The sequence below is a fragment of the Pelobates fuscus genome, chromosome 11 (assembly GCF_036172605.1).
Source record: "Pelobates fuscus isolate aPelFus1 chromosome 11, aPelFus1.pri, whole genome shotgun sequence".
NCBI lineage: Eukaryota > Metazoa > Chordata > Amphibia > Anura > Pelobatidae > Pelobates > Pelobates fuscus.
Genome location: NC_086327.1, coordinates 32,982,206 through 33,481,973, shown reverse-complemented (window position 1 = coordinate 33,481,973; position 499,768 = coordinate 32,982,206). Strand labels below are relative to the sequence as shown.

Here is a 499,768-nt window from a genome sequence, read left to right as displayed (position 1 = left end):
ATTTCACACTTGCTACACCTCCTAACGGAGACCCCCCACGACAAAACTCACATTCACATCGATGATAACGCCAAAGCAGACTTACTCATGTGGGGCAGATTTCTTGGTTCCTGGAATGGGAGATCTATGTTCATACCCCTACTCGATGTAGATTTCCTAGTCATATGGACCGACGCAGCAGCCCACACAGGGTTCGCGGCCATATACAACAACCAGTGGTTCCGTGACTCATGGCCTTCCGAAACCTCAACATTACAGGCATTTAACACCACGTCCTCAATTTTCGAACTTTACCCTATAGTGGCAGCCGCACACACGCGGGGTTCATTGTGGGAGGGCAAAAAAGTTAAATGCCTGTCCGACAATGAAGCTACATGCGAGATCATAAATAAAGGCAGATCCGCATCCCTAGTCATCATGAGACTCATGAGGAGACTAACTTGGCTGGCAGCAACTCACAACTTCCACTTGATTTGCAAACACATACCAGGTAGGGAAAACATTGCTGCTGATGCTCTCTCCCGCTCCAACTTTCAGGCATTCTTCGAACAGCACCCCACGGCGGCCATCAAACCCGAGCCGACCCCCACATTTCAGGACCTGATAATGGACTGACACGGCTGAAACAACACGCACTAACATTGGCAAAATCTGCTCTGTCAGACAACACCAAGAAGTCCTACGATAGAGCACTCACTATTTTCTCCAGGTTTACCTCCGAACACCACATCACGAACACTTTTTCTATAGACACCATAGTCGCTTTCACCGCCCACTGCCACCTACACATGATGCTGGCACACAACACCATCAAACCTCACAGGCCTACAGCACCACTTACTTACCTTATTTCCCTGCCACAAGCCTTTCATGTCATCCTACCTCCTGAAAAACGTCCTGAAAGGTACACTTCGCACAGACAGCCCTCCTACAGCAAAAAGACAACCAATAGACGGGAACAAATTCAAGGCTCTGTCAGATCTGTTAGATTCCAGACCATTCGAACCTAGTACTAACTGTGTACTCAAAACAGCTATGTACATAGCGTTCTACGGGTTCTTAAGGCCCAATGAGTTCACAGTACATAGTCTGTCTGTAAATACGAGCTACATCAGAATTAGGGATCTGCAAAAAGTGGGTGACCACTACATACTGCTTCTAAGACACTCTAAAACAAATCAGTTGGGACCTCCTACAGAGATCCAGTACTTCCCGACCCATAATAAGTGGTGTCCAGTGACATTCCTGGATACTTTCTGCCTTTCCCTCAGAGACAAACAAAGCTACTCACCCCTACTCACAATTTCCGATAAACCCCTAACAACGGCAAAATTCATATATTACGTAAGGGCGTTTGTCGGTCAGACTAGGTCATGACCCCATGTCAATCTCAGGACACTCATTTAGGATCGGCGCCGCTTCAGCCGCTTCCAGCAATAACGTACCTGTACACATCATTAAAAAACTAGGTAGGTGGAAATCAGCAGCTTACGGTAAATACATTCCACAACCAGAGAAAGAACTTAGGAAAGCATTTAAGGAATTGCTCATGTGAATGTATAAAGCATTAAAGTGTTCTGTTTAAAAACCTTTTTGCCCTCATTATTTCAGGCCTACCCGGTCGTTGGTTCACGCACACCACAACCGACTAGCAATCATCAACTACTGCTCCAGATACGGCTTAATATCCCCGACTACAAATGTTAAGGCGGAGCCTGTAGTTGTGGGAGGGGTTAACCAGCCTATTTATACTCAGACCTACCCCTAATCAGGGCCGAGATCGACCCAGACTCCCCAACCACCAACACCCCTTAGCAAATACTATTTAGGTGGGCCCTCATTATTTCAGGCCTACCCGGTCTTCGGTTCAGGCACACCACAACCGACTAGCAATCATCAACTACTGTTCCAGATATGGCTTAATATCCCCGACTGCAAGTATAGGTTTACCCATTAACACAAAAAACTACATGAACTCTTTTAGAGTCAATCGGGAGGATTCATCAAAGATTTGCAGATAATATGGAACTGTAATTATGTTAAAGAAATTTTGAGGAATATGTCCTAATTATGTATTTAATAAATATCTAGGATGCATCACTCATGGACAGCAGCCTTCCACCGAGTATGACGATGTGTTGAATTCTGCAAAGGTGAGATGTGCATTTTAAATACAAATAGATAATACTGTCTTTTCATAATCTATACTGTTGTTGTTTTTTTTATTTATTTATAAATCATATCTGGATTTCATGGCATACAAATCACTTACTTCCAGATTAAAAAGGTTTAAACACATTTCAAATAAATAAATATAAAAATAAAATCCATCCATGTCAATGAAATTAAATATATTTTTGGGAAATTGTAATATTTTGAAAAAATACTTTAAAAACTTTATCCGAAAATATAAAAACTTTTTAAACGCTTATCCATTAAATCATTTGAAAACCTCATCAAAAAATATTAAATTGAGGCCATCATCCATAAACCAGGAAAATGATTATGCTTGTTTCCAGTACCATCTGTTAGACTGATACATCTCACTAATCATAAACCTTGCTTATAAAAGCCCACATGCACTAATAAATTGAGGAAGTGCTCACTGAATGAGCATTTCCGGTCATTCCGCCGGCGGCCGGGTACAGGAAACAGAGGTTCCTGTCCCGCGTTCCGCGCCGCCCGGCCACGCTACATGGGCAGGAGGGGAGGGTAAGGACCACTAAGGGGGGGGGGGGGGGGGGGAGTTATAAGGACCACTAAGGGGGGGGGGGTATAAGGACCACTAAGGGAGGGGGAGGGTATAAGGACCACTAAGGGAGGGGGGGGGGGTTATAAGGACCACTAAGGGAGGGGGGGGTATAAGCACCACTAAGGGAGGGGGGGGGTTGTAAGGACCACTAAGGGAGGGGTATATAAGGACCACTAAGGGGGGGTATAAGGACCACTAAGGGAGGGGGGGGTATAAGGACCACTAAGGGAGGGGGGGTATAAGGACCACTAAGGGGGGGTTATAAGGACCACTAAGGGGGGGGGTTATAAGGACCACTAAGGGAGGGGGGGGCTATAAGGACCACTAAGGGAGGGGGGCTATAAGGACCACTAAGGGAGGGGGGCTATAAGGACCACTAAGGGAGGGGGGGTTATAAGGACCACTAAGGGGGGGTATAAGGACCACTAAGGGAGGGGGGTATAAGGACCACTAAGGAAGGGAGGGGGGTATAAGGATCACTAAGGGAAGGGGGGGTATAAGGACCACTAAGGGAGGGGGGTATAAGGACCACTAGGGGAGGGATGGGGGGGATAAAGACCACTATGGGAGGGAGGGGGAATAAGGACCACTATGGGAGGGAGGGGGATAAAGACCACTATGGGAGGGAGGGGGGGGATAAGGACCACTAGGGGAGGGAGGGGGGATAAGGACCACTATGGGAGGTTGGGGGGGATAAGGACCACTAGGGGAGGGGGGGATAAGGACCACTAGGGGAGGGGGGCTAAGGACCACTAGGGGAGGGGGATAAGGACCACTAGGGGAGGGAGGGGGGATAAGGACCACTAAGGGGGGGAAGGACCACCAAAGGGGGGTAAGGAGGGAGGACTACTAAGGAGAGGGGAGGAGGGTGATTACCACTAAGGGGGTGGGGGGAGTAGGGGAAGGTCTACTAAGGGGTTTAGGAGAGGGAGGACCACTAAGGGGTTTGGGAGAGCGAGGACCACTAAGGGGGGAGGGGGGAGTGATAAGACCACCAAGGGGGACTGCAGAGGGACAGGGGGCCAAGGGAGAGCACTAAGTGACAGAAGGGGAGAACACTGAGGGACAGAAGGGAAGGGGAAATCAATAATTGAGGGGAGAGCACTATGAATTTTTTTTTTTAAAAAAGAAAGAGCTGTTTCCCTCCCAGTCCCTATCCTACCCCACAAACCCTCTCTTTTACACTACACACATACACAATGCATCTCCCCCCCACACACACAGAAACATACAATGCATTCCTATTCACACACAGACACACCCGAAACACACAATGCATCCCTTACGTTCTCTTACATAATTAATGCACCCCTTACAGACACACACTGCATTCAATTACATACACAGAAACAAACCTTGCACCCCTTACACACACACACACACACACACCCAGAAACATACAATGCATTCCTTACACGCAAACACACACTACATCCCCTATAAACACACTACATCCCTTACACAAATTGCACACGTAAAACATCCCCAACTCATGGATGGGCCATGTAGGTGGATTTATGGGTGGGCATTGTAGGCGTATGCCCCCTGGGGGCCCAGACCTTGAGCTGTGTAAGGGGCCCTAAAAAATGGAGCTGCTTCCTGTTCGTTAATTGTTGTGAGCACTGTTAAAAACAGTCTCCAGAGAGCCTCTTCTACACCAGACCTGTGGAGCCAGACTGAGCCCATCATCAGCCTCTTGTCCTCATCTGGTGGTAAGTAGGCAATCCAATATATTATTAGTGGCACTAATCTCTAATTTACCTCACATTAAATGGATACTATAGTCACCAGAAGCACTACAGCATAATGTAGTGGTTCTGGTGTCTATAGCCTGTGCCTGTAGGCTTTTTAATGTAAACACACTGTCTTTTCAGATAAGACACTTTGTGAAGACTGGCGTTGGCCCATATGGCAGAGCATATGGGCGGGGCATTGTGATGTCACATGGCGGGCTGGACATATGGGGGGGCGGCAAATTTTTTTTTGCCTAGGGCGGCAAAAATCTTTGCACCGGCCCTGAAAAGAATCGGCAAAATGGAACAGGAATGTTTAAGTTAACTTTGAATTCACAGACAGTTCTCATTTTAGTGAATAGCCCTTTCAAAGTTCATAACGGTGTAAAATATATTTATATAATAAAGTGTCAGTATGACACATGGTAATACACACATTATAATAACTATGAATTGTAATTATTACACAGAATTGTCCTGTAGAATGATAGTTATTAGAAATGTGTCCTTAATTATGGTTATGATTTACTTCCAGAGTTTATTGAATATGGCGATGACGCGGTAAATGCAAAGGTGAGGTGTGTGTTAGTGTAAACATAACTTGGTTTTGGATACAAAATGCTTACAGTCTAAATATAAAAGTACATTATCAGGCTTCTCCCAGGTTCTGCAAGGTCTTTATATAAATCACATAAATTGGTAGCTTATATGGTAGGTAAAACTGCAAATGTCCTGTCAAAACAGTACTGCAATTTCTTAATCTTTTTTTTTTTTTTTTTTTTTAGTTCTTTTTCTTTAGTTATTTTCAAAGTGCAGAGTTAATTACACATGGCAAACTTGGTGACTGACATAACAGTTGGTATACATGTAAAAGATAGGGTATGCTGTACTTTTTTGTTGTTTTTTTGTAGTAGAAAAGAAAACAAGTGAGAGAACATTATTGTCTAATAAAATATAACAGGACATTTGTGTTGGACCGACAATAATTAGACATGCATATCTAAGGTACCAGAGTCTGGTACAGGCTTAATTGACAGAGATATCACTTTTTTTTAACTAACAGGCATAATACATTGTGGTAGCTTGGTAGTAGTGTGGTAGGGTACAAGCAAGTGGTTGTGCCTCAGATTTTGGAGAGTGTTAGCCTACAGGCAGGTGAGTTGTATATGCCTGAACCGTAGCACCTATAGTTAGGTTTATATTGTACAGGCTAGAGATATGTAGGGAACAGGCTGTAACAGGCCGGCATATAGTCGGCGATATCAGGTGTTCGACTAGTGAGCGCAGAGGCTGACACATAGGTGAATCAGCTGCGGTTCTAAGCTTTGTCGCTATGGTTAACCTATGCTTTAAGGTGATTTGTGTGTATTTGCAAGTTAGGTGAGTTAAGTCACATAGCGCTTCTCATGCGTGTGTTGCGGTGGCTAGAGGCATTGTGGGGATATATCATGGTTAGAAGGATCCTTAACCCCGGAGTCTGGGGGGGGGGGGGGGGGTTTGCTGCAGAAAGCTGACCAGGTGTCTGATCTACAGCATGACATCAAGAAGAAATCGTAAGTGGCATACAACTTAGGCATAAACTTAAATACAACCCAAAAAATAAAATAAAAAAATTTAAAAAAACGCACAAAAGGAGAACAAGGGGGTAGAGAACATTGCATTAGTCAGTGTATCAGCACTCATCAGCTTAAGAATCGGGTGGGTGCATGATGCTGCTTCCCACTGGGGCCGTCTGTCCCAATGGGGTGAATGGTGCTTTGTTGTCCCACCGGTGTGGTGTTTTCGCCTTGGCACCTTCCGTGGCGTGGATACCCAAGGCTTGTAAGAGTTGTGGTGCTTCTGCCGGTGTTGTCAGCCGGTGGTTTTGACCTTCATGTGTGGCAATCAGCATTCGGGGGTGGCCCCATCTATATTGTATGTCCGCTGCTCTCAGTTGTGTTGTGATTACTCTCATGGAAGCCCGCCACTGCAATGTTTGACGACTCAGGTCTTGGAAGAAGTGCAAAATTAGATTCTCGAAAGCATACGGGGTCTTGCCCCTGACAGCACGGAGGAATCCGTCTTTGTCCGAGCGGGATTTAAAGCTCATGATGCATCCCTTGCAGTGTCTGGGGAATTGCTTGGGTGCCCTGGTATGCTGAATAGGCTGTCCTTTGGCCTGTTTGGGCGGTAGGGCAGTGTGCAGCAACCTCTTTATGAGGAGCGGCAATTCGTCTGCCGTCACTGAGTCCGGGATCCCCCTCACCTTTATATTTCTTTGTCTCGCCATGTCTTCGAGCTGCCCCACTCGAGTGTTGAGTTTTGAGCATGTGGATACGAGCTCTTGTGTTTGCTTCGCCGTGGTGTCATGCTGTGCTCTCAAGTCCGGTATTACCTCTTCCATGGCTCACATGTGGCCTGTGAGAGTGTTCAGTTCTGTCTTGAGGCCAGCTAGTTCTGCAGTAAAGAAGGCCTTGAGGTCAGTCACCATTCCTGACAAGTCGTCCTTAGTGGCCAATGGTGGTTCAGATTGCCTTTTTGGAGCGGTTTGTTGCTTCCTGTGGGGTGTCTGTGTCGGCACATCGCTCAGGTAGTATTCCTCTGAAGCAGATAGTGACTCCATCCCCATCGTTTGAAAGGCGTCTGCCATTTTGGGTCTACAGGCCTGGGACAAGAGTTGCCCGATATCTTGGGTGTGTCCCGAGGACGGCCCTCGGGGTTTCCGTGAATGCTTCCCCATGTTGTACTGACTTCCCCTCCGTCTTTCCCCGGCTTGTGGAGGTAGATTTTGAGGGTTCTGAGGTTGTTTTGCCGTAGTGGTGTCGGAGCTCAGGATTCATGCGGCTTGTCTGCTCGATAGCTAGCTCCGCCCTCCCTGCAAATTCTTAATCTTAATGAGGTTTTCTGCATACATATTTTTTTTTACATTCTAACATATTGTTCTTTTCAGGATTAGGCTGATATGGACGACTTACTCATTGTGGTGAATTTAATTTATCTTGATATTTCATAAAAACCTTATTGAATCCATTTTTTTTCATAAATAGTTTACTATCTGTCACAATTCAACAAACTGGCTATGTGTTAGCTCAAGAGTAGCTCTGGAATGAATTTCTGAATAAATGTAATAAGTTAAGAAACACGGGCTGTCAACTTGCTTTTTTTTTTAGGGAACAGGGTCCCTGAGCTGATTGACCAGGATGGACCCCAACCAAGATATGGTCACTTCCATACCCTTATTAAATAGAGAGAGATGTGCAAGTTAATAATATGCTACATCCCAAATGTTAAATAAAGCCCAGGTCATGCATTTTAATATCAATTCTCCTGTATGCACTGGTAAGTTTTACTTACCTGAACCTGTCCATCATGGACACTGCCATCATCTTTCTGCTGGTGTTCTTCTTCAGCTCCTAGTGCTTTATCTGCCAGGAGCCAGTGTCAGTTCTCTAATCTCTCTCATGTGCAAGAGTACAACACTGGTGTTGGCTCCTAGCAGATGAGTGCCTGCAAGGGACATGTTCAGTTAAATAAAACTTGCTTTCCCTGCTTCCTACTAACACCACAATGCAGGATATGCAAAGTCCCCAGTTAATCTGGCAAGAATATATGATATCTAATTCTTCTCTAAAACATTAAAACCCAACTCGTCTTGGTCAAGAGCTGTGCCGCTTTCTATCTTAAATCATTATTATCCACAAATAGATTTGACTGATTGGCGCTCCAAATTCATAAACAATATTGATAGTTTTTACAAACAATGATTCGCTAATGTCATTTGAAAAATGTAAAATTAAATATAATTTGGATGATATTTGTCCCCCCCTGAGATCCTACAAGAGAAATTTGACATCCCCAGTCATGACCACAAATTTGAAAAATGTAAAATTTCAAACCTTGAAAAAATGTATTTATTTTACCCAAATCAAAAATTTATGATCTCCTTATTTTTTTCAGTTCAAGATCCAAAACTAGATTATATTCTAGCCTGGAAAAAAAGATTTGGATCTGAAATGGGACCTGGAGGAATGGCTTGCATTCACATCATCTCTCAAGGGGATCACACAGTGTTCCGACCATATAGAAAATCACTACACAATTATATACCGGTGGCACCTGGCCTTTTCAAGACTTCATAAAATGAACACAAAATATTCAGATAGGTGTTGGAGAAGCTGTGGAGGCTTTGGTACTCTTTCACTTATATGTGGCAATGTGCAAACTTGCACCCATTCTGGCAGGGAATATATTCACTGATTAAAAAGATAGAACCGTCAATTATAACATTCTCTCCAGAAGTGGGTTTATTCAAACATCTCCCTAAGACGTCAAGTAAATTAGAATAGAAGCCCTTTTCTAGTGCTCGATAACAAAAGGTATGAACTGACGTTGCGGCAAACCTCACTTCAAAAACTACATTTGCAGTTTCATTGAGATGCCTGTGAAAATGATATAAGTAAAGAGTTTCTCCTGTAGACAATTCCACGCACCCTGTTATATATTGATTTACAATATGTTTAGACATGCAATTGGTTATATTACTTTCTGTATTCTATTTTGACAGGAACAAATACACTCTTTTATTATTATACATTTGGATAGTACCTGTACCCTCCCTTTTTATTTTTTTTTATTTCTTTCCGATCATAATTTTTTCACCTTCCCTTCTTATTTCTACTCATTTCTATTGTTAAATGTTGATTTCTTTATATACCAAATTAATTTGAAATATGTTTTTTAAAATACTGTTCAATAAAAATAGTTTGAAAAAAGAAAAAAAAAAAAAGAATTATTCTCACGTTCGTAAATAACCTTAAAACAAACAAGTCCTGCGCATCCAGTATAGGTGTGCACACCCAGGTGCTACCACAATTTATTTGAGGACAAAGATAAAGCAGCAAACGTTTCGAGCAGCAGACCTTTCTCCTTAGCATTGCTTTGTCCTCAAATTATGGTATCCTATACTGGATGCGCAGAAATCTTGTTTGTTTTTTGGCTGTACATGCACTGTTGGGACTTCAGTGTGGAGTATCTGCAGCACAGGTCTAATTTTTTCTTTGTTTATATTTTGAATTTTGTATGCATTTTTTTTGCCTCTACCTCACCCTATATATAGTAAATAACCTTGATGCAAAAATGCTCAACTGCTCCTCTTTTAAAGGAATCTTGATGATTCACAAAATATTTATAGCAATGAGGAAGGAGGAGGATGAAATGTTGTGTAGTTACTGCAAGGTTTATCTGTCACTTGTCGAGTATTTGTCTATTTTTACATGTTTTTTGTCACATATACCACATGTCACTTAAATGTCTTTGTGCTACATTTTTTTTTTAGAACTAGTTTGATATATTTTAAGATACTGTAAACCATATCATATAAAAAAATCAACGATGCATCACACATTTTGCATAAATATTATAATATAATTTTTATAATAAAAACTGTGAAAAGACAAGAATTATTTTACCCCTTAACGCTCCCAGGCCGCCATTTACTTACCTGAACCAACGATCCCCGTCCGGGGGTGCTGCCTCACGAGCCATGCAGTCCCCCTGCTTCCTTTCCGGCCCTACAGGGCAATGTGATCACGGCGGACGTTGTTAAGTTAAATAAATCATCTGATTAGCATATTATGCTATATATATTACATGCATAATTTAATTCTTACTGTATTTTGGTATTAATACATTTATTGATACCAAAATATGTTTAGAATTAAATTATTTATCTTATACATGTATAATATGCTTATCAGATGATTTAATTAATTTATTACTTAGTTACATCGTTACATAGTCACATAGCTGAAAAGAGACTTGCGTCAATCAAGTTCAGCCTTTCTCACATTTGTTTCTTGCTGTTGATCCAAAATAAGGCAAAAAAAAAAAACAGTTTGAAGCACTTCCAATTTTACAACAAAATAGGGGGAAAAATCCTTCTTGACCCCAGAATGGCAGTCAGATTTATCCTTGAATCAATCAGCTATTACCCTACATTGAAAAAAATATATCCTTGAATATTCTGTTTTTTGCAAGTATGCATCTAATTTCTGTGTGAACATCTGTATGGTCTCTGATAAAAACACATCTTCAGGCAGAGAATTCCCCATCCTTATTGTTCTTATAGTAAAAAAACTTTTTTTCTTTCCCTTAGACAAAAAATAATGTGTGTGTGTGTGTGTGTATATATATTATACATATATAAAAAATAATATACATACAATAAAAATAGTCATATGTCCAAACATTACACATCCTAGACAACGTACAGATCCACGGCTCTATTTTTGAACTCGATACTGGGTCTCCCAAGGGACTTAATGAAACCGTTTCTTTTCATTCCTTCTTATGAATTCTAGCACCAGCTGAGCTTTTGTTTTATTTTATTTCTTTTCTATTTTTTGCTCTAAATGTGCTTACTATTTATTCACTTTAGGTAGCAACAATATCTAGCTATTATTTTATATATTTGAGTTGTCATTTTATGGTAACAGGCTTATACTATAATCAATTTAAAATTGTATACCCTTTTTTTTGGGTAGCCTTGTCATAATTCTTCATTTTCAGCACCTTTATTTAAGGGTTCTTTCATCAAGGATTGATAAATTCATGCATTTATATTATACTGTAAGCTTTACATGAATTTTGTATTATAGCACTTTTAAATAACTCATTGTAGTCACTTTTTATGTTTATGTATGAGGTTTATTCTGCTACACAAGTCTAATTTATATACTTGGGGTGTTTTTTGTCACTTTTTTACATCACTGTTTGCACTTTATTTGCCAGCACCAGGCACTTTTTTACCCAAAATATGCACTCTATTGGCAGAAATACAATTAGGTATTATCACCCTTAATCATGCACATTGTCACTTTTAATAATGGAGTAGACTCTTTCATCCAGAGATTATTAATAACCTTATTTTATTGCCACATAGTAATTTACTATACATTTCATTACTAACCACTTAGCACTTAATAAGCACTTTTTTCTGTCTCCAGATAATCTGTTTTAATCTTAGAACGAGCAGATGTACATTGCACGCAGTTAATACAGTGATAACTCTATCTCCATAGTGACGCCGTGTGTGCCGCGGCATAATAGCAACAAACGCAATGACGGCACGCCGCAACGTCACGTGGGGGCGGAGCTTCATTGCACATGCGCACTGACCACAGTAGGACGCCGACCTAAGATGCACCTCACCTGGGGGTAAGCTAATTTTCTTAATGAATTTCCTTTATATATTTGCTTATTTAGAGCTTGAACTTTGATTCTGTAAATATATTGATCCTGAAGAAAGTCCCATACAGAGGACTGAAACGTTGATGCTTAATATTTTTAATATGAACAAATAAAGATCAGATTTTTTAATTCCGTGAGTGCTGCCACCTTTTTGGATTTCTGGATAACCGAGCCCTGGCTTAGCACCCAGCGAACAAGGGACCACTGGAGCGTGAGTGCAAGAGATTCTTTATTTTATATATATATATATATATATATATATATATATATATATATATATATATATATATATATACACACACACACGGCGTATGTTTGTACTTTAGGGTGCACACCCTAATGCAATAGGCTGCGCATGCCTATGGTAAATTGTCATGCAGAACTTGAAAAATAACATTTCATTTCTCAAAGTTTTTTTTTTTTTTTAATTATTTTAAATTATGTTTCATATATAAATATTGATATGAAATGAAAGCCCTGTTTCTCCTCAACAAAATTATATATAATAAGTGTGGGTGCACTTAATATGAAAGAGGTGAATTTCGGTTGAACAGACATATAGCGCAAATTCCAGGTTTTGTTTATGTGGCGAAACCGACCTTGCCACGTGTCCTTGGAGGGGGCTGCTTGCCCGCCTCTTGCCTTTGGACTATGGACCCGACTTTATGTGAATGTGTTAACCCAGATAGCTATGCCATGGAGCCTATTCATATAATGAAAGACTATGGGAAAGAATTTAGCTCCATGGCAATTGAACTGTGTGAATAGGATACGAGCGCTATTCGGTAGTTTTGTGTGCTCAGATCCCAGCTATCTGGGGATATGTGAAATGTCTGTGTGTTATGTGTAAAAGGTGACTTCATGTATTTTAAAGTGTTTTACTGTCTTTGTGTCCCCATGTGCATAATGGAGTCTTGTCTGTGTCCTGGGAGGTAATTGGATTACTTCTCCATTGTCTCTAGGAGAGAGGGCTCTGTAAAACCAGTCTGAGCTGGAAAGCCATGCTGGCAGGGGGTTTTAAAAGCTACTTTACTAACTTTTGAACCCCTGGTCTGATTCATGCCATTTTTAATATGTTGTTCCCCTGAATGGATTGATTGTGGATATGTATTTTTATGTGAATGTGATGTATGGTTTTAGAGTTATGAAAGTTGGTTAAAAAGTATGTTTTAAACTGTATGTATAATTGGATTACCTCCCAGGCTAAGGGGAGGGTATCTGTGGGATGTAACCATTGTGTGATTGGTGTAATGTAAATCCCTCCCTTGCATGGGAGAATCCTTTATAAGACAGTGTGTGAATAAATCTTGATTTCCTGCTTAACCCTCAAAGTGAAGTGTCGTCTCATTATTGGGGGAGGATTTATTCTATGCTGTTCCAGTTTGACTGCTAGGAGTGTAAACCTATTCGTATGGTTTCCTATTCAACTGTCTACAGCATTCATATGCTTGAGAGGATTTATACGCTTCTCTCATTCGGTGGTTGTGGTGTCTTCTGCAGTGCATGGAGTCCTCAGGAAACGCTAGGAGCATCCTTTAACGGAGGTACCCAGTCGGGGTGCCAGGCGATCCGTTACAGTTTACCTTTTGCTTTGATCAGAACTTGTCCAATTGACTCCGTCCTAAAGGGGCTCACAGAATTGGCTATGAAAATAATCAAGTCTAGTAAACTGTACTAACTGTTACTAAAATAATTGCAACTAACAGCATTTACCTGCAAATAATATGAAAGTTAGAATTAACGCCCCAACACTGTTACTTATTGTCACATACTTGGTTAGATTTTTTTCCCCTAATATTCTATTCCCTCTTAATTTCTCAAAATTTGTAGAAGAAAACAGTATTATGAGCTCAAACATGTTTTTTATGGTTAATTGTTCGTGAAACTTCAGGTACATAAGTGCTCACTCATGCAAAGCAAGCACAAGAACTAAGTCAAGTTGAAGTATAAAAAGATTACATGGGATCCTTTGTCTTGCAGCCCATCCAAAAATGTCAAAACGGGTGCAAAGAACTAGTGTAACTTTCAGTATTTAACAATAAATATAATACAGCATAAATCCTCCCAGATAGTCTTCTGCTGACTATATATAGTAATTCTGCAGAAAACATTTTTCATGGTCATGTTTGAGAAATATTGTAGGGGTTTTTCTTAGAAATAGCCAGTTCCTGTTTGGTTTACACTCAGTAAACGTCTTTATCTCCAACAGAGAATATACACCATGTCCTGTATTGGAGACAACACTGGTGGGATTCATGTACTAACAGGTAATATTAAATTAATATTGAACACACTGTGTCACTGCCATAGATTCAGAAACACAAATTATGACATTTTTAATTTAGGGTGTTATATTGTGATGCAAGCTATTTCCAATGCGAATAAGATGTTAATAACAACGATACAAACTATAGAAAAGTGTTTTTTGTTTATCAATTTTATTATATGGCTCAGTCAATATATTAGATTCAGCACATTTAAAAGATGATCTTTTAAATTTCAGTTTTATCTGTAGGCTACATTTCTAAAAAAATATGTTCAATCTTGAGCTGGAGGTTTTTTATCGCCATGAAAAGGGTGACTTTGAAATAAGGTAGCTGCTTCTTTTTATTAAAATAAATTAATTATTTTTTATTAAAATATATTAAAAGCGATATCTAGAATTCTGACACCTAAATCATGAACAGTTGTCGATTGTGCAGCAATTTTCTTTTATAAATGATTATGATCCAAACGCAAAATATATACCTTAGACTCGACAAAGTAGCAGATGTGTTTAACTGTTTAACGCAGAATTAAATGACGGTACCAGGGAACTCCAGACATGATAACAAATTCAAAGAGATGCAGAGATGAAGCAGATACAGTGTCTACAGTGTCCCTTTAATGTGTCACATGACTGTGCAATAAAGGGGTGTTGAAAACATGATTTTTACCTATTAAATTAACACGTAGATCAGTTGATATATTTGTGTCCACCTTTCCAACAAAAGCACCAAAACAATGTGAACAGCTGCTTTGGTTTCCTTTGTTACCTATGAACTAAACATAACCAATAAAATATTTTTTTTAAAGATAATATGTTTCTGTATAATAAACAATATACTCTTTATAATACATTCTTTGCAGACTATGGAGTCATTTTACTAAAAGGAAATAAAATTTAATATGGTCAGTGGATAGAAAAGTTCTAGAGCTAATTACTAAAAATGGCTGACTACTGGGCACAACGTAATACTAAATTATCAATGTTTTTTTAGTTCATTGCTGCTGATGACACATTTGAGTAATATTTGGGCTTCGGGTTAATAGATATTCGTTTGGTTTCACAAACAAGATACTTCCTCCTTTTCAACGGACAACATATAACATGTCCCTGAAGCTAAGCAGCTCAGTTCTTGATGCCGAGCATCATGTGCCACTTGCAGGGTATGCTTCTTTCTGGGTTTTTTTCAGTGTAAATGTTGGGTTTACAAGTCTCCAAAAGAAAGCTTAGTGTAAGTGTCATATTATAACAGTAAATACCGAGATATCTTTATTGTGTGCATCAATAAGTGACGTTTCAATAAAATAAAAAAATAAAATAAAATTCATATGTTGTCATCTAGGGATTTTCTCTCCTTGGTTCCATTTGTGAACTATGGCCCAATCTCTTTGTTAGACCATGCACCAGTATAATTGGCTTTCCAACTAGGATATTCCAAGGGCCGCCATAAGGGGGTGACAACCATAAAGGGGCCCGGCAAATCGGCTGGCTCATGCACATAGGGCCACCTGATGGGGCCTATATCTTCAGGGGCCCGGTCAGTGCTGCACCCATGTTATAGCATGACCAGGCCCCTTAAAAAATGTCAGCCGTAACTACTGCTCGGAGGAAGTGGTGTAAATGTCAGCCGTAACTACTGCTAGGAGGAAGTGGTGTAAATGTCAGCCGTAACTACTGCTAGGAGGAAGTAAAATGACACTCTAATTGGCTTAAACCAACCAATCAGAGTGTTGTTAGCCTAATTGCAGGGCAGGGCAAGGCTTTATAAGCCTTTCCCCGCCCTGCAGAGCTCAGTCTTTTTCCCTCAGGTTTTTTATTTTATTTTAAGTTTGACGGGTATCATGTTTTTTTATTTGGCATTTTTGGATGCTGAAAAATGAAGATTTTAGAAGAAAGAAGACATCAAATGGTAAGTTTTCTTTTTCTTTACAGGTTAGTTATTTTATTTCCCCCTCACTATTTTTAGGGTGAGAGCGGTAGGTAGGGGATAGTTTTTTATTTGGGTGGAGGGGTGACTAGGGGACTTCTAGTCACCTTGGAAGGGGCAGGGAAATTTGTCATTTAGGGCCCCCACTTTTGTTTTTATTTTATGTATTTGATATTTTTAATATAGTATTTTTAAAGTATCTTCCAATAAAATTACTATCAACTTTTACCTGTATCCTGCGCTGTGATTCCTGTAGGGGGAATGTCACCCCAAAAATTTGACACCAGGTCTACATACTTTAAAAAGGCTCTAAAAAAGGCGAGCACCTATTTTATTTATTTTTTTAAATAATATTGATTACAATTATTAAAGGTACTGCACCTAGATCCTGTTCCCTCTGCACCTTTTGTTTATTACATATATCGTGGAGAGAGATACACTTATCGTCCTGCAGAAAAGGGATGTGTTGTCTACCTCAAAGACACAGGAACCTGAAAGTTTATAGCCTTATACCCTAAAAAAGGCTCTATAAAATGTGAGTTTATCTCTGTTTATAACCTACATATTCACTTATTTTTCAATTGTATATACAATATTGCACTATTATTTGTATATGTTTTCTGTCTTGCATATGCACTACATAAAACAAGAGCTGTATAGAGGGTAAGTGTTTTATGCACTTCTTCTGAGGAATATTTACCTCATATATTGGTATACACCAACCAGACTGTTCATTTAAGTTTCTTTTTGGTGATTACTATTCTTGTGATGGGGTGTTAGGAGTACCCACAGAGTGTATACAGCAGCTTAAGACATATCTACTATACATAACTACTTAAATAAGCGCAGTTTTTTCCGCACCTTCTTATATATATATATATATATATATATATATATTTCCTGGCCATATCCATGGCAGCACAACATTGGGTAGCTCCTCCCTATCCCCATTGGACAGGAATAATAATTAAGCCGTATAAGTACCACCTCCTGCCCCTCCTTCCCCAGTCTTTTTTTCCTGTCCTATCCCTAGGACATGTCGGTCTTTTCAGACTGCTAAATTTTTTCTTTTATGGCTTACCTGAGGATTGGTTCCTCTGGCCCTTGGGGAGTTCACCCTCTCTCCCCTGGGAAGTCTCCAGTATACGGCCCTGCGCAAAGGTGTCCCCCTGGAGAAAACCCCTTTAGTGACCGGGGGTTTTTTCTCTCCATTTTTTCCAGTGAGGACATGGAAAGGTAAATGGAATGCGACCGGTTTCCGGTTTCCTGGTTCCCACCAGACTCGAGGTAATGTTATTTTATTTTACCTGTTGGTTTTCCTTTCTTTGGAAAGTTTTTCGTTGAGCGTTCTGGGGTTTCCCTGCATGGCTGTCGGGAACCTCCTGTGCGCCCGCGCGGTGTATAGGCGTCTCCTGTGCGCCCGCGCGGCGTGTAGTGCCCGCGCGGCGTGTAGGCGTGTCCTGTGCGCCTGCGCGGCGTGTAGGAGTCTCCTGGGCGCCTGCGCGGTTCCGGGGACTCTGGGACGCATGCGCGGAATTCGCGCGCAAATCTAGCCGTTTCGCGCGTCTTTTCGATCATCTGCGCATGCGCGATGACGTCAGACGCCTTCTTAAAGCGCCAGGCCTCCTTTTTTTTTTTGTTGAGTTTTCTGCTTCCTGGAGAGTTTCTGGCACCGTTGAGTTCTGTGGATTGTTGATTCTTCGTCTTTTTTCTTCTGAAGTAAGTTCTTTTCCTTTCTCTTTGTTTGGTTTCCTGTAGTTTTTCTTCTGGGTTCTAGTTTTCGCTGTTTCATCTATTATTTATAGATGGATTCGCGCTCAGGATCTAGAGAATCAGAATGTTCTCATCATAGTAGGTCACAATCTAAGCGATATAGGTAAGCCATCCAATTTTTGGAATTTATTAATATTTGATATCTAAAAGAGTGGTAATGTACTAATATTCACGTTTGGTGTATTTCAGTGATAAAAGTACAAAGACTTCAGGATCGTCCAAAGGGAAGTCGCCCAAAAGGACGCTGTGTGTATCCTGTGATAACAGAGCCATAGAAGGGAAACGTCTCTGTTCGAATTGTCTCTCAGCAGCCGCTGGACCTTCTCAGTTAACACCAGACTTTAAGCAGCTTATCAAGCATGCAGTTGCCCGGGGCATCAAAGAGGTTGGTAAGACCCACAAGCGACCTAGATATTCTGAGCCGTCAGATTGGTCTCCTGATAACTCGGAGGATGAGTTTATGGACACGGCTTCGCTGAGAGACTTGGCTTTTTCCTCGGAGGAGGATGCTTTGCCTGATCCTGACTTCCTGATACCTGCAGAGGTGGATCATTTGATTGCTCGGGTCAGAGAAACCCTTACTTTGAAAGAGCCCTCGGAGGAGGAACCCTCTACATCTAACCGCTATTTCTCAGATCTTAGAAAGAAGAGAGCGGCTTTCCCTGTGCATACCACTATTAGTGACCTTATTAAAGAAGAATGGTCCAGGTCCGATAGGAGATCCTCTGCAAAAGGGAAATTCTCCAGATTGTATCCGTTTGATCCCAAAGATGCTGAAACATGGGATTTTCCACCCAAGGTTGATGCTGCGGTGGTTAGGCTAGCCAAGCGCACTACCCTGCCAGTGGATGATGCAGGCTCCTTCAGGGATCCAATGGATCGTAAGATGGAATACTGCCTGTCTAAGTCATATGTAGCCTCAGGCACGAGTCTCCACCCTGCCGTTGCTCTCACGTCTGTTTCAAGAGCTATGAAGGTTTGGCTACAGGAGCTGGAAGGGGACATCAAGAGGGGCAGGAGCCGTTCCTCTATTGTTGATGCCCTGAAGGATATGCGTCTAGCGATTGATTTCTCTTCGGAGGCCGCAGTGGATCTGGTGAGAAACCTTGCTAGAAATATGTCCTTCTCGGTTTCCTCCAGGCGGGCGCTCTGGCTCAGATCTTGGGCGGCCGATGCTTCCTCCAAGAATAGTTTGTGTTCTCTGCCATTTCACGGAGACATGTTATTCGGCAAGAATTTGGATGAGTGCATCAAGAGGGCGGCTGAAGGGAATAAAGCCTTTTTACCCCAAGAGAGGAAGTATAAAGGATCCTTTCGCGCCCGGAAAGAGTACCATTCCTTTCGTGACAGTAGGTCCTACAAGCCTGGTAGGGAATACTCCCGATTCCAACCGAGGAGAGGGGCCCCTTCTGGGTACAGAGGAGGCAGGTCTCGCGGGTCGTCTTCCTCTAAGGACCCGAAGAATCTATGACTACGTACAGCCCAAAACCGAAGGTGTCGGGGCTTGTCTTCTCCAATATCTTTCAAGATGGACCATCTCTACAAGCGACGTTTGGGTGCTGGATATTATTCGGAGAGGTTACCTACTAGAATTCTTCAAGCATCCTCCCAAACAATCCTTTCACCTCACAAAATGGCCAGGGGACAGGGAAAAGTGCATGGCTCTACGAAATTTCGTCCATTCCTTGCAGAAGGAGAAGGTCATCGTCCGAGTACCGGCAGGCGAAAGAACTCAAGGATTCTACTCTCACATCTTCTTGACAAGAAAATCCTCAGGGGGTTGGAGACCCATTCTGGATCTGCACAGGCTGAACAAGCATCTGCACGTTCGCAGGTTCAAGATGGAATCTCTGCAGTCCATAATAAAGGTTGTGTCACCCAACCAATGGATGCTGTCTATAGATCTACTGGACGCATACTTTCACATACCCATTGCCCAAATACATCAGAAGTTCCTGAGGTTTGCTGTAGAGGAAGGTCATTTCCAGTTCAGGGCCCTCCCCTTTGGACTGAGCACTGCCCCGAGGACGTTTACAAAAGTCCTGGTTGTTCTCATCGCGGAGCTCAGAAAGCTAAACATCGCTATTTACCATTATCTGGACGACGTTTTAATCTTGGGAAACGACGTGGATTCTGTGACATCCCAGGCTATCACCAGCATTCAGTTTCTGCAAGCCCACGGCTGGAAGATCAACACCAAGAAAAGCCACCTCCACCCGACTCAATCTATGGTTTACTTGGGTGCCCATTTCGACACCCTAAAGGGTACTGTCCAGCTCTCATCAGTGAGAATTCTGAAACTCAGACAGTTATTGAGGAGAATGCTGAATTCCCCGGTTGCCCCTGCAAGGGCGGTAATGAGCCTCCTTGGTTCTATGTCCTCCACAATAGGTCTGACGAGATGGGCTCAGTGGAGGATGAGACCATTCCAGGCCAACTTCCTGAGTCGTTTCTTATCCGGGAACCTGTTCCAGCCCATCAAGCTTCCCCTGAAGGTACGCCATTCTCTGATCTGGTGGCTGAACAGAAAGCACCTAGCCAACGGCTTTCCATTAGGGGATATCGCATGGAGGACCGTGACAACGGACGCCAGCCAGTGGGGTTGGGGCGCTCATTATCTCCACCACTTTGCGCAGGAAGAATGGAATTTCAAGACGAGCAAGGTTCATTCCAATCTGCTGGAACTTCTGGCTGTCCTCAAAGCTTTGAGGCACTTCTCGATCCAGCTCAAGGGTCAATGGGTAAAGATAAGGACGGACAACTCCACCGTGGTATCCTATGTCAATCACCAAGGGGGTACCAGGAGCTGCAAGTTGATGGTACTGATGAATCACCTGATGTGGTGGGTTCAGAGAAACCTGGCGGGCATTGTAGCCGTTCATCTCCCAGGGAAACGGAATCAACTGGCAGATTTCCTCAGCAGATCCAGAATAGATCCGGGGGAATGGTGCCTGGCTCACAGGGTGTTCCGCATGATTGTGGACAAGTGGGGTCTGCCTCAAGTGGACCTTCTGGCCTCTCGGGCCAACAGAAAGGTAGCCCTTTTCTTCACAAAGGAAGAGGACCACCTGGCGTTGGGAAGAGATGCCTTATCAAGCCCCTGGAAGTTCTCAATGGGCTATGCGTTCCCCCCGTTTCCACTAATCCTACCACTCCTGAGGAAGCTGAGATCGGAGCGGGTGTCTCTCATCCTGATTGCGCCTTATTGGCCTCGGAGACCTTGGTTTCCTCTGCTTCTGAGTCTTTCGGTGGAACCTCCTCTCCCACTCCCCAAAGTTGCGGATCTTCTGTTCCAGGGTCCTGTCATTCATCCAGACCCTGTCTCTCTCAACCTTATGGCTTGGAAACTGAAAGGAACCGGCTGTTGAATAGAGGGTTCTCCCAGACCGTGATTGATACTATGCTGAGGGCACGTAAGCATTCCACTTCGGCCACTTATTATAGAGTATGGGAAGTTTTTTCCAACTGGGCCCTTCACAGTGATGTGGATGTCCAAAATCCCTCCTCCTCCCATATTTTGGACTTCTTGCAATCAGGCCTTGAGAAAGGACTGAGCTATAACACTCTCAAGGTACACATTTCAGCCTTGTCCGCCCTGACCAGTCATAGATGGGCGCTGGACTCGGATATCATCAGATTCATCAAGGGTGTCCTTCACTTGAAACCTCCTATTAAACCGTTTGTCCCTTCCTGGAGTCTCCCTCTGGTTCTGGATGCCATGAAGTTGAAACCTTTTGAACCTTTTGATTCAGTTTCCCTACAGGTTCTCTCTATTAAGACTGCCTTGCTGGTGGCCTTAGCCTCTGGCAGGAGAGTTTCTGAGCTCAGTGCTCTGTCCATCAAAGAGCCTTTTACTATCTTCCACAAGGACAGAGTGGTCCTCCGTACTGTTCCAGTGTTTCGACCCAAAGTTACTTCCTCCTTCCACATCAACGAGGATATTGTTCTCCCGTCTCTGAGGTCGGACGCCCATGGAATGGGGAATTCTGCTGACCTGTCCTCTCTGGATCTAGTGAGATGCCTCCGGATGTATATTGATAGGACTTCTGATTGGCGTTCTTCCGACAGTCTCTTCGTTCTTCATAGCGGCTGTAAAAAGGGCTCTCAAGCCCCCAAATCTGCCATTAGCCGATGGATAGTAGCGGCTATCATTCTGGCTTATCAGTCCGCCGGATATCCGGTCCCTGTGGGTCTTAAAGCCCATTCCACGAGGGCTCTCTCATCTTCCTGGGCAGCCGCTGCTAATGTCTCCCCTGAACTCATCTGTAAGGCGGCTACATGGTCTTCCTCTAACACTTTCATTAGGAGCTACCAGATTGATGTTAGAGCAGGGTTGTCTGATCAATTTGCTAAATCAGTCCTGTCTGTATCTAATTCCTGATCTCTGTGTCTGTCACTTGTTGTGGTGTTAATACACTTTGCATTTCTAAAAATTTTTGAGTCTGTGTCTCTTTCCCTCCCTGGTTTTATTGCTTGGGTATTACCCAATGTTGTGCTGCCATGGATATGGCCAGGAAAATGGAAAATTTATTCATACTTACCGTAATTTTCTTTTCCTGGTTATATGCCATGGCAGCACAAGGGTCCCGCCCGGGGATATTGCTGGAAAACGTGACTGGGGAAGGAGGGGCAGGAGGTGGTACTTATACGGCTTAATTATTATTCCTGTCCAATGGGGATAGGGAGGAGCTACCCAATGTTGTGCTGCCATGGCATATAACCAGGAAAAGAAAATTACGGTAAGTATGAATAAATTTTCCATTATATATTTCTATGTTTCCAATTGAACTATTTTGCCTTAGGTTTGAAATTCCCTTTAGATTCCCAACAATTTTCACTTCAGCAAATAAGCCTGACAGTGTTAGAAATAAAATTGTAATATACCTGTTGGTTGAATTCTCAGTGAGAACTCTGGAGATTATGGAATTATAGCCTGCTTGGACCTACGTATTCTGTTACTCTGAACAATAGAGATGTCCCGAACAGTTCACTGGGAACTGTTTGCCGGCGAACATAGCTTGTTCGCGGTCACCGCGGCGGGCGAACATATGCGATGTTCGGTCCGCCCCTATTCGTCATGAAGGTGGGAGGGAGGGTCTGCTGCTGATTGGCTGGAATGTGTCTGCTGACTGTGAGGTACAGGGTCAATGTTTACTCAATGATGACGAATAGGGGGCGGACCGGCGACCGCGAACAAGCTATGTTCGCCGGCGAACAGTTCCCGGCAAACTGTTCGGGACATCTCTACTAAACAATGAATACAACATAACCCAGTTTCTGAGAACCCTTGCACAATAAGGAAATACTGCTAAATAAATGAGGAACTTATGAAGAAAAAAGGGAAAGAGTAGTGAAGAATTAGTAATAAGAGATTAATTGCAAACATTTATTTAGAGAAACATGAGAAAATGGTTAATGGGTGAAGAAACAGGGAGAGAGGATCAGTATAGAAAAGCAAGATGCACAAAAACATTTTTGCTGGGGGGCAGGGCCTGACCGGCATGGCGGACGGTCGCAACTCGTGGGAGCTCCCATCGAACATGCCTACCCAAGCGACTTGCAGGGGCTCCCACCGCACGAGAACCGACCCAAACAGAGTCTTGCCTACCGCAGACGACGGCTGGAGTGTCCCGGCTCGGAAGGAAGGGATGCCGACCGTCGGCAACGGGGCAGAGCGGCTGCGGCCTAGCAGGGGCTACGGGCGGGAGATTCGGCCGGTCTCCCAACCCTTGCCTCTTCTGCCTATAAGACCACGCAGGGTCCTGCTTCCCCCCCACAAGACCGGGGGGGATATCCCGGTCCAACACACATAGCATGGTGTTGTTAGCCTAATTGCAGGGCAGGGCAAGGCTTTATAAGCCTTTCCCCGCCCTGCAGAGCTCAGTCTTTTTCCCTCAGGTTTTTTATTTTATTTTAAGTTTGACGGGTATCATGTTTTTTTATTTGGCATTTTTGGATGCTGAAAAATGAAGATTTTAGAAGAAAGAAGACATCAAATGGTAAGTTTTCTTTTTCTTTACAGGTTAGTTATTTTATTTCCCCCTCACTATTTTTAGGGTGAGAGCGGTAGGTAGGGGATAGTTTTTTATTTGGGTGGAGGGGTGACTAGGGGACTTCTAGTCACCTTGGAAGGGGCAGGGAAATTTGTCATTTAGGGCCCCCACTTTTGTTTTTATTTTATGTATTTGATATTTTTAATATAGTATTTTTAAAGTATCTTCCAATAAAATTACTATCAACTTTTACCTGTATCCTGCGCTGTGATTCCTGTAGGGGGAATGTCACCCCAAAAATTTGACACCAGGTCTACATACTTTAAAAAGGCTCTAAAAAAGGCGAGCACCTATTTTATTTATTTTTTTAAATAATATTGATTACAATTATTAAAGGTACTGCACCTAGATCCTGTTCCCTCTGCACCTTTTGTTTATTACATATATCGTGGAGAGAGATACACTTATCGTCCTGCAGAAAAGGGATGTGTTGTCTACCTCAAAGACACAGGAACCTGAAAGTTTATAGCCTTATACCCTAAAAAAGGCTCTATAAAATGTGAGTTTATCTCTGTTTATAACCTACATATTCACTTATTTTTCAATTGTATATACAATATTGCACTATTATTTGTATATGTTTTCTGTCTTGCATATGCACTACATAAAACAAGAGCTGTATAGAGGGTAAGTGTTTTATGCACTTCTTCTGAGGAATATTTACCTCATATATTGGTATACACCAACCAGACTGTTCATTTAAGTTTCTTTTTGGTGATTACTATTCTTGTGATGGGGTGTTAGGAGTACCCACAGAGTGTATACAGCAGCTTAAGACATATCTACTATACATAACTACTTAAATAAGCGCAGTTTTTTCCGCACCTTCTTATATATATATATATATATATATATATATATTTCCTGGCCATATCCATGGCAGCACAACATTGGGTAGCTCCTCCCTATCCCCATTGGACAGGAATAATAATTAAGCCGTATAAGTACCACCTCCTGCCCCTCCTTCCCCAGTCTTTTTTTCCTGTCCTATCCCTAGGACATGTCGGTCTTTTCAGACTGCTAAATTTTTTCTTTTATGGCTTACCTGAGGATTGGTTCCTCTGGCCCTTGGGGAGTTCACCCTCTCTCCCCTGGGAAGTCTCCAGTATACGGCCCTGCGCAAAGGTGTCCCCCTGGAGAAAACCCCTTTAGTGACCGGGGGTTTTTTCTCTCCATTTTTTCCAGTGAGGACATGGAAAGGTAAATGGAATGCGACCGGTTTCCGGTTTCCTGGTTCCCACCAGACTCGAGGTAATGTTATTTTATTTTACCTGTTGGTTTTCCTTTCTTTGGAAAGTTTTTCGTTGAGCGTTCTGGGGTTTCCCTGCATGGCTGTCGGGAACCTCCTGTGCGCCCGCGCGGTGTATAGGCGTCTCCTGTGCGCCCGCGCGGCGTGTAGTGCCCGCGCGGCGTGTAGGCGTGTCCTGTGCGCCTGCGCGGCGTGTAGGAGTCTCCTGGGCGCCTGCGCGGTTCCGGGGACTCTGGGACGCATGCGCGGAATTCGCGCGCAAATCTAGCCGTTTCGCGCGTCTTTTCGATCATCTGCGCATGCGCGATGACGTCAGACGCCTTCTTAAAGCGCCAGGCCTCCTTTTTTTTTTTGTTGAGTTTTCTGCTTCCTGGAGAGTTTCTGGCACCGTTGAGTTCTGTGGATTGTTGATTCTTCGTCTTTTTTCTTCTGAAGTAAGTTCTTTTCCTTTCTCTTTGTTTGGTTTCCTGTAGTTTTTCTTCTGGGTTCTAGTTTTCGCTGTTTCATCTATTATTTATAGATGGATTCGCGCTCAGGATCTAGAGAATCAGAATGTTCTCATCATAGTAGGTCACAATCTAAGCGATATAGGTAAGCCATCCAATTTTTGGAATTTATTAATATTTGATATCTAAAAGAGTGGTAATGTACTAATATTCACGTTTGGTGTATTTCAGTGATAAAAGTACAAAGACTTCAGGATCGTCCAAAGGGAAGTCGCCCAAAAGGACGCTGTGTGTATCCTGTGATAACAGAGCCATAGAAGGGAAACGTCTCTGTTCGAATTGTCTCTCAGCAGCCGCTGGACCTTCTCAGTTAACACCAGACTTTAAGCAGCTTATCAAGCATGCAGTTGCCCGGGGCATCAAAGAGGTTGGTAAGACCCACAAGCGACCTAGATATTCTGAGCCGTCAGATTGGTCTCCTGATAACTCGGAGGATGAGTTTATGGACACGGCTTCGCTGAGAGACTTGGCTTTTTCCTCGGAGGAGGATGCTTTGCCTGATCCTGACTTCCTGATACCTGCAGAGGTGGATCATTTGATTGCTCGGGTCAGAGAAACCCTTACTTTGAAAGAGCCCTCGGAGGAGGAACCCTCTACATCTAACCGCTATTTCTCAGATCTTAGAAAGAAGAGAGCGGCTTTCCCTGTGCATACCACTATTAGTGACCTTATTAAAGAAGAATGGTCCAGGTCCGATAGGAGATCCTCTGCAAAAGGGAAATTCTCCAGATTGTATCCGTTTGATCCCAAAGATGCTGAAACATGGGATTTTCCACCCAAGGTTGATGCTGCGGTGGTTAGGCTAGCCAAGCGCACTACCCTGCCAGTGGATGATGCAGGCTCCTTCAGGGATCCAATGGATCGTAAGATGGAATACTGCCTGTCTAAGTCATATGTAGCCTCAGGCACGAGTCTCCACCCTGCCGTTGCTCTCACGTCTGTTTCAAGAGCTATGAAGGTTTGGCTACAGGAGCTGGAAGGGGACATCAAGAGGGGCAGGAGCCGTTCCTCTATTGTTGATGCCCTGAAGGATATGCGTCTAGCGATTGATTTCTCTTCGGAGGCCGCAGTGGATCTGGTGAGAAACCTTGCTAGAAATATGTCCTTCTCGGTTTCCTCCAGGCGGGCGCTCTGGCTCAGATCTTGGGCGGCCGATGCTTCCTCCAAGAATAGTTTGTGTTCTCTGCCATTTCACGGAGACATGTTATTCGGCAAGAATTTGGATGAGTGCATCAAGAGGGCGGCTGAAGGGAATAAAGCCTTTTTACCCCAAGAGAGGAAGTATAAAGGATCCTTTCGCGCCCGGAAAGAGTACCATTCCTTTCGTGACAGTAGGTCCTACAAGCCTGGTAGGGAATACTCCCGATTCCAACCGAGGAGAGGGGCCCCTTCTGGGTACAGAGGAGGCAGGTCTCGCGGGTCGTCTTCCTCTAAGGACCCGAAGAATCTATGACTACGTACAGCCCAAAACCGAAGGTGTCGGGGCTTGTCTTCTCCAATATCTTTCAAGATGGACCATCTCTACAAGCGACGTTTGGGTGCTGGATATTATTCGGAGAGGTTACCTACTAGAATTCTTCAAGCATCCTCCCAAACAATCCTTTCACCTCACAAAATGGCCAGGGGACAGGGAAAAGTGCATGGCTCTACGAAATTTCGTCCATTCCTTGCAGAAGGAGAAGGTCATCGTCCGAGTACCGGCAGGCGAAAGAACTCAAGGATTCTACTCTCACATCTTCTTGACAAGAAAATCCTCAGGGGGTTGGAGACCCATTCTGGATCTGCACAGGCTGAACAAGCATCTGCACGTTCGCAGGTTCAAGATGGAATCTCTGCAGTCCATAATAAAGGTTGTGTCACCCAACCAATGGATGCTGTCTATAGATCTACTGGACGCATACTTTCACATACCCATTGCCCAAATACATCAGAAGTTCCTGAGGTTTGCTGTAGAGGAAGGTCATTTCCAGTTCAGGGCCCTCCCCTTTGGACTGAGCACTGCCCCGAGGACGTTTACAAAAGTCCTGGTTGTTCTCATCGCGGAGCTCAGAAAGCTAAACATCGCTATTTACCATTATCTGGACGACGTTTTAATCTTGGGAAACGACGTGGATTCTGTGACATCCCAGGCTATCACCAGCATTCAGTTTCTGCAAGCCCACGGCTGGAAGATCAACACCAAGAAAAGCCACCTCCACCCGACTCAATCTATGGTTTACTTGGGTGCCCATTTCGACACCCTAAAGGGTACTGTCCAGCTCTCATCAGTGAGAATTCTGAAACTCAGACAGTTATTGAGGAGAATGCTGAATTCCCCGGTTGCCCCTGCAAGGGCGGTAATGAGCCTCCTTGGTTCTATGTCCTCCACAATAGGTCTGACGAGATGGGCTCAGTGGAGGATGAGACCATTCCAGGCCAACTTCCTGAGTCGTTTCTTATCCGGGAACCTGTTCCAGCCCATCAAGCTTCCCCTGAAGGTACGCCATTCTCTGATCTGGTGGCTGAACAGAAAGCACCTAGCCAACGGCTTTCCATTAGGGGATATCGCATGGAGGACCGTGACAACGGACGCCAGCCAGTGGGGTTGGGGCGCTCATTATCTCCACCACTTTGCGCAGGAAGAATGGAATTTCAAGACGAGCAAGGTTCATTCCAATCTGCTGGAACTTCTGGCTGTCCTCAAAGCTTTGAGGCACTTCTCGATCCAGCTCAAGGGTCAATGGGTAAAGATAAGGACGGACAACTCCACCGTGGTATCCTATGTCAATCACCAAGGGGGTACCAGGAGCTGCAAGTTGATGGTACTGATGAATCACCTGATGTGGTGGGTTCAGAGAAACCTGGCGGGCATTGTAGCCGTTCATCTCCCAGGGAAACGGAATCAACTGGCAGATTTCCTCAGCAGATCCAGAATAGATCCGGGGGAATGGTGCCTGGCTCACAGGGTGTTCCGCATGATTGTGGACAAGTGGGGTCTGCCTCAAGTGGACCTTCTGGCCTCTCGGGCCAACAGAAAGGTAGCCCTTTTCTTCACAAAGGAAGAGGACCACCTGGCGTTGGGAAGAGATGCCTTATCAAGCCCCTGGAAGTTCTCAATGGGCTATGCGTTCCCCCCGTTTCCACTAATCCTACCACTCCTGAAGAAGCTGAGATCGGAGCGGGTGTCTCTCATCCTGATTGCGCCTTATTGGCCTCGGAGACCTTGGTTTCCTCTGCTTCTGAGTCTTTCGGTGGAACCTCCTCTCCCACTCCCCAAAGTTGCGGATCTTCTGTTCCAGGGTCCTGTCATTCATCCAGACCCTGTCTCTCTCAACCTTATGGCTTGGAAACTGAAAGGAACCGGCTGTTGAATAGAGGGTTCTCCCAGACCGTGATTGATACTATGCTGAGGGCACGTAAGCATTCCACTTCGGCCACTTATTATAGAGTATGGGAAGTTTTTTCCAACTGGGCCCTTCACAGTGATGTGGATGTCCAAAATCCCTCCTCCTCCCATATTTTGGACTTCTTGCAATCAGGCCTTGAGAAAGGACTGAGCTATAACACTCTCAAGGTACACATTTCAGCCTTGTCCGCCCTGACCAGTCATAGATGGGCGCTGGACTCGGATATCATCAGATTCATCAAGGGTGTCCTTCACTTGAAACCTCCTATTAAACCGTTTGTCCCTTCCTGGAGTCTCCCTCTGGTTCTGGATGCCATGAAGTTGAAACCTTTTGAACCTTTTGATTCAGTTTCCCTACAGGTTCTCTCTATTAAGACTGCCTTGCTGGTGGCCTTAGCCTCTGGCAGGAGAGTTTCTGAGCTCAGTGCTCTGTCCATCAAAGAGCCTTTTACTATCTTCCACAAGGACAGAGTGGTCCTCCGTACTGTTCCAGTGTTTCGACCCAAAGTTACTTCCTCCTTCCACATCAACGAGGATATTGTTCTTCCGTCTCTGAGGTCGGACGCCCATGGAATGGGGAATTCTGCTGACCTGTCCTCTCTGGATCTAGTGAGATGCCTCCGGATGTATATTGATAGGACTTCTGATTGGCGTTCTTCCGACAGTCTCTTCGTTCTTCATAGCGGCTGTAAAAAGGGCTCTCAAGCCCTCAAATCTGCCATTAGCCGATGGATAGTAGCGGCTATCATTCTGGCTTATCAGTCCGCCGGATATCCGGTCCCTGTGGGTCTTAAAGCCCATTCCACGAGGGCTCTCTCATCTTCCTGGGCAGCCGCTGCTAATGTCTCCCCTGAACTCATCTGTAAGGCGGCTACATGGTCTTCCTCTAACACTTTCATTAGGAGCTACCAGATTGATGTTAGAGCAGGGTTGTCTGATCAATTTGCTAAATCAGTCCTGTCTGTATCTAATTCCTGATCTCTGTGTCTGTCACTTGTTGTGGTGTTAATACACTTTGCATTTCTAAAAATTTTTGAGTCTGTGTCTCTTTCCCTCCCTGGTTTTATTGCTTGGGTATTACCCAATGTTGTGCTGCCATGGATATGGCCAGGAAAATGGAAAATTTATTCATACTTACCGTAATTTTCTTTTCCTGGTTATATGCCATGGCAGCACAAGGGTCCCGCCCGGGGATATTGCTGGAAAACGTGACTGGGGAAGGAGGGGCAGGAGGTGGTACTTATACGGCTTAATTATTATTCCTGTCCAATGGGGATAGGGAGGAGCTACCCAATGTTGTGCTGCCATGGCATATAACCAGGAAAAGAAAATTACGGTAAGTATGAATAAATTTTCCATTATATATTTCTATGTTTCCAATTGAACTATTTTGCCTTAGGTTTGAAATTCCCTTTAGATTCCCAACAATTTTCACTTCAGCAAATAAGCCTGACAGTGTTAGAAATAAAATTGTAATATACCTGTTGGTTGAATTCTCAGTGAGAACTCTGGAGATTATGGAATTATAGCCTGCTTGGACCTACGTATTCTGTTACTCTGAACAATAGAGATGTCCCGAACAGTTCACTGGGAACTGTTTGCCGGCGAACATAGCTTGTTCGCGGTCACCGCGGCGGGCGAACATATGCGATGTTCGGTCCGCCCCTATTCATCATGAAGGTGGGAGGGAGGGTCTGCTGCTGATTGGCTGGAATGTGTCTGCTGACTGTGAGGTACAGGGTCAATGTTTACTCAATGATGACGAATAGGGGGCGGACCGGCGACCGCGAACAAGCTATGTTCGCCGGCGAACAGTTCCCGGCAAACTGTTCGGGACATCTCTACTAAACAATGAATACAACATAACCCAGTTTCTGAGAACCCTTGCACAATAAGGAAATACTGCTAAATAAATGAGGAACTTATGAAGAAAAAAGGGAAAGAGTAGTGAAGAATTAGTAATAAGAGATTAATTGCAAACATTTATTTAGAGAAACATGAGAAAATGGTTAATGGGTGAAGAAACAGGGAGAGAGGATCAGTATAGAAAAGCAAGATGCACAAAAACATTTTTGCTGGGGGGCAGGGCCTGACCGGCATGGCGGACGGTCGCAACTCGTGGGAGCTCCCATCGAACATGCCTACCCAAGCGACTTGCAGGGGCTCCCACCGCACGAGAACCGACCCAAACAGAGTCTTGCCTACCGCAGACGACGGCTGGAGTGTCCCGGCTCGGAAGGAAGGGATGCCGACCGTCGGCAACGGGGCAGAGCGGCTGCGGCCTAGCAGGGGCTACGGGCGGGAGATTCGGCCGGTCTCCCAACCCTTGCCTCTTCTGCCTATAAGACCACGCAGGGTCCTGCTTCCCCCCCACAAGACCGGGGGGGGATATCCCGGTCCAACACACATAGCATGGTGTTGTTAGCCTAATTGCAGGGCAGGGCAAGGCTTTATAAGCCTTTCCCCGCCCTGCAGAGCTCAGTCTTTTTCCCTCAGGTTTTTTATTTTATTTTAAGTTTGACGGGTATCATGTTTTTTTATTTGGCATTTTTGGATGCTGAAAAATGAAGATTTTAGAAGAAAGAAGACATCAAATGGTAAGTTTTCTTTTTCTTTACAGGTTAGTTATTTTATTTCCCCCTCACTATTTTTAGGGTGAGAGCGGTAGGTAGGGGATAGTTTTTTATTTGGGTGGAGGGGTGACTAGGGGACTTCTAGTCACCTTGGAAGGGGCAGGGAAATTTGTCATTTAGGGCCCCCACTTTTGTTTTTATTTTATGTATTTGATATTTTTAATATAGTATTTTTAAAGTATCTTCCAATAAAATTACTATCAACTTTTACCTGTATCCTGCGCTGTGATTCCTGTAGGGGGAATGTCACCCCAAAAATTTGACACCAGGTCTACATACTTTAAAAAGGCTCTAAAAAAGGCGAGCACCTATTTTATTTATTTTTTTAAATAATATTGATTACAATTATTAAAGGTACTGCACCTAGATCCTGTTCCCTCTGCACCTTTTGTTTATTACATATATCGTGGAGAGAGATACACTTATCGTCCTGCAGAAAAGGGATGTGTTGTCTACCTCAAAGACACAGGAACCTGAAAGTTTATAGCCTTATACCCTAAAAAAGGCTCTATAAAATGTGAGTTTATCTCTGTTTATAACCTACATATTCACTTATTTTTCAATTGTATATACAATATTGCACTATTATTTGTATATGTTTTCTGTCTTGCATATGCACTACATAAAACAAGAGCTGTATAGAGGGTAAGTGTTTTATGCACTTCTTCTGAGGAATATTTACCTCATATATTGGTATACACCAACCAGACTGTTCATTTAAGTTTCTTTTTGGTGATTACTATTCTTGTGATGGGGTGTTAGGAGTACCCACAGAGTGTATACAGCAGCTTAAGACATATCTACTATACATAACTACTTAAATAAGCGCAGTTTTTTCCGCACCTTCTTATATATATATATATATATATATATATATATATATATATATATATATATATATATATATATATATATATATATTTCTATGTTTCCAATTGAACTATTTTGCCTTAGGTTTGAAATTCCCTTTAGATTCCCAACAATTTTCACTTCAGCAAATAAGCCTGACAGTGTTAGAAATAAAATTGTAATATACCTGTTGGTTGAATTCTCAGTGAGAACTCTGGAGATTATGGAATTATAGCCTGCTTGGACCTACGTATTCTGTTACTCTGAACAATAGAGATGTCCCGAACAGTTCACTGGGAACTGTTTGCCGGCGAACATAGCTTGTTCGCGGTCACCGCGGCGGGCGAACATATGCGATGTTCGGTCCGCCCCTATTCGTCATGAAGGTGGGAGGGAGGGTCTGCTGCTGATTGGCTGGAATGTGTCTGCTGACTGTGAGGTACAGGGTCAATGTTTACTCAATGATGACGAATAGGGGGCGGACCGGCGACCGCGAACAAGCTATGTTCGCCGGCGAACAGTTCCCGGCAAACTGTTCGGGACATCTCTACTAAACAATGAATACAACATAACCCAGTTTCTGAGAACCCTTGCACAATAAGGAAATACTGCTAAATAAATGAGGAACTTATGAAGAAAAAAGGGAAAGAGTAGTGAAGAATTAGTAATAAGAGATTAATTGCAAACATTTATTTAGAGAAACATGAGAAAATGGTTAATGGGTGAAGAAACAGGGAGAGAGGATCAGTATAGAAAAGCAAGATGCACAAAAACATTTTTGCTGGGGGGCAGGGCCTGACCGGCATGGCGGACGGTCGCAACTCGTGGGAGCTCCCATCGAACATGCCTACCCAAGCGACTTGCAGGGGCTCCCACCGCACGAGAACCGACCCAAACAGAGTCTTGCCTACCGCAGACGACGGCTGGAGTGTCCCGGCTCGGAAGGAAGGGATGCCGACCGTCGGCAACGGGGCAGAGCGGCTGCGGCCTAGCAGGGGCTACGGGCGGGAGATTCGGCCGGTCTCCCAACCCTTGCCTCTTCTGCCTATAAGACCACGCAGGGTCCTGCTTCCCCCCCACAAGACCGGGGGGGATATCCCGGTCCAACACACATAGCATGGATCTGGTCCAGACCTAATTACAGGTGACCAACATGGCCGACAGGAGATAGCTGTGACGAACGCCACAAGGGCACCCGACAAAGCAGAAGACATGATGGGATATGATTCCAGATTGGAGAAACTCTTCCAAGATTTTTGGCACAAACTGGAAGCGCTGATACACCGTGCAGCTCAAACAAACCCGACTACCAGCTTCCCGCCTAAACGAAGGGTAAAAATCCGTTCAAAACCTGGACCGGAATACCCAGCTCACTCCAAGCGACCCCAACTAGGTCTGAGTATCTCCCTTCGGGCCCAAGGCTACTACCACAGCGGCCAAGGAGCGAGGTTTATACACGGCGACCCACAAACCAACGCCTCCGCTACTTAATGGAGGCTCCTGCGGCAGGCCGTCCATATCGCCTTCCCAGGCCGAAGTCCACGTGGAGTCGAACTCCAATACACAGACCACATCGCCGGAGGCTTGTCCACCGCTGGCGGCGACGTAACACCCAAGCCCCACCTGGCGCCCGACAAAGGGACGACCCGGCCTCACTGAGCAACCGAGTCGGTGGATCAAAGGTGCAGGCCTTCATCACGACCTGGGGCCGGAAGACGGCCGCTGCCAAACCGCACCTTGCTGCACACTTGGGGCCTATAAGCGACGACGGCGCCACCATGTTCACTATACCAACTCGCGCTGCGACTTTTCCCAGCAGAGGTATAGGCTGAACTAACCCCCCAAAACGAGAGTCCCACCAGCGACACTTCCAACCGGAGGCAACCGGGGACCTAGCCGGAACAGCACGCATGAACTCTCCTTGCTGGACTTTGACACACAGATAAGCGCACCATACTGCTCACAAACATAATTTTACTGACATGACCAAGTAGAGCTATGCTATAAATTTTACCGCTATATTATTGTTAGATGGGCACAACATCACGGGTATAAGCGGGGTATGCAATGTTATGCACTCCTGTTAATTTAGTACATCCACGTACACCGACCCCCAGAACATAGCCGGTAAACGTCATGCACACTAAGCCTAAGAACGCGCCATATTGGCACACAGTTTAGCCTTAAGCACCCAGTCACCCTATTTATGCTAAGTTGCAAAGCTAATACAAGCATACACTCCACGACTGATATGCACAGATATGTAGTAAGCCTGAGGTTACGATGCTAGGTTATTCTCACTACTGACCGCTCAACTTGTTTATATAAATGTACTCCACTCTATTAATATAAAATTAGGCTGCCACTCATAGGAGATGTTTTCATGTGTTATCTTGCTCCCACTCTGTACAAAATATGCACTCCTTACTCTTTATTCTGTACCCTGTATTATAAATGCCTCAATAAAAGAAAGATTGACAAAAAAAAAACAAAAAAATTTTTTTTTTGCTTAGTATTTTAGTATATAATAATGTCAATGAACTGTTATTAGTAAAGACAAAAACGGAATTGGGGCTCACCCGGAATATGCATTTCTCAGGGATGGTGCTGTTGTAGAGACCAAAGTTTATACATAATACAGATTAAGCGCACACAAAAAACGCAGTTTTACATTTTATAAGGCTACTTAATATCCACTATCGCAGTAAACAAATATGGGGATTCAGTTCCACCAGATGGCTGTAGTGTGCTAAGCCCACCACTACTAAACACTAATTCCAACATGGGATACAAATTAAATAGTGCTAGTGCTAAATGAGTTAGAAAGGATTGCATAATGCTTTCCTATGGAGGAAGTACTAATGCGAGCACTGGCTGACATTGGCAGGGGAGGAGCGGTGGCAGAGCCCCAACCAGCACCAAGAGGCATCGGTGCTGGACTCAGATTAGTGACAGAAGGAGTTTTTAACCCCTTCTTCACCACATGGGGGTGGAGGGGGCACTATACTATCAGTTCCATTCTAGAGGGGCTGTTACCCTGGCTGTTAATGGAACAGCTATTTCCAGTACAGCTACACCTGAACTGGGACTCCCAATGTCTCCTGTTTTTACATTTGTTACATTTCCCATTTCCTAACTTGGCAGGAAAATTTTCCTATCAATGTACTGCAAAATATATAACAATAATAATAATAATAATAATAATAATAATAATAATAATAATAATAATAGTAACATGGCTGGAATTTATTTACAAATATAGAATAATGTTTTTTTAAGTAATTAAAACAGTTTTGATTTAATATCAGCCATAGGCAGTGAAATAGTACAATGAGGTCGAGGTAATGTCTGCCTGGTTATTATATATAATTATTTTAAGAGGAATTATTTTGTATTTTGTGGAACAGGCTGGTTATTTGTTGCCATTAATCTGTTGTTTTATCTATTTCAGCTTTGCTCAGTGTGTGGATGCAGGCAGTCAGTGCACTCAGTATCCAGCCGATCCCTCAGTATCCTGCGGTCGGTCAGTCAGTCACTCTCAGTGTTACTGGGATCAATGGGAATCTCCACTGGAAATTCAACTGGTATAAAGGACCAAACAGAAACGCTGAATATCAAATCCTCTCATATATCCCGAGTGTAGACCCCCCACAGGCTAATGGACCACAGTATTTCTCTCGGGCCAGCGGGCTCCCTCAGGGCCGTCTTTACCGCGGGGCAAACGGGGCAGCTGCCCCGGGCCCAGTTACTCCTGGGGGCCCGAAGCAGCTGCACCGGGGGCCCCACTTGCCTCAAACATTTCTCCCACCGGCCAGGGCAGCCACACACTAAGGAGGCCCACCGGGTGGCCCATGCACTAAGGGCCACCCGGTGGGCTTCTGTCAGCAGGAGGCCGGTCTTGCGCTGTGGCGCTTTAAGTGCGCGACCGGGCCCTCTTGCTTTTCAGCAGCCGGCTGGGAGGAAGTGACGGCTGCGCGTCACTTCCTCCCATAAAGAGAGGAGCCGCGCGGGAGGAGGAAGAGGCAGAGCAGAGGGGGTCTGGGCCGAGCTAGCCAGACCCCAACTCCCAGCAGCTTCAGCCACCCTCTAAGGTAGAAAACTGGGGGGTGGGTTTTATAATGTAAATTTTGAGTGTGTGTGTATGTGTGCGTGTCAGTGTGCCTGTCAGTATGTGTGTCAGTATGTCTGTCAGTATGTCTGTCAGTGTGTGTGTGTCAGTGTGTGTGTCAGTGTGCCTGTCAGTATGTGTGTCAGTATGTCTGTCAGTATGTCTGTCAGTGTGTGTGTGTCAGTGTGTGTGTCAGTGTGCCTGTCAGTATGTCTGTCAGTAAGTCTGTGTCAGTGTGTGTGTCAGTGTGTGTGTCAGTGTATGTGTCAGTATGTCTGTCAGTGTATGTCAGTATGTGTGTCAGTATGCCTGTCAGTGTGTCTGTCAGTATGTCTGTCAGTGTGTGTCAGTATGCCTGTCAGTATGTCTGTCAGTGTGTGTCCGTATGCCTGTCAGTGTATGTGTCAGTATGTCTGTCAGTGTGTGTCCGCATGCCTGTCAGTGTGTGTGTCGTATGTCTGTCAGTGTGTGTCCGTATGCCTGTCAGTGTGTGTGTCGTATGTCTGTCAGTGTATGTGTCAGTGTGTGTCAGTATTCCTGTCAGTGTATGTGTCAGTGTGTCAGTATTCCTGTCAGTGTATGTGTCAGTATGTCTGTCAGTGTATGTGTCAGTGTCAGTATTTGTGTCAGTATGCCTGTCAGAATGTGTCAGTATGTCTGTCAGTGTGTGTGTCAGTATGTGGGTCTGTATGCCTGTCAGTGTGTGTGTCAGTATGTCTGTCAGTTTATGTGTCTGTGTAAGTATGTCTGTCTCTATGTGTCTGTATATCTGTGTGTGTATCTATATGTTGTCATTGTGTGTGTATCTGTATGAAGTCTGTGTGTGTATCTGTGTATCTGCCAGTGTGTCAGGTGTGTATATGTGTGTCTGTGTAACTGCATGTGTGTCAGTGTTTGAATCTTTGTGTATGTCAGGATGTGTATCGGTGTGTCTGTATGTGTGTCAGTGTGTATCTGTATGTTGTCTTTGTGTATTTCGCTGGTATGTGTGTCTGTGTATCGGAATTTGTGTCAGGTTGTGTATCTATGTGTCAGTGTGTCTATATCTACTTGTGTGTTTGTGTGTGTATATGTGCATACATCTCAACATTCACACGCTAACACTACACACAAATACACCCCTGCATTCAAGCTTCAGCACTACATACAAATACACGTCTGTGTTAAACACCAACATTATATGTATACACACCCCTGCATTCAAAAACCAACACTAGATATAAATACATGCTTACATTTAAACGCCAACACCACATACAAAAACCTGTTTACATTGAAACATACAAAAACTGCTTAGTGTTAAATACAAACCTGCAAACATGGGTAAATGGTAGAGCCCCAGCTGTCAAGGCATTGCTGGAGTTGTACGACAGATGGGGATCTACCTTTTAAACATCCTTGCAATAGGGAGGCCCAAAAAAATATTCTTGCACCTCTCTACTTTAGGTTGCCACTGTATTAAGGGTGATAACATGAGTGCACGACAGGGGAGGGTGTACAGGGTCCAGGGGGCCCAAGCAAATGCTTTGCCCAGGGTCCAATCAATATTAAAGACGGCCCTGGGCTCCCTAATGGCTCGTTACTAATCTCAGGTCTGGTGATTACAGACCGGGGGATTTACACAGTGAACGTACTGACAGACAGAGGACCACAGCTCGAATCACTGAACCTGACTGTATACAGTGAGTAGTGTGTGATTGTAAACAATTAGTACAATACAATATATCTATTAAGAATTAATATCAGATAAAATGTATTATGTCTCCATGTCTATCAATATCTACTGTAATAAACATTTTCTGTATAAACAATATTTGCTGTCCCTGTAATAGGAAATTTGAGATCTCCTGATTGCAAGCTTTCTACATCATTTTGCTGAATTATTTTATCAGGTGTCACTTGGACTCTGTGTAATGTTGGCTCAATTTGTCATTGCTGCAAAGTTACAGCAAAATTGAGATTTGTGAACTGGTGCAACTTTGCGGCGATTCCAATTATTAAAGTGTCCCTCCAGAGGAAAGCAATAGAAACATTATATTGAATTTACTAAATGGTGTGGCGGTTTTTCAAGGGCTTGAAAAAAAAAAAAAAAAAAAAAAAAGTCCTTTCTTTTCCTAGAGTTCATGCTATGGGATCAGGAGTATGGTCACAACAGATGAGCAGTGCCAAACAAATTAACCCTGTCAGTGCCACAGCGGAGAACAGAGCAATGTGCAGATAGGGTGGTTTTGATTATATAAGAATCATTTCCTTTCCTCTTATGGGGTTAAATAACAAATACCAAACCTGGAGCGAATATAGTATGTTTGTAAAATATCTACATTGCCAGCAACAACACTCCAAAATAGTTTAACCCCTTAAGACCGCAGCCAAATGTACAAGTTGTGATCCAAAAAAAACGTAAACAAAACCTGGCATTTGCGCTACATGTCTGTCCAACCGTAATTCACCTCTTTCATATTAAATGCACCCACACTTATTATATATCATTTTATTCAGGGGAAACAGGGCTTTCGTTTAACATCAAATATTTAGGTATGAAACATAATTTAATATGAAAAAAATATTACAAAAATGAGAGAAAATAAGATTTTTTTAATTTTTTTTAGTTCTACGTGACATTCTAACTGTGAATGTCATAATACTGTTTGCTTTTACTGCAATACAATACACATATTTGTATTCAGTGATGTCTCACGTGTAAAACAGTACCCCCTATGTACAGGTTTTATGGTGTTTTGGGAAGTTACAGGGTCAAATATAGCATGTTACATATTTCAGTTTTTTCACATTGAAATTCGCCAGATTGGTTACGTTGCCTTTGAGACCATATGGTAGCCCAGAAATAAGAATTACCCCCATGATGGCATACCATTTGCAAAAGTAGACAACCCAAGGTATTGCAAATGGAGTATGTCCAGTCTTTTTTAGTAGCCACTTGGTCACAAACACTGGCCAAAGTTAGTGTTAATATTTGAAAATGCAAAAAACTAATTTGAACGCAAATTTTGCCCAGTGTTTGTGACTAAGTGGCTACTAAAAAAAAAAAACATACCCTATTTGCAATACCCTGGGTTGTCTACTATTGCAAATGGTATGCCATCATGGAGATCATTTTCATTCCTGGGCTACCATACGGTCTCAAAGGCAACCTGGCGAATTTTAATGTGAAAAAACTGAAACGCAAACCTTATATTTGACTCTGTAACTTTTGAAAACACCATAAAACCTGTACATGAGGGGTACTGTTATACTCAGGAGACTTCGCTGAACACAAATATTAGTGTTTCAAAACAGTAAAACGTATCACAACAATTATATCGTCAGTGTAAGTGCCATTTGTGTGTGAAAAATGCAAAAAATGTCACTGTCACTGACGATATTGTCGTTGTAATATATTTTACTGTTTTGAAACACAAATATTTGTGTTCAGCGAAGTCTTCCGAGTAAAACAGTACCCCCCATGTACAGGTTTTATGGTGTCTTGGAAAGTTACAGGGTTAAATATAGTGCTAGCAAATTAAATTCCCTATAGTTTCAGCATGGGTTGTCAGGCAGGTCCCGCTAATTGTAATTAATAAAATGACCTAATTATGTAAAATTATTACATAAATATATGCACAGAATTATTATATATATAGGTGTGTATATATATATGTGTGCATATATATGTATATAATTTTTTTTATTATTTTTATTTATATATAGGTATATATTTAGTGATATATACGTATATACTTATGTATATAGATATATATATATTATTTTGTTCTACATGTATTTTGATATCAATATATATATTAATTTTAAAATACAGTTAGAACGAAATTTCGCATGTTTATATATTTTTTATCTATTTATTTTGTATTATTTTTTTTTATTTTATTTTTTATCGTATTTATATATTTATTTATTGTTTATTATATATAAATATATATATAATAAAAATTATATATATATATTTAATCAATATCATTGTACGTGTATTTTGATATTAATATATATATATAATTATGTATATATTAATATTAAAATACATGTAGACAGTGTATGTATATTTATGTGTATATGTGTATATATATACTTAGATCATATATATAATAAATATATATATGATCTAAGTATATATAATCTTATTTTTACACTGTTTTAACGGATTTTATTTGAATTTCAGACAGCAGGGGGAGTACCTGTCATTACAGGCACTCCCCCTGCTGGCACTGCCTTGGACGGCTATGCCGTCCATGTGATCGCGGGGTCCTCGCAAGGACCTCGCGATCACATTGCCCTGGGGGGCCGAAGAGGACGGAGGGGGACTCCCTGGGCTCCCAGGTAAGTCCCCCATACCGCGATCGCCGGCGTGGGATCGCCGGCGACCGGGTAAGTACATAAGACCGCAGGACGTTCTATGCCGCCCTGCGGATTTTAGAGCCATCTAAATAAGGACGGCATAGAACGTCCTGTGGTCTTAAGGGGTTAATAGACGGTTTAAACTCCAACTCAAACATTTCAAATATACAGAGGAACACTAATTTTAGGGGCTTGTGTGGGGTGGGGCTATTCTGATAAATTTTAGGTGACTCACTAATAAAGGTTTATACAACTAAAATGTAATTTAGAACAAAATCAATGTATCTTATATACACAGACTGATTTCTAAACACATTTGTTGTAGCTTAAAGACACATTACTGTGAGTATTATTACTGTAGAGCTCTGTTATACACTTAAACACAGCAACAATATGGAGCTCCTAGAAAAGAGGCACATTAGGATAGAAAAGAGGGACAGAGGGATTTGGGCAGTAGTGGGTTTCCAAAAATTTTAGTAACCAGTTCTGACTTTTTGTAGGTTTCCAACTCCACAGGGTCAGCCCAAGACATTGTGCTGCCTGGCACCAATACTCCATCCCACCCCTCAGTCATGCACGCACACACAAGCACATCAACAAAGTCACACATATACCTTGGGGCAAAAACACCCTCGGGGCATGGGCGTCCGAAGGAATTTTTCAAGTGGGAGGGCATAATTGTAATGACATCCATGATTGGTCCCTTTTTGACAGTGTCATGAAAGGGAAGGGGCATAGTCATTATCACATAAAGCCAGGGTAAATAGCGTTTTCAAAACTATGGTGTCAGGAATACATGTTTGTATTCCTGACACTATAGTGTTCCTTTAAGCAAATTAAAGGGACATTCTGATCACTATAACAACTTCATCTAAATGAAAATGCTATGATGCCAGGAAGCCCCTCTGTGCTCTCTTTCCTTTAAGGGGTTAAACCGCTCTCAAATGGTTTAACTCCAAAGGCTTCCTCCAGTTCCAAATCTTCAGGTCGCTCAGTGGTATTCGGCTTCTGAAAAGGCGTGTCAGGAAGTGCAGTTTAACGTCAGGCATGGGTGCTGCAGATTGTCTAGAGTGGTCAATGGACACTCTAAACCATTAGCTAATTCCTGGTTCATGTTTTACTTTTTTATGAATGGGGAGCTACTGATTGGCTTAGAGTACCAGCTGACTGATCTAGCCAATCAGCGAGACCCCTACCCAGTGGCACTCTGTGCTTCCTGACACTCGTAAATAAAGTGAACACACTAGTAAATAAAAGTGAACACATTAACACTGATATCATTTTTTTCTGCTCCTTGATATCCCTTCCTGCTCATTTCTGTTCCTTCTCCTTTCTGCCCCTTCTCTTACTTTACCTTCCTGCTCTATGCTGACCCTTCCTGTAGGCTGCCTCCCCATGCCTCACTTCCCTGATCTATAGGCTGCCTCCCCACCATGCCTCACTTCCCTGATCTATAGGCTGCCTCCCCATGCCTCACTTCCCTGATCTATAGGCTGCCTCCCCATGCCTCACTTCCCAGATCTATAGGCTGCCTCCCCATGCCTCACTTCCCTGATCTATAGGCTGCCTCCCCATGCCTCACTTCCCTGATCTATAGGCTGCCTCCCCATACCTCACTTCCCTGATCTATAGGCTGCCTCCCCATGCCTCATTTCTGTGGCTGTGGCTTCAAAGCCAGGGCCCATTTTAATGATAAATTTAAATTGCACGTTAAATCATCATTTTGCAAGGCCGCCCATAGCACTGCACTATTATTTCTGAATAGGGAAATTACATTTTAAACACAATTGAAAAATACACTGTTCATATACTGGACACATATAAAAAAATGACATAGGGCTTTATATTTGCTCCTCATTCATAACCTGCCTGCTGTTTGGGGACAGAGAAGGCACCGCCACACTGTCATCAAGCTGTTTGGGGACATGAATAGCACCGGCAAACTGAGGACAGAGATGACACGAGACTCAAAATCTCACAGTCCCATTTGCATCCCCCATCAACTAGGGTAGTGTGGTCTGCATGGAGGGAACCCAGTAATCTGACTCAATGACTTGAACTGTTTAAAAATGGATGATGGTCATTTTACTCCTAACTGCATGGACATGATTTACACACCAAAACTTCTTCATTAAACTTAAAGGACAACTATAGGCACCCAGACCCCTTCTGCTCAATGAAGTGGTCTGGGTGCCAGGCCCCCCTAGTTTTAGCCATGCAGCTGAAAGTATAGAAGTTTCAGGGAAACTGCTATGTTTACACTGCAGGGTTACTCAAATAAGATCCCCATAGGAAAGCATTCGGCTACACTCGCGATCTGACGTCGGTGGCGCTGAATTAAGGTAAGCGGCTGAAGGGGTTCTGACAGTAGTAATGCCACTGTCTAAAGTGTCCGCTCCGCTCGCTCACTCCCTCTGCAAACTGCAATTTTAGGCAGGTAAGGTGTAGCCGCACTGTCCGCTCCACTCGCTCCCTCTGCAAACTGCACTCTCAGGTAGGTAACGTTTCACACCTTACGTGTGGCTGCACTGTAAACGGTCTACAGTCTCCGGTAAGTAAGGCTCCTCTCTGCCTGCTTGCTCTGCTCCCCTCTACTTACTCTGCTCCCCCTTACTTGCTCTGCTCCCCTTACTTGCTCTGTTCTCTGCTCCACCTTTCTTTAAGTTACTTGCTCTGCGCTCCGCTCCCGTCTACTTGCTCTGCTCTCCCTTACTTGCTCTGCTCTCTGCTCTGCCTTTTTTTAAGTTACTTGCTCTGCTCTCATTTACTTACTCTGCTCCACCTTACTTGCTCATCCCCCCTTACTTGCTCACCCCCCTTATTTGCTCACCCCACCCTTATTTGCTCAGCCCCCCTTATTTGCTCAGTTGCTCACCTCACTTTATTTTCTCAGACCCCCTTACTTGCTCACCCCACCTTACTGTCTCAGCCCCCCCCCTTACTTTCTCACCCCACCTTATTTTCTCAGCCCCCCCTTACTTTCTCACCCCACCTTATTGTCTCAGCCCCCCCTTATATGCTTAGTCCCCCACCTTACTTTCTCAGCGTCCCTTACTTTCTCAGCCCCCCCTTACTTTGTCAGCCCCCCCCTTACTTGCTCACCCCACCTTACTTTCTCAGCCCCCCTTATATGCTTAGCCCCCCCTTACTTGCTCACCCCACCTTATTTTCTCAGCCCCCCTTACTTGCTCACCCCACCTTACTTTCTCAGCCCCCCTTACGTGCTCACCCCACCTTACTTTCTCAGCCCCCCTTATATGCTTAGTCCCCCACCTTACTTTCTCAGTCCCCCCTTACTTGCTCACCCCACCTTACTTTCTCAGCCCCCCCTTACTTGCTCACCCCACCTTACTTTCTCAGCCCCCCTTATATGCTTAGCCCCCCCTTACTTGCTCACCCCACCTTATATGCTTACCCCCCCCTTACTTGCTCACCCCCTTACTTTCCTAGCCCCCCCCCTTACTTGCTCAACCCCACCCCCCTTACTTGCTATGCTCTTTTCTCCTCTTGCTCTTCTCCTTCAGTGCTCTTGCTCTGCTCTCTGCTGCAGGCTGCTTAAACTTTGCCTCTAAGGTGTGGTTCCTGCGTTCTGCTCCCTCTCCCTCTCTATGGTCTCCGCTAAACGGCGCCACTGTGTGGTGCAGAGCTCAGAACAGCCGAGCTGCCGGAAACAACTAAAATCATCAGGGGAGTTCTGAAAGAGAGGTGAAACTTTCACCACGCGGCTGTCAGAACTTCCCAGATAATAAAAACACTGTTAAAATATTGCAGGTTTTGCAATATCACGTTATCAAAATGAGCTTTTTTCAGCAGTAGCACTATCTTCCACTAATTCCATGTTGGAATTAAGGTAGGACGCACCAATATTGGGGTACTGTAGAGTAGTGGTCTTAACTCAATATGGCCATGTGGTGGAACTGAATCCCCATATATGCGTTGAGATCGGCGATCTTAAAGGACCACTCTAGTGCCAGGAAAACATACTCGTTTTCCTGGCACTAGAGTGCCCTGAGGGTGCCCCCACCCTCAGGGACCCCCTCCCGCCCGGCTCTGGAAAGGGGTAAGAGGTTAAAACTTACCTTTTTCCAGCGGTGGGCGGAGAGCTCTCCTCCTCCGATCCTCCTCTTCTCCTCCCCGTCGTCTGAATGCGCACGCGCGGCAAGAGCTGCGCGCGCATTCAGCCGGTCACATAGGAAAGCATTCATAATGCTTTCCTATGGACGCTTGCGTGCTCTCACTGTGATTTTCACAGTGAGAATCACGCAAGCGCCTCTAGCGGCTGTCAATGAGACAGCCACTAGAGGATTAGGGGGAAGGCTTAACCCATTTATAAACATAGCAGTTTCTCTGAAACTGCTATGTTTATGAAAAAATGGGTTAACCCTAGAAGGACCTGGCACCCAGACCACTTCATTAAGCTGAAGTGGTCTGGGTGCCTAGAGTGGTCCTTTAAGTAGCCTTATAAAATTTAAAACTGTATTTTCATTTGTGTGCTTAATCTGCATTTTTATTTTTACGCTGTTCCCTAATCTCTATTTTTTATACATAACTGCGGCAGCATAAAGCTTTTATAGAAGCAATTATTTTACCCATCATGTGTGGTTGACTGTGGGCTTTTCTCTAGATTTCTAAACATTTTTAAAAAATCAGTTCTTAACTCTGAGACAGCAGGTTGCTGAATGCAGCCTAGTACAGCATTTGTAAATACTCTTATTGCATAGTCTATATATGTATTTATTCTTTTGATTTAAAGAAAAACAACATTGATATTTAATTTTACTTTATGCTAGACAAATCCACTGAGATTACATGTGTCCTATCTGACTGCAGTCAGCACAGTATCATTGTCCTAATGTCCTTACTGCTACCACTGCAGGTACAGAGCTTTAGTACCACTGTTTTACGTAAGCTTTTCCTTTTTAAAATTCTGCCATTGCAATAGACTAAATTCTGTACCTGAGTAAGTATGGTCATTATGTACGTGGCCTGCAACAGTCTCTAGGTAGGTGGTATGTGTCAAAGTGACATCCACATGAATGCCAGGACCCAAGGTTTCCCAGTAGAACATTTCCCTGAGTGTGCTGTGATGCAAAAAATCGCTACAATATTACCTATCCTAATGGCTACGTAATATCAGCCATTTATGTAATATCAGCCATTTTTGCAAAGCCAATTCTTGGCTTTATAATTACAGTATTACTAAAAAAAACTTTACTGAGTTTTCTGTAAGTTGCTTCTTGAGGAAGAGGGGGGGGGGGAGGGGGGGGGGAAGTGAGGTATAAGATTCAGGGGGTAACAATGGGAATGTCAATAATTCCACTGGTATCTTTTGACCACCACAAACTAGGATCAATTAAGCTATTACTAAACAGATATCTATTTGCAACTCAAAGTTGGTGTAAGTGGCACTGTCACACTGGCAGGGCACAGCTGTACCCAAATCAGTATCACTCTAGGTACAATGACCCAGGCTTATTCACACTCAAAGTTTTTGTAAGTGAACATGGCAATAGGTAGGTAAGCAAAGTTGTGACTTAAGCCTAACCAGTCTCACCCTAGAATCAATGACACAGGCTATCTCCCACACAGACACACACTATCACTCCTCATCTGTCTCCTTGAATAGCTGCTGTCCCCATCCAAACTCCCCATCCAAATACCAAACATGCAAACAACTTCTTCACATCCTGCACAACCTCAGTCTTTAAGACTCTGCTGTCTCCTGGCTCTCCTCCAACTTCTCCTAGCACTCTTCCAGTGCATCATCTCTTCCACAACCCCTCTTTGTTGATGTTACCCAAGGTTCTAAACTTCAAACTGCCTCTCTTGGTTGACTTCCAATATTACTTCTATGCTGATGACATGCAAATCTATCTTTCATCTCCTGGTCTTTCTTTGTCCTCTTGAAACGTGTCTATCTGCCTCTTTGCTATTCATAACTGGATGGCAGCCCTAGGTCACAGGCTTGGTGCCTTTACATTCTCTTTGTATTCTCTCACATCCAGTCAATCGACAAATCCTGTTGCTGCCATCTCAAAAACATAGCTAGCAACACTTAATACAGGTAAGTTGCTCTTCCAATTTTCTGCTTTGACTACTGCAATCCTCTTCTTATTTTTTTATTTTTTTCAATACATGATTTTTATTGTTTTTACATGTATAACAACAAACAACATAAAGGATTAATACATTCATAATATGTCAATTACAATAGATAGCTCATTTACGATTGAAATCATGTTTTATAACATGTACATGACAAGATAAAGTTGCAAGCATACAACTCTAATCTTAGAGATCTTATGTTACAGGATGTGTGGGTGTTTGATGTAAACTAAACCTTTCTATGCTTTCATGAGTTAAATCCTGTCTCCAAGGATATGACTCTCTGACAATTCGGCAGTAGTGTGTTCCAACGACCGAAAGCCATATTGTCGATTGTGTATGTATTCACATGTTACATTGAACCTTCAGAGAGGGTATAACGTTGCATACTCAGATTCTATGTGCATCTTGCACTATTTGAGCAGTATTTCCTCACGTTATCCTTACAGCCTGCTTTAGGTAAATGGGATAATATTTTCCAACTTAGAATTTGGTGGTTGGAATAAATAATGCTTCCCACTAATATCTAAACATCAGTAGATAACAATAACTTGGTAGGGTGGGTGGGAGTGAGTATAGAGGGGGGGGGGGACAAAGATAAGTCCTACAATAGTTAGCTGAGATCTGTAGATATAGGTGTAAGTCTTAGGTGGCAGTGTACACTTTAGGGTCATGATTTATTAGCTTGACAGGATCCCAGTTGGTCCATAAATCTTGGAATTTGGACATATTCCCTCTCTTTGCCCATTCTTTTTCGTGGTTAAATGTGGCGTTGACTCTGTTTATCACTTCTGGAATGGTGGGAGCAGAAACAATGGGCGGAAATACTAGTTTTTGCTGCCAAAAGGATATTTAGTACTGCTGCTCTTGGAGGTTGGTGCCCATATTGGTAATTATGTGTAGAAGATAAGAAGCTGGTAGAAATGGAAGTTCTATTCCGTTAATCGTGTTGATTAATTGTATGTGTAGCCAATAGGTCCGTAGGTTTGTGCAATCCCAGAATATGTGTTTCAGAGTACCTGTCTCTTTCATGCATCTCCAGCACTCTGAAGTTAACCCAGGGTATATTTTACTAAGTCTGTTTGGGGTCATATACCATCTCATCAATATTTTAAAATAGGCCTCCCAGTGTGTGACACACCTGGAGGATTGTTTGGTAAATTTTATGGCCTTTTCCCACTCTATCATTGGTAAGTTCATATCTAAATCTTCCTCCCATTTTATCATGTAGGGCAATGTATTAGTTCCAGCGATATTTGATTGTGCTGAGTAGCAAAGTGACAGGAATTTTTATGTGGGAGGAGATTTAGAAGCTTTATAGCAATCCGGCCTGTTTTGCAAAGTGAGGCGGGGTCTACATAATGCACTGATTTAGATTGTAAAATATGTTTCACCCTTAGGTATGGAAAAATGTCTTGTGGTGACAGATGAAATGTAGATTGGAGTTCTGGGAAAGGTATAAGGCTCTTATTATTAAATAATAAGTGTACATGAGTAATCACTTTGAGTACTCATTGTTGTGTTGGGAGGTTCAGTGAAATTGATGACAAAGCTGTTAAAAAGAAAGAATCACAGGCACTCCGAATTCAAGCCGCAGGCAGTTTTATTGTAACAAAATGCAACGCAACGTTTCGACCGTAAAGACCTTTATGGTCGAAACGTTGCGTTGCATTTTGTTACAATAAAACTGCCTGCAGCTTGAATTCGGAGTGCCTGTGATTCTTTCTTCTTTGCATATTATTCTGGGATTGCTGGTCCTGATCCGGAGCACCCGTGGCTGCTGGCAATGAGTGCGGTTCCCACTATCTACTCGACAAAGCTGTTAAAGGCACGAACAACAATTGTTCCTTGAGAGGGCAAAGTGAGGAATTCCAGGATTTCCAAGAATTGAGTAAGAATCTAGTGTTAGGAAGAGTAACAGATATAGAGGGTGTTGATGAAGTCCATAAGTAGTGATGTCCCGAACAGTTCGCCGGGAACCGGTCGCCGGCGAACATAGCGTGTTCGCAGTCGTGAACACGCGCGATGTTCGGTCTGCCCCCTATTCGTCATGGAGGTGGCAGGGTCTGGGAGGGAGGGTCTGCTGCTGATTGGCTGGAATGTGTCTGCTGACTGTGAGGTACAGGGTCAAAGTTTGCTCAATGATGACGAATAGGGGGCGGACCGAACATCGCACGTGTTCGCGACCGCGAACACGCTATGTTCGCCGGCAAACGGTTCCCGGCGAACTGTTCGGGACATCACTATCCATAAGTTGTTTGGTAGGGATCGCCACTCTTAGTCTCTAGTTGGAGCCAGACTGGATTTGTTCTATTTGTCATAATGTCTAAGCTGTGTGCTAATACTGTCGCTTTGTAGTAATTTTTAATGTTAGGAACGTTATGGCCTCATTTGTTGAAAGAAACTCAACAAATGAGGTTGAATTAAACTCTTGGAGGTTTTTTCTTCCATATATGTGCATTGATGGCATGCTGGAACCGTTTGAGAAGTGATTTTGGAAGTGCAATGGGTAGTGTTCTGAATAAATACAGTATAATGGGCATGACCATCATTTTAAGGGAATTGATCCTTCCTATTCATGATGCATTTGCCTTATCCCATGAGTCAGTTTGTTTGAGGATGTCAGAGAGAACCACCTCATCTAATTGTTTGAGTTCTAGAGTATGTTATTTTTACTGCTAAATAGGAAATTGAGGTTTTCCGCCAGTCGAATTAGTATTTTATTTGTAGGTCTTTTGTGGTGCTCAAATTTAATTTAATAGGAAGTATTTGTGTTTTAGTAATATTATTTTTGTAATACGAAATTTTACCATAATTGGTCAAGGTATCTAAGAGATGGGGAATAGCGTCCATTGGGTTCGTAAGGAAAAGCATGACATCGTCTGCAAAGAGGGCGATTTTCTTTTCTCCTGCGGGGGTTTGTAGGCCCAGAAGGGAGGGAGGGATCCTACTTGATCTTCTTAACCAACGGTTCTAGACATAATATAAAAATTAGAAGTGATAGTGGTCACCCTTGCCTAGCTCCGTTGGTTATTTGAAAGCTTCTTGAGGTAAATCCCGCGTTGAATACTTTTGCTGAGGGTGATGTATAGAGGGCTTTTATACTTGTTATAAAGGGTTGGGAGAAGCTAAATGCTGCTAATGTGTTTTCCATGAATATCCAGTTAAGGCGATCAAGACCATCAATATCCCGCTGTGACCTTTCTGACTAGCCCAATCTAGTAAGTCCATGCAATATCGTGTATTATCACCTACTTGTTTTCCGGGTACGAAACCTGCCTGTTCTGCAGATACTAAGTTGGTTAGAAGGGGTTTTAATCTATTGGCTAATAGTTTTGCATATAATTTCACATCTGCATTTAATAATTATACAGGTTGTAAGTTGCTGCAAATTGTAGGTGTTTTATTCGGTTTAGCTAGTGTTATTATATAAGCTTCCAGCATTTCATGTGGAAATTTACCAGTAGTTTTAATCTTATTGAACAGTTTTGTGATGTGAGGTGTAAGTTGGAGTGCCATTTTAATATAATAGTAATTTGGTAACCCATCTGGGCCTGGGGCTTTGTGTTTGGAAAGAGATTGAATGGTTTTGGATACTTCCTCTTCCGTAAATGGAGTGAGCAGTGAATCATTTTGTTGAGGTGTGACTTGCGGGAGTGTGATTTGCGATAAATATTCCAGTACTCCATCTTGGTCAGGTGAGTAAATGTCTATGTTTTTAATAAGATTGTATAGGTCCTCATAATAGGATGATAGTTCATTCACGATATCATTAGGATTGTAAAGTTTTGTATTTGATTTTGAAGTAATGTATGGTATTTTTGTTTGGAGATATTTGTATCTTAATTTATTGGCTAATAATTTACCTGCTTTGTTACCCATATTGTAATAGGTTTGTTTAAGTTTTTGAGCATTTTTGGTGTGTTCATGAGTTTGTAATTGGTGGATAGCATCGCGCGTTGCTGCTATTTGTTTGGATAGAGATGGAAGGGGAGCTTTCTAACTTCTCTAATTTTTGTAGTAGTTTGGTTATGGAATTTTGAAATAGTTTTTTAATGGTAGAGCCAATTTTGATGAATTCACCTCTAATTACCACCTTGTGGGCCATCCATTGGGTTTCTAGTGAGGTTTCATTTGTTGAGTTGGGGGTGAAATAGCTGTTTATATCTAGTGCTATTATTTTGTGGTTCAAGGGGCAGTCAAGAATAGATTCATTCAGTCTCCATTTACCACGGCCTTTTGTTGGTTATGGTACCACTAACGTAGTTATTATTGGGGCATGGTCGGACCATGTACGTTGCCCTATTATTTGATTAAGTAAATGACACATTAGCAGCATTTAGCTTCTCCCAACCCTTTATAACAAGTATAAAAGCCCTCTATACATCACCCTCAGCAAAAGTATTCAACGCAGGATTTACCTCAAGAAGCTTTCAATGTGGATATATCTATTACGCAAAGATCTATTCGTGTATATGTCATATGTACTGGTGAAAAATATGTGTAGTCTTTTGCTGTGGGAAAAATATTTCTCCATGAGTCGTATAGGTCGTGTGTATAGGTCGTGTGGTCGTGTGGATTAAGTTTGAAGAAAAGTTTGCCAGTTTGAATGGAGATTTTGCTGAGGGGTTTGTTGTGTTTGCGTTGTGTGTCCACTGAAGGATCTAGCGTACAGTTGCAGTCTCCACAGATTATTACGTGGCCATGTTTCATTCAAGTTATCCGTTTAATTTCTTTATTTAAAAAGAAAAATTGAGCCTCGTTGGGAGCATAAAGGGATGTTACAGTTATCTGGATGCCATTTAGTTCTCCTACTAAAATCAATAGTCTGCCTGCTTGGTATGTGTTTGTTTGTGCAATGTAAAAAAACAGTCTGAGTGGATTAGTATAGTGACTCCTTTGGATTTATTGTGTGCATAAGCATGGTACGCTGTGGTATATTTTATTGATCATGATTGGGGTGGATTTGTCTTACTAAAATGAGTTTCTTGTAGGCATACTATAGCCACGTTAGATGAGTGCATATCTTTTAAAACTTGCCGTCTTTTGTAGGGACTGTTGAGGCCCTTTACATTAAGGGCCAATATTTGCATTGTGTTGGGCATCATGATTTATACTTATATGAAGGAGCAAGTGGTACACTTGCCAAGATGTATAATTGAGCATTCGTATGTGGGTTGAACGAGATGATTGTATACCTACACATGACGTGTGTTATAATGGTGTTCGCCATGAAGTATCGCACCCTTACTCTTGGTCTCCTATGAATATTGTGCGACAGCGATAGAAAGTTCATATCTTGTAGGTGAATCTATGTGAGGTTAAACAAGATGAACGGAATAAAGAACATAAAGAGGGGGGGGAAACAAAAACCAATGTATTTACACTTATCTTCCACTAGAAGAAGATTCAGTTTGGGCATTTAGAGAGCACTAATTCGTGATCTCAAGTGATGAACTAGGGGCGGGGGTTGTTGAGGTCCTATCGACCTGATATTGTACATAACATGTTAAACCAATTCTAAATACATATCTAGATACGTAACTGTTTACAAGAACAAATAGAAATAACAATCTATTATTACATAGAAATGCAACTATTATTGGGTAATCAAGTTTTCATATTGTCCAATGCTACATATCCAGGTGATATGTTGCCCGGGCGGATCTTTGTGGTCGTCCTTAAGGCTTAACCATCTAAATCGACTACACATCTCCAATTTGGTTATACCTATTCAATTGACCCACTGACGTTGGTCTAATTAATATGTCCATCTTTGTACTTATTATTTATGATCTTATTTTTTCATGTATAACTATAAAGATAGTTGTAACAGCAGTACCCCTTTTAACCCCTTAAGGACCAATCTTCTGGAATAAAAGGGAATCATGACGTGTCACACATGTCATGTGTCCTTAAGGGGTTAAAGGGTCTGACCTCTGCATCACCCTGCATCAACCTCCTAGTCCTATTACTATATATCAGTCCGCCTCATTGTGTTGAAAGCGTACCAGCTGAAGTATATACTGAGTTGTAATATAACTAATCATGAGCTGTATATATCGGTGATGACCTTGCTATGTTGTTATATAGGTAATCACACCGGAATACAGCGTAATTTATATCAATAAAATGCAGAGGGTTTTTATAAGCATGCAACTAATGTCCACCTCCCTGTAGTATTATCAGAGTTTGCCCATGACAGTGTCAAATATGGGGACATATGCAAGGAACTCACGGTGCATACTATTTCCTAACTGATCGCTTCAACTAAGTGGTGCATTGCCAGTTGTACGTTAGATATGGGATATTAAGCATTTCTTACACTGTGCACAGTAGCATTGCAAATTGCTCTGACTTTGAAGCTTATTGCCTGTTATGAATCAGATACGGGGATGTTATGCGTATAACGCCTGGTACAAACAGTATCTTTACACGGCATTGCACCTTTACAGCTTATTGCCAGATTTAGGTCATGGGCCGGTAATAGAGATTAGGAACAACATATTTTTAAGTAAATATGCAGGTAAGCATACAAAATAAGTAAATAAGCATTAAGAAGACTTATATAGCATCTAGCGAGTATACCCAAGTTACATCTCGTGTGTTAGGTGGTGTACAACTTCTCCGTCTATTTCTTCTTCTCTTGTGATCCAGCCATCTGCCACTCTACTTGAACTTTTCTTGGGGAAGATTCTGTTGAAGTCACTTGGTGATCGCCAGTTTTCTTCCATAGGCCCCACTCTGTGAGTAGTTTCATCCCATCTGTTGGCTCCGCAATCACTCGTGTTTTTCCTTGTCGCCAGACAATCAGCTTAGTCAGATAACCCCATTTATATGACACCTTATTATTCTGCAAAGTTTTTGTGATGTTAATGAATTCTTTCTGTTTTGCCATAGTAATCACCGATAAGTCAGCATATAGAGCGATGTTGTTATGGGGCTCTGGAAGCGCGGGAGATTTCCGTGCTGCTGACAGCAGTGTGTCTTTATGAGCGTAATAGTGAAATTTAATGATTACATTCCTGGGGACCTTGTTGGATAATCGGGCTGGTCGTGGGAGTTTGTGCATCCTATCATATGCCAATGCAGAATCAGGAAGGTCATGGACCAGTGACTTACATATTTAGAGGATGTAGGCTGGGGGCGCATCTTGGGAGACCTCGTTGGGTATGCCTCGGAAGCGAACGTTCTGTCTCCTCGATATATCCTCCAGGTCAGCCAATTTTAATTTCAATAATTCATTGTCTTCTGTTAATTTTTGTAGTTTATCCACCACTTCATTGGGGGCAATGTATAGCTCCTCTGTTTTATTCTCCAGATGACTGGTTCTGTCACCCATGGGGGAAATTTATTTTCGGAGGTCGACGTCTATACGATGGAAGTCTGCTGTTATTGTTGCTCTTAGTTCCTGTAGCATTTTGTGAAGACTTCTTTCCGAAATTGGGGAGTCAGTATGTGGATGAGGCAGATTCTGACATATTAGTGGATTCTTCGTCGCCATCTTGGTTCTCTCTTCCTCTGGCTTTTTTCTTTGTTTTAGTCACTTCTGACAGCTTAAGCTGCTTGGACGGTGACATGTTTCACACCTGCTACACTTAGTCCTTGCAAAGTATGATTTTAATTGATTTTCCTCTTTTATTTTCGCTAATCAGGCCGATAGTAAGACGGAGCTCTTAAGCAATGCGGCTGCTCGCTCCAGAAGTCAGACACTCAATCCTCTTCTTATTAATCTTATACATTCCAAGCTGCAGTTTATAATAAATGGTGTAGCTTATCTCCTGTACTCCCTCGCCTCCCATGCCTCTACCCTTTGTCAGTCGTTACATTAGCTTCCCATAAGATATAGTACTCAATTAAAAATTCTGGTCCTTGCTTCAAATCTCTTCATTACCCTGGCATTTACATTCTAATGGAAGTGGGCTAAAATGACACAAGAAGTAAGGGTAATATGTATTTTATGTAATGGAAAGTAGGTTGCTAGCTGAGTTTACAATTAATACTTCTTTAGATGGCACAGTTGCAGAAGAGAAGTGGGTTTGTGAGGTGTTGGGAGGGGATGCTATTAACAGTTTGATTGAAGAAGTGAGATTTTTTGTATTTATTTAAGAAATGGAGACTTGATGAGAGTTTAATGGAGCAGGAAAGGTAGGTAAGCCCCAGAAAAGTCTTAAAGGTGAGATAGACAGAAGTTCAGGTACAAACAGAACATAGATGCAGGTCTTTGGCAGAGTCTAGGGTCATATGTGTATATTAGTGAGGATAGGTAGACATGAGCAGTCTCATGAAGAGATTTATAAACAAAGACCAGAATTTTTAATTGAGTCCTATATTGACAAAGGGAAGATGCATGGGAGGTGCGGGAGTAGAGGAGGATCAGCCTTGATGTGTCCTTCATTATAGACTTTGTCGGGTTTAGCTGAATGTGCATAAGATCAGGTTATAAGGGAGAAAAAGAAAAAGGGAGCGAATACAGAATCCAGCAGAAAGACATTTTTTTTCTCTCCTTCAAACGTTGTACAACACTGAACAACATAGTTAAAGGACCACTATAGTGCCAGGAAAACAAACAAGTTTTCCTGGCACTATACGGTCTTTGGGTCTCCCTCCCCACCCCCATGACCACCCTCCCGCTGGGCTCTAGGGGGGCTCTAGGGGGGAAGGGGTTAAATTCTTACCTTTCTCCAGTGCCGGGCTCCCTTGATGCGTGGAACTCTACTCCCTCTTCCGACGTCATCTGTGGAATGTGCATGTGCGGCAAGAGCTGCTCAATGCTTTCCTATGGACGCTGGCATCTTCTCACTGTGATTTTCACAGTGAGAAGCGTGGAAGTGCCTCTAGCGGCTGTCAATGAGGCTTGATTAACCCTATTGTAATCATAGCAGTTTCTCTGAAACTGCTATGTTTTCAGCTGCAGGGTTAACCCTAGATGGACCTGGCACCCAGACCCAGGGCCGGCGCGTCCATAAGGCGGCACAGGCGGCCACCTTAGGGCGCATCGGCTTCGGGGGCACAAGATTTCAGTGACCGGCAGGAGGGAAGCTCTCCCACCTGCCAGGCCACCATCTCGACCCCCGGTGCGGCAGTGCTGTGATCAAATGCAGCGAGGGAGCTCTAATCTCGCCGCACGCCGCCCAGCAGCCCCACTGGACCCCAGGGAATGACTCCTCATCCACACCAGCTCTCCAGGTAGGGAGGCTGGGTGTAAAATTTGTATTTCTTAAAATAATTAGTGAGTGTATGTGATGTGTATGTGTGTGAGTGTCTGTGTGTCTGTGAGTGAGTGTGTGTGTGTGTGTGTGTGTGTGTGTGTGTCTGTGAGTGAGTGAGTGTGTGTGAGTGTCTGTGTGTCTGTGAGTGACTGTGTGTGAGTGTCTGTTTGTCTGTGAGTGAGTGTGTATGTGTGTATGTGAGTGAGTATGTATGTGTGTCTCTGTATGAGTGAGTGTCTGTGTGTCTGTGAGTGACTGTGTGTGAGTGTATGTGTGTGTGTGTCTGTGAGTGACTGTGTTTGAGTGTATGTGTGTCAGTGAGTGAGTGAGTGTGTATGTGTGTCTGTGAGTGAGTGAGTGAGTGAGTGTGTATGTGTGTCTCTGTGTGAGTGAGTGTCTGTGAGTGACTGTGTGTGAGTGTATGTGTGTCTGTGAGTGGCTGTTTTTGAGTGAGTGTGTGTGAGTGAGTGTATGTGAGTGAGTGTATGTGTGTGTGTCTGTGAGTGAGTATATGAGTGTGTCAGTGTATGTGTGTGTCTGTAAGTGTGTGTTTGTGAGTGTCTGTCAAATCAGTGAGAGTATCTTTGTCATTGAGTCTGTGTGTGACTATCAGTGTGTCTGTCAATGAGTGTCAATCAGTGTGTGTGTGTCAATGAATGAGTGTGTGTCAGATCAGTAAGGCTGTGTGTTTGTCATTGAGTGTGTGTGACTGTCAGAAGAACACTAAGGGATAGGGAAGGGAGGGGACCAATAATGGACGGGGAGAGGGGCTGGTTAAGAGGCCCATAGGTGAAGATGTTATTTGGGGGGTAGGGGGGCGGAAAAATACATATTCGCCTATGTACCCAAAAATCCTTGCACCGGCCCTGCCCAGATCACTTCATTGAGCTTAAGTGGTCTGGGTGCCTATAGTGATCCTTTAATTAATTAAGCCAGAAGCAATACAATGTGTAACAGGAAAAAAACAAAGATCTCTATAAAGCATTGGACATGTATAATTGTAATATTTCCATTAAACATTTTGACTTTACTTACAATGTGTGTGATTTCCTGTTCTGTCTCTTTAATACGACAGTCAGTCAAGTAACATAATTATATACATATCCTCAAAGAATAGGTTAAATCACATCAACGTTTTAGTCTGTACTAAGACTTTCATCAACATAACCACATCAAACCATATCCAAACAATAAATAACTGAATAGGGTGGAAAACACATCTTGATTCCCTATTTATTGATTTTTGAGCCAATATAAAGCAGTATCAAGCAGCAACTGGTCAGTAAAAAGTAGCAAGTAACAACATTGGAAATGACCCTATGTCTGTGTGTAACCTGATGATTTCCTGTTCCTTCCTTTACAGTACCTGTCACTAAACCTGTGATCAGGGCAATAAACTCCCTGGATTATGTCACGGTAACCCTCACTTGTCGGACAGAAAATGCTGAAAGGATCCTGTGGGGGCGCAGAAATTGCAGACTCCCTTCTGATATAACTCTATCCAATGATAACAGGACTCTCACCTTTTCCAGTATCACACAATCAGACTCAGGAGATTATTATTGTGAGGCTGAGAATGTTATCAGTAAGACGATTAGTGAAATCTACACAGTAACTGAAAAATGTAAGTATATATTCTGATCAAGATCACACTCACAGAAATTGATAAAAGGAGCATTTTAGTTATGAAGAAAGGTTAAAAAATGTAAATCTCTTTAGTTTGGAAAAACGGCGCCTGAGAGGGGATATGAATATGATAACATTATACAAATATATTTTTTTTTTTGTAATTCTTTATTTTTGGAATTTTTATGCAGGTGAGTACAATATCGTTTGTCAGAACGCCCCAACAGCGTACATACTTGCTTGCATGCATATATTTGTATAAGGCAGTAGCATAGATACCTTAATCGTTTTTTTTTTTTTTTTTTTTTTTTTTTTTTGCAATCCAACTTTTTATTATTGTGACAAATTTGCTTAGAGGCCCAACTGGTATACAGAAATCCATCATTGTCAAATTTTCAAAAATTTCAATAACCTATTAAACCCCGTCTACGAATGCAAATTCAGCAATGGGACAAAACGTAATTTGAGAACAATTATATTTACACAGTAATCCTAGCATATTGTTAACAATATTCCATATTCTGACATAATTGAGCCCCCAGTGATTTGAATCCATTACCCTGTCTACATAGGATGTCAACGTCACAGTTAAATGTCATGTATCTCATAGCAATTGCCCTCCTCTGATCCCTCGCTACCATAACCCACCTTACTATCTCTCCTTCCTTTGTTGGGTTCTTCACACATGTTCTACCAGCTTATTCTGACACAGGCATCTCACCCATCAATCCCTACCCCTCTGACTTGCTGTTCTTTCTCTTGTCTTTCTTTTTTTTTTTTTTTTTAAATCTTTATTTTTGAGTGCAGGTAGTTTAGTACATACATGCCAGTAAAGCCACAGCAGCCATAACCGGTCATTCTTGGTTACCAGACATATGACTTTAAATGATACTGCACAGTTTTATATTGATAGAGCTTAAACTTAAAGCATAAACATTATTAAAAAAGAAAAGACAAGTGTAAGAAGCAAAAAGAGAGTATTATCATACAACAACATCAGTCCCACAGGTCTAAGGATAGTGACATGTTACGGTGGCAGTAGCGGGGGCCATCCCCTTTGGGTTAAATGGCGCAACCATCCTGCTAGGGCATTGTAGGTAACTCGGTGTATGCGCACCAACAAGGCCGCATCAGCCTATACCGGCCTTTGTAGTTTAACGAAGTGGTGGGGTAGAGTGATAATGCCCATGTTTAAATCGGTTGGGCTTAACCTTAAGTGAAAACAGTCTTAACAGATAAAAAGTTAAAAAGATGAAACATTGATGGGAATAACAGAGTGAGGATGACTCCTCATTTTAGTATCTACCCCATAAGTCAAAGGGGGGTGAGAAGTGTAGGGGTCAGTAGCAGGAGTATACACCATTGGGTATGCTGGCTTAGCCGACCTGTGGAGGTGTTGCAACTCATGAGGGGAAGTTAATATTTGTCATTTCGATGAACACCGCATGTCAGCTGCTGCCACAACGACACTATTCGGGCTTCCTAAAAGTCAGGTGGTGGTATTTTAGTCCTCCAATTTTGTTTAATTGTACAGCTGTACATTTGCACAATTGTATACGTTTAACCAAGCGGGATGTTGGCAGGGTAAGATTAGATACATTAAAATAAGGTATTAAAATAAGATAATGGTGGTCATTGTTTGCCATTGCTAGGGCCCCTACGCCAAAGGAGGTAGCGTGTGTACACATGTCGAAGCGGGGCAGTGTCTGGCTATAGGCCAGATGGCTAAACAGTGCTTAGGTTTTATACATTAGTTACAGAAATATACGAGAGGCAATTCAACACAATCTGAGGCATGGTGCGAGTGAACTATTTAAGAGATCCTGTCACGTGAGCTTTAAATGTTTAGCTTTTTCTGTTGTGCTACTGAATATAGTTAGTAATCGGCTGTAGTGATATCTCTCAAGATGCCTGTAACCCTGTAAAATATGTGTCGCTTCTCATTTTTTCACAGCCCCTTCATAACCTACAATATGTATCTGCCAGAGCTCTATAAGACAAAGTAATATAAACTAAAATAAGATAAAATAACAAGGTACTTTTCATGTCTTTCTGTCACAGCACACATTACTACCAATTAGCTAGACAGCACGTGAAATATGCTTAAGATGCGGAATTGCGGCACAGGCAGTAAGTGAATAACAGTATAATACAGTATGATAGCTTGACCTTAGAGTCTCTGGGGGGTCCCCCATCTCCTGTCGTGCCAGAGGTGAAATTAAGCTTTTTATGTGAGTGTTCGTGACGTGGGTCTCGGTACGCGTCCTCTTTGTTCGTGTCGGAGGCAACTTTTCCCCGTGATCAGGGTTGCCCACCTTGGGTGACTGCGGGTTGCGGGTATGTCGTGGGTTGAGCGGGAGTCTAATGATAAGTCACAAGTTTTTGGCTAATACTTGACATATTATACGTAAAGTTAATCATAAAAAAGGTGTAACGGTAACCAAGAAGCAATAGGGGTTAAACATGTCATCAACGTTTGACATTAAAACAGGGCTTCAGCGTTTGATAACGACAAACACAGTTTGGTCAGGGATTAAAAAGCTGTGTGCAACTGTCCCGACCGCTTCTCGGTGACTCTAGAGGAGAAGGGCACCGTACGTTCGGTGTAAAAGTTCTGGTCGTCTTGACAGGTGTTTCGTATGGTCGTCTGTCGCTGCTCACGTTGTAACAGTGGCGTACGGGTCTGGGGTGAGGCCTTGTGGGACAAACGGGACAGTTCTGGTTGGGTCCCATCTGTGCTGCGGGGATACCGGGCTCTTCCGACCGTTTGGGTTGAGGGAATCCATGGTTAGGCCTAAGGATTGTAGAAGTGGTGCCGCGTCACATAAGTCCCGTACCTGATGCGAGTCAGATCCCTGTTGGATTGTCAGTGTATGGGATGGTCGCCACCTATATCTAAGGCCCTGTTGGCGAAGGAGGGTGGTGAGTGGCTGGAGGGACCGTCTCCAAGCCAAGGTGCCGTTGGAGAGGTCGGCGAAAAAACTCAGTGCCCTGCCTTCAAATTGTAGGGGTGTCCTGCCCCGCAGGGCGTCCAGGATCGTTTTTTTGTCAGCTCCATTCCGGAGTGCAACTATGGCGTCTCTGGTGGTCCCAGCGGGTGCCTTTGGTGATTTGGGGACCCTGAAGAGGTAGTCTGGGCGAATGCGTTCCGCCTGTGCGGGTGGCAGTATCATCGCGAGCAGGCGTTTGACGACCTCTGGTAGGCCCGCATTTGTGATTTCCTCCGGGAGCCCTCTGATTTTTAAATTGTTACGCCGCCTGGCGTCTTCGTTCTCGGCCATGCGGTATTCGTGGGAGCGTTGCTGTAGTTGTAGCTCCTGTATAGCCCGTTTGAGTTCCCCTATGTCCCTGGTGTGAGTGTCGGTTCGGGTCTCCACTGCATTTAGGCGAGTTGTTACCCCCTTTAGGTCTCCCCTCAGCGCTGTAATGTCCTTATGGATGCCGTCGTGGTGGTCAGCTAGAATTTGCTTTAGGATCGCCACTGTCACAGGCGAGGAGTCTGGTGTGGCGTTGGTCGGAGGTGAGGGCCGTCCTGCTGTGTGGGCTGGCAGGTATTCCTCACCTGAGAGGTCGTCCGAGAAGTCCGAGCAGCCTCCATGGAGTGCCGCCATGTTGGCTTCGGTTGCGCCTCGGGCCTGCCTCCACATGTCTCCTATGGTGAGTCCCGGGTTGGGTTTCCCTGGGTTCTTTTTCCCCGTTCTGCGACCCATGTTGGCGGGGTGTGGATCAGGGGCTTCTGCCGTGGTTCAGCTGCTGGATATTTGGGCTTTTGTCCGCTTTTCGATGTTTGGGCCTAGGAGCGCCAGGTTAGTGCGACCGCTTGCCTCGGGTGTCAAGCTCCGCCTCTCTATACAAATATATTTGGGGCCAGTACAAACCATTCTCTGGAAATCTATTCATTAACAGGGCTATACATAGGACACAAGGTCACACATTTAGGTTTGAAGAAAGGAGATTTCATCGAAGGCAAAGAAAAGGTTTTTTTTACAGTAAGAGCAATAAGGATATGGAATTCTTTCCCTGAAGAGGTGGTTTTGTCAGAGTCTATACAGATGTTTAAACTGCAATTGGATAAATACTTGCAAAAACATAACATACAGGGATATCATTTCTAATTAGTGGGGTAATAGCTGCTTGATCCAAGGAGACATCTGACTGCTATTTTGGGGTCAAGAAGGAATTTTTTCCTAGTTTGTTGCAAAATTGGAAGCACTTCAGACTGAGTTGTTTGCCTTCTTTTGGATCAACAGCCAAAGCATATGTGAGGAAGGCTGAACTTGATGGACGCAAGTCTCTTTTCAGCTATGTAACTATGTAACACTTATTAATAGAACGGTCACCACAAGTTATTTAAAAACATACATTATACGATATAGAACCTAATGACTGTTACTGAGAACAACTGTAATGAAAACTAAAAATGCCATTCTATATCACTAGAAAACTATATTTCCAACAATACACAATAAGTGGAATGAAAATATATATTCGTACATTTATATTTATTTTAATTTAACATAATAAATGAGCATATAGGAGTATAGGGGGAATAAAACAAGTGAATCTCTACCTAAACTTATATATAAGTTATATTCTGTTGATACTGGTAGCTTTCCATAATGGACAAATTTCACAGGCGTACGATTCATAGTAGTGGAATAGCAGCATATGTTAGATAGATAGATACATTTGTATTGCTATAGATATATCTCTATTTAAAATAAGTAGTGTTGTCGCGAACCCGAAATTGACTTCAATGGGCAGGCGAATTTGAAAAACAACAGGGACTCTTTCTGGCCACAATAGCGATGGAAAAGTTGTTTCAAGGGGACTAACACCTGGACTGTGGCATGCCAGAGGGGGATCCATGGCAAAACTCCCATGGAAAATTGCACAGTTGATGCAGAGTCTGCTTTTAATCCATAAAGGGCAGAAATCACCTAACATTGACACCTGTCCTCAAAGCCCAGCCCTGATACACACTGACACAGAGCAGAATAGAGACTGTTCCCCCTACATAGGGTCACTTGGCAGATATGGATTGACACCTGTCCTCAAAACCCCTGATACACACTGACACAGAACAGAATAGGGACTGTTACCCCTACATAGGGTCACTTGGCAGATATGGATTGACACCTATCCTAATGATCCCTGATACACACTGACACAGAGCAGAATAGAGACTGTTCCCCCTACATAGGGTCACTTGGCAGATATGGATTGACACCTGTCCTCAAAACCCCTGATACACACTGACACAGAGCAGAATAGGGACTGTTACCCCTACATAGGGTCACTTGGCAGATATGGATTGACACCTGTCCTCAAAACCCCTGATACACACTGACACAGAGCAGAATAGGGACTGTTCCCCCTACATAGGGTCACTTGGCAGATATGGATTGACACCTATCCTAATGATCCCTGATACACACTGACACAGAGCAGAATAGAGACTGTTCCCCCTACATAGGGTCACTTGGCAGATATGGATTGACACCTGTCCTCAAAACCCCTGATACACACTGACACAGTGCAGAATAGGGACTGTTCCCCCTACATAGGGTCACTTGGCAGATATGGATTGACACCTATCCTAATGATCCCTGATACACACTGACACAGAGCAGAATAGAGACTGTTCCCCGTCCACAGAGACCATGATACACACTGACACAGAGCAGAATAGAGACTGTTCCCTGTCCACAGACACCAGGATACACACTGACACAGAGTGTCCGCGTGAAATAGGGCCGTGAGTAATGACGTCACGGGTAGCCTGCCCATAGTATCGCATAGGGTGGAAGAGCTGATAGGACATCTGAAACGTATTGGGATGGAGATGCTTAATTGTTCTCCAAAATGCTTGACACCACCCCATAGTGAATCTCTGCAAACTTTAATACCATCAGAGGAGGAAGAATGTGGCAGCCCACTGGGATTATTCGAAAAATTTCAAATTGATGATTTTCCAGACCCTGGGGTTGACATTAGTCCAGATTTACATCTTGTGACCCATGAGGATGTTCCAGGCACTACTTGTGAAATAAAGACAGATAATAAAGTGAATGATCCTTCTCCTTGGGACTTGCACCCTGTCGTTGAAGGTGTAGGCAATGGCAAGAGCATGCTGTGGGTAGTCAGTGCAAACACTCTCTTCCCGGTGAATAACGAGGAGACTAACTATGATGACGTTATTTGCGTTGAAAGTAATGATGCCAGAGATCTTTTGAAACCATATGGAAGGAACTAATTGGTTAAAAGAAAGGCAAGAGACCACCTGCATATAGACAAGAATACGCATAAGAGAAAGAAGAGAACAGGTGAAAAAGAGAAGCTGCAGACTGCCTATCTGCAAATAGTTGAGTTATGTCCTGAAGATGTCCGTGTTACCACAGTGCAGACTCTGTTTGATACACTACTGAGGAGAGTCAGAGAAACCCCAGATCTTCACGTATTGGATGAGTCGGTGCGTGGAGTTGCAGAGAACGTAGAACAAGAAATATTTAAACTTTTCCTGTGTACTGACAGCAGATATACATAGGGTCACTTGGCAGATATGGATTGACACCTGTCCTCAAATCCCCTGATACACACTGGCACAGAGCAGAATAGAGACTGTTCCCTGTCCACAGAGACCATGATACACACTGACACAGAGCAGAATAGGGACTGTTACCCCTATATAGGGTCACTTGGCATATATGGATTGACAAATCCCTGACAAACAGCTACCACATGCAAGGAAGGCAGCAGGGGCGCAAATGACCCACTCCCGACGCGGGAAGGTAGTGACGACAAATAACATTACAGGACTCTTTAGAGGCCCTGTAATTGTAATCAGTCCACTTGAAATCCTTTAACTTTGATCAATTGGAGGGAAGTCTGGTGCAGAGCCACTGACCCATGCGCAGGGCCAGCCTTAGGCCTTTGGGCGCCCTGTGCAAGAAATCTTCACCCTGTCACACCCATGTGCAAGAAATCTTCACCCTGTCATAGGGTCACTTGGCAGATATGGATTGACAAATCCCTGACAAACAGCTACCACATGCAAGGAAGGCAGCAGGGGCGCAAATGACCCACTCCCGACGCGGGAAGTAGTGACGACAAATAACAATACAGGACTCTTTAGAGGCCCTGTAATTGTAATCAGTCCACTTGAAATCCTTTAACTTTGATCAATTGGAGGGAAGTCTGGTGCAGAGCCACTGACCCATGCGCAGGGCCAGCCTTAGGCCTTTGGGCGCCCTGTGCAAGAAATCTTCACCCTGTCACACCCATGTGCAAGAAATCTTCACCCTGTCATAGGGTCACTTGGCAGATATGGATTGACAAATCCCTGACAAACAGCTACCACATGCAAGGAAGGCAGCAGGGGCGCAAATGACCCACTCCCGACGCGGGAAGGTAGTGACGACAAATAACAATACAGGACTCTATAGAGGCCCTGTAATTGTAACCAGTCCACTTGAAATCCTTTAACTTTGATCAATTGGAGGGAAGTCTGGTGCAGAGCCACTGACCCATGCGCAGGGCCAGCCTTAGGCCTTTGGGCGCCCTGTGCAAGAAATCTTCACCCTGTCACACCCATGTGCAAGAAATCTTCACCCTGTCACACACACACACACACACAGGCAGACAGCCATACACACGCACACACACAACTGCGACTGACTAGGTTTGTCACCTCCTCAAAAGGACGCATGAGCTTACAGGCATTGCGCATGAGCGTCGAGTAACGTGGCAAAAAAATTCCCAGCTCCCCAGAGGCTGTCCTAGCACCCCGGTCATACAAATATTCATTAACAGCCTTTTCTTGTTGGAGCAGGCGGTCGAACATTAGGAGTGTTGAATTCCAACGTGTAGGGCTGTCGCAAATCAAGCACCTCACTGGCATGTTGTTTCGCCGCTGGATATCGGCAAAGTGAGCCATGGCCGTGTAGGAACGCCTGAAATGGCCACACACCTTCCTGGCCTGCTTCAGGACGTCCTGTAAGCCTGTGTACTTATGCACAAAGCGTTGTACGATCAGATTACACACATGTGCCATGCACGGCACATGTGTCAACTTGCCCAACTTCAATGCCGCTATCAAATTTTTTCTGTTGTCACACACCACTTTGCCGATATCCAGTTGCTGCGGAGTCAGCCACTTTTCCACCTGTGCGTTCAGGGCGGACAGGAGTGCTTGTCCGGTGTGACTCTCTGCTTTCAAGCAAGTCAAACCCAAGACGGCGTGACACTGCCGTATCCGGGATGTGGAATAGTACCTGGGGAGCTGGGGGGGTGCCGTTGATGTGGAGCAAGAAGCAGCGGCACAAGAGGACTCAGCCGAGGAGGTTATGGAAGAGGATGGAGTAGGAGGAGTAGAGGAGGTGGCAGCAGGACTGCCTGCAATTCGTGGCGGTGTCACCAACTCCTCTGCAATGCCACGCATTCCTTGCTTGTCAGCCGTCAGCAGGTTTACCCAATGCGCAGTGTAGGTGATATACCTGCCCTGACCATGCTTTGCAGACCAGGTATCAGTGGTCAGATGGACCCTTGCCCCAACACTGTGTGCCAGACATGCCATGACTTCCTTTTGCACAATCGAGTACAAGTTGGGGATTGCCTTTTGTGAAAAGAAATTCCGGCCGGGTACCTTCCACTGCGGTGTCCCAATAGCTACAAATGTTTTGAACGCCTCAGACTCAACCAGATTGTATGGTAAAAGCTGGCTGGCTAATAGTTCGGACAAGCCAGCTGTCAGACGCTGGGCAAGGGGGTGAATTGGTGACATTGGCTTCTTACGCTCAAACATGTCCTTGACAGAAACACATGACTGTGGGCAGATGAGCGGGAACTGCTCAAGGCGGGAGACGGAGTGGCGGATGGTTGAGAGGGGGCAAGAAGGACAGCAGTGGTTGACGTGGCTGAAGATGCTGGACCAGGAGGAGGATGGCGGCTTAGAGTAGGCGTGCTGCTTGTACTCATGTGTTGATCCCATAGGCGTTTGTGATGTGAGATCATGTGCCTACGCAAAGCAGTTGTACCTAGGTGGGTGTTGGACCTCCCACGACTCAGTTTCCTTTGGCACAGGTTGCAAATGGCATCGCTGTTGTCAGAGGCAGACACACAAAAAAAATGCCACACTGCTGAGCTCTGCAATGACGGCATTCTGGTGGTGGACACAGCATGCGTTGATTGGCGTGCTGTCGGGCTGACCCCGGGTGCCGATGCATGCTGTCTGACTGTGCCACTAGCTCCTTGCGACGACCCCCCCCTGCTTCCAACTCGTCTCCTCCTCCTCCTCTCTGTCTCCCCATCTGAACTTTTGCCCTGTTCTTCTTCTTGCCGAGCGGGCACCCACGTGACATCCATGGACGCATCGTCATCATCAACCGCTTCGCTTGTATCTGACAACTCAGAAAAGGAAGCAGCAGCGGGTACAACATCATCATCATCACACCGTACCTCCATGTGTTTAATGCTGCCTGCCTGAGACATATCCCTGTTATCTACATCCTCTAGCAATAATGGTTGCGCATCACTCATTTCTTCAAACGGGTGTGTGAATAACTCCTCTGACATACCAAGTAAAGCGGCTGTGGTGCTAGTTTTGGTGGTGGCGGCAGGCGGGTGAGTGCTATCTTGAGAGGTGCCTGAAGCTAAGCTGGAGGAGGATGGTGAGTCAAGGTTCCGAGCGGAGGCTGTACAAGATTGGGTGTCCTGTGTTAGCCAGTCAACTAAGTCCTCAGAACTTTTCAAGTTCAGGGTACGTGGCTTCTGAAAACTGGGCATTATTCTAGGGCAAAAGGGAATCACAGCACCACGACCACGACGGCCCCTGCGGGGTGGCCTGCCTCTGCCTGTCATTTTTTGGGGGATTAGTGGTACTATGCGTGCAAGCTACTGTGAGACCAGATATGATTGGCAATGTGCACTGGAACAGTTCTGCAGAGCACACGCTGAAGGAAGGACTGACAGAGCCGCTTGAAGACAAGTAACTGCTATTCAATCTATAACAGTGAAAAACAAATTTTGGTTTTAAAAGCACGCTATAGAGACACCAGATATGATTGGCAATGTGCACTGGAACAGTTCTGCAGAGCACACACTGTAGGCCTGAGACACCCGCTTGAAGACAAGTAACTGCTATTCAATCTATAACAGTGAAAAACAAATTTTGGTTTTAAAAGCACGCTATAGAGACACCAAATATGATTGGCAACTGTCAAAGCACGCTGGAACAGGTCTACAGAGCACACGCTGAAGTAGGCCTGACACCCAGACGCTTGCAGACAACTAACTGCTCTTCTATTACAGTGAAAAAAAAAATATTTATTTAAAATCTAAAGCTTAACCTATTGTTAAAACAGATATGAGTGGTGGCACTGGGCAAATAGGCACAGTATCCAATGTGAACCTCACACAGAAGCTGGCAGGCAGGCAACTGCTCTTCTATTACAGTGAAAAAAATGATTTATTTAAAATCTAAAGCTTAACCAATTGTTAAAACAGATATGAGTGGTGGCACTGACTGTGCAAATGGGCAAGGCATCCAACCTCACACAGAAGCTGGCAGGCAGGCAACTGCTCTTCTATTACAGTGAAAAAAAAAATATTTATTTTAAATGTAAAGCTTAACCTATTGTTAAAACAGATATGAGTGGTGGCACTGGGCAAATAGGCACAGTATCCAATGTGAACCTCACACAGAAGCTGGCAGGCAGGCAACTGCTCTTCTATTACAGTGAAAAAAATGATTTATTTAAAATCTAAAGCTTAACCAATTGTTAAAACAGATATGAGTGGTGGCACTGACTGTGCAAATGGGCAAGGCATCCAACCTCACACAGAAGCTGGCAGGCAGGCAACTGCTCTTCTATTACAGTGAAAAAAAAATATTTATTTTAAATGTAAAGCTTAACCTATTGTTAAAACAGATATGAGTGGTGGCACTGGGCAAATAGGCACAGTATCCAATGTGAACCTCACACAAAAGCTGGCAGGCAGGCAACTGCTCTTCTATTACAGTGAAAAAAATGATTTATTTAAAATCTAAAGCTTAACCAATTGTTAAAACAGATATGAGTGGTGGCACTGACTGTGCAAATGGGCAAGGCATCCAACCTCACACAGAAGCTGGCAGGCAGGCAACTGCTCTTCTATTACAGTGAAAAAAAAAATATTTATTTTAAATGTAAAGCTTAACCTATTGTTAAATCAGATATGAGTGGTGGCACTGGGCAAATAGGCACAGTATCCAATGTGAACCTCACACAGAAGCTGGCAGACAGGCAACTGCTCTTCTATTACAGTGAAAAAAAATGATTTATTTAAAATCTAAAGCTTAACCAATTGTTAAAACAGATATGAGTGGTGGCACTGACTGTGCAAATGGGCAAGGCATCCAACCTCACACAGAAGCTGGCAGGCAGGCAACTGCTCTTCTATTACAGTGAAAAAAAATTATTTATTTTAAATCTAAAGCTTAACCAATTGTTAAAACAGATATGAGTGGTGGCACTGACTGTGCAAATGGGCAAGGCATCCAACCTCACACAGAAGCTGGCAGGCAGGCAACTGCTCTTCTATTACAGTGAAAAAAAATATTTATTTTAAATGTAAAGCTTAACCTATTGTTAAAACAGATATGAGTTGTGGCACTGGGCAAATAGGCACAGTATCCAATGTGAACCTCACACAGAAGCTGGCAGGCAGGCACCTGCAATTACATTACACAGGAAAAAAAAAAAAAAAAAAAAGCAGCCTGATGTTATAGCCCTAAAAAGGGCTTTTTGGGGTGCTGTCCTTACAGCAGAGATCAGATGAGTCCTTCAGGATTGTAGTGGACACTGAATACCCTAGCCTAGCTATCAATTTCCCTATCTAATCAGCAGCAGCTAAACTTTCCCTCCTCTCACTAAGCATGCATCTTCCGAATGAATCGAAAATGGATGCTGGGAGGGAGGTTGGAGGGTGTGGAAGGGAGGGAGTGCTGCTGATTGGCTGGAATGTGTCTGCTGACCGAGAGGCACAGGGTCAAAGTTTGCCCAATGATGACGCATAGGGGGCGGATCGAACTGCGCATGTGTCCGCCCGCCGCGGCGAACGCGAACACGCTAATTTCGCCGGGAACTGTTCGCCGGCGGACAGTTCGGTACATCACTAAAAATAAGTACAAATATGAAAAGAAGGAATCCCTTAAATTGAAGGGGTTCTGAATTGAAGCTTTGTCAAAACCTTTATTGGCTCTAGGGACAGACGTTACAACAGTAACCAGGACAATGGGGGAAAAGGAAAAGAAGGTAGGGGTAGTGCTGGGGTATATATTACCAATTTGGGTGCCATTTGGCTAGATGGGGACAAGTTGTCCAAAATAAACAAAGCCTCCACACTGCACTCCAACGCATCACAGACCCACAACACTTGCGAACACCCACACCCACAGGGTAAAGGTAGATATTATTAAAAGAGGTTATTTGGGGAGGGGAGGACTGCCAAGCTGATCAGTCGCATATCTGTTTGGCTCCTCAAGTCTTTGTCTTTATGAGATGATTAATAACGGTTTCTACACATATGTGAAGCTAAAAGCTGTGCCATATTGTGTAAAAGACTGCCGGGGAGGAAGCTGAATGGCCTAAGTACAGAAACTCCGAAGCTCTGGTCAACTTTGAGATACCGCAAGGTTTGCGGCCTAGTCAAGCGAAGGGTGAGGTGGACGGCCGCCACATTACCTTTCTACCACTTACTGATACCCGGCACATCAGAGGTGATAGCTTCGGCTCCTGTCCTCCCCCTTTTGGATCAGCGGGGGTTTATTCCTGTCCCCACTGACTGCCCCACTTACCTCTGACATCCACAGGCGGCAGCTGCTGTGTGGGCTCAGACCGCTACACTTCCCCTTAAAATGGCGGATGGACCTTCCTTAACAGAACAAAACAGATTGCCATATGAAACAGCCTTACTTGCCGAATTGGAGCTTTTATCTGCTTCTGGGCGCAACTGGAGGCGCGAAATGAGTCTGCACAAGCACGGAGCTGGGAGGGAACACAAGGAGCATGTGGCTCAGGTATCCCCTTTGGGCGCAATTACCTAAAAAGCTACAGCTCCACGCAGACATGGCCCACCTAGGCTGAGGGCCGACAGGGGAAATCACCCACCGCATTGGCCACGAAGGCAGAAGACCCACCTAGGGCTTTTGTCACATCCCATCCGGCAAGGACTTGAACTCTGCCACAAGCCCCCAAGTCTGTGGTCTCGAAATGCGGGCCCTTCACATGGTCTGGGGCTGCAAGGATACCACACAGTGTCCTTGCCTGGTAACTCCTCAGGGCTGCACTCACCTGTTGCTGAGTCTTGGTGTGGCCTGAGCATCCTAACCTGGACCCGGGACAGATAACATGTTGCCAGTCTCATCGTAATGAAACAATGTGATCTCTTTCAATGTTCATAACTTCACGTAACGTGTTTCATTGTTTATTCTCCATTTTCTTGCATTTGCTGTTGTGACAATGCAAGATGTTTTGTTTACATATGCACAACAAAAATAAAGATAACCATAACCATACCTCGGCACCGTGGGTTAATCCAATAGTATCTACCTAAACCATACTTTCCATACCTGGGTCAAGACTAATTAAATTGCTATATATATATATATACAAAAACATAGTGCTAAAAAGTGCTACCTAGTAAAGGAGATGTAAGTGAAAATAATAGCTTGACCCGCGTTTTGGCGTTTTAACACGCCATCGCCAGGACACCCTGAATATAATAGCTTTAAATGAACCCAGGATGTTGACTTAGAGATGCCATCAAACACAATGACATAAAAAAGAGCAGTTTCTTTTTAAAATATTTTAGCCCTCACTTCTGGATTACAAAGCATAGAGTCTTGTAGAGTTCACTTCCTTTCCCTCATCATTATATGTAAACCATGCCGACATACCTTGACTGTCTTAACTGCTGTCAAGACTAACATAACCTTAAGATGCAAACTCAGACAGAGACAGGATAGAAGTGCATACCGGTCCTTACAGTTGCCAGGTTACCATTAGGGATTGGCAAGCAGAATGTCTAAAGACAGACAAAAAGTCATTGTATACAAGCCAAGGTCACGAGCTTAATAAGACACAATATTGAGGGAGAAGCCAGGAGTACAAGAATAGTAAAAAAAAAAAATAGCTGGAGTAAGTAACCAAATAATCAATACACTCTTGGGTGTAAAGAAATAGAAGTACTGTTGGGTGTAAAGAAACCATGACAGGGTAAAGAACAATAGGAAACGCGTGTGCAGACTTCAGGGTTGAATTATATTGGTCCACAGCACACTGGTGATTCTAGAATGTGTGTGATCAAGAACATGCATTTGAGACCGGATCCTTCAGAGCCAAAAAATGACACATATAAGGATAGTGTAAGACAATAAAAAAAATCTCAGGAACTCACTGTTATACGTTAAGCAGCTTTAATGGATACCACAACGTTTCAACATGTATCCAGGTCTTTATCAAGCTTGATGAGCCACCTGCCTAATATTGTGTAGGTTTCCCCTCGTGGTACCATAACAGCTCTGAAGGCCGAGTCATGGATTCCACAAGACCTCTGAATGTGTCCTTTGGTGTGTAGCACCAGGAATTTGGAGGGAATTTGAACTTTTTGTCATGTTCCTTGAAACATTCCTGAACAATATTTGCAGTGTGGCAGTGTGCATTATCCTGGCCATCCACTTGACCTAAAAGAAAACTTGATTCATCAGACCAGGCATCCTTCTTTCATTGCTTCATGGTCCAGTTCCTTATCTCATGTCCCCATTAAAGGCACTTTCGGAGATGGACAGGAATCATCATGGGACTGATTGGTTTGTTTCTACGCATCTCTGTATGCAGCAAACTGCAATGCACTGTGTGTACTGACACCATTCTATCATGGCCAGCATTATGTTTTTCAGCAATTAGAGCTACAGTAGCTTTTCTGTGTGATAAGTCCAGAAGGGTTAGCCTTTGCTTCCCATGTGCATCAATGACCCTGACATGGGTTCACCAGTTGTCCTTCCTTGCACCACTTTTGGTAGGTATTAACGACTGCATAGCTGGAACACTCTCCAATAATTGTTGTTTTGGAGCTGCTCTGACCGAGTCATCTAGCCATCACAATTTGTCCCTTTTTTGCCTCGAGTACATGTAATTTAGGAACTGACTGCCTAATATATCCCACCACTTGGCAAATGCATTGTAATGATATAATTAATGTTATGCAATTCACCCATCAGTGGTTTTATTGTTGTGGATGACCAGTGTATAAAAAGATAACAATATTCCATAATTAAAATATGTTTTACAATATAAAATCTAGCAAATTGTATCCAAAAATATTAAATCACCAATAATACCAATTACCAATATTACATTTAGACCGTGGTCTGAAATGTTGTTGTATAAAAGCAAAACATATTTTTTTTTCTTCTCACATACAGTAGATGTGACAAAACTAGATAAATAAACATTGTTAAATACCTTGCTTATGGGTATTTATAAGGACCCTGAACACAGAACTAGCAGTACAGCTTACTAAAATGGTAAGATAATGTACAAAGAATGTCTGCATTGGGGATAATACACACAGAGTAAATTTAGTTAAATCATATGTAAAACAAAGGCATTTAAAACTGCCTAAGCAATCTTTATCAATATTTGGAATGTTAATGTAATGGTAACAGTGACATAGTAGAGTCTATTCACACACCGCCCCCTCCCTGACTGAAGGAAAGATATGACTAATTGAAACTTCCTGTTTAAACTCAGGTGTAAGCCTACATTTTCAGAATATTTACAGATATTCTATGAGTCATTAATAGCTTCTGGCAGAGGAATTCTTTATTTTACAGGCTGGTCATCATAGCTGGAGTATGATTGATAGTTAGTGAGGGTTCATGGACTAGATTTCATACTGAAAAATACATGAAAATACAATTGTTAGTACTCAATGTGGTGATTAGAGGAGCTAAGCAGTTCAAAGAGGGTATTCTTCTAAAATAGAATAGAAAAATATGTTATGCTTATCGGTGGCACAGGGAAGCATTTGTCCTAGTAGCTCAGAACCGAGCTGTTGGAAAAATGGGTCTCTTGAAAAAAACTAATTGTATCAGTACCGTGAGTAATTTATTTTCATTGGTTCATTAAACTGTTAATGCCTTTAATATTATGGGAAATAACACACAGCTCACCCAAATCCACCTTCCCCACACTCTTACAACTCTTACCTATTCAAAATAAATTGAATATGGGGGGGCGTGGCTGACCACGAAGCTGAGCAGACGTCTTCCCTGAGAGCTCCGTAACGGACCGGGGAATAAAGACTCAAGCCAACAGAAAACTACAGTCTAATACAAAGAAAACAACTACCCCTCAAAGCAGAGTGCATGGGGCGCAAAAATAAAAAGCCTTACCGCCAAGAACCGACGAGACAGTCGGATATAAAGCGGCTTTCCTTCGAGTGGCCAGTGCCGCAACAGAGGCCCAAGATGGCGCTTGAGGCCTTGTATGAGTCTGAGGAATTAGAAGCCTCGCAGGCCGACGGAGCTGCCTCACACCCACCCTCCTCAGATGAAGCTTCCAGCATGTCTGGGTCCGAAGAAGATGAGTCACCTTCAACAAAGGGTGACATTAAACGTCTCCTAATAGACCTTAGGAAAGTGTGGAAGCAGGACCTCCGAGAGGTACAGGCCGAAGTGGGGGCAGTACACCAAAAAGTGCGGGAATTGGAGCTGAAAGAGACCGCCAGGGAAGCAAAGTCCCAGGCTACAGAACACAAGCTAATAGAACTCACCTCTCAAGTGCAACAGCTACAGAAAGTGGTGACAACAATGGAAGTCCAGCACAGGAGAAGAAACCTGCGACTCAGGGGCATCCCAGAGTCAGTTGAAAATGCGAAACTCCTGCTGTGGGTCAACAACATGCTGACAACCATGGGGACTGAAAACAACCCCCACTCACCACTGATCTCATCAGTGTTCAGGGTTAAAACAGCAGCCGCAGGGGGCGGGGCCGGGCGGCCATGCCGACAGGCTGCAGGTCACTGGAGCTCCTGCTGAACCCAGCCAAAATCAGGGAAAATACCCACCTTGCGCTGCATGAGAGCTCAGGAGGCTCGGGGGAAGGAGTCCTGGATTGTCCCGGTGTAGCTGGAGCGCCTGTTACCGGGTGACTCTAGGTCCTGGAGAGACATTTTGGGGCTTGAGACCAGAGGCCTACCCAGGAGGAGAGCGGGGCGGACGGCCGCTGCCTCACATTTCAACCTGGTAACTCAGATCTGGCTGGCGTCTTCCCGGTCTCGTTAACCCCCCCTCTGGGCCGGCGGGGGTTATCCCGGTCCCCACTGGCGCACTCACGGGCTCACACTCACAGGTCCTGACCGGGCGCATGGAGCGGCTATACCGCCATATGAGACCCAAGATGGCCGCCGGAGGAACAAGCACCACCAGGCCTCCGTAACAACCAGCGCCAAACAACCCGTACCCTGAAGCAGCACCCAGGACCCGAGATGTGTCAATCGCCTCAGGACCCGGCGCATTGCCCCGCGGAGCATGCCTGATGTCACACAGGTGGGCCCCGCTGGGAGATGCAAAGAAGAGATTACCACAAAGCTCCAAACACCCAAGATGGAGACAATGCTCACTACGCTACCTCACATCAACAAGCAGTCCTGTCGATGCATGGACTAATCCAGGGTTTAAACCCTCCAGAACAGCGTGGAAAGCTTGCAAGAGGACTGTACAGCTGCATCCCGCCAAGGAGTTGGGGTGATCACAGGTCCAAGCGAATACTATCAGGACTGTTATACTAAGCTCTCAGTGTCAGCTACAGTAAAAGAAAACATGCATGCATAAGCTAAGTTAATACTTGAGTTAGCTAATCAGCCCTGGCATACTCTTGCTTATATAACCTTGGGGAACAGACCCTGAATAATGTTAGCTCTTTGGTATAACTTGGTCTCCTTTTGTCATATGATGGGAACATGTCGTTGCATCTTAAGCTTTAACACCAGACCAATGCTCCAGTGCCTCTAATACTTTAATCTGAGTGCTAACGCTACAGCAATGTTTAAATAGAGTACTTATACAGATTAACCACTGAAGCTTCATCGCTAGTCAAATACATGTAATAGCACACTTATCGTTTTATAGCCTGTCATTCTCTAACCTTATATATACAAAATGCGCTGTCTACTATCCTAAAGATTAATCACGGAAGTCTCATAGCCTGGCAACTACATGTATTAACATAATTATTGTACTCTACTGAAGTCTCATAGCTCTTTAGACTTATTTCTCTGCGAGTCTATTACTCACCGCGTATGTTTTATAGTTTGTCATTCTCTAACCTTATATATAAAAAATGTGCTGTCTACTATGCCACAACTTGAAATGCTAATACTGTGCCTGCAACGGCTGTTGTGGCCTTGCACGTATGTTGTTATCCTAAGCACGAATAAAATAAAGAAATTAAAGAATTAAAGAAAAAAAGCAGCCGCAGCGCCAAGTGAAGCACCCAGGGACGTCATAGCGGTGACAAGGGATATAGCGGTAAAATCAGAACTAATGCAGCGTTTCAGAGAAATGGGGACAGTGCCACATGAAGGCCACAAAATAGCAGGCCAACCTTGCCGCTTACAACAGGGCAGCCCGTGATTCCTGGGCGATGCTATGGCGCAGCATTGCCACCAAAGAAGAAACGGATGCCACATAAACAAACCCGGCACCGATGAGTCCACCCGGTAATGTCCAGTGACCATCCTAAATCACATCCCCAACCGAGAAAATCACCTGGACGCAACTCACTACCTCGGAAGACCAACACTACTCGCGACTACAAGCAACCCCTCACAGGGCCTTGAGGTCAGATCACAATGGGATTAATGGGACTGGAAACAGCGGCATTGTCATGGCCTGGGGCTGGTGGAGTGCCTAGGCATGGGACTGGAATACCTCTATTAGCCGGGTTAGTGTCCATCCTATGACAGGAGTGAGCTCTTCTTTTGTACCCTTCTATATCAACTGCAGGTTTTCCTAGTTAGTTTCTGTTATACATTATTTTCTTTGCCTAGCTCTGGTATGAATCACAATATGCTACAACATGTGTCCATACTCTGCTAACCCATGTTGCCCTATCTTCCGAGCTCAACACTGGTGTAATGACCTGCAGCAACCAGTAAGCACACCTAGTTTCTACAGTCTGTTAAGCAGGCTCTTATATAATCAAAACAGGGTAGTACTAGCGCTAATTTGCAAAGTGTAAACAACGAATGAGCAGCTTTAACACCAAGTTCTTATCTTTAAGAGTAAGTCCAGTGGTAGTGTGCTGGTGAAGCGCTATAAAATATTTAATTATAACCGTTGTGAATTTTTATTATAATATTAACAATTTGTGAATAGACTTTAAAGTGTAAGTATATGTATAAACAGTACCTTTTAGGTATACACAAAGGTGTCCTAAGTTGGTAATCAATACCTTAAAAAAAAACAGAATATACCAAACATAGTGTAAACTGTGACAAAATAAAAATAAATTTAAATTAAGAGGGAAAATTCCCACTCACACTTTGGAGAGCTAATAGTATATAGCTCAATTTGATCGCCCGTGGGGTCCGTGAAGGCGACCCTATCCCTTCTTTTTGCTGGATATTGCTGTCTTGAAACTCTGAAATGTTGAAACATATATATGGTGCAGTACCGTATGGTTCCAAATACGTATGAAAAAGAACAGGTTTGTACTCACAGACACAGAGCCATCCACATCGGCTCTGATCAAGGGTATATGTGGTTAAGGACCACACACCTTCTTTAAAAGAGCAGGAACAATGCCAACAGTGTTATAAAAATATAAGTAAGGGAGAAGCTTTTAAAATACAAAGAGAAAAAGGATAATGAACTCAAAGAAATTCCCTTTATATGCAACTATAGCACGCAAAATCACAAAGTCAGAAATATTATTTCCAAATTCTGGCCCATTCTCCTACAAGACCCGGTAGCAAAAACCTTCCTTCCTGAAAGACCCAGATTCATACACAGAGGAGTGAACAATTTACGCACGGCACTTACATCCAGCTTCCTAAAAGAAAGAAAAACTAATGACACATTTTTAAATTTAGATAAGGGTTTTTTTGGATGTGGAAGCTGTTTAGCATGTAAAAGAACTACCAGCAAAAAGAGACACATAAATAATTTTTTTAGCAAAGACGGAACTAAATATAAAATTAAAGAACTCCTGACTTGCCATTCCAACAACCTCATCTATTGCGTGGTATGCCCTTGTGGTTTACAATATATAGGTAAAACCACAAGGGCATTACATATAAGAATTGAAGAACATGGAAGGAACATATCTAAAGGGTTTGAGAACCATAGCGTCTCGGCCCACTACAAAATCCACCATAATTGTGAAACAGCCGGTACCCAATTTTTTGCAATTAAAAAACTAGAAAGAGATTGGAGAGGAGGAAATTTCGATACAAGAATGAGTAAGAACGAGATGGAATGGATTTTTAAGTCAAACACGCTCATCCCATATGGTCTTAACACGGACTTTGAGATGTGCCATTTTTTAAGATAAATATATGTTTTATTTCAAATTTATGGGGTTATCGTTCTTATGATGTATTTTCACTTGGTCTTTGTATGCCTTTTTTAAGTTTTAATATTGTAAATTTTACTCATTAGATATCTTTATATATGCCCCTTTTTCTGCTTATAGCTAGGATCCCCTATGAAAATATTTATGCACCTTATGGTCCTGGTTATTTATATTTTTATGATTCATTTTCCCAGTTGCCACATTAGATCTCCTGTGAATTTTTCTGAATTTTTCTCTATATGACAATCGATTTTTCTGTAATGGATTTATGGCCCTATTCATTAGAAAGACAGAAATCAAATATACCTATTCCGTTTTTCACGATAAGATTCAATAAGCAATTAGCATTCCCCTTATTGAGAGGGATAAGAAGACATGACTTCTATCATTATGAATTTATATGTTTAATTTTTATCCCACATCTATCTCCCATTGTTGTATAATGATACCACACACTTCCGGGTATCGGCCGAGTGAACCGCAAGGTGGAACGCATGACGTATCGGCCGAGAGACACGTGACCGGAAGTGATGCGGAAACCCGGAAATACATGAAAACGAGACGTGAATCGCAGGGCGTCACCGTTTCCATGGAGAAAGCCCGCGGAATCACGGACTCAGAATTAAGGATTGGACTTTTAAAGATGTATAAAAGCAGGAACTGGTCCCAAAGAAGAAATAGAGACTTTTTTATCCAGTTGAAGAAGCTGTTATAGCGAAACGCGTCCTGGAACTTGGAGAATACCGGTCTTTATTTATTTGGACTTTTTTATATGCCTATTCAGTGTTTTTATATTGCTATATATAGTTTTTTTTATTGTTACAAATAGCTTTATGTAATAAATATACTTATATTTTTATAACACTGTTGGCATTGTTCCTGCTCTTTTAAAGAAGGTGTGTGGTCCTTAACCACATATACCCTTGATCAGAGCCGATGTGGATGGCTCTGTGTCTGTGAGTACAAACCTGTTCTTTTTCATACGTATTTGGAACCATACGGTACTGCACCATATATATGTTTCAACATTTCAGAGTTTCAAGACAGCAATATCCAGCAAAAAGAAGGGATAGGGTCGCCTTCACGGACCCCACGGGCGATCAAATTGAGCTATATACTATTAGCTCTCCAAAGTGTGAGTGGGAATTTTCCCTCTTAATTTAAATTTATTTTTATTTTGTCACAGTTTACACTATGTTTGGTATATTCTGTTTTGTTTTTTAAGGTATTGATTACCAACTTAGGACACCTTTGTGTATACCTAAAAGGTACTGTTTATACATATACTTACACTTTAAAGTCTATTCACAAATTGTTAATATTATAATAAAAATTCACAACGGTTATAATTAAATATTTTATAGCGCTTCACCAGCACACTACCACTAGGCTCTTATATAATATTTAATTGTTTAAAAGCATGTTTTAAATCCATGTACATGTAATACCAGAGAATACAGTGTAACATAAGATCAGACATGTACCCCTGCTACACCTTTACTATCAACTACAGGAGATCCCTCTGTGACAAACTACATTATACCATAAAAATGTACAGTGTTATCAAATGCCATACAACTGCTACCCCTTGTCTAACGATGTGCTTCATTTTGCTGTTGTGGCATTGTAAGCTGGTATGTTTTATCTTCGCACAACTAAAATAAAGAATTAAAAAAAAATAAAAAACTAGGTAAAATGCAGGAGTGAGTGAATGGTGCGCACATGAAATTGAAACTTGCAATTTAGCAATGTAACAATACTGCAATGTCATTACGTTTTGTCCTGATGTTGATAAACTAAAATTTAAATGAGCATGTGCATTCAGGATATCATTGTACAGCCTATCCTTAAACCACTAAAATTTGTAAGTGAGCAACCACAGACAACACTGTTCACAAACTGTCTAAGGAAGTCATATATGCTAATTTCCCATACTAAAGTTTGATGTAACACTTATATAGGTGTTAAAATATTATTAATGTCAGAATACTATGCTACTTTCATTTTTTATCTCTTCTCTTTTCAGAGAGATACTTTTTATTTATTACGTTTCTGACATTTTAACTCTTGTCTGTTGCATACATGGCGAGCTCAACAACCCTTAACAACAGACTTTTACTTCCACTCCCACCAATTATATTCATGGATAGACCATTTCCTTGTTTCCCCTCCGTACTCAACCATGGATCACCCAAACAGACATAGGCAATATTGTGTGCTCAGACCACGCAGAAATTATGTTTACATTATGTATCTTCAGACTTGTCCACCCATGGTCTTGGCACTTAACCCCCATCTTCTCAACGACAAATTAGTCAAAGAGACAATATCTAAAGACATAGTGGACTATTTTCTACTAGAGTAGTGGTAATCCATGGACAGGAGGCACTGGCTCCCATTAAGGCCTGGGCTAAAATTGCGTGGACTGTGGCAATACAGTACGACTCGCTATAAGTAACAAGGCACTCAGCAACACACAGCAGACAGGACCTAGTGTGCATTAAATAGTATGTGCAACTCGTAGCTGACATTATTCATTTGATAGTTTGACTGTGCAGACATGTGTTTTTGCTTTATGTTTTATAGTTTGTATTATTTCTTCTAGTACAATAACTTATAGATTGCACTTCCAATGTTATAATATAGGCTGTTTTAACATGTCCAAGCTAGCATACAGTCTATATTATTACATGTAACTTCTAGTGGACGCAACCAGGGCCGGCCTTAGGGGTGTGCGAGCTGTGCGGCCGCACAGGGCGCCATGGAGCAGGGGGCGCCGTGCGGCCGCACAGCCGTCCGGAATTAAAAAAAAATATATATATATTTATATATTTTTTTTTTTTAATTTCCGGCGGGGGCGGAGCTTACCGTGAGGCGGGGGCGGAGCTAAAAGCTGCTGCAGGGGAAGCAGGAAGGAGTCCCTGCTTCCCCACCAAACAGTCACCAGGAGCTGCACTGCCTCCACAATGAGTAATTGTCAGGTGAGTGTGACTCTCTGCCTGTGTGTATTACTGTCTATGTGTGTGTATGACTGTCTGCCTCTGTGTGTCTGTGTGTATGACTGTCTGCCTGTGTGTATTACTGTCTGTGTGTGTGTGTGTATGACTGTCTGCCTCTGTGTGTCTGTGTGTATGACTGTCTGCCTGTGTGTATTACTGTCTGTGTGTGTGTGTGTATGACTGTCTGCCTCTGTGTGTCTGTGTGTATGACTGTCTGCCTGTGTGTATTACTGTCTGTGTGTGTGTGTTTGTGTATGACTGTCTGCCTCTGTGTGTCTGTGTGTTTGACTGTCTGCCTGTGTGTGTCTTTGTGTATGTCTGTGTGTGTGTGTGACTGTCTGCCTTTGTGTGTCTCTGTGTGTGTGTGTGTGTGTATGACTGTCTGCCTGTGTGTATGGATGTCTTCCTGTGTGTGTGTATGGCCGTCTGACTCTGTGTGTGTGTGTGTGTGTGTGTCACATACAACCAATGCACGCATATCACACACTGTTAATACACCCATTACAAATATCACACATTGCATACATATCACACCTACTATCACATACACAGACAACACAAACATTACAGCATACATGGATGACCGGGGGGGGGGGGGGGGGGGCGCTGTGAATATTTTTCGCACAGGGCATCTAAATGCCTTAGGCCGGCCCTGGACGCAACCTACTATGACACCCTGACTCAATAGATGTATGTTTATGCTCATACTTCGTACCTTATTGCAATAATAACTAGCATATTGCACCTAAAATGTAGCAGAACATGCTTTTTGGTTTATTGTACAATGTAATTACCTGTTAAGCTAAAATACAAATGATAAATAAGAAAAAATAAAAAAAAAGAATTTGAGACATCAGACAACAGATTCTAACAATACCCTTTTTGTACAGATAAATGTGGTCAGAGATAAAATTTGATCCCTCTAAATCACAGACACTTCTACTGCTCACATGTGGACAAACAAATCTTCTAAAAGGGCAACAATGCAGACTCACTACTGGCCAGATGTATCTGGTGAAAAATTCTAAAATATTCTCTAAGATCCAATACCCTTCAGGTAAAATCTCTGACTCCCTGGAAACTATTGCACAAACCTTTACCCAATACTGTACAAAATTGTACAATAACTCCTCTGAACAAACATCCAACACAACTGACCAGACTCCCTTAATACATACATTTTTAGATACATAATGTCTTCCAACATTGCCAGAAGTAGCCAGGAAATCTATTTACAGTGGAAATGAAGGTAGACAAAATTAACGGCGTCCTCCAATCATTTAAAACCTTAAATAGTTCTGGACCTGATGGGCTCACTGCTTTGTATTAAAAGGTATTTGATGAACACCTACCTTCTCACCTCGGTAAAATGTTCAACACAATGCTTAAGGGAGAAACTCTGCCACCTTTACTGCTGGCTGCTTATGTTGGCCTAATACCCAATCAAGACAAAGATCACCTAGACCTGGGACATTATCATTTGATTTCATTGCTTAACACAGATATCAAAATCATAATTACAGTTTTAGCCAACTGACCCATACCTAGAAATCCCATTTCAAGTAGGGGGTCATTCAAAACCAACAGCTAGCAGGCAACACTATACGCACTATAGATTCTATCTGGTATGCTCATAGACATTATCTTTCCATGGCTCTGACCTCTCTAGATGCCAAAAAAAGCATTTGACCACTTCCTTTGGCCCTTTTTGTTCATGGTTCTCATGTGATTCGGCTTTCCATCAGTTTATATTAATATGCTATTTGCTCTTTATGATTCTCTGAAAGGATGCCTCATTCGGCCGAAATTGCCCGCCCCATCCTTCCCAATTACTAATGACATGCAACAGGGATGCCCCTTATCTCCCTGCTCTTTGCCCTTTTATTAGAACCTCTTATTCCGACCATATGTCTCAGCTGGGACATCTAGGGGCTAAACCATAAAGTTGCTCCATACGCGGACGACATACGCATAACCCTTTGGAACCTAGAAGTGTCGATCAAAGCTGTATTAACTCTAATAGAGAGATACTCCACTTTTTCAGCCTACAAAGTTAATCTATTTAGAGAGCTACTCTGACAGCAGGTTCGAGATTTGCTGTGACTAGTATAACACATTTAGGGATTAAGATTTCCGTAGATCACACAATTTCTCTTTATTTTTCAAACTCTCCCTCTCGTTATATTAAAAGAATAGATTTCTAGAGATATCAATCCACTATTGATGGCTCTGTTCGGAAGGGTAGTAGACTCTGGATTTGCTGATCCGCTATGTATGTCCCTAAGTCTTATGGTGGGTTGGGTCTCTCCTATTTTATACAATCCTACAACGCTGCCCAGCTTTCTCAGATTCCACAATAGCATTCACAACCAGGTTGCAAACAGTGGGTTTATCTAGAATACTGTATGTTTGGGTCCATCCCTCGCTATACATGTGGATCTTGCATATTTACAGGCCCCTACCACCAGTCACCATTCCACCCATTACTCATTCACTTAGTTTATGGGACAGTCTCAAGATTAAATTTGAACAATCCTCTCTCCCCTTGCATCGATCTTAAGAAACAAACTGTTCCACCCTGGCCTGGTCACTGCGAGGATAGAGATATCACTAGGCTGCTACATTTCTAATACCAATCCCATATCATTACATACACAGACCTTCCCAACTACAAGGAACTCAAAACCTTAGATTTCTTACGATTTATACAACTTTGAGATTTAGCTGCATCCCTGATAGTTAAACAGGCTTGCATGGTCCTTCCCACGCCATTTGAACAAACATGCCTCCTTGCACCAGTACAGAAGGGACAAATCTCCACATTATACCTTTCACTAGTTACTCATCCCCCGCAAATAGCGCTACAATATATTGAAGCATTGGAACATAACTTAGGCCCCCTGAAGAATAAAGTGATTGGTCTGACATTTTGGGAAGCAATAGGAACACTAACCATTTGTGTCACGCATAAAGAGCAATTGTCATGTTCAACACAGTAATTTTTTATTATTTAGACATGCACTCAGACATTTATAAACGCTGCTGCACTCACACTTTATATGTGTACATGTATTTTTTTAAATCATCTTTAAAAGTACAAGTACTTTATTAGTTTTGAAGTGGGGGGAGTGTGGCGGGGCATTTGAGAATTAGGTGCTTGCAGGCGCTTGTAAAAGAAATCCAGCCTTGCCTGTTACTTTTCTGGTTTTGCACTCGCGCATCATTCTCTTGCATGCAGGGCTCCTCTCGTGCTGCCCACTCCTAAAAACACACTTCTTGAAAGAATTCTATCTGTTCATCCCTTAACGCCTCATCTAGTTTTCTGTTACCATCTACAATGCTCCCTCCTCCAAAACACCCCTCCCATCTTGTTATTTATCTCCCTGACTTCTCTTGGTGTGTTTTCCCTCATCCTTATAGAATGTAAGTCTAAGTTGTTACCATTGTCGGTTTTGGTTGACCCTTTCAATATATATCCCAACCCTAACTCACAGAAAATGAGGAATTTCACAAATAGAGGTACCATATAGATATATTACTAAGCTTTAAAGTAGCCAGACTTAACGTAAGAAAGACAAAGTCAGTAATAGGCAAGGTCAATATTATAGAAATATGAATATATGAATAAACAATCCGGGTCAGGATACCAGAAATACACAAATTCAAATACAAGCCAAGGTCAATATCAGAATATCAATAGAGACTTGCTATAATCACTAAACGTGTACCAGAACACAAATCACGATAGGGCACTCAATAAGGACTCAATAAGCATTATATAGGCTTATTGACATGTTCTGATTGATCCACATTAACTCTGCAACTCCAAAAAATATGAGAATGAGGTTACCTAGATGATATGGTCACTTTAAGGGTGAGTGTGACATCATGTGCATTCAAACTACATGAGGACCCTCCATTCGAGCGGGCAATGTCCAAGTTAATACAAGAAAATAGTGGCTGTCTGGTGAATTTGACCAGTGAGAACCTGGAAGAGGAGTAGTTTGCCAGTGCAAAATTGGTAAGTATATGTAAATTCGCTATTTCCACTGTCAGGCTGTGCGGCCATGTGGAGCGTTCGGACCACATGACTTAAGGAAGGGATTAGCTCATCGTGGAGAAGGTAAGTGTCATTACAGTATGTTAGTTTGAGCAGAGACCCACTGTTCCATATATCAAATGGGGTTTGTTAGAATTGCTTATTTTGTTTTTCCTATGGGACATCGCTGTTGAATATGTTGGTGCTGCATATATAATTCTGATCATAAATTCTAATGATGAAACTTTTACATTGCTTAAATCACAAAAATGTTTAGTGTTTAGTACATAGTGCATGAAACAAATATTTACTTGCTATATTGATTTGAACTTAGACACTTAGGAGCCCATTTAATGCTATATCTCTGCTGTTAAGGCATTCTTGTTACATTATTATTTTCTAAAAAAAAATAATACAATTTCTTTGTGCATTGAATTTATAGGTAGAAATGTAGCAATAGAAATCAGTACACTTGCAGCTGGAATAATTTCTGGCTCCGCCTGTGGAATTGTATTAATTATAAGTGCAACTTTCCTGCTGTACAAAAGATATGTAATTCCAGTGAGAGAGAATAATCAAGGTAAGAGGTGATTTATTTCTTCACAGAAATGTACTAAGTGACAAAAGTAAATGGTAGAGAGTGCATACTTAAGTGAATATCAATACAATCAGTGTTTTAAAGCGGCACTGTCCCCAACCCCCCACCACCATTTTTTTTTAATATAATAAAGATAGAATCTTATGAAATACTCATTATGACTTTGTTGGAATTTCACTGAAATTCCAACCTAGTCAAGAGATATACAGAGTCAAAGTAGGGACTTTTTTTCCTATGGCTGTCCCAGGGCGGAGTCTAAGAGTCAATTCGTAGACCTCAATGGTGTACATTCGCGCATGAAAAGGACGAAAGATGGCGGCAACCACGAGGGACAGGTTTAGGTAAGTAATCTCTCCATTACCGGCACCCCCGTGGCACCTGGACTCCCAGCAGAGAAGTCACCGCTGCAAATTTAGTGAAGTCTTCAGACAGTGACAGTGCCACTTGAATAATACATTCTGTATTTATATAGCCATGTTATAAATGTTTGGTTTAGTAAGGTAAATTTAATATATTGCAAAGAATAGATCTAATGTTGAATAGATATATATAGTAGCCATTTTTTCTAATTATATATATGATCAATCTCTAGGAAGCTCCAGGAAAGATCCATCGGTGCTGTATGATAACATACCTCATGATGGAAAGGTAAGGTCTGTGTCTGTACAAAAACATGCGTTGAAAGTACAATGTTATCTATGGCAATGCCTGCATATATGACTTATAACTAACACCTAAATTCAGATTCTGTATCAGGCTGGCTAGAAGGTATTTCAGGTATATTCTGTACTAACTGCAATGGAAAGTGGTACAAATATATCCATTCAGTCAATCCATTAAAATTTGGATTCAACCAAATCATTTTGTACTATTTTATTTCTTCTGACACTCAATGGGTTTACAAGAAGAGGTTATTTAATGGTCCCCCAAAGCTCTCACCAATGGATGGCAGGTAAATGAATAGGTAATATGAGTATGTTGACAGCCATACTGTCAACCCGATTCCTGCACCTGAAAAGTAAGTAAAGGGGACCCAGTAAAGAGTCTTCAATATGCCCTTAATCCAAGATTAGAGGAAGAGAGGTAAAAAATGGGGGTGAGTGTGCGGCCCCATCCCTTACCTAAATAATGAGGGGAAGGATAAAAAAAAGGCAAAAATAAGCAAAAATTTCCATTGAGTATCACCTATGGCTACCAAGTTTGGGATTAGCACAAGTAATTAGTGGGGCAATCTAGCAAACTGTCTTCCAATGACCCATACCCAGGTGTTTTGGTTGAGGGATAAAATTACCAAAAACTGCCCACCCACTCCATTTTGGTTTTGTTAGATGTGAGCAATATAAAGTTGGCAACTTGGCCAGTGACAGATGAAGGTCTCGGGAAGATCATTTTTTTAAACTACACTGAACAAAATTATACACTCTAGTGGCCTTTTATTGTGGCCAGCCTAAGGCACACTTGTGCAATAATCATGCTGTCTAATCAGTATCTTGATATGCCACACCTGTGAGGTTAATGGATTATCTCGGCAAAGGAGAAGTGCTCACTAACACAGATTTAGACAGATTTGGGAACAATTGGCAATTTATCCCTTCATACCATACAAGTGTATAATGAGGACAGAGCTACTTAACTTATGTGTGCAGCTTCCCAAGGTCCCTTCCCTGTTGGTGACCTCATACAAAAAAACGAATTAGTACAGAAAATATGGGATACAGCTTCATTGATCACAAAATCCTATATTGTGTCTGAAATATAACGGATTTATTTGCCAGTCTCTACTTAGGTGGAAACGAAGTATCTCAGTTACAGATAAAATAAATTGCAATCTGCCTAGGTATAAAACATCTTTATTATTTAAACTAGTGCAGTAAATTACAATTTATATATATTTTTTTATTTACATATATGCATGTTAGTATGAATTCTCCCACCTGACCAGCTCAAAATCATTATTGGTTGGATGCTATCACCTCATAATCCAATATTACTTTTAATTATTACTTTAATGTATTAAACTGAATTTCATCATCTCCCAGCTCACAGGGACTTAGATAGTCATCATGTGCTACTACTTTACATAATACAAAATTATAAAAAAAATTAAAACGATCTAAAAAAATCTAAAATCTAAAAAACGTTTTTTACAATTTTTTTTTAATTTATATACTTAAGTTAGTTGTGCTAATTTGTAAATCTTCAAGAGCATCTAATAGTGGATAAATAAATGTGTGTGTGTATATATATATATATATATATATATACACATGATATTGGGGGAGGGGAAACTTTTTTTTCTCATCACTAAGTATATTCAAATCATATGAGCCCATCCAGTGGGATACATCCATCCATATATGCTTTATCTCATTTACAAAAAACAGACCAGGTCAATATCTACGTTCAAACCATTTTGGTTCCAGCGTCTGCAATTTATGAATCCAAAAAGTCTCCCTTTGGCATAAAGATCTCAGTCTATCCCCTCCTCTCCAATGGGGCTCGATTCCTTCTTTATATAACTCTCAAAATACATGTTTTTGCCAAATTCATAGTTTGGCAGGCTTTACATTTACCGCATCCTCTAAAACCTGCATCTCTCGGGTCTTTATCTTGTTTAGTAGTTTGGATACCTCTTACGTAGCTAGGGCACAAAATATATTTTAGGCTACAATTCTTCTTTAAAAAAATTGTAGGATTCTTTGGCAAAATGGTATTCATTATACAGGCAGTGCAGAATTATTAGGCAAGTTGTATTTTTGAGGATTAATTTTATTATTGAACAACAACCATGTTCTCAATTAACCCAAAAAACTCATTATTATCAAAGCTGAATATTTTTGGAAGTAGTTTTTTGTTTGTTTTTAGTTATAGCTATTTTAGGGGGATATCTGTGTGTGCAGGTGACTATTACTGTGCATAATTATTAGGCAACTTAACAAAAAACAAATATATACCCATTTCAATTATTTATTTTTACCAGTGAAACCAATATAACATCTCAACATTCACAAATATACATTTCTGACATTCAAAAACATAACAAAAACAAATTAGTGACCAATATAGCCACCTTTCTTTGCAAGGACACTCAAAAGCCTGCCATCCATGGATTCTGTCAGTGTTTTGATCTGTTCACCATCAACATTGCGTGCAGCAGCAACCACAGCCTCCCAGACACTGTTCAGAGAGGTGTACTGTTTTTTTTCCCTCCTTGTAAATCTCACATTTGATGATGGACCACAGGTTCTCAATGGGGTTCAGATCAGGTGAACAAGGAGGCCATGTCATTAGATTTTCTTCTTTTATACCCTTTCTTGCCAGCCACGCTGTGGAGTACTTGGACGCGTGTGATGGAGCATTGTCCTGCATGAAAATCATGTTTTTCTTGAAGGATGCAGACTTCTTCCTGTACCACTGCTTGAAGAAGGTGTCTTCCAGAAACTGGGAGTTGAGCTTGACTCCATCCTCAACCCGAAAAGGCCCCACAAGCTCATCTTTAATGATACCAGCCCAAACCAGTACTCCACCTCCACCTTGCTGGCGTCTGAGTTGGACTGGAGCTCTCTGCCCTTTACCAATCCATCCATCTGGCCCATCAAGACTCACTCTCATTTCATCAGTCCATAAAACCTTAGAAAAATCAGTCTTGAGATATTTCTTGGCCCAGTCTTGACGTTTCAGCTTGTGTGTCTTGTTCAGTGGTGGTCGTCTTTCAGCCTTTCTTACCTTGGCCATGTCTCTGAGTATTGCACACCTTGTGCTTTTGGGCACTCCAGTGATGTTGCAGCTCTGAAATATGGCCAAACTGGTGGCAAGTGGCATCTTGGCAGCTGCACGCTTGACTTTTCTCAGTTCATGGGCAGTTATTTTGCACCTTGGTTTCTCCACACGCTTCTTGCGACCCTGTTGACTATTTTGAATGAAACGCTTGATTGTTCGATGATCACGCTTCAGAAGCTTTGCAATTTTAAGAGTGCTGCATCCCTCTGCAAGATATCTCACTATTTTTGACTTTTCTGAGCCTGTCAAGTCCTTCTTTTGACCCATTTTGCCAAAGGAAAGGAAGTTGCCTAATAATTATGCACATCTGATATAGGGTGTTGATGTCATTAGACCACACCCCTTCTCATCACAGAGATGCACATCACCTAATATGCTTAATTGGTAGTAGGCTTTCGAGCCTATACAGCTTGGAGTAAGACAACATGCATAAAGGGGATGATGTGGTCAAAATACTAATTTGCCTAATAATTCTGCACACAGTGTAGGGTCCTGCAGGAGGATGGGCCAATGTTTGGCCAGACCTCTCTTTATTTTCCAATGATCTTTATTATATCTTGTTCTAAAACTCTGTTGGAAATTCTTATTTTGGATATTTTTTGGTTTATCCATAAGCAGTAGGTTTCTTTCTTTATTATTATCCAGTTTTATTTCTCTTTCTAGGGGGTTCCTTTTGTATCCATTTTGCATGAGTTTATTCTTTATGTGGTTGGCTTGCAATTGATAATCTCAAATGTATGAACAATTCCGTCTCACTCGAGTGAATCGACTCCATCAGCAACAGTTGGTGATGGCAGATTTTAACTATTGCCATCTGTTGGTTTAAAGAAACAGTAGGACTTAACATCTCTATCCTGATTGAATAGGCTCACATCTAGGAAATTGACTTTTTGTCATTCCACTCTGGGGTAAATTTTAAATTGAATGGAGTCTTAGTTAGATTCTCATTCGAGAACGTATGTCATAAGCACGCATACACGTCGACGTAGGAGGAAGGGCGATGTGGCGAAGAAGATGGTAGCCGCAAACGAGTAACATGAGGAGACAACGCCAAGCCTGTCAGCGGTACCTGTCAGCAGTGAGAGAGAGAGTTCAGAGACGGAATAACGAGACAGAACAAAGGGCCAAAACCATATAGCACGGAGTCGCCAAACGTTCCAGCAGGCGAAGGGGGATTAAAGGGGAAGGGCACGAAAAGGGATTGAAACCAGGGCCGGACTGGGAATGAAAAGCAGCCCTGGAAAAAAATTTCATACCAGCCCCGTAATGTATCGCGTCAGCATAGTGCGCAGATATGGAAGCGGGGAAAAAAACTGAAAACTGAAAACTATCACTCAAACATGAAAGAAAGCACTTATAGGGCTTCAAAATAAAGCAGAGCAGATTTATTTTAAACAGACGCAGACTGCATTTGCATATAATCCAAGTTTTAGTCCAACTACTTTGATTCATTAAGAAATATTTGGTCATTTGGATTGAAATTGTGAATGTATTGCACAGCAGTAAATACATTATGTTATCTTGCTCATTTTGTAGTAACGAGTGTGCTCTTCACTTTGGCCGACAACTGGATGATCTCCCATAGGAAAGCATTGGGAGGCTATTGCGTATGTGTGGCAAAATGCTGTGCTTCACCGCACCAATCAGCATCTCCTCATAGAGATACATTGCATCATAGCATCTCTACGGGAGCATTCAGGACCTCCATGCAGAGAGTGTAGATGCTCAACATAGGTGTTGCACACTGTGCAGCACTGGACTAGAAAGCATCTCTAGTGGTCGTCTGAGTGACTGTAAGAGATGTGCCTAGACAGCAATGTAAACACTGCCTTTTCTATGAAAAGGTAGCATTTACAGTGCTCAGCCTACAGGGACAGGCTATAGACACCATAACCAATACATTAAACTGTAGTAGTTCTGGTGACTATAGTGTCCCTTTAATATCACGTCTTTCTCTCACCAGCCGACTTTGAGTTACAGGGAGAGCAGGAGACACAAGTGAAGTTTGTTTGTCTTTCTCCCCCAATCCCCTTTCACGTGTCTCTCATCCCCAGCACCTCTATTTGTATCTTTCCCCACAGCTCCTCTGTGTGTCTCATTCTCTCCTTCCCCACTCCCTCTGTGTGTCTCTTGTTCATCTTCCTCAGCTCTTCTGTTTGTCTCTTGTTCCCCTTTCCCAATCCGTCTGTCTCTTTCCTACACACCTCCCTGTGTCTTTTTTACTCCCCAGCCCCTCTATGTGTCTAAATACCTCACAGCCCTCCATGTGTCTCAGTAGCCCCCACATGTGTCCCACTAGCCCCCCAGCCCTTCATGTGTCCTTTTAGCCCTCTCTCCCAGTCCTCCATGTGTCCCTATAGCTCTCCCAGCCCTCCATGTGTCCCTATGCCCCCTCCCAACCTTCCATGTGTCTCGGGTGACCAGATTTTATAAAATATAAAAATGGTCCTTTGGTCCTTTAGTCAGGGGAGAGGGGGAACGACTATTCTTTAATGTTCAATCCCTGGTGGTCCTGTGGTGGTACGTGCTGTTCAGCCTGCAGCTCCTCTGGCCACAGGCTGACTTGGCTCTCCTCCCGCGAGAACAGCAGGCAGGTCGGAGTGTTGCCATGGTAACGCACGGCAACGCTCCAACCTGCCTGCTCGCAGGAGGAGCGTTCTCGCTTCCTGCTTCCTGTTACACCGGGTAGGGGAACAGAAGCTCCCCTACCCGGTCTGCCTGCTTGGCCATGCTACATTCTGTGACCGGCAGGAGGGGAGCGCATCCCCTCCTTCCGGTCACCCTGTAATTGCGGCCAGGGCTGGCGCACGCTAGGCGGCCACGCACCGGCCCCCTAGAGTGCTGACCCACCAGGAAATTTCCCGGTATCCCGGTGGGCCAGTCCGGCCCTGATTGAAACCGCTTGGAAACGCCCAGGAAACACCAAAGAAACATCTAAGAAACATAAGTGTACCTTTCAGTTTCTGTAACTGATAAAATTGGTTGAAATTGTTAAAGCTGTGCTAACTAACGGTGCTAAACAATGAGACATACTGCAAACCAAAAATATAGTTTATGCAAAGAATATTAACACAGGAATTGGGGTGAACCGGCTGGTTGCTGGCTATAAAAAGGAAATACATGCAGTGTCTGTAATTGATAAAAATTGGCTGGGACTTATAAAGATGTGGTGATTAACATGTGCAATAATAAGACAAGTTGCAAACTAAAAGTAAAACCTGCGTAAAGAATATTAATACAGGAATTTAGTTGACAGAAATAAAAATCTTTGGGCTTTGAAGCTAGTACAACAACAAATAAAGCAAAGATTTATGTAAGCAGATTGGAGCAGGAAACTCTTCAAATCCTGAAAAAAAATAAAACATTAAAGAATTATGGCAACTAAAAAAATGCAGGAAGATAAGAGGAAAAGGGAGAAAAAAGAAATTATACCAGAAAAAAGGTTCTTATGTTTTCTTTCTCCCTCTCAGAAAAAAAATTCAAACAAATCTGAAAACACGTGATACCTTAACCCCCACTAAATTTAATCCCCCTTAAGAAGCCCAAGATCAGAATTCTCTAACTGAAGAAATGCTGACAGAGTATCTGGATACATTTTGAATGTGCATAAAAGAAGATATTCAGAGCAGTTCGGCTGAAGTAAAGCAAGAATTGCAAAATACACAAGGGAAGCTATGCTCAATAGAGTCAAATTACATGCAAATGGAATCAAATTATAACTCTCTTCAAACAACTGTCTCAGATATACAACTAACAGTGGACGAATTAGAAGGCAAGATTAATTACATGGAAGATCACTCTAGAAGATCCAATATCCCTGAATCCATTCTGGATAAAGCACTGAAAGAATACTTAATGGAGTATTTTGGGGCATAAATATCTGAAGAAGATCTAAAGGACTCTGATTTGGAAAGATTCCACCAATTACCAAGACCCCAAAATAGAGCAGATTATTTACCCCGAGATGTCATAGTTAAATTTTAATCTTTCTATCTTAAAAATAGGATTATGCTATCTACGAGAAGAAAACCAGATTTAGAAGAAAAATTTGAAGGGTTAATAACTTTCCCGGATTTATCATTCCACATTAGAAAATGGCGTAAAGGATTCAGTCAACAACTGTACACCTTGAGATCTAAAGAAGTGAAATATGTATGGGGATTCCAAAGTCCATTAAAGTGCAATGGAAAGAGAAGATGGAAAAATGTTAAACTTCTGAGGTATTGATCAAATGGATGGTAGAGCAAAACATATCTGGTCAAAATTAATAAGAAGAAGCAAAGGAGAAGGGGGGCGTTGTTGTTTTTTTGTCCAACCTGACTGTATCCATAAGGGTGATGGTACACTGATCTTTAGAGATTAGAAACATTGGATGTTTAGATAGGCTCTCTATATACTTATATACTTCTCAGAGTGGTGCTGTATACAGAACAACTAGGAGGGTTGATACGTTCTAAAAATATTTTGCACTTTAGTAATATGCCCTAAAAAAGGGGAAGATAGAGAGGAAGGAAGGGAAATAAAACACACGCACTGAGCGAAGACGCTCAATTATCTATTTATAATCACTAAGTCTAAACAAGAAAAAAATGAATGGAAATGGAGGGAGTAGGAGTGGGATAAGGAAGGGGGAAGAGTGCACAATTTCACTATTATAAGCAGACCAGATTCATAATTTGAGCGTAAAAATAAAAGTCACTAAAGTAATAACAAGCAACACTTGAGCACAAGCAAGGGGTAATATGTTTAATTACTTAGGATCACAATAAGTGAGATCCAAGGATAATGATATATGGGAAGGCTAGGCAAACTGGGGGGATAAATAATAAAAGGAGGTAAACAATATTGTTATATGCAACGATGATATAACGATACAGCTACAAATACAGAAAATGCAGAATGTGAAGTGTAAATGTAATACGGTATCAAAAATATTATTAATTAATTGAGTGGCAGAAGTTTATTTTTTTTATTTTTTTCCATAGCTCTTTTTATAATAATTTAATGAGAGAAGATAAATAGGCAAGGAAGGGGCAAAGGGACAGAGGTGAAGAGAGGAAGAGGGAAGAAAATGAAAATAAAAGTGTAAACCATATGAGATAGAAAAGAGTACATCTTGCGTAAGCTATATTGCCCCCCCCCCCACCAGTGTCATGAGTTGACACAATTACTGAGGTATGGATACTAGGGTATCCTTACCACGTAGGTATGACTGGCTCCAGGAGGTTGTGGATATGGGGGTGTTCCCCAACTCTCCAAGCGTGAGGTCAAGCCGGGTCAGACTGGGTGTTCTACCCACAAGACTTAATGTTGTTTATGTGATTTGGTATATGTTTTATTGTGTTTATTGCTTTGCATTCACCTTTGGGGCAGTGGAAGGTATACCTTTCAGGGGTAATGGTGAAAATGATGTCAGTTAATGTTCAGGGTCTAAACTCTCCTAACAAGAAATCTCTCATTTATAATTTCATGTTGTCAAACAAAGTGGAGGTGGGGTTCTTTCAAGAAACCCACTGGAAAGAATCAGATAATCCTAAATGGGGTGGCACAAGGTTTCCTCTTTTGTTTCATGCTTCACTTAAAGACAAAAAAAACAAGGAGTAGCAATTGTATTTTCTCAGTCATTGAAAGTAGAAACCCTATATCATCTTAGAGATCCAGAGGGTAGATATATAATGGTTTGTTGTAAGATAAATGAGATATCATATACTATAATAAATATATATCTCCCAAATGAATCCTCAGTTTTAATATTGAAAAAAAAAATGGATTTAGTTGAAGTACATAAAACAGGTATATGTCTAATCGCAGGGGATTTTAAAAGTGTGCTAGATCCTAAAATGGATAAAAAAAATTACCAAGTTAATTCCAGATCACAAAATAGATAAGATGGCCAAAACAATGAGGAGTTATATGAATAAGTATGATCTCTTTGATTTATGGAGAACGATACACCCGGGGTTGTCAGACTTTACTTTTTTCTCCAGAGTACATCTATCTTATTTGTGCATTTATATGGTCTGGGGAAACGTAACCGCCTTAACAAATATAAAAGATTCTAGATAATTCCTGGTTAGATCACAGCATTAACATGTGGGAAATTAAAAATCAATGGGACAAAATTAATAGAGACTCTTGGCGTATCAATGATTACTTATGACGCAAGAAATCTTATTTAGAAATATTTAATCAACAAATTAGAGATTTATTTATGGAAAATGACCCCAAAGACACCTCTTATATCAACAATTGAGGTGCCTTCAAATCCACTATGAGAGGGAATATAATCAGCATGCAGGGAAAATATAATGCAGAAAATAATGCAACAGTGATATCATTACAATCGGACCTAGTAAAAGCCTCTAAAAAGAATAAACAACCTCCCTCTAGAGAAAACACAGATGCTTTAAAAAAGGTACAGAACCAAATTAATAATCTGTTATTAGAAAAAAATGGTACAATCTTAAATAAATTAAAGCCAAGTATTATAGCAAAGGGAATCGGGCAGATAGGGTAATGACAAAAAAATTGAGGGATAAACTGGCAGCAAGTAAAATAGTGAAAGTGGTAGATGATGAAGGGGATTTTTTTAATCCTAAAGAGATAGGGGAACTCTTTAATAGGTATTATGGAGATTTGTATAATCTTCCAAACCCCATAACAGGGGAACAATAATATAATATATGGCCAATACTGAAACCCCTTCGATATCGAAAGAATATAGCAATCACTTAAACGTCCCCATTACTATCCAAGAAGTAGAGGAAGTAATTCATAATCTTAAATCTGCTAAAACTCCAGGGCCAGATGGCTTCTCAAATTTATTCTATAAATCCTTTAAAGATCTTATCAGCAATCATTTGACTAACATGTTTAACAATATCGTGTCGATAGGTAGATTTCCCACTGAAATGCTGAGAACAAATATTCTTCCAATTCCAAAGCAAAATAAGGATCCAACAAAAGTGGAAAATTACAGACCAATATTTCTGATAAACACGTTTTTTTTTCATCAGTTTTGGTGAACAGATTAAAGGAGGTTTTAAATAATATCATAAATAATGATCAAATTGGATTTGTTCCAGGGAGGGCAGCTGCTGACAACACTAGGATGCTAATAGACATATTAGATGTAGCTAATAAAAACAAAACTCCTTTGCTTCTTTTGGCCGTCGATGCAGAGAAGGCATTCGACAGGGTCAGTTGGGGGTTTCTGAAAAAGACGTTGGAAAAATTTGGCATACGAGGTTGGATGCTGCAGGCAATCCTTGCACTTTGAGGGTCCTTCGGCAAGAACGGTGACCCCTAATATGTGTGCGGGATGGTTCACTCTACATAATGGAACTAGACTGGGTTGCCAACTATCCCCTATTCTGTATATAATGACAATGGAAATTCTGGCTAACAATATAAGGAACAACCCACGAATAAAAGGATTCAGTTATAAAAGTAAAGAGTATAAGCTAAATCTGTATGCAGACGATCTGATTTTGACACTAACCGACCCTGTCGAATCATTAGACGCATTTATGAAAGAGGTGGAGAAATATAGTACAATTTCAAATTACAAAATAAATGTACATAAATCAACTACTCTGGTCATTAATATTCCAAGAATTAGTAGAACCTACTTAGAGGAACGATTTAGATTCAATTGGGTTAAAAATCAATTACCAAATCTTGGCATAATAATTTCTGATAGTCCATCTGAAGTCATTCAAATGAACTTTTTAAATACTCATGATTCTTAAAAGAAATGGAGACACATTGAATTATCATGGTGGGGAAGAATCAATCTGATTAATGCATACCTTCTCCCCAAATGGGCTTATCTTTTCCACATGATTTCCTTAAAACTGCCCTAACCTTGGTAGGATATGGTACAGAGAGATTTTGTGAATTTTATATGGAAAGGAAAAAGACCAAGAATCAACAAAAAACAATTGATGCAAAAGACTAGTGCAGGTGGAATAAACTTTCCAAATGTGAATTTTGCATACCTATCTAATATGTTCTTCAGTTTATATAAAACTCAGCTATCTAGCACTAAAAAAAAGAGGGATGGTACCTGTTAGAAACAGAAATGACTGAAACAAAAATTCTACATCAATTGGTATGGATGATTAAAGGAAAACTAAAGGAAGAGAGTGCAAGCAAACCTTGAGGGCACAATAGATCTGAATAGTATCCCTGCAGGTTTCTTGTACTCTAACAGCAACCCAAAAATTAATAAAATATAACTTTTAATTGAAAAATATTTAAAAAGAAAGCAGGGTCGCTATATAGAGATAAATAGTAGAAAAAACAGAGGGGAAAAACAAAATGGAGATATTTGCCAAAACGGTTTCACCCCTATCGGGTAGTGGCACCGGTGGTGCAGGGATTTTGAAGGGTAAAAGTGTAAACTGCATAAAATACAAAATAAAGGAAATGAGGGAGATAACTCACCTAACCAGAGAGTAAATCCCTACATAACCAATACCCCAGTGGAGCAATATATACAAATATATATCACATTAAAAATGTCTCAAAGACACGGTGCAAACCACGGAAAAATAATAAACAATTTTAATAAGTAATTAGTAAAGGTAGCACCACTTGCCTAGGTACATTAGACTGATCAGAACAGTCAATATGGACAAAAAACACAGTTAGAGATATAGACTCCAGCCGCAAATTACGTGTACTTGATAGATAGATGCAGTGGGTCTTAAGAAATGTTAATAGTGGCCATAATATAATCAAACGTTAACAGCAAAAAACAGCCAACTGCATCTTCAAAGTTCTATAGAAAATGGGCCGGTGTGTATATCAAAATTTCCAAATAGGTGGAACACAACGTATAAAATACAACCTAAAGTTCCCCTGGTGAAACATGATCCTCAGGTATAAACCAGGATCATACACCTAGGTATAAAGTATACCAGTTCAAACTGTCCCCCCCAAAAAAAAAAAATATGTCTCAAGTATTAAGAAATCGAAAGGACAGGAAGAGGTAAGTATAATGGAAAACAAAAGGATGAAATTCAAGATAGATAGTCCTACATGAAAGCAGGCTGCTTAGTGAGTAGCAGGGATTCAGCTGGCAAAAAATAAAGTATATAGTATAAGTGGAATCACTAATATTTAGTATATAGTGGTAGCAAAGCTACCAAAAGCAGGATGCAAAATTGTATAACAATGGTAATTAAATACCCATAGCCCAACGTGCGTTTCGGCGAAAAATTACGCCTTTCTCAAGGGCTCATAACGGTAGTCCAGCACAGCCCCCTCTATACCCCCTTACCTCCTTAAAAAGATTCCCCGCCATTCCATTCGCGCGCCCATTGGCCGGAGCAAACGTATCTCCGCCAATAGGGTGTGTCGAGAGGACATTCCACAACACGGCATTCAGCCGAAACCCGGAAGTGGGCGCCCCCTGGTGGGGAAAATATATTTAAAAATTTAAATAGAGTCAGAATTATAGGGTAGATAAAGAAAAATAGTGAAAAATAGTAATTAACTACATAGTTATCTGACAATATAGAGTAGTCAAAGAGTAAAGTAAATAAAAGAGAAGGCTAGGAGGGGAGAGGAGAAAGGAATTGAACTGAATAAATGTGAAAATAATAAAGTAATGTAATAAACTATATGACAGGCAGGTAGTGAGAGTATATCTCAATCAAACTTCAGTGTTGACTTGTTCTCATATGGGTGTTAGAAACTAGATTGCTAAATTAGAGCAAGGAATGTTTCCAACAAATAAATAATAAATAGTAATAAAGAAGGCATGACTAGCCATAGGTATACTGAGAAACCATGGCAACATATAAACGTCCAAACAAATATAGGAGACCCTCTATCACTTATTAATTATTATTAAACCCGATATCCCTCACTATGGCCATGTCTAAGATCATAAGAGGATAAATCAAGCCAGTAACTAGAGAGAGAGATAGGATGAAAAGTGAACGGGTACCTAGGATGTAAGTGGTTATGTACACTAGATGGACAAGTCTCAAGTTGATTAAAGAGTCTATGTGCTGTAAGTTAATGATATACAGACACATGTATGGAAGAAGGTGATACCATGATTTACATTGATCTAAATGGAGTTTAAGATTAAGATTAAATAAACGGAGCAAACGAAAACCCCTCGTTGAGACCAAGAGGTTGTAGTGTTTTTAGTCTGAAGATCCATCTGGACTCCCTCTGTCTAAGTAGTCTATCATAGTCACCACGTCTCGGGTGTCTCTTGACCCATTCCAGGCCACAGAATTTTAAATTGCTCGGATCACCATGATGATTTTCTATAAGGTGTCGTGAGATGGGTGTCTCAAGACGATATTTTGGTGATCTCACGTGCTCCAAAATTCGCTCTTTGAAGGCTCTGAATGTTTTGCCTACATACTTTTGTCCGCAGGAGCATGAAAGTAAATACACGAGACCCCGTGTATTGCAATTAAAAAAGTTCTTAATTTTAATTGAGAGCTGACCTGTACTATCACTCACTGTTTTGGACTCTTTAGAGATATACTTGCAGGCCACGCATCTGCCGCAGCCGTAGGAGCCACAAGGAGGTTTGCCTAGCCAAGTGTCTCTCTGAGGTGGTTTAATGGACAGATGGCTTGGTGCTAGTAAGTCGCGAATATTGCGCCCCCTTCTGGCAGTGATATTAATGCGTGGGCCTATAACCTCTTTTAAATGGACATCATCCAGCAAAATTGGCCAGAATCTGTCCAGACATTTCCTTACTTCCGACCAGCCTGTATCATATGTAGCAATCATACGAATGTTGCCTTTATCATCGGATTTTCTGTTGATGGTTCGATCACAGAGAAGTTCACTTCTTTCAGTTCCAAGCGCTCTTTTATATGCCTTTTTAAGGCAGCGGTTTGGATAGCCTTTCTCTTTAAAAAAGATACGAAGTTGGCTCGCTTGTGCCTTAAAGTCAGATAAGTCGCTACAATTTCTGCGGAGCCTAACATATTGGCCAACCGGAATCCCCTCTTTGAGGGGCCTAGGGTGATAGCTTCTCCAGTGTAGGAGGGAATTCGTTGCGGTCGGTTTCCTTAAAAAGGGTAGAACGAACAGTCCCATCAACATCAATGGAGATGGTAATGTCCAGGAAATTAATAGTACGTCCCCCGAATTCGGAAGTAAATCTGAGGTTTTCAGTGTTCTGATTCAGGCATCTCACTAAGTCTATGAATTCTTGTGGGGTCCCCTGCCATACCAACAACACATCGTCGATGTAGCGGCCCCACCATAGGATCTTAGGGAGATACTCCTTCAGATCTTCAGATGAAAAGATCTGCCGTTCCCACCAGCCCAGGTGGAGGTTTGCATATGAGGGGGCACAAGCCGTCCCCATAGCAGTACCTCTCACCTGGTGGTAGAATTTGGTGTTGAACAAAAAGTAGTTATGTGACAGAATAAATTCTAGGAGACGTGCTACAAAATCTGCATGGAGATCATCACGACATTGTCTCTGGTTCAGAAAGAACTTCACATGTTCCAAACCCCTATCATGAGGGATGGACGAATAAAGAGATTCTACGTCCAAGCTACATAGATGTACATTAGGGGACAGTTTGAGATTAGAGAGTAGATTTAAAGCTTGCTTGGTATCCCTTATATATGACGGTAAAGTCTCAACTAGAGGTCTCAGGATTCTGTCGATGTATAAGCTGCCATTCTGGGTTAAGTTGTCAACCCCAGAGACGATGGGGCGACCAGGTGGGTCCTGTAGATTCTTGTGAATCTTGGGCAGGAAGTAGAAGGTTGCTATCTTAGGGTGACGATTGAGAATGAATTTGTACTCGTCCCCAGACAGCAACCTTCCACTGCGGCCAAGATCCAGGATTTATTTATACTGAGTCAAATACTCATTAGTAGGGTCAGATCTCAGGACCCTGTAGGTTTCAGCATCACCAAGGACGCGTTCTGCCATCCCTATATATTGTGGAACATCTAATACAGCCACATTACCCCCCTTGTCTGCTGGCTTGATATTAATGCTAGCATTATTCTGGAGGACTTCCAAAGCCTGTTTCTCTTTCCTATTCAGATTCATGTGAGAGTAAAGATGAGAAGATCTTATGTTAATTTTGTCTATTTCATTCTTAGCTGCTTCCAGAAATAATTCAATATTTCTGAAGCCAGCAAAGTTCGGTGTATAGCGCTTTTAGGTTTAACATTGGTACGATTTGGTGAGGAGTCAGTATCATTATCGTCTAGTAGAGACAATAATGTAGTTAGACATTGGTAGTCTTTAGGTGTAAGACCCAGTTATCTCGCTTTCTTCTCATTTAACCCGCCCTTGTGTATTTTTTACCTGATTTTTTCAGGTTTTGGAATACACTCTTTTCTCTTTATATAAAAGTGTAAACTGTATCAATTAACAGAAAGTATAACCCCCCAACTCCTATCACCCAGTACCACCGTGGTAGTAAAATTCCCAACCCCTCGGCTGTAATAAAAATGTAGCCAAAAATTCTAGGTGGCTAACTGTCTAAATATCAATAAAAACAAAGAGGGTGGCTAAACTAGGAGTGAACTAACAGCTGCAGCATTGTTCCCTGTCTAACTCCTCCACCCTCAGCTAATCTTGTCCCGACGCGCGTTTCGCCGAATGTCGGCTGTTCCAAGGGAACCGAATCTAGGTGTAACGGTCATTTAAATATTCCGCCCTCCATAGTGATAGGCTACTAATCTTGCCAACATGATAAGAGGGGGTGGAGCCTAGTTCTTCCAGCAGTTAACCCCAAGTAGCTGGGTATACAGGGAAAGAGGTTAATTCTATAAATTAAATGAAACAAAAAAACTATATAATATAGTGATGTAATCCAATGTAAATATACTAGACAAGCAGTGAAGAATTTAGTAGTATACAGATATACCTTATGTTAAATTGAATGACAAATTATAATAATATAATGGAAATAATACTTGGCAAAGAGTAAAGTAAAGCTGTATATAACTTAATGCTGAATTGTCAATGACTAGTATCTCGAGTGGTTCATAAAGGGAGTCTGGTGGGAAGCATTATAAATTAATACTCAGCAACTTATTTGTAACAAATATGTTACCATGTTAACTTAATTGCCCAATGTTCCAGTAAGGAGTGAGAACACCTTTATTACTATCTGAGACATATGTAACCATTATCTGTAGAGTGGTGAAACGGGAGATGTCATCTCCTACAGATCGTCCTGCTGAGTATATACTAAGCAAGATATGTTGTGATAATAAATAGTCAAATTCAACCCACAATAGCTGTAGATTGTTGAAATAAATTCCCAAAAGTTCCAATGATAGTCCAGTATGTCCTGGTACAGATGGAAAGAATAAGCAGGGCAAATGTAATTCTGTCTGTCCATGTAAGAAAATAATTGTCTTGATTAGTGTCAGGATCGGGACAGGGATCCAACACGCAGAGTACGAACAGGAGAGGAGTACGTATACCGGACCTTAGAATGGCCGGACTAACGTAAGGAGAAAGCAAAGAATGGTCAGAGACAAGCCGAGGTCGAGGGAACGAGAGAACAGGTAAGCGAGAGACAGGCCGAGGTCAAAGGACACGAGAGGTAAACAGGAACGATAGTACAAGCCGAGTCAAAACCAAATAGAACAATAGACAAAAGAGCACTGAGGAACCAGACAAGCTAGAACCACGACAGGGCAATGAACCATTACACACATCCCTCTTTTATACCCTGGTTCTTTAATTGATGACTCCGCCCTTGCCGAGCCCTGATTCGTTGTTCCGAACTAGATTGACAGGTCGGGATGTGATTGCCGTCATGACGTCGGCTCCTGAGCGTTGTGTCATAAAAGGAAGCGGGGCTATCGCGGCCGGCGTGAGAATAACTATGAGAGCTGTGAGGATTGGATGAATCAGCCCCCCTGAGAGGACGGCCGTCGGGAAGTCTAACCTCCTCCGAGGTAGAGACTTCAGGTACCCTGACAATTAGTGACTGAACAAATTGAAATTGGAATCATAGTCATAACCTAATCCCCTGTTTTAATATATACAGCTTAACATTATGTACATGGGATGTTAAAACTTGTTATTGAGCTAAGGAAAAACAATATTATGGTTCCAAATTGTATATATATGAAACTGAAAAAAAGGGAGAGAGAAACTCCCACACTTTATGAGTGAATGAATGGAGTAAAATTAAACTCCTCATTGAGTCCTTTAGGGTATAATGTTTGAAAGGAGTAAATCCAAAGAGACTCTGCCTTAAGTAGAGAAATATTGATATCTCCTTTACGATGATTAAGAAATATTTTTTGGATCACCTGAAACTTAAGTACACTGGGTTTAGATGCATGATTTAATCGTACATATTGGAGTATCAATATGTAGATCATATGATGTATTAATCAGTATTGATCTGTACAATTTTGTCAGAGTGGAAATTTAAAGATTTGGGTAAAAGTTCAATGTGTTATATGTCATATGAAAATAAAAGAGAATAAAAAAAAAAAAAAAAAAGGAGTCTTATTTAAATACTGAACAAATACATCAAACATTTGAGGGGAACCTCTCCAAATAATTAAAATGTCATCTATAAAATGCCGCCAGAGCACTAGATTCACCCTCCAGTCATGATCCGACCATACCCAAAGTTCCTCCCATTTCCTCATGTATATGTTGGCATAACTGGGGCAAATCTGGTGCCCATGGCGTTCCCTGTTATCTGTAAACTGAAAAAGAATCCCATCGAAAAAAAAAGGAGTAATGTTCTAGTATGAATTTAACTGAAACCAGAAAAAAAATAAATTAATTCCCGGTTCCAAACGCATATATTCCTCCAGAAAACCAGCAATGGCCTCCAATCCTAGTTCATGGTTAATTACCGTATATATAAAGATGCAACATCTAGGGTGGCCCAGCTGTAGCTGTCTTCCCATGCTATGTTTTCTAGTTCCTGAAGGATTAATTTAGTATCCTTGATATAGGATCTTGCTCTCTGTGCGAATTGTTGTAAAAAAGAATATACAAACGCTGATAGATTTCCTGTTACTGAATTTATCCCACTAATTATAGATCTACCGGGTGGTAAACATAAGCATTTGTGCAGTTTTGGCAAAAAATAAAAAATAGGAATAACTGGAAGTTTTTGGTGGAGAAAATTTAAGTTTTGTTGTGTAATTATATTATTATCTTAGGCTGTCATTAAAAGTTGTTTTAGGTCTAGATTAAATTCCTGGGTGGGGTCTAGAATTTTGTAGGTTTTGGTATACTTTAAGATGTTATTTGATTCTAATAAGTAGTTCTCCTTGGATAGTATCACTATCTCCCCTCCTGTGTCTGCTTCCCTTATTATTATGTCTTCCCTCTTAGCAAGATATTTAAACAGATGTTTTCCTCTTTGTTCAAATTATATTGGTGAACAATATTTGAGAGAAATAGGCATTTTGTGTACATAGACATTTTTTTTAGATCTTTGAGTTAAGTTCATGAAAAATGGGGAGAAAAACCAAAAGGATTGCGTTTATAATTTTGTTCAGTGTATTTTTTTAGAAATGCTCACAGATAGACACACACACAGTTACACACATATTCACACACTATTACACATATACACTCACATATACACACTAACTGTTACACATACTCTCAGATACATGCACACATACACACACTGTTACACAAATACACTCAACATTACACAATCTGTTACACTGACACACACTATCACACATATACACACTCAGACAGTAACAGATACATACACAAGCAATCCTATACACTCACATTGTGGCGCCCAGCCACTGGCTCCAATGTATTGCTCTGTAACTCTGCTGGGTACAGGAAGTGTTGACTTCTTTCTGAGTCCAATGTTGAGACCACGCACAGATCAGTGGAATTGGGCTAACAGTAATAAATAAGTGGAATCAAACTCACAAAGATAGAGCCGTGCCAGGCTCTATATTGTCAGCTTATAGGGTGCCTATACAGGCTAAACGATGGAGTACCAGGACAGGATACCGGATAGATGAAGTAAAATAACTATTTATTTCTTATTATTAAAAAAGAATATAAGGATATAAAATAAAGCAGTGTATAAACACAGAAATCACAGCCAAAAGTCCAAATTCAAGTAGTAAAAACAGATAACAGACGTGTTTCAGCTATTAGCCTTCCACAGTGCTTGTCCACAACTCTGTTCCGTTTGTTTTTATATCCTGTTCCGGTCCTCATCAGCTGACATGCATTTCCTTATTGCCGATGTGACGTCACTTCCAGTATGACGTCATCACATGGCGTGCAGTGTGTTGCCAATATTCTCTTTCCTCAGAAGCACATATTGTCATTATAACTGAGGTCAAAAATGCCCTTATGCACAACAATTATGGAATATGTATAGCAGAAAAAGAAGAAAACTGCATTTTAAAACTGTAATATATTAACCCCTTAAGGACCACACTTAAGGGACTGATGGAATAAAAGGGAATCATGACATGTCACACATGACATGTGTCCTTAAAGGGTTTAAAGAGACTTTACCCACATGCGGGAAAAAGATTTTTAAAAATACATCACTTATTGGTGGAGCCTGACCGCGATCGAAGATGGACGCTTAGTCCGGCGGCTCTCTCTCCCCCGTCATCGCAATCCGCCACCATCAGCTACCGTTGGCAAGATATACCCGACAAAACAGGCAATCTAGCCTCCACAGACCCAGGCACTCTCTCCCCCATGCGTGGAGGGAAGAAGAGGAAGGAGAAAACCCCTTCAGTGGCATTGTTATTCCGCCCGAAGAGCGCGCCAAAACCGCCATCTTGCCGCTCAGATATGGAGGGCTCCGAAAGGGATTCAGCACAAAGCAGGTACCCGGCCACAGCAGACTCCCCCCTAACGAAAAGGGACCTACAAAATCTACTGCAGAAAGCCACTGCAGAAATTAAGGCACACACTAAGGCAGAATTAAACCGCCAAATTCAGTCCCTTAAAACTGATCTGGAGGCCCTGTCACACCGCACAGACCATGCAGAGACCAAACTCACCAAACTGGCTGAAACAACCTCCTCCCACTCCCAAGATATTACTTACCTACATGGCAAACTGGCAGCACTAGAGGAAGAGATAGAAGACCTTAATAACAGGTCCAGGAGAAATAATATCAGGGTGAGGGGCTTGCCAGAAACAGTAACCAACGATCAGCTACAGGCCTCCCTCACTAACCTATTTTAAACACTACTGCCAGAGGCCTCACTGCAAGACCTCGCAAATCCTATATGTGATCACAGCAATTACTAGACTAAATTCTTAAGATATCTATAAAAGTTACAATTTATATGATAAACTATGTATTTTATCAATTCATTATTAATTTATTGTGAGATATTTTCTGAATTTCAGAATCATGTGTCCAATGAAGAACCATCTTATGAGGTAAGTTTTAACTCTTTAATTTCTTAGCGAAGCCATTGTTTTTGGGATGTGATTATCATTACTGCATAATGCCATCTATTAAAAATTAATCCAGAACTTATAAAAGAGCTTGAATTTTCCCCCACAGAACCAAAGAGTAAAATATTAGTCTACATACATCCTATGAAAGAGGGACTTATTCTCAAACTATCAAATGACTGAATTTAAAACCAAATTACAAATGTAATCCAAATGTAATGCAAACATAGCAAATATGGGGAAAAAAAATCCAATTTGGGTATAATCACATAATTGACTATTTCAGCCTACATTTTGCTTGTTAAGTTTTAAGTTCTAAACCCTCCACAACAAACAGTGTTGCACTATTCAGACTACACCAGACTAACACCAGACTAACACAAGTGCAATTTTTATACTTATACATCCAGTGATGATCTTCCTTAAAAGGTTATAAAATCGTGAAAAAAAATTAAATAATGTAAGGTGCAGAAGTTAATTACAATTTGATGCTTAGTGCAGAATTGCCAAAACCAATTTCCTATTTCAAAGCCTAATACCGTGTCTACAAAGGTAACAGAATTATAGTGTCAGATTCAACTCAATTTTGTTTCTCTTGTCATGTATTTCTCATATTTTTTGTTAAATTCCAGGTAATATTTCAGAAAATAATCATAATTTATTTTTGCTCACCCATTCTAGTAGTTCAAGTGTGTACCTGGTGGTATTCTAGATCCTATGTCAGGGCTGTTAGATTTTATGCGGCCCACCTACTGGATTTTGAAGAACCATAGGAGAGGGAACACCGCGAACAAGCTGCAGAGGCCCTTGCACTTAGGGCCACCCGATGGCCATCTTTGAACCGGAGTCCAGTCAGGCGCCATAGCCATTTAACAGCCGCAGCTACTGGGTCCCCTGCTCTGTGTAAAGGTAATCTGGGAGGAGCTGAGTACAATACACTTCCTTCCAGCTTACCAGTGAGCCGCGCGGGTTAGACGAATAGAGGGGAGAACTGTGTAAGAGAGAGAGCCTGGAGTCGGGACCCGACTCCCATCAGACCCAGCCAGATGCCACTAGACTCCAGGGAAGCCAACACCTGCACCAAAACTGTATGGAAGCAGGGAAGTGGCTAAAAATATGTAAATTGTTATCTGAATGTAGAGAGGCGGCTGTAGACTGTATGAGGCCTTAGGCAAAACTCAAACATAAGGCCCCACTAACAAACAAAGTGGAAAAATAATAGGGTTGTATTTTATGTGTGTAAGGAGCAGTCGCTATATTGAAAGGTGGGCTTGCAGCACTGGATAAAGAGAGCTCTCTGGCTGTAGTTGTAGCATAATTTGTATGTTCTGTATGTAGTGAGAGTAGTGGATGCAGTGTCTGTGTGTAGTGCATGTAGAGAGTGCAGTGTATGTGTGTTTGTGTGTAGTGCATGTAGTGTGTGTAGTGGATGCAGTGTCTATGAGTAGTGCATGTAGTTTCCTCTTTGCAGTGTATTTGTGTAGTGCATGTTGTGTGTGCAGTGTTTATTTCTGGGGCTGTGAGGGGTGATCATTTTTTTTTAAAAGTGTATTTCCTCCTCCCTGACTTTTACCTGTGGTCAGGAAGGGGGATACTAGTGTCCTTGGTGGTCTAGTGGCACATTTTGCTGTGTCCTGTGGCGTTCCCTGTTATCAGAGATGGCAACGCTCCCCAGGAAAAGAACCCGGCCCTGCTGTGTGCCTTCATGAGCCGCATGGAGACAAACTATCTCCCCACTGGCCCACAGGCCCTTGTGGCCACCAGGCGGGGGAGGAAGAGAGGACCCAGTGATGCTCTATCCTGCAGCTCCGCTGGGTTCCTTTAGCAAGGTTGGAGCGTTGCCGTAGTTACTATGGCAACACTCCAATCTCTTGTGAACTCTACCCCAGGAAATGGAGGGTAGAGTTCACTCCTCACTGGACCACCAGGGATTTCCTACCGGACCACCAGGGCTTGCAGCAAGCTCCCCACTCCCAGGCAAAGGTAAGAAGGGAGGGGGCATAAATATAATAAGAAAAAAAAATAAGAAATATATATATATATATATATATATATATGTTATTTATTTTTACCTCAAACACCACACTGCACCCCAAACACCACACAGTACCCCTCACCCACACTGCACCCCAAACACCACAGAGCACCTTAAACACAGTGCACCCCACTTCACCCCTCACACACACACTGCACCCCAAACACCACACAGCAGCCCTCACACACTGCACCCCAAACTTCCCACATCACCCCTCACACACACACACACTGCACCCCAACAGAGCACCCTAAACACACAGTGCACCCCTAACACACACACACACACTGCACCCCAAACAAACAGTGCATCATTCACACACACTGCACCCCAAACACCACACACTGCACCCCAAACACTGCACAGCACCCCAAACACACATTGCACCCCTCACACACCCTGCACCCCCCACACACAGTGCACCCCATGCACACACAGTGCACACCCTGTACCCTTCACACCCAGTGCATCCCTTACACACAGTGTACTCCTACACTCATTACATTCTAGACACACGCTACATCCCTTATATACACATTTTAGATCCCGTACATAACTATGGATCCCCTACACATACACACACACACACTAGAATCAATTTACACACCCTGCACCCCACACACACAGTGCAACCTTCACACACACAGTGCACCCCCCCCACACACACACAGTACACACACAGTGCACCCTTCACACCCAGTGCATCCCTTACACACAGTGCACTTCTACACACATTACATTCTAGACACACACACTACATCCCTTATATACACTAGATCCCGTACATAACTATGGATTCCCTACACACACACACACACACACACTAGGTAAGGTAAGAAGGGAGGGGGGCAGAAATATAATAAGAAAAAAAAATAAGAAAAATATATATATATGTTATTTATTTTTACCTCAAACACCACACTGCACCCCAAACACCACACAGTACCCCTCACCCACACTGCACCCCAAACACCACAGAGCACCTTAAACACACAGTGCACCCCACTTCACCCCTCACACACACACTGCACCCCAAACACCACACAGCAGCCCTCACACACACTGCACCCCAAACTTCCCACATCACCCCTCACACACACACACACTGCACCCCAACAGAGCACCCTAAACACACAGTGCACCCCTAACACACACACACACACACTGCACCCCAAACAAACAGTACACCCTTCACACACACACTGCACCCCAAACACCACACACTGCACCCCAAACACTGCACAGCACCCCAAACACACATTGCACCCCTCACACACCCTGCACCCCACACACACAGTGCACCCCATACACACACAGTGCACACCCTGTACCCTTCACACCCAGTGCATCCCTTACACACAGTGCACTCCTACACTCATTACATTACAGACACACGCTACATCCCTTATATACACATTTTAGATCCCGTACATAACTATGGATCCCCTACACATACACACATACACTAGAATCAATGTACACACCCTGCACCCCACACACACAGTGCAACCTTCACACACACAGTGCACCCCCCCCCACACACACACAGTACACACACAGTGCACCCTTCACACCCAGTGCATCCCTTACACACAGTGCACTTCTACACACATTACATTCTAGACACACACACTACATCCCTTATATACACTAGATCCCGTACATAACTATGGATTCCCTACACACACACACACACACACACACACACTAGAATCCATTTACACATTCTGAATCCTCTATACACACACACACACACACTAAATCCCCTACGCACACTCCGGGTTCTCCACACACACTAGATCCCCTATAGGCTCACACTGCACCACCTACACACATTACAATAATGACATACACACTCTGGATCCCCTATGAACACACTAGATCCCCTGTAAGCAAACTCATACTACTTTCCCTAAACACACACTTTGCATCCCCTACACACACTATCATCTATACACACACACGACACATACACTACAGCCCCTATGCACACACTCGCTACATCCCCTATACTCACACTCTCTACAGCCCCTAGCATACATATTATACCACAAACACAACACAACTGAAACCAACATTTACACAAAACACCACACCACAATCAACTCAATCCCACAAAACATATGTACAATACGCTTTCCTTACACTTTTGTCCTTTGGTATCCCACTTATGGAGACACCGGAGACATGTCACAAGCAAACACCGTGCAAGCATGTTAATAAATTTGCTTGTTCTGCATAGAACAAACAGAGAACCTTTTTTTCATCCAAGAGCTCTTCAGCAGGGCTCTGCACCTAAAACCAACATGCTCAGTTGGTTATGACAAAACACTCACCTTCTCAGTGGGCCGCTATGATTCAAAAATAATGAGGATACTGCGAGGTAGGGGAGTAAAAGTATGATGAAGGGGAATACTAGGGGGGTAATTCTGTGTGGGATACTGGGGGTGAGAGCAGTGGCGTACACACACTCTATGGGGCCCCGGTGCGAAACTGATCCGTGGGCCCCCCCCCCCCCTACCGTGAACCTCTCCCCCCTGACTGTGGGCCCCTCCCCCCCGACACATACATACAGACACAAACACATACCCCCGACAGACACATACATACATACACACATGCAGACACATACATACAGAGACACACACGCAGACACATACATAGACACACACACATACACAGACATACAGAAACAGACACACACACACACACAGAGACACAGACACACAATCATACATACACAGACATACATACAGATACACACACACACACACACACACAGAGACACAGACACACAGACATACATACACACATGCAGACACATACATACAGAGACACACACGCAGACACATACATAGACACACACACATACACAGACATACAGAAACAGACACACACACACACACACAATCATACATACACAGACATACATACAGATACACACACACACAGAGAGACACAGACATACATACACACATGCAGACACATACATACAGAGACACACACGCAGACACATACATAGACACACACACATACACAGACATACAGAAACAGACACACACACACACACCCAATCATACATACACAGACATACATACAGATACACACACACACACACACACAGAGACACAGACATACATACACACATGCAGACACATAAATACAGAGACACACACGCAGACACATACATAGACACACACACATACACAGACATACAGAAACAGACACACACACACACACAGAGACACAGACACACAATCATACATACACAGACATACATATACACACACACACACACACACACACACAGAGACAGACATACACACAGAGACACAGACACACATATGGATACACACACAGAGACACAGACATACATACACACAGATACAGACACAGACATACACACATACAGACACACACACACAGCCATAAATACACACAGACACATATACACAAAATGTTTCCTACCATGTGTGGGTCCAGTGGTGGCTCAGCCTGATGGGAGTCAGAGTTCCCACTCTGACTCCCTCTCCCTCCTCCTTTCAGTTTCCTCCCGCGTGGGCTGTCAGTATGCTGGGAGGAGTGACGTGCGGGCACTTCCTCCCAGCGTGTGATGTCATCACAGGGGGCCCGGTCGCGCTCTTAAAGCGCCCAGCGCAGACCGGGCCCCCTTACAATCCATGTCCATCGGGTGGCCCTGACAGCATGGGCCACCCGATGGACCCCTTGACATGCGGCCCCGGCGGTTTGCCGCACGGGCCGGGGCCGCAAAGCGTGGCAGCTGCTACTCGGTCGCGGGGGGGCCGCAGGGCGGCCGGGCCCCCTGGAGTGCCGGGCCCGGTCGCAGCTGCGACCCCTGCGACCGCGGTACGTACGCCACTGGGTGAGAGGGTTAATGCTGTGGGGGAAACACTGTGAGAAAGGGGGTAATACTGTGGGAAGGATACTGTTAGGGAGAGGGTTAATGATGTGCTGGGAAATACTAGGAGGGAGGGTTTTAATGCTGTGGGAGGTATACTGGGATGGAGAGGGTTAATGCTGTGGGATGGGGGTGATTAATTACCTTTTTAAGTTACGTGGTGGTCCGGTGGGCTACCTGGTGGTCCGCTGGCCATGGCCACCGGTCTACAGCTCTGCCGGGCGCAGAGCTGCAGATCATGTATCTTACGAGATCAGGTCAGATTGGCCAGAATTCGCGAGACCGCAGACCGGTATCTGCAATGGGTGCTCTCCCTCCCGGGCAGACGGGAGGGTACACCGCCTCGCACCCGGCGGTGTACAGAGCAAGCCACCGGGTCCCCTCCTGGTGTCGGGCCCTCGGTCACTGACCGAGGACCTGACACAGTCTGCCCTAAGGCAATTTAGTTTTTTCTGCAGCCCCCCAGGTCACCTAAGGTTGGACAGCCATGTCCTATGTAATGAATTATTGTAAATTGTACTCTGATTGTATTTTAGAACAATAAGCAATAAGGACAATTAATGTTTAGTTACTGATCAAAATAGTTAAATTGCAGACCTTAGATAGATATACAGAGAAACTGCATTCATTAGACTAGAGATTAGAATTAGAGATACTGTCTTACATGATATATAAACTTGTGGTGTTTTGCCATTATTCAATGTACTAGTTATACATATTGTATTTTTTTTTTTTAAATGTGCAGAATCATTGTTGGAGTATTTTTCTTTTAAAGAAGTAAAATAAAAGATTATATCAGACAGTGTCCATTTAATCTCAACTTTATACTTTTATATTTTAGGGTTTGCAGTTCCAACATCAGGACACATATGGTGAGCTAAAAGGATGACAGCGCGACAAGACAAAGCAACATTTATATTCTTTATCCCCAACATATAGTATTTCTGTGATACATTTTTATATGTATTATTATCCTTGTTACAAACATGATATCATTGTAATATTACACCATGTTGTATGTTGTCAGTTTTTAAACTAATATTTTTAGACTAAACACAAATTCAGTTTAAAGATACAATTTCAACATCCATGAGAGCAGAGTAGTTTTGGGTATTCACGTGCGATGGTGCGGTTCTTAGTGCTTGTTAGATCCAGGTATGGCAGCTGGTACTTCCCAAACCAGGGTCTCTTCTATCTGGCAGTAACTAGGTATAGGTCAGGAAAGGGTAGAGGGTACATGTTAAAGTTAAATACATTTAAAATAAAAAATTGTAAGTGCCATTTTTCTTATTTTACCTCACCACCTATAGAATATACTACAATATATTCTGTTTTCTGTACTCATATTTTCCATACTGACTCACCACCATAAGAGTTTGAGGACACCCAGAAGGTACTGCTTCCCTGTACCCTTTCCTGACCTATACCTTTTATTTGAGTATTTGTTTAACAAAAGATCAAAAGTTAAACAATAAAAACAACACACAAACTAACAAGTGTGGTACATACTCGCATGTACATCAAGACATGGGTGCATAATGTACTTACTCTAAGTGACTTGAGAACCTGGAAATTGGAAGAATGAGTAACCAATCACCAGCTGAGGCAGAAGTGCCATTCGGAAAAGAGGATTAGAAGATGTAGACAGAGTGGATGCAGCTGAAGAAGAAAGCACACACACCAACGGATCCTTGTTACATGTTTATTTTGCAAGATCCCTGAATAGGCTTATGTGCTATAGACAAAACGTGTAGGACCAATACTGCATTTTATTTAATTTTACTAAATTTATACGACTACAACCTTGATCCCTGTGTCAGTCAGAGTGAAGTGAAATCCCCCTTTTTACTGCATAAGGAGAAAATGAACAGGAGATGTTGATACCAACATTGAGCGGACACACCACTGAGCGCTATATACCCATGATATCCTGTGAGTGTAACTAACACTAGTCTGTGTGACCTTCTAAAACAGTGTTAGGTTATTTTTTTATTATATTGAGAGCCTGAGGGAATACAAGCCTCAGGGGTAGCTGATATATATTACATATATTACATATATAATTATCCCAACAACATATGCAAAGTTAAGTATATATAGTTGGTTATTGATTTATATAGTAAGAAACTGATAAATAAATTATATTTATGAAAACATAGTTCTCATTTAACCCTCTTTTCTTATATCAAGATAAATGTAATATGTATATGCATTGTGTCCTAAAGATTGTTGAAGCATATTCCGTTCCCATACTCTTGATTAGCGATAATTTGTCTTTTCATTTAGAAGGCATTTTATTTATCCATATTGCTTGTGTGTTTGAAAGTACATTAGTTTCACAAAATCTGCAAGATACCAGTCTCTATTTACATTTTCTCTTGCATTTCCTTGGAATACAATGGTCTTACCATCCTACACATTATTTCTAATGTTCAAGCCTAGTTTAAATGATATATCAGGGTGGTGCAGTAGACATTGCTTACCTAGATTTCAGTAAGGCTTTTGACACTGTTCCACATAGAAGGCTCATCAATAAACTGCAATCTTTAAGTTTGGATTCCAATATTGTTGAATGGGTTAGGCAGTGGCTAAATGACAGGCGACAGAGGGTTATAGTCAACGGAGTATATTCAAAGCTAGGTCTAGTTACCAGTGGGTTACCTTAGGGATCTGTACTTGGACCCATCCTCTTTAATATTTTCATTAGTGACATTGCAGAACGTCTTGATGGTAAGGTATGTCTTTTTGCTGATGATACTAAAATTTGCAACAGGGTTGATGTTCCAGCAGGGATAAGCCAAATGGAAAAGGATTTAGAAAAATTAGAAAACTGGTCAGAGCTGTGGCAACTGACATTTAATGTGGATAAGTGCAAGATAATGCACCTTGGACGCAAAAACCCAAGGGCAGAGTATAGCATGTTTGATACCCTACTAACCTCAACATCTGAGGAAAGGGATTTAGGGGTAATTATTTCAGATGACTTAAAGGTAGGAAGACAATGTAACAGAGCAGCTGGAAATGCTAACAGAATGCTTGGTTGTATAGGGAGAGGTATTAGCAATAGAAAGAGAGAAGTGCTCATGCCATTGTACAGAACACTGGTGAGACCTCACTTGGAGTATTGTACGCAGTACTGGAGACCGTATCTTCAGAAGGATATTGATACTTTTTGAGAAAGTTCAGAGAAGGGCTACTAAACTGGTTCACAGATTGCAGGATAAAAATTACCAGGAAAGGTTAAAGGAACTTAACATGTATAGCTTGGAGGAAAGATCTGACAGGGGGGATATGATAGAAACATTTAAATACATAAAGGGTAATAACACAGTAAAGGAGGATAGCCAATTTATTTAAAAAAAAAAACAAAAAAACAGTAACATAACCAAATAAAACAATCTAAAAAAACTGAAATAAATGTCTAGAAGACTCCCATGGTCCGTTTAGCCCATTTTTGGGCTCTCTCAATCATAGTTTCTCCAATTGGGAAAGGCCAAGGAATGGGCAAAATGCATGAACCGTGAAATACCCAGCAAAGCAGGAGCTAAAAATGGAGTTGGAGGGTCAAGGACTTGTCTTGGCGTTTAAGTTGTGGCTTGTGAAGATTCTCTGCAGCAGTGGAGCATCGACAACACTAGAGCATTGACAACACTGGAGTATTGATCAAACTTTCAAACTTATTTAGAGGGAGCTGGGTGGAGGGAGTATGTATAGGCCGGTAAGAACACCATCCCACATGTACAAGCTTTCTGCATTAATATATATATGTCTAATGGGGTTAATATATTTTCAGATTTTTTTTTTCTTTTTAATTGGATGATTCATGTAAGTGCAATATTTATTTACAGACAAATGTGGCAATCTGTCTTTTTATCACAAGTGTATTTTAAGTGTCTGTACGACAGGCAACTTGGAGTCTCTTTGTTGTTGTTTAGTCGTTCAGTCATGTCCGACTCTCCGTGACCATATGGATCATAGCACGCCAGGTACATCTGTCAGTCACTGCCCAACAACGTCATGTTCATGGCTGCAGTGACCTCATCTATCCATCTCCGTCTCTGTTGTCCTCTTCTTTGTGTGCCTTCAATCTTTCCCAGCATCAGAGTCTTCTCTAGAGAATCCTGCCTTCTTATTATATGGCCAAAATATTTTAACTTCAGCCTCATGATCATAGCTTCCAGTGAACAGTTTATCTTGATTTCCTAAATAAAAGAATGAGATGAGTTGATTGGCACGAATAAATGACCAAAAATACTTTAATATATATAAAAGAACACAAATATTAAATATCCATGGTTCTTTTATATATATTAAAGTATTTTTGGTCATTTATTCGTGCCAATCAACTTTTTTAAAGACACATAACCTTTCTTTTTACCCTGGCTTTTTAGTATTATTTTACTTATTTTTATTGGTTTTATAAAAACCCTTGGAAAATATCCCTGGAAGTTTCCTGTACTAAAAGAAATCCTTAGGTGGGGATCAATCCACCCAAGCTGTCATCACAGAGCAGTTGGCCTGCTCTCGCCTTGTAAGTACATTCTTTTATTATTTTATCAACACTACTATACAGTGAGCACTATTGGTTGTCTCTTTTATTCCGAGAATTGGACACCAGTGACGGAGAGGAACCCATTTATATCCTATAAGCGGGGATAAAAAACGCTGTATGCACTTTACTCCAGAGCTGGATATTAGCTCTGGTAAATGTGAGTTTTATATTATTACTCCTTTATATTCACTTTTGAATTTTACATACTGCACCATTGGTTGCCCTTCTCTCTTTTTATCTTTTATATCAAGTGGATCCACCACACCAGTAGAAGATCTCACCACCAAAGACTATCTGTAAGGATAAAGATTCAGATCTTTTCTCTTTTATTGGATTTTTTATTGGACTTTTTATTATTTATTGTGGCGCAGCCTTTTTTATTGTTTTTACTTATCTTGATTTCCTGTAGTACGGATTTATTGGATCTTCTTGCAATCCAAGGGATTCTAAGCAGTTTTCGCCAACACCACAGTTCAAAGGCATCAAATCTACGTTGCTCAGCCTTTTTTATAGTCCAGCTCTCACATCCATATGTTACTACTGGGAATACCATAGTTATGACTATGCAGATCTTGATAGTGTAATATCTTTAGTTTTTACCAGCTTGTCCAAGCTTGCCATAGCATTCCTCCCCAGAAGCAAACGTCTTTTCATTTCAGTACTACAGTACTACAGTCACCATCAGAAGAGATCTTGGATCCCAGGAAAATAAAATATGTTACTGCCTCCACTTCTTCCCCATCTATCAAATTGCTGTTTGCCATGATCTTAGTCTTTTTAACGTTAAGCAGCAAACCAGCTTTTGCCTCTCTTCTTTTACCCTTAACAACAGGTCCTTTAGTTTACCCTTATCAACAGGTCATTTAGTCCTCACTTTCAGCCATGGCAATTTGATCTCTTGTGCCTCGTCCACTGTGGAACCCAGCTTGTACATTTGGTAATTCCAGTCCAGATATTGTTTGAGTCGAGCTTGTAGGATCTTAAGCATTACCTTGCTGACATGTGAAATTAGTGCAATTGTTCGATAATTGGAGCACTCTTTGGCATTGCCTTTTTGGGGGATTGGGATGTAGACTGACCTTTTCCAGTCTTTTGGCCACTGTTAAGTTTTCCAAATTTGTTGATATAAGGCAAGCAAAATTTTCACAGAATTTTCTTGCAGAAGTTTTAATAGTTCAATTGGGATTTCATCAACTCCTGCAGCCTTGTCATCTGCAAGTCATCCTAGGGCCCATCTCACTTCGCTCTCCAAGATTTCTGGTTCCATCTCATTGGACCAACTATTGAGGTCATCACTGCTGCTAAGATCCTTCCTGAATAGATCTTTAGTGTATTCCTGCCATCTCTTCTTTATCTGATCTTCTTCTGTTAAGTCCCTGCCATTTTTGTCTTTTATCACACCCACTTTGGCATGAAAGGTAACTTTTAGATCTCCAATTTTCTTGAATATATCTCTTGACTTTCCCAACTCAAGCTAAAGGAGTCTCTTTAGCGGCTGTTATTTCAAATAGAATCACAGAAACTATTCAGGTCTGCCATATCCCCAGATAGACATTGTGTATGCACATGGGTATGGGTATGAGAGATAAAGAAAGAAAGGCAGACTGCTTTTAATGATTTTAGCTATAATGAAAGAGTAAAAAATGTGTTTATTTTGGAAACATGGTATCTCAGAGACAGTATACAGATCTAGTACACATAGCTCTATGTTCATTAACAGAGCTGTACAAAGGAAAATATTTCTAATGGTTTAACTTCTTACCTGGGATCTGCAAGGCTTTGCTCCCAGATTCCGAGGTCCTGAGAACTGGAAGCTCATGATAGGAGCTACCAATAGCCCTCCTGATTCAAGGCAGAAAGCTTTCAGATCACATTTAGTCAAGGAGCAGCAGCTGGCCAAGTCCGGTAAAGAGTCAAGAAGTAATTTACCACTGAAAAACAAACCAAAAAAAAAAAACTAGAATTACATGATCCCCCCAACCCCCAATTTTACATTAGATTTTTCTCCATCTTTTGGATAAACATCAAAAACAGAGATACGGGAAAGGTTGGACCAGATGCTCTTTTTCCCTCTGCATTATATTACTATATAATTTTTATTTTAAAAATGATGCACTGTGCGCTATGGTCGTGCTTCTATCTATACAAAGCATCCAGCTATGTGAAAGTTACCATTTAATGTATAGACTTCAAAGTCTCAGAATCTCCTTCTTCAGCTAAGATGGTTAACTTTTACAAATATTTTGGACCGTTTTTTACAGTAGTCAGTTCCTCTCTTTCATAGAAGAAAGACACTTCCTCGTCTACAGCAGACAGTGTACATCACGAACAGCAACTGAGAGAGACGTTGGGGTCAATGTACTGACAGGTATTGTTAAATCTGATACTATAACATGGCTGTTTATTGCAAAAGCATTACTAATTGAATATAAAAACATAAAATTAGATAACATAAAATAATGAGATCTTGTACAGGTAGTTAAATTATTATCCAGTACCTTATTTCTAATGTTCAATATGCCTTGATTTTAGGAATGGTGCCTGGAGAGGGGCAAAGAGTAAACACTAATATTTAAAAAAAAAAAAATTATTAATATCTAAACTAGCAAATTACTTGTGTGCTTAACATCTGTAGTGTGGATATTATTTGACAAGTTACAACATAATACTACTCATGATGATGTGAGCAGAGGCACAGATCAGAATGTTGCAGTGACGTTGTTCTTAAAGTGCTTGAAAGCACTACACAGATGAATGATATATAAGTTAAGAAAGGTTTGGACTCAAATACTTGTCAGGTATTTTTAGTTAAAATAAACAATAACTAATAATCATTGGATATTACAATTGATATACTGGAATATATAATACTATTATTTAATATACATATGCTAACTTCTTATAAATGATTAAATGCTATAGGCAGCTGTTTCAAAATAAATAAATTGAAAAACAAATCCAAAAATGTGTTTTCTTATATAAGAATCAGTTCTGAAGAACAGTTGCAATACAACAAGCTATAATGATCTTCAAACTCTGCAACAGACATTATGCAAGCCTGAAACAATCTACAAAAGAGGAACGATTAGAGACAGGACTAGTCCTGAAAAGAAAAAAGAACAGAAAGACATTTTGGACGAATTTGGCAATATTTAGTCTTTAGTATCATAGTCTTTATTTAATCCTCTGGGTTAATTTCTGCTTTTTTCATGTATCCTAAAAAAAAGTTCTCTCTGTTGAACTTCTCTCTTTAAAATCTCTATTTTTCTTGATAATTCATCAAATTTCTGAAATATGATTTTCCCAAGCTCTTATTGAAAAATATTTGGTGTCACAGTACTGTGATTCCCAAAAATATTTTTGCTAACTAATGTAACTCAGCTGTAAGCCTAGAGAGCCAATATTTTATTTCCAATCATAGTTAATAATTACAAAATTATAAAAAAAAAGTAGGGTTCATTGGACTCCACTATTAACCAGGGTCTCTCCTCTTCCTTCACTCTATTCATCTCTTCAATGAGTCTGTTCTCTGTGAAAGGAGGATAATTTAACATGAGGTTAGAGGACGCTCAAACATTTGCCCCCATTTCTAGTAATAAAGCCAGAAGATGACCTATTAATGTTGCTTAGTGATGTCCTGTCCTCTGACACTACACTAAAAATGAGTGCCAGATATACAGTCCTTTGGCCAAACAGGGCTAGAATATATAGAGCCAGAAAATGTTCATGCTTTTTGCTCTAACATGTATTAGGACTAAAAGGAGCTTTTTCTCTCTAGTCTTATAACAACAGCCAGAAGACATCCAGACACCCACTTAAGTAATGCCTTAAATAAGGTGCTGGTTAATATATGTCTTCAGAAAATCTTCTCAATTTCTATATTTCTTCATTAAATACTGACAAAGATATTGTGTATGTGGAAGCCACATCAAAGCCCAGTTTGTCTCTCTGGCGGATGTTCAAGGTTCTAATGAATTTTGGCCATTATAGATTTTCTTGAGAGAATTGGAAAAGTTGGTTTGAGAAACGATTTCACAATTACAAAAATGCATTGTAAACAACCAATTTTAGGAGATTCCCCTTCTTGGACATAGAAAACTAACTAGACATATTTCAAAAACTAACTAGACATGCAAATGATCAAAAACAGGCATCATGTTTCAAACTTCATAGTGCATTTCTGAAATGTATATTATTTTAAAGATAGAGAGAATCAAAATAAAATGTAAGACAATCCAAATAACCATAACCAATAATATCAACATAACAGAAAAAAGGGCAAGAGGGTGAGAAACTTCATCAACAAAATGGTTAAAGAATAACATCAATTCACCTGTGCCATAAAATCCAAGCTTGCATGTTCGGTTGAAATTTGGTGTGGCTGAATTGATATCTATATCTTGCACTATAGAAGCCATGCACGTTCGGAGCAGGCAATATCAGATACGCTGTCAGTGGCACAGGATTGTGAAACAAACAGGTAAGTATAATCAGCTGTGAGAGCCTCTCATGAAAACAATATGACACACCTTGGCAAAGATTTTGGTAGAGCTGCCTTTTGGCAAGTTTTGTCAGAAGTTTGAAAAAGGCATAAGCCAAATTAGTCCCTAATTAAGACTAATGATATCTTTCGACATTTCAGTAAAATTCCAACACAGTCAAATATTTTATCCCTAAGAAATACTATTTTATTTTTGTTTTGGGGGATGACATAACTGCTTTAACGAGTCAGTCTTCTAAACTGCTGTATTGGCTTTCTCAATATTCGAGTACTAAAGTTGATTGTTTTTGATGTATCAATGGATGAACACATTAGGAGGAGAGATGGCAAACACATCTTAAATAATATAGGGCTGGGGCAGGCCCCTAATTGAAAAAAGCAAGAGTCTCCCATGTTTAGAATTGGGTATGAGTGCACGCCATCCCATTCTGGCCAGGTTAGTGTGCACAGTGTCAACATGAAATCAGCTTGTAGATATTACAAAAGACCCCCACAGTCTACATTCAAGGAGCCAGTCATGCACAGTAAGGAACAATCCATTATCAAATATCTATTATCCAATCAAATATGGTCATTATACTCTTTACTGCTAAGTAAATAGGCAAGATTGTTTTGCAAATACACACTTTCTGTACTTTATATATCCGTGTATATGCTCATCATGTATTATTTTGGTTTGCCAGGTCACAATGTCTGGGCTGTAATGGGTAAAATGAAATCGCATTGAGCATTGAATTTTATAGCCAATATTTCATAGGTAATACAAAAATACATTGAAACACACTAAAAGCACAACACTTTGACTACAGTGTCATGTAGAGTCGATGTGCATCCTCTTACATAGAGTCATACGTGAATAGTGTGACTAGACAGTACTTTTAACGATTTTAAAGTGGTATAGTGTATCTAGTATGATGGCATTTCAAGTATGAATCAGTGAAAATATATATCTACTAGTTGTTTTAAAGATGTTATAATTTCAAAGAGATACTAGCTTCCTCATTAACACAATAAATTATATTTTTCAACCACTAGAGTTCATGTACACACATGTACTAACGATTTCCCAACTATAATCTCCATTTAAACAAAAACAAATAACAAGCTTGTGTTATGGCTTCGTTAATACATGTATGTGATGTAGCTCACTAACATTCAATTCCTCTCGTAGCAATAATGGTTTTCTGATTTTTATAAGGTAGGGGACATACCTTGCCCAAAAGCCCAGGCAAAGCTGGCTACAAATACACATTATTTAAAATAGCTGTCAAATAGGTACAAATTAGTTTTTTCTTACCTCTGCAGATACTAATATTTTATAACTACCTTCAACTACCCAATAGTTAAATTTCCAAACATAGACCTCTGTCTAAAATTGAAAGGTTAGACAGGATACCTTGGTCAGTCTTACAGGGTTATTCACTAAACACCAAATTTTGTGCAGATGGACAAAATCTAGATAAAATGACTGGATAATATGGCATTAATAACTCAAATCTGGTCAAAAGTGTGTATATTTACAGCACCATCTGACTTGATGTATTTGGTGCCAGCTTTAAAAATCAGAGGGTTTCCTAAATCCTATTTAAACTATAGGATTCGGACATATACAAATCATCAACATGAAAGAAAATCAGGAACAAATGCATCTGGTATGATGCTCATTTTGTCATTATAATTCACTTGCCTTTTGTCCACCCTCAAACTCCACCCTTAATAATTCATGGTGGGACATGACCTCCAATTGGCCATACTCAGTGGAGGTAAGAGTGAATTAGATGGGGGTGGAGACCTGCCTAGAAAGGCATAGTAAATGTCCCTGTTAGAATTGAACCATCCACATATATAAAGTTCTAACTCTAATTGTGAGCCTGCCTATATAGCCAGAGTGATATGTCTGGAACACACGCTGCTTCAAGATTATGTATTTATAAAATGAGTAAATAGATAATATTCGACAAACCTACAAACCAACAAATCAATCTCCTAAAGTTATAAAGGTTTGTACATACATGTTGCTATTATCTAGGATCTTCATCATAGAACAGGTCTCACAAAGCATATATATTATAAGTATATATATATTTATAATATTGGAATTGTTGAACACTGGATGAGAAGGTTAAAGGGACACTATAGTTACCAAAATAACTTTAGCTTAATGAAGCAGTTGTTGTGTAAAGATCATGCCCCTACAGTCTCACTGCTTAATTCTCTGCCATTTAGGAGTTGAATGACTTTTGTTTCTATTTATGCAGTCTTATCCACACCTTCTCTGGCTATGACACAACCTACATTAAAAAAAAAAAATGGCTTAATTTTCAATCACATGTTAGCTTAATTTAAAAGTTTATATATCCTGCTCTGTAAATTGAACTTTAATCACATACAGGAGGCTTCTGCAAAGTCTAACAAGTTATTAACAAAGCAGGAGATAAGCAAGTCTAAATAAAACAGAATTTGCAACAAAGGAAGTGTACACATTAGATGTCTCTTTGCAGGAAATTTCCTAGATTTGAACATTTATATTAAGGACTGCACCATTAAGACCAGAAACTATTTCAAGCCAGTAGACACCAACAGCTATATAGACAGGACTAGTTGTCACCATAAACCCTGGATCACAAATCACAAATGCCCCAAGAGGACAATTCCTCAAAATAAGAAGAAACTGCACAGAGGATGAAGATTATATACAACAAGCAGAATATTTAGAGCAACAATTTCTTGAGAGAGGCTATGAAGGAAAAGATCTTAAGAAAAATATAGAGGAAGTAAAACTTTTACCAAGGAATCGGCTCCTCATGTATAAAAGAAAGAATAAATTACAAGAAAGAAATGAAATTCCATTTATATGTAACTACAATGGGAACACCAGGAAAATACAACAAGCCATACACAAACTAGTTTTCCTAATAATTAGTACATTTTTCAATAAAAGGGCGGTATTATTGGAGCGATAGGGGAAACAAGCAAAATAAATAAATGATAAACAAGCTGGAGAAAAATATTACATATTTTTTTAATAAAAATAGAAAATGTAACCAGAGCTCGACATCTTTAACAACATATTATATATCAATCTTGTTCCAACCCTTTTCTGCAGACTACTATCAATAGATCAAAGTGGTCTTGGTATATATGTTTTAATGCATGCTTGATGTAATGCACTAAATATAGAAAAGTTCAACTCTAAACTGGAATGTCCTTTTAACACTTTTATTTCATCTCTTTCAGTTTTGCTCAGTGTGTGGATGCAGCCGATCAGAACAATCAATATCCAGCTGATCCCTTAGTATTCTGCGGTCACTCGGTCACTCTCAGTGTTACTTGGATCGATGGTTTTATTCACAATTTTACACAGTATAAAGAATTACAAGAAGAGAATACAAATCAAATCCTTTATATATTATCTGAATGGATTCTCCCCAAACATTAATGTAAATTAAGCAAGATTTTTTTTTCCTGAATGCCTCAGATCTGATAATTGCAGAACAGGGTAATTACACAGTAAAGGTACAAACCTCATTTATCACATAACAAAGCTTCAATGTGCCTATTTATGGACAGTAAGTATCATGTGATCTTTATATATTTCATTGTCTACAAAATCTATAGCCAATTACAAAATGTCGACAAAAATAGCTGATTTCCGCTCCATCACAGCTTACTTATTTGGGCCTAACATGTACAGTTTGGCTTTCATTTCACTTAAGTTCCTTGTTCTGTAAATAAACTGCTTTCTATTTATCCCAATTTAAAAAAGTAGAAAATTTTCTAAAATAAGTTTGAAACACTGTGGGTGCATGTAAATCTATGATGATAGAGCTAAACATGAGCGTGAAGATAAATTATTATAACGCATATGATATTGTGTGTGTGTGTGTGTGTGTGTGTGTACACATTTTGGTTACATTGTAATTCTTTCTGGTAGAACAGCCTCATGCGTATGCCACAATCCCTTGAATTCTTACATTGTACATTGAAAACACTTGGTATTTGAAACTGGCAACAGTTTCATTTCATTTTAAGAACAGGAGCAGAAGGAGTAGATACATGTATTTATGTAGGTGTTTATGGATATATACATGCATGTATCTATTTATTATCCATTCAATTAACTTGCTTACAATAAATGTCTAATGAATGAGTGGAAATTATGGGCCCTGTAGAGTAGTGATACCTCCTACTTTTGGGATTGGGATACAAAGTTGGTCAACATGCTACTTTATCTAAGAGGTTCCACATGTTTGGACCAGGCCCATCCTTTTCATCACAACCCAGGTACCTGTCCACAATAAACTGGTAATATATGGCAGTAGGACTGTCTTCCCCAATGCAATAGAGACAACTTGAATACAAAAGTGTGATGAAGGTGTTTTTCTGAATTTTTGTTTTTATTATCACATTGCAACTGTACGTTTGGCCACAAATGCAATTTTAAAACTTGTGAATTGGTTTAAAAACTATTGTCACTTGTAGTATAATTCAGCTCACTGTCAAAAATAGTATTATCATTTATAAATCGCCAACAAATGTCATAGTGCTTGAGATTAGGTGGGCGAACAGACAAGGGTTTGCAATGAGACGAGTTGGAAGCACAGAAACAGAGAGTGTTGAGGGCCCTGCTCTAACCAGCTAACATTCTAGAGGGAGTGGGGTAAACGGGCACAGGAAGTAAGGGTAGGATGTATTTCATGTACAAATGTTACAACCATAATGAAAACAGGAAGAGAGGTCAAATACAAGATTACTGGACTTTTACTGACTTCCATTTAGCCGCTAAATCTTGATATATTGTTTCTTATATTCATTTTCTTTATTAAAAAAAAAAAAACAATTTTCTCTTTCCAAGTTTGATTATGTAAATAGTATATCTTGTTTTGACAACTATGCTACCACATCTTCAGTACAGTGTCCTGAACAGGATTGGCTGAAAATAAAAAAAAGTATTTTTTTCCCCCTGTTTTTATTGAGTCACCTACCTGTTCAAGCTTACTTATTTATATATTATATTTATAAATATAAAGCAAAATACATATTAATCCCCTGATGACCTGGAGGTAGATATATACATTCATAATTGACATGCTTGTCTTAAGTGATAAAGGAGAAGATGGTAATATAAGTTCTGGAACTATAACGATTGTGCCCATAAGCACACTAAGTAAACGGTTATAAGAACACTTGAAGACATGTTCTGTAGTGGTTATGGTGCTTGGCTGTTCCTTTAATAATTTTGGTTGGTCTGCAGCGCATTACTTTCCTCTATATAATTTCCTTTTGTAAAGTGGGATGAAAGAACGGTGAACATAAATTATATATAGCATCCCAGAGACCTAGATGCAATTATTTTGCCACTTTCTCCTAAATTACCATGAGATTTCCATCCCCCTGGCCTTACATTTCCCTCCCATCACATCTCTTGATCACATACCATATATGATTCAGACTGTAATAAATGTTTTGCCTCTACCGTTCCTCTCACCTTTCCTCTAACCTGCATGAATATAATATAGGAAGGGTGTGATCTAATTAAAAAATGAATATATTAAACCTATAGAAATACTGTGCAAAAATTGTGCAAATTCCAGCACAGTAGAATAAATCCCAGGAATTTCAAATCTTGTGCTCATTAAAAAAAAAAAAAAAAAAGCTTACATAAGATAAAGAAAAACCTTAAAGGTTTCAACATGACTTATAAAATAACAAAACTATAAAATAGATAGGCACAAAAAAAGATTATAATAATAAAAATAATTCAACTTCAAAATAAAAGAAACATATATAGATTTATAGATCAAAATGTAAAAATGTGAACCGGCGTTTATCCATGACAAGTTTTGACAAACATGAAATCACTGATACGAGTATAAACTTGGCTAATGTTGGTTCCTAAATGGAATTGATAATCGCCACTTGGAGTGTTACACAAGAAATTCATTTTATTTTACATTAAAGTGGTTGAGAAATACATTTTAATATACAACGGTTGTATAATGGCATTTATTAGTATGTAACTTTTGAATTTATATGATATTGCAGACTCTTCAGCAACAGAAATCTCAATATCCACTGCCGCAGCTGTAATCACCTGTGAAAGCATCTTGATAATTGCATTGATGATCAGTATAATTTTCCTACTGTACCAAAGATGTGGGGACTCGATGAAAGAAAGGAAGGAAGGCAAGCTGAGAATGAAGCAGTTGGGAATTATTTGGGAAGAAAAACGCACAAGTTGAGATGATGTAGGGTAGAGATAACTCAATCAAGGCAAAATTGATAGCTGTAGACCATGTTGTATTTTAGTGATTATTTGTATTAAAATCTATCTACAGATACTTTCCTACAACTAAGAAAAATGTACGCTTTTCTATGAAACCACTGTCAGTGAGTCCAGCTCAATGGAGGACACTGTGGAAGGAATGAAAATATTTCAGTTGATATATATATATATATGTATCTTACAATTTAGTTGCCTGTTCCCAGGAAGTGCTGGGACAACATCAGTAGAACATCAGTCCAAAAAAAGTAGACTGATTTGCATCTTCTTTCAGGACACCACTCAAGATTAAATGATCTGCTGATCATCACTGGAGACATGTGGCAGGTTAAAGTGTCTTTAAGGGATCTGAGGGTTTGATGACCATATGTTTGGTAAATGCTTACAGCATGCTTTCCCTCTGAAACATTAGCGCCTCCTTGTCTGGAATAGGACAAGAACCTCACTCGTTTATACCATGCCATGATTTTTGCCTTGTTGGAGTTTAGTTCAACAGGGTTAGAGACCATTTTAGTGTTTCTTGAAAAACAATGTCTATGGGATTGTTCCTAATGGAACTATTTATTTATAATAATGTTTAAATTAAATGTATCTTTTCAAAGATCATTCCTGTTTCCATGAAAATGTTTTCAGGCTACAATCACCCAACACTATGTTTGATAGAACAGCACATGGATCGGGGATTTAACCTCCCTGCTTTAATTGTGTTTATAATCAAATTCCAGGACACCCTGTTTCCAGCCAAAAGCTTCCTGTAATCTATGATAATGTTCCTGATACAGCAGAGGTGAGATGGGATTTCAAAAAACAAACACATTCTTTTATATGAAACATGTTTCATGTTCCATGTTATACATTTACCCTTTCTATAAAACAAACAAATAGGTAGTAAATTTCAATCAAACGAAAAATAGTAAATGTGCCAAAGAAAGATTTCATGACTAAAAACTAGCAACAATTTTCAATGATTTCATTATGTGATACATTTTTCATGTAAAAATCTCAATACATGTTTTGATATTTAAGCACAACCTACCAAGGACATTATTTACATCAAACCTTCATGCTTCATGTCTATACGTCAATTCTCTTTTTAATATCACAGTGTTAACGACTGCATATCCTATTGTCTAGAGAAGTCCTGACGGTCACAGTATATATATATATATATGAGCTTTAGTTTTATTGATAACCCAATAATGTCGTAATCTGTTGTTTCTGGATACTCATGTCTGCTGAATATTATCACTGCTTTTGCATAGGAGAGACAGAGAGCATGTATTTTGTATTAAAGAATTCTGGAGTTTGTAAAGTAGAATATGGCCCAGAAACATAGGGTACTTAACAACGCTGGTTTATTGGAACAACATTTCAACCCTTTTTTAGCATGAAAACCACGATGTAACCCTTGAAACATTGTTTATACACTGTTCCAATAAACCTGCGCTGTTGGTTATACCTTGAGTGCCTTGACCATTGTCTATTTTACAAACTACAGAGTGCAGTCTGGCCTACCTCAGGTTCGGTTGCACTCTGGGAACCAAGGGAGTGCAGTGTTCGTTGTTTGGGACATTCATTCTCTCATGGTCTAAGTTTACTGATAAGGACTTATCATAACACTCTCAAGTTTATTACCTAGTTGAAGATAACAAACCTAACTTAAATTACTCTAAATAGTTTGTGAACTCCTTCCCTCAGCCGCATCCCTTGGTAATCACAGAAAACAGGGAAAGGAAGGAATTTACCAGCCATTGTGCAGTTGATCATTAAACTATGCTTATGTCTTGTAGGGTCTGCTATTAAATTGTGAAGAATCATACGGTGAGTGGGAAGGAGGACATCAAGGCAAATTCAGTGGCCTGCTTTTTGATCTAGTAGCCACTGGCCTTGTTGCTACATTATGTTTATTTCTCCTATATATTCTTCAAGTACTGTTTAGTCTCTGCTTTGGGTGGGTCTTGGGTGGATATGTGGTTGCCCTGCAGCTGTGCATACACATGAATGCACAGAATATGAGTTGGACCTGCCTAAGTTCAGATGGAAGATTCCACAAGGGTAGTTGAGAATGACAGGGCTAATATCCTGTGGGACTTTCAGATCCAGACAGATAGGCAAGTAGAGGCCAACCAACCTGACATCATAGTGGAAGACAAAGAACAGAAGAGAAGAAGGGAGTAAGGAGTAGTGCCTTGGTGTAATCTTCAATGGTATATGTAACAAAAACAATAAAAGCGCAGGGGAGAGTAATATAGTGTAGTATGTTTACAACCGGAGAAGCAAGAGAAATAAGAAGGAGAATGAGCTATGGGTAGCACTTGAGCGCTATGATCCCCACCTAAGAATATTGAGGTACTACCCTTGATCTCAGCAGAAGTCTGGAAATATGAAAACACAGAGAAAGAAACTATACAGTGTAGTATGCTACTCTGATAGAAGTTGTTATAGTAAGGTAAAATAGGAAAAGCACTCACATTCATAGGAGCCCAACATGTGAATAGAGTGAAGTGGTATGATCTCCACTCTAAGGATATAGATGGTGAGGTGTCTTCTCCGTGGTGTATATAAAAGCAAATTATAGATATAGCTGGTGTTGTGGACTATAGATAAAAATATTTTAAATATATAAAAGTAGATTAATATAGTACACAGCACATAGCTATCTCTATAATTTACATTTTGATTATATATATACATATATACATTGCTTTTATGTATGGATATACAATGTATTTAATTATCATGTTGGTGCTTCTCCTCCAGTCTTCAACTATTTACTCAATGCTTACTGTGCTTCATGCCAGTGGAGGTGGGGGTTATACCAGTATGGTAGCTTATCCCCCTCCACTGCACACTGACATATGTTTCAGCCCATAGATTGCGCAATTCACGTTCATCGATCCCTTCCTGTGTTGCTATGGATGCGGGCCACTGCAACGCACAACATCCATCTTTCTACACCTCTATGGATGCTGATCGACTCCCCAATTCTGTGTCTCCCTAATGCTCAGACTCCCATGCCTTTGGAATCCATATGTTTAGATGTTCATTTAAAATGGAACAGTAATAATGTTACAGAAATTATTAGGAATATGTCCTAATTATGTCTATATTGAATATTTAGGATGTGCCACTCATAGACAAGACCCTTCCCCAGCATATGACGATGTGTTAAATTCTGCAAAGGTGAGATATACATTTAAATAAAAATACATAATTTTGTCTATTCATAATCTTTCCTGTTCTTTCAATGTATTTACTAAGCCTACAAGGATACCATGGCATACACATAATTTCGTTACAGTTCAGAAAGGTTGAAGCACATATCCATAAATAAAATCTTGAGATGAAATGCATCCATGCCACAGTGAAATTAAGGATTTGATAATATACGTTTTGATATTTTATTGAAAAAATACTTTTAAAGGTTTATCCAAATATATTAAATCACTTGAAAAGCATATCCATAAATATTAAATTGAGGCCTTGAATGCAACTTTGAATGTTTTATACCAGGAAAATGAGTATGCTGATGCTATACACATTTATCTTGCTTATAAAAGTTCAAATTGAGTAACTTGAGTCTGAGTTTGAAAAGTAAGATTTAATGAGCAAAGCCTAGCATTTAGTTTTATATACCATGGAACATTGTTCTAGCTCAGAATTAGGCAACCTTCAGTGCTCCTGATGTTGTGAAGTACATCTCCAATAAAGCTATTACAGCCATAATGCTGTGAAAGCATCAGGGTAGGTGTAGTCCACAACATTCGGAGTGCCAAAGGTTTCCCAATGACGCTCTAGCTTTTTATCACATGGAAATGAAAATATGGTAAAAAATATATATGTGTTCACAGCCTAGGCAATTTTGGTTATCACATTGTCACTATTCTCCATTCCCTTTGTATTTAAATTCTGCTTTCAATATAACATTAATAATTGTATGGTTAACGTCATTCTTTATAGATGTGTTTACAATGATTTACAAAGTATGAAGGGCTGGATTCTCTTAGCAGAGTAAGGTTTGACTTTTCTTACTGAATAGAAATATTTTCACAGACTTCAATTGAGAAGTTGCTATTCAGTAAGCAGAGTAAATTTGTATACCGCTAAGAGAGTCTAGCCCAGCTCTTTAGGATAATCCTCCACTTTATTCTCTTTTTCAGCACCAAGCGAACCAAGATAAATCAGCCTATACTGTGAGTATGCTTTGTTTTGCTAACATAGTAAGAAACTGGTCCAGATATTTTTACTTTGTTCCCTACCACTGTTGAGTATTTTTACTGCTTTTATAATCAGATTAAACATCTAATACAGAATCAAAAATACTTTATATACTGAGACGTGTTGTAGTCTTTAAAACCCCATTAAAATATTGTATTTCCCTACATCAAGACATTTGTCTGGACTATTGACAACTTTCAGAGTTCCAGTACCTGCTTGGAGATGGCTGTTCAACATTCAGAACCAAAACTAGCTTATAACCATAAATACTGATATGAAAGGCTATACCCATCATCTTGCAATTGAGAACAGAACTATGCATTTGTTTTTGAAGGGTCTGCTTTTCAAATCCCTGGATACATACGGTGAGGTGTAATAATACAAAATCCAGAAAATCTTTCATATATTTTCTTTCTTTCTTTCTTTCGTTCATACCGTTTCACTATTATGATACTTCTTGTATATAGGCTTTTTTTTTTTATTAACATTAGAACATTAATGGTAATATTGTGTTTTAAAAAAATGATAGTAACAACATGTATTTGAAATATAAGGTGCATAACTAGCACACAAACATATAGTAAAACACCAATTTAGATTGTATTGCATGGCTGCCATCAGTGGGGTACAGGCAATACAGTTTTAGTGTTTATATGCAAGCTGGTAATCATTAATAGAGTGTAAATATAGGTAAGTGAGGCTTTATAGACTAAATTTAATTTTGCAAAGCAAATGAAAGAAAAAAAACATGAATACATGATTTTGGTACTAAAGAGGTTAGGCTATATAACTTTGTTAAACCAATGTATGTATCTACACCTATAATCTGGGACACGTGTAAACAGCCCCACAGTAGACAAAGAGCTAGAATATTAACTTATTTTATGGAAACAAACAATTCTTCTGAGGGCAGTCAGGGAATAGATTTATGATCTGCAAAAAACAACAAAGACAATGTATTTATAAACTATACATATGTATATATGTTATATCCACATATTATGCACATATTAGGAATTGTTATAAATATACAAAATTGCCAAGAACTAGTTAGTTATTAGGAATATGCCCTAACTATGTTTATGATCAACCTCTAGGATCTATCACTCAAAGACAAGATCCATCTGCGGAGCCTGATAATGTGTTGGATACAGAAAATCTAAGATGCATGTTCCTATTGAGAAATTCTCAGAGAGAGATTATGTTGACCTAATATTATATATATATATATATATATATATATATATATATATATATATATATATATATATATATATACAGTTGCAAGAAAAAAAAAGTATGTGAACCCTTTGGAATGAAATGGATTTCTGCACAAATTGGTCATAAAATGTGATCTGATCATCATCTAAGTCACAACAATAGACAATCACAGTCTGCTTAAACTAATAACACACAAATAATGAAATGTTGCCATGTTTTTATTGAACACACCATGTAAACATTCACAGTGCAGGTGGAAAAGTATGTGAACCCCTAGACTAATGACATCTCCAAGAGCTAATTGGAGTGAGATGTCAGCCAATTGGAGTCCAATCAATGAGATGAGATTGGAGGTGTTGGTTACAGCTGCCTTGCCCTATAAAAACACATATGAGTTCTGGGTTTGCTTTTCACAAGAAGCATTGCCTGATGTGAATGATGCCTCGCACAAAAGAGCTCTCAGAAGACCTATGATTAAGAATTGTTGACTTGCATAAAGCTGGAAAGGGTTATAAAAGTATCTCCGAAAGCCTACCGTTTCATTAGTCCACGGTAAGACAAATTGTCTATAAATGGAGAAAGTTCAGCACTGCTGCTACTCTCCCTAGGAGTGGCCGCCCTGTAAAGATGACTGCAAGAGCACAGCGCAGACTGCTCAATGAGGTGAAGAAGAATCCTAGAGTGTCAGCTAAAGACTTACAAAAGTCACTGGCAAATGCTAACATCCCTGTTAGCGAATCTACAATATGTAAAACACTAAACAAGAATGGATTTCATGGGAGGATACCACAGAGGAAGCCACTGCTGTCGAAACAAAACATTGCTGCATGTTTACAGTTTGCACAAGAGCACCTGGATGTTCCACAGCAGTACTGGCAAAATATTCTGTGGACAGATGAAACCAAAGTTGAGTTGTTTGGAAGAAACACACAACACTATGTGTGGTGAAAAAGAGGCACAGCACACCAACATCAAAACCTCATCCTGTCACGTCTAAACATTTGTTATGAAGGAACACAACTGCAGATTTCGTATAGTTTGAATATTTATTAAAGAAAGTAAAAGGTAAAGACTTTAATTCCAATTTATAGGTACTGTAGCTTTAAGTAGTAAACGATAACTGAAGTCCACAATTACAGGCACTGTAGCTTTAAGTAGTAAATGATAACTGAAGTCCACAGTTACAGGCACTGTAGCTTTAAGTAGTAAACGATAACTGAAGTCCACAATTACAGGCACTGTAGCTTTAAGGAGTAAACGATAGTAAATTGCAGACACTGAATCAATAAGGAGTCTCTTAGTAGAGTTAACGGTTTAGGTGATAAGTAATTACAATAGCTGTTCCATACTTTAACTGAAGCAAGACAGATGCAGATAACTGATATGAAGTATGAGTTGAAGTTAGCTGTAACGGGATTGTTTTTACCGAAGGACTTTTGGAGACAGGTAATAACAGCTTTTAGATGCAACTCTTATCACATTGGTTTTACTTAGCTTCCGGCATATAGAACACTGGTTCCCGAGATCTCCTCAGAGGCGTATGAAGAGTGTTTAATCTTTAGTCGTGGATGAGGAGAGGTGAAGGGAACTTTGCAGAGTCTTTCAGTCCGGTCTGGTAGCAGAGGCTTTCACAACGAAGTTGTAGCCGGGTTGTGAGTAAGGAACGTAGTTCAATAATCCAGCCCTGATCAGCTGGTGCAGTCAGATTAAATAGGCAGACCGTGTCATAAAGGGGTGTGGCTAGGCTCCGTGGAACCAGGAAGTAAGAGGATACCATAGTTAAGGCATGACACATCCCAACTGTGCAGTATGGTGGTGGGGGCATCATGGTTTGGGGCTGCTTTGCTGCATCAAGGCCTGGACGGATTGCTATCATCGAAGGAAAAATGAATTCCCAGGTTTATCAAGACATTTTGAAGGAGAACTTAAGGCCACCTGTCTACCAGCTGAAGCTCAACAGAAGATGGGTTTTGCAACAGGACAATGACCCAAAGCATAGAAGTAAATCAACAACAGAATGGCTTAAACAGAAGAAAATACGCCTTCTGAAGTGGCCCAGTCAGAGTCCTGACCTCAACTCGATTGAGATGCTGTGGCATGACCTCAAGAAAGCGATTCACACCAGACATCCCAAGAATATCGCTGAACTGAAACAGTTCTGTATAGAGGAATAGTCAATATTTACTCCTGACCGTTGTGCACGTCTGATCTGCAACTACAGGAAACATTTGGTTGAAGTTATTGTTGCCAAAGGAGGTTCAGCCAGTTATTAAATCCAAGGGTTCACATACTTTTTCCACCTGCACTGTGAATGTTTACATGGTGTGTTCAATAAAAACATGGCAACATTTCATTCTTTGTGTGTTATTAGTTTAAGCAGACTGTGATTGTCTATTGTTGTGACTTAGATGATGATCAGATCACATTTTATGACCAATTTGTGCAGAAATCCATATCATTCCAAAGGGTTCACATACTTTTTCTTGCAACTGTAAATTTATTCGTGGCATAAACCAATATATATTGGTGACATTAGACCAAATATGTTGATGGGCAAACCATGCTCACCTATATCAACAATCATGTGATGAAAGAACAAAATCTAGTAATATACAAACTATCTTGTACTGATGAAGACAATAAGAATTGTATTGACAGTATATAAAATAATGCTAACTATGCTAACAGGAAAATAAATTACTATTTTAATAATATGTATAATAAACAGTTAACTGATATATTACATTTTACAATCTTGTATGAAAACGTTGAACAGAAAAGCATGTTGTCCCATAGTGTAGGACACACTACTATTGTGTATTAGTTCCAAAATCTGTGTGAAACTGACAACGGAGTGTGATAACTGCCCTTCAAATCATAGTATTTGGTTTTATTATTTATTTTGAGATAGAAGCAGATAAAAGTAATAGGATCACTCAAAACATCTTCTGTACCTTGAGACTATTGCCATGCCTTGCTGTATTTGTGGTAGTATATTCAGGGCCGGTGCAAGGATTTTTGCCGCCCTAGGCAAAAAATTTTTTGCCGCCCCCCCCATATGTCCTGCCCACCATGTGACATCACAATGCCCGCCCATATGCTCTGCCATATGGGCCAACGCCAGTCTTCACAAAGTGTCTTTTATCCGAATAGACAGTGTGTTTACATTAAAAAGCCTACAGGTACAGGCTATAGACACCAGAACCACTGCATTATGCTGTAGTGCTTCTGGTGACTATAGTATTCATTTAATGTGAGGTAAATTAGAAATTAGTGCCACTAATAATATATTGGATTGCCTACTTACCACCAGATGAGGACAAGAGGCTGATTATGGGCTCAGTCTGGCACCACAGGTTTGGTGTAGAAGAGGCTCTCTGGAGACTGTTTTTAACAATGCTCACAACAATTAACGAACAGGAAGCAGCTCCATTTTTAGGGCCCCTTAAAGGGCTCAAGGTCTGGGCCCCCAGGGCTTGACCATGAGTATGCCTACAATGCCCACCCATAAATCCACCTACATGGCCCATCCATGAGTTGGGAATGTTTTATGTGTGCAATTTGTGTAAGGGATGTAGTGTGCTTATAGGGGATGCAGTGTGTGTTTGCGTATAAGGAATGCATTGTATGTTTCTGTGTGTGTGTGTGTGTGTGTGTGTGTAAGGGGTGCAAGGTTTGTTTCTGTGTATGTAATGTAGTTTCTGTGTGTAAGAGAATGAGTGTTTGTGTGAACGTAAGAGATGCATTGTGTGTTTCGGGTGTGTCTGTGTGTGAGTAGGAATGCATTGTATGTTTCTGTGTGTGTGTGTGTTGGGGGGGGATGCATTGTGTATGTGTGTAGTGTAAAAGAGAGGGTTTGTGGGGTAGGATAGGGACTGAGAGGGGAGCAGATCTTTTTTTTTTTTTTTTAATTCATAGTGCTCTCCCCTCCGGTCAATTATTGATTTCCCCTTCCCTTCTGTCCCTCCATGTTCTCCCCTTCTGTCCCTTAGTGCTCTCCCTTGGCCCCCTGTCCCTCTGCAGTCCCCCCTTGGTGGTCTTCTCTCTCCCACCCACCCCCTTAGTGGCCCTCCCTCTCCCAAACCCCTTAGTGGTCCTCCCTCTCCCAAACCCCTTAGTAGACCTTCCCCTACTCCCCCCACCCCCTTAGTGGTAATCTCCCCTCCCCCCTCAGTGGTAATTATCCTTCCCACCCCTTAATGGTCCTTACCCTCCTCCCCTCTCCTTAGTGGTCCTCCCTCCTTACCCTCCTTTGGTGGTCCTTCCCCCCCTTAGTGGTCCTCCCTCTCCCAAACCCCTAGTGGACCTCCCGTCCTCCTCCCTCAGTGGTCCTTACCTCCCCACCCCCGTTCCCCCTGTGTTCCTTCACCCCCCTCCCCTAGTGGTCCTTACTCCCCGCTCCCCTCCCCTCCCCTTGTGGTCCTTACTCCCCCCTCCCCTCCCCTAGTGGTCCTTACTCCCCCCCTCCCCTCCCCTAGTGGTCTTTACTCCCCCCTCCCCTCCCCTAGTGGTCCTTACTCCCCCCTCCCCTAGTGGTCCTTACTCCCCCCTCCCCTAGTGGTCCTTACCTTCCCCTCCCCAAGTGGTCCTTCCTCCCCCCTCCCCTAGTGGTCCTTACTCCCCCCTCCCCTAGTGGTCCTTACCTTCCCCTCCCCAAGTGGTCCTTCCTCCCCCCTCCCCTAGTGGTCCTTCCTCCCCCCTCCCCTAGTGGTCCTTACCCTACACTCCCCTAGTGGTCCTTACCCCCCCTAGTGGTCCTTATCCCCCTCCTCCCCTAGTGGTCCTTCCTCCCCCCTCCCCTAGTGGTCCTTCCTCCCCCCTCCCCTAGTGGTCCTTACCCTACCCTCCCCTAGTGGTCCTTACCCCCTCTCATGGTCCTTACCCCCCTAGTGGTCCTTATCCCCCATCCTCCCCTAGTGGTCCTTATACCCCCTCTCTCCCCCTAGTGGTCCTTATACCCCCTCTCTCACCCCTAGTGGTTCTTACCCCCATCCTCCCCTAGTGGTCATTACACCCCCTCTCCCCCCCCAGTGGTCCTTATCCCCCCCTCCCCTAGTGGTCCTTATACCCCCCTCTTCCCCCTAGTGGCCCTTATCCCCCCTCCCCTAGTGGTCCTTATACCCCCTCTCTCCCCCCTAGTGGTCCTTATCCCCCACTCCCCTAGTGGTCCTTATACCCCCCTCCCTCCCTCCCACCCCTAGTGGTCCTTATACCCCCTCTCTCCCCCCTAGTGGTCCTTATCCCCCCTCCTCCCCTAGTGGTCCTTATTCCCTATAGAATGTAAGCTCGTTTGAGCAGGGTCCTCTTCAACCTATTGTTCCTGTAAGTTTATTTGTAATTGTCCTATTTATAGTTAAATCCCCCTCTCATAATATTGTAAAGCGCTACGGAATCTGTTGGCGCTATATAAATGGCAATAATAAATAAATAAATAAAAATACCCGCTCTCTCCCCCATAGTGGTCCTTATCCCCTCCCCTAGTGGTCCTTATACCCCCTCTCTCCCCTCTAGTGGTCCTTATCCCCCCTCCCCTAGTGGTCATTATACCCCCCTCTTCCCCCTAGTGGTCCTTATCCCCACCCCCCCTAGTGGCCGTTACCCTCCCCTCCTGCCTATGTAGCGTGGCCGGGCGGCGCAGAACGCGGGACAGGAACTTCTGTTTCCTGTACCCGGCCGCCGGCAGACTGAAGGGAAGCGCTCACTGAGTGAGCACTTCTTGTCATTCCGCCGGCGGCCGGGTACAGGAAACAGAGGATCATGTCCCGCGTTCCACGCCGCCCGGCCACGCTACATAGAGAGACCGGCAGGAGGGAGCGCTCTGCGCTTCCCTCCTGCCGGTCACTCAAACCCGGCCGCCCTCCATGCAGCAGTGCTGCACCGCCTGAGGCTTGCAAGAGCGCTCAGGCGGCGCAGCATGAGGAGCAACACCGGGCACAGGGATCCGGCGCCCCCTGCTTAGTTGCGCCCTAGGCGGCTGCCTAGGTCGCCTTACAGGTAGCGCCGGCCCCTATATTACCCTATTTCCTAACTCTGGGAGGTATAATTGTGGGCAGGGGCATGGTGCTTATATGGGGGGGGGGGGGGGGGGCATATAAGCACCATGCCCCTGCCCACAATTATACCTCCCAGAGTTAGGAAATAGGTTCATATAGGGGCCGGCGCTACCTGTAAGGCAACCTAGGCAGCCGCCTAGGGCGCAACTTAGCAGGGGGCGTCGGATCTCTGTGCCCGGTGTTGCAAGCCTCAGGTGGCGCAGCACTGGGGAAGGCGTGTCAGTTAATCACAGAAGGATTGGCTTGCCCTTATAGGGTCTTGGTCCTTCAGGGGCGTTTCAGTCTGGAGTGAATCCCTGGCTGAGTACTGAGTAAAGCGGTCTGAACATAGGTTAATAGCTCTAAATACTCTTAGCTTAGCACAAGTGTGTCTAGTGATTGGGGACAAATTCCTCGTGTTCCCATAAGCTGGAAAATGGGGAACAAAACCAGGACACTAGGACAGGACCCTAAAGTTGGGATTGTCCCGCTAAATGTCTCGCTGAACCCATGATAGTTGGGAGGCATAAATTAATCACTTAACATTTCATCTCAAATTTATGTCTATGTCTTGCAGGCTCTGCTACACAAATGTCACGATGCATATGGTGAGCTGAAGATAAGATAATGTCAATAAAGTTCTTATTTTCACATGTGCTTCATGGTATTGTGAGGATGATATGTATTTATTTAGTATTATCATTGGGGTTTTTATGATAATGTTGTAGTATTGTGACATTGTTTGTGATCTCTCAATATTACACTATATCTCTGTTTCAGAGATAAAAGAAGTACAGTGGATTTTGTACACTATGGCTCACCAGTGTGTTCTTCCTGGCATTTCCAAACTATATAGATTGTATTGGCAATGGTTTTTCAAGCCATTTAGATATTTCTAGCCACCTTTCTTTGTTGTGAACTCTTGTTTTTTTTCAACCCGCTTTGCTCTTCTACATTATCTACTGGAAACCAACTAATCAGAGTGCTTGGACAGGCAAGTCTCTCACGAGACTGGGGATATTTTAATCTGAGGGTCATTAGGCATTTTTTTTTATTTTTTACTATTTAATGTGGTGGCTGGCTTGCACACATCGGCAAGCCACTTCATAATTAACTCTTACTCTTCCGAGGGGATTTGTTTTGCCAGGAGGCAAATAGTACTACAAATTGTAGATTATGCTAACTTTAGTGTTCCTATAATTTAAATTTTACTAATGACAGGAGGTGAAGATTTGCTTAAGTCTCTCTTTAATACAACTCACAGCAGCACTTTTTCACAGAGAGAAATTAAAGAATCAGAAACAAAAAGAAACACTTCCTCTTTCGAGCTGCGACCAAAAACGGAAACAGGAAAAATTATAAATTTGAACCCAATAGAATAAAGATAACATAGAATCCAGACAATCCCCTTAAACCATCAAATTCATCACCATAAGCGAACTTTATACAAAAACAAGAAAAACATAATCGAAACCATGAATTTGTTGAGGAAATGTACTCAGAAAAGGCATGTCACCCTCAGATACAAAGTACTAAGTTAAACTAATTTGAAGTAATACTGTAAGCAAGAGAAGCAAACAAAGATAAACACTGAGAGTATACCTTAACAAATACCCAACTCAGCATATCAGGAAACATACAATACTCAAAAGGGGTTGGAATACTAAAGGTAGGGAAATATTTGCCTCCTGTCATTCATACAATTAAGATTATAGGTAAACTAAAGTAAGCATAATCTACAATTTTATCACATGACAGGACGCTTTATATTTGCTGTTTTAACACTCAGTCAGCAAGGCAATCGCAGAATAGGTAGAAGGACGGAAATAAAACTGTCGGAAAGTGCCTTCCCGAGACCAAAGTAGAATATCCTGTAAGGAAGCACCTGCCATCAAGGCTCCAGATGCCGCAGCCCTTTTCACGGAATGCGCCCCGAATGAGGAATCTGGAACCTGCCAGGGATAACAGCCATCTGATCCAGCGTGCCAAGGTAGTGGAGGAAACCGGCTTGTGAGGTCTAAAGTAGGAAACCAGGAGCTTGCCTGACTGGGTAGCGCAGTGACATGCGACATAGCGAGATAATGCTGATACCACGCATAACCTTGGAAATACGGATAAAAAATAGTCAACAAATCCAACTTGGTACGTCTGGATACCGAGAAAGTAATGCCTTTGGGAGAAGGTTAAAGCTCTGGGAGTTCTGGGAAACCAAGCTTGGCCCTGCCATAGTGGAGTCAGTAGAACCAAGGAGGAGCGTTGACGCCTCGGCTGTAATAGAGCCCTGGAAATCATAGCGAATGGAGTAAAAGCATAGGCTCCTCGAGGAGGCCAATCTCTGAGAAAAGCGTCCAACGCTGCACATTCCAGGTCCGGGAGCCAACTGAAGTACCTCGGAACCTGATGGTTCATCAGTGAGGCAAAGAGATCCACCGTGAACAGGCCCCTGGCCTCTGAAATGCATAGTGATATGGACCAGTGCAGACGCCAAACGTTGGCGTCCCTACAATGTCTGGAGAACCAATCCGCCGTCAGGTTCGTCACTCCCGGAAGGTACAGTATGATCCAGCACATAGATTTGTGTAACACAGAGGACTGAGAGGTAATGTATACCGGACCTTAGAATGGCCGGACTAACTTACCAAAGAATAGTCAGTAATAGCCGAGGTCAAGGGATACAGAAAGAGACACAACGAGAAGGAAAAGCCAGGAGTCAGGGATACCAAAAAACAGGGAAGTCAAAAACAATACCAAAGTCAAATAACCAGAATTACCAGAATAAATAATGCACTCTCGGACGCCTACCCCCCAGGCGGTTGATGTATTGTACCACTGAGATGTTGACAATCCTCAGAAGGACGTAGCAATCCAAGAGACGGCTCTTTAGGTTGTGAAGCACAAACAAGCCCACAATCAGTTCCAGTTATCTGATGAGATAATCGGCTTCCGCTAATGTCCAGGAGCCCCTAGTGAAAGCTATCAGATAGGTCACTCTTCATTCCCAGAGGCTCGCGTCTGACTCCACGACAAAGTCCAGTGTTGGGTCGAATATTGCTTTGCTGTTCCATGCCGTCATGTGGAACAACCACCACCCTGAGTTCTATCTTGATGTCTGGGGTGAGCGGAATCAGCTGGTCGTATGATGGTCTCAGGAACAAGCTCTTAAAAGAGCTAAGTGATTAAAGCTCAGGGGAGTATGCAGAACATAGCAATCCCCAGTGTAAGTATAGCTGTCCCCTCCAATCACGAGACAAGACTACATGTTGAGGGTCAAGAAGAAATGTGTTTACTTGGCACCAAAGGGCCTTCTTTTATGCAGGTTTTACACATACAGGACCGCCCACAGGATTTTGCAGAACAACCAATAAACACATAGTATAAACACAAACATTCCCATCAATTACACACAAACGCTCCCCTCTGCCTCTGATATAATTACTGAACACAATGGGTTAAAGTAATTATCACAGGCAGGAAAAATATACTTTTTACACATTCACTGTAACTTTAAAAATATACATTCAATCTTCATAAAAAAATATGCAAACTCAGTACACTTTAATTACAAACATATCCAAAATTCAGCCAATTCCATCCAGGGGTTAAAAAGTTAGTCGGAAGTCCTTTGTGACACATTTTCCTGCCCAAAACAGTTCCATAGATTTGGGCTGTGCGGTCGGTAAATTTCACACTGAAAAAATGACCCATCGTGTGTTCGAATCTTCGAACGTGTGTTTGAATCTTCGAACGGGACTTAGTCTCTTTGGCTGAAAACTCAATGCAGGAGAAGGTAAGGGTCAGTGGTGTTTGTTGAAATGTGTAGCAATTTTAGTTCCATGGATTTGGCTACACATACCGCTGACCTCGTTTGAACGAACAAAGATGGCGGCCTCCATGTGTTTGTTTGTCGAATGGCGGCCATTTTGACTACTTCGGCACTTTGGCTGCATCCAAAGTGCCAATTTAAAGCTGCAGAACTGCTCCAATACAATTTAAAGGGGCAGCAAGAGTCTTTTAAAATCCAATCTGCGAAAATAGTCTTTAACAGGCAATATTTTCCAGGGGCCATAGTCTTAAAGGGGCATTGTTCACCAAAGTCACAATGTGCCCACAGACGGTTCTTAAAAGGCCATAAACAGTCCAATAAAAGTCCATAAGCCCAAATGTTGGTTTAAAAGGGTACAATCTCCCAGGGGCAATAGTCGCAGGGGAGGAGGCAGGCAAGCAGGCCTTTCCAGGACAAAGTGGCGAAGGGCACTTTGTCACAGCAGGGATTGGGCCTTCAGGCGTTGCATGGCACGATAGCATAAGGGGCCCAGGTAGATGGCCTGAATGGATGCTGATAGGACGTATGAAGGGACAAACACTCTCGGGGGTGGGGGTTGCATTCAGTCCTAGTTAGTTTATAATCGGCACTTTGCACATATTCTGAATCCTTTACTTTGTGTAGGGTAGAGATCTGAAAAGAACTGATTTTAAAAAAATACATAAATACATCTGGACAATTGTTATAGATCTGGTTGGGTTGGCCGCAGTCTGACCAGTATTAGCTGTAGTAAATATGAGAAATGCCATTTCAGTCAGAATTCGGCCATTTTCACTCGATTTTGGTATTTACTAAATATTATACTATTAAATATATTATTTAAGTGTGTTGTATAGACATTCTGACAAATTATGGAATTACTGCAATCAAATGAGTGGTATAAGGAAATACTTTAGTTCTGCCTCTAGGTGGCAGCAAAGTACCTGCAATATTGGTCTCCAGCAAGAAAAAGAATAGGTCTTATTTAAGTGAGTAGCACTGTCAATGTTCATAACTGTGTAAAATATATTTATATATTTATGAGAAAGTGTCAGTATGCATATTTGTATAAGATACAAATGCAAATATATGCTTTATAATAACTATGAATTATAATTATTACATTTCATTGATCTATAGCAGCATTTCCCAATTGGTGTTTCGCAGAACCCAAGGGTTCCACGAGAAAAAAATTGGGGTTCCTTGGGGATTTGCCCATCGGGGGGCTCAACCACTTAGGGCCACCTGATGGGTATCGCTAAACAGGGGACCAGAGGGGCGAGACGACCGTTTAAGACCGTGACCAGGCCCCTGGATGCTGGGAAAAAGTGACATACTGAGACTTAGAGCTTGCTGACTAGAGGGAAAGAGGGAGCAGCGGGGAGTGAGCAGGTGCTAAATTGGCACACCAGCCTAAGCCAGACACACTAAAGGAAGTCACCCACCTGCAAAATGTAAGTGAACAGGAGGGTGACTGAAAATAAAAACATGTGTGTGTGTGTGTGATTATGTGGTGTGTGTGTGTATAAATATACACATATATATATATATATATATATATGTGTGTGTGTGTGTGTGTCTATGTGTGTGTGCGTCTGTGTGTGTATGTGTCAGTGTATCTGTCAGTGTGTGTGTGTATGTGCCAGTGTGTGTATCTGTGTGTCAAGGTGTGTGTACCTATGTGTCAGTGTGGATCTGCCAGTTTGTGTCTTTCTGTGTGTCAGTGTATCTGTGTGTATATGTGCCAGTGTGTATCTTTGTGCCACTGGGTGTTTTTGTTTGTATGTGCCACTGTGTATATATGAGTCAGTGTGTGTTTGTGTAAGTGTGTATATAACTGTGTAGGTCTCTATGTTAGTTAATGTGAATGTATATCTGTATAAGTATGTATGTCGCAGTGTATGTGCAGACATCCCAGCAATCAAACACAACACAACACAACACACACGCCTGCAAACACAAACATGACACTGTCAGGGTACCTGTGGTCTCTACCTCCGAAAGAGGTAGAGACTTAGCTGTTCCTCCATCCAGACGGTCTGATGGCTCCCTTCCCCGCAGTCTATCCGGTCATGCTAGGCCGGCCGCGAGGGAGTGACTGCCTTTTACAGCATCTAGGCAGGAAGTAGTCATCAGGACACTCCTCCGGAACGACCTGTCAGTCAATTGCTGCAGGACCAATCAAGACGCCTCGGAGGCGTGGTTACTGCTCTGAACAGGGTATTTAACAGAGCTTCTTTCATTAGCTCATTGCCCTGTCGTGGTTCTAGCTTGTTCTAGTCACTCAGTGCTTGTGTATTCTATTTTCCCTTTTGGTTTTGACCCGGCTTGTTTACCTTACTCTGCTTATCTCTGTTACCCTTGATTCGGCTTGTCTCTCGCTTACCTGTCTTCTGTTACCCTCGACCTCGGCTTGTCTTTGACCATTCTATACAGTGCTACTTACGTTAGTCCGGCCATTCTAAGGTCCGGTATACGTATCTGGCTACTGTTTGTACTCTGCGTGTTGGATCCCTGTCCCAAACCTGACATTACGACAGGGCCAATGGATCCTGCGAGTACAAACAGTCAGCTTGCCTCTCCTGATCCTAGGTTTGAAGCCATGGATCACAGAATGGATCAGATGGCGCTTGCGCTACAGGCTCTATTATCTCGTGCCAATAACCCACCAGAGGAGATACGTAATACCCCTGTTTCTCCTGCCGGTTCAGGTCTAGTGGTAGCCACAGTGGGTGCTTCTTCTCGCATTACTCCCCCAGTACGCTATGGTGGGGTTCCTGAGAAGTGTCGTGGTTTCTTAAACCAAATTAGTATCCATTTTGAATTGCAACCTCGCTCTTATCCTACAGATAGGGCAAAGGTAGGATTTATTATCACCCTACTTATTGAGAAAGCTCTGAGATGGGCCAACCCATTATGGGAGAACGATAACCCATTAGTTTATAACTATAACGCCTTTGTAGCTGCTTTTAGAAGAACATTTGACCCTCCAGGTAGAAAGGTTAATGCAGCCAGACTACTGTTGCGTCTGAGACAGGAGAACCGAACACTGGTGGATTATGCACTAGAGTTCAGGTCTCTGGCGTCAGAGGTCAAGTGGAATGAGCAGGCGTATATGGATGTATTTTTGAATGGCTTATCTGAAGTAATCCTTGATGAGGTTGCTACCAGAGAACTCCCTGAGAATTTAGAGGATTTAATTTCGTTCATCTCTCGTATAGATGAACGTTTAAGAGAGAGACAGAACACTCGAGAGAAGAACCGAAGACCTTATATTAGGTTAGCCCCCGCTTTTCCAAGTCCTGACTCCACGGTATCTTTGCTTCCTGAACCTATGCAGATAGGGTTTACCCGCCTCTCTGAGGAGGAAAGACAGTACAGGAGAAGAGAGGGTTTGTGTATGTATTGTGGAGCTAAGGGTCATTTACTCTCAAACTGTTCTAACCGTCCGGGAAACGCTCGCACCTAAGTCCCTCTAGAGGACAGGTCTTGGGTGTTTCTATTTTGTCCTCTACTCCTAAGTATAAAGATCACAGGCTTCTGCTACCAGTTTCCTTAACTTGCGGGAGGGAAGTAGTAAGGGCTATGGCTTTGATAGATTCCGGTGCTGCTGAGAATTTTATCGACCAAGCCTTTGCCAGTAAAAACAATTTCCCATCCCAGCTAAGGGAGACACCCTTGGCCGTTGAGGCCATAGATGGTAGACCACTACTAGACCCTGTTATCTTTCGTGAAACCATACCCATTGAGTTAAATGTTGGCATCCTACACGTGGAGAATTTATCTCTTCTGCTCATTTCGTCTCCTTCCGTTCCCATAGTTCTGGGGTACCCATGATTGAAAGAACATAACCCTATTATTGATTGGGAGTTAGGGGAGATACTCTCGTGGGGCCAGGGCTGCCAGGATCGGTGTTTGTGCAAGGTTTCTCCATTAGCTAATATTAACATACAGGAGAATCCTACTCAGTCCACAGAAAGACAAATACCAGACCTTTACCTAGACTTAAGGGCAGTGTTTGACAAGAAGAATGCCGATTCTTTGCCGCCACACAGGTCATTTGACTGTAAAATTAAGCTTTTACCCGGGACTATGCCTCCGAGGGGCCATGTATATCCTTTGTCTGTTCAGGAGAACTCGGTTCTAGAGGAGTATATTCAGGAGAATTTAGAAAAGGTGTTCATCAGGAGGTCTTCTTCTCCGGCCGGGGCGGGGTTCTTTTTCATTAAAAAGAAAGATGGCACGCTGAGACCTTGTATCGATTACCGAGGCTTAAATAAAATAACTGTCAGAAATGCCTATCCCATCCCACTGATTACCGAGTTATTTGATCGTCTTAAGGGCTCCAAAATCTTCACCAAGTTAGATCTCAGAGGGGCTTACAATTTGGTGAGAATCCAGCATGGTCACGAGTGGATGACGGCATTCAATACCCGGTATGGCCATTACGAGTACACTGTTATGCCATTTGGACTATGCAATGCTCCTGCAGTATTTCAAGAGTTGATTAATGAGGTACTTAGGGAGTTTCAGCATGATTGTGTTATTGTTTACCTGGACGTCATACTAATACACTCTAAGGAGATTGAGACTCACCATAGACAGGTCAGAAAGGTGTTACACAAACTTCTGCAACATGGTCTATACTGCAAATTGGAGAAGTGCAGTTTTGATCAGTCTCAGGTAGACTTTCTTGGGTACGTGATTTCTGGGGAAGGTTTTAAAATGGATCCTGGTAAACTCCAATCTATTTTAGACTGGCCTTTGCCCAAAGGACTCAAGGCTATCCAAAGGTTTATTGGTTTTTCCAACTACTATAGGCGCTTCATTAAGGGTTACTCCTCTATCATTGCGCCTATTACCAATATGACGAAACAAGGGGCTGATACTAAGTTCTGGTCTGAGGAAGCTCTTGGTGCTTTTAAGACTCTCAAGGAACTTTTTGCCTCAGCTCCCATTCTAGTTCATCCTGATACGACTCTGCCTTTCCTGCTCGAGGTCGATGCTTCTGAGACAGGAGTTGGGGCTGTTCTGTCTCAAAGGTTAGGGGTGGATAAACCGTTACACCCTTGTGGTTTTTTCTCTAAAAAAATTTCTGGGCCTGAGAGCAGATATGACATCGGGGAGAGGGAACTGTTAGCGGTCATTAAGGCTTTAAAGGAGTGGAGACATTTACTGGAAGGGACACTACACCCTGTTACTATCCTAACGGATCATAAGAACTTGTCTTATATTGGGGAGGCTAAGCGCTTGTCCACCAGGCAGGCTCGCTGGGCTTTGTTCCTCACTCACTTTAATTATGTACTCACGTATAGACCTGGTTCTAAGAACTCTAAAGCCGATGCCTTGTCTCGCCAATATGAACCATCCACTATAACTGAACCACTGATGTCCTCCATAGTTCCTAAGGGGAATATCATCGCGAACACGAATCTCAGGATTCACTCTCCATTGCTTTCTGAGATCATGAAGTTTCAGCATTTGGCACCCAAACAGACTCCTGGGGATCGACACTTCGTTCCTGCCGCTCTCCAACTGGAGGTGCTACGCTGTCTCCATAACAGCAAGGTGGCTGGGCATCCTGGTATCCGCAAGACTTATGCGCTGGTCTCTAAAGATTTTTGGTGGCCTGACTTACGCAAGGATATTAAAGAATTCATCGGGGCATGTGAAGTTTGTACCAAGACCAAGCTACCCCATTCGCTTCCATGCGGATTTCTGCACCCTTTAAAGGTTCCTGAAAAGCCTTGGTCCTGTCTGGCAATGGACTTCATTGTTGATTTGCCTATCTCTAAAAAGCAGACTGTCATCCTCACTGTGGTAGACAGATTTACTAAAATGGCTCACTTCATTCCCTTACCTAAACTCCCATCTTCGCCCGAATTAGCGGAGATATTCGCCAGGGAGATTTTCCGGTTGCATGGGATACCTTCCCAAATTGTCTCTGACAGAGGCTCCCAATTTGTTTCCCGTTTTTGGAGATCATTCTGCTCCCAACTAGGCATCAGATTGAATTTCTCCTCTGCCTATCATCCTCAGTCCAATGGAGCTGCTGAACGCACTAACCAAAAAGTTGAACAATATCTACGTTGATTTGTTTCAGAACACCAGGACGATTGGGTCGGTTTGATTCCTTGGGCGGAGTTTGCACACAACAATCTCGTTTGCGATTCTACTCATTCAAGCCCCTTCTTCATGAATTATGGTTTTCATCCGTCTGTTCTTCCTTCGGATTCTCCTTCCCAGGGGGTGCCGTCGGTTGATGTTCATGTTGCCAATTTGAGGAAGTTGTGGGATCAAACTCGACAAATCCTTGTGCACAACTCTATGTTGGTTAAGAAACACGCTGATAAGCGTAGAAGGGCGGCTCCGGTCTTTGTTCCAGGTGATAGGGTATGGCTGAGCACGAGGAACATCCATTTAAAAGTGCCATCCATGAAGTTCGCTCCTCGTTATATTGGACCCTACAGGGTGCTGACCCGTATCAATCCAGTTGCGTATCGTTTAGCTCTTCCTAATACCTTACGCATCCCGAACTCGTTTCACGTTTCATTGCTGAAACCACTCATATGTAACAGATTTTCCTCCACAATAGCCCCTCCTCGCTCCGTTCAGGTGGAGGGTCAGGAGGAGTATGAGGTCAACTCTATTATTGATTCTCGAATCTCCCGGGGGAGAGTACAATATCTGGTTGATTGGAAGGGATATGGTCCTGAGGAGAGGAGTTGGGTACCTCAGGAGGATGTTCATGCTCCCCGTCTCCGCAGGGCGTATTACTCTCGCTTCCCATCTCGTCCCGGTTCATTCCGCACGGTGGGCGTATCTGAGAGGGGGGGTACTGTCAGGGTACCTGTGGTCTCTACCTCCGAAAGAGGTAGAGACTTAGCTGTTCCTCCATCCAGACGGTCTGATGGCTCCCTTCAGTCTATCCGGTCATGCTAGGCCGGCCGCGAGGGAGTGACTGCCTTTTACAGCATCTAGGCAGGAAGTAGTAATCAGGACACTCCTCCGGAACGACCTGTCAGTCAATTGCTGCAGGACCAATCAAGACGCCTCGGAGGCGTGGTTACTGCTCTGAACAGGGTATTTAACAGAGCTTCTTTCATTAGCTCATTGCCCTGTCGTGGTTCTAGCTTGTTCTAGTCACTCAGTGCTTGTGTATTCTTTTTTTTTTTATGTAATTTCTTTTTATTTGGTTTTACAAATAAAGTATACATTTCACATTTCAATCTTGGTATGCATAGAAAGGTTTAGCAGTGTACAATCAAGATGCTTAGATGTAATAATAATACAAAAGTCTTTCAATATAAAATAATGGTGTTGTGAGACAATTCCCAACAGTTGTGGAGTAAACAAAGAAACAGAACTGTTACAGACAAAACAATGTAGTTCCTATCGACGTGTATATATATATGTATGGGCTCATGAGGGGGGGGGTGGAATTGAGCTTTTCTTGAACAATTGATACCCATCAATAAGTCTGTTGTCACTACTAGCTGCTGTCTTAGATTAAATTAAATTAAGTTAAATTAGCTAGGATTTCTTAGAAAGGAGTTCCATGGGTCCCATATTGTGTAATAGGTGAGGTATTTGTCTAGTGCTGACAATCTCAATTCCTCCATTTTATTAATGTGTTCAATTTTTTGAAACCACTCCCGTCTTGAGGGTCTAACATCAGTTTTCCATAGCCCTGCTACCACAAGTTTGGCCGCAGTTAAAAGATAGAGTATTATTGAGTTTTTGAATTGTTTCAAGGAGATTGGGATGTGGAAGAAAAGGAGTGCTTCTGGGGTTAGTAGTATTGGGACTTTGCTTATTAGCTCTGTGATTCTCTGTACTTCTTTCCAGAATCCCTTGATTCTGCTGCAATCCCACCATAGATGGCGGTAGTTGCCCAGCGCCTTCATGCATCTCCAGCAAATCGTTGGAGCATTTGAATCATATTTGTTGATGTCAATTGGAGTGGTGTACCATTGAGATAGAAATTTATAGTTTATTTCTTGGATTGTTACGCTAGAGTGGGCTTTTATCATTTTCATAAAAATCGCTCTCCAAGTTTTGTCCTCCACTGGGGAGGGGAACCAGGAATTGTTTTTGATTGTGTACCAGGGGAGTGAACCATTTGTGTTATCTTGTAGTATTTTGTAGCATATGGAAATAGTTTTAGTTTTTGGCGGGCATGTGCATAGCTCCTCAAATCTAGTGGCCTCTCTGGGTTGCCAGTGTAGCAGGCCTTCTTTGGATAGAAAGTGAGTAATTTGGTGATATTGAAACGATTGTGATAGCGTAGGCTGATTTAAACCTATAATGTCAGTCAGTGGAATGAGTCCTTCTGTTGTGACTAGATCTTGTAGCATAACTTCTCTGTTTGCAGGTCTAAGTTGAAGTTTAGATAATAGGGTATTATTCCTGCCTGGGGGGAATCTGGGATTGTGGGATATTGGGAAGTAGGGTGAAGGTGTCGGGACAAAGTCTTTGTACGTGCGTATGGTTTTCCATACTTGGAGGGTAGTTGCGATGGTCGGTAGGTCTTTAGTTAAGTTCTCATTGTCTATGGGCAGGGACCAGGGGAGTGATCTTAATGGAATTTGTATTTGTGCTTGTTCAATGTGCACCCACGCCTTCCTAGATTTCCCCTCCCGTGACCACTCTAGGATTCGTCCCAGGTGAATTGCTTTGTGGTATCTTTGTATATTGGGGCATCCCAGCCCCCCCCCCTCTTTAGGTTTGGTCAATAAATTGAAGGCAATCCTCGGACGTTTATGGGCCCATATGAATTTGGTGAGCAGCGATTGTATATTCCTGAAGAAAATCCCCGGGATATGTATAGGGATGGTGTTCAGGAGGTATAGAATGCGTGGTAGGACATTCATTGAAATGATGTTAATCCTACCCATCCATCTGAAATGTGGTTTGTCCCATCTATTTAAGTCCCTTTGGATTGCTGCTAATAGGTCCGGGAAGTTTTCTTTATATAGGGTTTTATGTGTATTGGTAACTTTGATCCCTAGGTATGTAATGGAGTGGTTGGCCCATTGGAAGGGGTATCTTTGTTTTAATTTCTTTACTTGATCTGGAGGTGTAGTGATATTGAGGATTTCGCACTTGTCTGCGTTAATTTTGAAATTTGAGTGTGTACTGTATTCGTCTATGGTTTGAATTAATTTGGGTAGGCTGAGAATGGGGTGTTCTATGGTGAAGAGTAAGTCGTCTGCAAATGCAGATACTTTATATTCCGTTTGTTGGACTGTGATACCTTTAATGTCGGGGTGGTTTCTTACTGCTTGTAAAAGGGGTTCTAATGTTAGGATGAATAGTAGTGGGGATAACGGGCACCCCTGACGTGTGCCATTGCTTATCGTGAATGGTTTGGAAAGTTGGCCGTTTACTTTAAGTCTGGCTGTCGGGACGGAATAAATCGCCTTGATCCATTTTATCCATCTTTGCCCAAATCCCAGCATTTCTAGAGTATTGAACATGAAGGACCAATCGACTCTATCGAATGCTTTTTCAGCATCGATTGCTAGGAGCAGGGTTGGATTTTTGGTGTACTTCGTGTTATGTATTAAGTTTATAATTTTTGATGTATTGTCTTTTGCTTCTCTGGCTGGGACGAATCCTGTTTGGTCCGGGTGGATGAGGTTTTGCAGGAATGGTCTGAGTCTAGTTGCTAGCATTTTGGTGAAAATTTTTATATCTACGTTGATTAGGGATATTGGTCTATAGCTGGTGCATTTCTCAATGTCTTTCCCTGGTTTGGGTATGAGGGTTATTGTTGCCTCTAATGTCTGTTTTGGGATGTATTCTTTTTGTGGGATAGAGTTGATTGCCTCTAGTAGGTGTTGGGTTAGTTCTGTTTGGAATAATTTATAATATGAGGCTGAGAACCCATCGGGGCCTGGACTTTTATTATGTGGGGTCTGTTTTACAGCTGTGTTAATTTCGTCTATAGTGAATGGTTCTTCCAAGGACCTTGTAGCAGCTGCTGGGAGGATAGTGTCGAATTTGGTTTCTAGGTATGATTGAATTCCCTCTGTGTTGTTTTCCTTGTCTTTTAGGTTATATAGAGATGTATAGTAGGTATGAAAGGTGTCTGCTATTTCTTCCGTGGTGTGTGCGTAGGTCTCATCTGAGCGTTTGATTTTAGGTATGTATGTGAGCAGTTGTTTTTGTTTTAAGGCTTTTGCTAGAAATTTACCACTTCTGTCCCCGTGAGCGTAATGGAGCTGTTTTGTCCAGAGAATCGCTTTTTTCGCTTTATCTTGGAGGAGTGATTTTAAATCGGTTCTAAGGGCTAGGAGTTTGCAATAGGCCTTGTCTGTCATGTATAGTTTGTGTTCTTCCTCTAGTTTTGATATTTCTTTATGTAGGTCGTTGATTTTTTTGTTTTTCTCTCTTTTGAGTTGAGCGCCCCACTTGATCAGTTCCCCTCTAATTACTGCTTTGTGTGCTTCCCATTGTGTAAAAGCGGAGGTATCTGGGGTTTTATTTTCGTGGAAGTAATGTTTTATCGACTTTTCTATGGAGTCCTTCACTTTTGGTGTCTGTAACAAAAAGGGGTTTAATTTCCACGTTCCTTTGGGGCGTGGGAGTGAAGGGATAGATATTGTGAGATATATTGGCGAGTGGTCGGACCAGGTCATTGGGCCTATCGACGTGTCTGATATCAGACTTAAGTCTCTATGTTCTATGAGGAAAAAGTCTATTCTGGAGTATGATTTGTTCGGGATGGAGTAGTGGGTATAGTCTTTTGTCGTCGGGTGGAATACCCTCCAGCAGTCTGATAGTTGGTGGGTTTTGATGATGTGTTGCATTTGAAGTCTGGTGGTGTTAAGATGGGTACTATGTGTTGATGTGCTGTCTCTATTGGCATCGAGTGATATATTAAAGTCTCCTCCTATTATGAGGATGCCCTTAGTATTTTGCTTTATTTTTGCCATTATCTTCCTCATTGCCCCGCATTGATGTTTATTGGGTAGGTATATTGCCACAAGGGTTATAGGTTCCACCCCCACTGTGCCCTGTAGGATAATGAATCTACCTGATTCGTCCGTGATATGTGTTGAGTACGTGAATGGGACTTGTTTCCCAATTAATATTGCTACGCCTCGTGACTTACTCTGGTTGTAGTTATTGTAATACACATGGGGGAATTGATGATGCTTGAGTTTTGGGGCTTCTGCGCCTTTTAGGTGTGTTTCTTCCAAGAACACTATGTCTGCTTTGGTTTTTGCTACGTCTGTTAGGACCATCTTCCTCTTCTCTGGCGTGTTTAGCCCCCTAACATTAATGGAACATATTTTCAGTGAGCCCATTGTTGAGTGTTGTATTGGCGTTTTGTCTCTTCGATAGTTGGGATGGCTGTATGGGAGTCTATTACTGTGTAAATGCGTTGGGTTTGGTCGATTGGTGGAGTAAATGTTCGGGAATGTTCGTGTGTGTGTAACACTGCTAGTATACAGGCAAACAAAATAAGTACATTAACGAATAAACAATATAACATCAACTATTTACAGGTATTTTTCAATGAGGTCGCGGGTATGAAGTACTACGAAGGGGAGTTCTGGAGGAACTTTGGACCCTTCGTGTGGTTATAGAGATCTACCTTTAGATGGGTTGTGGTAAAGTGAGAAGTTAGAATATAGGTAAACCTCTAAATAGGAGACGGTACTCTCTTCTGGGTTAGTCTAGCACTAGGTGCTAGCCCAGATGAATTTTAGAATTGTGGCTAGGTAGTGAAGTAAGTGTTGGTACCGCTCTTGGCCTTCAGGGCCGTGGGTTGTGTCCTAAGTGAACTGGAGCACTATATCACTGTGTACAGTGCTATTAATTCTTTGCCTCCGGTACTGAGTTAACTCTCCGGATGGCGGCCATTTTGACGCTTGTCGTCCTTAACTGGCTTTGAACAGGTGTAGTTTAGGCGGATGTTTTAGATAGGTATCAATGTGACAGGTACTAAAAATAATATGGTGTTTTGACCCTTTCGGTTGAAATTATATATCAAGTCAATTACTTAATAACAACATGTCAAATGCATACATTAAAATCCATATACATATGGGTCAGCAGCTAATTATTTTATCATAGTGCAGTAACCAATGTATTCTTAATTGGCTGGTTGGTATAGTTATGATTTACAGTTACGTATCGCATTACTTATCGGCATTATCTGAGTATAATTACCCTTCCCTTAGTCGATGATTAGGTGGGTGGGCAAGTCCAATAATACTTTAGGCAATTATATGTCTCTTTTAACTTTAGGAGTTGTGTCCTTTTTGCTTCTAGGCCTTGTTTCAGTTTATTTTCCTAGGAGTCATTGGATTTTTCCTTGATCTTAGGAATGGTGAGGCTGGCGGGGTCTTCCATGAAGTTCTTCTCCGCGTGTCCAATACTTGTCCCGTCTGTCTTATGTTTTGCGGTTTGGTCTTTTCAGGTTCCGATATATCGTACCAGTCCGGTATCTCTATGTTAGGTATGTTTAGGCGTTGGGTGAAAGCTTCTACTTCTGCTGCTGAAGTTAGGGTGGCTTGAATTCCTTGGTGGGAGGCCGTGAGTGCAAAGGGGAATCCCCATCTATATTTTATATTAGCTTGTTGCAGAGCTAACGTTAATGGTCTCAGCGCCCGTCTGCCCCTTAGGGTTAGCCATGCCAGGTCAGGGAGAATCAGTATTTTCGCATTGTTAAACATTATGTCTGAAGATTCTCTGGCGTTTCTCATAATGTCCTCTTTTTCAGTGTAATAGTGGACTCTGCATATTATGTCCCTGGGGGAGTCTTGTGGTAAGCCTTTGGGTCTTAAGGCCCTGTGCGCTCTATCTAATAGAATTGGGGTATCTTCTGGCCTCTGTAGAATCTTGTTAAACAGAGATTGTAGTATATTATGTAGGTTTTCAGGGTTTTCCTGTGATTCTGGTAACCCTCTTATCCTAATATTGTTTCTTCTGCCTCTATTGTCGAGGTCTTCAGTGTTCCTCATAATGTATAGGGTTCTGGTGTCTCTGTTTTTTTGTTGATGTTCTAGGGTGAGGAGTCTGTCTAAAATTTGATCTCTGTCCTCTTCCAGGTCTCCCACCCTCGTGTTTACTTGCCTGATGTCTGCAGAAATGGCGGATACTTGATCTTGTACGGAGGATTCGAGCTTCGCTATCATGCTAGCCAGTTCCTCCCTGGAAGGTAGATGTGCGAGAGTTTCTCTAATGTTTGCTAGTCCATCTGCGATGCTGGTTGATGGGGAGATCCCTTCTCCTGTCTCGCTGGGGTCAGGCGTTTTGCGCGGGCAAGATGGCGTCGCCATGTTGTCCGTTAGGCCTTCTCCTAGTACTTTTACTGTATCTCGGAAATACTTATCGAGACCGCTCGAGTTTCTTGGCGTGCCCGATTCTTGGGTGTATAAGGGCTGAGTCTGTTTCCTTTTGTTGCCCATTAAATAGATAATATCAGTTTTTTATGCCAGTATTGTTGCCGCCGGCCGGGAGCTCACAGCACTTGCGACCGTTCACATCGGATGTCAGGACACGCCCATCGTGCTTGTGTATTCTATTTTCCCTTTTGGTTTTGACCCGGCTTGTTTACCTTACTCTGCTTATCTCTGTTACCCTTGATTCGGCTTGTCTCTCGCTTACCTGTCTTCTGTTACCCTCGACCTCGGCTTGTCTTTGACCATTCTATACAGTGCTACTTACGTTAGTCCGGCCATTCTAAGGTCCGGTATACGTATCTGGCTACTGTTTGTACTCTGCGTGTTGGATCCCTGTCCCGATCCTGACAGACACACAACGATACCCCTGAACTCTAACTGTAAAATGATATACAAACAGTTAAACACAAATACTAAACATAAATATACATCCGCATTTAAATCCAATACTACATCGAAACACACCTCTGCATGCAAATGCAAACCTTACATACAAACACATCCCCACTAAAATTATATACAAACACCAACTCTACACACAGAATAACACCTGCTCCTAAGTACTACAATCCGTTTACTATTGGTAAAAATTGGTATATATATTGCAAAAAATCTAAATTTGGGGGGGGTCCATGATACACTATGTCAAAGGATTCCATGGGAAAGTTTAATTGGGAATCCCTGATCTATAGAATAATAACTATTAGAAATATGTCCTAATTATGTTTGTGATCTACTTCCAGCATACATTGATCGCAAACAAAATCCACCTGCAGAATATGATGATGCTGTAGGTAACGCAAAGGTGAGATGTGTGTGTAAAAATAACTTCCGTTTGGTTACAAAATGCTTCTCTTCACAATATAAAAGTACATTATCAGGCTTCTCCCAGATTGTGCAGAGTCTTTATATAAATCACATAAATCGGTAGGTCAGGTGAGCCCAAAAGGTAGATCCCCATATGTTTTAAAACTACAACTCCCATGATTCTTTGCACACCTTCAAAATGCTTTTAGAATGACAAAGCATCATGGAAGCTGTTATTTAAAACGTCTGGGGATGTTTGAGCATCCCTCTGGTAGATCATATTGTAGCAAAAAATACAATTGTGAAAGTCCTGCTGAAAACAGTAGTGCAATTTCTACATCTTAATCAGGTGCCCTTTTTCCTACACGCTATTATACTGTTGTTTTCAGGGTAAGGCTTATATGGAACACAACTAAAGTATTCTGAACAGCAGTACAAGAGCTCTGATTTGTTTAAGAAGTGACCTGGAATTAATTCCTGAGCTATATAATAAATTAATAACAATCTAGTGGCTGCTCGTTTTTTAAGGAAACAGGCTCCCTGAGGAAGCTGATCGACCAGGATGGAACCCAGCCAAGATAAGGTCCCTTCCATTCCCGTATAAAATAGGTAGGGGTTATTCTATGTCTGTACCACTGCACTGCACTGCAAAACACTGTGATGTTAAACTCTCTCTGGGGGGAAAAAAGTGCAAGTCTCTTGATATGTCCTGTCTCATATTTGCAAAGTCAGTCACATTTACTCTTGATGTGTCAGTAAAAGTTTGAATGTCTATCTATTCACTTCAAAAATAAAGAATTCAATTTTTTTTAATTTTTCTTAAATAGGGAGGGGTGTGACGTTTAATAATATGCTCAATTCCAAATGTCATATAAAGCCCATCACTTTTCCTTGAAATGTATCAAAGAATGCACTTGCATCTTACTGACCAAAACCTGTCCCTCATTGTTGCTGCCATCAACGTCCTACTCTTCATATGCCAAGTGCCAAAGTCATTGATGCAATCTCACTCATGCAAGAGTACAACACTGGAGTTGGTTCCTGGAAGATGAAACGTCAAGAGCTGAAGAGGACCAGCAGGAAGATGATGATGGTGACAATAAGGGACAGGTTTAGGTAAGTAAACTTCCCCTTTCCCTGCTTCCTCCAGCCACCACACTGCAGGATATGCAAGGTCCCCAGATGATGACAAATCAACTTTAATTTAATAGAGTGCACCCCCATACCTTTGGTGTGTTGGGGTGGACTTTGCTGCTAAGAGAGTTTTTTTTCCACCAAAAACTTTCCATCTGCTCAGTCTCTATCCACTGCATATACTGCTTGGGTTTCTCTGTATTTTCTTCAAGACTAAATTACTCAGAGTAAAAACTACCATGAACTCAAAGTTAATTTAGAATGGATGTCAAATTTAAGATCAAAACATTTTAACTGAAAGCATAGTTTACTTTTGTTTTATTTTTCTGTTTTTTTTTTTTTTCATTTTTCCCAATACTTTAAAAAAAAAATCACCCATTTCCCCAGTGACAATATAGGAGAAAGGCACTAGAATCAGGCTGTGATAATAAATATATAACAGTCAGCAGCTTGTAAAAAAAAGATGGGTGAGGTTTTCATGTGTTTACTTTGAATCTAAATCAAGATATATGTGCAGACACATCATACTTTTTCTCCCAAACCCACGTATTAACAACCATTGTGTAGTGCATAGTAAGAATGTAGTACATCAGTCCTTGGTCAATTAATACCAAATCAATATTTATTTGTTGTAGGTTCTGAAACTCAAATGCCAGGATACAGCTGCTGAGCTGAATGAATGACTATTTGACAGGACAATATGATATTCTTCATCTTAGATATACAGCAATGCTGAGATATAGTTCTGTATTCAAAGTTGTGTAGATTATGTCATTTATGGTAACACTGTCATACTGTTTCTGAATTTTGTTTTATTGTATCTATTTTTAATCTGAGCTGGCAAAACTAATCCACAAGCAAGCTTGAACAGAACATCTCTTTCTTAAACACCCCCCCCCCCCCCTGAACTGATGATGATTTGATGAAGATTTCAATATGGTAATGTTCTTACAACATATATGTATTTGCTATGCTTTCATCCTGTATTTATACTTCATAATTAATGTTTTCAATGGAAAAATGTGTTGGTCAGGAACGGAACCCGTGTTTATTACATTGCGGTCTATGGGAAATTAGTTCTCACTTTATGAACTCTCACTTTATGAACTAGGCTTCGGAACCAATTAGTTTGTAAAGTCGGGAACTACCTCTATATGTTATAGGCTTGTTGGTGATTGCATACAGACAGCTTCCCAAAAAACCCTTCCCAGTAACCTCGTTATATTGTATACGAAATCAGAAATCACAAAAGAATAAATATGCATTAGCATGATATTGTTATGCCAAAATAAAGAATGATTATTCAAATACACTCACACTTTGGAGATGTAATATGATATGATGCAATTATGTAAAACAATTGGTTCAATGTGGACATGTGGATATAATGATCGTTTGTGTTTTGAGTGGGAACATCAGCATAAGATATGAGTATGGATACAGAATGATATGATTTTGTATATATGTCCAATGTATAATGAATTATGTATGTACAATACGATATGTGATGTGTATATATATCCAGTAAGTAATGAATTTGTGAGCTTAAGTGTGGCACCTGTGGAGATGCTTACTCTACAGCCAATATGATCACGTGTTTATTAAATATATTTGCACTTTATTTTGGTGGTCTTTTGTTTTCTTTTTTCCTTTGTGTGGTGATGGTTATTATTACCAGTAATGATATGCTATGGTGCTCTAAATACTTGTTTGGAAGTTTATTATACTTCCTTTTTTTGCTTGTTATTACCTGCTTCTTTTATATTCCACCTTATGGTTACATATAGAATGGTAAACGTTTTGAGGATCCTGTACTTGTATAATGGGGCATATTGCCCTTTAAGATCAGCGCTCGTTCTTTTCGTTCTTTATTTTGTGCGCTTATATTTCTATTATAGGCATTGCGCATGCGCGGCACTCAATAGTTTAAGATGGGCATTTGTTCCAGCAACTGTGATGGCGATATATACGTGTGTCACGAACGCGCATGGGCGAGTGTACCGGCCGATTTGTTCGCGTTATTTGCCATATATTTTACCCTTATCTTATATATGTCAGGAGTCTTTGTATTTCGGATGTTACTATAAAACTATATGGGATGTATACTGCAGATAGGGATATGATTTAATACCGATCGCGAAAGTGATGATGTCACTTCCGGTTTCGGACCTCTAGGATTACTGATGGCCTTCAGCTGTATGGGGGCTATATTAAGAGATTCTGGTAAGTCTAGATATAAACACCCTTGGAAACGGCAGCCAGTTGGTGCTGAAATGTTAGGGATATTGGGGACCTGTGTTTCTGCCAGGTTAGGCTTGTGAGAAATTTGGTAAATTATTACTGTTTTATTTTTATGCCTTTATATTGTCATTTTGTATTTTTTGCTGTATGCAATTTATGCTTTTTATTGGTTCATTAAATATTTGCATAACTTACATTGGTGATTCTAGTGTGCATTCTCTTTTTAGTAATATTTATGTTTATTTGGTACTTGAGGGAGTACCTGTGAGCAATAGCACCAAGTGAGATATTTTTGTATTGTTATTTCTCCACATGGTATTATTGTATGGATTATTGTAGAGACCATCCTGGAGTTTTTGTGCTGCCAGATTCTTGGGATCTGCTCACCTATCTCTCTCCTCTGGCTGACCCTATACTAACCATTTTGCAATTGCGTATGTTTGACCAACACCCATGCAGGCTGAAGAAACTGAGATGCTTACTTATGAGGACATAAACTTTGCACGCAAGTATCGGGAAAGTGCTGTCTAATGCCACAGGTTCTGTAATAACCCTTTCAACAATCGGGGTGTTGCACAGAGCACTGTGGTGAAATTTTTATTTCTTACTTTTATTTTTGTAGGGTTAGCCGAAGAAAGAGGAAGTGTTAGCTTGCCCAGGGACAGATGTAGAATGTGTGTCTTTGACATATGTTGAGTGTGTTAAGGATAGATTCCACAAGCCCCGATATTGCTTTACCTCCCATCGGGTTGCATCATTGTGATAATTTGATTGGACATTTAGATTAGTAGGTTATTTGGAAGGAATAGCAAAGAAGGTACTATGGGGAATTCTTCTTGTTATTCTTCTTTTTGTTGCTATTTTTGCCTTTGTACAATTTATCAAATTATTATTTTTCTATTAATGAAATCCTACAAATAATGATATTGATGATTAACTAGGCGACATTGAAAGAAAATTGTTGCACATTTGGTAATTATTTTTTCTCTATATTCATGATATATGCAATACTTAATAGTTAAGTGCTTACTACAACCCCTTAGACATATATTAACATCTGACACTGGTACCCTGATGTCCAGGGCTCCTTGTGCGGCCTCACCTTATTTCAAGGTATGTGCATTTAGGGTAGGGTGACTGTAGCTGGAGTTTTGGGCACAGGTTACCCACTTAAGGCGTCAGACCACAACATCATTAAACTATACCCTAGTCAAAGCTAGGAATGAGATGTTTATATGGTCTATAAGTTTTCTCCATTATGACCTTTTCATGGCCCCATGTCACCAGGCAGACAATGTAATCCTATATCCTGGTTGACACAGGAGGGATAGTTATTGTTCACAATGTGTATTATGTGAACAACAGGAGGGCTTGAAGGAAAATTAAATGTTTTACCTAAGCCATGGTAGTGAATATTCCCCTAGACATACAGATATATATATATATATATATATATATATATATAGGAAACATGGGGGGATGGTTGCACTCACCTAAACATGCTTAAATGGGGTGCTGCTGGGGGCCATATTATACAATAAATACACAAGATCCAGCGCACTCTCCTATCTACTAAACAGCAACTTCAATGTTGACAGATTTTATTAGTTTGTAAAAGTTTTTTTTTTTTTTTTTTAAAACACCTAATCTAGGCAAAAAAATGGGGATTTAGTTACATTATATGATCATACATTGCATAAGCCTGCCACAACGTCAATGTACCCCATCTTTGGCAGGTCCTACTCTCACAGTCTAATGTCTGCTCTTATGAGATTAACCACTTACTTGGGAAAAAATTCCATCTGAGGCTCTCTGCAGTACAAGGCTAAATAGGGACCTGAGATGAGGCACCTGTAACAGGGAGGGGTGCAGAACCAAGGAGTATACAGGCACATGAGGGAAGAAACACAATTCAAACACAATTCAAACAGGTAGGCACATAGGGGGACAAACACCCGCCTGGGAGTAGGGGGAGGGGGTCATTTACAGTAATTTCCCTCTTTATATTCCTCATCATATATTACAGCTAGGTCCAGCTCTACCGAAGCTAGGCTCGCTCCTTTTGTGTAAAATACCTCACTACAGTTAAGAACCAGGTATGTAAGTCTAGTGTATTCAATACTCACCTTCATCACTACCTTAGGCCTCCCATCATAGTCAGTAATTATATGAAAATTGGCTCTGCAACAACCAGCCGTCTAAGACACAGGTAATACTTTCCCATACAGTGTTTCTCGCGGCTTCATGAACCAGCACATATTTACCTTACCTAATTCTAGGTCATCAAACCCCCATCCCTGGTCATTTTGATTCTGTACTGTTCTGGCCAGGACCCACCTTAGAACATTCACAACCTTGCTAGCTACAAGGTAAATGATTTCCGTTGTTTCCCACTCGTACACACCCCCAGTCAGACCAGCAGGCTTAGGAGCCACCACGGTGGGGTCATTAAATTCGGGTCACCAGCACGCCTCCAGGACACCTCACTGAGGCAATGGCCTACCTACAGCATATCACAGAAAAATTAATGTTTCACGCTATTCCACTAAACCAATCATCACAAGCGGTTACCGTTCCGACGGAATCTGTCACGCGCTATGCCAACGTTTCATACATCACCAACTGGCACCCAAACGGTCCACTCCACTCCTTTTAACGTTTTTTAGGGTATCACTCCCCGTAAGGATGGGACAAATACATGTCAGATGGCACTCCACACCTTATAGTATCATAATTCACATTACGCATTTATTCACATTCCAGAATGTCCCACACTTCAGATATAACTGAGGATATCTCCCTACCTAGAACCCCTGCCAGAGTCTCTAGCCCGGCCAGATCAACACAGTAAAGGAGGAGACTATATTTAAAAGAAGAAAAACTACCACAACAAGAGGACATAGTCTTAAACTAGAGGGACAAAGGTTTAAAAATAATACAAGGAAGTATTACTTTACTGAGAGGGTAGTAGATGCATGGAATTGCCATCCAGCTGAAGTGGTATAGGTTAACACAGTAAAGGAGTTTAAGCATGCGTGGGATAGGCATAAGGCTATCCTAACTATAAGATAAGGCCAGGGACTAATGAAAGTATTTAGAAAATTGGGCAGACTAGATGGGCCGAATGGTTCTTATCTGCCGTCACATTCTATGTTTCTATGTTTCTATGAGGAGACTCACATGGTTGGCAGCATCACACGACTTCCATTTAGGTTTGCATGCACGTACCTGTCAGGATTACTGTAGATGCCCAACACGCAGAACCTAAGTAGATATAAAGCAAATACCCAAGACGTATTACCGGACCTTAGAATGGACGGATTTAACGTAAAAGGGCAAAAAGACTCAAGATAAGGATATGCCAAGACAAAGGTATAACGCAAACGATAAACAAGCCAATGGTCAAGGAATGGAGATATCAGAATAGTCAGGAGCCAAGTCAAAAGTCAAGGAATACAGAGATCGGATAGTCAATAAGGGAAGCCAAGGTCAGATACACAAGAAATCAATACAAGGAACACGCTCTCGGATAACCAACTGGAAACCACGACAGGGCACTGAGAAATGGACAAACTCTGCTGCCTTTGACACAGTTGATCATTCTCTCCTCCTTCAAACTCTTCAATCACTCGGTCTCTGTGACTCTGTCCTCTCTTGGTTTTCCTCCTATCTCTCCCAACGCTCATTTAGTGTCTCCTTTTCCAAGGATACCTCCTCCCCTCGCCCTGTCTCGGTTGGAGTTCCCCAAGGCTCTGTCCTTGGTCCCCTTCTATTTTCTCTTTATACTGCCTCTCTTGGAAAACGTATTGCCTCTTTTGGATTCAACTACCACCTGTACGCTGATGACACTCAGATATACCTCTCCTCACCGGACCTCTCCCCGGCCGTCCTGCAACGTGTCACTGCTTGCCTCTCTTCCATCTCTGACTGGATGTCGTCACGCTTTCTCAAACTTAACCTCTCTAAAACTGAACTCCTTGTCTTTCCTCCTCCTAATACTGATCCTCCTCTCTCACTCTCCCTTCAAGTCAGTGATATCCACATAAGTCCATCCCTACAAGCGCGCTGTCTTGGCGTCATACTTGACTCTGGTCTCACCTTTGAGTCTCACATCCAGTTTGTTGCCAAGTCCTGTAGGTTCCAACTCAAAAACATAGCCCGCATCCGCCCCTTTCTTACGCAAGATGCTACCAAGGAGCTTGTCCATGCTCTAGTAATTTCCCGCATGGATTACTGTAACCCTCTCCTGATTGGTCTCCCCAAAAGCCGTACTGCCCCGCTACAGTCTGTAATGAATGCTGCAGCTAGACTGATTTTCCTATCCAGTCGGTCCTCTCACACCTCGCCCCTCTGCCAGTCCTTACATTGGCTCCCTGTATCCTATAGGAGTCAATTCAAAGTGCTAACCCATACATTTAAAGCACTGAACAATTCCAGCCCCTCTTATATCTCTTCACTGATCCAGAGGTATGCCCCTCCTCGTACTCTCCGCTCTGCCCGCGACCACCTCCTGACCGCTGCTCGCACCCGTACGGCCAACTCACGCTTGCAGGACTTCTCACGGGCGGCTCCTCTCCTATGGAATAACTTGCCTACTGCCATCAGACTCTCCCCTAGTCTTCAATCATTTAAGAAGGGCCTTAAATCCCATCTCTTCAGGAAAGCGTATGGCCTCCCAGAGTAATCTCTCCCTTACATACCTGTCCCTATGGGATAGTGCTTTGCTCTCTCCTCCAGCTCTGCTTCACTCCTACTTGATATTTCCTATCCTAATGTTTCTAATACCCCACTTCCTATAGACTGTAAGCTCATTTGAGCAGGGTCCTCTTCAACCTATTATTCCTGTAAGTTTTCTTGTAATTGTCTTATTTATTGTTACATCCCCCCCCTCTCAAAATATTGTAAAGCGCTACGGAATCTGTTGGCGCTATATAAATGGCAATAATAATAATAATAAATAGCTAAAGGCGTTTCCTGATAGGCTGTAGGGAAACATGTGATCAAGCTTATGTGTGCAACACACCCATATTAAATTAATTGATCTGGCCCTTTAAGGGTTAAACAGTAAACACTTAAATTATCCACAGCTGCAGCGGCTGGCGTCTTTAATGATACAGACCCGGCTGCTGAGAGAGGAGAGGACACCTCTGGTGAGTGATTAGCAGTATTCCCCTTAGTTTGTGGGAATACCGCAGGCGGCGTGACAGTACCTGGTCGGGAAAACATTGCAGCTGACTCTCTCCCTCGTTCCAACTTTTAGGCCTGTTTCAAACACCACCCCACAGCGGCCATTACACCCGAGGTGACCCCAACATTCAGGACCTGATCATGGACTAAGTCTCCTTAGGAACACACCCAAACCCTGGCAAAATCCGCTCTGTCAGACAACACTAGGAAGTCCTGCGACAGAGCACTTACTATCTTCTCCAGGTTCACATCCGAACATCACATCACCAACACCTTTTCCATTGACACGATAATTGCATTCACTGCTCACTGCCACTTACACCTTAAGCTGGCACACAATTCCATCAAGCTGTGCCTCACAGGTGTACAACACAACCTACTCACCTTATTCCCCTATCACAGACCATTTATGTAATAAAATCACCTGAAAGACATACAAAAAGGCCTACTTTGTACAGACGGCCCTCCAACCGCAAAAGACAACCAATTGAGGGGAAAAATTCAAGGCTCCATCGGATTTGTTAGACACCAACCAATTCGAACCCAGTACTGCATAATCAAAGCAGCAATGTACATAGTATTTTATGGGTCTTAAGAGCCAATGAATTCACAGTGAGTAGACTATCCGGGAATACAAGTTACATCAGAATAAGGGATCTACATAAACAAGGGGACCACTATGTACAACAACTAAGACAAACCAGATGGGCCCCCTGACAGAGGTCCTATACTTTACGACCCATAATAAATTGTGTCCGGTGTCCGTTTTGGATACCTTTTGCCTCTCCCTCACTGAACAACAAAGCTACTCACCCTTGCTCACAACGTATGACAAACACCTGACTACTGCAGAATTCGTACACTATGTTAGAGCCATGGCTGTCAGCCTAGGTTACGACCCAATGTCCATCCCAAGGCACTCCTTTAGGCAGGGCTGCCATCAGAGATTTTAGGGCCCCTGATACAGCTCAAGATCTGGACCCCCAGGGCCAGCCCTGAGTCCGCCCACAAGGATGAAGTGTTTGTGTGTGTGTATAGTGGATGTAGAATGTGTGTCATGGATGCAGTGTGTATAGTGGATGTAGAATGTGTGTAGTGGATGCGGTATGTGTGTCATGGATGCAGTGTGTATAGTGGATGCAGTATGTGTGTCATGGATGTAGTGTGTATAGTGGATGCAGATTGTACGTTTTGTGTAATGTATGTAATGTTTGTATGCATGCATTAGATGCAGAGTGTGTGTGTAGTGAATGTAGGTGTATATAGTGAATGCAGAGTGTGTGTTTTTGTAGTGGATGTAGTGTGTATAGTGAATTTAGTGTGTATAGAGTATGTAGTGTGTTTGTAGTGAATGTAGTGTGTTTGTAGTGAGTGCAACGTGTGTATAAAGAATGCAGTGTGTGTGTAGTGCAAAGTGTGTTTAGTGAATGTAGTGTGTGTGTGTTTAGTGCAGAGCGTGTTTAGTAAATGTAGTGTGTAGTGAGTGAAACGTGTGTATAGTGAATGTAGTGTGTGTGTAGTGCAAAGTTTGTTTAGTGAATGTAGTGTGTGTGTGTGTAGTGCAGTGTGTTTAGATAATGTAGTGTTTGTAGTGAGTGCAGAGAGTGTATAGTGAATGTAGTGTGAGTATGTTTAGTGAATGTAGTGTGTGTGTGTGTAGTGAAAAGTATGTATAGTGAATGTAGTGTGTGTGTGTGTGTCGTGCAAATTGTGTTTAGTGAATGTAGTGTTTGTAGTGAGTGCAGAGTGTGTTTAGTGAATGTAGTGTGTGTGTGTAATGTAGTGTGTGTATAGTGCAGAGTGTGTTTAGTGAATATAGTGTGTGTGTAGTGCAACGTGTGTATAGTGAATGTAAAGTGTGTTTAGTGAATGTAGTGTGTGTGTGTTTAGTGCAAAGTGTGTTTAGTGAATGTAGTGTGTGTGTAGTGCAGAGTATGTTTAGTGAATGTAGTGTTTGTAGTGAGTGCAGAGAGTGTATAGTTAATGTAGTGTGAGTATGTGTAGTGCAGAGTGTGTTTAGTGAATGTAGTGTGTGTGTGTAGTGCAGAGTGTGTTTAGTGAATGTAGTGTGTGTGTATAGTGCAGAGTGTGTTTAATGAATGTAGTGTGTGTGTAGTGCAACGTGTGTATAGTGAATGTATAGTGTGTTTGTGTAGAGCAAAGTGTGAATGTAGTGTGTGTGTGTGTGTGTGTTTAGTGCAAAATGTGTTTAGTGAATGTAGTGTGTGGGTGTAGTGCAGAGTGTGTTTAGTGAATGTAGTGTTTGTAATGAGTGCAGATAGTGTATAGTGAATGTAGTGTGAGTATGTGTAGTGCAGAGTGTGTTTAGTGAATGTAGTGTGTGTGTGTAGTGCAGAGTGTGTTTAGTGAATGTAGTGTGTGTGTGTAGTGCAGAGTGTGTTTAGTGAATGTAGTGTGTGGGTGTAGTGCAGAGTGTGTTTAGTGAATGTAGTGTTTGTAGTGAGTGCAGAGAGTGTATAGTGAATGTAGTGTGAGTATGTGTAGTGCAGAGTGTGTTTAGTGAATGTAGTGCAGAGTGTGTTTAGTGAATGTAGTGTGTGTGTGTGTAGTGCAGAGTGTGTGCTTGTAAGGCTTCAGTGTGTGTGTAAAATAGGGGGGAGGGGAGTATTTTTTATTTTAATTATTTGTGTATATTTTAATTTTATTCCCTCCTCCCTGGTTCTTATGGGTACATTGAAGAGGAGGCCCAGCAGCACACTCTGTCTTCCTTTCCAGCTCCTCTCTGACTAACTCCTCTCTGACTAACTCTCGTGAGACAGGCCTGCGTACTGTGCGGAGCATTGCCATAGTAACCCGTGGCAACGCTCTGGAGTTAGACAGAGAGCAGCTGGAAAGGAGGACAGAGTGTGCTGCTGGGCCCCCTCTTCATTGTACAGGTAGCAGGGGGCCCTCTGTGAACATATATATAGCGAAAATCGCTATATATATGTGCACATAATGAATGTGGGGCTCGGGCCCCCCAGGACCGCCGGGCCCATGACAACCGTTATGGTTGTCATGCCCTGATGGCGGCCCTGCCTTTAGGATCGGTGCCGCTTCAGCCGCATCCAGCAAAAACGTCCCCGTACACATGATCAAGAAACTAGGTAGGTGGTGTGACGAGACCAATCTCACCACATTGCATTGGAGGAGCCTGGTTGCCCGCCTCTTGCCCTGTGACTGTGGACCCTGGGAGATTTGGTCCGTTCAATTCAGTATGATAGGAGTTATGTATTTTTGTATCCTTTTGTGTTTTACTGGTGACATGTGCTCAATGGAGTCTGCCTCTATCCCTGGATATAATTGGATTATTTTCCCCATTGTCTCCAGGATAGAGGGCTCTGTAAAACCGGTTTGGGCCAGATAGCCATGCTGCCAGCCAGGCCCCAAAAGATACTTTACTAACTTCTGAACCCCTGGTCTGATTCATGCCATTTTTTCATATGTTGTTCCCCTGAATGGATTGATTGTGAATATATAATTTTTATGTGAATGCGATGTATATTTTAGAAGTTATGAATATGCTGTAAAAACTGTATTGTTCCTGCCTGTGATAAATTACATTAACCCATTGTGTTCAGTAATTATATCACAGGCAGAGGGGAGGATTTTATGTGTTTGTGCTGGGTGTGTTTTATGTTTTACTGTACGCGATTGGTTACATGTTGTCCCTCCCTGTGGGATGTCCCCTTGCATGGGGACTTGCATAAAAGTATGTGAGTGTTAATTAAAACAGACCACTGCTTGACCGTCAACACGGAGCCTTGTCTTGTTCTTGGGGGGATTTACTGTATGCTGTTAGAGACTGATTGCCAGGAGTGTAAGCTGATTGTCTGCTTTTCCAGTTCGTCTGCTAGCAGCTATTAGTGAGGTTCCAGTTCGGGAGTTGGAGTGCTATTTTGTATCCAGTTCAGGAGTTTGGTGTTCTGCAGTAGCTGTGCCTTTATATCTGAAAGGGCAATATCGCCTAAACGGATTTTAACCCCTTATCTGCTGAAACGGTCCGTTACAGGTGTAAATCAGCAGCTTATGGCAGATACATTCCAAAGCTAGAAAGAGAACTTAGGAAAGCTTTCAATGAATTGCTTATATGAATAACAAGCATTAAAAGCGTTATGTTTAAACCTTTTTGCCCTTATTATTTCAGGCTTACCCAGTCGTCGGTTTAGGCGCACCACAGCTGACTATCAATCATAACCTAGGACTTCAAGTACGGCTTAATGATCCCGACTCCAAATTTTGAGGCGGAGCCTTTAGTTGTGGAAGGGGTTACCGGCCTATTTAAACTCAGCCTTACCTCTAATCAGGGCCGAGATTGACCCAAACTCCCCACCCACCAATACCCCATAGCAAATACTTCTTAGGTGGGTCCTCATTATTTCAGGCCTACCCAGTCGTCGGTTTAGGCACACCACAACCGACTATCAATCATAACCTACGACTTCAAGTACGGCTTAATGACCCTGACTACAAATATATATATAATGTGTGTGTGTGTGTGTGCCTCTTTGTCCTCCTAGCCCCTATGTGTGTCTTCGTCTTCCCCTTTGCTTCCCTCCTGTTGGTCACCCAGAGACTGCACGCTCCCTAGTTATCCTAGAGGTCGTGCCAGCACTGATCATGACTCACAAGTGAAATCTAAACAATGTCCCTATTCCCCTAATGTGCCAATCAAAATTTAAATTACAACTGAGACATAGGTCCAGTGCATGCAAAGACCTGCAGTAAATTGAATGAATAAAGTGTAAAAAAAAAACCTAGGTAAATAACATGGATTTAAAAATGTATACTGTTGTATATAACTTTTGCATTGGTTAACCAGTTAAATACTGGCAAATACAGAACAAATAAACAGATCTATTTTATATAAAATTGAGAGAAGTCATACCTTAATGCATATAAAGCAGAATTTAGTTCCATTCAACTGCTTTGTCATAGTCAGTAGAGATGTGCACAAAAATAATTTTTAGTTTGGTTTTGGTTTGGATGATAATTTTTAATTTGATAATTTTTAATTTGACCAAAACTAGTGCAACTATTGATTCAGATCAAGTTAAATTTTTTAATTAAAGGGAAACTCCAGTGCCAGGAAAACAATTCGTTTTCCTGGCACTGCAGGTCCCCTCTCCCTCCCACCTCCCATTCCCCGGTTGCTGAAGGGGTGAAAACCCCTTCAGTCACTTACCTGAGGCAGCGACGATGTCCCACGTCTTCTCCCTCCGCACCGCTCCTCCTTCTGACTGCGTCGGCCGGTGGGCGAGACTGATCCCGCCCACCGGCCGGGGAGACCTAATGCGCTCCCCATAGGAAAGCATTGAAAATGCATTTCAATGCTTTCCTATGGGGAAATGAGCGACGCTGGAGGTCCTCACACAGCGTGAGGACGTCCAGCGACGCTCTAGCACAGGTTTCTAGTAGACAGCCACTAGAGGTGGAGTTAACCCTGCAAGGTAATGTTTGCAGTTTATAAAAAACTGCAATAATTACACTTGCAGGGTTAAGAGAAGTGGGAGTTGGCACCCAGACCACTCCAATGGGCAGAAGTGGTCTGGGTGCCTGGAGTGTCCCTTTAATTATTCAAGTTGGATAGCTAAAGAACTACAAAAGTGGTGCATTTAGTGGTCCATTCAATTTCTAATAAATATTCCCCATTAGGGCTGTTAAGGTCCATTAAATGCATCAATTAAGTGGCATGGGTGCAGTTATGCTCTAGTTTTAACCCTGTAATGCAACACATTGCAGTTTTGTAGAAACGGCAATGTTTACACTTCAGGGCTAAACATACCTGTAATGGCCTATGATCTTTGAGACAGCCACTAGAGGCGCTTCTGCAGCAACAACCAAGTCAAACTCGGTCATGTGACCAAATGCTGCTCGTGGAAAAACACTAAATACAGTGCTTTCCCTTGAGAAGCAATTTTTTTTAACCTCCTGTAAGAGGAGCATTGTAGATTACATCATGGGAGGCAAAGTGAGCATCAGCATCAATGGAGACTCAGTATTGTAAATAAGGTAAGTTAAATCTCTCTTTCTATATTTTTGCGGTTTCAAATGGAGAGATGGGGATTCATTTAAGAATGCCCTAGGATACTATAGTGTTAGGAGTACAGGTTTGTATTACAATCGTAACACGCTAGCATTTCTTTAATAAACTGAAGAAAATATTTTGAAATGATACATGGTAAACTCTGAAATAGTACACGGTAACAAAAGCTGTGTATATTTGAAATATGAAATGTATTACTATACAGTTATACCACTGAAAATAAGTAATATTATGGTACTGTACACTGATCAGCCACATTAAAACCACCTGCCTAATATCGTATAGGTCCTCCTTGTGTTGCCAAAACAGTTATTATGCATTGAGGAATGGATTCCACAAGACAAGTGTCCTGTAGTACATAGCACCAAGACATTAACAGCACATCCTTTAAGTCCTGCAAGTAGCGAGGTGGGACCTCCATCGATCGGATTTGTTGTTCAAGCACATCACACAGATACTTAATCGAATTGAGAACAGGGGCATTTGGCCAAGGTAATATACTTATTTGATGACTGAACTGTTTTCTATCTGCCTTCACCCTATGATTAAATTCTAGGTCATCAAACCCCCATCCCTGGTCATTTTGATTCTGTACTGTTCTGGCCAGGACCCACCTTAGAACATTCACAACCTTGCTAGCTACAAGGTAAATGATTTCCGTTGTTTCCCACTCGTACACACCCCCAGTCAGACCAGCAGGCTTAGGAGCCACCACGGTGGGGTCATTAAATTCGGGTCACCAGCACGCCTCCAGGACACCTCACTGAGGCAACGGCCTACCTACAGCATATCACAGAAAAATTAATGTTTCACGCTATTCCACTAAACCAATCATCACAAGCGGTTACCGTTCCGACGGAATCTGTCACGCGCTATGCCAACGTTTCATACATCACCAACTGGCACCCAAACGGTCCACTCCACTCCTTTTAACGTTTTTTAGGGTATCACTCCCCGTAAGGATGGGACAAATACATGTCAGATGGCACTCCACACCTTATAGTATCATAATTCACATTACGCATTTATTCACATTCCAGAATGTCCCACACTTCAGATATAACTGAGGATATCTCCCTACCTAGAACCCCTGCCAGAGTCTCTAGCCCGGCCAGATCAACACAGTAAAGGAGGAGACTATATTTAAAAGAAGAAAAACTACCACAACAAGAGGACATAGTCTTAAACTAGAGGGACAAAGGTTTAAAAATAATACAAGGAAGTATTACTTTACTGAGAGGGTAGTAGATGCATGGAATTGCCATCCAGCTGAAGTGGTATAGGTTAACACAGTAAAGGAGTTTAAGCATGCGTGGGATAGGCATAAGGCTATCCTAACTATAAGATAAGGCCAGGGACTAATGAAAGTATTTAGAAAATTGGGCAGACTAGATGGGCCGAATGGTTCTTATCTGCCGTCACATTCTATGTTTCTATGTTTCTATGAGGAGACTCACATGGTTGGCAGCATCACACGACTTCCATTTAGGTTTGCATGCACGTACCTGTCAGGATTACTGTAGATGCCCAACACGCAGAACCTAAGTAGATATAAAGCAAATACCCAAGACGTATTACCGGACCTTAGAATGGACGGATTTAACGTAAAAAGGCAAAAAGACTCAAGATAAGGATATGCCAAGACAAAGGTATAACGCAAACGATAAACAAGCCAATGGTCAAGGAATGGAGATATCAGAATAGTCAGGAGCCAAGTCAAAAGTCAAGGAATACAGAGATCGGATAGTCAATAAGGGAAGCCAAGGTCAGATACACAAGAAATCAATACAAGGAACACGCTCTCGGATAACCAACTGGAAACCACGACAGGGCACTGAGAAATGGACAAACTCTGCTGCCTTTGACACAGTTGATCATTCTCTCCTCCTTCAAACTCTTCAATCACTCGGTCTCTGTGACTCTGTCCTCTCTTGGTTTTCCTCCTATCTCTCCCAACGCTCATTTAGTGTCTCCTTTTCCAAGGATACCTCCTCCCCTCGCCCTGTCTCGGTTGGAGTTCCCCAAGGCTCTGTCCTTGGTCCCCTTCTATTTTCTCTTCATACTGCCTCTCTTGGAAAACTTATTGCCTCTTTTGGATTCAACTACCACCTGTACGCTGATGACACTCAGATATACCTCTCCTCACCGGACCTCTCCCCGGCCGTCCTGCAACGTGTCACTGCTTGCCTCTCTTCCATCTCTGACTGGATGTCGTCACGCTTTCTCAAACTTAACCTCTCTAAAACTGAACTCCTTGTCTTCCCTCCTCCTAATACTGATCCTCCTCTCTCACTCTCCCTTCAAGTCAGTGATATCCACATAAGTCCATCCCTACAAGCGCGCTGTCTTGGCGTCATACTTGACTCTGGTCTCACCTTTGAGTCTCACATCCAGTTTGTTGCCAAGTCCTGTAGGTTCCAACTCAAAAACATAGCCCGCATCCGCCCCTTTCTTACGCATGATGCTACCAAGGAGCTTGTCCATGCTCTAGTGATTTCCTGCATGGATTACTGTAACCCTCTCCTGATTGGTCTCCCCAAAAGCCGTACTGCCCCGCTACAGTCTGTAATGAATGCTGCAGCTAGACTGATTTTCCTATCCAGTCGGTCCTCTCACACCTCGCCCCTCTGCCAGTCCTTACATTGGCTCCCTGTATCCTATAGGAGTCAATTCAAAGTGCTAACCCATACATTTAAAGCACTTAACAATTCCAGCCCCTCTTATATCTCTTCACTGATCCAGAGGTATGCCCCTCCTCGTACCCTCCGCTCTGCCCGCGACCACCTCCTGACCGCTGCTCGCACCCGTATGGCAAACTCGCGCTTGCAGGACCTCTCACGGGCGGCTCCTCTCCTTTGGAATAACTTGCCTACTGCCATCAGACTCTCCCCTAGTCTTCAATCATTTAAGAAGGGCCTTAAAACCCATCTCTTCAGGAAAGCGTATGGCCTCCCAGAGTAATCTCTCCCTTACATACCTGTCTCTTGCTCTCTCCTATAGGATAGTGCTTTGCTCTCTCCTCCAGCTCTGCTTCACTCCTACTTGATATTTCCTATCCTAATGTTTCTAATACCCCACCTCCTATAGACTGTAAGCTCATTTGAGCAGGGTCCTCTTCAACCTATTGTTCCTGTAAGTTTTCTTGTAATTGTCTTATTTATTGTTACATCACCCCTCTTAAAATATTGTAAAGCGCTACGGAATCTGTTGGCGCTATATAAATGGCAATAATAATAATAATAATAATAATTTAAAAACCAACAAACTTTTTTTTCACTGTAATAGATTGAATAGCAGTTAGTTGTCTGCAAGCATCTGTGTGTCAGGCTCACAGTGGATACTGTGCCCACTTGCCCAGTGCCACCACTCATATCTGGTGTCACAATAGCTTAAGCTTGCATTTAAAAACAAAAACATTTTTTTTCTCACTGTAATAGATTGAATAGCAGTTAGTTGTCTGCCAGCTTCTGTGTCAGGCTCACAGTGGATACTGTGCCCACTTGCCCAGTGCCACCACTCGTATCTGGTGTCACAATAGCTTAAGCTTGCATTTAAAAACACATTTTTTTCGCTGTAATAGATTGAATAGCAGTTAGTTGTCTGCCAGCTTCTGTGTCAGGCTCACAGTGGATACTGTGCCCACTTGCCCAGTGCCACCACTCATATCTGGTGTCACAATAGCTTAAGCTTGCATTTAAAAACAAAAAAAATGTTTTCACTGTAATGGATTAATTAGCAGTTAATTGTCTGCAAGCGTCTGTGTGTCAGGCCAACAGCGTGTACTCTGCCAGTGTGCAAAGTGCCACTCATATCTGGTGGCACAATAGTGTGCATTTAAAAACCAACAAACCTTTTTTTCACTGTAATAGATTGAATAGCAGTAAGTTGTCTGCAAGCAACTGTGTGTCAGGCTCACAGTGGATACTGTGCCCACTTGCCCAGTGCCACCACTCATATCTGGTGTCACAATTGTAGTGGATTATTTTATGCAAACCAATAAGTTTGAATGACTATCTGTTCCTGTCCAAATTGGAAATAATAAAGTTGCGTGCACGCAGAAGTAAATTCACACTGAGACACGAGGTTCAGGTTAATGAAAGAACTTCAGGAAATGTAATGGCATCTGTTAAAAAGTGGGTGCGCAGACCCTTATAAAGGCATAATTACATCACTAATGCAATTCAAGATAACAACAAGTAAACATTATTAATTGGTTTAGGTGTTAAGTGGTTAGTTAAATGCCCTCCCTACTGGGTGTACCATCTTGTGTCATTACTGTCGTCATGAACTTCTCCTCCGGATTCCAGCACCATCTTGTTAGCACGAGGAGTTCACTCGATGGGAGGGGGGCTTTGGCAGCCATTTTGAGTAGTTGGCACATTAGTCTCAAGGTTAGTTTCTCAAGGCTTTTAGTAACTTCACATTTTATTAAGACTAGCTGCTACAATGTTTCACTCAACAGGAACCTAACATTTCCATTTACATTTAACAGTGACCTGGTATGATGCTGTAGCAGGTGCTTAGGAACAGTTCTGTAGGTGGCACAATAACCCTTGGAAAAGTTACCCACAAATTTACCAGTTCTGTCATAGCTAGTATAACAAGTGTAATTACCTTTGTAAATCGTAACTCCGTCTGGGGGTTTGACATTTCCAACTAAGAGAGGGTACTCTGCTGTCCATGCTTTGCAGAGGGACTGTTTAGAACCATAATGATTGGCAAAACGATCTAGAAAACAATTCTCTATTTCCAAAGGGATAGTTAAGGGAACGGTGCCAAGATGGGGTCGGGCACCACCGCATACGTAGCATGCAGTTCTATTATGCTTATTGGCATTATATCTCATCCACTCTAACCACAAATTTATATCATTAAAGCCAGTTTCAGCGGCCATAGTATCTTCGAAGGTTGGGTAGGCTATGGCCATCATGTCCTTAAAGGATTGGATATGTGGTTTCAGCGGATTTGGGACCATATGATCAGCCCCTTGCCACTCTGGAGAGTGGCACATATCTTTAAGATAGAAATGACCTAATTTGTTATAGGAACCTCTCTTCCAATACATTCCCATTACATATTGGTCAGCATCCTCTGGGCCAGGATGTTCAATATTTAACATCAATTTCATAGGTGTACCTCATCCAGGCTTTCTTAAAGTCATTCTTTGAAGGAGGGATCTACCATGGTCATCTACCTTAGATAAGGCACTTTTTGGTTTGTAACCCCAGGCAGGCCCAGCATTCCATCCTGCAGCCCCCCAATGGTTACAATTGTGCCCCCATTGCTTGTCAACCACACAAACATAGGAGTATTTTGCTTGTGGTATATCTTTATAAAAGGCTTGGATCTGTGATCTGGGAAATGGGCAATCTACAATGGCACAGTAATCAAAGGTAAATGTGGCTACGCGGGTACATGATGAATTATACCAGAAGGTGTACCCACTAGCATCTTTAGTAATGGAGGCCAATCAAGGGGATAATGTACCAGAAGTACATGGTTGTACAGAGTCAGCTTCCTCTGGGGCAGGTGTCTTCTTGCAATGAGAGGCGTGAATCCAGTGAGGCCTTCCAGCCAGCTTGACAGAGGTGGTGGTGATCAGGAGAACTTGGAATGGTCCGTCAAATCTTGGTTCCAGGGTGTGTTTTCTCACAAATTTCTTGACTAGGACCCAATCACCAGGGAGCAGACTGTGGTTGCCTGTGTCAGAATCAGGATCTGGAATTGAAGAGAAAACTTGGGCATGGATTTTGTTTAAGGCACCTGCAAGTTCAGTTACATAATCTACTAAAACATCAGTTTGAAGCTGTAGTTGTTGGGGAAAATAGCAACCTAGCCTGGGTGCAGTCCCAAATAGAATCTCATAAGGGGACAATGAGGGCTTTCCTCTGGGTGTATGTTTGACACTGAACAGGGCTATTGACAAGCTTTCTGGCCAGGGCATTTTTGTTTCTTGTGACATTTTTAACATTCTATTTTTCAGGGTACCATTCATACGCTCCACTTTACCACTACTTTGTGGGTGATAAGGTGTGTGTAAAGCAAGAGTCACTCCTAGAGCAGTCCAAATCTCTTTGGTTACTGATGCTGTGAAGGCCGGGCCTTGGTCGCTTTCAATAACTTCCGGCAATCCAAATCTACATACAATTTCTGTGAGTAGACGCCGTGCTGTTGTTTTGGTGGTAAAGTTAACCTCTGGGTAGGCTTCTGGCCAGCCTGAGAACATGTCCACTATTACTAGTGCATATTCGTAGTTGCCACTCTTTGGCATCTGGATGTGGTCTATCTGAATTCTTTGGAATGGATACATGGGTTTAGCCAAGTGTTTTAAAGGGACTTTGGCTGTTTTCCCAGGATTGCATTTAGCACAGATGACACAAGCCTTGCAGTAATTATTGGTTAGTGTAGTAATCCCAGGAGCTTCATAGTACTTCTGTACAAGAGCATTCATCAGATCGTTTGATAAGTGTGCAGGACCATGTGCCCATTGAACAACTGCTGGGTACAAATTCTTAGGGAGGCAGAATCTGAGGTTGTTGTAATACACTCCATCCTTTAGAACGGCCCCTTTCTGTTTCCATTTTTGTATTTCCTCAGGGGCAACTGTAGCCTGCTGTTCCCGTAGGATTTTTAGATCAGTTGGAAGAGTCTGCAGAGTAAATATGGGAGTTTCTTCATTTCCGGACACTCTTCTTTCTACTTCCTGTGGTTCTCTTGCAGCCTGTTTTGCAGCCTGATCAGCCAGATGGTTGCCCTTTGCTTCATCCGAGTCCAACTTCCCATGTGCTTTTATCTTCAAAACAGCCACTTTTTCTGGAAGTAGGAGGGCGTCCATCAGCTCCTTGATTGCAGAACTGTGCTTGACTGGTGTACCGGCAGTGGTAAGAAATCCTCTTGTTTTCCAAATCAGTCCGAAGTCATAGCTTGAATCTGTGTAGATATTGGCGCACTTTCCTTCAGAGATCTTGCATGCTGAAGTTAGAGCTTGTAATTTAGCTTCTTGCGCAGACTTTGTTGACGGTAAAGGTGATGACTCAATAATTTTATCTGTTGTGGTGACGGCATATCCTGTATGGTATCTTCCTTCTTCATCAGCATACCTTGAGCCGTCCACAAACAGGGTGAAGTCAGGATCTATTAGTGGATCCTCATGCACGGTTGGTAGATGTGTTGTTTCCATTTTCATCTGTTCAAAACAGTCATGGGGTGTTTCTGGATCATAGTCGTGCTTTATGACCAGATCTTCAAATTCTTCTTCCAGAAGGTAGCGTGGCCATGCCTTCACATGTTCAGGTTCAGTTGATGGATATTTGACAACGCCTAGTTCCTGGAGCTGTGAATCGTTCATGGTGGCCCATAGTTTCGCCATAGGCCCAAGATCACCCCATGACTTAGTCTTTGACTTGGTTACAGGGACATGTGGAATGGCTGTGTCCCAATGATGGTACAGATGGTCAAGTTCATGTGGTAATTGGACTAAAGCCATGCTGTTGCCTTCAGTATCGCAGTAAAAATCTTGTAAGATGAGCATTACCTCAACCAATTGATAAAGTTCATCTTCGTAATGAGGGTCGGGGTTGATGGTCGGCTTGTACCACATGGTGCAGAAGGCATATTCTGGCCCATTGCAGGAGGGCAAATTGGAGTGCATTTTTCCAATGGTGTGTGTAAGGAGTAGGACATATCCTTCGTCCATGATGAATCCATAATAGCTACCCCCTCAGGGAGTGGCAGAAGAGTGGACGGATTTAAAACCTGGCATCGTTGAAGAGTGACGTTGTCAGGTAGCAGTAGACGACATTGGAGATGAAGGTGTCTGGCAGCTGTAACGTGTTTGATTTGGACCTGGTTAATTATGGCCGAAATATCATGAGGTGCCAAAACAGTAAGAGAGTGGCCAAGAACCAGGTCCCCAGTACATTCAATAAGTTCTTGAGCAGCAAAGACAGCACGAAGGCAGGAGGGAGTTCCTCTAGCCACGATGTCCAGTTGGCAGGAGAAGAATTCAATAGGCCTCTGGCGTCCGCCAGGACCATGTGGTTGAGTGAGGACACCTGTAGCATGGCCTTTTCTTTCAGACACAAATAATTTGAAAGGTTTGTCGTAGTTTGGTAGGCCAAGAGCAGGGGCAGAGGCAATTGCACGCTGAAGAATATAGAATCATATGCTTCTGATGACAGACAGAATGGGTCTGATTTGAGAGCATCATACAAGGGTTGCATGAGCAGAGAGGCCTCAGGGATCCAGGCTCTGCAATATGAGATGAGGCCTAGAAAGGCATGAAGGGATTTTGTAGTCTTTGGAGGTAGAATGGCCAAAACTGCTCTGACACGATCACGTGTGTGATGTCTGGTGCCATGGGACAGGCAGTGGCCTAAGAAAATTACAGTAGGCTGGCAAAATTGAAGTTTGACAAGAGACGCCTTACATCCTTGATCTGCAAGATAACAAAGGAGATCCAGAGAACATTTTTCTGTTGTGGGGACGTCGTCTCCACAAAGGAGTAGGTCATCCACATATTGGAGTAGGACAACATCAGGGTGGTCAGATTGCCAGGGGTCAAGGATGGAACACATTGCTTTTGCAAACTGGCTTGGAGAATTTTGTGCCCCCTGGGGCATAACAGTCCATGTATATTGTTGTTTTTCAAGTGTGAAGGCAAACAGATACTGGCAGATTGGGTCCAGGGGAACACTGAAGAATGCATTGGCCAGGTCAATCACCGTGAAGTATCTAGCAGATGGTGGAACGCCAGAGAGGAGTGTGTGTGGATTTGGTAAAATTGGGGTGTCCAGAACTGTGGCCTCATTTACTGCTCTGAGATCCTGGACCATTCGATATTTCTCTGGTTCACCCTTGGGTGTTTTCTTCTTAACAGGAAATAATGGAGTGTTGCACGGTGATTCACACTTGACAAGAGCTCCTTTCTCTAGTAGAGCCTGGACTTGTTTAGTGATAGCTGCAGCTTGAGCAGGCTTCAATGGATATTGAGACTTCCTCGGCAGTTTGGCTCCTGGAAGGAGCTTGACCATCACAGGTGGGACTTTAAGATGGCCTATATCCTCTGGGCCTGAAGACCATAGTGTCTTAGGGACACTGTTCATGAAAGAGTCTGGGAAGTTGTCCCTCAGAGCCTTTGCATTACCCTGGGGTTTTTCTAGATGAAGCATCAAAGGTAAGGAGCACAGTGCTGAGGTGTCTGAATCAGACAGAGCAGAGGATAATTCCACTTGGCCGTCTGGTGTGAAGGTGATAGACGCCTGCAGGCGAGAGAGAACATCAGCACCTAACAGGTTAATGGGGCATGTGGATGACACCACAACACGGGCAAGCAGACTGGGGCAGCTGCCAACCCGTAGAGGAGTAGTCAGGGGACTCTGCCTTGGAAGGCCATCCACTCCTACACAGGAGACATCAATATTAGAAAGGAATGAGGTGTCAGGCAGGTCTTGTTCTCGCAGAACACTTCGGGCTGCACCTGTGTCAACAAGGAAAGTGGTGGGCTGACCTTCAATGGGTAAAGTTGCAGTAGCTAGAGGCCCCCCTTGTTCCCCTGAAGACACTGCCATAACAGGGGTTAATGACACAGGCTTGCCGACTTCCTAGTCTTCTTGGGCTGAATCAGGTGAAGGAGGTTTTGGGGCCTTCGTGGTAGCTGTAGGCCTGGATACTTCCCTGTCAGCATATGGTCTTTGGTATTTAAGGGGTGCTGGGCAATCACTCTTGAAATGACCCTTTTCCCCACAGTTAAAGCAAAATCCATCTGCAGGCTTAGTGCCTTTAGGGACCGGTGGTCGTGACACCATAAGAGGGGTGGGATTAGATCTTCTTGGAATCTGTGCTGCCTCTAGTCCTCTAGCAACCAGAAGCAGCTTATCAAGGGGAACCACTCTATACTCAGGGCGTGCAGCAATAATACCCTTGCGTATAGAATCTTTGATGCCCTGAACAAAGGCACCAGAAAGCATTTGAGCGTGTATTATGTTGCTGAGTTCAAACCCCAGGTCTGTGAACACTTGGAAAAGTCTAGCATGAAACCTCTCTACGGATTCTCCTTTTTCCTGGATAATGTCATTAAGGCCAGCTGCTAGGTCCGCAAGCTTATCCTTAGCCCAGGTTCTCAGTTGATCACAGAACTCAATTCCAGACATATAATCAGTATCACTGACTAGCCAATTAGTGCAGAGGTGGCGGGCAATGTTAGGCCAATAGGCATCTCCAGCCTTAATGGCACAGAGGCTCAATAAATCTCGCCAAGCGGCGGAATAGGTTTGTTGAATCTGAACTACTGCTCTGTAGAAGGGCATGGGCTGCTTCTCAGGGTCAGGAAGTGATTTCATCAGGGCACTGGCCTGCGTTGGGTTAAAGGTGACATACATTATAGGAGCCTTGTCTCCCTGAAACTTGCGACCAAAAGGGTCGCTTAGAGAACGACGGGGTGGTTGGGGCGATACCTCCCTGGATTCTGGCGGGATCTGGTAACCATGAGAGCTAACCGTGTCAGACTCATCTGCACGTGTCACCCGGACTCCCAGGGGGTGTACTACCTGTGGTGTCAAGGCTGGAGGTAGAAGAGGCACCCCACCAGCCGGGGCTGCTGGTGAATTATGAGTTGGTGGTAGCAGATCATTCGGAAGGACTGGCATGAGAGGTGCTGTATTACTGGGGGACGCCATATTGGAGGCGTGGAAGGAAGGGGCGTTTGGGTTAAGTGAGGAAGTGGCGGCCATGTTGGATGTGGGCACAGTGTAGGTAGGTGTGATCGGGGTCGACTGCGTGACTACGGGAGGGACAGGGGAGATGGATGGATAGGGCGGGAGTGATGAGTAAGGATAGGTGAGAGGCCAAGGCGGTGGCGGCGGGTAGGAACTAGGAAGGGTGGAAGGATATAGAGGATACGGATATGATGATGGGGAAGGGAAGGGATGGGAAGCGGGTGGAGTAGGAGGGGGAGAGGGTGGAGTAGGAGGGACTGGAGGAGTAGGTGGAGGGAAAGGTGGAGTAGGAGGAGCTGGAGATGCAAGAGGGGGAAGTAAGGGAGCAGTAGGAGGGGAGACGGATGGAGGGGATGGGTCAATAGGAGGAGAAGAGGAAGATGGGCAAGCAAGGGGGCATGCAGGTGATACAGTAAGGGAGGACGGGCGGAAGGAGGGCATATTGGAGGGGTGAAATGGGCTGGAGGGAGATGGGCGGGGTAAAGGATAGGATGAGGATGATGGGAGCTGCGGGACTGATGGAGGGGAAAATACGGATCCATCAGCATTCAGGACTGGGCAAACGGGGGCAGTGATAGGGAAGGGACCAGGGGTGGGAGCCATGGTCAGCTGCATTTCAGTCATTGCTGACGTGATGCTGGGAGTGGCCACCTCGTGTGCACCATAACTGGGTCGCCGGCTGGGAGAACTTCCCGGCAACAAAGGTTTTATAGTATACAAACAATTTTAAACCTTTGTGATCAACCTCTTCCTCAATCCATCCCTTTTGCTGAATAGCTTTTGCCACTCGGTACCAAGCTTCTGCTGTACGGACTAAATCATGGTCCAACAGCTTCCCTTTCTTTTCTGTCAGTAACTTACGCCAGCTCTCTGGCTGCAATCTACCGCATGGAGGTACGGTAATTCCACACACTTTAGCAATTTTATCAACTTTTTTAATCATCTCTTCTCCTTCTCTATCTTCTACTAAATCACATGCTAACCAACCCTTACTGGGTTTACCTAACTTCTGTCCCATCGTCCCTATATAAGGCGTGCCAGATATAGGGAAAGAAAAATGGAAAAAGGTCTACAGTGCTCGACCTTTACTCGTGTGGACGAAGCCACCTCCCTCAACCTCGTAGTGTCCCCGCTCGGGGAATGACTACCGCTAGTCTCACTACATGGCGGCGACGGAAAACAGCAAACACCGGCCCGAGTTCCGTACGCCTCCCTCGTTACAGTGGTTTGAACCCGTAACCACCTCTACCCTCACTCCCATAGTGCACCTGCGGACCCACACGCAAGTCTCACTGTAACGGATCGCCTGGCACCCCGACTTGGTACCTCCGTTAAAGGATGCTCCTAGCGCTTCCTGAGGACTCCAAGCACTCTGGCAGACACCACAATCACTGAATCCGAGAAACCTTTTAAATTCTCCCAAGCATATGAATGCTGTGGAGTTGATGTTAAGGGTCGGCAGTGTTCGAAGTTAAAATGGCCGCCGCCACGTGGTCCTTTGTCCGATACCGGCCACTTCGACGATTTCGACAACTTCGGTAACTTCGACAGCTTCGACAGCTTCGACCGCTTCGACCGCTTCGACAGCTTCGACAGCTTCGACAGCTTCGACAGCTTCGAATGTGTCCAAAGTGCCATATACAAAAGTACCAATCTGTCCCCAAAGTATTTAAAGAGCTAGGGACAGTATAATACAATCCACCTGCCCAAAAGTAGTTCTTAAAGGGTCAGTACATTATGGTAGCAGTCCATAAGCCCCAATTCAGTCCCTTAAAGGGCAATATCTCCCAGGGACCATAATCACTGGGCAGGAGGCTAGCAACCAGGCTTCTCCAGTTCTCAGTGGCGAGGTTGGTTCCGCCACACTCACTACCACGTGGTGATGGAGACTGCAATGCCTGCCCGAATCCACACGTCACAAAAAGTTAAACCGGAACACTCCCAGCGTCAGCGCTCGAGGCTGAAGTGTTCCACCTCTCTGCAAGCAGAGTAAAGTGGTGTCCAATGAGGCTAGCTAAGCTGTCAAAGCGACACTATGGGAAACCCCCAGGAAGCAGTGAGTCTACACCGACTTCCACAGATCCCCCCTCCTCTTTTTCCTTACTGCCGTAGCCACTCGGCACCTAAAAGAGGTAATCAGGCAATAGAGGACCCCCAGGAAAACTTCCACAGATCCACCCCCCTCTTTCCTTACTGCCACAGCCACGTGGCACCTAAAAGGGGTAAACAGGCAATCACTCTACCTGGGCACTAAGCTAAGGACAAACCAATTCAAACACACCCAGGTAACAGATAGCCAACAGTTGCAGGTAAAGTAAGTATTAACAAGTAAGGTGTAGGGTCTCTGGGCAAGCTATTACCTGACTTTGATGTCCTCTCAGCAGCAGTCTCAGACATTGGGGCAGGTTAATCACAGGGGTGGGAACATACCGGCTAGGTGCTGCAGCAATCTCTACCGTGTATTCAGAGGTGATCAGACTCCTTCCTCCAGGATTCATCCACCCAGCGTCTTCTTGGACGGCTGCCCTAGTAGGGCATAACCCAGAGCCGCACGGTTGGGCGCCAAATTGTAGTGGATTCTTTTATGCAAACCAATACGTTTGAATGACTATCTGTTCCTGTCCAAATTGAAAATAATAAAGTTACGTGCACGCAGAAGTAAATTCACACTGAGACACGAGGTTCAGGTTAATGAAAGAACTTCAGGAAATTTAATGGCATCTGTTAAAAAGTGGGTGCGCAGACCTTTATAAAGGCATAATTACATCACTAAAGAAATTTAAGATAACAACAAGTAAACATTATTAATTGGTTTAGGTGTTAAGTGGTTAGTTAAATGCCCTCCCTACTGGGTGTACCATCTTGTGTCATTACTGTCGTCATGAACTTCTCCTCCGGATTCCAGCACCATCTTGTTAGCACGAGGAGTTCACTCGATGGGAGGGGGGCTTTGGCAGCCATTTTGAGTAGTTGGCACATTAGTCTCAAGGTTAGTTTCTCAAGGCTTTTAGTAACTTCACATTTTATTAAGACTAGCTGCTACAATGTTTCACTCAACAGGAACCTAACATTTCCGCTGACACACAATTTCTATGAACAAAGCATTCTTGTAAGACTTGAACTATGAGGCCTAAGGCAGAAATTTAAGGGTAGAAATTTAAAGGGTCCTAATAATTCTACAACAACAATAGCTTAAGCTTGCATTTAAAAACAAAAAAATATTTTTCACTGTAATAGATTGAATAGCAGTTAGTTGTCTGCCAGCTTCTGTGTCAGGCTCATAGTGGATACTGTGCCCACTTGCCCAGTGCCACCACTCATATCTGGTGTCACAATAGCTTAAGCTTGCATTTAAAAACAAAAAAATGTTTTTCACTGTAATAGATTGAATAGCAGTTAGTTGTCTGCCAGCTTCTGTGTCAGGCTCACAGTGGATACTGTGCCCACTTGCCCAGTGCCACCACTCATATCTGGTGTCACAATAGCTTAAGCTTGCATTTAAAAACAAAAACATTTTTTTTTCACTGTAATAGATTGAATAGCAGTTAGTTGTCTGCCAGCTTCTGTGTCAGGCTCACAGTGGATACTGTGCCCACTTGCCCAGTGCCACCACTCATATCTGGTGTCACAATAGCTTAAGCTTGCATTTAAAAACAAAAAAATGTTTTTCACTGTAATAGATTGAATAGCAGTTAGTTGTCTGCAAGCGTCTGGGTGTCAGGCCTTCAGCGTGTACTCTGCCAACCTCTGCAAGTGCACTTTGCCACTCATATCTGGTGTCACAATAGCGTGCCTTTAAAAAGCAAAAAAGTGTTTCACTGTAAGCTAATAGCAGTCAGTGTACTTCAAGTGGGTGTCAGGCCTTCAGTGTGTACTCTGCCAACCTCTGCAAGTGCACTTTTCCACTCATATCTGGTGTCACTATAGCGTGCCTTTAAAAAGCAAAAAAGTTTTTCACTGTAAGCTAATAGCAGTCAGTGTCCTTCAAGCGGGTGTCAGGTCTTCAGCGTGCACTTTGCCACTCATATCTGGTGTCACAATAGCGTGCCTTTAAAAAGCAAAAAAGTTTTCACTGTAAGCTAATAGCAGTCAGTGTCCTTCAAGCGGGTGTCAGGCCTTCAGCGTGCACTTTGCCACTCATATCTGGTGTCACAATAGCGTGCCTTTAAAAAGCAAAAAAGTTTTTCACTGTAAGCTAATAGCAGTCAGTGTCCTTCAAGTGGGTGTCAGGCCTTCAGCGGGTACTCTGCCAACCTCTGCCAGTGCACATTGCCACTCATATCTGGTGTCAGAATAGCGTGCATTTAAAAACAAAAAACTTTTTTCACTGTTATAGATTGAATAGCAGTTAGTTGTCTGCAACCGTCTGTGTGTCAGGCCAACAGCGTGTACTCTGCCAGTGCACAGTGCCACTCATATCTGGTGGCACAATAGCGTGCATTTAAAACCAAAAAACGTTTTTCACTGTTATAGATTGAATAGCAGTTACTTGTCTTCAAGCGGGTGTGTCAGGCCTACAGCGTGTACTCTGCCAACCTCTGCCAGTTCACATTGCCACTCATATCTGGTGTCACAATAGCGTGCATTTAAAACCAAAAAACTTTTTTCACTGTTATAGATTGAATAGCAGTTACTTGTCTTCAAGCGGGTGTGTCAGGCCTACAGCATGTACTCTGCCAACCTCTGTTAGTGCACATTGCCACTAATATCTGGTGTCACAATAGCGTGCATTTAAACCAAAAAACTTTTTTCACTGTTATAGATTGAATAGCAGTTAGTTGTCTTCAAGCGGGTGTGTCAGGCCTACAGCGTGTACTCTGCCAACCTCTGCCACTGCACAGTGCCACTCATATCTGGTCTCACAGTAGCTTGAACGCATAATACCACTAATCCAAATATAAAAATGACAGGCAGAGGCAGGCCACCCCGCAGGGGCCATCGTGGTCGTGGTGCTGTGATTCCCTTTTGCCCTAGAATAATGCCCAGTTTTCAGAGGCCACGTACCCTGAATTTGAAAAGTTGACTGGCTAACACAGGAAACCCCATCCTCCTCCAGCTTAGCTTCGGGCACCTCTCAAGATACCACTCTCCCGCCTGCCGCCACCTAGCACCACAGCCGCTTCACTTGGTATGTCAGAGGAGTTATTTACACATCCGTTTGAAGAAATGAGTGATGCGCAACCATTATTGCCAGAGGATGTAGATAACAGGGATATGTCTCAGGCAGGCAGCATTACACACATGGACGTACGGTGTGATGATGATGATGATGTTGTACCTGCTGCTGCTTCCTTTGCTGAGTTGTCAGATACAAGTGAAGCGGTTGATGATGACGATGCGTCCATGGATGTTACATGGGTGCCCGCTCGGAAAGAAGAAGAACAGGGCGAAAGTTCAGATGGGGAGACAGAGAGGAGGAGGAGGAGACGATTTGGAAGCAGGGGGAGGTCGTCGCAAGGAGCTAGTGGCACAGTCAGACAGCATGCATCGGCACCCGGGGTCAGCCCGACAGCATGCCAATCAACGCATGCTGTGGCCACCACCAGAATGCCGTCATTGCAGAGCTCAGCAGTGTGGCATTTTTTTTGTGTGTCTGCCTCTGACAACAGTGATGCCATTTGCAACCTGTGCCAAAAGAAACTGAGTCATGGGAAGTCCAACACCCACCTAGGTACAACTGCTTTGCGTAGGCACATGATCGCACATCACAAACGCCTATGGGATCAACACATGAGTACAAGCAGCACACAAACTGAAAGTCACCATCCTCCTCCTGGTCCAGCATCTTCAGCCACGTCAACCACTGCTGTCCTCCTTGCCCCCTCTCAACCATCTGCCACTCCATCTCTCGCCTTGAGCAGTTCCCGCTCATCTGCCCACAGTCATGTTTGAGCGTAAGAAGCCAATGTCAGAAAGTCACCCCCTTGCCCAGCGTCTGACAGCTGGCTTGTCTGAACTATTAGCCTGCCAGCTTTTACCATACAAGCTGGTGGAGTCTGAGGCGTTCAAAAAATTTGTGGCTATTGGGATACCGCAGTGGAAGGTACCCGGACGAAATTTCTTTGCACAAAAGGCAATACCCAACCTGTACTTGATTGTGCAAAAGGAAGTAATGGCATGTCTGGCACACAGTGTTGGGGCAAGGGTCCATCTGACCACTGATACCTGGTCTGAAAAGCATGGTCACGGCAGGTATATCACCTACACTGCGCATTGGGTAAACCTGCTGACGGCTGCCAAGCATGAAATGCGTGGCTCTGCAGAGGAGTTGGTGACATCGCCACGACTTGCAGGCAGGCCTGCTGCCACCTCCTCTACTCCTCCTACTCCATCCTCTTCCATAACCTCCTTGGCTGAGTCCTCTTCTGCTGCTGAGTCTTGCTCCACATTAACGGCACCCCCCCAGCTCCCCAGGTACTATTCCACATCCCAGATACGGCAGTGTCACGCCGTCTTGGGTTTGACTTGCTTGAAAGCAGAGAGTCACAATGGACAAGCACTCCTGTCCACCCTGAACGCACAGGTGGAAAAGTGGCTGACTCCGCAGCAACTGGATGTTGACAAAGTGGTTTGTGACAACGGAAAGAAATTTGTTGGCGGCATTGAAGTTGGGCAAGTTGACACATGTGCCGTGCATGGCACATATGTGTAATCTGATCGTACAACGCTTTGTGCATAAGTACACAGGCTTACAGGATGTCCTGAAGCAGGCCAGGAAGGTGTGTGGCCATTTCAGGCGTTCCTACACGGCCATGGCGCATTTTGCAGATATCCAGCGGCGAAACAACATGCCAGTGAGGCGCTTGATTTGCGACAGCCCGACACGTTGGAATTCAACACTGCTAATGTTCGACCGCCTGCTCCAACAAGAAAAAGCCGTTAATGAATATTTGTATGACCGGGGTGCTGGACAGCCTCTGAGGAGCTGGGATTTTTTTTGCCACATTACTGGACGCTCATGCGCAATGCCTATATGCTCATGCGTCCTTTTGAGGAGGTGACAAACCTAGTCAGTCGCACCGAAGGCACCATCAGCGACATCATACCATTTGTTTTCTTCCTGGAGCGTGCCCTGCGAAGAGTGCTGGATCAGGCCATAGATGAGCGTGAAGAGGAAGAGGAAGAGTTGTGGTCACCACCACCACCAGAAACAGCCTTATCAGCATCGCTTGCTGGACCTGCGGCAACGCTGGAAGAGGATTGTGAGGAAGAGGAGTCAGAGGAGGAATGTGGCTTTGAGGGGGAGGAGGAAGACCAACCACAACAGGCATCCCAGGGTGCTCATTGTCACCTATCTGGTACCCGTGGTGTTGTACGTGGCTGGGGGGAAGAACATACCTTTATTGAGATCACTGAGGAGGAGGAACAGGAAATGAGTAGCTCGGCATCCAACCTTGTGCAAATGGGGTCTTTCATGCTATAGTGCCTGTTGAGAGACCCTCGTATAAAAAGGCTGAAGGAGAACGAACTGTACTGGGTGTCCACGCTACTAGACCCCCGGTATAAGCAGTGGCGGAAATGTTACCGAATTACAACAAGTCGGAAAGGATGCAGCATTTTCAAAATAAATTAAAAAGTATGCTTTACACAGTGTATATGTCAGGGTACCTGTTGTCTCTACCTCAGAGGAGGTGAGACACTTAGAATTCCGTCCTCTCAGAGGGGCTGACTCACTCGTTCCTCGCAGTCCTCGCGGCCGTTTACACGCCGGACGCCTCTGATCCGCCTCCTTTTATGACGCGGCTCTAGTAGCCGACGTCATGACGACTATCCGTTCCGACCTGTCAATCAAGTCCTGAGCACGAATCAGGACTCGTCGGGGGCGTGATCATCTATTTAGAACCAGGGTATAAAATAAGGTTTTGTGTATTGGTTCATTGCCCTGTCGTGGTTCTAGCTAGTCTAGTCACTCAGCGCTCTTATTTCTATTTGTCTCTTTGGTTCTGACCCGGCTTGTATTATTCTACCCTGCTTACCTCTATTACCCTTTTGACCCGGCTTGTCTCTCGTTTACCTGCTCTCTCGTTCCCTCGACCTCGGCTTGTCTCTAGACCATTCTTTGCTTACTCCTTACGTTAGTCCGGCCATTCTAAGGTCCGGTAAACGTAACTTCTCCTGTTTGTACTCTGCGTGTTGGATCCCTGTCCCGATCCTGACATTACGACAGGGCCAATGGATCCTGCAGGTACAAACACTCAGGTCAGTTCTCCTGACTCTAGATTTGAGGCCATGGATCATAGAATGGACCAGATGGCTCTAGCGTTGCAAGCCTTACTATCTCGTTCTAGTAACCAATCAGAAGAGATGCGTACGGCATCCATCTCTCCTGTAAGTTCAGGCCTAGAGGTAGCCACAGTAGGTGCTTCATCTCGTATAACTCCCCCTGTACGTTATGGTGGCTCTCCGGATACGTGTCGAGGTTTTTTAAACCAGATAGGTATTCATTTCGAATTACAACCCCGCTCCTACCCTACAGATAGGGCGAAGGTTGGATTCATAATCACACTACTCATTGATAAAGCTTTGAGATGGGCTAATCCTTTGTGGGAGAATGATAATCCGTTAGTCTATAATTATAATGCCTTTGTCACTGCTTTTAGAAGGACTTTTGATCCTCCAGGTAGAAAGGTTAATGCTGCTAGACTACTGTTACGTCTCAGACAACATAACCGAACCCTTGTTGATTATGCCTTAGAGTTCAGATCCTTGGCAGCAGAAGTCAAGTGGAACGAACAGGCTTATATGGACGTATTTCTTAACGGACTATCAGACGAAATTCTAGATGAGGTTGCCACAAGAGAGCTTCCTGAAAATTTGGAGGATTTAATTTCTTTTATTTCTCGAATTGATGAACGTTTAAGACAGAGACAGAACACTCGAGATAGAACCCGTAGACCTTCCTTTAGACTAGCTCCCTCATTCCAAAATCCTGAATCTACAACGTTAGCGCTTCCAGAACCTATGCAGATAGGCAATACTCGTCTCTCAGAAGAGGAGAGACAGTACAGGAGAAGGGAGGGGTTGTGCATGTATTGTGGAGCAAGAGGTCACCTACGCCTAAACTGTCCTAACCGCCCGGGAAACGCTCGCACCTAAGTTCCTCTAGAGGACAGGCCTTGGGTGTTTCTATCTTGTCCTCTATACATGACTATAAAGATCATAGGCTTCTACTACCTTTTTCTTTAGCTTGGGAGAAGGGAGTATTAAATACTATGGCGTTGATAGATTCCGGAGCTGCTGAAAGCTTTATTGACCAAGTCTTCGTCACTAAACACTCTATCCCATCCCAGCTAAGGGATACACCCTTGGCCGTTGAGGCCATAGATGGTAGACCATTATCTGAACCTGTTATTTTTCATGAGACCATACCTGTTAACTTAACTGTTTGTATCTTACACGAGGAAGGTATATCTTTTATGCTTATTTCATCTCCTTCTGTTCCAATAGACTTGGGGTATCCTTGGCTTAAGAAACATAACCCCATTATCGATTGGGAATTGGGTGAAATAGTCTCTTGGGGTCAAGGTTGCCAGAGCAGGTGCTTACAGAAGGTCTCACCGGTTTGCGTAGCTGACACACTGGTTAATTCTACCCAATCTACAGACTTACAAATACCACCCCTATACCTGGATTTAAAGGCAGTCTTTGACAAGAAGAATGCTGACACTCTACCTTCACACAGGCCCTTTGACTGCAAGATCAGACTCTTGCCCGGTACCATGCCTCCGAGGGGCACGGTATATCCTTTATCTACTAAGGAGAACCTAGTCTTAGAGGAGTATATTCGTGAGAACCTGGACAAGGGATTCATTAGGAGATCCTCCTCCCCTGCCGGGGCCGGGTTCTTTTTTGTGAATAAGAAAGATGGTACATTAAGGCCTTGTATTGATTATCGGGGATTGAATAAAATAACTATTAGAAATGCCTACCCGATTCCTTTGATTACTGAGCTCTTTGATCGTTTAAAAGGCTCCAAAATTTTCACCAAGTTAGATCTCAGAGGGGCGTATAACTTGGTGAGAATTCAACAGGGAGACGAATGGAAAACAGCTTTCAATACCCGTTACGGGCACTATGAGTACACAGTAATGCCTTTTGGTCTCTGTAATGCACCAGCAGTATTTCAGGACCTGATTAATGAAGTTCTTAGGGAATTTCAACATGATTGCGTTCTTGTATATCTGGATGATATACTTATACACTCTAGTGAGATTGAGACTCACCACAGACAAGTCAGAAGGGTATTGCGCAAACTTCTACAACATGGATTGTACTGCAAATTGGAGAAATGAAGTTTTGACCAGTCTCAGATAAACTTTCTTGGGTACGTTATTTCTGGAGACGGGTTTAAGATGGATCCGGTTAAACTCCAGTCTATTTTAAATTGGCCATTGCCCAGGGGACTCAAGGCCATTCAGAGGTTTATTGGATTCTCCAATTATTATAGGCGCTTCATTAAAGGATACTCGTCTATTATTGCGCCTATTACCAACATGACTAGACAGGGGGCTGACACTAAGACTTGGTCTACTGAAGCTCTCGTTGCTTTCAAAACACTCAAGGATCTTTTTGCTTCAGCACCGATTTTAGTTCATCCTGATACGTCTTTGCCCTTTCTACTCGAGGTAGACGCCTCGGAGACAGGTATAGGTGCTATCTTGTCTCAAAGATTAGGTGTGGATAAACCGTTACATCCATGTGCTTTTTTTTCCAAGAAATTGTCTGGGCCTGAAAGCAGATATGACATTGGTGACAGGGAACTATTAGCGGTTATTATGGTTTTAAAGGAGTGGAGACATTTATTGGAAGGGACCTTGCACCCTGTTACTATTTTGACAGATCACAAGAACTTGTCCTATATTGGGGAAGCCAAGCGCTTGTCCGCCAGGCAAGCTCGTTGGTCCTTATTCCTCACTCATTTCAATTATGTGCTCACTTATAGACCTGGTTCTAAGAACTCTAAGGCCAATGCTTTGTCTCACCAACATGAACCCTCTACTATATCTGATGCGGTTTTGTCCTCTGTAGTTCCCAAGTGCAATATTATCGCCAACACGAATCTCAGGATACACTCTCCGTTGCTTGCCGAGATCATGAAGGTGCAGCATCTGGCTCCCAGACAGGCTCCCGGGGCACGGTACTTCGTTCCTCCTGAACTCCAACTGGAACTGTTGCAGTGCTTTCACAACAGCAAGGTGGCTGGGCATCCTGGCATACGCAAGACGTGTTCCTTGATTTCTAAAGATTTCTGGTGGCCTTCATTACGTAAGGATATTAAGGATTTCGTCGGGGCATGTGAGGTCTGTATGAAGACTAAGCAACCTCATACGCTTCCTTGTGGGCTCTTGCACCCCTTGGAAATTCCCGAGAGACCATGGTCCTGTTTGGCTATAGATTTCATTGTCGATTTGCCTATTTCTAAAAGACAGACTGTTATTCTCACGGTGGTTGACAGGTTTACTTAGATGGCTCATTTCGTGCCCTTACCTAAACTTCCGTCTTCTCCCGAATTGGCTGAGATATTCGCGAGAGAGATTTTTCATTTACATGGTATACCCTCCGAAATTGTCTCTGATAGAGGTCCCCAATTTGTTTCCCGTTTTTGGAAATCCTTTTGTTCTCAATTGGGTATCAAATTGAATTTCTCTTCTGCATATCATCCCCAGTCTAACGGAGCTGCTGAACGCACCAACCAAAAGATTGAACAATATTTGCGTTGTTTTGTTTCCGAACACCAGGACGATTGGGTCGGTCTGATTCCTTGGGCGGAGTTTGCACACAACAATCTCGTTTGCGATTCGACTCGTTCTAGCCCCTTTTTCATGAATTATGGCTTTCATCCTCCTATTCTTCCCTCGGTTTCCCCTTCCCAAGGGGTACCGTCGGTTGATGTTCATGTTGCCAATTTGAGGACGTTGTGGGATCAGACTCGACAAATTCTCCTTCATAATTCCACGTTGTTCAAACAACACGCAGACAAGCGTAGAAGGGCGGCTCCGGTTTTTGTTCCAGGGGAAAGGGTATGGTTGAGTACCAGAAACATTTGCTTGAAGGTTCCCTCTATGAAATTTGCGCCTCGTTACATTGGTCCTTACAAGGTTCTGACTCTAATTAATCCTGTTGCGTATCGCCTTGCCCTTCCACCTGGCTTGCGCATTCCTAACTCCTTTCATGTTTCCTTGTTGAAGCCTCTAGTTTGTAACAGGTTTTCCTCTGCTGCACCCTCCCCTTGCTCTGTTCAGGTTGAGGGCCAGGAGGAGTATGAGATCAACTCCATCCTCGATTCTCGAATTTCTCGGGGGAGGTTACAATATCTTGTGGACTGGAAAGGATATGGTCCAGGAGGAGGTGCATGCTCCTCGCCTCCGCAGGGCTTTTCATTCCCGGTTTCCGTCTCGTCCTGGTTCCTTCCGCCCGGTGGGCGTTTCTGAGAGGGGGGTACTGTCAGGGTACCTGTTGTCTCTACCTCAGAGGAGGTGAGACACTTAGAATTCCGTCCTCTCAGAGGGGCTGACTCACTCGTTCCTCGCAGTCCTCTCGGCCGTTTACACGCCGGACGCCTCTGATCCGCCTCCTTTTATGACGCGGCTCTAGTAGCCGACGTCATGACGACTATCCGTTCCGACCTGTCAATCAAGTCCTGAGCACAAATCAGGACTCGTCGGGGGCGTGATCATCTATTTAGAACCAGGGTATAAAATAAGGTTTTGTGTATTGGTTCATTGCCCTGTCGTGGTTCTAGCTAGTCTAGTCACTCAGCGCTCTTATTTCTATTTGTCTCTTTGGTTCTGACCCGGCTTGTATTATTCTACCCTGCTTACCTCTATTACCCTTTTGACCCGGCTTGTCTCTCGTTTACCTGCTCTCTCGTTCCCTCGACCTCGGCTTGTCTCTAGACCATTCTTTGCTTACTCCTTACGTTAGTCCGGCAATTCTAAGGTCCGGTATACGTAACTTCTCCTGTTTGTACTCTGCGTGTTGGATCCCTGTCCCGATCCTGACAGTATAAGGGTGATGTCACAGTACAACGGGAATCTAACAGGGGAAGAGGTGAAAGTCATCCTCCTCCTCCCACAACCACGCCGGCAAGGACAGGAAGCTTTACAGACGTGTTGTTGATGGAGGACATGCAGAGCTTTTTAAGTCCTACGCATCACCACAGCCCTTCGGGATCCACCCTCAGAGAACGACTCGACCGACAGGTAGCAGACTACCTCACCTTAACTGCAGATATCGACACTCTGAGGAGCGATGAACCCCTTGATTACTGGGTGTGCAGGCTTGACCTGTGGCCTGAGCTATCCCAATTTGCGATAGAACTTCTGGCCTGCCCCGCTTCAAGTGTCCTGTCAGAAAGGACCTTCAGTGCAGCAGGAGGTATTGTCTCTGAGAAGAGAAGTCGCCTAGGTCAAAAAAGTCTAGATTATCTCCCCTTTATTAAAATGAATGAGGTATGGATCCCGAAGGGACTGACAGTGGGCGATACATTCGACTAAAAAAGGCCTGATGAGATGCGCTGCATTGGGCTAAAAATGGTGACCCTATGTAGGAGGAACAGTCCCTATTCTGCTCTGTGTCAGTGTGTATCAGGGTCCCTGAGGACAGGTGTCAATCCATATCTGCCAAGTGACCCCATGTAGGAGGAACAGTCCCTATTCTGCTCTGTGTCAGTGTGTACCAGGGTCCCTGAGGACAGGTGTCAATCCATATCTGCCAAGTGACCCTATGTAGGGGGTACAGTCCCTATTCTGCTCTGTGTCAGTGTGTATCAGGGTCTCTGAGGACAGGTGCCAATCTATATCTGCCAGTCCCTATTCTGCTCTGTGTCAGTGTGTATCAGGGATCATAAGTATAGGTGTCAATCCATATCTGCCAAGTGACCCTATGTAGGGGGGTACAGTCCCTATTCTGCTCTGTGTCAGTGTGTATCAGGGTCTCTGAGGACAGGTGTAAATCCACATCTGCCAAGTGACCCTATGTAGGGGGAACAGTCCCTATTCTGCTCTGTGTCAGTGTGTATCGGGGATCCTTAGGATAGGTGTTAATCCATATCAGCCAAGTGACCCTATGTAGGGGGAACAATCCCTATTCTGCTCTTTGTCAGTGTGTATCAGGGTCCCTGAGGACAGGTGTCAATCCATATCTGCCAAGTGACCCTATGTAGGGGGAACAGTCCCTATTCTGCTCTGTGTCAGTGTGCATCAGTGATCATTAGGATAGGTGTCAATCCATATCTGCCAAGTGACCCTATGTAGGGGGAACAGTCCCTATTCTGCTCTGTGTCAGTGTGTATCAGGGTCCCTGAGGACAGGTGTCAATCCATATCTGCCAAGTGACCCTATGTAGGGGGAACAGTCCCTATTCTGCTCTGTGTCAGTGTGCATCAGTGATCATTAGGATAGGTGTCAATCCATATCTGCCAAGTGACCCTATGTAGGGGGAACAGTCCCTATTCTGCTCTTTGTCAGTGTGTATCAGGGTCCCTGAGGACAGGTGTCAATCCATATCTGCCAAGTGACCCTATGTAGGAGGAACAGTCCCTATTCTGCTCTGTGTCAGCGTGTATGAGGGTACCTGAGGACAGGTATCAATCCATATCTGCCAAGTGACCCTATGTAAGGGGAACAGTCCCTCTTCTGCTCTGTGTCAGTGTGTATCAGGGATCCTTAGGATAGGTGTCAATCCATATCTCCCAAGTGACCCTATGTAGGGGCAACAGTCCCTATTCTGCTCTGTGTCAGTGTGCATCAGTGATCATTAGGATAGGTGTCAATCCATATCTGCCAAGTGACCCTATGTAGGGGGAACAGTCCCTATTCTGCTCTGTGTCAGTGTGTATCAGGGTCTCTGAGGACAGGTGTCAATCCATATCTGCCAGTCCCTATTCTGCTCTGTGTCAGTGTGTATCAGTGATCATAAGTATAGGTGTCAGTCCATATCTGCCAAGTTACCCTATGTAGGGGGAACAGTCCCTATTCTGCTCTGTGTCAGTGTGTATCAGGGACTCTGAGGACAGGTGTCAATCCATATCTGCCAGTCCCTATTCTGCTCTGTGTCAGTGTGTATCAGTGATCATAAGTATAGGTGTCAGTCCATATCTGCCAAGTGACCCTATGTAGGGGGTACAGTCCCTATTCTGCTCTGTGTCAGTGTGTATCAGGGTCTCTGAGGACAGGTGTCAATCCACATCTGCCAAGTGACCCTATGTAGGGGGAACAGTCCCTATTCTGCTCTGTGTCAGTGTGTATCAGGGATCCTTAGGATAGGTGTTAATCCATATCTGCCTAGTGACCCTATGTAGGGGGAACAGTCCCTATTCTGCTCTTTGTCAGTGTGTATCAGGGTCCCTGAGGACAGGTGTCAATCCATATCTGCCAAGTGACCCTATGTAGGAGGAACAGTCCCTATTCTGCTCTGTGTCAGCGTGTATGAGGGTACCTGAGGACAAGTATCAATCCATATCTGCCAAGTGACCCTATGTAAGGGGAACAGTCCCTCTTCTGCTCTGTGTCAGTGTGTATCAGGGATCCTTAGGATAGGTGTCAATCCATATCTGCCAAGTGACCCTATGTAGGGGCAACAGTCCCTATTCTGCTCTGTGCCAGTGTGCATCAGTGATCATTAGGATAGGTGTCAATCCATATCTGCCAAGTGACCCTACGTAGGGGGAACAGTCCCTATTCTGCTCTGTGTCAGTGTGTATCAGGGTCTCTGAGGACAGGTGTCAATCCATATCTGCCAGTCCCTATTCTGCTCTGTGTCAGTGTGTATCAGTGATCATAAGTATAGGTGTCAGTCCATATCTGCCAAGTGACCCTATGTAGGGGGAACAGTCCCTATTCTGCTCTGTGTCAGTGTGTATCAGGGTCTCTGAGGACAGGTGTCAATCCATATCTGCCAGTCCCTATTCTGCTCTGTGTCAGTGTGTATCAGTGATCATAAGTATAGGTGTCAGTCCATATCTGCCAAGTGACCCTATGTAGGGGGTACAGTCCCTATTCTGCTCTGTGTCAGTGTGTATCAGGGTCTCTGAGGACAGGTGTCAATCCACATCTGCCAAGTGACCCTATGTAGGGGGAACAGTCCCTATTCTGCTCTGTGTCAGTGTGTATCAGGGATCCTTAGGATAGGTGTTAATCCATATCTGCCTAGTGACCCTATGTAGGGGGAACAGTCCCTATTCTGCTCTTTGTCAGTGTGTATCAGGGTCCCTGAGGACAGGTGTCAATCCATATCTGCCAAGTGACCCTATGTAGGAGGAACAGTCCCTATTCTGCTCTGTGTCAGCGTGTATCAGGGTACCTGAGGACAGGTATCAATCCATATCTGCCAAGTGACCCTATGTAAGGGGAACAGTCCCTCGTCTGCTCTGTGTCAGTGTGTATCAGGGATCCTTAGGATAGGTGTCAATCCATATCTGCCAAGTGACCCTATGTAGGGGGAACAGTCCCTATTCTGCTCTGTGTCAGTGTGTATCAGGGATCCTTAGGATAGGTGTCAATCCATATCTGCCAAGGTACCCTATGTAGGGGGAACAATCCCTATTCTGCTCTGTGTCAGTGTGTATCAGGGTCTCTGAGGACAGGTGTCAATCCATATGTCAAGGTGTCAATATGTCATATGTCAGGTGTCAATCCATATCCATTGTGATTTAGGAATGTTAGGTGATTTATGCCCTTTATGGATTAAAACCAGACTCTGCATCAACTGTGTAATTTTCCATGGGAGTTTTGCCATGGATCCCCCTCCAGCATGCCACAGTCCAGGTGTTAGTCCCCTTGAAACAACTTTTCCATCACTATTGTGGCCAGAAAGAGTCCCTGTGGGTTTTAAAATGCCCATTGAAGTCTATGGCGGTTCGCCCGGTTCGTCGGTTCGCGAACGTTTGCGGATGTTCGTGTTCGCCGTTCGCAAACCGAAAATTTCATGTTCGCGACATCACTACTCCTGATTGGCATTCCAGGTCAGTGACAGAGAGAAATCTATGAAGGCTAGGTAGAAACACATAAGGGAGCACAGCAGCTAGGAGCAGGGCCGCCATCAGGGGGTGACATCCATGACAGTTGTCATAGGCCTGGTGGTCCTGGGGGTCCCGGTGTGCCAGGGCACCAAGTGTAGCGGCGCGGCTGCCACTGGTGCAGCTGCACCAGGGCCTGTACGCTGATGTGGCCCATCAGGTGGCCCAAGCATTTAGGGCCACCCGGTGGGCCTTGTATCTTCAAGGGCCCGGCCAGCACTGCGGCAATCGGGCTATTGTGTATGTATTTGTGTCGGTATGTATGTATGTGTGTTTGTATGTATTATGCGTGTCTGTATGTCTGTATCAGTATGTATGCCTATATGTGTGTGTCTGTTTCAGTAAGTGTGTGTCTGTTTCAGTATCTGTGTCTGTTGGTATGTATGTGTGTGTATCAGTATGCGTGTATCTTTGTGTGTATATCTGTGTCCTTTTTGTATCAGTGCGTGTGCTTGTGTGTGTGTATTCCTGTGGGCGGGATTTGGAGGTGGGCCCCCAGGGGTGGGCTTGGAGGTGGGCCCCCGGAGGTCACACCTTGAGCTGGGTTAGGGGGCCCCAAAATTTCTGATGGCGGCCCTAGGAGACACACATAGACGCTTGTGAGATATACAAATTTGAATAAGGTTGCTCCTAAAGAAGTATATATGATATACAATTTCCATAATGCTTAAGACTGTCTGATCACTATGGAAATTATATTTCACAATAATTTGCTCAACCTATTCTATAAAGGTGTTTGAGAACTTCAATTTGTAACTTAAAGGCTTGGCTAAGCATTACAGCATTAGATGGAAGCATCACTCCTATGTTTTGCACAGGCCACCTGAAGGCCTAAGGTTGGCCCTAAATGCATGGCCTCTTTCAATCAGAGGTTCCACAATCTGTCTTATGTTCTTGTAAAATACATTATTATTGTGTCCAACGTTTTATAGCAGTTTATCATGCATTTAATGTGAACCCTTGATTTAATATGGTGATATAATTGACAACATCACTACTGATTTATCTACAGAGTACTTAAGAAAGCCAGTGATACGAGCATCCAAGCAACTGCCCCGGGAAAGTTCTCTAATCTCCTTGACATGTGAAGTCGCCAATGCACAAACAATCCTTTGGAATAATACATCCAGTCTCTCTTCTAATGTCAAATATGATAAATATAGAATATCCTTTCTTAGGATTAGGCGTGCTGATGCAAATCGATATTGGTGTATAGCAGAAAATCCTGTCAGTAAAACTATCAGTGACGCCTTCACATTGTATGTAAGTAATTATAAACTATTTTCCTGTTAGTATGGGTTTATGTGATACTGTATTTATATGCTGAATGTGGAACTGTAATTGGAATATCAATAATATGTTGTTGTTTTTAAGGGCAGTGGGGAATTTAACTTGACCATTCCCTTCTTAAAAAATATATATTTTGGAGAGAGAAGCTAAATAAAATTGAACATCAGCAACATAGAGACCCCACAGGTGACATACCCACTCACCCTCCAACAGAGACTACCATGGGGCGCAAAAATAGAAAGAACCAGCCGACGGAGATCCCAAGACTGCAAGATATCAGGCTCTCCTTTGAGAGACCTTCAGCCGCGAACGCGGCTCTCGCCAAAATGGCGCCCGCGGCCCGGGAAGCAGAGGAGGCCTTGGACGTATCCCACGAGGAGGGAGACATACTAACCTCCCCGAACCAGAAGATGACACACCAGAAACGGACTCCGATGAGGATTCCTCCCCAGTGACTAAAGGGGACATCAAACACCTCCTGCAGGACATAAGGCAAGTCTGGAAATCAGACCTGAAAGAGGCCCAAGAGGGTCTCCGAAATGGAGAATAAGGAGCAGTCCAGGGAGAGCCAGATGCAGGACACCCACAACCAAATAGATGACCTGGCCACACAAGTGCAGAAACTCGCCCGGTCAGTGACCGCACTGGAGTCCCGCCACAGGCGCAAAAACGTACGCATGCAGGGAATCCCCGAAACAGTGAGTGACGAAGCCCTGTTACTCTTCAGCCAGAGACTGGTGGCCTCGATGGGCCTAAAAAATAAAGACACCAAAGGGATGGTGGTCTCAGCGTTCAGAGTACGCAAGACGGCAGCCGCGCCTCCGGGAGGGCCGAGAGACACAATAGTCATCACCAGAGATATAGCGGTGAGGACCGCCATCCTCAACAGATCCAGAGAGCTTAAGATGGTCAGACTAGAGGGCTGCTGTGTGACGATGTATGGGGACATTCCCTTCGGAGCGCTAGTGTCGAGGAGACAGCTGGCGCCTGTGGCCAAAAAACTGAGAGAGGTCCGCTACTGATGGGGAGAAGATGGATTGCTGAACATCCAAAGGGGGAATGAGACAGTTACCCTGTCATCTGGGGAGGAGCCCACGGCATTCTGGCAGACCATGAATATACCGAGCAGGGAACCTAAGAACACTGGGACCTAACATAGAACACGCCAACAGAGATAAACAGAGAACCAGCGGGCAGAACGGCCCATACCATGGACTCAACCCTTACTTACCTTAAAAGGAACCTTGTTAAAGGAACACTATAGTGTCAAGAATAAAAACATCTAAATGCACTGTTTTGGTTTCTGGCCCCCATTACCCCCGTTAAACAGGTGATTTTACTCACGTTTTTTCCAGTACTGTGCGGGTCTCATCTAAGCTTGCAAATTTGACAATCTCAGTCAATTCCTACAGGAAAGCATTGGGAGGCTATTGCGCAAAATTCAGCACTGCGCCAATCAGCATCTCCTCATAGAGTTGCATTGAAGCAGAGCGAGGAGATGTTGAACATCCAGCACTGACCCAGGAGGCACCACTAGTAGCTGTCTGAGCGACTGCCACTAAAGTTGTTACTATGTAACATTGCAAACACTGCCTTTTTACATGAGGTTTACATCAAAAAGCCTGCAGGGACAGGCTATAGATACCGGAACATCTACATTAAGCTGTGGTTCTAGTGACTATAGTGTCCATGTAAATATTAACAAAGAAAAGAAATATAGGCAAGATAGAAGTTTGGGGGTGGCCGGGGGGTGCGCGGGAGGCGGTAGATGACGCAGGCCACGTGTCAAATGGAGCAGATGGAGCTGACACGCGGCCCGGTGGTGCCTTGGGCCCGGGCTCCAACTCCTATACCAGGCCCGAGGGGGGGATCAGGGCTGTAGCCGGGTGTGAGGCCCCAGGAGAGGCCTGACCGGGGGGGTGAACCCACACGGCGGGCAGGCCAGATTGGAGGGGAGCATAGAGCTCCTGAAGGTGCCTGCCATCATGCAGGGCAGCAGCAGCTCTGAGGGCAGCAGCAGCAGCTCTGAGGATTGAATCCACAGCCATCCCTCAAGCAGGAAAAGTCACCAGGCCCAGGACAAACAGGAGCACAGAGGCAGGGGAGGGGTTTGCTGGCCAGAATCCCAAAAGGCACTGAGGTAAGATGATCCCTGCCTCACTACAAACCCATAACCACTCCCCTAAACACATACAGCCCATCACTAGCACCATCCCCACACTCATACATGTGCCCTTGTCCGTTTAGCTGTGTAGACTCCCCAGGGCCTTATGGAGGAATGTCATGTACATATAACAAATAAATTCCAAGATAGAGAAAGAACAAAAATATTTGATAACAGACAACTCAGGTGGGGGCTATCTGCTCCCGAAACTAGACATACATGGTCTTAAGTGTCGTTTTAAGCATCAAGCATTTCCTGAGTCCAAGTTTGTCAATTTTAATATAGGATATCATAATAGGACACCTATAAGCTTAAGCCTTGGACTCAAGATAAATTATTTCACACTATACATACATTCAAACATATATACACACACACTGCATCCACTATGCACACACACACACACACACTGAATCCATTATAAATACACACTGCAGCAACTTTACCCATCCTTGTGGCTCCAAGGGCCCAGAACTTGAGCTGTGTAAGGGGCCTCAAAATTTCAGATGGTAGCCATGTTTACTAGTGTCTGTATCTAAATAGTTACGCTGGCATAGAAAACCTGTCGCTACTTTTTACTGACCAGCTGCTACTTGCTAAAGTCCCTGCAGGTACTGTTAGCAAGCAGTGGTTGCGTAACGTCTGCCAACTTCCCAAGTAGCAATAAAAAGTTATCGGCAACTGTTACTAAAAAGTCTGTCACTAACAGCTCCCATTATTCTGCTTGGGAAAAACTCAGCGAGTGGTTCTTACCCTGTTGCTACTTTCACCTGCTGTCTATAAGGTTACAAATTAATGATTTCATAAAGTGCATGTCATTTCTCTGTTGATAAAGAAGTGACAGCAGAACAGATTGACACTCATTTTAGTGAACATAGGGCTTGTCTGATGCTCTAATGTTGTTACTTTAAACGTTTAATGCTAGGAAATGTATTATGTTTGAGTTGAATATTTTCTCTACTTTCCAATACTGTAAGTCAGACTAGTAATTATGTTTTTTACATGCACTAAAAAAATCAGACCTGGGGAGTCTACAGGCAGATGTTCGAAGCATTCTACATTTCACAGCATGTGCCATCATAGGAATTGTCATATCAGTGATTATAACCTGAGGTCCTCTGCTACCTGCCAGACCTTAAAAGTAACTCACTACTGTAAACCATAACATACCAACAGTAAACCATTATATAAAGAATACCGGTTTATCTCAGCTGTACACTATGTTAGGACCAGCGTACATATCAAGTGTGGATACTAGGATAATAAACTGAATGGACCTTATTCTTTGGCTGCCTGTAGTGTAAGACAGCCTACCAACCTGTAGGTATCAACTAGGAAAAAAAACGAGAGAATATACTAAGCCAGTTAACTTCCCCTATTCCTGTTATGATGGTATAATGGTATGAAAGAGTGATTGATCTTGGATTTTTTTTTATTAAAAAAATAACTTTGATCAGATTTAATTTTTTTTTTTTATTATTTAAAGTTTTGTTTTGTTTTAGAAATAAGGTAGGAAATGACAATGAGTAAACCAATGCCCTCGTTGCCACATCTTCTTCCAAAATAGCTTCAAATTCTAGAATTCTAGCGGTTTTGCTTACAGTTTTTTTTTTTTATATGATCTGCTTCAGGACTCTAAACTTTATTGAATCATTTTCTAAATTAGGGCATGATCTCATGCTGTAAAATTAGCCTCATGGTAATTTGTGAATTATCCTGTCAAATATTCAAATATAGAATACACGTGTGCATAATCGCCAAAATGACACATGGTTGACCTCATCAAATCTATGACAAACGGATACACTTGAATATAAGGATGTGCTATGGCAGCATTGTGTATCAGAAACATTGCCAGAAGGATGCAGGTATGTAGATGTGTTCCACACAGGAATCTTTACAGCATCAAATATTTCCTTATACTAATGCAGCAAAAATCAATGACAAATTTTGTCTGAGTACACAAGTAATACCTCCTTTTTTATATTACAGATGGTCCCGAAAACACATTCCTTATGATGAAGTTACAATTAAATGCTGGTTCTGTGATTAATTTAGAATGTGGCTTTAATACATCGTTCACCTACCAGTGGACATTCAATGGAACACAATTAAATACAAACCAGAGAATGCTGTCTGTTGAAAAGATGAAACCACAACACCAAGGACTTTATATATGTGTGATCTTTAAACCAGACAAGACAAATTATACAGCTATTACATTATATGTGATAGTTAATGGTAAGTACTGAGAAATGCATCCAACATTTATCACCCAACCTATACCTTCAGCATACAAATGGCCATTTGATTATTATATGCAGTAGTAAGAGAGGCACATATATATTTAAGCTAAAATAATCTAAAACGTGTTTCCATATCAATAAAACTTTAACAAAGATCCATCCAATACTATATGTGCAGTATATAAAAATATATATTTGTGCAATTCAATGGTAATTAATGTGGTTTTTAATAAGCACTACATTATAAGCATGCAATGAAACCGGTTAGAAGAAAGCACTCTGTATCTTGTGCACTATGCCTATAGTGTTCTCAGAATTACATAAAAGTGGAACATAGACATATAAAATTGTAAAAACCAAACCTAAATATTCTGATATGTATTAAACAGAAGCCACACGTGTTCATGTGCACACCAATATGACAAATTTATATTGAATCTCTGTTCAGCAATCACTACATTTATAAAATAAGCATAAAAATGAGAGAAAGCATCTATTAACACTATTATATGTCATACAGGAACAATCCAAGGACCATAAACACTACAGCTCATTGTAGTGGTTGTGGTGCCCAGCCCCCACCCATTTCCTTATTTTAAGTAGGCAAACCAATTTTTAATGGTTTGACTTATTACCTTCGATCTGCTGGGTACCGCTCCCTTCCTACACTACAAATGCAGGTTAGCTGGATGTTCCTCAGCAGTAACTGTCTACAATGGGGGGCAACAGGGCATTACTGGAACCATAAACACTGCAATGAGCTTTAGTGATTATGGTTCTTGGGTGCTTGAGTTGACTGTTTTTTTTTTTTTTTAACTTTTCTAACTAATTCTGATATCTCTAAAGGTATAGGGCAGAAGACACAGAAGGTGATATCAGGGGTGTACCTAGAGCATTTGGCACCCGGGGCGGGTCCTATTTTTGGCACCCCCTTACCCCCCCGAACTTTAAATATAAAAACAACCAAAGCACTGTTTGTGTGTTTAAATGTATGCATGTTTTTGTATGGAGTATATGTGAGTGAATGTAGCGGTGTGTTTGTATGTAGTGTTGGCGTTTGAATGCAAGCATGCATTTGTGTGTTGTGTGGTATTTGAATGCAGTGGTATGGTTATATATAATGGTGGGGTTTGTATGTAGTGTTAATGTTGAAATGCATGAGTGTATTTGTGTGTAGAGATTTTGGAGAGATTTTTAGATGTCTGCACATATACACATACACGGACATACACACATGCAGATACATATACACACAAACACAGTCACACACAGATACACATGCAGACATTGTGGCGACTCTAGGAACAATATATATGGGGGGACACATAAGATACCACAGTCAAAACATGAGGGGGAGCAGTAAAACTAAGGGATGGGGTAATATGCTGCCATTGGCTGTCTGATGCCAGCATGCTGTGTTCTGCATGCTGGCATCTACTACACATTTGCATATAATTCACATTAGCCACCCAGATTACTTGTTGTGGGCTGGCTGACACCTCTTAATTTCAATCTTTGTTTAGCAGATAACTTCTCTGTATTTGCTATACTTTGTGGGATTGCCATATTTAAGGACACCAAATAAGGTGCTATCTGCTAAACAACACCCTCATTTGGTATCTTTAAATATGGAAATCTCACATACGGGCACCAATTCAGGGAATGATCTATTAAACAGCTAAAGGATTAAATAAAAACGCCCTTTTCTTATTTTCAGTTGTTTAGTAGATAAATCCCTTATTTGTTTTCCTTATGTGGGATTGCAATATTTAAGGACAGGAAATAAGGGAGCTATCTACTAAACACAAAAGCAGAGATACACACAATCACACACATAATCACAGATATACACAAACACAATCACTGACCCACACACATACAATCCCAGACACAGAATCACATACACACACAAACATCACATACATACACACATTTAATAATTACGAGATCCACCCAGCCTTCCTACCTTGCTCTAGAAGGGCTGGAATGGATCCTCAGTCCCTGGTGGTCAGTGGTTGCTGCTGGGATCTCTGTGCTCTTTCTGCACAGGTCCATCGCACGTCCTGTAATGATGCAGAGGCCGCGATGACATCATATCCTGGCTGCCGGCTCACTGCAGGGTGAAGACTGTCAGACACAGTCAGATGCACACAGTTCCACACACAGTCACTCACACACAGTTACAGGCAGACAGTCAAACACGCAGGCAATCACACAGACAGACAGTCACACATACACACACAGATTCACAGATAGTCACACACACAATCACCGGCAGACAGTCACACATACACACAACACAGTCACAGACAGTCACTCACACACACACACACACACACACAATCACAGGCAGACAGTCACACACACACACACAGGCAGACAGTCACACACACACACACACACACACACAGTCACAGACAGTCACACACAGAGTCACAGGCAGACAGTCACACAGGCAGACAGTCACACATACACACAACACAATCACAGACAGTCACACACACACACACACACACACAATCAGAGGCAGAAAGTCACACACACACACACACAATCATACAGTTACACAATCACAGGCAGACAATCACACAGACAATCACAGACAGACAATCACACACACAGTCACACAGACAATCACAGGCAGACATTCACACACACAGTCACACAGACAATCACAGGCAGACATTCACACACACAGTCACACAGACAATCGCAGGCAGACAATCACAGGCAGTCACACACACACAGGCAGACAATCACACACACAGTCAAAGACAGTCACAATCACAGTTACACACAGCACACACTCTCTCACTTAGTTGGGGAAGCAGGGACTCCTTCCTGCTTCCCCTCTGTGTGCAGCAGTATGAGGCTGCATTTAGCTCCGCCCCCAAGTCCGTCTTGGCTCCGCCCCATGACCGTTCTGGCTCTGCCACCCAAATCTCCATGCAGGTGTTCTGCTCCCAGCCCCTGCGTGTAAGCTGTGTCGGCTGCCCCGCGCCCCTGCTGCTATGGCACCCGGTGCAGCCACACAGCTCACTGAACTACAAGCCTGGCCAGCCCTGGTGGCACCCCCCTTCCTGATGGCACCCGGGGTGGACCGCACCCCCCGCACCCCGCATAGTACGCCATTGGGTGATATTTATCTAAGTATTCTAAAAAGTGTTTATTAGTTTCGGTCTCCAAATTTGATCATTGTATTTGTTCTAAAAATTTATCAAAAAGTATTTTGCAGAAGCACTCATTTTGGAAAAGGGGCCCAAATTTACAGTAACAGAAATAAGTTAAACTTTTCTGGCAATGAAGGAACTAATGATAAATCTGTTCCATTGCAAAAAAAAAAAAAAAGCATTGTTTGTTAAAAAATGATAGAAGTGAAAAAAAAAACACAACGAGGAAAAAAAAAAAAGACAGATAAACTGGATTGGCAACTGCACACAAAAATTGCCAAATATGTGCTAGAAAGGTGCAAAACTTTGATAGCTTTCCCATAGTGTTTTCTTTTTCTAATCGTTTTGATGTATGCACATAATATAGATCCTTAATGAAGCCGCATTACTTTCTACTGAATTGCACTAAAATTATGTTGTTGTTTGTTTAAATTCTATTTTCCTTAACTGCACATTTTTATTTTTATTTACATATTAATACATTTTAGATGTTTTTAGTCTACATGTGTATGTGCCTCCCTTACGATTGCATATAATTACACTCTGTATTCTACCAGGTTTCAATTTCAGAGATTGACAGCTGGTTATAGCACGATACATTCACATTATATTAACGATGAAATCTATTTTAGTGTGTAGCGCCGTCGTTGATTTGGTTTTAAGAAAAAGCCATGTTTTGCATAATAAAAACAGGAACTTAAACGCATTAAAATAATGACAGCAAATAAAAAAACAAATGTCTCACTTACAATACTAACTAAATTAGCCAGTAAGGGAATTCAGCTTAATAAAAAACACTGTAAGGGAAAGAATCGGTAAAAGTAAAACAGTAGTGACATAAATGAAAACAATGTTCTCATATAATCCACAGAAACAATATTAAGTTCACAACACTAACTTGAGTCTATCAGCTATGTATAGATACTGTATCCACTACAACACTGACTCATTATCACTATATTAAAGGAGCACTATAGTCACCAAAGCAACTTTAGCTTAATAACGCAGTTTGTGTGCAGATCATTCTCCTGCAATCTCACTGTTTAATTCTCTGCCATGCAGGAGCTAAATCACTTTGTTTAGGCAGCCTTAGTAACACCTCCCTGCAAATAACTGCAGAGCAATCCTTAACACTTCCTGTAGAGTGAGATCTAATGTTTACACTCCCTTTATTGCACAGTTTTATTTTAGAATTCCCTATCTCCTGCACTGTTAGCTCGCTAGATCTTGCATGAGCCTCCTCGTTGGGATTGAAGTTCAATTTACAGAGAAGGAGATTAAAACTTTTAAAGTAAGTTAACATTGGATTGAAAATAAATGTATTACCACAAATGTAAATAATGTTAAAACCCTTACACAGTGGTGTTGTGAGTCTTATGACTAAGGCTCACAAAGCAAGCTTATGTACATCCCATCCACAACAGTGCACTCGGACAGTTACCCGTCCTCTGTCTGCTGGACCATTTACCTTTACAGTGTTTGTTATTAAGCCAAAATTCCTTACTGGCTAATTTAGTCAGTTTTATGAGTGAAAATGTAGTTTTGTTTATGCAATGTCACTGTCTTACTGTATTTATTTTGATTATTCACTGAAATTAAAGCGTTTTATATTACAGCTGCACATATAATTATAGTAATAATATTTGATTAGTTTGCTAAACATTTTAAATTATTTTTTGCTCTTCGTATTATTTGTGTTGTGTTGTGAACAAACATTTAGGGATATTGCAAAAACAGTCTATACAAGATACTGCAATTCTTCAGAACTGTATGTGATGTCAACATATTTATAGGGACAAAATCCACATATTACCCAAGTGTCCCTATTTAGATGGGGCAGTTCCTATTTTGGCGCAAGTCACTCTGTCCCTCCTTTCTCTCCTAATGCACCTCTTTTCTATGAGCTCCATACTGTTGGCGTGTCTGAGTGTATACAGAGCTCTACAGCAATAATACTCAGAGTAATGTGTCTTTAAACTAAAGTAAATGTGTCTAGAAATTAGTCTGTGTAAATAAGATACATTGTTCTTGTTATAAATGACATTTTAGCTGCATAAAATTGTTAGTATTAAGTTACATAAATTTCTCAGAACAGCTCCACCACTACCCACACCCCTACAATTAAAATACCCCTTTTTGTCCAAATGTTGGAAAGTATGGTAGCATGACAGGGCCTGAATAAATGTCAGAATATGGAAATAGCAGCTGTGTCTGGATGGCGTGAACCCCACCAGTCTATGGCACTTCAATGTGTGTGTCCCACTGTAAACCACTAAGCCATTTACTGCATATCTACTGGCATTGCTTTTATGCTTTCCTTTGGACATGTTTGCACTTCTTTGACATTGCTGCTTAGTTATGTTAACTCATAAAATATACTTTGGCATAAAGTATAGTATTGACATTATTTTTTGTGGAGCTAATTATTTAACTAAGCTATATATACTGAAGGGGATATGACATCTTTAAACCCTACAAAAACAAACTTATAAATTGCTACCCACAATTCCAACACTACTTTGCAAATATAATTTCTCCCTATTAATCCACATTTCACAGTCCCTGTTCGATGTTATTAATTAATCACAGACAAATGCATATTAACATTTATCTCTGTGAAATTACTCAGCTCTATTTGTTAACAAAACAAAACAAAAAAATCTAATAATCTGGATAACTTGTAAATATTCTGAGAAGTATGGACATGTTAAAAGGGAATGGTTTTGTGAAGAACATATGTATGGAATCAAGGACAGCAAAATACTTAAATATGTAATTAATGGGGTTCAGAAAGCTAAATTGGAATATATTACAGCACTGTGTCTCAATACCTATATAATATGGTGTTTTAGAAACTGGTGGATCCTGTGGTGGATATATAGCAGGAATCATCTGTGGGTCCATCCTTGGAGCAATGCTTATCATCAGTGCAACGTTCTTACAGTACCACAGAACTCTTGCTCCTGAAAAAAGACAAACATCTTCAGGTAAGGAAAACTTGAAAATTAGCTCATTATGCAAGAGCTTTTTTTCGTGAGAACTTGAAGAGGTGTATATGTTATATATACACTTATATATTATTTTTATGAGTTTATATAGCACCAATGTATTCAGTAGTACCGTAAAATTATAGAGAGACTATATGAAGAAAGCCAGACTCAAACAAGTTTACAATCTATAAGAATTTGAGTTAGGTAGATATATATCATCTTGCCCAGGGACACTTACTGGTGGCTTGGTCTGACTGGGATTCTTGGTTCTAAGGTAGAAACATTACCATTGCTGAAAATGTCACTGCCCTATATAAGAGGGAGTAACACTTCTCAGGAAATTGTATTACTTATGTTAACTTTTTTCATGCAATATTTTGTATATTAAATATTCAGCAATTTCGTTTTTTTTTTTTTACACTAGTGACATAAATTTACTATTTTATTGAAGACATGAAGTAAATATTATGCATCAACTATATGTATTACTGTTTAGTGGGAAAAGAAGATTTTTTTTTTTAAACAAAAAAACAAATGGTTAACCGGAGACAAAAATGTTTGTTGAGATAACAAAATTACAAGTACACCAACCAACATTGAATACAGTCCAACAAGTATCTGTCACTATCCTTATCAAATTATACTTAAAGCGGCACTGTCATGCCGAACTTACCTTTCTTTAATCGATTCCTGACAGATGAGTCTCTACATTTACCTGTCCCAGCACTCTGGTAGGCTTGAAATTCAACCAGAGTGCTCTGTGTCATTTTACACAGCGTGAAAAAATTCCAAAGAACCGCCATGCCCTTGCCGGGTGAAGATGGATACATTTTTTAGCATCAGGTTTTTTCTTTTTTGTCTGATTTTTTCAGGCTCTCTGGTTTTTTATTTAATTTTTTACAAGTTTGACGGGTATTAAGGTTTTTATTTGGCCTTTTTGGGGGCTGAAAAATGAAGATTTTAGAAAAAAGAAGATATCAAATTGTAAGTTTACATTTTTTCTACAGGCACTTAGTTCTTTTATTCCTCCCTCACCATTTTTAGGGACCAGGTTGAACAGATGTAAGTATGTAATTGGTACTGTCTGTATGTCTCTGTATGCATGTATGTAACTGAATGTATATGTCACTGTATGCCTGTATATATGTATGTCTCTGTATGCATGTATGTCTCTGTATGCCTTTATGTCTCTGTATGTATGCATGTTTCTGTATGTCTCTGTATGCCTGTATTTCTCTGTATGTACATATGTATGTATGTATGTGTCTGTATATCTCTGTATGCCTGTATGTCTTTGTATGTATGTTTCTGTATTGTAACCGCTGGCGGTTCCCTTATTTACCACTATAATGTCTTAAAGCATGGAACTTAGTAGGGCTAACCATACAGATATCTTAGCCATCATTTTATATAGTTAGTAAGAGATCATCTATCTACATATATAAATAATTGAGAATACAATATAAAATAAGGATTGTCTTGGAAGCAATAGATTTTGTCTTTTAGATATTAATTATATAAAAATATAAATATAGACATATCAAATCCATTATAGCAGAGTTTATAAGATGAAATTAAATGCTTGCAAATATCATTAATAGGTTAACATACCCTTCTGAACATGTCATCATGTCAGCCTCTCTGTCATTTTAAGATGGAGCAGCATCTGTCTCCAAGTCTCTCCTCTGTCTTAACATTTAAAAGTACACCTATTTATACCTTAGGTGTCTTCATTTTAGAGTCACCATAGTTCATATATGAAAAAGTAACTTGTCTACTTTAAATAAATTTAGGACCTCCCTTAATTTGGCAAAGATACAAGGCCATAACTAAAGGGTGCATACGTCATGGAAATTTCCCTAACTTAGTTCAAGATGGCATCTTAAAGTCTGAATAGCTTATCTGTTGTTTATAGTAAGACGTAAGTGCACAGTCGTGGGAGATTCCCGGATTTGGGGAAGTTCCATTAACTTGGGGTTACCACAGTATATAGTGTACTGAAAGAGTCATAGTATAGCCTTGAAGCTTGTTTATGCGTTATTGTTATTCGTCTGGGACAAAATGGCATAAACATATTTTGCACTGAGGTTATTGCTTATAGAAACATCTATGAAAAACAATATGTTCCATTTCTAACACCTTGCCAATTTGCAATATCTCTTAAAGACAAAGTACACAGTTTAAGAAATACAACATTTCATTCTAAAACTTGTAATATTTGCATTTGCCCATAACAGTATGCCAGTATGTTTCTGTATGCCTGTATGTATGTATATGTCTGTATATCTCTGTATGCATGTATGTATCTGCCTGTATGTGTCTGCGTGACTGTGTCTGTATGTCTGTGTGTCTGCCTCTGCCTGTGTGTCTGTATGTCTCTGTCTGTATGATTATGTCTGTGTTTGTATGACAGTGTACCTGTATGAATTTGATTGTGTGCCTTTTATGACTGTGTACCTACAAAATTATGCCTGTGGCTTGGGAGGAAAAACACATAAAGGGTAGGGGAGTGGAGGGGAGTGGAGGGGAGAGGAGGGACACACAAAACTAACTGAGGGGAGAAAGAGACACACAGTGGGGCTGTGATGGAGAACGAGGCAGAGAAATGGACTGAGGGTAAGAGACAAACAAAGGGTCTGGGGGGAAGTAAGAGAAATATAAAGGGGAATAAAATATACTAGAGCACAAATGGGGTAAGAAATTCAAAGGTAGACATTAGTTAGATCCTCAGCTACCATACACATCCCATTAAGCTTTGACGGCTATGGATATACCATTTACTCATGCTTGCCGGGTTTCTATGTATTATCTCTGAATGTATTCATGTTTGTATGTGGGATATATTTTTGTGAAAGTTTAGTTATGCATATGTAATGCTGATGTTTAAATGCAGGGGATCTGTTTGTGTGTAGTTTGGGCATTTATATCAGGGGTGTGTTCAGTGTTGGTGTTTAAATGCAAGATTTTTTTAATGTACTATTAGTGTATGAATGCAGTGATGTGCTTGTCCGTAATGTTTTCATATTAATGCAGGGCTGTGTTTATGTGTAGTGTTGGCGTTTGAATGCAGGACTGTTTTTGAGCACAGTGTTGGTGTTTAAATGCAGGGGTGTGTTTGTGTGTAATATTGGTGATTGCATACAAATGTGTATTCACAAATACATATGCACTGACACACACACATACAGGGGCCCATTGCCATACACAGAATCACACAAACACTGCCACAATGAAATATATACCTATGGATATACTATGAGAGATATGCACACACCATTAGACACACATACACAGTAACAATGATACATACTGAGATACATGCAAGATTCACGTACACAGATCCACATGTACTGATACATACACTGACACACACAAACACTGCCACACATGCAGATACATTTACTGAAAAACACACTGCCACACATGCAGACACATACACTGCCACACATGCAGATACATACACTGCCACACACGTAGATACATACACTGACACACACAAAGATACATATGATACCGCACTCAATTATAGATATAAAGTAAAATATATGTTTATTATTCCGTCTATTAAAAATTAGATATCTCTTAAACTCAGTGAAAATATATAAATATATACATATGGCAAATGGCAAAAGACTGATTTATTGCATAAAGTTATATCCTATGTGGACTCAATAATGCAACACCTTAGGGGATCTGCCTTGACAAAAATGAATAAAATTGCCCTAATTGATATGCCACCTCAATAACCAGTGTTATAGTTTAAATAGGACCCTATATGGGTAAAGGCCCTATCTGAAATTAACAATAGTCGTCTAGACATTAAAAAAAATACAAAGAAAACAATCTTGAAAAATAATGAAAAATGAAAAAAACGAAATAAAAACCTGAAAAAATATAGAAACAATGTATATACAGTCCCAGTGTGTACACACTAAAAGATTCCAAAACATGCACCCATAAGTGGATGCTATTGGATGGATCTCACTACTCCTGAGTTCTCGGTATATGTGCTGAATCCTGACGTTTTCCAAATATTCCCCCTATATTATCTACTTTTCGATTAAGAACTTATAGATGGTTGTTTATCAATTGTATTATCTAGCCCACATAGTTATATAGTTCCTTTTGCAGTGTTCAATAATCCATAAAGATGCTGTGTTTTAACAAGATTTACATATACAAGGAAACATTATTATTTACAAGAAAGCTTTATTTTCTATAGAACACTCTGAAGCATAATGACTATGATATGCTAAAGATACAGTATTATACCATTTGTTTGTCAGACAATGAGCATCAATGGACATTGAGACATACGTAAAGTGTGCTCTGACCCAGAAATAGAATTGAATGAGCGTGCATGTGCATGAGGATGCACTCTGTATGACGCATGACAGGCGCGACCCGCGGAGATAGGCGTGCACTCCAATTAGAGGCAATAAATAGCGTGTTTTATTCAAAGGGACGGATGTAGTCCTGAGCGCGCAGCCCAGGCACCCTAGTGACAGCCAGAACTCAAGTTTTTTTCAGGTTTTTTTTTTTCATTTTTTTCATTTTTCATTATTTTTCAAGATTTTTTTTCTTTGAATTTTTTTATGTCCAGATAACTATTGTTAATTGCAGATAGGGCCTATAATGGAGCTTCCTGTACCCCGGTTGGGTACCTCCGCCGACGGATGCTCCTACTGCTCACCGAGGACTCCAAGCACTCCACCAGACACCATCAGCACCACAGTCCCCACGTCCAGCGTTACAGCTTGGCTGGGAACTTGCCTTCTCCTACCCACCCTGAACCTACGACAAGGCTCCAGGTTCCAGTGGGTGAACCTCTCTTCCTCCAGAGAGTCAAGCAGGAACAGCTCTTAAAAGAGCTTAGTGATTATAATCCCTGGGGAGTATAGTGATATAGCAATCCCCAAGGTAGATGCAGCCTTTTCACTTACACATGAGATGAGACTCTATGTTGAGGATAAAACAGGAACTCTTTAATGCAAACCAGCACTTACAATTTATACACACATTTAAACCCCCAACAGCCTTATTTACATACAATAGGGTACATTGAGCACTATAGCACAAGGAAGGGGGGTCAGACACTAGCAAGGGCTGATGAGAGATTGAGGAGGGACAAAGCAGCCAGTTTAAACGGGTCTGGCAGTGCAGAGGCGGCTCTAGACTTTATGAGGCCTTAGGCGAAACTCAAACATGAGGCCCCACTAACAAAAAAGTGAAAAATAGAGTTGCAATACATGCACACTGTCACATACAGTCACATACGCATTGATGCACAGTTTACCTGTGTAGGTGCCTGAGAGTGTGTCTGACAGAGAGTATCCTTGTGTGTGTGTATGAATGTATGTCTCTGTGAGCAGAGGAGGTGATGAGAGGGAGGGAGAGGGGGGGTGATGAGAGGGAGGGAGATGGGTGATGAGAGGGGGTTGATGAGAGGGAGATGGTGAGAGGGGGTGATGGTGTGAGGGTGAGGGAGGTGATGTGAGAGGGAGAGGGGGTTGATGGTGAGGGAGGGGGGTTCATGCTGAGGGAGGGGGGGTTGATGCTGAGGGAGGGTTGATGTGAGGAGGGGGGTTGATGTGAGGAAGGGAGATTGATAGTGGGGGTGATTGTGAGAAAGGGGGCTTGATGGTGAGGGAGGGGGCTTCATGGTTAGGGAGGGGGCTTGATGGTGAGGGAGGGAGCTTGATGGTGAGGGAGGGGGTAATGGTGAGGGAGGGTTGATGGTGAGGGAGGGAGGGTTGATGGTGGGGGAGGGGGCGATGGTGAAGGAGGGGGGTAATAGTGAGGGAGGGGGGTAATAGTGAGGGAGGGGGGCTGATGCTGAGGGAGGGGGGTTTATGGTGAGGGAGGGGGGTTGATGGTGAGGAAGGGGTGTTGATGGTGAGGAAGGCGGGGTTGATGCTGAGGGATGGGGTTAATGGTGAGGGAGAGGATTAATGGTGAGGGAGAGGGTTGATGTGAGGGAGGGGGTGTTGATGTGAGGGAGGGGGGTTGATGGTGAGGGATGGGGTAATGGTGAGGGAGTGTTGATGTTGAGGGAGGGGAGTAATGGTGAGGGAGGTGGGTAATGGTGGTAATGGTGAGGGAGGGGGAGTTGATGGTGAGGGAGGGGGTAATGGTGAGGGGGGGTTGATGTGAGGGAGGGGGTAATGGTGAGGGAGGGGGTTGATGGTGAGGGAGGGGGGTAATGGTAAGGGAGGGGGGGTTGATGTGAGGGAGGGGGGTTGATGGTGAGGGAGGAGGATTGATGGTGAGGGAGGGGGGGTTGGTGGTGAGGGAGGGGGGTTGATGTGAGGGAGGTGGGGTTGATGGTGATGGAGGGGGTAATGGGTAGGGAGGGGGGTTGATGGTGAGGGAGGGGGGTTGATGGTTAGGGAGGGCGGCTGATGTGAGGGAGGGGGGGTTGATGTGAGGGAGGGGGTTGGGGTGATGGTGGGGGAGGGGGTTGATGGTGAGGGAGGGAGGTAATGGTGCACTGCATACCTTAATTTCCCTTGTGGTCCAGTGGGCTCCCTGGTGGTCAGGTGGCTATCATTTTCGGTCTGCAGCTCCGCAGAGCTGCAGACCATGAATCTCGCGAGATCCAATCAGAACTTTGCCGTGGTAACCCGCGGCAACACTCTGATTGTCCAGTTCTCGCGAGACATATGGTCTGCAGCTCTGCACACTGCGGAGCTGCAGACCGGTGTCTGCGGTGGCTGGCCGGGCAGCCAGGAGGGGCCTCGCACCTGGCAGCATATTGGGCAAGCCGCCGGGCCCCCTCCTGGGGTCTGGTCCTCGGTCAATGACCGAGGAACCGACACAGTCTGCCCTCAGGTGGTTTAGGCGGCCGCGAGGCCTTAGGCGGCCGCCTAAACCGCCTAATTAGAGAGCCGTCCCTGTGGCAGTGTCCCTGGTACAACGCCCTGCTGGGGAACCAATAGGACAGGAAAAATGGGGAGGGGAAGAGGCACATTTTCCCATGGAAGTAACTTTTTAACATGTATTTTTGCTGGGCCCATAGTCTTTGGGCAGGAAGCTGGCGAACAGGCCACTCCAAAAACCAGTGGCGAGGTCATTTTTGCCACGGGGCCTTTACCCATATAGCATCTATTTAAACTAGTTATTGAGGTGGCATATCAATTAGGGACATTTTATTCCTTTTTGTCAAGGCATATCACCTAAGGTGTTGCATTATTGAGTCCACATAGGATATAACTTTATGCAATAAATGTCTAATTTTCAATAGATGTAATAATAAACATATATTTTACTTTATACCTATAATTGAGTGTTATCATATGCATTCATTGAATTTATTTAGGGTATTTAATGTGGGCTACCTTGATACCTAACACCATTATGAATAAAAAAAAGTGCCTGTGCAAATTTAATTTTCTACAAAGATACATACACTGACACACACACAGTTGCATACACTGACATACAAATGCAAATGCACACACTGACACACACAAGTAGATACATACACTGGCACACACAGATATACATACACTGGCACACACAGATACACACACTGACACACACAGATACATACACTGACACACACAGATACATACACTGACATACACTGGCACACACAAAGATACATACACAGACACGCATGCCGTTGCATACACTGACACACACACTGATACAGACATGCACAGATACGCTGCCTGTGAGATGCTAAGGGCCCTGAGCAGAGAGCAAAATGCTGTGAGATCCCGGGGACCAAGGCTCAGCCCATGGAGTGCTAGCAGATGGACAGCATGGAAGGCTAAGTGGCCATGCACCCCAAGTGCTTTAGAAAAGGCTGAACAGTAAAAGCTGGGTTTCATTGTGGTTTGGAACCACATGGAGAACAAGTTTACCTCACCTCACCTGACAGTGCATTGCAGTGCAGTGCCAGAGGTGGCGGGAAGAGAGCGAGGGGCAGAGCACCTGGGTGGCCTGTACTTTGTGGAGGATCTGCAGCACACCCACCAGCAGGTGAGGCTGAGCTTGGTCTGCAGCCAGCTGGAGCCTTGCTTTCCCTGCCTGCCCTCCCCAAACAGCCTGTGGATGCTGCTCCTCTGCAAGACCCAGACCTGGAAGGGCGCCAGGAGGAGCTGGACGCCGTGACCTGGGCCCTGGAGCTGTATCTGTGGGCTGCTCTCGGACAGTGCGGCCAGAGGATCATGCTGGAGCTGCTCTTCACGGACAATACTTTGCACGAAGAGCAAGGAGAAGCAGCGCTGCAGCTAGGACGGCAGTACAAATCCCTGTATGCTGGATACACTGAGGGGCACAGACAGACAGGAGTTGCATCGCAGGGGTCGACAGGGCAGCAGGGTCCCCTGGAGTTACGGGCCTGGTTACACCTGCGACCGCTATTGTTAAGCCACTGAGATAAGGGGAGGGGGACATTTCTGACACAGGGTATGGTGCTGCCTGTCACTAATATTTTTTAAGACACTCATGCTGTGGCTAGTTGAAAAATTGTGAGGCTTCAAACTGCACTACTGGGGATGTGACTTTATTTCGATTTTTCTTTTCATTCAGTGTTTACTATTATAATGTTTATTATCAAGCACTACTATTTTACATAAGTGATAACAGTGTCGGTCAAGAATAAATACAGACAGAATGAGCACAGACATAAAAATATAACAAGACGTTGTACAGTAGTTGTACAGTAGTTGTACAGTAATCGGAGGACAAGTTCCGCTGCTATTGTTTGTTCAACTCAAAATATATATATTTAAAAAAAAAAACTTTATTTACATACCCGATTCCAGCGCTGATCTCCCTCGGTGCTGTGTTGGTGCTCCAACTCCTCTGACATCATTCAATGGGGGGGACCTAGTGCGCATGCGTGGTGAGCGCATTAGGCCCTCCCCCAGGAAAGCATTGCCTCAAATTACTATGGGGATTATACTGACGCTGGATGTCCTCATGCAGAGAGTGAGGATGTCCAGTGCCAGTTAGCAATCCAGAGTCCGGAAAATGCCTGGAAGCTCATCTAGTGGTTGTCTAGCGTAAGTCTAGTTAGCCACTAGAGGCTGTCTTAGCACTGCAATGTAAACAAAACTGCAATGTTTAACATTGTAGGAGTAAGTGGGCCTGAGACACTACACCCACAACACTGAAGTGGTCTGGGTGCCTATAATGTCCATTTAATTCTTTAAAATTTTGCTTAGCAAATACACTGCATTTTAATTGACCAAGAGTCTTTAAATCCCTTGCATTTCATAAACAGCGAAAAAACCAAGAGGTGTTTTGGCCACTTATTTCTGTTTCGCTTCTAAATTTCAGATTTTAAATGTGCTCTGTCTTTAGTAGCTCTGTTAGTTATTGGTTGTCTTAATTAGTGGAAGAAGTTAGGATGTGTTTTCTTGAACTCAGCTTTTTGTATGAGCATTCATTCTGCGGTTATAGGATCCATTAACTATTCTTGTTTTAGGACAACCTAGGCAGGAACCATCCGAAATTCATGACAATATGCCGAATACAACACAAGTGAGATATATTTCTATATACATCAAATGGGATAAAACTCCTTTAGAATAGCAAAACACTATTAAAGTGCTATATTATGTGTTATTTTCCTTCACTTTCCTTTCCTTTTGCAACTTATGTTTATTCTCCAACCTCCAGTATCTTGGCGCCGCAATTTTGTTTTCCTCAGCAATGATGCCTGTAAAGCTTTAGAATGTGACAGCTGTCTCAAAGTAATGCATGTCCCTTTAAGGTGAACTTAAAAAAAGAAAAGAGGCAAAGGGGAAGTAGAGAGGTAAAAAGGATTAAGGTGTGAAGAAATATATACCCAATAAAAAAATATCCTTACCTAATCCGCTTATTCTAATAATAGTGAGGGAGGGCCAAATAAATAGAATACCTATACAAATACCTCATACTTACATTCCAAAGTCTTCTTTCTCCTTCACATAAATTCATATAAAATAAATCTTAGATCTCAATGGTACTATTAAATAAAAAAATAAAATTTCGAATTCCAAAAAACAAAAATAAATAAGAAAAAGAGCCTGTAAGGGCTCTGCGCCAACAACGATCTCAAGGCGGGAAAAGCCTTTATAGATCTTCCCACTCTTTTAAATCTCAGTCACAGCACTCTGACAGGTAAGTCTCACTTCTCATGAGACTTGCCCATTCACAGGGCCAGGCTTAGGGGTGTGCGAGCTGTACGGCCGCACAGTGTGCCATGGAGCAGGGGGCGCCATGTGGCCGACTGTCAGGGTACCTGTTGTCTCTACCTCTGAGGAGGTGAGACACTTGGACGTTCTCCCTCCCAAAAGGGCTGAATCACTCGTTCCTCGCGGTCCCCTCGGTCGTTTACACGCCGGCCGCGAGGGATCCACTTCCTTTTATGACGCGGCGCTCAGTAGCCGACGTCATGACGACAACCCGTCCCGACCTGTCAATCAAATCCCGAGCACGAATGAGGACTCGTCGGGGGCGTGATTACCTATCTGGAACCAGGGTATAAAGTAGGGCTTTCTACATTTGTTCATTGCCCTGTCGTGGTTTTTAATTATTCTCCACCCAGGTCTATTTAAAAAAAAAAAGAAATATTGAGGTTGCGGAGGTGGGGCTTAACGAGCAGCAGGGGGGCTTATCACGAGGGGGAGGCGAAGCTAATACCTTCCCGAAGCCCCTGGTAACTGCTGCACAGGAAGAGGTAAGAAGGAAGGAGTCCCTGCTTCCTCAACAACCAACTGCATCCACTGGAAAAAGGTAAGTGTGTTTGTGTGTGACTGTTGTGTGACTGCCTGTGTGTGTGTGTGAGACTGTCTGTGCATGTGTGAGTGTCTGCTTGCCTGTGTGTGTCTGCCTGCCTGTGTGTGACTGCCTGCCTGTGTGTGACTGCCTGCCTGTGTGTTACTGCCTGCCTGTGTGTGTGTGTATGTGACTGTTTGTGTGAGTGTATGCGTGTGACTGCCTGTGTGTGTGTGTGACTGTCTGCCTGCCTGCGTGTGTGTGACTGTCTGTGTGACTGCCTGCCTGTGTGTGTGACTGTGTGTGTGACTGCCTGCTTGTGTGTGTGTGTGTGTGTGTGTGTGTGTGTGTGTGTGTGTGTGTGTGTGTGTGAGAGAGAGAGACTGAATGTCTGCCTGCCTTTGTGTGTGACTGCCTGTCTGTGTGACTGCCTGCTTGTGTGTGTGACTGTCTGACTGCCTGCCTGTGTGTGTCTGCCTGCGTGACTGCCTGCCGGCCTGTGTATGTGACTGTCTGTGTGTGACTGTCTGTCTGTGTAACTGCCTCCGTGTGTGTGTGTGACTGCCTGCCTGTGTGTGTGACTGCCTGCCTGCGTGTGTGACTGCCTGCCTGCGTCACTGTAGCTGTGCCGTTGTGTGTGCCTGTATGTGTGACTATCTGCCTTTTACTGAGTGTGTTTGTGATTATCAGCGTGCGCGACTGTCTGCATGCCTGTAACAGAGTGTGTATGACTGTCTGCGTGTAATAGAGTTTGTGTGACTGTCTGCGTGTGACTGTGTGCCTGTAACTGTTTATGATTGTGTGCCTGTAACTGTGTGTGACTGTCTGCCTTTAACTGTGTGTTTGGCTCTGTGACTGTCTGCCTGTTACTGAGCTTGTGTGACTGTCTGCCTGTGCCTGTATACAGACAACTTGGTGGGGGGGAGGGGTGACGCCGTGAAGACTTTTCTCACAGGGTGCCTAATTGCCTACGGCTGGCCCTGCCCATTCAGTTTTTGAACATAATCTTATGTTTCCAGTTCAGGTATTTTTACCTTTAATTTGAAATTTACTTCCGTGAATGATCCTGTCAGTCTACGCGACATTGTGTCCAAATGCGATATCTTCCCTTTTATAACCTATTTGTTCTGTTTCCTTTAGGGTGAAGACCCATTATATACGGTAAGTTCCTTTTCTGTTCATAAAATGGTGAACAGATGACCATCTATACTACATATTTTCCATTTATAAATCTCAACCAATAAAGCGGAATCCTGATATTTCTTATTTAGGCTGAAAAACAAAATACTCCAGAACCATTAGATCAGTATTGATAATGTTGCTTTAGTTAAGTTAGGTTTCTATATAGTAATTACTAAAAATGAATGCTTTGTCCAGAAATGTTTTTTACATTTTGAAATAAAATTATTCTGTTAGCAAGTATACTGACATTTCTATTTTCCTAGTTTGTAAGGCTCATGGTTTAGTACCAATTATACTCTAGACGCTCTGACTGCTTCATCACAATGAAGTGGTCTGGTTGCCACATCCCTGTCTTTTTAACCCTGCAATGTACAACATTCAAGTTCTGCAGGAACTGCAATGTTTGCAGAACTTTAAATGCCTCTGGTGGCTGTCACCCTGACAGCCACTACAGGTGCTTCCCTCCAAATAGCCTCGGGAACACACATAAAGACCATCTGATTTATGCAGTGCCGCTTTCCACTGTACATGCACACTTGCCTTCCTATGTTTTCCTATGGGGCTTGATTATCTTAGCCTTGGAGATAGGTGCAGCAAATGAGAATAGGTAAAAAGGTAAGTAAATGGCACAAAGGTGAAATAAAATGTCTTTACTTTGTAGTACTGACATAGGGGGGTCAACTAACTTATTAGAATGGCTCTATAGTGTTAGGAAACACATTTGTATAGTGTGGCTTTAATATAAAGTTAAATTTACTGTACACAGAACAATACAAAATTTAACTCAACGTATTATAAGATATAAAGGGATTCAAAGTACAATAGAACAATTCAGAATCTGAATGGCCAGATAAAAGTGTGTCAGAACCAGGTATGGTTTACTCAAATAAGTAGCATGGGATACTTCAGCCAGAGTGTGTACTGTTTGTTAGGAACATGTGGGGAAGAGAATATGCAAAAGATGACTATAATATCTGGAGTACCAAAAGGTTTTCAATCCTTGTTCTAGTGGTTTTGTATACATGTTCAGCACATATATACAAATTACCCTTCTCTACCATGAACATGTAATGTAACATTATAGAGGTTTAAAGTGAAATGAACAGAATTTAGCCAGGTACCCTGATTGCTTGGGAAGCCAGTTAATTCAGACTCAAGTACTTCTGTTGTTATGTGGTTAGATGGATATACAGAAAAAACAGAAAAAGTCCAATTTCCATTTTCCTCCCTCCTCTGAGACTTTAAAATGAAATTAATTAATTTTGCTATGGGATCCCCAGTCCTCAAACACAATCTTTATTTAATGCATCATTTAAGCCTATTGGCTGGATCATCAATAGGTCATGTGGTAAGTGCAGGACATTTAAACGGTCTTGGAACTGTAACCATATTTATCATTCTTTATGAGGCATTTCTTGTGGTGCATGAGTTAGGGACTGGTGATACATCTGTGCAATTTCACAGCATAATGAACAGAAATATCTTGCAATTTGTACAAGATTCTGTTGTAAAACACCTTTTAAGACTTTAATCCACAAACCAAATGTCAATTGCTGCAGGTCCCTTTAACAATATAGTGCTATGACAGTCAATCCAGGGAACCAGCTATAGACAGGTGCTGATTTCTACCATGTGCTTATAGTACAATCCTTTCATGAAATAATCTTACCCGAGTAAAGTATCCAGAATAATTTTATTTTATAATAAGGAAAGCTGTACAGCTAATATCAAGGTTGTATTTGTTAAAGAGCAAAACAAAATCAAGTATATGGTCTGCAAACAGAGATTCAATCTATGTAAATAAAGACATCATGCATCAGACAATATAATAATATACCTTTGTTCTTCGTTTTCAGAGCCTGCAGATGAAACATCAGAATACGTATGATAAACTACAGAAAAATAATTGAGATAAGACTGCCATTCAAAAAGCCTTTGATTTTAAAATATATGGTTGAATACAACATCTAGAGTAGCTACATGATAAATCCCCTTCTTGGGGTTTTGCTTACTCAATACATGGATTATTGATACAATTATTGGTTAAATGTATATCTTACTTTTTTAAACTATGCCAGGAGGGGCACCACCTTATTTAGCCAATAAACATTTAATGCTGATTATGGATTTTTATTAAGCAGAGTGTGACTTAGAGTATAGGATGTTAGTCTTTGTATTTGTTGTATTTTACATTGTTATGCATTTATTTACATAATCAACAGAGCATCATTCTACTAATGATTCCTAAACTTAGTCCAGGGACCCGTGTGAGTGAATGAGATTTAGATATTTACAGTATACATAATTTGTATATTTTTCTTTATCAACGTCCCTTGCCATTCAATCATGCCCCTGCTTGACATGATGTACTTAGGATATCTCTTCATTGCTCTATATGAAAGTGGCACATTCAAACCAGAATGATTGAAGCCTGCAAGAATATAATTGCAAACCCTTTCATTTTTTCCTTGAATAAATGAAGCCTTTAAATGCATTAGGACCTACCTAGTTACCCCATCACTTACGGTATACCTTGGATAGTGACATCCTTAAGGTAAATGAAGCTCATGCTTAGCAACACAGAGGAAGAAGAGGACGGTTGCCTAGTTACAGCAGTTCTAGTGTATATCGAGATAATGAATGCCTTAAATCCTTGGGTGATTCTAATGGAGAGGTCAACTTCTATAGGTACCGCAACTTGGAAGCTAATAGTATGTGATAATAAAAAGGAGTATACACATAAGTGTTTGAAAATGAAAGAAAAAAGCATGTTGTAATTTACAGCTATTTGTAAGTATAATACCATTACTGTCATGTTCATCATATTATATATAACATAATAAACAGATGCAACCTCTAATTATGCCTTAAAGTATTAATTCATAGTAGCCTGGTCTCAATGAAAACGTGGGCTTCTTCACTGATATTTTGACAGATATGGGGAAATGCTTATAACGTCACAAAAAGAATGTGAGAATGTCCTGGATTTCTTTGTGGATAATGACAGCAGTTCTGCGTGTTTCCTTGATCTCTATGTCACTACAGTTCCATCCTTCAAAACAGCAGTCTAAGTGAATAGAAGGCAAGGACTTAATAAAATAGCCCACTCAACTCCCACATTGCACAGCATTACCCTCCTAGAGGTCACTGTATGTAGCATTGCCGAGCCACAGTCTAAGAAAGAGGAACTTCTATAACTTCTACCTTGTCTGACAGGAAATTCTTAATGAGACCACTGAACAACTTCCTGTCAGACCGGTAGAAGAAACAGAAGCTCCTCTACTGCAGTCCATTGTAATGTTACAAGGAGAGAGGTGATCAGGCAGGGGGGAGGGAATAAGACACATGGATTAGAGGAATTGAGACACATGATGAGGCTGGTGGAATAAGACACAGGGGCTGTAGGGAGTGAGACATATGGGTGGCTGGCTGAATGAGACACACGGGGGACAAGTTGGGGGTAATCAGACACATGGAGGGACAGCGGGGAGGAAATGAGACACATAAATGGAGGAACTGGGGGAATGAGACACATGACATGGATGGGCTAGTGAAGGAAATGAGAGATGGAATAGAGGGGCTTGGAGATGTTGTGAAGAAAAAGGGACTTTATCCTACCTTTTCTTCTATTTTGTGTATTTTGTTTATTTTTTCCTGCCTACAATGGATTATTAGTTCGTCAGTTTTCAACTACCGAACCCCGACCTCCCTCCTGGCTTGTTATGATCTAAAGCACCGTCAATTAAGTGTTCCCTGGGTGGCCGCTGTTCGTATAGCCGAACGCCACGTGGAAAAGAAAACGGCGGCCATCTTGTTCGCACGAGGCGAGTCAGCTGGACTTGGTCGTCGAATGTCTGGAACTAAAATCGGACACTCGACCGCACGAAGTCCCGCTGAAAACTACGAACTCCCGCTTCTCCTACTTACCGAACAACCAGAAGAGCGGCATTCGGTAGTTATGTTCGTACAGACCAGGGGAACAATCGCTACTATGAGCCAGGAGGGTATATTCGGTATTTTGACCGCTTTTTCGTCTTCTTCCCCATTGACCGACCGCACACGCTGAATTCGTGGAACTGTTTTGGGCAGGAGCCTCGTGTGTGGTCGGTAAAACAGGACTTCCACACTTTTTAAGAACCCCTGAACCGATCTAGGTGAAATTTGGATATGTTTGCCTCCCAGATCGGGGCTATCAGGGGATATGTATTTTGTGGGGATACCTTGTGGGGAAAGGGGTGTTCCAACTTTTGGGGAAAATGTGTGCCCTTTGCCTGGAGATAATTGATTTACTCCTTAACTTATCTCAATATCTCCCAGGCAGAGGGAGGGCGTGTATTAAGAAAATACTGTACAGTGATTGGTAAATGTATTTGTTTGTTTTGGGAGGTCCTCTTGCATGAGGATCCCTCATAAAAGACAGCCTTGTTCAATAAAGCTTTAGTTCTGTTACACCCTTCATGAAGTCTGGGCTCATGTTTGGGGAAGGAATATTCTATCTACTGGGAAGGATTGTCTGGGAAGCTGTATTCATCTCTACCCTCTGTTGGAGCTATAATCACTAATACTCAGCAGCTGGGAAAGGAACAGGAGACCGCAGCACCATCACCACTGCAGGTCTTAACAACTGGTGGCAAGCGACGGGATTGAATGGAACACGGAGAGACAACTGGTGAATGGCCCAGCAGTACGAGAAACTAAAAAGGACGACGCTAAAAGATCTACTGGAAGCCCGAGGTCAGGTGGCAAGCAACAAGAAGAAAGCTACCCTCATAGCAGAACTGATGGAGGGCGACCAAACCAGCAGCAGGGCGGATGTCAGCCGGGAGGAAGCAGAATTCCAACATAAGGTGATGTGGAGGCTAAATTTATATGGGCCGAACTCCCCACCTGAGGCGATAACGCAAGTCCTGGCACAAGTGAACGCAGAACGCAGTGCCCTAAGGCAAGCTTGAACCAAGCAGACAACGCGTCCCTAACAGGATCTATAAATGGAGGGCAGCGGAGAAAAATTAACTATGCTGCATTTAAAAGCTTTGCGGACGGAGAAATGGAGATTGACGCATATCTACAGGATTTTGAATGTCAATGCGCTTTGGAGGGTCTGGAATCAGAGCAGTGGGCAGCGATTTTAAGCATCAAGCTCACAGGCTGAGCAGCCGAGGCCTACAGAGCAGTTCCTGACACACCCATACATGACTATGCCAAGGTAAAGGAAATTCTGCTAGCCAGGTATGCCGTGACCCCAGAGACTTACAGAAAGAAATTTCGGGCATTACGGAAAGGGGGCCGAGACTCCTACACTGAATGGGCTTTTAGGCTGTATCGGGCAGCCCAAAACTGGATACAAGGCTGCCTGGCCACCACATTGGAAGAGGTACTACAACTCTTCTTACTTGAACATTTTTTTGAGCACACCCCGGCAGACACCAGGGATTGGGTCAGAGACCGAAAGCCGGCTACAATCGAAGCCGCAGCCAAGCTGGCGGATGAGCATCATGAGGGCCGAAAAGGGGAAGCTAGTGGGAACTGTCCTCTGGTGAGGTCCAGTGCTCCACCACCAGGACCTGTGACCAACCCCAGACCACCCACAGTGGCCCCCACAACCCAGCCTGGTTTTTCCCGGAGACCTCCACTGGTATGTCACCAGTGCAATCAGCCCGGGCACTACAAAATCCATTGCCTTCAGCGGAGCCGAACCAGCTGGGAGCGGCCACCACAAACCCCGAGGGCTGCCGCTCACCACTATCAGCACACCCCTGTGGACGAGCCAACTCCAGACTCAGAACAGTGGGCCGTGCTGCATGAGGTGGATCTAGCCCAAGCCGAAGTCGACAACCAGGTCCACCACAGACAGTTGGTCACTATAGACGGTAAAGAAGCAGAGGCGCTACGAGACACTGGCGCCACCCTTACGTTGGTACAGCCCCACACCGTAGCTGCCAAGGCCCGCACCCACAGGACTGTAGCAGTACGAGTGGCCGGGGGTGCCATCCACAAGATACCCACAGCCCGGGTACAGTTAAATTGGGGCAATGGCGCAAAGCCGATGGAAGTGGGCATTATGGCTGGACTACCGGCGGAAGTTTTGTTGAGGAATGATTTGGGGTGCCTGACTTCACAGCTGGTGCAATTCGAGCCTGCTGGAGCCTGGGCATCCGGCAGGATCTAGGCGGGTATGCCGACCCATGGAACTATGGGGGAGTAATGTGAAGAAAAAGGGACTTTATCCGACCTTTTCTTCTATTTTGTGTATTTTGTTTCATTTTTCCTGCCTACAATGGATTATTAGTTTGGCAGTTTGCAACTACCGAACCCCGACCTCCCTCCTGGCTTGTTATGATCTAAAGCACCGTCAATTAAGTGTTCCCTGGGTGGCCGCTGTTCGTATAGCCGAACGCCACGTGGAAAAGAAAATGGCGGCCATCTTGTTCGCACGAGGCGAGTCAGCGGGACTTGGTCATCGAGTGTCTGGAACTAAAATCGGACACTCGACCGCACGAAGCCCCGCTGAAAACTACCGAACTCCCGCTTCTCCTACTTACCAAACAACCAGAAGAGCGGCATTCGGTAGTTATGTTCGTACAGACCAGGGGAACAATCGCTACTATGAGCCAGGAGGGTATATTCGGTATTTTGACCGCTTTTTCGTCTTCTTCCCCATTGACCGACTGCACACGCTGAATTCGTGGAACTGTTTTGGGCAGGAGCCTCGTGTGTGGTCGGTAAAACAGGACTTCCACACTTTTTAAGAACCCCTGAACCGATCTAGGTGAAATTTGGATATGTTTGCCTCCCAGATCGGGGCTATCAGGGGATATGTATTTTGTGGGGATACCTTGTAAGGAAAGGGGTGTTCCAACTTTCGGGGAAAATGTGTGCCCTTTGCCTGGAGATAATTGATTTACTCCTTAACTTATCTCAATATCTCCCAGGCAGAGGGAGGGCGTGTATTAAGAAAATACTGTACAGTGATTGGTAAATGTATTTGTTTGTTTTGGGAGGTCCTCTTGCATGAGGATCCCCCATAAAAGACAGCCTTGTTCAATAAAGCTTTAGTTCTGTTACACCCTTCATGAAGTCTGGGCTCATGTTTGGGGAAGGAATATTCTATCTACTGGGAAGGATTGTCTGGGAAGCTGTATTCATCTCTACCCCCTGCTGGAGCTATAATCACTAATACTTAGCAGCTGGGAAAGGAACAGGAGACCGCAGCACCATCACCACTGCAGGTCTTAACAGATGTGACATATGAATGGGCTGGAGGTACACAAATGGACAGAGGGGCTGGGGGAGAACGAGACAAGCTGCTGGGGGGAAAAGACACACAAAAGGGGCTATGGAGAGAAAAAACACCCAAAGGGGAAACAAAGAGACACAGAGGGGCTTGGGAAGGTGCATAGGAGACACAGAGGAGAAAGAGAATAGGCAAAAGAGACACACAGAGAGGCTGGGGAGAGACACCCAGAGAGGTTGTGGGGGACACACAGAGGCTGGGGGAGAACTAAATAAGTTGCTGGGGGGGTGGGGGGACACAGACAGGTTGTTAAAGGGAGATTGAGATGCAGTAAGAAACTGGGAAGCCAAAGAGACACAGTGGGGTTGGGGTAACAAAGAGACTAAGATGGGGAAGGGGCAAAACTGGCAGACAGGAGCAGCGGAAGAGGTAAAATAGACAGACATGAGCTGGGGGGACACCCAGAGGGGCTCAGAGATAAGACAAAGAGATACAAGGGGCGGTGGGGAGAAAGATAAAAGGTGCTGGGGGAAGAGACAACCAGAGTGGCTGGGGCTAAAGAGACAGAAGATGATGAAAAATAAATACACAAAGGGGCTGGGGAAGAGGCACACAGAGGACACATGGAAGGGTTTAAAAAGACAGAAAGCATCTGGAGTAGGGTAAGAAACAGGTTGGGTAAGACATTCAAAAGAGAGGAAAAGAAACACAAAAGGGGTTGAGAAATTCAAAAGGGAGCTTATAGACACACAGATGAAGATGCACTTTTAGGTGGTAATCGGGTGAGCGGCAAAATGCATCTTCGCCCGTGTAGCCAAACATTTCTGCACCAGCCCTGGCCATCAGTTCCCAAGTGGGAGTAAGAATGTAACTCTGTACTAATCTGTAATTATACAATAAAAAACTACAGCAGAATAGGAAAAAAACATCATCAGAGTTTGAAGGGGGTTTCAGAGGTACATAGGGCTTAACCCTTGGAATCAAATTATAAAGACTAATGAGGATGGGAACCTCCTAAAAAAATAGGAAGAAAAATCAACCCCACGGGAAGTACCTCTAGATAAAATACAATATAGGGTAATAAACTATAAAAATAAAATAAAAAGTACACTAAACATAAATATAAAAAGTGCTTGTTCAACCTAATTGTGTTGTGAAAAAGTGTATAGAAAGTGATAATTAAATGACTGCTAAACCTGTATCACAAATTATCAGTTTAGATTCTACAGACTACAAATGTAACTTTTAGATCAAAAACTAGTTTGACACAAAGTAGCAAGACTGCTTTCTGTAGTGCCCTATGGATAGAGTGTGATACATACAGGATTAAATAACTGCTAAATCCGTATCACAGACTGTCACTGCAAATTCCACAGGCTACAACTGTATCATTAGGACAGGGGTCAGCAACCTAGGGCACATGTGCCATGCTTGGCACTTGAGATGCCTCTGCACGGCACTCAAGGCTGCCAGAGCTAGACAGGCTCTCTCCTATCAGGAGTCCCACTGTGACTTTGGTGATCTCAGATCACCTCCACCCAGAACTTGTGAAGGGTTATACACATTGGCCAGCCCTGTCTTCACTGGATCTCAGGAAAGCCACCCACACTGCTAGATATCCACAGAGCTACAGAATAAGCCTCCCCCTCATACAAATAGTCCACATACAAACACACCCAGTCCCCACAAACAAAACACCACTGACAATCCACATACACAAACCCACAAGTAGCCACATGCAATTCCACAAGCAGCTCCACACATATGCAAACCATCAAACACATTACGTGACATATCATGCACACACACAATTCCACAAGCAGCCCACATTCATAGGTATACTGAATACCAGTAGTTACTCATGAACATATACAATAAAATAGCCCACATACACACAAATGCAACACTAAAAAGCAACTGCAGCACCCATAACACAAGCAGAATACAGCAACATACACAGCTTAAAAAAAATAATAAAAAAATAAGATTGGAACAAGGGACTTTAAGATTTTTACTTCTAAAAGATTGCCTACCCCTGCTTTAGGATAATTAGCTAGTTTAGACACCTAATAGCAGACTTCTTTCTGTAGTGTCCTATGGGTAAATTTTAATTATAATATATACTCAAACCTATATAGCACATCTAAGACAAAAAAAAGTAATCCTATAAGGAGCCTGTTTAAGCAGTACAAATAGATATCTAGATATGAGAGAGCCAAAGCTAATGAGTGTATGCACTACACGTACATGTAGCTCAGAAAGTCTGTTACTAGGGGAGAAAAAAAAACATGTAAAGGGTAGGACAAACACATTACTGTATAACCTCTGGAACAGTCTGCACACTCCCCCCACTGTTACAAAGCAGCCCCACTATAAAGAGAATATTCAAGTATGTATAGGCAACAGGAGTACACCAAACGAGAGGGAGGAGAGGCAGCAAATCAGTTATAGGTAGATAGGTAAGTATCCAATTCTCTACTGATGCTAACTAGACCAACCCCTGCTGCTTCGAGGTAGCCCTCGTATACTACCGATCTCTCAGTCTAACAGGTATCTAAAGTATCTCAGGCACATCACCATAAAAGAGCAAAGTAAAAATAAAAATAAAAGCAACGTGTAGGCATCGGCAGCACAACGCGCGTTTCGGCGGCAGCACCGCCTTTCTCAAGAGCTGAGAAATCCCCTCTCGAACATGTACAGGAAGAAGTCTGCCATTAGGTGTCTAAAGTAGCTAATTATCCTAATGCTACAGTTGTAGCCTGTGGAATTGGCAGTCTGTGATATGGATTTAGCAGTTATTTAATCCTGTATGTATCACACTATGTTCATAGGACACTACAGAAAGCAGTCTTGATACTTTGTGTCAAACTATTTTTTGATCTACATGTTACATTTGTAGTCTGTAGAATCTAAATTGATCATTTGTGATACAGGTTTAGCAGTTATTTAATTATCACTTTCTATACACTTTTTTTTACAAGACATTTAGGTTGCACGAGCACTTGTTATACCTATGTTTAGTATGTACTTTTTTCAATAAAGTTTATTAGCCTATATTGTATTTTATCTAGAGGTACTTCCTGTGGGGTTGATTTTTCTTTCTATATTTAGGAGGTAGCCTTCCTCATTAGTCTTTATAATCTGTAATTATCTTTCCTCTCTGAATACTTTAGGAACAAACTCCCTTCAGGTAGCAATATACAAACCAAATGTTATTTCATAGTAAATGGGTATACTAGAGAGGGCATATGGGATGCCCTTCCAAGGAAGCAGACTGTGCATCAGGTGAACTGACGTTAAATGAATGACATGGCATTTGAAAAGTACAGCTGAGGATGAAGGAAAGAAGGTGGATGCCATAACTAAAATGGTAGCTAGGAAGGAAAAGCATGAAACTGCTCTGGCCCAGCCTCACTAAGCTGCGCGTCAGGGAGCAGAGCAAGGACATCACAGCTCCCTCGCTGCCCCACAACAATACATGCAGCCAGCCTCCCGCCTCCACAATCCCCCAGCATGCCACCCACTGGACCTCACAGGTATTAAAACAAGCAATAATGTGTGAGTCTGTGTTAGTATATGTGAGTGTATGTCTGTCAGTGTGAGTGTATGTCTGCCATGGTATGTGTGTGTGTGTCTGTGTGCCTGTCATGGTATGTGTGGATGTGTGTCATGGTATCTGTTTGTGTTTCTGTCATGGTATGCATGTGTTGGTCTGTTGGTATGTGTGTGTGTGTGTCTGTTTGTCATGGTACGTTTCTGTCTGTTATGGTGTGAGTTTAGGTGATCAGACCCCTTCCGTTCGTAAGGGAATGGTGTTTTTACTCACCTTTTTTTTCCCCCACGCTGTGTTGGTCTCCCCTGGACTGGCCCCGCCTCTATGGCTGAGATTATCAAGTGTGATGATCTCAGCCAATCTAATATTTTCCCATAGCATTGGCTGCAAAACTCTGCACCTACTCATAGAGATGCATTGAATTAATGCATCTGTATGGGGAAAGCTTAGCACCTCCATGTAGACTGTGGAGACACTGAATGTAGGTTCTGTCACTAGAGGAAGTACCTATAGTGACTGTCTGAGTGACTGCCACTAGAGGTGCTACTAGGAAGCAATGTAAACTGCACCACCAAGCTTCCCTACCTTTGGGAGAGCTGGAGTGGGCCTGTCCATGGGGTCCAGTGGGGCTGCTGTGAGGCGGACGGCTGTGAGCATATCAGAGGCGGCGTGGGAGCTGTAATCGTCCTGCTCTGCTCCCCCACAGGGCGCTTACTGCATCAGTAAATGGTGTGCGAGGGAGCAGAGCAAGAGGATTACAGCTCTGTCGCCACCTCTGATGTTCTTCTATGACAGGAGGAAGCACCGGGGACGTCCATGCGGGCATTTTGGGGGGGCACAAGGGTGTGTGTGGCATTAAGTAAGGAGGGCCATGGCCCCATTTGCCTCCCCCTCCACAGCAACGCCCCTGCCCCACCCTGGGCCAAGGTAAGCTTGAGGGAGGCTGAAAAAACTCATTTTTTTTACGTTTCAATTTCAATTTTTCTTTTTTTGTCTTACAAAAGAACAATACACATAGAAATACATACAATACCATTACTTCATACATACATCGCACATACATGTTGACAAGATGCTTTACTTACTACAATAACATAACATATGCTTCGGAGAGGATTGTTGGAGTATTGTAGGCAAGGTTACTTGAGAGCGATGTATTTATCTATTCACATTGATCCATCTAATCTATAGATAGATACATTAAAATTGGGGGTGAAAAAAGTCTTGATCTGGTTTTCTAGTGTTTATAGAAGTGCCATCGCTTTCTGTATTTATTTTTCCCTTAACCCCTTAAGGACCAAACTTCTGGAATAAAAGGGAATCATGACATGTCACACATGTCATGTGTCCTTAAGGGGTTAAGGGTGAAAAAACTTTTATACAGCCCCTGTCACCCCGTTATAGCCTCTGTCAATCCACTATAGTCCATGTCACCAGAGGATAGCTTCTGTCACCCCATAACAAGCCCCGTCACCTCACTATATCTCCTGTTTCCCCACTGCAGCCATGCTTACCCCCACAATACCCACTATCCACTCCAATATAGTCCCTATCCTTTCACTGCAGCCTCTTGTCCTACACTAGAGACCCTGTCACCAAACTGCAGACTCTGTCACCCCACTATACCCGTTATCAACCCCAGAATAGACACTATCTTCCCCCTATAGCTCTTTCCCCCCACTATAGTGCCTATACCCCCACTACACTCCCTGTCACCGCACTATACCCACCACAAAATAGTCCCTAACCTCCCACTACAGCAGCAGTTAACCTGCTATAGGCTCCACTGCAGCTCTACTACTGGCATTATCCTGCCCACTATAGCCCCTATTCACCCCCACCTTGAACCACTATTCTCCCCACTATGATTCTATCTCCTCAATTATAGCCACAATCCCCCACCATAACCCCTATCCCCCACTACAGCTCTTTCCACTACAGCCCTATCCCTCCACTATAGCCTAAATTTTCCAACTACATCTCCAAATGCAATCTCATAAGCAGCCACACCCACACATGCAACCCCACAAGCAACATTCGCACAAACTTACAACACCACAATCAGCCTCTACACACACCCTTTCCCAGCCCTGTCTCAGCCTCTCCCACTTATCATTCATTCACGCACCTAGTCACATTCACCATTGCATCATATCTCAAGTTAGTCGTATAAGTGCATTCTATTGAATACTCCAAACTTTGTGTACTTATTTTTTCATATATATAGTGCAGTGTGCATTGAGGATACTGGCCTTGGGGCAGCAAAGATAGCTGGTCACAGGTGTCTCATTCCAGGGTCATATTTAACCTTATACTGCAGAGAGCCCCAGGAAGATGGATATCCTAAGGATGATAGACAGACAGACAGACAGATAGATAAACTCCTGAATCCTATGGCCAGAGAAGATTTGACAGGGATGTTGTCCCTCCTAAATAGGGACAATCAAGAGGTATGTGTGTGTAGCTAGCTCACTGGTCTGTTATGGTATATTTTGTTTCATACTATCACACATACTGTAGGACTGTTTTATATAAATACAAGTATCATGGTCACTGTAACGGCACCCCCAGGCATAAAAAAGTGTTAAACCGCCGTTACCCTTTCAGAGACACAGGCACAGCTACTGTAGACACCAATCCACCGAATCAGAGAAGCATATGAATGCCGTAAACAGCTGAACTGGAACCATACGAATGCTGTAAACAGCCGAATAGGAAAAACCATACAAATAGGTTTACACTCCTTGCAGTCAAACTGGAACAGCATACAGTAAATCCCCCCAAGAACGAGACAAAGCTCCGTGTTGAGGGTCAAGCAGTGAACAGACAGAGCTGTGGGTTTATTGTTCTTATATACACATTAGTACCACCCACAGGGTTTTGGAAAACAACCAATAAACACGTACAGTACACTCAGACACTCCCACACAAAATCCTTCCCTCTGCCTGTGATACAATTACCTTACACAATGGGTAATGTAATTATCACAAGCAGAGAAATACAGTTTTTCCACATTATTCATAACTTTAAAAGTATGCATCACATTCACATAACATTAAATTTTCAGAATCAGTATACTCCAAATATGAAAATATGTCAAAATCATCCACATTGGTCCATTGGTTCAAAAGATAGATCGAAGTCCTTTGTGACCAAAGGAAGCATGGCTTTTCTGCACAAAACCAGTTCCACAGAGTAATCCAATTATCTCCAAGGACAGAGGCAAAACTCCATTAAGCACATGGTAGTAAAAAGACAGTAAAATACAATAAAATACACAAGGTTACATTTATTACATAAAATACAGACATGCAACATATCCCCAGATAGCTTAGGTCTGAGCGCACATTATTACTGAATGGCTCTCAGACCACACACATACAGTTCAATTGCCATGGAGCCAAAGTCTTTTATTACACGAATAGGCTCAATAGCATAGCTATCTGGGTTAAATGAGTTCATTCAGTAAATCCGAGAATCTACCAAACGACAGAGCAGAAATACGTGAATAGACCTTCTGCATAGGAAAATAAAGTATTTAAATGCCGGTCCATAGTCAAAAGGCAGCAGGCAGGCAACCAGGCTCCTCCAATGCACAGTGGCGAGATTGGTCTCGTCACAGTCACATTTGTAGTAAATTTATCATGTTATCACAGTTTAGACTTAACAGGTTTTCTACAGAAAGGAAACAGAAAGGGGTGAGAAACCAACCTTCTTATCATCAAATGCTGCAATATGCGTAACTTTGTTTACTCAGTGTGAGGGAAACAGGAAGAGAAACAATATATGGATCTAAAAATAAAAACCATAAAAATAAGCTTTGCCATAACTCATGCCATTTCTCAAGTCATACAGTATGTTGTACTGTCTATTACACTATTACCATTGCTAAATGTAGATTGACATAGACCCAGTAGGAGTCTAAGTAAGTTAGGTATTATGGCGTGTGTTGTTGCTAAAGGGGCACTATAATCACCTGAACAACTACAGCTTTATGTCAGTTCCTGCAGGTGTTTTAATGTAAACACTGCCTATTCAGAGACATTTTAGCCTAGGGACCTCCAGTAGCCACTTCTCAGACAGCCACTGGATGTGCTACCTGGGTTTGTGCTGCGCAGTGGGCAGCACTGACGTTAAGCATCTCCACGCTCTGCATGGACATAAAATTTACAAAGGTAAAGAAAAGCAATGTGTTTCTCATGCGTATAAGAAGGAGAGGTGATGAATTATCATAAATAATTTTGCACGGGATAGGAAAAGACTTATCCATCCAAGTCATGATGATTTATGGAGTAAAAGTTAAAGGAACAACTTAGTGTTAGGAATACAATGTAACTCTGCGCCAGCGGCCCCACCTGGTTCCTGCCCCCATCCATTAAAGGGTTAAAACCATTTAATTAACTAACATGATTCCAACGCTGATGTTCCTCAGTGTTGGGTCAAGCACCTCCGACGACGACTTCAGCCGACTCAGGAACCTGCGCCCATTAGTACTTCCCCACAGGAAAGCATTGACCTGTAAACCTGTAATGTAAACATTGCAGTTTCACTGAAACTGCAATATTTTACAGTATAGGGTTAATGGTCCCTGGGTCCCTTTAAGATATTTTTTTACTAGTGGATGTGTGCAAATTGGATGTTTAGGTTTAGATAATGTATTAGGTTGGACCAATTTATTTAGTAAATTGTAAATGGGAGAGGTGTTCATTTGAAATGAAAGTGGTAATCATTTAAAAAGCCACTTGAAGCAAGTTCCTCCTGCATGTAAAGTTGGGTTAACTTTGCATGATGTTCCTTAATGAATACAATTTTCAATTTAACACATTTTGTATACCGTGGAGCATATGTTTGAATATATCTATGCTGTCATAACTATTGTCAATTAGATCTGAAAAAAAGGTTAATTATGCAAACCTGCCAATCTTACCTGCCCGCTTGCTGGGACAGAGATGGGCAAGCCAGAGAGCAGGCTGCCCCGGGCACCATGCAGGAGTCACCATCTTGTAAAAGGGTTGCGATTGTGTGTATAGGTCACAATTTTATGTGTGTGTGTGTGTGTGTCATGTGATTGTGTGTGTGTGTACATCTGTGTTTATGTGTGTATGTATGTGACTGTGTATAGGTCTGTGATTGTGTGTGTGTTTATTTGTGATTTTGCATATATGTCTGTGATTGCGTGTGTGTATCTGTGATTATGTTTTTATAGGTCTGTGATTGTGTATGTGTGGCGGGACCAAGCTATGGCTCCCAGGCATGAAGGATCCTGGGAAGAAGACCCCCTGTCACCGGAAGTCAGGGACCATGTATTCGGGTGGCAGGAACAGGGGACAAACGAACTGGAGTGCCTGTGCCACGCTAGGACCCCTGGGAGGAAGAGGACCCTGGGAGGGGACACTGTCATTGTGTGATGTACACCCCTTGCATTGGGATTTTGCATAGATAGGTGGGTTGTACCTCCAAAACTTTGTGTTGTCTAGTTACTTGGGGTGGGGGGGGTTACATGGTTCCTGATCGACTGAAGGAAGGGAATTAGCGTAGGTAACCGGTTGAGTTATACCAGGTGATCCTCCACAGTATGTATGTGATTATATGTGTGTGCGGGTCTATGATTGTGTGTGTGTGTGTATGTGGGTCTGTGATTGTGTGTGGATGTCTGTGACTGTGTGTACAGGTTTGTTATTGTATGTGCATGTGTGGGTCTGTGTTTGTGTGTGTGTATGTGCGTGTGTGTATGTATGTGATTGTGTGTATAGGTGTGGGTGTGGTTATCTGATTGTGTGTGTGTGTATGTATGTGATTGTATGTATAGGTCTGTGATTGTATGTGTATAGGTTTATGGTTGTATGTGTGTGGGTCTGTGATTGTGTGTGTGTGTGTGTGTGTGTGTGTGTGTGTGTGTGTGTGTGTGTGTGTAAATCTGTGTTTACATGTGTATCCATGTGACTGTGTGTATAGGTCTGTGATTGTGTGTGTGTGTATGTGAAGGTGTGTGTATAGGTCTGTGATTGAATGCGTGTGTCTGTATCTGTGATTGTGTGTGTGCATATTTGTGATTGAGCATATAGGTCTGTGAATGTATGCGTGTATCTGTGATTATGTGTGTATAGGTCTGTGATTATATATATATATGTGTGTGTGTGCGTGGGTCTGTGATTGTGAGTGTATGTGTGTGTGTGTGTTTAGGTCAGTGATTGTGTGTGTTGTTATGTGTGAATATGTATGTACATGTATATTTGTTAAGTTGGTATCCTTGAACATGGCAATCCCACATAAAGATAACAAATAAGGGAGTTGTCTACTAAACAAATTTAAGAAAAGGGCTTTTGAGATGCTGGAGGCACACGTGGTTACTTTGCCCAAGCCCAACAAATTTCAAATTTAATGTGCCAATCTACGTCCTATATCACTGCTAAATGCAGATTCAAAGCTATACACAAAACGTTTGGCCAAATGATTTAAACTAATGTTGGTGGATATAATTTCCAGGGAGAAAGCAGGGTTTGCCCTAGTAAAACAAGTAGGGGACAATACTAGACACTTTATAAACTTAATAGAATGGGAAAAAATCAGCTCACAACAGGGAGTGCTCATGGCTTTAGACACTGGAAAAGCAGTTGATTGCTTAAACATGAGCTTTGCTTTCTTTAAACTGGGATTTTCCCAGTCCTTCCTTACTAGAATAATGGCTCTTTATTCTTCCCCAATGGATAGGGTCTTTAACACTGGTTTTCTTTCCTCTGTGTTTCCCATAGCGAACGAAACGCATCACCCTTATTTTTCTTTTTTGGTTTTGTTTTATTTGCATAGTGATCCTCTGAAATGTTTTATTTTAATTAAGGCTTCTGCTACACCCTACTGCTGTTCATGTGGAGGAAACACTGCTGCACGGGTATGTTCAACAACAAATTAATACACGCACCACAAACAACCGCAAACAGTCCATTTGCACAACCGCAAATTCCCCATTTGCACATGTTTTAGTGCAAACTAGTCTAACTACTAATATAGTTGAAACATGCTACTTTTATTCATGCCAGACAACCATGCAGGCCAGACTAACAAACATGCCAGGGCCAATTATAGCTAACCACCTCAGATAGTAACATGGCTCCCTCTATATACAGAGTAAACATGGCTCCCTCTATATACAGTGTAACATGGCTCCCTCTATATACAGTGTAAACATGGCTCCTCTCTATATACAGAGTAACATGGCTCCCTCTTTATACTGTGTAAACATGGCTGTCCCCCCCGGCCCCCACCCCTGAGCGGCGGGTGGGGGCCCTAAATGAAAATCCCCCCCTCCCCCATCAAAGGTGACTAGGGGTCCCCAAGCCCCTAGTCACGCACCCAAATAAAAAAGCAAGCCCCTACCTACCCCCCTCACCCTTAAAAATAGTTCAACGTCTTCTTTTTTCTAAAATATTCATTTTTCAGCCCCAAAAAAGGCCAAATAAAAAGCCATCATACCTGTCGAACTTAAAAATAAAATAAAAAAACCCGAATGCAAAAAAAAAATGAATCCATCTTCACCCATGGAGGGCTCCGCGCAGACTAGGGTATTAACATATACCCTATTGTTACAATTGTTACTTGAAAAGCATGAGGAATGCCGTTAGGGTACCACATGCTCACCACATGCTCATTTGTTATACCTCCATGCACTACAAAAATAAAGAATTAAAAAAAAATAAAACATAAAATAAAAAAAAATAAAAAATGTATGCAGCTTCCAAATGAATCTAAAATTGATGCTGTCCAGGAGGTGGGAGGGTCTGCTAGGGAGGGTGTGCTGCTGATTGGCTGGAATGTGTCTGCTGACTGTGAGGTACAGGGTCAAAGTTAATCAATGATGACGAATAGGGGGCGGATCGAACCGCGCATGTGTTCGCCCGCCGTGGTGAACGCGAACACGCTATGTTCGCCAGGAACTATTCGCCAGCAAACCGTTCGGTACATCACTAGTGATTAATTGTTGAGCTGCAGTAGCTGTTACACATTGTGCATCACTCAGTGCTGTCCTATGTTATACAGTGAGCATCACTCAATGCTGCCCCTGCTCCTCCTGCAAGGCATTTCCTATGTGAGGCTGTTACTGGGCAGATAGGAAGTGATCCCTTCCACTTCTTGTCCAGACTCACACATTGTTAGGACACAGGTTAGTAGATAAAGCCAACTATACATAGCACAAAATTAGGTTAGCAGTACAAATAGGGTTAAATGTAGAATAGTCAGGAAAGTCAAAGGTCAGATCAGGCAGCACAGGATCATAAATAGGAAACAACCAAGAATCAAATACCAGTAGTATAAGAAAGCAGTCACTGAAGGTGTATACGCAACAGGAGCACAGTATAATAATTAGAGAAAATAAAAATACTGAATTCAAGTATGTACCATTATTGACAATCCTGTAAATATAAGGTCTGGCATAACAGGTTACACAGTTCGATATTTAGTAGATAAGTCTGAAAAAAAATACTTAGGTCATGTGACTAATAGATACCGAGTCTTGGGTTAACAGACTAGAAAAAAGTGTCTAGTATACATATTGAGTAATGCTTTCCTATGGGCGGTTAGAATGCGCGCGCAGCTCTTTCCACGCTTGCGCGTTCGGCGCTGACATCGGGAGGAGGAGGAGAGGTCACCAGCGCCGAGGGAGCCCAGCGCTGGATTAAGGTAAGTGACTGAAGGGGTTTTAACCCCTTCAGCCCAGCGGGAGGGGGTCCATGAGGGTGGGGGGGACCTAATAACCCTATAGTAGTCCTAGTAGTATAGTAGTTAATTACCGCACAAGCTACACTGTGTTTGCATATGTCACCTGATTTCTGGCCATTACTTCAAGTACTCCTTGCAATACATTTGTGTCAACCATAGATTGTAAGATCGCAAGTTATCTTGCTAAGCACTTTGTATACAAGTACTATATGTTCAAGATTGTGAGCTCACGGCAGGTTATTTTGTTCCTTTTGTATCAGTATATATTTATTGTTTGTATTCCGTCTATTGTACAGCTCTGCATAATATGTTGAAGCTACATAAATACCACATTTTAAAATGTATATATATGCTATTGATAAAATATGTAAAAATAAATATTCATCAGTAGATTTGGTTTCACAATTTAAAATGTATAAACTTGCATTCCCTCATTTTTGTCTCTAAATACATGATTTTAAATACTTTTTTCACCTATTCCAAGTTTAGAAATATTTCAGCAATTTGTAATAATACACTGAGTGCAGATGACAGCAATTTCAAATATGAATATAGAAAAAAAAGTTTACCAAGAGAAGAAAGTTGATAAAATCTCTGTTCTCCTGTATGTTATACCACAAACAGTTTTTATAGCACCATGAGGTACCTGTTAGTTACAGTTCCTCTCTGTGTTCTAAGCAATATATTTCCTGTCTTTACAAGACAAAGAATTAGTCTTAATGTATGCCTAGCAAGTGAGAGACATCCATCTTTATCATGGACATAAGATTCTGGATTCTGACAGGTAACGTTGATATTTTTATATTTATTTTACATACAAAATGACATGCACGCACACACACGGTTATTTACTAAAATAGGAATTATCTGGAATTAAAATGTAAGGAAAAAATTGCTAAAATGTAAAAATTATTTAACTAAACTATGTTAAATTCCAATTGAGCTATTTTGGCCTTAAATTTGAAATTCCCTTTAGATTCCAAACAATTTTCACTTCAGCAAATAAGCCGGTTGGTTGAATTCTCAGTGAGAACTCTGGAGATTATGGAATTATAACCTGCTTGGACCTACATATTCTGTTACTCTGAAAAATGAATACAACATAACCCAGTTTCTGAGAACCCTTGCACAATAAGGAATTACTGCAAAATAAATGAGGAACTTATGAAGAAAAAAGGGAAGGAGTAGTGAAGAATTAGTAATAAGAGATTAATTGCAAAAAAATGTTTTAGAGAAACATGAGAAAATGGTTAATGGGTGAAGAAACAGGGAGAGAGGATCAGTATAGAAAAGCAAGATGCACATTTTTTTATTTTTTTTGCTTAGTATTTTAGTATATAATAATGCCAATGAACTGTTATTAGCAAAGACAAAAACAGAATTGGGGCTCACCCGGAATATGCATTTCTCAGGGATGGTGCTGTTGTAGAGACCAAAGATTATACATAATACAGATTAAACACGCTACTTGCAAAGATGCTCCTGTTGTGCTGAACGCTCCTGGAGGAAGTCTCGTACACAGGTAGACTATCTCCATTATACACATATTGTGTTCTTACCGCAGCCCTTGCCCTCGCCAAGCAGTCATACTTTTCCTTTAATATAAGTTCATGCTCCCGCAATCCCAGTCGTCTCTTTGATACCTTTAACTATCTTCTTCGCCCTGCCCAAACTAACCTTACAGCCAAGATCTTTGCATGCTACTTTACCGACAAGATTGAACAGCTAAGGAAAGAATTCTCCCCACCTTGCCGTTCTCTTTCTCAACCAAACGTAGATCATGCCTTTTCCTACCCTTCAGACTTTCTCCTCGGCTACTGAACAAGAGGTGGCTGCGCTTCTCCTTTCCCCTAGCCCCACCACTTGCCCACTTTATCCTGTCTCATCTCACCTTATCCGAACTCTCTCCCCTTGTCTTGTGTCTTCCTTAACACACATCTTTAACTGCTCTCTCTCTTCTGGCATTGTCCCTGCTGACCTTAAACATGTCACTGTCACCTATCCTGAAAAAAAACATCTCTTGACCTGTCCTCCCCTTCTAACTATCGTCCCATATCCTGCTCCCTTTTTCCTCAAAGCTTCTGAAAAGACTTGGCACTTCCTCAATTCCAACTCTCTCCTTGACCCTCTTCAATCTGGCTTCTGCCCTCTCCACTCTACTGAGGGAACTCTCTTCAAAATTACTAATGACCTAATCGCAGCTGAATCCAAAGGCCTCTATTCCATTCTAATTCTTCTTGACCTCTCTGCTGCCTTTGACACCATTGATTATGCTCTCCTTCTTCAAACTCTTCAATTACTCTGTCTCTGGGACGCTGTCCTCTCGTGGTTTTTCTCTTATCTCTCCCAACGCTCATTCAGTGTCTCCTTTTCTAATGATACCTCCTCCCCTCGTCCTGTCTCGGTTGAAATCAACACCCAACCTCTGTCCTTGGCCCCCTTCTATATTCTCTTTATACTGCCTCTCTTGGCAAAGGTATTACCTCATTTGGATTACACTACCACCTGTACGCTGATGACACACAGATATATCTCTACTCCCCAGACCTCTCCCCTGCCGACCTGCAATGTGTCACTGCTTGCCTTTCTTCCATCTCTGACTGGATGTCCTCCCGCTTTCTGAAACTCAATCTCTCTAAAATTGAGCTCCTTGTCTTTCCTTCTCCTAATACTGATACTCCTCTTTCGCTCTCCCTTCAATTTAGTGGTATCCACATGAGTCCATCTTTGGAAGAGCGCTGTCTTGGCGTCATACTTGATTCTGGTCTCACCTTTGAGCCTCAGATCCAGTATGTTGCCAAATCCTGTAGATTCCATCTTAAAAACATAGCTCTCATCCGCCCCTTTCTTACGCAAGATGCTGCCAAGGAGCTTGTTCATGCTCTAGTAATTTCCCACATGGGTTATTGTAACACTCTCCTAATTAGTCTTCCCAAAAGCCGCATTGCCCAGCTACATTCTGTAATGAATGCTGCTGCGAGACTGATTTTTCTCTCTAGTCTGTCCTCTCATCACCTTTCATTGGCTTCCTGTATCATATAGGAGTCAATTCAAAGTGCTAACCCATACCTATAAAGCACTGAACAATTCTAGCCCCTCTTAAATCTCTTCACAGATCCATAGGTAGCCTTCTCGGTCTCTCCGCTCTGCCAGTGAACTGCTCGCACCCGTTGGCCAACTTATGCTTGCAGGACTTCTCTTGGGCGGCTCCCTTCCTATGGAATAGCCTGCCTACCACCATCAGACTCTTCCCTAGCCTTCAATCATTTAAGAAGTGCCTTAAAACCCATGTCTTTAGTAAAGCTCTGCCTCACATACCTGTCTCTTGCTCTTTCCTAAAGTGCAGCACTTTACTCTCTCCTCCAGCTCTGCTTCACTCCCACCTTATTTGATTGCTATTTCCTGTCCTAATGTGTTTTATACCCCACCTCCTATAGACTGTAAGCTTGTTTGAGCTCTTCAACCTATCGTTCCTGTAAGTTTTCTTGTAATTGTCCTATTTATAGTTAAATCCCCCCTTCATAATATTGTAAAGCACTACAAATTTGTTGGCGCTATATAAATGTCAATAATAATAATAATAATAATAATAGTGATCTTTTTGTTATACCAACATAATTTAAGTTGGAAGTGCATGTTAGGAGGTATATTACGTTCTTAGAAAACATGTAATTTGTTTTGTAATTTTGTATTCCTTTTTTGTCTGTGGGTCTATAACGGATGTGACATGTCTCTTAACACTACCCGTATCTTTACATGCTGTGAACAATCCGCATCCAAATAAATCATCCTTATGCAGAAACGTTTTTTGTTTTTTTTCTCTGATATGGCTGCGCACAAGCTTTCTGCTTAAATTTGCTGCTCTCCTCTATATAATTTTTGGTTTTGCAGGTTGAAGATTATATAACATTGGGTCACCCCTCAGAATCGGCCAAAATGTATTTACGATACTCTTTACTTTCCAATCTTGACAGTTAAAATTGCAAAGAAAGGTAGATCTGGTATTAACACTTTTTTTTCATTTATACTTTAAAAGTGTCCTTTTTTTTCTTTTTAGTTCCTCTATGGTATTTATTAAAATGGTCTCATCATAACCCTTTTCTACAAACTGGTTTCTACAAATAATTTGCTTGAGTTTCATATACATTCTAATCTGTGCAATATCTATTTATTCTTACAATTGAGATTTGGGTATATTTTGAAGCCAAGGGCAAAAATGACAACTTTGTACATGAATATAATTGTTTACATCTACTGATTTGAATTATGGTTTCAATTGCATAATCATCAACATAGATGTTTAAGTCCAAGAAATTGACACTAGAAACACTGTAATTGGTAGTAAGAATTATGCCCCAGTTGTTACAATTTAAAACAGTTAAAAACTTCTTCAGACTTTCCTCTGGACTGAAAAAAATAATCAATGCATCGTCGATAGGTAACCAGGTTTGTACCCCAGCTATCATTCTGTAAATAGAAAGACTGTTCCCAAAATGCCATGAAAGAATTTGCATAGCTGGGGGCAAACCTGGTTCCCATCCCAACATATTTAAAAAAAAAAAAAAATTGTTCTGAAACCAAAAATAATTATTTGCCAACATAAGAACTACTTGGAGAATAAAATATGTTTTGTGCTGTCTAATTCGTGTGTTCTTTCGGTGTAAGTTGCCGCTCGCACAAAAGTGCTTTTTTTCTATATGTGCAACATTTCCAGCAAAAAGAAAAAAGTTTTTCAAAAATGTCTCTTGACAAGAGATTTGTCCAAATGTCATCTGTTGTCACTGCTGTTGGGCAGCACTGCATCTCAATAGTTACTCTATGGTACTGATCTGTTATCGCATGACATCTAACGTCAATGTGCTTGATGCGCCCATTTACGTTCTCTGTTTGCAACATTCTTTTGCTACTAGTCTAGATTTTTAATGGATTTGTTACAGAATTGGGGGGGCAGGGCCGGACTGAGACAAAAATTCAGCCTGGGCATTTAAAGGCAGAGCAGCCCTCGGAGGTGTGTGGCCCAAGTGGACACATTTGTTTAACACCACTAGGGACAGTCCATGTGTAGCATGGGGCTGATAGGCGATGTGTGTGTGAGGGGGAGACAATAGGGGATGTTGTCCTGGATGTACCTTTCCTGGTTGAGTGTTTTGTTATAATTTTGGATCCCTTCTGTCTGCCCATTGCATAAGCAGCTTCTGTAAATTTGTTTGTCCTTCTCCGCATATAAAATCAAACTCACTTGTTTCCTTTCTTCACAATAAACTACACTTCTTACTTTTACTTCTGCTGTGGATTCAGGATTCTGCAGCCTTTCCATCCTCTCCAATATCCACATATATAGAAAATGCATTATAATACACACACACTGCCATTGAACACACAATGGGACTACAGACCTATATACATTCACACTTCAAATTATATTTTGCATAAATACACTCACAAATAATTTTTTTGCATCCTCGCCATGCACACAAATACACCCACCATTCACAAACTCAAACATTATACACCAACATTCCCATATATTCAATCACATATTATGAAACTGTCTACATATACACATGCATTCACAAACTTGCTCTCTTCAAAAACATTTTTGCATTTGCACATTCAAATACTTTCTTAAATTCATGCATAATGGCATTTGGTACATGAATAAATACCTACACTAACTTTGTAAATAGACACACAAGGTTATCCACTATAGTGAAAATTGCTGGGGATTCAAATTGAATTTTAAATTTAAGGACAAAGTAGCCATACTGGAAACTGGAGAATTTTTGAGTTTGCCTATTTTGATCTTAAATTAAAAAATCACATTGAATCCCCAAAGGTTCTCACTTAAGTGAATGACCCTGACTCTCCTCATGTCTTCATACACATGCCTTCAAACTATACGCACACAAACAAATGCACACAGGCTTTATTCACTGAACTAGGAACATTTGTGAGCTGATTCAAAGTTCATCTTTTGCTGCCTACAATTTACATTTCTTGTCAATTCTCCACTGTTTATGACTGAACAACTATAGGATTTATTCAATAAACAATTATGTTTAGCGACGTATAGATCAAATCACAATATTCAGGCGAAATTAGCCAAGGTGACCATCTAACCAAACCACCTATATTGAACTTAATTCTGCAATTCCTTTGCTCAATTCTCTGATGTTTAGGAGTTAATCATTTCTCTTTTTGTTATTGCATCCCTAGCCACACCAAAGCCACCATGAAAAAATGGTTTCATTTTCAACTAGTATAGTGTATTTTTATGGGGAGGAGGGGGAGGTGATAGTGCCACTTTAACTCTTAAGTGGTGGAGAATTGATCTGTTAGACTGCATGGCCATGATCTAAACACCAAAACTTCCTCATTAAGCTAAAGTTGTTTTGGTGCTTATAGTTCTTCTTTTACACTTACTCACTGACTCTAATTCACTTACACTCAAAACTGAAAAAAATGCCAAATGCCAATGCATAAACAAAATTACTTTTTACCAAAAACAAACTACTATTTGATTATTATTCATACCAAATTGTGTTTTTCTCTTTTTTATGTTAGTTAAGTAATTGTGGAAAATATTGTACTTATATTAAAATTGAAATTCACATGTGACGGAATACCGTCACTGAGTGCCATCCCCTCCCCGCGCGCTGATTGGTGCAAGTTGATTTTGCGACCTTTCTTCTGATTGGCCGACGAGACACCTCTCCTCCCTGAGTACTGATTGGTGCAAATTGGTTTGCGTCCTTTTTCTTGATTGGCCGCTGCGTAGTTTAGGTGCGAAATTTGAATCCACCAGCCGAAACCAAGTAATTCTGTGGAGCTATTTTAGGGTATGCACAAAGCATCGTGCCCGATTTCTCAGGCTCTGTACATTCGATAGCTCCGCAATTTGCAGGCATCATAGCTGGGACAAGGTGCTATTTGGGGATTATGGCATGGTGGGGTGCGTTACTGTATGGTGTGTATTTTGGGGGCTTTTGTGTGTCCCAGGCACCGGTACGCCGGAGTGGGCTTATGTTTTGTATTGCTGTAAATAGGGACCCCCTGTGGGGGTCTGTGCATAAATACTGTGTATCTTGTCTACAATAAAGAGTTCTTGTTCACCCTTCACTAAGTCTCGATTAGTGTTTGTGTGATATCACGATTGCCCTCCTGCAAACTACTATAGCCGCTATAATCGCTCTAGGGCTGGGCACAACTAGGAAGGGGTGACCACAGGTGGTAGTAACCCATCCTCAAGAGGGTATACTGCCACATGACAGTACTGACAAATTTTGAAACATGTCATAGTTACATAGTTACATAGTTACATAGTTTAACGGAACTCCTGGCACCCCGACCGGGTACCTTACGTTGATGGATGCTCCTAGTGCTTCCCGAGGACTCCAAGCACTCCGCCAGACACCATAACCACTGTAGACTTCCACGAACCACCGCAGCTTGGTTGGGGTCTCGCCGTCTCCACCCACTCTGGACCCAAGACCAGGGTCCAGCTTTCAGTAGGTCAACTTCTCCGAATCCCAGAGAGCAGGAACAGGAACAAGCTCTTAGCAGAGCTTAGTGATCATACCCTGGGTAGTATAGTGATTATAGCAATCCCCAGAGTGTAGTTCTCCAATCCCCCAAACATGAGCCAAAACTTCATGAAGGTACAAGATGATCTGACTCCAATAAGTGTTTATTACTCCTTATATACAAGTTTTCAGGCCAGAGGCACACCCCCTGGACCTGGTGGTAAATCTGAGAGTGAGTGCCTGTCAGTGAGTGGGTGTGTCAGTGTGTGTCTGTCAGTGAAAGTGTGGTTTGTTTAAACAGTGTGTGCCAATGACTGTATGTGTGTGTCAGTCAGTCAAAAAAGTGGCCTTGACACGATGAGGTGGGGCAAAGTTAGAATAGGGGTGTGCCCAAATTTAGTTGTGCCTAGGGCAGCACAAATCCAGAATCCACCACTGCCTAATGTACAAAATTGATTTAGAGGAAGTAAGAGGTGTCCGCATAGAGACCAAAGAGGACTGTTTCTGGGATTTTCTGTGAGGGAGTGACAGAACTGATCCATAACTTTTACAAGGCACCAATTATTGTAGGTAGGGCAGAATGGGCCACTTTTTAACAGTTTTATAATGACTGAGAATGAGGATGTAGTGATCTACTGTTTATTGAAGATATCTGATGAATTTGTAATAGTAAATTATTTTGGGCAAACAAAGCCATAGTATGCTAAATAAATAGCTGTTTTACTAATGGACGTAGTATGCATCTCAAAAGGGACTATTTAACTTTAGTTTAAAAATACAAATGTGTGGTAAGCCAAAGAATAATAGTACTAGTAGCTCCACAGGAGGCAATAAAACACAAAAAAATCACATAAATACAATAAATGAGGGTGCACTCAAATATAAATTATTATCATAAAATGTTTTATTCTAATATTGTGATTGGTCAAAATAGCAGGTTTGTATAAATAGAAGCAAACAAATACTCAGAAGACAAAAACTAAATTATACAATATTGTCTATTGTTCTCTGCTGGGGGGCACTAATGATTTCCACCACTAAATCATATGAGTAGTGGTTGCAGTAGTGATAGTGACTGTAGTAGGTGTAGGGTAGGCATAGTGGCTGTAGTAAATTCTAGAAAATAAAGTGATTTGCGCACACAGAAAAGACAGGTGTGAGTTTTACCTCTTGCACAGGGTATTCTTGTGTGTTCACACTACATACAGTATGTATCACCTATATACAGGTAAATAAAATACACATAGTGTAAACTGTAAAAAACAAATAATGTTTTAAAAATGATGTATATCATCAAACTCACACTTTTCAGAGCCCATTTAAAGTTGGCTCTAGACTTATAGCGCTTTTCATCTCACTCTTGAGATATCCAGTATTGGAAAGATGTGTATATCCACAGGAACTTGGAACTGGTAGCTTGCAGTGATGCTCCAAGAAGTCCAAGGCAGGTGTGTAGTTAAAAGTGTTTTATTCCAAAAGTTATTTTAAAATACAAAATAAATATATACACAGTAAGATATATATATTTTAGCAGCACAACGCGTTTCAACCTTTCAATAGGTCTTTCTCAAGTGCATCTGATTTTCCAATGGGCTCTAAAGCCCTAATATATGCCAAACAATCAGTTAATTACCTTGATAATATTCACAACTGTGAGTTAGTTCCCACCCATGTCCAAACATGGTCACATCCGGAAGTGTTATGCCACACTCAATATGGCTACATTTCCGTCTGTGCACTCCTTTCCCCAGCCCCCCCCCAACATGTCCGATATTTCATTTATCTTTGTCAGTCCGTGTTCCTTCAGTTTGCTGTTTATTCTTTCGGTCTCCATTTCGCCGCGTCACTTCCGTTGATGACGTCGTGATGCAGTCCGATACGTCACTTCCGGTTGTAGTTTTTCCGGTCTCTCATGATCTTCCAGACGGTTTCAGCACACAATTGTCCATCATTAAGAAGGGCAAAAATGCCAATAGTTCATATTGCACATAGGTAGGAAAACGTTTAAAAGGAAGGGAAAACGACATATTAATGTTGGAAAAGAGAAAAGGTATTCTTGTCTGGACATTAGTGGAGCATTTTAAAAATATATAAATAATACACAGTAGGATAAGAAAACATATCCCAGAATGATTCTTATTGTTAGGAAATGCCACCATTACATGGACACTGCCCCCTCCATCCAAAAGTGCAATTTTAAAGACAAAAGATATATAGGGAATGTATATCAAATATATGTGTGCAAACATACCCTATTATAAAATACTATTAATCTCAAAGTCGATGTTGCGCCAAGCTGCTCTTTGAATAAATTTGAGACTTTTGTTGATCTTAATCGTTTTAGTCGCAAGCTATGCCTTAAAAAGTTTTTTAAAAGGAAAGAATCAGAACCTAATATGGCCATTACACCTTTTTTAACAAGTGAGGATAGTGAGGGTATTGTACACACAGAACTTAAAAAGAAATCGAATTTTTATCCCTCATTTCTTAAATCAGATTCGATGAAAGTCTTTGAAAAGGCATGTCTGGAAGACATATATAAGATAAAACCCCTTTCCAAACATAGTTTTAATTTGACGTTTGAGGAGAAAAAAAGTCTAGATGAATTAAAAGACGATCCACTGATAGTTATAAAACCGGCTGATAAAGGAGTGGTCATAATGGATACAATAAAATATCTAAAGGAAATAGAAAAACAACTTGAGGACATTAATACATATAAAAAATTGAAAAAAGACCCTTCACAAGAAATAAAGAAAAAATACCAAATTTTTCTGGACCGAGGTGAAAAAGAAGGTATTTTAAATAAAGGGGAACTATCTTTTTTATCCCTAGATCACCCACGTATACCGGTAATCTATGTATTACCAAAACTGCACAAAGATCCCGTCAACCCACCAGGACGCCCCATAATATCGGGTATAAATTCCATCTTATCACCTTTGTCCCAGTACATAGACTTCCATCTTCAGCCTTTGGTGAAAAAATGCCCATCCTATCTTCAGGATTCAATGAGCTTGCTCAATACCCTCAACAATTTTAAATGGGAAGATGATTATCTCCTCATCACATGTGACGTAACAAGTCTCTACACCATTATTGAACATGAGAAGGGGTGTGAGGCCACTGATTTCTACCTACAGGAGTGCAACAAATACAATATCACCCAACGTAATTTGATTTTAGATGGCATACGGATGATTTTAAACAACAATTTTTTTTTGGTTTAAAGATGATTTCTTTTTACAAATCAGAGGCACAGCCATGGGGACCAGGTTCGCACCGAGCTATGCCAACCTTTTTATGGCTTTTTGGGAACATATTTTTATTTACCAAGAGCATGGCTTTGGTGCGAACCTGGTCCTATATAAAAGATATATTGACGATATTTTTATTATTTGGAAGGGGTCGGGTGACCTTTTTAGCACTTTTTTTAATTCTCTCAATCAAAATGATTGGGGGATTCGTTTAACGAAAAGTGTGAGTGACACAAGCATTGACTTTTTAGATCTTAATATTTATGTTTGTGACGGTGTTTTAGCCACTCGCACTTTTTTTAAACAAGTCGATATTAACAGTTACATTGAGGTTGACAGCTGCCACCACAAGCCCTGGCTGTCAAATATCCCTAGGGGACAATTCCTCAGGCTACGCAGAAATTGCACAAAGCAACAGGATTTTGAAAACCAGGCCTGCCTGTTAAAGAAACAGTTTATACAAAAGGGGTATGACAAGACTGCCCTTGATACTCAGATCCAGGAAATATCCGCACTAAATAGGTCCCCCCTTCTGAAGTATAAGAGAAAAAGTGATGTGCCAACTGATAGGAGAGAACAGATCCCTTTTATTTTTGACTACTCCAGCAATGTTGGGATGATCAAAAAGATTATTAACAAAAATTGGAATATCCTATGCCAGGATGAGGAGATACATGAGTTTTTAGGTCCAAAACCAAGATTTATATTTAGAGGAGCGAGGAATTTTAAGTAAATTTTAACCAGAAGCTTTTTAGAACCTACACCTCAAAATGATAATTTTTTAAATAATTGGTCAAAAGCACAACAAGGTTTTTATCACTGTGGGATGTGCAATGCGTGTAAGAGCACAGACAAAAAAGAAAAGCACGTAACAGCTTTTAAATCCTTTAATACTAAAAAAGAATTTAAAATTAAACCTATGATCACATGTCACTCAAAAAATGTGATATACCTACTAAACTGCACATGTGGCCTTCAATATGTGGGCAAAACGTCGAGGCCACTAAAAGTACGGATAAGTGAACATGTTAGGAATATCAAAAAAGGTTTTATAAACCACAGTGTATCCAAGCACTTTTTAGAAAAACATAGCTCAGACCCTAGTTTTTTAACCTTTTTTGCTATAGACAAAATTAATTCCCACTGGAGAGGAGGGGATCTCCCTAAAAAACTAAGTACCCAGGAAGTAAAGTGGATCTTTGAAATACGCACCTTATCTCCCTTGGGTCTCAACATCGACTTTGAGATTAATAGTATTTTATAATAGGGTATGTTTGCACACATATATTTGATATACATTCCCTATATATCTTTTGTCTTTAAAATTGCACTTTTGGATGGAGGGGGCAGTGTCCATGTAATGGTGGCATTTCCTAACAATAAGAATCATTCTGGGATATGTTTTCTTATCCTACTGTGTATTATTTATATATTTTTAAAATGCTCCACTAATGTCCAGACAAGAATACCTTTTCTCTTTTCCAACATTAATATGTCGTTTTCCCTTCCTTTTAAACGTTTTCCTACCTATGTGCAATATGAACTATTGGCATTTTTGCCCTTTACAGTTTACACTATGTGTATTTTATTTACCTGTATATAGGTGATACATACTGTATGTAGTGTGAACACACAAGAATACCCTGTGCAAGAGGTAAAACTCACACCTGTCTTTTCTGTGTGCGCAAATCACTTTATTTTCTAGAATTTATCACATTTTAGTGTAAGTGGTGACATTACACTTCGGTGATTTTTGCTGCACCGGATCTTATTAATTTAGCGCCATTTGTGTCCTTTCTCTGTTTTAAATTTTATAGTGGCTGTAGTGGGTGCGGGCAATGGATAGGGGCTGTAGTGGGTTTAGGGGGGGGTTAGGGGCATTACTGGGGTGATTGGAAGGGACAGGGACTGTAGTGGGTGCAGGGGGCATTAAGAGTTTTAGTTGGGTGCAAGGGGGATAGCGACTTAAGTGGGGTGCAGGTGAGGGACAGTGGTTATAGTTGGTGCAGGAGGCATAGGGGCTGTAGTGTGTGAAGGGGGCATAAGGGCTGTAGTGGATGCACAGGGAAAGGGGCAGTAGTGGTTGTAGGAGAATTGAGGCTGTAGTAGGTGCAGAGGGTAATAGAGGCTTGAGTGTATGAAGGGTGTAATGGTGCTTTGATGTGTGCAGGAGGCATAGGGATGTAGTTTGTAGGTGATAGGAGCTGTTGTGGGTGCAGTGGGGGTAGAGGCTGTATTGGTTGCAAGGGGCTTGGGAACTCTAGTGGGTATTGGAGCTGTAGGGGGTGGGTGGAGTAATAGAGAATGTAGTAGGTGCAGATGTTATGAGGGTAATAAGGGCTGTAGTATGTGCATATGGGTTGCAGTGGGTGCATATTAATAGGGGTTGCAGTGAGTGCAGGGAGCATAGGGTTTGAGGGGGTGTAGGAACTGTAGTGTGTGCAAGGGGCTTAATAGTTGTTTTAGTGGGTAAAGGGGATGGGAGGATAGGCTCTGTGGTAGGTATAGGGACAGACATTTGGGGTAGGAGCTGTGATGGGGTATTAGTGAGAGGATATTTGATAAATAAAAGTAAAAAAAAAAGAACATTATAAAAGCATTTATTCCCCCTCTCTGAGTCTTACCATTGGCCAGTGAGGGGGGAATACTTTTGTTACAATCCCCCTACGTATTTCTTTATACCTTTAACAAATCAGCACTTCCGTGATAATCTCTCGTTCTATTTACTATTATCCCTTATTGGTGAATATATAATCATTGTGTATAAATCCCTATTTCCTCTCCTTTCTCCTCCACCCTCTCCCTCCCATAACACTTAGCCATTCTTTGAATATTTCCAGAGTTTTAAATAAATGAAGCCCATGGAACAGTGAAACAGGGGAGTGGGCCTTGACAAGGCCAGGAAGTAGGCAGGTGGAAAGGTTTGGGATGTTCAGGGCGGGGCTAAGTAGGGGAGGAGTCAGGTAGTGTAAATAGGCGGCCATCTTAAGTGAGGAGCCAGTTAATCTGAATTGCACTGACCTGTCACTTGTGGCTGGTCGGCGGAGTTCTTTTTTCTTTTTCTCCCTCTGCAGGTAATGGCGTCCCTAGAGGAGATTTTGGACGGAGTTCGGGCGGCGGTTCGTGATCGAGGGCTGGCGTGGCTGCATGAACAGATCGGGGCTGCTGCCACCCACGCGGAGGGACCGGAGAGGAGGTCGGCGCGGAGGACCAGGCCGCCACAGAGGTTGAGCCCGGGAGAGGCCCCAGCGGCCCGGCGGCGGAGGAGCCCTTCAGCGGTCGGCGGTTCGGAGGCCGGACCGAGCACGGCGACGGCGGAGGGAATGCGGCAGGCGCCTTCGGGCGGACCCGCCGGGCAGGCGACTGTGGGCGCAAAACGGAGGCCACGAAGTCAGAAGGCGCCCCGCGTAATGGCGGCCGGCGGGACAGCGGAAAGAGGGACTGCGGCACCTCCAGTGGACCATGCGGCTGCGGATGGGTTCACCCACGCGGCCAGTGGGCAACGGACTGAGCGTCCCGGTGAGTCAACCTCCAGCGGTATCACTGAGGGGCAAGGTGGGAATACTAGTCGGGTTACTACAGCACCAGCGGTCCGCCAGGCAGTGCGGGGAGGCCAGGCCAGCAAGGGATCCGAAGGGGCGGCCGGAGGGAGGGCCAGGACTGAGAGCAGTAGACTAGGAGTAGAGGACAGCGGAGCGGGTCGGGCGGCTCAGAGGGTCTCTGGAGCTAGGAAAGCGACAGGCGGCCTATCCTTAGGGGCTAGGGCAGAGTCAGACGGGGCGGCCGGTGGGGGGCCAGGCGCAGCGGCTGGGGGAGAGCCTGTGGTGTCAGCACGATACCGGGGAACTAGAGATGGCAGTATAGAGCGGGGGGGCCCATCCGGCTGCCCTCAGGTACGGCCTAGTGAAAAGGAAGCGGCCGCAAAGGGCCGGGGCGGCCAGCGGCGCAGCAGCAGCGCCAGGTGCAGCAGTGACAGGAGCTGGTCGGGAGGACGGGACAGCAGGGACAGGAGCCATTCACGGCTAGGCCGCAGTGAGTCCAGGTTCAGCGTCAGAGAGAGGAGAAGGAGGTCCAGGTCAGAGGAGGGGAGGCGGAGCAGAAGGCACAGTGGATCGAGATCTTCAGAGAGGAGCTTCAGGGAGCAGCGACGGGGAGAGCTCAGCAAGGGAGGTCGGAAAGAGCAGTGGAGAGGATCCAGGGCAGTCGGAGAAGAGCGTAGGGAGGAAGGGCGGGTAGGGAGCTACTCGGGCAGACTACCCAGGATGTCTTCTCCTTACAGGTCGCGGAGTAACTCACCAGCGGTTCCGAGGAGGGACCAGGCGGGCAGGAGTCGGCGTCTACTGGGAGCTCCAGTGTCAGAAATGGCGGATGGAGGGACAGCAACCCCGCGGCCTGCGGCGGCCAGGGGCATCAGCGGTGAGTCTACCTCTACACCACACCCGGGGACATTCATACATTGTTTGAAATCATTTATAGATTCGTGGTCAGAGGACAGGGAGCCACTTAGGTTCGATAGGGTTTGGTCAGCAGGTGAAGGCAGTGGGTCGGGGTTGGTGGGGGTATCCTCAGGAGTGACAGGTGGTACTAGGGAGGAAACGCGTCCCACTGATAAGCCTGACGGATCATCGGTGGGGGACGGGGTACTCGACGTGACGGGGGGGGACATTACGGAGGCAGCACGTCAGAATGTACATGTGTCCTTCGCGGGGCCGTTGGGTTGCCATTTGAAAGGGGAGGTGAAAGAGAAGATTGCGAAAGGGGAATTCGTGGAAATATTTTCCCTTCTTCCCCTGGAGGAATTCTTAGATTTAAAAGAGGAGGACAAAAAAGACGCCAAGAAGGAGGAGGAGGAGAAAAGGCGGAGGTATCGCAAGATACCGAAAACCTTCGGCAATTGGCTGCGAGCCTTTTGCATTTTGGCCAGTGTTATTGGGGAGAAGCGGCCGGAGTGCTGCTCCCAGTTGTTTTGTTACTTGGACGGAATCGGGGACGCATACCGCACCTATGGAGGGTTGGCATGGTGGAGGTATGACGAGCAGTTCCGCCAGCGACTGGCGGCCAACCCTTCCATGCGCTGGGACCAAATGGACCTGCCGCTTTGGATGCGGTTAATGATGGCGCAAAAGAGTGCGCCCTTTCCAGGGACTGCCGGCACCGCTCCCGGGGGGGCGGTGGCGGCAGGTCAAAAGAAAGGTGCCTGCTGGGCCTTCAACGAAGGACAGTGTAAGTGGGGATCCGCTTGTAGATTCCGGCATGAATGCTCAGGGTGCGGCGGGAACCACGGGGTCAACAGGTGCTTCAAGAAAGGTAAGTCGGCCACAGGGGGAGGAGCAGCGGGAGCGGCCGCTCCCACAGCTCCCGCTGGGGGTGTCACCAGTGAAGGTAGGCGCGATGTTGCCTTGGCTAAGGCAATACGCTGATCAGGCCGTGGCAGAATTCCTTCGGGCGGGATTTGCCGAGGGTTTCAAAATTCCCTTCAAAGCCACGGGGCCGGGGGCACCTTGTGAGAACCTCAGGTCGGTCAGGGAACACCCGGGGGTTGTGCGGGAGAAGTTGGCCAAGGAGGTGCAAGCTGGGAGGATGGCAGGGCCATTTCCGGCTCCGCCCTTGGCGAATTTGAGGTTGTCACCATTGGGGGTGGTTCCCAAGAAGGAAGAGGGAAAGTTTCGTCTGATTCATCATTTATCGCACCCGAAAGGGTCTTCGGTGAATGATGACATCGACGCCGACCTATGCTCGGTCTCCTACACGTCATTCGACAAAGCCGTCGAGCTGGTTAGGAGAGCGGGGCGTGGGGCGCTGATGGCCAAGGTGGACGTGGAGGCGGCTTTTCGGCTGCTGCCCATACACCCGGACTGTCACCACCTGTTGGGGTGTCACTTTGAGGGTGCAATCTTCGTTGACTTGTGTCTGCCTATGGGTTGTTCCATCTCTTGTGCTTACTTCGAGAGGTTTAGTACCTTCTTGGAATGGGTGGTGCGCACGGAATCGGCCGGGGGTGCTGTAGTGCATTACCTGGATGATTTTCTGTGTGTCGGCCCACGGGACTCGGAGCGGTGTGCTCAGGTACTGAAAGTTTTTCAGCGGGTGGCGCATACCTTTGGGGTGCCGTTGGCGGGGGACAAGACGGTGGGCCCCACCACGTGCCTTAGCTTCTTGGGTCTCGAAATTGATTCGGAGCTCGGGGAATGCAGGCTGCCTAGGGATAAGCTGCGGCATCTGCGACAGCTAGTGGACGTGGTCAAGGGGGCAAGGAAGGTGACCTTGCGGGGGCTCCAGTCCCTCGTGGGGAGCCTTAATTTTGCGTGCAGGGTGATCCCCATGGGGAGGATATTTTGCCGGAGGTTGGCGCAGGCAACGAGTGGGGTGCGGCGGCCGTCGCACTACATTCGGGTGTCGGCCGAGATGAAGGACGATTTGGGGGTTTGGGAACAGTTTTTGGGCAACTTTAACGGGACAGTGTTCTTTCGGGAACCGACGGTGTCGTCGGCAGCAATGAAGTTGTTTACGGACGCTTCCGGCAGTGTTGGTTTTGGGGCCTACTTGGCAGGTAAGTGGTGCGCGGAGGCGTGGCCGGAACCGTGGAAGGGGAGTCCTCTGATTAAGAACTTGGCGTTCTTGGAGTTGTTTCCCATCGTTGTAGCGGTGGTACTCTGGGGTACGGAGTTGGCTGACAAAAAGGTGGTATTCTACTCCGATAACATGGCGGTAGTGCAAGCGATCAATAGCTTGACCGCCTCGTCGCCCCCGGTAGTACGCCTGCTTCGACAATTAGTACTTAGTTGTATGTCATTCAACATAGTGTTCAGGGCTAGGCACATCCCGGGGCTCCAGAACGTGGTGGCTGACTCACTGTCTCGTTTTCAGTGGGAACGCTTCCGGGAGGCTGCGCCGGACGCGCTGGCCCAGGGTCAGGAGTGCCCGGGTATGATGTGGCAACTCGGGACGGCCTGCTTGGAGACTGTGTGAGGAGGTCACTGGCGCCGAGCACGTGGGCGTCCTACGTAAAGGTTTGGAAACTGTGGGACGAGACGGTGGCTCAGGTGAGTAGCGCCCCTACGGAGGGGCAACGCTTGGATGCACTTTTGTGGTTACTCTGTCGACTGTTCGCGGCTCAGGCGTCGCCTGCCATGGTGGATAGGCATCTCTCTGCCTTGGCTTTCCTGTTTAAGTTCAATGGCTGGGTTGATGATACCAAACACTTCCTGGTCCGTCAGGCAGTGAAGGGATTCAAGAGGGGGAAGAAAACGGTAGACTCGCGTAGACCAGTGTCCTTTGAATTGTTGCGGGAGCTGGTGGGCGTTCTTCCGGGTATTTGCAGCTCCTCATTTGAAGTGTCGTTGTTCACGGTGGCATTTGTGTGGGCTTTTTTCGGGGCTTTTCGGATTGGGGAGTTGGTGAGCGCAAACAAGAAGGGCCTTGGGGGTCTTCAGCTCACAGATGTGGAGGTTCGCGAGGACAGGGTGCGAATTCAGTTACGCCGTTCGAAGACGGACATTTTTGGCAAAGGTTGCGCAGTTGTGTTGTGCGGGTTGCCTGGGTCAGGGGTGTGCCCAGTTGAAAAGGGGTCGGAGTACCGGGCATTGCGCCCGGGGGGTGATGGTTGCTTCTTGGTGCACCAGGATGGCTCGGCCCTGTCGCGCTTCCAGTTCGCGAGGGTGTTTAGGATGGGGGTAAGTAAGCTGGGCCTAGAGCCTGGGCAATTTGGGACTCACTCCTTTAGAATTGGGGCGGCTACTGAGGCCGCACGGCTGGGACTGGGGGACGAGAGGATTAAACGCATAGGGAGGTGGGAATCCTTGCGTTTTAGATCATACGTTAGACCAGATAGGCTGGTGTGAGCAGGGCGATGGGATGCTGTGATGGAAGTGGAATCCATCTGTTTGGTATTAACGTGTTTTTCTTTGCAGGATGGAAAGTGTGGATCTGGGGCCACTCGTATGTCTATTGGGCTCAGAAGAGGGCTGCTGTTCGGAGAAGTGGAGCACAGCTGGGTTTTACTCAAGGAGAAGTGTCGATTTCTTGGTTTGGCTTTAGGGGGTTTAGCTGGCAAAGCCTTAGTAGTTTGTTGTTTAGCAGGTTGGCCGGGGGGTCTGCTCCGGACATAGTTTTATTACACGGGGGTGGGAATGATTTGGGTCTGATTCCGCAAAGGGAGTTGGTTAGACGGATGAAGAGAGACGTGGATCGGCTGTTGGACCTGGTCCCTGGCGTGGTGGTAGTGTGGTCGGAAATGGTCCCCCGTTTCACGTGGCGGCACGCCAAGGATCCAGCTGCAGTGGCTCGATGCAGGGGCAAGGTTAACAGGGCAATGGCGAGTTTTGTGCGGCGAGTGGGGGGTGTTGTAGTTCGGCATAGGGAACTGGAGGACATGCTTCCGGGCTATTTTAGGAGAGACGGGGTACACTTGTCAGACGTGGGTTGTGACTTGCTCAATCTAGGCTTTCAGGAAGGGATTAGCTTGGCCCTGTTTCAGGGTGGTGGGGGGCGCACATGTCCTTAAGGGATCAAGTCATGTGCTATGGCGGAACAGGGCGTGTTAAAGCCAGGAGTTAGATGGAATTGGGAATGGACAGGCCAAGGCCTAGGCTGGAGTAGGCCAGATGGATTAGATGTTGGTAGGTTCAAGCTCTTCGGTGGCTACGAACCTAGGGGGTAGGGGTGTCTGGGTACACCCCTACAGTTAACAGATGGTTTTGGGGCCTCTCTGGTAGGCCGTGTGTTTCTGGTTATATGTTAAGTGAATGTTAATTATTGTTCAAAAGATAGGGTCATTGTCAGGGGTATTGTACGGGGGGATAGTAATATAATGTTAGATGGACAATGACCCTAAATTGTTAATTTATTTATTTACATATTTAATAATTAATAAAGCTGTGGACGTTATAATCCAACAGATAAATTCGGTGTCAGTGTTTTATTTAAGGTAAACTAAAATGGCACCTGCCGAATAACGACGGTGCATATGTCATGAAGCCCATGGAACAGTGAAACAGGGGAGTGGGCCTTGACAAGGCCAGGAAGTAGGCAGGTGGAAAGGTTTGGGATGTTCAGGGCGGGGCTAAGTAGGGGAGGAGTCAGGTAGTGTAAATAGGCGGCCATCTTAAGTGAGGAGCCAGTTAATCTGAATTGCACTGACCTGTCACTTGTCCCACCCTCCCTCCCTATAGTTGAGTTTGATCCCGTTTGGTCACAGCGGCGGGAACAGGGCGTGTTAAAGCCAGGAGTTAGATGGAATTGGGAATGGACAGGCCAAGGCCTAGGCTGGAGTAGGCCAGATGGATTAGATGTTGGTAGGTTCAAGCTCTTCGGTGGCTACGAACCTAGGGGGTAGGGGTGTCTGGGTACACCCCTACAGTTAACAGATGGTTTTGGGGCCTCTCTGGTAGGCCGTGTGTTTCTGGTTATATGTTAAGTGAATGTTAATTATTGTTCAAAAGATAGGGTCATTGTCAGGGGTATTGTACGGGGGGATAGTAATATAATGTTAGATGGACAATGACCCTAAATTGTTAATTTATTTATTTACATATTTAATAATTAATAAAGCTGTGGACGTTATAATCCAACAGATAAATTCGGTGTCAGTGTTTTATTTAAGGTAAACTAAAATGGCACCTGCCGAATAACGACGGTGCATATGTCATGTCTTTTATCATTATCTTGTATTATTAAGTTCACTGGGTATCCCCATTTATAGTGTATGTCTCTTTTTCTCAGTTCTTTTGTTATTTGTGCGTATGTCTTCCTTAATTGCCTTGTCTGGAAAGACAAGTCTGGGAATACCAAATCTTTGAGAATTTATCTTCAGTGATGTTTCTTGTTCTTGATGTTTTTAAGATCCATTCTTTTATTTTATATGCCTGAAAAAGGACCATTACGTCTCGTGGAGTTGATTCTGGAAATTATTTGGGTCTATATATCCTATGACATCGATCGATTATTGTTTACGTGTTTGTTACTTTTACCTCGATTGTTTTAAAAAAAATTCTAGCAGAAAATGTTCCAATTTATCCTGTGATATTGTTTCTGGAATGTTCCGTAGATTTTGTCTTCTTGTTCTGTCCTCAATATCAATTATCTTTTTCTCTAAAAAGGACGTTTTTTCTTCTAATGTTTTCAGTAGTTCTTGGTTTTGTTTTTTCCTTTTGGATAGTTATATTAATTTTTTTCTTCTAAGGTCTGGACTTTATATTCCAATGAAGATATATAATTTCTTATTCCTTTATAGTTTTGCTGTATTTCTGTTTTTATTTGTCAGAGTAATTGCGCTAGACTGTTTTTTAAATACTCTTCCGAAACAGTTGTATTAGACCTTTTTCAATAATTTGTCATTGTGATTTTTCTGCTGCCGATTGTATCATAGGGTTAGTTTAATTTATTTCCCATGTATTTAGTGAGATTTCAGATGGCCTTCGTTGGGAAATCGGGGAGAAAAAGGAGGCAACTTTGCTTCTACTCTCTGTTCCACTTCTTTTGTTTGTTTTTTATCTTTCTTAGCAGTTATCTTTGTGTCTTGCATTTTTTACTTGCCATCTTATTATCCTTACTTGTCTCTCTCTCTGTTCTCCCTTCTTATTCAGTCTTTCTTTTTCCTCTTTTCTTCAAGCTGTGCCTCTGACAACTTAAAACTTTTAAATATATGTTCTTTGTGTATGTATTTTCTTTTTCCTTTAATTCTTCTCCTTTCTCTTTTATTTTTTTCTTATGTTTTTTATTTTTTTCCTCTCTTGTTTTTTAAATGTCATATTGTAAATACATGTAGTTATAAGTGATTGGTGATATATAATTAATCATATATCTTAAGGAGAAGGGTTATCGCTAATCGTTTGATTACTTCTTGCTTCTTACTTTATGTGGGAACACGTGGTCCATTTGTTTTTCATTTGTTCTTCCTTTTTCTCCAGTAATTAAGGAGATAATCCGTATTACTGGGGAATCTGTCATCTTTCCTTTCATTTTTTCTTTTTTTGCCTTTTTTTCCACCTTGATTAGAAAAATAGGAAAGGATCACTTATAGCCTCTAGTACTGCACATTTATAGTGTTATAGTACTTTATTTAATATATTCAGTTCCTTTATGTGTCGTGTCTTTCAAACAGAAGATGAAGAACATATATAATAAATCCTCAATGCATCATTCCACCTTCTCGGAATATTGGGGTAATTAAATAGTTGTAGGCAACAAGAGGTTATGTAAAGAAAAAAAAAATGTCCTTTTATTATTTTTTGTCTTCTCAGCTTATTTAATTTGAAGGATCTTTATGTTCAGTTTTTTTTGTTTTTTTTAAAGCTTTTTTGGTTTTGTTTTTGATTTCTTTTTAAATCTTGATCCTGTTGCGGTCGCCGGCCCGCCGAGTCACACGGCCGTGCCCGACCGGCACAGCCTCGCCGACAACACGAGCTTACCTGCCTGTCGGCGAGCCGGCAACTGCTCCCCCAGGTCTTCCGGGCATCGCGCCCAAATCCAAGATGGCGCCGACCACGTGGTCGCGTCTATCACTAGCCCCGCCCCCGGAAATTATACTAACGTGTGCGTGACGTCACGACGTCAACGCACACGCACGTTTTGGGGTCAGAGGTCGCCCTCTGACCAATCAGAGCATAGAGAGGGATATTTAAATCCCTAACTCACCCCAGTACCTTGCCCTGTCATGGTTTCCGTTTCCTGGTTTCCTGAGAGCGCTCTAAATTCGTCTATCTGATTTCCTGGTATCCTGATCTTGGCTTTTCCCTGGTTATTCTGAATTCTGGTTTCCCTGACTTGGCTTGTGTTTACGGTATTGTGTATTTTCTGGCTTCCTTGACCTCGGCTTTCCCTTTGACCATTCTCTGTCTCAAGCGTATTAGTCCGGCCATTCTAAGGTCCGGTTTACGCTCTGTCCTTTTATTTTCCTTTCCTTGTTTATGTATATGTTTACATAGTTTCTGCGTGCTGGACCACACTAGTAGCCGTGACAGATCCCCTTTTTTTTCCTCCTATTTAGGGAACCATCACCTTATAGGCATAAAGGGATCCTCCTTCAGGTAAAGGATTAAGTATCGTATATACTCGAGTATAAGCCGAGTTTTTCAGCACATTTTTTGTGCTGAAAAACCCCAACTCGGCTTATACTCGAGTCAATTGTCTGTATTATGGCAATTTGCATTGCCATAATACAGACTGGGGCTGTGGGGGCTGCAGAGAGATGTTACTTGCCTTTCCTGCAGCTCCTGTCAGCTCTCTCCTCCTCCGCCGGTCCGTTCAGCTCTTCTGTCAGCTCACAGTGTAAATCTCGCGAGAGCCGCGGCTCTCGCGAGATTTACACTGGGAGCTGACCGAGGTGCTGAACGGACCGGCGGAGGAGGAGAGAGCTGACAGGAGCTGCAGGAAAGGTAAGTAACATCTCTCTGCAGCCCCCACAGCCCCCTCCTACACAGTGCCCATCCACTGGACCACCAGGGAAGGAGAGCCCCCCTCCCTGGCCAGCTAGCAAGCAGGGAGGGGGGACGAAAAAATGTATATATATCAATAATAATAAAAAAAATAAAAATAATAAAATAAAAATAATAATTAAATAAAAAATTATAATAAAATAAAAAAATAATAATAATAAAAAAATGTAATGAAACAAAAAATATTAAAATAATAATTACAAAATAAAAATGCCCACCCCCCACCAAGGCTCTGCATCACACTCTGCATTACACACACACATACACACACTGCATTCATACACACACACTGCACTCATACACACACACACTGCACTCATACACACACACACTGCATTCATACACACACACACACACTGCATTCATGCACACACACTGCACTCATACACACACACACACTGCATTCATACACACACACTGCATTCATACACACACACTGCACTCATACACACAGCATTCTCATACACACACACTGCACTCATACACACAGCATTCATACACACACACAGCATTCATACACACACACTGCATTCATACACACACTGCACTCATACACACACTTCACTCATACACAGCATTCTCATACACACACACTGCACTCATACACACAGCATTCTCATACACACACACTGCATTCATATACACACTGCACTCATACACACACTGCATTCTCATACACACACACTGCATTCTCATACACACACACTGCATTCTCATACACACACTGCATTCATTATATACACACACTGTAAATAAATATTCAATTAATATAATTTTTTAAGGATCTCATTTTATTTAGAAATTTACCAGCAGCTGCTGCATTTCCCACCCTAGTCTTATACTCGAGTCAATAAGTTTTCCCAGTTTTTTGGGGTAAAATTAGGGGCCTCGGCTTATATTCGGGTCGGCTTATACTCGAGTATATACGGTACTTTGATTACTATACTGAAATTATATACTCAACTGACAGAAAATAAAAGAAGAAAGACAAAAATAGACTCATAGACTTTTATAGTAAATTGTCTATATTTTCTTTTCAGCTGTTAGAAGGTAGATTTAATTGGGTAGCCCTCCTCTTGTTTCTGCTGTCTGCTTGTGGGTTCTGCTCCCTTTTACTTAATAATGGCGATTGAAGTCTGTGATCTCTCTGTTGTTTAGACGACACAGGAGACAAGATAACCGTGTCGTGGTATTCTCAGAACAGGTAGTTCTTCTTCCTGTGATACGCCAACGTGCTCTTGCTTCCAGCAGGACTACAGACTTACAGGCTTTCAAGTTTTCTGCAATTCTCTGGTTTGTCTCTTCTCCTCTCGGCCATTTACTTCTCAGCACCACGCTTCACCCAGCATACGTTTTAGGTGTGCAGCTACCTCATTCCAGATCACCGACATTTGCGTCTTGCATCATAGCTCCTCCCCAGAGAACATAAGTGTTGTAACTTATGTGAAGACTGCATTTACCATCCTGCAGAAACACCCATCACTCTCAGGCCTTACTTCACAATCAACTCAGTGAAGACTGCATTTACCATCCTGCAGAAACACCCATCACTCTCAGGCCTTACTTCACAATCAACTCAGTGAAGACTGCATTTACCATCCTGCAGAAACACCCATCACTCTCAGGCCTTACTTCACAATCAACTCAGTGAAGACTGTGTAACGGACCGTTTCAGCATATGAGGGGTTAAAATCCGTTTAGGCGATAATCCCCTTTTCTCAGAAAGGCACAGCTACTGCAGAACATCAGAACTCACGAACTGGATATAGGTGAATAAGGTAGCACTCCAGCTGGAACCTCACGAATAGCTGCTAGCAGATGAATAGGAAAAGCAGACATCAGCTTACACTCCTAGCAGTCAAATCTCCAACAGCATACAGTGAATCCCCCCAAGAACGAGACAAGGCTCCGTGTTGAAGGTCAAGCAGTGGTCTGTTTATTCAGGGCTACCTGCCCCTGTATTTATGCAGGTCTCCCACCTGGTGGACACTCCCCTAGGGGACCAGATGGAAGACTGAAACAGCAGACAGACATGTATCATTTTCGTACACACAGCCACAATACTTTCCCACAATGCATCTTGGTTTCCTCCTCCCTGCCCTGGAGATAATTAATGAAGTAATTCAATTATCTCCTAAGACAAAGGCCAGACTCCATTATGCACATGGTGACACAGAAACAGACTATCACTTTAAAATACATACAGACACATTTTATACACAAAACACAGACATGTAACATATCCCCAGATAGCTCAGGTCTGGGTGCACATTATTAGGTGAATGGCACCCAGACCACACAAATACATTTTAATTGCCATGGAGCCAAAGTCTTTAATTTTATAACATGACAGGAGGCTTCGTATTTGCTTAAGACTTTCTTTACTTAAGCTTCACAGCAGCACTTTTTTACTTAGTAACAGGATAACCAATCAGAAAAATTTAACATGGTATAAAAGTCCCTCCCTGTGACGTCACTTCCTCTTTCTTTGCTGCTTCACACCAGTACAGGTCAGAGTGCCACTGTCTCCTACTTTTCTGTGGGTTCTGTGGTTTATTCTTTATTCTTTATTCTTTATTTTTTACCTATCCGTTTCTGTCATAATTTCACTTTATATATGGTTTTTTATTCCTAGGCGTTTGTTTCCTACCCTATCTTATTTTTTCCCTAAGTTTCTCTTAACTTAGTTCTTATTACCACCTTATTTTTCTTTTCTCATTCTTACAGTTACATTTCTGTTTTGTATATCTATCGAATGTATTATATTTAAATTTTCTAATATACCGTTTTTAACAGTCCGGGTTGCGGTCGGCATATTTTGCCCCGTTTTCCCGGGCTTTCTGGGCCGTGGAGAACGCCTCCAGCGGCCCCGAGCGCGCACGGCGGCCATCTTGGATCTCGCACACCTCTGCGAGATCCAAACGGCCGCTTCTCTTCCTTGTGCGCATGAGCACGATCGCGGCGGCCATTTTCTTGGAGCCGCGATCGGAGCCCAAATAGCCGCACGGCGGCCATTTTAACTGCACTTCAGCAGTTCCTTTATTTCTAACACCTGGATAAAGATATATATATATTTTACTATTTTTCAGATAATAATAATATTACCTCAGAGTAGGCTTGATTTCACTCCCCTTGGAAATACCTCACTCTGTAATTTCAATTTGATGAGTTACTGGCTTATACTACTCCCCCTGGCGGTGAATTGAAAGTACTACTTGGAACCAAATATTTATATTTCGGTTTTATATTCAACATATCATTACTGTTGGGATTACCCCATTACCATTCAACCTGAGTTTTTCATCACATTATACTGATTTATTGTAAGGTTAAATCCCTAAATATATTGATGATTGCTGTTATGATATACAGCCCATGATTGGCCCGCTTTGTCTGTGCCGCTATACCTCTATACGGGTTTGAAATATTACTCCCTGAGGTTATTAAGTCTGGGTGACCCCCAGCTACAGCTTGCACTGTTTTAAAACATTTTAATAAAGTTTTGTGTTATTTCGGACGGCCTCAAATACATTCTAATGCTGGCCTATTCTGCCCCATAGGTATCATCACTATTGCTATGGAGGCTTCAATCCAAGACCAAAACTTACAAGCTGTTATAAATGCGGCTGTTGCCGCTTCACTGGAAAAGGCCCTGGCTCGGGTGCTGCCCATTGAGCCTAAAGACCCAAAAACTTCTGAGCCCCCGCCTTCTGAGGAAGAGGCGGATGATTCAGATTCCACAAGAAGGAACCCTTCCAAACCCAATAAAAGATATTGGAAAGGGGATGGGCCAGAACCCCTCAAACGCAAGGGGAAAGAACCGGCAAAACGCCCGAAACAGACTGACACCAAAACTAAACATCCCGTGCAACCTACTCTGTCAGAGGAAGAGGACGACTCCTTTGATTTACACCCCTTGGCCATCCTAGATGAGTGGCAAGCCGACCACTCTTCTGAAGATGAAGAAGACTGGCCTGTGGCTTCTTTTAAAGGGGCACCTTTCCCTCAAGATTTTAATAGAGATCTCACAACAGCGGATTCTGTACCCGAACAGAACCCTTCGGAAGACGCCGAAACCTTTATGGATACACTGGGTCAACCCCTATTTGACCCACGGCATATCAGATATCCTCGGTCTTCGGAATGGTCACTCCCATTTCATCTCTCCCAATATATCCATTTCTGGATCAGGAGACCACTAGACCGAGAGGTCCGCAAGCGCCTAAGAGCGGAATGCCCTAGGCCGACCTTGCCGGACAAGGTAGCCATGACCCCGGAGTTCGATCCAATGCTCTGCACATACCTAGCCAGAACTGGCCGTGACCCTAAAAAGGGCATTGAGCGCAGCCTACGCCTCACCCAGGACAAGATGTTGGATGTCCTGGGGCCCCTGGCAAGAATTCTACTATTGGCTGATGAAGCCCTCACTAACGAGGGCCCCTTAGACCCATCGGTTATAAGAGAATGGGCACTACGCTCCATTTGCCTGCTGGGCAATGCAAATACTTCCCTATGTACGGAGCGTAGAAAAGCAGTGCTGCTGCGTATGGATGCCAAATTAACTGATCTGGGCACCAAAGAATTGGGCCCCAAGGCTAAGGGTCTATTATTTGGAGAACCCTATATCAAAGAGTTACACAAGCATGTAAACTTATACACTACTTTGAACAAAGCACAATCATCCATGAAAAGAGTATTCCACCAACAACCCTCTCGGGTTTTTGGAAGGGCTGGCCGTTCAAGGGGTCGTACAGTCAGCCGCTTCTGGGCCTCAGGCCAACGCCAGCGACCCCCCACCTCATCCTTCTTCCCCAACTACCAGTCAAGGGGTTTCTACACCCAAAGAGCAGACAGGGGAAGAGGAAGCAGAGCCCGTGGACGCAACAGATACCCTACAGGTGAGACTTCCTACCTTTCATCTTACTACGATTTATCATGCGGGCAGGTTATTACATTGTCTAGATATGTGGAAGACGCTGTCTTCAGATACCTGGGTTCTAAACACAGTCCGGGGTTATTTGATAGAATTTTATTCTCTTCCTACTCAAACAGGTTTTCCCCATTACCCGATAATGTCAAGAGCTCAAACCACCCTCCTCGATTCGGAACTACGTTCCTTACTAACAAAAGGAGCTATTCAACCAGCTCCACACGACAAAGGCTTCCTAAGTTCCATCTTCCTAGTCAAGAAGAAATCAGGGGAATTTCGCCCAGTAATCAACCTTCGTCAGTTGAATACTTTCGTGATATACAGGCATTTCAAAATGGAAGGGATTCATCTACTCAGGGACATCCTCCGACCAGGAGATTGGTTCACCAGACTCGACCTCAAGGATGCCTACCTCTCCGTACCGGTACATACATCCAGCCGACGTTTCCTCCGCTTTCTTTGGCACCACCGGGTCTTCCAATTCACCTGCCTTCCATTCGGCCTGAGTTCCGCTCCATGGTGCTTCACCAAACTACTCAAACCAGTCACCGCGCATCTTCGAGCAAGAGGCATTCGCTGCCTAATCTACCTCGACGACCTCTTACTACTCTGCGACGACGCATCCAGTCTACAGTCACAAACGAACTACGCATCTTCATTGATCGAATCCTTGGGATTCGTCATCAACAAGGCGAAATCCTCACTGACTCCATCCCAAATTATTCAATTTCTCGGCTTCGAGATCGACTCCTCTACCTGTGTTCTCCGCCTACCTCAAGCCAAACTAACTGCGATCAGGAAGGAACTACGCAAGACGCTTCGACAAGTGGATATCCCTCTCCGAGGTTTAGCTCGGATTGTAGGCCTACTTTCGGCTTCCATTCAGGCGATCTACCCAGGTCCCCTCCATTATCGGGCCATGCAACGTCTGAAGGCTCAGTTCCTCCAGACCCATCCATCATACGACCAGAGGGTCCCGATCACTACCGAGGTGAGGGAGGAACTCAACTGGTGGCTCCGCCACATGTCTGCCTGGAATGGCAAAGCAATTTTCGGCCCCACTCCAGACTTCGTGGTGGAATCAGACGCGAGCCTCCAAGGCTGGGGCGCAACTTGTCATGCAACTTCCACCGGGGGACCATGGACCGCGGCAGAACACTCTCTCCACATCAACTGTCTGGAGTTAATTGCAGGTTCGTTCGCAATCCGCAGTCTGGCCAACCTCCTCTCAGACTGCTGTATCCTCCTTCGAATGGACAATATCTCAGCTGTCCAATACATCAACAAACTGGGAGGGGCCAGATCACGTACCCTATCCGAAGTGACAAAGGACATCTACAATTTTTGCTTCCAACGCAACATAACAATTCGAGCAGAATATCTCCCGGGAGAAACGAACATTACTGCGGATTGGTTCTCCCGGCATTGGAGGGACGTCAGCGACTGGCGCCTGCACGAATCAGTTTTCTTCCACATCTCCAAGCTCCGAGGACCGTTTACTCTGGACCTTTTCGCCTCCCGAACGAATTTTCAAGTCCCACATTTCTTCAGCTGGCTACCAGACCCAGAATGCTTGGCGGTAGATGCCTTCCTTCAAAAGTGGCCGACAACGGGAGCCTACGCCTTCCCTCCCTTCGCAATGATCCCGAGAGTCCTTCTCCAGATCCGCAGACAACAAGTCACGCTGGTACTGCTCACCCCGCTCTGGCAGGGCCAAGCATGGTTCCCAGATCTCCTGGACCTATCCTGCCAACATCCCCTCCTTCTACCTCCATGGCCCAACCTGCTAGAGGACCCCCAAGGAAACCCTCATCCGATGATAATTCAGGGCCACCTCCAACTAGTGGCTTGGACTCTTTCAGGGGATCCTGGAATTTCGGAGAATTATCGCAGAGAACTAAGGAACTCCTCTGGGATTCTTGGGCACCTGGAACCAGAAGATGCTACCTTTCCTCCTGGGGTGCTTGGTGCAATTGGTGCCTGGAACGGAATACCGATCCCCTTACAGCCCCTAGACAGTTCATTTTGAATTTCCTCTCACATCTATTCGACTTAGGCCGCTCATACCGTTCCATCAACGTTGCCCGGTCAGCAATTTCAGCGGCCCACGTGCCTTTAGAGGGAGCTCCGGTTGGCCAGGACCCTTTGGTTTGTAGACTATTGCGGGGCATTAAACTAGCTCGCCCCCCAACACCGAAATACTCCCACCTATGGGACGTTAATGTCATGATTCGCTTCCTTGAAGCTTGGCCGAACAACGAGGATCTAACCCTACGTCAACTCTCAGCAAAATTCACTCTGTTACTTTGCCTCATCTCCTTCCGAAGAGTATCAGACGTTCGAGCATTCGACCATAACGCTATCAACTTCTCCCCAGAAGGTGTCACCTTTTCCGTATCCAGACGGACAAAATCAAACTCCTCTTCAGTTTTTTACCCTTATTTCCCTAACCATCCAAAATTGTGTGTGGTCTCTCTTCTCTCTCGTTATTTATCAGTCACCTCCTCTCTACGTTCAACCTCCTCCAGCCAACTATTGATCTCATACGTCCGACCCCATCATCCCGTATCAACCACAACCCTTGCCAGATGGCTTAGGTGGTTGCTCTCCCTAGCCGGGATTGAAACTTCCTTCGGAGCCCACTCCATCAGGGGTGCGGCGGCATCAGGAGCATTCAACGCTGGAGCCTCTCTTCGGGACATCCTTCACTCAGCAGACTGGTCCAGGGAACAGACGTTCCGCAACTTCTACTTTCGTCCAGCTGTGCACGCTTCCTTAGCCCTCCTGGGGGAGCGTTAAAACAGCAAATACGAAGCCTCCTGTCATGTTATAAAATTGTAGATTATGCTAGCTTTAGTGTACTGATAATCTTAATTTTATTAATGACAGGAGGCGAGTATTTCCCACCCATTCACCTTCGTTTCTTCCCCCCCTTAGGTTGCCTCTTTAGGTAAGTTTATCTAAGATATGAGTAACACGCTATGTATATTCTACCAGGGGGGGCTAAGGATTTTTCTCCATGGTTATATAAATTAACACTTTAGGGGAGGTGGTCTATTATATATGATTTTTTCTAATTACTGGACACCATAATTTTAGAAGTCCAATTCTCGGATTAATCCTTGGTTTCGACTCTGCTCTCTCGTTTCAGCGTAAAGCCCCTCAAGAGGACAAGTCTAGCTGCTGTCTCATCTCAAGCTTCATCTCAGCTCTACTAGAAGTCATGTTTTCGTTCCTGTTCCCTCTCAAGCATCAACTTTCTCGTCTGGCTTTTCCGGATTTCTCATCGGTTCCCTTTACAGTTTTCCCGTTCCTTTTGTTCGCAGCCAGAAAGAGGAAGTGACGTCACAGGGAGGGACTTTTATACCATGTTAAATTTTTCTGATTGGTTATCCTGTTACTAAGTAAAAAAGTGCTGCTGTGAAGCTTAAGTAAAGAAAGTCTTAAGCAAATACTCGCCTCCTGTCATTAATAAAATTAAGATTATCAGTACACTAAAGCTAGCATAATCTACAATTATACGAACAGGCTCCATGGCAGGCTATCTGGGTTACTACAGTTCACATAAAACAAACTACCGAATTTCCCTGCATTCACCAAATTCATACGAATGAGAACCAGGGGCTGGAGGTTCAGCGGTGCCTGCACGTAAAAGTGTCCGATTTTGGTGCATGAAAGCCGGGCAGAAAAGTGTTGGCTGCCCGGGGAGCTCCAGAACACCGCCACCTAGCGGCCGCTAAGTGTAACAGCGGCCACACAGTTAACAGGCAATTAACCACAGCTTCAGGGAGGTAAATTGGCAGCACACTCCAGCTTCTGGGTGGCCAATTAACAACGCCGGCCGGCTTCCCACGGCTCTGGGGAGGTTGGTGAACGGCTGTTTTTTCGGTAGATGAAATCTACCGAACTGCTGTGCAGAAAGGGAGAAATAAATCCTTCTGCACAGTAAAATTAACCCTTTAGCTGCCGGTCCATAGTCCAGAGGCAGCAGGCGGGCAACCAGGCTCCTCCAATACAATGTGGCGAGATTGGTTTCGTCACATACTGCATTTACCATCCTGCAGAAACACCCATCACTCTCAGGTACTGACTGAAGCTTGGAAGATACTCCACCCCCCGTATTACTGGATTGCTACAATATTCTCATATGTTACTATAGAGTTGTTACAATTTATACCTGTAGTTTGCCACTGTAATGTTATGTGCATGCAGTGTGTACCACTGTCATTTAATGATTCCGACCAATATTTCATGTAGACAGTTATTAATATTTTGGGTGATAGAATTTGGTTGCTAAACTTTTCAATAGTCTATAACACATGCCTACTCTGCCCCCGACCCCCCCCCCCCCACCCCCAACCCCCCACCCCCCCACACTCTCCTTTTCCCCTCCCCAGTCGTAAATACCTTCATATGACTGTTCCATCCCTATTCCTCAGGCCTTACTTCACAATCAACTCAGTGAAGACTGCATTTTTTCTCCCCACTTCCCACCCACCCTCCCCTCCTCCCGCCCAGCCAGGCTCCCCTTAAAGATATAGCATGCTCCCCCAGCTGCTTGAGATTCTCACCCAATTACCTCTTCATTCCCCTAACATCTTACCAATAGCTTCTCTCTGTTAACTCTTTCAGCCATCACCTCCGAACTTCCCCTGCTACCTCTTGTCTCAAATCCCCATGGTTTCCTTTAGATTGTAAGCTCACGGGCCATCTAGCCAAGCACTTTGTATAAAAGAGCTCCAATGGCTAGATATCAGCTTACGGGCAGGGCTCTCTTACCCCTTGTATTTGTATGTGTATATTGTACGTTTCTCAACTAATTGTACAGCGCTGCGGAATCTGTGTGCGCTTTATAAATAGCAATAATAAATAAAAAAAATAAAAATAAAAACTTACTAATAAAAAAAACACCAAACGTAACTTAGCACAATATCTATGTAATTGCAAAATCCTAATTAGTCTCTTCAGGTAACATGACTCTTTACCAGACAAAGGCAGAACTTAATAAAGGAATATATATTATGAGCAAAAAATTGTCACAATGCATACAAAAATATAGATGATAATCAAGTTATTTACACCAACAACAGATAAAAACAAAAGGGATGAAATGACAGAAGTCCTAATCACTTACTTAGCTTTTCAAAGTAAAACTTCTGCCCCAGGTGGTTTCTCTTAAGAAAGATGGTGACTCACTTAGAATAGGATTGGATATATATATATATATAATATAATGTAAAAAAGGGTATATTTGATATTATATAAAAAATAAGGAGTATAATGAATTGCAGGAGAGATTGAATAAGCTGATGAAACCCAATAAATAAAATGTACCTGTTTAACTAAAGTGGCAGAGTTCGAAGTCTATATTCAGACCCCGGTTTTTTTTTTTGTTGTTTTATTATTAAAAAAAAAAGAAAAAATACTTAACAGCATGAATGCACATCTATCAAATAAATACATAGATCTTTTATATTTAACATGCGTAACACGTATTCACAAATAGTAGTCACGTATTCACTTATAATCCAGCATATCAATACTAACATACATAGGAAAACAACAATAGGACACACAAAAAAAAAAAAAAAAAAAAAAAGATCCACCGACTCAGAGCGCATAATCAAAATATGTTCTCTTCCACCTGTACTGGGGTTATTGACTTCTGTTTTCAGTTTAAGAGATCTTTCTCTATTTATACCGATGTCGATATGTCTCTTATAACTTAAATTGGGAGATAACCATCTATGGAGTAGTTATCCAAATAGTAAGCTGTATTTATCTAACCATTCACAATACCAATTGTTTTTCCTAGAAGTGAAAGTCGCATTTTTGATCATCTCATATTCCATTGATATTTGGTGCCTTACTTGTTCTATCAGTAGTCGTTTATTAAACGGCTTAGATATTTTCCAATTTCTCGCAATAATAATTTTAGCAGCGACTAAACAATGGATGGCAAAACAAATCTCTTTTTGAGAATCAAAAGGCAAATTCAGATGTAAAAGGGCCGAAGCGGCATTCTCCGGAATTCTATCTACGGACATAGATGCAAAAATATTGAAGGCCCAGGACCAAAGAACTTTAACAACTGGACATGACCACCAAATATGTATGTAGGTGCCTAAATGGCTGCCACATCTCCAACAGGTTGGCTCGGCAGAGTGATACATTTTGGCTAATCTAACAGGAGTATAATACCATCTGTAGAGAACTTTGAAGTGGCATTCTGACAGATTCAAACAATGGATATATTTATTTACCCGAGTTAAAGAGGAGTTCCAGTCATCTAACGAAATTTGCAATTTCAAGTCTAGTTCCCACGTCTTGATCATTCTATAAGGCGACTCCTTAAGGGATTCCAACATTAATGAGGCAACGGACATGCTCTTTTTAATAGATTGAAACTTAAACATAACTTCCAGATTTTTAGCAAAAATAGAAGTCGATTTGAGCACGTTTTTGTGTATAAAATTTTTTATCCGCAAATAAGTGAAAATTTCTCTAGATGGAATGTGAAAAATATCAATTAAGGTCTGAAATGACAAAATATTATCGCCTTGCATAATTTGTAATAACTTAATTTTATCTGCATTAGCCCAGTTCTTTAGAGAAAAATCTTTTATAAGGATTTGCAGTATATCTAGTGTACATGTCTTGGGTATCTTATTCATTAGGCCTAATTTTTTCTTAATTATTATCCACTCTTCCAAAACTTGAAATAATATCGTGGAGTTCTTAAACGTATTGATTAAAGAATTGTTTGTGACTGTCCACATCGAAAATTGCAATGTGTCTGTTTGCACCATTTCAGACTCTAAAATATACCATGGTTCAAGGGCCTGCACTGGGTCCTGAAGGAGATAGATATGTCTAATAATATTTGCATAATAACTGTAGGTAATACTAGGGTAATTTAATCCACCATTGGACAGTTTTTTAGTTAAGATCTTTTGAGCAATTCTGGGTTTTTTATTATTCCAAATAAAATTGTTGAAGCTGGATTGGATCATAGCCAACCAAGACCCCGGGACTTTGAGTGGCATCATAGAGAACATATATAGCCATTTAGGCAAAATATATGAATTAATAATATTTATTTTACCTTGCCAGGAGGTTTCTAAATTTTTCCATCTTTTAAGTTTGAGATTCATATTTCTCATGAAAAACATTGTATTCCTCTCCATTATGTCTGTCACATTGGCAGTTATAAATAGTCCCAGATAGTTTAATTCTGCATCTGTCCATATAAATTTATAGGAGTGGGTTAAGGTATTTACCAGATCCTTGTTCAAATTCAAAAACATTACTGTGGTTTTAGTTACATTTAATTTAAAGTTCGACATATTGGAGTACCTTTTAATTTCAATCATTAGCGCTTTTAAAGAGGACTCTGGAGATGTAAGAGTGAGTAACGCATCATCCGCGTATAGTGATATCTTGATATCCATCATGTTCGTTTGGACACCTTGGATTAGGGGATTATTCCTAATATTAATTGCCAAAGGCTCTATAGACAGTATATACAGCAGGGGGGAAAGAGGACAACCTTGTCGTGTACCATTTTTGAGTGCAAACCACCCTGCTGTAATGTTTGGACCCACCGTTCTAGCAGTGGGGGAGGAATATAGGGCCATAATGGCGTCATGTATCCAGCCAGTGAACCCAAAAGCAATAAGAAGTTCGCTGAGGTAGCCCCACCCGACCCTGTCGAAAGCTTTTTCAGCATCTAATGACAGGGCCAGGAAGGGCTTCCTATTTCTATTAGCCCAGTCCAAAGTATCAATTATTCTCCTAATATTGTTGGACACTTGCCTACCCGGCACAAACCCTATCTGATCTGGATGGATCAGCGTCGCGACAATAGTCTTGATTCTATCAGCGATAATGGCCGCATAGATCTTCATGTCCACATTAATTAAGGCTATAGGTCTATAGTTACTAGGATTGTGGCTGGGTTTATCAGGTTTCAGTATCGGAATAATATTGGCCTGTAATAATTCAGTTGGAAAAGATTTGTTTAAAGCTATTTGATTAAACATATCTGTTAAAGGATTAATTAATAGGGACTGCATTTGTTTATAATATATATTCGTGAAGCCGTCAGGGCCCGGAGTTTTGTTAATAGGAAGTCTATTAATTTGAAATTTGACTTCATCAACCGAGATGATCCTATTTAAGGTTAGTAGATCCTGAGGTGTGACTTTTGGGATCTGGATATCGGCTAGATAGTTTTGAATATCTTTTAGGTTGGGCGACAATTTAAGATTATACAGATCTTCATAGAATTGATTGAATCTGTCCCCTATTGCAGCAGGTGTCGAATAGATCTTTTGGCCATCAATCAGTTGTTCCACCCTGTTTTTTGCATAATGATTTAGAAGTCTTTTAGATAAGTTCTTATTGGCTCTATTACCAGTATAGTAATTTTTTAGTCTTAGTTTATGGATATTTAATTGAATTTTTTGTTCCACTTTGAAATTAATTTGTTTTTGTAACACATTTAACTTAGTTTTTGTTTCTGCAGATGGGTTTTGTTTATTTACCGTATATACTCGAGTATAAGCCGAGTTTTTCAGCCCATTTTTTGGGCTGAAAAACCCCAACTCGGCTTATACTCGAGTCAAGGTCTGTATTATGGCAATTTACATTGCCATAATACAGACCGGGGGAGAGGGGGCTGGCAGAGCTGTACTTACCTGTTCTGCAGCTCCTGTCAGCTCTCTCCTCCTCCGCGCCGTCCGGTCAGCACCTCGGTCAGCTCCCAGTGTAAGTCTCGCGAGAGCCGCGGCTCTCGCGAGACTTACAGTGTGAGCTGATAGAAGGAGCTGCACGGACGGCGCAGAGGAGGAGAGAGCTGACAGGAGCTGCAGAACAGGTAAGTACAGCTCTGCCAGCCCCCTCTCCCCCCCACTGAACTGCCACTGGACCACCAGGGAAGGAGAGCCCCCCTCCCTGCCATATATCAAGCAGGGAGGGGGGACGAAAAAAAAAAATATATAAATAAAATAAAAAATAATAATAATAAAAAAAAAAATTAATAACAAAAAAAGGGGGATAAGGACCACTATGGGAGGGAGGGAGGGGGGGGATAAGGACCACTATGGGAGGGAGGGAGGGGGGGGATAAGGACCACTATTGGAGGGAGGGGGGGGGATAAGGAACACTATGGGAGGGGGTGGGATAAGGACCACTATGGGAGGGAGGGGGGTATAAGGACCACTATGGGAGGGAGGGGGGGGGGTATATGGACCACTATGGGAGGGATGGGGGGGGATAAGGAACACTATGGGAGGGAGAAGGGGGATAAGGACCACTATGAGAGGGAGGGGGTGGGATAAGGACCACTATGGGAGGGGAGGGGGAAGTAAGGACCACTAGGGGAGGGGAGGGTAAGGACCACTAGGGGAGGGGTGTGAAGGAACACGGGGGTGGGGAGGTAAGGACCACTGAGGGAGGAGGAGGGGAAGTCAGGACATATGGGGGGGGAGGGGCGGCAAAATTTTTTTTGCCTACGGCGGCAAATATCCTTGCACCGGCCCTGCACACACTGCATTCACACACTGCATTCATACACACACACACTGCATTCATGCACACACACACTGCACTCATACACACGCTGCACTCATACACACACGCTGCACTCATACACACACGCTGCACTCATACACACACGCTGCACTCATACACAAACACATACGCACACACTGCATTCATTATACACACACTGTAAATAAATATTCAATTAATATATTTTTTTTAGGATCTAATTTTATTTAGAAATTTACCAGTAGCTGCTGCATTTCCCACCCTAGTCTTATACTCGAGTCAATAAGTTTTCCCAGTTTTTTTGGATAAAATTAGGGGCCTCGGCTTATATTCGGGTCGGCTTATACTCGAGTATATACGGTAATTTAGATAGATTATAAAACTCAATATACAAATCGGTTAGGGTCTTCCCATTTTTAGACCTCATTATATGTGCTAATTTAATTAAGTAGCCACGCATAACTGATTTGTGTGTACACCAATTATTTGCCGGCGAAGTATCGGAGGGATTGTTTTCTAACCAAAAAAATTTTAATAATTGGGTTATTTCTTCCTTATTCTTCGGGTCATTTATGAGAACGTCATTCAATCTCCAAGTATTGTAAACCCTTGGAGATTTATTACCAAAGTCTACTAAAATAAGGCTATGGTCGGACCATAGACTCTCTTTGATTTCAATTGAGTTGCATAAGGGTATCGCTTTAGCCTCTAATAAGCAGAAATCAATACGAGCGTATGAACCATGCACGCACGATTGATGGGAATAGTCTTTATCAGTTGGATGTAATAATCTCCATATGTCGTGAAGGTTATATTGTTTACAGATATTATTTAGTTTCTTAGATTGTTTGACAGTTCTTTTATCAATTGTAGTAGCAGAGATATGAGTCTTATCCATTTTGGGGTCTCCCACACAGTTAAAATCTCCCGCTATAATTAAATACCCCTTAGATACTTTATCCACTCTATCCATTATTGATGCAAATTTTGTCATAGGGTCGACATTCGGTAAATAAACATTTACTAAGGTATAGGTCTTTTTATCCATTACGCATACAATAATTATATATCTGGCTTCTGGGTCTAATTCAATATATTCGATTACCAATTCAATATTACTATTGAAGACGACTGCAACTCCTCTTTTTTTCTTGTCTTTTAGACATGGACAATATTGGTAAATTTATCCCCACCCCATCTTTGTTTAAGATCTTGCAACCAATGTGTTTCCTGTAAGAATGCCACTTGAATGTTATGTTCACTAAGGGTATCGTATAATCTACTCCTTTTTTTGTTCGTGTTTACACCTTGAACATTTAAAGATAATAATTTTAACATCTGTGACTATCAGAAAATTAATCGGGTATATTTATATTTAAACCCCCAGTCACCCCAGATGGGAGTACTATTATCCTTTTTTGCCATACATTTGTCAATGAATTCATGTGCTCTGAGCGCGGAAAAACACATACAAACATAAAAAGAAGAAAAACCAACAAAAAAACAAACTACAAAAAACTCTTTCACATTAAAATTGGATCGGAAAAGATCCAACATGGTCATCCAGCATACAGCTAGATTAGAGAGGTTCTTTCTACTCTATTATAACCGTAGATTTCCGGTAGTATTAGAAATCAACGGCAACAATGTAGTATCACTACACCAAGAGGGGCGAGCCTACCAAAGGGCCCAGAAAAAACGCCTTGGAGAAAACCACTATACCCGATCGAGGAAAAGAAAAAAAAAAAAAAAAAAATAATAATAAATGGATAAATAAGATATATAATTATACATTTTCTATACATTCTTTGATGCCTACATTTATCACTTACTTAGGATGTTCCTTTATGAACCATTCATGTAGATTATATATTAAACCTTGCTAGGAACACCTGTCTATTGGCATTATAAATCCAAACCATAATTTCCCCCCAAAAAGAGAGAGAGAAAAAAAAAAAAAAGAAAAAAAAACCCTTTCCCCTTTTTTCTCTATTCTCCTCTTACGGACATATATCGTCATATGTACAGAATTTAAACCAGATCCACTTTCTCAAGTTATTCTATTAATGAGACTATTGTATAGCGTCTATTTTGTTGGTAATAAACAGAAAATGTCAGTTAGCCTCACGAGTCTGACAAATCATATCATCTATCAAAATATATATGCACTGTATTTTTTTGTGTTATATCATTATTTCAGTGTGTGTCAAGTATACCCCTCCCTATTGGTCTACAGAAAATTGACCTACATAGTGTATGTATATGTAGTAACCACTTATGTAATATAAAACTATACAAGCAACTATTTCAAAAATTATCAATTAGTGTATGTATCCTATCCCAATTACAAAATATTATATCCCCATGTGGAGTTATATTTTATCAATGTGCCTCACTGAGGTCTTTCTTATTTCTCAATACTATATCTCTGTGTTGTATTAAGTTGTATCTTTATATCCGTGTATATCAATATATTTGTGTTACTCCCGAATTTGAATCAAACCTTACTGTGAAATAGTATCGTTCTAAATTAAATTAAAATATGATACAACAATTATTTACTTATACACACATGTTTGTCAAATTATTGTCAAATTATTTACCATCGCCTTAGTGTTAAAAACCCGTAGTGCAGGCTATTATTTACAGTAGCCCTTTCAATAGGAGCCCTTTCCATAAACTCCTCACAAAGTGGAAAAATCTTTGCTACTTAACACTTGTAAGGTCAAAATTGGTTGCTCACCTACCAAATATAGGGGTTATTTCTGATATATTACCATTATCACACCCAGAGACCACCAACATATCCTTTACACCATATCCTTTACACAAAAAAAAAAAAAAAAATTTACTTCCCTTTCTTTCCTTATAGTATCAGAATCTGGCCCTGGCCCCTGACTCAGCTATTTACAAAGTCAATTTGTTCGCTTTCAGCCAGTCCAGCAATTTGGTATTTGACTCAAATACCTCTCTTTTCCCTTCAGATGACAGGCTTACTTTGGGCGGGTAAAGCCACCTATATTTTATATCATGGCGTCTAAGAACTTGGATTGCTGGATTAAACATTTTCCTTTTTGTTCTCGTCTCGAAGGATAAGTCCAGGAATACTTTTACATTCTGAAAACAGCCCGAGGTTAGCTGATTCTCTCTTACGGCTTTCCAAACTTTTTCTTTATAGTCGTCTGTATTGAAACAGGCAATGATATCTCGCGGAGCGTCATTCTGAATGGATTGAGGTTTGGAAAGTCTATGGCACCTTTCTATTAAGTGATTATGTGAATTACACTCCACCCCCAGCGCAGAAAAATATTCCATCAGTGTTTGTCTTACATCTTCTGGTCTTCCCTTTTCTGCTATATTTCTAAAACGCAGATTTTTACGTCTAGACCGGTCTTCGATACCGTTCAATTTAGACTCCAGGACTGAAATCTTATGATTGGCCATTTGGCAGTCTTCTGCTAGATTTTTTACAGTGAAATCCAGCTCTTTAATTTGGTCCTCGAATTTGTCTATTTTTGCAGCCAGTACATTTATTTCTTGTTTAATTTCTGATTTTATTTCTGTGGCTGTTGTAGCAAGCTCCAGTTTAATCTGTTGCAGATTGTCCTTTAAGGTAGAACAAAAAAAAGTAATTGTTAAAGGCTCTTTATTGGCCTCTGAGTCAAAGCATTCTAAGCTGGCATCAGTGTCGTTCATCCTCTGTTTAGAGTTTTTATGTTGGGGAGAGAAATAAGTTGATAAAGATTTGTCTTGAGTTGTATCTTTTTTCTCCTTCCTCATGGAGGATTTTGAATCGTGTGTTTTTTTAGCAGCCATAATCAAGAGTCACATAGAGTAGAGAGTGAAATACAGTTGCTCAGATATTGGGTGGACTGAATTTAACAGACATATTGCCACTTGATATACTTAAGCATCCTGAGGATGCAGCAGATCCAATAAAAAAAATATCTACATCCACTGTATTGCTCCCAAGGTGCAATTATAATGCTCTGTACTTGTAAATATCAGGATTTAACATAATGTACGTTCAAGACAGATTATACCCCCCAAACTTGGGGAGACATTTAGCAGTAGGTTATAGCCTTTTTTTATCCTTCTACTTGTTCAGACTGTTGCATACACACAGCAGATTGAGACAGCACAGCGGCTGATATGTATTACCGGACTGAAGCGTCGCTGGAAATCCGACTGTCACGTATCAATTTTCAGCGTGGCTGTTCATTAGGAGCTGAGACACGGGAGTCTGGGCATCCAGCGTGGGTAAAAAGCTGGCGCCCCTCTACTCATTCAGGGCTGCAGAAGGTCGAACTGCCACCAATATAATTTCAAATTGCTGCAGTTCTAGGTGCCCCCTTTTGGTTTTCCAGTTTGCTGGCATGCGATACGGGAGAAGAAAAAAACAGTGGTTCTCGAGGTCGTCTCCCGCCGGGCGCGCCATTACATGGCGGGCCGCCCCTCCTCCTCCGTCATCACGCCGTCAGCGCGTCAGCACGCCTCAGCACGTCCGCACGTCATGACACCCCGTACCCCCCAGACCCCGGGGTTTTAAAGTCCCGAGGTTGAATATCCACCTCATCTCACTCGTTACCACTAACTTGTTAAGGTCCCCATCTCGCCAGTTGCCCTTAACCTTATGTATACGCATGAATTTGAGTTGTGTAGGGTCACTATTATGTGCCAAAGTGAAATTATGTGATACACTATGTCCCTCAAATGTTTTCTTAATGTTTCTGGTGTGTTCTTCAATCCTAGTGTGTAGATTTTGTTTGGTGCGTCCCACCAATTTTAAACCACCGTGGCACTCCAATAAATATATTATATTGTTTGAATGGCAGGTTATAAGATCTTTAATGGGGAATTCCTCATTGTTATTAAAAATCTTACATTTCTTAATGTGTCTTTTTTTGTTATTTGTGTTCCTGCACGCTAGGCATGTACCGCATCTGTAAAAGCCATTTCCTTTGTCTAGTAAGGTGGTAGTTTTTGTTTTCTTGATATGATTTTTTATTTAGGTTAGCAGCACCCCTAAACACTACTTTGGGTTTTGCTGGTGAAATTTGAGATAGGGCATCTAGGAATCTGTTACAATTTCTCCATTCCATAGATATGTCTCACTTCTTACTTGTGACGCAATATAGCAGACATCCTGATCCCTTCCCATATGTTTAAGTTAAACCGATCATGTTTGGTCTTGTTGTCCCATTCTAAATATAATAACAATGAGCCTTAATTATTATTTTGTGGGGACATATTAATGTTTCTTTTGGATATGATACTTGAACACAAGATCTCACCTTGTGGAGTTTCAATGATCATGACGGTGAAGAAACAGCCCAGAACTACACTGGAAGATCTTGTTAATGATCTCAAAGCAGCTGAGACCATAGTCAATAAGAAAACAATTGGTAACACACACAATTGGTAACACACTATACCGTGAAGAACTGAAATCCTGCAGCACCTGCAAGGTCCCTCCGCTCAAGAAAGCACACGTACAGGTGTGGTATATCACCAAAACAGGCCAGTCTGAAGTTTGCCAATGAACATCTGAACGATTTACAGGAGAACTGGATGAAAGTGTTGTAATCGTATGAGACCAAAATCAAGCTCCTTGGCATCAACTCAACTCACCGTGTTTGGAGGAGGAGGAATGCTGCTTATGACCCCAAGAACAGCATCTCCACTGTCAAACATGGAGGTGGAAACATTATGCTTTGGAGGTGTTTTTCTGCTAAGGGAACAGGAAAACTGCACCGCATCAAAGGGACAATTGACGGGCCATGTATCGTCAAATCTTGGGAGAGAACCTCCTTCCCTCAGCCAGGGCATTCCAGCATGACAATGGCCCAAAACAAACAGCCAAGGCAACAAAGGAGTGGCTCAAGAAGAAGCACATTAAGGTCCTGGAGTGGCCTAGCCAGTCTCCAGAACTTAATCCCATAGAAAATCTGTGGAGGGAGTTGAAGGTTCGAGTTGCCAAACGTCAGTCTCGAAACCTTAATGACTTAGAAAGGATCTACAAAGAGGAGTGGGACAAAATCCATCCTGAGATGTGTGCAAACATGGTGGCCAACTACAAGAAACCTCTGTGATTGCCAACAAGGGTTTTGCCACCAAGTACTACGTCAAAGGGGTCAAATACTTATTTCACTTATTGACCTGCAAATCAATCCATAACTTTTTTGACATGCGTTTTTCTGGATTATTTTTTTTTTTTTGTAATTCTGTTTTTTTTCCCTCACTGTATATACTGTATCTACATGATTTTGACAGACCTGCACCGCGCATTAAGAATTTAACCAGGAGTGCAAGCCCTTGCTACACACATATATATATATGTGTATATATATATTTTAAGAGGAATCATTTAGCATTTTGTGGAATAGGCTGGTCATTTGTTGCCATTAATCTGCTGTTTTATCTCTTTCAGTTTTGCTCAGTGTGTGGATGCAGCCAATCAGTGCAATTAGTATCCAGCCGATCCCTCAGTATCCTGCGGTCGGACAGTCAGTCACTCTCAGTGTTACTGGGATCACTGGGAATATCCGGCAATTCGAATGGTATAACGGACCAAACCTAAACGCTGATAATCTAATCCTCTCATATATCCCGACTGCAAACCCCCCACAGACTAATGGACCACAGTATTTATCTCGGGTCAGCGGACTCCCTAATGCCTCATTACTGATCTCAGATCTGGTGATTACAGACCGGGGGATTTACATAGTGTCTGTACAGACATATAGAGATGCACAGCAAGAATCAGTGACCCTGACTGTATACAGTGAGTAATGTGTGATTTCTTTTTAACTCATATTCTTCTGTACAAATACAAGAAAAACAAGTCCTGCGTTTAAACTCCTACTATTGGGCAGCTGCAATGACCATAGTACACATCAGCCCCAAAACATACAGAAAAAACAAAGAAAAAAAGTTACCTGCGTTCTTCCAAAATCCCTATGCATATTTAAACAAATGGAGGTAATTTAGTAACTCCAATGGCCATTAGAGGGATGCCCACATGCCACGTCAAGGCAAACTTCTTAAGTCGGCCCCACACTGACTATTCACTTTGCTTCCTTGAGCTTCAGGCAAAGATATCTCTAATGAGACAGAGTGGAGTATTTTTCTAAACCCATACCTACTTATTAACCTGGAATAGGGAACATTAAGGGTTAATAAGTAGGTAAGGGTTTAGAAATATACCCCTCTTTTTCTCATATTTTTCTATATTTACCTATCCTAATACATATTTTGTTGTGAAGGTACTTGACTTGTACATGCAACACAAATATCCAAATACTGTATAAAAATGAACTTGGTCAAAGTCAACTGAATGAAACTGGTGCCTATAACCTGGGAATTTTCCTTGTTCCTGTACCCACAGAGCATGTCACTAAACCTGTAATCAAGACAAGCAGCTACCTGATCCAGGAAAATGAGACGGTCACCCTCATATGTGAGACGGAAAATGCTGCAAGGATCCTGTGGGGCCGCAGTAATGGCACACTCCCCTCTGATAGCACCCTATCCAGTGATAACATGAATATTTCCTTCTCCAGTATCAAACCCTCAGACTCAGGAGATTATTATTGTGAGGCTGAGAATGCTATCCATAAGATCACAAGTGACATCCACACACTGACTGTAAACTGTAAGTACATAGTTACATAGTAATCTAAGTTGGATAAAGACTAAAAGCCATAAAGTTCAACATTTAAAAAAGTATTGCCCTTTCCATGGAAAAAATGGAAAAAAATCATTCTTGACTCCTTAATGGCCGACCTCTGGCCTGTGGTATATTTCTGCAAGTTAACAGTCACATAGCGGTTTGTACTGACCCTGTATATATTTGTATAGAGCTGTCATATCCCCTCTGAGGAGACTCTGTTCTAAAGAAAACAAATGTAGTTTTTCTAGCCTTTGTACATAACTAATGTTTTCCATCCTCCTTATTAATTTTGTAGCTTGCCTCTGCACATTTTCTAGTTTTACAATATCTTTCTTTTTTCTGGTGCCTAAAATTGCATATTCAAGGTTGGGTCTTACTGTTGATTTATAATAAGGCAAAAATATATTTTGATCACATGAATCAATATCCATTTTTTATATATGACAAAACCTTACTAGCATTTTGCAATGGCAGACCAGAATTGCATACTCTTTCCTAGTTTGTCATTTATATTTGTACCAAGCCCTTTTCATTTAAGAAATAAAAAGCTGGGATTTCTAGCACTTGTTAAAAGTCTACGTGACAGCTCAGGCTTTCCAGATTAGAGTCCCTTCCTTCTGGCCGTAGGTAGCTATAGAAAGGGAAAGCAGCAGCGCCTTCACAAGTTTTCTCAGCTCAAATAAAGGTAGAGCGATATGCAAAACAAAAGGACAAATAAAACTGAATATGGTGTAGTATTTTTGATGCTGGTGATTATAAATAAAAGAAAGGAAATGCACTTACAATCTTCTGGAGGTTAAAATCAGATCCAGATATATGCACTTTGAAGGTATAATCCCCGTCTGTTTATATGGTGATCTTGGTCTCAGTCTTAATCCTATGTGGAAATGTATCCTTAGGCCGGTCAGCAGTGTGTGGTGATCAGTGTTCATAGAAGTGGTCTCTCAATATGCTGTTTTGTCACAGTGAGAGTTCACCAGCATATAAAATGAAAATAAAAACAGGAGATACTGCTCTCCGTACAAAATAATCATAAAATAATAAAAGGAGGCATACTCGCAAACGGAGAGCAGAGTAAAGTTATGCTCAATCCTATATAGCTCAGGTGGTAACTTCCCCACCTAGGAAACAGAAGTATGAATCCTCCAGGCAGTGGCGTACACACAATCCATGGGGCCCAGGAGCAAAACTGATCCATACACCCCCACCACCACCACCACCGCCCCCTCCTCACCACCACCGTCACCCCATACAGGCACACACAGAGATACACACAGACACACATACATACTTACAGACACACCACACATACATACATACATACAAAGACACATACAGACAGACACACACACATAAACATACATACAGACAGGCACATACATACATACAGACACACACAGACACACACACACACACAGACACACAGACACATACAGGCACACATACACACACACAGAAACACACACACAGATACATATAGACACATACATAGACACACACAGACAGACACACATACATACATACATACACATAGACACACACACACACAGACACATATATACAGGTACACATACACACATACACAGACACACATACACACACATACAGACAAACACACATACATACAGATACACACAGACACATACATAGATAACACACACAGACACATATACAGACAGACAAACACACAGAGACACATCCATACAGACACACACACACACATACACACATGCAAAATATTTTAATCACCTACCTATTACTGACCTTTTAGGTGCAGGAGGGTGACTTCCCTGGGGTCCAGTGGCTCAGGTTGATGGGAGTCAAAGTTCCCACTCTGACTCCCTCTCCTTCCTCCCGCGTGGCTCCTAGTGGTTGCTGGGAGGAGTGACCGGGGCAGTCACTTCCTCCCAGTGTCTGATATCATCAGAGGGGGCCCAGTCGCGCTGTCACCGAGCGCACTCTGATGATGATATTCATTTCTATCGGGTGGCCCTAACAGCATGGGTCACCCGATGGGCCCCTTCACGTGTGGCCCCGGCAATTTTACCGTATGGCCAGGGGCCACAACACATGGCGGCGGGCACTTGGTCGCAGGGGTCTGCAGGGCGGCCGGGCCCCCTGGAGTGACAGGCCCGGTCGCAGCTGCGACCGCTGTGACTGCAGTATGTACACCACTGCCGCCAGGTGAAAATCTTCAACACACTGCCCCACTCACACAATGCTTCCAAACATTTCTGCATATATACTACAGAACCCCTCAGACTCTCTTTGCACTCTCACACACATACTGCACCCTTAAACACATTACATTCCAGACACACACTAGATCCCTTATGTTACAGCAAGGGGGCATAATTTATTATTACAATATGGAATATTGCTATTTAATGTAACTTCTGTAGTGCATCAATAATTTGATCCCTGGGTAGAGGACAACTGGCAGAGAGAAATTGCCCTTTTGATCAAAAGCGGCTTCTGCAAGGTGTGAAAAGGATTGCCCTTTTGATCTATCAAAGGCCCTGCAAGGTGAAACATTTTACACTTGAGCCGCCTGTATGTCTAGTTTCAATGTAAACTAACTGACTTAGACCATATGGCCTGAAGCTCTCTAATGATAGTTCAATCTTTTGATATGGTGATGGTATTAGTTTCATGAAGACCTTTGTGTTCCAGTATCAGATCCAAGAGAAACATTCATATTTACCACACAGAATAATAATTAAGCCTATTTTTTGTTATATTGGGAATGTGACAAGCGCCATCTTTAAACAAGCCCACACATGAGTGGCCTAACTTGACCGCAGTGGAAGAAATTGTGATGTCTGTCCTATTGGATTGCGGGTGGGGCGTGCAACATGTCTATGGAATGGGAAAATAACAAATTTGTAGATGCAATTATTATTTCTGAGGCAGGTACTTAAGAGAATACAAATACAAAAAAACAAGTCCTGCGCTCACTCCCATCACTCCTGGGCGGCAGCCAGGGCTGTATTTACCACAAGGCAAACAAGGCATTTGCCTAGGGCGGCACTTTCAGGGGGGCGCAAAAAAAGCCACCCAAAGCTCCCAGGCAAATGCCTTGTTTGCCCCGTGTCCTAAGGCTGTCCACCTTAGGGCCCCCAAGAGGTGAAAATATTCTAGCCAGGCGGCAAGGAAGCACTGTCCTCCGCTCTTCTTGCTCTCTCATGTGACCTTCTGTGATGCTGGTAGCCGGAATATGATGTGGCCCCGGCATCACTAAGTGGTGCGCGAGCTGTCAGTGTGTCTGTGAGTGAGTGAAAGTGTGTGTCTGTCAGAGTATGTCAAATCAGTGAGGATGTGTATGTCAGTCAGTGGGTGTGTCAGTGTGTGTTTGTCAGTGAAAGTGTGTGTTGGTTAAACAGTGTGTGTGCCAATGACTGTGTATCTGTCAGTGAGTGTATGTCAGTGCATGTATCAATGAGGGCCTGTGTCTGTCAGTCAATAAAGTGGCCTTGACACGAATCGGGGGGGCAAATTTGGGGGTGCCCGAATATAGTCTTACCTAGGGCAGCACAAATCCAAAATACACCACTGGCGGCAGCAACGACCACAGTACACATCAGCCCCAATACATACAGTAAAAACCAAAAGAAAAAGTTACCTGCGCTCTCACCTAAATCCCTATGTATATTTAAACAAATGGAGGTCATTTAGTTACTCCAATGGTCATTGGACGGAAAGCCTGCGTGCCAACGTCAAGGCAGACCCCCTCAAGTTTGTTCCTACACTGACCTTTCACCTTGCTTCCTTCAGCTTCTGGTAAAGATATCTCTAATGAGACAGAGAGGGGTATTTTTTATATACCCCCTATATACTTATTAACCTTTAATAGGGAACACATGGGATGGGCGGCAGCATTGTAACATAGCTGTGGGATACAAAAAGGGAATACAGATACAAAAAAACAAGGTACATAAGAGAAGATAGAGCAAAATATTTCCATTTGGATTGACGTTGGTCTGGAACAAAGGAGGTGGTCACTTATTATTTCTCTAGGTACTTCTATAGGTATTGCTCCACCCCTGGGCAAGACTTGATAATCCACAGGGTATATATCCAATGATTTGGAGGGGTGTTGGTGAGCTCTAATTTTATAGTGAGTAACCATCATTCTTCCTTGTCAGAGGCCAGCTGGGCAGAAGTTTTACTTTGAAAATCTCAGTGAGTAATTAGGACTTCTGCTATTTTATCCTTTTTGTTTTTATCTGTTGTGGGTGTAAATTATTTGTTTTTCATCTATATTTTTGTATGCAAAGTGACTATTTTTTTCTCATAATAAACATTCCTTTATTAAGTTCTGCCTTTGTCTGGTTAAGAATCATGTTACCTGAAGAGACTAGTTAGTATTTTTGCACTTCCTTAAATAGTGTGCTAAGTTGTGTTTGGTGGGTTTGTATTATTAAGTTTACCTGAGGAACCAAGGCACCCCATTTATGTATTATCTTGGTGATGGCAGCGTTAAAATAGTAATCGTTATGTTATTATGTTTAAGTGTGGGTGGTGTTAAGGGGGATTTTGCCATTACTTCCGGTCTAGTGCAGACAAATAGTGAACTTCAACCCTTTTACCACCACAACTACGTCACGCACACTCTTGGAATAGGGTGCGCTCGTGACAAATGCGTTAAAATAGTAATAGTTATATTATTATGCTTAATTGTGGGTGGTGTTAAGGTGGATTTTGTCATTATTGCCAGTCTAGTGCAGACAAATAGTGAACTTTAACCCTTTCACCACCACAACTACGTCACGCACACTCTTGGAGTAGGGTGCGTTCGTGACACCTTACTCAACTCTGCATCATCCACACACATACACAAACTAGCTCCCAATATACACTCAGAATCCTCTACACACACACACTCACTAGATCTCCTATACACACTATGGGTCCTTCAAACACACGCACTACATTCCAGACATACACACTCACTCTGAATTTCATATGCACACACTAGATTCCTTGTAAGCAAACACATAATACATTCCCTAAACACACACTCTCTACAACCGCTACACACACTACATCACCTATACACACACACTACAGCCCATATACACACACTCTCTACAGCACCTAGACACACACACATTACATTACACCACAAACACAACACAACTGAAACCAACCTATTTACACAATACCACAATATAATTGGTTCACTCTATACACACACAATCCCACAAGCAGGATCCAAACACATGTACAATACTCTTTCTTGGCCTTTTTGTGTCCTGGCATCCCATTTATGGAGACGCCCAGAGACAAGTTTCAAGCAAACACAGCGCAAGCATGTTATTAAATTTGCTTGCACTGTGCAGAACAAATACAGAGCCTTTTTCTCATGCTAGAGCTCTTCAGCAGAGCTGAACTGACTGGGCCACTTCAGAAGGCGTATTTTCTTCTGTTTAAGCCATTCTGTTGTTGATTTACTTCTATGCTTTGGGTAATTGTCCTGTTGCAACTTCAGCTGGTAGACAGGTGGCCTTAAGTTCTCCTGCAAAATGTATTGATAAACTTGGGAAATCATTTTTCCTTCGATGATAGCAATCCGTCCAGGCCCTGACGCCGCGAAGCAGGCCCTGACGTAGCAAAGCAGCCCCAAAGCAGCCCCAAAGCAGCCCCAAACCATACTTCACAGTTGGGATGAGGTTTTGATGTTGGTGTGCTGTGCCTCTTTTTCGCCACACATAGTGTTGTGTGTTTCTTCCAAACAACTCAACTTTGGTTTCATCTGTCCACAGAATATTTTGCCAGTACTACTGTGGAACATCCAGGTGCTCTTGTGCATACTATTAACGTGCAGCAATGTTTTGTTTGGACAGAAGTGGCTTCCTCTGTGGTATCCTCCCATGAAATCCATTCTTGCTTAGTCTTTTACGTATTGTAGATTCGCTAACAGGGATGTTAGCATTTGCCAGTGACTTTTGTAAGTCTTTAGCTGACACTCTAGGATTCTTCTTCACCTCATTGAGCAGTCTGCGCTCTGGTTTTTTATTTTATTTTTAAGTTCGACGGGTATGATGGCTTTTTTTGGCCTTTTTTGGGGCTGAAAAATTAAGATTTTAGAAAAAAGAAGACGTTGAATAGTAAGTTGAATTTTACTTTACAGGGTAGTAATTTTATTCCCCCCTCACTATTTTTTAGGGTGAGGGGGGTAGGTAGGGGCTTTTTTATTTGGGTGTGTGACTAGGGGCTTGGGGACCCCTAGTCACCTTTGATGGGGTAGGGGGGATTTTCATTTAGGGCCCCCACCCGCCGCTCAGGGGTGGGGGCCGGGGGGGACAGTAGGTCCCCCCCTTATTGTAACTTAGGGCCCCCACCTGCCGCGCAGGGGTGGGGGCCGGGGGGAGGACAGTAGGTCCCTCCCTCTTATTGTAACTAAGGACCCCCACCCGCCGCTCAGGAGCCATGTTACTCTGTATATAGAGGGAGCCATGTTTACACTGTATATAGAGGGAGCCATGTTACTCTGTATATAGAGAGGAGCCATGTTTACACTGTATATAGAGGGAGCCATGTTACTCTGTATATAGAGAGGAGCCATGTTTACACTGTATATAGAGGGGAGACATGTTACTCTGTATATAGAGGGAACCATGTTTACACGGTATATAGAGGGAAGCCATGTTACTCTGTATATAGAGGGAGCCATGTTATTCTGTTTATAGAGGGAGCCATGTTTACACGGTATATAGAGGGAAGCCATGTTACTCTGTATATAGAGAGGAGCCATGTTTACACTGTATATAGAGGGAGCCATGTTTACACGGTATATAGAGGGAAGCCATGTTACTTTGTATATAGAGGGAGCCATGTTACTCTGTATATAGAGGGAGCCATGTTTACACGGTATATAGAGGGAAGCCATGTTACTCTGTATATAGAGAGGAGCCATGTTTACACTGTATATAGAGGGAGCAATGTTACTCTGAATATAGAGAGGAGCCATGTTTACACTGTATATAGAGGGGAGCCATGTTATTCTGTATATAGAGGGGAGCCATGTTACACTGTATATAGAGGGAGCCATGTTACTCTGTATATAGAGGGAGCCATGTTTACTCTGTATATAGAGGGAGCCATGTTACTATCTGAGGTGGTTAACTATGATTGGCATGGCATGTTTCTTAGTCTGGCCTGCATGGTTGTCTGGCATGAATAAAAGTAGCATGTTTCAACTATATTAGTCTAGGGGTTCACATACTTTTTCCACCTGCACTGTGAATGTTTACATGGTGTGTTCAATAAAAACATGGCAACATTTCATTCTTTGTGTGTTATTAGTTTAAGCAGACTGTGATTGTCTTTTGTTGTGACCAATTTGTGCAGAAATCCATATCATTCCAAAGAGTTCACATACTTTTTCTTGCAACTGTAAGTTTAATGGAAGTTACATCATGTGCCTTCCATAAAAAGGTTATTCCACCTAGTTTCCTGGTCACAATTCCAGACAGACAGTTGGCATAGATTAGAGCTGTTACCTCCCATTTCAATGTTAAATAATGCACATTAAACTAAAGTTGCTTTGGTGCCTTCAGTATCGATTTATTATAAAATCTTGATAAAATGTATATATGTATATATATAAATCATTGGTCAAAGTTTCAAAGTACCTATAGATGTTATTGTGTTACATTTATAAAGGAATTAAAGAAGCTGTTTGCTTCACCTGTTTTTGTTTGTCTATTTCTATTTATTATTTTCTATAATTACAGATGGCCCTGAGAACCTGTCAATTATACGTTTCTTTGAAACCAACAACAATTCTACATTCACTTTAAAATGTTCTGTAGCATCTTTCCCAATACCGATCTACCGTTGGATACACAATGAGAAAGACATGCATGTCCAGCAGGATATACTTCATATAGAGTGTCCTACAAAAGCAAACTATGGTAACTTTACCTGTATGGTGGAAAACCCAGTAACTAAAAGAACAGCAAACGTTTCCATTTTTGTGACATTCGGTAAGTCCAGTCATCAACAAAAGGACTCAATATTTGTCTTTCATATAAACTGCCATTGCAAAATAGACACATCTATGACATCTGACTAATAGATATAGATAAATTTTGTTCTTAAAGGGACACTTTAGTCACCAACAAAGGTTTAGCTGAATGAAACAGTTTTTGTGCATAGATCATGCCTCTGAAGTTTCACTGCTCAATTCATTGCCATTTAGGTGTTATATTTTGTATCTGTTTATGCAGCAATAGGCACACCTCCCCTGGCTGTGACTGACCCAGCCTGCATAAAACAAATTGGTTTCATTTTCAATTAGATGTAACTTATTTTAAAAGTTTTTACCTCATGCACTGTAAATTGAACTTTGATCACAGTCAGGAGGCTTCTGCAGGGTCTAGGAGACTATTAACAGAGCAGGAGATAAGAAACTATGTTTTACACAGAATTTACAATAAAAGAAGTGTAAACATTAGATGACTCTTTACAGGAAGTGTTTAGGAAGGCTGTGTGCAGGGATTTCACAGCGATTTAACTCCTGATTGGCAGATAGTTGAGGGGTGAGACTGCAGAGGCATAATCTATACACCTAAACATCTTTATTAAGCTAAAGTTGTTGTGGTGACAATAGTGTCCCTTTAAGGTCATACAGAGTTATTTACTAAAGTAAGAATGAAATGTGAATTTCAAATTTAAGGTCAAACCAGCCTAACTAGAACAAATATCAGCTATGCTTCCAATTTGGCTTCATTCTCCTTAAATTTGAAATTCACTTTGAATTCTCAGTTTAGTGAATAACCCTTATTTTTATTTTTCATTATTGGATAAGTCTGAAAGAACATCTATGGTTAGACATATTATTTGCTGCTATTCTGCGCTGTTCTCCAGGCAGCTTTGTCATGAATGAGTTTTTCAAAATCATGGTTTTCTTATTACAAACAGCGGAATACAACTAAATACCAAAAAGAAATGCATGTGTAAACGGCACATCTTGAAAAATGCTTGCCATTGTCAAAAGAGAGTAAAGGGGTATGTGGTTAATAAGAACTCACAAGTGTTTAGATATTTAGTTCACCCATAAGTGCATTTCCTTTAGCTTGGCCAAATCTTGCTTATAATGCAAAAAGTTAAAGGGATCGTATAGTGCCAGGAAAACAAACCCGTGTTCCTGGCATTATAGGGTTAATAGGTCCTCCCCTCTCTCGGGGCCCCCCTCCCGCTGGGCTGAAGGTGTTAAACACTTACCTTACTCCAGCCTCTCCTCCCCCTGCCGACGCAGGCTCCCAAGTGAACCCGAATGTGCATGCATGGCCAGAGGCGCGTGCACATTCAATTCCACCCTATGGAGATCTTATTTGATGCTGGACTCTGTGAGGACACCCTCAGTGCAATTTACTCACTGAGAATTGCGGAAGCAGCCTTTAGTGGCTGTCAGGGAGACAGCCACTAGAGGCTGGATTAACCCTGCAATGTAAAGCTGCTGGGTTAAAACTATGGGGACCTGGCACACAGACCACTGTATTGAGCTGAAGTGGTCTGGGTTCCTATAGTGGTCCTTTAAGGATGACATCACTCAAATTACATTGAGTGACTACTGACAAGAAACAGTGACTATCCAACCTAATCTGATTATTAGTCATGTGGTACAGAATAATACAAAAAGTCATGAATGTATATAAAGAAAACCTTAGTATCATGCAAACTTCCAATAAATAAACAACCCTATATAGTCACCTTTTTTTGTAAATAATTTTATTATGCAAACATTCTAATAAAATAATGAAAATAATAAAGTGGCATTGCATAGTTTGAATAAAAGGGCCTGGAAAAAAAAACTGAAAAGGGAAATAATGGATGGACAGAACTCCAAATTTCACAACAAAAAGGCACTGTGATTATGAAATAAATGTACTGATACATCTTAGAAATACAAATGCCTGAGACATCATCTCTCAGTCATGACCAGTCTTGACTGATCTGGTGAGTTTTAGGTTTGTTGTGCTTTAACCAAGTTTAGGGTGTGTATGTAGCAAGCTGCCAAAAGGTTTGTGGTGAGACCGAACACAATAAAACTGCCGGAAGTGTATATCGAAAAATTACTTCTGTGCACTAACCGGAAATTCTTAAGTTGCTCTTGGGGAATCCACCTTGCGCACAGAAACTTAAGAAATCTTGTTTCCATAACTACCCAGAGTTCCCAGTGTGACATACAAATTCGTACAGACAGGGATTGTGTTTAGACTTTACCCTGCTTTTCTGCAAGTATCCTGAGGCTTGGATGCTGTTTTATACACAGCTTTTTTTTTTTTAAACAAGTCATGGACTTTATTTCTGTTTCGGTCTCATCAGCTGAGTGCCAGTTCTGGTCTGGAAGTTGAAGTCTGTCTTAGAGCATATAGATAGGTTCCAAAAAGTTTATGGTGTGACCAAACACAGTAAAACCCCCACAGTGCAGCTAGAAATAATACCTGCATATCTCAAATTGGACTAAATGCCAAAAAGGTTTTGGTGAGACCAAACACTTGTATGATAAAATACAAAAACACACCATATATTCAAGAAATATTGATCAGGAGACTTGTTCTATTAAGTATTAAGTATTGTAGACCGACTTAATAAGAAATATCACACTTTTAATAAATATGTTCATTCCAAAATGTACTGAACCTTTATACCATGAAACTATGTTAAAGGAAAAACACCAAGCATGGCTTTGTTTATGTACAAAAACCCACCCAAAATAGTCCCCAATCTGTATGAACTACATTTTTTAACAAATGGCCTGAAAAATAAACTGATAAAGGGGCTATGATAGATTGATAGAAATACATAAGTCAAATGCACAGGGCTAATGCAAACTTCACTATAAAACAACCTGTACATAATTTAATACACTAGCACATTATTTTTCATGTAAAATAATGAGTTCATATTTTTTTTTTTTTTTTATGAATTATAGATTTCGTAATATTACATAAGACAACCATACATATTGCCATAAAGGAAAAGTGCAATTTGTTATTATTTAAAATAAATAATCGTACGTTATTTTTTAATGTCAGTATATAACTGCCCTCTGATAAGCCACAACATTAAAACTGCCTGCCTAATATTGAGTAGGTCACCATTGTTCTGCCAAAACAGCTTTGATGCATCAAGATATGGACTTCCTTGGAATGTGTCCTGAGGTATAAGGCACCAACAAATTAGCAGCAGATCCTTTAAGTCTTGCAAGATGGGACCTCCATAGGTCGGACTTGTTGTTCCATCATATCCGAAAGATACTCAATCAGATTAAGACTTGGGTAGTTTGGAGGCCAATTCAACACATTGAACTCTTTGTAATGTTCCTCAAAGCATTCCTGAACAATTCTTGCAGTGTGGCAGTGTGCATTACCCTGCTGAAAGAGGCCACTGCCATCAGGGAACACTATTGCCATGAAGGGGTGTACATGGTCTGCAAAAATCTATAGTTAGGTTGTACGTGTCAAAGTAACATCCACCTGAATGCCAAGACCCAAGGTATCCAAGCAGAACATTGCCCAGAGCATAACACTGCCTGCTGCTGGTCTGCCTTCTTCCCAACGTGCATCCTGCTGCCAGCTCTTCCCCAGGTAAACGACACACAAGCACTAGGTGATACAACTGAGGTGATACATCTGAGGAAATGTGATTCATTAGAACAGGGAACTTTCTTCTATTGATCCAGTTCTAATGCTCATGTCCTCATTAGGTGGTGGACAAGGATCATCATGAGCACTCTGACTGGTCTGCGGCTACGCAGCCCCATACATAGCAAACTGTGATGCACTCAATGTTCTGACAACTTTTTATACGTGCCAGAATTATGTTTTTCATTAGTTTGAGCTACAGAAGTGTCAGGATAATAGTTAATCCAGCACGCAGAATTGTATCACACCTAGGACGTAAGGTAACGTCTTACCGGGCCTTAGAATGACCAGACTTAACATACCAGAAAATAGTCAGGATACTTGCCGAGGTCAGGGACACAGAGGGAGACACAACGATGAGGGAAGAGCCAAAAGTCAAGGATACCAGAATACAGGGAAGTCAAAACAAAGCCAAAGTAAAAAAACTGAAATAAACACTCAGGAACACTCTCTTGGATAACCTACTAAGGGAAACCATGACAGGGCAATGACGTAAAGGAAAAAGGAGTTTAAATAAGCCTCCTTTAGATTCGATTGGCCGTACCCAGCCTTTAACCACAGAATGTGCATGCGTGCGCGCCCTTTGCGTGACGTCACACTCACGTTGATGTCGTCAATACCGTGGGTGGACGTGGGGTTACAAATTAGAATGGATCCGCAGCAACCGGCATCCTTCAACATGCCGCAGGAGTCAGATACACCGGTACAGGGCTGCTGAGTGGCAACTCCATCAATGCCAGAAAGACAGTTGTCATCACAAGCACAACGAAGTGAGGATGAACATGTGACAAGAAGCTCAGTGTAATTGGACCAAACTGGCTAGCCTTTGCTCCCTACAGGCATCAATAAGCCATGGGCGCCCATGACATTGACGCCAATTTACCAGTTTCCTTCCTTGCACCACTTTTGGTGGGTACTAACCACTGCATACCAGGAGGGAACACCCCACAAGACTTGCCATTTTGGAAATGCTCTGACCCAGTTGTCTAGTTATCACTATTGGGCTCTTCTCAAAGTCACTCAGATATTTTTGCTTGCCCATTTTTCCTGCTTCCAACACATGACATTCAATAACTTGCTGCCTAATATGTCCCACCCCTTGACAGGTGCCATTGTAACAATATCAACAATGCTATTCCCTCCATCTTGCAGTGGTTTTAATGCTGTGGCTGATTAATATATATACCTCTTTTCTGTGCATCTTGTGGCTTAAACGTTTACTCCAGTCTTTTTTTCAATGTTGCATTATTTTCCCTTCTTTTGTCTTCTAGTAAAAATCGTCTTCATTTGGCGAAAGACTTACTTTAAATCCAGCATCGGGCCAATTCTCCCCAATCCTTTCCACACCATCTCTGTTATCAATGTATGTTATGCTTTTCAGCTCAGTAGTTTAATTACATGTGGGGAGGGAAAGCTGAATTGAGGGAAGTGTCCACATAATAGAGAAATTTAAAGGGAAAGGTGGGACAGCTACAGAATGAAGGATCAATGGTGTAAGTAAAGGGGAAGGAGGAGCGCTGAATGAAGAGAGGATCAATCGCACCTGTGTGTGCTTAAGACAGATGTAAGTTTTGCACAGAACTAACATTAGGCAACCCAGAACAGAGTTCCCGGCTGCATAAAGTTACATGTGCCTTGGAGAAATTAGGGTAGCCTTTGAAGGGAATTGGGAAGCTCCGGAGCTTCCAACCCACCGGCATTCCCAATGACAAGATTTGTCAATTAAGCAGATTCTTCCTTGCTACTTGAAATTACTTCTGTTACCAATCATGGCTGAGACCACTACAAGAGTATGAAGAGTATGTTGATTTTTTTTTTTTTTTTTTAATGACTGCAGTATTTGTTTTGCAACTTTGCGTTTTGCCTTTTTTTGTCTGTTCTAATATAATTTTTTGTCCGTCTGTAGATAAACAGTCCTGGTCTATTGGATTCATATGCACAGTGCCTTACAAAGTCCATATATATATATATGTGTGTATATATATATATATGTATATATATATATATATATATATATATATGGACTTTGTAACTGGACAATTCAATATAGTATAGAGTATTTGGTGCATCTTACAACAGGAATTATTCATAGATAGTAGTATACTATACCTCATTGGGGATTTACCATACTTTACAGGGATCTAGGAATGTCCATAGGAGGGCATCGTTTTTATTTCTAATATTGGGTTTATCGTAATTGTAATTCTATGAGCACTTTTAGGATTTCACCCCGAAGTATGTGATTTCTTCGGGGTAGCTTTTTTTGTGACAAAACAACAAGTGATAAACCACGCCAAACAGAACCAAAAAAAATCACACAGGTGTAATCAATCTCAACAGTAACCCAACAATGTGTAGAAAATAGATTTATATACAAACTTTCTTTGAAGGAAATATATTTAGTATTTTAGTACCAGGAAAACCTCAAAATGAAACAGAAATACAACAAAAAATCGTGTAATATGCGTTAGTGGTTTTACAGACAGTTAAGTATAGGTAACTCACTCACACTTTTATGAGCTACTTAGAGCTCTGCTGATTATCGCTTTGACGATCCAATCCCCATGTTGGGATACATGTAGATCCACAATCTTATGTGTCCAGTACGACTCCAGCATATAAAATAGAGGGTCCGATAGTGCAATATGTTAAATATATATGGTGTACAAAAACAAAGTATCCTACTTACACTTTGGAAGCAATAAACTTGTTCTGGTGGTATAAAGCCTTGGTGGTATAATCCTGCTTTTTTTGTATTGTTTTTCAAATAATAAATACACTTGTGAGCAAAAAATACTTTCTGTCTAAATTAGCTTGACTTTATATAATTACTTGAGAGTGCATGGTTCTATTTTTAATTTTGTGTAACTTGCACACAGCACAACACTGCAGATATCTCTGTATGTGTAGTTTCAAACTGCAATACTGCATATACAGATCACTTTCTCTACGGCCACTTCTAAAAGCTGTAGTGGTCACTGAGTTTGGAGTAACCTTTTAGGTCCTCTTTTGTCAGAAGCAACATTTATCTAACCATTAATCATGCAGAAAATACAAAGCTCGTGTGCGTTCAGAAATCATGATATAATGCACAAACACGACCAAGTGCATTCTGGGATATTTTCAAACCTTAAAATTGTGCATTGCCTTAGCAGATAAGTCAGTCCAGACCAAAGAGGACTAACATGACTACCCTATAGCTAGCCCCATGGTAGGTCTGGAGATGCACTAAAAAAGTTATTCGCTTATAAGAATTACATCTACTATAATGATTTCATTACTCTCTTCTAATTCCAGTGTTTCTGGTTATTGATAATGTTTTGGCTAGCATTTTATGCCTATTACTCTTGACCGTTGTCTTTGACAAAGTTATAAATAAAGGTTGTCAAAATGTATATATATATATATATATATATATATATATATATTAAATAATAATAAAAAACTACTAGGCTATATTTAATCTATGAGGGAAAACTCATTAAAACAAGCAAGAGTACGATTGTACAAAAGCAGAAGTTAAAATGTTATAACCAATTCTGTCAAAGGTCCACTGTTCTTATGAATGGGGTTAAAGGGACACTATAGTCATCTGAACAACTTTAGCTTAATGAAGCAGTTTTGGTGTATAGAACATGCCCCTGCAGCCTCACTGCTCAATCCTCTGCCATTTAGGAGTTAAATTCCTTTGTTTATGAACCCTAGTCACACCTCCCAGCATGTGACTTGCACATCCTTCCATAAACACTTCCTGTAAAGAGAGCCCTATTTAGGCTTTCTTTATTGCAAGTTCTGTTTAATTAAGATTTTCTTATCCCCTGCTATGTTAATAGCTTGCTAGACCCTGCAAGAGCCTCCTGTATGTGATTAAAGTTCAATTTAGAGATTGAGATACAATTATTTAAGGTAAATTACATCTGTTTGAAAGTGAAACCAGTTTTTTTTTCATGCAGGCTCTGTCAATCATAGCCAGGGGAGGTGTGGCTAGGGCTGCATAAACAGAAAGAAAGTGATTTAACTCCTAAATGACAGTGAATTGAGCAGTGAAATTGCAAGGGAATGATCTATACACTAAAACTGCTTTATTTAGCTAAAGTAATTTAGGTGACTATAGTGTTCCTTTAAGAAATAATGTTTTTTTCCATGCAATCATCATTTTTAGCACATGATGTATTTTAAATCTTTATTTACACCGGTTATATGACAGATATGATTGAATCCCTTCCAAAATGCGATGCTGCATCTAGTGTTGGAATCATCTTTGGAAGCATCTTGGGAATTGCACTGATTGTAACTGTCATTGTAGTGCTATGCAAGAAATACTTAGCACTCGTCATTCTCAAAATTCAAGGTAGGGGAGTGGTGATGTTTATGTCACTTAAATGGGATTAGAACAATGAGTTACTGTTGTTTAGTGAGTAGTTGTTGTTATTAATTCTATTGACTTTTCTCTTCTTCAAACAATTTAGAGAACATTTATTGTACTTGGAGATTGCTAGCTAAATGTAAATCTAAACAAACATCTTTCCGTGAATAAAAAAGGAATCAAAGTCAGTGACAAGCATGAAGATTTATATAATTTAGACATAATCAATACAATATGTATAGGAAAGGTGTTATTTATAATGATAAAGGAAGGTTTTTGGTTGTGTAGTTTATTTCCTGTCTTATTCTTCTCCCAATGTCTATATTTTGCCTGAACGTTTATATATTTATATCAGTTTAAAGGGACACTATAGTCACCAACTACAGCGTATTGAATTTGTTCTGGTGAGTATAATCATTACCTTCAGGCTTTTTGCAGTAAACACGGTCTTTTCAGAGAAAATGCGGTGTTTACATTACATCCTAGTGATAACTTCACTTTGCCACTTCTCAGATGGCTATTAGAGGTGCTTCCAGAAGCAGTGCTGCACAATGTGACTGCCATTTATTGTTTCCACCCTCTGTATGGAGAAGCTGGCTTTTACTCATAGAGATGTATTGATTTAATGCATCTCTATGAGGAGATACTGATTGGCCAGGGTTGTGTTTGGCTTGTGCTGGCTCTGTCCCTAATCTGCCTCCTTGACAGTCTCAGCCAATCCTATGGGAAAGCACTGTGATTGGCTCAGAGAATCACTTCAGATGATGTCAGCCAAGCAGGCATATCAGGGGCAGAGCCAGCAACAGCAGACTGGAATACATACTTTGCTATATATAGGGGGTTAAGTGAGGGGGTGCTAGAAGGTAGTTTTAACACTATAGGGTCAGGCATACAGGTTTTGATCCTGATCCTATAGTGTTACTTTAAAAAAATAAGAGTATTTCCATACTACTGCATGATCAATTAAAGGGGCACTCTAAGCACCAAAACAACTTGAGCTTAATGAAGTGGTTTTGATGTTTAGATCATGCAACTTGCTGAAGGAAAAAAAAAAAGTTTATCTTCCGTTATTGCACAGTATTCTTAAAGGGACACTGTAGCCACCAGAAAAACTACAGCTTATTGTACTTGTTCTGGTGAGTAGAATCATTCCCTTCAGACTTTTTGCAGAAAACACAGTCTTTTCAGAGAAAATGCAGTGTTTACATTACAGCACAGTGATAACTCCACTGGCCACTTTTCAGGTGGCTACTAGCAGTGTTTCCTGGGGCCGTGCTGCACACTGTGCTGGCTCTGCCCATGATCTGCCTCCTTGACAGTCTCAGCCAATCCTATGGGGAAGCTGTCTATCACAGAAGCATTGTGATTGGCTCAGACCACCACTTCTGATGTGTCAGCCAAGCAGGCAGATCAGGGGCAGAGGCAGCATGCAGACTTGAATACAAGTGTTTCTGACCCTATAGTGTACCTTTAAGTTAGACTTTCTTATCTCATACTTTTTTAAATTGATCCTGCAGAAGAATTGTGTTTGATAACGTTTAAAGTGAACACACTGTGCTGAAAGATTTGATTAAAAATTATTTTTATTTTCATGGAAACAGAAACAAAAGAGATTTAACTATTGTTGAATGCAGAATAGTGGGAAATGAGAATGCTGGGGTATGAAATGTAAACCAAAACTGCTTCTAGTGAAGGAGAATTTAGACTATTAACAAGATGTGACCTGATATAGTTGTTTAGGACAGTGGTTCCCATACCAATCCTCATGGTCCAAAAACAGTCCAGGATATTTCCCCGTTTCATTCCAATGGAGATATTGACAAAACATGGACTGTTGGTGGGTCTTGAGCACTAGTTTTGGAAACAATGGTTTAGGGTATTATCCTGATCGTGTCTGTGATTAACTTCTAGGAAGCTCCACTAGCACACAAAACCTGCATGCAAAGGCTGTGAGAAACAACAATGTTGAAAAGGTAAGCTGGCTTAAAATATATAGTAAATACCAGACTTCTGCAAGTTGTTGCAAAATAAAAAAAATCAAATTTAATCCAAATTACGACCCATTTTGCAATTTAGAATTGCATTAATTTCCGAATCACTGCAAACCTAATGGATCCATAATTAATCAAATTCTAGATCCATTTGTTTATAATCCATTTGTTTTGATAAGAATAGAAAATGAAGCTTTCTACTACACAACTGTAAGAGAAATATTAAGACAAGGACTTATTTTCTTAATTTTGCTCTTTCAGTTGTTTAGTCAATAGCTCCCTAATGTGGTATCCTTAAATTTGGCAATCCCACAAAAGGATAGCCGAAGGTGCCGTCCTTTCTCCCCAGCGGCAGTGTGTATCCCAGGGAGCCGAAGGTGCCGTCCTTCCTCCCCAGCGGCAGAGTGTCCTGCAGGGAGCAGAGACCGTCGGTCTTACACCCCAGCCACGGGACAAAATATTAAAAGGGGAGACAGTCGGTCCCCCCCTCCACCAGCAGAGAGAGAGTCAGGGAGAGGAGCTTGTCATTCCCTCTCCCCAGCGACAAAAAGTGGGTAAGAGAGATGACCCCCTCTCCCCAGCGGCAGCCTAGCCCACCAAGGGGAGATGATAAGCCCCACACCTGTGCAGAGGGGACAGTGGTCTCTGCACATGCCTCACAGGGGCTAGGGACGGTCGGCCCTGTCCCCCGGCAGCAGGGAGGTTCATCCAAAGGGGAGACCGCCTGTCGTGCCCTCCAGCAGCAGTACTGGGTCCAGAGAGAGGAGCCTACTAACTCCTCTTCACAGCTGGGCTCCAACCAGCCTACTCCAGCTGAAGCGCTGACATCAGGGCAGAGTACCGCTGGTCTCTGCCCCCTCAGCAACCCACAGATCCGAAGTACCCGTAACCCACAAAGCCGTGATGGAACCCCTGAACAAAGACTGGCGGCACGTTTACCCAGGTGCAGTGACTCTTTATTGTGGGTGGGCTGTACTGCTGATTGTGTTCTGTGGGTGGGTTGCTGGACTAACCAGGGAAAGACCGACAGGAGGTCAGATACCCTGTTAGTCTGGATGGTAAAGGGGAGAAGTGTGGCGAAACCAACCTCGCCACTGTGCACTGGAGAAGCCTGGTTGCTCGCCTGCTCCCTTTAGACTATGGCCCTGCAGTTCAAACCTTTATTTTCCCTGCAGAAAGGATTATTCATGCCTTTCTGCCGGGGTGTTCGGTAGATTCAATCTACCGAACAAAGTACCGACCTAGGGACCACCTGGGAACTGGAGTGTGCCGTCAAGTGGCCTTTGTTCATTTGCCGAACACGTGGCAGTGGCCATTTTAGCTCCTGAACGGCCAGCGGTGTTCAGCGCCCAAACTATGGAACTGAAAACAGACACTTAAAGGGACACTCCAGGCACCCAGACCACTTCTGCCTTTTGGAGTGGTCTGGGTGCCAACTCCCGCTACTCCTAACCCTGCAAGTGTAATTATTGCAGTTTTCTATAAACTGCAATAATTACCTTGCAGGGTTAACTCCACCTCTAGTGGCTGTCAACTAGACAGCCACTAGAGGTCACTTCCTCCTTCATAGCACAGGAAACCTGTGCTAGAGCGTCGCTGGACGTCCTCACGCTGTGTGAGGACCTCCAGCGTCACTCATTTCCCCATAGGAAAGCATTGAAACTATTTTTCAATGCTTTCCTATGGGGAGACGTAATGTGCATGCGCTTTAGGTCTCCTCGGCCGGCCCAATTATCTCCAGGGCAGAGAGGAGGGTTTGTAATGCATTGTGGGATTGGTGAAATGTGTAAGTCTGTGATTGGTTCTTGTATCCTTTGTGTCCCAGTCTCCCATCTGGTCCCCTAGGGGAGTGTCCACCAGGTGGGAGACCTGCATAAAAGCCGGGCAGTTAGCCCCAGTAAACCAGATTCTGCTTAACCCTCAAAACAAAGTGTCGTCTCGTTATTGGGGGAATTGGATTGTATGCTGAATGCCAGGAGTGTAACCTTTTCGTATGGTTTTCCTGTTCAGATATTTCCAGGGTTCATCTGTTTTCAGTTCGGGAGATTGGTGCTTACAGTAGCTGCTTGTCTATCTGAAAGGGGAATATCGCCTAAACAGTTTTTAACCTCTGGTGAGCAAAACGGTCCGTTACACTATTCCTTTTATTGAATGTTGGCCCTGCGGACATTTTCCTGTGCCTGGAGTACACAATACTCTAAGTAACTAGGTATGGACATACTTTGTTCGGTATGGGAATAACAGCTGACATGTGAATCACTAAAATTCACCATACGAACAAAGTACCGAATGAACCGGACCACCCTGATGTGTATAATGGATAATTTACCTCCCTGCTTGTGTTTCATTCCCTTGTGCGCACGAATCCGCCGCCATTTCGTCAGTCGAACACGTGGTGGCCACCATCTTAAATCCGCGAACAGCGGTGTTTAGTCGTTGAGTGTCTGGAACTGAAAACGGACACTCGACTAGCCAAACACCGCTAAGACATCCAGGGCTTCAGAAGGCACAGATGGAAACCCATGAACAGCCCGGGGTTCGGTAGGATGAATCCCACGAACTAGGGGATTCATCCGGTTACCGAATGTACTATGGATGTTACATCAATTCGGGACTTTTGGGTCACGAAGGGAGACCGACCGCCAGATTTCATGGAACTATTTTTGGCTACTTTGCCCATGCGGTCGGTCAAAACTTTACCTTCCCATAACTCCCGAACCCCTGGTCTTATCTGGGTGATTTTTGGATATGTTTCTCACCCAGATCAGGGCTACCAGGGGTACCATATGTACGGGCATATTCCACCGATTTGGGGTACGTCTGAACAGGGCCGGACTGGGAACTAAAAGTAGCCCTGGAAAAAAATTCTATACCAGCCTAATAATGCGTCGCGCCAGCATAGTGTGCTGATATAGAGGGTGAAAAAATAACTTGAAATTGAAAACTCTTACTCCAACGAAAGATAGGGCTTCAAAATAAACAAAAGAGCACCTTTATTTTAAGTAGATGTACATTTGCATGTAATCAATGTTTCAGTACAACTACTTGGCCTATTAAGGACATTTTAGTAATGATACTGAAATGCTGAATGTCTGCAGTTGCACAACTAAACAAAAATGAAGTTAGCTTGTTTATTTTGAAGTTCTATGGGTGCGCTCTTCACTTTGAATATGTGATGGTGCATGAGTATGCAACTAGCAACAAGACTGGGCCAATACGTGCTCATTACATATACATTATATATATATATATTTATATATGACATTTATGTGTGTATTATGCATATATTAATGTGTATTACTATATGTGTAAATATTATAGGCATAATTATATGTTACTAATACACACATCAATATATATATATATATGTGTGTATTACTGTCAGGATCACATCAATTTATTTCTATTACCTTTACCTCGTTTAGTGTATCTTGTCTCCAATTGTCTCCTTTTTTTCTCTTACAGCGACCCTTCTGCATTTTTTACTTCATCCCAGTCCCTGTGTGTTTCTTTTTACCCTTCTCCAGCCTCTGTATTTCTCTTTCCCCCAGCCCCTTTTGTGTTGTTCTTAGCCCCAGCCAACAAACCTTCTGTGTCTCTCTTCCCCCTCTCCTCCCTGTGTGTCTCTCTTACCCCTCTGTCTCTTTGTACCCCCAACCCCTGTGTCTCTCAATAACCCATCTGTCTCTTTGTCCCCCCTTCCCTGGTGTCTCTCTATTACCCCACCTGTCTCTGTGTCCCCCCCTTCCCTGGTATCTCTCTATTACCCCACCTGTCTTTTTGTCCCCCCTTCTCCTGTGACTCTCTATTACCCATCTCTTTGCCCCCCAACCCCTATGTCTCTCTATTACCTCTCTGTCTCTTCCCCCCCCTTCCGTGGTGTCTCTCTATTACCCCTCTCTTTATCCCCCCCATCCCCTGTCTCTCTATTACCCTCTGTCTCTTTGCCCCCCCCCTTCCCTGGTGTCTCTCTATTACCCCATCTCTTTGCCCCCCCATCCCCTGTGTTTCTATTACCCCTCTGTCTCTGTGTCCCCCCTTTCCCCTGTGCTTCTATTACCCCTCTATTTGTGTCCCCTTCCCCTCTATTTGTGTCCCCTTCCCCTCTTTTTGTCCCCCCCTTCCCCTCTTTTTCTGTGTACCTGCTGTTACAGGAGGACTGAGGGAGGGGGCGGAGTTAACTACCATGTTCCCTTGCGGTTCCCATAATTCCCAGCATCTACACATCATAGAGTAATCGCTACTCTATGATGTGTAGATACTGGGAATCATGGGAAACGCGAGGGAGCATGGTAGTTAGCTCCGCCCCCTCCCTCAGTCCTCCTGTGCTGACAGCTATGCTGCTGTCAGTATCAGTGAGTGTGCTGCTGGATCGCTAAGGCGGCCGCCCGGCACACTCACTGATACTGACAGCAGCATAGCTGTCAGCACAGGAGATGGGGCCGCCGGCCGCAAGGTGAGTAATCACCTCAGAGTGTGCCGCCGGACCGGCCACCTGGCGGCACCCACATGCGGCCGGCGGGCGCGATATTATTACAATATAGAGAGCAGGGCTCCCTCTCTCTCTTCAGTCCCCCAGGTGCCGCGGCCCACCGGGAAATTTCCCGGTATCCCGGTGGGCCAGTCCGGCCCTGCGTCTGAACAGTGGGGGAAAAATGTGCTGTGTATAATTGTATTAAAGACTAATCTAAGGGGAGGAGATGTGTGGGAGGTAACGTCGCTGGCATTGGATAATGTACTAATTGTGGTGAACTTTAAAGAGAGAAAAATGACTACAGAGTTAGATACATCTAGCCCTGGAGTCAAGCGAAGGACTAAATGGGCAACAAATAATGGGCATAACCCAGAGCAGTAAATAGTAAAGAAGTCCCAGAAGTCAAGGTATTTGGGAGGGAGAGCAAAAGTCCAGCTTCCAAATAACGCTAAACTAAGGGTGTGCCCATATAAGAGGATAATAGTTAAGCTCCCCTGGTGTAAAAAGCAAAATAAATAAATCTTTAATCGAAAAGTAAACAAAGTAATCGTGAAGAGAATGTATAAAATACACTGGGTTGGAGTCTAAAGGTGAGGTCTAGCTTGTTAGACTTCAATGTCAGTATAGAAGGCAGCAGAATAAATACAGTATAAATATCACTGTGGAAGATACTGTGAGGTAATGGGACCGTGCATCCACCTAAAGGTTAGCTTCTCAGTAAGGCATATAGTAAAGGAGTGCCTGCATAGGAAGTTCAGACCAGCTATTCTGGGAAGAGTACACAATTGACAGAGTGTCCTTTCCTGGAGTCTGAGTCAGGACTTAATCCTAATTAGTGAATAATTCTCAAATGCTGTAAAAAAGTACTGATTGCACTGGTGAGAGTGATTGGGATCATAGTATAATACATGGGGTGAAAGAGTGTATCTAAGTTAAATCTTAGTCTTGATTATCCCCCTTGTGTATAGATACCCAAATGTCTCAATTCGCATAGGTAGTAGACAGCTCCAAAGCCCAAATCATAAGGGCTTATGGAAAGAGAATTACAGATAAAGTTGCAACAAAAAGTAAATGTATTGCTCTCTAGTCCGTTGCTTACAATATCCTGGTATCCTGATAATAATAGTCTAAGTAGGGATACAATGTTGCAGTAGTAATAAGCAATTAATTAGAAGAGGTACAAAGAGTGAATATAACAAGAAAAAGGAAACTCAAAAGGCTGGAAAGTGGGGGGGGGGAGGAAAAGACACTCCCGTATCCCACTGCCGAGCCTCCAGAGTATAGAGGTCACCTGGACTGGTTAAAAGGGGGTAACCCTGGAAATTGTAGAAAAAAGGAAGAAAAAAACCCAAAAAGGGATGTCTTATATAAAGACCGCCCAGAGGGTAAATACCCAGTCCAATCTCAACAGTAGTATAGTTGCCAAAAAAATAAAAAAGCCTTTATTGAAATCTATTAAAAACCTGGGTTATCAGTGATGGACAGAATAATATAGGGAGAAATATGTATGGTAGGAACAGGGCTAGTCAGGAGCCTAATAGCCAAAAGGAACCCTCACAAAAAACAGAGGGGATAGAAGGCAATATGTACCCCCATACATAACTCAGGTAACAAAGCAGTAGGAGAGAACAGGGAAAGGGAGAAACACACACTCCCAACCAAACAGTAGTGCTATGCTAATACCCTATCTCCTATAAAACACCTTCATGGGTGTTCTAATCTAAATGCTGTCATAACATCTGAATCCCCAGGTTACACACACGCTAGAAAAACATAAATGAAAAAGGTTCTCAGAGCAAAGTGCTCAAAGAGTATTAAAAACACAGAAGAACCCGACGTACGTTTCGGCGTGACCACACGCCATCCTCAGGGGTATCAGCAGTGAGCAGAAACTGTCCGGGTGGTAAATTTATACCTTAAGCTCATAAGCTTTATTGTAATCACCTGTGATTGTGTCTAAGCTGCTCTGGTCCTCCTGCGAATGGGGCTGTGGGGGTGTGGTGTAACACACCATAGTGTCAGCCCACATTTCTATGTCAGAGGTGGCCAGAACAGAAAGCTGAACACAATCAGGTGGAAGGAAATTAACCCTTTGAGTGCCCCGCCCGGAACAGATATAAATGGATACTTACTATGTCTAAAGTGCAGTATCCATAGCTTAACAATTAACCCTTGGAATGTCCAAATTGTGTCATATAGGTCAAGTATGTGGATTGATTCTTATGGCTGTATTGTGTAGCTATTAGTACAATTAAAGAAACAACTTATAACCGTTGTAAACCAGTAAGGGATAATACAATTAAAGAAACAACTTATAACCGTTGTAAACCAGTAAGGGATAATACAATTAAAGAAACAACTTATAACCGTTGTAAACCAGTAAGGGATAAAATATGTAGGCAAGACTTTTCGCCATTTTAGGCTAAGGATACGTGAACATGTAAATTCTGTCAAGAGACGTTTGGAAACACCCGTCTCAAGGCATTTACATCTACATCACAATCACTCCTCGGCAGGCATCCGGTTCATGGGTCTTGAACATGTACCACAGCCTCCTAGGAAAGGAAACTGGGACCTAAAACTAAGACAAAGAGAGGCGTTTTGGATTTACCATCTCAAAACGCTATCTCCCCTGGGGTTAAATGAAGGGTTTTCATATTCCCCGTTTATTTAAAGTACTGCAATAATTCTGATAATAAATGGTATCTTAAGTTATGCCTGTATATATGTACATATTCTTTATTTATTTCTATTAATATTTGGTGTTCATATGTCCATTCACTTTACTTGTATTATAGGTCTAAGAGTTTAGGGGTCTTTTGTGTTTGCAAAACTAATGGGTTACTATTTACAGTGGCAAAAACAAAAATAATTGTCGGCTTCTGTGTATGATTGCCCATATAGCCATTGCACTTATCCCTTACTGGTTTACAACGGTTATAAGTTGTTTCTTTAATTGTACTAATAGCTACACAATACAGCCATAAGAATCAATCCACATACTTGACCTATATGACACAATTTGGACATTCCAAGGGTTAATTGTTAAGCTATGGATACTGCACTTTAGACATAGTAAGTATCCATTTATATCTGTTCCGGGCGGGGCACTCAAAGGGTTAATTTCCTTCCACCTGATTGTGTTCAGCTTTCTGTTCTGGCCACCTCTGACATAGAAATGTGGGCTGACACTATGGTGTGTTACACCACACCCCCACAGCCCCATTCGCAGGAGGACCAGAGCAGCTTAGACACAATCACAGGTGATTACAATAAAGCTTATGAGCTTAAGGTATAAATTTACCACCCGGACAGTTTCTGCTCACTGCTGATACCCCTGAGGACGGCGTGTGGTCACGCCGAAACGTACGTCGGGTTCTTCTGTGTTTTTAATACTCTTTGAGCACTTTGCTCTGAGCACCTTTTTCATTTATGTTTTTCTAGCGTGTGTGTAACCTGGGGATTCAGATGTTATGACAGCATTTAGATTAGAACACCCATGAAGGTGTTTTATAGGAGATAGGGTATTAGCATAGCACTACTGTTTGGTTGGGAGTGTGTGTTTCTCCCTTTCCCTGTTCTCTCCTACTGCTTTGTTACCTGAGTTATGTATGGGGGTACATATTGCCTTCTATCCCCTCTCCGTTTTTTGTGAGGGTTCCTTTTGGCTATTAGGCTCCTGACTAGCCCTGTTCCTACCATACATATTTCTCCCTATATTATTCTGTCCATCACTGATAACCCAGGTTTTTAATAGATTTCAATAAAGGCTTTTTTATTTTTTTGGCAACTATACTACTGTTGAGATTGGACTGGGTATTTACCCTCTGGGCGGTCTTTATATAAGACATCCCTTTTTGGGTTTTTTTCTTCCTTTTTTTCTACAAAGAGTGAATATATTACTGCTATATTAAAGATAGCTAACCTAGTAGATGGGTCCAAAAAAGGGGTTCCCCTGCCTCCTAAGCAGCAAAAGACGTCTCCCAGACAGACAAGCCAGACACCCACAGTGTTATTAAAAAATAAACCTAAGTCTAGAGTCCTACTCAAATGGTATTGAAGTATCAGCCTAAGCCTATCGTCCTACTCGACGCGCGTTTCAGCGCTATGTGGTGCCTTTGTCAAGAGCGGTAAGGAGATTCCGTGACCGCCGAGATTTTTAAAGGGAATAGTGCCCGCCTCTCCCGTGACGTCATTGGCCAATCGTGTAGCGTCACGTCACGGGAGGGGGAGGGGCCGAGGATTGCTCGAGCCGGCAGGGTTGTCAGCCGTAAAGAATATGTATAATCAGTAAACGTCAGGGACAATGTTCCCTAAATCATTACATATACAGACAGATAGTATATTGATTTTGGAGAGCAAACCCTTCTCTATTGATATCATTTCTGATTAAGAAGTATAATATGAAAACTAATAAATAAATACATATTCGAACTGGAATGATACAATATCTGTACCTAGGTAAGTATATGGTTGCAAATAAAATTCACACTTTTTTAAGTCATTTATATTTGAAACCATGAGGAGTTTTAAAGTGTATAAAGACATTACCAAATGTTGATACTGCTTAAAAATAGAAATATACATATATCAAATAGTTATCAGACAGGGTGAGATGACTATATATATATGGGTCGAAATGGTTATAGGAAAGGAGAAAAAGAAAATCCTTCATTGAGACCTTTTGGACTCAAGGTCTTAAGTTGGTAAATCCAAAAACATTCCCTTTGTCTGAGGAATTTATCATAGTCTCCTCGCCTAGGGTTCTTTTTGACCAATTCCAAGCCACAGAAGCGTAACCCCTTGGGGTCGCTATTGTGGTATTCGCGGAGGTGTCTTGAGATGGGATTTTCAGTTGAATATTTGCATGATCTAATATGTTCCTGTATACGTTTCTGGAGAGGGCGGAATGTTTTGCCTACATATTTTTTATTACATTCACAAGTCAATAGGTATACAGTATCACAGTATCTTCCACAGTGATATTTATACTGTATTTATTCTGCTGCCTTCTATACTGACATTGAAGTCTAACAAGCTAGACCTCACCTTTAAACTCCAACCCAGTGTATTTTTTACATTCTCTTCACGATTACTTTGTTTACTTTTCGATTAAAGATTTATTTATTTTGCTTTTTACACCAGGGGAGCTAAACTATTATCCTCTTATATGGGCACACCCTTAGTTTAGCGTTATTTGGAAGCTGGACTTTTGCTCTCCCTCCCAAATACCTTGACTTCTGGGACATCTTTACTAATTGTGTTGAACCCCTCCCTTGCATGGGAGAATCTCATAAAAGCAGGAATGTTGCTATTAAAAGTTAGTTCTACTCCTGATACTGTGTGTCGTCCAGTGATTGGGAAAGGTGATGGGATACTATTGGATTTTATTGCTGATTGTGCTGGATATTCTCTTGGATTTGTTACTTGTTCCTACATCCTCTTAATATATTGGTGGAGTTAAGCTGTGGGAAATCAGCTCTCCGCTACAGTGTGTAAGGGGGGCTGCGTGTGTAAGGGGGGCTGCGTGTGTAAGGGGGGCTGCGTGTGTAAGGGGGCAGAGCGTGTGTAAGGGGGCAGAGCGTGTGTAAGGGGGCAGAGCGTGTGTAAGGGGGCAGAGCGTGTGTAAGGGGGCAGAGCGTGTGTAAGGGGGCAGAGCGTGTATTGGGGGGCAGTGTGTTTATGGGTGGCAGTGTGTGTAAGGGGGGGCTGTGTGTGTAAGGGGGGGCTGTGTGTGTAAGGGGGGGCTGTGTGTGTAAGGGGGGGCTGTGTGTGTAAGGGGGGGCTGTGTGTGTAAGGGGGGGCTGTGTGTGTAAGGGGGGGCTGTGTGTAAGGGGGGGCTGTGTGTAAGGGGGGGCTGTGTGTAAGGGGGGGCTGTGTGTAAGGGGGGGCTGTGTGTGTAAGGGGGGGCTGTGTGTGTAAGGGGGGGCTGTGTGTGTAAGGGGGGGCTGTGTGTGTAAGGGGGGGCTGTGTGTGTAAGGGGGGCTGTGTGTGTAAGGGGGGGCTGTGTGTGTAAGGGGGGCTGTGTGTGTAAGGGGGGGCTGTGTGTGTAAGGGGGGGCTGTGTGTGTAAGGGGGGGCTGTGTGTGTAAGGGGGGGCTGTGTGTGTAAGGGGGGGCTGTGTGTGTAAGGGGGGGCTGTGTGTGTAAGGGGGGGCTGTGTGTGTGTAAGGGGGGCTGTGTGTGTGTAAGGGGGGCTGTGTGTGTGTAAGGGGGGCTGTGTGTGTGTAAGGGGGGCTGTGTGTGTGTAAGGGGGGCTGTGTGTGTGTAAGGGGGGCTGTGTGTGTGTAAGGGGGGCTGTGTGTGTGTAAGGGGGGCTGTGTGTGTGTAAGGGGGGCTGTGTGTGTAAGGGGGGCTGTGTGTGTAAGGGGGGCTGTGTGTGTAAGGGGGGCTGTGTGTGTGTGTGTAAGGGGGGCTGTGTGTGTGTAAGGGGGGCTGTGTGTGTGTAAGGGGGCTGTGTGTGTAGGGGGGCTGTGTGTGTGTAGGGGGGCTGTGTGTGTGTAGGGGGGCTGTGTGTGTGTAGGGGGGCTGTGTGTGTGTAGGGGGGCTGTGTGTGTGTAGGGGGGCTGTGTGTGTAGGGGGGCTGTGTGTGTAGGGGGGCTGTGTGTGTAGGGGGGCTGTGTGTGTAGGGGGGCTGTGTGTGTAGGGGGGGCTGCGTGTGTAAGGGGGGCTGCGTGTGTAAGGGGGCAGAGCGTGTATTGGGGGGCAGTGTGTTTATGGGTGGCAGTGTGTTTATGGGTGACTGTGTGTGTAAGGGGGGCTGTGTGTGTAAGGGGGGGCTGTGTGTGTAAGGGGGGGCTGTGTGTGTAAGGGGGGGCTGTGTGTGTGTAGGGGGGCTGTGTGTGTGTAGGGGGGCTGTGTGTGTGTAGGGGGGCTGTGTGTGTAAGAGGGGGCTGTATATTTGTGTGTGGTGCAGTGTATGGGGTTGTAGTTTGTGTGAGGGGAAGGGGGGCAGATTAAAGATTTATTTTTTATTTGTATTATTAAATAATTAAATAAATATAGTTAATGTCCCCCCTCCCGTCTTACCTTTGCTGAGGGAGGGTGAGACATTGCTTTATTTCCATCCCTGGTGGTTCTAGTGGTGAGAGTGAACTCTAACCTGCAACTCAGGCTAGAGTTCACTCTCACAAGAACGGAGCGTTGCCATGGTAACCGCGGCAATGCTCCGTGCTCGAGGGAGGAGAACCCGGCAGAGCTGCAGGTAAGAGCTTCCCCGGGTTCTCTCCCTCCCCTGCCAGCCGCCCAGTATGGGCCTGTGTGGGCCGGGAAGGGAGATGTCTGTGAAGGCAAACAGCAGGGCTGGTGCTTGGATAGCACCAGCCCTGCATGGGCCGGCAGGGGAGAGTTTCGGTCTCACTATTTTCTCAGGGGGGGAGCAATTGCCCCGTTGCCCACCCCCTGGATCCGCCAATGACTCGAACTAATGTGTCTATTAGTGTATCACCAAGCTCCCTAATTATAAAACACAGAGTAATGTGCATTGTATATACCAGAGCTCCACTGTAATACATCTCATTATAATATGATGTAATGTTTGTGTTGTCTGTGTATGTGATACGTGTGATGACTGTGTGTGATATGTATGCTATATGTTGGCTGTGTGTGATATTTGTAATGGGTGTATTAACTGTGTGTGATATGCGTGTATTGGTTGTATGTGATATTTGTGCTGGGTTTATTCGCTGTGATAAAAATATGCATTTAGGCCTATGTGTGAATGCAGGTGTATATTTTTGTAGATAAAATAGAAAGGTGAACAGCGCTAAAGATCAGAAATTGTACATACGTTTAGTAGAAATACTGGCCAGCGGAGTAACTTAAAAAAAAAAAAGGAGAAACAAAGATACAAATAATGGTACAGTATGTATGAACGATATAATTCCACAAGAACAAAGGTGTTATATTCACACTCACACTTTGAGGAGCTATATCAGCTCGGTGTTAAGAGCTTGTACGGAATAATCCCAGTCTATGGATTTCTTGAGGTTCCGGATCGTTGGTGAGTTTATAGGTGTAAGTATTCGTTATATGAAAAACAAGAGTAAAATACGCCACATGGTCTAGTACGTAAATATAAAATATTGTAGTAAGAGTAGATGATCCTACTTACATATACTAGAGCAACGACATTCACTGTTGAGAAAGCTTCGGCGAAACGCGTCAAGTGAGGAAGAATTCTGGACTTTTATACAGGACTGGTTTTATAGTGTATTATTCACTTTTTACTTATTGTATTAAAGTATATATAATTTTTATACCATCCAGTCATTTTTTTTTTTGTCCTCCTTCCTATTTAATACTGCTTTGCTGCTATACCTGGGTCCACTATATCCCGAGGTGGGGATTATTCCACCTGAAATTCTCCAAACTAGAGCAGGTCGTTGCTCTAGTATATGTAAGTAGGATCATCTACTCTTACTACAATATTTTATATTTACGTACTAGACCATGTGGCGTATTTTACTCTTGTTTTTCATATAACGAATACTTACACCTATAAACTCACCAACGATCCGGAACCTCAAGAAATACATAGACGGGGATTATTCCGTCCATGCTCTTAACACCGAGCTGATATAGCTCCTCAAAGTGTGAGTGTGAATATAACACCTTTGTTCTTGTGGAATTATATCGTTCATACATACTGTACCATTATTTGTATCTTTGTTTCTCCTTTTTTTTTTTTAAGTTACTCCGCTGGCCAGTATTTCTACTAAACGTATGTACAATTTCTGATCTTTAGCGCTGTTCACCTTTCTATTTTATCTGTCCATTTATCACAAGGTAGAGGGAACACCTTGTTGGTGAACTGCTGCTCACCCTTGAGAAGAGAGCGCTTATTACCCTTTTGCATTGTATATTTTTGTAGAGTTATGTGCACACAGTCCCACAAAGAGATGCACAGTTATACATATACACTGTCAAATCCACCAAATGCACACACACAGGCAGACAGTCACACACACACACACACAGTCATACACACAGACACACACACACACACAGGCAGACAGTCACACGCACACACACTCACAGGCAGACAGTCACACACACAGACAGAGGAAAACAGTCACATAGACACACACAGGCAGACAGTCAAACACACAGACAGCCACATACAGGCAGTCTCACACAGGCAGTCTTACACACACACAGGCAGACAGTCACACATAGTTACCTCTGTTCATTATGGAGGAGTAGAGGCATTATGGAGGAGTGGAGGCAGTCCCTGCTTCCCCAAAAACCTGTACACTGGTTGTTGGGGAAGCAGGGACTTCTTCCTGCTTCCCCTCTAGCAGTTACCCTGCACTTTTAGCTCTGCCCTGTCATCTGTTTAGCCCCGCCTCCGCTGCTCAGTAAGCTCCACCCCACCACAATATTTATAATTTTTTTATAATCACAGTCGGCCATGTGTGAGCTGTGTCGGCCGCATGGCACCCCCTGCTCCCATGGTGTTCTGTGCGGCCGCACATCTCGCACACCCCTAAGACCGGCCCTGGTGTCACTTTACCCCACGCCCTCTAGCACGAAAGCTCATTGTGCAGGGCCCTCAACCCTTCTGTTCCTGTGCGTCCAATTTGTCTTGTTACAACTACATGTTTATTCTTCCACCCATTGGAAAACGCTGCAGAATTTGTTGGTGCTATATAAATAATAACATAATAACAGTAATAATAATAATGTTGTGATGTGCCTGTAGCTACAGAGCACCTGGGCGCTGTGCATCCCATGCACCTGACCAGGATCTGCCCTGTTGAGTGATGAAGGCTGCCTACCATTGCCCTAGGCCATCCCTAACCCTGTTGCAAATTCTATAAGCCTTCTTCAGTCTGGCACCAATTTGTCACGTATTCATCCGCTTATAAAAATGTGGTTAATGACATTTACTGTCCACACAGGAAAAGTTGTGCCGAACAGCAACCACCCTCAGGGACCCCCTCCCTCCCACCGGGCTCTGGGATGAGGAAAGGGTTAAAACTTACCTTTATTCCAGCGTAGGACGGGGAGCTCTCCTCCTCCTCTCCGCCTCCGATCCTCCCTTTCGGCCGAATGCGCATGCATTACAATGCTTTCCTATGGACGCTTGCATGCTCTCACTGTGATTTTCACAGTGAGAATCACGCAAGCGCCTCTAGCGGCTGTCAATGAGACAACAACTAGAGGATTTGGAGGCTGGATTAACCCTATTATAAACATAGCAGGTTCTCTGAAAAAAAAGGGTTAATGCTAGAGGGACCTGGCACCCAGACCACTTCATTAAGCTGAAGTGGTCTGGGTGCCTAGAGTGGTCCTTTAATGCTGAGCAGCAGTTATGCAAATGGTAACCTGGTAACTGCCTTTGGGGTCAGATCAGAGGAGGGGTATTTAGGCCCAGTTTTTATCCTGCTCAGTGCCCTGTCATGGTTTCCCTTGTGGTTGTCCTAGAGCGCATTATTGATTCTGGTAATTCTGGTTATTTGACTTTGGCATTGTTTTTGACTTCCCTGTTTTCTGGCATCCCTGACTCCCGACTTTTCCTTATCGTTGTGTCTCTTTCTGTTTCCCTTGACCTCTGCTATTCCTGACTATCTGACCATTCTAAGGTCCGGTATACGTTACCTATCAGTCCTCTGTGTTACACAATTCTACATGCTGGATCATTCTGTAATCCTGACATTACGACATGGCCATACAGTCAGGTCCATAAATATTGGGACATCAACAAAATTCTAATCTTTTTGGCTCTATACACCACCACAATGGATTTGAAATGAAATTAACAAGATGTGCTTTAACTGCAGACTTTCAGCTTTAATTTGAGGGTATTTACATCCAAATCAGGTGAACGGTGTAGGAATTACAACAGTTTGTATATGTGCCTCCCACTTTTCAAGGGACCAAAAGTAATGGGACAATTGGCTGCTCAGCTGTTTCATGGCCATGTGTGTGTTAATCCCTTATTATCCCATTTACAAGGAGCAGATAAAAGGTCCAGAGTTCATTTCAAGTGTGCTATTTGCATTTGGAATCTGTTGCTGTCAACTCTCAATATGAGATCCAAAGAGCTGTCACTATCAGTGAAGCAAGCCATCATTAGGCTGAATAAACAAAACAAACCCACCAGAGAGATAGCATAAACATTAGGTGTGGCCAAATCAACTGTTTGGAACATCCTTAAAAAGCACCGGTGAGCTTAGCAACACCAAAAGACCCGGAAGACTACGGAAAACAACTGTGGTGCATGGCCGAAGAATTTTACCACATGACAAGAGGCTTCGTATTTTGCATATCTCTCTTTACTAACTCCATACAGCAGTAAAGAAACACATAGAAAAAAGAACCAATCACAGGGGAGCAGGATGTACACAAGGCAATGTGACCTTATCATTTCCTCTTTCTTTACTGCTCCATCAAGCAGACAGGTCAGAGTATTACTCTCCTCCATTACTTTATGTTTCTATTGCCTCTTTGAGGTTGTTTCTGTATTATATATTTTTATATACTTTGCTGTATGTTCTTGCTGTGCTTCTGTACTATGTGCAGCTGTGTTTTTTCTATGTTATTTCATAGATATTATGTAGATTTAATGTTATAGTTATTTCATAACCTTTAGTTGTGATTAATATCACTTGTAATTTATCAATTTTATAGGCGTTTCATCCTTTGTTTTGATAAGTATTATACGTACTTTAGAAGTATTTAATAGATGTCATATGTATTTAATAGCAAGCATTTAATAGGTGTTGTTGTAAATTTTATTATTGACTTTATAGGTTTTATGTGTAGTTAAGGTAGATGCACTTTATACCATATGTATCATGACTTTTCTGGCGATTTTCCTGGCCTTCTATACCTGGAGCATCTGGGGACCCTCTTTTCCCGCTTTCCTCCTTCCCCCCAGGGTCTCATGGGGATTCTGGGTCTGGCTGGGGCTTAACCCCTTCCTTCCCGTGGTTCCCGTCGGCTCTCACTGGCTCCCGGGCATTAACCCCTTTGTCCGGCCTATCCGTTCGACCCCTTCCTCCTACAACCCTCAAGGGGACGGCCGGACTCACTGCCCTGGCTCTCTCAGGCTGCCCCATACAGTGCACCCGGTAATGTGCTGGATACTTTCCAACATCCACTACCTTGGTGCAGGGCAGTCTGTGGGGCGACCGAGCTTGACGCGGCGGCCATCTTTGATCCCGCGTCTACCTAGACTCCAGGGACCATGTTCCCCTACCTTTACCCTTGGTGGCCATCTTTAATCTTGCATCTCGCGAGATTATGGGCGGCCGTTTTGCTACTCTCGCCCACCACGCTCGAGAGTAACATATACCTGGGCTGTCAGTTAGCCTTGCTCTTCTCGTGGCTCATGATTCTCTAACACAGACGTTGGACCCCAGGGTCCCAAGTTCGAATCCAGGCAAAGGTAAGTATTCTAATTGGCCTATTATTTACAGATTTGAGTCGTACTCGTGTATAGTGGTTCGAGGTACTGGAACCTTTAAGGGATATCACCCCAAAAAGCAAAAAAAATCCCTTAACCCCTTAAGGACACATGACATGTGTGACATGTCATGATTCCCTTTTATTTCAGAAGTTTGGTCCTTAAGGGGTTAAAGGGATAGCACCCTCAAATTCCTTAAAGATACCATTATTGGACCCTTAGAGGGAACTCCTAAAAAGGATACCACTCTGGAACTACTTAAAAGGGATACCAAATCCTTAAAGGGATATCACCCTTGAATTCCTTAAAGGGATAGCACCCTTGGACACGTAGTATCAAAATGGTACTGTATAAATACATATCAGTGATGGGAGATTTGAAGGGATATCACCTGGATCAGGGTTCAGGAATCTACAGCAAGACTCTATGTCTGGTAATGGATGCTCAAAGGGATGACCCCATCACTTAAGACTACCTGTCAGAACACGACGGAGCTTAGAGCTAGTGTTATATCCTATTATCCTTCAGAGGTCAGTCACTTTTGTCTCATTACTGCCATATTAGGCACTAAAGGGCTTATTACCCTGTGCCTGCTTGGGGTGCTGCCCCTATTACCGTGCTGCTTTTTGGAGGTCGCCCTGTGGCCACCTCTGTGATCCTGGGTGAGGCCCAGTTATACAAATCCCAATATTGTGGTTTGCCCTGCTGGGACAATTTGACAACTCTAAGTGACAGATACAGAAGACCCTGCCACTGTCATTTATACAGACCCTGCTGGGGTCCACTGGCATTATTTACACTACAACAGATACCCTGCTGGGGTACCCCATATCACACACCCTGCTGGGGTTCTTTTGGTACATTGCACACAATAAGTGCACACTACTGCATATCACACACCCTGCTGGGGTTATTTTGATACTTTGAGACAATAAATTGCACACAATAAATTGCACACTACTACACCCTGCTGGGGTCTGCATGGTGCATTGCACACAATGAAACTTATTGTGCTCTCATCCAGTCTGTTTTATTTGGCCGCGACCCACGCTGGACAGGTACATACCCCGCGCACCTGAGGTGATCTCTGACTAGGTATAAGCCAAACTATTCGGCAAAAAAAGGGGACAGAGTCGCACGCTTCAGCGCAGCATATCCCCCATGGTGGTGCATTAATTATTGATAGAGCTGTAGGACACTCTCTATCAGGCTGATGGCCAGCACTGATGGGTTCATACCCTGTGCAACCGGGGGTGAGCCAGCAAAGGCACTGCTGCTTCTACTCCTACCCCTCTCAAGAGCGAGCTCAAGGATTGAAAATCCGAACTTCGGATCTGGGACCAGCACTTACAGGTTCAGACCTGCTGCTCTTGGGGTGAGACCCCTACGATAGGCGAGTCACACTACCCTACCGAAGGAAGTCTTACGGCAACAGCCTCTACCTACAGCTGAAGGAATACCTCCATTGATAATGAATCATGATACGGTACGGGTTTATGCCCTGTACCTATTCTGCAGCCTGCAGTTAAAGGACCACGGGCCCGGCTAGGCGTGCACTGCACTAAAATGCCGAACAGAGGCATGCGGTTACAACCGCTGAACAGGAGTTCCGAGCCGCCTACTTAACGATATATATTCCCCTTGAGGTGAATTTAATAATGGAAGAGGTGACTGACACTCTCTATCAGGGCGATGGCCAGCACTTAAGGGTTCATACCCTGTGCACCCGGGGTGAGCCCCCACTATACGTGTGCTGCACGGTGCTGCTGAGCGGAGGCAATGCTATGGCAACCTCTATGTACTGTCATAGTAGACTTATCTGTTTGCCCTGCATCCTGTGCCTGAATACTGGTTTGTGCCTTACACAGGGGTATCCCTTACTACGATAAACCTACTTGACAACGTTATGCACTCGTGGCTTTGCAGCCTCTTGCTTAGAATGTCCATATCCGCTGATGGTCGGACAAACTCATACCCTTCCATGCCGATCAGAACGGCTCAGACGACTATAGTGACCAACGGAGGAGGTCTTTCAGGATTCGCGACTTTAAAATGGGAGATGCTGGACGCCGCCAAACATCGTCCAGGAACGGGCATACAACTTGGGTATATGGACTCAAAAAACTGTTTCTGCTCCTTGCAGGAAACCCCAGTGTTGGCCTCTCCCATAGGATGCCCATAGCAGCACTCCTCCGCACTGACGGATGGTTGGCGGTACTGGGCGCCAAGATAGTCGGAACCCTAGGCACAAGGCACAAAGTTCCGAAGGGAACTTATTAGACACGCAAGGGTCCCACGGCTTTCATAAGGGCCCAAACCCCTAGGAAGGAGGTGTTATGCGATTACCTTTATAAGGGATTCTTTGGAACCGGTTGGCAACAGAGTCGACCACTTCGGGACATCTGACCCGAGATCCGCTACCGCTAGCTCTATTACCCATATAGAGCGAGAGTCAACCAATGGTGCTCCAGATAAGCGGACAGAGAACACGGTACACACAGATACCATCAATATACCTCCTACTACATTCACAGGGGAAAGGCCCTCAATCCCGGGGAAGACCACTTTCACGTAGTCAACCGACTTGCCTTCAGGACCTAAAGACACGTCAGGACGGTCTTCTTGCTTCCCGCTCGGCCACCTAACCTAGTTTTCAGGGGACATCCTCTCCTTCCCAATCCAGTAGCTCGGAGCCTGGTGGGCCCTGATAAACTACCGAAAGAAGTAATGAATACAGGCGGGGAAGACGAGACACTCTCTTCCGGGAGAACCTCATTCAGATCACTCCAGGGAACTGAAAACTCGTCAACACCCACGTTCATCCGAGAACAAGCTGGAACCTCTTGTAGAAGACTATTCGCTCAGAGGATTCGTAGACTATTCCACAACTTGGGAATATTCGTACGACTCTCCGCGGCACCACCGTGACCCTGTACGTTTTATACCTAGACTTCTTGGTCCTATACTTGACAATACATGGATTGATAAAGAAGTACTAGATCGGCTGCACCCTACTGTAGATACCACAGATTAGGCGGTCAGGTTTCACATCCACCGGGATGGACCAACTCACGTTTATCAGACAACATGTAGGCTCTTTCGATCCCCGTCTTCTTCACAGAAGATCAACCCGTCTCCCGGGGGAGACACATCTCATAGGGGCCGACTGATTTGGATATTACCACTCGTCACAGTATAAGTCGAGGCACGATGGTGATCGCGCTCAGTCCAACCTGACCTCCCCGGAGGACTTATGCTTCTCATGCTTACAAGGTCTACAGTAATTCTCGAGCAGCCGAGGATCTTCTCCTGCTACATTCATGGCAAACAATTCCTCACGGAGCCGTAGGGTACTCACATCTTCTATCCCAGGAGTGTCGGCTACCTGGGGACCTGGACCCGCTTTGGGGGTTTCTTGGCAGGTCAGCGGACGATCGCAGGCTGCCGGGGACCTCTTGGGAATCTGGCAACCCAGGGATGCGACGACCCTACCCCTACATCTGGACATTCCCAGCCTGTCTGGTTCGGTCCTGCACCTTGATCCCTTATGTGAGGATGGAGACGGAACTGCAGCCCGTATCACTACCTGAGGATGCCCAAGGGACTAGGATCCTCTAGGATACCAACTACCCAATGTCATACATCTCCAGCTTATGAGTTGTGGAGGTTGTTCTCCTTTCACTCTATGGGACTAAACATCCTGCTGACAAACGGTCAGACTTGGTCTTGTATAATTTCCCGTTAGATGGTGTATACGTGGGCGCTCAACGGGGAAGACCTCCCCACAACGCCGAATACTGGGTCTCTCGGCACACCGTAGGACTCTTATTTAGTTCTATACTATTTTCTCAGCGTTAAAAATGCAAAATATGAAGCCTCCTGTCATGTGGTAAAATTGAAGATTATGCTAGCTTTAGTGTACTAATAATCTTAATTTTAATAATGACAGGAGGCAAATATTTCCCCCACCTGCTTCGCTGCCCACCCTTTCTATTCGTTTGCTTTGCAGATATCAGGTGCTAAGGTAGGTTTGCCTCTAACATTGGTGCTTATATGATATGTTCGTACTTCCATTAATATGGGATCCTCATTAGAGTTCTCATTACAATTACTCAGTTATCAGATTATAGTTACTATATTCTCCAATGGGATGTTAGGTGGTACTTTAATTGGATTTACATGTTCGTGACTATGTCTAAACCTGTCACACATTCTCTTTTCAGTATGATTCGTCTTTGAAGATAATTGGCAGTTCACGTGAAACTATTGGAGATTTTATCCTTCGGATTTGTCTCAACCCTGAACTCTTTTTCGTTGTTCGAATAGAATTCTTTGGAAGTTTGCTCCTTCGCACATGGGAACTTGGAGTTATTATTAGTTTTATTGTTTGCTATATTTTTACTTCTGCTTGTTGTCGCTTTATTAAAGAGGAAATGGTAAGGTCACATTGCCTTGTGTACATCCTGCTCTCCTGTTATTGGTTCTTTTTTCTATGTGTTTCTTTACTGCTGTATGGAGTTAGTAAAGAGAGATATGCAAAATACTCGCCTCCTGTCATTAATAAAATTAAGATTATTAGTACACTAAAGCTAGCATAATCTTCAATTCTTTCCCTGGTGAAGAAAACCCCCTTCACAACAGTTGGCCAGATCAAGAACACTCTCCAGGAGGTAGGTGTATGTGTGTCAAAGTCAACAATCAAGAGAAGACTTCACCAGAGTGAGTACAGAGGGTTAGCCACAAGATGTAAACCATTGGTTAGCCTCAAAAACAGGAAGGCCTGATTAGAGTTTGGCAAACAACATCTAAAAAAGCCTTCACAGTTCTGGAACAACATCATATGGACAGATTAGACCAAGATCAACTTGTACCAGAGTGATGGAAAGAGAAGAGTATGGAGAAGGAAAGGAACTGCTCATGATCCAAAGCATACCACCTCATCAGTGAAGCATGTTGGTGGTAGTGTCATGGCGTGGGCATGTATGGCTGCCAATGGAACTGGTTCTCTTGTATTTATTGATGATGTGACTGCTGACAAAAGCAGCAGGATAAATTGGTGCCTTGCATAAGGAAGAGATTATATTTCAGGTGATTGCATCTCCTTCTTGTCCTATCATATTAGGATTTCCATGGCTTATCAAGCATAACCCTCACATTGACTGGGCCAATGGGGAAATATTAGAATGGGTTAAGAAATGTAGTAAAAGGTGTATATTGCATGTCACCAAAAGAGTGGGCACTATCGATTACCCACTAGTACACCTCAAAATCCTGAGATTCCTATACAATACCGTGACATTAAAAAAGTATTCAGCAAGACTCAGTCTAATACTCTACCTCCTCATTGACCATATGACTGTTCCATTAACTTACTACCTGGCGCTATGCCACCTAAGGGAGCAGTCTATGCTCTATCTCCTCAGGAGAGTAGTGTAATGGAGGAATATATTAAGGATTCAATAAATAAAGGCCATATACGAAAATCATTCTCGCTTGCTGGTGCAGGATTCTTTTTTGTATCTAAAAAGGATGGTGAGTTGCGCCCATGTATCGATTACAGGGCAATGAATAAAATCACCATTAAGAATGCCTACCCCATTCCTCTTATTGCTGAATTATTTGACAGACTCCAGGGTGCTAAAGTGTTTACTAAGCTTGATATTAGAAGTGCTTACAATTTAGTGAGAATCAAGGAAAACCATGAGTGGAAGACTGCATTTAATACCAGAAGTGGACACTATGAATATCTAGTGATGCCATTCGGGTTGTGCAATGCTCCAGCGGTTTTCCAAGATTTCATTAACGATGTACTCAGGGATTATATTTACTCGTTTGTCTTGGTCTATCTGGATGATATCCTTATTTATTCTCCTGCCCTCCAGTCTCACCACGATCACGTTAAACAAGTTCTGCAAACCTTGTTAAAAAAACAACTTTATTGTAATTTGGAAAAATGTATCTTTGACCAGTCTGAAGTACAGTTTTTAGGATATAATATTTCTGCCTTGGGGTTTCAGATGGATCCTAAAAAACTAGAGTCTGTTCTACAGTGGCCTTTACCCACTGGGTTGAAAGCCATTCAAAGGTTTATTGGTTTCGCCAATTATTACAGAAGATTTATAAAGGGATTTTCTTCAGTAATAGCCCCCATCACCAATATGACACGCAAGGGGGCTAGTAGTACGATATGGTCTAAGGAGGCTATTGAAGCCTTTGAAACTCTCAAACAGCGGTTTGCCTCCACCGACATATTGATACATCTGTCAGGATCGGGTCAGGGATCCAACACGCAGAGTACAAAGAGTAGCAGATACGTATACCGGACCTTAGAATGGCCGGACTTAACGTAATACTACGTATAGAATGGTCAGGGACAAGCCGAGGTCGAGGGAACGAGAGGACAGGTAAGCGAGAGACAAGCCGGGTCAAGGATAACAGAGAAGACAGGTAAGTAATAACAAAGCCGGGTCAGAACCAAAAGACAAGAGAATACAAGAGCACTGTGTGACTAGGCTGACTAGAACCACGACAGGGCAATGAGCAAATACTGAAAGCTCTATTAAATACCCTGTTAAGGTGAGTAATCACGCCTCCGCCGAGTGCTGATTCGTCTCCGGAGTTTGATTGGCATGTCGGACTGAATTTGCGTCATGACGTCAATTATTGAACATCACGTCACAAAACGGCGTCCTCCCCTCGCGGCCGGCGTGTAAACAAGCGGAGGGACCGCGAGGAGCGAGAGGAACATGCTGTCTGCAGGGAAAAACGTCTAAGTCTCTGTCTCTCTCAGAGACAGAGACCGCAGGTACCCTGACAGTACCCCCCCTCTCAAAAACGCCCACCGGGCGGAGGGAACCGGGACGAGATGGAAAGCGGGAGTGAAAAGCCCTGCGAAGACGAGGAGCATGAACATCCTCCTGAGGTACCCAAGTCCTCTCCTCAGGACCATATCCTTTCCAGTCCACCAGGTATTGAACCCTCCCGCGAGAGATACGAGAATCGACGATGGAGTTGACCTCGTACTCCTCCTGGCCCTCAACCTGAACAGAGTGAGGAGATGAGGCCTTAGAGGAGAATCTGTTACAGATTAACGGTTTCAACAATGAAACATGAAAAGAATTAGGGATACGCAAAGCAGGAGGAAGTGCTAAGCGATACGCCACAGGATTAATTCGGGTCAGAATCCTGTAGGGACCAATGTAGCGAGGAGCGAATTTCATAGAAGGTACCTTCAAGCGAATGTTTCTAGTGCTCAACCATACCCTATCCCCAGGCACAAAACTTGGAGCCGCCCTTCTGCGTTTATCAGCGTGTTTTTTGTACAGTACGGAATTATGTAGGAGAATTTGTCGAGTCTGATCCCACAACTTCCGCAGATTGGCAACATGAACATCAACCGACGGTAACCCCTGCGAAGAGGGAACCGAAGGAAGAATGGAAGGGTGAAAGCCATAATTCATGAAGAAGGGGCTAGAGTGAGTTGAATCGCAAACGAGATTATTGTGTGCGAATTCTGCCCAATGAATCAGACCGACCCAATCGTCCTGATGTTCAGACACAAAACAACGTAGGTATTGCTCAATTTTTTGATTGGTACGTTCAGCAGCTCCGTTAGACTGAGGATGGTAGGCGGAAGAAAAATTCAATTTGATGCCTAATTGAGAACAGAATGATCTCCAGAAACGTGAAACAAATTGGGAGCCTCTATCAGAAGTAATTTCAGAAGGTATCCCATGCAAGCGGAAAATTTCTTTTGCAAATATCTCCGCCAATTCAGGAGAAGTCGGAAGTTTAGGTAAAGGTACGAAATGTGCCATCTTGGTAAACCTATCAACCACCGTGAGGATAACAGTGTGCTTTTTCGAAACAGGCAAATCCACAATAAAGTCCATCGCCAAACAGGGCCAAGGTTTCTCTGGAACTTCCAGAGGATGTAGAAGGCCACAAGGAAGCGAATGCGGTAGTTTAGTCTTAGTACAGACCTCACAGGCTCCGATAAAATCCTTAATATCCCTCCGTAAAGAAGGCCACCAGAAATCCTTAGAGATCAAGGAATATGTTTTGTGGACGCCCGGATGGCCAGCCACCTTACTCTCGTGAAGACACTGTAAGAGCTCCAGTTGGAGTTCAGGAGGAACGAAGTGTCTAGACGCAGGAGTCAGTCTAGGTGCCAGATGCTGCAAGCTCCTGATCTGATCAAGAAGCGGAGAATGGATTTTGAGAGTTGTGTTAGCAATAATATTACACTTAGGTACTATAGAGGACAAAACCGGCTCAGATATGGCAGAAGGTTCATATTGGCGAGACAAGGCATCAGCTTTAGAATTCTTAGACCCAGGCCTATATGTGAGTATGTAATTGAAGTGAGTGAGGAATATAGACCAACGGGCCTGTCTCGATGATAATCGTTTAGCCTCCCCAATATAGGATAAGTTTTTATGATCCGTCAAAATAGTAACAGGATGCAAAGTCCCCTCCAATAAATGTCTCCACTCCTTTAAAGCCATGATAACCGCTAGGAGTTCCCTGTCACCAATGTCATATCTGCTCTCAGTACCTGATAATTTTTTGGAAAAGTACCCACATGGATGTAATGGTTTATCCACACCCAACCTTTGGGACAGAATGGCACCTATACCCGTCTCAGAAGCGTCAACTTCGAGTAGGAAAGGCAGAGTAGTATCAGGGTGAACTAAAATTGGTGCGGAAGCAAACAGCTCCTTGAGAGTCTTAAAAGCCAGAAGTGCTTCAGTAGACCAATTCTTAGTGTCAGCCCCTTGTCTGGTCATATTGGTGATAGGAGCAATGATAGAGGAGTATCCCTTAATGAAACGTCTGTAATAATTAGAGAAACCAATAAATCTCTGAATAGCCTTGAGACCCTTAGGTAAAGGCCAATCTAAAATGGATTGGAGCTTCTCCGGATCCATTTCAAACCCCTCTCCCGAAATCACGTAACCAAGAAAGGTAGTTTGGGATTGGTCAAAGCTGCATTTCTCTAATTTGCAGTACAAGCCATGCTGAAGAAGTTTGTGCAAAACCCTTCTGACCTGTCCGTGGTGAGTCTCAATATCCCTGGAATGTATAAGTATATCATCGAGGTATACAATAACACAGTCATGTTGAAACTCCCTAAGAACTTCATTAATTAGGTCCTGAAATACCGCCGGAGCATTACAGAGACCAAAAGGCATTACAGTATACTCATAGTGCCCATAACGAGTATTGAACGCAGTCATCCACTCGTGTCCCCGCTGAATTCTCACCAAGTTATAAGCAAATCTGAGATCTAACTTAGTGAAAATCTTGGAACCCTTTAATCGATCAAAAAGCTCGGTGATCAAGGGGATTGGATAGGCATTTCTAATGGTTATCTTGTTCAGACCTCGGTAGTCAATGCAAGGTCTTAAAGAACCATCCTTCTTTTTAACAAAAAAAAATCCAGCCCCAGCAGGGGAGGAGGATCTCCTAATGAACCCTTTGTCTAGGTTTTCACGAATATACTCCTCTAAGACTACGTTCTCATTCGTAGACAAAGGGTATACATGGCCCCTGGGAGGCATAGTACCAGGAAGTAAATTAATTTTGCAATCAAAAGGCCTGTGTGGTGGTAAGGTATCAGCCTTTCTTTTGTCAAATACCGCCTTTAAATCTAGATACAAGGACGGTATCTGTACTTTAGTAGAGTTGGTAGAGTTATTAAGTGTGTTAACACTACAAAGGGGTGAGACTTTCCTTAAACAACTCTCTTGACAACCCTGGCCCCACGAGACTATTTCCCCTGATTTCCAATCTATAATGGGGTTATGTCTCTTCAGCCAGGAGTATCCCAGGACTATGGGAACAGAAGGAGATGAAATGAGTAGTAGAGATATCTCCTCCTTGTGTAGAATGCCAGTAGTTAAGTTAAGAGGTGTGGTTTCCCGGAAAATCACAGGCTCAACTAAAGGTCTACCATCAATGGCTTCAACAGCCAAGGGTGTCTTCCTTAACTGGGATGGGATAGCGTGTTTGGTGAGAAAAACTTGGTCGATAAAGCTCTCAGCAGCTCCGGAGTCTACCAATGCCATAGTCTCCAAAGTTCCCCTCTCCCAAGTTAAAGAGACGGGTAATAGAAGCCTGTGTTCTTTGTAGTTATGAGTAGAGGACAAAATAGAAACACCCAAGGCCTGTCCTCTAGAGAAACTTAGGTGCGAGCGTTTCCCGGACGACTGGGACAATTCAAACGTAAGTGACCTCTGACTCCACAATACATACACAGTCCCTCCCTTCTCCTTTACTGTCTTTCCTCCTCTGAGAGGCGAATAAGGCCTATCTGCATAGGTTCTGGAAACTGTGGAGTTTTGGTTTCAGGGCTTTGAAATGATGGAGCTAGTCTAAAGGAAGGTCTACCGGTTCTATCTCGAGTGTTCTGCCTCTCTCTTAGACGTTCGTCAATGCGAGAGATAAAGGAAATTAAGTCCTCCAAGTTCTCGGGGAGCTCTCTCGTCGCTACCTCGTCAAGTATTACATCGGATAATCCGTTTAAAAATACGTCTATATAAGCCTGTTCATTCCACTTAACCTCTGCCGCCAAAGACCTGAACTCTAGTGCGTAATCCACAAGTGTTCGGTTGTCTTGTCTAAGGCGCAACAGTAATCTAGCTGCATTGACCTTCCTGCCAGGGGGGTCAAAAGTTCTTTTAAAAGCAGCTACAAAGGCATTATAGTTATAGACTAATGGATTATCATTCTCCCACAACTGATTAGCCCATCTCAGAGCCTTCTCAATGAGTAAGGTGATAATAAATCCCACCTTTGCCCTATCAGTAGGGTAGGAACGGGGTTGTAGCTCGAAATGGATACTGATCTGGTTCAAAAAGCCACGACACCTTTCAGGAGAACCAGCATAACGTACAGGTGGGGTAACTCGGGAAGAAGCACCTACAGTGGCTACCTCTAGTCCTGAACCCACAGGAGGGATAGAAGTATTACGCATCTCCTCAGGTGGATTAATAGGACGTGATAGTAACGCCTGTAGTGCTAGTGCCATCTGATCCATTCTATGCTCCATGGCGTCAAACCTAGGATCAGGAGAACCAAGCTGACAGTTTGTACCTGCAGGATCCATGGCCCTGTCGTAATGTCAGGATCGGGTCAGGGATCCAACACGCAGAGTACAAAGAGTAGCAGATACGTATACCGGACCTTAGAATGGCCGGACTTAACGTAATACTACGTATAGAATGGTCAGGGACAAGCCGAGGTCGAGGGAACGAGAGGACAGGTAAGCGAGAGACAGGCCGGGTCAAGGATAACAGAGAAGACAGGTAAGTAATAACAAAGCCGGGTCAGAACCAAAAGACAAGAGAATACAAGAGCACTGTGTGACTAGGCTGACTAGAACCACGACAGGGCAATGAGCAAATACTGAAAGCTCTATTAAATACCCTGTTAAGGTGAGTAATCACGCCTCCGCCGAGTGCTGATTCGTCTCCGGAGTTTGATTGGCATGTCGGACTGAATTTGCGTCATGACGTCGATTATTGAACGCCACGTCACAAAACGGCGTCCTCCCCTCGCGGCCGGCGTGTAAACAAGCAGAGGGACCGCGAGGAGCGAGAGGAACATGCTGTCTGCAGGGAAAAACGTCTAAGTCTCTGTCTCTCTCAGAGACAGAGACCGCAGGTACCCTGACAACATCCTGACACCAGTTAGCCTTTCATATCGGAGGTTGAGACAGGGGTAGGGGCAGTTCTCTTCCAGAGGGAGAGCCTGTAAACTCTGTTACATCCTTGTGGTTACTTTTCTAGAAAGTTGTCTCCTGCTGAGCGCAATTACGATATTGGCAATAGAGAATTGTTGGCCATTATTCTAGCTCTCAAGGAGTGGCGACATCTTTTAGAGGGTTCCAAGGATCCCCTTTTGATCATTACTCTAACTTGTCTAGATTTCTTTCTCGCTTTAATTTTCTTGTCACTTACAGACCTGGTTCTAAAAATGCCAAGGCTGACGCCTTGTCCAGGCAGTTTGATACTGAAGCTATACTAGAGCAAGAAACGTCCCATATCATTCCCCCGGAATGTATCATTTCGTCCACTGTCCTTTCATTGTCCTCTCCACTGCTTGGCTCCATCAAGGATGCTCAGTCTCAGGCACCTTGCGGTAAACCTCAGGACAAACTGTTCGTTCCATTTAGGGAGAGGGTTAATAACATGAAGGTGTTTCATGACAATATGTCTGCTGGTCACCCAGGTATTAATAAATCCACTTCTGCCTTCATTAGGTCATTCTGGTGGGATTCCCTCAGGAGGGATGTTAAGGAATAATATGTGCAGGCTTGTTCTGTTTGTGCAGTTTCCAAAGTGTCTCATAAACTCCCTTGTGGCTTGTTACAACCTCTTCCTATTCCTGAGGTCCCATGGTTCCACTTGTCCATGGACTTCATTGTTGAACTTCCTAGTTCTAACAGTTATGCCACCATTCTCATGGTTGTGGACCGTTTTTCTAAAATGGCTAATTTTATTCCTCTCAAGAAATTGCCGTCATCTCAAGACATGGTACTAATCTTTATACTAGGAATTGTCCGTCTGCATGGCATTCCTCACAATATAGTATCTGACAGAGGTTCTCAGTTTGTGTCTTGGTTTTGGAGGGCCTTCAATAAACAATTAGGGATTGAATTGTCTTTTTCATGCTCTTACCACCCCCAGACCAATGGTACAGCTGAGAGGGCTAACCAGTCCTTGGAATTATATTTCATTAATAGCACTCAAGACAATTGGTCCGAATTACTACCATGGGCCGAGTTTGCTAGGAACAATGCTGACCATGACTCCTCTGGGCATAGTCCATTTTTTGTTAATAATGGCCGGCATCCTACTGTCCTACCGGCTGTTTTTTCTGATACGGCTATTTCTGCTTTGGATGACCATCTGGCTTAAAGTTCAATCTGCTCTGGGTACTGCTGCTGACCGTTTCAAGCATCATGCTGATACACATCAAGGTGCCAACCCTGTTTACCAAGTGGATGAGACGGTTTGGTTATCTTCTCGTAACATCAGGCTCAAAGTCCCTAGCATGAAATTTGCTCCTAGGTTCCTTGGACCTTTTCATGTCCTTCGTAGGATCAATCCTGTTGCGTACTCTCTAGCCCTTCCGGGCTCCTTGAAAATTCCTAATACCTTTCATGTGTCCTTACTCTTGTGTGCAATAAATATACTGCCTCAAGTGTCCCTCCTCCTCCCTTAGTTGTTTCTGGACAGGAAGAGTATGAGGTCTCCTCCATAATTGAGTCCAGGTTTTCTCGGGGCACTTTACACTACTTGGTGCATTGGAAAGGTTATGGACCAGCCGATCGTTCTTGGGTTCCGGTATCTGATATACATGCTGGCCGCAAGATTCGCTATTTTCACGACAAATTTCCTCTCAAGCCTGGTCCTGCCCGCCCGGTGGGCGTTCTTCAGGTGGGGGGTAATGTCACGTATTCATCCGCTTATAAAAATGTGGTTAATTACATTTACTGTCCACACAGGAAAAGTTGTGCCGAGCAGCAACCTAATCCACCGAAGGGTTAATGCTGAGCAGCAATTATGCAAATGGTAACCTGGTAACTGCCTTTGGGGTCAAAGGCGGGTTACAGCCTATCAAATCTAGAGGAGGGGTATTTAGGCCCAGTTCTCATCCTGCTCAGTGCTCTGTCTTGGTTTCCTTTGTGGTTGTCCGAGAGCGCGTTATTGATTCTGGTAATTCTGGTTATTTGACTTTGGCATTGTTTTTGACGTACCTGTTTTCTGGCATCCCTGACTCCTGGCATTTCCTTATCGTTGTCTCTTTCTGTTTCCCTTGACCTCAGCTATTCCTGACTATTCTTTGGTACGTTAGTCCGGTCATTCTAAGGTCCGGTATACGTTACCTATCAGTCCTCTGTGTTACACAATTCTACGTGCTGGATCATTCTGTAATCCTGACACAATTCTATCACTAACTGTTCTTTATGCTTTCTACAGTCTGCCAAAAGATTCCCCCAGCTGGTATTAATGTTGGCATCAGCAAATACATTTTTTTCCTAGGATAAAGAGTACAAAGTGTTCTGTGAGCGCTCTGTATCGTGTGATTGGGGGATGGTAAAGTATATCTCAACCCTAGCTGTTTAATTATATCACAACACAGCAGCATGTAGAGCCTCCCTTTCATTGGGTGAAATACTTGGTGACATCATGGCTAATTTAAAGGGCTGTGTACAGGGTATAATTTGAGTGTTGTACATAATCGTATAACCTTCAGAGCAGAGTATTATATTATTAGTTATTGCTCAATGTAAAGGATTAAATATGTCATAATGTGAGAAGATTTAGACTAATATAGTTGGAAATGGTTATATTGTGCTACATATGGCCATTCTATAATCAGTTTGCCACCATTTACTATAAAATCAAACACTTGTTTCTTTTAGTTTTAGTCAGACCTAACAGCACTATTTTTGCTAAATACAGGGGATAAGTAAATATATTACCACAAATCTCGGAAAGTAACAGTTCCCCTTTAATATGGATGAACAAGTGCTCACTGATTTTCTTCATAAAATTAATCTTTGTTTCTTTCTTATAGAATCAACATTGCAACGCTGAGGAGGAAATATATGGTAAGCAATGTGGATAGTATTACAAAAAATAATGGGTGTTATTCATGAAAAGAGACTATTGGGCAACATTCTTTTTTTTTTTTTCAATCTTTCTTTTATTGAGGCTTAAAGTTGCAAGGGTACAGAATAAAAAAATGGAGACGATAAAGATACATACAGGATGGGGATATCTCAGTGCAGTGTATATCATCTCTGAGAGTTAATACGATTAATGTAGAAACAGTATGCTGTGGGGATATTTATGGGATAATAATAGTAAACAGATGAGAATTACCCACTATTTTAGTTCTCAGATCCCTAATCGTTATCGTTATAAGTGAAAGGTAAACCATATAATTAAGTCACAGATTTGTTATAAAAATAGATATTTATTTTTATATTCAAATGATAATAATATAAGTAGCATGCATGATAATAATCAATGGAATTTCAGTATAACAATATGCAATACAATATGGCAATAATCAATGAATATTCAGTATAAAACAATATATATGCAATACAAAGTAGCAATACGTTTCCTGGTTAATACAGCATTGAATCTACAAGCTGTCAAGACAATTTACGACCCTTTCTTCACAGAGAAGGAAACAAAGTTTTACGGAGACAGAGCATTCCTTAGAGCTGCAGTAAAAACTTTCTGGCAGAAGTAACCCTTGCAATGCTGGCTAGACCTCTTCTAGGGATTTAAGATCTACTCCTATGCAATTTTAAATAAAAATTTAATATTTAAAAAGTCAGTAACCACTTCCTTGATTCCATCAAATTAAGAGAAAATCTTACTATGTTACATAAGCTGATATTTTAATTAATTTGTCTAAATAGATATTTTATCTTATTTTAGAGCCAATCAATTCAGCTGGATAAATGGTCATGATATGCTAACGTGATATTAATCACACAAATACATTAATGGCTATATTAATCCCAGCTGCAGATGGGATGCTATAACCATATATATATTCTTTAATAATTAAGATTTCTAAATATGAAATCTAATCATGATTTATCCAGTCATATATCATGCTATTAAAGGGAAACTCCAGTGCCAGAAAAACGATCCGTTTTTCTGGCACTGGAGGGTCCCTCTCCCTCCCACCCACCAATCCCCGGTTACTGAAGGGGTGAAAACCCCTTCAGTCACTTACCTGGGACAGCGGCGATGTCCCTCGCCGCTGTCTCCGCCTCCGCGACGCTCCTCCTAATGATTACGTCGGCCGGTGGGCGAGACTAATCTCGCTCACCGGCCGAGGAGACCTAATGCGCATGCGCGGCATTACGTCTCCCCATAGGAAAGCATTGAAAAATAATTTCAATGCTTTCCTATGGGGTTTTGAGCGACGCTGGAGGTCCTCACACAGCGTGAGGACGTCCAGCGACGCTCTAGCACAGGAAACCTGTGCTAGAACCCAGGAAGTGACCTCTAGTGGCTGTCTAATAGACAGCCACTAGAGGTGGAGTTAACCCTGCAATGTAAATATTGCAGTTTATGAAAAACTGCAATAATTACACTTGCAGGGTTAAGGGTAGTGGGAGTTGGCACCCAGACCACTCCAATGAGCAGAAGTGGTCTGGGTGCCTGGAGTGTCCCTTTAATTTTAATTAATTTTAATTAATTAATGGAAGCCAGTATATTTACCAGTTTAAGTAGATATTCTCATCAGATGTTCTCAGGTAGCTAAGTGTCAAGGAATGTTTCTCTCTGACTCTGCATGGAGTGTAAGAGTTTCTTGGTTACTCTGATCGCCCGATTCTGCCTGGATCTCTCTAAATCCCCAGAGTGTTGTAATGTGTCCTTTTCTTTTCTTTTCTTTTTTTGAATCTCCCTCTCTTCCCTTGTCTTAACTTTTTAAAGGGGAAATTCCTCTAAGTGATAGCCAATCACAAATGTGGGGTGTGGTTGCCTTCTAGGTAACCATTTTAGTATTTGGACTCAAGAGGGCAGTCTTGTCCCACAAAACATACCTATCCAGGAAAGAGTTAACTTTTCCTGGTGGCTATTTTTGACGTCATTTTCGTTATCTATATGGTGGCTATAACTTTATATTTTCTGTCAGATCAAGAGGATTTCTTCAGACTATGTGTCTCCATATTCTGTAATAATTCCTAATATGACAGCTTATAATACTATAGATGAACTCAAAAATACAATGAGAATCTGTTGGTATAGAAAGTAACATTTTTATTCAATCTTCCCTGTCACCTACGTCTGGGTATAAATTTATTATATTCCATTAGTAATTAGACAGTCTATCCATCCCCAGTTCTCAATGTCTTATCTCTAGGTTGCTTATCTTACACATTCCATTCAGCTCGGGCAAAGCGGTCAGTTTTAGAGAAAGGATAGAAATGTTGTGTCTCTTTGTTAACTTGAAGATACAAAATGGAGTCTGGTCTATTTAGATTGACTTCAGAATATACACTTTGTATTTCTATCATAGCACAAAATGTCTGCTGATATAAATACCCTGACAATGCTATATGTTAAAACTTGCTAGTGCGGTTAGATTATGCAATATTTAAATGTTTAAAGACATGCCCGACTGCTGCGCCTTAACTGTGTGGGAACATAAAAAATGTAAAACATGCTGGTTAAGCCTAGAGTAGTCAATATCTTGCAGTCTACATAAAAGTGTATGCTTGCTGTATCAAAGTTAGGCTAGGTAGGGTATGAGGCTTTACACATGTAAACTATGGTCATCAGTTAGGTGGCAAGCAGATGAGGCATGTAGTGTACTCTCAGTGTAAATGCTTATAGGTGAGTATGGTATATAATGTGACAGAGAGAGGGGGTGAGTGAACCTCTGAGGCTAGTTAGCAATTAAGTACAATTTAACCTACTGGTATACTGAGTAACTATTTAATACACGATATCCTGGTGTAGGTATGCAGTGAAGTGTGAGTATCGCAGCAATAAACATGCTAGGTTGCCTACCAACCCTACAGAGCTAATCAAAAGAGTACTACATACAAAGACAGCAAAGTGAACATGTCTGCTCAGTGGGAGCCTATTAGTGAATATCTGCTTGGACAGTTCAGGTTGAGTCAGGGAGCATTATTTGATGGGACTGCGGGCTAACAAACACGCAGTCAGTCGATTCCCCTGCACCTCGAACTGACAGAGTCCGCAGGAGGACGGTGAGTTGCAGGTATAAGGAGGGAGCTCCCCAACCCAGTATGTAGGCCAGTACCTACGGTTCACAGACTTGGTGTCTCGTTATTGAGGCCGGGTCTTCCCTCTGTCAGGTGCCCTGGAAAGCTTGGATGTTCTGTTGTCGCCAGAGACGGTCGGGCTTCCGGAGGTGTGGTCGGTGTCTCGGAGGCTTTCTCCGAGTGGCCCTCTGCCTAGGAGGGTGTCTGGGGTAGACAGTGTCAGTCGCTTTGTGGGGTTCATCTGATTGAGGCCTCCCCCAGCTCCACTCCTCATCCCTCCTCACCTCCTCCATAGGATCAGACTGCTTCTGTCTGCAGCGTTGCTCCAGACGTTCCCAGAACCTTTGGAAAATCATGTCCAGTAACTCTGTGTAATGTTCCACCGGGTTATTGCTCTGGCTGCCCTGGTGTATTGGCGCGAGCTTCTGACTCTGGTATGCGGGCGCCATCTTATGCGGCCTACTGGCCGTGTTGGTCAGGCGGTAGGGTATAGCCGTGGCTTGTTGCGTCATTTGCCCTGGGTTGGTGGGGACCGGGATAACCCCCACCGGTCCAAAGGGGTGGGAACGGGGACCCATGCTTAGATTGTGACGTGGTTTGGCCGCGAGAGCGCGGCCGTCTCCCCTGCGGCTTCCCTGTGCGTCTCGCTGCATAGCAGGCTACACTGCTGGGCTCCGGTTCCCGCTGTCGGGGCTTCAAGAGTCGGGTGCCGCTATGAATGCAGCCGCTGCCCCCTGGGTCTGATATGTTGTGCCGCTGTGCCGCTTTGAATGCAGATCAGCCCCCTGGGTCTGATATGTTGTTTTTCTGTATCTGCCGAAGCTTCTTTGCATGTGCGTCTGGCCATCTTGGCTGTAAGGCCCCGCCCCCCTTGGGCAACATTCTTAACCCCTTGTGACCAGTCCGTTTTTCAATTTTCTTACCGTTTGGGACCAGGGCTCTTTTTACATTTCTGCAGTGTTTGTGTTGCACTTTAATTTTCCTCTTACTCATTTACTGTACCCACACATATTATATATCATTGTTCTCGCCATTTAATGGTCTTTCTAAAGATACCATTAATTTCATCATATCATATAATTTACTATAAAACAAATGATAAAATATGGTGGAAAGATGTAAAAAAAATGCACTTTTTCGAACTTTGACCCCAAAAATGTGTTACACATCTTAAACCGCCAAAAAAACGCCCATGCTAAATAGTTTCTAAATTTTGTCCTGAGTTTAGAAATACCACCCAGTTAAGGGAGTTTGCCATGAGTTTTTGGAGGGGCCTGCTTGCCCGCCTCCTGCCCTATGACTATGGCCCCTGGGATGTATTGCCCTTTAAAGACTTATTTGGGCATAATGGATTTTATTGTGCTGCTTCTGGCCCTTTAAAACCTACGGAAAGGATCTGTACTTTTAAATTGGCACTTCGGATGCAGCCGAACACGTGGTGGCGGCCATTTTAATTCATTCGAACGCGGTCAGCAGTGTTTTGCCGTCGAGTTCATGGAATTGAAATCGGATACTCGATGGCACGAACACTGCTGAAGTTTTACCTTCCCTGGAACTATCTCATTTGACTGGATTTGAAGCGACAATTCGAACGCCGTTCGACAATTTGAACAGCACTTCAACGTTGACTTTTGCACGAACGGTTGGCCGTTCGTCTGTTTGAACTGACTTTAACATTGGAAATAGACCGGCCGCACAGCTCAAATCTCTGGAACTGTTTTGGGCATGAAAATGTGCGTGCGGTCGGTCAAAATATGACTTCCAGCTAACTCCCGAACGGCTGAACGGATTTGAATGATTTTTGGATATGTTTGTTCCCTATATATGCTGATTCAGAAAATGTAAGTTTTATGCAAATGTGATGTATAGTTTTAAAGTTATATAAATTGGGTAAAAATGTGTGTTTAAACTGTGCAGTTAATTGTGTTACCTCTCAGGCTAAGGGGAGGGTATGTGTGGGATGTAACCAGTTAGCGATTAGATGGTTACTGATTGTCTGTGGGTGTCTCCCTTGCATGGGAGAATTGCATAAATGTGTCATTAAACATCAGTTCTACTTCACCCTCAATTTAGAGTCCTGTCTCTTATTGGAGGGATCTGCTACAAGGGATTGCTATGCTCTTCATACTCCCTTGCTATAATCACTACTAAGCTCTTTTAAGAGCTTGTTCTTGCGTTACTCTCTTAGAGGAGAGGTTTACCCACTGGATCCTGGAGCCTTGTCGTAGGTCCTGGGTGGGTAGGAGACGGCGAGACCCCAACCAAGCTGCGGCGGTTCTGGAGGTCTGCGGTGGTTATGGTGTCTGGCGGAGTACTTGGAGCCCTGGGGAAGCACTAGGAGCATCCATCAATGGAGGTACCAAGTCGGGGTGCCAGGTGATCCGTTACAACATGTTCTTAGCTTTTTTTGGAACGTTATAGGGCTATAAGTACAAGTAGCCCGTTGCTATTTCCAAACCATTTTTTTTTCAAAATTAACGCTGGTTAAATTGTAACACTGAAATCTGTCAGGAATCCCTGAAAAACCCTTCACATGTATATATTTTTTAAAAGAAGACAACCAAAGGTATTAAACTTGGGGTATTTTGACTCTTTTCATGCAACCATTTTACCACCAATCTGTGCCAAATTAAAAAAAAATAATAATTGGTGATTCTTTTGACACACATAGCAATTTAAGAAAACATGTACGGAGAACCTTAAGGGTTACTGCCAAAAAAGGCCCCAATATGTGTTCAGCAACATCTCCTGAGTACAGTGATACCACCAGGGCCGGCCTTAGGGGTGTGCGAGCTGTGCGATGGCACAGGGCGCCATAGAGCAGGGGGCGCCCTGCGGCTGCACAGCTCACGCATGGCCGGGATAAAAAAAAAATTGCGGTGGGGCGGGGCTTAGCATGCGGCGGGGCGGAGCTAAAATGCCATCTAACTGCTGCAGGGGAAGCAGGAAGGAGTCCCTGCTTCCCCCAACAACCAGAATCCAGGAGCTGCACTGCCTGTCTGCCTCCACAAGGAACAGAGGTAACTATGTGATTGTCTGCTTTTGTGTGTGTGTGTGTGTGTGTGTGTGTGTGTGTGTGTGTTTGTGTGTGTGTGACTGTCTATGTGTGTGTGTGAGACTGTCTGTGTGTGTGTGTGTGTGTGACTATCTGCCTGTGTGTGTGTGTGTGTGTGTGTGACTGTGTGTGTGTGTGTGTGAGACTGTGTGTGTGTGTGTGTGACTGTGTGTGTGTGTGTGTGACTGTCTGTGTGTGTGTTTTTATGACTGTCTGCCTGTGTGTGTGTGTGTGTGTGTGACTGTCTGCCTGTATGTGTGACTGTCTGCCTGTGTGTGTGTGGCTGCGTATGTGTGACTTTCTGTCTGTGTGTGTGACTTTCTGTATGTGTGTGTGTGTGTGACTGTGTGTGTGTGTGACTGTCTGTGTGTGGCTGTCTGCCTGTGTGTGTGTGGCTGTCTGCCTGTGTGTGTGTGTGTGTGTGACTGCCTATGTGTGACTGACTGGGCAGAGTAGATGGGCCGAATGGTTCTTATCTGCCGTCACATTCTATGTCTGTGTGTGTGACTGCCTGCGTGTTTTTGTGTGTGTACGTGTGTATGGCTGTCTGTGTGTGTGTGTGACAGGGTGTGTGGGAAGGGGGAAGGAGTGGGGAAGGGGGGACGGGAAGGGGGGGCGCTGTGAAGATTTCTCGCACAGGGCGCCCAAAGGCCAAGGCCGGCCCTGGATACCACCCATGTGGTATAAAATACCTTAATTGGAGGGAGCGCATTCCAGTTTTTCAACGTGGAATTTTCAGTCGGTCATTATGCACCCATGTCCTATTTGGACATTTTTCAAGCCGGCCAATGTAATTTACCCCCATCAAACTATATATTTTTAAAAAGTAGACACCCTAGGGTATTTCAAATGGTGGTATTTTAACACTTTCGATGCACTAATTCTACCTCCAGTCTTTGTCAAACCGTTGGGTAGTCATTTTTTTTGCTATTTTTCTCTCATATTGTACTTCAGTTTCTGTTATGTGTTACTGACAAACAACACCCCAATATGTTATCAGCAACATCTCCCGAGTACAACAGTGCCCCAATGTACAGGTTTTATGGGTTTTTGTAAACTTACAGGGGTCAAATGTAGGGCTTTCCCCTTTTCCATGTTTGCACATTGAAATTTGCTAGATTGCTTTGCTGGGCCTATGTTGCCTTTGAGACTGTATAGCAGCCCAGGAATGAAAATTAACCCCATCATGGCATACCATTTGTAAAAGTAGACAACCCACGGTATTCAAAATGGGGTACATTCAGTCTTTTGTAGTAGCCATTTAGCCACAAACGCTTGCCAAAGTTAGCTGCACTTTTACTGGTGATTTCATTGTCGTGATAAGTTTTACTGTTGTAAACATATTTGTGTTCAGTGAAGTCTCCTGGGTATAACAATACCTCTCCCCCCACCCCATGTACAGGTTTAATGCTGTTTTGGAAAGTTACAGGGTCAATATAGGGCTTGCCCAATTTAGTGTGCAAGATTGGTTTGCTGGGTCTGTGTTGCCTTTTTGAGACCATATGGTAGCCCAGGAATGTGAAATAACCCCATCATGGCATACCATATTCAAATGTAGATAACTCATGGGATTCCAAATGGGGTATTTCCTGTCTTTTGTAGTAGCCTCTTAGTCACAAACGCTGACCAAAGTTAGCGTTTTTATTTGTTTTTTATAAATGTATTTTTCCCATATATATTATATATATATATCTCCCCTGCACTCATGTGTAAAGTATACCGCTGCCGGGCCAAAACCAAGGCTCCAATAGATAGAGAATCCAGTAAGGGAGGCTGCTCTCCGGACTTAAAACTTCAATCTATTATGACAGATTAAAAATGACGACCAACGTTTCGGTCCCCGCTCGGGACCTTCCTCAGGGTCAAACACAACAGGACAACCTAATCTGTTTAATCTGTCATAATAAATTGAAGTTTTAAGTCCGGAGAGCAGCCTACCTTACTGGATTATATATATATATATATATATATATATATATATATATATATATATATATATATACACACACAAAGTCATATATATATATATATATATATATATATATATTTCATGTGTATATATCTCAAATTACACTTATAAGGACATTATATATGTATAATATATTATAAAATGTTTTAATTATTTTATTATATATATATATATATATATATATATATATATATTAGTTTTTAGCAGCCTGGGGACTGTCTGACTGCTTGTTTCACGTTCCACTTTTTGGAGATTTGGATGCTGTCTAATCTGTAGACAGTTCTCTATATTGCAGCAGGAGATTGTATTTTTGAAATCTGAGATTTGTAAATTATCTGGTAAACAAACTCTGGAACTGCAACAAAGCCACTGCCACAGAGACGTACTAGGAATGGCAAATGGATTACTGTAGGATCTGGTAGACTTAGAGTTGTGGATAAAAGGCATATTGCACAGTCTGTTGCTCTACATAATTCATTTTCTGCACTTTCAGAGTGTAATGGTGTTATGGAGGGTAGTGGTGTTGTGGAGACATGCTCAGGCACTGCGGGCAGTGGTGTTGTGGAGACAGGCTCAGGCACTGAGGCTAGTGGTGTTGTGGAGACAGGCTCAGGCATTGAGGCTAATGGGATTGTGGAGACAGGCTCAGCCACTGAGGCTAGTGGTGTTGTGGAGACAGGCTCAGCCACTGAGGCTAGTGGTGTTGTGGAGACAGGCTCAGGCACTGAGGGCAGCGGTGTTGTGGAGGCAGGCTCAGGCACTGAGGCTAGTGGTGTTGTGGAGACAGACTCAGGCACTGTAGTGGTGTTGTGGAGACAGGCTCAGGCACTGAGGGCAGCGGTGTTGTGGAGGCAGGCTCAGGCACTGAGGCTAGTGGTGTTGTGGAGACAGACTCAGGCACTGAGGGTAGTGGTGTTGTGGAGACAGGCTCAGGCACTGAGGGTAGTGGTGTTGTGGAGACAGGCTCATGTACTGAGGGTAGTGGTGTTGTGGAGACAGGCTCAGGCACCAGTTGTAGTGGTGTTGTGGAGACAAGCTTGGAGACTATGGTGAGGCCTAATTGAAAGCTGTTATTGTTGGGGGATTCTATCATAAGAGGTGTGGAGATGTACAATGGTGGTCTTGTGAGATGTCTTCCCGGAGCTACTGCTCACAGAGACAGGAGACGTATTTGTAATATTGTTAAGCGAACAGAGCTGGAATGGGAATTGGATGTAATTGTCCATCTAGGGACAAATTACTTAGCTTGCAATGAGGTTTCAGAGGTAAAGGAAGTTTTTAGTGTTTTACCAATGATATACGGCAGGTTGCTTCTTCACTGTCATTCTCTAAAGTTCTGCCTGTGCATAACACTCGGAACGACAGGCGGATGCGTATTAGGGACTTTAACGTGTGGCTTGGTGAATGGTGTCGGGAGCAAGGATTTGGCTTTATTTCTCATAGTAGCTCTGTTTGGAATGGAATTAAACGGTACAAAAAAGATGGTTTGCATCTTTCTCAAAAGGGAACAAATGTTCCCAGTGAGCAGTTTAGAGGTTTTGCTAGGATGTATTTAAACTAGGGAGGGGGGGGGGGAGAGCAAAAGGGTGATAAAACATCAGTCCAATTGCCCCCCAAAACAAGGACAGAAGGTGCCTGTAGCAAATGTGTTAAAAATGATAAGCTTAGAGTCATGTCTACAAATGCTCGCAGCTTAGGGAATAAGATCGATGAACTTGTGGCAATAATGGCAAATGATAATGTAGATTTAGTTGCGGTTACTGAGACATGGTTTAATGAGAACAATGATTGGGACATAGCAATACCCGGGTACTCTTTATATAGAAAAGACAGGGAAGGCAAGAAAGGGGGAGGGGTGACCCTGTTTGTGAAGGATAGCATAAAATCTAGCCTAATAAAAGTTATTGAGGCGAACATAGAGTCCATTTGGGTTACGTTAGAATTTGGTAATCACACAGTAACTCTTGTAGGTGTGATTCATAAGCCCCCAGGACAAATAGAAGAGTTAGATAATCCACTAGTTGAGGAAATAGCTAAAATGACAATTATAGGGGAAGTTATCATCATGGGTGACTTTAATCTTCCTGATGTGAATTGGAAAACCAAAATAGCTGCTTGTGCCAGGAGCACACATATTCTAAACTCCCTATTGGGATTGTCTCTAAAACAAGTCGTTGAGGAACCAACTCGTAAGGAGGCCATACTTGATTTAGTGTTAACAAATGGAGATTTGGTATCAGATATTTACTAAATCGCCACTTACCTGATTACTGGCAATCCCCTCCCTCGCGATCACATGGCCAGAATAGCCGGCTTACAGGGTCCGCAAGCTCTCAGGCAGTCCCCCTAATGCCTGCAAAAAACTTTTAAAAGTTAGTTAAAGTTAATAAAAGTTTATAAGTACATAAAAAGTACTTAGATCATATATATATATATATATATATATAAAAACACGTGATACTCAAAAAATTAGAATATCATGCGAAAGTTCATTTATTTCAGTAATGCAACATAAAAGGGGAAACTAATATATGAGATAGATGCATTACATGCAAAGCAAGATAGTTCAAGCCGTGATTTGTCATAGTGTGATGATTATGGCTTACAGCTCATGAAAACCCCAAATCCACAATCTCAGTAAATTAGAATATTGTGAAAAGGTGCAATATTCTAAGTAATCCATAACACCTGCAAAGGGTTTCTGAGCCTTTTAAATGGTCTCTTAGTCTGGTTCAGTAGGAATCACAATTCATGGGGAAGACTGCTAACCTGACAGTTGTGAAGAAAACCACCATTGACACCCTCCATAAGGAGGGAAAGCTTCAAAAGGTGATTGCGAAGGAAGTTGGATGTTCCCAAAGTGCTTTATCAAAGCACATTGATAGAAAGTTATGTGGAAGGGAAAAGTGTGGAAGAAAAAGGTGCACAAGCAGCAGGGATGACCGCAGCCTGGAGAGTATTGTCAGGAAAAGGCCATTCAAAAGTGTTGGGGACTTTCACAAGGAGTGGACAAGAGCCACCACACACAGACGGATTCTGGACATGGGCTTCAGATGTCGTATTTCTCTTGTCAAGCTGCTCCTGAACAACAAACAACGTCAGAAGCGTCTTATCTGGGCTAAAGAAAAACAGACTTGGACTGTTGCTCAGTGGTCCAAAGTCCTCTTTTCTGATGAGAGCAACTTTTGCATCTCATTTGGAAACACCTAAGTGACAGGCACGAATATAGGATACTCTGCTACTTTCCCTACTTATTGCCCACAAGTAAAATGGCGACTGCAATACCAGAAGTGATGTCACTTCCTGTTACAAACAGAATGAATAAAAAAAAAAAAAAACGATTTTGACAAGCCACACTACACTCCCCCCAAATGAGTGATGTGATTGGCTAACCAATTAGGAAATCTACCAATGAAGAACCGGACCAGGATATTTAAACCAGAATGAGGAGGAGAGTAGTGAACACCGATTGAGAAAGCCCTCAAGTAGGGTGAAACGCGTCTCGGAAGTGAAGGATATTTATGGGACATTTTTTTTATTCTATTTTATTTGTTTGTATTTTACTGCCTGCTGGCAAAATAAATTTTTATTTTTAATTCAAGTCTCCTCTGATCTTCACCAAACCTGCTCCAAGAAGGGAAAGTGTCTCCCTTATTGACACTCAAGCTGGTAAACTCAGAGCCAAGTACCTGGCTCTGAATAAGGTGAGCACCTATTTAAAGATACAGTATACTCACCTTTATAACCTAAGTTACTACACTATATTATCTCCTATTACGTTTTCTTTGTATCCCTTATCTCTGAGGGATTCCACCAACGCTTCAAAAGAAGGGGACAAGTACCACCAGACGGTACTAAAGCGCAAGTGATTTGAGCCTATTGTCAGGATCGGGTCAGGGATCCAACACGCAGAGTACAAAGAGTAGCAGATATGTATACCGGTCCTTAGAATGGCCGGACTTAACGTATAACTACGATAGAATGGTCAGAGACAAGCCGAGGTCGAGGGAACGAGAAGACAGGTAAGCGAGAGACAAGCCGGGTCAGGGATAACAGAAAGACAGGAGAGTAAATACCAAAGCCGGATCAGAACCAAAAGGCAAGAGAATAACAAAGCACTGTGTGACTAGGCAGACTAGAACCACGACAGGGCAATGAGTAAATGAGAGAGCCACAGTTAAGTATCCTGGTTAGGGAGAGAAGACACGCCTCCGGCGAGACCTGATTCGTCTCCCGAGATTTGAGTGACAGGACGTTCCGGGTTGGCGTCATGACGTCGACCTCCGGTCCTCCTGCTATAAAAGGAAGTGACTCCCTCGCGGCCGGCGTTAGCAAGACCGAGTGAACCGCGAGGGGCCGAGGAGACATGCCGTCCGGACGGATAAACTTCTAAGTCTCTACCTCTCTCAGAGGTAGAGGCTTCAGGTACCCTGACAGTACCCCCCCTCTCAGATACGCCCACCGGGCGGAAGGAGCCGGGGCGAGATGGAAAGCGGGAGTGAAATGCCCTGCGAAGGCGAGGAGCATGAACATCCTCTTGTGGTACCCAACTCCTCTCCTCAGGACCATAACCCTTCCAGTCAACCAAATATTGTACTCTCCCCCGGGAGACACGAGAATCAATAATGGAGTTAACCTCATACTCCTCCTGACCCTCCACCTGAACAGGGCGCGGAGGGGCGATTGTGGAGGAGAATCTGTTACAGATTAGAGGTTTCAGCAATGACACGTGAAAGGAGTTCGGGATGCGTAAAGTAGCTGGGAGAGCTAGACGATACGCCACTGGGTTAATTCGAGTCAAGATCCTGTAGGGACCAATATAACGAGGAGCGAATTTCATGGAAGGAACTTTAAGGCGAATATTCCTAGTACTCAACCAAACTCTATCGCCTGGAACAAAATTCGGAGCCGCCCTTCTACGTTTGTCAGCATGTTTCTTAACCAGCATAGAATTGTGTAGAAGAATCTGTCGAGTCTGATCCCACAACTTCCTCAAATTGGCCACATGGACATCAACCGACGGCACTCCTTGGGAAGGAGAAACCGAGGGAAGAATAGATGGATGAAAGCCATAGTTCATGAAGAAGGGGCTTGAATGCGTAGAGTCACAAACGAGATTGTTGTGCGCAAACTCCGCCCAAGGAATCAAACCGACCCAATCGTCCTGGTGTTCGGAAACAAAACAACGTAAGTATTGCTCAATCTTCTGGTTGGTTCGTTCGGCAGCTCCGTTAGACTGAGGATGATAGGCGGACAAAAAATTCAATTTGATGCCTAATTGAGAACAGAACGATCTCCAAAAACGTGAAACAAATTGGGAGCCTCTATCAGAAGTGATCTCCGAAGGAATCCCATGCAAGCGAAAAATCTCTTTAGCAAAGATCTCCGCCAATTCAGGAGAAGTCGGGAGTTTAGGCAAAGGTACGAAATGTGCCATCTTGGTAAACCTATCGACTACGGTGAGGATAACAGTGTGCCTTTTAGAAACAGGCAAATCCACAATAAAGTCCATTGCCACACAGGACCAAGGTTTGTCAGGAATTTCCAGAGGTTGTAGAAGGCCACAAGGAAGCGAATGCGGTAGTTTAGTTTTAGTACAGACCTCACAAACTCCGATAAAATCCTTAATATCCTTCCGTAACGAAGGCCACCAGAAATCCTTGGAGATCAAAGAATACGTCTTGCGAACACCCGGATGACCAGCCACCTTACTCTCGTGAAGACACTGTAAGAGCTCCAATTGGAGTTCAGGAGGAACGAAAAGTCTGGAAGCCGGAGTCAGTCTAGGTGCCAGATGCTGCAAGCTCCTTATCTGATCAAGTAGCGGAGAATGGACTTTGAGAGTAGTGTTAGCGATAATGTTACACTTGGGTACTATAGAGGACAAAACCGGCTCAGATATGGCAGCAGGTTCATATTGGCGAGATAAGGCATCGGCTTTAGAATTCTTAGAACCTGGCCTATATGTGAGTACGTAGTTGAAGTGAGTGAGAAATATGGACCAACGAGCCTGTCTAGATGATAGTCGTTTAGCCTCTCCAATATAGGATAAGTTTTTATGATCTGTCAAAATAGTAACAGGATGCAAAGTACCCTCCAATAAATGTCTCCACTCCTTTAAGGCCATTATAACCGCTAGTAGTTCCCTGTCACCAATGTCATATCTGCTTTCAGTACCCGACAATTTTTTGGAAAAGTATCCACAAGGATGTAATGGTTTATCTACACCCAACCTTTGGGACAGAACAGCACCTATACCCGTCTCAGAAGCGTCAACTTCGAGTAGGAAAGGTAGTGTAGTATCAGGGTGAACTAAAATTGGTGCGGAAGCAAACAGCTCCTTGAGTGTCTTAAAAGCCAGAAGTGCTTCAGTAGACCAATTCTTAGTATCAGCCCCTTGTTTGGTCATATTGGTGATGGGAGCAATGATAGAGGAGTATCCCTTAATGAAACGTCTGTAGTAATTGGAGAAACCAATAAATCTCTGGATAGCCTTGAGACCCTTAGGTAAAGGCCAATCTAATATGGATTGGAGCTTCTCCGGATCCATTTTAAACCCCTCCCCAGAAATCACATAACCAAGAAAGGTAGTTTGGGATTGGTCAAAGCTGCATTTCTCTAGTTTGCAGTATAAGCCATGCTGAAGAAGTTTGTGTAAAACCCTTCTGACTTGTCCGTGGTGAGTTTCAATATCCCTGGAATGTATAAGTATATCATCAAGGTATACAATCACACAGTCATCCTGAAACTCCCTAAGAACCTCATTAATAAGGTCCTGAAATACCGCCGGGGCATTGCAGAGACCAAAAGGCATTACAGTATACTCATAGTGCCCATATCGAGTATTGAATGCAGTTTTCCACTCGTCTCCGTCGTGAATTCTCACCAAATTATAAGCACCTCTAAGGTCTAACTTAGTGAAAATCTTAGAACTTTTTAATCGATCAAAAAGCTCGGTGATCAAGGGAATCGGATATACATTTCTAATGGTTATCTTGTTAAGACCTCGGTAGTCAATGCAGGGTCTTAAAGAACCATCCTTCTTTTTAACAAAAAAAAATCCAGCCCCAGCAGGAGAGGAGGATCGTCTAATGAACCCCTTGTCTAGGTTTTCACGAATATACTCCTCTAGAACTAAGTTTTCATTCGTAGACAAAGGGTATACATGACCCCTGGGGGGCATAGTACCAGAAAGTAAATTAATTTTGCAATCAAGAGGCCTATGTATTGGTAAGGTATCAGCCTTTCCTTTGTCAAATACTGCCTTTAAATCTTGATACAAGGACGGTATCTGTACTTTGGTAGAGTCGGTAGCGTTATTAAGTGCGTTGACACTACAAAGGGGTGAGACTTTCTTTAAACAATTCTCTTGACAATCCTGACCCCACGAAACTATTTCCCCTGATCTCCAATCTATAACGGGGTTATGTCTCTTAAGCCAGGAGTATCCCAGGACTATGGGAACAGAAGGAGATGAAATGAGTAGTAGGGATATTTCCTCCTTGTGTAGAATACCAGTAGTTAAGTAAAGAGGTGTGGTCTCCCGGAAAATCACCGGCTCAACTAAAGGTCTACCATCAATGGCCTCAACAGCCAAGGGTGTCTTCCTTAACTGGGATGGGATAGTGTGTTTGGTGAGAAACTTTTGGTCGATAAAACTCTCAGCAGCGCCGGAGTCTATCAATGCCATAGTCTCTAAAGTTCCCTTTTCCCAAGTTAAAGAGACCGGTAATAGGAGTCTATGTTCTTTGTAGTTATGAGTAGAGGACAAAATCGAAACACCCAAGGTCTGTCCTCTAGAGAAACTTAGGTGCGAGCGTTTCCCGGACGACTGGGACAGCTCAAACGTACATGACCTCTGGCCCCACAATACATACACAGTCCCTCCCTTCTCCTGTACTGTCTCTCCTCCTCTGACAGACGAGTAAGGCCTAACTGCATAGGTTCTGAAACCTGTGGAGTTTTGGTTTCAGAAATTTGAAATGATGGTGCTAGTCTAAAGGAAGATTTACCGGTTCTATCTCGAGTATTCTGCCTCTCCCTTAGACGTTCGTCAATACGAGAGATAAAGGAAATTAAGTCTTCCAGGTTCTCGGGAAGCTCTCTTGTCGCTACCTCATCAAGTATTACATCGGACAATCCATTTAAAAATACGTCTATATAGGCCTGTTCATTCCATTTTACCTCTGCCGCCAAAGACCTGAACTCTAGTGCGTAATCCACAAGTGTTTGGTTGTCTTGTCTAAGGCGCAACAGTAATCTGGCTGCATTGACCCTCCTGCCAGGGGGATCAAAAGTTCTTTTAAAAGCAGCTACAAAGGCATTATAGTTATAGACTAATGGATTATCATTCTCCCACAACGGATTAGCCCATCTCAGAGCTTTCTCAATGAGTAAGGTAATAATAAATCCCACTTTTGCCCTATCAGTAGGGTATGAACGGGGCTGTAGCTCGAAATGGATACTGATCTGGTTCAAAAAGCCACGACACCTCTCAGGAGAACCAGCAAAACGTACAGGTGGGGTAACTCGGGAAGAAGCACCTACAGTAGCTACCTCTAGCCCTGAAGCCACAGAAGAAGCAGACATATTACGCATCTCCTCAGGTGGATTAATAGGGCGAGATAGCAGCGCCTGTAGTGCTAGAGCCATCTGATCCATCCTATGATCCATGGCGTCAAACCTAGGATCAGGAGAACCAAGCTGACAATTTGTACCTGCAGGATCCATGGCCCTGTCGTAATGTCAGGATCGGGTCAGGGATCCAACACGCAGAGTACAAAGAGTAGCAGATACGTATACCGGTCCTTAGAATGGCCGGACTTAACGTATAACTACGATAGAATGGTCAGAGACAAGCCGAGGTCGAGGGAACGAGAAGACAGGTAAGCGAGAGACAAGCCGGGTCAGGGATAACAGAAAGACAGGAGAGTAAATACCAAAGCCGGATCAGAACCAAAAGGCAAGAGAATAACAAAGCACTGTGTGACTAGGCAGACTAGAACCACGACAGGGCAATGAGTAAATGAGAGAGCCACAGTTAAGTATCCTGGTTAGGGAGAGAAGACACGCCTCCGGCGAGACCTGATTCGTCTCCCGAGATTTGAGTGACAGGACGTTCCGGGTTGGCGTCATGACGTCGACCTCCGGTCCTCCTGCTATAAAAGGAAGTGACTCCCTCGCGGCCGGCGTTAGCAAGACCGAGTGAACCGCGAGGGGCCGAGGAGACATGCCGTCCGGACGGATAAACTTCTAAGTCTCTACCTCTCTCAGAGGTAGAGGCTTCAGGTACCCTGACACCTATCCCATCTTAGGCTCTAAAAAATGTGAGTTAGCATTCTGTTTTGATCACTGCACAACGGTTAATTACCATACAGATTTGCACTATTATTTCCCTGTATATGTTTTTCTTTCTATGTATATATACGCTGAATTTAAAGTGATACTGCAACAATATCAGGACTAGACGACCCTTGTTATAGGGTAGGTATCCATTATTATCACTGTATGCTCCACTCATATAGGTGAACTGCCTCTGGCTTTTCTACCTTTCTTCTAGTTTCTACTATCTCATATATTAGTTTCCCCTTTTAATTGCATTACTGAAATAAATGAAGTTTTGCATGATATTCTAATTTTTCGAGTATCACGTGTGTATATATATATATAGAGAGAGAGAGATATTGAAAAAATTATAAAGCAGTTTACATTTGTTCTAAATGTATTTTGATATTAATATACATATATATTTAAATCATAATAATTTAGAATGACGTTATGCATACATTTAAAGAGACACTATAGTCACCAAAACAACTGTAGCTTAATGTAGTTGTTCTGGTGTCTATAGCCTGTCCCTGCAGGCATTTTAATGTAAACCCTGCCTTTCAGAAGTGGCATAGATCGGGGGAGAGACCGTGCCGGCGGACACTCGTGATGCTGGATTAAAGGTGAGTTTTACAGCTGGGGGCAAGGGGGACCACCTAAATAGTGTATTAAACACTATAGGATCAGGAATACACACTTGTATTTCTGACCCTATAGTATTCATCTAAGGTCAAACTAGTCAAACTGGAAAAAATCTCTAGGTCAATTGTGCTTTCAGTTTAGCTATGTTGGCCTTATATTTGAAATTCACTCTGAATTTACTTTGAATTCTCACTTTAGTAAATTATCCTGTCGAGTTTATTCATTAAAGCCTGAATGGCCACGTAGTATAATCACACTATTTAACAATGTACAACTTTTGCATCTCATCCTTTATTTGGTCCATATTTTAGCCATAGCGAAAGCATCTAAACATCTGAAATTTGTACCGAATGCTTCAAATCCAGGCCTCAAATCTTAAAAATAAATCCAAATTATTTGCTCAGTGGCAGCACTAGTAGCCAGCAGGCAAGTAGTTAGAAACTCTTGGCAGTGCTTGCTAGGCAGCCACCACAATAAATAGTAAAAAAAAAAATATTAATGAATAAAAAGTATACTGGGAAGATTAAGACCCACATATTACTTTAATGGAAGTATTTCACCTCCCTATGACCAGAGCAGTTCTAGGCTATTTTGCACCCTATGCAAGTCCAGGCAACACCAGCTACTTGCACAAAAATGTGCAACTTTTTATGTCTCTTTCTCTCCCCAGCACCTTTATGCGTCTCTTCCTCAGCACCTTTTTTGGTCTGTTCTCCTCCTAAACCCCTCTGTGTGTTCCTCCACACAGCACATTTGCATGTTTCTTTTTCCACTTCACAGCCCCTCTTTGTGTGTCATTTTCCCCTTCCCAGCCCCTCCGTGTGTGTCCCTGTCTCTTTCCCCAGTCCCTCTGAATGTCTCTCTAGCACCCCTGTGTGTTATAGTCCCCTTCCCAAGCCCCTCTGTGTCTCTTTATACAACCAGTCCCTCTGTGTGTCTCTTTGTTCCCCCAACCCCTCTGTGTGTCTTTGTAAAACCCGATCCCCTCTGTGTGTCTTTGTCCATCCTTCCCACCTCTTTGTTGTCTCTTTCCCCCTCCTGCTTACCTTTGTCTAGCATGGCCAAGAGGACCGCTGTATAGGATCTTCTGTATCCTCTACCCGGTCTGACAGAAAGCTGTTCAATGCTCACAGTGAGCACTTCCTGTCAGACTGGTAGAAGATACAGAACAATCTCTACTGCGGTCCACTTGGCCAAGGTACATGAAGTGACTGGCAGTGTGCTCCCCTACTGCCGGTCATCAAGAAACTACACCTTAGGTTGCTGCCTAAAGTCTTGCAGGATCCTCCATAGACATCAATGCTGTACTCTTGCACATGCACAAGACTACAGCAGTGAGGTTGGCTCCTGGCAGCCAAAGCGCAGCAGAAGATGGCGGCACTCACAAGGGAAAGTTTCAGGTAAATATAACTCATGTTTGCCTGCAGCCCCCCATCATCGGATGCCAGCAACGATGTCACCATCAGGGGTCTTTGTACTTTGCACTTTAACTTTATCATTGTATTGTTTAAATCTTTAGGGGAAAAAAAGCATATTTTAAGATAAGCACAATCATCTAACTATCACTTTTTTGTCACTTTACAGCAAATGCAAACTTTTAGCAGGCAAGAGCTTGACTTCTACTGAATTGATATACAGATATCCACAACGTACTGGAGATGTGATAACCGCAGCATACACCAATGGCAAAATAATGTATCGAGTCTGAAGACACCAGCTGATTAAAGAGGCTAATGAACCTACACTATATGCTTCCTTGTTGAACCTCTAGAATATATGCATAAAGACTTTTCTGGAGAACCTGGTGACAGACAAGAAACTGTCCATCTGCAATAAAATAGTATACAATGTAAGATACTGAAAGAGAAACATAATACAATAAAATAACATAAAAACTAATTAATCATATCATGTCTGCCAGTCTAATGTCTGACAGGTATCTTAGTGTACTTTCAGTTAGACTGTCAGTTATCTGACCAAAACCTAATTATTTTGGAAATGTCTGTTTACTGTTCAATTCACCCAAAAGGAAAAGCTGCAGGCAGAAAGAGCACATCATTATTGTTTTTTATATTTATTAGGCGCCAAAAATATTAATAAAATATATACTCAAAATATACAATCAAGGAACATAGACAGCACAGTTTGGACAAGCCAAAAGGAATAGAGGTCTCTGCTCATAAGCTGAGATGTAGCACTGACAAGGAGCATTGGGTCAGATAATTGACAATCTGACTGAACGTGCAATGATACAGACAGAAAGCGGATTGGGAAAGGTAGACAATGGATTGCTTAAGAATTTTTAATATACATGAACTAAAAAAAAAAAAGAAGACAGTATATTATAACAAAGATTATATTGCACTATGAAAAAATAATAATGTAATTGATTCGTTAAGGTTAGGGATGGTATCTGGAGTTACATCTAGGTATTTAGAATAGAGAAGAGATAAGGGAATTGATAGAAAATAATGGTAGAGAGCATTGAATAGAGTTGATAAAGCAATAGAAAGTAAGAGGAAAAGAAGAAAAACAGGGAGGGTAAATTAAAAGAGGGAAAGAGCAGTGACTAGACAGAAAATCAGGGGGGGGGGCAGAAGGGGGAGGAGTAAATAGGTTGGTGAAAACCATGGAGGAGAGATGGGAAAGTTATGGACAAATTATTGGGTCTATGGAAAAGTAATTGTACTAAACACTAAAGCATCATATAGTCACTATAAAAGAAGAAAAAGAATACAGTTGCATTCCAATTACACCATGCATAAGGAGAATAATAAAGTTTACTTTTGCATATATTAAACACTGCGTTCACACATGTTTACTCCCATGCATTTTTGATATGCACATCACATTTTCACATATGGGCTTAAACTGTTGGAGTCTGTCTCTGGGGGCTGGGAAAGCCCCAGTTTTTGTCAAACCACTTTTAATCAGTTTGACAAAGAACAAGAGGACATTACTCAGAGACTGTTGCACCAAACCCACTTCATTAAGCTATACTGGCTTTTCCTGATGAAAGATCTGGAATAAATCTTAAAAGTCTATTTTGTTAAAATAAAAGTTACATTTTAACCATTTGGAAAATCCTAGAGCAATATATTTATATCTTGCTCTAGGATATATATGTAGAATGGCCATTAGTCCTGTATTTGTGGGGGGAGTAAGTCCCTTACTTAAACTCCCAGCCCCTACTTACCTCTGCCGTTCAAGTTGATTGCTAGCTGTGTATCTCCATAGCAACCAGCACTTCCGGTCCGAGCTTCCCGCCAAACAGCTCCAGTCTCCAGCAGTAGAGGTGTCCAGCTGAATCCTCCGTCCGTTCTGCAGCCCTGCCACCCGGCTTCTTCTACTGCCATCAGACGAGAACCTATTTAACCTACCTAACCTGGTACCCCACTCTATTACCAGGTATTTGTGTTTTTACTCGTTACTAGCACTTGCTACCCCTAAGGCCTCAATCAGCCTCCCTCTATAGCATAAACTCGTCCCAGTCTCGGACTAATCATTCAGATCCCTCACCTCAGGATCTCACGTTGCGCTCCTATAGCCACCCCTTACTGCCTCCAATTTTTAAAGTTTCAAGCATACGCCCTTACGTTACGCTCAAACACATCAACATCTGTCTTAATCCTTAGGCTTCTTATACGATACCAGCAGCTGCCAAGCGACTCTACTTAAAACACTCGAAGTTTCAAGTTACTGGTTATAACCACTATCAAAGTTAGTATCCACTCATTACACCCATAATTGCCAATTAACCCATAGAAAGTGCGTGAACTGGCTTAAGGGTCTAGGTTTCGGCCCTAGTTTACCTAAGTACATCCTGGTCCCGCAAGGCCATCTCCCACCTCAACACGGAGGTACGGCCCCACGCCCAAATCATAGTTAGATGCCTCGTTCGCCATTCTACAGGGCCGCAGTCAGGGCCTCACTTTTCACGGACACACGATTTGAATCTGTTAACTGTCATCGAGAGGCCAATGTCCCGCCACCACGTCTGTGGCAACGAACTTCCCTCAGCCAAATCATAGATAGAGCCTCTCACCGCCACTCGGCACTAGCAGGTCCTCATCTGTCACTGGTTCACAGTTAAGTTTTTCGCTTTGGCACTAGCCTTACAGTCCAGTTCACCTAAGGAACCCCCCCTCTCATACTCCCTTCTGTTCTATCCTACGCTCCTACTAAATGTAATTCACTAATTCATTTCTAGAATGTCTCAAGAACCAGCTCCCATCGACGAGTTGTCTGCCGAACAGATTCCGTTCACTCCCATCAGATCCGAGTCTCCAGGCGAATCTCTCACCCCCTCTACTCCTACGTCCTTGAGAGCATGGACTATTCCTAAAATTACGGACGAACTTAGGCTCAGGGGCATCCCCTTTCCGGCTACGGCTAGAAAGGCGGAACTCTATAGACTTCTGACCAACCAGGTCCCCGAGCCTAGGCCAGGCACTAGCTCTCAAGGACAGCCATCAGGCACTTTCACAGCCACTCAGGTCACCCTTGCAGCAATCCTGGCCAACCTGCAGACCCTGAACAGCAGGTCATGTAAGGTGGAGAGTGCCATCGCCTCCCCAGGTAACCTCCCTGGCCTCTCAGCCCCCACCCCGGCAGTCTCTGCTGCACCACCACGCTCCCCTGTACTTCCCCCTCCAGCACCAGCCACAGCTACATCACCTTTTTGTGTCACCAGCTCACTCCGTCCCAGACTCCATTAGGAAAGAAATTCTAGAAGGGAAGGATGTGTGTCTGGTGTCACTACTTATGGCCTCTCAAGATGTGCTGGAAAACCGAGCATATAACTATGGGGATATCTCTGTGGTGCTTAAAACCAGAGATCCTAGGCTTAATAAGAAATGATCCATTCCACAGTTCGTAATAGCCTTCGGGATATACCGCAACATCATTTGCTCGGTATATCCCCACAGGAGAGAGGAACTAGACCTCTATCTTCATAAAGTGGTGGATTTGGGCATCAAGTACGGGGGCTCATCTTTTTACGACTACCATAAATCGGTATCAGCGAAGGCGGCAACCCATCTGAAGCAGTTCCATATTAGAATTAACTGGTGTCAGATGGATACTGAATTATTCTGTCGCCACTTCGCTGGTCTGAGTCTTGTGCTGTATGTAATTCTACATCCCATACGGCTGATTTGTGCCCTTCTGAAGCTGATCCATCCACCTCCACTCCCACCCCTCAACCCACTTTCACCCCTCACAATAAACAAGCGGGTGGTCAACGGGATAAACTGGGTAGGCCCATCTCCTTCTTAGGCAAAGCTCAGGTGTGCAACAATTTTAATGCCTGGTCCTGCAGCTTCAGCGCCTGTAGGTTGTTGCACATCTGCTCCATCTGCTTCAGGGCACACACGAAGACCATGTGCCCAGCCAGGTTGTTTCGTAACAAATGACTAACCGACATTAATGTCGACAACCTGGTTTTCTATTTAAGATCTCATCCGAGCAGGCATTTGGTGGAGTATTTGACCACGGAGTTCACACAGGGTTTTCTCACGGGTCTCGTAGCCATCCCCTCAGGCACGCTTGAATGTCCCAACCTCTTGTCAGCCTGCCAAGACCCAGTATCCACAGACACTCTCCTTTCCTCTGAAATCTCATACGGTTTTATGATCGGCCCCTTCATCCAGGGCCGGATTAACATAGGGGCTGATGGAGCTGCAGCTCCAGGCCCAGGCCCATGGAATAGGCCCATTTAAAAAAAAAAAAAAAAAAAAAAAAAAAAATTTGAGGCTGCCTGTCCATACCAGTATTGCAGTAATATCGGCAATACAAATGCAGGTATTTTTCTCAGAATAAATGGAGATTACTCTGCAATACCAGCACCGGCCAGTAGGGGTCACTGTGTGTGGAGAGAGGCAGGGATAGGAAATTACAGCATATCCCTGCCTCTCTCTACTACTCACTGATCCGTGGGGGAGCAGCAACACAGCACAGAGTCCAGACAGCATCTCTACAGCTCAGGTAAGTGAGGGATGGGGGGAAAGGCAGCAGGGACACATGGGGACACTGAGACACTAGGGGACACATGTGGACATAGACACTAGGGGGCATATGGGGACACTGAGACACTAGGGGACACAGACACTAGGGGACACATGGGGACACAGACACTAGGACACACTAAGATACTAGGACACATGGGGACACAGACACTGGGAGACCTGGAAACACTGAGACACTTGGGGACACTGGAAAACATGGGGGCACTGAGACACTAGGGGACACTGGGACACATGGGGATGCTGAGACACATGGGGACGCTGTGAGACATAGGGACATTGGGAGACACTGAGACATTGGGACACGGAGACACTATGTCCCCATTTCTCCCAGTGTCCCCATTTCCCCATCCAGTGTCGCTAGTGTCTCGGTGTCCCCATGTCTCTGTGTGCCTAGTGTCCCCATGTGTCCCAGTGTCCCTATATGTCCCAGTGTCCCCATGTCTATGTCCAATACTGCCCCATGTCTCCCAGTATCCCCAAGTGTCTGTCTCCCAGCCAGTGTCCCCTAGTCTCCCAGTGTCCCCTAGTCTCCCAGTGTCAGTGTTCCCATGTCTCTGTGTCCCTAGTGTCTTAGTGTCCCCATGTCTCCCAGTGTCTGTGTCCCTAGTGTCTCAGTGTCCCCATTTCTCCCAGTTTCCCTAAATGTCTCTGTGTCCCCATGTCTCTGTGTCCCCATGTCTCTATGTCCCCGGGTCTCTGTGTCCCCGGGTCTCTGTGTCCCCATGTCTCTCAGTGTCCCTGCGTCTCTCAGTGTCCCCATGTCTCACTGTGTCCCCAGTATCCTAGTGACATGGGGACACACTGAGACATGGGGACACTGGGAGACTGGGTGGCATGGGGACACTGTGATACACTGGGTGACTTGCGAGACTGAGACACTGGGAGCAATCCATCTATACAGCAGAATTAAACTGTGAGTAGTTTGTTGGTGATTTTACAGAATTTTCTCTGATGTCACTCCTTGTGATTATACAAATGATTAAGGCTGGTATTTTTTTTCAAGAAAGGTGGCAACCCTAACTACTCTTCACATACTCTTGCTTAAAGGAGCACTATAGGGTCAGGAACACAATCATGTATTTCTGACCCTATTATGTTAAAACCACCACCCTGGCCCCTTCTTGGCTCCCTAAGTATAGTAAAATATGCTGCTGGGTCTGCATCTGAACTGACTGTCTGCTGACATCATCAGAAGTGGTGGTCTGAGCAAATTACAATACTTCCCCATAGGATTGGCTGATACTGTCAACTAGGCAGATCAGGGGCAGAGCCAGCACAAGCTCAACATAGCCCTGGCCAATCAGCATCTCCTCATAAAGATAAATTGAATCAATGCATCTCTATGAGGAAAGTTCAGTGTCTGCATGCAGAGGGTGGAGACACTTAATGGCAGTGCTGCACACTAGGCAGTACTGCCCCAGGAAGCACCTCTAGCAGCCATCTAAGGAGTGGCCAGTGGAGTTATTTTCTCTGAAAAGACAGTGTTTTTTGCAAAAGGCCTGAATGGAATGATTCTACTTACCAGAACAAATACAATAAGCTGTAGTTGTTCTGGTGACTATAGTGTCCTTTTAAGTTTGGAAGCTTAAGAGGGATGTATGGGAACAAAACTTGTGTGGACTGGCTGACAATAAAATTAGTTTAGGTAATGCAGACGTTGGTCTCTCTAACACTGTGGCATGTCCCCTTTCTTTTACACTTACTACATATACATTTTCTCTGTCCCAGACTATATACCAGGAACTTCTGCTTGCTAGTAAGAAGGTAAGGAGAGAAGTGGACCAGCGAGTGCTAGGGGACAGTCCTTAGAAAGCATGGAGTGAGCGCATCATTAGACACATTTATGTCAAGCTCAGGGTGCTGTCTGCATAGTATGCCCTTAGTTGGACAGTCTGCAGGATTGGCGGGCAGTCTGACATGCATTCATGCCAGGCTGTCCTTCAAATTCTTTGGACAGACATGCCCCCTTTTTGGGCATGTTCTCCCCTTTTGGCAGGTCTGGTCACATGATTCGCACCAGTGGCCCACCCTTTTACCCCGCCCATTGACTTCCTGCTTCACTGGACACTGCTGTTAGGGGTTATGGATTTACTTGTAAGATGAAAGCATAAATTAGAGAGAGATTAGCATAGAGTATGTGTTTTCTTATAGCTGCATCCTATGAGTTTCCCTCCAACACCATCTCCATCAGATACATGACGCTTGGGAGGTATAACTGATTTAGTGTTTTTGGTTGATAAAATTCCGTAATTAGGCCCATCATAATTGTCAGCACCAGGCCCAGTGTGCTCTTAATCCGGCCCTGCCTTCATCTCCTCATCTTTTTCTTCCTGGTGCACTAATCCCATTGGTATAGATGTGCACAACTACTCTAATAAAAAACGCCTGATTATCGTCACCGCACTCCTCTTTTGTTCTCAGCATTAACTCACTCATACCCGCAGAAGAATTTTCACTACAGTAAGTAAAAATTGACGATGCAATACAATCCATCATTTCAACTGGTAGCAACGCTTGGCTTAGCAAAACGGACATAACAAATGCATTCAAATTACTACTCATGCACCCATCACCTTGGCATTTGCACTGTGTTAAATGGCGAGACAGATACTATTTTTTCACACGACTCACTTTCGGGTCTAGAAGCAGCCCTAAACTGTTTGATATATTCGCAGAAACTCTATGCTGGCTGCTTCTGAACATTCTCAGGTCATTCACTATGTGGACGACCTCCTACTGATAGAACCAGGTGCACATACACCTCAGCACTTTTTTCCACACTCGGGGTAACCATATCACCCTCCAAAACCATCGGCCCCACTAATAAACTAACCTTCTTGGGGATCGAGCTGGACTCTGGTACCTTCCGCGCCAGCCTTCCCCCCGACAAATTGGTCCGCTTGAGAGGGGAGGTAGACATGTTCCTGCGGAGTGATGCATGCACCAGAAGGGAACTTCAGTCCCTATTGGGGTCCCTAAATTTTGTGATGCGCATCATTCTGCAGGGAAGGTCATTCGTATCCAGGCTTCTCTGTCTGCTTCACGGGGTACCGGACTCCTGCCCAATTTCATTGGACCAGCACGCCAAGGCTGACATACTCATGTGGGGGAAGTTTTTGGCATGGTATCTCCATGTTTATCCCCCCTCTCTCTGACTCCTCATCCATCATTCACACAGACGCTGCAGCCTACACGGGTTTCGCAGCTGTCTTCGGTAATCACTGGTTCAGGGGTCACTGGCCCACTGAGACGGATGCCTTGCCAGGATTCAGGGAGACTTCAGCCCTATTTGAAATTTACCCCATCATGGCGTCTGCACACACCTGATTCGCAAGCTGACCTGGCTGTCAGAAACCGTCCAGTTTCACTTAGTCTGTTTTCACATCCCGGGTGTCCACAACACGGCCGCTGACGCTCTGTCTCGCTCTCAATTCCAGGTATTCTTCCAGGCACTCCCTACGGCCCACCGTCAGCCATCCAGGACACCGCGGTTTCAAGAACTAATCCTGTATTGAACGCACTAATGCACCACGCTAGGACTCTCACACACCAAGCACTATCACCTAACACAGCTGTCACCTACAGTAGGGCACTTACCATTTTTAATAAATTCACAGCAGATTTTGGATTACAAGGTGATTTTTCTACTCAAACTATGGTGGCTTTTGCCTTCTTCTGCCACGTACATTTAAAACTTTCTCACAATACCATTAAACTATACCTCACGGGGGTTCAGCACCACAGTCTCACTAATTTCCCTAACAACACCCCCTTCTTGTCATTATACCCCATCAAGAAAGACTTTAAGGGTATCTCTAATGTTTCTGTTCTACTTACCACCACCAGACTACCAATAGATGGGCCTATCTTTAGATTACTCAGCAATCTACTCGATGAATCCCCATTCGATCCCAACACGAATCTGGTGATCAAGTCTACAATTTATCTAGCTTTTTACGGTTTCCTCAGACCCAGAGAATTCACTATTGTTTGTCAATGGGAATATCACACACAGCCTCAAAACCGCACACCTCACTAAGGTGGAGGATCACTACATACTTACGCTCCCATCTACCAAAACTAATCACTTACTACACCCCACTATATTTCCCCTCTTTCCCACCGATAATGCTTGGTCCGGTTAAGGCACTAGACCACCTACGGTCAACTCATCACACACACTTACCAGACTCTCCACTCTTACTACTACAAGGGCACCCACTCACCACTGCTAAATTCACGACGCACGTCAGAATCTTACTGGCAAAACTGGGTTACAACCCGGCTTCGTTCTCTGGTCACTCCTTCCGCATAGGAGCCACTTCATCAGCCTCTAGTACAAACACCCGGGTCCACATCATCAAGAGACTGGGTAGATGGAAATCCTCCATATACCATACGTACATACCACGACCAGAAAGAGAGCTTCGCCAAGCCTTCAGGAATTTGGTTATAGTTGCCACCATAAACACTGGCTTGAAAGCGCCCCACAAAGCCAGATTCTACGTTTACGCAGGAATTGTACTCAATTGGAAGATTTTAATGAATAAGCCGAAATTGTAAAAAACAAATGTATTGAAAAAAATTATCCAGAAACAGATTTTGTGGACACTATTAATAAGACAAAACTCAGAAACTGGAATTAGATTTTAACATATAAGCCAAAAACAGACAATGAATCTATAGTTCTCCCTATTGCTTTTAATTATAATAATTATAATAATAATAAAAGTGGTGCAATGAAGAAAATTATCAAAAAAACACTGGCACATTTTAAGACATGATGATAAACTCAATCAAATTTGACCTAAAAAACCTAATATAGTTTTTAGAGGAGCTCCAATTTTTAGAACAAATTTAACTTCAAATTTTACTAAAGAAATTACGCTTAAAAACTCAGCATCCTTATTTCCTCAAGTGAAATGTTTTTACAAACGTAAAACATGTATTGTATGCAAAACCAACGATTGTGCCGTTCCGTCCAAAACAACACAATTCACCTCCAACAGGACTAAACTGACTTTCAATATTAAAGAATTTATTAACTGCAATACAAAAAATGTGATTTATCTGCTTGAATGCCCATGTGGCCTCCAGTATGTTGGAAAGACCACAAGGTGCTTGAAAACAAGGTTAAGCGAACACTGCAGAAATATAAAAAATGGATACTTGAACCATTCTGTATCCAAACATTTCACCATAATAAAGATCCTAAAATGCTCAAATGCATGGGGATGAAAAAATGTACCTTACCCTGGAGGGGAGGTGATATAACGGAGATGGAATGGGTCTACAAGTTACAAACTCTTACACTGTATGGTTTAAATGCAGATTTTGACCTGTTTAAGTTTTTATAACTACACTTCTGTCTTAAACAAATCTTTTACATTCTATGTTTTATTATGTTTTATTATGTATACTAACATCTACTTATTCATTTCACATATGCTCCAGTTAATAAGGAAATCTCTTTTATAAATGGTATATATGTTTTCAAAAATGGTATATGTGCCTTTAAATGCACAAGTGGTGGAATTTCTAGGATAGTATGTGTGCATACTGATGTAGATTAATTTAGAAATAAACAAATATGTTTAAATGTCTATCTGTTCCTGTCCAAATCTGAGATGATTAAATTGCGTATACGCAGAAGTAAGCTCACACTGACACATGGAGTTCAGGTTAAAAGCACTTCAGAAAATGTAATGCCATCTAGCTGGAAAACAGTTATGCAGACCTTTTTAAAGGCAAAATGACATCATCATTGAATATCAGATAATAACAAATAAACATCATTAATTGTATTAAATGTTATGTGACTATATCAGTGTCCACCCATCAATATTATTAATTGGATCAAAAACTAAGTGGTTAGCTTCGTGTCCACCCACCAAGAGGTGGTATTATTTTGGACACGGGTGGGGACAAGGGGGTCTTGAGCGTCATTTTACACGGTCGGTGATGTCAGATCTCGTGGTCAGGTGCAAGTCTCTTATGAATAGAACATTTCATTACTACAGTGTTCTCATGGCCTTCAATTTATACTATGTTGCGAGTTAGGGGAAATTCAGCAGTTCCTGGGTTAGTCATATCTTTATGGAAAAATACAGTCTTTGTCTATTGTGTTAGATGTGCTGAGCAATTCTGTCATGTAATGTAGTTTTCATATGGAGAAGTCAGGTTATGAGGACAAAATGGAGGATTTGTCACAGTGTGAGGTTAAAATGGAGTTAGTACAATAATTCAGGACAAGTTCAATAAAGATTTTTAATAATTCTACATCAGTCCCCCCTATGAAATGTTAAATTCTAAAAGATAAACTTTATTGGTTAGTTTCAGAAGACAGGTTAGCCCAAAGGCACAAAACCCTATGAAGTAACGGTTCTTAAAGTCTTCTTAGTTCTTCAGAGGGACATCATAAATAGACAAGCTTACATTACCATATGGACCTGTGTTATCTGGAATATAGGCACAACAAGTCATGGTGACAGGTAAACGTTGTTGGTTGCAATAGATATAATAAATGCAAATCAAAATATTATTATTATTAGCAGTGACGGTTGGGAAAATGGACTCAAACTTTCCTTTTACTGCAAAATCATCTGGTACCCCCCTTGGCACACCTATGGCATCAATATATATATATATATATATGTGTCAAACTTTCCCTTTAGAGGGGTGCTCCTCTTTATGTTCTGAAGCATGAATGTGGTGTGTCAAGAGTACCTTGTCATGTATTATGTGTATGGACATAATAACCTTGGCTAGGGCGCATTTGCTTATGCATTGTAGTATTAAACCTGTCCCACGCTACATCAGCGTAGGTGGACTCGGATCATTTAGTCAATATTAATTTCACCACAAACTCAGGATGGGCAAATAATCCTGAGGGAGCTTGGCGTTTGGATCTCTTTAGCTTCACGAGGTCTCCTTTTGGGGTCCTCGGCTTTCCATCGATGGCAGGTGGTCAGGCATTATTATGGCCATCAAACACCTACTTGTTGGTATCTTTTTTTTCTTTAGAGTCAAAAGTGTATAAAAATCAACAAATGTTACTTCTCATGTTGCTGTCAGGGTACCTGAGGTCTCTACCTTTGAGAAGGGTAGAGACTTAGTTGTTTATCCGTCTAGACACGCCATATCTCCCGTTCCTCACGGTCCATCCAGTCATTCTAACGCTGGCCGCAAGGGATCCGCTTCCTTTTCTAACATGACGCTCGATACGTGACGTCTTGACGCTATCCCGAGCGACCTGCCACTCTATTGGCTTTATCCTATCAGCACTCAGCTGAGGCGTGCCTACTCTCCGGACTCAGGGTATTTAAGCTTGCTTCACTCGTCAGCTCATTGCCCTGTCGTGGTTCTAGCTTGTCTAGTCACTCAGTGCTCTTGTATTCTAGTATTCTCTTTGGTTTTGACCCGGCTTGTTGTACTATTCTGCTTATCTCTGTTATCCCTCTGACCCGGCTTGTCTCTCGCTTACCTGTCTTCTCGTTCCCTCGACCTCGGCTTGTCTCTGACTATTCTCTGTTACTCTATGTACGTTAGTCCGGCCATTCTAAGGCCCGGTATACGTACCTTTCTACTGTTTGTACTCTGCGTGTTGGATCCCTGTCCCGATCCTGACATTACGACAGGGCCAATGGATCCTGCAGGTACAAACAGTCAGCTTGGTTCTTCCGACCCCAGGTTTGACGCCATGGAACACAGGATGGATCAGATGGCCCTAGCACTACAGGCACTATTGTCTCGTGCTAGTAACCCACCAGAGGAGACACGTACTCCTTCGATCTCTCCTGTAAGTTCAGGTCTAGAAGTAGCTACTGTTGGTGCTTCTTCTCGTATTACTCCACCAGTACGTTATGGCGGTTCTCCTGAGAAGTGTCGTGGCTTTTTGAACCAGATCAGCATCCATTTCGAATTACAACCCCGCTCCTATCCTACAGATAGAGCGAAGGTTGGATTTATTGTTACGTTACTCATTGAGAAGGCTCTGCGATGGGCTAATCCTTTATGGGAGAATGATAACCCGTTAGTCTATAACTATAATGCCTTTGTAGCTGCTTTTAAAAGAACTTTTGACCCCCCTGGTAGAAAGGTCAATGCAGCTAGGTTACTGTTGCGCCTTAGACAGGAAAATCGAACACTTGTGGATTATGCACTAGAGTTCAGATCCTTGGCGGCAGAGGTTAAGTGGAACGAACAGGCTTATATAGATGTATTTTTAAATGGGTTGTCAGATGTAATCCTTGACGAGGTTGCTACTAGAGAGCTCCCTGAGAATTTGGAGGATCTAATTTCTTTTATCTCTCGCATTGATGAACGCTTAAGAGAGAGGCAGAACACTCGAGATAGAACTCGTAGACCCCCCTTTAAACTAGCTCCTGCATTTCGAAATTCTGAGATCGAAACCTCACGTTTTCCTGAGCCTATGCAGATAGGTAATACTCACCTCACAGAGGAGGAGAGACAGTACAGGAGAAGGGAGGGTTTATGTATGTACTGTGGAGACAGAGGTCATCTACGCCTAAATTGTCCCAATCGTTCGGGAAACGCTCGCACCTAAGTTTCTCTAGAGGACAGGCCTTGGGTGTATCTATTTTGTCCTCTGTTCACAATTATAAAGATTACAGGCTTCTGCTACCCGTTTCTTTGACTTGGGAGAAGGAAGTAGTAAAAACCATGGCTTTGATTGATTCTGGAGCTGCTGAGAGCTTTATCGATCAAGTTTTTGTTAACAAGCATACTATCCCATCCCAGTTAAGGGAGACACCTCTGGCCGTTGAGGCCATAGATGGTAGACCTTTACTTGAGCCTGTTATTTTCCGTGAGACCATACCTGTTAATTTAACTGTTGGTATCTTGCATGAGGAAGACCTATCCCTGTTGATCATTTCCTCTCCTTCTATTCCCATAGTCCTGGGGTACTCCTGGTTAAAGAGACACAACCCTATCATTAATTGGGAGTTAGGGGAGATAATTTCATGGGGTCAGAATTGTCAAGAGAAATGTTTGCGGAGGGTCTCGCCCCTTTGCCTGGCGAACACGTCGGCTAACTCCTCTAATCCTACAGAGACTCAAATACCGCCTCAGTACCTGGATTTAAAGGCAGTATTTGATAAAAGGAGAGCTGATACCTTACCTCCACACAGATCCTTTGATTGCAAGATTAACCTCCTCCCTGGTACCATGCCTCCCAGGGGACATGTATACCCGTTATCTACTAAAGAGAATTCAGTTCTAGAGGAGTATATTCACGAGAATTTAGACAAGGGATTCATTAGGAGATCCTCCTCCCCTGCCGGGGCTGGATTTTTTTTTGTTAAAAAGAAGGATGGTTCACTTAGGCCTTGTATTGATTATCGAGGTTTAAACAAGATAACCATTAGGAATGCTTATCCCATTCCTTTGATTACCGAACTCTTTGATCGTTTAAAGGGTTCTACCATTTTCACCAAGTTAGATCTCAGAGGGGCATATAACTTGGTGAGAGTCCAGCAGGGACACGAGTGGATGACGGCATTCAATACTCGCTACGGTCACTATGAATATACAGTTATGCCTTTTGGGTTATGTAATGCACCGGCTGTATTCCAGGATCTGATAAATGAGGTTCTTAGGGAATTTCAGCAGGAGTGTGTTATTGTATACCTGGACGATATACTCATACATTCTAGAGAGATTGAGACTCACCACGAACAGGTCAGAAGGGTTTTGCACAAACTTCTTCAACATGGTCTGTACTGCAAATTGGAGAAATGTAGTTTCGATCAATCCCAAGTAAATTTCCTCGGTTATGTGATCTCTGGGGAGGGATTTAAGATGGACCCGGATAAACTCCAGTCCATTCTGGATTGGCCTCTACCCAAGGGTCTCAAGGCCGTTCAGAGATTTATTGGGTTCTCCAATTACTATAGGCGCTTTATTAAGGGTTACTCTTCTATTATTGCGCCTATCACCAATATGACCAAACAGGGGGTTGATACTAAGAATTGGTCTACGGAAGCTCTCCTTGCTTTCAAAACTCTCAAGGAGCTTTTTGCTTCCGCCCCAATTTTAGTTCACCCTAATACCACTCTCCCTTTCCTACTTGAGGTAGATGCCTCGGAGACTGGCGTAGGTGCTATCCTATCCCAAAGGCTAGGTGTGGATAAACCATTACATCCATGTGGATTTTTCTCTAAAAAATTGTCTGGTGCGGAGAGCAGATATGACATTGGGGACAGAGAACTACTAGCTGTTATCAAAGCTTTAAAAGAATGGAGACATTTATTGGAAGGGACATTACATCCTGTTACTATTTTAACGGATCACAAAAACTTGTCCTATATTGGAGAGGCCAAGCGATTGTCTTCCAGGCAAGCTCGTTGGTCGTTATTCCTCACCCATTTCAACTACGTTCTTACTTATAGGCCTGGTTCAAAGAATTCTAAAGCCGATGCTCTATCTCGCCAATATGAACCTTTGGCCTCTTCTGAACCGGTTCTGTCCTCTATTGTACCCCAATGCAACATTATTGCTAACACAAGTCTTAAAATCCATTCTCCGCTGCTTGCCCAGATCTTGAACTTACAGCATCTGGCACCTGGACAGACTCCTGAGGGAAGAAAATTTGTTCCTCCTGAACTCCAACTGGAGCTCTTACAGTGTTTCCACGAAAGCAAGGTGGCTGGCCATCCTGGCATTCGCAAGACTTATTCCCTGATCTCCAAGGATTTCTGGTGGCCTTCCTTACGAAAGGATATTAAGGAGTTCGTCGGGGCTTGCGAGACTTGTACCAGGACTAAACAGCCTCACGCATCTCCCTGTGGTTTGTTGCTCCCCTTGGACATTCCTGAGAAACCATGGTCCTGTTTGGCCATGGACTTTATTGTGGATTTACCTGCCTCCAAGAGACAGACTGTTATTCTCACGGTGGTGGATAGGTTCACTAAGATGGCTCATTTTGTACCGTTGCCTAAACTTCCTTCGTCTCCTGAATTGGCGGAGATTTTTGCGAGAGAAGTTTTTCGCTTACATGGGATACCTTCTGAAATCGTTTCTGATAGAGGCTCTCAATTTGTCTCACGATTCTGGAGATCCTTCTGTTCTCAATTAGGCATCAAATTGAACTTTTCCTCTGCATATCACCCTCAGTCTAACGGAGCCGCTGAGCGTACTAATCAAAAGATTGAACAATATCTGCGCTGCTTTGTTTCCGAACACCAGGATGATTGGGTCGGTTTGATTCCTTGGGCAGAGTTTGCACACAATAATCTCGTTTGTGATTCTACTCGTTCCAGCCCCTTCTTCATGAACTATGGCTTTCATCCCTCCATTTTTCCTTCGGTCTCTTCTTCCCAAGGAGTACCGTCGGTTGATGATCATGTCGCCAATCTGAAGAAGTTGTGGGATCAGACTCGTCAGATTCTCCTGCATAATTCTATGTTGTTCAAAAAACACGTTGATAAACACAGAAGGGAGGCTCCAGTTTTTGTCCCTGGGGATAGAGTATGGCTGAGTACTAAGAACATTCGTTTAAAAGTTCCCTCTATGAAATTTGCGCCTCGGTACATAGGTCCTTACAGGGTTTTGTCTCGTATCAACCCGGTTGCGTATCGCCTAGCTCTGCCGTCGGCCTTACGCATTCCCAACTCCTTTCATGTGTCCTTGCTGAAACCACTGATTTGCAACAGATTCTCCTCTGCGGTTTCCTCACCTCGTTCTGTTCAGGTGGACGGTCAGGAGGAGTACGAAGTTAACTCCATTATCAATTCCCGATTGTCCCGGGGAAAATTACAGTATCTGGTCAACTGGAAGGGATATGGTCCTGAGGAGAGGAGTTGGGTACCTCAGGAGGACGTCCATGCTCCTCGTCTCCGCAGGGCGTTTCACTCCCGCTTCCCATCTCGTCCCGGTTCCTTCCGCCCGGTGGGCGTATCTGAGAGGGGGGGTACTGTCAGGGTACCTGAGGTCTCTACCTTTGAGAAGGGTAGAGACTTAGTTGTTTATCCGTCTAGACACGCCATATCTCCCGTTCCTCACGGTCCATCCAGTCATTCTAACGCTGGCCGCAAGGGATCCGCTTCCTTTTCTAACATGACGCTCGATACGTGACGTCTTGACGCTATCCCGAGCGACCTGCCACTCTATTGGCTTTATCCTATCAGCACTCAGCTGAGGCGTGCCTACTCTCCGGACTCAGGGTATTTAAGCTTGCTTCACTCGTCAGCTCATTGCCCTGTCGTGGTTCTAGCTTGTCTAGTCACTCAGTGCTCTTGTATTCTAGTATTCTCTTTGGTTTTGACCCGGCTTGTTGTACTATTCTGCTTATCTCTGTTATCCCTCTGACCCGGCTTGTCTCTCGCTTACCTGTCTTCTCGTTCCCTCGACCTCGGCTTGTCTCTGACTATTCTCTGTTACTCTATGTACGTTAGTCCGGCCATTCTAAGGCCCGGTATACGTACCTTTCTACTGTTTGTACTCTGCGTGTTGGATCCCTGTCCCGATCCTGACAGTTGCAGAGAGAGAGAGAGTCTTGAATCTGGAACAATGAATCCACTGAGTGATCTCTGCAACTTTCACAATGCACTATTGGGTATATGGTCTTGGTTGCCACATTGATGACTGGCTAGGCTTCTGGCCATCCTGACAAAATGTCTATTATAACTAGTGCATATTTGACCCAGTAGCTCTTTGTCACCTGGATTCTTGAAAGGGATATTGAGAGTTAGCTAGGTGCTTAGGAGTATTTAGAGATCAAAGAGTTCATGAGGGTCTTGGATAGGTATAAAGTTCCATGGGCTCACTGCCCAGTACATGTTTTTGGGTAAACAGAGCTTGAGAGTGTTGGAGTACAGCCCATCTTCAAGGGTTGCCCCTTTCTGTTTTTCCAGCTTTGTATTTCTTCAGGGTCAGCAGCTGCTTTGTCATTCTTTCAGAAGCTTGAGATCTGTAGGTAGGATTTACATGGTGAGTATAGAAGTTTCTTTAGCGGACACCATTCTGTCCACTTCCCTTGGTGCACTTGTGGCTTGGTTGGCAGCTTTTAGTCAGCTGAGTGGTGCTTCTTATCTTCCAGATTGATCCAAAATAATGTGCTGCACCCAGGGCATATCTTGAGTCAGTGTAGGTATTGGCATGTCTTCCTTCAGGCATTTTGTATGCCACTGAGAAGGCTGTCAATTCAGCGTCTTGAGCAGATGTGGGTGAGGAAAGTGAAGATGCTTGACGTACCTGATCTTCTGTAGCAACAGCAAATCCAGTATGGTACCTTTCCTCTTCATCCGCAAACAGAGTGGAGTCAGGATCTGGTAAAGCTACTGCATGCTCTGTTGAAAGGTGTCTTGTTTCTTCTTTCATCTGTTCAAAGCAACCATGAGGAGCAGTAGAAGAGGTTTCCTCACCTATTTCTGTGTGAGGTTGGGGGGTATTTGTCTTTCTATTTACAGTTCTCTTGCTGACCCCCCTCTGTAGAGAGTTGTGAATTGATTGTTCATGTTTTGTTCTAATGAGTCAGGTTCCTTTCATGAGATTTCTGGGGACTTAGTGAAGAAAAAACATGAGGGACAGCCACCTCCCTTACAGGTGTCTTACTTCCATGGGAATCTGGGTCAGGACCGCACTATTTCCTTGAGAGTGCCCAAAACAGTTCTTTCATGTCTGAATAATTTTTCGTTAGTGTGGTATTCCCCCCTGGGAAGTGGCGGAAGAGTGGCCAGAGCAACTTTCCTTCAAAATATAATGTTGTCAGGTAGAGGCAGAGTTGTCTATAGGTGGAGGAAATTGGTAAGGAATAAGAAGGGAGGAAGCATATAAAGGATATAGATATGGTGGTGGGGAGATGGAAGAAAGAGAAGTGGATAGAGTGAGAGGGGAAGAAGGTGGAGTAGGAGGAGGAGAAGGTGGAGTAGAGGGAGGAGTAGAAAGAGGAGAGAGGAGTAAGAGCAGGAAGAAGGAGTAGGAGGAGGAGAAGGTGGAGTAGAGGGAGGAGTAGGAGGAGGAGAAGGAGGAATAGAGGAGAAGTAGGAGGAGAGAGGAGAAGGTGGAGTAGAAGGAGAAAGTGGAGTAGAGGGAGGAGTAGGAGGAGAAGAAGGAGAAATAGAGGGAGGAGTAAGAGGAGGAGAAGGAGAAATAGAGGGAGGAGTAAGAGCAGGAGGAAGGAGTAGGAGGAGTAGAGGAGAAGTAGGAGGAAAGAGTAGAGGGAGGAGTAGGAGGAGGAGTAGAGGAGAAGTAGGAGGAGAGAGGAGAAGGTGGAGTAGAGGGAGGAGTAGGAGGAGAAAGTGGAGTAGAGGGAGGAGTAGGAAGAGGAGGGGGGAGTAAGAGCAGGAAGAAGGATTAGGAGGAGGAGAAGGTGGAGTAAAGGGAGGAGTAGGAGGAAGAGAAGGTGGAGTAGAGGGAGGAGTAGGGGGAGGAGAAGAGGAGAAGTAGGAGGAGAGAGGAGAAGGTGGAGTAGAGGGAGGAGTAGTAGGAGAAAGTGGGGGACTGTAGATGAAGGGGAGGGATCGGTGGGAGGAGTAAGCGGGGGTGGGCAGGTAAGGGAGCAGACAGGTGATGTAGCAATGGAGGATACATCTGAAATCAAGACTAGGTAGAAATGCAATGGAGGCTGTAAATAGCCCATGTGCAACAACTATTAACTGGCCCTATGCTTTCCCTAGAGAAAAATAATAAAAGGCTAACATGCTTATCTTGTCTCCACAAGCCTCGAACGTTTCACTCCGTGGGTGTCCTGCAGCGGCTAGCCCACCACATCTCCCACACCAGACTTGTGCCCGTGGAGACAGACGCTATCCCTGACTCTTGTTCTTTATTTTATTAATTTATATCTAACATCTCAAAATGTAATTCCTACTTATATCACAAATATACATTATCACAATTTTTATGTCTCGCAAACGGGATAAAATTTATTCTACTCTTTACTGATAATGTATTTTTAAAACATGCAAAATAGACAAATAACATTGTTTCCTGCAAAATAAATGGAAAAGATAATGGAGATTTTGTTAAGCTTATAAATGGCTATACATTAATCCACATTTCTTGTTCTCCAGTTCCTGGCTGTTAATGGCAATGTACAATGTAATAGAGCAGCAGAAAATGCTAGCAGAATGCTTGGTTGCATAGGGAGAGGTATTAGCAGTAGGAAGAGAGAAATGCTCATGCCATTGTACAGAACACTGGTGAGACCTCACTTAGAGTACTGGATACAGTACTGGAGACCATATCTTCAGAAGGATATGGATACCTTAGAGAGAGTTCAAAGAAGGGCTACTAAACTGGTTCATGGATTGAAGGGTAAAATTCACCAGGAAAGGTTAAAGGATCTTGACAGGTATAGCTTGGTGAAAAGACGAGACAGGGGAAATATGATAAAAGCATTTTAAATACATACAGGGAAACAACACAGTAAAAGTGGAGACGACATTTAAAAGAAGGAAAACTACCATAACAAGAGGACATAGTCTCAAAAATAGAGGGACCAAGGTTTAAAAATAATATCAGGAAGCATTACATTACTGAGAGGGTAGTGGATGCATGGAATAGCCTTCCAACTGTAGTGGTAGAGGTTAACTCAGTAGAAGTGTTTTAAGCATGCGTGGGATAGGCATAAGGCTAAGCACTTGCTGCTAGTAACAGATCTAGAATTAATATACTATAATGCCCAAAGTCTCAATTCCTATGCATATGCAATAATAAAATATCTGGGCTTACAACAAAAATTATGTTAGTCAGTCTTTAAACTTGGCTTATTCATTTGTTAATAGTTATGCTTATAATGTTAACTGGTCAAGAAATCTTTGTTTATTAGAAACTTTTTATAGTACATGTTCTTTAAGATAACCCCTCTTCCAGCATGTTATCAATTTTTTTAAATTTTTTTTATACAAAGTTCAAACACACTTGTTCACAGACACTTTCCTGATATAGGGAAACTAATAGTAGGATAATTTTAGTAATTGTAACTTTTTATTCATAATATGTGGGAATTAAGGAAGACAGCATGTCTTAGGATAGGATGAGCGTGGTAGAAGTGGATCTCGAAGTGACACTATATATGGGCGTATATATGACCTCACTAAGGGCAGAGTGAGGGCAGGAGCCTGGGCTGACGTGTCTCTTTAAGGACAACCTTCTTTTGTTCTAGGGGCCATTTTCTTTTAGGGCATTTCAGCTGACAAATGAAAGCATTATACATTTAACAGCCCGTGAAGCTTTGGAATAACATGGTGCAAAAAATAAACTCACGGGATGCAACCAACCTCCCCCATCATTCACCAGCTATTAATCACTCAACACGTCCAAATACATATACAACGCCACGGAACCTGCTGGCGTCGCACGAATGGCAGCAGCAACAACACACAAACCCTAGAAACCTCCTATACGACACATCACTCCTATGTAAGTAGCAAAATACACAATTAGAATATTTTCTAGCAAAAATTCCATTGCTAAGTCTTATCAGTAATAACTCTACGAAACACAAATCTGAATCTGCAAGCACGCAACCCCCCCTCACAGAAAGCAAGAGAGAGAGGAAGGCGGGTGAAGTGGGGGAGAGAGACTGCCAGCAGAATCTCTTTAACCATGTCAATGCTGTACAGTAACAAGACAGAAGGATAGCCACGTTACAGTTATTGCAAAAGCAAAGAGACACAAAAGCACAACATTTAATAATACTCTCAGTGAAACTCAATACAAAACCCCCACCCTCTACCAGGGTAATGGCTAACACAAAATACAAAAACAATTATTATAATATACATATATTCCTATCCCTTTGTGATTTAGTTCTTCCTCAGCCCAACCTTCCTGCTGAATAGCATTGCTACTCTGTCAGTAATCTACGCCAGCTTTCTGGTTGTAATCTACCACATGTAGGCACAGCAATTTTACACACTTTAGCAATCTCTATCTTCAACTAGATCACACGCGCTAGCCAGCCCTTATTGGGCTTTTCTAACCCTGTTCCATTCCCCTCCTATACAGGCGTCCCAGATATAGGGGAAAAAGGTTTTAAACAGTGTCTACAATGGTGGACTTCTCACTCGAGAGGGGTGGGTCCCCCCAAGTGCGTCTTCCCAAAACGTAGACTAGTCACTAATTGGAGCGAGGTGAGAAGTGTGTGACCAATCACTTCTCTCACAATAGAAATAGGAGAGGATAGTGTAATAGTACAGGAAGTGTAGAAAAGGTAAAAAGGTAAGGAAAAAAAAATCCTTAGAGACAGACACAGGAGTTTGAATGACTCCTAATTAAACAAACAAGACAACAATACAGTTGAAATACAGTGCATGCATCACAGTTCAAATAAAATCAACAGTAATCCCTTTCTTTTACTCATGTGCTTACTCCAAAGTCACCTCCCTCAACCTCGTAGTGTCCCCGCTCGGAGAACGACTTCCTCAAGTCTCACTACCAGCGGCCACAGGAAATAGCAATCATCTCCGACCCGAATCCTGTCTAGCCTCCCTCGTTATAGCAGTCCACTAAAAGTGGCCACCTCTATCCTCACTCCCGTAGTGCCCCTATGAAACCCACTCATAAGTCTCACTACTACGTGGTGCTGGAGACAAGCAATGCCTGCTTGAATCCGCCCGCCACAAATAAAATAAAATTGGAATTCCACCAGCCTCAGCGCTCGAAGCTGTGGGTTACCACCTCTCTGCAAGCAGAGTTACGTGCACAATGAGGCTAGCTAGGCTATCAAAGTGACACAAGAAGGATCACAGGAAATTATGAGTCTACACAAAATCCACAGTTCCAACACTCCTCTTTTTCCATACAGCCACAGCCACGAGGCTCCTAAAAGAGGTAAACAGGCAAAGAAGACCCCCAGGAAAACTTCCACAGGTCAACCCCCCTTTTTCCCTACAACCACAGCCACGTGGTTCCTAAAAGGAGTAAACAGGCAACAGGACTCCAGGCAAATCCCCCGGGTCCACCCCCCCCCCCTTTATCCCAAAAGGGGTAAACAAGCAAACAGTCAAAACAGAGAATCCCAGGCAAAACCCCCGCAGGTCCACCCCCCTTTATCTCAAAAAGGGGAAAACAGGCAAAACAGAGAACCCCAGGCAAAACCCCCGCAGGTCCACCCCCCTTTATCTCAAAAAGGGGAAACAGGCAAAACAGAGAACCCCAGGCAAAACCCCCGCAGGTCCACCCCCCTTTATCTCAAAAAAGGGGAAAACAAGCAAACAGACACTCAACCCGGGCACTTAAGCTAAAATAGGCCAATACAAACACACCCAGGCAACAGATAGACTAAATGCAGGTAAACAAGTGAGTAACGAGACACCGGGCAAGATATTACCTGTCTTTGATGTCTTCCCGGGAAGCAGTCACAGACACGTGGACGGGTCAATCAAAGGGGCCGGAACATACCGGTGGCTCTGCAGAAGTCTCTACCGTGTACTTGGAGGTGATCAGTCTCCTTTCCTACCCCCAGGATTCCCCCGTCCAACAGCATCTTCCTTAGGACGGCTCACCGGCCAGACATAGCCCGATGCCCCATGTTGGAAAGCGCCAAATTGATGTAGATTAATTTAGAAATAAACAAATATGTTTAAATGTCTATCTGTTCCTGTCCAAATCTGAGATGATTAAATTGCGTATACGCAGAAGTAAGCTCACACTGACACATGGAGTTCAGGTTAAAAGCACTTCAGAAAATGTAATGCCATCTAGCTGGAAAACAGTTATGCAGACCTTTTTAAAGGCAAAATGACATCATCATTGAATATCAGATAATAACAAATAAACATCATTAATTGTATTAAATGTTATGTGACTATATCAGTGTCCACCCATCAATATTATTAATTGGATCAAAAACTAAGTGGTTAGCTTCGTGTCCACCCACCAAGAGGTGGTATTATTTTGGACATGGGTGGGGACAAGTGGGTCTTGAGCGTCATTTTACACGGTCGGTGATGTCAGATCTCGTGGTCAGGTGCAAGTCTCTTATGAATAGAACATTTCATTACTACAGTGTTCTCATGGCCTTCAATTTATACTATGTTGCGAGTTAGGGGAAATTCAGCAGTTCCTGGGTTAGTCATATCTTTATGGAAAAATACAGTCTTTGTCTATTGTGTTAGATGTGCTGAGCAATTCTGTCATGTAATGTAGTTTTCATATGGAGAAGTCAGGTTATGAGGACAAAATGGAGGATTTGTCACAGTGTGAGGTTAAAATGGAGTTAGTACAATAATTCAGTACAAGTTCAATAAAGATTTTTAATAATTCTACATCACATACTAAAGGATATTTAATGTATATGTATTACTATGTTAAACCTTATGTTTTATTATATATACTTATACCTATTTATTCATTTCACATATGCTCCAGTTAGATAGGAAAATTATTTTAAAAAGATATACGAGTTCTCAAAAATGGTATATGTGCCTTTAAATGATATATGCACAAGTGGGAGAATTTCTAGGATATGAGCATACTAAAGATATTTAATGTATATGTTATTTGTATATTACTATGCCAATCTTTATAATATGTACCAGTTTATAATATGTACCCGCACAAACACAAATATGGACACATCTGCTTCCCTCACTTATTTCCCCTCCTAATATGTATGTTCTTTGACGGCATGTTCATTTCGTGCCGCCCACAATCCGCCCTTGCACCCAAGCGGCCAAATATTAAGACTGCCGCGCCCTCCCACCTCCCTAACCCCTCCCCTTTTCCGAGCGGTCAAACGTAATGCTTGTTTTCAATCACCTCCCACCTTCCCTCACATGCTGTGCAAGCGCCCCTATCATGTCGGCTAGCGCTCACACAGCCAGTTTACAGCAGCCCACTACATTTCCCAAGGAGCATTGCTCCTAAACTAAGCCGATCACGTAATCGCGCCCCTACCACGCCGGTTAGCACTCACAGAGCCAGTTACATTAGCTTACAACATTTCCCAAGGAGCATTGCTCCTAAACCAAGCCGATCACGTGATGACACATTACAGGAGTTATCTTTATGTAGACACTTCGTTTTAAATACATTTCTTTTTTTTTTTTTGTCAATCTTTCTTTTATTAAGGCATGTGCAATAGGGTACAGAATAAAAAGAGGGGAAATGCAATAGTGATATACAGATAAGGGTTAATACAGCGTTAATTACATTTCCTGCTGAACAATGCCTAATTTTTCATTTTTTGTGTTGGTTAACGAGAGTAGGTTCACGTTTGGTTTTAAATACGGTGGAACAAACATGTTTAAAACAGAATTAGAACATTACTCTAGCCCAATTACGTCGTGGCATAGGTGTTGGAGCAGGTAGCCCCAGCCTTGACTTGTCGTCTGATTGTCAGCCGGTCAGTGATGGCCTATGGGCTATACCGATGTGCATGTTCATTAGAAGTCTAGGTTTGAACACCTTTAAACTTAAATGCAGTATGACAGCAAAAAACGTTACTACGGGTAACGAGGCATGCATTAAGCATTATGGCTGGCGGCACTTCTCTGACATGGATATGTCCATGACTATGCAAAAATGTAGACAGCCTAGCGAAGCCTATGCAGTTGAGTTAGCAGTAACTAAATAGAATACATATAGAAGTTAAACCAAAAAGCTGTAGTAAGGAGCTCCAAACGGCAGTTATCAATGCTAGAAGCAGCCTATGATGTGTAGTCATGTGCTATACTCTCTAAGCAGATAGATGCCCTGCATAAAATCTAGGGTGGGACGCTTAGAGAAACTCGAATGGGTCATTAGGTATAACATTTGAGAGCGGTCAGTAGAGTCCACACATTGTCAAATACAGTGCTTATATGCATGAGGGTACAATTGCATTGGGTAAATAACCGCTATGTGTTCTGTGGATAACGAGCTAGTCGCCTGCGGTAAGTATATTGTATGGTTTGCTGCACTGCTGCTACATGGAACGAATAGTCTCTGCTGCGCAGAAACACTCATGAGTTCTGTAAGTTAGTTAGACAACAATCTGGATACTCATCAGTAAGACGAACAATTTGCAAGGAGACAACTATGTGAGACGAGCAAACAGTGGAGGCTGTACTCAAGTCTAACTATATATGGCTGTGTGAATTCACTAGGAGCCTACATGTACAATTCACTGAGCATACGAGAGGTGCATATATAGAGATTAAAATACAATAATTACGTAAAGTTATACCAGTGGGCATCACGGTAAGTATAGCTAAAAGCAAAAATGACAGGCTGTTCGCGGTGGTCAGGGTCTCACGCTGTAAGCCTGATTCAGGTATGCCCCGGTGTGCCCTGCTTGTGCATTAACCACTGTCTCCTGGGTCCTAACTTGTATGGTTGTCCCTGGTACTCTTACTGTCGTTGTTGTCCCCATGAGGCAGCCGCCTGCACGGAATAAGTTCCAGAAAAGAAAAACATGAAATGCATAGCACAATATAAACATCCAAATTAGTGGCTTTGCCTGAGTCTCTAAGTCGTGATCGCAGCGTATGTCTCCGGCGTGGAACTCAGGGGGACGAATGGGACACTCTTGTCCGGGTCCCATACATGGGTGCGGTTGGGAGAGCTGCGACTGTCCGTTGTAGCTGGGTTTGCCGAGGTCATCAACTCTTGCGGCAAGTCCAGGAGCTGGAGGAACGCCGGGGTGTCTTTGGCGTCCTGTATAGTGTGATATTCCGTTCCTCGTGCAACAGATAGTGTCCTGTGGGGTCGCCAGCGGTACTCCACCTTGTGGGCACGCAGTACCGTGGTAAGTGGCCTCATCGTTCTTCGCCAAGCTAGAGTGCTGTTCGAGAGATCCGGGTAGAGCGATATGTCCATATTCTCAAATCGGAAGGGGGATTTGGTTCGAAAAGCGGACAGAATCGCCGTCCTGTGCCCGCTGCTACGGAGGCTCAGAATAACATCCCGTGTGGCTTTAGCCGGTGCTGTCGTTGGCTTAGGGATTCTGAAAACCCTTTCTGGGGTGGTCTTTGCCCGATTCCCTTGCGGAAAAATTGCGAGCAGCAGCCGGTCAATTAAAGGAGGTAGATCTGCCTCGGCAATGTTCTCACTTACTCCCCTTACTTTTATGTTGGACGCCCGTTTAGCGTCCTCAAGCGCCGCGAGGCGCTGGTCGAGTTGCCGGTTCAGTGTATCCAGGCCTTGTAATGCGTGTTGTACCATTGTTATGTCTTGAGTATGGGTCATGGACGAGCCCTCCAGTTTAGAGATGCGGCCTGTCAGGCCCTGCAGGTCTGCTCGGAGCGTCTTAATCTCTTCATGGAAGCTGACTTTTAAATCCGCCATGAGCGCTTTCATGACCGAAACCGTGACCGGCCCTTCATCCTCCGCGTTGCCCCTTTGTCGTGCCTTCTGGGGTCATCAGATATCCCCCTTCGTTGTCGGAGATGTCGTCGGAAAAATCCGAACACCCGCCATGTTGGGCCGCCATGTTGGCCTCGGTTGCGCCTCGTGCCTGCAGCCACATCTCTCCGATTGTGAGACTCGGTGGGGGTTTGTGTGGCACCGATTTCTTCCCCTTTCTCCCCATGTTGTCTCGGGGTGTCTGCTGGCAGGTAAGGGTAGAAGTGGGGTAAATTTGGGGAAGTTTGTCCCGCTTTTTCGCCGTTTTGAGAGCGGAGCTCCCTGTGTATGCGACTAGCCTCTTCAGCGTCCAGGCTCCGCCCTTTAAATACATTTCTATATCATTATGCTCACAGTAGCTTACTTTATAGTATCATATGAATTTTATTCATTTTTATACATTTTACTATGTTTGTTATCATCTGCTCTGTGATTGGCTGACACAATTTTTGGTGCCAATTTTAAGTTACACATTCTTATTTAACCCCTTAAGGACACATGACATGTGAGACATGTCATGATTCCCTTTTATTCCAGAAGTTTGGTCCTTACTCTGTATGCCAGGTATGATGGTCTATACCATTTTGATAAAGCCTTTTTATGGTAAAACGCGTTAATGGTTTTAAATTGTGTATTTTAAAGCAATAAAAGTTTTTGGGTCATTAAATTTTTATACTAATTCTCTTTTTATTGTATCTTATTTGCACTTTTTTATTCTCCTGGCATTTTTTTTCTATTTTATCCTGTATCCTGTACTCAAGAAATCCGAGGTGGGGATTATTCCAACAGCGCTGAGTTAATAGAGCAGTACCTTCTGCTCTATACTTGTAAGTACATGTTATATATTTTATTATTATTAAAATATATACTGAGAGCACTATCGTTGTTTTTTTTATATATACCCTGGAGCACTGCCTAACCAGACTGGATTGACGGACGTACCTCTCCACTATATCCGTTAGCGGGGATCATACCGCTACATGCCCTTTACCCCAGAGCTGGCTAGAGCTCTTCTAAATGTGAGTGTATTATCTTCATTTTAATAATCTCTTACTGGATCCTGATGATATTACCCCCGGTCTGTCTATTTTACTTAGATTAGTATAACCCACACCTTCATCTAAGGTGATTACTAGAGTTCATAATTCGCTTCACGCTACTAAGTTAGATATGTTACATACATGTTTTGGCGTTTAATTACTTAGGCTATTTTTTCTCATGCATACTTCAGGTCCTTCTAGTAGGACGAACAGTGGGAACTCATATCTAGATTCAGTTCAATCAGGTATCTCTTTTCCTGACTCATTTTGTTTGACCTAGGTATGTACTCATTATACATAAGTCCCCTTATTTTGTCTTGGTTCCCACCATTCTTACTTATCAACCTGTTGTTGACGTATCAATCGTTAACCACAACACAGGTACGTTATTTCAATTAGCACGAACACCATCCTGGACATATTCCCATTATTTCTTTAGGTTCCTCTCTACGACATCCATTCTCCTCTCTTCCTCTCTACGACATCCAAGCTCAACCTCACTAGTTGGGCAATGTACGTACGTACGTTCCAACATACTTTCTATCAATCCATTATGTTTCTACTCCCGTACACGTCTTAGGGATAGATCAACTGGCTGCAAAGGGTTTGGTGCAGGCCCTTTTCTAGTATATATATTAATAATTCAGTCCCGCGAGGCCAACACCTATCCTCACACAGAGGTATTCACCCATCGGCCCAACTCATAGCAAGAGCCTCGCTCCAACCTCTACAGGTTATTAGATAGGGCCTCACCTGTCACGGTCACTCATTTGAATCTCTTACTTGTCACCGAGAGGCCAACATTCACGCCACTTCTTACTGTGGCCTCAGTCCCTCGGTGTCAGGGTTCTCACCTGTGAGACAGACGGCCAGACGTGGTCGCTCCTGGAATTCCCAACAGGGGACTTGAACCGGGGAACTTATCTATCCTAGTCCTGCTTTCTGCCTCTGAGCCACAGCAGCTTTACCAGAGACTACTGATTCCGGTCTTGTTCATCCTGGCATGGCTACTACACCGGGGGCTGCACCTTGACTTGTCTGTGTCTCACCTGACTCTGATCAATCATCAGCAGGGTATTTAAACCCAGCCTCGCCCTGTGCTCAGTGTCAAGTCTTTGATCTAGTGTTCCTGTGTCGTACCAGTGTTCCAGTTTATCTGCTTCGTATTTTTGACCTCGGCTTCTGACTACGTTTATTCTGACCTCTGGCATTCCTTGACTTCGGCTACTCCTCGTTGTTCCTGACCTCTGGCATCCTTTGACCTCGGCTATCCCTCGACTATCCTGCTGGTTCCGTCCTTGCCTGTCCTGCGTATTTGGTACTGCATCCTGCACAGCCCCCGTGCACAGACCCACAGGCCGGGTGAATTCTTACCTGACCACCTTGGCCTGTGGCTATCTGCAAGGGTGAGCAAAATATCTGCGCTACAGACTCCCAACTCAGGTAAGACCCTGGCACTCGGCCAAAATCACAGCTAGAGACTCTCTGAGTCATTTGGCATGTGGCAAGGCCTCATCTTCCCCTTGTATAGCTAATTCCTTCGCCATGCAGCACTTAGTGAGCGCCCAGTTGATACAGGGCTAAACTCTCATCGACATGCCCATTACATTTACTCATTGTTTATTCATCATATTATGTCTTTCACCACTAGAAGAAGTTAATTAATTACCGCCAGACCCTCCACCCAAACTAATCTATTGTACCCTGGTCAAGTACCAGGATACCATTATTACAGTTCCTTGTAATCCTGGACTGTTCCTTATTGCTGCCGAACTCATGCGTAAAAACTTACCACTCCCAGATACAGCACTGAAGCCAAGCTGTACAGACTCATGATTGCCAACTCTGAGCTCCCCAGTCGGGTATCTATGCCCGTGCAAGTATCACAGACAACTACTGGTGACATTAATAGGCGTACATCTCGACTTATTGTCAATACAGCCCTGCCCCCCGTGGACAGTGCCCAGCATATCAGGAAAGACTCAGTCATTCATTTGCCAAAGGTGTCTGTTCCCATTTGTATCTCCAGTCTCTCCTTGGTTCTCTGTACTTTGCCATGTGCATTATACCGCAAGGTAACCCCTTATTTCCTGACTGCTCTGCCTACTCCAGGTTTCCTATTGACAGTAGCACCATGACAACACATGTTCGAGCAGACCTGTTAATGTAGGCTAACATCTTACCCTATTGTAACGGGTAAGGCATGTTCATTCCCCACTGACCAACGACTCCCCTGTTATTTTAGACTGGGTTTGCAGCAATTATCAAGGACAACTGGTTCCGTGACACATGACCCGCAGAGACATGAATCCTACTCTTTTAGTAACCTTTAGCTCTTGTTGTAGTATACTCCATCCATATACACCACTGTACAGCCCAGGGGTCTCTTTGGGGGAGGAAGTCTGTCAATTGCTAGTCAAACACAGCAGTATGCAAAATTACTTGGCTGGCAGCAACACAGCAATTTTACCTTGTCTGCATACACATACCAGCCGGTCACAACATAACAGCTGAAGCCTTGTCTCAATCCCATTTCAGGTATTCCTCCAAACATTCCAGGGCTGCTTAACCACATACTACAACTCCTACATTTCATGATCTCATTCTGGATTAGCTCATCTCATGGTCATGGTAGATTGCCGGCACACGCGGCTCTGTCTGCTTATACCAACCATTTATATACCAGAATTCTGGCCATTTTAATAAGTTCACTTCGGAATTGTCAATCCGTACTCCATCGATACCATGGTGACATTCACATCCTTTTGCCACCTCAATCTTAAATTAGCTTACAAACTCTTAAACGTATACCCACCTGCAGACATACACCTACATACTATCAACAATAAATGGTGCCCAGTCAACATACTAGATCAATTTGTCCTACACTCAAATAACTCAAACAGAGAGGGAACTGAGGCAGGCATTTAAAGTACTGGTTATGCAATGTCAACACGTATTAAGGATTAAACTGTTAAACTTTTTGCCCTCTTTTACAGGCCTACCCGAATGTCGATTTCGGCACACCACAACCAAATTGTACCACCACTACTATAACTCGGCTTATTGTCCCCGACTACAAATATATAAACATAAAAAAAAATAAAAAAATAAAATATATATATATATATATATATATATATACATACATATACACAAGGTAAATGATAAAGCACTATTTTATATATATATATATATATATATATATATATATATATATATATATATATATATATATATATATATATATATATATATATATACAAAAAGGATTTGCAACATCATCTGCTAGCAATTAAACCCTTGCAACTAATAGTAGTGTATGCCTTGTGACTGTGTAGTTTGTAACTAATATTATGGATCTGTAAGGGAGTGGAATTTTCGGCGCTTGTATTCAGTATGTGTGGCAGCTGTAAGGGTGGCGGTCGGATGACCGGGACCAAGTATGCCAGATGTTGAAAGTAGGAGTCACAGTGTGGAAGTGGATTAGCAGGGTCTGGTGCAGGGTAACCCCACGCCCCCCGGTGTTGAGCACCAGCGTTTGTGCAGCCACATACCAGGACCCTGATGCAGCTTCAGCGGATCCCAGGAACTAGAAGCTTGGAAATAAGCCGACCTCCCAGGAGCCGAATAGGGAGCCTCTGCAGCAGGAATGTATCCAGTACAAGGCAGAAACAAGGCAAGGCTAGGATAGGCACCAAAGAAGAAAACAAGACAAAACTAGTAGACCCCCAGAACCAGAGAAGGATAGGAAGCTAAACCCAGAACATGTACACAATACATAAGGGAAACATTAACAGAACAGGGGCAGGACAGGACAGGAATGTACATGGACTGGGAATACAAAATAAAACAAGACAGGATATAATAGGCAAAACAAGAGGAGACATAACGAAGTACTATATATGTAAAACATTGGAGCTTTAGACATACATAAATGGCCAAGATGTATGCAGCCCACCAACCACGTCAAAGTCCTCCAATTAAGGTGGGTCCTATCTACCTAAATATGCATGACTAAATAAACAATAATAAAACACACACAGCACTTACCTGCAAGAAAGGGAAGAAGACTTGAGCAACTGCCTGCAGGGTCCAACTGAAACAAAAGGAATCATGGAAAAAGAACGGGTGTGGCAACATAAAACAAACATATAAAGGAATCCTGGAGACTGGGAATTCCAGGAACGAAATACAGGAATGAATCCAGAAAACCCAGCATAAAGAAAACCAAACATGGAATAGAAAACCAGAAAAAACAAGAAAAACTAAACAAGAATTGTAAAAAGAGTACTGTATACCAGAAGCCATTGCCAGTATGATCCACAGCTAGGAACAGGATGTGACAGCAGCTTGGGCTCCCCTAACCAAGTGGTATAAAATAATTAACTTTATTTTTGAGATAAAAATTATATAAAACCAAGTATAACATAAAAGGAATTATAAAACACTAACGCATTTCACCTACAACAGGCTTCCTCAAAGTGTTACAGTTTATGAGACCTATCTTGTTTAAATAGCTTAAAACAGGTGGTGTGATCAGACCAGGAATGAACTAATTAAACATAGTATAAAACATAATATACATCAAAGAGCTGAATAAATATATTGGCGTAATGCCTCTAAATATTAAAATAACTTGAAAATAAAGTTTATTTCAGAAGAAAATGTATATATTAATTCGGTATGGGATAGCTTTAAAAGGGGGGAACCAAGATGGCCACCGCGATCTCCCTAATAGAAGTATAAAGATGGCTGCCGCCAGCTTTGTGGGTAGAGTGGCTGATAACACAAAATAAGAGGTGGGACTTGACAAGGGGAGGGTGGGGAGGTGGGTGGGATGCTTATCCCCCTAAAATGAGCGTTAAAAACCTGAAAACGCATTTTATCTTGGAGTGCCAATATTGAGTCCATGACCAGCACCACATGATCGGTGCAGGTGGGGATGTCATAGGATGCTGGATATTCTGTTTGTGATTATTAGGTGGAAGGAGGGGGAGTGTGGTTGCTAGAGGGGAGGAGCTAGGGGAGTAGCCTGTTTTGTGAAGCTGCGAGATAACCCCTCCTTGTGGCAAGGGAATCGGGAAATGTAGTAAAAAACAAGCATGTGTAGAAAAGCACAAAAACAAGGGTATATACATAAAAAATATATAATAATATACAGTTGCAAGAAAAAGTATGTGAACCCTTTGGGATGATATGGATTTCTGCACAAATTGGTCATAAAATGTGATCTGATCATCATCTAAGTCACAACAATAGACAATCACAGTCTGCTTAAACTAATAACACACAAAGAATGAAATGTTGCCATGTTTGTATTGAACACACCATGTAAACATTCACAGGAAGGACAGGATGTGGATAAGAATGTACATAAGAATATTTAGTAACCAAATTTGTGTGAACGAAACAAACAAAATAGGAAGCATATAAATAAATACTGACTATAAAGCATTTATTTATTTCTAGTAGATTATATTACAAAATACTGCACATTTATAAGTCTCACCATATTTCCCATATGGATTTATTTAAACCATTAATAAACTTGCAATTTGTCACCTTCTTTTGGTTCCTCCTGCTGCAGATGTAGTCCGCAATAATCAGAAAGCTTGGATACTTGTCTCCGTGCTTGAATTAGATTTATTGGATGCACAGTCGTATTAAAAACTATTTAAGGGGTTAATATAAAATTAAGATGTTTAAAAACTCTGTCCAACATGTTTCCTCCACTATTGTGGACTTCTTCAGGGTCACAATTAAAATAATAATGCAAACAAAAATACCCTTAGGCGTCAAGCAGCCTAATAACCCGCTTCCCCAAAGTTCTTTAAATAGGGCTAATCCCTTTCAGTCATCGGTGGTTCAATGGACGTGGGCCCTTTGTTCATTCTTGATAGGGTGAAGTTTTTTAAGTCAGGAAGTTTCCCAGGTCCCCCCTTCATTCTTAGCTGGTTTCTATCATAATCACCAGGGATTTCATTCCGGAACGCTGTCCTGTGTTTCGTTGCCATTTTGATTGCCACAAGTAACTCCATCCACCAGTAACTATAAAGCATGTATATATTTCTAGTAGATTAAATTACAAAATACTGTACATTTTTAAGCTTTAACATATTACCGATATGTATTTATTTAAACAATAAATAAACTTGCAATTTGTCATAATGCCTCTACACTGTAAGCTTGTTTTGAGCAGGGTCCTCTTCAAGGGTCAAGTCCTGGGGAATAAAGTGTGGGAATTCACCCAAGATCCACCCCCCCCCCAAAAAAAAATAATAATATACACTCGTGTGTATATATATATATATATATATATATATATATATACGCGTGTGATCTCACAGACACACACACACACACACTCACAGACACACGCACATACACACACACACACTCACAAATTATTCATTTTTTTTAAATAAAAAAATGTCCACCCAGCCTCTCTACCTAGAGAGGAGGCGTGGACCTGTCCCTGGGGTCCAGTGGGGCTTCAGTGCGGCGGGTGCCTGTCTCCATATCAGACGCGGCGAGGGAGCTGTGTTCTCTCTGCGCGCAAGGTGGCAAAGCAGAAAAAAATGTTGCCCCCAATTGCCCCTCGTGTTTCCCCTCTCATGGCCTCTAATGGCCACCTGATGGACTCCCCCGGCAGGCGCCGGTCTCCATATCAGATGCGGCAAGGGAGGTGTGTTCTCTCTGCTCTGCTCCCTTGCGCGCCATTTGCTGATGCTGGGAGCCAGAATATGACATCATATTCCGGCTCCCGGCATCAGTAGACAGCCCGCGCTGTGTGAGGGAGCAGAGAGAACACAGCTCCCTCGCCGCGTCTGATATGGAGACAGGCGCCTGCCGGGGGGGTCCATCAGGTGGCCATTAGGCCACCTCTTGGGCCCCCCCATGAGAGGGGAAACACGGGGGGCAATTGGGGTGACATTTTTTGCCGCCCCCTGAGTGCCTGCAGGAACAACGGGAACGGCGTTCCTGCTGTAAAAAAAGTGCAGGAACGCCGTTCCCACGTGTTCCTGCAGGACTCAAACCCTGGTCCTCTTCAACTTATTGTTAATGTAAGTTTTTATAGTTTTATTGTTTATTGTTAAATCTCCCCCTCTTGTAATATTGTAAAGCCCTATGGAATTTGTTGGTGCTATATAAATGCCAATAACAACAATAATAATAATGGCATTGTTTATTGTGTCCAAGCCTCCTGACCCTAGTCAGCTCTGTGGCACATTCAGTACTGTTCCTCAGTAATAAAATTAAAATAAAATTCTGGGGGTAGGAATCGTCACCTTGTGAGCATTTCCTATTTAGGATGCTTGTTACTCATGTACTGCAACCAAGAAGTGGAAAAACTTTTTTTCCCTCACCTCTCTTCGTAGCATTGTGTGTCTATTGTGTTCTGTACAGTATCTAAGTTGTTCCTAGAAAAAAAATACTTTTAAAATTGCATAAAACATTTATCCCAACACTTAGCACACTAACTCTTTTGAGTCTTTTTTTCCTAATGAGTCTACATGTTATAAATTGAATTTTCTTGAACAAATAAATGACTTGCGAAATTCCCATCAAAGTTGTCAAGTCGGAAAGGCTCGGCAGTGGGGCTGCAATACTTGCACCGAATATCTCAGACGAAATCTACTTGAGCTGTCATTGGCTCTTAGGGAGTGATTATTCCTCATAGTCTATAATTCCTTCCCACCATTTAGCGCTCTCCTGGCTGGTTGGGAAAGGTGGAAACACAAGGGGTAAAGGTGACCGGGGAAGTGAGGGTGGAGTGGCCGATTTCAGTTCCAGGGCAATGATGGCTAAGTGCCATCAGTTACGGCTTGTTGCCAAATGGCTGTCAAGGAGAGAGCGCTTCTGATAAATTTGAAAGAGGGAAGGTATCAAACCAGGGGAACACAGTCCGTTCAGTTAAACCACAGGGAATATAGGTAGTGATGTCGCGAACTGTCCGCCGAACCGCTCGTGAACATTTTGCCGGCGAACAATAGCGTGTTCGCGGCGAAACGAACATACGCAATTTCCGGTCCGCTCCCTATACATCATCATTGAGTGAACTTTGGCCCGGAACCTCACAGTCAGCAGACACATTCCAGCCAATCAGGAAGTGTCTGCTGACTGTGAGGTTCCGGGCCAAAGTTCACCCAATGATGACGTATAGGGGGCGGACCGGAAATTGCGTATGTTCGTTTCGCCACGAACACGCTATTGTTTGCCGGCGAAATGTTCGCGAACGGTTCGGCGGACAGTTCGCGACATCACTAAATATAGGCAACCAAACAGGGATAGGGGGTAGAGGGGTGCAGAGGATAATGGAGTGGATGAAGCCCATATCCCAACAAGCTACTACCAGTAATTTAGGAGTTATACTCCAACCATGGTTTCCACAACTCACAGAAAAATGTAGAAGTGTGATGTAGAAAAGCAGTTAGCTTGCAATTTGCATGTTATCTTTAGGGAAGGTGGGCAGTCACTTTTCAGTCAAGTCTCTGCAGGTGGCAATGGTGATCCCAAACAGTAACTTATTCTTATAAGACTTAAGTGCTTCTATTAGTTTAGATAAGAGGAAAGTCCATGGAAATATTGGGATGGGTTTTCGAGAGAACGGTCTCACATAGTTGGTGAATTTCTTTCCAGAATGCAGTGAGCATATCCACCACATGTGCACATATGTAGAGAGAGCCACACATTTGCCAACAAAGGTCTTAGGGTGTATGCCCCATGCGATGGAGTGAAATAGACTTAACATGCCATCTGAGCATCATTTTAATTCCTTGTTCCTGTAAAGGAACCCACAGATGCTTTTGCCATGCATTCCCATCTCCCATGATATCAGTCCCCAGGTTCGACTCCCATCTCTGCACACATGGCAGATCATTCCAATCTACAATTGATGTTAGCCATGAATAAAGCGTGTTGGCAAGGAGTAAAGCATTGAAATTAAACCTTTAACATATATGTCTGGCTCATTCAGACAAAGTCATAAATAGAAGTCTGGAAGGACTGCGGATAAGAACCAGTCACTGGGATCTGGATGGTCTGGAATAGATAAAGTAAATGTGGCCTAATATTCATCTTAATGTTGTGTACTTTTCCCACCAAGGAGATGGCAAATATGTCATTATTGATAAAGGAGAAACCCAAAACATTTGTTCAGTCTTATTTTTTGTTTTTGGGTACTGCAGTAACCTCACCTCTATCTCTATATGGCCACCCAGGAGATTACTTTTCCCAATCTTCAATGTCTATTTTTAAGGCAGAAACAATTGGAGGATAATTAGTGATATAAAGATCTGATGGCAGTACAGGTTTATGTACAATGACCAGATAATGGACAAAGGAGGAAAAGAACTGCAGATGGAAGGTTTCTGACAACTGTCTGCAATCCTCCTGTGGGATGTGTATAGAGAGTGTAATGGATTTTTAGATAATCACGTTACAACCTGGCAGGGATTAAAAGTTATGAAGCACCAAAAACAGTGCAGGAAGGTAAGAGGCCAGATGGATGATGGGGAGTATAAGGTTTTTCATGTAAGCAGCGACCTTGTAGTCCTTTAAAGTCTTTTACAACCCAGCTGTTGCATTTGAGAGAGGAGTGGCTCAATAGATAGGGCAAACAAAACATGCGTCAATGGACACCACTAGGAAAAGGAGAGGCCTGGAATTTATGGAGATATGTGCCGTAGGTAAGTGGTGAAAAGCTGCTGCAGCTTTGATAAATGAGGCAGAAATTGAAGGTGTTTCAGTAAAGTAAATAAAAAAGGTGACTCATTTCAGTCAAACATTTACTCTACATCCAAAGAGATGAGCAAATAAGGCATGTTGCTGGTCCACGCATACCATGGAAGATCTATATTTTGTCTGGTGTTCTCGTACTTCTGTCTACCTGGAATACAACCCGCCTGGTCTAGATGGATAAGGTTTACCAAAAATATTAGCATCAGTGTTGATGAGGCAAAGGGGTCTATAACTGCCAGAAAAATGTATGGTTTACCTAGTTTTGTTAATTAAGATGATGTTGGCCAGAAATGAGTATTCTGGAAAGGGACTACACTCCCATAGAGATTGAAACAAATCCTGGAACTGGGAAGTCAGCTCATTTGATAATGTTTTATTACAGGCCATTGTGAAGCCATCTGGGCCCGGTACTTTATGAGTTTTCATGGAAGAAATAGCCCGCACCACCTTCTCCTTAGAAACTGGGGCCAACAAATGCTCTAACTGTCATTCTTTCAACTGTTGTAGGGCTAACTGGTCCAGAAAGAATTAGATTTTTCCAGTAAAATGGGATCCCCTGAGGTGTGGGAGGGAGTGTGATTATAAATTTCTGAGTAAAGTCTGATCCTTGGAAAAATTAAGGAGTCAATGTGGGAATAAGAGGTGAGGGCAAGAGAAAATTGTGTAGTTCCTGACCAACGGGTGTTGGGCCCTCCAGATGTCCAATAGGCATTCATCTTGGACTAACTAGATATAATAGATGGGGGCCCATCGGGGTATCGGAGTGATCCACTGTGGGGCAGAGCACAGCATTAAAATCACAGCCCAGATTAACAGAATCTTCCACAAAGCTCCACAAAACTTTTAATAGCCTCTTGGAGGACGTGCATATATATGGTATATATGGTGCATATATACATCCAAAAGTATATTTAAGAGAGGGAATTGAACATTTAAGCAGTAGAACCCTATCCTGGTTATCCATAAATTGATCATGAATAGTCAGTGGGTTGTTCTTATGTACAAAAATGGAGACTCCATTCCGTTTTGGAAGGGTGGAGAATACCCTCGTATAGAGACCATCTTGTATGCATCTCTTGAATAAGGGTCAAGTCGGCCTTGAGGAGGAGTTCCCTGAATGAGAGTTTACACCCTTAACCCCTTAATGACCAAACTTCTGGAATAAAAGGGAATCATGACATAAGTCCCCAGGTGATCATGACATAAAAGGGAATCATGACATAAGTCCCCAGGTGACTGTTACAGTGGGTAGAAGAACGAAAGAGAAATAACAATATGGTAACATTGTCTCAGTGCTAGACACGTGCAATTTGTTTCGGTCCAAATATGTATTCGGACGAATTTCGTGAAATTCAGACATTTGGGTACTTCCGAATGTCCGAATTGCCTGTGGCTGCTCACTGTTAAAAAAAAAAAACAATTGCCCCCCGCACCCCACCCCTGAGCAGCGGGTGGGGGCCCTAAATTATAATAAGGATCTAATGTCCTCCCCCTGGCCCCCACCCCTGAGCGGTGGATCGGGGCCCTAAATTATAATAAGGGGGGGAACCTTATGTCCTCCCCCCTGGCCCCCACCCCTGAGCGGTGGGTGGGGGCCCTAAATACTTTATCCACCAATCAGAGAGTTATGAGTCAAATTACACAGCGTGGGAAAATTCCAAAGAACTTTCCCACGCTGTGTAAAATGACACAGAGCACTCTGATTGATGGATTTCAAACCAACCAATCAGAGTGCTGTGACAGGTACATGTATAGACTTACCTGTCAGTCTCTTCATTTACCTGTCAGAGCACTCTGATTGGATGGCTTAAACCCACCAATCAGAGTGCTCTGAGCCTAATTGCAGGGCGGGGCAAGGCTTTATAAGCCTTCCCCTGCCCTGCAGAGCTCAGTCTGCGCGGAGCCCTCCATGGGTGAAGAAGGATTATTATTTTTTTTTGTGCTCGTTTTTTTTTTTTTTATTGCATCGATTATTATGTTTTTTTATTTGGCCTTTTTTGGGGCTGAAAAAAGAAGATTTTAGGAGAAAGAAGACATCGAATGGTAAGTTATTATTTTTTTTTTTACAGGATCTAGGTAGGGGGATCATTTTTTTTCGGGGGGGAGGGGGTGACTAGGGGTTTGGGGACCCCTAGTCACCTGGGGGACACATATTTTTTTTATGGCCCCCACCCGCCGCTCAGGGGTGGGGGCCGGGGGAGAGGACAATAGGTCCCCCCCTTTATTAGTATTTAGGGCCCCCACCCACCGCTCAGGGGTGGGGGCCACGGGGGAGGACATTAGGTTCCCCCCTTATTAGTATTAAGGGCCCCCACCCGCCGCTCAGGGGTGGGGGCCAGGGGGGAGGACATTAGGTTCCCCCCTTATTAGTATTTAGGGCCCCCACCCGCCGCTCAGGGGTGGGGGCCAGGGGGGAGGACATTAGGTCCCCCCCTATTAGTATTTAGGGCCCCTACCCGCCGCTCAGGGGTGGGGGCCAGGGGGGAGGACATTAGGTTCCCCCCCTTATTAGCATTTAGGGCCCCCACCCACTGCTCAGGGGTGGGGGCCAGGGGGGAGGACATTAGGTCCCCCCCCTTATTCGTATTAAGGGCCCCCACCCACCGCTCAGGGGTGGGGGCCAGGGGGAGGACATTAGGTTCCCCCCCTTATTAGTATTTAGGGCCCCCACCCGCCGCTCAGGGGTGGGGGCCAGGGGGGAGGACATTAGGTCGCCCCCTTATTAGTATTTAGGACCCTACCCGCCGCTCAGGGGTGGGGGACAGGGGGGAGGACATTAGGTCCCCCCTTATTAGTATTTAGGGCCCCCACCCACCGCTCAGGGGTGGGGGCCAGGGGGGAGGACATTAGGTCCCCCCCCTTATTTTACTGTAGGGCCCCACCCACTGCTCAGGGGTGGGGGCCAGGGGGGAGGACATTAGGTCCCCCCCCTTATTAGTATTTAGGGCCCCCACCCGCCGCTCGGGGGTGGGGGCCAGGGGGGAGGACATTAGGTTCCCCCCTTATTAGTATTTAGGGCCCCCACCCGCCGCTCAGGGGTGGGGGCCAGGGGGAGGACATTAGGTCCCCCCCCTTATTAGTATTTAGGGCCCCCACCCGCCGCTCAGGGGTGGGGGCCAGGGGGGAGGACATTAGGTTCCCCCCCTTATTAGTATTTAGGGCCCCCACCCGCCGCTCAGGGGTGGGGGCCATGGGGGAGGACAATAGGTCCCCCCCCATCATTTTACTTAAGGGCCCCAATTTAGGTCTTTCAGCCTTTTGGTAGATAACTCCCTAATACCATGGGAATTAGGGAGTTATCTACTAAGCGGCTGCAATAGAAGTGCCGAAGTTCCGAAATTCCAAAGTTCCGAAGTGTCAAAGTGCTGAAGTTGCCGAAGTTCCGAAGTGCTGAAGTGCCGAAGTACCGAAGTGTCCGAAGTTCCGAAGTGTTGAACTGCCGAAGTGCCGAAGTTACAAAGCATTGAAGTGCCGAATTGCCGAAGTCCCGAATTGCGAAAATTCTGGATTTCGGAATGCCGAACCGAAACTTTTCCCCATGCACATGCCTACTCAGTGCAAACATAAAGAAAGTACTACCCCAACCAGGGGTAAACAACAAACTATTAGCTTGGCTCAAAGAGACTACCAGAGAGCAGAGAAAAAAGGAGGGGCTAAGGAGGATGTCAGCTTCATGTATCTCCTCAGGCAGGCCCCTCAGTCTGATGCTATTCCTCCTGGACCGGTTGAAGAGGTCCTCCACTGAAGATTTCAGTCTCTTCACCCTTTGTCTTTTAAATTTGAGGTCCTTTGTCCCAGGTCCTGTATCTCAGCTGAGATTTGCTTAGCCCTTTCATCTTTTTTCAACCCTTCAAAGCATGCTCCACCGAGGAGAGCTTAAGAAACAGGTAATCCACATGTTGCCTTGTTGCCGCTGGGGCGGAGGGATCCAGGCCTTATTCACTGCGTTTGGGCTCCAAGGCACACAAGCGTTGCCATTTTGTGCCATCGGTTTTCCATTGGGCTCCAAAAATCAGAGCAATTTGAGCTCCCGAATCCCGGCTCATACAAGGCAACATCAATCCCAGAGTTCAGGGGATATGGGAGTATGGGGACAGGACAGGGGAAAAAAGGGGAGAAAAGGCTGCGCCAAGAGATACAATAAAATAAGTCCCAATAAAAATATAAAAAGGATATATATAAATATATATAAAAGTCAATATAAAGAGGAGGATAAATGTCTATGTTGCGCTGGTGTTCTCTCTTCTTATGATGCTTTGGATCCTCCCGTGATATGTAAAATATAAAAGGGAAAAGGACCAATGGTGCAGATTGTGGGGTACGTGGAAAATGAAGAATAAAGATGTAATAAACTCACATTTGTATGAGCTATAACCAGCTCAGGTGGAATGGGCGTTCTGCAGTATAATCCCTGCTAGTAGGATATCAGGAAATCCTGATCCACTGGTGCTGTCCAATTCTCAGGAGAAGGGAGAAAAATATATAACAGATAGTGCTCTCTGAAGATAAGATGTGGTATATACAAAACAAAATAAATATACTCACAGTATACAGTGCAGATGACACTGCACTTGAGATATGGCGTGGGTGGTATAATCCCCACCTTAGGATATATAAAATGCCAGGAAAGGATAATATAAAATTGGAGTGATAAAAATATATATAATAAAAATATGAATGGCACAGAGATAAAGCCAAACGTAATTTATTATTAAAAGTATACAATAAAATCCATTAACGCGTTTCACCTCAAGGGTTTTATAAAAAAAAATTCCATTTTGATAAAACCCTTGAGGTGAAACGCGTTAATGGATTTTATTGTATACTTTTAATAATAAATTACGTTTGGCTTTATCTCTGTGCCATTCATATTTTTATTATATATATTTTTATCACTCCAATTTTATATTATCCTTTCCTGGCATTTTATATATCCTAAGGTGGGGATTATACCACCCACGCCATATCTCAAGTGCAGTGTCATCTGCACTGTATACTGTGAGTATATTTATTTTGTTTTGTATATACCACATCTTATCTTCAGAGAGCACTATCTGTTATATATTTTTCTCCCTTCTCCTGAGAATTGGACAGCACCAGTGGATCAGAATTTCCTGATATCCTACTAGCAGGGATTATACTGCAGAACGCCCATTCCACCTGAGCTGGTTATAGCTCATACAAATGTGAGTTTATTACATCTTTATTCTTCATTTTCCACGTACCCTACAATAAAAAACAAAAGTCTCTACTCTAATTTTAACAGAGATTTAATGGAACCAAAAGCAACCAGTAAGACATTTTGAACAAAAAAGAGATTGTGTATTTACCAGGGAGAAAATGCAGTCTAGCAGGGGCGTAACTAGGAAACACAGAGACTTGGTACAAGAATAAAAAAGGCCTATCTTTGCTCCCCCCACTCACACCTGAGTAGAGTGGGTGTGGTAGTTGACTGTGATTGTGTGGGTGTTGGTTGAGTGTGATTCTGTGTAGGACTTGGCTGAGTGTGATTGTGTGTGGCTGGCAGAGTGTGCTTGTATATGGTGTTTGGCTGTGTGTCAGTGTGAAATGATTGGCCATGCTTGGGGTCACTCCAAAACCACGGCAATCCTCCATGCTGATACTAACATGCTTGCTTCACTGGCATCAGTGCGTCCCATACTCCCCCAGCAAGAGCCTGCTGGAGGAGTAACAGTAACAGGGAGCAAGAGGACAGCCTGTTACTTAGTCTATGGCACTCGACGCTGTGTGCCACTAGAATACAGATCTAATGTTGAGGATTGTATTGACAGGTAGGGGAGGGACATTTTTAAAGAGCTTTAAATTAAAATCTATAAATTTGCTAGCATTTATGCTAACGCAACATACCATTGGAAGTTAATTATTATTAATAATGCTTTTTAAAGGCCAACTATAGTGCCAGGAAAACAAACTCGCTTTCCTAGTACTATAGGGTTAGAACCCCTTCAGCCACTTACCCTTCTCCAGCGCCGGGCTCCCTCAGCGCTCGTGACCTCTCCTCCCCCTGCTGACATCAGCTCCGAATGAGCATTTGCGGCAATAGCCGGGCGCGCATTCAAACAGACCATAGGAAAGCATTACTCAATGCTTACCTATGGACGTCCACCGTCTTCTCACTGTGATTTCACTGTGATTTTCACAGTGAGAATCGCGGAAGCGCCTCTAGCGGCAGTCAGTGAGACAGCCACTAGAGGCTGGATTAACCCTCAGTGAAACAGCAGTTTCTCTGAAACTGCTATGTTTTCAGCTGCAGGGTTAAAACTAGAGGGACCTGGCAGCACCCAGACCACTTCATTAAGCAGAAGTGGTCTGGGTGCCTGGAGTGTTCCTTTAACTTATTTTACGGTATATACAGTTTAACATAATACACATTTATTAATAATACTTGAACGTGTATATATACTGTGTGTATGCACATACATATATACATACACACATATATGCATAAAATTACAAATCATATTCATTGAATGAAACTATATTTTTTAATTTAACATTTTTATACATATAGCTAGTATATTTCATGACGCTCACAGAATATCTAATAAAAGAGACTGACTTAAATGATAATCTAAAAAAAAAATATATACAGTAAAAGAGAAACTAAAAAACATAGAGTACTATTGCACGTTCACTTATAGTGTTAGGAGTGAATAAAGTGCACTCACAAACTAAAATTTGATTGTAGGCACATCAAAATAGTCACTAGACCACGTCACTTCCTCCAAGCAATGATGATGAACCATGCAGGGGAGAGATAAACGAATAAAGAGAAGAAGAGTCGTATGATATGGACACAATCCTTTTTTTTTTTACAAATTCACTTACACGATAAAAATAAACGAGCATATCAACAAACAATTCAGGAACATGGAATCCCCACTGATGTCCCAGAGTTATTGATTTTTCAGAATCTGCCCTAGCCTTCTCTTAATACATGATCTTCCTGTTTTATTATGCAAAAGGATTTCCCAGATTTGGTCTCATTTATTTATATACCCTTTTCAGTATATGATGTTATTAATTCTTATTTATTCTAATTATCTTTCCCCTGTGAAAATTCTATATTTGCATTTAGTCTGTTATCTATTCATTTTTATTAAACCCCCACCCCCTCATCTTCTTACCAATATTAACTATATTTTGTAGCTGTTTTAATCATATCAGGAGTAAAAAATATGACCAGAGAGCTTACATTTGTTTTTATTTGTGTTTTTATTCTATTTACATGTGCACCACACACTACAGCCTATATCTCCCCCAAAAACCTTACAGACCCTATTCAAGAAAAATATGATTTGGATGCTAACTAAAATGTGTAGGTGACTTAAAAAAAATGCAGTCCCTTCTGAACAGGCCATAAAATGATGGAAATAAAATGTCTACCTGGTGTTATTTTTTTATAAATTCTTCTTTTTACATTATGTATTTGAATTCCAGCTATAGCGTGGACGGAAGCTAGGCCTATGAACATCTCTAGGGGTAATGTGCCGTGTAAGCTGAGCATGATAGGAGTCGCACACCGCAGAATCTAACGTTCCATTTCTCTAACCCTTCCTTTGTGGGACGATCCCATAGTATAAGGCGTGGTAAAACGAAAGTGAAAGTAGACATTGTAACCATTTCCTGGTGGTACTGTACTGATCGAGGTCTGTGACCTGCCAGAAACACCGACCCCACAAACCTTACAGCATGTTTTGTATAGCACTGATAGGTAAGTGTCAAATAACACACTGGGACACTGTCACACTGAGCCGGGCACATGATCAGCACACACAGTGTACACACAGTGAGTACATGGGCCGCGCCTTAGCATGATCACCGCTTGTATTCCATTATGACTTGACACACTGCTAGTGTATGACCTGTGCTGTGTGAGACGAAGACACGGTATTGGGACAGTAATTCTGTATAATTCGACATTTTCTCAGGGTTTAATTCTTTAATGTATACGATCTGCCAGTAATGTATTGTAAAATCTATAGATGCAGCTATAATTAAGAATTATTAGTGTTTTTTTTTATCTATAGACATATCTAGAAGGGCTGCTACTGTCAGGTATGCATGTACATATAATGTCTGTTAGTGTTCTCTTATAATATAAAATGTCTGTTACAATTCTCTTATAATATGTATGGATGTCTCTGTAATGTCTGTTAGTGTTCTCTTATAATACAAAATGTCTGTTAGTGTTCTCTCGTAATACATGTGCTTAGCAGGGGTTAAATCGGACTGATACTTAGTGAAATCAATAATAGAAAATAATGTAACCATCACATAAATACATAATAATAAATAAAACACAGACTCAGAACTGTTGCAGAAAAGTCTTTTATTAAGTCTGAAATTAATGCAACCAATACTTAAAGCGGCACTGTCATGCTGAACGTATCTTTCCCCAATTGATTCATCTTCTCTCCCTCTCTCAGGATCTGTTCTTCATTTCTTCCTGTCTGCTCTAGTTTTCTTTAAAACTTAAGAAAAAGTAGGGACTATTTCTCTTATGGAGGTTTCCTACGCAGTGACCTGCGGTGACCAGCGGAGGAGCAAAGTGTGCTTAGTTTCCGGTGGTCACAGCAATTTTCTCATGATCCTTGGGTTTCTTCCCTGTTCCCACGATGCCTCCTGTCAGTATTGCCGAACGTCCTGTCACTTAGACAGGTCACCGGCAAAACTGACGAATTGCGTTCTAACAGTTTCTCCATTCGTGTTAGAACGCAATTCGGGACTTTGTTCGTATCGGAATTTTATTCAAATGAATGAAACTCCGATCCTATTCATTGCCGCGGATGCATCTTGCAGCTGCTTAGTAAATAACTCCCTAATTCCCACGGTATCAAGGAGCTATCTACTAAAAGGCTGAAATACCTAAATTGGTCTTTCAGCCACATTTACTAATACTAAGTAAAGATTACTTAGTATTAGTAAATAATCTGCCCCTACTCGCTATACTGCGAGTAGGGGCATGTCTAGTAAGCAGTGAGCAGCCCCCCAAAAAACCTACTGTCCTCCCCCCACCCCTGCGCAGTGGGTGGAGCTACTGTCCTCCCCCCCTGCACGGCGGGTGGGGGCCATAAATTACAATGGGGGGACCTACTGTCCTCCCCCCTTCCCCCACCCCTGCGCGGTAGGTGGGGGCCATAAATTACAATGGGGGGGACCTACTGTCCTCCCCCCCAGCCCCCACCCTTGAGCGGTGGGTGGGGGCCATAAAGATAATGAGGGGGGGACCTACTGTCCTCCCCCCCCTGCCTCCACCCTTGAGCGGTGGGTGGGGGCCATAAAGATGAGGGGGGGACCTACTGTCCTCCCCCCCCCCTGGCCCTAAGACAAATTCCCCCCCCCCCCCATCAAAGGTGACTAGGGGTCCCTAAGCCCCTAGCCACCCACCCAAATAAAAAGTTACCCCCTACCTACCCCCCTCACCCTAAAAAATAGTGAGGGGGGAATAAAATAACTAACCTGTAAAGAAAAATTAAACCTACCATTTGACGTCTTCTTTTTTCTAAAATCTTTCATTTTTTCAGCCCCAAAAAAGGCCAAATAAAAAACCATCATACCTGTCGAACTTAAAATAAAATAAAAAACCCAAGCGCAAAAAAAAAAACCTGACGAAAAAGAAAAAATCAGATGCTAAAAAAAATTAATCCATCTTTACCCATGGAGGGCTCCCCGCAGACTGAGCTCCGCAGGGCGGGGTAAGGCTTATAAAGCCTTGCCCCACCCTGCAATTAGGCTAAGAACACTCTGATTGCTTGGTTTAAGCCAATCAGAGAGCTGTTTGTCATTTTACACAGGGTGGGAAAATTCCAAAGAACTTTCCCAGGCTGTGTAAAATGACAAAGAGCACTCTGATTGGCTTAAACCAACCAATTAGAGTGTCCTTAGCCTAATTGCAGCGCGAGGCAAAGCTTTCTAAGCCTTCCCCCGTCCTGCAGAGCTCAGTCTGCGCGGAGCCCTTCATGGGTGAAGAAGGATTATTTTTTTTACGCTCAGGTTTTTTCTTTTTCGTCAGGATTTTTTTTTTGCGCTCAGGTTTTTTATTTTATTTTAAGTTCAACGGGTGTGATGTTTTTTTTTTTTTTTTTTTAATTCTTTATTTTTGTTGTGCATTATGGGTTACAAGCAATCCTGTTATGCCACGACAGCAGTCACAGGTATATCAACTTAACATCATCATGACAAGTTTAATCTGCACATTTTTTGTGAGTAGGTATGCGTACTAGTACGTGCAATCAACGTTAACAATGAGCGAATTATTGAAAGTTATGCTTATTAAAACGTACATATCATGGAAAAGTTGTTAGAGGAGAGACAAAGGAGAAGAACAAGGTTTGAGCATACAATCAGGGTGTGATTGCCCCCACATAATGCCTTTTGTGGGACACGTTTAGAACCACGAGGATTGACATCCTGGGTGAAATACCACCCTTTGAAGGGACACTATAGGCACCCAGACCACTTCAGCTCATTGAAGTGGTCTGGGTGCACTGTCTCTATTGCACTTTGAGCTGCAATGTAAAACAATGCAGATCCAGAGAAACTGCAATATTTATATGGCAGCACTAAGTCTGCCGTTAGTGGCTGTTTACCAGACAGCCACTGGAGGCGCATCCTGGATCCTAAACTACTTTTGGTTCAGTAACTGATGCTGGACGTCCTCACACTCTGCATGAGGGCATCCAGCGTTAGCTATTTCCCCATTGGAAAGCTTTGATTCAATGCTTTCCTATGGGGATGCCAAAAGCGCGTGCGGCATTCACCATGCATACGCATTAGCGCCCGCTCGCCGAGGACCCTCGAAGGAGGCAGAACCACAATTCAACGCCGAGGAACATCAGCACTGGGATCAGGTAAGTAAATAAAGGGTTTTAAACTCTTTATTTACTGTGGCAGGAGGGGCACGAGGGAGGGGGAAGCAGAAGGAGTGGCAATAGTGCCGGGAATACAGCTTTGTATTCCTGGCACTATGGTATCCCTTCAAATGCCCGAAATCTATTTTCAGACACCCCATTAACGCCGCAAAATCCTTGCAATGCCTGGATAGGGTTGAGGAAATTCAGGTAGCGAATGCTTTACAGGCATCCGCATAAAACAAGCACAAAAATGGAAGCCATGGATGGAATTTGTGGCAAGGGGCAATGGGCGGGCAATAGATCAACCTGGAGATTAGACATGGGGATTGGGAGCATTACTTCCATTTTCTTTTCTACCTATCTATTTTCCACTTACCTGTTGTTCTTTTACATTCACATAAACATTAAAAAAATGCCGAACGCTGAAGATATAATAATTATAACTGGGGATATTCAAACAAAAAAATAAAACATTTTCTTAATGAGAATCTGATTTAGAGGTCACATAGAGGCAAATGCACAATAGGTTCCGAGATATAATACTCACAGTGACGGTGGGAGACATGGCCACTGCTTGCACCTTACTATGAGACTTACATACTTGAGGAATGAGCCCTGATTGAGGTGAGTTGGATTCACTATAAATAAAACACTACCAGCAGATAAGTCCACGTAGTAGAAAATATAACTCAATACCTACCTCGCAGTGTACTTCGAAATTAGTTCCATAGCGCTTAAGTACCGCTGAGGACTGTTCGTGGGTTTTGTTCATGCGAATGGCCGCCACGGAGCTAGAGTTCGTTTCCATTTGAATGAAGGGAAAGTGCCGAACCAGGGGCACAGAGGGAAAACTGCTAATGGCTGCTGTGCAGGGTAACTCCTGAATGGGGTCGCAGACCTGGACTATAGTTGGTGGGCAGGGGGCCAGCTTCCACACTCCTTTAGGAGTTCGTGGCAAACATCCGTGGAAAAGAGCGTTTGTCACATACGGGTCCTGCACAGCCAGACCATCCCTTTTGAAAGTTTGAGACCTGCGTGTCTCTCTATACTGTATGCAAACTGACATTTTTTGTTATGCAAAGATCCCTAATAAATACCATAATTTACAAAAATAATATTATATCATTATTATCAAAGAGTGCTAAGAACAATCGACATTATGATGAATACAAATTTAAATTTAAAAATGTAAACAATTTCCAACAAGGTGTAATGCCCTATCTACTTCTCCATCAGGACAATCTACTTGTCCTGACTTAAAATAATTACACCTAGAAAGATTGGAGCCACTGCTTAGAGCCCTGGACAACATTGACGAAGCTATTTGCTAAATTTTGAATTTCCACAATTTAAATCTGAATGGAAAATAGCTGATGTGGAAAAACTCCCTAACTCCACTATAGCCACTGGCTATATTTGCCACTTGGATTTGGAGATTTGTGGATTCTTATAAGTTTCTCACCCTGTGTCATCCCATAGTCTCGCCATTTGCCATTGTTTATGGTGTGTGTACTGTCTGTGTAATGTGTGTGTGCTGTGTGCTAGCTACATATTGTACATCGCTGCTAAATTTGCTGGTTCTATAAATAATAATACAATGTGCTTGTTGTGATGGCTGTGTGTAATGTGTGTGTGTGTGTGGAAAGTGCTGACTGTATGTGTGAAGTGTGCTGACTCATTTATGCATGTGGTGTGCTGGCTATGTTTAATGTGTGACTGTATGTAATGTGTATGAGTGGTGTGTGATGTGTGTGGGGGGTAGCTTGCCCTACGTACTGTGTGTGTGCTGGCTGTATGTGATATGTATGGGGGGTGGGGGGGGGGGACTGGCTGTATGTAATATGTGTGTGTGTGGGGTACTGTCTGCATGTGATGTGTGTGGGGTATGTGCTGGCTGTATACATGCCTCACTCCAATCAAGATTTCCGTGGGACACTTCCAAAATCGTCATGCTCTCCAGCTCTGATTTCCCCCACCCTCACCTGCAACAGGGCTAAAAGGGAAAAAACTGCGTGTCCTGGATGTCGAGTAATATGATTTCCACGTCCCCCCGAGTAACAGATAAAATCTTTCTGATGTCTGAATTTTATCTGTAATTATTTAAAACGTATTTATCTTTGTATTTAAAAGAATTGATGATTAAAACAGAACTGTCACTTCTTTGATAGTGACAGTTCTTCACTCCCTCCCACTAGTAAAAGTTACTGAAGTGCATGCTGGGTTTAGAAGTGCAGTGAAGATAATTGAAATATCTCAAAAATACATACAGTGGACTCCTGCCTATTCTTAACCCCTTAAGGACCAAACTTCTGGAATAAAAGGGAATCATGACATGTCACACATGTCATGTGTCCTTAGGGATTTTATAGTATTAAGAATACAAATATGTATTCCTAACTCTAAAATAACCTCTCTGAACCACCTGCCCCCCTCTCATGTAAAGGGTTAAAAAAAACTTTCAGTCACCTACCTGATTCCAGTGTCACTGGGTCAGCGTTTCGGCTTCACAGTACTTCTGTGTCCAGGAAGACATTGACCCATGTTGCTCCAGCACAGGTACACTAAACTATGTCAGGATAGCCAGGCACACCTTGTCTATGAAAAAACAAAGTTGGTTGGGAATGAAAACAAAATATATAAATAGTATATCCTGTAGGTAATTTTTAATTTGCTGTCAGATTTGTCTTTTTTTTTTTTTTTTTGGGTGTCCTCTCTGACATTCAAGTTGTTAAAAACACCAATAGCATAAAATACACAATGCTGGATGTGGAAGGAGGGGGTGGACGTGCCACAAGGGTTAAGCAAAAGTAGAAAACAATATACGGTACATGAGATGGACCGGCGCTAATAAATCAAACAGTAAATTACTTAGTAACTGAACAAAAAAGCACAAACACAACTGGTTACGACTAATAACAATAAGATACTATTTTTGTAAGAGTCCGGGGAAACAGTCCAAAATTTTAAATTTTCACCAAATTATCTTAATTCTTATAGAGCTTGATCCTTTATCCGTGGGTGAAGACACACAAGAAACGTGTAAATGCCCACTTGCATGATATGTTTGAAGCTCCATATCTATAAGAGAATCAAACTCTATTGGAAATGAGGTAATTTGGTGAAAATTTAAACATTTTGGACTGTGTCCCCTGGACTCTTTCACAATTTTCTATGCAAAAATAGTATCTTCTGCTATTAGGTGCAACCTGTTGTGTTTATGGTTTTCTGAGCCATGAGGGGTTCTTGGTGCAGTGTGAACATGTGCAACAATGCACCCATGCTGCACCTGCTGGAGACTAAGTGTCTGGTGTCCACAAGTAGCCGGCCACTAGAGAACAAACCTGTGACAGTTGGATGAAAGCCCAAAACCATGTTTGTTGAGAGGCGTTCTTCACAACCATCTTGTCATACCAAACAGCTCCAGGTCAGAGTTCCATACCTTGTCGGTGCCAAGACTGAAAACGTATCGCCAAAACAACTGATATAAAGTGTAGCTGTTTCACAATGAGATGCCTCTTCTCTGGCAAACAGTGAATAGGGCATGTCAGCATTGTTATTACTATTACGTTACAATCTGTCACCTGTCTGTGTTGGACTTTTATATATGGGCACCTCTGGTCTGAGTATCATATAAGTAATCCTGCTCCCAATTATTATGTCTTTCAGTTATCCTCAACTTGTGGGCACCTTTAACCAATGGAATTACAATTAATTTGGAACCGGTTAAACCGATTGTGAATAAGTCGGTGTACATGAATGTCACTAATGTTGCCAACGATATCCGAAGCTTTAATTGGTACAGAGGAGAAGTAATGGCATCAAACCAAATACTAAACTATATAGTCGGTTTGGACCCGGTACACGGAGACAAATATATTCCTAACTCTGTTGCTTTCAAAAATGGTACTTTATATATTCCAAATCTCCAGAAAGACTATGCAGGTATTTATACAGTACAGATACAAACAAGCTCTGGATCAGAACAGGCAAATGTGACATTGACTGTCTCAGGTGAGCGACTCCAATAATATGAAGATATACCGCATTATGCATAGCTATGTTTAGTGTATATATGCCGGGAGAAATAATCCTGTAAAATAAATATTGATGTGTAGCTAATGTATCTATGGGAAGTAGATGTTAAAGGAACCATAACAGTGCAGTTTTAGTTTGACATTTACCTGGTCCCCCGGGCACCTCCGGTCCAGGTACATAAAGCAGAAGTTGTTTTTCTTCAATAAATATGCTAGTTTCATCCCTATTTGAATTAAATGAATTGACTGACAGTCAGCTGATTCTCTATGCTAATGAATTAACATGGGTGAAATGGTGGTTATAGTGCTTAGAATCCCTTTAAACTATTTTAAAATGTTAAGTAAAAGAAAACTAAAACGTAAGACACAACATGACCAAAGCAGTAAAGGTCAGACACATGCTAATAAATATTGATTAGTAATACAAACAGGATGGATTAAAATGTACTATTACAGATTTCTAAAAGCAGATCTCATTATATTGGTGTATGTTTGCATAAGCAAACAATCCACCTGCATGGTAATTAAAAAAATAAAAAAAAACACTACTTTTATATGTCATTAAAGGGACACTATAGACACCCAAACCACTTCAGCTAATTCAAGTGGTCTGAGTGCAGTGTCCATATTGCACTTAGTGCTGCAATGTTTACATTGCAGCACTAAGTCTGCCTCCAGTGGCTGTCTCCCAGACCGCCACTGGAGGTGCTTCCTGGATCTTAACAGACTTTTGCTCCGGTAACTGACACTGGACGTCCTCACGCTCTGCATGAGGACATCTAGCGTCAGCTATTTCCCCATAGGAAAGCACTGGTTCCGTTGCTGTACTGTGGGGAGGTCTAATACGCACCCGGGGCAGAGGAGGAGGCAGAGCCGCGACCCAGCGCCAAGCGACATCAGTGCTGGGTTCAGGTAAGTAAATAAAGGATTTTTAACCCTTTATTTACTGACTGGGGGGGCGCGAGAGAGGGGGAGGCAGATGTAACAATAGTGCCAGGAATACAGCTCCCTGGCACTTATAGTATCCCTTTAACCCCTTAAGGACCAAACTTCTGGAATAAAAGGGAATCATGACGTGTCAGACATGTCATGTGTCCTTAAGGGGTTAAACAAATAAATATTCCATTATTTGTATGTTTTGAATCTGATCTGACAAATGTCTTTATTTGGGAAATAAGTTATAAGGGATATATGGCGCTATATACAATAATAATCCAGTGCGGTCTAAAAACAACTTAAAGTGTATTGTCACCCAGTACACTTAGCAGAAATCGTAAAATACCAAACCAAAAGTGTTAAAACGCACACAATGATACATTATTTTATTTTACCTTGTTTTTAAAAATGTGTGGTGGGTTGTTTTCAATATAACCATAAAAGGACCCTATATAACATAAGCATAGAAAAAATAAACCATAGTGCAATCTGTTAACACATAGATTACAGTAGTGTCTGATAGTGATCATGTTCCCTTCATTTTTTAAATATGCAAGTGATAAAGGAAATCTTTAAAAAAAATAGTTACCGTATATACTCAAGTATAAGCGGAGTTTTTCGGCACATTTTTTGTGCTGAAAAACCCTCACTCGGCTTATACTCGAGTCAATGTATTATGGCAATGTAAGTTATGGCAACTTACATTGCCATAATACAGACCAGGACCGCCGGGCTTATTACAAGCCCAGCGGTCCTGTTGGGGGCTGGCAACGTGCTATAACTTACCTTTGCAGCAGCTCCGGTCATCTCCCCAGTGTAAATCTTGCGAGACCTGCGTCCGTCAGAGCGTTGCCACTGGTTACCGTGGCAACGTTCAGCACGGCACGCAGACCGCGAGATTTACACTGGGGAGATGACTGGAGCTGCTGCAAAGGTAAGTAAGCGCTTGCTGCCGCCTCCGCTGCCTCCCCCCTTCTCCACCTCCCCCCCCCCCCTGGGTTTTCTTAAGCATCTTCTCTTGCCTAGACATGAGAGCAAACCAGGAACCTCAAGTATAAATCTGAGAATATTGGTGTACATTGCATGGTTGAATTAAAACCTAAAAGATAAAGGCTGTTTTGAAGGATGTATTTTTTTTTTATGAGCATTCTTAGTTAAAAGGAGGTTTGGTTTTCCTATGCATAAGTGACCAGTTGGACTAGTAATTTCCTAAAAGTGTAGTTGTTGCCCCCAACATTGTCTGGGGTTTTAGTTCTCATTCACTCAATGTCTGACATTGACAACCACTCAGCTTGCCAGAAACAATATCAGGCAGGGTGCCGAGGGAGTTACTGTGAAAAAGAAAATTAGAAATTAAAACAATAAATCTGGAACAGCTTACTGCAATTGGAGCACATTTGTTGTTATTGTGTGATTTTACTAAAAAGGTGTGTTTAGTGATTAAACACCTTAGTGTTATCAATGTTTCTCAAAGTATAGAAATACAGAGGTATTCACCAAAGTAGAAATGGTTCTGAATGAAAAAAAAATCTCAAAGTGAATTTCATTATATACACACACACACACACACACACACACATTCTGCATTCATTATACACACACACTACACAAACACACACACACACACTGCATTCATTATATACTCACACTAAATAAATATTAAATTAATGTAATTGTATTGGGATGTAATTTTATTTAGAAATTTACCAGTAGCTGCTGCATTTCCCACCCTAGGCTTATACTCGAGTCAATAAGTTTTCCCAGTTTTTTGGGGTAAAATTAGGTGCCTCGGCTTATATTCGGGTCGACTTATACTCGAGTATATACGGTAATAAAAACTGGCATATTTGAACTCAAGAACATGATAATTTAAAATATGTGGGAACTAAATCTAGATTTTTTTTTTAGAGAGGCACAGAATTTGAAACAAATTTGTCTATAAAACATTAGCACTATGGATTCTTTTTTCTATGCTTAAGTTATATGGGGCCATTTTATGGTTATATTGAAAACAACCCCCTTTTTTGTTTAAAAAGGTAAAGTAACTTTAATCATTGTGTGCGCTTTAACATATTTGGTTTCGTAATTACATGACTTTATTTGGTTGCCCAAAACTCATCTAGTAGCATTTAGGGAATGAGGATCTTACTCATTGTAGGTCTCTGAGAACGGGGCTCGAAATCGCAGGTGTAGATCTAGACATGTCACATTGTCCCTGTAATATCCTGTGAAATATATCATGCTTTTGTTTGTTGAGTGAAGAGGAATTTGTGTTCTACAGGTCATTCGGCTTATTTTCAGTTTGTGTCTTTTGATAGTGCATGTGTGTAACTTTGCAATTTCTTTATATAGACCACCCAGATACAGCTCAAGGAAACCGAGGTGGACTTTCAGTAGGTGCAATAATCGGCATTGTCATTGGTATTTTCGCTTTTCTTTCTATTCTTGGAGTTGTATTTTATGTCTCAATAAAGAAGAAAAGCAATAGAAACGGTAAGGACGTTTTCAGATTTTCTGGTGAATTTGAAATCATGTTTTCAGGGCTAAAGGGAAGTAAATTCTCTGATTCATGTAAATCAAAAAAAGGATTATGAGATCTGTATTACGTGGACATAATTTACTTTGATACTGTGAAAGCACCCAATCCTTAATTTATTTTAACCAATTAGAGGCCATACCCTGTATCCATCCATATCATTATGCTTATCTGCACCTAATATTTCATCCTCTACAACCCCTGTGCCTCATTTCTACAATCCCTGTGCCTCCCTCTACAGCCCATGTGCCACCCCTTTGCAGAACTTTTAACCTTCCTCCAGCCTCTGTGCCCCCCTCTAGAGCTCCTGTGCCCCCCAGAATCCCCATTTACAGCCCATGTGTATGTATGTCTCTGCATGACTTTGTCCGTATGTCTCTGTATGCCTTGTTCTGTATGTCTCTGTATGACTGGGTCTGTATATCTCTGTATGCCTTGTTCTGTAGGCTTACGTCTTTATGTCTCTGTATGACTGCGTCTATGTATCTGTATGTCTGTTTCTGTATATCTCTGTATGACAGTTTCTGCATATCTCTGTGTGTGTCTGTATTCTATGTTTTGTATCATAATGCACCTGTATGACTTTATGCCTGTATGACTGTTTTTGTTTGATTGTGTGCCTACATATCTATGTGCCTGTATGGTTGTGTGTATTGATATATATCTATGTCTGCATGGCAGGAAAAACACCTGGGAGGATGGACACACAAAACTGGTTGATGTTAGAGCCCCCATGAAAAGGTCTGTGTGAAAGAAAAAGACACACAGGGGGCCTGGGGGAAAGAAAGAGACACACAAAGGGGCTGGGGGAAGTTAGAGATTGGGGTTGTAAGAAACACAAGGGGTGTAAGACACACTAAAGGGGGGGATAAAATACACTAAAGGGGTAAGAAATTCAAATGGAGGGTACGAGACACAAGTGAAGATGCATTTTTTTTTCTGGGGGGAGAGGTGGGCAGCGAAATGCATTTTCTCTTGTGTAGCCAAAAAAAAACTTGCACCGGCTCTGAATGGGGTATTCTGTATTAAACAAAAACAAACCAATTTAAAATTATATATCTGTCTTTTATTTTTATGCATTATTTTATTTTGTCTACAACTGTATACAATAGGCAGGAATTGAGCCCTTAATTTTCATATGCATTAAGCAGGTAGTGTATTCAAAAAAAATAAGTTAAAAAAGCAAAGGGCAAAAAATGATATGCTTCAAACTCATCCTCTTCTGGAGATGCCACCCAGATAAGGTCCATACAGTATCAACAGTTGTCTGCAGCCTCTCTGCAGGTGATAAACTTTACTTAGTTGGGGTGAACCAGCTTTTGAAGAAGGTATTGATCCTGTTAGCTAGTTTTAGTGAAAATTGCACTGTTTTTATTGAGAAGCGAAATTGTGTGAAAGCTTCCCAGAACCTGTGGGAATTATCAGATTTTGGCAGTAGACATGTTTGTAATTAACACTTTTTAAGGGAGAGAACCGTGTTTAAATAGGTTGTTAAATATGGAGACCAAATAAAGGAATTCATTCAAAAAAGAAAACTGCCAGGCGCACAGGAGTCTGAAAAAGGCATTTATGAACAAGGAGTATAAAAGCACAAAACTTTTCCGTAAAGGGAAAATGTCCTCTACTTCCACGGACAATCCAAATCCATAGACAATGTCACAGAAATTCCAATCCTTAATACAAAAAAAAATGCAACACTGCACCAGGCACATCAAAACAAGCAATCACCAAGGGACACCATGAAAATGTTTATTGTCACCACAATGACCAACACATTGTTGGTCATTGTTGCTACAATAACGTTTCCATCTTGGTGAGCACTTGTTTTAACTTGCTTGGTGTTGCATGTATCCATTGTTGGTAAAAATCGTCCAAGCTTATCCAAATCCTGGAAATTTGTTTATTTTGTTGATAACTAAACAATTATTGTATTTATTTACCTTTTCATAGAACTTTTGTTACAACCATTATTATGCCTTTGTGGTATCATGAAACGTTAAGCTTTCAAAGTGGAGTGTAGGATAGTTATCTGAACCTAAAGTCCAAGACCAAGAGGATGAACATATCACACAGAGGAAGGCTATAGTCTAGGAGATGATAGTAAGCAAAAGAAGAAATTAGCATGTGGGGATAGAAATTCGAGAAATCAACACAACTGGAGTTCGTCTACAAGGTCATACAAAATAAGAGGAAGGATAAACAATGAGAAAGAAATAAGAAGAGAACAAATCACGAGTAGAAAAAAGTAAAGGGAAAAAACTTAGAAGGCAAAATAGGAAACAGATTATTTCAAAGCTAGACATGTGCAATTTGTTTCATTCCGAATGTCAATTCGGACGAATTTCGGGCAATTCGGACATTCGGATACTTCCGAATGTCCGAATAGCTGAATTGCCAGTCAAATTTGCCGAAGTTCCGAAGCACAGTATTGCCTAAGTACTAATATACCTACCCAGTGGAAGAATGAAGAATGTTACACTGTATACAAGTTTAAATAAAAAGTATACAAACATAGCCAGGATTCGGCTGTAAGCATTTGCAACACTTACAACAATCAAGTAACACACATTCATATAAAATGCAAGTTACTTAGCCTGTCAATGGAATGACAGGAATGAATAAGTAGATAACTTCCTAATTCCCACGGTATTAGGGAGCTATCTACTAAAAGGCTGAAAGACCTAAATTGGTCTTTCAGCCAAATTTACTAATACTAAGTAAAGATTACTTAGTAATAGTAAATTATACCAAGAGTAGGGGCATGTCTAGTAAACAGTGAGCTGCCTGTGGGGGGGGGGGGGCAGGGGGTGGACAATAGGTTCCCTCCCTTTTATTTTACTTTAGGGCCCCCACCCACAGCTCAGGGGTGGGGGCCAGGGGGAGGACAATAAGTACCCCCCCCCTTATTTTACTTTAGGGCCCCCACCCGCCGCTCAGGTAAAGTACTAGAATTTTTGCATGTATTATAATTATAAATAATTGTCAAATGCTATTGTACCAAATTTTACAAGGGAGTTCAGGGGACAGTTCAGGACTTGGCAGGAGGAAAGTCTTCATGAGTGGTGGCAAATTTGCAGTGTGGGGATGGTTTCAGAAATGATGCCATAGCGCATATTCAAAGTGTAGTGTTGCTGTGGCCAGAGTCGGATTACCTACAAAGCAGCTTAGGTGGTGCCTCATGCTTTGCTCAGAGAGGGGACTGGAGCTCTGAAGATCAAAAGATCTCTCTGCTCAGTTCTGAACCACCGTACCTGCTCAAGGGAGCTTTGTGGTCTGCACTAATATTGGCAGCAGGCCACTTTAAAAGCTCCTTCATGATTTTCCAGAAACTTCTGTCAAACCGCAACAGAGCTCTTAAAGAGGTCTGCATCCAATATTGGTGTAGACATTAATGCTCCCCCACCAGACAGCCAGAGATTCTGCTCCCTGTTTCCCCATTGGAAAACCAGGGAAAGGTAAGCAGGAGGGGTGCAAAACACGCACACACACCCAAACACAACATACACACAGGCACAATCAGCCTCCCCTCCGCACGCTACAATCACAGAACAGCTTCCATGGCCCCAATCTTGCATCCTGCCCAGGGCCCTGGGCAATCTTAATCTGGCAATGACAACACAGGAATTGGGCCTGGCATCTAGAAATTTTCTCCAAAGTCTTTAAGCAACCAGACTTCCAATGGATTGTACTTGCAGGGAACCGGCTTTGTCCCACTGGCTGTCATTCACATCAATCTCAGATTGGTACATTCTCCTAGTCCTGTGAACAAAAATGCAGGGATGGAAGATCAGAGGGAGCAGCAATGGCATTTGTTATTCAATAATTTTATTTTTTACTTGAAATATAAATTAAATTTTCTCATAACTTTTAGTCCTGGTTAAAAAAAAAATCCCAAACCCTTATTTATCTCTTATCTGCCAGTTCCACCTATCAAACAGACAGCCATACTTCATTTGCTTTCCATTGTAACTAGTTGATAAGGGTCTCAGGGTGAAGCCTCATGGAGTCTGATAGATTTACATTTGTATTTGTTAGTCTAGTCTGGTTTTAGGATATGCAATCTGGGTGTAGTTTTTTTTGTACTGCACTTTGTGTTGAAATGTGGTGTTTACACTTGCAGCACCCACTACAACTGTTTTTATTGTGTGATTCCGAAAATAGAACCCAAAGTAAAGTAGCCCTTTGCTCAAAACTCAAGAAAAACTAAAAAATGTTACCTGGGAACTGTCCCACAACTGTCGGATATTACGGGCACCGAAACAAATGTAGCTTAATTAAGCAATTTTGGTGTATAGATATTGCCCCTGTAGTCTCACTGCTCAATTCTACCATTTAGGAGTTATATTACTTTGTTTATGCAGCCCCAGTGACACTACGCTGTATGTGACTTGCACAGCCTTCCCAAACACTTCCTGAAAAGGAACCTAGATATCATAGAATCATTTTTGCACAATAATCTAGAATGTATTATCTCCTGCTCTGTTAATAGCATTCTTTATCCAGCAGGAGCCTCTTGTGTGTGATTAAAGTTAAATTTACAGAGCAAGAGATAACAACTTCTAAAGCAAGTTAACATCTAGTTAAAAATCAACCTGTTTTTCTTTCTTGTTATTCAACCATGGGTGGTGTAGCTGCACAGACAGAAACAAAAATTATTTACCTCCTAAATAGCAGATGATATTTGATTAACCCCTTCAGGACGGAGTCAATAGTGCACGTTATGATCAAAACAAAACGTAAACAAAAACTGGAATTTGCGCTATATGTCTGTTCACCCGTAGTTCCCCTCTTTCAAATTATATGCACCCACACTTATTATATATCATTTTGTTCAGGAGAAACAGGGCTTTAATCTATCATTAACTATTCATATATGGAACATCATTTATTATGAATAAAAGTAAAAAAAAGTGAGAAAATAAGATTTTTTTTTAAATTTGCATTTCCGTCTGACATTTTAACTGTGAATGTCATAATACTGTTAGGTTTTACTGCAAAAAAATGCACATATTTGTAATCAGCGATGTCTCACGAGTACAACAGTACCCCCCATTAACAGGTTTTATGTTGTTTTGGAAAGTTACAGGGTCAAATATAGAACATTACATTTTCAAATTGAAATTTGCCAGATTGGTAATGTTACCTTTGAGACGGTGTGGTAGCCCAGGAATGAGAATTACCCCCATAATGGCATACCATTTGAAAAAGTAGACAAGCCAAGGTATTGAAAGTGGGGTATGTTTAGTCTTTTTTAGTAGCCACTTAGTCACAAACACTGGCCAAAGTTAGCGTTCATATTTGTTTTTGTGTGAAAAAAGCAAAAAACAAATATTTGGCCAGTGTTTGTGACTAAGTGGCTACTAAGAAAGACTGGACATACCCCACTTGCAATACCTCGGGTTGTCTACTTTTGCAAATGGTATGCCATCATGGGGGTAATTCTCATTCCTGGGCTACCATACGCTCTCAAAGGCAACATAACCAATCTGGCAAATTTCAATGTGAATAAAATGAAATGCAAGCCTTATATGTGACTCTCTAACTTTCCAAAACACCATAAAACCTGTACATGGGGGGTACTGTTATTCTCGGGAGACTTCACTAAACACAAATATTAGTGTTTTAAAACAGTAAAACATATTACAACAATAATATAGACCATAAAAGTGCAGTTCGCTTGTAAAAAATGCAAAAAACGTCACTTTTACTTAAAATATCATCATTGTAATACAATTTACCAGTTTGAAACACGAATATTTGAGTTCAGCGAAGTCTCCCGAGTAAAACAGTACCCCCTATGTACAGGTTTTATGGTGTCTTGGAGAGTTACAGGGTCAAATATAGTGCTTGCGAATTAAATTCTCTGCACTTTCTCCCTGTGTTGTCATGCATGTCAATCAAATTTTAATTAATCAAATCACATAATTACGTTAAAAGATTATTTAAATATACATGTAGAATTTTAATATATATGCATTTATAGGTATTTAAATTCTACGTGTATACTAATGTAATCTTTTATGTAATTATATGTATTTATCTATATATATATATATTTGCGGTTATTTGTATTTTATATATATATAGATATATATAGAATGTCATTCTAAGTGTATTTTGTTACCGATATATATATATATTAATAACAAAATACAGTTAGAATGAAATTACATATGCATATATAATTTATATTAAATTTTGTTTCAATATTTTATTTATTTATTTTATTATTTTATTTATTTATTATTTTAATTATACGTATTTATATATAATATATATATGTACATCTATTATATATATAATATATATACATATTATATATATGTAACGTCATTCTAAGTGTATTTTAATATTAATATATATACTTATATTAATATTAAAATACACTTTGTATGACGTTACATATATATAATATGTATATATATTATATATAATATATATACATATTATATATATATATATAAAAATATATTTAATTTATTTTTACACTTGTCTTTTATTTATTCTTTATACTTCCCACCAGCAGGGGGACTGTCTGATGTTTCAAACAGTCCCCCTGCTGGCAGATCCACAGCCAGCTATAGAGGGCCATGTGATCGCTCTTTGAGAGCGATCACATGGCCCCCGGGGGCCTGATTTGCCGTGGGAGGGCTGCCTGGGCTGTGAGGCAGTCCTCCCGAAGCGGATCGCGGCGGAGGTAAGTATAACTTACCTCCTGGGGCTGCAAGCCGTTACGGCGTGCTATGCCGTCATAACGGCTTTAAAGCCCACTTAACCCGTGACGGCATAGCACGCCGTAACGGCGTTAATGGGTTAATGAGACTGCCACGGAAACAATCTATACACCAAAACTGCTTTATTAAACTAAAAGTGGTTTTATGCCTATAGTATCCATTTAAAGTAAAACTGTCCAAAAATACACAATCTTTTTTTCTTTCTTTATTTTTTTAAATCTTTTTATTGAGAAATTTTTGAAAAGCATTAACAAAATGAGTCTCACAGGATCCAAAGAAAATAGATTAGACTCACAGGTCTCTCAATAAAAGAAAGAAACAATTATTCATGTGCCTTCAGTTATGTAGAACAAAAATGATATTGTTTGGAAAAGAGAACCTTATTGTAGGAGTTCTCAAGATGCACAGGATTATGACACTTAAACTTTAACCAAAACTATGTGAATAAGGAGTTAAAAGTTAGGAAGAGATGTAATGGAAGGAGAAGGGATATCCGCCTGTGATGGAGATCCTCTACTCAGAGTACCTCCGCCCAGTCTGCTTCCTAGCCGCTTGCCGGAACCCTGGAAGGCTTGACTGAGCTTCATTTGGCACTTTTCCACCTGACCAGGCTGCAGCTTTCCTTCCAGTCAGGTATTGTCCTCTCTGCCCATTCCTCTGCAGCTCTGCTTACAGTGATTGCTGTGACAACTTCAATAAAATACAAATAACCAAATGATAGCAGACAACATTTAGCAACTTATTATAAGCAACTTACTGCACGCTCCCTCAATCTTGCGACATCTGTGGCATTGTGCTGTGTGATAAAACTGCACATTTTATTGTGGACATCCTAAGGCACACCTGTGCAATAATCATTCTGTCTAATCAGGATCGTGATATGCCACACCTGTGAGGTGGATGGATTATCTCGGCAAAAGGAGAAGTGCTCACTAACACAGATTTGTGAACAATATTTGAGAGAAATAGGCCTTTTGTGCACATTGAAAAAGTCTTAGATCTTTAAGTTCAGCTCATGAAAAATGGGGGCAAAAACAAAAGTGTTGCGTTTGTAAATTTTGTTCAGTGTATTTAACAATGTTCAGAGTTTGCTAACCAGGTTCCGAATGAGCCTGAATATGGTCTTGATTTTAGCTGGCATAAACTCTGCCAGACCACTGAAATCCAGACCAAGATTGTTAAAATCCTTGTCCCCAAATTGAAAAAAAAAATCCACACTATTTGACCGCTGATGCCAGCAGCCAGCTGGCCAATAGTTAAATAGCCTGCCAACGTCAAGGAGGACCCCCCTAAGCGGGTCCTAACACTGACCCTTCAGCCTGCTTCCTTGAGCTTCTAGCAAAGATATCTCTAATGAGACAGAGAGGGGTATTTTTTATATACACCTCTATATACTTATTAACCCTTAATAGGGAACACATGGGATGGGCGGTAGCATTGTAACAAGGCTGTGTGATACAAAGTAAATACAAAAAGAGAAGGGTCAGTGTTAGGACCCGCTTAGGGGGGTCTGCCTTGACGTTGGCAGGCGGGCATTCCCTCCAATGGCCATTGGAGCAACTAAATGACCTCCATTTGTCTAAATATACATAGGGATTAAGGAGAGAGCGCAGGTAACTTTTTCTTTTCTTTAGTCTAGTTTTAGTCGACTAAAATTGTACATCAAAAAAATTAACACTGCATCAGATGTCTTCCTCCTTACATCTGCTCTAAAAAACATGACACCATGTTAAAAAGCCCCGCTGCATCAAAAATACACTAAAGTGAGCTCCTCGAGGACTCCGTGAATAATGAGCTTCAAGGCAAGAAAAGCCTGTAAAAAGGCTTTCTCCGTTTTTGAAATCTCGGCAAGCCAACCAACCAACCTGACAGCTTTCATAGGCAAGTCTCACTTCTCTTCAGGCATGCCCTGGGACAATTCCAAGATCCATTTTACAGGGATAATTCAGATTGGATATTAATCTTTTTGAAACCCCCAGTTTTTGTCAAAAGTTTTTGAGTGGTTTTACAAAAGAATTGGCATTTTCACAGCCTCTCTGCTGCAGCTTGTCTAACATGAAAGATAACCTAACACACAATAGAATCAATTGAATTCCCAACATAACATATCAATTACCTCCCCAAGAAGGATAGTTTGATGTGAAGTTCCAGCATTTAATGAGAAGCTGTAGTTATTGTGCATACAGTGTTCCTTTAAGCCAAAAAGAGAAAACTTGAGTTTTTTCATTTTCCTACCCATGACACTTTTTCAGTTGTGTTTTGTTTTTGTTTTTTTCAGCTATTTGAAGAGGATCCATTTGAAATCAAAGATGAAGATTTTTTTGTTTCTCTTGCAAATTCTTGCCAAGAAGTCCACCGCTGCATATTTGAAGCTAAAACGCTAAAAGTTGTAGAGAGACCTTTCCACCCAGATAGTAGTGAATTAGCATTTTGTAAAAAAAAAAAAAAAAGTGTAATTAAAAGCCATTCTCATTAGACTAGAACAGAAAATATAATACTATAATATAGTTGAAAAAAAAAACAAAAAAAAACGACATACTTATCTTTGGCAACTAACAAATAGGTCTATAAAGAGGGATCTCTGGGATCATGTGGGGTATGTTTCTTTATTTTTGAAGTGAACAATGTTGCCAATCAGGGTATGGACTGGTGTCAGCAATCTTTGGAGATCCCACGATTTGATTTAACCTAGCCTGTACAGCAGCGGTTCCCAACACAGTCTTCAAGTACCCCTTACAAGTCCATGATTTAGGGATTACCCTGTTGTATCTAAACTGTTTTTTTCCTTCTAAAAACACCTTAAACAAAACTGGGTAATCCCTAAATCCTGGATTGTTAGGGTGAACTTGAGTACTGGTTTGGGAACCACTGCTATACAACAAAATAAAGCTTTAAAAGGTTACTCCAACCAAAACAGTTTTAGAAAACACTGTAGTTAGAGTAGCCGTTGCTGGCATTGCCCCCACCACCACAAAATAAAACTTGGGAGTAATCCCATAGCAAGTCCACGTTCTCTCTGCATCCTCCAGTTAGGAAATTCCTCCACAATGGGACAAACTGAGGGGAGGATTTGGACAGTGGGCGTGCCTGCATTGGTCGTCTTATGCCGGATGCTTGCCTGCTATGCTTGCTGATAACAGTTGCCAGATATACACAGAACTGACATTACTTGAGTTAAGAGCTAGTTAAAGGAGCACTATAGTGCCTAAAAAACAAACTCGTTTTCCTGGCAACTTTTTGGTCATTAGGTCCCCCCCACCCTCAGAGCCCCCATCATGCTGGGCTGAACCCCTTCAGCCACTTACCTTTCTCCCGTGCCGGGCTCCCTCGGCGCTGGTGAACTCTCCTCCTCCTGCAGACGTCAGCGCCCAATGCGCATGCGTGGCAAGAGCCATGCGCGCATTCAAACCGCCCATAGGAAAGCATAACTCAATGCTTTCCTATGAACGTCAGCATCATCTCACTGACTTTTATTCTTGTTCTTTTCAAATAATTTTTATTTACATTTTTAAGTTTTCTCACTGTGAATCATGGATCGGTTTCTAGTGGCTGTCGGTGAGACAGTCACTAGAGGCTGGATTAACCCTCAGTGTAAACATAGCAGTGTCTCTGAAACTGCTATGTTTTCATCTGCAGGGTTAAAACTAGAGGGACCTGGCACCCAGACCAATTCATTGAGCTGAAGTGGTCTGGGTGCCTATAGTGGTCCATTAATGATGCTGCTGGGGTAGACTTACACATCCAACAGCAAACTGCTATATCTCTGTATGTGCAGGCTCCCTGCACCATAACTACTTCAAATCAACAAAACAAAAATAGGAAACCATATTTATTTACACATTGCAACTATCTTATCAAATACTACAGGAAAAGATGATACTTGTTTGCTGCTGTACATAGAGAGATCAAAATATTTCATAATGGATTTTACAAATTGAAAACAGTAATAATGGCTGTCCAACATTTGAATCCCTTCACTATGTTAGGATGTGTTGCTATATCCTAACTATACTATGCTTTAACGCTGTTAGGGAGTATTGATATGTCCTTCATCTGGTGTGAGCAGGGTTAAATGAATTGATACAATAAAAAACAAAGAATAGTGTTACTTGCAAACTATCCCAAATCCCTGTGCACATTTAAATAACTGGATTTTTTTTTGTATCAGTTCAGTGGCCACTTGATTGTAAGCTCACCTGCCACGTCAAGGCACAGTTGATACCTGGTCCTCACGGACCTCCAGAGTCAGTTTTTACCCATAGGAAATCATTGAATAATGCTTTCCTATGGGAGGTCTAATGCACCATCAGCCAGGGCCGGCCTTAGGCGTGTGCGAGCTGTGCGACCGCACAGGGCGCCATGGTCCAAGGGGCGCCATGTGGCCGACACAGCTCACACATGGCCGGGTGACGGGGAGCAAAAACAGGTACCCGGTTGGAGGATTAATTATTCCCCACCCGAGACTAGAACTTTTTATATCGAGGCAGCGGGGGCGGGGCGAATACCTACCCAAAGCCCCTTGTAACTGCTGCACAGGAAGAAAGAAGATGTCCCTGCTTCCCCAACTGCTCCCACTCTCCCTTCCAGCCATAATGGAAAGAGGCAAGTCTGTGTGTGTATGTCTGACTGCCTGGGTGTGACTGTTTGCCTGTTTGTGACTGACTGCCTGCCTGTGTGTGTGTGACTGTCTGCCTGCGTGTGACTCCAATTGTGTGTGTCGCTGTAGTTGTGCGCGAGTGTCTGCATACCTGTAACCCTGGGTGCCTGCCTCCAAATCCCGCCCACAGGAATACACACGCACACACAGACACACATACAGGCATACTGACACACACACACATACAGGCATACTGACACAGACACACACCCATACATACAAATAAATACATACAGGCATGCATGCATACATACATACATAATGGCACACATATATACATGCATAAAGACAGACAAACTGTCACGGCTTACCTTAATGGGAGTCTGTAGCGCAGATAAATGCTCACCCTTGGAATTAAACACAGGCCAAGGTGGTCAGGTGAGAACTCACCTAGCCTGTGAGTCTGTGCAGGATGATGCTCCAAGTCACAGCACAGAAATGGACATAAACAGGAGAATCGTCGTGGGTAAGCGAAAGGTCAGTGGGTGCCAGAAATCGGGATAAACGAGTAGAGAGCCAAGGTCAGAGGATGCCAGAAGTCCTCTAATGAGGCCATCAGCTTCAGGTGTGCATGAGAATGTTGAAGCAGCCACAGAATACCATCCAACCCCCAGTGCTGGATACAAGGCAAGATTATACTTCAGGAAATTACAAGAGCTGAATAGTGGCTCAGAGGCAAAACAGCAGGTCCAGGATTGCAAAGTACCCAGGTTCAAATCCCTCACATCTGGGGTGACTTCGTTTGGATGTCATAGATGTACATAGATAGATGCATACATGCAGACACATACATATATACACACACAACTCATTTTTCAGCGACCCTCCTCTTCCTTACCATTTCGTTGCAGGAGGGTGGCTGGGAATGATGGGAGTGGATACCTCTCCTTGGCTGCCTTTTTCCCGCGCGGTGTAAACTAGGATGAAGTGACCGGCCTGTCATTTCCTCCCAGCAGCACTTGCGATGCAGCCACAATTTTTTTTTTAAAGGGGCCAGGTCGCGCTATTACATGGCTGCAGCACTGACCGGGCCCCTAAAGATATAGGGCTCATCGGGTGGCCCTAAATGCTTGGGCCCCGGTGCAGATGCACCTGCGGCAGTTTCGCCGCTCCACGTGGGGCCCGGGCCCGTGACAACCATCATGGTTGTCACCTCTTAATGGCGGCCCTGTGTCTGTAACTGTGTGTGTAACTTTAACTTTGTGTTTGGCTCTATGACTGTCTGTCTGCCTGTGCCTGTGTGTGTGTGAGTGTATACAGGCAACTTGGTGGGGGGGGCGCCGTGAAGACTTTTCACACAGGGCGCCTAATGGCCTAAGGCCAGCGCTGCCCACAGCTATTGCTATATGCATTAGATCTCTCTAGCGGGGGTGGCGCCTGACCCAGCACCGAGGGACATCGGCACTGGATTCAGGTAAGTAGCTGAAGGGGTTTTAACCCCTTCAAAGACATGGGTTGGGGGGCGGGAAGGAGGGGGGCACTCCAGGTTTCTCTAGTGCCAGGAAAACGGGTTTGTTTTCCTGGCACTGGAGAGTCCCTTTAATACCCTTTGACAGCCATGTAGAGTGAGCATGATTAAATATTTGCTCACACCAAGATATCCAGGCATTAATCGATACTTGGTGTCAGCTGCGGCCACATTTAGTGGCCCCAGTCTGATCAATGAGCTGAAAACAGTGTTTAAAGTGAGGGCTTCATATAACCCTGGATATTCATTGTGAACTCCGCCACTGAGCGATCATGCCAGATAGAACTTGGCAGGTTCTCCCTGCAAGCCCTCATGCCAGTTGTGATTGGTACAGGGCTTTGCCTGTAATACTGAAAGCAGCCAGTAGGTGACAGCAACAAACCGCTCTAGTATTTTTTTAAGTAGGATTCCCATCTGCTGATATCAGTAATAATATCATCAGAGAGTCTCATTCGGGTTAGTGTTAGGGTAATGGTTAAAGCTGGGTTAGGGTTGCTTTGTTTATAGGTTAGGCATAGTGTAGGGGTAAAATTAAGGTAGGTAGGTAGGGTTAGTGTAAGCATAGGGGTAGCGTTAGCTACCAAAATTTAATTTAGATTCTAGACATATAAGACATTAATCTATGTTGAGCTCTCTTCAGTTAGTTCCATGTTCCATCGGATGTGAAAATGTTAATTGAAGCAAAAATGTAAAAAAAAGTTTCCCTTTTTGACATTTCAGTCATGCTTATTGGGTTATTCACAAAAGTGAGAAATCAAAGTGAATTTCATGTTTAACATTACAATAGCCAAACCGGAAGCAAAGTTGACTGGGATAATGTTTCCAGTTCGTCTATTTTAGCCTTAACCCCTTAAGGACACATGACATATGTGACAGGGGTTAAATTTGAAACCTGACCATTTCAGTTTTCACTGTAAGAATTTTGATAGATGAATTTGATGAGTGCAAGTCTCATTCTGGGGCATTGTAGCAGTTTGACTGTTGAAATTACCCCACAAAGGCCTACTATTTGTGAAAGTAAACAATCCAGGGTATCTCATATGGTGTATGTTGTGCTTTTACATGATTAAAATTTTTTCACCAGTTTATGTCAATTTGTGGCAAAATATTATTTTTTTGCATATTTTACATACACATTTAATTTTTGCTGGCCATTTTTAAAATATGACATGTGCTACTTTAATCACCCCACCCTCCAAATTATGCTCAGCATAGTCTAATGCATTAATCAAATCCCCCTAATATATGTCTTCATATCTTGTGAAGCTACAGTTCCATAAAAGAGTCCTGACCATAACAGTTTTTAGAATTTTGATAGATGGATATGATGGGTCTTTGTCTCATTTTGGGGCATTGTAGCAGTTTGACAGTTAAATGACACCATAAATGCATACCATTTGTGAAATTTGACACCTCAGGGTATGTCATATGGTATATTTAGCCATTTTAGCACCAATTTCTTTTAAATGTTGTTATATTGTTTTTTAATAATTTATTTTTGCATTTTTGTACACACATTACAGTTTAGCAGTTTATTTTAGAAACTCTATATATGCTACTGTAAAATAAATTACAAAATTAAGCTCAACTATATTTCCTGAGCACATAATGACCCGCGTTTGTGAAAATGCAAAGCTGACATTATATCCAGCCCAGTACCATTTTTGAAAAAAATAGCAAATTGGAGGTGGGTCTTACCTCATTTATTTAAGTTACACCATAAATCCATACCATTTGCAAACGTGGACACCATGGGAACTCTAACATAATATTGTTTGAGCTTTATTGAAGTTACTTTTTTTTCAAAGTTTATGGTATTCATTTTTATTTTTACATTTTTACATACACATAGTATATTTATGCTTATTTTCAAAATCTTTTATGTCCCACTATAATAAAATTATCTTAGCTGTACTTAGGAACATCCCCTGGGTATAACAATACCCCACTTGTAAATCTTTGAGAAGTAGCGATCTTGATCTTAATCTAAATCCCTAATACTAAACCAAGCCCTAAATCTAAAATAAATCCTAATCCCAGATCTAACCATAAATCTAATCATAAACAACACCCCAATTCTAACTGATACCTTAATCTCATGTCTAACCCTAATTATAATTTTAATCCTAACTTTAGCAATACTGTTAGAAGGATTGCTGGTGTCAACAGAGGAATTCCCTTGCTGAGTTCAGCAGAGGGAATTCCGTGCTGACCCTAATTCTAATCTGAACCATAAACCGAACCCTAATCTGAAATATCATCTAATACTAAAATGATTTGTAAACCTAATCTTAAACATAAACATAGAAACATAGAATGTGATGGCAGATTAGAACTATTTGGCCCATCTAGTCTGCCCAATTTTCTAAATACTTTCATTAGTCCCTGGCCTTATCTTATAGTTAGGATAGCCTTATGCCTATCCCACGCATGCTTAAACTCCTTTACTGTTAACCTCTACCACTTCAGCTGGAAGGCTATTACATGCATCCACTACCCTCTCAGTAAATTAATACTTCCTGATATTATTTTTAAACCTTTGCCCCTCTAATTTAATACTATGTCCTCTTGTTGTGGTAGTTGTTCTTATTTTAAATTAAGTCTCCTCCTTTACTGTGTTGATTCCCTTTATGTATTTAAACCTAATACTTATTCCAAACTGAATAATTATCCTTACTTTTAATCCTTAACTTAATTTTCACAGTTACTGTTATTGTAAAGAGATTCTAAATTAAAACAGGGAGTGGTACATTTCTGCCATCTACTGGCTATTTTCAATATTACAATCTCTTATCTCTCATATTGAAGACATTATGCCCAATGCTTTGCAATCTTTGCTGGGCAACTAACAAAGCATAGCACTGATCAGAATGGCATTGGGGTAAAGAGAGTGACCCTTCAGGGTCACATCAGACCCTGGGGTTCTCCCAAGCACCATATCCATTAAGAGAACAAGTGTAGCTGACGTGTCAGACATGTCATGTGTCCTTAAGGGGTTAAAGAGCTACAGGCCGATCTCAATCTTAGCTCTACGTGTAGCTCACCTGTTAGTCTGGGGCCACTAAAATGTCCCAAGCTGACAGAAGGGAGCCATGCGTATCCATTGATTCTTGGGACTCCTTGGTGTGAGTTGGTATTTATTCTGCTCACACCGAATTGTAACAATGGGGATTTTAAGTTTTGACCTCATTAATATTCTGTGTTTTTGCATTAATATTCTGTATTGTTTTGTGAATATAGATCATTTTCGCAAATAAAATATGATTGGCAGGATTCTTTATTAAATAAAGTCACACCCACTCCATTCTTACATGCACTCTGCCTTAGCCCTGCACTTATACAGCTTAGCCACTGATATCACTGGACGTTGAGCTGCAGGGAGACCAGAAGTCCTCATGGCAAGTAAAAAGAAAACCTAGGCAGACATGTAACAAGAAAATCTCTGTCTCTCTCCCTCTCTATTCCTGAGTTGTCCTTTCTCTACATGTCTACTAAACAGTGCTTTCATATTCCGGTGTGTATGCCCCGGACTCGCCAAGAGCCATTTAGTAGTCATGTAGAGAGAGGTATTTACAGCTCCTCTTATCTATCCTTCGCCTGTCAGTTTTGAGAGGCAATTATTAAATGTATTTTATTTTTTTTGTTAAAGTTTATACATTGTTTGCATTAAAAAAAAATATAGCTTTTTCAGTCTCGTGTTTTTATTTTAAGAAAGGTTTGAAAGTGAAGGTTTTTGATATGTACTTATAGTTGATGATAGTCTGTTAGATTGATGATAGTCTGTTAGTGTGATGGCGTGATACTAACCTCACTACCTTACTAACATTGTGACACTGTACACCAACAGATCAGTTATACCAATATGAGATTTTATCCTGTTCTGGAAACCTACCTGTGGGCCTGTGTGGTTCCTTCAGCTAATTTATATATTTATATTAAGAATCAGAACATAAGAAAATACTATTATATCCAATACGTAAGCTAAAAAAACATAAGAGTCCAGAACCACACAGTACCCTATTAAACATAGTCAGGATTAGATATGTCCCGAACAGTTCGCCGGGAACCGTTCGCCGGCGAACATAGCATGTTCGCGTTCGTGGCGAACACACGCGATGTGTTGGTGCGCCACCTATTACGTAATCATTGAGTAAACTTTGACCCGGTACCTCACAGTCAGCAGACACATTAACCCAATCAGCAGCAGACCCTCCCTCCCAGAATGTGTCTGCTGACTGTGAGGTAGCGGGTCAAAGTTTACTCAATGATGATGTAATAGGGGGCGGACCAACACATCGCGCGTGTTCGCCACGAACGCGAACATGCTATGTTCACCGGCGAACGGTTCCCGGTGAACTGTTCGGGACATCTCTAGTCAGGATAGGTCTTCAACCAACACATAGAATTAGCCACACAAGACAAGGAAAAAGGAAATAGATAGTAACATGTTACTGGACATAAGAGTGGCAGTACTTAACATACAAAATACAGAGAAATAGTAAAGTCAAGATACGAGCCAATGTCAAGGATTATAGAGTTGCACAGAATCGATAGGAAAGCCAAGGACAATACAACAGAAATTAGAGTAGTCAAGACAAGCAGGGGTCAATAAACCAGGAATAAGAAATGTATACAGCATGCCCTTGGATAACCACCATGAAAACCATGAGAGGGTAACGACTGGATGAACCTTCCAATTGGCCGGCATCAGTACGTACACGTGCAATGTCACACCGATGACATCATCATGCTGGAAGCGTGACGCACACCATAAAAGGAGGTGCGGCAGCACATTCCATGTCTAGATGATGCAGAGGACACCCAGGATAGGGTCTTACCAAGATGGTAAAAGAAGAAAGAAAACCAAAGCACACCATGCTAGTTGTGCAAAAAGGATCCTAATCCTGATTGAATTTTAACATTTAGCACTCAGCAGTTGAGCATTTACTAATACAGGGCTTGACAAATTTGCTTGGAATCTAGGAGCCAGCTAGAAAAGTATGGAGCCAGAGAAATTAACGCCAAAAAAATACAATTCTTAAAGGGACACTATAGTCACCAGAACCACTACTGCTTAATGCAGTTGTTCTGAAGTCTATAGCCTGTCCCTGAACTCTTTTCAATGTAAACATTGACTTTTCAGTCAAAAGCTGCCTGGTAACACCTCTAGCGACAGTCACTCAGATGGCCTCTAGAGGTGCTTCCTGTGTCAGTGCTTCACAATGTGCAGCACCTACATTAATGTTCCCTATAGAGATGCATTGATTCAATGCACCTCTATGAGAAGTTATATTGGCGCACTGGCATTTTGCCGTGCATGCGCAATAGTCTTCCAATGCTTTCCTAAGGGGAAGCATTGGATTGGCTGAGATCGTCAAGATTGATAATCTCAGCCATGGCAGTGGGGCCAGCCGCAGCGTCATTAGCACGGCTTGGGGAAAAAAGGTGAGTAAAAACGCTCACAGACATACAGACTCACACACAAACACTCTCAGACATACAGACACACACAAACATTCACAGACATACAGACACACACAAATATACAGACACACACACACACACAAGTAGTTACTTATGAGAGCTGGAGTGGATAGGCTTTCCCTGGGGTCCAGTGGGGCTGCTGTCATCTCCCAACTCACTTCCCTCTCGCGCACTGTTTAGTGAGCAGGGGGCCAGGGTGACATCATAACCCGGTATCCCTGCAAGCCGCGCAGGGAAATTACAGCTCTCTCGCCGCGGCATTAAGTAATCTGTCCGCCTCTCCTCCCCCTGCTCTCCATTACCCGGCTGCCCCCTCTGCTCTGCATAGGCTGGCCGCCCCTCTCCCTCCTTGAGCAATAAATAAGCCGGCCGCCCTCTGTCAGCCGCCTGCCTTCCTCTCACAGGTCTCTGTGATCCTGTCTCACTTCCTTACTTGTCAATGAGTCCATCAGTCAGCAGCCTTCCTCAGCCCTCCGTGATCCGACTGCCCACCTCTGCTCTCAGGCAGCCGGTCACCTTGGGGGGCTGAACAGGCTCACAAATACCAGTTGCAAGGACAAATTTCCGGGTCGCCATGGCGACCTGGCGCCTGGGATTTGTCGAGCCCTGTACTAATACTTGCCAAGATTGTGCCTGGCAGCCCGAATGATAGCAGGTATCAAGACAAACATGCATGGACATCCTCTTAGCATTCCTAATTAAACAAAAGACCAGGAGAAAAAATGAAAAATAAGTGAGGAAACATATGCTAGATATGGAGAGTAAGGAAGGGGTAAGAGGTAGAGGGGAATGAACCTTGAAGGGACATTATAGCATCCAGACCAATTTATCTCAATGAAGTGGTCTGGTTAAAGTGCCCCTTTCCTCAAACCCTGCAAGTGAAATCATTGCAGTTTATATTGATTCAATTTCTAATGCACGTGCAGTGCTTACGACACATGCGCATTAGATTCCTCCATCAGCATGGTGTAGCTGGAAGAGGAGAGCAAATCAGCACTGAGGGATCTTGGCACTAAATCAGATTGATTACCTTTCCTGTTTATGCTTTAGCATGTTTAACTTATAAGTCTGATCCCAATTTTGTGTCCATCTGATTCATGGCAGTATCTTATAGGGAGAACTTGATTCCTCAGATAATACTCATTCACTAACACACATCTTCTCAGTGACAGACATGAATACACACACTGACAGACACGCTGAAACACGCATGCAATAAGGATGATATAGGAATGATGTTAACTACCAAAACTTAAGTTAGATTCTAGACATGTTAGACATTTAACAGTCGGGGTTAAAACATGCATCTATTTGAGCTCTCTTTATGTAGTTCTAATGAATGTGTAAAAATTATTATAAGCAAAACTTTTTTTTATAAATCCCCCGCTTCCATTATTATGCTTTTATTCATATCTGATGTAACATAGTTACATAGCTGAAAAGAGACTTGCGTCCATCAAGTTCAGCCTTCCTCGCATGTGTTTTTGCTGTTGATCCAAAAGAAGGCAAAAAACCTAGTCAAAAAACCTAGTTGCAACAAACTAGGGTGAAAATTCCTTCTTGAACCCAAAATAGAAGTCAGATGTCTCCTTGGATCAAGCAGCTATTACTCCACTAATTAGAAATTATATCCCTGTATGTTATGTTTTTGCAAGTATTTATCCAATTGCAGTTTAAACATCTGTATGGACTCTGATAAAACCACTGTGGCGAAGCCAACCTCGCCACTGTGAACTGGAGGAGCCTGGTTGCCCGCCTGCTGCCTTTAGATTATGGGCCGGCAGCTAAAGGGTTAATTTTGCTGTGCAGGAGGATTTATGTCTCCCTCTCTGCACAGCCGTTCGGTAGATTCTATCTACCGAACAAACAGCCGTTTATCAGCTTCCCCAGAGCCGTGGGAAGCCGGCTGGCGCTGTTAATTGGCCACCCAGAAGCTGGAGTGTGCCCTCCATTTACCTCCCTGAAGCTGCGGTTAACCGCAGCTTAATTGATTGTTACTGGGTGGTCGCGGTTACACTTAGCCGCCACACGATGGTGCTGTTCTGGAGCTCCCCGGGCAGCCAGCGCTTGTCTGCCTGGCTTTCATGCACCAAACCCGGACACTGTTACGTTCAGGCACCGCTGAACCTCCAACCCCTGGTTCTAATTCGTATGGATTTGGTGAATGCATGTAAATTCGGGAGTTTGTTTTATGTGAATGTTTTAACCCAGATAGCACAGCCATGGAGCCTGTTCATATAATTAAAGACTTTAGCTCCATGGCAATTAAACTGTATTCGGGTGGTCTGAATGCCATTCACCTAATAATGTTCACTCAGACCTGAGCTATTTGGGGATATGTTACATGTCTGTGTTTTATGTATAAAATGTGTCTTTATGTATTTTAAAGTGATAGTCTGTTTTGTGTCCCCACGTGTGTAATGGAGTTTTGCCTTTGTCCTGGGAGATAATTGAATTACTTCTCCAATTATCTCCAGGACAGAGAGGAGGAAGCCAGGATGTATTGTGGGAAAGTATTGTGGCTGTATGAGACTGCTGTTTCAGTCTCCCATTTGGTCCCTTAGGGGAGTGTCCACCAAGTGGGAGACCTGCATAAATACTGGGCAGGTAGCCCTCAGTAAAACAGATTCTGCTTGACCCTCAAACCGATGTGTCGTCTCGTTTTTGGGGGAATTGGATTGTATGCTGACTGCCAAGAGTGTAAGCGGATTGTATGCTTTTCCTGTTCGGCTGATTCCAGGGTTCGTGTGTTTCCAGTTCGGGAGTTTCCAGAATTCGTACAGTTTGCAGTTCGGGAGATTGGTGCTTGCAGTAGCTGCTGGTCTAGGAAAAAGGGGATTATCGCCTAAACGATTTTATCCCCTTTTGAGCAAAACGGTCCGTTACAACCACCTCTTCAGGCAGAGAATACCATATCCTTATTGCTCTTACTGTAAAAAAAACCTTTTCTTTGCCTGAGATGAAATCTCCTTTCTTCCAGCATAAATGTGTGACCACGTGTCCTATGTATAGCCCTGTTTAAGAATAGATTTACAGATAATGGTTTGTACTGGACCCAAAAATATTTGTATAAAGTTATCATATCCCCTCTGAGGCGCTTTTTTTTCCAAACTAAAGAGATTTACATTTTTTAACCTTTCTTTGTAGCTAAAATGCTCCATTCCTTTTATCAATTTTGTAGCTTGTCTCTGCACTTTTTCTAGTGCCATGATATCCTTCTTTAGAAAAGGTGCCCAAAATTGCACAGCATATTCAAGGTGTGGTCTTACCAGCTATTTATAAAGAGCCAAAATTATATTTTCATCCCGAGAATGTATGCCCCTATTTATACATTTAAAAAGCCTTACTGGCCTTAGCAACTGCAGATTGACATTGCATATTGCTGCCTAATTTGTCGTTTATAACAATTCCCAAATCCATCTCGTGTGTGGTTATCCCTAATTCACTACCATTTAGGGTGTAAATTGCTTGTGCATTTTTGACCCCGAAGTGCATAACTTTGCATTTCTCTACATTAAATTTAATCTGCCATTTTAGTGCCCAGTCCCCCAATCTATAAAATCCCTCTGCAGCAAAGCAATATCCTGCTCACATTTTATTATTTTACAAAGTTTTGTGTCATCTGCAAACACTGATACGTGGCTTTCAGTGCCTATTTCAAGATCATTTATAAATATGTTAAATAGAAGCGGTCCCAAAACAGAACCCTGAGGGACACCACTTACCACTTTTGTCCAGCCTGAAAATTGACCATTAATGACAACTCGTTGTACTCTATCCTTAAGCCAGTGTTCTACCCAAGAACAAGAATATTTATCTAGACCGATTTCTTTTAGTTTGAAGACTAACCTATTGTGAAGAACGATATCAAATGCCTTGGAAAAATCCAAGTAGATCACATCCACTGCAACACCCTGATCTATACTTCTACTTACTTATTTGTAGAATGCTATCAGGTTAGTTTTACATGACCTATGTTTCATAAAACCATGCTGATTATTGCTAATAACAAAGTTATTCCCAATGAATTCCTGAATATTATCCCTTAATAGCCCTTCAAATATTTTCCCAGTCACAGAAGTTAAGCTCACAGGTTTATAATTTCCAGGCAAGGATTTTGAACCCTTTTTAAATATAGGAACGACATCTGCCTTCCTCCAATCCTCTGGTACAATACCTGAACCAAAAGAAGCTTGAAAATTAAATTCAGAGATTCACTTATTTCCCCACTTAGCTCCTTAAGTACTCGTGGGTGGATACCGTCAGGCCCCGGAGCTTTATTTACATGAATTTTCTTTAACTGCTGTTGCACCTTGTCTCGAGTCATTTTTTTCAAGTTTTTTGCAGCTATTATTTGCATATTTCTTGTCATAGAATCCTCATTAATATATACTGAAGAGAAATAGTTATTGAACATTTCTGCCTTTTTCTGGTCTTCATTAGCTAACAGACCTATCTCTGTTTCCAGTGTACCTACACTTTCATTTTTTTTTTTTTTTTTTAGAATTTATGTATTTGAAAAAGTTTTTGGGGTTGGTTTTGGATTCTTTGGCTATCAATTTCTCATTTTCTAGTCTAGCCACTTTTGCCTTTTTGCAAGAATTTTTGGCTTCCTTATATCTTATATAGGATGATTCTGAAGTGTCCGATTTAAATGCTTTAAATGCCCTTTTCTTATTTTTAATCTCTTGTTTTACTTCTCTACTAAGCCATATTGGTTTCAATTTGTTTCTTTTATATTTATTACCCAATGGTACATACAGAGAAATGTACCTTTCTAATATTTGTTTGAATAGTTTCCATTTATCCTCAGTGTTTTTTTCACTAAGGAGTTTATGCCAGTCGATATGTTGTAGAGCTGCCCTAATCTTATTGAAATTGGCTTTATTAAAATTATATGTTTTAGTATACCCCATGTGCTTTTGCTTTTTTGAGTTTATTCAAAAAATACCATATTGTGATCACTAATTCCCAAATGCTCCCCTACTTGAATGTTGGTCAAAAGATCAACATTGTTTGTTATAACGAGATCCAGACAAGCATCCTTTCTAGTTGGTGCTTGTACCAATTGTGACATAAAGGTGTCATTTAACACATTCAAAAATCTGATTCTCCTTGCTGAAGTAGTAGTCACTCTATCCCAATATGTCCGGGTAATTAAAATCTCCAATAATTAATGTGTTACCCCGATTTGCAGCTTTCCCAATTTGCTCCAACAGCTGTTCTTCCTCATTAATATTTACATTAGGTGGTTTATAACATATCCCAACCAATAATTGATTTCCTTTTGTTTGCCCCAAGCAGATATTTACCCATAAAGCTTTCACATTTTACTCGTCACACTCCACATGCCTAAGATTTGACTTTAACTCATAGTTGACATACAAACATACCCCACCACCCTTCTTGTTTTTCCTATCCTTCCTACATAATGTGTACCCATTTAAGTTAACTGCCCAGTCATGTGTCTCATCCCACCTTGTTTGTGTTATGCCTATTATATCATATTGTTTAGTGTATACTATTGCCTCTAGTTCCCCCATTTTGTTATATAGGCTCCTTGCATTAGTAAGCATACATTTAATATTATCATGAATCATGTACTTTTTGTGAATTTTCATCAATATTACATACCTCCTATTTTCTGAGCTTGCCCCCCCCCCCCTCCATCTCCATCACCCTTATACTGAGCTAAAGCCCATCTCCTTTCTATCCTATCTCCATTTTCTAGATTGCTTTGACCCTCACCCCCTACTACTAGTTTAAAATGTTGTGTTACATACATATATTGGATATTTTTAAAATAAAATTTAAAAGACCCTTCTGTCCCTTAAAACACAAGATATAATATGTGTTGGGTACTTAAAGAAAAACTCTTAAATTATGGTGGAACAAACACAGGGCCCATATTCTAGGATTTGAGCTGAAATGTAATTTTGAGGAAAATCTAATAAGCTTGAGTGTAAAGATTATCTTTTAAAGGTTAAAGGAAAACTATAGCATTAGGAATGAGACATAGAAGTGTGTATTGCGAACACACTTTGCATGGTCACACCTGTATGGAGTGAAAAGGGCAGTGTCTGCTTCCTTGGCTAGCTCACCAAGATCAATGATGACAATTGAGAGGCTAACAAAGCACCTCTTCATTCAGATGGTCTCTGTGAGACCATCTGTTTGAAATAGTAGAGTTTTTGTTTAGCTCTGCTATTTCGGAGGAAGCGCTTCTAGTGGTTGTCTAAACCTTGCAATGAAAACATTAGTGTTATGGGGCCACCCGATGGCAATGGATTTCCTGGGGCCCGGCTACGCTCTTAAAGCGCATGCTGACTGGACCCCAGGAAATCCAATGATGACATCAGAGCACCAGGTGGCACTGGGAGGAAGCCGTCACTTCCTCCCAGCCAACAGAGCGACATGCAGGAGGAGCGGAGGGAGTCAGAGTGGCAGCTCTGGCTCCCATCAGCATGAGGCAGCCACTGGACCACAGGTAAGTCACAATTTTTTTTTAACAGTTTGTGTGTGATAGAGAATGTCTGTATCAGTATATCTGTGTGTGTGTCTGTATGTATGTGTGTGTGTATTTGTATATATTTGTCTGTGTGTGTGTGTCTACATGTATGGGTGTGTATGTATGTCCCTCTGTGTGTGTCTGTATATATGGGTCTCTGTGAGTATGAGTGTCTGTATGTATGTGTGTGTATTTCTGCATGTATTTATGTGTCTGCATGTGTATCTGTTTGTCTGCATGTGTGAGTGGGTGGGAACTTTGCACCGGGGTCCCGTGGTTTCTAGTTATGCCTCTGCAAGTAGCTATAATAAAATTGCAAAAACATTAAAAATGCCCATTTCCACCATGAGGGCAATAATTAAGAAGTTCCAGTCAACTGTATGGTTATGAATGAACCTGGAAAGGGATATGTGTCTATATTGTCTCAACACACGATGAAGAGGATGGTTGGAGGGGTCAAAAATCTCCAAGGATCACAGCTGAACAAGTGCAGAAATTGTTGCATCTTGGAGTTAGTCTCAAAAACTACAATCCGATGTCACCTACATCACCACAAGTTGTTTGGAAGGTTTTAAAGAAAAAAGGCTCTACTCCTATCCACCTTGCTACACAAATGGGATTCAAGCTTCAAATGGGCTCCGGTACTATGGTCAGAACCAAAATGGAGCTTCTGGGCATTAAATATTGCTTTGGCAATAAACACAACTACTAAAATAGTGACAGTACTAAATGAATCTAAATTAAAGTGCATCAAATCAATCCATTGTCAGTGCATGTTAAAACTGCACTGAGTTTGCATAATTTGCAAATACTGCCGACGATGACTTCACGGGGGGTGCAGGCAAAGATGAGTTTAACTTACATGAACCTGTCCCTCGCAGGTGTCGCAATCCTCTTCCGACGGGTCCGAATACGCCAGGAGCAGACGTTACTGCTGTACTTTCATGCATGTGCAAGAGTACAGCATTGAGGTCTATGGGGGATCCAGCGAGACAATGGCATAACTACCACAGTCACAGGGCTCGCAACTGCAACGGAGCCTGTTACTCCAGGGGTCCCAGTTGTCCTGTTGACCATTGCGACTGGGGGTCATCATAACTTTAGGGCTGGTGCACCATCGCAGTGTGACCGGCAGGAGGGGAGCACTTCTTGTCAGATCAGGTACTGCAGTATTCTCGGCCACGCTACATGGACAAGAGCAGGTACAGAGGGGGATGAGAGGGAAGGGATGGAAGGGATCTGTGGGGTGGATTGAGACATGTAGAAGCGACTGGGTTGAAATTAAGACACATGGAAGGGACCTGGAGGAAATTGAGACACATGAAAGGGACTGGGAGGGATTGAGACACATAGATAGTCTGGGGGGATGAGATGGTCTTGGGGGGTTAAGAGGAGCTTGGGGTGAGAATGACACACATGGAAGAGCTGGGGGGATGCTAATGAGACACACGGAGGGGCTTGGTGGAGAGAATGAGATACATGGATGGAATGGGGAGGGAGAATGAGACATATGGAGTGGCTGAGGGGGTGTAGGGGGATGAGACACATGGAAGGGCTGCGTGGGGATGAGACACATTTTTTCACCAGAGCCCAGTGGCTTCTTGTTAAGTCTCTGCTGTAAGACCCTCCATAGATAGAGGCAATTCTATGCAGTCGTCACTGGTGACAGCTGGAGGAATGATACTTCTTGACAGCGGTATCTCTGTCAAGAAGTGTCAAGTGTAGGAAAAATAATGAGCCAAATTATTCAAAACTATATTTGTGTGTGAGCTGTTCATTAATCTGTACTTTGCAGCTAATTACCAATCGCTAACAGTGACGTTTTGTTGCACGGCAACAGATTTTAAAGTTGCTAACTTTTCTGACAGCATTTTAAACATTCCCAGCTTGCTAGCAACTGATTGTGACAAGTATAGAAAGAAGGTCAGAGTTTAGATAAGGTAACATAAAAACTGGGAGGCAGTGTCAGAGAGAAAGTGTGTGTCAAAGTTACTGGAGGGGAACTGGTGTGGTGTGTGCATGCTGCTTTTTAGCTGATCTGAACAAAGATGGGGAAGGCCAAGCAGAAAGAGTCCAACTGCGCTTTCTATCAGAGCCAAGTGTCTATACTGGCTCTTTAATATGTGAGTTCCCCCTTGACTGTGACTATTGTCCATTTAGCTATTGTATGATCTAAACTTTTATGTTCTTTTTTGTTATTTCCTGTAGCTATTATTTTGTCTATTCTCTAATATTTGAGATGAGTATAAATATATCTTTTAGCATTCCACATTTTTCACATTTGTGATTGCATGTTTTGGGTGTGCTGTTTGAACACGGGTGTTTTGAACAGCTAGTTTGCCTCCAGCAAGGGTTTTGTACTACAGGTGGTCCTCATTTTACGACCTACCTGTTTTACGACAGCTCACACTTACGACCAGCTCTCCAGCATGGAATTCAAAGGATTCCCCACTTTAGAGAGCTGGTCTATGTCAGGGGATATTTCCCCGACCGTAGACCTGCTCTCTTGTGCATGCTCGCTAGCGCATCCTCACTTACCGACCAATTCATTTTACGACCAGGTTGTAAGAACGGAATCTGGTCGGTTAGTGACGAGTGTCTGTATTTTATTAATTAGAACTGTGAGCATTAGCCCATGACTTGATCAATCTGGTGTGACTGTTGCAAGCATTGAGGACTCACAGATATATGGCGTGAAAGAGCTCTGGTCTAGTAGGAGTCAGTGGAGAATTCACAACTATTTTCTTTTAGCTGTGAATACCAGAGCTATAGTGGAAAATAAGTAAGCAGTTGTACATGGAAAATACACTATATGATTGCATTGTGATATTTACTTCTTTCTATATTATCTTATTTTTCTTTTTTCTTTTTTAGAGCCTCCACAAAATCTAGATGCTTATAAAACTGTGAAGGCATAAAAACACGGTAAGTTTTATATATGCACCCCCTTCACCCCCTTGAGCCTTGCCATCTATCTCAACACTCTCCAAACTTATCAGGACTACTGTATCCACTGGCGGAGCACAAACATCCTGTATTAAAAAATCTATTTTTTTAATATTTTTTTCAGTCCAAGGCAGGAAAAAAAAAAATATGTATGTTGTATTCATGAAAGTCTCTTGCGCAGTAAGCTTTTTCATAATCTAAATACACAATCAGGGCTATTCACTAAACTGTAAATTGTCAGCTCTTCACCAGTAATTGTAATTTTAGGCTACAATATGCAAGCTGAAAACAGTTAACCTAGATAGTTATTTTATTCCCAGTTATTGTTATGGATGTTATGTTTGGTTTACATGCAACTAACTCTATGGTTTATTCCATATTGCACGTGTTTCCTGTTGGGGTGTGTACTTCCTTCCTGTATCTCCTGAAACATGGCTGCTATACACTAATACCTAGCAGTGTCTTTATTTATATCTCCTGAAACATGGTGTCAGAAGTCTTGCAAGTCTTGCAGTGAGAGACTTTTTGGAAGGGATTGTGCCTCCTGTAGCAATTACAGCTACTACTCTCCTGCAAGCTGAGCATTGGGAGCAAGAAAACCAGCAGCTTAATCAGCTGCTTATAGCATTCCACTACCTGAGGCAATGAGGGTGAGTGGGGATTGCAGCAGTAACTGGGATAACTTCAGAGCTGAGTTTGAGGATTACTCCCTAGCTACAGGGCTGAGAAGCCTGCAGCAGTGCAAGCAGTCGCGATAAGGAGGGTGATGGGCAGTGAGTGCTACCATGTTTACAAGTATAATTTGAACAAAAGAATGACACTAGAGCCATTCTTGATGCATTGGAAGCTTTCTTCAGACCTGCAAAAAATGTAATATATGAAAGATATATTTTTGGCAGCTGCAAGCAAGAAGTAGGTGAATCAATAGACAAGTTTGTCACAAGGCTAAGAGAAAAGTAAAGCTGCAACCTGTGAGTATGGCTCCTTGAGAGATGAACGTATTTGTGACAAAATCGTTCTTGGTATTAATACTGAGAGTTCCCGCCGCCGTCTATTGAGGGAACATGATTTAACCCTACATGCAGCAATTGAGATATGTCGCACTGCAGAACTTACTGACAAACAAATGAGAGCTATAGAGCAGGATAAGCAGACTAACACCATCCATGCAGCCTTCATGCAACTGCTAAGCTTGAAGAACCACCAGCACAAGCATCAGCACCAAAGCACCTCACCTGTGAGCAAGTCTACATCATGTAAGTACTGTGGCCATATTCATGTGAGAGAGAAAGAACAGTGTCCTGCATATGGGAAAACCTGTAGCTCATGTGGTAGGCTAAATCATTTTGCTGGAGTATATCTGTCAAGAAGAAAGGAAGCTAATGACAATTGAACACATATCTGATTCTGAGAATGCACTCCTGTTTAGCAATGATGTGATTTACTCAAAGGAATGCATTGGTGCTGTAAAGTCTAAGGGCAAAAAATGGTTTTTAAATCTCAGACTGAATAATTCATGCCAACCCTGCCAGCTGGATTCTGGTGCAACATGTGATGTCATGAGTTCGAAAGACAAGCTGAAGCTATATTCAGGGGAATAAACGGAATTATTGGGACTTTTGCAAACAGAGGGCATCATACGTGAAAATATACACAAACTTGAAATTGAGATTGTTGAAGCCAATCAGAAACCGCTATTGTCTGGTTCAAAATGTGAGCGCCTGGGACTGATGCAATTCACAATTCCTGCGGAGCTGCACAATGTTGATAATCAGCTTGCAAAGTCCTTGACTAGGTCACTGACAAAACTGCAAATCCTCAATGTCTATAATGATGTGTTTACTGGCCCAGTAGTATCTGTTCCAGGAGTGGTTCATTTTGAACTGGATCCTACCATTCCACCAGCACAATGTGCCCCGTGCAATGTGCCTATAGCCATTAAGCCGCACGTAAAAGCACAACTGGATAAGTATGAAGCTAACAGACATCTTACATCAGTATCAGAGCCAAATGACTGGATAAGCAACATGGTAGTTATTAGAAAGCCTGAAAAGATTAGAATTTGCATTGATCCGAAGTTTCTTAACATGGGCCTGAGAAGGTCACACTACATAATGCCAACACTTGCGAATGTTTGCACAAACTGCCCAAAGCACAGGTTTTTACACTTGTTGATGCAAGAGATGCCTTTCTACAGTGCAAACTGGATGAAAAGAGTAGCTACATGACCACTTTCTGGACTCCCTGGGGCCGAAAGAGGTGGCTCAAGCTGCCGTTTGGAGTCTCCGTAGCCCCAGAAGTATATCAGCTAAAGCAACATGAACTGTTAAGTGGGCTCCCTCTGTCAGCTCCCAGTGTAAGTCTCGCGAGAGCCGCGGCTCTCGCGAGACTTACACTGGGAGCTGACCGAGGTGCTGAACGGACGGCGCGGAGGAGGAGGGAGCTGACAGGAGCTGCAGGAGAGGTAAGTAAGATCTCTGCAGCCCCCACAGCCCCAGTCTGTATTATGGCAATGCAAATTGCCATAATACAGACTATTGACTCGAGTATAAGCCGAGTTGGGTTTTTTTAGCACAAAAAATGTGCTGAAAAACTCGGCTTATACTCGAGTATATACGGTATGCTGTTTATGTTGAAACTTTACCATAACATTGTCTATATAAAAAGTAATGATGGTCCAGGCACTCAAGTTCAATTCAGTGGGCAGATTTATTGGAGCAAAATCTAAACAATGTTTTGGCCCGCAACAGGGCCTTTGTCAAGCTCAAGACCCTGTTATGGGCCGAAACATTGTTTGAATTTGCTCTAATAAATGTGCCCCCTGGATTGAACTTGAGTGCCTGGACCATCATTAATTTTTTGCACGGGTTGACCAACCTCAGGCCCAGTTGCATCCCGGGATCCAGGAGAGTGTGGTATCCATATTGGTAATTATATTGTCAATTTTACTGTCAATTTTACTGTCACACAGCAGCCACATTTCCTTTTTGGACAGATCCATGCACACACTCTGATACCCTCCATCCCCACCCACTCCTCTTTTAGATGCCTTAGGCATGAATACAGAGAGGTTAGTGAGAACTGCTGGGAATACAAAGTACATTTTGAAATTTAGGCCAAAATAGACAAATTCAAAACATTCTCCAAGGCATTTCTATTTTCAGTTTTGCTATGTTAGCCATCACTTTGAAATTCTCCTTTAATTCACTTTTAATTTCCACCAATTCTTACTTTAGTAAATAAGTGTGACGGGGTTGCTTCTGTAATTAGATCTTTAACAAAGCGCTGTATACAGGGATCTACTTTCTCTGTTTTGAGCACCCAAATGTTCACTGTGTCATGTAGTAACACCAGCTACAATCAGACAGCCCGTAGAGTTCACTGTCTCTCTTTCTTTCAACTATAATTCAAAGCAGACATTTCAACCCCCAGTCGGGACTTTCATCATTATCAGGATCGTACTCTGGTAATCTCTCGCATGGATTACTGTAATGCTCTCTTCTAGTTGGTCTCCCCAAAAGCCGAACTGCCCCGCTACAATCTGTAATGAATGCTGCCACCATGCTGATCTTCCTCAGCCGTCGTTCCTCCCATACCTCGACCCTCTTCCTCCCATACACTGGCTTCCTGTATCCTACAGGTGTCAATTCAAAATACCCTTACCTATAAAGCTCTAACCAACTCTAGCCCCTCTTACATTTCTTCCCTGATTCATAGATATGCCCCTTCTCGGCTCTGCCGATGACCTTCTCCTGTCCGCCGCTCGCACCCTTACTGCTAACTCACGCTTGCAGGACTTCTCGCAGATGGCTCCCTTCTTTTGGAACAGCCTTCAGACCCCATCAGACTCTCCCCTAGTCTTCAATCGTTTAAGAAGTAACTCACAACACATCTGTTCAGAAATGCTTATGGATTCCCAGAGTAACTATCTATACTTACCCAAGTCTGTCTCGTGCTCTCCTAAAGAGCCTTTCTCCACTCTCACCTCCAGCTCTGCTACTTTTCCATTTTGTTTCATGACTGTCACCCTTGCTGTCCTGTTGTGTATTTATACCCCACGTCATCTAGATTGTAAGCCCGTTTGAGCAGGGTCCTCATCTACCTATTGTTCTTGTGTCGCTGTGTAAATGTCTCATGTATTGTAATGTCTTATGTAAATGTTTCATAATATTGTAAAGCACTGCGGAATTAGTTGGCGCTAGATAAAGACCAATAATAATAATAATAACCTGATCCTGATCAAAGTCCAAACCGGGGACTGAAACCTCAATTATTGTGTATATTATATTTATGCAATAAAGTTATAAATGAAGAGAAGACCATGAGTGCAGTCGTCCTTATCTTGCATTATATATATATATTTGTGCTCGGAATTTCGATATGTTATGCATTGTAGAAGATGCAAAAGTTGGTTGAGGTGTGCCGAAACCAACGTACGAGTAGGCCTGTAATAAAAAGAGGGCCCACCAAAGTGAAATGTAATATATAGATGGGTGTAGGTGGGTGGGGTCAATCAGCTTGAGGTGAGTAGGGGCTAGGGGTTTAAGTAGTGGCCTAACTCCTCCCACAAATTCAGGCCTAATGGCCTTTTAACTTGTACTCGGAATTTCAATTTGTTATGGATTGTAGAAGATGCAAAAGTTGGTTGAGGTGTGCCGAAACCAACTGATGAGTAGGCCTGTAATAAAAAGAGGGCGAAAAAAGAAGAAACAAGAAAACACACTTTATTGCATTTTACAAAGCAAGACTTCTGAAAGCTTGATGAAGCCCTTTTGCGGGCCGTAGTATGTTCGTATAATAATTGGATGATTTTCAGCGGCCAAGTCTTTTAATGACGTGGACTGGCATATTTTAGCTGGATGCTGAAGAGGCTGCGCCTATACAGAAACAGTGACCTGAGAAGGAAGCCGGGTTGTAGCCCAATCTAGACAGGAGAGTCCAAACGAGAAAGTGAATTAAGTAGTGGTGAGAGGGTGCTCATTGGAGGGGCAATAGTGGAGTGTCCGGTGAGAGTGTGTGGTGAGATACCAAAATAAGCCAGGTACTTTGACTGGATACCAGTCATCTTCAGGAATTAGGAAAGTTAGTGAGGACGTGGTGATAGTGTTGTAAGGTAATTTAAAGGTGTAGGTGACAGAAGGAGGCAAAAGCCACCATGGTTTAATGGAGAAGTCTCATTGGAAGTGAAAACTCCGTAGTGCACTTTTACGAAAATAGACAGTGCCGTATCTCAAGTGATAGTGGTGTTGGGTGAGAGTGCATGGTGCGTAAGTGCCTGAAAGTAGTGTAGTAGCTCAGTTAGTCCATGATAAGTTTGTGAAAAGGTGGTATCCGGGATGGTAGGAGGTGGGCTGTGGATAGTGACTGGAAGAATACATGAAAATTAGAGCGGGACAGAGCATCAGCAACTGTGTTATGGATACCAGGAATGTGGATGCAAACAAGGTGGAACTGAGCGGTTGCTGCCAGCCAAGTCAACCTGTGTATCAGCCTCATGATGGTAAGAGAGGAGAACCGCCCTTTGTTGATAATATCACATGCTGCCGAGTTGTCTGAGTTGCATTTTACTGCCTTGCCGGTCCAGAGGTGACCGGCCGCCACTATGAGGTAAATCTCGAATAAAGAGATGGGGTAAATCTAAACACCGGCAAGGCATACGACTCAGTGGGCCAGTTATCCCTAAACCAGTTGTTGCCGAAAATGGCCGCAAACTCTGTGTGTGCTGCTGCGTCAGTATAAATGGTAGGTGAAAGATCGGATAGTGGAGGTATAAACATGGAGACTCCATTCCATTTGGCCAAGAAGTTGAACCACATGTGCAGATCAGCTCTGGCTGGACCGTCCAATGTAATAGGGCAAGAGTCTACCCAGCTTGTCCCTCTGCCCGCTTTCCTGTCTGGTGTGTGTGGTGAAGGAGTGGTGGGAAGTGGATGGGTGTGTTTCCCAAGGGCACAAGTCAAAGGAGTGGAAAGTAGAGCTACAGGTGGCACAGGATGGTGGCCTCAAACCGGAAAAGTGTCGGCAGAAAAGTTCTGTGTCCATCTGGCACCAGTCCATTTTTATATTAAACTTGGCCAGATGAGTTGTCGCCTTGGCTGACACAGATTTGTGAAACTCGTAGAAAGAGGACCCCCCATACTTAATGCTTAGATCAACCACCTTGTGCATATACAAATCGAGTTCTTCTCTTCTGTGAGGATACACCGTACAAATTACATCCCTATAAATTCTGAAAGCTATGACAAATTGTGGAATGGATAGCTCCGAGTTTTGGTGTGGGACTCTAGGTTTAGGCACCCTTGAGATGTCCCCGTAGTTGTAAGCACAGTTTTTTAGGGAACCTTGAGAAGCCATAAGCAGGGAGACTAAGTTCACGTCCCTACCATCCAGTATGTCCTTCGTAATTGATGCCAGGATGGAGTGGGCAGGTGAAACATATGGGTTGGTGGTTGTGGAGGGTGAGGGAGGGGGGGGAGTTGGAAAAAAGGGGGTTATCAAAGGAAGATCTGTATGGCCTGGTATGATACCTGGAGTAGCCGTAGCAGATTCCACCTTTAACAGTCTACTATTCATAGATTGAAGGTTGGCAAGAATAGTAGCCAAGGTTTCTTGCGTGGAATTAGAGGTGCCGGTAGACGGCCCTTGGGATCCAGTGCCAGGGCTAGGTTCGCTGACCTGAGCCGACAAGAGTTTGTAAAGTTCCGCTTTTCTGGCCGTTGCTGGAAAGGGGATGCCCCTGAGTCTAAGTTCAGCAGCAATTTTTGGGATAGTCCAAGATCTCAGGGACATGGGGTAGAGGGTGTAAAGGATTCTTCTGGCGAAGCGGGCCTAGCTGACGTGATGAGTACTTCATCTGAAGGTGAATCTTCGATGGGAATAGATTCCTGTGACATTCTGAAAAGGAATAATGATGAAATTAGATAGGGGAGTGTGGAGGGGTAGTGAGGCCTTCGTAGAACTGGCTTGCTGATTAGTGCAGAGGCGAAGAACTTAACTATAACCAAGTGACAGGTGAGGCCCTGCTAATGCCAAGCGACGGTGAGAGGCTCTGCCTATGATTTGGGCTATGGGAAGTCATGGCCACTAACGTGGTGGCGGGATGTAGGCCTCTCGATGACCATAAGAGATTCAAAAACGTGTGGCCATGACATGGGAGGCCCTAACTATAGCCCTAAAAAAGGGCGAGTGAGGCGGCTAACTATGATTTTGGCCGTGGGGCTGAACCTCCGTGTTGAGGTGGGGAGTTGGCCTTGTGAGACTGGTAAAACTACTTACTATACTATATGCTGTAGGACAGGATACTGGGTTAGCCACTTCCTGGAGTTATAGGAGAAGTTGAGGAGCCTAGAAACATGACATATAAATAAGTACTTTAAAAGTATAAAGACTAAGGAAAATAATGAATGAGTGATCATGCTTTTGGTAAAAATGTTGTGATTGATCTAACAATGAACCATAGAAGTTAAATTAGGTTATAGATGTATAAATTGCTTGGGCATAGTACTGGAGTGAAAAACGTATGCCTTGTAGCAGACTACTTGCCATGTAGATGAAAAGGGGTAACATATGCAGTTAAAATAAAGTTAAGGTAAATAACAGCGTATCCTAATTAGGGTCGCTTTAAAAATTCAGAAGCAGAGGGATGAATATCTATAATGTAGTACTTTGTACGTTTGAATGAACGAACGTCATAATAGGAACAAAGCAATACATAAGAAAGAATTAGGCGTTCGGCTAACTTTTATACGTAAAGAAACTGCATACATGCGTAGAGACTGTGTTCGGCTGCTTAGCCGTACTAGACAATGTTTATATATGAATGTAAGTATAATACACATAGTGATGCGTTCGTTCATATGAACGAACGGTATGATCGTTTAGCATACTTGAAAAAGGAAAAATTAAAGCAGAGAGACATGATGGCCTCGGCAAACTGAACGAATGGTGAGACAGATTGAAAACATGTTATCCACGGTCGGTATTTTTTACCGTGTGAACGACTGAATGAACCTAAGTATGCTTGAGGTCGACTGTTTAGCCGAATGAACCGCAGGAGTGTACGAACGGGTAAGTAAACGAACGGGTAAGTATACAAATGGGTAAGTATATACGAATTGTATGTTTAATAGTGAAAGGGAGCCTACCCCTACTTTTTTAGGCGCGAACGTGGGAAAAAGCTGAACACTATTTCCCACGTAAATGCTTACGTGGATGAGCCGGTCTCGTGACCGGAAGCCAAGTAGCGTGACTGGGGAGAAGCCGGGTGGCGGGACCGGTGGCAGAGGATACTGCAGAGACAGGACTTCTGCCATCGTTGGTAACTTTTTTTCTGGTGGGAACTCGGACCGGAAGTGCTGGTTGCCAAGGTGAGTCAGCTTGAACGACAGAGGTGAGTTGGGGCTAGGGGTTTAAGTCGGGGCCTTAACTCCTCCCACAAATCCAGGCCTAATGGCCTTTTATACATACACATATATATATATATATATATATACATATATATATATATATATATATATACATACCCAATACAGCGCACTCGCTTATTCACTAAATAATGATTTAAAATCTTAGAGATTGTAATAGTTTTATATAAAAACACCTCACCTAGGCATAAAATAATGGGTGTTTAGTTACAATATATGATCATATATTGCATAAGCCTGCCACAGTACCCCATTCTTGGCAGGTCCTACTCTAGCAGCCTAATGCTTGCTCTTATGAGATTAATCCACTTACTTGGACTCTCTGCAAGTCAAAGCTAAATAGGGTCCTGGAATGGGGCACCTGTGACAGGGAGGGGTGCAAAACCAAGGAGTTGGCCTGGACTCTCAAATATATAAATGAAACCAAGAGGGTTTATATATATATACACAAGGTAAATTTAAGAGCACTCCAAAGGATTTTTTCATAAGTGTATTGATACAATCTACGTTTCAACCCTTCTGGGTCTTGATAATGACCCAGGATGGTCAAACCTACGATTGTATCAATACATTTATGAAAAAAATCCTTTGGGGTGCTCTTTTACTTATCTTGCATGTTTTTGGGTATCTTGGGAAATATGATTTGTTGATGTTATGGTGAGTGATATATACACAATTTTGTATAATTCTATTTGTATTTTTCATTATACCACTTAATAACATAATAATTATCTTGGTTGATTAAAGTTTCTCTGCCATTAGCCTTCCTTATATTGTATTAATGTGTTTATCTTTTTTTTTTTAGGAACTGGAACTGGATCTCTATTTTTAGGAACAAATACAACCAGATGAGGAGATTAAAGGTCAATATGCACACACCACTGTTACGTACATTGGATCGATATCCTAACATTTTCAGTTTCCTTTGTTCTAATCATTCTACATTTGCTTCTGTGTGAATTACTATTTACAGTTATCTACTGGACACTAAAGATAATTCTTTAAATTTAATTTGGAATCAACATGGAAAATGGCCCGTATGAGAAAAACTGGGATCAGTTCAACTTTTTGAATCTATATATTGGTAGGATTGCCATCATCCAATACTAATTAAGTATTGAAGAAGATAACACGAAGAGCATCTTTGAAAGATAGTGTTTCTTTTTTTTATAATTCTGTTCCATGAATAGCAGCCTCCATGAAGGAACCTGAAAGCTGATGGAATTCAGAACAAACGTATATATGATGGCTTGTATTTTGCAAAATAGAAAATTCTTAAAATAAAACTATAGTGTTAGGAATACAAAACTGTATTCCTAACACTATAGTTACTTATGGGCATTTTTAGTAATGCCGGTGCATATTTTTGGCTAGTTCTGACACTGGGGTTTTATATCGTACCCTGACAAATTTCAAGTACAGCGCCAACATTTCGGAATACCCACCCAACGCAGTAAAGGTACCACAATGAAATTCTTAACTTTTTGTTAAAGGAAGAGAGACACATATCTTCCTACCCATTCATGTTTTTCTTGCCAGAGTGATTTTTTACAAAATTGCTATTGCTACTGACAATTGCAGAGGTGAATTTAATTTGGAGGGTAACACCAATAATAATAATAATACACAGCTTGTATTTTCCAAACAATAACACTATACAAACATCCTTTCAAGGAAAGGACAGAAGATACCATGAGAGTCATCGTCACACATTCCATGCAAGATGAGCACATTTATTCACAGATATGTGAAGCCCTTCCAATAATGGTAAACTATATTTAAATGCCCCTCAAATAGAGCTGACAAGCTCTAAATATAAAGTCTTAAGATTCGCTAAATCAGTCTCCAAACAAGATAAAAGTAGCCTGTTAACTGCATATTAAAAGTAAATAAACTAAAAAATGGATCAGAGATCCACTGGACTACCTTTCAAATACTGGAACACCTTCACTATTCCCTCACATCAGTGGGCATTATTGTTAGCAGGGCCGGAATTCCCATTAGGCAGGATAGACACCTGACCACTAGGGGACTCCTGTTTCCAGCACTTAAAATAGGCATGTTTAAGCTTAAATTAAGCTGGTGGGGAAAGATAAGTTCCAGGAGCCTTCACTAGGGTCTTCTGTAGTCCATTCAGCCTTAATAGCAGACCTAAAGGAACAGTTTTAAAGGGTGTAAGACTCACTGCTGCCCCAACTCCTCCAGTGTCTGTGTGTGAGGCTGGACAGGACTTCCTATCTGCCATTAACAGCCCCTCATACAGGAAATGCCTTGCAGGATGAGCAGGGGAAGCTCTCAGTGATGCAAACTGTATTACCGTTCTTGCATCTGTAATATCACCAATCTGTCTGGTCTTTAGAAGACATAGGAGGGTGAGAACTTAGCAGATAACCCTTCAAACTCAGGTAATCAAAGCCTAAACCTGAAAATAAACCACTTACTTTAATCCTATGTTTGACTCCTCTTATTAACTAAACACCCCTTGTACTCCAACACTTAAAGGGAAACTCCAATGCCAAGAAAACAATCAGTTTTCTTGGCACTGCATGTCCCCTCTCCCTCCCACCACCCATCCCCCGGTAGCTGAAGGGGTGAAAACCCCTTCAGGTCACTTACCTGAGACCCCCGCCGACGTCCCTCGGCGGTGGTTTCTGCTCGCCACCGCTCCTCCCAGTGATTACTTCAGCTGGTGGGCGAGACTGATCCCGCCCGCCGGCTGAAGAAACCTAATGCACATTAGAGCTTTCCTATGGGGATTTTAGTGACGCTGGAGGTCCTCACACAACGTGAGAACGTCCAGCGACGCTCTAGCACAGGTTTCCTGTGCTAGGGACATGGAAGTGCCCTCTAGTGGCTGTAGACAGCCACTAGAGGTGGAGTTATGCCTGCAAGGTAATTATTGAAGTTTATAAAAAACTGCAATAATTACACTTAGGGTTAAGAGTAGTGGGAGTTGGCACCCAGACCACTCCAATGGGCAGAAGTGGTCTGAGTGCCTGGAGTGTCCCTTTAATTTAAGCAAACTCTAATCCAGAACACAATAATTCTTAACATGTGCATTTTCTCATTTCACTCCACACCCTATGTAATCTAAACGTGACATTATCCAATATCTAACCTTAAACCTCCCTTTACCATAACCACTTCCAGCATTATCATTAACCCTACATGCATCTACACAGCTACATACACTCACTCACAGATTCAAACACAGTACATTAGAAGAATCAATACACACATACATACCTTTCTACATAGCATGCAATGTCCAGTTAATAAATGTATTATACGTACTTGATCTGCTTTATTTTGGAATTGGGGAGCAGAGTGGGCCTTAGAATGTTGTGCCTAGAGCACCTGACAGCTAAAGTTGGTCCTGGTTGATAGGGTTAATACAAACGGAGAATTCAAAAATAGGTTTAACCCTCACACAGCCAGCTATGGTCTAAAGTAAGGGTTGGTATTAATACCTCACATCTCGCTCTATGGATATCAGATCCATGGGTCCCCAATTTCGTTTTACAAAGTTGGCTTTTACTCCTTGTTCTTTTGCCGTCCAAGTGAAAAATTAAAACATGTCCACAAATGACCACATTGTGGGGGTAAAAAGATTATTTGTGGGCACACCCTGAACCTGTATTTATTAACGGAATGCTGCTGAAGCCTGGATTGACCAAACTGTATGCATACCCACACACCACTAGGGGTCAGCACACACACAATTATTTAAACAGCCTTTCAATGCTATTTAAAATGAGTTATTTCATTCATAAATAATGATATGCACGTATTGTTTTTAAGCCAAAGACTTATTGAAAGAACAACAAGGAGTTAACCGTCAGTACTATATAGCACACAGTACCTTAGGTTTATAAGTATACCCTTATAAACACTCAAAAAACAACTGTGACAAGAAAAAAGAGAAAACCAAAGGTACAAAATAATGTGAAAGATACAAAATAATGTGAAAATAATGTGAATCACCAAAGTGATAATATGTAAATAAATATAATACCAACTGAAGATATGTGGAAATATAAAAACTCAAAATGGTATCTGTAAAAAATATGAACAATACATAGGGTGTATTGTTCATATTTTTTACAGATACCATTTTGAGTTTTTATATTTCTACATATCTTCAGTTGGTATTATATTTATTTACATATTATCACTTTGGTGATTCACATTATTTTCACATTATTTTGTATCTTTCACATTATTTTGTACCTTTGATTTTCTCTTTTTTCTTGTCAAAGACTTATTGAAAGCCTACATTTTTAATTCTAACACGAGAGAGAAGTATCCCACTGGTTGCATCACTTTAAAAGTGTGGGAAGTTTAGTGTTTTTATTAAAAGATCCAATTCCCATATTTGTATGCAATATACATACATATTCAGTGCATATTATTTTGCAAGCACCAATTTGAATTTATTCATCCTAGCTAAATCTCCAAGATTACCAGCTTTTATTGAATATCTAAATGAAAATGATTTCCAGTGTTTCAAATTGTAAATTTTTGTGCCTACAGCAATCTCATTGTGTAATCTTTATTTTTAATTTGTGTTATGTTAACGTGTAATGCCTTGTAATTTGCAATACCTTTTTTCCAAAAATGTTATATATTTTTGGAGTTATTTGGAGTCCAAAGTGCTTGGAACTCCAAAGAAATTGCATGGACATTGAAATTAACAGCTTATGTTTCAGGCTTTCATTTATTTACTCTAACCCCTCATGCTGGGAATGAATGTAATTTGTTTGTAATTATTTATTTTAACAAGTTGTGTCACAATCATTAAATTATTAAAATTTAAAAGGTTACTTCAAACATTATAACCACAACAACTTTCTCCAGTAGTTTTGGTGGTAGGATCACCCAACCATCTTACCTCAGTAAATGGGGCATACCGTTTAGCAATAGCTTGCCTTCTTACCTCTGACCCCACCTCCTTTCAGGTCTGGAGACGAGCTGCCGCATTCCGTAGAGTTACAGAAACCTATCCGGTTTACATTAATTGGCTGAGAGAATCAGCTGACCGCTCTCATCCAATGAATGACTTTCTGTGCATAGAAATATGCAGACCTAAAACTAGCCAACCCAGAACTTTTGTTAGCTAAAGATGCAGACGGAGATATAGTTCTGCAGCAAAGCGATTAATAGCGAAATGTTGCATACACAGTCTCCAGGCACCATGACCACTACAAATGAGTGAGTGATGGTGCTTGGAGTAACACTAAAAGAAAAACATGTCCAGGAGTAAAGGAAATTGAATCTATGGCTTTGGTATACTATGATGGATTTTGCTAAATATATATTTATATATTTTTTCTGGATTTTTATAAATTTTTATAATGTTTATGGAAGATACTCCACCTATACTAACTTTATGAAATTTAAATGGATAAGTATTTAGGGTGTAGGAATTATCACACAATTAGTTGGTAAAGAGCCAGAGAATCCTTTTTTCACACAGGTAACATACAAATAAGTAGAAGGTGTGAAGGATTGTGGTAAATTCAGAGTCTGACTCCAGACAGAATAGGCCATTGCCCAAATGCAAAACCTTTTGGTAAACAAAATCCCAAAGCCTTGGTGTGGAAGTATTATTCATTGCTGTATACAAACTCTGCTGTCTCTTTAACTTCTTTCATTTGTCTCATTGATTGTGGGATATGGTCTCCCTGAAAAAGATAACATTTCAAAAGGAATTTGAGGCTAGACAACCTGCAGCAGTAGCGGCAGTACAAAAAAAAAATACATCACTTTGCTTCTGATCTTGGAGACTCTCCATTGTGAGTAAGTTATAATCACAAATCTGTAAAATCCAAAAATTACTATAGACAAGCTGATTTTCAAATTTCTGTCACAATGTTTATTTTGTTAGCAAAAAACAAACAAAACTTTTTTATATCCATTGCATATCAAAAACAATACAGATTAACCAGAAAATGACCACATTTTAAGTAATGTGCTTATTTATTCTTTACCACTAGGGGGCACTCAAGTATTTTCATAGTATTATGTTAGTATTACATAGTAACTGTTTTTCATGATTGTCGAAACACACATTAGGGAAACAAGCAAAAATATAAGTTCTGTTAGTGTCTACTGTCCCTTACCTAGTTATTTGACATTTTATGCTTGGGTGATTATATTTTGACTTGTTATTTACCTTACACTGTGCTTGAGTACAGACTTTATAACTTTCCTGTCCTGCAATTTCTAACATGGGATGAATGAAAGTAAGGGATGGGGTGAGAGAAGATCGGAAAAAGAATCCAGCTTGGTAAAAATAAAAAATAAACACTATGTGCTTATACAATGTCATGTCAGACCTGTAAAATTTTATGACCCCCTAATTATTTTATTGCCCTCCCAAAGTCCACAGATTCCATAATGGCTAATAGTGCACTGGATCCATTTCCAGCATGAAGGTTAAGTATGGAAACAAAAGTGAGAACATGCAATTCAGCAATGGACAAAAGCCTGAAAAGATTGCTAGATTGATTTGGGGGGTAGAGAAACACTTTTTGTATTCCAAAAATATATATATTTACATATACACTGATCAGCCACAACACTAAAACCTCTAACAGGTGGTTAATATCATTGATTATATCGTTACAATGGCACCTCTCAAATGGTAGGATATAGTAGGCTTCAAGTGAACAGTCAGTTCTTGAAGTTCATTTGTTGGAAGCAGGAAAACCGGGCAAGTGAAAAGATCTGAGTAAATTTGTCAAGGGCCAAATAGTGATGGCTAGAAAACTGGGTCAATGTATCTCCAAAACAGCAAGTCTTGTAATGTGTTACCGTCATGTAGTAGCTGGTATCTATCAGAAGTGGTGCATATAAGAGCAACCGTAGCTCAAATTGCTGAAGAACCTAATGTTGACCATGATAGAAAGGACTGCGTGGCTACAGATCGGTCAGAGTGCCCATGATGACCCCTGTCTACCGACAAAAGCTCCTTAATTGGGGGGCATGAGCATAAAAACTGATCCATGGAGCAATGGAAGAAAGTTGCCTGGTCTGATAAATTATATTTTCTTTTGGATCAAGTGGATGGTTTTGTGCGTCATTTACCTGGGAAGAAATGTCAGCAAAATGCACTCTGGGAAGAAAGCAGGCTGGCAGAGGCAGTTATGCTCTGGGCAATGTTCTGCTGTGAAACCTAGGGGCCTGGCATTCATGTGGAAGTTACTTTGACACAAGCCACCTATAAAATGTTGCAGACTGTGGAAATGGTGTTTCTTGATGGCTTTGGCCTTTGTCAGTAGTATAATGCACACTGCAAAAATTATTCAGGAATGGTTTGAGGAACATGACAGAGAGTTTAATGTGTTTCTTTGGCCTCCAAATGTCCCATATCTCAATCTGATTGCCCATCTGTGGGTTGTGCTGGAACAACAAATCCAATCCAAGGAGGCCACACCTCGCAACTTGTGAGGCTTAAGGGATCTGCTGCTAATGTCTTAGTGCCAAACACGTTCAGAGGTCTTATGGAATCCGCAGTTGTTTTGGAAGCACAAGGGCGACCTACATGAAATTAGGCAAGTGGTTTTAATGATATGTATCACTATTTAGTGGAAATATCCCCAATGGAAACATGCGTGCATTTCATTTTGCATTTTTTCATTCAATGTATTTTTAAAAACAGCTTGTAAATGCTGCAGTTTTTTTTTCTGAAGCCTCTGCCTGCCCTCCCCTTCTAACCTCACCCAGACTTTCAGTTGCTGTCCAATCACAGACTTCCCAATGCAGCCCAATGAGAAGTCTTTGCAAGGCAGGTGCTCTAGTCATTTCCTGCCTCTTACGTTTAGCTTTACTGAGATAACCAAACCAGGAAGTAACAGAACCTGTTGTCTGATTGACAGCCAGGGGGGTATAACAAGGTTAATTTATAAAAGTGCTTAAGGGGTCCGGAGCGTCCCTTTAACTGTTTCACTTGCAACATTTTTATGTGTGTGTGAATTATAATATTGATTGCAAAATAAGTTAATTATATTGAAATAAAATAATGTCATGTCATGAACACTCAAGGTACAGATCTCTTACCCTTTTTCTGTGAACACCACCCACGGGAATCTCCCTTACAATGTCAATAAAATCCAAATAAAGCAAACATATATGTTTGAAATAAAAATATTTATGTTTATAGCCTCCCCTTAGATATTTTACATATATCCCTGATTTCCAGTTTCTGTAGGATAATAATTCCAGAATGTTGGTGTACTAATTCTAGGTAAAAATAACGTTTCCAGTGTCTTGGTGAACTGTGACACTGGTTGTCCCAAAGGTCATGACTACTCAGAACTGTTTCTCCAATTACACAGAAATGCTTCTGTCTAATACTGATACTCTACACTTCCTGATTATACTCAGAACACGAGGGCTGCACCCTTCTGTTCTGTTGGCTGACCTCGGACTGTATCATGTAGTAGCATGCTTAAATACATGTTGCTGTTGCAGGGATGGTATCAATATATGCTTTATGTATGTTAGAACTCTAATTAGCAGGTCTGTAGAATTTCATGCTAACACTGTCTGAATATATATTCATATATAAGTACCCTAATGTAAAAAGTATGCATTCCCCTACGGAATTATTTACCAAAGTCCAAATGACACAGGACTGGATCAAAGGTACTGTGGTGTTAAATTTAAAAGTTTTTATGTGAACAACTGGACAGCTCATTCGATTCACAGATATCCAGATTTTTACATTAGCCATCCAAATATGAGCGTCCGGTGTTAAACGGACAGGGGCAGTGCACCCAGATCACTTCAATGAGCTGAAGTGCCTATAGTGTCCCTTTAACCCCCACTCAATATCCCATAGGTGGAAACATATCCACTTGCCGGCTTAGCAGTCAACAACTACTCAGCTATTCATTTCCCATCCCCAGAGATGTAGGATGTGGTATAACTATAATAATAATAATATGATGCGCTTGTACCTGATCCTTTCTAAAGGAACACTTTAGTCACCTAAACCACCTTATCTCATTGAAGTGGTCTGGATGTAGTGTTCCTGCTCCCCTTAGTCCTGTAATGTAAAACATTGTAGTTATGGAGAGAGGCTGCTTTTATATTGCAAAATGTACAAATAAGAATGTAAAACAAAATATTGTCCACACAGAGTTCAGTCAGTATCCAGAAATCAAATTCAAATAAGCAGTAAATCAGGATCACTATAAATTATTCTGATCCTGATTTACTGGTTATTTGAAAGTGACTCCGGGATACTGATTGAACTCTGTGTGGACTAAATATTGTGTTTTATACTCTGATTTTTAGATTCTGTGATGTTTTATTCTTTACTTTCTTCACCATTTAGCTCTTTAAGCACCCGACTTTCTCCAACCAATGGTAGGGAAGAATGTGGATTGCTTTGGATCTAGGACAGGGAATAGGCAAACTTCGGCACTCCAGATGTTGTGGAATTCATCCCTCATAATGCTCTTACACACATAATGCTGGCAAAGCATCATGGGAGGTGTAGTCCAAAACATCTGCAGTGCCGAAGGTTGCCTATGCCTGATCTAGAATTTCTAAGACCTCACAAAGGATCCATTCATATCAGTTTCATTCACCACCTCTAAGTACTAGCTCACCATATCCAGGAAGTGAGTGCAGACTCACAATATCTGACTTGCTCCTGACTGTCCCATGCAAGGCTCAATACTAAAGGCTCCCATTACGGTGAGGTACAGCTGGCAGGATTCCTTCACTGTGCACTTTACAGCCACACGGATCAGACGATCTATATCAAACACATCTCTTTTGATTATTTAATTTTTAGAAAAGCACATCCTATGAGTACTCTACACCAGGGGAAGGGGAGTATTTAATTTGTTTATACACACACTTTTTATTGAATAAGCTATACAGCACCATAGTTTGCGCTTTTTATGTTTTCCTACTAAAGACCAACACTGAAGTTTTCCTTCAAACTCCCTCTAGTGGCTGTCAATATATCAATATAACACCCACTTGCGGCAATTCGGTAAAATAGAAGAGTAAAACTCTGCTGTTTTAGTCAGGTGGTCTCAGGAGACCAATTGATTGGCACAGCATGGCATTTTGCCGCGCATGTGCACTTGCCTCCCAAATGCTTTTCTATGGAAAAAGTACTGGATTGGCTGGGATCATCAGTAATGAGACAGAGCTACACAGAGGAGACCAGTGCTGTGTGTACTGAAAGGTAAGTTAATCATCTTTTTTAATCTTGGCAGCGCTGGCCCAGTCATCTAAACAGTGACTAGGGCACTGTAGTGTTAAGAATACATATTTACTATTGTGTTCCTTTAAGGCATACATTGTATTGTAACAAATAAGGTATACTCATTCAGTATTAATAACTGAATGCTAATTTGCCTTTAGTAAATATGAGAAATGTATTTTATACAGACTTTTATGAATTCCGGACCATGTTTGGTCGTTTATCTAGCAGGCCCATTTTCTAGTGTGCAGGAAAATATTCTGTTTGTGCAATGGTTTCACACGCTTAAATAAGTACACAGAAAAATGTCAAGCTTATATCAACTACCAATGAGCTGGAACAAGATATGTTTGATCATTGCTTCTTCTTTCATTCTTAATCATACATAATTCTCCCCTAAAGATCTAAGAAATTAATCTGCATCAAGTACCCAGAGCGATTCAATCCTTTCTGTGCTGATGTAACATTTTATGCACAAATAAAATTGGCAAATGTCCTAATACTTTGATAAGAATGTGATGTTGTCAATTAAACAAAATCACTCTCACCGTAATGTGCTGTGTATATAAATGTATCAAAGAGCACCTCAGCAATGCAACGCATAGGCATATGTTGAGTGTATCACAAAATTCCACAGCAAAAAAAATCACAGTAATGTGCGGTGTATATGAATTTATACACAGCACATTACCATGCTCCTCAGCAATACATTTATACTAATGTGCAGAGTAAATGAGTGTATCACAGAGCTCCACAGTAATATGAATTATGTGGTGGCTGTAGCGGAGTCCTAGTCCTAGCAGGGACTCTCCTCCGCTGGTTACACTAAAGTACATTCAGGAACAAGTAAAACAATCCAATGGAGCAGTCAGGCACAGTAAAATAATCCAAGAATCTCCCACCTCCTCTCCAGCAACTGGACGGCACACAGCTCTGGGGGAATAACTGAATTTTATTGACACATACACCGCGTTTATGCCCAGTCCTATGCAAGGGGTTTCACAAGCAGAAAATGCAAGGAATTCAACCCCAAGATCCTCAGTGCCTTAGAGATAATTGCCTGAGTAAACTCCTCTGATTTAATTATCCAAATTTTTGTGCTTTGTTCTGCTTTCTGTGACTAGTGCTTGTGTAGGCCAGTTTTAACTGAGTTTTCTTTAAAAGTTACTTAAAGGAACACTACAGTGTTAGGAATACAAATACATGTATTCCTAATGCTATACAAAGTACATTTACTTGCCTTTCTTTTTTTTTTAATTCTTTATTTTTGTGTGCTTCGTATTACATAACATAAAGTCCTGCAGCGCCACAACAGCGAGTACAAGCATACAATGTCAAACAATGTCGTGGTAAAGATAAAAAGCAAATTTTTTGAGATAATAAGAAGGGTAATACAAGTTGTTACTGTATGTGTTCAGATTATTACACGCTGTGATCCAAGAGGTATGGCACATACTGCTCTATAGATTAGGTACGTCTGAGGGTTCACAGCCAGGCTATAATCATCTTGGGTTAACATTGAGCAGAGTATAATATTTAATTAACTTTGTAGATTGAGTTAAATGTTTTGATACAGGGGTTTATCTCCTATCTAGTTCTTCTTCAATGTGGTATTGCCAGACAAGTGATATAAAGTTTAACTGACCTGTCTATGTGTATGGGATATAGAGAGAAAAAAGCAAGACAAGTCTGAGCATAGTGAAATGGTATGCTGGCTAACTGACTTTGAAACTAGTTAGGAGTGTGCTTTAGAGTAAAGTAATATAGGCGCTTCTGAGACTGAGTAATACTCTCAGTAAATATAGGACAACGTTCTCACAGTTTGTGAAGTCATAAACCCAGGTGCTTTACAGCAAAGTCTGGTGTAGCATTTTAGTGGTCGGTACTAGAGCCCTTCTCCCACTCCGACCTCCGCGTTCAACCGACGCTGGCTCTGGAGGCTTGTCAGGTGCTTCTGCTGAAGGGTCAGGCTGGGTCCCGCTGCAGCCCCTGTTGAGAGTACTCTTCTGCTCTTGGCCCCTACCGGCTTCTGGGATCCATGTAGCAGGACAGCAGTCAAGTGTAGCGGCACATTGGAAGGCGAGGCAGGATCGCCCTCCAGTCCCAAGCCGGTAGTGAGTCCTTCTGGGGTATAGGTAGGGGCAGTGTCGTTGGTTCCTGTGGCTGGCTTGTCCGGCTATAGCCGTGCGGGTCTGCTTTGATGTTGCAGGTAAGTGAGGTTTCTTTCAGCTTCTCTGTGACTTTCTTTGTGACCCTGCAATCTCTGTTTGGCGACCGGCATGTGGCTCCGCCAGGTTTGTATGCCCTCTTCATGCCCCTCCTTTGGATAGTCCGTTGTGCCCTGGGCAGCACTTACCTCCTCCGCAGCTTGTGGGGTCGCATATGGGCCTTTCAGCGGTACAAGCTAGGTGAACGTTGGGGGGAGGGAGGTGGGCCAGGTGGCAGGGCTGCAGTGCTGGGTCTGTATGCAGGCAGGCTCGGTCTGTTCTCGTGCTTCTTCCAGAATTCCGCCAACAATCTGTCCATTTGGACCACGAGTGGTTCCAGCGTGCCTCGTGTGTCTGAGGCCAGCATGGTGTCCGCCATTTTGTGTTCTGTTAGCTGGGTCGGGAGGAGTTGCTGGTTGCGCCGTTGTTCCCTCTACTCCGACCACTTCGGCACTGGTTCAGATGGGCAAGCTGCCCGGCTTTTTTGTCTAGTTTCTGGCCTGGTTTATGGAGCTCAGGCGATGTGTGACTTGTCGGCTTGGCATCCAGGCCCCGCCCCCCTTACTTGCCTTTCTTATCCCAGTGCATTGCTCTCCAGGGCTGGCCTCACCTCTTTGGATAAGATCTTCAAGCGTAATTATATCAGCCAATTTAATGCTTCTCTATAGGGAATGTTCAGCCTATCTATGCAGAGCATGGAGACACTGAACTTAGGACCTGCAAACAGACGTTTTTCTTACTCAGCTTTTTAGGCCTTAAATTTGAAATTCACTTTATTTCTGACAGCTCTCCCTTTAGTAAATAACCACGAAAATAGCCACAGTTCTGGCTTCTGTAGTAACTTTTTGTTTGATAGACGAAAATTGTCGTCACTGAGGTTCTAAACACAGCTTTACCAGTAAGTACTTTAATAAGGCGGTCACTCTGGTTTTAAACAAGATTGAAAATACAGTGTCATCACACGTTACACATGTATTTATATGATATTTAAAATGCTTTGCTGCGTGGCTCTACAAAATGGTTTGCTTTTCAGATTTCTGTAGAAATTCCCCATCACATCATCTTCCCACAGTCTAGAATGAGGATACTGTTGCTTGAGGTCTCTCTTCTTTCAGAGTGAGTCATTCCTGTCTCCTAATCTCTAGATCTCTCTAGATCTAAAACGTAGGCACCCTGTAGTACCCAGAAGGATGTAACTCTTTTGTACCCAACGTCAGTTTTCTATATATGGTAGCAAAAATCCCCATGACTTAATAGGGTTCTGCTTTGTCTGTGTTCAAATTAGTGAGGAGAAGGGTGACAGAGTTTCTTTTACACCTGATACTAAGTGATGGAGCTGATGTAATTTAGAATACTTATCTTCAGTTTCAGCTCCCTCTATTTTCTATGTAAAGGAGGCAAATTTATGCCACAAAGCTATTTTAGGGGTAGCTGTACTCTACGTGTTTACTGGAAAGTGGAAACAATTTCACAAAAGAAAGAGGAATCATTTTTTTGTCTGCGATCTTTAAATGCTGTGTGGTGTAAACTATGTAATAATTCCCATGGTATGTTTATGCCTTATTTTGAAATAAACATTCTTGTCCAGGGTTGGAAAAGGGATTCTTATTGATTCCCGGCAGTTTTGCAATTCTCAGTCTCCAATGATATTTATAATTAGTCTGTCGGTCGTTTAGCAAGTGTGTCTGGGGACTGAAGTGCTTATTGTCTACTGAAGGTGTAAGGAAATGGTGCATGCCAACACAGATGTACACATTCCACTCGATTCCCTATTACAAGCAGAAGTCACTGAGTTCTGACATCATTCATTGTTTTGCTGATTTCCCAGCAGTCATAGAGGTTAGATGAGTTTCTGGATGCTGCATACCTCCTGGTGTTGCAGTGTTAAAACAATAATGGAAGACAGCCGCTAGAGGCAGTTTCTGGCTCCTAACTGAGTTTATTTCCTTGAAGCGATGTTTGACGTCTTCATGGGAAGCTGTAATGTATGCTTATTAGGTATTAGGCCTTCCATCAGCATGACATTGATTCCCTTTTATTCCAGACGTTTGGTCCTCAAGGGGTTAAAGGTTTTTTTATAACCCTTTCATGTTTTTCGGTGGGGGGAGGGGGGGTGTCCTAACGTTGGGACAAGACATACTGTAGCGTTAGGAATACAGTGTTTTATTCCTAACGCTATAGTGTACCTTTACGTTTACTTATGCCCTATAATTAACACAACTGTGTTTGTGAAGCTTGAAAAAAAAAAATTAATGTAGAAAATCACACTATACTTAGCTTTATTCCAGACATCCTAAGTCTCCCATGGGACACCCGCATACCATGTGTAATATCCTGGAAATCACACACATAATCTGACATACAATGATAAATGCCCTTAAATAAATGTCCCCTACTCATTACCCACCATATGGGTATTGTTCCTGAACAGGGGCCCAGTTAGGTGCCGGCCCTTTAAGAGTCTGAGCGGGCCTGAAGTATCTGCAGGCTGGGAGGAAGTGGTATACTGTAATTTGCGGGAGGGAAGAGGAGGAGGAGGAGGGCAGACCCCAAAAGGTAAGCTTACAGGTGGTTGCAATGTATGTCAGATTGTGTGTGTGTGTATCTGTGTGTATATGTGACACTGTGTGTATATGTGACAGTGTGTGTATATGTATGTGCTTCCAAAATTGTCACTCTTAAATAAGGACACTTGCTGCACATACCTATGGACATATACCAGACAGGCCTTACCTGCATCTCCAAAAACACCACCGTTTGGTGATAACAGGTAAAATAGTTTCCATCTTAAAAAAGATACAAATACTATAAGCATTTGAAGACGTGTCAGTGTCTTCCAGGGCCGGACTGGGGATACAAAGCAGCCCTGGAAAAAAATGTTATGCCAGCCCCATAAGTCACTGCACCATATATTGTCGAGTGTAATATGTAAGGCTATGTCTTGCCATGACAGATGATTGAGTCCCTACAGGATTTTCAACGTAAACACGGACTTTTCAGAGAAAAGGCAGTGTTTACATTGCTTCAAAGTGACACCGCTAGTGACAGTCACTCAGACGGTCACTAGAGGTGCTTCCTGTGTCAGTGCACCTACATTCAGGGCCTCCACACTCTGTAGGTGCCGAACGTTCCCCATAGATATACATTGATTCAATGCATCTCTATGAGGAGAGGCTGATTGGTGTAACGTTTTGCAGCCAATCCAATGGCAAAGCATTGGATTGGCTGAGATCATCAAGCTTGATGATCTCAGCCATAGAGGCAGGGCCAGTCGAGGGGAGACCAGCACGCTGCGTGGGGAAAAAAAAGGTGAGCAAAAACACTATTTTTAAACACAATCAGTAGGTGTAAGGTGTCTTCCCTGCTTGAGTTCATCAAAAGTAATTATATCAGGGCCCTGGTATAGGTGGATTATCCTCTGGAGGCCAGCGTGTTCTATATTTCTAAAGTTCTTAGCCTCCATACCAGGGACGAACGCCCTGTTGCGTAGCAATGGCACAAGGGGGAGGGAGAAGATGCCAACCCATATTTCGGACCGCAAGCATCCCATAGCCTAAGGGAATTCAAAATTGCAGGGCAAGTGACCCTAATCAGAGGCCTATGTTCCCTGGGGACCCACATCGCAAACTGGGGAAGATCTGCACCCATCATAAGTGGGCACGCCTGTCACTCATACCTGTACCTGAGGTTAGGGGGTGGACAGCTCTGCCCATCCACTTTCCACGGACTGCTAGTCCAACCCATGTAGTTGACAAAGGACATATACCACCACAAGACCTGCTGGTTTACCCTCTAAATTAACGGGGCCACCCCAACACCAAAGCCATGTCCTCCTCCAACGCCAAATTAAACAGATCAAGTCCCACCTCCGTAAGGTGGACTCTATTACCCCTAAAATACATCACTGCATTCTGCTCCAAGATGCGGTGACGCACCGTGAGCCCCCCTATTCTCTTCACAAATTTAGAAACACGCTTGTTCAGCTTGATCCTGCTCCATTCAAGTGCCCTGGGGTCTCAAGCCCCCCTCCAATAATTTAGGGACAGCACCTCGGACCAAACGATACAAAGCCTTGGGAGCTTGAGCCATAACTCTCCCAAATCCTTCTGGATCATTTCACGCAGATTCCACACCGGAATAGTGCCAAGATCGTTTCTCCCCAAATGAATCAAGAGCACATCATAAAACACTGAGTAGGCAAGCCAACCAGACCATTTCAGGCAACAGGTGCTCCCACCACATTCCCCGGGAACCGAACCAACAGACCTCTGCCACCACTGGCAACAGAACAAGTTGTAGTCCCCCGGGACGAACTTCAGCCCACGGTTGTGCACAATAAATGTATGAATTGGCGATGACCCACACTCAGCTTCCGGCACCTACGGAGACAAAAGGGGAAATGGAAGCAGTCCAGCTGGACAAACATAAGAATGGAACCTCCTAGATTCCCACCTCCTGATCTGTTGTATAATGTATTCAGACAACCCCAGGCGTGATGCCTCCTTATACAAAAGGAGTACCCCCCAAACTCTGCACTAGGTAGCCCCAATGCCTCCAATGCCATGCGGACAACCCTGACAAATTGGAATCGAGATAAGAAGCTGGAATCCCCGTGAACCAGAAAAGGACCCGCGCCCGCCAGGTGAAGTTCACAGAAAGCATGAAATCAAGCCATTGGACAAAGCATCAAACTCGGGACTTGCTGTAACGTGACCCAAGTGCCCGGGCAAGAACATCTGTCTTGGAACTTGGAAAAAACCCAACCTCGCTGAAGACATCCCCAACCAACAATCTCCCTGGGACCCCCTTGGTTGGGCTAATGAACTCCCCCACCCGCATGGCACAAAAAAAGGTGAAAAACGAATGCTACCAGAAACAGCACCCAAAACAAACCCGTGGCAGAACACCAAACAGGCACACCATGAGAGCTCCCAAAACCGGCTTCCGAGAATAGGAAATACTGGGCCCTTTTTGCCAACCCCTCATAACCAGTAAGACTAAAACATCCTTTGTGATATCCGTGGACCTGGTGAGTTTGAACTAAAAACTGAGCCCGGACAACTTACCCGAAACCACCAAGGAGGATCAGCCCAATGCCTCCCAGAACCAGATTAACTGTAACAGACATTGCAAACACTCTCCATCCGACTGGAAGCCTCCCAGCTGCCTCTCAAATTCCACCAATTCACCCCATGCCTTACCGTGGCTCTGCCCAATAGATTCTGAGACTGAACCCCAGATCCAGAACATTATTCGGTCAGCCCAAGTCCCCAGAGATCCATCGGGCATAGAAAATCCACTTTGTCCGCCCCAGAGCTCCACCACCACCACTATAGGGAAATTTTTCAAGAAAGCCAAATTCTTTGTTGACCCCGCAGCACGCCAAGACTCCTGCCAGGAGTCCACACACCAATGGGTCCCCAAAGATGAGTCAGTAAAGAGATGGAGCTCGGCATTGGACACCTCAGGCGACTGTCAATAGGAACAACCATTAAAATCCTTCAAAAAAGCCTGAAACAAAGCCCAGTCCAGAGCCACCTGGGAAGAAAGAGCAGGTAAATTCATATCCCTTCCCCCTTAGACCTGGAATGGTAGGCCCACCGCAGGGGGACGGGCAAGCCAAGGAGTGCCCGGTAGGTCCAGGCGAAACACCCAGGGAAAGAAGGGGGCTAGCAGAGCTACTATGGGAAGAGGAAGGAGATGGCTGCCTCACACGTCTCCCAGCCATAACCCCCACCTCAGGAGGGGAAACCTCTGCTGCCCAGGAAACACCCTGCGACCTAATCACCTGCCTGGAGGCCAGTCCACCATTCCACCCGCCTGGGCCGCAGGAAGCACGTGGCGGGTCCACATGAGAGGATCGGGCAGCCAGAAACTCATTGGCGGCTCTGGTAGGAGATCCAGACTGCACAGGAGCAGCATCAGTCTGTGTAGCTGTGGGCCAGCTGTCCCAGGAGGTAGGACTGCGGCTCCTGCTGCGAGGGGCTGGAGAGAAAATGCAGTGTTTACATTACAGCCTAGTGATAACTTCCTTGGCCACTCCTCAGATGGCTGTTAGAGATCCTTCCTGGGTCATGGCTGCCTAAAATGCATCCAAACATTCAGTGTCTCCAGCCTCTGCATGCAGACACTTAACTTTCCTCATAGAAATTTATTGATTCAATTCATCTCTATGAGGAGATGCTGATTGGCCAGAGCTGTGTTTGAATTGTGCTGGCTCTGTCCCCGATCTGCCTCTTTGTCAGTCTCAGCCAATCCTATGGGAAATGATTGTGATTGATGTCAGCAGGTAGTGGGCAGGTCAAAAGCCAGCAGCTCCAGACTTGAATACAAGTACCATTTTACTATATTTAGGGAGGCATGAGGGGACCAGGGTGGATAGATGGTGGTTTTAACCCCATAGGGTCAAGCATACATGTTTGTGTTCCTGACCCTATAGTGCTCCTTTAATGTAGTTCGAATTAGGGCATTCACTAAAAAATATTTAAGGTAGTATAAATTTAAACTTGTTAAAACATAATGAACAGGAAAAAAATCACGATGCAGGGATTGAAATCACAAACCCTGACTCTGATGTGCACAGATTGAGCAGAAAACTAGTCCTCCTCATGAGGAAATTAAATTCACAACCTTTGTTGTATAATATATTGTAAGCTCAGTGTGCTACCTCTATGCTACCTTGCAAGAAATTAGTTTGTTTACAATTTTAAGAGTTCTGAACTTTTTTGACTTTTGAATCATACACTGCTGAAGATTAAATGAGGCACTTAAAAAAACTACCTCTAGAGGGACTCTGAGCATGTCTGAAGTGCCCTCTGAATGGACGTACTTCAAAAACGACCTAAATTCTTTACATGACTATTTCCCCTCAACAGACAGACAAACATTCATCAGTGAGTCAGTTTGTACTGTAGTGGAATAAGAGAAGGGCAAATTATATCACTGCAGTTCTGTTTGGTTTAGGTTTACCATTTACAATGATAATTTGCAAGCTAACCCTATCTCAAAATGAAATAATGTCAGTAATTCATTATTTTACCATTGGCAATAGATTGTTGCTTATTATGACAACAATTACCGAGTGCCCCTATGGATGAGCCACAACTGACTAACTATATCATCCATGGAATGCTGGAATAAAGCCGTGTATCCCCTAACTTTTGTCAACACTACAAGTGCTGTAAACTGTAACTTGTATAACTCTCAGTTATTGGAACTACTGTCCATGGCATTAAGGTAAATTCCCCTTAAAATACTTCCCCTAGCACTAGCTACCTCTTTGTCCCTAACTACTTACTAATTGTAATTCTAGATATTCTTTAACCCTATCACCTAAAATCATCATCCTAGTCACTTCTAATAACAGTACTGTAATGACAAGAACAGTTATGAATGCACTGCAGCTCCTTTAGAGCATTTAAAAAAAAAAAAAAAACATTGTTTTGACTTCAGTGCTCTAATTTACAAGCAATATTTTCAAAGTATAATGTTTCCATCTGGCTCAACAGTGATGTTGTTCATAGACTAAATTCCAAATTTTAAAGTGTTCATGGCAAAACTTTGCTTTTCCAAATCTGCTAATTTATCGTAAGCTTTGCCATTTGGATTTCAGAGTGTAGAGTACTGTCAGTCTAAGAGAATTTAATTATGTCTTAAAAAATTGAGTTGTGGCAGAACCACTGCTTATTTGTATGTTTTCCCCATAGTCTTGTGTGTTTTCCCCTTGGTTTTCATGTGCTGTACCTTATTCCCCGTTCGGGAGCAGTGCCCCAATAGAATGTTTACACCAATTAATGAGAATGTTCGCGCCTGCAACACAAGAGCGAAACTGCAAGAGCGTTCACACCAATTAATTACAACGTTTGCGCTTGCAACATAAGTGCGAAACCACAAGGTAGGTAATTATTGAGTGCTCCCCTGGATGGCCGCCATTTCGAATATACGAACGCCGACCAGGGGGAGCATTTGTATCCCAAAAGAAGATGCTTCCCTTGCATGGTTTCAGCTCCGGAGCCTCCCGAACAGAGGCTGGTTGGGGAATGTACCGTTGTGAGGGTTCCTGAGGTTGGTGGGAACACTTTTGGGGCACTGGCTAGTTTGGCAGGCTTTTCTGTGCCTGGGAGACAACTCTTTTCCCACACCTTGGCTCCCAGGCAAAGAGGATCCTGAGATAAAGACCCCCTGTCGTCTTGTGTGGGAGACCCCTCGTCTGAGTGACAGGCTTTCTCTACTTGGAAGACAAAGGTACAGCGAGCCCCCGTTCCTGCGCTAGAGGCTCTTGGGATACAACCCCTTTTTGTCTGTGTTGAAGACCTCTTGCATGGGTGACTCAATAAAGGTGTGTTGTACTGCCAGAGCTGTGTCTCATCCAGTTACTGGAGGGAAATAGGTCTCTTGCTATTCTAAGTGGATCCTGAGCGGCTAAAGGAAGAGGTTAGCGGTGGTAACCGGTCGGGTTTCCCGGGTTCCACTCAGTAGTAATAGATTGTACCATTCTTCATCAGCAAAAAATTACCAGAGGCATAAAGATGGCAAAACTATAATTTATGGTAGTAATCCCATTAAAGGAAAGACGGATACTCTTTCCTTCTCCTGTATGTACCTAATCTTTACATTGCATGTACAATATATCTTGCAATGGAAAGAACATCTGATGTATTGGATGCAATTTAAAGTGAATAGACATTTTTACTCATTAAAGGGACACTATAGTCACCAGAATAACTACAGCTTAATGTAGTTGTTCTGATGTCTATAGCCTGTCCCTGCAGGCTTTTTTCAGTAAACACAGAGAAAAGGCAGTGTTTACATTACAGCCTAGGCAGAGGCGTAACTAGAAACCACGGGGCCTCGGTGGGAAAATTGCCCTCCCCCCATACATCTACCCTCCCTCTACCATACGTTGCCCCCCACACATGTAGACACATGCATAGACACACACACATATACAGACACACACACACATACATACAGAAACACACATACAGGCACACACATACAAACACACACACAGAGACACATATATACAAACACACACATACATAGACACACAGACAGACATACACACATACATACAGACACATGCACAGACAGACATACATACTCACATACAGATGCATACATACAGACACACAGACAGACACACACACATACATACATACATACATACATACATACATACATACAAATACACACACATACATATACAGTTTCAATAAAAATTATGTGAACCCTTGAATTATATGGATTTCTGCACAAATTGGTCATAAAATGTGATCTGATATTGTTGTCTAAGTGACAACAATAGACAATCGCAGTCTGCTTAAACTAATAACACACAAAGAATGAAATGTTGCCATGTTTTTATTGAACACACCATGTAAACATTCACAGTGCAGGTGGAAAAAGTATGTGAACCCTTGGATTTAATAACTGGTTGAACCTCCTTTGGCAGCAATAACTTCATCCAAACATTTCCTGTAGTTGCAGATCAGACGTGCACAACGGTCAGGAATAATTCTTGACCATTCCTCTTTACAGAACTGTTTCAGTTCAGCAATATTCTTGGGATGTCTGGTGTGAATCGCTTTCTTGAGGTCATGCCACAGCCTCTCAATCGGGTTGGGGTCAGGACTCTGACTGAGCTACTTCAGAAGGCGTATTTTCTTTTGTTTAAGCCATTCTGTTGATGATTTACTTCTATGCTTTGGGTCATTGTCCTGTTGAAACACCCATCTTCTGTTGAGCTTCAGCTGGTAGACAGATGGCCTTAAGTTCTCCTGCAAAATGTCTTGATAAACTTGGGAATTCATTTTTCCTTCGATGATAGCAATCCGTCCAGGCCCTGACGCAGCAAAGAAGCCCCAAACCATGATGCCCCCACCACCATACTTCACAGTTGGGATGAGGTTTTGATGTTGGTGTGCTGTGCCTCTTTTTCACCACACATAGTGTTGTGTGTTTCTTCCAAACAACTCAACTTTGGTTTCATCTGTCCATAGAATATTTTGCCAGTACTGCTGTGGAACATCCAGGTGCTCTTGTGCAAACTGTAAATGTGCAGCAATGTTTTGTTTGGACAGCAGTGGCTTCCTCTGTGGTAACCTCCCATGAAATCCATTCTTGTTTAGTGTTTTACATATTGTAGATTCGCTAACAGGGATTTTAGCATTTGCCAGTGACTTTTGTAAGTCTTTAGCTGACACTCTAGGATTCTTCTTCACCTCATTGAGCAGTCTGCGCTGTGCTCTTGCAGTCATCTTTACAGGACGGCCACTCCTAGGGAGAGTAGCAGCAGTGCTGAACTTTCTCCATTTATAGACAATTTGTCTTACCGTGGACTGATGAACAGCAAGGCTTTTGGAGATACTTTTATAACCCTTTCCAGCTTTATGCAAGTCAACAATTCTTAATCGTAGGTCTTCTGAGAGCTCTTTTGTGAGAGGCATCATTCACATCAGGCAATGCTTCTTGTGAAAAGCAAAACCAGAACTGGTGTGTGTTTTTTATAGGACAGGGCAGCTGTAACCAACACCTCCAATCTCATCTCATTGATTGGACTCCAGTTGGCTGACATGTCACTCCAATTAGCTCTTGGAGATGTCATTAGTCTAGGGGTTCACATACTTTTTCCACCTACACTTTGAATGTTTACATGGTGTATTCAATAAAAACATGGCAACATTTCATTCTTTGTGTGTTATTAGTTTAAGCAGACTGTGATTGTCTATTGTTGTGACTTAGATGATGATCAGATCACATTTTATGACCAATTTGTGCAGAAATCCATATCATTCCAAAGGGTTCACATACTTTTTCTTGTAACTGTATACAAAATATTTTATTCACCCTCCAGTTTTCTACCTTTTAGATGCAGGAGGGTGACTTCCCTGAGGTCCAGTAGTGACTCAGCCTGATGGAAGTCAGAGTCCCCACTCTGACTCTCTCCTCTCTTCCTCCTGGTTGCTGGGAGGACGTGACCGGGGCAGTCACTTCCTCCCAGCGGCTGACATCATCATAGGGGGCCAGTCGCGCTGTTAAAATACCACAGCGCTGACCAGGCCCCTTGGTAATTCATTGCCTTCGTGTGGCCCGAACAGCATAGGCCACCCGATGGGCCCATTCAATGTGGCCCCAGCGGTTATACCGCACGGGCCGGGGCCATAACACATGGCGTTGGGCACCACAGTTGCAGGGGTCCACAGGGTGGCCGGGCCCCCTCGAGTGACAGGCACGGTCGCAGCTGTGACCTCTGCGACCACAGTAGTTCCGCCACTGAACCTAGGGACACCTCCAGTGGCCACTCCTCAGATGGCTACTAGAAGTGTTTTCTGGGGCAGTGCTGTACACTGTGTAGAGATGCATTGATTTAAGGTATCTCTATGAGGAGATTTTGACAAGCCAGGGTGGTGTTTGGCCCCACCTACCTACTTGGCTGAGATTATGACAATTGACAATTTCAACCAATTCAATGCTCTCCTATGGCAAAGCATTGTGATTGACTGAGAACATTACTTCTGATGATGTCAGCCAAGGAGGCAAATCATGGGCAGAGCCAGCACCAGCAGACTGGTAAAAAAGGTAATATTTTACTAAATTTAGGGGGAAAAGGGGGGCTAGATAGTGATTTTAAAACTATTGGGTCATGAATACAGGAATATAGTGTTCTTTTATGTGAGCAATACACTTGTAATAATGTCACCGTGTCTTCGAATGCCTGGTGTCAAAGTATATACCACGCAGATCCAATTGTTATAGTGTTATTGTGGAAATTTCTCAATTCTCCCTTAATTACTATTTTAATTGCAATGTTGACATCTGTGCCCCATAGTTATGAGTTGATTTAAAAAAAAAACTTTCACAAAACTGAGGATTCCTGATTGATGACCTCAGTTTTCATTGTTATGGAATAATTAACAAATTCCTTTTCACATGTTGTGAGAATCATGATCTTTCATTTGCAGTATTTGCTTATAGGAACTACAAGCCAGTACAAGCTGAATTACCGCTTAAGATTTCTTTGTTGCTTGTTGTTTACATTGTATTAACTGGATTTAATTGATTTATTTTTTTCCATTACATTTTAGTCTTTGTCATTTTATTTTGGGAATACCTGTGGTTTATCAGAGGTATTGCTTACTAAATTAACCCCTGTAAGGTCACCAACGCGATCATTTTAGCACTGTTGCAAAATCTACAGATTTACCTAATTCTAGTTCTGAATGCATTATCAGTATAAAAAGGGTTTTGGTAGCCCTGGTTTCTATCCTGCAGAGTTCCCCAACACCCTGTCAGAAAAACATAACAAGTATTTGCAATACTAGCATTAGGGGTGACCCAAGGGATAATGACATCTGAATGCAGGAGTTTTGAGGTCAGTAGCTGCCTGAGTTAGCTGCAGGATACCTTATGTTATAAAGTTATAAATTGATTTGCATGTCACTGAGTGAAATAAGTATTTGATCCCCTATCAATCAAGACTTATGGCTGCCTATGACCCCAAGAACACCATCCCCACCGTCAAACATGGAGGTGGAAACATTAGGCTTTGGGAGTGTTTTTTCTGCTAAAGGGACAGGACAACTGCACCACATCAAAGGGACGATGTACCGTCAAATCTTTAGTGAGAACCTCTTTTCTCATCCAGGGCATTGGAAATGAGTCATGGATGGGTATTCCAGCATGACAATGATCCAAAACACACAGGCAACAAAAGAGTGGCTCAAGAAGAAGCACATTAAAGTCCTGGAGTGGCCTAGCCAGTCTCCAGACCTTAATCTCGTAGAAAATCTGTTGAGGGAGCTGAAGGTTCGAGTTGCTAAGCGTCAGCCTCAAACCTTAATGACTTGGAGAGGATCTGCAAAGAGGAGTGGGACAAAATCCCTCCCGAGACGTGTGCAAACCTGGTGGCCAACTACAAGAAACTTCTGACCTCTGTGATTGCCAACAAGAGTTTTGCCATCAAGTACTAAGTAAAATGGGTAAAATACGTATTTCATTCAATGACATGCAAATCATTCATAACTTTTTTGACATGCATTTTTCAGGATTTTTTATTTTTTTGTTATTCTGTCTCTCACTGTTAAAATACACCTACCATTAAAATTATAGACTGATCTTTTCTTTGTCAGTGGGCAAACGTTCAAAATCAGAAGGGATCACATACTTTTTTTCCCCCCACACTGTATCTATTACACCTTTTATAACAACCAGGAGTTTATTTTAGTCTTGTGCATTAAAATCGCGACAGATTTGGACCAATTCAGCTGTTCAGCAGAATTCTGAATCTCCAAAGCACCATACAGACAAATAACTAACATGTTGGCTGAACATTTTTATTTGATTCGATATTTAAAGTTCTGCCTATGGCATCAAAAAAATAAGATGATTGATGGGAAAAAATATAACTAAACAGGAGTAGCAGTATAAAATCTATATTTATTTATATATTAAAGGTGTGATGGAACTCCCATACTCCAACCGAGTACCTCCACCAAGTACGCTTCCTCACTGCCACAGAGGACTCTGGAGCACTTCATATCCATTAGTTGAAGCTTGATTGGGGTCTTTCAGGAACTCTTCCACCTGACCAGGCTGCAGCTCCCTTCTCTCGGGCAGATATCGTCCCCTATGCCTTTGCCTCTTCAGCTACTTTCCCAGGCAGGTATCCTCACCTCTGCCTGTAATGGGATTAGCTCCAGCCTTTACAAAGGCACTTGTGGCTTTTTTTTTACTTGTCATGGGCTACAGGGACCAAGCAGCGAACAGGTCAGAAGACTCTATTACTGGGATCCCTAAACAAATCCACACAGCTCCAAAAGCACAGCTATATTTTTTTACTCAGGACTAGCCCATATGCTCCTAATATTAAACTTGCTGTGATTACTCAATATTTTTATTATTATTATTATTGCCATTTATATAGTGCCAACATATTCTGTAGCACTTTAAAATGTTATAAGAGGGGGGATTTAACTATAAATACGACAATTACAAGAAAACTTACAGGAACGATAGGTTGAAGAGGAACCTGCTCAAACGAGTTTACAGTATATAGGAGGTGGGTTATAAAACACAATAGGAGAGGAAATAGCAATCAAATAAGGTGGGAGTGAGGCAGAGCTGGAGAAGAGAGTAAAGTGCTGCCCTTTACAAGAGAGCAAGAGACAGATTTGTGAGGTAGAGGTTACTCTGGGAGGCCATAAGCTTTCTTAAAGAGATGGGTTTTAAGGCACTTTTTAAATGTTTGAAGACTAGGGGAGTCTGATGGCGGTAGGCAGGCTATTCCATAAGAGGGGAGCTACCCGCGAGAAGTCCTGCAAGCGTGAGTTGGCCGTACGGGTGCAAGCAACGGACAGGATAAAGTCACGGGCAGAGCGGAGAGACTGGGAAGGGGCATACCTATGGATCTGTGCGGAGATATAACATATAATAGGGTTGGGGAAGACAATAATTAGCATAAAATATCTCTCCTGTCTGCAGAATTTATAATATGCAAATCTACCTGAATATGTAAATTAACAAGCCTTGCTATTCAGGTAGTGCATAGAGCTGTTGCTGCTAACAGATGGCGCTATACAAGCTCCACGCCCAAATCGACCTAGTTGGTAGAAGGTCACAGCAGGACAGGAGAGTACACTAAACATTTAACAATAAACGATAAATAAGTATTCACACTGCTTCATTTTTTTACAGTAATGCAAACTTATGCTACAATTGTATGTGTATACAAAGGTGAATCTACAACACTTCCTGGAGATACGGATAGTAGTATAACTTAAAGGACCACTATAGGCACCCAGACCACTTCAGCTCAATAAAGTGGTCTGGGTGCCAGGTCCATGTAGGGTTAACCTTGCAGCTGTAAACATAGCAGTTTCAGAAAAATCACAGTGAGAAGACGCTGCTGTCTATAGGAAAGCATTGAGAAATGCTTTCCCATGAACTGATTGAATGCGCGCGGCTCTTGCCGCGCATGCGCATTCGACGGATGACATCGGAAAGAGGGAGGAGAGTCTGCAGCACCGAGGGAGCCCGGCACTGGAGCCCCTTCAGCCCGGCGAGAGTGGGATCCTGAGGGTGAGGGGACCTAAAGATCCTATAGAGCCAGGAAAACAAGTTTGTTTTCCTGGCACTATAGTGGTCCTTTAATCTGATAATAAATATAGAGCCTGTAGTAGAGTAAGTATGCAAAGAAATGCTGGAAAAAAAAGTACTTTAAGGTAAATGAAATGACAACCTTATAAGGTAAAACTCCTATGTCCAGAAAAAAAAAATTAAATATAACCTTAATCACATCACTGGTATAAACATGATAAAAAGAGCTTTATTAGATATGACTCTAAATGAGAGTTCAAAACAGAATAGGTAAAAAGTGGTAATTGCTATAAATATAGAGAAGGCTTGGCGATAATAAAATATCAGGTAATGCGATGCATTAGATGAGCAGGTAGGGATTCAATGAGAGACAAATTCTCTCCTTTGGATAGCAGCAAGACAGATGTAGAGGGGTGAGGGGATATAAAGTCCCCTGAGGACAGTCCTCTTGAATATAGCCCCTATGCCTAGCTATGACTCATGATGATGAGTGTGATTCAATCCACAATCCCACCAATAAGTACTATTTGCAATCTAGTGGGGTACAGTCTATTGTATCAAAGTCTGAATACGATGTCAAATAAATCAGAGATGCTTGCCAGATAGACACTTAAATATAGACAGTATATAGGAAGAGAGGAAAATAGAGATGCTGATGCCAATAAAAGACTGGCAATTTTTTTTAAATTAATTAATCTATTCAAAGCCTCTCTCCCTGTTAATCTTGCTAAATAGACATAGAAGGATGGATGAAAAATAAGAATAAATAAATAATTAAAGCAACTTCCTAACCATAAGTGATACAAAATAAAGTGCCTAGTGAAAAAAAAACCAAGCTAGAACACCCAACGCGCGTTTCGGTGCAGTACTGCATGCACTTTCGTTTTACAGGGAGAGATGCTTTAATTAGATTAATTAATTAATATTTTTTCCAGGTTACCTCTGGAGTCTGATGCCTGGATAGCTGGGATCACTTGGACACAATTACTTTGTATTGTGTCATAAGCAGTTCCTACCTATTATCCTTTCTTTGTATATTACAATTGTATAAATACTTTTGTTCATACTAATTGACACTAAATACCCACAAATGAGAAAACAAAAAACAGATTTTTGACACGCATTAAATATAAAAAACTGATATATCACATTGACATAAGTATTCAGACCCTTAACTCAGTACTAAGTTAAAGCACCTGTGGCAGCAATTATAGCCTCAAATCTTTTTGGGTGTGATGTGACTAGCTTTGCACATCTCGATTTGGGTAGCTTCTTCCACTCATCTCTGCAGATCATCTCAAGCTCTGTCAGGTTGGATGTACTCCGTCATGGCCCAGTGCTGTGTTCAGGGATCTAGTCATTTTGACTATGAATAACATTTCCGTGTGTTTGGGCTCATTATGACCATATGTGAATAGATTTTTATACAAACTGGCACATACTTCTTCTCAGGATATATATATATATATATATATATATATATATATATATATATATATATATATACTGGAGGATATATGACCCAACACGCAATGTCTAAGTAAAACAAACTATACATGCTGTAAACTCTGCAGAAATATAATATATATATATAATATACATATTACTGGGCTTTAGAGTGGTCAGACTTAACGTCAATATAGAATGGTCATATACAAGCCAAGGTCAGGGATACAGAATGAGACAGGTACAAGAAGACAGGCAGATAGATCAAGGATACCTGAAATAAGAAGAATCGATAACAAAGTCAGAATAACCAAGTAGCCAAACAAGATAAGCACACTCTCTGATTGCCAGTAAATACAAACCACAACAGATGCCTTATAAAAACCTAGAATGGGTTTAAATAGCACTAGGATGGCAGGGATTGTGCCAGAAATTACTTTGTGATGCCAAAACGTGCATGCGCGTCAATGATACAATGATGCTCACACGTTTGTGTCAATTATGTGAACAGAGGAGGTGGAACTATAAACATGCACCGCCGTGTGGCAGCCATCATCTGTTAGATAGCTACACCAAAACAAGACTGCATGGGAGGCAAACTGTATCGGCATCCGCCGTAAGGTAAGAGGCCCTGTGAGGTTGTGACGGCTCCTATCAGGCGCGATCATGTGATCACTACTCTCAGACGCAGTGACAGTATCCCCTTCCCAACTACTGCCCATCAGACATCAGGTGGGCAGGAACAAGTTTCTAAGAATATGCTCAAAGACGTCGATAGCATCCTTTGGCCATACTTGTTTTTTTACTCCCTTACAAGGCAGATTGGTAATCGGTGCTATAACAGAAGAAAATTCCTTGATAAACCTATGGTACTAGCTGGCAAACCCTATGAATCTCATTGTAAAACAGCTTCTAAATTGTAAAACAGCTTCTAACATTTTGAAATCAGATGCCGAGATGATATACCCAAGGAATTGAACCTCAGCCTGATCAAACAAACACTTCCCCAGTTTGCAGTTTAACACGTTTTTAAGTAACATACTCAGAACATACTGTATATGTATATAATCTAGCAGCACTTCATTTACAAGGTCTTGGAAAACAGCGGGAGCATTGCATAAACCAAAAAGCATTACTAGATATTCATAGTGGCCACTTCTGGTGTTGAATGTTGTTTTCCACTCATGGCCATCTTTGTCCTAATGATATTATAGTCGTTTTTAAGGTCTAGTTTAGTAAACGTCTTGGAACCCCAGAGCCTTTCGCACAACTCTGCAATAAGAGGTATAGTGTAGACGTTTTTTTATGGTGATCTTATTAAGATCCCTATAGTCTATACATGGTCATAGATCACCCTCATTTTTTTCCACAAAAAAGGAAAGAAAGGAAAAGGAAATTAAGGAGGTTTACGCATACATACATGAAACATACTATAAACACACAATGTACACATGTATATCAAAGCCAAGAAATTCTTGAAACAAGCACAACAGGTCTCAATTTTGTTCAAACATACGTATGCTCTTTAACCTTTTGTTGGATCTTAGAGAATTGAACAATGTAATAGAAAATACATCTCATTGCTCGTTACCACCCCTCTTGCACCCGGAGGTGTTAAATGAGGATTCCACAGCTGCAAGCCTCGGGGTAAGGGAGCAGTTTGTTTTGTAACTAAACCCGATATGACATGGAAACTGTGAGAAGGAAGCCTAGCTCTATCCTGTATTGGCGCCTACTCAGGTTAGGCCAGTCCATTCATGTCAAATGACATCCGATGTCACACTTTCACCGTGAAAATATCTACTGTACCAAAAACACTGTCAGACATCTATCTGTATAAAAAGAAAATAATGGCATACAGTGTTATTTGTTAAAGTGTGAATTGTTGTGAATAAAAAATGAATTTAAAACTCAGTTATTTTGAATTCCCAAAACTTACAATTTTAGAAAATAACCCTGTATATGGTGTAGTGAGCCATATAATGTGTTTAGAATGAAAGGGACAGTTTAGACACCATAACAACTTCATCTAAATTAAGTTGTTATGGTGCCATAAGGTCCTTGGCTCACTTTTACCTTCTGGGGTTAAATCATTCTCGACCGGTTTAACCCCAGAGTGAGCCTTTAGTGCCAATCCTCAGTTCAGCAAAGGCAGCATTGGACTTCTGAAATTTTAGTTTCAGAAAGCGTGAAGTGAGAGTGGACAGCTGAGCTCTCTCAGCCAATCAGTGACTGCCCACTCATAAAACTGGCTTGAAAATAGGTACGTTTCTTTTCAAGACAGTTTTATGAATGGAGAGTCACTAATTGGCTAAGAGTGTCAGCTGAACGCTCTCAGCCAATCAGCGGAACCCCTGCCCGGCTGTATCCGTACTTCTTGAAACCGAGATTTCAAAAGCTAATTGCCGCCTGAGGGACCTAAGGTTCACTTTGGAGTTAAACAGTTTGAGAATGGTTTAATCCCTGAGTGCACCTGGGGGTCTACTGGCACCATAGCTACTTCATTTAGATCAAGTTGTTTTGGTGCCCAGATTGCCCTTTTAAGAAATTATCTGGGATGCAGCCTTTTCCAACTGAAAATTCAATTAGTATTTTGTAATGAAATATGAACAATCACATATGGGGTTTGGCCCAACCCAACAAACATATTTTCTTCTTTTTTTTACATTAGCCCCGGGAAATCATTTCACAATGTATGTCTTTATGTAATCAATGCATACAAACTCATACATTATAAATGCATGAATCATTCTTCCTAGCTCCTCACTCACCTGTAGGTAGAGAGAGAGATTTAATGATGGCAGCCGTGGGTCAAGATTTAAAGTCAGGAATGTGACACCCATCAACCTCGGCAGCAGTGTAGGATATGCATTTCCTGGTGCTTCCATGCACAATGCCCCATCACACTAGATAGATAGAGAGATAGATAGACAGACAGACAGACCGACCTCAACGATCCCTACATGCTCAGACTATTTTGATATGCACAGAGAGACCTAACATTTTTGAGTAGAATGATGGTGAAAAAGCTGCAGTATCTTTTTTAATTTCATAATATTTATAATCCTCAGAAAGAAGATAGAGAACATAGAAGAAAAGATAGAAGAAACTGTCTTGCACATAATCTATGCAGAGGTTATGCCTAGAAAGAGACCAAGTTGTCCCTAATTCGTTAGATTTCACCATAGTTTCAGCAAGGTTGTCAGTCCACAGATTTGTAGATTACTGAAGACCAATCTCAGAATGACCCTCTCTAGGACTTTACCCTCCTTTCTTAAGTCATTCTTTAGGTGATTTTGCAGTGTGTTTTGATGTAATATTTGACAGATGACAGCAAATAAGCTTTTGGCCACCACTTAGCTTGACGGTAGGTACTGTATTCTTTGAGTCATGAATTGTGTTGACCTTTCTCCAAACATATATTTTGGAATTAAGGACAAAATGTTCTGCCTTGTTTTTATTCATCAGTGACAATTTTATCATTTTTATTTTAAGAAATTAAATATGTCTACTGCAAAATATATAGCAGCCTAAATTTGTTAATCTCGAGAGATTACTTCCATCTTGCTCCATACCGTTACAGCACTAAACACTAATATGCAGGGATAGGCAAGCTACTTTCATACAATTTTGCGTAAAAGTTAACATTAGACTTTTGTTAGCCATCAGTCTGTGCTTTTCCTATGGTCAACCACCATGTTTCGAGTAACATGTTGATTTCCACAGTGTTCCATGACATTCGCTGAGTGTCCATTTTAACAAACAGTGACTACAACTCAATATATAGACCATGAACACATGCTAAAGAGGATAACTTGTTTTACAAATAAACATGAGAATTGTCAGGCTCCTTATCTAACAATTACCATGATATGTCACCTGGTGGCTCCAGTATCTCAAAAAGAGCAGAACTTCTGGGATCTTCAATTACTAAAGTCAAGAGTTTTCAGGCAACATCAAAGAGGATGCAAATAAACCAACATATAAAGTCGGCACAGTACCAACAAAATAGTGGTATTAAGTATAAAAAAGAGAGAAAATACTTCCCCATTATATTTTCTATATAAACATAAAAAGTACAAACATCTAAAGTCTTCTGGTGCACAGGACAAGGTATATGCAAAGATGTACATAAACAAAAAGAAATAAATACATAGTGTAATACACTAATACAAATGAGTGTATAATTTAAAAGATGGAACCACTCACATGTATTAGAGCCATGATCAGGCTCTGTATAACACATTCCAGTGTGTCCCTTTCATGACTATGGACAGAGGAGGAATCTCAAACACACCAACCAATACATCAGAATAAAGAGTTTATTTAAAATCAATATGAGAAACAGGCAGGGAAGTCAAAAATCAAATAACAAAAGGTGTAATCATCAATAACAAAGCTTTCCAAAGCACGTGTTTCAAACAGCAGGTGCACTATTTTTGCTGGTTGTCTATAGCACTGTGCATACACTATATGTCGGTGTATTTGTAATTTCTAGGTGTGTGAGACAATTGTTATCCAGAGCAGCACATGCACTCTTTTAAGTTTTGCTAATTTTTTTTATTAAAGCACTTTTATTTTTTGTTATCTATTGAAGTGGATGGTTACCAACAATAGAACACAATTTACCATAATGAGTTTCATTCCTGTCATGAAATAACATAAAGATAAGGCTTCTTTTTTCACAAAATCACCAAAATGATTGCAGACTGCTAATAGTCCTGGCAGAAACCAAAGATTTAGATTTTTGATTTGTGGTTTTAGCTCATTACAGAAATAATTTAGCTTGGGTAGACATTGCTAATGCAGGACAAAAAAAAAATTTCAGGACAGTATTTTTACAAATGGCGTATGTGTTGCAGTGATATAATATTTCAGAAACCATGAGACCTATATACTTCTTTTTGGTGTCAAAACTCTAAATGGTTTTGGGGATCAAGTAGTCTTTCAAAATGGTGGCTATAATAGAGGAAGAAACAAATAATAATGATTTTTAATCCAGATCATAAACAATGTGCTTATGGTGTCCCTTTAAATTCTCATCCAAACCAATTCATTTGAGGTCTATGTTTCAAATTTCCAGCAGGGGATAGGATGAGGTTGTTATGGTATTTGGTATATAAAGCCTATTCCAAAATAATTACCTAAAATCAGTTTAGTGTTTCTAGATCAAGCATGTCAAACTTGTGGCCCCAATGAATAATATATTTGCGGCCCACCTGCCTTGGGGCCACTTTGTGATGAGGCTGCGACCAGCTCCAAGACAGGAAAGATATTTCCTGTCTGATTCTTGTCTTCTCTCCCATGGCCGATCAAGTGCTCCCATGGCCGCAAGAGCGCAGAGTGATCCAAGAGCGCAGTGATCCAGGTAGTTTTATTTACTTTATTAAACTTTTTATTAACTTTTATCATTTTTTTTTACTTTTTTGCAGGCATGAGAGGGACAGCCTGAGAGCTCAGGCAGTCCCCCTGCAGGCACTGCATAAGCTGGCTATTCCGGCCATGTGATTGGAAGGACCACGTGATCACATGGCCCGGGAGGGCTGGATCGGCAGTGGGGGTCTGTCTGAGCTCCCAGGCAGACCCCAGGATCGCGACCATCGGCATGGGATCGGCGGGGACCCGGTAAGTCCCCTGGACGGTGGAGATGTTCTATGCCGCCCTCCGGCGTTTAGAGCCACCCTAAAAAGGACGACATAGAAAGCCCACCGTCCTTAAGGGGATAAAATAAACTTGCTCTTTTGTTTAATTTGAAGCCCTACAAGCGTGAGGATATCCAATGTCAGTTGGGCAACTATTTTTATACTGTACTTTTCTAAATTAACCTACGTTTACACAGTATGAAAACTGAAGTTTTTGTTCTTTTGCGGCCCACATAAACGTAAACCTTATTTATTTGGCCCGTGCTAGCCTTAGTTCGACATGCTTGTTCTAGATAGTTTTATAAGCTCATCGGTCACCTGGTGCATTTTGAGAAAATAATGCAATTATTATTTATGGTTCACAGACAAGACTGAGTGCTTACAATATGTAATGTGATCTCACACTTTAATGACAAAAGGCATTAATGCCATAAATGGCAGTGGAAAGATCTGGGTTACACTGCTACAACATAGTTATAAGATGGACACCAATTAAAACAAAACTGAAAAAACATTTTTGTATTCTGTAACCATTTGCTTATTATGCAAGATACATTTTTTTTTCCGTTACTTTATTTGTAATTTCATACTTTTTGAAACCTAGGGGAAACCATGGCTTGAGAACCAATGAAAAACAAACATATGATACAAACGGGTATTTCCTTGCTAAACAAAATGAATCATTTAAGACATTTACGGTCATCACAACATCATGTCAATACTATTGCCGAAGGTTTGAAAGTAACCAAAAGATAAGTTTGTCTAACAAACTGAAACTTCAGCAAACTCAAGGATCAGCATGTATCTAAATTTCGTTCACATAATCATTAGATGGTATGGTGGGCATTAAGAGCTGATTTGATGGACATGGGGTACTGTGGTGGGAAATAGTGTTGCTGTGATGGGCATGTAAAATCTTCGTCATGGGGAGGATGTGTAGATAAAGGCTGTTTTTAGGTGTTGGTTTAACATAAAGGTTATGGTGGGATGAAGCTCTAATAAATGTGAGGATTACTTGATTGAGAGTTGTTAAACTGGCATTGGTGTGGAGATCAGAGATACATTCTGTTATGCTCTAGTGTTCATTTTCTGTGATATGAATTTGGATAATCAGCGATGAAACAAGAATTGTGGTCAGCAAGCCTATAGTCAGAACTTAGAATGGGTAGCATGGATTTGTATTCAAGAAAGAAAAGAAGGAAATCAGATAATGATGAGCAGGAACAGTAGACAGGAGTGGCCAAATAGTTCTCTAAAATTAGAATGCAGTATTTAGAGGAAATCATTGTGCAAAGCAACAAAACTGATGATATTTAAAGTTGTCAAATATGTGTACCGTCTGCTCTGATACATTGAGGCATGTGCTCCACATGACCTCTGAACATGTCTTCTGAAATCTAGTACCAAGACATTAGCAGCAGATCCTTTAAGTTCTGCAAGTTTCAAGGTGAGGCCTCCATGGATTGGATTTGTTGTTCCAGCACATCCCACAGATACTCAATCACATTGAGAACGCCTTGAACCTTTTGTTATGTTCTTCAAACCATTCCTGAACATTTTTTGTAGTGAGGCAGGGAGACTTATTCTGCTGAAAGAGGCCACTGCCATTAAGGAAAACCATTGCCATTAAGGGGTGTACGTGACCTGCAACAATCTCTAGAAGGAGTTATGTGTCAAAGTAACATCCACATGAATGCCAATACCCAAGGAAAACTGCCTCCGCCGGCCTGCCTTCTTACCATAGTGCATCTTGCTGCTGCCCTTTCCCCAGATAATCAATGCACACGCACCTTGCCATGTACCTGTGCTAAAAAAAAAACATGACACATCAGACTAGGCAACCTTTCCCCATTGCTTCATTGTCCAGTTTTCATGCTCATGTCCCCATTTAAGGTGCTTTCGGCAGTGTAAAGGGGTCATCATGGGCACTCGGACCAATATGCAGCTATGCAGTCCTATACACAGCAAACTGTGATGCACTGTGGGTTCTGACATCTTTATATCATGGCCAGCATTAAGTTTTTAGCATTTGAGCTACAGTAGCTCTTCTTTGAACTAGCCTTCACTCCCTACATGCATTAATGAGCCTTTGGCGTTTAGGACCCTGACACCAGCTCACCGGTTGTCCTCCATTGCACTATTTTTGGCTGGTACTAACAACTGCATATTGGAAACACACCACAAAGCTTGCCATTTTGGAGATGCTCTGACCCAGTCGTCTAACCATAACTATTTAGTTCGTATCAAAGTCACTCATATCTTTTTGCTTGCCCATTTGTTATGCTTTCAACACTTGACATTCAAGAACTGCTTGTTCAATTGCTGTTTAATATATACCACCCAATGACAGGTACCAATGTAATTATATAATCAATGTGATTCACTTCACCTGCTGGTGGTTTTAATGTGGCTGTCATGATTCCGAGAACCAAACACGCTAACACACACACAGAAAAGGTGCAGTACCAGACCTTAGAGTGGCCAGGCTAAGCACACAAAGAATGGTCAGGAACCAAGCCAAGTAAAGGGAGCCAGAAAACAGGAGAACGAGAAACAAGCCGAGGTCAAAGGGTAGGAGAAAGTCACAAAGTCAGATAAACAAGCCAGAGAGTACGTAACCAAAAACACAAGTTCAGTAGCAATACTAGCAAGCAAAGACCACAACAGGGCAGAGAGGAACAGGAAAGGTAAGTATTTAAATCCATAGGTTAATTCTGATTGGATAATTTCCAATCAGAATTAACAATCACACGTGGGAGATATCTAGACCTCCCACTGTAATTGAGGCTGACCCTGGCGTTTATTAAAATGGGCGGTCTCCCAGCGTGCAGCGTCATGCATGCTGCTGCTGGGGGACGTAGAGGAAGACGCGGGCGGCATCCGTGGCTGGAAGGATGCCGCCTGCCGAGTGCACTCCAGGAAGGGAACCGCGGACGGCTGGAGGGTGAGTGCCGCGAGCGGACTGCAGCCTGCCCTCGCAGCCGCCCGCGTGATCCTGACAGTGGCTGATCGGTGTATAACATTATACATTATGAGCAGTGCCGATCTGTTTTACATCATTGACTTAAAGGGGCACTATAGTCACCATAGGAGTTAAATCACTTTGTTTATGCAACCCTGGTCACACCTCCCTGAATTTAACTTACACAGCCTTCCTAAACACTGCCTGTAAAGTTGTAAAGTCATCTATTGTTTACACTTCCTTCATTGCAAATTCTGTTTAATTTAGAAATTATTTCCTACATTGTTAATAGCTTGCTAGACCCCGCAGGAGCCTACTGTATGTAATTAAAGTTCCATTTGCAGAGCATGAGATACAAACTTTTAAAGTAAGTTACATTAAGCTATTGACACTCATCAACCCCTTAAGGACCAAACTTCTGTAATAAAAGGAAATCATGACATGTCACACATGTCATGTGTCCTTAAGGGGTTAAAGGGACTCTGTAGTCACCAGAACATTTTTAGCTTAATTAAACAGATTTTGTGTATAAATCATGCCTTTGAACTACTTAATTCACTGCCATTTAGGAGTTAAATCACTTTTGTTTCTCCTTATGCAGCCCTTGCCAGACATCCCATGGCTATGACTGCCACAGCCTGCATGAAAAAATTGTTTCATTTTCAAGCAAATGTTTGTGATCATGTGCTCGCCTCCTGTCGGTCACAGAATGTAGCGTGGCCGAGCAGGCAGACCCGGTCTGACAGGAACCTGCAAACGAGAACGCAACTCCCGCGAGCAGGCAGGTTGGAGCGTTGCCGTGCGTTACCATGGCAATGCTCCGACCTGCCTGCTGCTCTCGCGGGAGGAGAGTGAAGTCAGCCTGCAGCCAGAGGAGCTGCAGGCTGAACAGCACGCGCCACCACTGGACCACCAGGGATTGAAGAGTAACCGTTCCCCCTATCCCCTGACCAAAGGTAAGGGGGGTAATATAAAGCTTTTTTCTTTTTTTTTAATATAAATATATCAATGCTATAACCCCCCCCCCCCATACACACACTACACTCCTCCCCCCCACCAACAGCACCCCTCCACACACACAGAAACCCCACACACACACACAGAACCCCACACACACACAGAACCCCTTCAAACACACACAGAACCCCCCACGCACACAGAACCCCTCCACGCACACAGAACCCCTCCACACACACAGAACCCCTCCACGCACACAGAACCCCTCCACACATAAACAGCACCCCTCCACATACACAGAACCCCTTCACGCACACAGAACCCCTCCACGCACACAGCACCCTTCACACACACAGCACCCCTTCACGCACACAGAACCCCTTCACGCACACAGCATACCTTCACGCACACAGAACTCCTTCACGCACACAGAACTCCTTCATGCACACAGAACCCCTCCACACATAAACAGCACCCCTCCACACACACAGAACCCCTCCATTCACACAGAACCCCTTCACACACACAGCACCCCTTCACGCACACAGCACCCCTTCATGCACAAACGGCATTCTCTCCAAGTACAAACGGCACTCTCTCCACGCACAAACGATTTCTTTCATGTTTGAGTGATAGTTTTCAGTTTTCAGTTTTTTTCCCGCTTCCATATCTGCGCACTATGCTGGTGCGATGCATTACGGGGCTGGTATTGAATTTTTTTCCAGGGCTGCTTTTCATTCCCTGTTTATATCTCATAAAAATATTCAGCTAGAAATCAATTTGTTACCTGAATTTTCATGCTATTCCTTACTACGGTAATGAAAGTATTTTATAAAATTGTATGAACACTCCCCATACCATAGTAATTTGGTGCAAGGGGTCTCCGGACAGAGCAACTGATGAAAATTCAAATATGCAAAGTATGTCACTCCAGCATGTCAAGTATGTTACACAAATTTGTCAACCAAGCGACTCAAACATGCCTGTACAACTATAGGGAGCAGACACACCACCTATCAAGCAGCCTGTGCTTTGGCAGTGCACTAAAGCTTTTATTTGTTTTAGAATTTATATGTATATATTTTAAGGTTAAATCTGACTCAAAGCCTCAACCCTGTCTTACAATGTGTTAAAAAATCTTAGCTATGTAATGCAGAAATTAAAAAACTCACATGGGTGGATTATGTGGACGGTTGCACACTATAAAAACTCCAAATGCACTGAAAATAGTTGCGTATCAACCGTCTTTCACAAAACTCACAGAAACAAATGGTCCACCCATTATTTTTGTGATCTTCAGCTCAGAGCCACCTAACAGAGTCACAGTTCTCACAGTTGAAACACTGAGTGGCAGATTAGGTTATGTGCCTTAATTAGGTAGCGTCTCCCACCTCCCATATTACAACAAATGCCAGTTTTTGTTTATTTTTAATAAATTCATTTGTTGCACATTTTTCACATAATATGAATATTTATAAAAACCCTGGTGTTACTAGCAAGTTCAGTCCAAAAGCATGTCATGGGTCTTTAAGGTGTTTCTCCGGTGATGTAACTTCAGAATGCCCCTAACATCCTTAACGCAGATTGAAGATGAAAGTCTACAAACTCTACAAACAAAGGTAAATTAATTGTTGCTATGATGCCTGACATCGTAATATAATAAGAGAAATGTAAATGAAAAAAATTTAGACAATAAGACAATTCCAGTATTTATTTATCTTCAAACAAAGATCAGAGCCAGAGTCACAGAAGTCAACAGATTTCCAGATGCATAGATATTGGATACAGTATGCAAAGGTTCAATGGGAATCCCCATAGGAATTAAATTGATTTTAAATAATCTCTGAAGAATTAATATAGACAGAGGGGAAAACCAATGTAAAGCTTATAAAACATTGTGCTGAATAGTTTATTTACCCTAATTCCCTCAAATTATATGAGCTTGTTTGAGCAGGGCCCTCTACGCCTTTTGTCTCTGGCAATGCTACTTTGTATGTCAAAACATATAGTTTTTTTATATCCCCAATGTAGAAATGTAAAACACAACATTATATATTGGTGCTATATAAATACTAACAAATACTAATGATAATTGTAGACATTGAAATGTATTTCAGGACATAAGAATGTATTTCTCTCAAGTCTTTTTGTTCCTTTAGTTCAAAAGAGATGAATGAATATTGTTTTCATGTTACATGTACATCATATAGAAACATAAAAAATGTGATGGCAGATAAGAACCATTCGGCCCATCTAGTCTGCCCAATTTTCGAAATACTTTCATTAGTCCCTGGCCTTATCTTATAGTTAGGATAGCCTTATGCCTATCCCACGCATGCTTAAACTCCTTTACTGTGTTAACCTCTACCACTTCAGCTGGAAGGCTATTCCATGCATCCACTACCCTCTCAGTAAAGTAATACTTTCTGATATTATTTTTAAACCTTTGCCCCTCTAATTTAAGACTATGTCCTCTTGTTGTGGTAGTTTTTCTTCTTTTAAATATAGTCTCCTCCTTTACTGTGTTGATTCCCTTTATATATTTAAATGTTTCTACCATATCCCCCCCGTCTCGTCTTTCCTCCAAGCTATACATGTTAAGATCCTTTAACCTTCCCTTGTAAGTTTTTTTTATCCTGCAATCCATGAACCAGTTTAGTAGCCCTTCTTTGAACTCTCTCTAAAGTATCAATATCCTTCTGAAGATACTGTGTACAATATTCCAAGTGAGGTTTCACCAGTGTTCTGTACAATGGCATGAACATTTCCCTCTCTCCAGGGGCGGACTGACAGGTCGGGCAGATCGGTCATGGACCGAGGGCCCGGGGCAGACAGGGGCCCAGCAGCAAAGCCATGCTCTGGCTGAGGGGATCAGAGCTCTCCTCAGCCAGAAAAACATGATTTCTCCAATATTACAGTGATATGTTGCAGGGCCCCTGCAACATATCACTCCTTAGATAACCACCACCCCCTCCCTCCCCCCCTTCACCTGTTTCTCTTCTCTCAGGGAGACCTGGCAGCAATCATTCAGTTCTTGCTGCCAGGTCTTCTCCCCCTGTGCGGTGCTGTATGTGAGCAGGAAGAGGCGGGGCCGGGAAGTGACATCACGTCCTGTCCGGCCTGAAGAGAAGAAGCTGCAGCAGCCTGGCAGACAGCACAGGTAAACTCCTTATAGATTTTTTATTTGTTTTTACATACTCACCTCAGCACCCCCTGTCTCCCTGCACACACCTCTGTACCCACCTCAGCCCCCCTTTACCCACCTCAGCCCCCCTGTACCGACCTCAGCCCTCCCTTTACCCACCTCAGCCCCCCCTGTACCCACATCAGGCCCCCTGTACCCACATCAGCCCCCTGTACCCTCTTCAGGCCCCCTGTACCCACCTCAGGCCCCCTTTATCCATCTCAGCACCCCTTATACCCACATCAGCCCCCTCTGCTCCCACCTCGCCCACCTGTACCCACCTCAGCCCCCCTTTATCCATCTTAGCCCGTTCTGCTCCCACCTCAGCCCCCCGTATCCACTTCAGCCCCCCTGTACCCACTTCAGCCCCCCTCTTTACCCACCTCAGCTCCTCCTTCACAGATCACATCTCCCTCTTGCACCCACCTCAGCCCCCCTTACTCACTACAGCTCCTCCTTCACCTACACACCTCAGCCACAATTCCTCCCTCCACTCACCCCAGGATCTACCTGTACTCACCAAAGCCCCTATGCATTCAACAGCCCCTATGTCACCTCCACCTACCATAGCTCCTATGCCTTCCAGTACCCACCACAGCCCCCATGTCCCTCCATGCGCCCACTATAGCCGCTATGTCCCTCCCTGTGCCCACCACAGCCCCTTGTCTACCCGTATCCACCACCCACCATAGCCCCTATCCCTTTCAGTACCCACCACAGCCCTTTTGTTCCCTCCTGTGCTCACCACAGCTCCTATGTTGCCTTCTGCGCTCACCACAACCTCTCTCCCACCTCATACTCTGTCCAGCCCCGCACCCACCTCAGTCCCCGCGCCTCCCGCGCCCATCTCAGTCCCTGTGCCTCCCCGCGCCCACCACAACCCCTGTGCCTCCCTGCACCTACTTCAACATCTATTCCCCCACGCACACACTACAGCCACTATCCTACTTATACACAGTAGAGCCTCTATTATGCAAACACGCACACACTACAGCCCCAGTAACAACAAGATGCCTACTACAGATTCTATCCCTCACACACTGCAACACAACCAGCCCTGTCCACTCACATAAGACACTGCAAATAGCCCCATTAACACACACAAAAACCCACAAGAAGCCTCACTGTATAGACACAATCCCACAAGCAGCATCCCCACACATACAAAACCACATGCAGCCTCCCTACACATACTCATCACAAACAGCATACCCACCATTGCAATACTGCACACAGCATCCACACATACAATTATTACAATCACTTACATAGCGCTAACATATTCTGCAGCGCTGTACAATAGGTAACACAAGAGAAACGATTAATCCAACACAACACTTTGACATACAGGCACACAACATCACTAGCAGCATCCCCACACACGCAACCCCACAAGTAGACTCCAAACACATGTGTCTACTTGTATGGTTGCACATGTGGGGACGCTGCTTGTGATGTCCTAAGCAAAATCAGTGAAAGTGTTTAATTAAATTTGCTTTATTTATTTATTTCCATTGCTGGGAGGCACGCCAGCAAGGACTACTCCATCTAAAAACAGTGTTTATTAAAACACTGTTTCTGGTTGGATTAACCACTTAAAAGTAAATCTGGCCATTTTGGGGGGCTCCACGGGCGTGGGAGTCAGGGCTGTGTGGCTCTCACACAGCCATTTTGTGTGCTGGGCAGCCTACACATAATATATGTGTGAAAGCAGCAGAAAGAAGAGAGGGGAGAAGAGTAGTAGGAGGGGGCAAAAAACCTTGTACCAGGACCAGGAGTGGGGGCCCTTGATCACCCACTGACCAAGGGCGCTGTGAGTGGTCAGTCCGCCCCTGCCTCTGTCTACTGCTAATATCTCTCCCTATACAACCAAGCATTCTGCTAGCATTTCCTGTTGCTCTATAACATTGTCTGCCTACCTTTAACTCATCTGAAATAATTACCCCTAAATGCCTTTCTTCAGATGTTGAGGTTAGGACTCCATCAAATATTCTGTACTCTGCCCTTGGGTTTTTTTCATCCAAGATGCAATATCGTGCACTTATGCACATTAAATGTTAGCTGCCACAACCATTTTTCTAGTTTACCTAAATCATTTGCCATTTGGCTTATCCCTCCTGGAACATCAACCCTGGTACATATCTTAGTATCATCAGGAAAAAGACATACCTTACCATCACGACCTTCCTCAATATCACTAATAAAAAAATATTAAAGAGAATGGAACCAAGTACAGATTCCTGAGGTACCCCACTGGTGACAAGACCATGCTTTGAATATACTCCATTGACTACAACCCTCTGTTGCATGTCACTCAGCCACTGCCTTGCCCATTCAACAATATTGGAATCCAAACTTAAAGATTGCAATTTATTGATAAGCCTTCTATGTGCAACAGTGTCAAAAGCTTTACTGAAATCTAGGTAAGCAATATCTACTGCACCACCCTGATCTATTATTTTAGTTACCCAATCAAAAAAATCAATAAGATTAGTTTGGCATGGTCTCCCTGACGTAAACCCATGTTGTCTCTGATCTTGAAATCCATGTGATTTTAGATGTTCAACAATCCTATCCTTTAACATGGTTTCCATTACTGTCCCCACTACTGAAGTAAGGCTTACTGGCCTATATTTGCCAGACTCCTCCCTACTACCGTTCTTGTGAATGGGCACAACATTCGTTAACTTCCAATATTCTGGGACAACTACTGTTAACAATGATTGGTTAAATAAATCTGATAATGGTTTTGCTAGTACACCACTAAGCTATTTTAATAACTTTGGGTGTATTCCATCAGGTCCCCGCCCACGCCCTACCTAGTCCGCTGACAATGATGCGGGACTGAATGTGGTGTGTATAGTGTAAGTGAATTAGAATGTGTGTAATGGATGTAGTGTTTGTGTGTATTAGATACTGTTTGTGCAGTGAATGCAGAGTGTGTTAGTGTAGCAGATGCAGTGTGTATAGTGAACGCAGAGTGTGTTTGAGTAGTGGATGTAGTGTGTGTACAGTGATGTAGTGTGTGTTTGTGTAGTGGATGTAGTGTTTGTATGTACTAGATGAAATGTGTTTAGTGGATGCAGTGTCTGTAGTTGATGTAGTGTGTGTATTAGACGCAGTGTCTGTGTATAGTGAATGCAGAGTGTTTCAATTTGTGGTGGATGTAGTGTGTGTACTGTGAATACAGGATGTTTGTGTAGTGGATGCTGTGTGTACAGTTAATGCAGAGTGTGTGTCGTATAGTGAATCCAGAGTGTGTGCATAGTTTAGTGAATGCAGAGTGTGTGCATAGTTTAGTGAATGCAGAGTGTGTGTTAGTGTGTAATGAATGCAGAGTGTGTGTTAGTGTGTAGTGAATGCAGAGTGTGTCAGTGTAATGAATGTAGTGTGTGTGTTAGTGCAGCGAATGCAGAGTGTTTGTAAATGTGTAGTGAATGCAGAGTGTGTGTTAATGTGTAGTGAATGCAGAGGGTGTGTTAGTGTGTAGCGGATGCAGAGTGTGTGTTAGTGTAGTGAATGCAGAGTGTTAATGTGTAGTGAATGCAGAGAGTGTTTGAGTAGTGGATGTAGTGTGTGTACATTGATGTAGTGTGTGTTTGTGTAGTGGATGTAGTGTTTGTATGTACTAGATGAAATGTGTTTAGTGGATGCAGTGTCTGTAGTGGATGTAGTGTGTGTATTAGACACAGTGTCTGTGTATAGTGAATGCAGAATGTTTCAATTTGTGGTGGATGTAGTGTGTGTACTGTGAATACAGGATATTTGTGTAGTGGATGCTGTGTGTACAGGTGATGCAGAGTGTATGTTAGTGTAGTGAATGCAGAGTGTGTGTCAGTATAGTGAATCCAGAGTGTGTGCATAGTTTAGTGAATGCAGAGTGTGTGTTAGTGTGTAATAAATGCAGAGTGTGTGTTAGGGTGTAGTGAATGCAGAGTGTGTCAGTGTAATGAATGTAGTGTGTGTGTAAATTTGTAGTGAATGCAGAGTGTGTGTTAATGTGTAGTGAATGCAGAGAGTGTCTTAGTGTAGTGAATGCAGAGAGTGTGTTAGTGTAGTGAATGCAGAGAGTGTGTTAATGTGTAGTGAATGCAGAGTGTGTGTTAATGTGTAGTGAATGCAGAGGGTGTGTTAGTGTGTAGCGGATGCAGAGTGTGTGTTAGTGTAGTGAATGCAGAGAGTGTGTTAGTGTGTAGCGGATGCAGAGTCTGTGTTAGTGTAGTGAATGCAGAGAGTGTGTTAGTGTGTAGCGGATGCACAGTGTGTGTTAGTGTAGTGAATGCAGAGTGTGTTAGTGTGTAGCGGATGCAGAGTGTGTGTTAGTGTAGTGAATGCAGAGTGTGGTAATGTGTAGCGAATGCAGAGTGTGTGTCAGTATAGTGGATGCAGTGAGTGTGTTAGTGTGTAGTGTATGCAGAGTGCATGTTGTATTAGTGAATGCAGTGTGTGTATTGTATTAGTGTATGCACTGTGTGTGTAAGTGTATGCAGTGTGTGTTGTATTAGTGTATGCAGTGTGTGTGTTTGTGTATGCAGTGTGTGTTGTGTCAGTGTATGCAGAGTGTGTTGTGTTAGTGTATGCAGTGTGTGTTGTGTTAGTGTATGCAGCGTGTTGTGTCAGTGTATGCAGAGTGTGTGTTGTGTCAGTGTATGCAGTGTGTGTGTTGTGTCAGTGTATGCAGTGTGTGTGTGTTGTGTTAGTGTATGTGGTGTGTGTGTTGTGTTAGTGTATGCGGTGTGTGTGTTGTGTCAGTGTATGCGGTGTGTGTTGTGTTAGTGTATGCGGTGTGTGTGTTGTGTCAGTGTATGCAGAGTGTGTGTTGTGTTAGTGTATGCGGTGAGTGTGTTGTGTCAATGTATGCAAAGTGTGGGTTGTGTAAGTGTATGCAGTGTGTGTTGTGTCAGTGCATGCAGAGTGTGTTGTGTCAGTGTATGCAGAGTGTGTGTTGTGTTAGTGTATGCAGTGTGTGTTGTGTTGGTATATGCAGTGTGTGTGTTGTGTCAGTGTATGTAGTGTGTGTGTGTGTGTGTGTTGTGTCAGTGTATGCAGTGTGTGTGTTTTGTCAGTGTATGTAGTGTGTGTGTGTGTGTTATGTCAGTGTATGTAGTGTGTGTGTGTGTGTGTGTGTTGTGTCAGTGTATGTAGTGTGTGTGTGTAAATTTGTAATGAGGAGGGGGAGGGGGGGTCATTTTAACATTATTTAAAAAAAAAAAAAAATTGATTAATTAAATTGTTTCTCCCCCTCCCTGCTTACCTGTGTCTAGGGAGGGGGAAGATTCCATCCCCGGTGGTCCGGTGGCATGGTGGGGCCCCCCGGCTCCCTGTTGCCGCAGAGGGGGCCCAGGCCTCCAGCTTCTCCTCTTCTCTCCTCCAATAACTCTCGCGAAACCCGCGGAGCGTTGCCATGGCAACCGGGTCTCGCGAGAGTTATTAGCAGGGAGGAGAAGAGAAGAGGCTGGAGGCCTGGGCCCCCTCTGCGGCAACAGGGAGCCGGGGGCCCGCGGCTGCACACATAGATCGCGATATTCGCGATCTATGTATGCAGAGAGGGAAAGTGGGGCCCAGGACTGCCAGAGCAGTCCGGGCCCCCCAGGGCCGCCGGGCCCGTGACAACTGTCACGGTTGTCACCCCCTGATGGCGGCCCTGGCCCTGGAAATGTTTTGAGCGGCTGTGTTGGTGGGATCTGAGCGCTTTTCGGATATGTTGGGCGCTCAGATCCAGGCTACCTGGGGATGTATAGACTGTGGGAGTTCCTATTTGGAAAATATATATTTTTGTGTGTTTTATATATTTTGTCATTTTATGCTTAGTCATGGTGACATGGCATTTTGGGGACATTTTGTAGGCGTGTTTATGGGTGTGTTGTGGGAGTGTCATGGGTGTGTTTACTGTGTCCCTATATGATATAAAAGCAGGCCATTTAGCCTGGATTCAACAGATTGGATTTACCCCTTCATGAAGTCTAGGCTCATGTTTGGGGAACCGGGAGCTATATTCACAACTACTATCACTAATGTGCTTGGGACTTGGAAGATCCTAAACGCATATACTCAGCTAGAGTACAAGGGATCTGTTACAATGTGTTATTGTGAGAGATTCTATTCAGGGGGTTGAATCACTTTTGAGACTGGAGAAGTCACTATAAGTTGCATTTTCGTTGAATTTGTGGAAACCACTTGAAGCATTCATTGTGTTGAGCTATTTAATTTGCTTTTGTTGGATTTGATCATTGTAAACAGCTAAAAGTCTGTAAATTATGACAATAAATCTGATTTTTCAATGGGAGTTGAATAATTTTGATTACATCTATACGTTGCCCAACTCGCCTTTGTTACATTATTTTTACTGGCCAAGTCTATAGACACCTTTATTATTTTTCCACAGCCCATGCTATTCTCTAACAGTCGCTGCTTTGATTGTATCTTAAGTTTTTTCAAAAATGTTTAATGGAGGCGTAAGAATGTAGAAAAGTTTGTTATAGTTACAGTATGTGAATAAAGTAGAATGTTGGGAATTCCCAAAGACCAAGTCCAAATCTCTGGAACGCATGTTGTAACCAGGCTAGGTACAAGATCTGTCAAGCTTCCAAATACACATATATACTGATTGTGGGAGTTTGCAATTACCATGAAATTTTGAATTTTTTTTAACCTCTTCAGGAAGTTTGAATTGGACTCCAGGGATGGATTTACCGTAAAATAGCATAGTTCATTGGCATGTGTGGCAATAGTCTGCATAACAAGCCAATAACAAGCTAATTTTGTCCTCTTGAAACTAAATAAATTTTCTCTGAGCCAAATTAACATCACAGAACAGCGACACATCTCCAGGCCCTTCTTGCTGTGATAGGTCCACACTACTGGCTAACCTGTGAATCCTGCAGCTGCCTATCTCCTCTCCTCCTGATTGAGCTCTTGGTGTGCTGCAGATAAGGGCTAACCTACTTTTTTCGCGGATGCCTTTTCATTCTGCGACCAATCTGAGTACTTGTAGGAATGAGGCTGGTATGGACAAGCTCCTGTAGGCTGCAGGAAGGTGAAGGATACAGGTAGCCCATTGTAATGTAGGAAAATAAATAATACACTACAAATACATGTTCCCTCCATTTTAAAGCTCTCTTGCTATGATCTACATGTGTCTTCATGATGAGCCTGAATCTGGCTTGAGTTGTATGAGAGTTTAACCCCTTAAGGACCAAACTTCTGGAATAAAAGGGAATCATGACGTGTCAGACACGTCATGTGTCCTTAAGGGGTTAAAGACAAATGAGCTGCATTGGTTGAAAGATCTAATCATGCTTTGTGTAGTACATTTCCAAGCTGAGCCAGTGGAGGATGGGAGACTACAGTTTTACCGTGTTTTACTGTAAATGAAAAATATAACAGGAATATAGTGTGGGCAACTGACATTTCCAGTGTACATAGGGAGTCAAAGGGGGGAAATTACAGAGACCCCAGTAATGTGCAATGTACAGTTATGTTCAAAAGTTTGCATAACGGTGGCGGCAGGGCCAGATTACGAGCACAGTGGGGCTGGTGCTGACAATTATGATGGTCCTAATTACAAAATCTTATCGACCAAAAAACACTAAAACAGTCCTATCTCCCAAGCGTCATGTATCTGATGGAGATGGTGCTGGAGGGAAACTCATAGGATGCAGCTATGAGAAAATACATACCCTATGCTAATCTCATGCTTTCATCTTTCAAGTAAATCCATACCC

The 499,768-nt window shown here is 42.5% G+C and overlaps 2 protein-coding genes and 1 long non-coding RNA gene across 4 annotated transcripts; all 3 read left to right on the top strand.

Moving 5' to 3' along the window:
- Positions 1 to 13,918: 13,918 nt before the first annotated feature.
- Positions 13,919 to 358,520, top strand: LOC134577543 (carcinoembryonic antigen-related cell adhesion molecule 16-like). Its single transcript, XM_063436324.1, has 8 exons — positions 13,919 to 13,979; positions 287,708 to 288,061; positions 288,665 to 288,931; positions 296,689 to 296,940; positions 304,814 to 304,957; positions 306,884 to 306,945; positions 338,437 to 338,470; positions 358,201 to 358,520. The coding sequence occupies exons 1-8, from the start codon at positions 13,934 to 13,936 to the stop codon at positions 358,215 to 358,217; spliced, it is 1,176 nt and encodes a 391-aa protein (XP_063292394.1). The 5' UTR covers positions 13,919 to 13,933; the 3' UTR covers positions 358,218 to 358,520.
- LOC134577506 (uncharacterized) lies at positions 129,215 to 131,668 on the top strand. Its single transcript, XR_010086027.1, has 3 exons — positions 129,215 to 129,272; positions 130,276 to 130,306; positions 131,607 to 131,668. It is a non-coding gene; the product is annotated as an uncharacterized LOC134577506 (long non-coding RNA).
- A 44,815-nt stretch (positions 358,521 to 403,335) lies between the features above and the next one.
- LOC134577545 (carcinoembryonic antigen-related cell adhesion molecule 3-like) lies at positions 403,336 to 451,431 on the top strand. Of its 2 annotated transcripts, XM_063436329.1 has the most exons (5): positions 403,336 to 403,454; positions 410,263 to 410,607; positions 413,919 to 414,059; positions 441,828 to 441,878; positions 451,128 to 451,431. In XM_063436329.1, the coding sequence occupies exons 1-4, from the start codon at positions 403,433 to 403,435 to the stop codon at positions 441,869 to 441,871; spliced, it is 552 nt and encodes a 183-aa protein (XP_063292399.1). In that variant the 5' UTR covers positions 403,336 to 403,432; the 3' UTR covers positions 441,872 to 441,878; positions 451,128 to 451,431. The 2 variants fall into 2 exon arrangements, with proteins under 2 accessions (XP_063292399.1, XP_063292401.1); XM_063436331.1 differs by lacking the exons at positions 441,828 to 441,878; positions 451,128 to 451,431 and adding an exon at positions 423,115 to 424,333.
- Positions 451,432 to 499,768: the final 48,337 nt, after the last annotated feature.

What these genes read in the sequence shown, in the direction of transcription:
- LOC134577545 (XM_063436329.1), top strand. Translation starts at nt 403,433, where the DNA reads ATGTTTTGTATAGCACTGATAG. An exon ending in TGTGACATTGACTGTCTCAG is followed by an intron (nt 410,608 to 413,918) that starts GTGAGCGACTCC and finishes TTCTTTATATAG; the next exon opens with ACCACCCAGATACAGCTCAA. An exon ending in GAAGAAAAGCAATAGAAACG is followed by an intron (nt 414,060 to 441,827) that starts GTAAGGACGTTT and finishes TTTCTTTTTTAG; the next exon opens with AGCCTCCACAAAATCTAGAT.
- LOC134577543 (XM_063436324.1), top strand. Translation starts at nt 13,934, where the DNA reads ATGTCCTGTATTGGAGACAACACTGGTGGGATTCATGTACTAACAG. An exon ending in TGGGATTCATGTACTAACAG is followed by an intron (nt 13,980 to 287,707) that starts GTAATATTAAAT and finishes TATCTCTTTCAG; the next exon opens with TTTTGCTCAGTGTGTGGATG. An exon ending in CGTCATTCTCAAAATTCAAG is followed by an intron (nt 304,958 to 306,883) that starts GTAGGGGAGTGG and finishes ATTAACTTCTAG; the next exon opens with GAAGCTCCACTAGCACACAA.